The 576716-nt window shown below is 38.0% G+C and overlaps 5 protein-coding genes and 2 long non-coding RNA genes across 13 annotated transcripts; 5 read left to right on the top strand and 2 right to left on the bottom strand.

Moving 5' to 3' along the window:
* The first annotated feature begins 4579 nt into the window (after window positions 1-4579).
* Window positions 4580-39850, top strand: LOC112638134. Its single transcript, XR_003122892.1, has 3 exons — window positions 4580-5062; window positions 27135-27460; window positions 39673-39850. It is a non-coding gene; the product is annotated as an uncharacterized LOC112638134 (long non-coding RNA).
* A 121274-nt stretch (window positions 39851-161124) lies between these two features.
* LOC105256369 (homeobox protein cut) lies at window positions 161125-298003 on the top strand. Of its 4 annotated transcripts, none has more exons than XM_011266216.3 (9): window positions 161125-161556; window positions 168612-170221; window positions 232748-232948; window positions 280236-280554; window positions 282610-283881; window positions 293164-293515; window positions 293944-294586; window positions 294690-294963; window positions 295290-298003. In XM_011266216.3, the coding sequence occupies exons 2-9, from the start codon at window positions 170123-170125 to the stop codon at window positions 296975-296977; spliced, it is 4848 nt and encodes a 1615-aa protein (XP_011264518.2). In that variant the 5' UTR covers window positions 161125-161556; window positions 168612-170122; the 3' UTR covers window positions 296978-298003. The 4 variants fall into 4 exon arrangements, with proteins under 4 accessions (XP_011264518.2, XP_011264517.2, XP_011264515.2 ...); XM_011266215.3 differs by having other exon boundaries at window positions 293920-294586; window positions 294690-294948; XM_011266213.3 differs by having other exon boundaries at window positions 293920-294586.
* A 4895-nt stretch (window positions 298004-302898) lies between these two features.
* Window positions 302899-306551, bottom strand: LOC105256368 (ubiquitin-conjugating enzyme E2 G1). The gene is made up of 4 exons (XM_011266211.3): window positions 306355-306551; window positions 304079-304458; window positions 303870-303992; window positions 302899-303762 (listed from the first exon to the last, which is right to left on the bottom strand). Exons 1-3 carry the CDS (start codon window positions 306398-306400, stop codon window positions 303912-303914), a joined length of 507 nt encoding a protein of 168 aa, XP_011264513.1. The 5' UTR covers window positions 306401-306551; the 3' UTR covers window positions 302899-303762; window positions 303870-303911.
* A 10298-nt stretch (window positions 306552-316849) lies between these two features.
* Window positions 316850-574863, bottom strand: LOC105256367 (TWiK family of potassium channels protein 7). Of its 4 annotated transcripts, none has more exons than XM_025409189.1 (10): window positions 574256-574863; window positions 515445-515544; window positions 456305-456339; window positions 445825-445884; window positions 367199-367611; window positions 365569-366583; window positions 364222-364504; window positions 318636-318841; window positions 317903-318191; window positions 317311-317591 (listed from the first exon to the last, which is right to left on the bottom strand). In XM_025409189.1, exons 6-10 carry the CDS (start codon window positions 365917-365919, stop codon window positions 317311-317313), a joined length of 1410 nt encoding a protein of 469 aa, XP_025264974.1. In that variant the 5' UTR covers window positions 365920-366583; window positions 367199-367611; window positions 445825-445884; window positions 456305-456339; window positions 515445-515544; window positions 574256-574863. The 4 variants fall into 4 exon arrangements, with proteins under 4 accessions (XP_019884663.1, XP_025264974.1, XP_025264976.1 ...); XM_025409191.1 differs by lacking the exon at window positions 574256-574863 and adding an exon at window positions 517929-518111; XM_025409190.1 differs by lacking the exon at window positions 574256-574863 and adding an exon at window positions 515626-515774.
* LOC105256366 lies at window positions 322342-327689 on the top strand. The gene is made up of 3 exons (XM_011266209.3): window positions 322342-322564; window positions 322975-323004; window positions 323243-327689. Exons 1-3 carry the CDS (start codon window positions 322499-322501, stop codon window positions 327380-327382), a joined length of 4236 nt encoding a protein of 1411 aa, XP_011264511.1. The 5' UTR covers window positions 322342-322498; the 3' UTR covers window positions 327383-327689.
* On the top strand, window positions 328640-331270 carry LOC112638122. The gene is made up of 3 exons (XR_003122883.1): window positions 328640-329736; window positions 329896-330020; window positions 330830-331270. It is a non-coding gene; the product is annotated as an uncharacterized LOC112638122 (long non-coding RNA).
* Window positions 521697-532608, top strand: LOC112638133 (alpha-tocopherol transfer protein-like). The gene is made up of 8 exons (XM_025409227.1): window positions 521697-521815; window positions 528825-528973; window positions 529640-529805; window positions 530095-530199; window positions 531410-531551; window positions 531673-531783; window positions 531884-531989; window positions 532387-532608. The coding sequence occupies exons 1-8, from the start codon at window positions 521697-521699 to the stop codon at window positions 532536-532538; spliced, it is 1050 nt and encodes a 349-aa protein (XP_025265012.1). The 3' UTR covers window positions 532539-532608.
* Window positions 574864-576716: the final 1853 nt, after the last annotated feature.

Below are 576716 nucleotides of genomic sequence, written 5' to 3'. Positions count from 1 at the left end.
TCTCTGTATTTTAGTTAGGCGATAATGACTCGAAAAATCTATGCGAAATCATTCGCTGCGTCGAAATTTTTCATCGACTCCTCTCATTTACTAGAGAAAATAGCTTGATGAAATCTCGCAAAAAACTGCGGACACGAGGCTCATTGAACGATGAAGACAAATAGCTTCCAAGAATCGAGAAGGTCGCCGGAGCAGGTCGATCTAAATCAAAGATCCCGCGAATCCTCCTGGATGATCCCCTCATCGAAGGTCGCGGGGAGACCTTCGTCGGTACCTCTCGTTGGACTCGGTTCTCTGTTCCCGACTAATGCACCGACGTGCCCTGGGGCACAGTAATGCCTAATTAATCCAATTAATCTGAGGCCCCGGCATAAATGACCTCCGTGAGGACCTCAAAGACGCAGCGACCGCCGCGCAGTCGCCCCGCGCCGTTGTGCGTGATGGACCGGGCCGATCTAACATTCCGAGAAATTAACGATTACCGGTGATTTATACAAATTCATATTTTAAATTATTGGCCGTCATTAGCGTGAGTCGGGGTATTAGTTCTCAGTGACGTGTAAAAGGCTACATCCCGCCCGCCCCGCCACCATCAGCACCAGCCACGAACCTCCGTCTTCCTTCGTCTTCCTTCTTATTTTGCCTCCTTCAGCCTCGATCATCCTTCCACCACGTGGGCTCCGCAACAGCATATATAGCATCCGCTCGATTCGTCCGAATCCCGTCTGTGCTCTCTCGCACGCTCGAATATATTATCGTTTTGTTCCCCCGGGAACGAGAGAGAACGCGAAGAGAGAGATAGAGGAAGCGAAGGGGGTACGGGGGAGCTGAGAGAATGTAAGAGAAAGAGAGAGCGAGAAAGCAGAGCCAGGCTGGGCTGGTTGTCATTGGCTCATTTGTTAGACGCCATCCAAAGCATGCGGGGCCTTGATTTAGTGCCTCCACCTCAAACCGCGCACATATATACCACAAGAGATATCTACCGCGGCGCCCTTCATCGAAGAGACAAAGACACGAATTCAACCGCTCGAAGTGCGCAAGTTCATGACCCCTTTCGTCGTTCTCTCCATCTTTCTCGTTACTTCGCACCGTTGTCGCTTACTCCCTTTTCTGCCTTTTATCGATAGCTGCCTTTCGGCGCAGCTTCGTCGCTTCTTGCGCGGAAAGAGCCCCGCTAGACGCGTTTTGTTAATTCTAGCCTAGACTCTACTGATCACTAAATGTCGAAAAGATATTTCCCGAGATAACTTTAACTTTAATGATAATTTAATCTAAAAGAAATGCGCTTTTATAATGCGCGTATATAATAGTATTTTCTTATAAAATATTTAATTCGTATCCCATGTATAATTTCTATAAAATTACAATGAATCTACAGAGAAATTGTATATTGTTGCTCGAGGGAACTGACGAAGATGATCATGAGGGAGACCTCGAAAAGTGACGCTTTTACAAAGATGACTTTACCTCGGACTTCCATCAGGCACGTGATACCCGCACGCACACGTAAACGCACATCGGACGTGGTGCACACCGGGGGCTCCGTTACCCCCCTTCTATAAGCCGCGCGCACGTCGACTATAATTATCCTCAGGTAATCACGACCCACACCATCGTCTTCCAGTGGGCGCTCACCGCAGTCCGGCCACTGTATTCCGCAAAATTAGTATTTCCATTCCCCGAGGAAGAGAGTCGAACGGAGATCGCGAGAGGAAAGGCGAGAGAGAGGGAGATAGAAAAAAGAAGGAACTTCCGGCGACCACTGGTTGGTCCTCGATTCAATGCTTCCCGCCCTCATCCCTTTTCTATCTAACGTTACCCCTTTATCCCCGTTCACTGCCGCCATCCGCGGACGTGTTTATTTTTGCAATTTGCTCGAAGACCGACAATTAGATTTCCTGGGGTCGTTCGGCTACCGTATAAGTGTAAGGCTCCCGAGATCAGGGCCTCGATCCGGCGACCCAAACGGCCCGCAAATACGTTTCTGGGGGAATAGCCGCGGACCACCTACACCTGTCTCGTATAATTCCTCTCTTTCTCTTATCTCATTTCTTCCATACTGTCCGAACGAGTCCGGCTAAATATGCATGGCGAGCGCATCTATGATCTCCGACAATTGTGCCGTAGCAGATGGGAACTATGTCTCTATCAGTTTTAATCTGTTATCTTTTTCTTAGCTCCATGAATATTTTTCTTAAGAAATTTCAATCAATATCTCCATCAATTAGTACGTTAAAACTTAATACTGGTCCGTTGGGTTTGATCGAATATCACTTTAAGTGTTAATGAAAGAATACTACGATATCAATAGAAAATGGAGGGAAAGGAAACGAAAAAAAGGAACGCGTCGTTGTTCAAGGAATCGTAAATACCCCGATCTTGGGCAATAAGAATTTATTGCCGCCGCCTTTGATGAGTAGCCGCCGGTTTTTGGATTCGGGGAAGGGCCATTTTTGATATCACGAAGTTACGTTAATTATTGCGGCTCGCGTCCGAAGAAAGAAAGAAAGAGAAAGGGGAGGGGAAGGTGCTGAAGGAAGATGAAAGGGGCTGGGAAAGAGGAGGCAATGCTCTGATCGTCGCGGAGGTGGCGCACAGAGTAAAGGTTGAGGAGAGGATGAAGTGGAGATATAATTGCTACATCCTCTTAGTCACGTGCCACTCACGTGGTTCCCAACTGCGAGTGCGAACGACCGACTGACTCCCTGTAGCTTCAAGCAGCAACGCTTAGATACGACGTTTGTATCGTGATGTCTCTTTCTGTGGTGATAGATCATCCAGTGACAGGAGATACGCCGGTTATTTTGAATTAATAGACAGTCAAATCAAGTGAAATTACGTTTTATGTATTTTCTGTTTGATAGTTACAATAAATTGGAAAAATGATAAGAAGAATGAGGGAAAAGAATAAATTAATTTTTAATTATGATCGCACTCAGATATGGCAGATATGAAGGAATATAACGAGAATACAGTCGACTCAGTTCTATCGGTGGTAGGATTCGAGCAGAGATCGGCCATTAATTTCCTTTCGAGAGAAAAACCAAGTCGAGCTAATGGAAGCTACGGTCTAATGCCTCCCGCTGTGTCTCCCAGAGGCCTTTCTTTTGCTCCGCTCTTCTACTAATGGCCACTCTTTGATGACAAATATCGGCCGAAAGAAAATATATAAATTACTTTGAGGAAGCTGCTCCCTGTTGGTGACGCCCACCGATGTGTCGCATATCAATAACACTCTCAAACCTCAAGAAGAATACCAACTTTTATTGAATACTTTTTCCTGATATCATTTATCTTAAGAAGCATTTTCACAGAGATGATTCCAATTTTTTTATATACAAATTGATTGCAATATTTGAAAATTATATCATTTGTTATTAGTAATTATTATATTGGAAATTATGACATTTTTTAAATTTAATTAATTATCAAGTGTAAAAAAAATTCGAAATTATATCTCTCGATGCGGCATAATTAATTTTATTAGCTTCTCAAAATTAAAAAAACAGTTGTTGAGTGTACAAAACGTTCATATAGATAACGATATTGATGCATGACAGGTAACGATGTATCAATCTATTTCATCTCGCGACGCTCTCAGTGATAATTACGTTCGAATCATCGTAATTTTTCGCAAGAACGAATTGTGCTCTTTTCTCGTCTCTCTCGTGATTGCACTTTATGACAGTAAAGTCAATGTATAGTTAGACAAAAATTAACGTGTGTGTATATGTGTATATATATATAAAATTACACTTTATATAATTCCATCTATGAAAAAAATTATTTTGACTCATATATTTTTCCAATACCATTTTCGTAAAGTTTTAAAGTAGATTCTCTTAATTTTAATTACTCCATAATTCAAGTAACGATGTACACAACAATATATTCTACATATTTATATTGAATTATATATATATATATATATATATATATATATATATATATATATATTGAATTCGTTATTATACGTACGATAAGATACAAGTCGCAGGATTGAATGATCGACATAATAAAGATGTGATATTAACAGTTTAATTAATAATTAATCTATAATTTAAGAAACAGTATATAACATATTCCACATATACATGTATTTTTATACATAAAATATTTCAGCAATAAATTAACAATAACACAGTATTCGGCCTTGGCGGCGTATAATATTCTATTGCTTACATTCCGTGGCCTTACTTTTATTCGCGTGACGACACTCAAACAATAAAATGGTTGGAAACATCGCGTATATTGTCATGTTTCCTTTTGAAAGGAAATATCTGGTAATTTCGCTATAATAAAATTCGCTATAATAATCGTGACAATTAATGATTAATTAACTTTCTACAAACGATATACAACCCCAAGATTGATTGATAAACATAATGAAAGGCATCGTGATATATTAATCATTTATTAATAATCATTTATGATCTAATAAATACTACGGTATATTCCGCGATATATACATATTATTGTATGTAAGATATTTCGATCATAAACACGTATTTAGCCTTGGCGGTGGGTAGCGCTCTATTGTTTACATCCCGCGGCCTTACCTTTATTCGCGTGAAGACACTCGAGCAGTAAAGTAGTGATACGAGACGTTCTACATATTGTCGTATTCTTTTATGAAACGACAAATGTTGAGAAATCATGACAATTAACAATTAATTAATTTTCGATGGACATGTAACTGTACGATAAAGTCTTTATCCAAGTACATACTATTATCTACGCGATCATTTATTATTTCAAGCACAAGTTAAAACACACACACACACACACACACACACACACACACACACACTATAAACACGTAAAAATTATAAACTATCAATGTATTGTGTTTATTGTGATCGCGCGAAACAGCATATTGCTTTATGATAATTAAAATTAAATACGAGAGTGCCGTTTAAAGTATCGTGCGTTAAAGTGCGGGAGTGTCGTTCAAAGTGTCGCGCGATCAAGTGCACGATTTGTTTCCTGAAGACCCTGACAATCTAAGAGGAGGAAGAGAAGATCTAGGAGAAACATCGAACTCCAGCACAGCAATCCTGGGGTGAGTTTATTATAGAAAGTTTTGTATATTATTTGTATTCTATAAATTGCGTATGCATGTTAATTCGTTTATTTAAATAATTTAAATAAGAGAAGATTAAAGAAAATTTTTCTCAATACCTTTTCAATAAATCTTGTAAAAGAGATTCTGTTTAAAGAGAGAAAAATAATATTTTTAGAATTTATAAAATCTATCATATAGTCATTATTATATGGATTGAGTATAAAATTTACTGCGTTCACAAATAATAAGAAATTTTTTTTCTTTCATTGATCTCTTATAGAAGTCAAAGTTATTTTTAGCGTTTTATATTTTGTCCAGATGTAGTCAAAATAAATAGTCAGGAAAGATAAATCCCATAGTACTAGCTTGAAAAATAATTTATTTAAATTACAAATCGACCAAAACTGGTCAGTGAATGTAAAAAATATCTAAAAGAAAAATGCATATGTTTTCACATATCTGTGCAATGGCACGTAATTTGAACGGTATATAAAATGAACGGATACGCGTAAATTAAACGAGTACGCATAAAATAAACAGTAACGTGTAAAAATAAACAGAGACAAAAAAACAGCTACCAGTGCATTCATAAATTAAATTCTAATTTGAATACAATCTCTAATCAAGTCAAATAATCCCGCTGGCTTAACCAGAATATTAAGTAAAATTAAGTTCTTCTCCCCTTTTATAAATATTTTATTTTAATTATTCTCTATGATTTTTTTTAACAATATGATTTTAAGATTACAAATGGTCATCAATAACTGGAAATTTTTATTTCAAAATTTCGTGATACACACACACCCGCACACATACACGATACGTTATACTTTGATAGATACAAAAACATCGGAGAGCCTTGATAAATTGTTCGCGAGAAAAAGCATCGAGCACTCGAGGTTCTTCGGTGGCGTGAGAAGGGTGCAAGGAGGAACAGAAATGAGAGAGAAAAAAGAGAGAAAGAGATGATGCCGCGTAAATACAAGAGAGAGAGAGAGAGAGAGAGAGAGAGAGAGAGAGAGAGAGAGAAAAGGGGAGGATAAGGCGTTAAGGACAGGATACGTCCCAGACTGGTTCCGGTATTGTTCGCACTAATAGCGCCAAGATACAACGGTACCCTCCTGGCGACCACCCGAGCCACCCCCAGCGGCAGATATGTTCGTTCGAATAAGCGACGGTCTGTACAAGCTTCGATTATCTCGATCTGGAGAGCGTCAATGTGGCGGAAACGAGAAACAGGAAGGGCCTGGCAGCTGCTGAACGGAAACGTCGACGGTGGTCAAAGTGGCCGTCTAAGTGCTTAATGTATTTATATAACTCGCGCCGATCTATCAGTGAAATTTTCTCCGTTATGGTTTGACATCTAAGGGATGTTATCAGCGAATCATGGCAGTACTTTTATAGTAACAAAGATTTTTCGTATAATTTTCTATAAAAATAGTAATTGCACACAGATAAAAGTAAAATATAACATTATTAAAATGTATTATTAATTTTATTATTAATTTATAATTTCCAGAAAAAATAATTTTTATTTTTTTCCTTACGTTTAATTATCGTGCCTCAGTTTTCATTTGCCATTTTCGTTACTAATTGTTTTTTTTAATGAAAAATTATTAACGACGAAAAAGGAATGATATCGTAAATATGGATATAATTAAATATATTATCCTTCTGAAATAATTATCTGCATATAAATATTTTGCAGCTTCATCTCTCTGTCTCTCTTTATATGTATATAAAATAAAAATAATATATTTATAAGGCATCTTTTGATAAAAAAATTTAAGTTGGAATATCTCCATTATTAAATTATTTAGAAACATTAGGAATATTAATCAAAATGAGAAAAAAATAAACTTTTCATTTATCAAACATATGCATATAGCTCAAAAATATTTTTTGATAGCTCTAAAGAATCTTGTTTACTTATTTACACGGTTTGTTGGTTAATGATACTGTACTAAAATCCTCAGATTATGATTTGCCTTTATCGATAAACCAGTTCGATCGAAATAAGGAGATGCAGCATGTATCTACCTATCGCGGATATAACATTTTCTTCGTCGATTAGATCGCAGCTGTACGAAGACTGTATATAACTCCGAATAGCCAACGTAGAATGGGCAAACTTGGATATTAACGGGATACTATTACCTATTAATTCCCTCGAACTGCGCTATTATATTTGTATCTCATTGGAAATTGTACGGTTGGTATGCCAATAATGTGGTATGCGACGCATTTTTTTCTCTCGTATACTTTTAAGCCGCATGGTATGTAAATTATGTTTTAACCACCTCGTGCATTTAATACTGCACCGTTTATTGAACAGTTCGCATGCAATTGCATGTGTATAATGTATATACATTATAAAATCCAACTTATTCTAAAAAGTTTACGCGTTAATAGCAATAATTAACTCATTAAGAATAAAATATTTAAACAACACTTAAATAGACATCATTATTTTTTTCACTCTTCAGTTTTCTCTAATGAAGACATTAATATCTTTGGATGTTGGTATAATAATCGCGTAAATACAAAGAATAACAGTCACGCGGATTCTTCCGCGGACAGAAAGAGGGAATTTACGCGAGTCGTGAACAAAATGTACGGAAAACGTTTTTTTCACGTGCTCAGATATAATTTCAATAAATCAGGAATAAGTGGTGCAGAGGGGAGAAAGGCCAAACGGATTCGGTGTTACTACGACTGAGAAACGCGGTTGGCGATGTGTCGGATTAATTTATCGCCGTACATCGCGCAGCCGTACGTGCGACATTTATTTTTACCGACTTTCGCGCGGTACGATGCGGCGCGATTGGATGAGGCCTACGGGAATATTTCTTGATTTCGGAACGTAGTTCGGGTGTACGGTGTTCCTCGCAATATAATCGCGGTTTATGTCCCGGGCCAATTTTCACAGGTTGTCCGCCTTTATTCGTGTATTATTATCCCGAAAGTAATATTCCGAAAGACACATCGCCTCGCTAAGCGAATTCTCCCTCGCGAATCGGTTTATTTTCATTTAAATTACGTTCATGAATATAAATTTATTTACATTAGGTTTATCGCCTCGGACTTTCCATAACTATCTCCCGTTGGTGGTCAATAATCAAATTTTTTTTTACTTGTCAAAAAGTATTTTAAGCAAAATTCAAATTAACAAGATATAAAACATTAACTGCAATACTGAAAATAAAATTGTTATTGCATGTTAACATGTCAATTTACAATAATGTAATCATATTATTATCATACGCAAGAATTTATTATTAATAAGTAACACACAGTACACATTTCTCTCTCTTTCTCTCTCTTATTAAATTACGTTATAACTTGATAGTAAAAAAATAATCGAATACAGTAATTTTTTATCTTTCTTTGGTTACTTATTCTCAGATTATTTTTCAAGATTTCAAACGTAAGAGTCGATAGAGTCTTCGCCGTTCTCAACGCTACGATAATAGGATGAAATCCTAATGATCTGAGCAAACGAGCAGATATTTACGGTCACTTCTCGCGAATGCGAAAACTTCGTTAAGTGTAGGATTACTGACTATCGGCGTCATTCGCGCTTAACGTTATGATCATGCATGTCATAATATACTTTCGCGAGTCGGCTGTACTAACGGAAGATGCGACTGCACTTGATATCAGGTATCTCCTGTTAGCTTTACGCACTTGACGGGTGTGTAATATATGTTGCGATGTTAGCATTTGTGTTAGCACTCTTCACACATATTAGTCCATTACTTTATCCATGCATGTGCTGCATCAGGTACTCGAGAAAGAGACGAACATTTTCCGATAATATTTCAGTATCTCAATCCAAAGAATGAATTTGTTGACAATTACTAATAGTATCATCAAGTGTATTTTTAACAATTTATTGTAACTTTTTTTTGTTTTATTATATCCTTTAAAAGATACAATATTTTTGTCATTCGTGAGTAAAAAAGATTATGAAAGGATAATATATTTCACTTGATCTCGGTAAAAATTATACATGAATATAAATTTGTAAAAATAATCTATAGATCTAGATAAAAGAAAAAATAATTTTGCAAGTTCTTACTTATTATTAATGTTACATTTATCTATTTCGCGTAGGTGAAAAAATTGAGAACAGTCTCTCAACAATGTTGATGTTATGTAAAGATAAAAACACAAAAAGTATCACATTAGAAAAGTCATGGAAATATATTACCCCCATTAGTCGCAATGCATAAATTCGATCGTAATATCAGGCTATATGAATTAACGTTTATTGATCACGAGCATCGCGGGCATAACTTTCACTATTTTATTGCATATGGAAAAAGTTGAAAATATCTCGACGCGCAATATCGTAAGTCGAAGGAAAGATCGAGCTAAAGAGGAAATGAAGCGCGGCGGCGCGGAGGAAGAAGGGAAACGCGAATCGAGTAAAGAATGTTTACAACGTATCTCGCGGCAATAATGTAGCGTATGGTATAAGCTCATACGGGAGATATTTAGTCGGATATCGTGGCGCCACGCCACCCAGGGGACCCCCTCATTATTTGCTGCCAGGATGAGCCTTTATTAGCAGTTATCCCGTTCGGTCTCGAATCTATACGTTCACATATCCATAAATTCGCGTTTACGGTGACCGTATCTTATGCAAATGAGACGATTTAATCCGCCGGATATTTCAGGGCATTTTTAATAACCCTCCCCTCCCCATCCCTCTTCTCCCTACCTTTCCTGGCATCCCCCGTCTCTGTTGCCTCCTATCACCCTACGGGGTCCACCGATCGTTTCGTCGTACCTCGCGCGAGCGATCAATTAATGACGATTCATCGTCTTCGGCCTTTCAATCGCGCTTGGACCTGCTCTTCTGCCTTTCGTTCGCAGTTTTAAATTTAAAAAGAAGAAATGTATATAAATGATGACTTTAATTAAGTCTCTGTTATTAATTTTCTATATTTCTCTCTTTCTTCTTATCATACTTTTATGTTTTTATAATATTGCATGATCCCCACATAAATAACGTAAATCATTTTGATGCCTAATCAATAATAATCTTTTTATTATATCTGAAATTATGCAAAGATCACTACAAGATATAAAGTACAATTATACAATTATTGGCTAGAAAAAAAATATTTATAAGAATATTATGTGGTCATCATGTCATATTTGTTGCTGGAGCCACCGAATATACAATTGTAGATGGTATCAGCTTGTTGCAAAGCCCGCTGTAGAATCGTTGTACGCGGCGAATCGGCCAGGGTAGAGAAGCAATTTCGCTCGATGTTTCAACCCGGTAAAGTGCGATAATAAGCCCGCGGGCAGTCGGTGAGAATCTGCAATTCGCTCCACTCAAATTGAATACTCCGGAATCTGGACTCCTCTGCCGTGGGTTAACCTAAGATCAGCGATCTGTGATATAAGCTGCGCTTTGCAACCGTTTGCGTTCGTCCACTTGATTCGAATGCGATTGTCGTCCGATCCTTACAAAGTTTTGTTACAAGTTGAATAGTCTTTTCCAATTGAACGATAGCTCACAACATTATTTCCGATTTTATCTTTCTATGCAGTTGTGTGAGTAGAATGGCTATTGATTGCACGATCTCATTCTTGAATGAATACTGGAGACCAGTTTTGCGGTCGCGAAACGGACCCTTTCCGTCAACCTTCGGGGCGACAGCTTGAAAAAGGTCGCCCAGGCGGTGCGGGCGTGTGGCTTTGACCGAAAATAATAAGTAAGCTTTTGAGCTTTGACCGCGACGTGCGCCTGTCGAGAGACAAAAGGCAAAGTAATCGTAGCTTGAAATTATAATATAAACCACCGTAGTCGGACGTTGCGTCCCTTCGTTTTGCCTCCACGGCCTCCGTTCTCGTCGTCCTACATGATTCGTAGCATAATAAGTAAGTCGCCGCGGGGGTAATTTGTAGTGTTTAAGAGCTCATCCAATTATCCGGGACAGAGTTTGTCTTCGTCGTTATCATTTGTCGTTATCACACGAAACGCGACTCTCAGATATATCCATCTCATATCGCGTAAACACAATAGACAATTCCATGTGATATTCGTGATAATTGGTAATAAAAAATCATTAAGTGTATATATATCGATGAGAGCATTTATGAAAAATTCTATAGACAGAGAGAAAATTTGTTTATTAATATTTAATTATTTAAAAATAATAGATAGATTTTTATACTTTACTTGAAACTTTCAACGATTTTATACAAGTATTCAATTATGTATAAAATAATTCCAAGAATGTGAAAAATACAATTTCCCATTTTTGGAATAGATAAACGCGCGAGACGCGCTCTGAGATTTTTTTCAGTCACTCTGTCTCGATCACCTGGAACACTGAGAAAATGACGATAATACGACAGTTAGGTCGCATCTCACAGAGCCATCCGCGCGTACAGAATCATGTTTATCTTGTCGTCGCGCAACGCGCCGCTGTAATCATCGCCGACGTGAGACGTCTTAACCAGACTCGGTGTCAAAGTAACATATGTAAAATACCTATTTCCACGTACGTGCGCATACGCATTACGTGCAAAGGTGGAGGTATCACACGCTGCGCGAAAGCTCGTTTGCGTTAGCCCGTGGACAGAGATGAGAGCGAGGGGGAGGCGGAGCGGAGGAGGACGGTTACTCAGGATATTACCTAAGACTGAAAAAATCCAGAACGAAAGCAGAGTGGACAGCCCGAGGGTGGAACAAAGAGTCCACCGGCGCCTCGTTATGTTCTACCTTAAACGATGAACCCGAAGGCGTCGCTCAACCACGCAATTAATGGTGAATATCATTACGAAATATGAAATAAAAATATCCCCTTTCGCATTGTTATATCGTGAAATAAATCCGACAATAAGTGAATAACATTAGGTTGATATAAAACTATAACTTTAGAATTATTTTTTAATGTTATGTAAATTATTTTTAATATTATTTAATATCATATTTATAATGAAATATTTTTTTAAACTTAATATCTTTATCACGTTTGTAATATCGACACATTTAGCCGATGTTGAGACGATAAAATTTAATAATTAATATATCAAAGTACTAACTATCCGTTATTCGTGCTGGCTTATAAAGCTTGTACATGATTGCCGAAGGGTGGCATCGAAAGTGTACGCGTATCTCGAAATTAGCTACCCTCTGCACGCAGCCGTCCACGGCGGTGCCCGTAAGATAACAGTCCTTTGAAGCTTTGATGCGGAAGGAGTGACCTCTGTTTCCTCCACCGGAAGGGAAAGGGCGGTCGTGGTAGCCGAGAAGCGGCGGCGTATTTAGCGCGTGTGGATTTACCTATGTCAGTGTCCCGATACCAGTGTAGCCGAGAAGAAAGACAGAGTGAGAGAGAGGTGGAGGAGAGGACGGCAAGAGATAGAGCGGAGAGTTAGAGAGAGGTCTGCACTGAAGCTGGAGCACAAATCAATTAGTGGGGGGCCTCGGGCTCTTTGGGCTGTGGAACCTACCCTTCCGCCGGCAACCCCCCATGTTGCCCTTCTTCCTTCCTCGCGTCGCCGCGAAGTTAGTCCCTCTCTCCCTCGCTCTTTGTCCGCGCTGCTTCTCGGCATCCAACTCCGTCTTCCTCCGTAGCCGTGGTAGCCGCACCGAATACAGATTGCGTTTCAATCTATACGCTAACGAGTGTTTAGTGTTTACCGAACCGCGAGCCGACCGCCTTTGCTTTGGCCACAATTTCCGCGTCCCTATGTACAATAAACGAGGAGACTGCGGCCGCAGTGCAGTCTCGCTGAAGCGCGGCGGCACCCCTGAATCATGTGCGTCTTTCGCTAAAGAGCGAAGCTACCGTACGGCACATAATGTAATCATTCGATCGACTCATCCTACATCCGATTTTAAAGAAACGTCTCGATTTTGCACTTGTAAAGATTAAACACAAAAATAGTACTTGATTATTATGGCTCTAATAACAGAGCCAATAATCGCACAAGTTTTAGGCCGAACGATCAAGGTAACAAATGGCGTATACCTAACGCTACTCTCGATTTACCGGTCGTTCGTTTTCCTATCTGAACGCATCCCCCCACGTCTAGCATGTTTTATAAATTTCCGAAAGCGGTGATCGATAACATACGTCGCAGGAACGCGTATAGGCAAGTTAGATGAATGCGCGCCGCTCGCATTTAATTACAGGAGTATTTTATCGGTACAAAACCATTGGTTGTTCGTCCGTCCGTCCATCGTTCGGTCGGTCGGTCCGTCGGTCGGTCGGTTGGTCGGTCGGTCCGCACGTCCGGTATTTCGAGCGCAACAACATCGGTTGGATCCGATTGGCCGGTACTGGCCGCGCAGACCCGTACATTCAGCGGTCCTCCGAATATTTATGGGGGCCAAAGTCAAATTAGTGGCGTACCGCGTGCACCTTTTGATTAAGTATCTGTTAACTAAAGGTAATACTTAATAAAGTAACGCTGATTTAGTGCGGGGTAGGGAAGCGCGGCGTCGACCCATCGTTCGTTTTCCTATTCAAAATAAAAATGAGATATTTATGGGCCCATGGTGGGCCTCGTAAGCGCGAGCGAGCGAGTTCTCGGGTTGCGGCGATACGCCGATGGAGTTCGAAGGGTTCGTTCCCTCGTATGGATGGAATGTGTATGCGTTGTGTACCTGTCGCGCGCAAAGTCCGCGGTCGTGTCGAGTGTGGGTCGCCTCTATTTCTTCCCTCTTCGATTTTCTTCTTTTCGTCTTTTGCATGCGTCTGTAACGATGTCACGATTATTCGCGGACACGATACGATACGCGCGCGGGTAATTTGTATCCGATCAGCCTTTGGCCGCTATCATTGATAATATTTCACGGTTCATATTTAATACAAGACCTTGTCTCTGTTAAAAGGATTATTGAAAATAATGATAATAGCAAGTATTTCGAAATTTCGATAAATTGAAATATTATTGAAAAACTATATAATATCATCACAAATTGTATGAAATTTTGAGAATGAAAATTGAAAATTTATATAAATATCTTAAGATATATATCTTAGGATCGATCTTTAATCAATATGTCGATCTAATAAATTTGCGAAATTTTGATAAATAATATTTATTTAAACGTATATTACATCTCGTCTCTGTTTATTCTTCGTTTATTTATGCTTAATCTTCGATGTAGAAATTATGATTAATACACTGAAAAAATGACAAATATGATTAATACACTGTCATTTTCTTTTCGAGTAAACTTTCAGTCTTTGACTCCTCGTTTCGACAGTAAAGACTCAATTTGTCGTCATCTCGTGACTTAAAGTATTATCATATCCTTCGTGACATCATTTTCTGTCACGCTTCTTCCTTCCTCTATCCGGTGTTCTTTTTTTCAAGTTCACGCGACGCGAAAGCATTCTTGATAAATAAGCCCACCCTGTGTCAGTGTAGGATAAGGGACGAGCGAATAGCTTCGCGAGCAGGCGTCAGAATCAAGATTATGACAAGACGGCGCGTATAAATTTGAAATTTAAGAGAATTCTACCTTTACCACGTGACCGGTGTCCTCCGCGTCGAAACACCGGATCGACGTAAATCACAGTGATATGCGGGTTCGCCCAAAATTCCCGGCTAATCTCGAAATCAAACGACCAGAAAGGACATAAAAATGCTTTATCGCTGGTGACCGAAATGCACCAAACTCCCACCCCTCACCTTTTGATCGTCCGCTTCAAGATCGTGTATCGTAGCATCATGATGCATCGTGGATCCTCTTGTGGAGGAAAGGAGTGTGTTTGTTATTCTATTTTTTAAATTTAGATCACATTGACTATATGAAACATCTGTTTTATAGCAGTAATATATAGAGTAATTAATTATATTTGTTGTGAGATATTAATATTACTAATAGAAAAATGCATTTATTATTTATATTATAGAATACTTATTAACGATAATTAAATTAATGTGCTAATTATTATTATGCATCTGATGCTTTATTCTCAAATTAAAAATAGCATCTCGCCATATTTAAATCTTGTCATATTTAAATCTGTTTTGGAGTCAAGATAATATTGATAATTTTCATAATCACGATTATTGTCGAACAAATTTACTCAAAAGCAGAGAGGAGAAAGGTGAAAAATGTGTCGAATATATCTTTGAATTAGTGCGAAAGTATAAGATAGAATAAGCGTTACGCGGTATAAGTTGGATACTGAAGATGGGATTGTGTATCAAGTGAATCCTCTGTCTTGATATAGACCACCATGGGTGTGCTGGGTCCAACAAGTAGACCTTAAATCGTCTTCGCACCAGGAGGGCGACCGATACCCTCGATACCGCTTAAAATATCCACGACCTAAGATATCTCGATCGAGCGTGTACGGTATATCATTTTGTTGCGTATAAAATCGATATCGCTTCGTCTTTAAATCATTTAAGAAAATACAAATAGTGTGTTACTACCAACTGGACTTCAGGAAATACGATCTTCTCACGAGAAGTAATTACAATCTAGATAAATGAAATAAGCGAGCAAAAATTTATTAAATTATCTAGATTTGAATACCAATAACATATTACTGTAATTATTAATTATTATATCATATGAAAAAGATAAATTATTAATAGAAAAAAATAATAAAACAGAAAAAGAATTTTACAAATAAATATATTTAATGCAGACTTTATATAACAGATTAAAGTAGCTGCTACAGCTATGATTTTATCATATGGTTTGCGCTTAAGGTGTATCTGACATTTAATGCACCTGCTTGTTTCGCGTCGATATTCGCGCATTCAATGCGCGTCCGGCTGGAGGAAGTAATTTGATCGTCGTATAGATATGCGAGTATACAAGTCGGGTGTCGAAAAAAGTTATGACACTTTACGATCGGGCTCGATTTCTCGAAATAAGATTCTTCTTCGGCGCGTTATCCCGTTGTGCTGTACGATCGAAACCCGAATTCGATGGTGGACTTTGAAAGTCGGACTTCGAAGGAGAATACATGGATCAGGTGGCGTTCAGGAATGCGAAAGGCTTTGACGTGAAATATAAGGTAGTAGCGATCCGGACTCACTGACATCCCGGCAGAACAGGACTGTAAGCAACCTAGATCCTCATCGTCCTCCGTTCTGGGAATACATTCCGCCGACCATCAACGATCTTTAACTGTTAGAATCAGTTTCAAATATCCTGATAAACATGGAAAGATTTCGAAAGTGATATTCATTATACTTGCAAAAATTGGTCGAATGAAATTATGATGCGAATCTGTGATGCAATTAATTTATATTAAAACTTGATATTGTTGAATAGATGCTAATTAAATAACGTATTTCGCAAACTCATAATTAATATAGAAATTATCATAATTAAATAAGTACAATATCAATGTTATTATCTTGTATGCAATTAAGATCTTCTTGATATAACTGCATTTTTTGACCACGGAAATGTCAAGTGTCAGAGATGCTACAGGTATTTAATTATTTTATACCGTGTAATTTTGCGGTGTAATTTCCTATAAATGTTTGCCTCACCTGTAAACACCAGCGTCGTTTTCGAATAGCGTGTTGAATGCAAAAAATACAGAGGCACGATATTTCTCCGAGGCGAACAGGCCCGCGAACGGAAAGCTTTTCATTCGTGAAAAGTGGGAAATTGCAGAAGCGGTATCGAACGACGGGTCCATCGTGCCGTGAATCGACAAATTGCTTTTCATTGCCGCGATATAATCACGGATTCAGGTGTCGCCCTTATTACCGGCACGACCGGTGGATGGGTTCACGAGGGCGTAACTGAAAAGGGTAAAGGGGAAGGCCGCACAGTGGTACGCGGGGGAGTAACGCGCGGCAGCAACAAATTGAGGTTTTGAGGAGGAAAAAAAAGCACTTGCCATCGTTTCGCTAAAGGGAAACCCATTGATTTCCCTCATTCAGCGCGGCGCGATAATTAAATGCATTTTATACAGTTCTTCGGCGCGGCCCGGCATAACGTCGAGTAATTAATAGACATTTAAACTTTTTAATAACGAACGCTTTTATGCGCGCAGCAACCGGGTTTCCTCGTAATTATGGCCGGTGAATGGATCTGTTACATTTGACTTTTAATGCCAGCGGATCAAGTGGTCGCGCGCGACGCATTCGCATTTCGCGACACTTATCAACGCGCGCTAATGACGAGGCAAATTTTCGTAGCAAGAGTCCCCCGGAGCATATTTTCTTTCTATCACGCGTGCACCGTTAAGAAAACGAAGAATGAGTCAGAATCGCGCGATATCCTTATGTAATCATCGACTCTAATGATGTATCCCTTCAATGAATAGTTTCAGAATGAGTAAACGCGGAAGCAATTATCAAATGATGATTAATCATACATCAGTATGTGAATAGCACTGTATTTAATTACTTCTCCAGAAATGTATATATACTTTATTATGCATTATTTAATACTACATAAAAATCAAAAAGTTTCCCTTTATTTCTATTATTTACAAAAAGAATAAAATTGGATTGTTTTATCACATTTCGAATAGGTCTTATTATTTTTCAAAATTTTTAGGAAATTGTAATAAAATAATAAAAATAGAAAATATAAAGAGAAAGAGTGGATCATTTTTTTTAATTTCTTATGATGATGACCATCTCAGGATAATTCAAAATTCTCCAGTCGACGAATCTACACGTCCAAAACGAATTCTTTTATCCACGTACCAGTGCGTGTACATATCGTGTACCCACACGCGCGACCAATGACATATATCTCGAGTGTGCACCGTCCAAGAAGCAGAAACTCCAGAAGTGTCACCGAGAGCGAACTTAGGTCGCTCGACCTGGGGGTTCGAGAACGATACCGCTTACACATTGTTGACCCGTGGTTAATATATCGTCTCCTCCACAAGGCAAGAGGTTCTCAGTCCCTGCTATCGAGCTATTGATGCCATATATCTTGATTCGAAATCCAAGACACGATCTTGGAAACCGTGATATGAATATGGCGTGAAATCTCTCTATACGTGTCCGATGATTTTTAATCTTAGAATCGAATTGGTTTTTTGGAATCGAGTTTACGTTTATTTCCGAGTCTCTGTATATATGCCGTTGTTACATGTCAAATAAAATAATTGTTAATATAATCACAGTAATTAATATTTATATGTGTTTCTTTTATATCAACACTATTAAGAAAAATATATAATGCATATATTATAAATATAATAATAATATATTATTAATATTATGTTATTATTTAATAACTTTAGTATCGTAATATATATTATAAAGAGAGAGTGGATTATATATAATGTTTCTTATAAAATAAAATGTTCAGAGAACCTTAGTATTATTACATTACTATATTAAGCAAAATTCACATAATAAATCAATAATATTTATTAATTGCTGTTGTAATCAATAATTTATTGGTCCATGAGATCAGTTTTGAAAATTCATGTAACAATGTAGAAAATCTTCAAATGCCACAGAAATGTTCAGCTGCTGGCAAATGGCAGCTTTGCAGACTTGCGAGTTCTCTTGGCGAGAATTCGCGGGGAAAGTTGCGCGCAATTGGCTGATCATTAAATTGAGAACCAATATTGGCAAGGTTCTGCCGCGCAGCTGCCAAGAACATAAACATACGAGACTCGTATACCCGGTCGAAGGACCCACCGATGGTACATGCATACGTACATGGGTGTATTATATATACATACACAGCGGACGCACAGTGTAAGAGCGGGACGTGGCCGTGCGCGCGGTGCAAAGCACTAATTTGTAACCAAGTTGTCGCCCTGGTTTGACACTGCAGTAAATACGAGGGTGATAGCGTTGTATATCACTGGTCTCCACCAACACTACCGTCTACCACCGTAGCGCAACGCCGAATACTGGTCGTAAGATTCGCATGGCCGACACACCAATCAGCTTGTTGTGTCGCCCAATACCTTCTCTGCATTTGCGAATATTTTTTTATTATTTTTTAACGCACCTATAAGTGCGTCAAAAAATAATAAAAATCGGACAACTGTCATTTGCTCAAAAACGCGCGATTGAACTTGAGAAAGTTATTTAGTTCATGTTAATGATTTCGATATTTTGGAACAAGGAGCACTTGGTGAATTGAAAATTACAGAATAAATTTTATACGATATTTATATGATAGAGAGATGTTCACTCTCTCTTATTCTTGAGTGACATTTTCCCTTGTGTGTCTGTGTATTCTCGTGTATTAATTGAAATTCAATAATTGTATTAAAATAAGTACATTGAGTTAAAATTTAACAATAACATGAACGAATTTTATGGACTGATGCATTTTTCTCAGTATATCTGATAAAAGTTAATAGAAATTTAAATTGTAATAAATGCCAAATTAGTTTTAGATTTTGATTTATAAATTAATCTGTACAATTCGTTATATAAAACAAATCTGACGGATGAAAATTTTTAGAATAAAAGAAGGAAGTTATTTTGTGCTTATAAGAAAAACTTTATTTTTGCAAATTAAAAAATTATCTCGTAGATTTTATTATTTTATTTTATAGATTTTATCAACAACTTTCAATTCAATTTGCAAATAAAACTGCTATGAAAATAGATAAATTAATAAACGTTGCAATTTCGACTATTTAATAATCACGTTCATAATCGTGATACAAAAGCAAACGTCGATAATGCGTTGACAATAATGCCGATTCGGCCTTAACTTTAATGCAATGGTCTCTCGTATCGAGGACTGGGAATGCCATAACTAAGAAGAAGAGTTCTCCGACAATTAACAATCCGCTCCAGGCTCGTATATCACCGTCGACATGACCGAGATAGCAAGCCTCTTCGAAAGTCAGCGATTTAACGTCCGCAATCGTTAATCGCGCGTAGTAATGGTCGTCGGCGCGCGTCAATTGCCTCGTATAAATATATCCAATCGCTGATTCGATCTCTCGTATATGGCTCGTAACACTGAATCGATCGGCTTAATGCCTGATGCCTCTCGTTTATCTCTCATATAATTATTTTCTCGAATCTCGTATGCGTCTTATGACTGTATCATATCGCAGTATTCAGAGGATAAAAAATGAACGTAGATAAATTTAAATATTTACTTGTACTATATTAATAGTATTATAAATGTATGTCTGATGTAAATACTTTTTTCAGAAAATGTTATAATCTCCTACGATCGCAATTAAAAGTTATATGCGCAAGTAGGATTTATACAAATCTTTGAAGTGCCATGTTCACGCAAGAAAATTATGCTTACGATCAATAAAGAAAAATTTCTCGGAAATAAACAAGGAGAGAAAGAGAGAGAGAGGAGGGAGGGAGGAACAGCGAGAGGCAGTATTATGTATCGCTCTGAGAAACTCTTCTTAAAGAGTCGTGTAATTGATTTTCAGGGTAGATTTAAGACGCGGGTGGGGAATGTATCAGAAAAGCTGCGGGCGGATCGTGCGCCACGCTCGTTGCCTTCCTCGCCGATTAAAAATGTATCCGACAATAGAGGCTTTACGTCAAACGTCCAAGGCAGGAATTTTCCTCATTCGCTTTCCTCACGAGGAGCGAGGCGAGCGGTTAGTAACCGAGTTCGACGAGGAGCGCGGGATTCGCGGGGGAAGGAGGTTAGGTGGATAGAAATTCGTTATTAAAATTAATTATTCAGATCGGTAAAATGGCGATATAAGGCGCACCGACGGTGGCGGCCGTTTCGACGAAATGAATCGTAAATTGGACCTGGTGCAGATCCAACCCCCGTAAGCGCATCCCCCATCCCTTCTCCCCTATTAAACCCACCATCACCATGGGAGCCTAGCCCTAACCCTTTGCTTTTACTTATTAACCACCCTGATTTATACGCGATTGTGCGTGAGCGAACTTTTTTCATTTTGTCCTTCTCCTCTTCTTTTTTCCTACCTTTAAGTGCTCGGCGTCTTACGTTACTTATTCTTTAGCGTTTATCTTACCGGTTTATCGATATATCATTTGATAGCGATGATGGAAATAAGTCAATTCTCGAAGTAAAATGTAATTTGGCAATTTTGGAACTCTTTGTCATTAAATGTCGAATTCGTCGTGTTAAGATACATGAAAGCTTCAAGTTTATTAAACTTTCGGAAGTCTCGCGAATCAGTCCGATTGAAAATCCAAAGAATGTCTTAGTCTCGGATCTTTAATGCTCCTTATCTTCTCTTACTTCACAGCGGTTCTCAGCTACGCTCCTGTAGCTTCCGCGTGAGCGGCTCCTGATTAACTCGTACAATCCCTCCTCTCTTCTCCGACTCCCGCGAATCTCTGATTTGCATGAGCAAGGAATTCCTTCGGTTTAAACCCCCGAAGCTCCCTCTGTCTACCTCTATCTATCTTCCTCCGTTTCTCATACCATGTACATTCTCGCATCCTCGTTGGATCCTCTCGCAGCCGCTCTTCACGATCCTTCTCCACGCTCCTGGATACGAGCTCCGACTCGGCTCGTTCAGCCACCGGCGATTCGGGCAAGCCCTATCGAGAGCGCATTTTAATGCGAGTCTAATTTTCGATTTAATTTCGGTAAAAATGATCCAGGCTCTTGGCCGATCCCGCGGCGGGAGAAGGCGGAGGAGACCGATTCGCCCCGCTTCAACCCCCTGAGTAGCCCCCGCTCCCGTCATTTCTCTTTACCCTTCTCAGCCATCCTCTCTCATCTTTCTCTCCGTCTCTCTTCGTTGCCGACGAAAGTTCTCCCCGCAAAAACCCATTTGCATAACGTTTCCGTCGCCTTCCCGGGATGAAAACGAGCGGACGCCCTCCGGCTGTGTGTGCATATACATATCCGTATCTTTAGGTATACGCAGGTAGCCATCAAGGTGTGTGCGCAACCGTATATATAATAAGTGACGCGACTGTTGCTCCGATGCAATGAAACACATAGTCAACGTGGAATGTATCATGGTCATCTCGTGGATGCGACGCTTAAAAATTTTGATCGTACGATTATTATATTATTCTCAGGAGAGAGAAATATACTTTCTATAACTTAAACAATAGCAATAATAAACGAAACGATGCGTGTATATGTATATCTCATTATTGTACATTAATGTTAAGCCGTATTATATATAAGCGTAATTATGAGGATAATTATAAATTTTCTCATTTGCGTGGAATAAATTAAAATAACGTTAATGTGGGTGGCCTTTCAGCAATGAGAGTGCGTCTTAGTTAAGACGGTTATTTTCAGATTAAGATTTGTTCTTAATGCAAATGAAGATATGGACGAGTAAATACTGCTTTAGTGGAGAACCACTGTCTGGATGAGGGAAGAAAGAATGGACTTAAAACACAGGGAGAGAAAGCGAATAAAATTTTATATCTTATATAAAAGACGAAAGGGTTCTCGCTGAACACGGCGCAATTTGTAGCCAATATTATTTTATCGTGGTACATTTTTTAATTACTTCGCTCCGACGTGCTCAACCTTTCTACACCATTGACTCGGCAATCCGGTGTCTTATTAAACAATGGCGGATGGCATCCAAATACCTCGGAGAATCGTATTTTACACTTTCCACACAGTCATATTTTACTTTTCGCACTTTATACGACAACTTTGTTTCATTGCGAATAAATCTTCATTTACTCAATTAACTTTTATTTAGTTTACCACCGAAGTGAGATGAGGATCTCTGCAATTTAGAATATATTCATGTAAGTTTTCCAAATTAAAAATATAAACTTTTCTTTTGAGATACTGCTTATTACAAAATTTTAGACATTGAAAATAGCTTACTTGCAAAATCAAATGTTGAAAAAAGAGATTAGTCTCAAAAATAATAAGAATTAGCAAATGGAAAATCACAATCTGGTTAATGCAGACTGAAACCTATGTTATTCTGAATGCAAATAATTTATTAACTCTATATTTTTTAATGATAAACTTGTTTTTCTATCTTGCTCTATTCAATTTCTTTCAGTTAATATTTCATTCTCTCATTTCATTGCTTCATTTTTTCGCTTTATTAGTTCCTGCAAATTACCGCAGGCCAAAGAAATCAAGAAAAAGCGATGAAATTCGGTGCCAGGGTGTGCACGTCGAAGCGAACCGATGAAATTCAGACGAGGGATAATTTTTTAACGTTATTACCCGTCGGGGTACGTTGCGAATCGGTTCGCCACCGCCCTGTCGACGCCTTCGTCTCTGTAGCCACCCACCCTTCGTTGATTGGCAATTTCGCGTCTTGAATTTTTATCCAGCTCAACGGCACGAAGGGGGTGGAAGAGAGGTTCCGCGCGCGCGGCGCCGACAACCCCTTCGTTTTTAAATTATCCGCGAGATTAATCAAGGCGTCATTTTTCACGTCCAATTTGCAATAGAAGAGAAGGCGCAGCGGAGGGACGACGAGAGAGTCGCCACGCAGAAAAGCAAACCTTATTCTTAATTGATATATTCTGAATTAATTAATCCTTCCGCTGGGACGGTCCAGCGGCGGCCAGCGAGTGCAACTGGATAAAAGGGGGATGACTGGTCGGATCCCCTTTACTTAATTAGTGCCAGCCGTAAATTTCTTTCATTGGACACTTTTTTCTTCGATTATTAGCGCATACATCTTCCGGCAACCCCTTATTGGCTTGGCAACCCTTCCGTTGGATGGCCGACATCTGCCGACCGACGTTAAGGATATCGAAAACAGTCGAAAGATTCGGAAGCTGTGTTATAACAAAAAAATACATACACATATCATTGTGTCATGTATTTTGTCAAGAATTTTTATCGCATAAGTTTGTGCGATATAAAATATCGGAGGATCAAAAATTAAACATTTGCTTATATAATAAATCAAAATTGATTAATATATGTAACATACTTTTCATCAAGAATTATATGCAATTATTATAAGCTAATAGTATGATTCTCAACTATAAATATATCGCATGATCTTGTGATAAAAAGAGTGACTTTCGCGCAGTGTCCCGTGGGAAAGCGTGCCTTTTGCGATGTTAGAGACAAAAGGAAGCAAATGGACGTGAAAAAAGAAAACAGCCTTATGGGAAGCCAAGAGAGAAAGGACAAAATCGAATGAAAGAAGGACGTGGTGATCGGCCGATGAGGGAACGGGAAACATCGATGTAAAAAGCTTGGCGACAAACGCGGTTGCCGCAGCCACCAAGGAGAGATCGTCTTTGTCGGCAATCCTGCTAATTAGTTTAGTAACTTATCGACTCTTCGCCGCACGTTCACTACCACGAAATCGCACACGACCGATGAAACTTAACATTGACGGGTTACCATATGGTCGAGATATAATTCAGATGTACCCTTGAAATTAATCCGATTCCCTTGTAATCAAACAGAGAGAAAAGTAAGATAAAGAACGCGCTAGAAAATGAGAACAGAATGATTGGAACGTGAAATATAAACTGCGCAAAATAGTTAATTTCGCGGAAATAAAACTAATCAATAATAAAATACAAATTAAGTTTCTATTACTTTTCGAGGAAAGATTATGTTGTACTAATTCTATTGACGCAAGATCAAGCTGATGGATTTATCAATTAATTTTTCATAATTTATACCAAGAATATATTTTATTAGAGAATCACGTCAATCAATTAATATTCCTATAAAAGCAATTCTATCTACAATTGTTATTACAATTACTATTTTAATAAATCTAAAAAAGGTCGTTTTTGGCGATTTGGAAAATAACAATTGACTTTAAAAACGTATATTATTGTTCCCTCTTCTTAAATATTTGCCACTAATAGTGAAAGTTACTTTCTAAATAACAGTGGAATCCAGAAGATGGCAAGTGCCACGTCACAGAAGCTGTGTTAATTGTCCTTATTGCCCTGTCTGCCTTTGACATATTAGTGTATAGGCGGAGGCGTTGGCGATACTGAACGTCGACACGGTGGATAAACCGGAAACGGCAAATGCACGCGACACACGGCAACATATCGGAAACGGCGATGCGGCGCAACTTGTTGTGAGCATCTACCTATTTCATGATGTTTCCAAGCCTTTAGGCAAAGTTTCGCTCCCTGATATTCGACACCGTCAGTGATCCTCAATATACATTATCGATTTATCTATATATCTATATTTGAATATTGAAAAAGGAAATTTATACTACAGATTATAATATACACAGTAAGCTCCACTTTATATTGCCGATAATTATACAAAATAATAAATGAATAATTTATAAGCTAATATTAATCGATATATTAATACTTTAACTATTTTCGTTCAATTAATCTTATAGCATTATGAGATATTAAAAGTATCAGAAAACAAAATTTCAGAAATTAATTATATAAGACCATATATTATCGCATCTGAGGACTTTGAAAACAAGTATAGTCAATATGATTGTCAAAAGACAAAGCAAATTTAATAATTGGAGGTCGTCATATCGAGCTTTCGAGACGGACCGATGAGAACCACTCCGGATCCGGTAACGAACGGGAAGTAGCGTCGGTGCGTTGACAATAGTAATTATTGTTGATACTGAAATTTCAATTTTGCAATTGATGCAACGTCTAGAAAGCATCGGTGCGCCTGTGTATACAAGGACGCAGGCTCGTATAAAGCCCGTGTGTACGTGTGTATATACACACACACGTGACCACAGAGAGGCAAGCGGTAGACTGCGGAGACGCGAGCCAGCCAGAAACCATCATAAAGGTTCGGTTCTCCCTTTGATACGCGTACGGTAACGTATTTAGTTAGACATATCATTCGGTTTCCATCTATTGTACTCCCGGCGAACAAACTTCCTATTTGTTTGAACGTTGTAGCCCACACACACCCCTCCACCCATCCGATTTTACCACCCGCGTCCCACGTGGCCAAGGAATGAGGCGTGCATGCCACTTATCAAGGAATAAGCTCGCTATTGTAATTACCTGCAAATGACGTTTTGCCTCGCGGTGAAGTTGCAAACGAAAATTGGTCCTTTTGCTCGGATTCGTTCAGAAGTAATAATCAAGACTGCCATCTGGTGTGTTCTCATTATTTTCTGATTTTTTTTATTTATCTTCTGCAAAGTATATACAGAATCGAGTACTTATAATTTTATATATTTTTTTAAATATTTCAACGAAACTATTTTTTAATAAGACTACCAATTCTCTCGTAGAATTAACATAAACTATTTATATCGCACTTTGTTGAAAAATTTATATTAAAATCCTCTATCAAGACATTTGATTTTAGACAGTTGACTGAAATTTATCTCTTAGCTTAGTCAGACTGATGGTTGAAGTCTGGTCACTTCAAGAATTGACCACTTCTTGTTCATCTTTGCTCGATCTGCGGAATCGGGAGCACTTAAGTTTACTTAATTATTGCGTAAACAATTAAGAAGGACTCGCTCGCGTCGGACATCTAAGTGATGGTTAAGTCTGAGAGATTCCCGAGACGGTTTTATATATATCCGCGGGGTTCTTAATAGCAAAGACGACCCGACTAACGACCGACAGCGGCATACCGAGTCCTTCGGACTTGCGGGCTACGTGCCTCAATAGATTCATCGAATACTATCGAAGGAATTTCGCAAACAATCCCGACCAATCGACACACAATCTTGGGAACCGCTCCGCGGATCGCCTCTCGAAATGTACGCAATCTCGTTGGGTTATATGTTATGATATCGGTTCACCAATTATCGGACAGTCAAAATAATGATATCAGAGCTATTCTGTAACTTTTCAAATGCATGCGTAATAATTATATACTTAATATAATATTTCGTAAATTAATTACAGAAAAGATCTGCTGAAATTTTCTCATTCGATTATTATTCGCCTAATTTATTAAATCAAATTTATATTAATCAAAATTTGTTTAATCTTCATACTTATATATTTTTAAAGAATATATTATCAAATATTCTATAATATTTTATATTAAAATTTTATATTAAATATTCTATAATAAATATTCTATTGTACAATATTTTATATTAAAAAAAATAAATATAGGATATATATGTGTATTTCAAAAAAATGCTTTGCACGTGTAAATATTAATCTTTCAACTTATATTTTATCTGTATATAATGACCTTTACATTTTTCGATCGGTTAATTTTGCTATGGCGGTGTCGAATCATTAATATGAATGCAATTTTCAGGTCGACCAAATCGAAGAATCGAATCCGATGCCCTTGCGAATAGTGACCGGTGTGAGAAACGCGTCGGTCGGTCTTAAATCAAGGAGGCCCTAATTCCAGCAAGAAATCGTCGCGGGGCGTTGTTCCCAGGATCAGCTGGCCGGCTGACGGCATTTCTCAGACATACCCATCGTACCTCATCGACCGGTTTCGACTGGTAACAAGATAGGCTCTTCCCTGATGATCTCTGGCGAACCTCAATACATACCTCTACAATTTGCTCCAATTTTGTGAACTGTCGTGCCGCAATTGATGATTTATGCGGATTAATACTTGAATGGATGATTGTAAGTCTGTCCAAATTGACATATCGTCAGAAAGATTATTTTATATGATATTTCATTCATTAATTTAATTTACTTAGCATCTAACAATTTCTATCAATCAATTCAATCTTTTAAAATATAAACGAATAATATATTACACGTAAAGCAGGATGGATAACTCTCAAAAGGATATTTTTTAAAGAGTCAAAACCGATTTAAAGAAATCTATCACAGATATATCCCGGATCTCAAGCATATGGTATACGCCTCGTTGGGGAAATAATTAGCGCGATTTAATGACATTAAAGAAAAGTCGAGATTCAAGGGCACAGATGCGGCTCAATCAATGCCGCATACTCGGAGCTGCACGCTCGACCTAGCCAAGGACGCAGCCAACAGTCACTTGCATTCTACATGTTCTTGTCTTATCTGCTGGTATAATGCAGGTGATCCCCTCTGCTCAGGTGAGCGCGACTCAGGAAGGGTGACACTGAACCGACGACATTTTCTGGATGCGCACGCGGTGACACTCCCGCTGTCAAGCTCTGCAGGAACTCGGGATACGCGAACACGAGCGGAAAACTTGATCGTAAAATCCAGTAGCGTGGAAAAATAGAGAACGCTAAATTGTGTGTGCAATATCAAAACTTTTGTGATGTTTCTTTAGAATTTTGCAATTTTTTCATACTCTATGAACGAAACTTTTTTATAATATTAGAAAACTTATCACGAGAACGACTGTTTATGTTGTACGAAATTATCACGAATTTGCAAAATTATGAGAAACATAGAAATGCAATTATTTCTTGTTTATCGATTTTCTCTCTCTTTCTCTCTTCGAGGATTTGATTATTTCAGTTTCATTTCTGCGCCAAGACGAGCAAGATTATTCCCCGCCGATTTCTCGCGAAGATATCGTCTGCGCGATATCAAACCTGCGCTGTTCGTACCGAATGTTCGCGGAATCCGTTTTCCTGACGGATTAATCCGCTCTTCGGGCGCCGAATCCATTTGAGAGTATCCTCGCGGCGTAAGTAGGACGCGGCTTAAACCCTTCTTTCTGTTTCCTCCATTCGACCTATTGTCGCAGAGCTAAGCACAGATTTATTATCGCGCTGAAACCTACTTCTCCCCCTCCTTCTTCTCCTCGTCGTCGTAGATACCACCCTTCGCTGTTTCCTCCTCTTCCAACAGCACTCCTTGCTAACCGGTCTTAGTCTCGTAAGAGAAATACATTCATCGAGTATTCTATTAAGAATCTGCACTCCTGCGGATGAACGAGCGAAATAAGGTACTTCCAACGTCTCCAGTTTCCTTTTCTCTACCTTTCCTTTCCTCTTTCGTATCCTCGCCCTGGCCGCCCAATTCTCTCCTCTCTCGTTCTTCTTCCATTAGTCGAATGATTTCAATCCCTTGCCTCTTACGATGTCTTACCTCGTTTAGATCACCTCGAAAAAGCCAGATTATTTCCTTTTGCGATAGAAAATTCTGCGTCACGTGATGAGATTTATTAGATAATTTTCACATGCGCAGTTTGCTTTATGTATATATTTTCTTCAATGATATGAGGTTTTGTGCGATAAACTGAAGAAAATTCAATAACTAAGAAAAGATAATTAGCCATGTACCTTCATCATGTATACGGCATCTGCGATATTATCGGACATCAGATCGCTATAAATGAACGATACTATCGGCAACGTTCAATCGAGCGAGCGTCGCAAATCACGTATATCTCGATCTTTATGAAGACTACGTTGCAAAAAATTAATTACTCTCGACTTTTACCGATCACGTCGTCGTCGCGCGCTCGTCATTAATCTCAGGAAATCCCAAATTCAGCCGCGTCAGCGTGCCAAACTCACGTCGAACACCCGGTGCACGCTACCGGATAATGATACGAGACGTGTAGCACGCGCTGCAACACATCTAGAGAGTGTCTTGCGCAGGAGGGTTTCTCGTCTCTTTCTCTCTACGCACGTTCTCTTTCTCTCTCTTTTCATTTCTCGGTCCCAAAAGAGTACAAGATGCAGCTGTTCTTCGCCACGGTTCAATTCAAACTAGTCGAGGAAACGATAATTAGCTCATTTCAATAATTGACAGACCGCTGTTGCGTTAAGCCTGATACATCTGGCATGAGCCGAAACGTTCCTCATCCGCATCAATGACCATCGCGCTATAAAGGTCTTTACAATAATAAAATGTACACCTAAACGCATGCTTATTTCATATCCGAATTGACGTCATCGACAACAACCGGAATAATTCCATTGTTTTCTCTCGTGTTTGTTCGCGTAGCATCATTCTCGGAGTTCAGATGTACATCCGAGTCTAAGTCCTCTTAGTGGCGGTGTAATCGAGACACGTTGCATCTTCTCGCGGCCTTTCTAATACTGTTTTCGCGCGTAACGACCGCGTACGCTATCGCTCGCAATTATTGCAGTTTACGCGGGCACGAAAGGCGCGGCAATAAAATCCCCTTCGCGAATTGCGAGCGAGCAAAAGGATGAAGAAGAAGGTGGATGGCGGAGAAGGGTAGCCGTAGGCGAAGATGACGGCGTGGAGAAAAGAAATCGCGTACGATGCTCTTGAGAACGGCTCGACTTGGTTCGCCTCACCTAGCGCCTTCTTCTTGCTCGTGTTTTTCCCTCTTCCGCGGCCGGCCAGGCAAATTGCACCAGCCGCGTAGGGAAAGAAAGAGAGAGAGAAACGGAGAAAGAGAAAGAGGGAGATGTCTGAAATTGAATATTACCCGCGCCGAACGACTGCGCGCACTGAAGAGGTACGATAGTGACAACGAAGAACGGTCGAAAGATCTTTTATGCACTCCTGATGACTATGGTAGATGATAGCCGGCTCTAGACACGCGACGAGTAATTGGTTGGCGATTCCAATCTATTCCGCGCTCTGAATATATCTCAAGAAAAATGCACTAAGGTACAAGAAAATAAGGTATGCAGATAATGTGGAATATGGAAATAATTGTACTGCTCTAGTTTGATATAGAATAGCTAGATATATATTTGTCAAGTAATATTTCAATTATAAAACAAAGATATCCTTTTGTAAAGAAATATATAATATATCCATATATTATTATTCTTATTATAATTATAGATTTTTACGACTCCGATATATGATTTAAGAATTATTTGATTTGACTGTAAATTTAACGCTAACGTGAGCAAATAAGCACAAAGAGAACACGGGATCTAGATATTTATTTTGATAAACAAAGTTCTAAAACACAGGTCCCATAAGTTGCTCTCATGTCATCGTAGTCATACTAACCGACGAAGGTTTCTTCTTGTAATAGCCACGATATATTACGAAAGTTTCGTTAGTTACAGTTTGACATCTTTATAAGAGCCAAACTGTTTCGAGCCTTTGGGCTCCTGCTATCATCGTTACCACTCACGAGCCATACTTAATAATAATACTACTCGATATAACGCACCATCGGCATCTAATCGTATGTTATGTGTATCAAATATATCGATATTTAGAAAAAAAAGGAAGTAATCGTTTTTGCTGTTAATCTTCAAGATTCCTATAGTTGTGTGAGAACAAAAATTATTTGAGTAATTAATGATAAAAACTGAACAAACGACAGTTGTCACGCAACACATTGCGGATATTCTAGCGCACTAATACTTCAACTTTTATTTTACCCTAACTTAGAGAATATTTCAAGTTTTTTTAATTATTATCCACACATATTTTATTATACGTGAATAGATTAATTTTATTCCATATTTATCTCGTGCAAATTTATCTATTTTATAAAAGAGTTGGGCGATTATATTAAATTTCCTTTTCTTAATACATTCCGTATTCTACATCGCTTCGGCTTGACGACGCGCTGCGCATTCATTTATTATCCCGTCTATAATTACCGTCGTCGATACCATCTTCCATATTATAAACCGTTCTAATTGTCTCGTCGGCGACTTCGTGTAACGCAAACGATCGCAATCGTCGAAACGATCGTTCTTCCGTCGTCTCACGCAAAGTCTTCGATCCACGGCGTCCATAACTCCCTTACGTCGTTCCGTCCCCCCCCGCGGATCAGTCTGCTCTCGCGCGGGGCGAGGGTGGCCAACACGAAACGGCCCCATGGAAGCCTCTTAATCGCACCCCCGTCCGAGTTTCAAAGTTTACGGGTTAAAGACCGGCTGCGTTATTAATGCACGGATTCCGTGATAGCGGCGTCCGGTCAATATATCTCGCGTTTCCGAGCGATTCTTCCGAGCGGTGCAGCTATACCAAGTCCTCTTCCCCCCTCCCCCCCCCCGACTCTATAGTCTTCGATCGATCAGTCTGTACACGTTTTCCTGAACTATGTTTTGCCTGCAAACAACAAAGCAAGAACGTATACAAAAAGAATTGTAATACGTTCCTACGTTATTACAGTATCGATATCTTAAGAGAATGAGCAATAATTCATGGCTTGAAGATATAACGATAAGAAAGTGAAAGAGAGAGAGAAAGAAAATTTTACGTTTAGGCTATTTAGATTATTATCAAAATATATAAAAAAAATTAAGAAGCTCTGTTGGTATAAATAATAAATCAATTTCTAAAAAATTATAACACATATTGGGAGAGTATATATTTTATAAAGAATATTTTTATATAAAATATATTTAAAAAATATAAAAATAATAGATTCAAACCTTTCCTTTCAAATACTTTGTATTAATAAAAACGAATAATGATAAAATTGATTTGTCTGTTTTATTAGTATTACAAATGATGCTGCATACATACTCTTTGCGCTTAATTAAAATATGTTGCGAAAAAACAAAGTCAATTTTCTGACCATCAGAAAACTCGTAAAAATATCAATACTAAGAACGTAATAATACTTGCGACGTATGAAATATTCGAATATTCTTCGAAATACGAGAAAGATATAGCGATGTAGCTCCTCTCTCGCGCTTTCCCCTTATATTTCAATTATTTTATAAAATTATTCTCGCAATTTATTCGCGCGCATTGAAATTAGTCTGTCGGACGGCCGATCTCGAGAGCATTCTGGAAGCTTGCCGCTTCTCGCATTATATTCTTTGCATAATAATTATGACGATAATGAGGGTTTACGATAGAAGCGCGGCCACCGACATGTTCCATACGCTCTCCCGCCGGTACTTTCCGCACTCCAATTTGGGATTGGCGAATGTGTTGCCTTGTCGAGTTTCGCGGGAATTTCCCACGTCTGTAACTTTTTCTCCCGGTACATCAATTCCGCAAAAACCAACTAGGTATTGTTACCTTATTACATTTGAGAACTTCTGCCAGGCGCGCCACTAGCCCTTGGCTGAAAATCATTCCCATTGCATTTACACATTTTTGTAACAATGTGCAAACATGCTCTTACGTTATGCCCTTATTAATAAAGTTATTAATGCGATGCGCAATAGTATATTGCTCTATGCGAAATATACGGTTGGAAATACTAAGATGACTTTAGATGCCTCGCGTTTTAATGCAGAGATACGTACGTGCAGGCTTGGGTATATTCATACATATATTTTCTCATTTCTATATTTTTCTTTTTATAGTAACATTTATTTCTACATACACGCAACAAAATATAGATTTGAAATAATATTAAAACATAAATTTATCACATTTCATTTTCAGATAATATATTATTATTCTTTTATACACACATATATGTATATTTAATTTATTAACTGCAAATGACTTCATTGCAACAAAATTTTCGCCGATCAAAACTTTATATAAGTCACTAGTTACCCTTCGCGTACGAGGAATCTGCATATTTCTTATTCGCTAACTTTAATAAATCTACACACCGCCGTTTTGAATTATTACGGCCTTCTGATCGCCCGCAAGCCTCCGTAGAAATAATGGGGGGGGCAAGGGGAACCCAATCCACGAATCTTCGGTACCAAGTTTAGCGGGAGGGGGGACCGCACGCTTCGGAGGATGTCGTTAAACTTCTTGAAATTGGAATGCAAACAAACCCATTATCGTAAAGTCAAAGGGGAAGACAGCCGTTTATTTAAAAGCCACGGCGCATGCATAGTGCACCCCCTGTCCCCGTAACGCGTTCCACGTGCCACCGAACGAACAGACCATCAATGCCTCGTCCGCCGCACGAGAAGTATGAAAAGTAATTAAATCCCTGTCTCGGTAGCTGTGGTCGGTTGCAAATATCGGTCTCGCCTTGAGAAATTAATATTTTATTACGAGAGACAAAAAAGATGCGAGCACATATCGCGATGACTCTTACAGATCCCTTCTCATCAGTGATATTATCTCTTTATTAATAATTAATCGTTAATTAACAAATACCGATATCATTAATCATTTATTTAATTTAAGTGATTTCATTTAAATATAACGATTTAAAAATTAAATGTATTTGTTATGACAGATATGAAAAAGCTATCAAAATTCTTTTTTTATTCGCCTTCATCCTAAATTATTTAAATCGCTATTTTATTTACTTCGATGAGCGTTTCGCTCGTTTAAGGTATAAGTTTATAATATGATTTTTAACACACGCTGACGAAGTAAGATAGATACAGCTTTTGCTATGTTGCAAAAAATGTCAGTGTTTATCGGCTGACGTACTGCTATCAACACTTCGCTGTCGTGTGGCTATTCGTGACAGAAAGATATCGTGCGAAGCTTTCAGTGCCCAACATAAATCCAAACAATCTTTAAAGGGTGCATTTATAAAAGAGTTATATCCGCAGTGTAGGCGGCAAGCTGAAAATTTTGAGGAAAAGATTTGCGAGATAAATAATAGGAAAAGTATGTGTGCATGTGTGAGCAGAGCAATTACAACGCTAAACAGATTGCGCCAGTTAAGGACTCTATTGGATAGTATAAGTTGTGAAATTCCACTTTGGATGAAAGGTGGAAGAGGCAAGCGTCTCTACCTGTGAGAAAATGATTCGTTGCATATTCTATTATCCTTAATAGCGACGTTCTCGATCTACGCCCATTGTGAATTCTACTTGGCCGCATGTGCTTGCGTCAGAATTACGGGCTTCTCGGTGTAATTTCGTAGAAACGCGCATCGATCCATGAGCAGTACGTGATTTATGTTGCGAAACTAACGTATATATACGTTTCATGTTTGCATATAGTGTATAAATAGCTATAATAATATTAATATATTGTAATAAATGTTTGCGAAGCCGAAAACGAGTATCGACAAACTTTAACGATTATATCGATCAAGGTACACTACATGTTAAGAACAGGAGAAATTAATTTATCACGAAATCACGAAAAGAATAATGTAATCAATTTATTTCTGGCACGTTTAGGGCGCACGATATCTCCCTCGAAGAATTAACGGATCTGCACACTTCGGTATCGCTTTTCTAATACGGGCATCGAGGAAGCAATCTTCCACCCACGCAATCCTAACGCTAACGAATCAAGAGTGGCAATAGTTGAGGAGAATATCTCCATCTGCGTTTCGATTCGACCGACAATCAGGTATCTAAGTAGGTTAATAAACGGGCCCAGTCAATGCTGTCGGATTCCCATAGAACCAATCGGCCGCGCATCACGCAACATCTAACGCGCCACGCAATGAATCGCACGCATCTCTAAATCTTCCCAGGATTATTCCGAAGGGAGCCAATAAATTTACAAAATTACTATTCCAAAAATTACTATTCCGTCGACAATTAACAATCTTAATAGAGTTTTTTTCGCCATATGCGTGCGTGTTGAATGTATAAATTAAAATAACATTAAGATAAAATCAATTAAATATACTAATATAAAAATTAATAAGGCACATTCTTCGGATATGGATGAGGCATTGTCCTATTCGCGCTCGAATACTTGGACGAACCTAGCGTAGACGATAATTATCCTGCTCTTAATATTACCATGTGTACTAGTTTAATTAATTTTCTGTTCTTGAGGCGAGATTACGATCTAAATTTATTCAGGCTATCAAAAATTGAGAAATCAAGGTACATCTCGCGGTCACTTTGATAGAAACACGCGGCGGAAGATAAGAATCCCCCTCATCGCAAAGAGACTAAACGAACTCTCTAAATCCAGAACAAAGAGCACGCTGCTCGATTCCCACGAAATAATAGAAAATAAATATCTGCTCGATGATTACTCTCTTCGTGCTAGTTGCGGACGTCTTCGTGACACCCCTCCTTGCCGCTTCGCGGTTCGATGCACCTGGGAAGGAGAGCCGCACACGTGTAAGCGAGACAGAAGACCCGAAGAATAATACATCAAAATGTTCCACACGCACGATTCGATTTGCAACGGCTTCCACGCTAATGGAATGCTAGAAATATCCCATCGACACTTCTACCTTTTGTATGTGGGAATTTTTATTACAGGAAAATAATAATTTCTTTTTTATTGCATATATCGCTCTAATCAAATAATGTGAACTACAAAATCTTTCAATACGACATAAGAATTACGTTAATTATTAAACTTCTATAATTTTTTATACAGATTTCAATATTATTTTATATACATAAAGATTCTTAGAGAAAATGAAATAATTTATGTAATAAATTAAAGGAAAATAATAATTAATTAATTAAATAATTAATTTTATTTCTTTATATCATCACTATAGTTGCATTATTTGATTTTTATTATATTGCCAAAACATATACTCACAATGTAAGTGTATATATGTTCTTAGTGTCTGTAGTTTGAAATGACATATCAATATATTAGAACCGTGATACATAGACTAGCAAATATCTGACCGAATCATCGTTCATCGATGACGTCTTTCGGATAGGCACGAATGACGCGGTCGAAAAGAGAATCGACCAACTGTGGAAGAAAAATTATCACCTACAGGTTTTCGCAGGAGCTGCCTAGAGAGGGGCAGGTGCGGCAATTAAAAGGGCTCACCGCCGTCATTTGTTTTCGCGGTGATCTCGTCGGTGCATCTTGCGAGCTGCTTTTATAGTCATAGTTTCCTGAGCTGAGCAGAGAGGGGTGAGCGAAGAACTGTCTGCAGTAGTGGAGCTAACCGAAGACAAGGCGCAGACCACGAGTCATTATTGTTCATGCCTGGACGCGCGTTACGCACGTTGTGATGTATAATTTAGGGCGACTAGAACGACCCGCGCCTTATATTTCGTTGAGTAACTCGATCTGATAGCATTCATGATATCGATAATATCATTTCTTATAAATCCCATGGGAGTTGTACATTTTCATCCTCGCGTTAACTCGCGCTTTGCTGAAAGAATAGATCGTTATTAAGATAGTTATCAAGGAAATTCCCTGACACGGTCCATTATTTTTATCTGAACTTAATGGTGGGAAATGATATTGTAAGTATATTCGGTTGTGGGGCAAAGGATAAGATGTGAATCGGGTAATGCACGATTAAATATGTAACAATGTAAAAATAATTAATTTCAGCACTCTCTCCCTCAGTTGCGCATACATTTTTTATTGTAGATATCTATAATTAAAGACAAATGATAGATACATCATTAAAAATAGGTTTTTCTTTTCGTGCAAATGTGTTAATCTCGTCAGTTATTCTGTAGATTTATTGTTCAATGAAAATTTGTAGGATTAATTGTCATTTGCTAGATTATTATAAATATTTCTATTCTTTAACTTCATGGCGCATACTTTGATAACTCATGCTAAGTATAAACAGGAACTAAAAAACAAAGATCTGAAAAACAGTGTAAAACAGCTATGTCAGGGATTGTTACACATGTGCCAAACCAGAATGAATGAGCTGAATGTTACGAAGGCGGGGTCGAGGTTCGAGAGGGTAACAGGTGGTCGAGCAGGAAACATAGGCTATATAAGAGCAGATACTAGCAAGTGGTTAGCATAACAATTGCACCAGCTACTGCGTTATACGCGAACTCGAATGATTTATGTACGGACATGCGTCTGATATTCGCACGCATCTCACACGTTGCACGCTTAAAACTCGCATAGATTTCATTTTCTTCGGCGTTCTCGATGATTATCGACGCACATCAAGAAAAGTTTATAAAATATATGATCAATGCATTTTACAAAGCAAATGATATTATCCTAGAAAATAAACAATCTCAGCAACAATCTAAATTCATTTTATAAACTTATCTAGAAATTTTTTATTTAATTTAATATGTATTTTAATATTTAATATATAATAATTTATTTAATTCTGAATAATGAGTGATCATAGTGATATCATAGAAAGACATCTTCTTTTTTAAAAAAATAATTAAGTGACGATATAAGAAAAAAATAATTGAAATCAAATGATACTAGAGATTTTTTTATATTTTTTGATTATTGAAAAATTTTTATTTTTAAAGATTACGGTATAAAATATTATTTTATAATGTAATTTTATATAATATATTATTTTATATAATGTAATATAATTATAAAATATATTTATATAATATATTTTTTTATAATGTAATTTTAATATATTACTATTTTAAAATAAGAAAGTACATTTTAATGAGCACCGCTAATAATCTACAATTTGCGGTTCTGTTTCCTGCGGGCGGCGGTCTCTTTCGACATTGAAACGCGTTCAACTCGACTTGCGGTGCGAGTTAGTCGACGGTTACAGATCATTATCGATACGCAATAAAGATGAAGCCCAGTATCCTGGTGAACGGTTCCTTATAACGCTCTTGATGTTATCGCGATTGTGACAAAAATGATGTGTATCCGCCGGAAGTGTTCCTTCCCTTTTGTTTCATTCTAACTCCACTATTCGCGGTCCCTCCATTATTTTGTAGTTAGCTTTTTTCCTCTCACAGTTTCTACTACTCGCTCAGCTCTTTACTAGCATGATTTGCTATTTCGTACAATTCATCGACCGCGAATTTGCCAGCGCGAACATTTATACGCTCATCCAATTCGTACACGTGTTCATATATACAGGTCTAATCAGAAATAATACATTTTCTTTTTGATTCTTTAACATTGAAATTAAAATTGTTCTCTTAATAAAAACTTGATTAATTATTAAATTATTTAATTGTGTATGTGATAACCTTTTCTCTATATTCAATATAAAAAAATATTCCAAACTTTAAATCAAAATTTTAATAATATATTTATTTTATTCCGATATTGTTTACTCGAGGCTTAACGCAAAGTATATTAATTACAAATTTAATGATTAAGAATTTATTAAAGAACAATTTGTTATTAAAACTCTTCATTTTCTTGTTATTAGTATTGTTCTTCTGGCCTTAATTTCTGAAACGACTTGTATATATGCTGACAAAACGGTTGCATCTGCCACTGGCATATAGAATTGAATGTCAAATTAATTGATCGCGATCTTTGACGAATGGTTCATGCAATTGTAAATTATCTTTAGCAGAAGGCTGTCTGCTCTCTAACGTACAACTTAATATCTCCGTCGAATCTATATGTAATTGGGTGAAATAGATTGCAAGATACATATCTTGGAATCATTTAAAAACGAATCTATTTAAGAAAAGCAAAAGTTAAAATTTTAACTTTGTTAAAGTATATATTTATATAATAATAACGTTATTAATAATATATTTATACGCATATAAACAAAATATATTTTATTATAAATATATATTCATATATAAATATAATAATCTGTTGTTATATTTTTAATATATTTTTTTATTTTATTTTTAATATAACACAAAAATAAATATAAAATAAAGAAAAACATAAATAATGTATATTGTATTGTTAATAAAAATTAAAATGTAAATGCAACATAACTTTTTAATTACAATTCATTGTAACTATCTCATGTTTGAATTATTATTAATATAATAAGTTTAAAATTACAAACGTGAGTATACTGCGTCAAAACTATCCAAGATTTATTAGCGAGGCAGTTTCGCTGATATACTTGCTTTCTAAATAATTCTATGCTATTGCGTGGCTCATAGCATCCGCACAATACTATCAGATCACGGAAACATCCGCCTCGGAGAAACGCGCGCGCGTAGAAATTGAAATTTTAATGAAGACACACCAATCACCCTCGACGTTATACTTACGTTTTTCTTTCACTTGTCTTAAAAGACGATAATAATATAATATCGAATTATATCGATACATCTCACATCTAATATTATTTGAGCCTCATATTTTATCAAAATAAGATAATACTTTGTCATAAAGCTGTCATTGACAAAAAAAAATTGTTCCCACATATTGATATGTTTAATGTTGAATTTCAAAAATAAATCTCGACTTTGATGCTGTTACAGAAATATTTCTTCGACGATGAAAGGTTGCGTCATTAATCTCATTCATCGTCCTCAATCAATTCCCATAGATCAAAGACAAGTTCATGTCACATTCCGCCAGACGAGACGGGCCCAAAGTCGCAAACAATTTTCACGGGACACACAGGACTCACGGAAAAAAGTGAAACGGAGAAAGAAAAGGAGAAAAGGTAAAAGAGAGACAGACGGATAGCGAAACGAAGAAGTCGCAGTGTCTGGTAGGCGTGCGTTTACGCCTACTAATTACGATTCTAGATGTTGTTATGCCCTCTCCCGGTTCTCCCTTTCCGTCGCGAAAGCGCTCTCGCTTCGGTGTCGTCTCGAAGGACACGAGGTCGGTATAAGGCATAAGCGAAGAAAAACTCACGCTGTATATAGAGCCAATCGAAGTGACCGCGTGCACGTAGGAGTGCAAGAGTCGGAAAGAACGGAGATCGGGAAGGGACGAAGGGGGAAGGGGAACCCTTAAGAAGAATCCGCGCGTCGCTCGTTCGCGCGAAGAAACGGCGGGTCCGACTCGCGCCTTGGTATACAATCCTCGTCGGCGGATACTGACCGTCTGCCGCCGCAAGGTAATTACGAACACCGACCGGGGGACTGGTCGGACCCTCGAGAGATGAGTGACAAAAAGCCGCGTCTTAATGCAAACGCGCGGCGGCCGGAGCCGTAACTCGTTAATTATAGGCCGCCTCTGATTGATCCGCGACCACTTCGCTTCGGTATCCGCACGGTTAGAGCCCTCTCGAGTATATACCAACACCCTGTCGATATCCGGCGCGGCACGCGTGCCCCAAAAGACTCAGACGTTGGGGGAGAGGGAGACCGGGCATGGGGAAAAAAAATTAATTGAAAAATACCGACGAGAGCCGGCGCGAGGGCGCCTCACGAGACCGAGGAAAGAAGCGAAATGAGCAATGGGTGACGCCTTTGGGCCCCAAAGCTGCGTTTAGAGCGTTGGTCTTCCCCTTTTTCGCGTTCCTGCATCGCGTGCGGTAACGGATGCAATCGCGCGAACGCGGGGCCGTCCGGTTAATGTAGAATTTAGGGTTGCAAGACACAAGACAAGACCCAAGACAAGACAATATTTGTAAAGATGTTATATTGGTATTGAAAACTTTAATCTTGATTTTCAGTAAATCTTTGTAGCAAAAATCTCGCTTTGTCCCGATTTTATTATTATAATTTTTATTTAATACTGAATTATTTAAATTTATTAATATAAATATTTTTATTTTTTAAATATAAATAAAATATATATCATTAAATAATATTTTTTTAAGTTCGTATTAATATGTAACTGTTTTCTCATTTAATTTACAAATATACATATTTTAGTTTTTTTTTAAATTAATAATTTTAATAAAATCACAGAATAATCTCGACAATATCAAGACTACTGATACCAAATCTAGCAGAATTTTACAAAAGATTAGAAAGAAAGAAAAACGTAAAAGCATCTATCTAGAAGATATTCTCAAATTTACAAATAATTGACTAATATTATCAATTGATCGCGCAAATTATAATATTTGCGCTGGAGATTTTTGCTGTATACTCTGTAAAGGGATTTAAAGATCGACGCGTGCAACGTAAAAATAAAACTGCAGGAACCGAACGCGGTAACATCGTAATTGAATTGATTCTGAAATCGGGAAAACCCAACTCGCTCGTTTGACAAGAACGTAACTCGATCCACCGGCAATTTGTCTCAACGCACATCGCGCGAATTCGATTTCCGACGACCCTGTCTAGGGCAGCGAAACACACATGTTGCACGGTCGCTCGCCATCTTCGTGGCGTTGCCTTTTTGCATCGTCGCCATAATTCAATTTGCGCCGCGGTAAGAGCCGAAAGAGCCGCGCACCGGCGCTATCGACACGTCAAACGTAAACACATGCAGATTAGATATTTTCCTACGATATGACGTGCCCCGGCAAAGGATTCACCATCATGCGCGAAGTCGAACCGTGGCGGCGACACAGCCGGCACCGCACATACACCAAGAGCAGGTCTATCAACCCGCCACCTCTACCTATCCTACCTACCTACCTCTAACCCGTAGTCTGCTTCACCTATCTGCATGACGATATCGCCGAGTGCTATGGCCGAATGTAAGCGGATATTGGCTATACATATTTATAGGAGAGTGCGCTGCTACTGGCTCTTGTGACGTTCGTTCAGTTCGTTTCCAGCATCGCTCTTTGCCATCAGCATTTTGTTCCACTTCCACTCTCTCTCTGTCGGTCTTTCGCTCTCCATGTCTATGTACGTCTCTCTCTCTCTCTCTTTCTCTATAAAACTCATCTACCGTTTCTCGTATACATATACATTTTCCCCGTTTCTGCGTCTCCGTTTCGCTCCCTTTTTCGCCGACTCTTTGCCGTTACGTTCAGCTCGCATTGTCGTCTTCGTCGCTCTCGTCGGTGTCGTCGCCAAAGCGCGGTGGAGCGACGGTGAAACGGCAAAAGAGAGGTAGAGGTATAGAATCCTTTGTCCGGCGGAGAACCTCCGTCACACGGAAAAATATTTGCGTTATTATCTATTATCTCGAGCGGAAAATTGAAATTTTCCGTCGCGGCGGGACAGCGCTCCGGGGACATACTAATGACAACAATTCACGTCCCGGCGAACTATACGTTTAATTTTTATTAAATGCAGCGCATTTGATGAATTATAGTGTCGACTGATACCGATGTGATGCGATGACGTAATGGCATAATATCGCGTTAATATTACAGTCAGTCATTTCGTGCAGTAATGGCAATCGTGAGTCTCTGTGTTTTACATTTCGCGCTTCTTCTATATTTCGAATCTTTTTATTTTTATCACAAAGCTCGTCTTTTCACGATTTTACTTTTATATCTCGAGTTTGACAATCGATTTGTTAGCCTCCCTGGCTAACAATTTTGACCAGAGATATCGAGAATATTTTCTCGAGCTTATCGTCAAAGAGGCAGGAACAGGTGTGGTCGAATCGCTGATACTCTCGCAAGGCGCAAGGTGGACAAACGCAAGAGCACAAAAGCGCGTCTCTAAATCGCGTACGGTGGCACGAGGTTTTTCTTCAGGTAGAGGGTCGAGAACGCAGGCATGCTTCCCGCCAATTTGCAAGGTGCAACTCGCCGCGGTCGCATTAGTCAAGGTGCCCTATCGCCTCGCAACCATCGCGTAACGGTATGCGCCAGCAGGCGATTGCGATTCGCCCGCGTTCTCCTTCGCTCCGATCGCGATGACGTTAATGATCTGCTTAATTACGGCGTGACGCGGCGAAAGGAACTTAGGCGACGCGAACGACGAGTGATCTCCCGCCAGCAATGTAAGACCGGAAGACACCATATTGATCGCGCTCGATGATGACTGACATGGGTCGATAATAATGCCTGAGAAGCTTTTCGAAAGCGAACAAAACATATCATCTCGATCTTTATGTACTTTTTATCATACAAAAATTAATACAAGAGATAATGATACTTTATAAAGATTATTGTTAACGTGTAATTATTTATAGTAATACAATATTAATTAAGAATGTATTGAAAGAAATTTAAAAGGAATATGTCAAAAATTTTTAATCAAAAATTATTCCAAAAATAGTTAGTTTTATTTCTTTGAATTATTTATAGGAAATCTCGATGAAATATTGAATTTAATTTAATTTATGCGGATCACATGTCCTCTTTTTTAGAAATTTAAACCTAATTTATGCTTTAAGAACATTATAACGTCGCAATTAATTATAGTATGATATGGATCATAAATCGTGGCGAGCAGAATATAAAAACGCAGAAACGATCACGATCGACACGATCTCCGAGTTTAGCACGGAATTTGGCACGATGCTTTCGCACGATCGCACCCGCGAAATTCTCATGGGATGTTTTCTCTGCAAAATATTCTGCTCTCTCTCTCTCTTCTCTTCCTCCTCACGGTGCTTTTCTCGTTCGTTTGCTTTGAACACGAATTCCTAGCTGGCACGCGTGACCGATGCACAACACGCAATGTTCCGAAAAGTTCCAATGCACGCATCTTTACATGTCCCATACATCTTACAATACGTCTCGCGATACCATTGTGACACTACGGAAAAGTAGTGTCACAATGGTATCGCGAGAAGCCTCCGTTTCTCTATTCGAAGCGAATATACAATTCGTTTTAGCGCATATTTCGTGAAGACAACTTTATTTGGTATGCACCAACGATCCAAGTACTATTCGAAGCTTTTTGATTAATCTTGATCGCCATTAATTAAATAAGCGACTCAATTTTTAAAGTACTCTGAAAATTCTAGTACGTCGAGATTAGACACGAAACGGAAATTACACGCGCGCTGTCGGAAACATCCCGGGGAATTCGATGACCGCCGAAGAATTCGCCGCTAAACCTTCGTAAAATTACATCCTGCTTCTAGAAACGATAGGCATCATAATGACGCGCGTCTTACGCCGTTACAATTAGCTGCTACGAAGAAGCGAGTTCGACGGCGGCGCGGGTGTTCGCGCGGGGCTCGTTACGCGTCTCACGCGTGTCCTCGCTGTCGGATCTGCCTCGCGAATCAGTCTCACCCATGTGCCTCTGCTAATGCTCAACCGTGGCCGTTCCTTTATCGTGTGTGTATACGTACAAGTATGCGCGTACGTGTGCGCGCGCGTGAATAGCGTGGACGAGAGTGCGCTCCTCGCGCTATAATTAATGCGATAATTATTAGCACGAAAAGATCGTATCTGCCAGTCAGTCTTTTCTTCGGTGGTTTTTCCGCCCGTGGATTTTCCTGTCCCCGCGTCGCGGGGCCACCGAACTCTCTCCGGTTGCACGACGTTCCCGATGCGCCGTCGCGACTTCTCGTAGGAGTTAACGCCCGGGCACAGGTGAACGCGAGAGAGATTGGAAGGGACGGAAGCGAAAAGGGACCATGCCGCCCGCGTACACCACGCTCCACGAAGCGATGAAATCAATTCTGACGTGGCCGCGCTTTCTCCGTTGGCGTACGATCGTTCGGAAATGCACGCGCCGCTCCACGCGGCCGTGGACATCGAAATTGGACGTAGCCCGTTGTGTTTGCCTCCTGCTATTTGTGCAAGAAGCAACGGATCGGAGCGCAATTGAAAATCGCCCGAAGCGCGTTTCACGGTTTCTTCACTAATAATTCTACTCGCGAACGGCACACAAATTCGTCCAAGCACGCACACTCTCCGTTCAGTCGACATACACGATGCGATTTAGATAGATTCTGGACGTCACAATTTTTTCGAGTTTTTATTGTGCTCAAAAAAATGTAATTGAATTTATTTCTCTCTAAAAGATATAATAAAAAATAATTATATAAATTAGTATCACGAAAAAGGAAATTCATTTTAAAAAATCAAATTACTAATAGAATACATAATTTTTTTCTTAATTTGATCATGATTTTTACCAGTTAAACATTGTAATCGAACTACACTACACACGTCTATAATAAAAAGTCGAATTTACAATTAAGCCACCTGTATCAAATTATATTCACGTCCAATCAAATTCTATTATATTATAATTATAATTACATTAATTACCAATTATAATTCTAAATCGTGATTTACATTAGGGTACAGTTTTGGTTGAGCCATAAATGTATATCAAAAAAGCATAATAAGAACATGCGTGATTAAAAGTCGTAAAACTTCTAAGTGTTTAAATTAATTTTTAGTTGAATAATCATTGGATTTTGTACGCTAATTATTTCAACGAATGCAATAATAAAAGCATACATACAATCAGAATATATTATTACAGAAATAAGTCTGTGATGAGCGCAAGATAATTTTTTCCTTAATTCTTATCTATACTTTCGTTATTTGAATTTGAAATATCACGCGAGTGATAATTTACGTTATGCAAGGAACTACGTGCACAAAGTAGACGATGGATATGGCAAATTAACGGAAAATTTTACAATTCGATTCAGATCAGCTCGAATGATTACTGTTACGTACAAAGTTAATTGAAAGTAACGTAGCGTTACTACTGAAGCTAAATTACAATGGAAGGTGCGCAGGCGAAGCGCTCCCTCGGTTGCATTCTTAATGCGGTTGATTTTTCTTCCTGCTAATTGCACGGTGAGATAGTCGATTATATTTCTCCACAATAAAATCGTATTCGGCTTTACATGCGCGAGAGAGATCCCCGCGATGGAATCAACTACTATCCAAACTGATATATACCACTTTGGCTCGCATCGTGTCGGCGCAACGCTGGAGGAACCAATTAATAAGAAGCGATAAAAAAAAGAACAGATCCAGCTACGGCCATTATTATTCAAACGCACTTGGCGCTGTGTTCTCTAGTTTAAGTTAATTACGCTACGCACGTGGTAAAAGCGATTCAATCGTGATTGTTCTCTAAAATAATTGAAACGCGTCGAGTAGAGCACACTTCATGCGTTTATAATGTTTTAATAGACGTTCGTCGGTAGTAAACGATAGGAGAAACTATGATATGAATGTTTTTAACAAATGTCAATAAAAGACAATTACGTTAGTTTTATATTGCAAGTATATGTAAAGAGGGAAGAGTAATTATGATTGGTTAATGTTTGCGCTCCTGAAAAGTATAATTTAGATTTTTCTACAATATTGCATATTAAATTTTGTAACGTAATGCGAGAAATATTTTTCTCGAGGATATTTTCAATTTTATTAATTTACATTCAATTCATATTATATTCAATTTTAATATATTATTATAACGTTACGTTTAATATTAACACGATTTCTATCGTATATGCAGTTACAAATGAACATAATTTCGTATGAAAGATATCACGTACAGGCTCCTTGAACGGTTTATTATTTGGAATACTTATGGTACACAAGATGTAACAGAGTTATTAATGGATTGTTAAGTGTTATTGAGTGCCCTTTCAACAGCGACGCGCTACGTAAAAATTAAAGACAAAGAGAGCCGAGTCCAAGTCACACTCGCCCTACGAATAATTGCGCAGGGATTGCACGTGCATTCAGTTCATCACGCGATACGGTAGCAGGTCCGCGTTGCCAAGATTCCTTGTCGCGAGGCGGCCGAATTACTTCCCAATAAAATCAGATCGCGCCCCGTGGTTATTTCCAACGGGCTGCTTTAATTTTACCTACAATGTTTCTCGTCTCTCTACTGACCGTTGGCATTGCTCCACCGTGACGTGAATAAATGTCGCCGCGACTCGGCACCTAGAGTGCAACGGTAACAAAAAGAGAAGAGCCAGAAGGAGGGTGGCTCGTCGTGAGTTCGCGCGATGCCGGGCTCTCCACATCGCGTCGAATCGCGATTCGAAGAAAATTTCGCTGCTGCTTTAATTGCCGTCATCTTTCACCGGCGAGAGCAACAATGTCGGCCTCGGTCTGTAAAAAAGACCAACGTATCCGGCTCCATTCTTCGCGGACGCTACGAAGGGCGATACCGGGCTGTAAACGTAGTAACGCGCGTCCCGGGTGTATCAAAAGGGGACTTATTATTGATGGCGTATTGAAACGGTATGAGCACGGTGATAAAACGCGATGGGCCCACGGCGCCGTGGAGGTCCCCACTTAACGTCCGAGGTTATATACGAGCGAGAAAGGGGGTGAGGGGGAGGGCGAGGGGGAGGAGAGCAGAGCGCAGTCGCGGGGGTCGGAATCGACGGATCGTTTTCTTTCTCTCCCGTTGCCCGGCTACATTGTATCCGAGAGACACGAGAGGGCTCTATAAAAATTATTAGCGACGCTTTAATGAGGAATTACGAGGGGCTCTCATTCTTTATTTTCGTCGGATTTTTTGCGCGAAATATCATTCCTTTATCAAGCGTCAAGAATATACAATATTTTATCGCGCGAGAGTCCTTAATTATAAAATTATAATCGAGATTTGTTTTCCAGTTCCTAGTTCAATGTACAGTTATGCGAACAGTGATACATAAACTATTTATACCGAGGAGTATTTTATATATTTTTTTTCTCTTTTAGAATATATAAGTAATTTACTTGGCATAATTGTTTGGAAAATTTACATCTACATAGCCTCTCTTATCCTTAATGATGATACAATCTACTGAACATGTACGAAGAGGAGCTCTAGATTTTTCCATATTAATTTCAAGCAGTCTGCCTTAGCCCTTCGATCGTATCAGCGCTACGTAAAAGGTTAATCAAGAAAGATTTATAAATGCATCTTTATTTTATATTCGCTTATTAGTTAATCTAGATAAATAGATACTAGCCGGAGAAGTTTTCATTTATTAATATTAATTATAACATAGAATTAAGGACAATAGCTTCATTAATATTAATCGGTACTATAGTACGCTTATTCTTCATTTCTTGATGCTAACACGTCAACACATACTATTCGTGAAGCGAAGCTCGCGTACACACATTACACGTGCCTTTTCTAACAATGACAATGAGAAGTTCGATCTGTCATTGCTTCAACGTGTATCGATTGCGCTATAATTCATGAAACAGCTGATGGTTCGCGTCGACTCGTGACGATCACGATTATGAACGCGGAATGACGCGGTTGCTGTTTCGGAAATGGTATGAGTGAGCCGAAGATAGAGAGAGATGATAATTACAAAGTCATGACCATCGGAGAGACAAAAGTGCATCCACACGAATACCGTCAGCGGTGGTCCGTAAATTAAGCAATTTGCTAATGATATTCTCACATGGCTCGTATTTCAGTCTCCTGTCTCGGGTACCGCGGCTTTTAATGCCGGTGCAACATCAGACGATTCTCCGACCCTCGGCACGTAGAGGCGCCTTTAAAAAAGACAAGACCTCCTTGTAGTCTGCATTTTTGTGTTCGCGATCAGCGACCCGCCAATACTCGAAACACCATCGTTTTTCACGTTGCGGCAGCAAAGCTAGATCGAAATTAAATGTCGCATTTTTTTAAGTATAATTAATTAATAAACTAATAAATCTGAAATTATCGAATTTTATCTAAAGATAAGATACACGACTCTTAATTGTTCTCTCCTTCTTTTGCAATCTAAAATAACAATTAATTCGCTATCTAATGCGGTAAAAGAGTTTAATTTATTAACACATCTATGTCTCTTTATTCTTCATAGGACCCGAGCAATTCCGACACCGGGCCTTTATCCCTCTTATCCTCCGTTCACGAATTACATCCGACACCAAGCCGATTTCGCGCACAGGTGTGGTCCGTATCGCGGACTACCTCCTCGACTAATTACTTTGCTTACTTTATCCAAGAGGTATATAATTTTTTGCCTTTTTCCCCGAGACCGAGAGATTCCCGCCTTTCGCGGTGTTTCCGTCCTCGGCTCGGAACTGCGTTAAAACGAACGAGTACATCCGAGCGCGCTGAGCGAGCTTAACCTTAACGTGGTCCGCGGTCCTCGTTTTATTTCAACCGGATTATTTCCGTCGTATTTCAGATTGGGATTTGGATACCGCATCGCCCCTTTGTATTAATAACGACCCTCCCCTTTCCTTCTCTCCTCCTCTTCCTCTCGGCCTCTCTCGCGTTTTCCCCCGCGTAACCTATTCTCTCCCCGAACAACGACCCCTTGTTTTTGTTTATAGCTATCCTGTAGGACGAGGGTAACGTCTAAATCTTAGGATTACGAACGGGTGTCAGACGAGTACCCTTCGCTTTTGTCTCGTTTTACGATTGCGCCATCGTCGGGATGAAGGAAAAGAAGATAATTTTTGTAAAGCAATCTCTCTCCTCGAGGCGAGGCACCGCCAGGATGGACCGCGTAGGTCGGCACTGATTTACGGATTCTACGCCCGAGACGAATCCAGCCGCGCAAATCTTGCAATTGCCTCGCGATAACGTGCGCTCGCGCTCGCGACGAGAAATTTATTGCTGACTCAGCGACGAACGTCGCCGAGTCGTTGTGATGTATTACTGGCACGGCGATGGTGGTAATAAGTGATGATAAATTGTATCGTACTATCAATTTGATGGACACTCGTAACTATATTCTTAGACGACGCAATATATATTGGAATTATTTCGCCGCATCGCCAATTTCTTTTTTCCTTTACACCCTTTCTGTCTTGGATATTGAACAATTTTTATAAAGTAAGATATATCGGACAAGAGATATACATTTTCGCTTCTAGACAATAATATTAGATACAAATTGAACACGTACACGCATAAATGTATAAAGAAGAAATAAGAGTACGTTCGCGAAGCGAGGCCAAGACAACGAGAACACATTAGGGGTATTTCTCGTTCGGTTATTGTTCGAGGTATGATTGGAGCCTCCGCGGCTCCGAGACTCGAGGTCGAAGGTGAGGGTTAATGAATGAATCGCCGGATATTCATGGTGCAGCCACAAAGGAGGCAAGTCAAGCCACCACGAAGGCAAGACCTTCCCTTAATTAATATAGATTACTTCTAATTGTATATTTATCTATTAATTTATATTAACCTAGGCATACGAGAGAAGAGAGAGAGAGAGAGAGAGAGAGAGACACAGAGAGGAGGGACACTGAGAACCAAATGTCTTCGACCCGCGCTGATTCGGTTTAATCGGCCAAAGGGTTGCATAAATTGATTGATGCCTCATTCTGTACTTCTCTCGCTTTATCCTCGGCTTTCTTTCTTCAGAGAAAATTTCACATCCGCGTCAGCCGCTTTCTTCGTAAATTATAGATCTTTCTCATCAATCTTAACTCGAATATTCGAAATTAACTTTCTAAAAATTATTCATTTACATTTATTTATAACGCACATGTACTACTTACTTATTAAATCATTGAATCTAATTTTTCAAAAATTATAATTTTTTTAAATAAGATGTACATAATTATTAGAATAAATATTATATATACTATATATTATTAGATATATTTTATATATAATACACTAGTAATTCTATTTTGCAATTTATACAATTAAAATAATGAATATGAGAAGGAATTTTATCAAACAGAGCACTAGCATTATCGAAAAAAATATCCGAGGAGGGCTCAAACAATGGAAACGGTCGTGTATCGACATGGACCATTCCGCTTGCCGCGGTAGAGGAGATTTAAAAACGAAAGCCGCGACTTATCTTCGGTCTCTGATTGAATGGCTCCGCCGGAGGCACTCTACGAGGCAGCGGGAAGGAAAGGAGCGGTGAGAGAACACACGTCCCTCTCTTCGGTTGATTCAAGGGCGCAACGGTATACGCGGCATTTGATATCTGAAATCCCCAATATTTTTAAAAGCACGAGGGTTTGCACGCTCTCTCTCTCACTCTCTCTCTTTCTCTCTATCGGCAAAAGCAGGCTGAGGAGGCTCTCGAGAGGAGCCGTCGTCTCACCCGCCAGCTTCAAAGGCATCGCAGTCTTTCCACGCGGCCATTAAAATACGAATAATAATTATAAGTGCGACGGCGGAGTGATCAGTCCGCTCGCGCACGAAGCGATCGTCCGTATCAGCCGTGGCATCCCCTCGGCGACCCGACTTCCCTTTCTCGCTTTTATGCCTTCCTCCTCTCTCTCTCTCTTTCTTTCCTTCTCTGCTCTTTTGGCGGCCATTAATCCCTTTTCTTCTGCCGGCTGCAACGACACTGCCATCGGCGGAACGTTATCCCGCGCGCGGTCCCTGTCCTCGTGAATTTATGGATGAATACCGAGGCGAAGTCATATCGTTATCTGCCTCGCGGTCTTCACGAATGGCCGGCGATACGCAAGTTTTGCGGTTACGCTCGTGTGCGGTGCGTGCGGGTGTTCGCAGATGTTCGCGCGCGAGTGCGCGTGGCGTTTTCGGCGAGCAGACGCACAAGATGTGCGTGTTTAAAGAGGCGAGACGTACCGGGCGACTGCCATCGCCGATAGGTTTAGTATGTAAGATTTTAATTTGTTTAGTTATATATATATATATATATATATATATATATATATATATATATATATGCGATCTGCACGCTGATTACGCTGGTCTCTGAAACGAGTACTTATTCGTCGAAAGTCGTAAAGAGAGAAATTTCTTCATGATTACGTTGATATGGGATACGCACGGATATTTTGAGAAATCATGATGCGAAATTTTAAAGGCACCTCTCTTTTATAGCATGACGTTAATAAAACGTCAGACGCGATATTGGAACGCTGATTAATGTACTGCAGTTGTTCATGGAAATTTGCGATTATTAAAAGACACTCGGCTGGTTGGAAATAATTCCTGAGGAACCACCTCTCGGTTGTCTTTCGCGTAAAAAATTCTTCGCGAAACGCGCAATGTACTTAAAAATAACTTTGGCAAATAGATGACGCACATTTGAGAAATGTCGCAAATAATCCGCGATCTATATGAGCGTGTGCGTTAATAAGATATAAGTTTCGCCCGCGTCGCGATAATTTTACGAAAGCCTTGATTTCCTGGAAATAGAAAATGTATCTTCTCTTAACTGATTAAACGTACTATAATTTAGAGCGGCACTTAGCAATGTGCGCGATATAATTTCTGCATGACGCACGCCGGTGCGCGACGAGAGACCGAAGTAATTCCAGCCGACCGGCGTACCGCGGGGGAGGGAAGAGAAGGTAAAGTCCTTAAAGGCATATCTACACGCCTAGAAGTGTCGCCCGAGTGAACGTCGGCCTGCGATTGCTCGTTAGCGTGGCCACGGCCCCGTGTCTGTCACGAAATCGCTGATTATCATCGTTCAAGGAAACCGCCGCCGACGCTACCCGCTACATCGCCCCCTTAATTCTCATATAGCAGCCATCGCGGCCATTACTTACTTATTCCACGGCCTGCTAGTCTTAGAAAAAGCATCATCCACTGGCGCAGGTAGCGATATTTCCCCCTCCGCGTTTACGCAATTCAATAAATTACGATGCTGAAACATGTAATGAAGATTGAAAGAATTTAGGTCAGTGTATTCGTCATAATCATGTTTGGTATAGAAGTATTAATGTCTTTCATGCAATATTTTTACATCTTTATAAATTTAAAAAACTATGTTAAAATATATAGAAAAAGAGACATGACGAAATATATATCATACCAAGAAAGCCGAATACATTATGCGAGATTAAATAACGATTATAAGTAAATGTAAGATTGTAAATCTATTTTTTATCTTTTTTTTAATTTTTTTCTTACGCATATTAAATCCCGTTTTTGAATTTATGATTAAACCTAAAAATTACTTAGCAGTTAGACGGATGTAAATATAAAATTGTTACGCTCTTGGCCACGTTCGGCGAGCGTAATGCGTTCACACATCGGTTGTCGCTTGTGCACGTGTGAACACGACGACATAACCCGGAATCAGGAAAGACGCTTATTATTTCAAGGTTCGGTTCGCCTGCGCATCGAATAATCAGACGCGATGCGCTACACGAGATAAGTTCGTGAAAAAGGTAAGCGATTAGACATCTAGAGAGGGACTGAAGAGGAAAGGGAAGCGACAGAAGGAAGCTACTAGGATTAATCTCGCTAAGTAACGCATTGTCACATAGTTCTTTGTTTTCATATATTCCTCGTAATAAAAGATCTATCGAAAAAAATAAAACTTTCTAAAAATTTTCGCGACGAGAAACTACTTTTGTTAATATATCGTTCAGTTTAAGCTTGCGGTATGATTTTTATTTTCGCTCCATATTAATATTAATAATTAATTCAGAATAATAAGATCGATTCGACCTATTTTTTGAAATATATATTTGCACTTTTCATATTCGTTTGCATGTTTCATATTTGTATTGTTTGTGTACAATTTCTATTTTGGTAAAGTGTTAAAAATTTTATAATATTCAAATGATGACAGTTTTGATCGTCAAACAATCAAAACTGCTAATCTTAAATAATATAATTAATTATATAATATCTTAAATACGAAACGTTTCTTTTCGTCGCGTACATGCAGTTAATTTAATTTTCCAGACTATATCTTGCATACTCTTTAATTGAAAAAGAAGATTAAAAAGAATTAACCAAAGGATTACTTTTCGCGTTACAACAATAGTTTGAAGAACCGTGGAATACTCTAATTTTATCACGTGCTGCATAGATAAATCTGAGTGAAAAGAAAGCAATGCGATACCACAGAGAGTTACTGAAACTTTAATAGGTTTCACGGCTTCGGCTCGGTCTCTCTGCAGCGGTTCGATGTTAATTCGCCCAAAAGTTCAGACGAACAAATTGGCGAGATCAACCGCTAGAAGAAGCCGCTGGAAGAAGTTGATCCTCGCAGGAACCAGATGAGGTTTAAATCCGAAGGGGCAAGGTCAAAAAAAGATTCCCGTTGATCGATCGAGGGTTCGAGTCTCATCGACCTTTCATCCCGTCATTCAGCCGTTTTCTACGGTATGCATGGATAGATCATCAAATAGAGTGATAAATCGTCCAATTCGTCAAAACGACAAATCTTTACACTATTTTGTACTATTATGTCACAAGAAGATAGGAACGAATAATAATTAACTAAACTATATATCATCTCTTTCATCTCGCAAGCAAGAAAGATAATTCACTAGTTCTCCAATAATTCTCTCAATAATTTTACAGAGAATACACGCTTCTCTTAAAGCGTTCACCAGACCGGATATGCGATCGCCATAGCGACTCTTTCACCGCCGTTCTCCAGCTTCGTGAAAAAGATCGTCCTCTTCCTCGCCCCGATAAATACTTCAGGCCATTGAAACAAAGCAAAAGCCGACTTAATACCCGGTAATATTAAAAAGTTTCTTTCTCGTCATCGTTTCCTACTATTACTCTAGTTCCCTATATCAACGACCGCGGTAATTGTGACGAACTTACTCCCACCTCGGCTCTCCCCGTCCCTCGGATTAAAGCGTGTAATTTAGGCAGTGACATTTGCGGGATTGTCTATCAAGAGAGACTCGGAGACGGCGCGATCGCGACGCGCTTTCTCACCGTCACCGGAAGTGCGTGTATCCGCGTAGGGAGCACCGTTAAAACGTAGAAAACGCGAGAGAGGAGAGATACATCTCTTCCACTGCTTTAATTCCATAAATAAAGCCGGGGAAGCGGAGCAGCACCCGTGGCATAATGGGCGCATCGGGGGCGACTAATGCATAGGATTATCGAGTCTTCCCATGCCCCACATCGGTCATTACGGAATAACAGTAATTATTAATATGCGAGTTTCGTAGGTATTTCTCTCCCTCTCTCTTTCTCCGATTGTCAGACGACGCCGCCGACGCGAAGGTTCCTCCTATTCGTTCCTTCCTCTTTCTTCCCGCACTTTTGTAAAAGTTGCGCCGCTCGCGCGCTCTGTCCCCTCCCTCGTACCCTCTGTTTTCTCCATTCTTCATGTCAACCACGTACGATATCCGTAGGGAAAGAAAGAGACATTCGATGAGAGCGGATGCGGAGGGACAGTTGCGTGCACGTAGCTCGCATTGTTGGCGTCGCTTCGTCCTCGGGAACGAAGGTAAGTACCGGCTGGAGAGTACACTGATGCCGCCGTTGTCTCTTTCGCTCCGATATGTTTCTCGTTGAAGGGAGGAGCGTACGCGAGTACGTAGCTAAGGACATCGAGGTTAGGCCAGGTCGGGTTACCCACAGAAATGTCAAGAGAAACCATAACGTTATAATTTATCGCCATGCACGCCATTATGGCCCTCTTTTACGGGGTCGGGGTGACGGATTGGTGAAGGAGGAGAAAACTCGTTCTGAATCTCATTCAAACGAATCGGATGTAAAGATTAGATCGTTTTGATTTTAGCGATAATTCGATCACGTCTCGCGAGAATTTTCTAAACTTTCACGATGACGATGAAGAATACTAGGTTTTACAAGAATGACAGAGAATGGTGAGAAAACCAACTGTGAGCATTATTCCAATTGAATAGAATATACGAGTCTTATTGTTCGATATGTTTCATTTCTTGCGAAATAAATTACACAATTTTGTATTTCGTTTCCAGAGTAAATACAAATCACATAAATTTTCGCCACAAGTGCTTCCTAGAAGAATACAGAGAAAATAATCGCCCGCGTAATAAAAGAATTTTAGTCTAGCAGCGGAGCAAAATTTCCCTTCATTAACATTGACGGAGCCCTTCATTAACATCGACCAATGATCACAGAGCGGTTGTAACGCACGCATTATTGCGGGCATACCGCATACTCGTAGCCGTACATACTCGCAGAAACGTACGCGTTATTGGAGAACGCTTGAACCGTAACGACCATAGCCAAACCACATACGGTTATGGGACCGAAAGAACGATGCGCGTACCGCATGCCACCGCATCGGGTTGCACGGTAGCGTAAACGGTTCTATGCCGATGCGATGCAGACTCCATGGTTGTCCACGTGGGGACACGTGACGCGATGTTACGCGCGCGTGTGCGTACGCCGAGCGTTTCCCACCATCAATTTATGCGCGCGTACAGCTCATTGTACAGCGCGCGACTGTATTTGTATCGCGGACCTGGCTATGATCCGCGACCACAGATCGTGACTTCTGTGGGAAACTCGAAGGAAAGTAATAACCGACGAGCAGTACCGCATCCGTGATATTTACGTTGTCGTAGTCGGATTATGTAAGTGTGCGTGCGTCCGTCTTTGAATTGACGAAGAGAGATTCAACCGCGGACGATGCGTGCCGTCGCCTTGATCGCGAATTCAACATGCCACGCGGTATATAATCCGCGTGGTTACGCACAGAGATTCCTAGTTTACTTACTCAGATGATTATAACAACGTTGATAATTGTGAATATTTTTCAAATTTATTTAATTATATTTTTTTCAGTATTTCTACTTTGGTGCGACTTTTCAAAGAAATAGAATAATTTCGACTTGTAAGGTAATACGGATATCGGTTAAGATGACACGAAAGAGAGATTTTTACAGGTTGCACGACCCACCCTTGTCTCGCGTGGCTCAAATCGCGTACTCGCCACGTTTATGTCCGCTTTGCCCCAAACACGCCATAAACACGGCCCCTCTGCAGTTGTCGACGGTTTCCTATGCGCGAATGTAGAACGAGGACCATATTCTCCCGCTATGCGGAGAGAGCGAAAGAGGAGAGAATGGAAGCGAGAAAAAAAACGGGAGAAAAGAAGAAAAAAAAGCGCGTTAGGTCCCGGCGGGCGTGCAAAATCCACTCGCTCTGTCTATCTATCTCTATCTTCCAAACCTCAACCCTCGCGTTCGACGTTCAACAAGTGTATCGGAGTAAAAAAAAAAGAGAGACGCGCCCTGGCCATTATCGGTGAAATTGGGAATCAATAGCCCGTGAAGGGATGGGGCTTGAGCGTTCCTCTCTCGTACTGCGAACGATCCTCCACCTTCTACCTCGTACACGTGTAGATGCGTGTAGGTCATTTTTATTGTACTCTCCCTTTACCCGAGTGCAGGATAATTCGATTGTCGCCTACCGTGTTTAAAAAAAGAAAGCCATGGAAAAAAGCGAGTAAAAGGGCGCGCCGAGAGTAAAATCTCGGCAACGGCAGTACACGTGCATCGAATTGTTATAGGTATTAATTGATTGTACTGAAACTCGTGGAACGTGTCTCTTTGCATCAGCGCAATTCGCTTTTATAGAGTATAAATATTTTCTCGTATATATAGATTCTTATTTAAACATTAAATTGAATAAATTTAACGATAACATCGCGTATTATATTCAAAATTTGTGAGAAAAAGGAAATGGAGTGAGAAAGATATTTCCGACTGACTTTATTATGACTCCGTCGGATAAACCTGAGATGCACGGTGCAGTGTTTACAATTTGGGGCGGAAACCGTTTCACGGAAAATAATCAAACCCAATTCCGGCGATGCCGTGATACCTGCCGTCTCGTTCTTATCGCCATTCCCGACAAACCGTGTATAAAGTTGCTGCAACAATGAACGCCTAAATAAATGCCGATTTGGCTCGTGTGACATGAGCCGTATCATAAAATTTTGTTTGCCTCTCTTCATAGAGAGAGAAAGAAAAAGACAGAGAGAGAGAGAGAAAGAGAAAGAGAGAGAAAGGGAAAGAGAGAGAGAGAAGTCATTCCGCGTGTACAATACATGCCCGGCTCGTAAAACTCGCGCCTTCTTTCGACGATTCTCACCCCGCTCCTTGTTATTTTCTAACTTTATTGCGGCACTGCCCGCGCACGGCTGCACCGTTTACAGAGTTTCGTTTGCACCGTCGAAGGATAAGGCGGCCGCATAAGGATCGGCCGACTGCTGGCTGGCGCACCAGGTGGAGACAATGTTTCTATTGTGGCCACCTGTAATCAGCACACTCCCCCTGGGCGTCGAGTTCCGCCAGGTGCTTTTCCCTGAACTGATAAGTCCGTTAATTTTTTTACAGCAGTCCTACGCAAACAACAGCCTACTCGACGCACAATAACGTTGTTCTCCTTAAATCTCATCATTTCAATCGTGAATGGAGTACACGGAGTGCTCAGATACCGCGATTTGTTCCGAGTCTACTTCGAGAATAATATTATTACACGATTTCTGTTAACGTTATTTCGAAGAATTCGTGTTATTTTGGCGCAAAAAGCAAGAAGGAAAAAAATTACATTACATATATCGATATTGATTTTAATTTTTTAATTCTGTGCTTTTGAGAAAGATTGCAAAATATTAGATCTCTCTCTCTTTACTACTTTTTTTTTTTATCTATTTAATAATTTTTAATATTTTAATACAATATGATTTATTTTACTTTTTGTTTAGACTGCAGATGAACGATCAATAAGCTTTACTTCGCACACGCCCCGGAAGGATATCAAAATATTCACTGAATTTCCAGTATATCACTGCCACGGGAAATGGAGCATTTCTCGTTCTCGCGCGATCTCCTGCGTTTCTTCCTTTTCAGAGGCAATGGAGTACAGGAAATGCGCGGTCGATTGACGCGCCTTTATGGTCGTAGAGATATAGTCGAACATACTCAAAGTATTACCATATTGAAAGGACACCCTCGTCACCGGGGAATCCAATATTCTTGATTTTCTCATCAAATAGTTGAATGTCGATATCTGTACCTGTCTTGATATTCAACCTCATAAAATTACGTCGACGACCCTCGTTGAATATTTTCAGCGAGTTAAGAAAGATTCGAGATCGTAAATGTTTTTTAAATTGCGTAAAGCATGTTTCCTCTTGAAAGAAAAATCTTTTTCAAGTTATACAACTTGTGAATCTTGATAGATATTGCAAATTAAAGGAGATGAAAATAATGACGCGAAATTTTTAAGACATGCCATCAAAGTTGGCGCTTGTACATCAAAGTCATCGGCATCTTCAAATCTCTACCCTTCATCGGGAGGGTTCGCGGGCAACGATGACGGGGAGCGCTCGCCGGTACTTCAAGTACGTAAGGCTTGTATTTAAAACATCCTTCCCGCGAAATACCAATATAGGTGAGGTTTCATCGTAAGGGGACGACTCTGAGGGGTACGAGAAGATAGAGCCTTCCTGGTTTCCCAGGCGGTAGATGCTTGGGGGTTACCGGGCGTACGCGAGAATTTGCTACCCCTCCAACCCTTGCTGCTAGCGAGGTATGCCTTTGGCCTTTGTCATTTAATATCGGTGCCGGTATGCAAGGACTCAGGGTAAGGAAGCCTCGGGTGATCGCTTTGATGGCTGGGCGGTCCATTCGCGAATTTATGGCAAGTTAACTCCCCTCCGCCCGTCTTTGACCTCTTCTAGCAACTAGACGAGTCACCACAAGTCGGAGAAACCCCAATTTCGATCGAAGACGCTCCAATTGCAAGGATACGATTTCAATGAAACTACTCGAGATATATCTTGCCTTGATTCTCGCGAATTTTGGACAGTGCCGGTTAATTCGAACTAATCCAATGTAAGATAATTTGAAATAATCTAACATAGATATACATACCGAAGCTTCTTGCATACCGAAATATTTGCCAAATATATTATCAATTATAACACATTATAAATAATTGAATAGCTGTAATGGGATAATTTAATTAGATAATAAATTTGAGATTAATTTTTTCATATTAGTATAATTAATTATAACGAAATGGATAAAAAATCCACATTCAAAATTTTTTCTTTAAAATTATATGAAAAATGTCATCTTAGAAATTATTCATTCGAAAAAATTGACATTGTCAAACCTTTTAAAACGGTACTAATAAGAAGGGTTAGCAATGCTTTAAAACCTTCCCGTATATTGTAAAAAGAAAAAGGAGAGGAAACGAAACCAGAAAGGATACTTGACTAAAAAGGGTCTTCAATACAAAAGGGTTACCGCGGAATTAAAAGTGCGTCGGCGATTATTGTCAGCAAGGGATTGGGCAATCAGTTGAAATAGTTAACGGTCAGTTAGTAGTCAATAAAATCACATAAACAATTTTTATGGAAAACACGAAAATATACATGTGTATTATATTAAGAAAATAGCTAATTCTTTTATAATAAAATAATAAAAATATGCGATTTATACAATTTTCTACATTCTAATTGCATCTTAATTAATAATTTTTGACCATATAATTATCTCGCGTCCAATCATGCATCAAACTTAGTGAGTTTAATTTTGTATAGCAATATTTAATATAAAATTGTTAAAGCGTAAAAGAAAATCAAGCGAAAGATAATACAAAACGAAAAATACGACGAAATATAGATGTTGACGAGACGGATAAAAAAATAAAGAGACAGAACCTGTGTACACAGAGGACCCCTTTCTGAATCTTGCGAACAGATATCTGCCGTAATTACTAATAAGTTTTCGACACGAAATGAGGTGAAGAAAAGGGAGAGGGTTAATCCAAAAGTACGACTAAAAGGGGTTCGAAGTTACTTCTGATACCTAGCAGACGGAAAACCCGGCGGGGCCAATAAGGACCAACGAAGAGAGGAGAACGGATGTTGCGAGGATCGGACGAAAAACGAAAGAGGGAAAGAGAGAAAGAAATCGACCCCTTTTCCATCGAGAAGTCGGATAGCTGAAAGCAGTTAGAGATTCGCGATGTCTTTTCGATTCCGCGCCGAGATATTCGTAATTACTGTTTGTGTTTCTCTTCGTCTGAGAGACGGCCGTATTTATCCCCTTGAAACCCGACCCTCCGCCGACGGTGCCGATGTCGTATCTTTCGAACTCTTCCAGCCAACCCCAGCCAACGTCGTTCTTCTCTCGTCCTTAAATCCTATCGAAGATACCCCGATTCACGATCTCTCCCTCGTGCCTGGCACTTGGTTCACGGTTGGAGGAAGTAGCCCGCTCTTCCGATTCTTCCCGTTAACATAGATCCTTATCGCGACTTGAATGCACGGTTAAAAAGAAAGTACTGCTTTTCGAAAGGGTGATGGCTGGCTTAAAATTGAGCCGAGAATGCTTTTAAATCGGGGTGCATCTGTCATTTATCGATGTCAATGTGGAATTCGCCTTCTGCAAAGTTTTAATTAGATTGCCCATCAAAATACAAATTGCTATATTCTGGATTATGATATTATAAAGTTTTAATTATACGCGTCTTTAAAAAACAGTTTGATTACTAAATTAAGTTATATAATAATAAAAAAATTGTCTTTGAGAGTCCCAAATGATGCGTCTCAATACATATATATAATAGCTTTATTGCAAACTTCTATAAAAAAATTCTAAGTTTTAAAATAAAAATATCAAAAATATCATCAAGGGTAAACCTTTCAACCGAATGATTAACCGAACATCCGACGGAAGATATAATTGATGGTAGCTATTAAAATTAGGCAGCAATCAATATTTTACGATCGTTAATATTGCCTGACTGCTTGCACTATGTGACATGTTAACTACGAGACACAGGTATTATATATTGCTATATATGTAAAATTATTCATCATCAAAATATAAAGTACTCATGTAACCAACGCGAATATATATTATTTTATATAAAATGTCTTAATCCTATAATTCTTCTCGGTACTCGGTTTCTCTTTAAGCAATATCAAAGTATTTAATGTTTTTCCGTCGTTGAAATAAAATCTTTTCTTGGTTATAATAATTTAACTATATATTTTTAATTATATCAATATGTTTTCAAATTATTAGTATCAAGTTTTTTCTAAAATAGTTATCTTAAAAAAGTTATCTTAAAAAGACTTTAATTTTGCTTTTACCAGAAACATATAATATGACAGTTAATAAAATATTTACATGTTATATTCAATCACATAGGTAAAATCTTGTCTTCTTCGTGATTAAGTATTGCAAATTTTAAAGAAACATGACACATTACGTGTCAGGTATATCAAGTGATACGATGTTTGTCGCGTTTGAAATATCTCATGAAACCTAACTGAATATGAGTTATAAAGCGGCAGTTAACTCGTCATACCGCTCTTTCGTAGATTGACGTTATTCCTTCGGCTCTATTCTGGTCGAAAGATAAACGTGGTCATACGTGGACAACGTTGAGACAGTAAAACGCGTCGTGGCCTCGAAGGGCCTTTAGATAGCCGAAAGACCCTCGTTTGCTACCACGACGCTTCGAGCGGTAATGTTTTCCTTCCCGAGCAGGCTGCTTGATTTATTTTATTGCTTTTGGCCTAACGTTCGGCGTTTATTTCGTCGAATTACAAGAAAAGGGTTGCTCGCGCCAGTCGCTAAAAGGCTACTCTCCTCGCCCCGCCGCGCCTTCAAGTTCGCAGCTCTCCCCTCATCCCTCTCCCTTATGCTATTTCCAGTTATAATTTATCGGAGATACTCAAAATCGTCGATATAAGAGCTAAAGAACACGAGATGCAAAAATGAGAACTGAAGAAAACCATTTGGTAAGCGTAAGATCGATAAGTGAGCTTTATTAGAGACAAACATCGCATGCAGATTTCTCGCGGGTAACCAACGAAAATTGGATTTCTCCCTCTGATTCGATCTCGACCAAAGAGTTATTGAAATTTAAACGACAGAATTAAAGGCGAAAATAGGCGAGTTCGCGCGGCGGGATTAGTCGGGATATCTGCGAAGGCAGGAAATCGATGTTTATTCCGAACGCGCCGGGTAGGAAAGAGAGAAGCTCCGCAGGCATCGTTCACCATCTTAATGTTTGCAATGGTGTTACGGTTGTGGGGTTGCTATGATAATTGTAATGAACGCCTCGAGATTCCGCGAGCCCATCTGCGCCCACGCGTTTCGACCCCCGCGCCCCTCCTTCCTCCCTCTTTCCTCCTCTCTCTCTCTCTCTCTCGCTCTCTCTCTGTCCTACGTTGACTTGGAGAGGCGGTACGAGCGAGCAACGTTCTCTCTGTACAAACTCGGGAGCTCTTAAGTACCGAACTTGTTCGAATTGATTTAAGTGCTGAATGCTAAATCAACCGAAGGGCCCATCCTACCGGTTGGGAGCGAGGTGGAAACGGAAAAGAGACGCGAGGAGGAAAATTTACGAGTCGCGCGCGGCAGCGTCTCGCGTTTACGTGTAGTATCCTCTTCGCTATAACGGAGAAATCGACCCGACGGTGTCGACCCTCGGTGTAATCAGTATTTCGCGTGGATCAGATGCAGTTTAATGTAAAGGTAGGCGGTGTAACTAGCCTTTGTTCTCCTGGAGGCTTCCGGAGGACAGATAATCGGAGATGTATAGTCTCGCCGAGGTAATTAGTTAAGCGTGTAAAACAGCGCCCGGCGAGGATACACGCGATTATTTATATCGCGGCGTGCAAATAATGCCGGTAATAAAAGCACGAAAGGGATGCGAGCCATTTGCAACTTGGATTAAGCATATTTTTTTAAAAAGACGAACGGTGATGTTGAACTTGTACATGCACGAGATTTATCTTGCTTGAAAGAGATATAATATCATCAATCTACATTACATATTCATAGATGTATATTTATTCTTTGTATACATTAATATAGCAAAAATTTGAAAAGACCTGTATATTGCAACCCACACCATTGATTGGATAACTCGAAATATATTATAATATTATAATAAATTGTATCGCGATTACGTGGAATTTATTTAAGCTGGTAAACGTTATAGTTCCGTGATCCGTAATTTATAACCAAAGTTCATATTGTGCCTGTATGAGGGTAATTATCTCGCCATAATTACTTAATTTTCCACAGTCTCCTAGCTTTATGGCATACTTTTGCGAAACGATAAACTCGAACGAGAAGATGGAACCAATCTTAAAGTTAACATATTTAAGACTTTGCAACGAGTTTTGCGATAAATTTGACAAAAACTGATCCAAATGCTAGAGTACATCGCCGAGGTATTCCGAGGATAATATTTTATAAATTATACTCGGACTAAGAGTTTTTCCCTCTTCAATTTAAAAGATATTTATTCTCTATATTATACGAGATTTATGAGAAAATTACAGCAGATTGTAAATAATTACAAAAATAGAAAAAAGAAATTTTTGCAGGAGCGAAGCATATCGTTTGAAAAATGAATGGTTTTGAAATATATGCATGTGCATGCATAATCTTCTTAATGATCTCGACGCAACGTTCGTTGGTTTAATCCGGAAGTATGCTTGTACATCCACCTGCAATGGTAGAGAGGCTATCATATTCAATCGCTATCCTTATATACAATTTACTCAGCGTACGATAATTTACGGACGTCGCCAACTCGACAATTAATATCGTCATATGAAACACGTGAGACATTCGGAAATGACGGCTACTGTCAAATGAGAATAGCTTCCAGGAGTCTAATTCCATTCTTCTTTTCCTCTCCTTCTTTTTTTCTCTTCCTTCTCTCGATTTCTTTCCTCTCTTCACGCACTGGATACCGGCGAACGTACGCGAACGCGTATCCGCGATGACGCACGCGCGTCCGTCGCGTTTTATTACACGTGTCCCGACTTCGAGAGAGCGGCTCACGGGAGCGAGCAATATTCATAAATCAGGAGTATCGTTGAAGGAGAGGCACCGGGAGAATTCTGAAAGAGTACGCGACCGCTGGTTGGTTATCGTTGTTTCGCGCACGTATCTGCGCGCGCCTTAACTCGTTGAGGAAAGAGAGCAACGACGACCGGAGTTCTTTTTTTCTTTTTTGGTGTAGATCTTATCCGCGGGATCCATACGATCCTCGAGGCTGAGAGTGTGAGAACGTTCGCGGGACAGGTAATGGCCGTGACAGCGTTCGTCGCTGACAACCGTTCGTCAACGACGCGCGCTTTCGTGTTGCCGATGAACGCGAGATCTCTCGGTGAGAGGCGGATGCCTACGGGGATTACGGTAGCCCTTGTTCCCGATGAACGGCGATGAGAAAGAAAATAATTGCTGAAATAAAGGAAACGTGCGATTTCTGCTTCCAAATAAGCTTGTAACACCTCGCGCGGAGAAAGTATACCTACCGATCCGGTCCACGATGTTATCGTGATAATTATCGCAGTACGTATTTTTCGAGATGCTTGCGTAAAACGATGATATCAGTATAATATTTTCTTTTTAATATAATAAAAATGTTGCACACAGTTTTCATATTAAATATTTTAGTAAAATAAAAATTCTCAATCCTCCTCTTTGTACAGTTTTATTCAGGCACAGTAATTTTATTGCCTTTTTGGTCACGTTGTTAAAATATGAGATTGTACAAAAATATTGCTAGTAATAGATTGAAAAATTAAATTAATTTAATTAAAAATTAATTTAATAATTCCTTTTGTACATCATATAATATACTGTATCCGTCATATCCTCGTTTTTCTGGCCTTGAGAATCTCTGCAGGTGGTTGCAACCGCCACCTTCGAAAGACTGGCCGACGAAATGATTGCAATACGTCCGCGGTGCGAAGGCACTAAGGACACAAGGTTCGTAATATTGCCCTTATACGGCAACAGCGGTAAATCCGCGCGCGAAAGGAGAAGAAGCTGCCTCAGCTACGTTAATTTGTGAACGATTACAGACACCTGGTGCGTGCACCAGCTATGTCTGCTGGTTGTTAACTGAGTTCCGAGAGACAAAGACACGCGAAAGGGCTCGGGGATGCAACGTGACGGCCATCGCGCATTCTTTCCTCAGGCGCGGATCTAACGCACGCCGATGCTTTTCTGTGCCTCTCTGTGATGCTGCGAAAGCCGACGATATGCTGTTGCTTGGTATCGATATAGTACCACGAAATGCATTAGAGAAATAATTATTATGACATCTCGAAATTAAACGATTTTGCTAAATGTCGCGAAAATGGTTCGGACATTTAAAGTCATTTTCAATTAAAATTTTCAATAATAATAATAAAATCTCAATTAATATACGATAAGATCAGATTTGTCCCAATTTAATAATAAATCATATTGGTATTTTTTTTTACTTTTTTGATCTTTTAATATAAAATAAATGAACAAAATTTCGAGATCTCGAAATTAATCGTAGAATATTTCAGATATTTAATTTCGACAGATCAATGTTTAATTTAAAAAAAAATGTTTAGTAAAATAACAATTATAAATTAAATTATAAAAATCATTTAAATTTGAATTTGTAAGTGATCAATAAATTAAGAATTCGAATTTGGTCATTGACTAATAAATTCTACGAGGTTGACGTCGTACCAAAATAGTTGTATGGATATAGATGAACTACTACGTCGAATATGGGAAAACAAAGAATTTAGGCGAGACGCCAGCGAGTGCAATCGTCATAGCACTTTGGATGATTGCGATTAATTAATTTTACTCCGAGCCGAGACACTTAGTTTCCGTTCGTTTAAGCTCGTTAATACGCTATCCTCTCTCTGTCTCTCTCTCTTTCCCTCCCTCTCTCTATCCATCTCCTTCTCTGCCTCCATATCTGTCTCTCTTTCTCTACTTCCTTGAACGCGCTGCAGAAACAACTCACTCAGTTTACGCCGTACATGTAAATTCATCTGCGCCAGTTGGCCTGTCACGAAGAACGACCTCCGCTCGTGACCGATCTGCTCGCCATGCTCTCCGACCGTGAAGAGCTTCTGAAATTCGAAACTATCGTTGTAAAAGAAATATCCGGCATTACTCGAGAAAATCGTAATGTTCCGCATTACCTGTAGTTACGGCGCACTGCAATGCCATTTATTCAATCAACGAAAGCTTCGTAATAACTGCATTGTTACATGTATTCCCAACATGAGAGAAGAGATCCCCAATTTTCAAGCAAACAGTAAATATAGGTAATTTATTCATAATCATTAAATGTTCTATCGAGACATTTTCAAAATCAGAAAATCATATAATCTAACGTCTACGAAATCAAAAGCGACGATAGTCGGCAAATTTCAGATACGTTGGTATCTGCCGTTACCGCAACGCAGGTCGCCTAAATGAAATTAATGGCAAAGACTGGTCCTCCTCTCCTCGGCAACGCGGAGCCGTGGGAAGTCGTTCGCGGGTCATCGCAGGCAACACGTTGAAAGGCGATGTGCATTTACCTGAACGGCTTCTTCTTCTCGCCTCGAAACCGCTCGTAAAAGTTTGCCGCCACGATGTACCTACGCGATGATAATTGTCGAGATTAGGACGACGAGAAGCCCGATCTTCCCTCTCCCGCCTTCTTTCTCTCTCTTATACTTTGTCTCTCTCTCGATCTAGTTAAAAGTAACGGCGCTTATTCAACGGATCCATACTAGCGATTCAAAATCTCGACGTTTTACGACGGAATTCAGAACCGGTGTGGCAGGTGTGGTGCTTTCGGCCTCGTAATTACATTTAATTTTTAATGAGGTTTATGGAACAACCAGCAGCGCTCGGAATGAATGTTTAATGGGGAGATATTATCAATGAAAAAAATGTTCATATATATTTTTGCAATATATATATATATGCGTGAATCTAATATTAAAATACGGCGAGTTGCTACGCAAGAAAATTTCACTTGGAGAATTTAATTTTACATCCCGACTATGAATCGGAGAAAAAATTCGAATAAAGATTGTTCCGAGAATATCCATCGTTCGAATCGTGCCAAGATTATGCGATTAATAAGGAGGGGGAAATTTTAATAGCGTACACCTCCAAGAATATACGTATTATACGACATAAAGTTATAATCAGTGTCGTATATAAACCGTTACGAGCCATTCAGCGTTTAGAAACCAATGACAGATTTCGCGACAGTTCACACGAGCGAGGCGTACCAGCCGTCTCGTATAATTTCTTCGCACGAGGAAGTTATGCGCTCGCGGCTTATGAGAATCGCGATACGTAAATGACGGCTGGGGCATTACATAAAATGGAAGTTTAATTGAAGCCAAACAATAATGCGATGTGCGCGGAACCATGCGGGTCAGGAATGGCATTCGTTATGTGTCTCTGCAGCTCTCACTCCCTCGCCCTCTCTCCTCTTTTCTCCTCGTCCTCTCGCGCATCTCTCTTCTCGCAATATCCTCCCTCTCCCTGCTTCCTCCCTCCCGTATTCCCTCATTCTCGTCTACACGCGCGCGTCTCCGTGTCGAACGTATTAAATTTCATATATCTCCTCTCCCTTCGCGAGGCCCACACTCCCACGATTCGCAATTGCTCGCATTCCCCGCAATCTAGAAATCTAGATCACTATTAATTTTATATCCTTCTCCTCTTATGACTCCCCTTCCCTCTCTGTCATCATCGAACAGCCGGCGCGCTTGCACAATTGTGTATTAGCGAGATGTTACTCCCCGAGTTACGGAATAATCGTTACTAAAGTCGTAAGGTTTATCTGATTTTCTTCAAGTGCGCGCGAAAAAAATTTGTGGCCTCTCCACAAAGTAGTACTTTCGTTATTACTTCGTTACGTAACCGACTGCTTGAATCAAGAGTAAATCGAGTATAAAATCTGCGGTTTTAAACGACTCTGGTAAAAATATTTCAATGTTTTTCTACAGATGCATACAATTCTCGAAATATCTTGTAAATGTAAATTTCAAACGAAATGTACCAACAATAATTTGCCTTCCTATATCTCAAGCATTTTAAGAAACGACAAAGAATCAAGTCTCAGATAAATCCCTGATAATATTTCGATGATAAATATAATAATGATGCTTGTACGCATTATATATCTCGATAGCAAGATGGAGTCTCGGATGCATTTTAAGATAATAAAGAAAAGTATAAGCTCCTTCGATGACGTAGAATCGAAGGGGATGTTCAGCGAGAGCGAAGCGAAGCCGGAGACAAAGTAATTTCAGCCATCTGGAGAGTCTTAATTAATGGGATATCTTACTGTTCCACTTCTTTCCGGCGCGCTGGTGTGTCGACCGATTAAGCAAATATGTATCTTTCTCCCGGTCGCATGGCCGACGAAGTAATTACAATCGGTATTCGTTATCGCGCCACGCCCGAGTGGATTCCGCACGCTCCGTACATAATTATTAACTTTTCCTGGGAGATAATAAATATATCAAAATTTATATCTGACGATCACGAGAAACGCCGAGATGCGATTTTGTTGAAGTGTCGCGCATGAAAATGGAATCAATGTATCAAGTCAATTAATTAGTTGCGGTTAAGTGGGTAACTGGTTTTAAGTATTTAAGAACGATATAGAAGAAAATCGTTTTTATTAATGATCCCACGAATGTATGTTATTTCATACTAAAAGACATCATTACTATATGTCCAAGTATTCTGTTGTATCAATAATTGTATTTCAATTTTATTTTTTATGAAAAAATAAAATTGAAATGCAATTATGCTTATTAATTATGTTTCAGTGTTTTAGCAGAAAGCACTTGTTATAAAAATTTATGCAAAGCACATTTATATTATTTGTTAATAAAATGTTTCTGCTCTGTACAAATACTAATCTTTTATCTTGCTACATGCCTGCGTATGCAGTAGCAACAAGAGAACAATAATATTGTGAATGTCGTTCTTGAAAAATCTAAATTAAATGTTGAACAATTTCATTTTTAGGCATCTACAAAAAAATTTTACAGCTTCTCTCCATATTTTCTCTTAATTTCGCTTCTCTTAATTTTGCTTACTTTCGTCTTATGAAAAAAGCTCTATAAACAAAGTAAGCTGAATCGTATTACCGTTTGCTTTAACACACAATAAATGAATTTATTCTCTTTAAATTAATTTTATTCAACCAGTTGTCAGGTCATATTTCTATGACAATCTAGAATGTCGTAAATATTGTTTGATTATTCCTTATATTTAACTGACGAAAAAAATAAATATATACCATAATAAAAAATGTAAAATAAATTAGTATGGCAAATCGTATCGATAGGACAAAATTATATCTTTGTCTCTAGAAGATCTACATACAAGAGCAACAGTAATTAAAGGGAACGAAAGAATGAATAACGTGGGATGAGCAAAGGAGATGGATACAGGACAATGAAGAGAAAACGACAGAAGAAAGGGGAGAGAGAGAGAAAGAGAGAAAGAGAAAGAGAGGCTTAAGAGGGACGCATATGCATGCACACAATGGTGCAGAAACGACCGTCCAGCCAAGGATGCATTTTATAGGTCCGATGCCTTTTATAGTCCACAGGACTGCTGGGGCTCTAAAGAGACTGCTGCGATGAGGAATCCCGTGCAATTAAATGCTTATTGCTTGCATATCTTCGAATCGATCCGCCACTAAAGTGAGTATTGGCGCTGGTAATAAAAGATCCTAGATAACCGATAGCACTGACCACCGACCGTCTCTCGATATATTTCGAGCAATGGATGCTGCAACGACGAAATATTCCTCTCGAAAAAAATTTAGCGGCGGCCAACTGAATAAACTTGTATAAGTGAAATACCACATCTACGAAATAACGTGGACAGTACTTTTCATTTACGATCTCAGCTAAAGTATAAAATTGAAGTAGTAATTTCAAATTAATTTTTTTAGAACGCAGATTTCCAGCATGGCAATTAAGAGAGCAAATTCCATGATACTTTTTAAATTACGTTTTTGAGGATGAAATGTTCTTTCATCTTCATTTTGTTTTCTTGTAAATTTCGTTCGAAAGCATAGAACTTTTTTCTATATCGAGAAATTCTGATGTTGCTCAAACCCATTGCTACTTGGCAAGAACGAGAGCGGCCAAAAAGGACTGTAAATATTTTCTTGGCGGGCTATGTTCCCAACGAAGTGGTTGATTTTATGATTTTATGGATTCAATTTTATGAAGCTGTCGATTAGATTCACGGTACCGCTTTTTTACGCTCGTTTCGTTTTTACATTAGAAAAGAAGAAAAAAAATTTTCGCGAGAAATCTCGTTGATTTCACGATACTTCTATCGCGAATTGATTTTCGCGAAATCAATATCGGGTACCTGTCACATAAGTAAAAAATACATCGCGTCATTAAAGCTCACAACGTTTTGAATCGCCGACTCAAAATAATTCCACGAGAAAAGTCATTAGTTTATAATTAAATCAACTTAATGTAATCGTACATGGCACAAGAAAAGCTATCATCGACTTAAAACAGTTTATATGTCGCCAAAGCTCCTTAATTTCTATCCGTCCTCTTTAGTGGCTCGCTCGTCAAACAAGACGGTCATGATACAATCCCCTTGCCGCTCTTGGAGACACAGCGCCACTTCCATCTGCCAAACGTCCTACCGTGCCATCCGAAGCTACGACTCGTCGAGCTTTAGTCAGCACGGTGCTCATTGCTACATTACTAATTTCCGCCCTCGGCCTCGGCCGTTCATATTGCCCGTGATACACGTACACGAAGCGATGCCATATGAGCGCAATCAAGCGTGCACAGTGTGTCGGTGCTGTCCGCGTGCGAGAGATAATGCGTCCACCTACAAACTAATCTATTAGGCGCCATCTCTCTGACTGCTCACTTACATCGGTCTGTCCGGCCCCGCCGTCTCTCCTCCTCGCTCTCGTTGCCCTCCTCCACCTTCCTCCGCTCTTTGCCACCGAGGCTCCGCTCGCCTACCGGAAGCGGACCGATGCCGGACACCCACGCGCGCGCGATCGCGTATCCGACGCGTATCAGCGAGCTCGAACGGAGACTGTGGACCGACTGGCATTGGACTTGGGAGATTCGCGAGTGATTTTGCGAGTATGAATATTAATTTATCTCGAAATTAAATATCTATAAAGGCAAATTTATGGATGAATGAATTTTTTTTAGGTCAAGATACGTGGATTATAACGAGAAACAATTATGTAAACTATAAGTTTTTATAATTTCATGTTTCGAATACGTATTTAAAATTCTTGAATATAGGATGAAGATAAAACGGGATGCAGAAAACTGATTGGCTCGCAATTTTAACAATTTTCATACGTACTTGATATATTCCCTAACGCAATGCGAATAGAGGGTACTTCAATGGTTTGAATGTACCTTATTCAAGATTGAGGAATCGCATAGCATATAATTGCGCAGCTTCCAGGAAAATGTGTAATATATCTCGTAATATATCTATCGTTCCCATAAATTTCCGTCGAATCGACACCGCACAGTAGGCATTTTGTCCTCGACACACGAGACTCAATGAGAAATACGCGCGTTACGCGCTATTACACCACTACCGGCCGGAGAACGCTTCGAAAAAGGATGTAATTCGCGAATGTGTCGTCGCGTCATCGTATCATCTAATAACGAACATCCGAGTCGGCCGAATGTAGTCCGTCAATGATGCGTCGTAGTGTGAGCCGTTGAAATTCATTATTCTCAATTCTCGTAAACAGGCAGTTATAAATTATTCAGGCCGAATGCCCCGCCACGTTGGGATGACCTAAGCGGTCGGATAGCCGCTAACTGCCGGTAAATTAGCCAATTGAGGACTTCGAGTATCCGCGGATATCTTATTACACACTTGGCAGCTACAGCTACATGGCGCCCGTGCGCTTATATCTCTGCTTGTGCGATATACATAATCTTCATCTTCTTCTTCCGCACGTCAACGAGATCATTTAGTACACCTAAGGTCGCGGCTAATGAAAAGGCGATAAATAAAAATTATTACGTATATATAATTTATGCATAAATCGATCTCCCATATTGTTTCTGATATATGTGTTTTAATGGATACTGAAAATATTAAAAAGAATGATATATTGTATAAATATCATAGGAAACAATGTGTATATTAAAAGAGAAAAAAGCTCCAAGATTAAGATCTCTTTTCTTAGGGTCCCTCACCTCTTTTGCCATTTGCCTTGAATTTAGTATTGCCCTCACCACGAGCGCAAGAAGAGTGGACTTACCTCATAAATCGTAATATATTAAGCAAGACGAGACACACGAAAACGAGCACCGCGACCCAGCCCGCAGGTGAACATGAAAATAATTAACTGCCGGATCCGCAGAGGCGATCTAGAATCGGATTCGTGAGAACCTCCTCGCGGAGGACGATTTCGAGGAAGACACCTCTCGACGATGATGACTCGTCTTCTCTGCTCAACGGCACAGTTCGCTAAGCAAATTTATTCTCCCATAGACCAACGTCTCTTGGATCACGTCCGGCCGTGTCATTACTCCCTTTCACGATCCTTGTTAGCGAGGACTCGTGGCTCGCACGCGTAAAGCACGCATCTTATAATAAAACGGACACGTAGCCAACCAAATTGTAGTCGACAACTGTACGCGTACTTTTTGTGCACCGCTAATCAAACTTTTAATTGTCTCCCATTCTTGCGATTATCGTAATCAACATCGAGGAGTAATAGTCAGACATATTTTTTAATACATCATTTAAAATGAATAATAAAGATTTGTTTTTTTTTTCATTATCTCATTTTTTTACCAAATTTTCATTGATAAATATTGCAAAATTAATATTTTTATATACAAATATAATCCTATTAATTATAAATTATCAATATAATTATTATAATATAAATGAATAATTCTCGATAGAAAAGAAAGGAGCGCAACAGTTTAATAGACATATTCTTTTTAATTACAAAGCACCTTACAAGATAGGATGTCCGTAATTCTCCAGGCGGAAAAATTTTCCTCCGTTTTCTCTCATTCCGTGGCAATTTTATCGCGCGCATAGACTTAAATTGAGGCAGTTGCTCTCCGTAAGTGAGTGACTAAGGAAGAGAAAGGACTCCTCCTTCCTTGAACGTCTGGCTAGGAATCGCGGCGCGAAATGAACTCGAGCATAACATATCCTTGTGTATTGTCGGACGGGTGCTCGTCGCTTAACTCGAAGAGACGACGGACCATGGTGTAAAGAGAAGGCGCCATTATCGTAGCTCAAAACCACGAACGCGGCGCGACAAATCAAATCTCCGCGCTAAGCGACTGAAAACAGGACGAATAGACGAAAAGCGACGGGAAGCGGTGAGAAAGGGAGGTCGGGGAGATCCAGGAGAGATGTGCGCGCTCTCGCACAGAAATCGTGATACAGAATGCCACTGGAATTTCACCGGATGCGCGGCACTTCCCTACGAGCCATTGAACAGCCATCGCTGTGTGTCGCGATGTTCAATGAGCGAGGACCTTCGTTTTAATGCACGCTCGACGAAATGGCAGACTTGTATACACACACGACATGCTTTAAAGAGAGAAATGATTTTCCGCAGATATATATATATATATATATATATATATATATATATCCTTCATCCTAGATACGATTTTCCTAATCCATTTTTACGAATAAATAACTAAGGCTTTTATCACGCGTATACGCTCCGAAGGAAATTTCACGTCACTTTATTATCTCGCATTCTTGCGTCGCGATAGAATCATTAATTTCTCTCGTCGGGTAACTTGTCTGAAAAGTCACGGCGATGACGTTGATTATTTTCCTTCCAAGGTACCGATATAATAAATGGATTACAAGAGATTTTTATTTGCCAGCGAATGAAAAGTTTCCCATAAAATCTCGTTGCGACCGCGTTTAAAATATTAGCGAGATCTCACGAGGTCGCATTCTTCGTCTTTCCATTCAGACGACACGTGAACTTCTCGGTCGGTGCCCCTGGCCTAGACATGGCACGACATGGCAACGCGAATATTATTATTAATGCGCGCGTGAGAGCAGAACGGTCAGGAATGCAAGTTAAAAGGTACAACGTGTGCCTTATGACAGATAAGCAGAAGCCAAACTCGCAAAAGCCACCGAAGCCGTAAAAGCTGCGTCTTGTACATCTGTCCTCTACATCTGCACGACGTTTCTCCTCCCCCACCGTCTCCTCTTTTACGCTGCACCTCGTCGGCCACATTATGTTTCTATAATATATTGTAACGGCGATCTCTCGTGTACGGCCGACACGAGCCTGGGCTTAGACGGACGATCTACGATCGACTTTTCTCGGCGAAAAGCTCGGGTAACGACTTCCAAGACAGTCATGATGCCGTAGCGACACCCGCGACGCTTTTAACCTGCCGGAATAATAATAACCGGGCGGTAATCGCGCTTAATGCTCGTCGAGGGTTCGCGAGTTAAAAGGAAAAAGATGCACGCTATGTATTTATGCGCGGACGAGATGGAAAATGAGATTGGTCGATTAGATATGTTTTATTATTCGCACGAGCCAATTTTCACAAAGTATTTGGATATATCTATATCTGTGGAGTGGAATAAAAATAGGCAAGATTTGATTGTTCTTACAAAAATAAATTTGCATTTATATAGTAATTATAGTCTGCACAATTTATGAAAATTGACACTTTATATAATTGAGACGCTCAGGCATTTATTAATTTAAAATATTTTTGAAAGTATGCTATACATCCAGCCGTATCACGTAATAATTATAAATGGACATAAATTAATTAACTCTGTTACAGTTTTATCAAAAAAAAATCCAAAATGGTAATTATTAAATTTTGATGTGTGCACGCGAGTATATCATTCAATTAATCAAAAAAATAAAGTAAAATAAAACCTAGCCTCTAAGTCAACATTTTTTAAATTATTTACACAAATGAGAAAATTATAAAGAAATGGTGTAAAATTTTGCTGACACGTAAAATGTTTCGGAATTTTAAAAGTCCCACCAATCACTAAATTAGACTTTCGACGATGACGATACTCATCTACTTAATTCAGGAGCAAAATTCGCAGGATGAATTATTTCTTCATAAATTTTGCTCATTTTTGCTGTCTTGTACACGTGTTTCGATTACCTCGATTCTCATCGGCGATTGTCCGGCGCCAACTATCGGTCGACAACACGCTGTTTACGCACCGCGTCGCGAGTTTCCGGTGAAATCATCACGCGGTCGTCTCGGCGCGGCGCGAACAATCGCGCGGCCATAGTTAACACGGTCGAACGAAGTTTCATGGCAGTGAGCGGCTAATGTCCCTGCCGAGCACTGTCGCCTCGATTAAGAAGCGAGCGACGAGGACACGTGACAAACGCCGAGACCAAAAGAAAGCGAAGAGAGAGAGAGAGAGAAAGAGAGAAGAGGAAAGAATGTACGAAATTGAACCCTCGAACGAAGGTTCCGCATAAAAAGCTGCATCCTTTCCCTTTCCCTAAAAAAGAAAAAGATGAAGGATGCGCTCGTAAGCTGAAAAAGGATGGAACTTTGAAGAAAGAATTTTCACAGATCATAATTTTTATATTTAATAAAAGTTTAGGTAGCTATGTTAAATCGAACATTTGCATTAATTAAAAATTGAAATTAATGAAAAAAAATTAATTCCTCGAGTCTCCCATCGAAAAAGACTTATGCACAACCTGCTAACGATCAGAGATATCTGTCAGTCTTTAATAATTGCATTTAATATGGAATAAGAGAAGCTAGAGAACTCCAAAAAAATTACCACAGCTTCTCAGGCGTTGAGAAGTCACCGTTTACGCCTGCTCGCAGAGCCAAGCATAATTTACAGAGGCCGGAAAAAGCATAGTGTTACTTATGAAAAACAGTTATAAAAATCAAGCATCCGTCATGCGTACCAGCGTATGATGACCGAGGACGATGATGACAAAGCGACGCACGCGAGACCGCTCGATCCCCCTCGACCGGCAAACATCGTCGTGATCATCGTCGTGATCATCGTCGTCGTCGTCGTCGTCGTCGTCGTCGTCGTCGTCGTCGTTGTCGTCGTCGTCGTCGTCGTCATCGTCGTCGCCGTTGTCGGCGTCGGGACGTGACGGTTCGCATAATCGTGACGGACGTGATAATCGCCGAGACGCGCCGTCGTCACACCTCGTGCGTCGCTCGAGCTGAGCGCTCACTTACAATTATCAGTTGGACGACGTCCGCTGCGCGCGCTTTCCCGCCGACGCCAGCTTTATATGATCCGGACAACGGTCGGAATGTGCGATCGCCGGATGGAAATTGGAGCTTTGACGTATTGGAACTTGAGAATAATAATTAAAAAAAAAAAAAAAAAAATATATATATATATATATATATATATATATATATATATATAACCAGTAAAGAAAAAGCAATTAATGGTTCTTATAGATTATCTTGATTTTAAGAGATGTATCTGTGCTAAACTTTTAAGACTTGCATGCTGCATATGTAGTGGTAATGGAATGTACTATAATAGAATATTTTTTGCATTTAATAAATACAGCTCGCAATTATTTCCTTGGTAAAATTATTATTGTGTATAGTGTTATTCTTTCTGCCATTATTATTGAATTGGGGTAGAATTATTTCGGGAATCGTCACGTATCAAAATGACGACGGATGTAGAGCACTTTCTCTTTGATGTGTGTTATTAATAATGAAAGAACATTTTATAAGAGGATTAAAACACAATTTGGAGACTCGCTAAAGCCACAAAGACACGAGATGACGAGAATGTCGCATCGTGTCGCGCTCGAATGTTCGCTTCAGCGTCGGCTCGCAAGAGCCGCATGCCGTATCTAATAGTGAAATAACTCAAATAATTCAAAAGGAGTTATGCGAATGCCTTATCGTCCTGACGCTTTGTATTACCCATTCCAACGATGTCTTGGGAGGATGAAGAAGGTGAAGGCGGTGGCGACGACGGCGACGGAGGCGGCGTAGGAGCTCCGGTAGTAGGAGCGTATTTTTAGAATGATCTATGCCTTCGTTTGATTTCGAAGATTGCGCTCTCTCGAGACCAACAAACCGAGTGTCTTAACGGGATCTTGTTACGGACCTGACGGCGCGTGTTTTCGGATTCCTGTAGATCGGCTTCGTTCTGGGACAGACGTGTTATCGGTATCACGAATCTAGTACTTCTCGCCTCGTTCTTCTTTTCGTTCTGCACGCTGACAAGATGGTCCGTTGGATTCATGTCGATCTAGATTACCGGTTGTCTCCCTCTCTCCCCCTCTTGTCGCACCTCGCCATTTTCCGTGTTAAATAGTTCGTCGGACACACACAATACTTGTTATCCATCTACGTCTTGATCAAAATTGGATATTCATCATTCAGATGTGCAAGGCTGAACATCTTATTGAACGTCATTGAGCGCGATCATTGACTTGAAATGTAATTATTTCACCCGTTATTATATTTTCCAATTTCAGTAAGGTAAGGCACAAGTGAATCTCAGGATTGATTACTTGCTCCGGAAGCATAAAGATTCCCGTCTGATATGTCTGTCACTGGTATTCACGTCACTTTTAATCGAATCTTTGAGACGAACCTGAATGTGGAATCGGGTGATTAATAAGAATTAATGTGACAGATCGAATTAAATTAGGAACATTGATTAAAAGGTGCCAGCGACTCTAAAATTATTTTTAGAAGAGATACGAAAAGATGTATTTCACATGTATTGCTGTACAAAAATAAGTATTATTATCGGAGACAGACTGAAATATTAACGAGCGTAATTTTCACGCTTTAACACGATAGGAGATTGTATTGATTAGAAGCGTATCTTAACTATTGAAATCTCGTGCATCAATTATTTATAAGAATGTAAATTAAATCGTGTTATTATTAAATCAGAAATCATTTCTCAATCTTAATGCGTGCCATTTATCGTTTCGATGTTTCTCAAGAGATTAAAGTATTCATTTTTGTGTCATATTTTTATCATATTTCCTTTACATTTTTTGTAATACATTTTGCTCCCTTATTGTTAAATTCTGATTAAGATTATTACGTTAATATTCCATTGTATTCGAAATACTATCTTAGTGGATCAGTAAATCGTTAGGATCAAACAAGATCGCGCCTAAGCGAATCATCGCTCAAGATTTCAAGTAGATCCTCAGTAGATTGGACTTGAAGTCGACTCGCACGCGAAGCATCATCCCTCGCAAATTATCCCGCAAGAGTTCCACTCGGTGGGCACATTCGTACTCACACAATCGTTTACCCATCCGTGGACATACACACGTGCACATACGTATTCACGGCGCGCCACGGCGACCAAGTAGAGGAAAAAGGAAGAGGTCCACGCACACGAACGCGAGGAAAAAGACAGCGGAGGAAAATAATAAGAAAACGAAGCAAGATCGCCTCGCCGCCGCGCGTCTTGCACGATGTGCCATGATCAAGATCGCAAGATTTAACCGGCGGGCATGGTGCTCATTCGACGCGCTATATTTATCGGTGATCTTACCGAGAGTTTTCCGACCCCTTACTGGTCACGCGTAGGAGATATCCTACGCGGCCTCGATTGTTTTCCCCACACAGACACGGTCATACATGGGCACAATTATATTTATAATGCGACCACGGTAGGAAAGGCAAGGAGGAGGACCAGGCAAGGGGGATGAAGAACTCACACGCGTTTGCGAGAACAATGCGTACATGAGTGCCTCCTCGTCTCCGTCGTCGTGCGTGAGCAAGCGCGGGTGCATGATTGTTGAAGGATGCGCGCCGTATGTGCACGGGAACTCTCATTAACGCTTATCAATAATTACGTTTCTATATTTATCACATAATAAGCAAGTCTATCTCGCCATTAAGCGTCGTTCCCTGACGGCCGCAAGGCATACGAGCCGCGCAGGGACATGGTCTACTTAGCTCGGTTTCATGCTACGGACTACGCCGCGACTATTCGAGTTTTTCCGAACTGACTGTTCGAGAAAATTTTCTTCCCGGAGCATTGGGCATATTTTTCTTTTATGTCTCTTTCTCGGCGCTGCCAAAATAAAATGAGATATATCTCGTTCTCTCTGTCACGCTACAGCGCATCATGATACAACGGCGTAAAATATATTCCAGATGAAGATTAGTCCATGGTTTGTTTCGATTAAACGAGATTTATCTTTTCGATGAAATTATAAATGTGTAACAGAAGTGTGAGAAAATATAATATAATATATTATATTAAATTATATTAATATAATATATTATATTAAATATAATATATTAATTGTTATTTAAAATTGAGAAATATAAAACTATATACATGTAAATTAAATGGATTATATTGTCTTCTTCTATAAGGAATTATTGTACGAATGTTTCATATATTGCATGCTAACGACAAAGAGAAAAACTTGTTTGATCACATCTACTGCAGCCATTTATGGTTGAAAACACTTTATCAGTGCGAGAGTCGCGTGAAGACACGCAAACTTTTTCATTAAATGACTAATAATTATGGCGAATCAACCAAGCGTACTGTAACATATAATACTCGCGATGGAAGGCAACATTGTATAAGATTATAATGGATAGCTAGTAATAACTAGCGCTAACGGAACGGACTTACAAGGAAGATAGTAATCGTATATACGTTCTATTTTAATCGGGATGCGCGTACCAATGATTTACGCTGTTGTCTACCCGTCATTTCCCTTCTTAGGCATTTATCGGCGAACTTCATCGCCATGGGAAGATTTCGGCATTGACTATGCGCGCTAATGCGAGTTCCACCTGGTTGAAGCCACTTTGTGTGCGCAGCAGTTATGGGTTATACTTTACTGAAAATAGTTAAGACGTATCGCGAGAATGAAAAATGTATCCAGATTTACCGAGTAAGCGAACGGGTTTTTCGCAAAAATCTTGTTTGATCGATCGAACTCTGATTTTCCGAGCTAATTATCCCGTTTCGACGTGAAAACGACGTTAATGGCCGTCGAGACAAGCTTTTCTAAGGGGACGCGATCCATCCCCTCTCCCGTGCCTTCGTTAGCTTCTCCGCACGAACTGGTGCGACATAGACGAGATGATGGGAGGAAGGAGATACGGAGAGAGGAAGGTGGCGAGGGCTGTTTCGCCCGGTATATTAATTTAATTCTTTGGATACCCGATAGATGATGGGAGGAAAGGCGGTGGGCGGGGGTGGGTCTCGCCCAGTTTGAATATTCATAGGAAAGAGGGAATAGAGATCGGGTGTAATAGAATTTAAATTAAGGAAGGGAGGTCGGCTGAAACTGTATGGAGAGTTCCATAATATGATAATGCGCGTTCTATCGATATATTCCTACGGCCGACCGCTCCGCCGGGAGCTCGAAAATAGCTCGAGAAATTGTCGTTCCGTTGATTGACCCCTGCACCGAATACTACGCTTCGGGATCGACCCTCCCATTTGTCGCACCATCGACTTTTATGGCTTCGCGTATGAAGCTTGTAAACAGCTCGCACGATGCGCCTAACGGCGGGATTTTTGCGAAACTTTTGTTTGCGTCCAATGTCGCCCGAGTGCAACGTTTGCATTTCGTTGCAAAAAAATACACTAAACACTAAAATTTAAGCGCATATACAGTTTCGTGTGAGCCTACCTACTCACTTATAATCATGTCATTTCGATATATGTTTATTTACATAAAATTACTTTCCATTTCTAATTCTCGCTCTATGTATTACCGTAGAATTTAATACATATATTGCTTTTACAGAGAGTCTCAATGGGTGTTTCGACAACAACAATGCGCACGAGAGAAGGTTACTTCATAAACGTAAAGACCGGAGCGACTGCAAGGATTCGTTGGCACGAGGAACTTTTAATACGACTCCGAAGTTAAAGTCCACCTTTACCACCTTGAATCTTCTACTTTCGGCCTTTTCCGCCGACAAGAGAATCTCCCTCTGACTCTCTGCCCCTCGGCGCTCCTTAACGCCCCCGCCTCCCTGCGGCGGCAAAGTCCTTCGTACCTCGCTCATTCGCTCGAGACGTCTCTAATCGTAATCGTCGTGGAGTGTTAATGTTCCCGTTAACTCGGCTGAGGTGTTTAACCTTGTTAACTCTCGCTCGTGCATGGCTCCGTACGAACACGCATCTCCACTTCTTGGATACGTGGCAGGCGGGTAATCGGCCCGCGTCTTTCCACCCTCACTCTCACCTTCGTAGAAAAAGCGCACACAATTGCGAATAGTAAAAGTTATAAATTTATATGGCGATCCAGTAACACACTGAAACGACATCCATCTCCTGCCATCCTCTCAAAATTGATTTAAAATTTAATCGATTTCCACAATTAAAATATTTGAATAATTAAAATATAATTTAAAAAGTTTCATGAAAGAAGAAAAAAATGTATATCTTAAAAAAATATATATAACGCAAAAATATATCTAAAAATTGTCTAAATAATACGACGAGATATTTTCTAATTTAAAAAGTCTCCAATTACGAGCGAAGGCTCGTATACGCGTAGGTATATACCAACCCGTTGCAGCTCCCGGCGGCCGATGTCACCTCCGTCCGTGACACAGGTAAGTAACTCGAGCGGGAAGTACGTATATACATATATATGGCGTGCGGAAAAGTGACTGCGAAATTTACTCGAAGCGACAATCAGTTAAACAGTTTCCTGCGTTCACCGCGATCGCAGTCGTCGCCGGTTCTGCGTTCGCCCCTGAACCTCGCGTACCGAACTCTCGTTCAACTTAGCCACGGCGGATCCAGAAGCGCGCGAAGAAGGTGGAGTAGATCGGCGTCGCGGATAAGCGAAATAAAACTTACACTCTCCTCATTGTTCGCGGCAGCTTCTAATTACGCACATGAGCCGTATGCGTGCATCGGTAAGCGACCGCGATGCGCGCGTGTGTTGGCATCCGTAATATCCCTTCCCCCGGTGCGCGGTATCTCGGACGTGGCTTCGCTTTTTAGATACGCTCGCGCACATTTTCTCGTGCGCGTATACGCTGCATCGCGATGCGCGCCGCGTCAGAAATTTACGCGCAAGCTGTTAAGCCCGACTTTATAATGTCGCCGCGAGGCGAGTAAAGTGAAATTCGATTGCGTATTTTCCACGGTCTGGAACAGTCGGAAGAAATGCATGCTCTTGTCAGCGCCAAGAAATATTGCCTTTTAACGATATTGCCCGTCTCTACGTAATCGATATGACAAAGGAAAAATTAACGTTGATGTATAAATATGACACTTTTCTATTAAAATATAAGGGGATGTCACTGATGCATCTTTCGGCACGATGGGGTAATTCAACGAAACACGAGCATCTCGCTTCCAATAGAGACGCTACCGAGAACGATGCGTATCCGTCGCCGTCTGTAAATTTGCCCCACGGTGGAGATAAAAACGGCACGGTGATACATCTCCGCGCGGTCAGTCGCATACTCGAGCCGAGTTAAGCTCGTTATCGGATGCAGATCGGAGAGAAAAGAGTGCGCGAAAGAAGAGAAACTCTTGCCGTTGAACGGGCGTACCAAATCCTACGACGTCCCTAAGACATTTCCACGAGGGTCCCGAGATGATTTACCGGGCCTCGTCATAAAACGGTACCGCCGCTCCACGCACGGTAGACACAAGAGGAGTCTGATTATCGCTGGAGATTCGCGCACAAAGGGGGCCTTCCTCGCGGCGGAAGGGCCCCGGAGATTTAGATATTTACGCAGGAAAGGGACGCGCAGCGCGGACGAGTCCGTGTCGCGACTCCGCGATCAGGTTCATTGTTGAAGGATCAAGACGCGGGATGGACCCTAAATCAGCTGGAACGAACTCGGCGATCTCGGATCCCGTCGCATTTTGCGCTGTGAAATAAGAACCAGTCGACAAAACTTGCTTTAGTCAAATTTCAAGAAGCTTCTACCCGCTTGTTTTGTAGTTTTGTGTGCCTACTCAAATATAAATTAATTTAAAAATAATAAAAATAATGTAGATTTATATTGATAATTTTTTTAAAATAAATTTCTAAGAATATAATTCTCTCTCCAACAGAATGGTTCCTGTCATACTCGATTTTTCTTATTATTCAAAAGCTACAGAAAGATAAAAATATTACATACAGGTAATGAAACTAATATATTAATTATTTTTTCAATGAAGAAAAATATCTATCTTTAATGCAGAAATGATTATTCGTCGGAATGATTTGTTCCTGTCGCGGAGTCAATCACGCTCGAATTCAAACGTCTAACTTACGAGGTTCTTACGAGCGCCGTAAGTCAAGACGCAGGCACCAAGCCAAGAATCGCACGGCTCGAAGCATGCTTGTGCAAATACCGAGCAAACGATAGTGGATCGGTAGCGTGGGTGCGAGAGATACGAACGCTAGGAGGACCGAGCGAGAAACGGTGGCGGATCGTAGCCGGGTCGGAATCTCGAATCGCAAAACCCGGAGGAGCATTAGCGTTATTTTAATCAGGAAATATAATGATCGCCGTAGTCGTCTCGCGGCGGGTGCGGGAAGAGACAGGGTGAATAAACGGAAAAGGAAGGTGGAAGGAAAGGGGGTGGAAGGTTCCGATGGCGTAGCTTGCGAACGCAGGTTGCCGCGCATTTGTTACGGGCCGATAGCAATTGTTACCCCTATCTACGAGTTCCACTGCGACACTGCAGCCCACCCGTTTGGTTGGCTGCGCTGCCTGGATTGCAATGTATACGTGAATGCGTATACAACGTGTACCTGTTTACTGTGTACTTCGTCTAAAGTGTGAAAGCGGGAGGGAGAAAGAGAGATGAAGAGAGGGAGAAAGAGGGAGGAAGAGAGGAAGAGTGGTCTCTTATGTAAGCGGCACCCCGACTGGAGCTGGGTATAGATTGTATTCTATCGGTACATACGGTAATGCTGCCCTAGCATTGGTACAGGCTGACTCCAAAACTGTGATTACTTCGTAAAGAATATGACTCTGACCTAATTTTATCCAAATAATTCCACGTTACACATTCCTCCATCGCTTAAATTAGTTTTAAATTCAATTACTCTCTTGTTTTTTGATGCTACATGTTAAGTGTTTCCTCCCCGTTGAATGTACAAAAGAGAGAACAATTTCGATTTTCTTATTTTAAAAACAACAAAAGACGATTACGTACGATTAACCGACTCGGTATTGGTGTCAATGACTTCTATGCTGAATAAGACTGTGTTTTAAATGGCAGTAAATCACAAAAATCGCGTGCAGCGGAATGTACGCGGTTCGTGTTTTCGAAGCCTGGAGTCTTAACGTGGCGTTGGTTCGAATGGGAATCGTACGCTTGATAAATAACTGTAATAGTTGAATCTACAATATTTCAATCATATATAGAGACGTCGAGCCGATCGTACTTGTCAAAAGGAAAAGAAAACTTCCCGAGTTACGACGGGACCGAGCCGGCTTTTAAAGCTCTGCCAATCACGCGATTGTGTCAGCGTCATCCTGTTTACGTGGCATTTAAAAATTGCATCGGTACCATCGTTCCGCTGTTTGATCGGCAGGATTAATCATCCTTCAGTTCTTTCGTTGTAACTTCGTTGTAATTTGTAAATTTTGAGGCTTCCTAAAGAAGAAGAGGACGGGGCAGGGGGGGGCGGAAAGTTCGATTCGTCCGTCGCTCCCCCGGGTCGTGTCGTCTGTCTCGCGCGATGACGCCGCCGTTAATTACAGAAACTCCGCGTATCCATATTCACGTGATTACCGGAAGACGGTGAATTCGTTCTGGATAATACTACGCGGCGTGTGTCTGCCGCGAGATTGAGTTCGACTCATCTCGAAATGCTTGTAGCGACTATCCTATTCGTACATAGTTGAGTGGCGCGGCGGCGGGTACATAGATAGGGGGAAACGGGGAGAGGCGGGAGGCGTGAGACAGAAGAGAGAAGTGAAGAGAAAAGGGAGACGAGGGAGAGGTGGGGAAGAGGGGGGGGGGGTTGGACCCATGTACGCCGTGTATCTATTTGCAGACACAGATAAACACGGATAGAACCAACACCCCGATACACCCCGGGACAGAGCGAGAGTGTTCTTATAGTGGAACTTATTGATCCAACAAAACTCATTTCAAGATACAGTGCGAAGTCTCCAAGATACTGCTCTCCTACTTCTCTCTTCCCTTTCCTCCCCCCCTCCCCACCGCCCCCGCTTCCCTTTCGTTTCACCTCACCCCGCATCATTCCCGCACTCCGCCCGATTTCCCCCCCGCCGCGACCCACCCTCTTCGTCCACGACTCTCTCATCGTTCGACGCCCCATCCGCACGACGGCTCTGTGCTCTGACTCCCGTATCGTACATCCAAGACGTCCCTTATACGCGTAAATACATGTGTGTACAGACGTATGTGTTGTACGTGTATATACACAGAGCGATTAATGCGTGTGCAGAGATACAGATAGGATTTCGAGGAACGAAATGGCACTCTTTTGAGCCGCTTCTATCCGTCCGAAGTAGGAAGTCTGATGTAGGAATCGAATTTAGATAACTGTAAAGTAATAACTTATATATGTAAAGTAATAACTTATATATGATGTAAAGAATAGATTGATAACTAGATTTATACAATTATCATAATCAGACTAATTACTCAAGAGACGTCAATTTTATTTTATTTAAATATTTTATCACGTAGAGGGGGGGGGGGCTTATTATATAATATTTAAGAATTTAATTTTTACCTCATTTAAATTCCTCGAGGATCATCCGTTCTATATATTTTTACAAATACCATTGGCTCTTCGCGTCTTCGCGAGATGCACATAGATTCGTTTAGAATCTCCTAGGGGGGAAAAGTTAATAATCTGACTCAACGCGTGACCTTGTACTCCGGCGCCTTCTCTCTCTCACGGCTTTCACCTTTCCTCACCCACCTCTCGCCCAAAATCCAAAGTTTCCTCGAGCAACTCGACACTGGAAGCAATTTTGGCGTCGACTAACCCCCTCCACCGTTCTCGCTCATTCACCTAGCCCTCCGCCGAGTAGTAAAGGAAAGTGCATAAAGTTGTAGAGTGTCGCTGCTCGCCTGCATTGCTAGCTCCTCGCTTGCATCCAGAGAAAACAATTCTAGCTTTCGACTCTCGTCTAATTCGATATTTCTGATACATTTGCTTTTTTCTCCTCCTAAAAGAAACGTAGAGAATTCCCTGTCGTGTCGATATCTTCTCTCGTTTGCTCCAAATTTAAAAAAAAAAAGATGCCAGCGAAAAGAAACGTATAAAAAATAAATATCCACCGCTAGTACATTTTCTTTCAAGTTTCATAAAATATTCGTGCTTCTCATTTCTCGTCGTGCTTTTTTTCCTCTTTTCTTCATTGTCTATTATTTATCGTACGACGAGGACTTTTGCGCTGATACATGTTCGCCCCTACGAGCGTACAACAACAATATTTGAATCAACGTTGAACGAGCAAACAAATGAAGAAACTTACGATTGCGTAAAACTGCAAAGTGTCTGCGGTTTGTTTGTCGGTGGGAGCATTTCGAGGTAAAGGCCTAGAGAAAGAGGGAGCGGAAGTGAGAGGGCGCGAGGCGGAGGCGGCGAGAAAGAGGGCGGAAGGGTGTCGGGGTTGAGAAAAGGACGAGGGCGAGGAGAGATCGAGGAAAGAGGGGAGGGTTTAGGTAGGTGAGTCGCGAAGGATGGGCGAGAGCTTGCGCGGGGAGGCGGAAAAGCCGTAGGAGGAGGTGAAGGAGGAGAAGGTAGAAGAGGTAGAGAAAGAGGCGGAAGGGGTGGAAGGCCACGAATGTCGGAGGGAAAAGAGGGAAAGAGGATGGAGCGGGCGGGCGAGAGGAACGCTGGGAGAGGGAAGGAGGAGAGCGAGTCGGAGGAGATAGATGTATGTAGGAGGGCCGCTCGATACAGCCCCAGCAACCCCCTCCTCCACCTCCTCCTGAAGCCAAGCATCGCGTCGCGAGGTTAAAGTGAGAAAAGTCAACTCCAGTCACTCGGCGAGTCCTTCCGCGCTGGAACATCGGGACTTAAGTGACCAAGTAGCATTTGCCCGACAAACGGCTTAAGGATCACCCGCCTAAAAGGCTTTTTGGCGTTTGTTCGTCGTTGTCCAAGGAGATTTTCCTTTGCAATTTTTCTCTTCGCGCCTCGTCTCATTATCCGTGAACTTCTCAAAGCTGTTATCACGTCGGAACGGACGATAACCGACGTGCGGCGAGCTCGATAATAGTCTCGCTGCGCGATACAGAGAGAAACGGTTGTTACTTAGAGTTCCGCAACGGAAAATCTCGTGGCGGAAAATCAGCACGTTCAAAATTAGGGGAACAGCGCGTACTAATAGTCGTCGTGTCGCCCCCGCATTCATAACGAGAATACGAGGTAGTAACTACGAGCGGTGCAACCTTCTCCGTCGACGCACAGTCCATGCCACGGACTTATCGAGAGACTTTTAAACCCACTTCCCCGAGTTAGCTGGCATTCAAAATTCGAGTCGAGAGGCATGCTCGCGCCGGCAGAGGCTTGCCAGCCGGAGACCCGCTGGCTTGTCACTCGGCTGATTATCCAGACACTTCCATGTGCCCGGCCACGCGGATACGAGTGCATAAACATACGAGCGAACGCCATCCTAGCTAAAGAGTACCTTTATCTCTAGCGAGCCGCTTCCTCCCCTTTCCTCCCCCCGTCTCTCTTCTCCCCCTCGTACCTTTCACCCGCCCGTCCTCTTTCTCTCCGTTCTCCTATTTTTCTCTTTCCCTTCCCTCTCTCTTACGCCACTACTCTTCTTCTCTCGTCCTGTTTTTCTCTCCTTCTCTCTCTTTTTCCCTACACGAACCACCATTCTCCTCGTGTGACGCTGCCGGCGTTCATGGGAGGAGGGAGAGGAGAAGGAGGAGGAAGCTCACGTAGGTTACTCCTTTCTGCCGGCAGAGGATATTGTGATTTTAGCGTCTGTGTAATTATGGAAATTAGCGACATGGAAAGCCTAGGATAAAAGGGTTGATTATAATCCGGGCGCGGGAGTGAGGACCGACCCGAGCGTCTCGCTCCTCCGCGTGACCGTAGATTAAAACGCTCCTTCTACACTCGCGCCTTTACTTCCACCGACTACCCCTATCCTCCGCCCTCTGCATATCATCTACTCCCTCCCCCCCCCTCCTCTTCTTCTCCCTTTGCCCTGCGTCCTCGGTAACCCCTATGGACTCTGAGAACCGTCCACCCCTTTTCCCTCGCGTGTTCGTCGCGAATTCTGCGCTATCATCCTCCCCGTATCCAGAATCACTGGCGATATTAGGATCAAGTTTCCTCCGCTTTGTATATGCGCTTACCAGCTGGAGGCGTTTAGAATTTCGTCTGCTGGGATGAATTATAAATGATACTTCTCTTTCTCAAGGCGCGAAGTCGCTCTCTTAGAAATCGCGCGTACACTCCGACATACGTTGTACATTACCCGTAATTTCTTAACAATTCCGTGTGAATAATATAAAGGTCGACAAGCTCGAAATTATTACGAAAATTCCGATACATCTTCCGAGATATACGATAACCGCTTTTTACGTCGGGAAAGATTAATCTCCAGTCTCGCGAAACAATAAGTCAGTCAAACCGTCTGCCCTTGCGCCGTGCCCCTGCCCTTTTTTTTGGGGAGAGGGGGGAGGGGAATCGCGCGAGAGAGCGGCGGAGGAAAAAAAGTGCGAGAAAAGAGGAAAGAAAAAATAGCGAATCCAACGAATTGCCTGCCACGAGGTTGGCTGGTCTGGGTGCAATCGCAATCCAACCCTACGGTAGCACCGTAGGTAGCTTTTCACCCCCGCGCGCATCGCCGCGACATTGGCGTAGATGCGCGCACCCTCTTCCTCTCGCTCTCTTCCTTCCTCTCCCTCTCGCGTTCCCGTTCGCTCTCCCACTTTGATCCTCTCGATCCCTACTCCTCCTCGCTCTCTCCTCTCTTTCTCTCGCTCTCTCCGACGACGCTTTTTCCCCATCTGGCTATTGGACTACCGCGGCGTTTCAAGCGGCGGCCAGGAACCTATGATGTGATCGGGTATCGAATATCGGCTGGCTCTCCCATTGGTCGTTCACCGCGCACGGTCGCAGCACCGGCGCGGCAGTTACGACTGATTTGTTACGTAAAAACGTCGATAGCTTCTATACCCTCTCTTGTACCACCCTCCACTGCGCGCCCTCTCGTACAGCCGCCCTCCACCCCGCCGTACTCTGCCCGCTCGCCACCCACCTCGCCTGGCCACCCCTTCGACGGTCCTCGACATACCGCCACCGCCCCCAAACGGGTTCCGCTTGCGATAGAGGAAGGAACGGAATAGAGAGGAAGAAACGGAGAGGGAAGACTCTCTTCTTTTTTATCGGCGCCGTGCGTCGCTGCCTGTTCATTCGGTTGGGTGCGAACGCATTGTCGAAGAAATGGCCGGTAGACGGAACGACGTTTCTCTTCATTTCGGAGAAAGATTTCACTTTCGAGCTTTTCCTCGTCTAAATCACCACGTCAATCAAGCCAACAGTGAATGAAAAATAATGAATCAAGGTGTTGCAAATATTGTCACATGCATGGGCTTAATGAATAATTTTCAATTTGTAGCATTGTTTTGAATTTGACTTTTTAAAGAATTGTTTATAGTTTAATTTGCCTTATACAAGTAGTATATTAAATTATCGTAAAAATATTGCGGAGATTTAATTTTTATTTTATTTCCGTTAATAATAAACCTGCATTATTAATAAATTTGAAATGTTTTATCGCCAAAATAAAAGATGATTTTATTATCAACATATGCACAATCATTAATATCTTGTAACTCAAACGTAACATCTTTTAATTCAATTACGTTAAAATATAAATAATAAAAAGAGAGAAAAGAAACATTCTGTAGTATCAAAGAACATGTTAATATGTTACAACTGTAAAATAATATGAGCCATCTACTTAGTGACTATATCCACTTAAGGGCATGCAACATTATCTTTATATATATTTGCCTGCTTTTCAACCTCAATTCTACTCTCCTTGTCCTGCAGGCTTCTAGACTACTTTCTCTTATAATTCCTTGGTAAAACTTCTCGACAGAGAATCTTGTAGAAAAAGAAGATACAGTAAATTATACTTGAGTACTCTTTTTAATGGACTATAAGCCAAAGTATTTGTGTATATCTATGTTTACAGTTTTGCGTTAACAATGTAAAGTAAAATCCACTTGTCGACTTTGTAATTTAATAATCACGAAAGCAAGAAGGATAGAATCTGAGATTCAAGCTACTAACAATAAACATGGCAGCATAAATTATTTATCCTCGCGTGTATTACGCATAATGATAATTACATAATTTTAATATCGTATATACCGATCCATCTCTCACGTATCACATATTGCATATATGCCATGTTAATCGCCAGAGACGATTCCTATCGAGATGCATGGTCTCTTTCTATCTAGGCCGTGAAAATTTTCTACGTTCGCCGCCGTTTCTTTCTCTCCCCGTAGATATCGAGCGAGTGTACGAGACCCAAGTTAAAACAAACGCTTGAAAACAAGACAGAAGTTTCTTCGACATCACAGATGAATTTAGCGGGGCATCGAGAATATCGCGCTTACCTTTCTACCTATCGTGGGCGCCGACCGAAGGTAGAAACGCGTTACGATACTGCGTAGTGACCGTATTGTGGAAGCGTATTCAATGGCGCTCCGCCATTTAACACCCCAGCAAGCCGCGAAGTTTCCTGCAATGAAAGCACCGGCGTGGAACCTATTGTGAAAATATCTGACCACTGTCCGGTGCAATGAGGTATGGCCGGTCCCGGGAGTGTTGGCTCGTCGAATATGGCGCGCGAGGTGTGTACGTGCACGGTGCCGGTTATGCGTGTGCACGTGCAACGACATCGACCGAAAATATTTCACGCAAGCGCCACTAAAGAGACATAAACGCACTTAACGACAGGTCCACGTCGTGATATACAAACCCGCGTTACAGACCATTTTAATGGCGCGAGATATTAATCGGCACCGACACGGCCGGAATTATTCACCGTCGCTCTGTTGTGTTAAAATAAATTCTTCCCCCGATACTACGAATTATTAACCGTATGGTGATAATGAGCCGTCGCTGTGGTTTAAAGAAGCGACGCGAGTAAATGATCGAATTATTATCCCTCGTAAATTCTATACGGTCGTAACGACGAGACGGTATCGTTGTCATGTAGACCGAGAAGAATGCTCGCTGATGAGGTATTTATTCATTTATTACCGGCTTCTATTTTCACGAAGGTTATATCCAACTAGTACATAAACAAGCTAAAATTTTCTTAATATGAAAAATTTGCCTTCAAAAAATCTTAATTTTGAATGAAATAAAAATTAATCGATACATCGAAACTAAAATCTCTCAATTATATTGATCAAATTATATAAACATCATATATATTTTTTTTTAATTACGGAGAACTCATGTTATAAATATTTTCTTTTCGTTATGTCTCGGTCAAAAATTTTATCGGCTAAAAAGAACGAGTGTCCAAAGAGGAGGGAAAACGAACGATAAGGCCCAGAGAATGATGATAAAGAAAGAGAGAGGACAAAAGAGCGAGAGCCGTGACGCGGCGTGAGGGTAACCACGATACGAACAAAGTACGACGGTGAGAGGAGAGAGCGCAGACTCAATATCTCCGAACCAAACCCTCCGATAGGTCGAGGTTCGACTTCGAGGGTGGGAATAGATTTCCAATCGCGCGGGGGGTGGTCCTACAACGGATCGCTCGGATGCTCGCTCACCACGCAGCACCCCCCTGGTAAACTCCTGCTCGCCTGACGCCGGCAGAGGGGTCCACCCTTTCCTGTATCGATGGACCAACGCACCTACACGCAACCCTCTCCCCCGTCCCGCGCACGGCACGGCAGTGCTACACCCCTTTTCGGACTCTATGTCGTCGGGGTAGACTGCCCGCAACGAGATGGAGAGGAACCTGGAGAGGAGTGGCAGACCGGCACGAAGAGGAGACACAACTCTATTGACCAGGGTTCGATGCGCGCATCTGGGCGTAACCCATTCGTTCGTTCCGTTGGACCAGAGAGGACGACGAAGGGAGAGAAAGAGAGAACGCGAAATAGAGAAGGAGTAGATAAGCACCGGTAGAAGAGAGAGGGAAAGAAAGAATGTGGGAGGTAGTGTAGCAAGAGGGTAAGAGAGAGATAGAGAAAGAGAGGAACAGAAGAGAACTGTGCCGCGCCTGCGAATTGTCGTCAGGGCGACGGCGACACTGGAAAAATCGAACTGAAATAAACCGAAGCGTTTTCTTCGCGGAGCTCGAGCACGAGCTTTCCCTCTCGCTCTTTTACAATTTTCTCGGCTCTCCCTGTTGTTCCGTCGACCGACTCGCCTCGCTTCCTTCTATCACTCTCCCTCTCCTTCTCTTTTTCTCTGCCTCTTTGTCTCTCTCTCTCTCTCACTCTTTCTTCGTCCTTCTTCTCGTTTTCCAGCGTTTCTCTCTTCTTCCGTCTCTACCTCTCTACCGTCTTACCTAGGCTGACTTCGTTCCTCTCCCAGGCTCCTGGAGTTTACTCTGTTATTGCCAGACCGTCCAGGACGACTGCGTTGGACTTTCGACGTCGATCGCTAGACTTCTACCTTATTCCGCCTTTTCCGCGGTCAATATCCTTTCGCACTACATCTTTATTGCGTCTGCCTTCGTTCCGCGATACGCCCAGGTAATATACCCTGCATTATTTCGAATCAGTTATATGATTCTATTAACATTTCATTATCATGCAACATGCTTTTCTTATTTATCACTAACAGTTTTAATATGTGCAGTCATTTAAAAAAAAATAGCACTTTGTATCCTACAATTTGTAATCGTACGTTTCTTAATGATATTAATTTGAAATCCAAAAGAAAATGGGCGCAATTTTTACATCTAATTGTAAGAAGCTGCGACAAAGAGATAGGAGTGAGAACGTCCACAATGGTTGTAGCAATCCCGCGGATAGAAAAGTGGAGAATCGTTTCCGTAGGAAAGGACGCGGAAGGAGGTGAAGCCCTCATCTCTCGTCGTAGATCTTCAAAGCTCGTCGCAACTTTCAGCGGATGAGTTGTTGGAGCGATTTAGGCGTTACCGCAGGAATGGTCTTTTCGCTTCTTCGCACTGCACTCCTTTCGCTTCCTCTCGATCCCTCACGCTCTCTCTTTCTTCTTCCCTTTCTCTCTTTTGCTTCCTCCCGCTAGATCTGGCAGACTCTCTACAAGCCGGAGAGAGCCACGCCGGTATTTACACGTCTCCGTGGCGCGCGAAACAAAGAATTATTATTTGTATGCCCTTGTGGGTGGCGGAGGATTTTGCAGTTCACAAACTAAGTTAGCAGCTACAACTCCGTAGCTTGGTTTGGAGGTGCCGGTAGTGGATGGGAGTTTCGCGGGTGAGGAGAGGGGTAGGTGCTGGTGTCCGGAGGTGTCGGCGGAGGAGAAGAGCGGTGGGTGCCCGCCCGCTTACCTCTACAGTTTCTGAGATTATGTGTTGCGGATATACGGGAGTTACAGCCCTCCGTCCTGATGTTGGAGAAGGTCTACGTATGTGCGCATGAGAGTTCTCCCCTACGCTGTCTCTCTCTCTCTCTCTTTCTCTCTCTCTCTCTCTCTCTCTCTCTCTCTCTCTCTCTCTCGTCTTTTTCGCTGCTCTATATTTTTCTTTCTTGTTCCTTCTTTCGAATAGCACGGTAGCGCCCATTGTATTTTCGCACGAGTGTACACTTTTATAAATTGTCTGACATACCGGGCCACTACCACCACATCGCCATGCGAGCCGGCACCGGATTAGATTAGCAATGAGTTATAACGCCTCGGAGGAGCGAGTGGGAAAAAGAGCGCGGGGAGCGAGGAAAAGAGGCGTCTTTCTTTCAGAGCCCTAATACGCGAATCCGGGGGACCTTTGATCCATTTTGGAGTAGATGGTTCGCGACAAAAATAGATCTAACTGTTATACACGCGGAAACTTGAAATAAATTTCTTTGAACTTGAAAATACTAGATATTTATCGCGAGCGATATTTTCGTCGGAGTGCTCGCTAAATTATGATGCATCTTTTATATCTACGATAATTGTATAAAATTATATTTATCTGAAGAAGAGAATTTATTTTTTTTTTAACAAAGCTGTATAAGTTAAAATAGGAATTTGTTTTCCTAAAATTTCAGCAAAACGATAATAGGTACCTAGATTGCCGAAGTTTAATAAGCCACAATAACGATGTATGAAATCCGCCGGATAGGAAGTTAGTATTCCGAGTCATTACCGTCGAGTATACGATTTTATTAACTCAAACTCACTGCATCACTTCCTGAAGCACGCTGCCCCACTTGGTGCTCCTACTAATAAGCTTTCATAACTAACAATCTTGTAACCGAAGTATTTCCAAGCACGATGCAAAATCTCCGCAACCGGGTCATACAACCACAAAATAACTTCGTCCTGGCGAACTTCGAAAAAACTTCCCGCTCGCAAAGATTGGGAATAAGAATGCCGGGGTTTCGTGTGGGTGCGAGTTTCTTAGTTCGGTATCTGGCGAAAGGAAACGTAAACTGAGAGAAACTCACCGTACTCTCGAAGTGAGTCCCCGAGAGGTCCTTGTCTGGGGACTACCACCTTCTCCTACGGCGAACAGGCAGTCGCGATGGGAAGGTCGGTCGGAGGTATTGATCTCAACTCTTGCTTTTCTCAACTTTTTATCCGGCACAGCCAACCGCTGCGTCGGAGAACGACGGCGACGCCGGCGACGGCGAAGTAGAGCCGGCAAAGCCACAACTTACTTCAATTCCTCATTCCCGTGCGAATTCTTGGCTTGAACTTATGACCAACTCCTAACCCCCGCAGCTGCGGACTTCGAGATTTCCGAGTCCTTTGGATTCTTACGGAGTCTTGCCAAGTCGCCTATCTCGCCTTCTGTCAATATTTCGATTTCTTCGGAGCGAGATCAATATAAAACCACATCAAATATCCATAAACAATTTTTGAATAATAATTCTTTTAAATGGTATTGTCTGGCTTCACACATATAAATATTCATTTATGAAATCAGAGGAACTCTCGATAATTTGAGTTGTTAAATTGTTAGAAATATAGAAAAATATCTTTTTTAATTATAAATTCTCTTTTATAATAATTGAAGTATTTAATATTATATAATTCTATGGATATGTATTCCGCCCACATTTTTATATACAATGTATCTTCATCGTATATAATCTGTATTTTAGAAAGGCACTCTTGTTGTTCATCGACATGCGCACGAGTAAAAAAGCATGCCAACGAGTTAAAAACACGTACCATGGTAGCAGGAAAGGCAGAACAGGTAATCGTGGCCGCGGGGTATATACTCTTTAAACTTAAAATTCAGTTTTCGTAATGTAATCTGTAATCAAGCATCCATGCAATCGCCCGCGCACTTTTCCTCCGCGCGCGATATGATCTAATTATTTATTTATAAAACAGTCCATTCGAAAAAGACACGATAATCGATTTCTACCGCCGACATCTATAGACATATCTACTTTTCTTATATGAAATCCGTCTGAATTTTATGCTTTACATAATTTTCACGTATTATTTTATTATTTCATTTTATTATTTCATTATAGTTGTTAAATTATTATATATATATATATAAAATTTAAACGAATTTAAATATATCATATAAATCAATTCGCACAAGAGTAAGATTAATAATAATCGATCTTCTACTTTCGGTCTAAATCATTTTCAATTTTCCTACATCATATTTTCATTCAAAAAGAATAAACAATTATCTTCTAATTTAATTTCACTTCTAATATGGAGAAAAATATAACAATGCAATTAATTCAGAAAGATATCATAGTACATCAATAAAAAAAAGCATTCTCGGTAAAATGCGGAAAACATGTCACTCGGATATAGCGAAACGTGGTGAATAATCGCACCCCGAGACTGGCTGCTCCTTCAGAATTAAAATTCAGTTTCGCGGTTTAGCTTGTAAGCAAGGTACGAAGCAAACTTTCATTTCCCATCCAGTGAAATATCGTGTATTTATTTGTCTGTGAAATCCTCGGTTCCTCGTCTCGCCCACCACCTACCCTCTGACACCCCCGGGCTCCGGCGGTGTAGTGCCTCTTTTGGGCATGGGAGCCCGCAGAAACCGTGCTGCGTTGCGCCGAGGCGGCAGCTATCTACGTTTCTACCGTTTTCACGAAATTAATATATCCCTCATATACTTTGCATATTATTGCAATATTCCGTAGCTATTACTCGTCCGCCTTTTCCTACCTCCGCCGGGGCCCCGCCTCGTCCCGTCCTCGTCGAGTGCGATACGCGAGTCGAAAGATGTACTGATTCCGCATCCCGAACCAAAAGTAGATCCCACTCTCCATTCCTAATTCTCGTGTCGTCTCGTATCGTCTACTTCTATTTGAAATACCGTAGATCTCGTTTCCGCCTGATTATTTAATATCAAGAGCTACAACAAGAGTCGTATTATAGCCGAGATGACAACGTTGAATGCAAATAATGTTACACGAATATGCTCTATATATTATTTTTTTTAAATTATGCATACAGAATCTCTCTCAAAGTAGTTGTTGACACATTATCTGTTTGAAATCATGCGGTGAACGTAGTTAAGGAATATTTGCGATAATAATATACATTTCATTTCACACACTTTAAAAGACGTTACAAGAAATTTTTTGAATAACTCAACATCTTCTCGTATGTGCTTATTTAATAATCACAACTTGTAAATTTTACAATTCATTATAATCTATCATCGACACGTGATGTTATTAGAGATGTACATATGAAATATATGTGGTAATCTTTAGTCAATTAATTCAGCGAAAGCATAATTCATGTACAATGGCAAATTATAGTACATTTTCTATTGAAATAGAGAGACGGCTAAAATCAATTTTACGGGCGTACAATAACTTTGATTTAAATATAGCATCATTTTATCAGAATCTCTGTCAGTAAAGAGAAAATTAATTCTCGATCGGTTCAGTGACATCCGTAGTTAATCTAGAAGTAGCTACGTCTGACCTCCTTCTATTTAAAGCAACATCGCTTAATGAAAACTTCTAATTAAAAAATATAAATTCAATCGATATCGAAATTATAAAATTTGAAATCGATACTTGCAAACAATATTTTGGAAACAATATTTTCTTAAGAGTTAATGAGTCCCAAACTATTTCGTGTTAACATGTAGTATTATAAAAAATATTCTTAGCGACGCAGCAACAGCGTGCTATGATAATAATTGAACGTGTGCAATTTATTACTCTACATTTTGCAAATTTTAATATATCGTAAAAAATATAATTGCAACATGTCATACAGGTTTGTATGCTCGACTAGTATCGTCAGCTTTATATCATCACCTTGTTAGACCAAATAATACAAAGTAAACATAGTAACTTCACGATCAGCTGTTCGGCGAATTAGTAGAAAATACATAGCGTAACCTAAAATAGTTTCTCTTCTTCTACGGTTAATTTGATCTGGACACAAAGTTAGCTCGCGCGCGTTAACCCGTTGCTGCCAAAATAGCAACTTAGTTCCTAAGCTAATATGTAACTGTCTTGCATTGGGATAATTAATGTTTACATTCACATACGCACATATTGGACGCTAAATCTCCTTGCTATGTGTTGGGCGTTCATGCATGCGACATGCTCTTTCTTTCGATGAATTTACCAGGCCTATTCGGTTAGCAGAAATTTTCGTAGAGATATAATTATCGTTCTAATGTGACAGAGCGTGCCATTTTCCAGGAATCCAAGTCTGATGACAAATGCGATTGCAAGAAGCGTGGAAATGCTACATTAGATTCGTTTCTAGATGTACAAGTTTTGAAAAGCTAAAGAAAAACAACGTGTGTGTATCTACACACTAAATATAATATATTCTTAGTAAATATATAAATTGCAACATTAGGTATCTTGCGATTTACATGAATCAATTATCCTACATAAACTATATCCGTATTTCATAATCGCTCGCAATCGTAATTGTAGATCGATAGGCATTGCTTGACAAGCGGGCTTCTGCTTAATTTAAACTCGGATGGCTCCCTGCTCTCTCCCTCCTGCTTCATCCGCCATCCATCTCTTTCTCTCGCACATTTGCATCTGCTAAGTGATAAGTAAACCCCCGTAGACATATCCGGACAGACGATAAGCGGGAAATAAATCGCAAAACTTTAAGTAGTTATAAATCTATACGTACACCGGCGTCGAGAGAGAGAGAGAGAGAGAGAGAAAGAGAGAGAGAGAAAGAGAGACGAGGTTTTCGACTCGAAGGAATGAAAATCAAGGGCGAGAAATGGAGATGAGGACGAAAATGAGAGGCTAGAAAGGGAAGCAAACATAGCGGGAGGCATAAAATATAATTGCATCGGGTGACGTCACTTTCCTACTCCCGCACCAATAGAACGCCTCCGCCTCGCTTCTCGCATTTTAATCGCCTAAATTATGTTTGGCATTAGAGATAGACGGCTGCTTCAAGGAAACCCCTTTTGATTGCGAGTCTGAGTGCCTGCGGATGCGTCTTTGTCAAGTCGACAAGTTTATTTGCAAATATAACATACACGAGACGTCAAATCAATCGAAAATCAAGGAGTCTCGCAATAATTAATGATATAAAATGAAACGCAAATGACAAAAACTAAACAACTTCCTTGAAAATTAAAAGAAAAAAAGAAAAAAACATGGAACAATAGATAATATATTCTCTATATCGGCATAAATCGCAATGCGAAAATTGCGTGCAGACCGCGCTGACGCATTATTACACGTTATCGCACTTAATTATTCGTCACAAAAAATCTCGCAAAGCAGCATCATTTTTTCGTAACGCTTACATCCGTGAGCGTTTACCGCGGCAGGGATCTTTTTCAAGTTCAAAGGGCGAGCTTATGATTCGCGGGCTGATTTGCTGGAACATTTGTTTAATTAGCTCGCGCTGTCGCCGCTGACCACACGAGGACGTTCGCGCCCGTCGTCTGTCCGTAGCGCGGTAATAGGCTCGCACTTCCAAATGGATTTCGAGATTTATGCTAACACGCCGCATTTGTTCGCTCGCCATGGCTCACGAGATCGCGTTTCGCAATGCTACCATACGCGCAGGGCCGTTACCTAACACGCGCGAACGAAGCGATCATTAATAGGATATATGCTTGTAAATCTGCACGAGCTATACCGCGACTACCTATATAATGCTATAATGCGAAATAACGCGGAAGTGGATCTTTACGAGTAGATTTTTTTCAGAGAAACTATCACTTTATCCCTAACACACACCCAGAAATAAAATTGACGTAATGATATTCGTAAGATTGGTTCCTTTCTTTCGCGAATATATATTTTGTGTGCGTAAAATGTGCCTTAATGGTATCGACGCGGAAAGCTGAGCGGTAGGGAAATGTTTTAGGAATATTAGTAAGCAGAACAGAGTGGGCAGGGAAAGTGGCGGCGGGTCGAGAGCTCGTCTCTCCCGGAGGGTGAAACGCGGGAGATTAATTTACGGTGAAAGATAAGGAAGAACAGCGAGGTCCTCTCCTCTCATCCGACAGGATTCGATTGTGTCTCGCGGGGCAATAAATGTATTTCAAGCCGCTCGTGCCGACCACCCCGTCCGTTGTAAAATATATCCATTGTTGTTGTTGCAATTAGTCATGCGGCGACGACCGCGCGTCCCGTAAAGAACCGAATAATATATGTTCCCGATATAAGCGGAGGACGTTTATTTTCAGTCATCTCCAGCGAGAGAAGACGTAATGGCGTAAGGGAATGGCGGCGAAGTGGAGCGCGGACCAGAGACAAAGAATTTCATTCAACATTCTACGAGGATTAGACGCGGATGCCGAAGATTAAACGACGCAAAAAATACGTGATCGTGAACTCTGAGTAGTTTTACTCGAGAACGGAATATTCCGTCATGTATATAAGTATCGTATTGATAAATAAAATTAAACTCTTGCTCTAATCTCGTCATTGCATTTATTAATCAAATTAAGTATTTAAAATAGGTTTAAATCGATAAATTCGATTAATAATAATCGCGGTGTATTCAATCTAGAGCATGAACACATGCATTATCTTTGAATCGAGGACAATCTTTGAAAGATGCGAAATCGGTTACATCAGTTGGCGAATGATACCCGGAAGATACGACTATGAGAAGAGAGGAGTGTGATCCGTTCCAATTTATCACTAATGCACTGTAACGCCCACTGCACGAGCATGGTAGGAGTACACTAGCACCGATGTACGAACAGTTTCTTCTGCGTCCCAAAAATCGAAAATAGCGTCTGTGCCGAGGCTGTTTGCATTAAGCTGACCGACACTCATTTCTTGACTTGTCAATCGTTTAATTAAGAAACCGATGACGCTCGCGTTGCTGCTTGTCGTATCGTAAACGTCCTATACGTATATCCAAATATTTAGTGACAGCTGCAAACGTCAATCGACTCGAGGGAGTCGAACGTCTCGCCTCTCTCCGTTACATCGTTGGCTCTTACGCGAATTAAATTGGCACGGGAGATTCGACATTATTCAAATTCACGCCAAAGAGAGATACGCGTATTAATATAAATTCATACGATGAAAATAATGATGCTATTTTATTACACATAAACATTATTGTGTAGCACGATTGATTATATTACGCATATCTCTATCGCATTCAGGTGAAACGTGCGGATATTCATCGCAAGATACGATCAACGGTAGAAACGTAATAAATGACGTATCGGAAAAAAATTTATATAAATTTATATAAATCGCTCTCGCGACCGATTCGTATCTCTCGCTATCAATAGAGGCTGAGCATTCCAGGAATAGGCTGTCACAAACAGTGCCAATGCAGCCACTAACCTATAACTTATTTCACGTATCGTTTGACATGATGCATTCGATCCAATAATATCTAGCAACATCAAGAACGTCGCTGGCGCGACCGTGCATCTAATGCCGGCGACGGAATTCATAAACGCGCCGGTACATTTAATGCCACGATTTTCCCTGTAGAGGTAATGTCGTTAAGATTAATCGATCTTTCGGATTTCACTCTCTTGAATTGCCGGGCAACTTCCTCTCTCCGCGGTAAATACGCAGCCAAATTTATGGCGAGTTCATTGCGCTTAACCAAGGCGATGCCTGGAGCTTTTGCGATGCCAATGACGAAGAGAGCGATGCGCTGCAACTAGCACTTGCGAATTGCATTTGGACTTTATGCTAAGACTATACACTTATATGAAAAAAGTTTACGCTTTAATTTATTTTAATTATCGTATAAATATTATATTTCAAGAGGATCATTGTTTTATGTGTTACTCATAAAGAAATACGATGGTATATAACACTCGATGGCGAGGCAAGGACTTTTTCCTTAGGGATTATCTTTGCAAAAAAAAAAGGCATTTACGCGAATAAATCGTTACTACAGGCACTTGCCACGAGCTCATGTTTATACAATTCTCTCGCGACAATGTGAATGTAACTGGGCTACTTCCATCTTCTGTCGGATATGTTTGCTACGCTCTCTGAAGCCGACTGCTGAAACAACAAACTGAAGAACAGTGGCCACTAGCTTGCAGCCTCGATTTCTGTCACTGTCTTCTTGCAGTGCGTACACGTATACGTTACTCGTATCTATTTAAAAGATAATAAATGCAGCGCAACGTATGCAAACATGAAAATATTTAATACGACTGATATGCTACATCTGTCTCCGTGATATGATTCTCTTGTTTCCTTCAGCGCAAGGCTAGCGTTACTTTGTCCCGGTATATTTTCTTATCTTCCCTGAGAGATACTCCTCATTATTGCAATAAAATGCTGATGCTTTTTCTGCATCCCATAATTCATTTCAAGTAATGTTAAAAAATGTTTAAATGATGTTGTGGTAAGAGTTAAATCTACTCAAGTGGCAAAACTCCATGAAAGATAACACACATGCATGTGTGTAGGATGCCAAATTTTCTAAAATCTGTAAAATATTAAATTATTCGAGTTTTATATAAATGACCAAGTAACAATTTTACTTTGAAACCTATTACGAAAATATTATCACGTTGTGTGGTTACGTGAACTACTTTTAGATCGTGATAAATGTTCCACATTAGACCGCTCGAGTGACATGTCGAACCTTTGTCAAAATGCAACCTCGCATTCCTACGTCTCGCATTGCTCTTTATGTGTCTTGCATCGTCATCGATACGATTTAGTTTTTGGCACGATGAAATTCGGTTGGTATTTCGATTTCGAATCTGCGAGTCAACATATTATTTCATAAAGACCTGACGCTTTAGTTGAGCTTTCACGGACGACGTTTCGTATCGGATGTTTCGCGATGCGTTTTACGTGTCTGTCCCCGTTGTTACCAGTCGTATTATGTCTACGAAGAGAACGAATTCACCGCGTGCCGCTAAACGGGGAACGATTCGGAGGTAAAGAAAGCCAGGAGAAACAAGGGAGAGATCGACAAGGAGAAGACGAAGACTCCTATGTCGAGCCGCTACCGCAGCCGTTTGGGACGATCTTAATGTCGTGTCTTTCGTAACGACACGTCCGTCATCCGACGAATGTTGCCACCCAGAAGGTAGTGGGCCTACAGGGATGATCATTTGATTCCACGTATACAAGTGTTGAAATATATCATAACCAGCTGCGCGGTTGGACATTTTTTTGTTAATGTATGAAAATTTCAAAGGATATTTTGATTGGATAAAATATCGAAGATGTAAAAAAATGAATGGAGAGAATTAATAATACATACATGACGTCACATTAATTAAATCCATTAATATAAAGAAATTAACATAAACTTGATCATTTTAATTAATAGCGATTTATTTATGAGCGGACAAACTAGATTATCGATTAATAATCGATTACCATTATTTGATTATTATTATTAATTTGATTCTTGGATGCGCGCTACAAAATGCGTTCCAAGATAGACGATTGTTACGTTAAAGACACTCGAATCACTTTAAGGCAATCTACCGCGCTTGTAGTACTCAAGTGACATAAAGCGCTGGGATTACAGCCAAGGCAATCGGTAATTTATTTTTCGGTCGATTTACCAACAACGTAATGGTCGCCGACTTAAGTGTATACTAATTCTGAACGATAACAACTTCGGCTGTGCCGACGTTCAACCTCAGGAACGGAATACACACTGTGCAAATCGTGTTTGCCATTACTTTCTTTTAAGTACAATCAAGATATTCCATTTGCAAAACATAAAATACATAAAATAAATATAAATTCTCTCCATTATTTTTTAACTCTCGCTACGTATTACACACATTTCTCCACATCTGGAAATAATTATATTCTTATAATGAGACGAATGACGCAATACATCACCTAGTCAAGTGCAATATGATTTGAGGCAAATTTCCGTGCGAACGAAAAATTTATATATCGCGTCCGTGCAAAACCGATTAATCTAACGAATCAAGCCAAAGCAATTTTCACATCGTCACGTTGAACGCGCGCCAACGGCAAAACAAGCGACACGTAAAAGCCGCGGAAATCTCGCGCGATTCACTATATTTAAATTATTTACTGGCGGTGTCGAAAATCGCGCGTCGATCGAGTTTTCGTCGAGCTTTGGTCGCGACGCAGATTCCTTCGCGGGAACGCTCGATCAATACGATCCAATTACGAGAAGAGGCGGATACTTTGGCGGCCGATGCATTGTCGTGGGTGTAGGAAGCGACAGAGCCGTTCCTGGTTCGCGAATCGCGAACGTCGACGAGATGCAACGCGCAACGAAACGCGGCTTGCTTTATTCGCGGCACTAAGTGTGTTCGTCGTAACTGCCCTTATTCCCCTCCCCCGTTTCCTCCCTCTTGCTCCATCCCGTAGGACGCTCCGTTTATGCGAAAGCTCTTATTTATCGCCGAAGACGCATCGCTCGGTTACGGTTGAGACGACGACGATGCCGTTGACTTCCAACGAATACGACGATCCGTCGACATCGAGGATCACGCAAGACGATATTCTTAGACAGCAATCTCGAGGGATTCACGAAGGAAAACGTAATCAATTTATATCTGTCATGAGGCAAGACTGTAAAGCGATTGATGTAAAATATATTAACTGCGCTAAAGACAATGAGATTCGATAGAATAAGAAAAATGTACCGCAAGAATATTATGCGTGTGTAATATTTCTTTTCAAATAAACGAGCGATGCTATATCTATTTAAATCTATTTAAATTTAATCTAGTTAATCTATATCTATTTATTTTATCTATTTAATCTATATCTATTTAAATTTAATTAATGACGCCTACAGGGAGATTTGAAATTATATTCCGTTTATTACAGTCCCTTATATAATTCTATTCATCACTCTATTTATACTCACGATAAAGATACCTTTTGCTCTCGCTACCTTTTGAGAATTTACTTTCAGAATAAGACACTTTTAATTGAACCTGCGACGTCATTATATTTCACATGCGTTTAATTTTATTGACATTCTTTAAGCGCACGCACTATGTTACATAGTCATTGCGTCTATCATAGTCGTTGCGTTAACAGCTCACTTCCTACGGGAATCTCGCGAATAAAGCTCGCTCGAGAAAACCAGTTAACGCGCTAGGAATCTAGAAAGGTCTGATCTATTCGGACGTTTACGACCACTGTGAAACCCACTGGGCAATTACTCTGCAGATCCTCCGGTGGCAATCCAGTTTAGCAGCAAATTCGAAAGTGACGATTTCTATCTGGTAGAAACAACAACGCAATCTCGTTTTACTTTTAACCATCTACCTATTAACGATCTTAAACATGTTATTTCTCAAATTATCAGGCGCACGAGAATCGAATTGACCGTTACTAATCGAAATTAACAGGCCTTGACGTATTCGTGTATATATAAATCTCGAATATGTTAATACTTGCCATGTATACAGGCAACCATCGATAATTTATTCGTAACCAATCGCGTATGATATCAAATATATCACATTTTCTTATCTGTCACCTCTGTCACCCGTGTTCCACATTTCGAGTGTATAACAATTATAATTATATAAACAAACAAGCTCAACCTAATAGATTCCGCAGACCGCAAATTTGAGCATCTCGCCGGCGGCGCTTCGACATTTCACAAACAGCGCGAATTCCAGCTTCCACGGAGCTACGACGGAATGAGCGATGATCGCGCGCCGAAACGCTCGCAAAAAGAAAATAGACCGCGCGTCCGAGCGAGTTTCCGGCGACCAATTAACCGCAGCGCCGCTTTCCGACCGCGGATCAACCGAAATGTTCACAAAGAGATTCACGAAGGCCTGCCGAAAAGAAAAGTGGTGCCGACCTTGACGCGTACAAATGCGCCGATGAATAACCGAGTCATTTTATTTAGAGAACCGATTCGTCTTTCCGTAGTGCAGAAAGTAAGGGTAGGCGCGACAGAAGAGGGAGAGAGAGAGAGAGAGAGAGAGAGAGAAAGGCAGGAGGGAAGCGAATCGAGAGACACGAGGGAAGAGAAAAGAACGAAGAAACGAGAAGAGTTGGAGCTGCTTCTCCAGGAATAGCCGCGCAGTCACCGCGCTCGGTTTTTCCCTTCTTCAGGATCCTCGCCAAGACGGTGGTAATCTCGAAGCTCGGTGTCTCGCTCGGTCGATGCTGGGATATGCGACCAATTAATGCCTTACCTCCCTTTGATTCTCCCATGAGGATTGATGCGCTCGCACTCGACACCAGCCGGATAGATTTCACGGTGCGATTTTTCGCAGTAGATGGCAAAGAACCGTTCCTGTCTGTGCGTTGAGACAGTCGTATTTGCTAGGAAATAACTTGTCTCTTGTTTTCCTCTTTTCGCAAATTTCTCGCGATTGCCTCTTTCGCGACAATTTCGCGAGATGCGATATTTTTTACTCACTTTTACAGCGGATATACGTATCCGCGCAGCGTCCTCGATTCATCGGGGAGATTCATGATCGTCGATCTTTCGCGGGGTGATCTTCGAGACGTAGGTGACGGCACGTCTGCGTTTTCGCAAAGTTAAGAAATGCGGCTCCGGCATAAGTTTAAAACACGTTTAAGAAATACGCCACGCGCGTGGGCGGCGAGTTCGTATTTATTGTATATTTCGATGAAGTAATCCGGCACGTTGCATCTTTTTGTTTCTTTCGCAGTTGGCGAGACTCTGGCCTCATTGCCGCGCGTACTTTATTCTCGGCATTTATTCCGCTCGGTGATGGGCTAACGCAAAACGAGGTGAATAGGGTCGTTCGCGAAGAGATAAGAGACAATGATTTCTCCATCAAAGTGATTTGTTAACGCTTCCAGTCAACAATTAAATTCTTTTTCTACACTTTTCCTCCGTGTATCGAGTAATATATACGACATACGCATCTCGAGTACTGTCGTAGCTTTTTATCGCATAACTTCAAAGTATCAGTATATTTCGTGACAATTTTTAACAATAATTAAATTTTTACCTATATTTATGGTAGATTTTTCCTACACAGATTATAAATTTCCAAATTTTTACTGATAAAGTGAGATAATTTTACAACTTGTATGTAATAATATTAATAAATTCAATGAATATTATTATAAAAAAATCACACGCATAAACAGAGATTTTAATTTATGTTTAGTCTATTATTATTTATGGACGCTTAATATGGTTGAAGCATTTTCTAGTCTTTGAATGCTCAGCAGTGCAAAGTGTTCACAGAAAGAGGCAGCTGGTTTCTCTGTGGTGCAATTTCGCCGCGACGCGCGTCACTCACGGTATGATCGGTTCATCAGACGGGCGGGCCACCTGTCTGGCGAAAGATGCGGCGTTAACAGTTAACGGCGGCGTAATTACTCGGGAGGATCCCGCGGTGTTACAAATAAACAAGCCTAATTGACTCGGAAATAAACCCGCTGCCGCACAGAACTGGCTGTCGCATTACGAGTTCGAGTGAGACAACGCGATAGGAACGGGGAGGAGAGAGCGGCAGGGGGGACAGTTATGGAACACAGCGAAGACAGTGCGAGTCTGTTCGCACCATATGCACGCATACCAAAGGTTTTGACTTATGCCAAAACGAACCGTCTTTGTGTCTGAGAACCCGGTCCCATCGCTCCCCCTCTCTCCTCTCTCTCTGTCTCTCTTTCTCTTTCCCCTCGCACTTCCCGTCCGCCCTTCTGATCTCCACCCGCTCCTTGTAGTCGTCGAGTCGCGGCACTAACCAGGATTATTTTCACGGCATACCACCGTCTTAATATAGACTTGCGAATGGTATCGAGTTCGGTCTGAACGTCCACCCGATTCTGTCTCTCTTTCTCTTTCTCCCTCTCCTTCTTTATCTTTCATTTTCGCCTCGTACTGACACTCTGCTTTCGAGTTCGACTGATTTTCTGGCGAGTTCGATGATACTCACAGAGGTAAACGGCCCGTAAAAAGAGTTTGGAGCTCATTGATACTTTTCTGCTAAAGGCAAATTCTTTTTCGAGTGGATTTGTGGCTTTTGACTGTCGTTTCAAGTCGCTCGATTAAGACGATACATGATTATCACATATTATTTCTTTTTTCTCTTTCAATTATTTTAGCAGAAAAATTGTTTTTTGATATATTTGAAATGTTCTTATTATAAAAAATTCAAGTACAAAATTATAATATCCTTTAAATTATTTTATATACAAGAATGTAGAGAGAAAAAATATGAGATTCACAATTTTCAATATCAAGTCCTTTATTTTATGATTTCTCGAATTTAGATCGTACTATTGTCCATCGAAAAGTTCCAAAAGTTTAATTTTATATAAAAAAAAGACCAATGAAACTACGGAAACAAGACGCGTATACTTCAAATCGACACGATGTATATATGATTCATAGCCCCATTAATCTATTTCCATATATTGCGGCGCTGATGCCGATTTCCACGAAGTGCCTTTTGATCTGCGAAGATGAATCGGCAACGGTCTCGGTTTCAGCGAGCCGGGAAAGTCTGTGAGAGAATCGACGTCGTTTACATTGAAATCGTAAACGTCATTTCGATTGCTCGCTTCTTGTTTACAATGCGAGTTAAAGAGGCCGATACGAATAAAGCGCCTTTCTATATCCTCAAAAGTGGATCGAATTGTTTCCCGATTGACCGGATCAACATGTTATCGAAAAAACTTGATGAGAAATTCACCGCATAAACATTTTCATATATAAAATAAATGTAATATTTTAATATAATTTAATAAAATATATTTTCTAATATTTAGCGGATAAATTTGTAAAAATTCCTCTACCAAAATTTACACGTAAAAAAAAAACGCATAGATCGCAAATGTAAATCTGCATCATCGAAGAGACTTGGAAAAAGAACGCCTCCGTGCAAACTCGCGTCGGTTATTGCACAGCATACGCGATAGTGCAATTTGTTACGGAAAATTCTCCGAGTGATTCGAATACTAAATAGGTTACACTGCAACAGATAAATAGATTTGCCGGAGATTCGTTATATTGTTTCACTGCTCTAGTAAGCTACACGCTTCTTCTGCCACGCGCAGTCATAGTTATCGCTTACGGTTTTTCAACCGCACGAAAAAGCTCATAATTATATAAAGGATCTATAATTAAGTAAATTGTAGAGATTAGCACCGTTTGAAACGGAGTCATTTATGAAGAGAATCCGCGATGATCGCGTGACTGCGCAACAAATACAGGAATTTATGTGTTATATGTTCTATGATTGATACAGCTAGTAATGGACGGGGTTTTGGAAAATCTGACATGATAAAATATAGCTGAGAATTATTGCCCTTAGTATCCCATGCTGCTGATATTTGTGTGAAAAAATGATTATCATATATTCGCAAATATTTGATATGTAAATTAATCAATCGAAGAAACTTGGCTATAATATACATGAAAAAAAAATCAGGAACATTTTAAAACTTGACACATGCGAAAAAAACTTGACACATCGAAAGATAAATCCGTCATTTCGTCCGCAATTGTTAATAACTTTCAAGATTTCCACGTGAAGAGAGAAAAAGGAACGATCCCAATATACCGTGTTCGTACAAAGACGCGTATGTTTTCGCTGTAAATTGGCATAACAGGACTAACCGAATAAACAGCGCGCAAATCCTCCGTGAAATATGGGAGTGATTAACCGTATCCATCGTCTCGGCGCACGGATCCTTGGGAGCTTTTTTCTCAGAGAGTTTATCCCCAAAATTAGAGCCTACATCCTGCAGAGTCGGCGCAACGCTGCGCAAGCACGCGGGATTTACGCGCGTTTACACATCGCTGGCCGATGCGAAGTCGTTTCGAGCGTGCCGATAACTCTTTGGAGATGAACGAGCCGCATCGCTGTTTCTCCCGCTGCTTCGCAGTCGGCCTCAAGTACGAGCAATAACCGTCGGAAAAGTCTGATTTCGGAACGGGATGCCGAAAATAAACATCAGAACGCCAAGATTTTCGTCAAGACGCGATTGAAAATTTATCACGCGCGTCGCATAAAATCAGAAATCGGAATCATCGAGAGAAACCCAAGTCGGTTTCTCTTGTAAATCACTCTTCGCGAAAGAATAAATTTTCATATGATTTATATTAGAGAATAACACCGGTATTCTCATCTTCACGATAACAAGTGACTTTACTTAATACTTTGGAAAGTGCAACATTTGAGTTTCGAACATTGCATAACTCTGTGAAAATGTTCTTTCTTGATAATCTCGTCTTTAAAGCTGATGGACGATACGCACCAACGAATCTCGAATCATGTCTTGCGAAATAAAATCTTAAGAGTGCGGTAATCGCGCGCTTGATACGCACGTTTAGATACGCATGCTTTGCTTTTCCTTAAAGCCGAGAACCTACTCGTTATACTCGCGTGACGAAAAAGCGCGGAGCGACAGGCAAGATCCGCTCTGTCGCCCATCCAACCATCGGTCCTCCACGCGCCGAAAATAAACGTTCCCTGCGCGCTCGTATACGCGCGTGCACAATCGAAAATGCGCTGTTTGTCGCCGGCCGGCGTTACGTTAATCCGAGAAGAAGCCAGCCGGATAGTCGGTAAAAGATGTTAAGACAAGATGAGAGAGAAAGAGCGAGAGAGGGAACGAGGGGGAGAGCAGAAGAACGGTTTGCTACGCTACCAGCACCACTAAATTAACTTAATGCGATGCATTTGATTAGATCGCCAGTGAGGTTGTATAAGGAGGTGGCGAGCGGGGAAACTGTAAGAGCTTTGCTCTTTCAAGCCGCGCGGGGTGGCCAGAGCCTCGTGTGTTTCATGGAATTGATTAGATTCAGTTATTAATATTCCTCTATCCCTCACTTCATTTCCGGCCCCGATTAACTCGGCGCTAACAGCGTGACGACGAGCAGAGACCACGGTGCAGAAGCGAACGCTACTCTTCGCCTCCCTTCTTCCCTCGCTCTCCCACGCAACCCTCGTCCGAGTTCATCGTCTCTCATTCGCGCGAGACCGTAACGCTCCGCCAAATATACGTAAATTGGAAATTTTTGGCCAACGTTGTCGATCGGAGACTAGCTTCTTCTCCTCGTATCGTAAATAGCTAATTATCACGGTTAATTATCGAAGCATATAAATCTGAAAAATGATATTACAGATACACATCGTACCCGCTCGAGCGAAATTTATTCTTTCGGAGCATCGTAAGCTTCCGATGCGTATTTTCCATCGGTTATCTTCCGGAGCGAATCGATGATGTTACTCTACCGCCAAAGTAGTTCACCGCACACGACGAGCCGCCGGGTGCGCACATGCGTGCAATTGCACGCGTGCACGCGCTGCAACGAGCAAAGCGCGAAGTCTGTTCGCGCACTCACCGAAGCGAGAAGCAATCCCGGGATCGGCTAAGCGGCCAAAGAAAACATCGGTCGGACAGAAGACCGAACGGAGATCGCGTAATGATAAGATGATCGCGTTTCGTACTTGTCCATTTCAGCGTAATAGTCAATAAACACGGAGGAGGAGAGAACCCTGCACGGCACGTGCAGCACGCCACGATGTGCCAAAAGTCGAGGCACGCATCGTGTAGAAACAATTTTCCGCCATTACATCCGCACCATGCTGTTCGCGCGTTATTATATAGAACTAGTGTGGAAATTGCATTTCTTGATGACGCGTATAGTCAATTAGAGGATGCGGTAGAGGAATCTCTATCTCGTATGCTACTGGCACAAAGAACGCTCTCTCTCTCTCTCTAGCGCATTATTCGAATCTAAATCTCGATTAAAATAATATTACAAATTTTTTGCAATTGTTTCTCGCGCAAAATTATATCCCTGCTCTCATCTTCTACCTCTATCGTATAGATACAAATAAATGAAACCAATTACTTTTTACTGAGGAAGATATTTTTCATAGAATACACAAGATGCATACAATAGTGAAAGGACTTGGAATATAACATAATTCTCCCCTCTCCTCCCCCGTATTTACGGCATAAAACCGTAGGAATTAAAGTCCGCTCGATTTATTTGCGATTCCCGTGGGCTGCCTAACTTTGGTCAAAGCACACGCGTGTGCGCAAAGTAAACGGCGCCATGCGTTCCATGCGTGTATTACACCACGGAATATGAGAAGCCGCGCACAGATCGCGAGATGTAGCCAAAGCAAACAAAGTGCCGGCTAGACGATGCGATCATACAGACCAAGCTCGACATTTAACGATGTAATCGTTTCATTAGCGTAATACGTATATACACTAATGCGCTGACGGGGACCTTCTATTGCCGTCATCACGGCTGAATTCTCAATTGATTCGAAGGCCTCTGCGTTTTGAGAATTTCGAGACGTGAAATAAGAAACAATGTCAATGTCAACGGCCACTTTTTCGCGATGACATTTTTTTACGAGCTAGACGTAACTTTTAACGACAATAATATATATATATATATAACGCCTACTATTCGCCTTTTAAATTACACAATTCTCCATCATAATTCATTTCTTTATATCCATTAGCGATAAAAAGCTCATCGGTTGCCTCTCATCGATTATTTTTATTAGGCACTCGAAACACTTTGCATTCGAGAGTCTCAATTTCCGTTGTAACCACTTGTCCCCCCCGCGGTTTCGCGCATCCGTACGGATGCCGCCAAAGAGACGCACACAGTCGGACTTGCGTTGTGGATGCAGACGCTACGGCGGCGTGTTTGTACGGCTGGAAAACGGGCCTCTCTTGACGCGGGAGACGTCGCTCGAAGATCCACGGGTAAGTAGCCAAAGCAAACGTACGTACGTGCGTACGGCCCGGCCGAGTCGGTTCGTCTCGTCGGCGAGGATCGCAGAAAGAGATCTCTCTCACAGACTGACAAAAAAGCTCTCGTATAACCGGCGAGAGAGCGGCCGCGTCGTGTAATAGTAAAACGCGTGTATCACACATGCCGTTGCCGCCGAGAATTTATCCCTCTCTCTCTCATCCATTTCTCGTGATCTCTTTCCGTCACTCGGCACTCGCATACATTCGTGTCCGTCTCTGTCTTTGGTGTCTCTCGACGCTCCGTCCTCCTCTTTCTCGGCTTCTCTCCTTATTTCCTTCCCCTCGACCTCCCTGCGAGCCAACCGAACGATTCAATCCGTTGCCGATTGTAAAAATAAATGGAGATCGCGCGCGCTTTTTTTCTTCATGCCACTCTCTTCTCCGCTTCGATCTCAGAAGAGGGCCGAGTCAATGCGCCGTTGCAGCGGCGAAGCTCCCTTCTATTTCCGTACCCACGAAAATCGACGCTTGTGTTTTTGAACCTTTGCTGGATGATGCTCGTCGATACGCGCACTTATTTATTTAAAAAGCCGCACACGCAATCTATATTATCTTGATCATTTTGGGGTTTGAAAGCCTCAATTTAAAATGTCAATTTGAAACAATTTTCTCTGAAATTTTTTATTGGAATTTTATTTTTAATTGCAGCTTTTTATTTCCGCGTTTTTATATTTCACATTTAATTTCAACTTCAATTTTTAGTCTTGTATTTTTTAACAAAGCAAGTTGCAAATTTATTTTAACAAAATATACATTAAAAAAACTTCTGCAGTTCGTTTTTAAAAAAATTTTTGGTAGATTCAAACTAATATACATATATATCGAAACTAATATACATCATTCGAAACGATACACTGCAATTATATAGTAGTTAATATTTATGCTTGTATTTCATTGTTAAATCTCTCAATCTCATGCCGAGGTTTGCCATAAAATCAACAACCGTGGACTCGCGAGTTCATAGAATTCATGCGTTCGATTCGTTTGCATTAGCCTATTTATAGTTTAATTCGTGGCTTTAGGATCTCGTTAAGGGTGGCGAGTATATTTATTTGGTCGCACCGGGTTCAGAACTCTCGAAATTCATTCGCTCCCAGTGTTGGGCACGGTGACCGAACGGAAAGAATTTTTATGAGGGCGTTAAACAAGCGGCGAATGTATCTCTAGAGTTTTGCCTCCCAGGCACGATCGGTTTATCGTTCAACGAACGATCGAGAAACGTCTCTGTCTCTCCTCATCTTTTTTTCTTTTCTTTCTCTCCTTTCAAGAAATATACAAAGTCATTGAACCATTCGTTGCACGTAGGCTCGAACCAGTTCTCTTGAATATACAAGGCACTTAACTCGCTTCAGTTGAAGTATTCGTTTAATTACTTGAGGATAATGTCGCGTATTAAAACTTTATGCGATGATGACTTTCTAAATCTTGTGCTTTTGGTTTTCAAATATTTTAAATATCTCAAGAAGTATATATTCTCATATTTTTGTACATCATACATTATTTAAAAATAAAGAGAGAAATGAATATAAAAACACAAAAATCTAGAAATTACATTATTTATTGGCCCACGTGCATCTTTATCGAAATAATGCAATTTAATCTGCCAAAAACGAATGCGAATATTTGTGAAAACTATTATATATATGTATCAATTTGTATGTAAGAGAGTACAATAAACGATCCCGTATCATCAACGGATGTTATTTACTGAAACCGCACCGGAGGTCGCATATTACATAGTCAATAGATGAATTAAGGTGCGGCTGATAATTGCCTCAGTTTGCCGTGAAATCGGGAGTTTAATTGATTACCACGCGATAATTGCCCGGTGAGAAAAATAAGGTGGCTCACCCACCGATAGAGCAAGGGATAAATAACTTCGCATACATGCGACGATATTCGTTCGTGGGAGACGGTGCATTAACGTTATTGAAATTATCGCTCCTTCGTAAACGGAATGAAATCATTTGCATGTAACAACCATAAACGCGCCGAGTCATTCATTAACGATGAGTTATAGCGAGTGGTTCTTCACTGATGTGAGCCAAATTATCATTACGTTACCATATTACTTGCGTGTTAACTGCCAATATTGGTAATGCTAAAAATAAGAGATTAGCGTTTTTTGTTTCAATGCAATTTTAAGCGAATAATGAAGAAATATCGAAGAGAATGTATTTAGCTATTCCTTCTCTTCTCCTGCTTTTGTACCAACGATATACTAATCAAATATGAATAAAACAGCCATTAATTACGTTAGGCAACTCCAGTGATTACAATTCTTACGTTTGTTCATTGTACTTGGCAAATATTAATATCAGAACTGCGTGCGACGTATTCCATGTTAGACAAAACGTTAATAGTAGTAATGCGCAACGAATGTGACGAGTAATTCATTAAGTTAATTACTCTTAATTAATCAATTTTTAATTTGAGTGGATTGTATGAAGTTTTTCCTAACGAGAAAGCATCCAGCGATTATAATAACTCAACATAAGTCGTATGGAATTATGCATCTCTTTACACTTGCTTGCTCTAATACCCAGAAAACGACAAGAGAATGCATTATACAACGCTAAGAAGAATTCTACAAAGGCAATATTATATCTGCTGCGCGTATCATCGAGTTTAAAAATTTTATTATTTTTCCAAGTGTATAAAAATATCAAATCAATAAAATACGAACAAAGGGCCGACCTTACGTTATTTAACTGAACGACTAACTTACTAAATAGAAATATAAAAGTGGAGAGGACTCTTGAACGTTATCGTAAATCTACTTATTAAAATGATTTTTATCGGAATCTTTGTGGCAGAGACACGCCGCGGGATTATAAAGAGTAAAGACGACCTACACAAGACACACCATGACAAAGAGAGGCGATCTGAGATTTCTCGATAGTTCCTTTGGCATTCGCCTCGATGTTTGCCTATTTGCATCATCGAGGGACATCGCGCAAGGTAGAAGGTCCGACGCACACATGTGACGACGGTGGCCGCTAATCCGATTTTCGCGACAGGTCGATCTCACGCATGGTTTGGCGAACGGTAGCACGCCGGCTGCGCGCGTACTCGACTCGAAGCGGCATAAATCAGAGGTTTATGGTCACACGAGAGAGAAAGAGAGAGAGAGAGAGAAGTCAAAGGAGGCTTTGGCCGTCACACATTTTACTGAAATCGCCGTGGCACACTGTACGAACGATATATAACAGCCGATAGTCCGTGAGATTCGTTTGTATATACGCAAGGAAAATGCACTCTCCGTCAGTGAATCATCGACCACATGTATATGTGTATATGCGTACGTATGCATGTGTAACATAGTTCATTGGTATCGATTCAAGGATTTTGTCTATTGTCCTATAAATAGCTGGTTGACGTTTCATTTCGATACCTTTCGACATTTTAGAGATAGAATCGCAATGAAATATTAAGGAAATTTTTTGCCGCCAATTTTGGGAGATTTTAAGAAAGATGTTGAATATAACAATAGTAAGAATTTCAGGTAATTGATAATTCTTCGTACAAACAGATGGAAATTAAATTATTCTGAGCTTAGTCATCTCTCATATAGAATCGAGCAGAATAGATATAATAATAACTGTGAAATGTGTGCGAGTGTTAAACGTTACAGCCTGTATGTTCATCGTACGTGCATGCATATGACACGTTCGTACGATAACGCGGGGGAGACTCGGCCGACTCTATTGCGCGCCGTCACTTTCTCGCCTCGGTGCTGCGTCCGAAATGTCAGTTAATATAGCCGGATTGTCGACGAATAAAGCGCGGACCTGGTGGAATTTCGAATTCTCGGCCGCAATACGATCAATCTTCGGTCGCTCGTTATCCGTCGAGTTCTCCACGCTGCTCAAATCGCCCGACTTTAAGCATCGCAAACTCAAGTTTCAAATGCTAAAAATGTTCTCCTACGCAATATGATGATTTTGTGATTTTAAGAATAAGAGACGTAAAATAAAAGCGACATAATATTAAATAATTACAGACGATTATATGGATCATACGATATTAGATAAGCGTAACATATATATTTGTATTTAAAATTAATTATAAATAATATATAATTAATTTATAATAAACATAATGTACGAAAATTTTTTTAAATTAACAAAATATTTAACAGAAAAACAATATGTTTTTTTAAACAAATTTAACACATTTTCTCGATTTTGAAGAATATACAATTGATATTATATAGAATATAGTAAATTCAATTCTTCTTGTAATAAAATTATTCATTAATTTTTACTTGTGTAAGCGAGTTTGGTATTAAATTAGAGAGAAAGTTACGTACGAATCTGGTATATTTTTCAACTAGCGGAGTCGCATCGAATAAACCTCTCGCCGTCACAAACTGCAGCGATCGTCGCGGTTCAGCCACGTCGCAGAATTTAGAATCCGTGACCACCGATTAATCTCTGAGCGGTCGTTATCCGTCAGGTTCTCCACGCTGGTCGCGCTTGGAGTTTAAGTGCTCGGCTTGGTGGATGGTCAGTGACGGTTTCCGGAAGTGTTTTCCGTGCTATTACGACGCGCGATATGAATCGATCGGCTACAGCGAGATGAAACTTTGCACGCATGCCAATTCGCGCGGACAATGAAAACAACGACATTATGAAATTAAGAAGTAAAATTAGAACCAAGAAGACATGGGAGCGAAATTCAATATTTCTGTATTTTACACATGTCTCAAGGCGATGCTAAATTTTCCTGCAAATATAGAGCTTCTCCATTTAACATATTAATCGATATGAAGTATTTTCAAGTATCCAAGTGGCATAAACAAATCATAATATTAACGGTACGTGTATTTTATCACTGTATGACGAATTCTTTGTGAAAAAGTCATAGTACATATCTTTCGATATTTAAGAATCTCTTGTTTAATTGATGCAGGTTAATGCGACCAGCCACGTAGTTTACCGAATTCCGCAACAGCTCGCATAGTTTGTTTCTTCGACATCGTGACAATGAGGTGGGCAGGGGTAAAATCGGAGGACTAACTACTTGCTAAGTCCTCGAGGTTCTTCCCCGAAGAGGTCGACGTGAAGGAAGGGTTACGATCCCGTTGATTGCTGTAGTTTGACTATGGCTATGACCATATCGAGGATTGCAATCGTCCGGGGAATGATAATTAGATGGAGGAAAAATCTGCCGGCAATCGAGCATCCATAAATGATTTGAATAGTTGGCAAACAGCGCATTGTTTTATCTTTTTATCGCGCGCAGTAACGCGCTAAATTTTTTACAAAATTTATAATTATATTTTATATAATATAATTATTTTTTATCGCTAGGTAGTTTGAAATTAATAATCGCACAACAGTTTTTATCACGAGATATCTCTGATTCGGCAATTCAAAATTGATAAAAATATATTATCATTCATATAAATCGTCATTTTAAAGGGAATTCATGTATACCTATCTCTCTACAGCTTGAAATAAATGTATCATTTAACAGTTGATATATCTGCTTGTATCCGGTAGAGTTTTCGAGGCATTTATTTTCATTTTTCCGACACTCCTCTTTGGGAGGAAGAGAAACTATTTAATCAGCCCTCGCGATTTGGATAAATGCTGTAACATTTAATAGAATTTTTACCGAAAATTCAACGCACGGTTTCACGCGTGCGTATCTGCGCGTGATTTACCGTAATTTCTCTTCTGTCGCAATATTTATTTCTCTCGGTAAATAATCGATGTTCATTCAACTCGCTCTTAATTCGTATCAAGATTCTTGAAGCGTTTTCGGTGGCGCTTGCCGTCCTTATTGCGATATTTAATCTCTGAGCGACGTGTTTCCATTACAAAATATTTCTGTATTTGTCTGCAAAGTTTCCTAAGAGTTTATGAGGAAACTCCGCCGTTAGCCGGCTAAGGTGGGTACCTCTCGAAGAAGAACCTCTCCGATGTTTGCCTCGCGCTACTACGGTGCTCTCTTCGTCGTCCCTTTAGTTTCACCGCCGGTACTCTTCTGAGCAATCCCCGTTTCGTTCCTCGGCGTCCTCCCCCGCAGCGGCACCCCGCAAAACCCACTCTCTCCCCCCGCACGCGGAACGCGCGTGGCCACAACCGAGTCTCTGCAAGTCCCGGAGAAGCTGCCGACGAGACCGACTAACTTGCATAATACATTTTAATTTATAGTGATACTGAGTAACAACTTCACCGACATACGTGCGCGAATGCTTAAGACTGATACACAACGATCTATATATTAGTAAAAAGAGGCTTCTTTACGACTAATCATTTTTATATATTGCAAGTTGCATAATAAAATAAGTATTTTTAATTTATTAGTGCATTAACACTTATGTGAGATTTTCGAAAACGACAAATCTTTTTATTTATGGACGTTTATTGTACGTTTTTAGACGTGAGATATTTTACGTTATTCTGAAAAGTATAGAATAAAGGAAAGAAATTAAACCGAGTCTTGCCGAGTTTTGCCGGAAACCGTCTGTATAAATACAGCTGTGATGTGTCGCGTTGTAAAGTAAAGGCTACCCTATAACATCTTGTTCTGCATCGACATGTTTCTACTTCCTCACTATTTATAGTTTCCTCGAAGGGGTAAACGATGATTTTCCGGAACTATTTGAAAGAGAAGAAGAATAATAAATGAAATATGTGAACAAGGGCTACAAGCATGTATAGATGAATTAGTAAATTCGTAAATTTTTGTCAAAACGTTTTCGACGAAACAACATTGGAGAACTGCTTCAACCTAACGAGTTCGAAGTACTGCAGTTCATTGGATGAGGTTGGCTGGTCCGGTTACAGTCCACGATTCGTACACCATAGTGATAATGACAAACATAACCATTACTAGCCAGAGGTTAGTAAGCAGTAACGCGGAAGAGCAGCTTTTCTGTCACGGTAGCTTGGCGGTAAACCGAGATAAAAACTACTCGTCTAGAAAATTAAATAATAAATCACCACTGTGTCCATATACACGTACACTCGCATAAGTCCGAATCTACCGGCGACTCCCCCACACCAAAGATGGCAATTAAATATTTTTCCTTTTACCTTTTAGAACGATAGCACAGGCTTGATTAATTCACCGTGCAATTAAAGTCGACCGATCTTATTCTTGTCCCCGCGATATCGCAAATGTTTGTCCATTCTAACGAGTGAATCACTTAGCCAGGTGTTAATGACCTGTCGGTAATCAAGATAAATTGCTCGCACCGATCCCTTACTCAGTGGTGAAATCAGCCGTACAAATCGAGTGCTTATAACGTGACTGTAAATTAAGATGTTTCTTTCAAGTCGTTTCGTGATGGAAACTGAAGATCAACAACTTTTTTTTAAATTAAAAAATCATTTAGTCATTTATAGTCGATTATCGGTCTTGTTCGTAAAAAACATTTTTAAAAGATTTACAATTTTTAAAAGAAAGATTAAAGAGATCGTTAATCAAATCTAAAAATTATTAGATTTTTTCTACCGATAATGATTGGCTGTAAAATATTATTTTAACAAAAATAATAAAATGAATAAAAATACTTTCCAATACATTTTGATGATGTACGATTGCAACGGATTTATAGCGAATGTTGCTCTCAACAAGAGTCAATTACTTCCGACACATACATAGATACACGCACAAGCACGAAAACAGCCCCACTACATATACTTTTCCATTTCCCACAACGCTAAACCACGAGGCGCGGCGTTAAAAGACCTAAACACCGCAAACCCAAACGCTCACTAATTTTCTGTTTAGTCGTAAAATAAATTCTTCGCGACCCAGGAGGGTGTGCAGTAGGTTCGAAACGAGGAAAATGGTTTTCGGGTGTGCTTCCACCCTTCTCGTGAAAGGGCGATAGTAGCGGATTGTCGACGGTGGCGGCGGTGATGCCGCCATTTACCGGGCAGCAAAATTTGGAACCAAAAGTAATCGAATTTGTTGGCGTCGTTTAATGAGAGCCGCACAATAGTTGTCTGTATAATTGGTACATATCCCAACGTTCGCGCCACATCGCAATCCAAACAATTCTTCCCGCGCATCCTCTCTCCACGATTCTTCTTTCTGCTCATCAGTGTCGCTGTCAACATCAACGAGAACGAAAGAATAAGAAAAAAAGAAAAGAATGGATGTTGTACGCTATAGCTGTTTGGCTCGAATGGTTTCTCATGAAAACCATTTTATTTTAATGGGACTTAATTGTGCTCAGTTCAGTGAACTTGTTTTATCCTTCTTTAAAAAAGGTTAGTCTCCGCGCAAAATAATATACCAAGTGAATCTTTTTACATTTATTTCTATTTTAATTAACGCTATAATATAAAAACGGCTTTGAGCATTAAATTACCAATAAAATCAAAGGATATATTTGTGATAATTTATTTTTGCTCGCTAAGATCAAGCAATTGGTAAAGAGAAATTTGAAATCGAGACTTTCTATTTATTTCGGCTATTTACCAATATAGTGATTAAATGTTCCGTGAAATCACGAGTTCCACATCATAACATTTTAAGAGTATCCTCTATCCCTGCCATTTGGACATGACACACATCGCTTCAACACTCCTGAACGAGTCAAATTACACATTTGTACACACATGTGAGACTTTGCGCGAACACATATTTGCTTACGTACACATATGTGCGAGACCGCGAATACTTTCTCTAATAGATTCGAAATTTGAAGCCCTCGGGGAAATTTTTCTCTACTCTTATCATTCAATTACAATATATTTATATACAATCATCTCTATTTTTTTCTATTACTTCATTTACTTGTATCTATTCTCTCTCACAGCGCTGATGTACGTAAAACTAACAAAGGTTAGATGTCACAAATTGAGCGTCGTGTCCACTCGGGGAAAAAATACAGACTCGGAAGCCGGGATAAACGGAGTACATCGATCCTAGAAAACAGTATATGGAGAGTCGCTCTTTCGTTCCGCTCGTCGTGGAAAGTTTAATGACTTTTTGTTAATTAACGTCTGCGAGCTTAGAACGAAACGACGGTCACACCGGTCAGTCTCTTTCCCTCATCCACCATCCCTTCCTCGCCCATCTCTCTGATACTACTTCTCGCGTGCTCACCCTTGTTCGACGGCAGGCAACATTCGTAGCCTGTAGATCGTATCGCTCTCGCAGGACCGAGCACAAATACACGCGCCGGTCATCCCGTTGTCCGCACACGTGGAATCGCGGCCACGCACCGGACCACCGAGCGCGAAACAATTTGCCAGTCGATAAATTTTTATAGAAGGTCGCGCGCTTTAGAGGAGAGGGAGCGCCAGAGCGCCGAGGGGTTGGGGGGAGGAGGGAAGGGAGATGGTGAATGCCCGCCACCGAAACGGAATTGAATCGATATATTTATGTGCAGGTTTCAGCGAGGGAAAGGGTTGGCGTTAGCGCTCGTGTAATTGCGCTGCCAGGGTAAACTTAATTTCGAGCGACGACCGACTGCTATGATCTAATCCGTGGAATTCGTGCGTCACTCCGTTTACGGTTAAAGGTGGACCCGACGCGCGACCTGAATTTTCTACGCGTCCTCACCCCAGCTCAGTCTGCCGCCCCTCCCTTTGTGCCAAGTAAATTAAAGTATTTGTTAGCACAGTGCAATGTCGTCGTTTTCATATCCCGCAAATATATTATGTATATCTTTCTGTATTGATGTGAATTACAATATTAATTTCTTATTCTTATATAATTATTCGTAGTAATAAATATAGAATTGAAAAAAATTGCAATTTGATAGGCGCGTCCAAAACACTTTTCGAATGAACATAACGGAGGGCACGCTGGATCTCTGAAACCCTCCGACTTGGAAATGTCAAAAAGCGATAACGCAGTCGGCGTTTCGTATCGAAATGGCTGCCTCGAATAGCGATTGTAGCACGAAGTGATATTTTCGCCGGCTGTCATCGGCGATTGAACTTTAGACAGTCGTACCTGGGGGACCGATAAAAGACCGATCCGTTTCATTATCGCCGTATCCGCTGACAATCCTCGCGGATTAATGCCGTTTCGTGTTCCGCCGCGGTAAACGGCATCCCCGGAATTTATTGTAATTGGTCTTTTGATATAACACACACCACACATACGCGGACACATACACACGTCACGGCACGCGCTCACGTGCCGCGCATTTTCGCTTCTCTCCTTCCCACCTCTGTTATTTTCCCCTTGCCCCGTCATTTCGTTCCGCGCGCCTCTGCCATCGTCTGACCACTATTCTCTGAAATAACGATAATATTTTTAGGAGACGTGAACGATGAGGAGCGTGGCTGTTTTGTTAACCTTCTGCAAGAATAAATAGTACGAGCGATATTCGTGCACATAAATCGGATGTTCCTTTCTTCCCAACGTCATATTCCGATCTCTGATTCCGTTCCTTCCCTCGCGTGTGATTCCTCTCCGAATTTCTCAATAAATTCCAGCATGAAAGTTGGTAATTTTTCGATCTATTGTAAAATTTTAAGCTCGATATTTTGTACTTTTATATTCTCCGATTCTGTGCAAGAAGATTCTTGATTTTTCAGCTAAAATTTTTCGGGTGCTTGTCAAATAGTTTCCACGACGTTCCTTCCTATGTCAGCCGGTGAACGAAGACTATACTCTATTACCCCGAGAGCGACAGAGCGCAACGACGAAGGATAGGCGACCCGGAGAGGTAAAGTCGGGATGTATCTCGGCAAACGACTCGAACTCGGAAACCGAGGTCATTCGGGGAACGTACGGGAGACGAAACGCTCGAAACTCGAAGGAAGAACGTAGCGCACGAAGGCCAGACGACGCGCGGAGGGAAACGAAGAGAGGGGAGGGAAAGGATGATGCCGGTTGCGGAGACTCCGAGCGGAGAGGGCAAAAGACGGGGGTGGTAGCTGGCTGAAGAGGCAATATAGGAGAAAGCTTATTATTGGAGTTCGCTGCACCCGAGAAGAGAACAAAATACAGGCGAGCAGTGATTGCTGTTTCCAATTGAACCCCTCGTGCGCCACGCTCTCTACCTGAATGAACGTGCTAGCGGAAAATAATCAAGCCTCGCCTGGAGCTACTATCTAGCATTCACGTATCCACCCCTGTCCTTACTCTTCTTCCAGTCTCCGCGTATCGGAGTTGCGCTCGGCGTCCTTGTTTGTTTCAAATATCAAGTAGCTGTACAAACTTCTCCGTGACAATTTTTATCCTATTTTCAGCGCGCAGAAATTAAAATTATTTAAAAAACTCTTTACTATTGAAATTATATATATAGAGACTATCTAAATACACGCAAAATAAAAGGCAGAACATGTTACAATTGGTTTGCGTATTAAAGAAATCAAAGTAATTGAAAAAAAATTATTAGAATAAACATTAAAATATGATTTAAGCATCACCGATCATTTTTTATTTCAATTAATTTATGTTTATCCGCATCTGTCCATTCAATCCTCGCAGTCCAGCTGTCACTTTGGCAGCGTAAAGTCAAATAAGTGGCCGTGGATAAGAAAGCAGTTGTTGAGTGATGGGGTGAAAACGGATCTTCTGCCGAGTTCCATGGAGAGAGGAAAAGATGGCTACAGAGCGGATGGCAGTAGGATGTACTCATCCGTTGCAGTACTGCAACTAATGAGACATCGCTAAAGGGCACAAGGGTAGGTGGATAGACACGGCGGGACATATACGCGCGGGGTAGGCGATACACTTCACCTGAGACTCGGCTGCAGACTGCGAGAGATAGACGATGACGACGACGACGACGACGACGACGACGACGACGACGACGATGCCGACGACGACATCAACGATGAGGACGAGAGTGCAGGCACAATTAAAACTGACGCTCCTAATGGCAAGTCAAACGCCGACGGGCTCAAGAGATTCTTGACTTTCCAATGAAGCGATTGTTTCATATTCCTCCGCGCCTCACACCCGTCTCACATCCATCGACCTCACCCCTCCATTCTCATTTCTATCCTCTCGCTCCGTCTCTTTCATTTATTCTCTTGTTCGTGCAGACCCGACACGTGAATCCTGAAAGCTCGATGGAGCGAGAGACGGGAAACACGGGGGATGAAACCGGGAAACTTTAAGAGGGAGGAATCAGCTTAGATCTGCACGCGTTTGTGCTGGTTTGGAGAAGGTGCCTGTCTGTCGTTAACAAACATGGCGCGTCCTTATCCAATCTCGATGTCTCACGAATCTCTCCCCTACCGCGTGATATACCTAACGCGTTTGTCACCTACGTCTTTCGATAAGATTAGTTCGCTTTGCAGTTTTCTTTTTACATATTAAATATTTACAGCATATTTTTCAGCTCAAGTAATAGTATTATGCGCGGGACATTGTCAATAATTTATAAGCAAACATTCGTAGGAATAATTTTAAAACGTAACCTACTTTTCAAAGAGTCGAGAATGTATACTTATGCAAAGATGTACAATGACGGAACTGTGATTACTTATTCCTTTAGAATTAGTGGAACGGCAAGATTTGTATAAATTAGCAGCACAAGTAGAGAAGCTAAAACTGCAATATGGGAAAAGAGTCCTTCAATTAATCATGGAAAACAAAATATGCCCTCTTTTATCCATATATAGGTCTACACTGTACATCAATTTTTTTTAACGGATTGGAATAATAGCTTGTTTTATATAAATAAAATTTCATGCAACATCATTATATAATAATAAAAAACTCTATACTTTCATATAATTATCCTGTTACGTTAAGTCACTGCTCTCGTGATTCACTCATTTTCCCTCCGTTCAAACGGAATTTACATTGCTAAAAAAAGGAGAGAGAAAGAGAGAGGGGAAAGAGGACACGGAGCTGCGAATTATTTTTCTCGAAAAGAGGGAAGGGCAACAAATATTCTCCGTTTACACACTAGCGTTTGGTTTCTTTAGCCGGTATAAAGCCTCGCATCTACGGCCAGCTAATGAGCAGCAAATCTCAAGATAACTGCGGGAGCACGCGCCGCCGCGTGCTGAACGTTATTGGCGGGAAGGGAGGAAGAAAACGGAAAGAGAAAATAAAAGGAAAAGAGTGCAGTAATTGTCTGCTCCGGCTAAGACCGAAGCAAACAACCAGTCGTGCTTCAGCCTTCACCATTTTCGATGTAAATGTCGCAAAATTTTCGGATCTTCGACGTCGCGGTCTCGCAGAATAATGCCCTGATTAATGCACGATTGCATATATTTTATCAATCTAGCATGTTTGAATATTTTAATAAAATGCAGTGAAATTCTCGTAATAAATTCATATGCTCGTAATAAATTCATGCGAAAAACGAGAGATAATGAATAAGATGTAAAATAAAACATTTTAAGTAAAAAATAGAGATCGGGTATATCATTTTTTACAAACAAAAAAAATGCGAGAATAACAGTATATCGCGTTTTTCCCACTTTCAATGCGATATAAATGCATAAGAAGGTATGCAATCGAATACGCTAGAAATATCACGACCTTTTTGACGTCATGTCCAATGAGCATAGAGCGCAACGTATGTATATCAATTCAAGTGTGCTTGTATTTAACAAGCTTTCGCATATTGTGAAGCATGCCTAAAAGAAAATCCAAAATGGGAGCAAGTACCTCAAGCTCGGGGGCAGAGGGAGGAATTAGTACGACTCGCAATGACGATGAGAGGAAGTGAAAAGTGTGAGAATCTGCGAGATCACTGTGACACCTCGGGCACTCTCTCGTATCACGCTCTTTTTCACACTGAGTACCGCACAAACAATAACAAACAGCACTAATGAGACTCTTCAATATCGCGGAAGCCGCCAACAAACGACGGAGCGCAGCACTCTGATGTTCGCGAAATGATTATTCGACACTCGAAAGTTTTTGTTTAAGCACTTATTAATTTTCAAAATATAATTGTCAGCGTGCATGTTTACAAGAAGTGTGCAAAATGTGCAAAAGCAATATTTAATTTCGTATATCGTACAAGACTTGAATCAATTTCATTTAAATGTGACAAAAATTATCGAACATCTTTTATCGGAAAGATTAAAATAATTTAAAAAAAAAACTAAGAATTGTTTTAAGCAAATTTGAACAACTAGGGGTATAGATTACACAATACGAGTGATTCTCGCGATTTGCACCTAACTGCGATATCTTTCCTTTAATTTCCATCATTATCTACCATTCTGCAATAGAACCTCTTTGTCCGTTAGCAACAGTTACAAAGTCTACCGTTGCAACAGCTGCGCAAGTATACAATTAAACTAATTGGACTAAGAAATAATACCAACTGAGAAGATTGCATGCCACTGAGCAGTCTCTTGTGGAAACCGAGATTCGCGATGCTTATTTGTTTTTTATCGAGAGCGCGAGACGTAATTCGTGACGTTGCACGAGTGATTCCAGCGTCCGCAAAATCGACATTATAATCGCAGCTGCGAATCGAAATTTTAATCAGTCGCGTCGAATCGAGTCCGCTGAATTTGAATATGAATTCGGAATAAAACGATTTACATTTAATTACAAGCACGCAAATGTCTCGATATTTCGTAATATTACACGCACATACCGTTTAATCCTTATCTTATCAAGTCTTGCAAAATTGAAAGATTAAATATTTATCGAAGTATTTAAATATCTAGTCGTCAGAATGCATTTGTCCTGAATAATTTTACCGAAATTCTGGTTGAAGCGCACTAACGGAGCTCTAACATTCCCAATCTCTGTGTCGATTAATAATTCACAGAGACCCAAAGTTTCCGCGCGATTCTAGACGTCATTCGTACGCTTTATACATCGCGTTCGTTTGGAATTCACAATCACGGCTAATGGATTTATATGGCTTCATTCTTCGCGCAACAATTAGATTTATTATCATTAACGAGTCCGCCGACTTTCGATCGGCGCTGACAAAGCGTGCCGTGCGCGAAGTAATTTTCTCGCAAGTGCAACGGCGACGACGGGCCGATTCGCAAAGCATTTTACACCGTTTACACAATGAAGGATCTTTGAAGAGGAAAGCTAAAGCTTAATCGTCGCGTAGGACACGAAAGGAAGAGGGCATACGGTGGTTCCCTGTTTTTGCCACCGTCGTCGCCGATGAATACATCGAAGGCAAGGCGGTGAAAACCTATTAGCTGCCAGTCAATAAACAAAGGAACGTTTTGGACGATTTAATATTGATTAATGGGGAGGTTAAGGAAGCGTGGAGGCGTTTAGTCAAAGTTCTCTCTAAGGCAATGACGGAGAGAACGGTGGAACGGGAGAGAGAAAGTAAATGCTTGATAAGGAGAAAGAGCGAAGGAAGCGAGAGACTGGAGAGAAAGAGAGAGAGAGAGAGAGAAAGATGGTAGAGTAGAATAGAGAAAGAGAGACGAAGAGAAGGGAAAGGTGCACCGGTTGGTGTGCGTGCGCGTGTATGCCGAGCGATTATCGAATTTCCTCCCCGTAACAATGAGGTCCTATTAACTCCCACCCTCGGCGAGGTTCACCCGATATAACCCCCGCTTTTGTGTATTGTTAAGTCTATCCGCATTAAGCGATCCATAATGCAAAGTTACTCTTCGCGATAAATCGTTTCAAATTGCTGCGTCCGTTACGGATACCTGCATAAAGCTCGGCGTTTGATACAAAGCAGCGAGATCGGATTTTAGCTTTCGATAGGGCCTTACGTATTTCGGAACGTTACATAAAAGTACGGAAGATAAGAAAATTTTACACTTTTATGCGTGATTCACGATAATATATTTTTAAACCTTACTTATATTTTTTAATTTTCTCTTTGCAATTCGATTATGTCTAAGCAATCGTTGTGTTCTATCGACAGCTGATATTGTTTATGAAAACAACGATCTTATAATTATGGAGTAACATAGCTGTCACTATTTTAAACCCTGCGAGCAACACATGAGTGCGATTCCGATTAAATATGCTCAGCATTTCGAAGATGCATGCTCTAATTTTTCGTTTGCATTCCTGTTGAAAAAAAAGAGAATAGTTTCCTTTTATCTTTGAAGTGAGCCAACTATCTTTTGCGAGTCTCCAGCACGGTATGCACTCGACTATGCTCCAGAATTTCAGATACTACTAGAAGGTATCCGTCCTACCTCCGCTTCCTTCGTTTCATCGTTTTTTTCTCGCTCATACGTCTTCGTCTCGTCGTCGCAGCACGTATCTTGTTTGCTACAAAGTCCGCGACTTTCAAGAAGATACCCTCCCCCAATTAGTTCCGTTTTCTTTTAAGAATGATATACGTTTTCATTCCTTGGACGCGATACGAGGAAGAAGTAGAAATGTACGGTCGCCTCATACAAGTAAATTAATATTGTATTATTATCATTGTCGTACCCCAGATCAATTACCTCCATATGTATGGGTATTTTAAGCATACTTCCGCCACACACATAACTACGTTCATTTAACTTTGCGATCCAATTACAAAAACTCGTATCGTGAACTCCTATTATAACTGCAACGTAACTGACACTATCAAATAAAGCGGCGGTGCACAAATACCTTCTTTGCATTCCCGCCCGTCAACAATTAAACGATCACGTGCGCCTATCATCGCGCGCGCTCCGCGGGTTCATTAAGCGCGGAAAGGAGCGCGCGCGTTCCCCTAATTGCAACCGGCCCGAATTTAGCAACATTCGCACTCGGCACATCCGTCTTAGATGTTTCGCCTTTCGACAGAGTTTCGGTGCGCGAAGCACGCGGTAGCAAAATTCTGCAAGCCAACGTGATTGCGTTTTAATTTCTTGGCCGAGCGATAATGGAAACCACCGTTCTCTCTGTCCGCGATCGCACAACGCTCGCGCATAATTGGAGATCAGAAACGTGACGTGCACCGCACCCACCTCCCCCCCGATCTGCGCCGGGCTGACATTTTGGAAAAGATTCCCTTCGTGCCTCTTCGTGTCGGGAATGTACTCTTATACAATGCGGAAAATACGCCGCAATTTAACGGTGCATGATCATTAAACGCACAGATTTTTCCTAATAATAATTCTTAATTTTATTATTAAGAATATAAAAACCAGGAATTACGCTGTATATAAATAAATGGCGAGGAAATTAGAAAATATATTTTATCCAGATTTATATCCGAATTTATCAAATTAAGAAAGTTCTAACAATACGACACTAACCAAATACGGATATAGAATAATTAAATATACAGTAATTTAATCTCTTTCATCTTGTCTACATTTTTGTCAGCGAAACGACGGAAAGAGAGAAACGGTTTACTCGTCGAGTTAAAACGTAGAACAGATCTAATCTATAAGTATTATGAAAATCTACCGAATTATCACCCTGTGTCATCGCTGTCGCGTTCGCGCCAGAAGGGATGCGTTCAGAACTGCGTTGAGGCAGGTCCCGGCAATAAATAATAAATAATTCTTAAAACAGTCGCCTATACATCATCGTGTCATTTTCGCGGCGCTATATCCATACCGGCGTCGTTGTCGTCGCCGCCGCCGTCGTCGTCGTCGTCGTCGACAACGCGGAACGACGCGCCGGAAAATTTATCGATGCTAATTTCCCGGCCGTGGTCCTCCACCGTCGTGGAAAAGAATTGTTATCCTGCCAGGGCTCGCCCCCGCGCGCGTCGCTCTCCCTCGTCTTACCCTGTCCTCGAGTTTGTTACCTGCGCGCGGTTTGTTTTTCCTACCGGGTGGCGCTAAAGCTCCTTTTTAATACCGCGTCCCTCCTCCCTATTTAAATGCTGAGTGACGAGTAACGACGTGAATCAGCAGCGAAGATCTAGTAGCCTTCTTTCGTAGCTCCTCACTCCCTGTCTTCTGGAAATTATAGCTATTCCGGCAACTGGAAATTGGAAATTAATATCCAACCGCGTACATGGCAGGAGATAAATTTTTTCCTACTAACATTTTGATCAATTTTCCTCATTTTCTAATGCATTTCGTATTCCGGTAATTAGATTCTGAATTAAAATTCTATAAAAGTAAAGTGCATTCAGAATTAATCGAGGAGCAAGATATTATTTGAAACATTTAAAAATTACTCTTTGATCGCTTATGTATATTTAAAAAAATATGTATCATTGATAAACGGTTTAAAATTCACAAATAAGATACGCTGCATAAATCACGAAAGCCAGTGATCCAGCTGGGGCATCGCTATTTCGCTTCTCTCAAGTATAGGTTATACGGGTAATTTCTATTACAAAAGAGCACCCCGAGACTCTACAAACGCGTACATTACGCCCACTTCTCGGCACGCTCGTAATTCCAACGACACTTTTTCCGCGGCTGTAATCTTCATAACGATGTCGCGAGTGTCGTAACACGGTAAATTACTGGATCAATGCGCTTTAGCAGCGAAAGCCTTCACGTCGGGAGGGTGTCTTCGGAAGGATGCGACGTAGACGATGTATACGAACAAGCAAAACAGTCGCGGGGTTGGTATAAAGACACGCCGAGGGGTTCGTGGAAAATAATCTTGGAAAAATTTCAATCAGCAAAATGCGTTACATATTCATATCTGCCTTCGCGCGATCTCGCTCATAAATAAGGCAAGTTATTATGCTCGGCAAATTGCAACGACGCGATGACAACAGATTCCGCCGTTATGTGTACGTAAACGATTCGCAAGTGGCAACCTTATAGAGGAATTTAAATGCGTCGAGATACACGAAATGAATTGTCGAGGCACTTTGATATTTCACAATAATAAACGAGGCGAATCTCTTACGCGAATCTGAAAAATTGCTAGTTGCAAGCAGTCGATATAACACGTGTGTGAGAGTAGAAGTTGTGCGTTTCCTTTTCTCCGGATTCCGGCGAAGTGCGCGGAATTCAGACGACGAACGCCAGCAAGCCCCATCGCGCTGGCTGGTAGTTAAAAGTTACAAGATGATTCGTTGAGTAATCCCAGACCGTTCCCAGACGGTTGCAAATTGCAATCGTGAACGCCGCGATAATTGTCGCGCCAGTTCGCGTAATGACAATTTTCATCGTGTCGTCACACAGCGCGACTGGCAGGGGGAACGGTAATTGCCCTATTGCATCTTTCGGAGCATCGTCATTATCGCGAATAGCCCATTCGGATTTCGAATACGTCTCGCGATACATTAGACGTATGCGAGACGCTAAAGCTCTTGTTACTTACTTAAAAATTTGAACTTTACAAATAAACGAGTCTTGTGATATATTAAAAGCAGGCGGTGATATGTAAATTTTTAATACCTTTTCGTAATTAAATTTCAATTTACGAAAAGAAAAACATCAACACATGCAAGAAAAATCCATCCATTTTAATTAAGGATGCATGCGCATATCAAGGCGTAATCAAGGAGAACCGGCAACATCCTAGAGAAACTCCACAAACGATTCGCAATCAAGGCCGCAACATTAATCCAAACCGTTGCGTCGTCAATGTAGCGAGCATCGGCGGGTTTTTTGCCCGGTCATCAATCTGCCGCGGCTCAAGGGTACCTTCGAAGATCGCGCTATCTATAACTCGTCGCGCGTGTGGCCGTACTTTCGAAGGAATTCCAACCCCGACGTCGGGGGGGTTGGAATTGCACGGAAGAGTCGCTCGGGGAGTTAAGCCGAGCAACAGCGTTGCACCGCGCCGCCCGGTCCGTTAGTCTATCCGCACAATAAACTACAATCACAAATTACAGAGTCAAATAGTTTCGGCGTTTCGCGCGGAATGTCGCAATTTCAGCTTCGCGAGAAGGGGTTTTCGGACTCCGGCGGTGGGATCGCGGTGACTTCTTCCGAGCGTGGCGGGAGGCGGATGAGAATGGAAGATGGAGAACGCGTCGGATGTAGAAGCGCGAGGCTGGGGGAAACCAAAGGTGCCGGGTAAGGGCGAGAGAGAGGCGGCGGGAGGTGGAAACGTGCTGCTCTAATGAACTTACAATAATTGCCAACCATTGATCTATGGGCCAAAGAGTTGTGTTCTCCGCTGTATACCATTACCGAAACCCTCCTTCTTCCCTTTTCCCGTGTACCTCTTCCTCTATTGGAAGCCTCTTTTCCTCCCCCTCCTCCTCCAGCGCCGCCAGCGTCGCTCGTTCTCCCTCATCGGGATAATGTTCCTAGCCGGGGTGGCATACATTGTGCCCGGCATTAAAGTAATTCTAGGCAGCTAACTGCGACGACGAGGAAGGCTCTCGTCTGCGATTGTTTATCCTCGTCGAAACGCGAGACTGAATTTGCTGAGCGGAAAATGTCAGACGTAACTATATATCGCGAATGCGACGCTTTTTTTTATAATTATACGAGACGCAAATCAATTAAAAACGGATGTTTGTAATATTTTTAATTTGTGATAAGCGCGCGTAGAAATTTTAATAAATTTATAAAAGTATTTTGATAAATGTATCTGAAAAAGTTTAATAAATGATATAGATTTTTATCGCAAAAATAGACATTTCTAAGAAAGAAAATTTTCAATTTGCTAAAGAGGGGAACATTCTATATTGCCGCGAAAGATAGTAAGCGGCGAATATGCGTCTCGACGGGAAAACGACGAGAACCATTTACATGCTGCTCGACAGGCAATATTGGACGCAGTCGTCGTTTGCTTTAACTATCCCGCCAAGCAATTCTCACTATCGCAAAAACAATTAATGCTCGTTAAAAGAAATCCTTGATTTACTGTTGAATAGGGTTCGAGGCGAGATAACCATTGCCGGCTTGCCTTATGCGAAATCCCCTTTCTTAGTTTCGAGTTAACAAGGGAGCCGCAATATTCCCAGTCTTTGATTCGGCGACACAAACAATTTTCTTCTCTCAAAGATACGTGAAGTGCGTAAACTCTCAAGTTCTCCATGGATAGGTAGCCAGTAAAAAAAATAAAATATTAATTATAAATTATTCCCTTATCGCTTTACAATTTTTCACAAGTAGTAAGGAGATTAATAGATTAGTTTATTTTTAATTCTGGATATCGTGGAATAATAGGGAAAATAAAGCTCTCTTGAAGAGAAAAATTCGAATGAAAAGAATCACTTCAGATTTTGTAATAAAAATAAATGTAGATAATAATGATAATAATCATAATGGTAAAGGTAAAATCTCCTGTGACATTTTTTGCGGTACATCATGAATGTCTTTAAGCGGCTGCCTCTTACCGTCGCGTATTAGTCGGCGAGCGCGTACAATAGGTGGGTAGAGCTTATGGTAACGGATGCTTTACTGCCGGCGCTATAGCCATTAACGGGTAATTAGAAACAGATGCCGAGCGAATCTTTTAACATAAAGCATAACCTTAATTCATAAAGTGCGATTATTCAACGGCTGGGACACCCGGGAAGAGGCCATACATCACCGCTACCTTCGAAACAAAAGTTTTAATTATTTATTAGCCGGGGCACGCGCTGAATGCAACATTGCAAGCCCATGGTACCTCCGCGGTGCTTTATCTTTCATGTACTTACCCCTTGCCTTCAAGAGGCGGATGGGAAAGTCGAGAACTTTATCAGAATGAAAAGAATACAATCTTTCAGCCGTGTGTACATTCGTTAGAATCGCGACAGATTTGAAAATTAATATTCCTTTGTTTCATGACGATATTGAATTTTTATCAAGGTAGATTATGTATATTACAAGTATTTTTTTCTTTCTGATTATAATTAATAATCTCAACATTAAACAGCAACTAGAAAATAATTATATTTTACTCGTGATACGGTAAAGTTCTCTGTTTCATCTCTTTTTCCGTAAAGCTATAGCGCGACTCAAATTTGAATTTCATTTTAATAATGTCTCTCAATTCGACTGATAATTTTCAGAACGATATCCATATAAAACGACCGCAAAAAAATAAAGCCCGAGCATTTTTTTTTTACCAAATATCATTGAACTTCGCGGTAAAAGTTACATTGTCATCGAGCACGTGCCAGAATCGCATAATGATCAAATCGATATGATGTCGACCGATGGCAGGCCGTAATCACCTTGGCTCGTGCCGGTTATCTTACCGCTCCCTGTTAACGGCGCCAGTCGCGGAGATTCGGCTACGTCCGGCGTCGGGAGGACTCGAAGATGAGACGGCGAGCGTAGGACGACAAGGGACGCGGCGGAATGATGTGACGTAGGGCCGCTCAGCGGGAGAAGGACAGGGAGTCGAGCGCGCACCGGGGCCGCACCCTTCTCGCGTGGGTCGCCGGATGTGACAGTCGCTCTCTTTAATTACTCACACGCATACGATGCGCCCGCCGATGCGCTACGCGCTAACATAGGCTGCGTGCGTCACACGCACATTCGCCACCCGTGCCGGCGCCCATGCGAGATTCGACTTACGCGCCGCATTATGTTTTGTGCGACGTCTGCCCTCCCACAGGACGCGCAATCACGTGTGCGCTGGAGACGGGGGATTCTGCGAGCCCCGATAAAAGGACGACGAGGAATCGTCTGGTTCCGATCGGGGCTTATTTGAATGGCTCGGCGAGAAGAATCGTGATCTTGGATTTATTTCACAATTTAGATGTTAATCATCAACGAAATAAATAACTGAGAGACATATTGTTATTATGCCATGTGACAGATGTACCCGGCTTCTACGAATTGTCATCAATATTTTTTTATTTAATATAACGTATATTTTTGCAGCTAATACAGAGTCATCGAGACATTCAAATCGTTATTCTTTATAACGCCTATTATCTTCTCAACTATAACTCATACACCGTTCCGAGAAGCCGCACGCGCAGCAAAAGTCTTAATTCAGCAATTAACCTAATGGAATGTATATAACAATTAGGCGGTCCACGCAATTTTGTTTCGTCCGCTTACGAAAGGGAATGGTTGCACCCTCCGGCTGAGACTCTTCTCACCACCCTGAGGACGATGTTCCTCAGTAGCACCGAAGAAAAGGAAAACAACGACAACGGCGTCGACTAAGCGCCGCTGATGGTGCCGTTGGATCATGGAAGAAGGAGAAGAAGGAGAAGAAGGTTAGCTGTATCTCTCGTAATTACCAGCTGATAATTTATGTTTATGCGACCGTAGAAGCACCCAGGGCTTACTTACCCCTTTCGCTCTTCGTGGACGGGGCGTTGCGCGCAGAGTATTACATTACGACACATTCTTACGCGCATGCGAGAGTGCCGGAGTCGCGAGTAGGGCCCGAGGAAGGAGGGGAAGGGGTGCGGGCGAGTGCCCCTTGTTCATATTATATATCCTTAAAGTCCTGCCACCCATTACGCTACGCCGACGAAATTTACAGCCGTTTTCACACGTCTCTGAGAGGGGGTTAATAGTCCCTGCGGAGAACCGGGGCAACGAATTCTGCGAACCTTCGAGAACCGTTCCGAGGGAGGCAGGTCCAAGGACTCGAGAAACCTGACCGCGATTCCCGCCATCCCCTGACCGCAAAGAGGGGTTGTGCGTGCCGGGGGTATCAACATTTCGATGGCGACTGCAGCAAACGCATGGATCGGTAAATTGATTGGATAATGGCTGTTTAATATTTCAGCGAATTATGGAAAAATATTGAGGAGCATTATAATACTACGCTTAATTGAAAGTTGCTCCATAAAAATTTCCTTTCAATAATATTCGATATAATTAAAAATATTTTATAATTCATCTTGTTTGTTTCTTTTTAAATTTATATCTACGATTTTTCTATTTTTTAATATTTTAATATTTGATATTAATATATCTGCATTTTGCAAACATTACATTTCGATTAAGAATGAACATATGTTTCGCTGTCTCATTTATCGTTTATCTATTCCGCGGAAGCGTGAACCCGTCGAATTGTTTGGGCGCTTTACATCCGCCGAGCCGATTGGAGGTGTTATATAGTCCGGAACTAATTGCGATCGTCAATTAGAACGCACCAGCCGAAACGAGTTGCAGATATTAATTATCGATGGTTCGGCTCGTGCGACTCATGCGCCGAAACGATGAGCAGTAGCAGGTAGGTAGGTAGGTAGGCAGGTAGGTAGATGGATACTTATCTTGTCGGCTAAATATCTGAGAGAGAAGAGAAAGTGAGAGGTAGAGAAAGAGATAGGAGAGGTAGAGAGGTGAGAGGACGAGTTGCAGAAAATTAACTTTCAATTTGAACTCTTTATCGCGCCTGCAGCTTAACCGATGGTACCATTGGCATGCTTACACCTGTACTCCGATTACCGAGGAAACACGCGTCCACCCTTTGCCCTCGTCTCTTCCCCTTCACTCCTCTGGCGTGCTATCGCCAAGAAAAACTTCCGGTTTTACATACTCGAAGACGGCAAACGGTTTTCTGTGCACGCGAGTTTGTCGATTGTGCTTTACCCCAAAGTTTATTTAAAAAATTTACGATATCTCTCTCTCTGCTGTTTCTACCCTCGTATCTCAGTTGTTTACATAACGCATATGTTACCCGATAATATCACGATAAGAAGGAGTCACGATGCGAGGAGATATCACGGATATGATTATGCCGGACTCTAGTAGACGTTTCAACGAGCGCACTTCTATTCACGATCACGTTAACAATTGCATGACGGGAAAGAATCATAATGCGAATAGATATCACGGGTAAGATTATAGGTACTTTTGTACATGTCTCAATGTCTTCTATTCACGATTATAGGTTTAACAATTGTACGATTGCTTTGATCTATTATATAATGTATGATTTAATAAATCTCGCGCATATTTATTATCCTATCTACCTGTCAAATGATATAAAATGAGAATTTCGGTCGCGAAATTAATGTCCGTCATTCTTTTATTACGTTTCTCGATTCTTTGACCTCTGATAGTACATACTATTTTACTCGCAAGCTGCATATCCTGTTTTATTCATGCGCCATCGATGTAACGTCGATGAAGGGACGGATATGTCGGTTAGTTAATCGCTCGAAGGCAAGAAGCGCAGCGCAGTCACGTCAGTGTACAAGAGTGTCTCTCTGTCCGTATGTCGTGCTCGTTCACCCCTGACGCAGCACCTTTAAGTTTCGAGTCAAGTCGCGAGTGTCGTTCCGCAAAACGTATTTCGTCCGTACGTGCGTGCGTGCAGACCGACACGCGTGTAACGCAGGACGATCGACGAAGGAAACCGAAGGGAAGCCGCACGGGAGGGACACGCAGATGTCGGTGAAATTCCGTTCGGAAAGTCACTCGAGCGGAGCGGCTCGCATAAGTGAACAAGGCAACCCACTCTCCGATGTGTCTCTTCCTTTATTACCCGCCACGAATAGGGTACTTCTTATTGCCTACGCACGAATTCGTAATGTCGGCCACGCACTCGCGCGCAAGCCCGTTTTGCAAGTCGCAGATCGACCGGTAAGATTCGGCGCCGAATGTCTTTGACCGAGGAGGGAGATGTTATCGTCGCGGGTGTGTGTGTATTTGCAAAAATCCGCTGTACGTTGCTGCATCGCAGGTTTATTCGCGTACTTTCGCAACTTTTTCGCATAATCGAAAGCGGCCACGTGCATGCAAAGAATAGCGTTAACTGCGAACATGTGTTTCCTTCGCGTATATTCTAAAGGAAAGCCTTTTGTTCGCGCATCCTGAGAGAAAGTCTATTTAAAAATTTATCTTTTCGTATTTTTAAGATTGAGAAGATTGAGAACAGATATTAGAATACCGCTATGCTTGAATTACGATAATCGAAGAAACAAAAAGTATAATTAATCGCATTAAATAAACATATTTCCTTCAAATATATTCCTTCACCTGCACTTGACAAATTAGTATTTGATGTTAATAATTCTTCCGCCACACTGTTTTATTCATTAACGCATTGCCGACATTCCTTTAAGAGATATCAGATCTAAAGACAGATTAGACAACACCATGAAAATATGAGAATATCGAGAGGGCAATTGATCGAATACTCGATCATCGAGGTCCGTCTCGCTAATTTCTTAACGACAGAGGCCATAGGTGCAACCAGCCATTAATTTCTAATTAAGAGACAGTAAATTTCAATAACGATCATTAAGAAGCGGACGTTACGGAGGTCCGGAAGAGTTGCAGAGAGAGGGGGAGAGCGACAGGGACAGGCGAGAAGGAACGAAGGCACGATACGTACGAGTGACCGTCAGGTGCGCCAGATGCACGCTCGTCCCTCCTCCTTCGATACTAATCGTTCGCCGATCGTTTCTAAACGACCTTCGTATGCCGGCACGAAGAACGACTTCCTTAGCCACGACATCGCTATTACAATGAAATTATAGCGGAGCGATATGCAGTTAGAGCCGCTACGTATCTAGAGATCATTCTAGCGATATCATTCTAATCTCTCGCAATTATTATCGTACGATTAAGATCGCGGTTCGTGAAATCGGCAGTTCCGTTGTATCTCGCTCGTTATTGGAACGAGCAAATTTCCTGGCGCGATGTTAAATTGATCTATGCTAAAACACATTTGTTCGGCATTTAGTATCAATCATAGCGCTCCTCTCTATTCCGGTAATATCTCGCTCGAGAGAAGTAGGATTATATTAAATCTTGTCGCGCGCGGGAATGAAAATCCTCTGTAAAACAATACCCCGCGAATCAGCACAATGGCTAAAAAGGAGAGATGCACACATACGTCCGTATATAATCACGGAGTGTACAATGATCAAATAAGCTCGCTCCAGGCTCGCGCATTTGTAACGGCGCGCGGCGGTATATGCTCTTTCTCTCTCCCTCCCGCTCCCTCTCTCTCTCTCTCTCTTTCCCGGTACTCGCGTATACACATATAGATGCGTGAAAGTTACACCGGGTATCGGGTAGCCCATTATTCCGCAAGGTTAATACTGGATGAATTGGAATTGAATATTATGGCCCCGGCTTGTGCAAACAGGGCCCCCGCGCAGATGCGTGCCCTGATGAAGGTGGTGTACGGAAAGCTACGCGGAAGCGGGTAGTTGCACGGGTAACAGGTATACGCGAGCCTTGGCGCGCCCTGCCACCGGTCACTTGTACAGAATTGTAATTATAACGTCGGTAAGTAAATTATAATACAATGCCGCGCGCCGGCGCGTGTTTGGTATTCACAAGATAAATAATACCGGCGTACGCCTCCGGAGTCGGCCGCGAGACGGATCGCGCCGGGAACGGGGGGGGGGGGAAGAGCGGAGAGAGGGAGAGGGGAAAACGCGGGGGAGAAGTTGAGACTCCACGGAGCCGAGTTCCCTGCGCTTCTGCGGTCAAAGAAGCTTGACCTCGGACCACCTCGAAATCACCTACACCGAGTTTTCTGACCTTTGTCGGGAACGCCGGCGGGGAAAAATCTCGCGGTGGTTCACGGCGGGCGGAGTGTTCGCTGAATATGAAGGAAGTTTTGCGGTCGCGGGAGAGACTGTGCTAGCCCGAAGGAAGTCCGAATTCTCCGGTGGAACGTGTGTAATCATTTTCCGCGCATCATCGGATGCAACGATATCGTTCCGACTATTCCGGATTTAGAACTTGCAGTTTTGTAATTTATCTCAAGCGAGAAAGAGAGAAGAGAAAGATACAAAGTTGAAGTTATATACGCGATATGTATACGTGTCGTATGAAGACCGTAGGATCTTAAATTCGAGATACATTATCGGTAGCGTCGCACGAGCTCGATCAATTTCGACCCTTCCCCTTTCCTCTCCACCGCTAACTTATCCCTGTAACATTCCGCGCAACATTCGTTCCTTCTTCTTCTTCTTCTCGCGTGTCTCTAATGCCGAGACACATAAAGTCCAATATACGAACGAGCCGGCCGCACGATGATCATGACTCAAAAGTTCCCTCATCTCGCGCCGGGTAAATAACACCCACGTGACGGTGTCGCTTTCTTCCACTCGGTGGCTAGATTACCCGGATGAGTTATGATAATTCCAGCCGGACGGCGATCAACGACGTCGAGCAATCAAACCTGGCCGAGCGTACCAAAGCCCGCCAACGCCGTCGGCGTAATATCTTGCGCCGCGAAATAACACGACGCGCTACTAAGCGCAAGCTCCCGAGGGACGGACACACCTGTCCTTTCGCACCTTCCTCCCAGGCTATTAATCTTTTTGCAGTCGAGACCCTGGTCATCTCGAGATCGTTAGGGGTGATTGATACGTATCGGTAGAATTGATTGTGGAAGTGCGGACTATCCCTCGTTCAATCTGTATCACACTTTTCGGCATCGCCATCAACGTTCGACGATATCTTCGATAATTTCAAGGCGACGACGATAATCATCATAGCGAAGAAGGATCTAGCGCACTTTTTTTTTTCAAAGAAAGCGATCGTGCGATAGCTCGGAAATAACTCCCTAAATGGATTTTTATCTATAATCTAAACATGAGAGGAGAGACTCGTACACTTTCGTATATACACGGAAATAATTTTGTCCAATCGAGCTTGTTTTCCAAGCCGCTTTACGTCATCGTTTAAAAAGCTAAAAGTCTAAATTCGGTATTCAGCGTTGCTCGAATGCGAAATGGCCGTGACGATTGGCCGAACGCGAATAATTTCAAGAAATGGAACGACGTGGATGTGTGTCGGCGACAATAACAATTATTACTTCATCTCGACAGCCGGAAATACAATGGCCGGCCCGAGAAATCGCGCCAATTGTGGGTTCTCACGTCGTCGTCTCGCATATACGCGTCCGTTAATCGCTCGCGCATACGTCGCGTTCGTGGAAACGGAAAAATAGCCTGGGAACCGCTTCGGAATCGTTGCCACGAGGAATTCGCCGTGCTACCGCGAGATCAAAAGTCCGACAAAAGAGAAGAACGGAAGGCGGGGGAGGGAGCCGAGAGAGAGGAGATCGATCGGGCCGCGTCGGTGGAAGAAGGAGTCCGGTCAGCCCGATAGAAACGTCGCCGGTGCACGAGAGAAAGCGACAAGCCCCGATAGCCAATGGAACCGATGGAACCAATGCGCGTGTTGCCAGTTTATTCCTACCGGCCAATCATGTTAAATCGCTTCGACCTCCTCTTCGCGCTCCTCTTCGCGTTCCTCTCGCGCTCCCGTGCACGCCGACTCTTTTCCCTCCTTCTCCTCTTTCTCCTCGCCGCCACCTCTTTTGTTGCAGGCCCTTCAGCTATGCCACGAACTACGCGAAAAACACGTACAAGAGAGAATAAGAGAAGAGAAAACGAGGATGAAGAAGAAGGAGGAGGAGGAGGAGGAAAAGAAGAAGAAAAGAAGAAGAAGAGGGCATCGAACAAGACCGAGGAGGCAATTTTATCGCGCGAGCAAACCAGACGAAAGAGGGGTGGACCGAAGGGGGGAGTATAGAAAGAAGGAAGACACAGAGGTAACGTTTATAGGGAGGGAGAGCGGAGCGGTGCGCCGACAGTAGTAGTGGTAGATATCATGAGAAGAGTAGTCGAGGGAGAGAACGCTTATACCTACTCTTCTTCTCAGAACAGTGTCGCGGTATTGCGCCGTCTCCGTCTTATCGATAATTGGAAAAAGGAGAAAAAAAGAAGAAGCTTGCCTGTCTGCCAGGGGGAGCGAAGAAGAAGAAGAAGACGAAGACGACGACGACGACGACGACGACGACGACAATGTTGAAGAAAACGACGACGACCACGCCGGTGCCTGCAGCCAACCCCCTCGAACTCCTCTCTTCGACGTGTCTCCTTCGTCTTCTCCCTTCCCCCGCCTCGCTGTTCCCGGTGTCCCGTGCGACCATCCTTCTTTCTCGCCGATTCCCAATGCACGGTCCATCCTCCTTTCTCGGTTACTTTCGGTATGTTGCCCGTCTTCCTTTCTCGCCGAGCCTCCTCCGCGGGGCTATTCCACCTCTCTATCCTCTTCTCCTTGCTTGCCGGATGGAGGTCCACGGAGGTCGGAGGTAGAGAGGAAGCGAAGCCCGGTGGGGGGTGGACGGCACTTGATGGAGGTAGAGAGAACGAGGGAGAGGAAGTGGTGGCGGTCGCGCGGCGCGACGTTGAGTGGGGAAGCCTATCTAGAACTGGAGAGGAGAGGGAAAGCTACCAGGCACGGCCGGAGCGGAGTAATGGAAGCTGGAGTAGATATTGTATGGCATTACCGGACGAACTTTCCGCGGCGAACATTGCGATATTGGTTTCGAAGAGCACGGCCGAAGCAGCCTGGATGAAATTGGCCTATGGTGCTCTCTTTCGCATCCTCTACTTTTGCACTCGTAGCTTATAGCTGTCTCTGATGTCGAGAGCATCGAGAAATATTGTCTAAAGGGAAAAAGAGAAATAAGGAACTGTACAGTTAAAAGGGAACTGTATCACGCGAAAGAATACTCAATAATCTATCTTGAAACTTGAATGAATTTTAATTTTGCACTTTTTCATTACTAATTTCAAGGATGTATTTTGAGAATTTTAGCTATGCCACGATCTGCAGATTGCGTGTAAAAATATGTCACAGTTTATATTATTATAATTAACATCAGCTATAAATAAAGATATTAGTTTTCTATCGTGTATATCTGATTATATACGTATTGCTCATATGAATACATTGATCCTTTCACATATAATAAGAACACGTTCTCATGCACCTCTTCGATAAGCCGGACACAATTCATTTGACACAATTAAAGACTCATAGCATAAAACCTGTAAGAACACCGGAAGAGATATCTTTCCAATGCGCAATCCATGAAAATTACGTATTGATAGTCAAATACAATTGACACGATAACCGAAAAAAAAATATAAGATCAAAATGCGATATCTCCATATGTATACATGTATATATTTGATAAAATCAAAAGAGATGTATCATTCTTTACAGATAATAAATTCTGAAAGTCTTTTATTTTCTATCACTAAATATATAATAAACACAATTAAATATATAATAAACAAAACGTAAGATTTTCTTACGGTTTTATCATTTGTAATATTTATCATTTATTGTGTTTATTAATTATATTAACATTATTTATTGTGTTCATTAATTATGTCCTAATAACTAACGTATAAACATTGATTTAATATTTCATCGTATACTCTATCTCATTAATATATTGACTTTATTGTGACGCAGTCATATTTTCTACTGCAGTGAAATTGTTTGAAAATGCTCGAAAAATTTAAATGCCCTCTATTAAAGAGCAAGTCTTCGTTACAAGTGTAACAAAAAATTTACCGATCAAAATACTAATTGTTAATGATGATAATGACGAGTTACATGTGTTTTCAAGTAATAAACTAATGATATCCTTTGCGTAATAATGATGAAATCTAGTGATCGAGCACAATTTGAACATCTGCGCTATAACAGAAAATTGACCGTTTTACAGGTTGCCCGTTCCGCATTAAAAACTGCATTACGTACGATCTCAATAAATGAGTATAATTATATGCAAATCACCCAATTAGTTGTGCTTGACATATTTGCGGTACTCGCTAATTTTGCCGTTGCTTTATAACAAATTGCAAAGATTATGATTGTGTACAAAATCATCGTGTACTTTTACTCGTTTACTTTTAGGCGATTACACTTATCGATTGTGTTCCCATCAAGGGGAAAAGCAATAACTCAGGATGCCAGCTGATAGCTGCGCGGGTGTTGTGTCACTGTTTGCGATACATATGATAACGCTCAAGTTAATACCGTTTCTAAAATTGCCGTTGTGTCCGCTCACCTCGGCAAGCGGAAGAAGAAGTGAGAAGGAAAGAGAAGAAAAATGAAGCCGGTGACAATCGAGTCAACAACCTGCGGGCGCGTTCCGGCCATTGTTTCCTTAGTCGTCGCGTAGAACAAACGATATTTCGAGAGAGAGAAAACAATGCGCCTCGTGTTCGAAGTATCGCTCTGGTTCGTGGAAAGCATCAAACCGACTGTTACTGATACCCGACAGAAATTTCCGTTTTCCGAACGCAATTGTTCGAGATTGGAGAAGGGACACCATATTAAAGTCACGTTCGCCAGCTGTTATGTGAGCACTTGATACATTCCGTGAGATTATTATAAAATTTTTCATCATGCTTCATAAATTATTGTGCAAAAAAATAAATCGATAAGAAGCAGATTTTTATTCTATTTTCAACCTTTAATCTATTTCAAAGCTAATATCTCTCATTTATTTTATTATTACATTTATTATTATATCCATCACTTTTACCGAATTGACCGAGATGATAATACGATACGTCATGTGCATCTAGGGAGCAAAAGTAATTCGATGTAAGTAATTCGGGCGCGTACATATTTCTTCATATATGCATAATAGCTTCCGAAGGAAGACGATCGCTATCTTTACGCTTCATATGCCTTAATTGGGCGTTGTCAGATGATGGAATTAATTTGCAATCAGCGCGCTGAGAGGCTAATGAGAGAATAGCCGTCTTTCTTTTATGCCGATGAGAACCTATAGGAAATTAATATATTGAATGGCTCATTTGAATTTTTTCTTTATACGACTAAATTATGATAATGTGGACGAGTTGTTCGTTAGAAGAATGGTTGTAAACTGCACAAGTTGCTCTCCCTTTCGCTTGATAACATTATTAAATATTTATTATCATGCACTCTCATCGCGCTTTTTACGGTAAATAGCTTTTAAAGAAAAACCAATTTGCTACGGCAGTCACTCTCAATATACCTTGTTACGAGTCGCTAAGGTTCATAGTATCTCGAATCATAAACGACTTTATCGATATGATTATTTCATGTGTTACATTTCTCTGTTTACAAGTATTAAAAAATTTTTATGACAAAATTGTTACAATAAAAAATTACATGAAATATCCAAAGAGTGTCTTTTCATAATAAAATATGTAAGCGCAGAGAGGAAAATGTCGTCGCATTATTCATCGCAATCGTGAAGTCTGACAGTTACCAGAAACTTTCCGACTCAAAATCGATGTCACGACCATTGCGCCTCGACCTACCATGATGCTGTCGAAGAAGAGAATAATGGAAAATAAAAAAAGGAGAGCGCATCGCATTTGATTCTCGAGTTCGAACTTGGTAGACGTGCGCTGGATATTTGGTACACAGTACACAGGATGCAGAACATGCAGTAATGACAGGAAAATGCACGGTCGAGCAGACATACACGTATATATTCGTACTTATACGTGGTTGGATAGGCCTCAAAACCAACTAGTATGGATTCCCTACATTCGGTCCGATCTTTTCGCTTTGTGTTCGCCCGTTTTGCACCGTGTGTTTTAAGTATTTAAAACGTTTCATGTATTACATCTATACATATGTCGCGATTTTTGATTTAAGTATTTAAAACGTTTCATGTATTATATCTATACATATGTCGCGACTTTTGAGTTAAAAGAGTGAGTTACTGAGATTGCGCGAATATCGCGATCGATGCTTACAGAACATGGTTGTAATTTTCATGTAGATAATGAAATGATGATGAAATTATATGGAAAGATTATCATTGAGATTATATCATAACGCTAAAAAATTTGATCAAATTAATTAATATTTTACAAAGAGTAGAAATTATGTTTGAATTATTGTACAATTGTAAATGTACAATTGCTATTTGTATAATGCTAAATAATCGCTAAATGTATAATGCTATTTTCCGAATTTAATATAATTCCTTGGCAATTAATTAAGCTGCAGTTTTAGCCTTAGGTTTTTGACGAAAACAAGCAAAGTCTTGCATAAATTCAACGACTATGCGAAGTGTTCGCCGCAGTCCAAGACACGGAGTGCGTAAGAATCGCCAGGAACAGTGATTAGAATCGTTCGCCGTTTCGGACCAGCGACCAAGATCGTCCACGCGTGGAGGACTCAGCTGCTTGCCAGGCCGCAATTACAATACGTCTGAACCCCCTCGTGGTCTCCCCTTCCCTTTTTCCCGTTCACTACTACATCAACAGCCACTACTTCAACCGCCGCCAAGCACCGACACACCTTTCTCGGTCGATCAAAACCGAGAGGGAGAGAGAAAGAGAAAGAGAGAGAGAGCGAGAGAGGTTCACAAACACCTACACGTACACTTCGTTTCTCGTGCACATCTCATTAACTCCACTGTTTCAACCTGACGAGGTATCGCCGACTATCAACCAGGCATCGACTTCGGCGTAGGAAGTGATTCACGGTTCACCGTGCATCATTTCACGCGGATTCGACTGCGGCCTGCTGCATGCATACGATAGATACGTACGCAGGTATTTGTATTTCCTATTTCCTACTGCCGAGTTCTTCCCCTTGCGGCAACTTTAAAATTGTGATAATTTCTAACGCTTAATTGTATATGCTTATTTTTTAATTGTGTGTTAAAATTATTTTCCAAATTGATTTTCTAATTTAAATAATAAAATTTTATTATTATCGAATCTTGAACTAAAATTTGTACGTATTTGTTAAGAAAATTATATCAATTAGTAAAATATTATAATTTATTACCATTAATTTATATACCTGTATATATGTATGTGAAATATCCTGAGAAATAATATATAAATAAATTACTTTGTGCCTATTTCATTGACTTTTTTTATCATTACACGCGGTACGGCTATTCACAATTACGGTTTCATAAAGTATAAATATACAGCAATAATTACTTAATTCTCAAGACTGTTAGAGCATGTTTTATAAGCATCGTGGAACCAATTAGGATGAAAATTTCGATGAATTATAATTCGCATTTAACGTACCATGGTAGTTAATCGCGGACGAATTAAATTCACCATCGAGTCATTATATTATCGCAGTGAAGTCCTTATTTGATGTTTCGATGAAAACACAACGTGTTCATGTGAATCGTCTTCTGCAGACAAGAGCCACCTTGCAGCCCGATCCTAATTGTCCGCGGAGCCAGGTGGGCCTCTTCCAGTCCCTTCCTGTCCGTTCATCAAACTGTCATTCGACGATGTCAGCCTCAAGAGACCGAAAGGGCCCACGAGGCCCTTCTTGAAAATCGAATTATCGTCAAACGCGGTCATTAGATACGCATGAGTGGCTACGAACAAAATACCAATAATTCTTGTATTTCATTCCACCATCGGAATATAATTTGCATGTGGTATGCGTTTCAATTGTGGAAAAAATATCAATATTTTTCCTTTTTCCCTCTCCCCTTCTCTCATATCTATAATATTTATAATTGCTAATGCAATGTACAATAAAGAAAATATGTTTCTTCATTTTTAAAGATAAAATAATTATTAATGTTAATTATTAATGTAACTAATAATTAAAATTATTACATGATTAAAATTATTACATATAATTTGTATAGACATCTGTATAAATAAATAAAATGAGCGCAGATAAAGTTCCTCTTGCGTTAGAAGGGATATACATAATCTACAACGCATTAATTACGACGACGCAAAGTATGCATCAGTCAAGTCAAAACATGAAACGTCATTTCCGAAGATCACGCACGTATGTCGACGTAAACACACGGGAATAAAAATTTATTCGTACACGGTGTATAAAGCTCCATTTATACGCTAAAATCTAGACGCATGTATATTCATCGAAAAGTATAATCGCTAAGAATACAATATTAAAGCCCGATTTGAACTATTTTCATATTCATTTTTCGCGATAACTTACCCAGCACATTCCTCTTTAATTATTTTCATATGCGTGCGTGGCGTAAATCGCGAATAATTCCGCGTAATTTCCTGCGAGTACAGTGGCCATGAAAGAGTCGTGTCGGTTTTGATGGCATCACCGGGACGCGCGCGTGTTACTTGCCACCTTAGCTTCTTTCCATTCGTTCACTTCCTTTCGATTATCTCGCGCCGTCCTCTATTAATCAGACCCGACAGTCGGTGCTCGCTCTTAATTACGCGAGAGCTCGCGCGTACGTAGATTGACCATAAAGATGACTCGGGTACGCGCTCGATTCTTCGATGGTACCGGCAATATAAAAGCGCCGACTAAGCCGCGGATACACAAGGAAAGGACAGCGGGAGAGGAGCGGTTTTAACTGGCCGTTAAAACTCAATGTATCGCGCGACGCCATTAAGGGCATTTAATCGAACCGCGAACATGTAGGAATTATTCTTGCCCGGCGTGCTTTTTTCACCTGTCATCGGCCATAATGACTTTAATGGACTCTGAAAGCACGATGTTACGCCGGCTACATTTTTTCTAATATTCGTTCGATCGGATATATTTCATCCTATTTAACGTGCTCAACTTACGCGGATGTATTTTAATTACCCATTAATTAATCATGCTCTTAATTACGTGTCATAATAAAGTTGTTTACATTTTTCAAATGCATCTAATCTTTTTGTTTAAAATTAAAAGTAAATACAATAACAGTTACATAAGAAATGTGAATAGGATAAAAATGAAAATGGAATTAACAGCACAATCGAAAATATTTTTAAGACGAGTATTTTCTGATTCGTTTGCACGGCTCGACGCTTTCACACGGACGGGTTATCCACACGCGTGCGCATGCACGTGTGCGTAAAGCACGTTGAAAAGACTGGGTCTGATTTAAGACCCAAGCCGACTGACGGAATACCATAGATATTAGGAACGTTCGCTCGGCGAACGAAGCTATAGACAGTCATATCCGGCGGGCACCGGCAATTAATAACTCGCCAGGGCCTATTAATGCCATTGTTCAGAGACGCGTGACGAAAGTGCGTCCGTGTGAGTGCGTCAGCAGCGTGGCCTGCGTGTGTCCGCTATCGCACTCGACCGACGTACCTGTACGTTTCGTATATAATGTAAGGTACAGGCCATTTCAAAGTGAGGGTGAGAGACACTCGTGGACAGGTGCTTCCCCACCTCGTACCCGCGCGTAATCGGCAGGCCCGATCTGTCGATCGATTGAATCGCGCCACCCGGTGAGGGGAAGCCCACGCTCTTGGAAAGGATAAAATGAGATTTTAATCGACTTTTCGTATGCTCACGCACAGCTGGAACGCTTTTCGGCGTGGCTCCCGCTCGTAACGTATATTCCGTAGGAGCGAACACCGAGGGTGCGATTCGCGTTAGGTACGATTGCGATCGGTAAAAGTCCTCATGATTGATAAGAAAATATATATCCTTTCTCAGAAAAAATATTTCTTACAAAATCAAAAGTCTTAAACTCCATTTTTATTTTTGCTATATTTTTCGAAAAAGGATTGCATCTATTTTTATAGATATTAAGTTGTAATGTTATGATAAAATGCATACAATCTAGATATATTTTTCATCTCTTACTGTATATATTTTCATATTTATTAAATACATGGTGCTAAATTAGGAACACGTTTACGGAAAACACATGTCCTTGATATCATTCCAAATTTTTTATCGCGCGGTTCATGCACCTGCATCAAAGATTCTCCCTTCCGCGTCGATGAAGACTTGCTTCTCGTCCAAGATCGCGGCCGAGAATTGGAGCACGAATAACCAAGCGTACCGATCGCGTTGGAGCGCATCGCAAAATCTCTGATATATCGGCGCGAGGAATCGAAGCCGTGAAATTTATTTGCTGCGCGGCGGTATGTCGGGTGCGACCAGTGCGCCGTGAAGGTAATAATAACGATATGTAGAGAAAGAACGGTAGCCGTCAGCAGGCATACAATATACCTACGACACACACGCACACGCACGGACGTCCCACCTTGCTCGCCTATCTTACCCGAGTCTCATTACTCCGTTTGAGTTACGCTACCCGGTATACCGATGCTATCTGTCGCCGGTGTATCGGTTCTCTACGGAGGGTCGTTTCGAATTTTTACCACGACTTGATAGATCGTTTCAGTATGAGCGACGCGCTATTTTTTGTCTTCCTCTTCGATAGCCGCGACAGAACAATCGTGACCGAAAAAAGGGGGCGAACGGACTTTTCCCCTTTCTTCTCCTATCCCCTGCCTACCCCTTCTTCCTCCTCTTCGGGTAGTGGCATATACGTTTATGTTAATTTGTAGTTAGCTTACGTATGCACTTGTATCTCCAGCTTTGATGCGCGCCAACGGTACGTGCCAACGATAGGCGAGCTCGTAGAAACCGGTTCCCGTCTACCAAAATCGCACGAAATACAATTTATTTTCTCCTTTGTCGGCTATTTGTAAACAGCCGACAATATTCGGCGCTCGCTGATTATTTTCAAATATTCATTGAGCACGTAGAACGTTATCGAGTTCGGAGGTTGTCACTGATGCTTGAAATTTTCGATTGATTTCATCCTTCAATTCGAGTTTGAAAATTTTTATAGCTCAAATCATAAATTGTTATCAATTTCGATATAGATAATATAAGATTAGTAGGAAAATAGAGACGTTGTTAAATATCATAAATTATTTAGAACAAGAAAATATTAATTATTAATTTTTAAATACAATAATTAATCCTAAGATTCTTGAAATTGCGTTTTCGTATTTGTTGGCTACTTAAAAATAGACAACAATGACAATGAAATTGTCGAGAATCTTGCCATTTTGGACAGTTACATAAGTGCACGAATTGCATCGCGAACCGTTTCATAGCTTCGAGATTTCCTTTTCAGATGGAAATTGCTGATTACCTTCTCAATGACGGCAGTTTCTATGATTTTTCGTCCGACTCTTCTTTTGGATCTTCGAATGTCATCGCTAGTTAATGTAACGTATAAATATACATATAAATTTAAATAACTCCTTTATCGTGCTTTATTAATCCATCTCTCTGACGATGAGAAAAGGATACTTGTTATTCGATATCTTTTGTCGTCTCTAGTACAGCGAATCGAAGAATCTCCCGGAAGATTTATACCGCAAGATATTTTCGAGAACACGAATGTTCGCAAATGCATCGTTTTTCTTCGTCTTCGCGTATTTACGGATTGCAGGCAGATTAATAGCTCGTGGAAGAACGAAACCGAAGCGCGCGTTGCTCCTGAATCAAGATCGTAAAATCCGTGGCTTCCGTTCACACCAAATGGCCCTTCAAACTCGACTCTTTTTCTCTCTCTCTTTCTCCCTCTTTTACTCGCGTAAGCGAGGAACCAATAAATCTGGATCCGGTCGCCCGGATCATGTGTGCGGCTACTAAGGCGCTTACACATTATCTCTTGCCTTCCCCACTTCGTCCTTCTTTCCATTTCTTGGTCGCGCGCTTTTCCCTCTCGCTTTCTCCCTTTCTCTCTCTCTTTGTCCTTCCTTCCTTCGGTACAATTCCCATCGAACTTCCTCATGCGTCCCTCCGGGCCGCAACAAAACTCAAATCTAACTTATTTACATATCTCTGGCGATGGTGTGGTGAATTACCATATTCACGCGTATATACATATATACATGTATATATATATATATATAATACATATATCGAACGTATACGTGCCAATGCATATAGGAGCGACGGACACGAAGACAGGCGTATAGGTAGGGGAGTTTAAGGGAGAAGCAGAGGGGAGGGCGAAGCGAGAGGCTCCTGTGGTACCCGATAAAACCCCCGTATAGACGTACACCTCCCGTGTGCAAAGGCAAGATCGTATGACACATACGGCATACGTGGCGAGAAAAAGAAACAAGGTCTGCGTGCGTACGTGTGCGTCCACTTGTGTGGACGGGTATCCCTCCTTTATTGGGCCAGATGGAGGGGCCGCGCCAAGGTCGGGCCTGTTCTCTGTCTTTCGGTCGTTAGAAAGGGTTGTGGATCGATGAACATGGATTAGCATCGCCTCATCATGTCCACGTATCGTGGAGCATTCGAGCATAGGGTTGTTACGATGTGAATCGAGCAATTAAACGATACTTCGTGGCGAAAGATTCGTTGAATATGCTGAGAAATAACAGCCGTCGTTATATTATAAATTAATGTACAATTTAATAAATAATTTATAAGCCTGTGATATTAATAGTTTAAATCATTCAAAATTTCTGCGCAACATGAGACGCAAGATGTGTGGCTAAACGATGGAACATTGTTCTAGAAAATCGGAGAAAGAGACCATAAAAGTCGAGGAGATTAAAATCACCTTCGCGAACATACGTCGAAGACGAGCCAGACGCTTTCAACAGAAAACTTGCAGTATTTCAGGTAGTTTTGTAGCCGACACCTTTGCTCGTTGACCTGGATCAATTCTGGAAATCAAGATCCAGGAAAATTGTGCGCAGGTAGCATACACGCGGTGATTCATTGGGCGGAAAAACATTTCTATCTAGTTGGAAAGGTAGGTACAAAGTACTTTCGACATCTTTGCAATAATAATGTCTAATCTAGATTTCTCATTGCATCATGCAATACTCTCAATTTATCAATAAAATATTTTCTTTACAAATAAAAAAAATTATTTCTTCAATTATACTTGTAAATAAGTAAAACGTTGGTTTTCTAAAACATTTAATATTATAAAACAACGTTAATTGTATAAAAATTTGTAAAAATAAAGAAATATACAGTTATCTTTTAAATGATCGTTTAGATATATTTAAGCATCTCGATGTGAGATCGGAGTCAATGCCCAATACAAAAACTAATCTGTTTTCTTTACTTTAGAAATCGACATTTTTGTCCGTTGACCCGGATCAATTCTAGAAATCAAGATCGAGAAAAGCAGATAGTATAGAAATGGCCGATTGTCCATTGTACGCTCGGAAAAGTACGAGTATCGATGAAAAAGAAGTTACGTGTGTCGCGAAAACGATACGCATTCAACGTCTTTCCTCGTCTACGGGTTATCCGGAATCGGAAAGGTGAGACGCGGACGCGACTCGTGGATGCGACAAACGTGACAGGTAAAAACACTCTGGTAGCCGAGAAAAATCTCTTTCTTCCCCGGAGATGATGCATTCAGCGCGATTGGTCCCGTTTCATTTTTCAAACCGATTGAGAAGCGTATCAGCAAATAAAAAATGCATGTAATATATGAATAATATAGATTTCCGTTTTTGTAATCTTAAGATATTTTTTCTTGATAGAATCGTCTATCGTTAAATAAATTTGTAAACATTCATTACAGATCAATAACTTAATAAATAATTTCTTATTTAATTTTTTACTCATTTTATATCGAAATAATTTTTCCATGCATAAAATTACGTAATTAATATAAGCATAAAATGTCAATATAAAAGCAATTTTTTTATACACATATTCCATTTATATAACTAATATCAAACTTTTATTATATCCTACAATCAATAACGATATACGATAGTTTTCACAGGCGCACGGCGCGTAAGTCTCCACTCGACAATCTTAAACTCAGGAATGATCACACACAAGGGACACACAACGGAAATGAAAATACATTAGGATTTCCACAAAGGGAAAAAAACGGGATTATTCGCCGTAGATCGGGCACAAAGGTATTAGCACCATTTTACTCCCTTAATATATTATTTCTACGTCGAGGACCTTCTCAGGACTCCCCTCCCCCTCTTTCAATCCGTACCCTTTTAATAGACAGTCATATACATACCTATGAGAAGACGAGACGAGGGTGAGGAGGATGTACCGATACCCGAATTTCTTTCGATCGACCGGTCGGGAGACACACCGTTCGTCTCCATCGCAAGTATGTACGCGGGATGCAAATTTCTCCGTATGCAAATTGCGCATCGGGAAGGTATGCAAATGCTCGGAACATGTGCGCCCAGTCTTTTTCGAACCCTTTTTCGCCCGGCACGCCGAAGATGATCGGGAACGCGCCCGATATTTGCATATCTTGGATATTTCCTCTCATTGTATCGGGACCATTGTACCGTGGGTTCCGGGACGGGGCGCGGATTCTTACGTACGCGATGGATCCAAGCCATTAATCCGAATATCTCATTGAATCGGACCGGTGCTAGGATTGACAGATTGCCTCGAGTGTTCCCAGGATCGTAGTTTCCGCTTCTTAATGTTTTCCCGAATGTGCGCTCGCAGATGTTTCTTTGCATCAATTATATTAAATGCTCTTACATTTTTTATGTCGTAACATCTCTGGAGGTAAAATCTCTTATGTAAAGAAACAATTTTAAGCTTTAATATTGAAATAAAACTTTTGCTTAACTATTTGTGTATAATTAAAAGTTAAAATAACTTTAATTGATAGAATAACTCGAAAAGTCTCTCTCTCTCTCTCTCTTTCCTCTCTTTCTCTCTCTCTCTCTCTTCACCAGTAAAGTGTATTAAATAAATATCCTTCTCGAGATGTTAATGTGGACGGTTGACAGCTGACTAATCGAAGATACAACCGTATATAAGATAAAGGGAAATTTAACGAACGTGAGAAAGGGGAGCAGTCCTTGCCGGTCTTAGCATATCGAAATTACGACATAATCGAGAGCGTATCGAGAAAGGAGGGCCAGAGAGAGCCGGGCGTATTATACTCATAATACGATCGTACCCGAGATGTCTCATTGTTTGAAACCAGTTCGCGATCTCTTACTCTTTTGCATACCTACTCTCCTGCGCGATTCGTAATTATTGCTGCACGTGCATTGATTATTAAACAGCCTGGGATATCTGTCCTCGTTCTCGACTGTTTTCGACGGGTCCCCGTTTATATCGTGTCATTCTCGAATATATGTCATCGCGACTGAAAAAATATCGCCAGGTGCTCGTAAATATGAAATCGACGAGATATGCAACAAAAACGTTTGAAATTCGCGATAACAAAAATCTATTGATATATTAATCACCTGCATCATTCATTTTTCATGTCTTAGTAGCCGAATTTACGTTGCGACAATACATGCAATATTACAAAAGTTATGGTTTACTGGGAGAAAAAAAAAACTGCACCCGTCAAATTATGTTTTTATCATTATCACGATATTGCACCGTAAATAATATATGTAAATATGTATATACGCGTATGCTATTATACCGATAATAATGTAGAACAATGTGTTGTTTACAACGTTTACAGCAACAATCTTCAATGATACATCATCCAGGCCGCGCTCGGACATGCGATGTGCAGCGATGCAGCGACGCGGCGGCGATGGCGGTGGCGGTGGCGCGATCGTTTTGCAATGTTGCTGAAATAATTGCTCGAAAACGGTAGCGCGCGAGCGCAAAGGAGAGGGAGGGAGAGCGGCTATGGCCGCCGGGAGAGATAGATGCTAAATTCCTCTTTGCTCCGAATTAATCTCGGCCGGAATGTAACTCCCACACCAGACCTACCCCATTGCCCCCGTGGACGCCGCGCCGTGGTGGACTTTCATCACGAATGGCTTCTAGAAGGGATGCAATTGTCCGCGTCGTCGGGCCGATGTGCATACGATGCACATTTTCGCGTCGCCAATGAGAGAGAGAGAGAGAGAGAAAGAGATGGATAGCTAAAGGAGAAAGAGAGAGAGAGAGTGCAGACGTAGCGTCGCGCTCCGATCGAATCATTCATTTTTGCGTTCTCGGCGCATAGTATTGTATAACGATTGTATAACGCGTATCAGGTCGATCCAAACGTGTCGTTTGAGCTGTAATTATTTCACGTTGCGCAACGCGATCGTTTACCGCCGGTATTCGTTGTTTGGGGAACACATACATCGCGATGCGGCGCGTATTCCGCTCGACAGTTTGATAATACTCGATCGGAACGACAAGTTCCACCAATGGCGCAATAATATTCACCGAATGTCCTTACGTCTCGCGTGATACTCGTCATCTATAGTTGCGATAGTTGCGCAACAACGCTGTGAGTTTGATAGTGATCGTTTCAGGGACGATATTAGTCGCGATCTTACATTTAACGTCTCAAGGCGGAACTTTGAATCGTCAGATAACTTGTAAAGTAATGAGTTGCGCCAACTTATATTTGTGATATATTATTAGTCGTTTGTGATTATAAATTTTAAATCATTTATGTAACCGCAATTGTGTGGCAGTTTCTATGAGATATTTTTCACGTCGCTTGCAACAAAGCTTCCTGTTGGAAATTCATAATCGATATGCATTTGTTGACGATTTTATATTTGTATACAATTTAATTTTCTTCACAACAATCGTATACATTTGTTGACAATTTTGTATTTGCATACAATTTAATTTTCTTCAATGCCTTCAATGTCTTTATTCTCAAGCGCTTTCTTTCTTTCTCCTTCGCTCATGAGCGCGTATGCAAATAATAATCTTATTAATTATACAGGGAGATGAAATTCATCCGTAAGGACGAATCTTAATGACAATCGGCAAATAAGTCGCTCGATTGGGCGCAGTGTTCCTGTTAGTTGCATATTTTTTGGTTACGAAGGGTCAGAGCCAGATTCTCCGCATGCTAATATGAAATCTTCGAATAACAATTCTGTCTATGTTTATTAATAGTGACTGCTCTCTTTCCCATGTGAGCACTATTGATAGCTGAAACCGGCTAGACGACTCTACGACCCCTTTGTAAATTATTTCAAGACAGTCCGAATCGATTTTTGCATTGAACCGGAATATCTTCGAGTGAGTCGAGAACGAATAAGATTGCGACGCAAATAATTCAGAAAGATTAAAAAATATCACTGTCGTATAATTGACTCGTTTTAAATTAATAAACTTAATTCATTATTATTACTTACAAATTTCCAATTTATTATGAGTAACGAAGCAAAAGGCAAAACTCTTCGCAACTCGATATATTATTGAATATTATTCGATCTTTCAATTGTAAATAGCATACAATAGTATGTTATGATTCGCGACTATATAAGCTAATAAATTATATTTCCGTCACACAATTATACGTATAGAAGTTAAATGCGATCTCTTAAGAAATGTCTTAATTAATCCTCAGAAGCGTTTATTGCAAATTACTTCTTGCTGTGGTAATTAGGCAAAATTACAACGTTCGCGTTGCACAATAAAGTAGAACAGGCAGCATGAGAACTACGTTGCTGCAAGAACGACCGCTTTAGTTTTGCTTATCATTTGCTGCGTGGCAACAAAATCTCATCTTTATAAAATATGCATATCTTAGTTAAAATAACGCACCATTGAATCTAAGATTTTTGATGATGATTAGAATATATGTAACTAATTTGTAGACTAATAGACTTATTTGAATTATAATTGCTTTCTTGCTATTAAAACAGTAAATATGAAAAAATATGTACTTAACAATTAAGATCCTCGATATGACGGAATAATTAAAACCCGACAAGTAACACGTAATATTATAAATATTTGTATACATTTTCCAATTTAACATTGATCGATGATTATTTGCAGGATCGTAAGTTAAGGAATTATAATAATGCGCATCATCTTGTACACACGAATAAATATTGACAAACAATATTACCAATGTATACTTTGAAATTTCTCCGCATTGTTGAGGGAAATTGTCGTGCAATTTTATTTCTTGCTTTGATTATTGGTTACATGTGTAGGTGGTAATTATATACTACCAATACGTACGACGTAAGCATTTTTAAATTTTCGCGGACAATAAGTTCCGGTCATTATACTTATGCAAAATGAAATGACACTCTCTCTCGAGCTAAGTTTTTTTTGCAATATTTTCTCTAAATCTAAATATAAATCGATATTTGTATGAATATATATGTATAAAAATGAACTCTTTGTCCATCATATTTATCGCCCAAATATAAAAGAATAAATTGCGTTATTTCTATCACATACTTTTCAAGATCTTTCGCACTCTTTTCCCATTTCTTTGTAATATATAAAATTAAAAAAGAGACCCTCTCTCAAAAATTATGCTTAATAATGACTCGATTTACTGTAACTTTTCTACAATGTTGTGCGTGATTTAATATAAATTTCACGATTGTTAGAAAGCAAGTTTTTTCCTCAGAATAATTTATTATATTTATGTCAAGAATAAAAACGTTTCCATTCGCACGAATCATCGATGGATTTGTTATCGCAGATTCGATATTCACGTTTATTATTACGTATTGTATGTAGGTGATTATACGAAATTCCGAGAAATATGGTATCACATGTAATCGACTATTCCCTGTATGACTCGACCCGAGTGTTGAGTGTCGCTACGTATAGTGAAATACGATCCTGTGGACGTTCCTGGCCTACATTGCCACTCATTATGTGATCGAAAGTAAACGCTTAACCCTCGTCTCAGGAGGACAATCTTGAACAATAGATTACAGAGCAGGCGTATATTACATCACAAACGTATCAGGTATAAACCACCAATTTTATATATAGCGATCTCAATTTGCAGATCAAACAACAGAAGAAACGAAAATCTTATATTTTCCAATAAGAAAAATCTATTTAAAATTAGCGAATATTATCATTACTTTACAACACTATGCACAGCTGTCATAGAAAGATAATATATTAATGCGATTATTAGAGTTATAAATTGTTGCTAATTGCGAGCATTATTCATCGATCAAGATGACAAGTTTGATCTATTCGCTTGGCGCGCTATAGAGTATATTAGCAGAAAATTCTTCGTACAATTAGTTTACGAGTATATGAGCTAGGAAGAGTAATGCCGTTCCAGTCATTTGAGGGTTTGTCTTTTACACGCGGCAACGTGTATGTACTTACAAAGCGAAGTAACGTAGCAAATGGTCATGGCCAACGCGACGAACCGAGATCTCGTTTCATCAGATCTTCAGAATTGCGCTCGAATAAGCGCGAGAATAACGTAGCAGTTTTAATTCCTCTCGAGAGTCGCACTCTTTTCCCATCTCTTTGTAATATATAAAATTAAAAAAGAGACCCTCTCTCAAAAATTATGCTTAATAATGACTCGATTTACTGTAACTTTTCTACAATGTTGTACGTGATTTAATATAAATTTCACGATTGTTAGAAAGCAAGTTTTTTCCTCAGAATAATTTATTATATTTATGTCAAGAATAAACATTTCGTAAAAGATTTTTTTCATTACGATAAGATTACTGAATATTACGGGTTCTTGAAAAATTTGACAATTTTTGCTCTATATTTTTAGCCACATACTCGGCGATATAAAAACGAAATGATAATTAATTTGAATCGATCGCGCAAACAATTCTCGAAGAGGGGACTGCGACAATGCCTGGCAGGAATTTTTAAAGAGTGTGCTGGATATTGTCGACCAAGGCTCTCAGGATGAAAGCTGCTATTCAAATCCTAACGTTCGTTCAAGTGCACTTTTCTAAAAGCCATTTCCAAGAGTGCGTATACTCTAAGTTACACATGTTACGTTATTGCTCCTGTATATCATGTAAGATCATCTCATGCTAAAGATTGATTAACAGGCTATAAAATTAAATAAGGTTATAAAATTAAATTTATACACGGAAAAAAAGACGAGTTAAGCGATTAGTTGATTATTTCCTAGAGATAATGATTGATTAATCAAACACTATAAAGTGAAAAAAGTGAGAGTGTAACTAATTAAATTTTAATGTTCGCTGAAACATCGGCTAAACATCAGCTGTTAAAATGGCTAAATCATTAAGAATCTCTGTGAAAAAACGCGAAAAGTTAACGGCAATCTTGTATTGACGCGACGAATGACGCTACGAGTTGCGAAAGTGCATATACAGACTTTCGGGTGAGGATGAGAAGCGAGTAAAGATAAGGGTGGAAAAACGTCGAGCTGTGTGATCGTCCAGAAGAGACGGCGGTGGGGGCAGCGAGGGGTTCAGAACCTGCGCCTAAGATCACCCCTTCCGAGCGCATGCTCATGCACCCCTTTTCCCACCCTGTCGCCCCTGTGCTTCGACTCTCGATACGATCGGAAAGAAGACCCGAGAGCCAAACTATCAGTTTTTCTTATTTTTTTCGACCTGTCTACCCGGATTGCGTATACATCTTTTCTTGCGAACTCGGGATTAATATCTCGAGATATAAAAGCTTTCTATTTTGAAACAACATGTATATTATGATCTTGTCATCTTAATATTTTATAATCCACTTTTAAAGTCGTTTTAAAGCCTTCTTTAACTCATTAATAACCTTAAATACCATTTTCTAAAGATTAAAACAAAAATTATGGAAAGATAACGATGTATCCTTAATTTATACATCTTTTCATAAATTTAAGTATAATTCTTAATTACGAAAGCTTGCATTTCAAGAGCAATATATTAAAAAATAATATTTCCGCGCAATAAAGAAAAGAGTAATAAATCCAATTTCTACAAGAGCATAAATTTGGCATAGATAAAAAAATTATAATAAAACATTCAATTGATAATTAGAATCCGACATCTCTAACCGTACGTTCTTCTATCGTCACAAAAATCAGATCACCCTATCAATTGAAAGTGCGCATCTTCGAGAGAGCGTAGCACAACCCTTCTTTCCGATCAGCCCGTTGAAGTCACCGATATTTCCGATACCTGATATAGTGAACCGTCCCTCGGCGTTGTGCGGTTCGTGTCCTCGTGGCCGTGGATGGAAGGGGTGGCCGGCGCTCTGGTGGGGGTAACCACCCTCGCGTTCCAGCAGGCTGGTTTCCGGCGTTTCGCGTTGCGCGGCGCCACCGTACGGCCGGCGCCGAGGCAATCTCCCGCTCCCGAGCCGATTAAGTCTTGTCCGACCCCGATGCGTTCGCGTACCCGGTATCGTCCACCCTGCGTCCACCCGCGGGGCACGTCGACGACGGTCCAACGCTCGGGAGATCGTCCGCGGGACGTCGACGACGCTCGTCGACGGAGCGCGTCGACGGACCGATGGCGCGCGGCGGATGCGCCGCTCGACGCGAGGCGGACAATTCTTTCGCCGGGGTGGAAAAGTGCGTGGCCGGAGGGATGACTGCGAGGGCTGCAGGCACCGAGCGCTCGAGTTAGTCTCGGCCAGAACACAGGCCCAGTAGGATCATCGCACACGCACACGAGGCGCGCGGAGTGCGTGGATCGAAACAGAGGAGCCGACACACGACGCTTTCACGCACCGTGCATCATCGGGCGAGTGCACGCAAGTGCTTCGGTGTAAGGTGCACTTCTCGCCGCCTCCTCCCCTCCCTCTCCTCCCTCCCCCTCTCTCCTCCACTCTTCCATTTCGCGTACTCTCGAGGACACTCGCGCGAGTAAAGGAGGCGCTTCCTACGACCGTTCTGACTACGAGTTCATTTTTTTTTTCATCCGCTTCGTGTGCGGAGTCTCGCCTTTTTTTTTTCTTCAACGTCCGAGTCCATGGACGAGCTGCGAGGATCGAGGGAGACGTTTCCGATCGGGGAAGACGACGCCGAAGAGTAACTGCGAGGAGCAGCGGAGAGAACTGTGTTGCACCAGGTGATTGTCACCGGCGATTGTGATTGTGTATTTGTGATGATCTGCAACTGTGACAAAGTTTTCTCTCGAGAGATTTCGTGAAAATCCAAGTTGACGCGGGTGATTGGCATGTAGGGACAATATCTTTTATATTTTTTTTTTTTGTATCGATGGTCACACGATACATTTTAAATAATTTTTAAAGAAATATATAAAAGGTAGGAGAAGAGAGAGTTAGAAGAGAGATATATAAAATTGCAATAAAATGAAACGCATGATCGTTTCATTTCGATATCTTAATTCGCAATTATCAAATAATCATAAAATGTAAAAATTTTCTCTTTTAAATTTTTAATGTTATAACATAAATTATGTTTGTGCGCGACAAAACTAAAATACCAAAATATTCTTTTGATATTTTCATTGATGCATATCGGAACCAAAAATTATTTGATTTTATTATAATTAAAAAATTATTTAATTATAAATATTTCAATATTATTTTCGCATTAGTTTTAACAATATTATTACAAATATTTTATATATTTGTCTGTCATTTTTGAATTGGAGAAGGGATAAGAGAGGAAGAGAGAAATATATAAAAATTTGATAATTAATTTTCTTTTAAAATTATTTTATCACTCTCGCAATATTATCTTTAGACTTTTATAAATAGACTTGACAAAGTATTATATGAAAAGTTCAACAGTAATATCTTAAAAAAAAAGTTCTTTGAACATTGAAGAGATGATTGCGATAAAAATGTTTCAATCGCTACTTTCATGGAATTTTTTTTTCTCAACGAATCGCATCTCCGCGAATATGTCGCACATATGCAGGCATTCTTTAGAATTATCTGAAAGTCGAAACGGGACCAACATGAACGTGACCATCGGACGGATTCCTGATCGTCTCGGGCGCATTACGTACCTTTATCTCAAGCGGTCAACCAACTTGCCTTACGGCTCGGCGAGGAGAGTGAGAAACGCGATTCGAGTGGCTCTCTGTCGGAGAACTCGAGACCCGGTTGATAGCACTTAGCTGACTATTATAATTCGCGCGAGTTTCAGATCGGCAAACACGTAAACCTTAACGTCTCGAGTGTGAGATCGTAAACTTCATTTGCGTTTCAACGCGCAGAAACTGGCGTCAAGTGTGTTCGCGAAACTCTCGCGATCGTTGACTAGAGATCATCATTAGTGCGAGAGATTTTCCCAAAAATCGCCGGGTAAACTGGCAGTCTGGGCAAAGAAACGCGTCTCGAAGAAATTCGCGAGAAACTAGGTGCGGCGTTACGTGAAAAAAGTGGGACCAAAGGACTATTTAATTACGATCGATCTTCTCCGCCGTCAGCTGCGCTTCTTCGACGTCTTACGCGAATGTCGCGAGTCGTTGCGAATGACAGCGCGATGTATTTTCGAGAAACGTCATTTTTCCATACGCGAGATATTCGTCCGCGAATCTTGTCTCGAAGAATAATCATCGCGTATACCGGATCGAGTTCGTTCTTTTGGATACCGTACCGTATCTCGCTCTTATCCGGTATAAAAAAAATTTTGCTTACTGTCATACAGACAGTTAAGTCTCATGTCGTTTCTACCGCGAGCGTGTCGCGCGACGACGTCCCTGAGCGCGGCTCTTGAACTTACGATTCTCTCGTTCGTTCGTCGCGCATCCTTCGTGTGCCTCCGCGCAAAAGATATTGTTACAATCGCCGGGGAGTCTTCGAAGAGAATCGCGTTGCCCCACGAAGACCAATGACGGGGACAGGGCGGCGGAAGGGACTTTATCGTCGACTGGTATATTGAGTAGCGTGTGACCGTTGGAAGAAAGTGAGTCTCTCTGCTGCGAGCAGCGAAATTCCAAGACGACCGTGACGCACGACGTCTCTCGCGGTTCCGTTTTCGACAGCCGGCAGTCGGCGACTTTTTGTTCGGGCCGTTCCGTTCGTGCGCGATGTCGTAGACGTGGTTCCCGGTGACAAGGTAAAAGAAATCCCTCCGATTAAACGAGCGTTTCAAATTCTTAAGGGCTTCGTTCGAGTCACCTCAATGAGTGGCTCCGATCCGATGATGTCGATTTTATTTCTCTCTTTCCTCCTCGTAGGAAAATATTCAGTATCATTGACCTTTTCAACAATTTGAGCAATTTATTTTGTCATCGATTTTTTTCTCGCTTTAATACAACGTAAATCAATCTTTCGGACAAGACACTTTTATCCGTGTTCGGTTATAGAAATCGTCAATTAATTTAATAAGTGTAATTAGTTAGTTTCTCAAATGTATTTGCATTTCTCGGTATATTCGGTGCTTAATATTTTTAAAGAAAGACAACGAATTTTAAAAACATCCACTCTTGGCGAATATGCATTTTTCGCGCGACATGTGTAAAAATTCGTGACGGACGACAGTGGTAATTTGCATAAAGCGAAACACAATCGAGAAACCGCTTAAGCGATGCAGCGGCGACGCGGAAAATGGCCGAGAAATTCGGTTTTTGTTCTCATCGATGGACGATGTAAATGCGAAATAAACCCGCGCTGCTACGGGCACACGTCTGGGAAATATGTAATTTAAACTCGAAATGATTTGTCGCAAGTGAGTTATTCCACGGTACATCGAAATCCGGGCAGCACGTCGCATATCAGACGACGCATTAACTTGTCGTACTATTACGAGAACCGACCGGCCATACCGTGTATATACGAGCAGTAAAATTGTCTCAACGGCATTGCAAAACGCGAGGGTGTATTCGTGCTTTTGGCCAATCGCCGAGCGTCCACACGCGGTCGAATACTTTCGACTTTAATTTTATCTTTATCGTAAATGTAAACGACCATCCGATTTCCCTTTAACGTACGATTTTTCCAAAAAATGCAGAGATATCGCGCGTACAAATCAGCAAAGAAATAATAAGTATTCGTTATACATCGCTTTCCTCCTTCCGTGATGCGTGTTTTGATTTTACTATTTTAAATCACCGCTATATTTTCGATTAGTAATATTATTATATTATTACGTCGACATAAAACTTCACAAAAAAATATTTCTATCCTATTTAAATTTCATATTTTCTCTGACAAATATTTGACATATCTGACATATATCTCGTTTTAATATTAATTATTGCAATAACGTAATATAATTCTCCAATACAAAGGCTATTTTAAAAAACTTATCGAATAATAGACTAAAAACGATAGACTGTTCAGAATGTGTCACTGAAAGTTCATGTTACTTCATTAAATGCTCAACAACTAAATGTCAGTCAAATTTATCTGCTCGTTTTCGATCAAAAATAACCATCTCGATTGTAATTCTAATTATCTAGCAAACTTAATGTTCATATCTTTTTAGCATTATAATTAGATAAAACATTATTTCATTAAAAAACATTTTCTATATATCGTACTTTTTTTTAGAACACACTGCTACATTATTTAAAATATTCAAATTTTCACGATATGCAAATTGTCTCTTGCATCTATCGATTTAGCAGAGTACTTTTTTTAAAATTAAACCATTTGTATTGATGAAAAAAATAATTCATAAACATAAGAAAAATTCTCTTTTCTATTTTTTCTCTGTAAATGGAAATTTCAGACTTGCAAAAATTATATTCTTTTTTTCTTCCAAATATTCATTGTATAAGAATTGTTGCATATCACACATGCACACACACACACACACACACACATACACACACACACAATTATGTCATAAATATTACCGCGATAATAACAGAAGCTAAATCTGTAGAAATCTTGATATGCACACGTGATGCAACGTCAAAACTCTCAAACTTTCGCTCCAAAGTTAATTTCTACGCGAGATCACTTTAATTCTATATTCAGAGTATCTTTATTCTATTTAAAACTTAAGTCCACGTTCTCTCGTTGTTGGTGGAACGAGCATCGCATAACTTGACGTTTGTTTGGACCACCGGCTCTGCCAACAATATATCCAAGTGTGAACAACGCGTTATATTTCTAAACATCGAAGACGGTAAGACGCGACAATTGCTAACTTGGCCCGCGGCACACATATGCATGCGTACACGCAGGCAGATATACACACGCACGTCGCGCACGCCGGCCGGCGTTGACAAACTAATCCCCGCAAACTATACCGGGTGATCGTAAAGTACGCGCTGACAAGTATGGCAGTCGTGTAGTATTTTCGTAATGGAGTCGCGGCTGATAAATTTCGCATGTTAGTCTGGCGAGTGCGCAAACTGACATAATCGCGCATCATCGCACACTGATCTCTCGAAAATTAGAAGTTTATGAAATTTCCGCGCGCACGAATCATTCTCATTGCCTCTGTTGTGAAATGCATTTGAATTCTAAAAGTGATTTCGAAAAATTTTTTGCTTGAGAATTAACACAGAGGCATATTAATAATGACTTACTATTGATAATTATTGAGGATGACTTTACTAAATATAATGATTTGATAAGCTTTATTTCTCGTTTAATATCGATCAAAAACGATAAAAATATACATAGATTTCTCCTCATTAATAATTATGTACAATATTCTCTCCTTTTCGTGCCGCAACGATTTTCGATTATCGCTTAACTCGCTTGCACCGTTCGAGAATACGTTCGAGACGAATGGTATCTGTTGCAGAATACAAAAGCAGACGCTGTCACATTAATAACAACTAGCTGAAATTCCCTAAACCAACAGCCATAGAAACCAATCCCAAACTGTTGATAGTGCTGTGAATTAACGTCGAATACTTAACTATACAAAATCGATCGTCACGCTGCAACTTTACGTTCTGTTAATCGAGCAACAAGTATCCAGTCAGTATTCTAATGACAGCGTGCCGAAAGAGAGAGATTTCACATATACTTGATATCACATTTAATCAAATGTTCTTAATTTTTTTATTAATTTATGTTAGTATCGCTGGCAACTTGTAATAACGCATCATAAAAATTAGTTTTCAGAAATTAATATTAATGATTGATTATATTATTAATGAAGGAATTTCAATGTGTGTTATCATGATTTATATTGCAATAAAAGAAATAATAAAAGTGATTTTTTTATTTGCATGAATATAATGTATCATGCTACAAACTAACAACCTGTCTAAACTAATAATATTTTCTCAAGACACATTAACATGAATAAATTATGCGCGTTAATTATACTTGATACCTTTCGATTTTTAGAATTGCAAAATTTTTACACATGTGTCATTTGTGCAAATGTGATATTATAAGATCTTTTCTACGGCATCTAAAATCTCGATTCAGAAATAAATTCATTTAACCGAATGGCGACAATTAATTTTTCACGCAGTCGAAAGTCAGAACGGCAAGACAATCAGTATGAAAATGAACGTTACGTGTGCTCGTACGTGCATCGAGTTCGATACCAGCTAAGTTAACTGGTGCGAAGTGGGTTTACCGCGGTAAAAGGCGGGTTGTACCGGCTAACCCCTTCAGTGGGCTATTATCTGCACGCGTGTGCCCTTAGCCTATTTTTTTATTTACGACGCATAAGTCAAACCTATAACACCGCGACAAAAAACAATTCTCGTATAAACTGCTCAATACTGTTTCTCTCTTCTCCTTTCTTATAAGACACCTATAATCGGCAAAGTTCGTAAATAAATTTTTTATAGAAAAATGTTTCATCTCCTCTGACATAAAGTTTATTTTTTTTAGTTGAAAAGTATAAGTTAGAATCGCGTAGAGAAAGAGAGGGAGGAGGGGAAGTATAGTTTGTTTGAGTAGGAATTTCACAAATTAAAGGATTTATTAAGAAATCTCTCGCCTATCTCATGGACTGAACTATTAAAACAGCAAAAATTGAATTAAATCCATAATAACAGATCATTAATAAATGAATGATCGATTGAAATATAATATTTATATTGATCAAGCTTTAGTTTTTAACATTAATTAGGTTCAGTTCATGAATTAGAAAGAAAACTTGTTCGTTTTTTTTAAGTAATTTTAGATATAAAAAAAGAAATTGTAAGGGTGGTGGATAAGCTTCACGGAAGGAGTCTTTAGCCTGTAATTTCTATTCTTGCGTAAATGACAATTTAAAAAATTTTACTTTTCTGAAAATGACTTATTCCATAATTTTTATTTTTTTTTAAATATCAAATTTAATAAAAAACAATCTTGAAAGAAATTAATTTAGTTTTGATTTTTAATTAAAAATATTTTCTATTACTTGTAACTATTTAAAAGTTTTTTTTTATTACTTGCAACTATTTAAAAGTTTCTATAGACAACTGTCATTTACAAATCTACTTAATTTTACTGTTTCTACAATGCTCCAACTGTTTTTTTCCTCATGTCTCGTCTAGTACTCTTCTTCAATCACAATTAAGAAAAGCTTAAAAAAATATCCGTATTGGATCCATTTGATAAAATTTAATCAAGTTTATTTCGTAATGGAACGTTCGATTTGTTTTTAGACAATTTACTCTAATTATTCTTAATACGAGTTTTCAACTTTAGCCAATCGAATCATTAATAGAAATATCATTGGCATCTGATGAAAGATGGCCACATGCTTGTGTAATCTGGGTACTTTTTTTTAACAAAGAATATACTTATTTGTATTGTCAAGATGATGAATTTTCGTGGACTTGAGAGTAAGAAGGCAAAAAAATAGAGAGAAATGGAGGGAGAAGATAAAAAATTAAAAAAATGGAACAGACCGATAGATGGAACAAAAGGGGGATAGATCGGATGGAAAGGATGGAAAATCAGAAGAAAAAGAGGAAGGAACGAAGAAGGGAACTAGCGATCGGCAGGGGTTGGAAAAGGGCGGTTGGGGGAAAATATGAGATCCGCTCTGGTAGGGACCACCTAGCTAGCCTCCGTTTCTTTCCGCGGCTTCCCACTCCGTCCCGCGGCTTATCCCTACTAGCGCGGTATCCTTACCGAGATCAGACGGCGCGTGAGCGTAGTAGGGTAGCTCGCAGAGTCCGAGATTGGTCGCGTGGGGGGTTGGTCTACCCTCACTATGTGCCGCAGACTCCGCCTGTTCCCCACTATTTGTTCCGCGCCTCCTCCAGGCATTACATCGGTCGTCCGATAGCTCTTAGTTTCAGGTTAGGAGCCTGCTAGGACGGGTCTCGTTCTCTCTTCTTGAGGTCATCCGGACGATAGCGAACTAAAGGGTTCGCAACGGTTCGGATACGCCAGTGGAATCACGAAACGAGGAAAGAGGGAGGATACGGAAAAAACGCAGCCGTCTCTTATCATCTGGCTCTTATCATAGGAGAGGACGTATCGGACGCGACATCGAGCTCGCTGCCAGATCGATATCGATGAGGTTCAAGAGACTCTGCCGCAGAACGGATTACGAGGAAAAACAGATTCCGGAATCGCGTGGCGTATCAATCGAGTGTTGCTTCAAGTGTCACCAAAGTGTTCCGAATCTCCGAGTGATATTCCTCGTGACTGGAGGAGACTCCGTATCGTCGTGATTGTTTTTTTGTGTCGTCGACTGTGCGCGAGTGTCGCGAAGAACTGGGTCCTCGTTGGTGCGAGTGAGTAAACATTTCATCTGTTTCGTGCCGTGTGATGCGGCAGCGCGTTGAGATCCGCTCGCGTCATCGCTACGTGGACGACAACGACGAGAGCTCGGCACTAATATCGGCGAATCATTGTCTGTGAAAGACTCTCTTCGCGATCGTGACGAGTTCGCGGATGGCCTGGTCCAGGAACACCGCGATCCTCCAATAGTAGTGACTAATGACACGGTGACGAATGATACGGATCATCACGATCCGTCGATCGAGGGAGATCGAGACATTGGGCAAAACAGTGGTGATGATGCCGTGGTACCGAGCACGTTTTCGACAAACGTGAGAGAGAGAGAGCGAGAAAAACTACCGTCAGAATTCCTAGTGTCGTTATGTTCTAGTTGTTTGATTCCCAACGAATCGCGACGCGCTACATGTTAATCCAGATGATCGGCTCGGACCACAGATCGATAGATCATAGACGAATCGATCGACAGATTCCATTTAGACTAAAAGATAGATAGGATATATACTCTGTGAGTGACAGTTGGATGAAACGCTCGTGAAACGTACGACGACGCCGTCGAGAGTTTTGAAAAGGGTGAACCTCGTCGGGATCGAATGCACGCCGCCGCGAAAGAGCGTCAGTCCGGCGATGCTGATCGCCAGGCAATAACACGAGAGTGCGAACCGCTAAGTGGACGCGTGACACGCTTCGCGCTACGCCGTCAACTGTCGGTGAGAGACGGTACCGACGGAACCGCCGCCTAAAACGTGTTCCCCGAGCGCGACTGGCAATCCCGGACGCGGCGGCGGAGGCGGCGGCGGAGGCGGCAAACGAGGAAGAGCAGTTTCGCGCCTGCCGGAGAAGCTCGAAGCCGTCAAAGTGGCTTCGTCACTGGGGCTCCAGGGGCCTTCAGCGCCGATCGGGGCCCAACTACTGGCTACTGGTGGTTCGGAGGATGCGCCGACCGCGACCGTGTACCACGCCAATCTGGTAGCCGGTAGCAACACCTCCGTCGTGACTGCGGCGCTCCAGCAGCCCTTAATAGCGGGTCTAAACTCGGCGGCATTGGCCAGCATGCAGGCCTCCGCGGAGGCCAACTCGCGGAATATAACGACCATGGAATGGCTCTACAAGAAGGAGCCCTTGTTCACCCTCGCCCACTTCTGGCAACAGGTAAGTGTACGACGATATATATTTCACCCACGTATCGTGTAATTCGCGCGGGGAATTTGATGCAAACGGTGGTAGGATTAATCCTTCCCGCGTCGCTCGTCGGAATGAAATTCGACCGATACCGCGATCTTCGCGATCTGAACTTTACCGGCGAGAGAATTTCGGTGATCAGTGCGAATATAGGGAAAATAACAAGAGTCTTTTTACGTGACATGTAGGAGAGTGCGCGCGCTTTGTTTTGGTGACGAAAATTAGTGCGGGTAGAGGAGTATTTTTGGTCACACGAGAAGAGCAAAGTGATCACGATTGGGTGTATTTTACGTTCGAAATAGAGAAAGAGAGAGAGAGAGAGAGAGAGAGAGAGAGAGAGAGAGAGAGAGAAAGAGAGAGAGAGAGAGAGAGAGAGCGTTATACTGGTATGCGTTCGCTCTGCGTATATATCCGGAAATGGGCCGTTCGGCGTTGGCGTGGGGTGAGATAATCCCGGAGGGTTGCCGGAGGGTTCGACCGTGTCACGCGTTCGCTGCTAGTAGGAACGCTTAAATCAGAAAATCTACTCGATGCGGATAACACAGTCATTCGATACGCCGCCAGTATTTACGTGATGTTACAGGCCGCTCTACGTAATTCGAAAGGAAAATACACACATTTTCCAGCAAAGCCTCGCGCGTTTTCAATTTAAATGCACACCGATACCGCGTTATAAATATCGCTGCGATATTTTGGAATCGTTGCTTTGCTGATACCGCCGCAGTCTTGATATTTGTAATTTAAATTGTATGAATATATAATGTGTCAATTATTTGTTATATGTACACTTGTCAAATTATTGTGAGATATTAAATGTAGAGGAGATATAAGAGAAACTCTGACAAGACACGTAGAATGCTTAATTGTTACATTTCTTATTGATGACAATTGTGACTCAAAGTATTTATACAACTGCTAATTAAGATCAGAGTCGCCTACGTATTATAATTATTGCTGTTAGGTATAATTATCTATTAAATGAATAAATTTCATTGGATGAGTTTAACAAGTTCCATAAATTTTTTTATCGAAACGACAGAAGAAAGTATAACATATTACAAATATTATTTCGGACAATACCAAACGAGAATATTATCCGAATATAGAAAGTTTTAAATCGTCGAATTTGAAAATTATATTTTAATATTTATTCGACATTAATATAAAATGTATCATATTTTATTTACTATTTTTATTTACTATTTTATTTATTACTAAATTAAATTTCAAGAGGAATAAAGCCAAATATGTCTCTAAAATCATTAATATTTAGAATCTCTCGTTTTTCGTATCTATCTCAAAATTGTATATACTCGTGTTTTATTAGTCATCATTATATATTTGATTTTGCTAAAACTGTCGACTAATTCTACGTCAGATTTTCGCGAAATTTACTTGCCGATACATAAAAACGTTTCATCTGTCACATCACTGACAGTGCGGTTCTTAGAGAAAGTATTCAGATATAATTGACAAGCGAAATATCGAAACGATTTAATTATAAATCTGTGCTGTTTGGGAATGTATCTCGCGAGTATCATATAAAATCGTTCGTTTCGATAACCGTTGAACGAATCGGTACATACATCGAATATAGTTAATAAGGAAAAATTAAATCATCGCCGTCAGTATTGATAAATAACGCTCGCAAGTGATATCCATTAAGATCGGTCGTTTGCTGTATCATTGGAACTATTCGTATCGTTATTAGTAAAAAAAATACGACACTTGCCATTTCGCGAAGGCAAAATCGGGGGAAATTAAAAAGAATTTAACGTGCCTGTAGTTGTAACGAATGTACGGCTGTCACTATGCCGCTCGCCATGATTTATAAGTCGCTCGCTCATTAAGATAATTTGTACATTTGAAGCGTTTTGTCAAACGTCACTATCGAGCGGTGAGTCTTGGGCATCTCGAAAATAGAATCGCTCGTCGGTTAGCTCCGTAAATAATTTCTAGCTGTCCGTTGATGGTAAATCTTCCACCGCAAAATCTTTCGGCACCTCGGTAATTGCTCGTTGGTCAGATTCTCGGCCACTTGGCCGAATCTAGGGTCAAAGGTCGAAGGTGTGAGGGTGGCTAACGTCGAAGTTTCCCTAGTGCGGTACTTGGTGTTTGGAGGATAGTTTAGCGATTTGGGGATGGCGCGGCCGACTTGTGGCAAAGTGGCCGACCTAGAAGGAGGTTGTCGCTCGCTGATAAACGATAAAGCCCCACCGAAACGTGCCGATGTTAATGACTGGACGCAGGAAATGCAAACGTTCGTCGTATCCTTTGATTAGCGGCAAGTCAACCGCGGGACGAAAAAAGGGGAGAAATCAGACAGTGAATGAACGATGAGTTCCGGAATAAGTTCGATATTTTATCGAATATTTCGATAATTGTTTTGTCATCTCAGATTTATTTTCTGCGGAAAAAAATTTTCCACATTATTTGCTACAAAGCATTATTTTTATATATTAGGTTTCTTATAAAAAAAAATATAAACGCTTGCGCATGTTTCTTTCGTCATCTCGTTTTTCTCTATTTTACTCGTATATTTATACATAATTTTGTATATAACATATTTAGAAAAATAACGTTATAAAATATAGTAAGTTAATAAATTATTATCCGCGTATTAAAACTTATATATTTAAACTTTATAAAGTTTTAACATCCTGATTGGCTTAATATTGTTTAGAAAGCGAAACACGGTTCATTTTATCAGTTATTCTCTTTTAGCATATAATAATGTTAAGGGATCATAATCGAACGTTGGCAACCCTCGTTCATTATTACCCAACTACCGGTTTCCTATAAAATACACCCGTTTAATAACGCGCGAACTAGTGCCGCACCGTCCTTCACCACGAGATTATGACCCGCGCGGCACGGGACTATTAATGGCGCATAGTTTCATAATTATGTCTATTGATTAGGCTACGAGTTAATGACATAGACATCCCTAACCTGGGAAAACGAAAGTTTCTTTGGGTAGAGTTCTCGTTATATTTTAAATATGACGTCCTCGATAAAATATTCCAGTTTTGTATTTTACTATTGAAAAAAATATAATCGGGATACACGCCTTTTAAGATGTGTTTCGAAATTGTAAATTTAAATTAATTGAAAATCATATTTCTTATGCATCGAGTGGATTTTTAAAACATATTTTAGCTTGTTACAATTACTCTAGGATTACTTATATATCGCACGATACATTTTGTCTATGAATAAATATAATGTACAAAAACATAGTTCAAATGTAAACTATGGAAGCAAATTAATTCCTCTCGTTGTGACATGATGGCAAATGTGAATTTGTAAACTTTTAATTCGCAGTTTCTAAACTAACAATAAATAAAGCAATTTGCCACTTAAGATATTAAATTATAAGCCATGATTAATGACAAAAAATACAAATATGACTATAATAAAATATGACTATAATAAAAATAAAAATTAATATTTTAGTACGGATTATTCGCGAGTTAGGCTGTTCTCGACAAGTCTGAGTAATGTACTACATTGTATAAATTAATTATATAAAGCATCCAGATGGCAATATGCGTATATAGAATAAAGTACATTGCTCCGTTTGGCGATGTGCAGAAGATTGCGGCGCAATTTTCTGACGCGCGGTATCGACGACAATCGAATGAGTCTCTCAGCTCGTTAGCATAGTATTTCTCGACATGATCATATTGACTTTTGACGCTGATGTTTCATTGCTTATTTATTCGAGAAAATAAAAGAACATAAAAGTGCTGTTCATAAAAATTTAATGTTTCTATGGATTATTTTGATGATGTTTATCGATTTCAAATACGAATACTTATAGCACAGGGTCAATAAATTGTAGCAAAATTTCACATTGTGCAAACTTCGAATTAATATATGACAAATAATTTTTGTATGACAGTCGAGCTGGTCGTGTAATATTTCGCAAAATTAGGTCGTCGAACACAAAATCCATCTCCTGCGTTATAAAAAAAAAAAAAAATCTGTAAAAAAATCATTGTAACAATGTCTGCAATTTGGAAACGAAATGGCAACTCTCAAGACCGTGATTGAAAAAAAAAAACAATACGCCAATTCAGAGAGTTCTAGTGATCAAACTTTCTGCTCACCGAACGGAAATTGCATCGACGTGTGTGAATGTATATGTTAGCGAATGTTTAACTTCCTTTTAGATAAGCATGCATGAATGCTGACAAATAGTATATTTGTAGAATACTACAGAGAGACAGAGATGGATAGAAAAAGAGGACGCGCGTTTTTTCACAGAACAAGTTTTCGCATACACGAGTCTGCATTTGGCGTTTAATAAATTTAATTTTTATTAACCTTTATATCTTCATCAAATTTATTTACGACACGCGTACGCATGCGACTCGATGACATTTCTCGGGGAATTCGTCGGGAAAAATATAATTTTCCGAGGAAAATAATTTCGATTGGAGCACCACCGACACCCGGCGTAGATTCGCTAAATGAGTGATTCGCGCTCGATCGAGTGTTGATCCCGAGCGTGCGTGGAGGGAAAAGAGAAATACAAATTCCTATCTAAGTATCAGTTCCGGTTCGGTCCGCCGCGCGTTCACGCAGCATCCGTGCGCGTGGAACGAGACCTCGGAGCGTACTCCCAATTAGGAGCGCGCCGGCCGTGAATGGACAAAAGTTTTGCCGTAGCTCGCCCTCTCTCCGTCCACCCTCTGTGATGGTTCCCCACTGCCGCGACGTTGCATCCCCACCGTTGGGCACGTTTCGCGACCCGGCGGTAGGGGAATCTCCGACGAGGTTCCCGAAATCCCCGAGAGGCGGCAACACTTATCGAGGTGCGTCGTGCGCCACGACGTGAGTCACGCGGACGTGAGCGGGAAGGAGAGATCTCGCGGAGCGAGAGCGAGCGCGAGGAGACGGAAAGAGGTTGATGCGCGGCGCGAGTGAATGAGAGGAAGAGAGAGAGGGAGGCTGAGTTGCACGAGCCGGAGATGTCAAAGGACGAAAAAAATTTCTCTTGGAGCACCCCTCTCTTTTCCACATCTAGTTTCTAGCATCGCTGTAGAACTCGGCAAATAGAAACACGAAATTGCGTGATAGAGATTAATAGAGGACTAAGCATATTGATGCATTTGAAATGGAATATTGGATACGTAGAGTTTCGTACACAATTTATCATTCAATAAGAAAATAAATTTTTTTCTTAAATTATACTTCTCTTATGATTAATTAATTTTATAGAAACACCCGCCGTTTTAGATATTTGAATCTTGTTGAAATGTAACACGAAAAATATTCCATCGAAATTATTAGACTCAAAATGCGATATATTGCACATGCGTATTGCGAATGCGAACTGTAAATTACGGATGAATGTTTTATGTTGCTTGTAGGCTTGAGCGCAATGTAATGTATTTTGGATTTACGACGTGCAATATCATTAGTGCGGATTATCGTCACTCGTTAAAAATTAATTATAGTAATTGGATATTAATTAAAAAGAAATTAAAACAGCGAAGATTAACAGAGCGCGGTCCTGTTATAAACTTGAATATTAATTATGTTTAACGGACTCGATTTATTTATTTATCTATATTCCAGGGTTAATCGTGAATTAGAAAAAATACAAGCATCATATCATCAAATCATCTTATAAAATAAAACATTTAGTTTATCGCTTAACTTTATATGTTACGGATTATCTACATGCAATATAATATTTTTATTATATGCTGTCAGCCTGGCAATATTTTTAATCCTTAAATATGCTAATGTAAAAATATCCAAATTTATATTCTTACATATGTGCTATATTTAATGCTACGTTTAATTATTTAACTTATTATGAAAGACTTTAGTATTTCTTTATACGCCAGATGGTTCAAAATTAAATTCTCGATAAAATGTTAAATTCTTAAAAATGTTAAATTCTTAAAAATAATCGATATTTGGCAAGAAGCGAGAATTCTATATGAAGCATTGTATCAAATTTCTTTAAAATTCATCTAATCAAATATGAATTAAACTTGAAAAAAATTTAACGAGATTTTAAATATAGCAACGCCTATATAAAGAGAATGCAATGACACACAGTGACACGAAAAACAGTGACAGGGCAAGATCTCTCTATTTCTCTCGAAATAGAGAAAGAGAGAGAGAGAAAATGAGAAGTTGACGAAGGAATCATTAGTGCGTGTCATACCGATATCAAGGTGTTGTATCGCGCAGCGTGTCGATCTCAAAATAGAATACAGGGGCTTATTTCGGAGATGCGTCGTCTCGTTGGTCTAGTCCAGGCTTGGTCTAGACTCACGTACCAGACTGAGGTTCGCCCGTTTTACGAGCTGCTAGTAAGCAACGTGGCCGGTTGCACGCTAACTATAAGCAAGCGCAGGTGCACGCAGTCGCGTACATACATTTTTGCCTTCTTGCCTTATTAAAATGTATAATGAACGACACGTAGACGCAAGAGCGTGCGTGCGCTCTTTCGACAAGACCGCCGTTCCTTTTCGATTCTTCGAAAAACTATGCATCGGTAATGAGAGACACTGCGTGGAATTGAAACATTGTTATCAAGATTTCACGTAAAGATAGCAGTGTTATGTCATGTGCTGTATGAGAACAGTTAGTGATTGATCGTAAAGGTAAAAGAAAAGGAAATTAATTTCGTTATCGATAGTTTCTTTTCTTCCGCGATGACTATTTTGGCAACGAAACGTTGATGACTAGAAAGATAGCGATAGCAATCTCATATCGAGAATAGAAATACAAGTCGCCGGATAAAACTATTCGAATGCAGACATGTGAATTTCGTATTTACGATGACTAGGAAGCCTAGACAACGAAGATCTCATCGGGAAAAACGGACGCGACAGTTTCGATTAACGATACATAACATTTAGTGACAAAAAGCAGGCAATAATAAAATAACAAAGGTTACTTGCGACCAGCCGAACAACGCCGCGAAGAAGGGAAACGACCAGGGAGAGTGTGGTACCGAGGGGCATTATTAATTTCGCGCGGTCGTTATTTCTGAAATCGGTGATTTAACTGTCGGAGCTAGGAGTCGGGGCTTGTGAGCTTGGCTGCCTCGGCCAAACAGTGATTCACCCACACTCTAAAAATATCCAAATACACGCATCGCGAGAAGGAGAGAGAGAAAGGGAGAGAGAGAGAAAGAGAGATACTCGCAGCCCACTAACTACCGGGTGAAATGCCACGCGAGGGAGTATCGCGCGATAACGACTCACGTAGGCAGTATTGGCGTTAAATTATTTTCCCGTCGATAGTTTATTCGATTGCCGAGATGATGGACGAGACAATGCGCTCGTATACATGCCGCGTGCAATATGAAAAGATTTTACACCACGCCAATAACTGTGTACATTTATTGCCGCATGATATATTTTCGCGCGCGATAATCGCGTTGTGCGGTAAATTAAAACGTACTGCTCTTTCCCGTTTATTGTATAAAATATCTATTATAATATTAAGACAGATGTCGAGAGAGAGACGCGGTTTTACTATTTAAATTTATATTAATCTTACCGTATGTTTGATATTTTATTAATTCTTTCCAAATATTTTCAAGTATTCTACAATCGCACATTTGCGTTCTACTTTTCAAATACAAACGGCAAAAGCAGAAGCGATCATTATTTTAGAATTAGTGTTTTTCTCCCGCAAGACTTGCAAACGTCTAGTTATCTGTCAATTGACTGCAGGTGAAAGTGAGCACGAGTGCTCGCTTCATCGGTTCTTAAGAATGCCTTAATTGCATTATTTAATTAAAAAAGAAAAATTATGATTAAACTATTATAATTATAAGTACAAAATTATTTAATAAACATTTCATATTTATTTTCGATTTATTTTACAAAGTTTAAAGCCGAAATTTTGGAAAGAGTGCGCGGAATAAGTAGCTCTTCTACGATACTTTCTCTCTCGATACTTTAAAATGTATAAGTGTATGCTATTACACGAATCATCGGTGCAATCTCGTCTTGAGCAAATATTTGCTAAGCTGTCTTACGGTCGTCAAATAAACGTTGACCGTTCTAGCACATAAACAAGATTCACAGAATACATTACAAGATATACTTCCCTGTGAAATCTAAGAGTGTATTTTTATAATCCGCGCGCTTCACATTACATGCAGATAACGTATCATCCCCTCTCCATCAACGTTTCGACTATAATCGGCTGCGATACCTCTTAATTACCGTGACACGACCTACTATAACTCGTGACCCAAACTCCCGTCCCACGTCTTGCATGATGCACTTCCTTGCGCGCATTTCCTCGATCGAGGTCCAAAGAGGTCTCTGGGATGCGCACGGTCCCTGAACTGGACTGCGCCGAAACTATAAACCCCTAAAGCTTAGTTGTAGTTCAATATTGAGGGCACGTACGCGGTCAAATAATAGCTAGATAGTAATTGCAAATTGCTACTGTAGACGCTCTCTCATGTCAGTCAACTGTTCATTTCACGAACTACCTGTACGAGTCCTACCTGCGCGTATTCCAACAAAATCATTTTTTATCCAAGATAAATTTTCAATTAAAATATTTTCCTTCTTATTATAACGCTTTTGACGATTTACTTATCTATTAAATTATATATTAATCTATTAAACTTATCTATTAAATTATATTAAATTATATCTATTATATTTTCCTTCTTATTATAACGCTTTTGACGATTTACTTATATATTAAAAATTTCCAAGAGTTTTATCTTAGAGAAGAATTTTGACACGATGCCGAAAATACCGGGTCTCTGTGACTTAACCTGCAGCTTCACGTGTCGCACACGTCAATTTTCTGCTTGAGATGACAGAGTCATTTTTCTGATAATTACTTGGAGAAGCTAGAATATGAGTCATCGGTTAGAATGTATTGTTAGAACGGATCTGTACGCGTAACATCGAACGCGTGTATCGCGAGTTGCTGCGTCGCGTGTGCAACAGATGCGCCAGGCACGCGAGGCGCATACCTCGGTGGGACATATGCGGGTCGCGAACTACGAACCTTCGTGAGAGAGACTCGTGAGACCTGTACACGATAGCAGAAATATTTGGCAAAAGCCTCTGAATTCCGAGAATCGAATCTTGTGCTCTCTTAACGTCGCGTTAATTAAATTTATTACATGTTACACACACTCGTTAATTTATTATATATCTTGGAAGATGTAATATTTTCTTTCGACGAATCAAAATTTTACACGAAAAAAACTGGCTCCGATATCTGTAAAATAAGATGTAATTTCGAGAATGTGTTTTTAGCTACACGGCTATAGATTCAAAAGAACATTCGCGTGAATTGGTACGCGCCGTCGCGAATGCAGATTAATCGTAGTCGCTACTCGTTTCTTCTCTCAACAAAATAAGCTCTTGCCCGTGAGGATGCTCCGAATAAGCGTACAGACAGCCTCGAATGCCAGTCGCTATTGTGCTTTGCATTCGGGACCTCCGGCGTCGAAAGAATTGCTACGAGAGCAGGGACGGAGTATCCAGAATAGCGAAACGAGAATAAGACAGTGTCGAATAAAACGAGATGAGCAAGATTCAATGCGTCTGGAAACGTGGCGGCGCAATGTTTGATCATACTAATGATTTCTTTGCATTAATAATATGGAATAAATTGCGATAATAATTTTATTTTACTTTTATTATAAATTCTCTTTGTGACAATTTTTGGAAAAAATTACAAATCTCATCTAATTTCTTAATTTGTCATTATTGTAGTATATTTATAAATATTTTAAAATCTTTTTTCGAATTTATACCGATATTCGTCCGAATAATCAACGAAAGTTTATCGTTATCATAAATTTTTTTTCACGCGACGGAGAGAAATTTCCGATTTACGATGATTTCTCTCTCTCTCTCTCTCCATCTATCTCCCTCTTTGCTCTTTTTTATCCCTTTTCTCTGTTTCTCCTTTCTCCTGCTCCTCGCCGCTTCCGAAAACTATTCAAAGGTCGCTTGGAGCGGTTCCAAAATTCCGAATCGCATGGGACGACATCGCGGCGATTCCTGCAGCGATTCGGGCTTAAGTGAATTCGGAGTGAGCCATAAAGCGAGGCTAAATAAACTTTGGCCGCAAACGTATCTCGTATTCGGCCGCGTCTGATTTAAGGGAGCAATAACTGTGCGATCATTGCGCCTGGGCTAATTTACTTGGCGGATTCGATTTCGCGCCTCGCAAAAATTTTCGCACCACGTCTCATTTGATATTCTAACAACAATCTACGCATAAGATGAGACTTTGAATCGATATACTTAAACGCGCAAATAATCCATGTATTTGTAACTATCAATTTTTTTATTTTAATATTATAATTCTAATATCTCATCTCTATATATAATAATATTTGTTAAACATTACTCGCGTTAAAGGAAAAAGAAAAATTTAGAATCTCTCGCATATCTTTCGAGTTTTCCTATTATAATATATTTTTTGATTTTTATTATATATATTTTTCATTTGTTATAATATAATTTTAATGTAAGTTTCTTATAATTTAAAAATTAATCTTATTTTTCATGTTAAGTCAAGTATTGCTTGAACGAAAAGGAATAATCGCGTAATAAAAAAAAGGGAAGAGAGCTAATTCGAGATTTAATGGATCAAACGATCGATGAGCGACAGAGGTCTACGCGGAGAGGACCGGGGACTAACATCGGCGGTTTATTTACGCGCGCGGAATTTATGTGTGTGGATCACCGAAAAACACCCGACGTCTTATTCCTTCTTCCCGACGTCGACGTCACGATGGTAACGACGACGGAGGGCGTCGCAGGAGGGAGGCACCACGTCTGCGTTCTTGCACGCCTTCACATTGTCTGCTTACTGACGCAGGCGCGCGATGCACACATGAATTTGCATTCGACAATGTGCAATTATTGCGGATAGATAACCGGGGCTGCTTTACATGATTATTAGACGTGCGAAGAGTGGACGCGAGCGAACGGTTAGATGCGAGGGAGAAAGATAATGGATAAGACGATCGAGAGGAGGGAAGAAAGAGGGAGAGAGAGAGAAAGCAAAGTGCTTGTCGCTAACTCGAAGAGTTCAGCGAGCGGGCAATTACCTGGGAAACATAATTTACGCCAGATTGCCATAACAGACGAATACAAGCGCTCGCGAAACGTACAAGCAAACTTGTTACGTGCCACATTTCCATCTCATTTCACTCGTATGCCCTTAACCCTTAATTCATTTTTCTAAATAGTATATAATTAGCCGAAGGAACATGATATATTACTCTATATTTTATTTTTCCCGCGATTATGTTTAATTAATGTATATGACGCGTGTTCATTGAACGATCCGCTCTGTTATTAATTAATTAATCATGTACCCTATGACGTGCGATGCACCTGTGACTCCATTTAGAAAATTTATTAGGAAAGTGATAAGGAACTTCCTTATTAGCTGCTAATCAAGTAAATATTGAAAATCGTTAATCTATGAATAGTTGTATATTACATAGGTATTACGTCGCCGAGTTAAATGAATATTCACACATTCGATTAACCATCCGTCACGTATATCTGCACGCTAATCAACGTACAATGTAAGCCATTTGTCTATTTTAGATTGACGATTTCTTTTGCTTTAAGGGCAAAACGAATTGCATGAGCAACGATCATTTTACATACATTATATTTTTTCTTATTTTTTACTTTAAAAATCAAATTCTTCATTTTAGAAAATCATTACATTGAGTCAAGTGTATTTAAGATTCCGAGAAAATTACTTTTGTAATATTAGGCATTTATTGGGCTGCGATAAATCGTATAAAATAACTGGACCTCGTGGAATGTGCAATTGCGGGTTGTCAATTGAATACCCGAAACGAATGGTCGAACGGAAGAGCGTTTGATAAGCAGCCGGAAGTTGGTCGCGGGCAAACACCCAGCTTTCCTCTCGGACCTGATAGCGCTAACGACAGCTGTTCGATACGCACATACGGTCGATTTATTCTCCACAAAATTATCACGGTAATTGATAAATAAATATTCGCAATCGACTTTTCATATTAAGCTATATTCGATAGCGCAATCAAAAATGAATAAAATATGCAGAGTGTTATATCTACGTTAACTGAGTTTACGAATATATAAAAGAGATAATCTTTCAGATTGAATGTTACTAATTGACGTACGGTCTCTATTTTCAGACGATTTATAAGAACGTAATTATCTATTCGTTAAATGAACCGTCTCGGTGATTTTCATTCTATTTTATATCATACAGGCATCCCCGAGTAACTAGACAATAATACACATAAATTAGAAATATATTATACATATCACATAATTTGCATTATACTAGCAATAAGAATGAATATATATAACGAGCAATAGAGACCGGGCTCTAATGTGCGTTCTGGAAAGATACCATTGACTTGTGTGGTCGACGCAATGATGGAACGAATTTATGGGCAAGCATTGACACTGAGTGGATAGGGCAATCATATATCGAATCACTTTACGAAATGGCATGGAGCGACATAAAACGCAGGGTCGATGACTGCCTATTATTTGTCCCAGCGTGCATAAAGACATACATACACGTACATAAAATATTACGTTATAAAAGTTCACTCGTGGTTTTGATTCGCGACGATCTTCGTGATCTCTTTCTCTCTAAAGTCCTCCTGTCGAACATCGCACGATGCGTATATATCGAGGCGGGGGGGGGGGGGTCATCACGGGCCGCTAATTATCGAGGTCGATTAGATCCTCCGTCCAGCGCAGGATCGCGGGCTGGATCCGGTCATCGAATGGAAAAGGAAACCCGCTATCGACAATCGCGTATGCCCGGCGACCTCTCGTTTTACGCATGTAAATTCATCCGGACGTGACGTCGGTCTCGCGGTCTCGCGTATGAAAGCTAAAGGCCAGGCGCATTACCAATCACCAGCGTCCATTAAGTCGACGCGATCGCGTCACCGCGTCACCTTTCCGAGATCTCGCGTTTCCAGATTTTCCTCGCCCTCGTCCCTCGACGAGACGAAGCCGCGACGAGGGCGAGGTAACGGCCCGTCAACGGATTGTGCGGTGCACTCGCACTTGCGATACGAGCGAATAGTACGCGTGACGTCTGACGACGTCTAACGTGTAATCGAGACGATTGATGGGCAAGCTCCTGCACGTCAGCGAAGTATCAACGACGTTGCGTTACTCGTTGCGGCAATATAATCGTCGCTTTCTCGGGCTGATACGGGACGCGCCGGATTTATTCGACGTGCATTTCTCTCGATGCTTTTGTCATAATTGATACTCCATGCTCGCTTTGACGCGGCAGATAACGTCAGTGTGGAGTTATCGATACAAATAAATATTGATTGTCTTGTCCACCGAAGCGCCATACAATATCCGCTTTGTGTCGTAAGCGCCGACGCGTTGTTAACGATGCGATGCGCGTACATCAGGTAACTGATGTAGATAAGGCATTTTTTTCTTCCATTCTAGTTGCGGCTTTGCATTGATGGCATTGCGTTATCGTACGCAATCGCGTCACTGTTGCACTCGTCTATGCAACAGTCCGCGCAAATGCTATGTTCTGTCCGTATTGATCTAATTTATCGTCTCTTGAATATTCTTGACGTTGTTATAAAAATAATACCTGTGACATATGGCTACGTACAACTTAATTCCTATTATTGTTTCGTAAGGGAAATGTACAATTTAATGAAATGAAATCTGTTTCATTTATTTAACTTTTGTACATTTTCTCGATATTGTTCTTACATTTCAAACAATCATTAAGAACGTTATAAATAAGATATTGTGATATCGAATGAGAGAAATGGTATACATATAACATTGGAAAAATGCGCTCGTATCGTAGAGTTAACAATGCCCGTCTACTGGATTAAAGTTAAATCAATCCCGGAAGTCGTATAATGTACTTTCGAGAGCACGATAGGGGAGAATGTTAATTAATGGCCGCAAGTTGGTGCGACATCGGACTTGCGCCACTGCAGGTGTAATACGCAAGTGCCTAATGTAGAGAACTTTGGTAGGGCTGGGTATCGCGAGCACAGACGGAGTCAGTTAGAATTGAAGGAACTTTTCGCCGAACGATAAACCGATTTGGCGAGCTGACGCTAGTTAGCCGGACACGAGACAGCCATATACGCGCCCAGCCCATTATCCTGTTTCGGACGCGGCTGTAATTAAGCCAGTTTCCAAGGATTAGCGTGCGCGCGCGCACACGTAGCGAAATGTCCTCTCGGGCGAGTTACCTTTCTTTCCGACCGCAGTTCCATTACGCTACGAAATGACGGTAACCTTGACGAATCCGTTCGAGCCTTGCAAAAATTGTCGTGTACAGGACGCGAGTCGAAGGTAGACTAATGTTTAAAAAATTCTGTCATTATATGGTAATTTAAATTTCCCGTAATTAAATATTCGATGTACGTGAAAGCGGTCTAAAGGTAATAAAAGTTGGATCGTATATCTTTCGAAATTTATAAACTAAATTCTACATTTCCTTGCTGCGCTTTGTCCCGTTTTCTCGACACTGGACTACTCGCGACAAGCAAGTGCAAGACGCGCAACACACAACAGACCCGGGGCTCCCTTTTTTTCTAAATTGTATCTATTGGCTCGAAGCGATTGAAAGTAATTGAATGAGCGGAGCTTATTTACGAACGTTTAAGCGGAGCCAACTATCTGTCCATTCATTCGGTCTTGTCCCTTCATTCATTCATCATTCACTCTCGCCAGTATACGGCCGTTGCATGTATAACAGTAGTAAAGGCTCATTCAATTGATCGGTGATTGTCTAAATTATAAGATTGCCATACAATGGCTCTCATCTCGACCTATTGGGTCCGACCTATTCCGTTCGCCCGTTGCGTCACCACTTTAGGACCGGATTGCAAACGCGATTGCATTAAAAGTCTAACTACGAAAATCGGTCGATGCTCTCGCTCTCGATCGGCAGCAAGATCCGCGCTCGATCGCGTACAGAGTACAACGCCAACTTTTCACACTCGAGTGTAAAGGGAAAGTCACGTTGCGAGGACTCATTCATGGAAACCACTGGTCGCTGTGGTGCACCGAGGCTGGATTAACTGTCTGCTGTTGGCAACACGATGACACGTGGGAAATCCATACAGCATATGTTTGTGCGTACATATATGTATACTTAGAATTTTTCAAGAGGAGAACATATTTCGAAAATATTTAAATATTAAGAAGTTAATTACTTTTAACATTACGATTGGAGACATTTTAATTTTCTAAATCTAGTTTCATCATTTTGCGCGAAATTATAATATTGGAAATTAAATTGTACAATCGTGCAGTATATTTTTTAATATATTTAACTTTTTAATGCTACTTATGCCGCGAATCTCGAAGATTAGTACAATAGAATTAAACTTATAGTTATTTAATTTAACAACTTTTAACGCGTCTATAAAAGTCCATCTTTTTCCGGCATCGTTAATTCGAGTATTTCGAGACTTAAATAATTCTGTAAACTCTAATTATAACGCGACAAAAGTGACAAATGGATTCGTCGGTAGGTTCTTTCTCCGCAATTGTTCTTCCTCGAGGTCAATGAACATTTCACCTAGATCGCTTTATCATCGAGTATCGTTTCATAATTTTACAAGTTAGCTACTTTCTGTACGCTGTTTATAAGCGTTTTTCCTGACCGTGTCTTCCGAGGGAAACGACTGAAACTGGCCGAAACTTTTGAAATTGTGATGGTTCGCTATAAATTATTATCGCGTTTATATATTTTATTATTCCATTTAATAATAGATAAATATCTTCAGAAACATTCTTACCAAATGTCCTATTAAATAATACGTATTAAATAAAATCTTTCGAAATATATTTGATGGACGCATATCTCGCATGCGCATCAATTTTTTTGTTTAATTTGCTCCCATCTTTAGTGAACCAAACGTTTTATCGTTCGAATGAATATACATGCATAATTTTGCGTGGTATCCGAGATATTTCTATCCGTCCATCGAGGATAGCGAATACCGACCTCGTGCAATATTTATCGAGACACTACTGACGGATCTCGCAGCCATCGGTGCAACGCATTGGGGAGTCTCATTTTTCCCCCGTTAAACTCACCTGTACCTGTACGTTATCCGATCCATAGATATGCGAGATAAAGTACAGTTCGGACGAATCGTCAGGGCATCGCGATGCGGACGATGGCGGTGTAAAATTTATCGCGGTATCGCGCAATCGCGTTTACAGCGCGCCGCGTTCCGAGTTTCTTCTTTTTCCGACCGACGCCGCATGCGATCACGTGATTCGCAGACATACTTACGTGCCCGCGAAAATTTATCGCAGCGCGATGGGCGTTACTTGCAAAACGCGCCGGCGATCGATAACGAACGGCGGCATGCACGACGATCGTGTTATATCGAATTTCTGTCTTGCTCCGCGCGTTTATCGCAAGGTCTATCTCGTTTCCGAACGGACGAATTCGTGCAAACTTTCTTCACGCCCGGTGTACCGATCCGGTGCATGCCAATTGGATAAACAAATTTAATTTACCTCCTACATTCGCGTACGGACGCTTATCTCGCGCCCCATGTTATTGCATGTCTCTAATTTATATTAAATTATAGACGCTTCGATTATAAAACAATCCCAGGCGCATCGCGTTCTTCCTTTTGACATTGATGGTTTCCGTTTTACGATTTTAATCATTTCTTCAGCCCAGTCACTATCGCGTTTGCGTCAGCCGCCCTTATCTTGCGAGATCGATCTCGAGTTCGATTATCGGACGGTGGATTCTGCAAAGCGGGAGGGGAAAAAAGGGAAGCGAGTGTAACTGGTTGCGTGCATAAATATGTGCGAACGTATATCTTATTCTCTCCCTTTCCTCTGCTCGTGTAAACGCTCATAAAGCAAAGCGATTTCCGAACACTTCGGCGTTCAACGCGCCTCTCGTCATCTCACCGCCAAAGTTATCTATGCATCGGCGTGAGTACTACGCTAAGTACTCGCGTAAGTACACCACTGAGAGAAAATATACATATATGTTCAGTTGCGCGTACGAGAGAGAGAGAAAGGGATACGTTAGCGCGCACATGTGTATGTACGTGCGTATTTACGCGAGCTCGCATGTATGGTGCACTTAAATGTGTGTGCCGATTCGACGGTGTGTGTACCTAGCAGAACCGAGTATTAAGCGGATACTTGCGTGCGGCCGTAAGTAGCTCTCGTTCCGACTCCCTCTGTATATCCGCTCGCTCGCTCGCTGGCTGGCTGCAGCGAGAGGCCCGCTCGCCTCCGATTCCCCGCGGAAGCGTTGCATTGAGACCAATCGAATAGAAACTAATCTAATACGAACGACTGCGCGAAACGCGTCGCGTCGGTGCATTCCCGAGAGTTTCCCAATTCGCGGCGCGATGAAATTTTTATTGGCTCGAATCAGGTCGCCTAAGATTTAATACGAAGCAAAAGTCTCGGGTAGAAGTGACGTGAAAAGTAATCATTTATTAGACATTTTTAATCTACTTTTACTATTTTAATCTATTTAATAAAATACTTTTTCAATAATCGCATTTTAAACTTGATTTTAAATTCTTGTTAAATTAAAATTCGCTCAAGATTAATTTAGAAAAAAATTATGCAATCTATTTGCATCGTCGATACTCGGCTGTTTGAATTGTATCAGCTTCTGATGTCTAATAATTACGCTTCGGAGGAAGCGCGCGAGACGTTTGCCATAATTGCAATTGCAAGGTTTAAACATTAGCGTTACATCATATGGTAACCATTAGACTTTCCTTGCGAAAGCGCTGCTCGACTTTGATTTCGATCCGCGAACCAGAATCGCCGCATCAAGCCGGAAAATCACACGGCGCACAAAGATGCGCGAAACTTTACGCCATCGCCTTTTACGAAATGCTTTCAATTAGAGCGCTTTCTAGTTGTAACTCAATTAGAATCGACGAAAATTACGTACGCGTTGCACACTCGAGTCGCTCGTAATACACGTAACTGCGTAGTGAATTGGTTGCATTGATATTGCACTGATCCGATTTCCATCAATAAACATATCTATTGAAATACGCGCACAGGATGTTTCGAAATATGATCTTGATAATTAATTTTATTTATTATTTATTTTTTTCATTTAATTTTCTCTCTTTTTCTCTCTATTTGTAGACTCATATTTAGAAAGATAATGATATTGTCTATATATTTCTTTTTAAATAATTTGTATGAAATACCGTACTGTAAAATTTTCGTAACGCAGAATGAGTCGCCTGATAATGCATTGTTACAAAACTATACGCTCCATTTTACGATACACTTTATACTTATACAATAAAGTTTCACCGTGGAAAAATTTTCCGCGCACGGCATGTGCGAATTGACGGGCACAGGTTATTAAGCAACGCCGTTCGCACGTTCCTTCATTTGATTCTTTTTTTTCTCGCTTCGTTTGCCCTCCCTCTCGGTTTTCGTCGTAATGTTCTCCGTCTTAGTCGACGATGCAAATGCGCTCGTAAAAGAGGCACGAAGCGTTTAAAAAGAGGACTTGTCTAAGAGGAGGCAAAAGAAAACGAGAATTGCGTGTGTGGAATGGCAAGGGGGAGGGGAAGAAAGAGAGGGAGGTTAGCAGAGTCGCGGGGGAAGGGGACGGGTGTCGGTTACGCGCGAATTGGCGATACACATGTGCGATATGGCCGGCTGATATTTATACGACCTTGTACCGTCCGTTTCGGACGTGGACAATGAGCCACGAGGCGTCTCACCGGGTCTCAACGTCCGTCAGATGCTGATAAAGGATATAAGTAACACCTGAACCGTGCTTCCGTTTGCGCTACGGCATTAACCGACGCATTTTCACCGCTAAATTGGTCGGTGTCGACGTACTGCGCGATCATTCGAGTTAATTCGCAAGAAAGTAGGAAGGCAAATTGCAATAAATCTTCGAAAAATCCGAGTCGGAGAATAAGTTTTCTCACAAAGACGCACGTTACATATGAACGTTTTCATACTCGCTTCGAAATCACAGATGGATGCTAATTTTACTAGAAATAATCACGTAATAGGTATGCACCTTAATATGAATCTGTCAAAAGGCAGCTGATCGATGGAACTTTTCGTACAATTTTTTATTTTAGTATATAAATATCAGCTCGTGATACTAAAATAAAAATACTCTTATACGCGGGGAAAATATTATAATAGTAATTACAATATATTTTTTGTAATCGTGAAATATATATTAATAAGAGAAATCACGATATTTTATACAAATTTGTAATTATTCAAATATTGATACGCAATTTAAATACATAATTTAAAATAAATCTTGTAAAAGAGACTATGCTTTCACGCAGTTTATACTGTAAAGGTTTCCCCATGTACTAAAATTAAGAAATTTACAAAAAGTGGAGATTATTCTTTAAATAGAATATATACATACGTAACTCGATTCTGTTTTATTTATACAATTCAATTAGATTTTATGACACAGTCACATTACAGATGTTTGCCCCTATTTCTAAACAGGAATTAATTAGCGATTACGCTGCTATCTCTCACCTCGTTATCGCGATGGATTTCGTTCCGGCAAACGCGCATTCGTGCGATTCCTCATCGAGCCGATACAATTAAGGCATCACCGTTAGCTCAGTCAGGCTCAAAAACAATTCGCCGTTGTAAGAAAGCAACCCTCATTCTTCCCGCGGCGCGTAATAAATCCCGTTAAGCGACCGGATGCCGCTCGTTTTCGCGGCGTTTTCGCGAACGCGCGCGCGCGACGATGATCGGCGGCGCCACTCGAGAAGAGCACAAAAGCGTGGCCGCGCGAAAATAGCGGTAACTCCCCGGTATAATGCGATTCGCGGTAGCGGATACGCTATTACCGTAATGCGCTCGCATCACGCGTCGCGTTTAGGTATACATGCGTGACACGTATGCACGGACGCTCGGTATGGCCCTCTGTCGCTCATCATAAAGGCCTGAAACAATAGTCTCCAACGGAGCCCCCGTAGCGGATTCATCAACGCCATCGAGGCGTGTCCGGCGTGTCTCGGGAATCGGAGAAAGGACGTGTAACTTATTATTAGAGAGACGCTTCGAGATGATTTTCGGGAGGCGGAACGGAGGGAAAAATCTTGTTTCCTTCTCAGAGAGAAATTGTGTCTGGTATCGTTTAATTGATATTTATATTTAAACGAATTCGATTACGTTATATAATACAATCTGTAAGTTTGTTAAAATGAGAATTCAATTTTATTCAAACTATTATTATAGACCGTTTTGAAAATCGTTAACATTCGGTAGGTTAGATTTGTGTCGATGGTTTAGTTGCACGTACGTATGTATATATTCACTTCCAATTTTTCGGATAAATTGTTTCGACCAGATTATTTGATAATCAAATTCGATACTCGATAACGATTCAATTTCCTGATTGACAGTATTTGGTTTATCATTGGTTTTAGCGCGCCGTTTCGATTGCTTTATAAATGTGTATGCGCGCAAAACGACAGGTATAAAAATTTACACGTATACGTAAAACATCGCCAAGTATTACTGTTACATGACGTAAAGGCCATAAGAATAAAAATCGATGAGAGGCAGAGATTCTTACCACGGAATCATGTAAATTTCAAATAAGCTATAAAACGTAAACGACGTTGCATAGAAATGAGGGATATATTTGTTCGGCTAATTTTCACCGGCATGCGGTCATTAGACGGGCCTCTAGCACGTATAGTCTCGTCGACGCGTCGTAATTACGTCCTAGACGGATGCGCGTCTTATATTAAAAAGCCTTTTGCGCGCGGACCACGTTAACCGAACAACCGTGCAAATTGCGTGTTTCGATAAACCATCAAGTAATGCGCGGAGAAAAGAGAAGAAAAGAAAGAGAGAGAGAGAGAGAGAGAGAGAAAGAGAATGCATATTTCCTTTCATTCGCTGGTAAAATTAAAATTGATTCTTTTATAATTTTAATACAATATACCTAAGATGTCATATTATATTACATATGTTGATACAAGGCAATATTTAACGCGTATCGTGTGAAAAATTTATTTATTGCCTGTGGAATATTAATATAAATCTTATAGAGTCATTAGTCTCTCTGTGAAATTTGTCTAAAAATTTTCTAAATTTATCATCAAACTGTATAAATTATTAATAAAATAGAAAAATTGTCTCTTCATCTCGGTCGTTTTATCAGAATAGATTATTGATCCAAGTCCCAGAGGTGTTAGATAAGAGACGGTAAGAAAAGCAAATGTTGCACACATATTGACTGTGTATCCCATCTTGTATACTATCGTGTATAACGTTATCCGAGCTTAGTCTTAATGACTTTCGGGTCCACGATCTTGTCTCTCGCTCTCTCTCTCTCTCTTTCTCTGTCTCGCGAAAGCGTTTCCGGTGGTATCCGGCGTCGCGGCGCGTCTTATCTTAACGACGCCCGATCGGGGATCCGCTCTTCTTGTTTCTTCAGCTTCCGAAACGCATAAAACCGGTACGACGCGCGGGAAGGTTCAACGGGGTAAAGGGGGTTGTTGCCCCTCGATCAGAGGGGGACACGAGAACGTGGCGAAGGGAGGGAAAGAGAGAGAGAGGGGGGGAAAGACTGGCGACCTAGTCCGAAGCCTCCAAGGAAGCTCGAAATAACACGCGATGAGGCGAATAGCACGTGTAACCATTCATTTCAATCGCGATGCTCCCAGAGATACAATGTCTCTCGAGCGGCAGATATTATACGAGCGAGCAGCGGTCCGCTTCCGGTTGTAAACGAGTGACTCGGGGAGGGCGGATAAAGGGGGCGCGGTCCTCATTCAAAAGGGATTAAATAAATTCGCAATTGGACGTGCTAGAAACGCGCTGGGTTTAAGTGACGTCTACATATCTGGATTACAATGTTGGACGACAGTAATTGATACCGCTGCCTGTTCTAGCATGTTCGCATAGTATCTGTTGACGACTTATATCTTTGCGGCGGAGCACGTGCGAGACTTTCCAAGGAAACGCAAACACGTGTGTAGCGCGGCCCTGTTGTTATTAATCGTTGCTCTATGCGTTTGGACGTGCATATGCACGAAGAAGAAATATTTTGACGTTTTACTCCTGTGGAAACTTAGTTTAACCGTCAAGCGTGCACTATGGCAGAGGAGCCATAATAGCTGAAGATTGAATATCTTGGCGATAATACCCGCGCCTTGTGTATCGAAAGCGTTATCATTTTCAAATACATTTAAAAATCTACGACTTTGAAACATTGAAGAATAACGCGCGCTCCCTGAGATGTAATTTATTTCGATTCGCGCTTGTAACGTACTTTGGAAGAAACCGGTACGATCTATCAAATGTCGATTAGATTTCACCCTCAGGGCTCTTTGTAGCTAGGATAGGTAGGCAGAGCTTGAGAATCGCGGTGCCTTCCATTTGCCTGCCTCTCTCCCCTTCCCCATCCCAGAAATCATGATTTAGCAGCTATCGCGAATTGCACGAGTTCGGCAATCCGTCCAATCGTCGTTTACGATCGAAGGGCCGGGCCGTTTCTCGTTGGATCGAAAGAGGGGAGGGGAAAATTCAGGGGTGCCCCACGGTACCCCGTGTCTAATTTTAACGACACCCGATATGCAGATCGACGCGACAGGGTCTATGCAAATCGCGCAAACGTACGCGGGATACCGGATGCGCGACACGACGATGAAGAAGAGCGGTATTGAAAGAAAAAAAAAAAGAAAAGAAAAAGAATTGTGCGGTCCCCCCCTAAACTGGTTCTCCGTATGCCCGATCTAACTCTGTCTCTCTTCTACTTCATCCTCGTCGCGAATGAATATACGCAGGCGAGAGAATATAGCTACCCGATAATATATCGGTTCCTTCGTTCCTCGTGTTTTACGTTTTATAGATCGCCCTTTGTATTTACCGCGAATCCCGGGGATAAAAGATTTTACGCGCGCTAATACGAGCGCATACCTAATGCTCGCTTTTATCGCGCGCGTAGCGTAGGACGCTACGTTCGGATTTGTCCTCGAGACGCGCGTGTGAAAGCCCAGGACGGAATGCGAGGAGGATTCTTACCGGTACGCGCTTTAAACGACGACGAATCAATTCGATTCTCATGTTTCGCGCTATTCCACAAACGGAAGCGCGCGCCGACGACTCTTTTTAATTGGCGCGCCTAATGAGCGGACTTTTCTAATTACCACCGGTAAGCAGGCGACGCCGTGATTAATCTCTTTGCTAGTTTTAGATCATTTAATTGCCGCTTCGGTTCTCTCGCTTCAATTAGCGTCGAATGTACGCGCTAACGATCGAGTCGTCGGAGCGATCCCGGGCCGGACTCTTGAAATAAATCGGAGCTGATTATATCCTTCGCTGGGTCTTCGGGCTTTTGTTGACGTATCAGACGGAACGATCCAAGAAAGACGTCTCTACATTTTCTATATTTGTAAAAATAAGATGATATCTTCATTTTTGATTAACTCGCGTTAATGCAGTCTGAATTAAGTACCGCCTAAATATACAATATGTAACGCGCCTGAATATAAATTTCTTATTTTTTTTTTATTCTCGAATAACAGTCGAATATTCATTTAAAAGATGTAATTATTAATTGTAACGTTTCAAAATTTTCGATATAAATTTTCGCATGAAAATCTCGAAAAATGGAATAAAATGGCGAAGAGCGAAAACGAGAATCGAATCGGGAAAATCATCGCCGTGGTTCATTTGACCGGCGACTTATCAGGCAGCTCTCTACTCCTCTTCCCCTCCGCAGAGAAAAAAAATACACACCCACACACGTGTGCATACATACACGCCACATACATATTTCTCGCCGGCCCTCCACAGCTACTCGAAACTTCGTCCACGAACGTCCCGAGGACTGACTCGTTGTAAATCCAATTAGCGCCTGCGGCTTTGAAGTGGTTTTCCCCACTCGAAGTTCCAGTTCCTATCATCGCTGCTCGCGATGTCAAGGGCTCCTTGGGAGCAGTTTTTTCACTTTAAATAATTTTCCTTTCGGTTGGACCATTCGCGTTCATCCGACAAGCGCCTTGCCGACGGTGTAACTTTTCTCAAGCCGGGTGTTCAACCAGATTCAACTTCATCATTCAATCTTACAACGGTCATTCTTTTTTTCCGTCACATCTCGGAAATGAATATTCGCATCATATGCGAGACTTTGGCACAAAGAGACGACAAGTTAACACGTGGGATTAAAATTCGTACATTCGGGGATTTCTAATTCGCTTCCATTGTAGCAGATTGCAAAAATTAAGGTGGATGAAGTTATTTATACCAGTATAAAAAGAGAGAAATTTGCGTGCGATGGGACATGATTTCTCGTTCGCTTTAACGTCTGAAATGAAGGTCGTTTAGTATCCCCTCGCCCGTTCATTCACGGCTAATGCGCTTCGTTTTTTGGCGCCGCGTCGCGAGTGTCCGTTTCTTCATCTCCGCGTGCGAGCGAGCAGGCGGTTTTCCGGGACAAGGATAGAGAGAGAGAGAGAGGAAAGAGAGACGGAGAGAGAGCGCACACGAGAGCACGAGACACGCGTATGCACGCATATATATCAGTGGCAACGAGGGGAGGCCCAGACCCGTTCTTCACCGGTGATCCTCGGCCGTGTGTTAACGAGCAATATGCGTCCGGTTCAACGTTTATATAGATCGTCGCCGCGTTGACATCATCCGCGGCGCGTTTCCCTCGTCGCGAGTGTTTACACCCGGTGGCGTCATCCGCATCGCCGCGATCCATTTTCAGCGTCTTCGCGTCCACCGACGATATATCGTATGTACACGGGCAACACTTTTAAGAGACGCACGTGAAACACGCGTCGCGGATACGATGACGTTTACTTGGAGCGTAACTGCACTCGAGGCAGAATCGGGTAAATTAATTAGCGTAACATGATGTGGAAGGAGAAGAGATTGCGATCTCTTGTCAACTCTCTTGTTTAATAATAGGATGATAAAGTTATGGTAAACCGCAACATTTAGAATGGTATTGGTCCCCGGCACGTGGTCTCGTTCATTTTAATTATCTCTCAGGTGTGTACCAGGAATCAATTATCTCCAACTCGACGATAACCGCAATCACCTGGTTTCTTCGGCACATTGTTGCTATTTTGCGATCGTTAATTTAGTAATGATCGTTCCACAACTGTAAACAAGTCAATCGTGCAATTAACGAGTAAAGGCGGGAAACTGTGCAGGCGCGTAATTGGCCCGATCGAATTATCGCGAGAATTTATACAAGACGTGGTAAAAATTATCGGTATAATTACGGATAACAGGAGCGAAAGCAGTACGTGTGTACATACTTGTATGATATAGCCGCGGGTGCGCTTTTCCGTTTCTTTCCACGTTTATCGCTAACGATCGCGATGCCCGAGCTTACGTCCTTCTCTCACACAAATCGTATTATTACTCGCCTCTACAACCAATCTCACGTAGCAATAAAAAAACCTCACGGTATGATTACCGAAGGTCCGCGAATAAACTTGACGTTAGTCGACGCGTCCGTGAAAGAAAGCGATTCCCACGTTGCGGAGTCGTGCAGTATGCGACAGACAAATCGTCGGGAGAATTATGTCCATGCGAGGGGAGACTCGGCGGAAGGGGGGACGCGGGACAGGGGGAGGTAGGAGGACGGGTAACGTCTTCAAGTTCATGGCTGCGTTTAAAACACCATCTGCGAACGGACGTGGCCTGCCGAGAGCCGCTGCGAGCCGAGAGGGGAAGGGGACTCGCAAAGCAGGGCGATAGGAGGGAGCGAGGGGGGAATCGGGTAGTCGTGGAGGGAGGGAAGGGGATTCTGCCTGATGCATTCTGACGCGTGATTATGGCACGGAGGTCAGAAAGGATCTATGCCTCACTGCACCTCCGCCATTACCGGGGCATGATCGCGTATCTTCGGGCCTGATTGCGAAAACTGGAAATTCGAGAGTGCCTTCTCTCGCTCGAATGATCTCGCGGATGTTCGCGCGTGCGTGTAAAAAATTTTTTTTTCTTTTCGTCAACTCTCGTTCGCCTTGATTCTTGTCGCAATCATATTTGGAAAGTTGTGTCATAAAACGGAAGTAGTCTGTTAAAATCGCGATTAATTCTTCTACGACGCTTGGCAACAGAGAAAAAAAATACATATTTTACGTGAGCGATACATCGGCATGATATTAAAATTGAAAATTTTTTTAGATTATTTTTGCGATCATAGGCTTGTAGCTATGTTTGCGCGTTTTCATTTTGCATTGTATACAAAAGGAATTAACTAATGATCGTCGCAATATTGTGGAAAATTTATCTCGCGCATTTACCGCGTCGAAATTGATTCCAAAACGATGAATTAACCAGTCTATCATAGATTATCCAACGTATTCGATCGCAATTGTTGCTATCGCGATCGGGAATTGACTCATCGTTTACCGGGAATGGATAAACTCCGGACCGGCGCGAAACGGCCAAGTATAATTCGCGATAATTACGTTGATGCGGCACTTTTGAGAGTCGGCACGATACGTTTCCGCCCGGCGGAATTCCGTATTTCGTTTGCCTCTAGCAAACAGGATCCGTACTACCCGCTGCGGTGGGACGGTGACCGTTCGATTCCGTTTCTCTTTTTATCCGCGCTTCTTTTTTTTTTCTTTTTCTCTGTGTTTTTTTCCCTTGCACTCGTCACGTGAGGGGGAACGAAGCGAGAGAGACGGGACTGCGTTGCGGGCTGCGCGAAAGGGGTGAATCGCACCACGTGGTTACCACGCGCGATGCACGGGGGTGATTCGCCGGGGCGATTTGCACGCTACTCGATATTCTCAGAAACGAAATTTTACGGAAGTCATTTTTATCGGAATTACGCAACTCCCCCTCGAAATGCGTGCCGCATAATTTCCGAGACGGGGGTGATCATTGTCGAATGAATATTTTATCTTTGCAAATGCTACGCATTCTCTCTCTCTCTCTCTCTCTCTCTCTTTCTCTCTCTCTCTCTTTTTTCCAGAAGCATTAATATACGCGCGAGTAAATAATGTCGTTTGAAAGATTAGCAGCGCTACATTTATATATCGTCGAGTATAACGTTTACTCGACTTATGCTAATATATACGCACACATGCATACGTGATACGGTCTCGTCCTACGTATGTACATATACATCGGCATTAAATGTGCACGTGTTTACACACGTACGTGTCACAGGCTCTGCCACTCTCTACCCTCACCGATCCTCCGCGCTATCGTGCGCTGGCGGTTAGAGAGGGTGAGAGAGTCAGCCACTTTACATTTAGCACGTAAACACGTTGTCTGCAAACATCACTTTTACTTACCCCTTTAACTCGATACACGGATACGACACAGGTGTATGAACGTTTCAGGGACACTGCGCGCCGCATGACAGTGAAACGCGCGAGTAGGTTCCGTACGAATAATTTCTTGAATAAAAGAAACGTTGCGACGCGAGATTGGAAATGTTATTAGAGAATTATTTCGAATTATTAGGAATACTGTATAAATATTTTTGTTTAGATAAAGAGAATGTAAAAAGATTATTATATAATTTATTAATTTTATTATTCGCAATTATAATTATTATTGTTGAGTTAGGAACCCAGCAGAGAAATGCTCAAAGTATAATTCAATTATCCAAGACGCCTCATTCATCCATGTACGTCGGAAATAAATTTCGCCGGCATCGATTCGGGATCGGTGATGCGATAACGGTTGGCCAGCAGACGCGCCGAATTACTTAGCACACGGAAATGCTAATCGCGGAAAATCATTCATTCCGCGGATCGTTCGATCGCCAAACTGGCGGAATACTAATAGACGTTCTCGGGATTTACTACCATTCTTATCGTAGTTGCGTTAAAAATGAGCGACGTTCCCCGCTCATGAGTAAAACGATCATGAGTGAAAGAAAAAAAATTGGAAAGAAAAAAAAAACGGGACGCGCTGGATCGTCGTGTTGGATCGCGAAGTCGCCGGGTTACGTAAAACGCTGCCATGGACAGATGACACCGTGGTAAGAACGTCGAATTACGTGTTTCCTGCCTGGCCGATGGATTAATATGTACGTGCCCGATCGTTCGGCAAGCGAGTGAGCACTTTCCAAGACACGTATCGATTGCATTCGTACGATTTACGAGTATTTTTGAGGGACGACACTTTTCCTTCTCGTTCGAATGTTTCTCTCTAAGGTATTTTTTTCTACGCGAACGAAAACACTTGCGGAAGAACGACGAAAGTCCGGAAACGCAACGTTCAAAAATTCATAGTTAAAGAAAAAGAGATAATGATATTCACTTTTTTTTAAATTAGTATTTGTTTTCGAAAAGAGAAAAGATGAAATATAGCATGTGCATAACTAACTAAAATATGTGCATAACTAATCAAATCACTTGAACGATTGAATATGATTTTGCAAATCGCTGACTATCAAGTAGACATAATCTTAGAATCAATAGTATGTTGTCTCGTTCAAGGTAATGTGCTTAATTTCGCTTTAATTGAACGTAACCATTCCAAGTTATCTGCGTTTAAATATATACAAGCGTTTCTAGTACGTCGATCATTTTTGCGATACGGATGCAACCTATCACCTGAGATTATTCTCTTCGAGAAAAAAATCAAATTATTCGTCTGAACAATTTGATTTTTTTTTTAAATTGAAGATAAAAATCATTTAACACTCACCGACCGATGCAGCAACAGCAGAGAACACAGTGTTGATCTGTAAAATACAAACATATATATGTATAGTAATGAACATAATTAAGCAATGAAAATAATTAATTTTAAAAAATAATATTTTAAAAAATAATTACTGCGCACAATTAATTTCTTATTCGTTCTTTTGAACAAATATTTAATAAAAGAAATTACAAAATTTCTGAAAAAATTTATTTAAAATATAAGCTTTTGCACATAAAATGTGATAAATAGAAATTTAATTTTTATATAAACAATGAATTTAAAAATTTTTAATTAACAAATTTTAAAAATTTTTAATGAAATATGCCCATTTACATGATGATTTAAATATATATATATGTACATATGCATGTATGTGTACATAAGTGTTTATAACTGTAATAATTTTATAAATATATATAAATATTTTAAGTATTTCAAAATGTATATGTGAAACCTAAAATATTTTATATACTGCGCATCACAATGATGTGTGAAATGCTATATTATCGAAAATAAACAAGGGATTAATAAGATTGATAAAATTATAACTAAAACAATAACTCACTGCATAATTATATGTATAGCAATTGTTCTGCCATCACTCGATGTGACTCCCCGGGCCTCCTTTTCTCTTTAATCTTTGCTGCTCCTTTATGGCACTCACTCGCGAAAACATATTCAATTACAAATTGCGTGTAGTAATCATCAAGATACAACGGTCGCACATTTAATAGAGTATTCCCGATTAATCGCGTACGACGCGCATTTTATTTTATGGGATGTGAGCTTCACATAACCTATAGTATAACCTACTCCACATTGAAAAATCGCACGGTAAAATTCACACTATCTTTATTGCTAACGAATTACATACGCATTTTACGACGACAATTGATTAATCGCGAATTGATAACATTTCTACTAATTGTAATATATAAAAAATTTTGTAAAGAACGCGCGATTACGATTGTGATAATTATAAGTATATTCCTAATACTTATATCTCGAAAGATACAATAATACGACGATATACGTAACAGCGTTACCTTCACACTTCGCTCCGACTACGCGAATGACGACACGCTGACCTTAGAAAAGGATAGAATGCTACACGTCACAAAAATTCGGCGCGTGGTTTTACACTCGTCACCTTGTTTTCACTCGCGCGCTGAGACGCGCGGGTGGGGGTAACGTAGGGTAATGACGTCAGACGTCCTCTGCGCAGTGTAAGTTATTTCTCGGGCGAAGTAAGATCGTGACGGGATATATCGAATAGTATCGCATTCCTTACAATTATTACAATTTATCAATTTTCGTGATTATCACGTCTTAAGCGTACATGTAAAATGCGGATATATTCTTTCGTAGCAAAAGAGATAAGATCGCGGGATTTTTCAATATGAACGTATCGTAATTTCGTATAATGTGATTTTCACACTGTCATAATATAAAATAAGATGGACGTGAGATCACGAAAAATTATGTTACACGAACTTACGATTCATTGAAAAATCGCATGACAAAATTCACATTTCTTTATTGCTAACGAATAATATACGCACACATTTTACGATTGATTAATCGCACGGATTGATAATATATCTGCTAATATATATTTATAAAATTAATAAATATATATTATATATTTATAAAATATATATAATTATAAAATATATATATATAATTATAAAAAAGGCTGTCACGATTGATATTTTCTAATAATTGTAAGCATATTTCGAGATATAATAATACGATGCCTTCACGTTCGATTTTCACCATGCGAATAATGATACAATAATTAATATACAAAAATATATCAGATATAAAAATAAGTATATAAATAATAGGATGATATGTCATAAAAATTCGGCGACGCGCTATTATTTAGGACTCGTGTCCTTGTTTTTATTCGCACGATGAGACTCAAGTGAGGGGTCGGTTGCTCTGTCAATGTATGTTATCTCTCGAACGTAATAAGATCTGATAAGTACTAGGAAATATCCAATACGATTACATTCTTTAGAATTATTATAATTTATCAATTTCCGCGATTATCACACCTTAATTAAGTGTGTGCAATGCATATGTTAATATATACATGTATTATTTCTTAGCAAGAGAGATAATATGTGATCACGTGATCTTTCAATATGACTGTATCCTGGCTTCGTATAACGTGATTTTCACACTGTCGGGATACAAAATAAAATGCGCCTCGTATGCGATTATAGTGTCGAGATTACTTTATAAAGTACCGCGCGGTTGTCATATTTTCGTGATTAGTGCGCGCGATTGTAATTAACTATATTTTCGCGAGTGAGTGCCATAAAGGAGTAGCAAACAGAATAAACGAGAGAAAAGGAGGAAAAGACCTGAGGAAACATCGGACGATCTTGAGGTAAGAAATCATTTTCCTTTATCTAATCTAATCTAATCCAATTTAATCTAATCTAATCTAATCAAATTTATTAATCTCTCGAGATATATAAGTATACTAGTAGCACTATATAAATCAAATAAGTGTTGTATAAAATAAAAAACGATTATATATATAATATTTAAAATGTAAATTATTCTACCATTAATAGAAGTCGTTACATTTAATACGAAACAATATAGTGTTATAAATTATGTCATGCGTGCGTTAGAAAAAGTATCGGAGATCGAAAATCATCGAATAATCGTCTCGATTAAAGATGCGGAAAAAAAAAATGCGTCGTTAAATGCGGGACACTGCGGATGCTATCGGAGAAAAGACGCTCGACAAGAAGAGTGGCCGCGCGAATCGAGAGGGGTCAACTATATCGAGGGGGGAAGCCGCCAGAGTTGGAGTACGATTCTGGTGCGCCAGAGGAAGGGGGCCACACAAATGGTGATAGAGAGGGGAAAGGAAGGGGGAGACGCGGGTTTGGCGCGCGAGAACTATCGTGACAAATACGCGCATTGTATCGTGCGTGCGCTCTCTGTGTGCGCGTCCCACATAAACGTATCTATCGGTGCGCGTGTACAGCGAGGCGGCTGTGAGAAAGAGAGACGGCGAGACACCACATACATCCAGGAGGTGGTGGAGAGATGGATATAATATTATATCGAGAGTAGGCGTGGTTTAAAAAAGGGGGCGGTACCCGTGATACTCATTCTCTCGCTCTTTCCCGTTTGCTCGCCGTGTCCCCCCCGTCCCCTTCCTCCCTGCAGATCTCGCTGCATCCCTCTCCGTCTCTGTAACGTTCCCTCTCCTCTCTCTCTCTCTCGGTGTGTGCCGTGGCATCGAACTCAGGACCGCGGAGATCGAGTCCTTCACCAACACACTTGGAGCACTTTAACTTCGTGCGGCGCGTCTCCGAAGAAGAAAGAGAAGAGTGGGGAAGGGGAGGGAAGCAGGGTTATAGATAGATGCGACGGAGGAAGAGGGATGCAGCTGCAACGTCGCGAGCTGTATCCGCTGCTATATCATCGAGATTGTCTCTATCTCGTTCTAACGCGTTCCCCTCTTCTCCTACATTATGCCGGTGCGCTCGTGTGTGAGTAACCTTTCTTATCTTCTATGCACGTTGAACATTGAGAGACGAAACGTTTAACGCTTTAATCATTAAGATGTTTGGAATTATACGCAATATTTTTTCGGATCTTTATTTCTCGTGGATTTTATTCATAAGAACTTGTTTGATTTCCGATGATTACCGAGACACGCACACGCGTGTCGTATTCTTTTCTATTTGCATATGCTTTGATTATCTTGTACGTGTCAAGCCTCGCGATGGATACTTGACGTGCCGGCACCCACGGATACCGATACGTAAGTGTGAGGCCGGCGCACGCGGATAGGAAGGTGCCGGCGAGGTAGAAGGGCCGCGGGAGACCTCCGACCAATGATATTGTACGGTTTTATCTCGATACGCTTATCTCTCGGTGCACGAGCGTTTTATATTCGCGCTCGGATGCGCGCACCAAGAACCGCCGGGAATGTATTGACCGTGCGCGCACACGCGAATCGTAGGCGTGCACTATATTTTTATATAAGATTATTTTATCGAAACGAATTATCCCTAATTGATCGGTTTCAAAAAAAGCACGGAGATATTAATTATGCCATGTGTAAAAAAAGAAAAAAGCATTTATTATTTTCAATATTACTTACAAACCAGTAATAGTATAAAAAATAGTTGTATATATCAAGAGAGGAGAGAGAGAGAGATGCATAACTATTGAATTGTAACTTGAATAAATTCGATTGATTAATAAAACTCGAAATATGACGAAAAATATAATTCGAAATGTTTGTTTGTATTGTCGAAATGTCAAAGTGCTATTTTCGCGGTACTGCTATTGATGCAACTCAATAGATGCTTTATAGTACGAATGATAATTTTGTCATGACAACATAGATTGCAATATCGAATACGATTGGTAGCTTCGACGAAAATAATTGATCGACGAATTGTGCTATTCTTCGCTCGAGAAGATTTTAACGAATGACAGATTTTATTGGAGCCATATACGTGAAATGTACGTGAATGATTTACGAACGCCAAACATATTTTGAAATTCGCACAATCCAATGTTATATGCAAAGTTTTATTAAATATATATTACAATTATATATTACAGTAATCAATAACGAATTATAAAACGAGCTAAATTAATACGGGAGACAGTTTAATTTGCAATTTATATCACAAGTTATTGCGATAAAATATTCATATAGCAAAATTAATAGATGAAAATGACAATAAAACTATCTATCACGTTATTATATTATTTTAATCGATGATTACTTTATAATATCGTAAAGAAATCATTATCGCGCAATTTTGTCAACTGAATTTGTATATTATTCTTGTTAATCGTAAAGGATGTGACGCGAAAATAACGCTATACGTTTAACTTAATGGGGGTATCGACGTGCGGGGTACGCCGGAAATATTACATATATTTTGTCACTAATAGCTGGAGACTTCCGTCCGGTTTACAATCGCGGCCCCATTCGGGGGTGAGCTGATGCAGCGCGCTGAGGACATCAAAACAGAAGCTAGGCGCAGCCGCGACACTCGCCTGGAATCGCAGCGGGGGCTCCATAAAAATATTTTTAGACGCGAGGGGGGACTCTTCGACTAGTCTCTCCCCTTGGGCTTCGACGAGAAGAAGCGCCGCGTATAAAAAAAAACAAGAGAAGAAAAAAAAGAGAAAAAGCAGAAGCTCCCGCTGGGGTGGACGGAGAGGAAATGGCTTTAGACGATGATCGGATTCGAAAGAAACACGTGCAGTCGATACGTCTCAGCTGCAGCTCGCGCGTCTTTCGAGACGGTGCAAACCGAAGAATACGAGAATCCAATTTTCGGAGATGTCTGTCACCCCCCCTTTGATTTTTCTAGTGGGTATCTTCGTCAAGATTGAGACCATGTGCGTCGCGCAAGTCTCTCGCTCCTCGTTTTGCTTTCGTTGTCGATTTCGAAATACTCTTCGCGACACGACAGATGCCTATTGGATTATTTATGCAGCAGGTCTCGAAAGTTGTAATGGAGTTTCCTTTAACTTGGGGTTATTATCGGCTTTCCCTCTCAATTTTAATGATATCTATCTGTATATTTAATAATTATAATAACGATTTAATGATAGTATAAATCTTGCATAAATGTAAGTTAATAGGTGTATAACTCTTGCTTAACATTAAAATTTATATCGATTAATATCTTCTCGTAGAATGATTATTCTCATAGAATAATTCAATAATTCAACTTTTGAAATATATTAAAGTAATAATGTAAAAAGCTATATTTTTATCTATTAAAAAACGGTATAATTTTCGAATAATTTACGGAATGAGTCATAAGAGAAGTTTACTCGATAGCTTCAAATGATAGCTCATGATTCTACATAGGATTAACGTACATCCCAGCAACAAGTGATCCACGTGCGCCGCGACGGAAGTTCCACCTCGTCGTTGTCGTAGTACAAAGGCACGCTGGCGTCGTGTCACAATAGTTAGGCTAGACACCCTACAAGCTAAGTTTACCTTTTAACCCTTCTATTCCCTTTTCATTCATCTACTCTCTATTAATATACGAAAAATCCACGACTTCCTTTGTGACTGTTAGAAATTTGGAATTTTTGTATTTTAGCGCAGATAAAATATAAAACTTGTACCGACATGATAGTTTTGAGAGAATGAATCTAATCGAAAAATATTTGTTATAAAAATGAATCTCAAAATTTACTTTACATTTATTAAATTATTAAATTCAATAATTTAATAATTTAATTTTTTTTCAATTATTCTTTATTGTGTTTATTTATCCTTATCGTTGATAAGACCGAAATCTTTAAATGAGATTACGTACTTATAATACATATAGTTCTCCTGAAATTATCGAGTTTTTAACGATTTATTCGAAGTTGCAAGTTAGCGTTTTTTACCATCTGCCTGCAGACACGTTTCTCTTCTGCCCTTCGGGTCGGCTCGATAACTTTTGTTTACGATTTTCACGCGCAATTGCAGACGAATGGCTCGAGTTCATAGATTGATCGTACATAACGTCATCGACTACTGAGGAAACGAAAGGATCGCTCGTCAAGCGCCGTAGATCGCTTTTGTATGAGAACGCCGCAAGTGCCGAGTCACGCCTTGACAAACAGGGATGTCAAACAGATGTTTCGTGCCGACCTTTCTTTAGGCTTCTGTGAGAGAGCGGGCAGAGTATCTGCCCGCTAAACCATGCAGATCGTTCGTCTTCTCGAAGTTCGAACGACGTTCGACGATCATGTCCAAGAAAATACGGCAGTGATTCGGAAATTGAATTATATTTTTGGGGAGAAGCTTTGCATCTGTAAAGTCACGTGAACCAAAAGATCTTGAAGGAAACCATACGACATTGATCAATAGTTTTCAGTCTTCGGATAAAAATAATTATGGCAAAATTATAATTAAATATAAAAATAATAATAAAGTAAAATTTTATATTAGGTATATACGTTGTGGTTTAAAGAAAATTGTGTGCAATTTGTGATTTAATTAATCGCTAAAAGTAATCTTTTTTTTGCTAATAAATTTACAAATATCAACGTGTCAGTGAATGATTCAAGGAAATAGAAGACAATAAGTGCAACATGTGTACTGTCATTCGTATTTTTCTCATTTTGATTTACGCGATTAACGTTCTCGAAAAGCCGGTAACAACCAAGTTAATCGTCGAGCACGGTCGGCGGGGGTTGAATAAAAATCCTAATATTTTTCCGTGACACAAATCTCCATGTTTCGCATATAATTCGTCCCGGTTTAACGGCTGCGCGAAATTCGTCGTGTTGCGGGCCGGCACGCTTCCGGGGGCGGGATTTTTCTCGATTTGCATCCACGGTGAAAATGTTACGCCGGCGAATAAATCCGGGAACGAAAAGCGTCGAAGTCCGGACGGCGTATGATTGGCTGTCGGCCGTCGGAATCGGGCCGTTCGTTTGAGTTTGGTCATTTTGGTCGCTCGGTAAATAGAGATTTGACAGGCGACGTGTCGGGGTCAGCGTTGCACCTGACGCCGTCAGCGGTTTTCATCCTCTTTCTCTTCCGCGCTTTTTCTCTGTTTTTTCTGTTTTTTTTTCATTCTCCCTCTCCCTCTTTTTTTCTTTCTCTCTCCTGCTTTAGCTCCCCCATCCTAAGCTCCTCTTGCATATCGATAACTCTCGTTTCTTGCGCGATATATTCATTCGATGATCAAAGATATTTTTGGTAGTTTGACAACATTAAACTGACTGTAAAAATGTGTGACGAAAAGTTTTACATCTTATTCACTGTAATCTCGCGAAAAAAAAAATTATGGCGTAAAAATAATTCACGTATCTACGCATATTCATCCAATTAGAATTTCTAAGGTATTAAAAGAATGATTTTAATAATTCTTTTATAAAATAATTTCACAAATTTATTAGAGATCTCAAATATGTATTCAGTTTCTCTTGTTTTTTTAATTTTTACAGAGAAATTGTATCGACTTTATTAACACTTATGAATTTATATAGATCAATGTATCGAATATCTTCAAAATATAAAGAGCGCTTTAAGAGATACAAAAATATTTTATGAAAAAACATACGAAACTGACATAAATTTTGTGCCTTCTATATAGGATCTTTTTCTCGCTCCGCTTCACTGTCGATGTAATAATCAAAATTACAGTTATCTATCCTACGTTTTTGCACGCCTAATATTATGCTAAATAATATTATGCCAAATAGGACGATATTAATTATCTCGCTAAACGTTATTTGCCAACACGGCAAGAGCTATTATTACACATTGCACGGCGTTACTCTGTCGTCAGTGGTGCATTAGGCAACCGGCACAAAATTCGTTTTATTAAGGAAACGTTGCACTTCTTTCCCGAGTGCAGCTGCAGCATATCCCGCTAATTGCAAAACGCTTATCTCGCAATATCTTCGGTTGCCACGTTTGTGGCCGCGTAAATTTGGGACGGGTTTGTAATTCCGTGAAGAAGCGTGCATATTAGTTACATGTACTGCAATCTTTAACGTTAATTATGACATCGTTAAATTTACATTTTATTATCTATATACATTTTTGTACAAATACATATTTAATCGCATTTAAATTCCAATTTTAGTTTGTTCCCAAAAATATTTAAAACAATAGTAAGCAAACATGCTTAAAAAATCAACATTTTTTAATATTAAATTCTATTATCGATTATATTTGTTAATTGTTGTAGAATAATTATAAGAAAATTACTTTTTTTAATTTTTATTGTTTCAATAAATAGAATTATTTGAAAAATTGCAAATTGTCTTGAATTGAAAGATTGCGTAATAAGATAAAATCAATAGTTTGAAATCAAAATCGACAAATTGTTTTACGAATTTTCTTCTCTCTCTCTCTCTTTCTCTCCTTTTCACACACATGTAAGGATCGTTTTTCATAAGTCACCTTCGGACAATCACTATCATCGCGTCTCTCATCCCTTATTAATGTCTTGCTTGTCACAATTACACGCTTATGCAATGTGTGCGAATACAATACTTGAATGTGTTTACAGAGAGAAGATCGACTGGCATGTTGTTTGATGTTGATTCCGTAGTGTTTAGGTGTCACTAGATGCTCATTAGATAAAGGTCTTAGGGTGCCGCCACCCACGCCGGAACACCGGAGTATGCGTATATTCTGCGAATTGATAGTCGGGATTATTCGATATGAGATTAATTTCATATCGATCTTTTCGTTTTGATTCAATGAGTTTCATAAATAACTGTTAACCTGATATTTTTCGTAGTCGATTAATAACTGATATCATGATATATGTATACAAAACACACATATACATATACATGCATAATAAATATATATATTATAATTAATATTGATCTATCCTAAAATAGATGTTGGTGAAAAATATTTGAAATCTAATTTTATTAATTAATTAATAATTAACTTTTTAACGAACATTTATTAGAAATATTGTTTAATATGTAGCAGTGATAGTATAATAAAATGAATGGTAATACGAAGAAAAGTAAATATAGATATACACAAACAGATTGCAGAATTTAAATGGTGTCAAATTACTCTAATTAATTTAGCATTTGTATCAATGAGTGTACAGCGTGATTTGATATTTTATCGATAATGAAAGAGTAACAATTGGAGATTGATTTCGATTTTTATCGCAGCGGCTTTAAGCCTGCAAAGTCGAGATCGAAGGTGTCGAATGCTTTACCGAGGAATAAAAACATTTTTAATCATAATACACGCCGCGCCTTCGGCAAACGCTATGTGTTTTGTCTTTCTCATGGACCGTATCGTATCGGGTTGGCTTATCAGCTTCGATACCATTATCGACTCGAATTGTTCTCAGTGGTGCGACCACTACCGGTCACCGGAAGTGCGGTATCGACGGTATTTGTACGGTCCCTATGCTCTCTTTCTCTCTCTACATATATACTGCGTGCTTCCATTGCTCAATTCCACTCATCAAAGGCATAAAATACGATGCACATTTCAATCTTTCGATATATTCTCTCTTTCAACAATAAAATCACATATGTGTGAAAAGACTCGAAAGAAAATCGTTATTTGACATAAAATATTTTTATCTTCGCGATAAATTTTTCAATAAAAATTAAGATTAATGGAAAACAGAGAATTAAAATCGAAAAAAAATTTGGGATTATTTTTATTAAATTGACATCTGTCATATGTTGTAAATGAAAAATTGTTTATTAATGATAAAGAGAGAGAAAAAAAAATAGAATAAAATTTTGATAGAAAAATATCTCTATAGTTATTTTTTAAACATTACAGAACTTGGCATTATAAACGATAAAATATATACACATTCAAGCAATCCGTATTAATCGTTCTATACATTGTTGAAACAAAGCATCCTGTTAATCTCATATCGTGCAATGCGAAACTTAAGAACTTCGCTGCTAATTGAAATCAGACAAACAGAATTCCAAACACAATCTACCCTTAACGATCGCATTCCTCGACTTCGCATTATGTCGGGAACGAGGACAACTCCCTCCGTCCTGTCCCTCCTCGCTCCTCGCAAACTTTTCACGACCATTTTCGATCCTCGTTCCAGCACGAGAGAAGGAACGCCGCGCTCATTATCCCCTCTCCCCCTGCCCACATACGGTTCACACATCCGCTTCCGGCCGGGGATAATATAATAATCGGTCGACCGGCACAATACGTACGCACATTATTTGCAGCGATAGGTCAGCGCGCGCGCGAAAGTAAGAGAAATAAGAGCGGCAAAAACCACGAAGGAAAGATGGATTCGCGATTAAAGGCCAAGCAAGGAGGATGGAGGTCAGAAACCATTGGATTATAGCGTGAGACACGAAACGGGAGCTCGTGAGAGTGATTGAGACGGAGGGACAGAGCGAAAGAGAAAGATGGAGAAAACATGACACGAAGCTCGTTTACGTGGTTAAAGTAGAAGATCGAACGCGACGAATGTATAGAATACCTAGTCTACGTACGTAAGTGTGCATTACGTAGGGCGGTGATGAAAAAAAAGCACGCGTATTTGTTTAATTATCAATGGTACCGCATTAACTCGTTAATTGAGCGTCAGATGGCGGGCATTGTATCCGGCTGACACGCTTTGTACCCGCGCAATGCACGTTCGTCGCGCACGCACGCGCGCTCCAGAACTTCCCGCTCGTGCGTGTGCGTGCGTATGTGGGTTGTAGATGTGAGATTATATACGCGCGTTGGACTTCTTTTCTCTCGTCTACGCGTTCGACTAGCGTCGTTCCTTGATGCGGTTTGTTTTTTCGTCCGTTTCTTTACGCGCGCACACACACACACACAAGGACATATGCGTACAGGCAAAAGCGTCGGCGGCGCGGGCGTGCGCGCACATTTGTCACACATGTCCCACGTCCGGCGGGTTCGGCAGACAGCGGCGTTAATCGTATGCACGAATAATTAGAACAATGAGTGCGTGCCATTATTCGTGAACAAGGCTTTGAGAGAGACGTTCTTCCTCCCCTTGCCGTATAGCATTTTCTCTTTTTCTTTCCTTTCTTTTTTTATTTCACCACGGTAGGGTCTCTACGGAGTACACCGGGTTATCCCCTTTTGTCGATGCGATCCGCGGCATAAACGCGGAGAAGAGAAAGAAGCGGCTGTCTCTTCGGGGCGAAATGATCGGATAACTGCCCAAACTGTCTCGTACGCTTTGATTCTTTTTGCATTCCTCGATCTAGCGATTGAGAAAAAATGTGTTTCGCACCGACACCGCGGCTGTGAATACGAAGGTTTTAAATACGATTGCACGTTCACTCTATATGCTATAAGTAAGAATTAGAATTAATTAAAGATCCTATAAATATCTAGGATTTAATACTTTGATTAAATTGTTTAACTGTTTAATAATTAATGTGGAAGGTCTATCACCTCTTATCGTATATTAATATCGTAATTGACCATTCTCTCATTCTATCTTTGTTGAAATAGTATACTTATTACAGAATTTAGTAATTGTTATTATGCCTATTTGATTATATTTGTAACTAATAAGTAAACATGAGATGGTACTAAATTTGTGTTACGTATATCAATTAATATTGCATTATCTCTCTCATTATTATTAGTTGTAATAATCGATTGTAATTATTCTAACAATTATAAATAATTATCATTAAGCATAATGGCGATTGAAATGCAGAATTGATTACTGCATTATGATTTCTCTCAGACGGAATAATTATTTAAAAACAATATTTATAATAATATTAATAAAATATTGCTTTTCACTATGTAATTACATTGAAATTATAATAATGTCTATATAAAATAAAATTGCCACTTTTGTGCACGATGTTTTGTTACGCAGCTGGACAATTAAATAGCTATTTAGCATATCATACAGGACAGTTGCTTGCTATTTTTCAGTCTGCAATGCGCATTCAGCATCAATAATAATACAAAATAACAATTATCTTCAGAAGCATACACACATCGTCTGCTCTGATTATAAATCAACTTATCTTCGCTTGATGCTGAACCTTGATTGGCGCCATCGTATCGAGCTTGTTTGTCGCTTTAAGCTTTAAGGACGTTTAGAAAGAGGGACTGCGGAGCGGTAAAATCAGGAAAAGGAGAGGAGGGACAGGGGTGGAACAGGAAATAGGAGAGAGAAGGGTCAGAGAGGAGATGCGGTAAGCATATTGGTATTGAGTGGCGCAAGCTGACGATACTGAATTCAATTTAATGGAATGCTGTGACGCGAAATGGGACCTGCACTCGATATTTATTATATGGCGGTGCATTAATTATCGCGGTCCCGTATTCTTCGGGTACTTCTACCGTCGGTACGGCGTTGGCTTTCCTTTATCTTTCGTTAATAATAGTAATGATAACGAGTCTAATAATTGGATCCTGCAGATCATTAGCGGGCTTCCATCGTCGACTTAATAAATTAGGTATTCATCGCTCATCCGTCGACCGTGCTCGAAAGAAACAAGTTTAATTAATTTCGATGCAAAATGTATTTTCCATGAGATGGAGGACCCGTTTTTTGGCGAATCTTGCATTCTATAAATGAGATTAATCATCGTCTTATAACTCTCAATATTTGATTCGTCAAGATTTCTTCAAATAATCTGACAATTATTCGATATGCCGTTCGTTATAAATGGAACGGTAAAGAATTGAACGACAGGTTTAATAATAATAAATCTAATAATAAAATTTAAAACAATCTTGCGCGAGCGTTAAATATAATAGCGTAAAGAATTTCGAATTTTAAATATTAAAAGGACGAAACTAACATACCAATAGTACTAGTTTAAATTCTTGTACGTGCCTTCGTACGTGTTTGCAAACTTTCAACTAGCAGATATCCTCAACGATACACGTATAGACGGTAAGGACGACCTCCTCGCCGTGTCAAGGTACCTCACAAATTAGACGCTCGCGGCTCCGAGTTTAAAATAATTAAAACGTCCCGAGGAGAAAAGACAAAAGCCGGTTACCTACCCATCAAACCCCGCGATGATGTAAGGGCAGAGGGAAAGAAGAAAGCGGAAGGATGAGTCGAGACGAGGAGAGGTGTGGGAACGGCTCGGGAGGAGGTCTGATAGGCGAGCGAAGAAAAACACAGACTTGATCAAAGTGAAATACGCATTGCCAGCCATGTGGGTAATTATCCTGGACCTTTGCATTAACCCCTTCTTCCTTCCCGTTCCCGTCGGGCGAGCCGCCCCCGCGAGCCGTCCTCCCTCTTACCTCGCTCCCCGTCGCCGGGCGCTCTTCCCTCACACCCTACGGATTTTCCTACCTACCTACCTACCCTCGCACATCGTCGGGAGTCCACCTCGGGATTCCCGGCCATCCCGCGCCTGCATTCCTCTTATCCTCCGTGCTAACTTGGATTCGTTTTCAGTGTACTTTCAGCGGCATATCAAGCTCGTTTCAGGCTCACGCATACGAATCCAGGTGATTACGATTAATTCTATCTACCACTGGAATTATAATGAAACCTTAAAACGAAGTCCGGGTGATACGGTTCGTGGCTCTGGAATATTTCTCTGGGGTAAAATTCTCGAATAATCACAACGAAGAATATTCTTTCCAAGATTTGAACGTTCGTGAATTATATATTTGACGGCGTACATTTTTATCGTGTCCAAGTCGCGAAATAATTCGGGAAAAAGGGGAGAAAGAGTCACGGTATGTGTAAACGATTAACGGAATAAAAATTTATAATCTGTTACGAATATCGTATTAATTAAATTATCGACTGAATACAATTTGAATGCAATTGATTGCTGATTCGCTGCGCGTTTATATAAAATTCGATCGACATTGTAATTCCTACCACGAATCTTGCATCATAACAGCCTTAACAGATTACTACCTTTTTTTCAAGTGGCGCGTTTTTAAACTACAGTATCGTAATGCCTGGAAAACCGCCTTTTCACCCGAACGCATCCGCACAGCGAGCTACCTACTCTCGGAATATCTTCGTAATTCCGGTCGCACGTTAAAAGCGTCGTAATCAATTGCCATGAAATAACGCGCGCTCGTGCACGTAGCCGCATACATACGTATACGCATCACCACGTCGCGACGCATCCGACACAATGTGAAGAAGATAACGAGAGAGCGCGGCGGGAGCCGAGATAGGCACTGTGCGGACGAGAAAAATAATTTAATTAATCTGATTGAGAATGTTAATGCCTGCCTCGCAAAATAATATCTAAATGAATTAATACCCGCCGTCGGCATGGTGAAAGGGGGTTGCCCAAAGGAAGGACGGCAGGAGCGATGTAGAACGGAGGAAAAACGGGCCGCTAAGGACGGAGGAGGGGGAGGGAGGGAAGCTGAGGGAGCAGGAGAAGGGAAAGAGTGAAGGATCGACTCCAGCTGGATGCAGGATGAACAGACACAGAACTCACTTGGCCAAAGCGAAGCAGGCGGGAGCGAGGGAGAGAGAGAGAGAGAGAGAGCACGAAAGCGAGAGAGAGAGGGAAGCGCTAATTAGCTAAGTAAAGCCGGCGCATTATCGCTTATTTTCAACCCTTTCCGGCTACCCCACTCCTCTTCACCCACAACGAAAATGGCAAGTTTCTCTTCGTCTCGTACGTAACTTTGCCCGTACAGAATATCGCGTTGCAATTCGAATTTCCATCCCCCTTCCCTTTTCTCTATCCTGCCATCAGATCATTCGCCGTTCTCACTATCTCGCTCTCTAGGGTGATGCACCATCCCCCAATCTACCTTTACTTCCAGCTAAACTTCTCTCTTTTGATTTCCCTCTTCTGCGTCGAGTTTTTTCCGATTCAAAACTGCGATCAGCTGTAGAGATCGACAGATAGTTTTATGACGCCTCCCTTGAATGCGTGGGGTGTTTACAGTACGTGCACTGAACTGAGATAACGCGTGCGCAAAGATCTGCGTTTCTTTTCCGCGATGATTCGGAATGCATATATCGTATAACCTTTGGACGATACGTATCGTGATCATATGAAGATTGAATGGATGTGACGATAATTAAAAGTTACTTGAATTTAAACAAACGTTATAGAAATTGTTATGAAATTGTTATGTATATGAAAAAATAAAAAATCGTATAAATTATATAACAATATAAATAAATTCTACATCAATCTACAAGATTTGGATTTAATTTCAATTCTTTCAGAGAGCATTAAAAAATAGAATCGTTAATTTTTTCTAAATATAAAACTGTGTGTACTTTACACTTTGAATAATAATAAAAAAGTTATTTTTAATTGTAACACTCTTGTTAGGAAATCTCTCGCGGAATTTTGTCGAAATATACCGATGAAAATATCGGAGAGATCAAATATATTTCCGATAGGATACAAGCAGAACGGGAGATGAAACAAAACCGTAACACGCAACAAAAAAAAAAGAAATAGTAAATGCCTAGAATGACAAGTATCTACCGGTCGTCGAATATCCGCCCTTTTTATTTCTCGTCAATCGGAAAAATGAAACGCAGCCGCGAATGTAATAATTCCATTCCGCGTTCCAATCGCGCGAGAGAACGCACGGTGTAATTAACTCTCACTCAAATAACATTTAACATTTTTACTCGCCCGTATCCGGTAATATTCTTACTTTTATGTGCGTTGTGTTATGATTATACAGAGCATCGCAAACTGAACGATAAAATCATAGCCATAATATATGGAGGAAGGGGAGCGACGAGGAGGGAGAGAAAAAGGCATTTTTCGAGGAATGGGTTTCTATAATGATTGATAAAGATAATTAACCGAGTTTCCCTATCGCTCCTCTTCCCCTCCTCGCTCTCACTAACCTCCCCTCTCTCGCTTAGCCATACAGCTTGGCAATCCTTTGATTCGAACCCCAGAGTTTCGCTCTTCAGCCTTATTACCACCCTCGTCGTCAGTCGCGTCCACAGCTTTGAAATCCCGACGGTAGGAACGATTTTCAGTTCCATACTTCCTTTTCTGTCTTTTCTCTCTTTCTTTCTCTTTCTTTCTCCCTCATCTTGTACTCGTTTTATAGTCTTTTCTACATTCTTTATCACCTGCCACATTTCTTTCGCTACGCGAAAATCCAAGTTGTCCCGCGTCTCAGAAATCGCTCGATAACCGGCCTTCGAAGCCTGTTATGGCTTGATCGTTGCTTGGAAATTGTGATAGCGTGCCAGTTCATCGATCATTCCTATTTGTTTTTTTTTATTTTTAAATTAGATCGTGGATGATAAGTTTTGTAACGTCGCAACGATGGATCTAACGATGAAACGGAGTAACGCGAACGGCACATTCTGTCAAAGTTCATCGACCATTATTTCGTAAGTGTCGCGACTTGTGAATCCGATTAAACAAAAAATTGTGCAAAAAGCCCGCATAATTTTGAAACTTTACAGATTCGACATCTTTTTCACCGATGAAAGTCTTTATTTCGTTGGGCAAGAAATTTTTTTTCTTCGTTTCTAATACACACTCGTGCGGATAAGGGAAAGGATTTCTATTTCTGTGATATGTGGTATTTCCGATTACCGAGACGGATTAACGCGAAAATGAAATCAACACTATTCCACGCTACAACGAGTCCCAATGGAGGGCGAAGCTCTCGTCGAGAGTATTTTTTTATCTCGACGCAGCCACGCATTCGGTACGTCGCAACGCATAACTGCGACAAAGGGGGAAAGCTCGAAAAAAAAATTGTCTCTCTCAGGAGACAGGCTGATTACCGAGAACAAGATCGTTTTCCCCGTAACTCTTTGCCGTTTACCCCCGCGTCCCTTTATTCGTTTTTCTCTCGTCTTTTCGCTTGTCTCGATACCCACGAGCGTCGAAACAAAAAAGCCGCGGTAAGCTTGGCTCGCTACCCCCTTAACCCTTTCCGTTGACCGATACATCGCCCCTTCACCCACACACGACGGCCACAATGAGCGGGTAATAATTTAAAACATGGATAAAATCGATAGAGGATCCCCTTGCGTTCTTCTTTGCCAACGCACCCCCGTTTTTCTCGCCAGGCCGCCCCCTGTCCTCGATACCGCATCGATTGCGTGTCGTGTGTCGTGTGAATGCATTCAATTATACACTTGGAGGTGTACGTGCGATATTCGTTCGATACACTCACGCGCGACGTTGATCTCTCATCACACTTGCGGTCAACGTGTCTCGCAACTTGTATCGGAAAATTTGAATTGCCTGAATATTAATTGTTGAATATTACTCGTTTTTAAACACGAAATATATAACGTCGACTATATTACTTTATCATTTAATGATTTTTTTATGAAAAACTGTACCGCGTATATACGTAAGAAAAAGAAAAAGAAAAAAAATTACTTACATAAGCAAAACATTTTTCGAATACATATGACTTATCGTAATAATGAGCCAAATCAATTGTCTGGTTAATTAAGATCGATCAGATCGACAGATACGTAGTTTGTGCAAAATTAATGCTACTTTATTCGCGATATAATTAATTCAAACTTAAATAATTCAGAACAACAGGCACGACAACTTTACTTATAAATATCTGTGTCTTATAAATGGACAAAATTAACGGAATTCGTTCATCGATCGCAAGAAACTTCGTTCTAATTGCGATAAATTAGAAACGATACTAGTTTATTTATTATATGCGGATATCGCTTATTCGAAACCCCCTTTCACAGTATCGCTCGTTATATACGCTGACAATCGACATATTAGTTCTGCTTAATATTTCGTTACATAAATGATAAGAAGTACTGCGAATTTCCTCGCCATATTTCAATAGAGCAAATATGTGCTTTGCGATATAATATAACTCGAAGAAAACTAATCTAATGAGTTAGAATCATTACAAAGTAATGCATAGACGTTTGACGTTCTAAACTGTTTGTATAATATGAAATCAACAAAATGTATAATCAAGAATTAAATATTATAATTCTTCTGTATCTCAACGCAATGATATTTCGTTATCAAAGTGAACATAAATCGTACTTTGCCATCTTTTGTTCGCGATCGCGTCAAATGAAAGGAAAAATTAGAGAGAGAAAGAGTAGTAGAGACAAACTCGTCTTATGTCAATACCATTTGGAGGTGGTTTTATCTTGATCGAATAACTTAAATAAACCGAATAAACGCGAATCATCGAACATGGATAATTAATAGAGAAAACAATTGTTGCGTACAAGTATGGAAGAAAGATATTAAATTGCCAACGGGAAATGATAGTTTGGAGATAAATGAAGCCGTCAATGTGAATATGGTTAAACATCCAATGTTCATATAATGATATTCATCGACATGTCTGTTCGTACAATTGTATCGCATAATTTTATCACAAACACAATACATAACAGAGGAGAATTGATTCGCTACGCAACTGCGGCCACTTCGATAATGCAAGATTGAATTGGGAAATTACACGGCGCTGTAACTGGCGATTTCGCGACATCGCGGCCCGGGCAATCGCCTTGTAATTTATCCGGCGTGCGTAATAACGAGCGAATGAACGAAATTTCCTTTAGCGAGGCGCCCGAGCGGGCCAAGTGATTTCAATCGTAACATTTCCAATCGTAATCTTTCCGCCGCGCGCTCTCGCTCTAAGCTCCTCGGTTCAGAATTCAATGCGGAGAAATTAAGGGAATTGAATTAACCACGACGGGAGTTTTCATTATCGGGAAAATTGGCAATTTTCCACCGTTAGGTGCGTAACGCCCGTTCTTACGCGGCCGGGTCGGTAATCGTCGCGGAAACTCCTACGGGGAGTTGCCGATCTCTCCGGTTAATTAGTATTATCCGTACGAATGAATTTTAATGTGATCTGTTATGGCGAGGCGTATATGTAGATGCCGGCCACGGCGTGGCGATCGAATTAATTCGCTTTCGAGCCGTTTTCTCTCTTCGCGAGATAAAACGGCCCGACGGGGACAAGCGCAATGTTAATAAAGTCGCTGACGATCCTATTAAAATATTTCCATCGACTTCTGCACCGCGTTGCAATCGCGAAACTTGATGCGCTTCGTTCTCGCTGCGTATATTGTATATACGCGCGGAAATCCGATCATTTTACCCTCTAGTGTGGTAATGCGTTAAATTAATTATGTATTATTAAAGTGCGCGATACGCTGTTCTTGTTCTGTTAATTTACCTGCCCTAATTGTTCTTCTCCCTCCCCCTCCGTTGATAAATCAATATAATTAATTCGCCGATAATAAAGCTCGTAACGCAATTAACGGCTCTATCGAATCGAACGAAAGACATGCGAGCTGCTGTTTTTACGAGCTTCAAAGACGGCGAGGCAATTACTTTTTATTATCGGCTACCAGAGTGTTCCGGCTAATTGCGAGACAATTCGAATCGCGTAGAATCCTCCGGCCGATCAGCGCTGCATACGTCGACTCTCGCCTGTCAGCGTTAGTCATCGTTATAATTAGGCCTATTTGCGACGTTACATATGATTCGTTCTGGGAATCGACCTTCCGATAGATTTCATACGATAACGTGAATTTGCGCCATCGAGAAGAAATCGGGCAGTGACTAACTCGCAATCGAGAATCGAGAATCGTCGACGGTCGATGAGTCACGAGGCAGCTCGTCTTTCATTTCTGGCTGAATCCACGAATTCGATTTTGCAGCTTTGATCTTTGGCGCAAACACTCCCAAGGAATACAAATCAAAACGCTTAACGCTTTAGAGTGTTTTCGTAACTGTCCGCGCGCAACGCGAGTCACATTATTTAAGAATGAAATTTCAAAAACGAAGAAAAATTATTTTCTCGAGAAATAAAATTAGTAATTTTTTAACGTATCTTTAGAATGAATTATACAAGTTATTAATGTACAATATCGAGAATATCTGCAATCGTTATAGCGTGATCGATGTGTAGAGATGAAAGATTCATCCGAGGAAGACCGGGAATGAATTTTGGATATTTTCGTACAATGCTTTCACTCACGCTCGTTGGATTGACAAACAACTGATCGGATAGATAGACGTTGCGGGAATTGAATTTTGGAATTTCAGGTCAACGATCTATTTTCTAAATTTGCAAAACACCTCATTATAATAAACCGTAGAATACCAAGATAACCGGGATAAAACATCCTAGTTTCTCACACGCGGCTATTTTATGCGGTGACTCATTTAACGTGGAAACAAAATTTAACGTTACATTCATTCGTTAATTAAGTATAATAGATATATCTTGCATTGCTTCATATCTCCTAATCTATTCGAGGTAATATTGAACGTCGTCGTCGTCATTCGTCGACGTTCGCCGCCAAGACGAAGCGTATATCAGCGCGATTTCTCGATTCGCTCGTCGACTCTCCTGAATCGATGAAGGCGCGCACCGCCTTCCTACTTATGAATCACCTATACTCGTCGGCACAAATCTGTCAGCGTATATCGGCATGCGCTCGCGGTGCGCGTCCGGAGTTTGACGTACCAGTCAAGAGCAAACGCGGCTCCCATCCGCCAGTATCGCAGGCGTCATCAGCCGGCGTCCCCTTCCCCCTCCCCTCTTCAGCGTTGTACACCTCTATACGTGTATATACGTACAGTACACAGGCGCGCGTACGTATATCTGGCGCAAGTTCTGATTAGACGTAGAATTAATGATTCGAAAATCAATACAGGGCCGTTCTCCCGAGAGTATTAAGACACTGTGGGGGATGCCATCCAAAGACAGAGCGCGATAGGGAGAAGGGGGCGAAAGGAGGCTCGAGAGCGGGACGGAGGGAGATACGGAGGTGTTGGATGGGTGCTAGTAGGAGCGCGGGGAGAAGAGCTTGATAGAATGAAGGTTGGGGTTATGGTGGTGACGGTGGTAGTATATCCGCTAGACAAGCAAGAGGAGGGAAGGGGGTAGCGGGGAGGTGTGGACGGGTTAGCGGAAGAGGGTGCGCGCGGGTTCCAGGATCTACTATTTTGTCACCAAACCCTTCCTCGCCCTTTGATAACTAATTAGTGTTTTACCTCCTTCTCTCTTTACCCTTTCCACGTTTAACCGGGGGTCTCTTTTATCGTCCCAATCAGGGGACGTCCTGGGAGGAACCCCTTTTCATGCAAGAGGCGCATCGACGTTTCCAAGCCTCCCGAAAAGATGAGAATCAAAGGATTTCCAGGGCGAAGCGTCAAAAGTGCGGAGAAGGACGAGGACTGAAAGGGGGGAGGAACGAGAGAACCGAGATAGGTAACGAGCAGACGAGATGATGGCGATGGCGAGGGGGAGGAGGGAGGAGGTTCACGAAGGGAGAGAAGACGTTTATTAACCTGTTAAGACTCGATTTATTTTTCTTTATTTCTCCTGGGGTATTATAAAGTTTGATTACGCAGTAACGGCGTGATTACTCTTCGCGTTTTAATTCCGAGATTGAACGAGAGGCTCGATTATAAGCATCGAAGTATGCCGTTGTTATACATATATTTTATTGAAAAAGTTAATTATCGACAGATGAAAAAACCTCGCAACGCTACATTCTTACTAGTATTCACAATATTTATAATTATATACTGACGATTTATATACAGCAGCATCATATTAGGAAATAAGATGTTGGAACAGCGCTACAGAAAATGTTAAATTACTCCGACAAAAATGTAAAAACCTGCCATCGCTTAATCATCTCCGACATTATTTCTCGCGCGTTAACTCTGATTCGAGCTTCGCTCGCGATTGTACGCGGTACTCTCTCTTTTTTTTTTGTTTCCGCGAAAGAAGAGAAGTTAGCGGGTTAGCCGATCGACCGCACGTGTAGCCAGGAAAACACTCGAGGCTCGTGCCGTACAGAAACGAATTTCGCTGCGAACAATGGAGGACTCGATATACGGCGCGGCGGAATCAGCAAAGGGACGATGAATGCAGGACCGCGGGGGTGAGGGAAAACGAGAAAGGGCAAGAGAGAGAGAGAGAGCGAGGGAGGGGAGGGGAGGGGGGGGGGCGAAGAGGATGGGACGATTGTTGAAATTTGCATGAATCGATCACGATTGTTTGGCCGCGGAATGAGCACGCCACCACAGGAGAAATAATTCGCAATCCGTGTGCAGGCCGAGCAATCGAGTTACCGTTTGCCATTTCGATTCTGCTCGGTCCAACGGACGACAATGGCCCTCCGCCAAAAGCGAATCATCTTTGTGATCTGTCCTGAGCCGACTGATCACGGTGCCGGTTGTTCAGATGCTCGCGCTGGTTTTTGCACCGCGCTCTATTTTTCTTTCTTTTTTTTTTGTCGATTAAACTATATACCACGCTCCCTGAGATTTTACGTTATTACGATTCTCTCGACTCGCCGGATCTATTCCACGCTCGATGAGTTTTGCGAATTCAGAACTAATCAACTGATATCACGCGCAAGTAAGCCATAAATTTACGGAAATTAATTAAATGTTATTTTTTGGAAAGAAAAACCGAATAATTAATATTATGCAAAATTATCTCCATTATATTCGAAACATTGACATGTCTTGCTCTTTTAATTGCGCGTCGATCGACACGCTGATGGCGGCCAACGTAAAACAATATTCGAATATTATCATCGGACCACGAACTCGTCATCATCGCGAGTGGACATATTTATAGATTCCACGAGTTATTACGACATACAATTATCAATACTGGTAATTTCGCGCGTATGTTGTCGGAATCGTTCTACTCGCGCAAGCGACACTCCCGAAGCTCTCGACGAATAAAAAACGTGCATAAAATATTATTACGAGTATAGCAGCGCAGCTGGCTGATTCTCCCTCTCCCTTCTTTCTCTCGACAGCCTGATTATACTCAATTAAAAAGCTTATTAACGCAGAGCCGCAGTTCACAAACGATCGTCTCCGGTATTAGAGTCGTCGATGTCCGGTAACTTGACACGCGAATAAACGTACACATATAGTAGCAGTCAGACGCGGGCATGTGTGCATGCGAATATACGTTTCACACGTGGGAGACAGTAGGTTACTTTTAGTGCGCGAGGATCGGTACCTGAGCGAGCACAATACGGGCTATATTTTTATGGGACCGCCGTGGGGGTCTAATGGCACCCCGCGGGTGGAGAGACAGGGAGATGAAAAAAAAACCGAGTATATGTGTGAGAGAAAGAGCGAAAGAGAAAAAGGGAGAGCGCGCGCGCGAGAGAGAGAAAGAGAGAGAGAGAGAGAGAGAAAAAATCATAGGAGGTGAGGAAGTGCGGATGGAAAAAAGAAGAACAGGGATTTGATATAGACGTCATTGTTTCCGTTCGCCACCCTTCTCGCTCCTCTTTTCTCCGCGTTCGCCCCCGCGCGCGAAAGTCCCCGGCGTGCCGCCCCGGCCGAAAACTACCCCCTTACAACGGGGTGCCTGCCATTCAGGCTACTTTTTCATCTCTCCTCTGTTTCTCTTCCCGCGCGTTCTTCCACACATAGATTACAATATTACCACCTACCCCTCTCTCAAGCTCTGCCACCCACCCCTTCTTCTGTCCCGCGTCTCTCCCTCTTTTTCGCAGCGAACGACGCGACGCCGCCGCGGCGGTACGCGTCCTCTGATATATACGTGCACTTCTGATCATAACATAAATTTTAATGATGGCCGTGATGAAAATATAAGAACGCCCCGATATTTATGGCGTCTGTCCCAGCTAGCGTCTGCATCTCTCTCCTCGCGTATACGCGGACGCGTCATTCCGCCTTCCCTTGCGCGAACAATTTACCGATGGTAGAGATGCTCGTTGTATAATACAAATTATATTCATAGCGAGTAATATGTCGAAAATCGAAGATATCTTCGTGAACGGTACGACATACGCGATATTCGTTATCTCCTATCGCGACATTTAAAAAAATGTATAAATAGTTCTTTTATTCTTATCCCATCGATTTGTAGAATTTGAAAAGATCATTGCACATATAGTTTGACTGAAATTTCTTCATGCGCTCGAACAATTAACAATATTAACGAGTACAAGAGTATAGTTTTTTTTACTTCTCGAACTTTTCTTTCATGCTTCTCGAAAAACCAAGTTTGGTTCGGCAACCGTTAAAAGAGAAACGTCATCGAGACCACGTTTTTTGTTCTTCTTGCGTTGGCAGAGGAAATCAACGCCGACGCGACGCGAGAAAGAAAGATCCCCCTCGCAGCGGATCGCTTCGTGTTTTCTGCTGCTGCTTCTCCTTGGCAGATGATCACCGATCTTTTTTTCCGCTGCCATCATGATTTATTAGTGCAGTGCGCGTGAGAAGATATCCGGTCCTGTTTCGTCGCCGCTGTCGCGCTTATGCATTCCAAAGACACCGATATAACTCGCTACAACGTTGCAGACGGAGAGACACGAGAAGCGTGTTCGGATACTACATATATTACACCCGGACGTTTACATTGCTCGTTAAATTGAATCGGGGAATTCCACCGTTTCATTGTCGAGGATGAAGGAACAGTTTTTTAGACATTAATGCCATTATTTCTTTATATATATATATATATATATATATATATATATATATATATATATATATACATGAAGCGTTTATATCGAGACTCTGATTGTGAGATGTAGAGATAAAATTTGAAATATTTTTCAATAAAAGTATCCTTAATACAAAATTAATACATTAGGTCGATTTAATGTTATCCGAATTTAATCTAATTTCACAAAGTGACTTACACATCAGTTTGGAAATACAAGACTCATTTCTCCGCAATGCATAATGCTACATAATGATGGTACTATGCAGATATGTCGAATTAGAATTCAATAGCAACTGCAAATGCATTAGCAATATAGATGTTGATTGTATTATAGTTAGATAAAATGACATTATCGATCTTGGCTCGAGGCGTAGATTATTATGTGGATATCGGTGTATTTTCAAAAGTCGCTGCGAAGCTATCTCTTTCGAGGCATCGCATCGCGTCAACGCGAATCCAAAACAAGAGCCCGTGATTGGATGCTTCAGGCATATCGTAAAGTGGGAGGAAAGAAAGACCAAAGATAAGATAAGAAGAGGAGAAGGGAGACTAGGAAGAGACTTGAAAGAGTGCTCGTGTCTAATGATGTTTAAGAAAGGGCTTTAATTTTTCATTAGGACAACGGGGAACATCAAAGGCGTTTCTTTATTTTTTAACCAATGCCCCGAGGCTGGTTTGCCGCACAGCCGCCGGTATATTATCCGTTCCCGGCTTCCGTTCCAAACTCTTCAGCCGACACCCCCCGGCTGAACGACGTATTGACATTTCTTAAATATTGCCGTCCCGACGCGTCCGAGTATCGAGGGAAACAGCCTCCTCTATTTGTGCTCGGGAAGCTCGTTCTACCTCTTCCCTCCCACCGCGTAACGGATTGCATCGTCTACGTTCGAAGTGGTCGGTGCACGTGGGAACCTGCTCCCTGTACCACATGGACGATCGTCCTTAGCTATTAAGAGCCCGCGCATATGCGTATGCTCGGAGCAAAGAGCGCGGCAAACGGTCAATGACCCTTGGAAAAATGTCTCTCTTAAGACAATACGATAGCGCATTTATTATCCTACGAGATTAATGGATCTCAAATATAATTTTCTATTTCTCTTCCTTGGTAAATAAAATCTATATTTAATATCTATATTTAATATCTATATTTAATAATGTATATACATATATATATGCTACGTATTGGGGAAATATTTATATATAAATTTTGTCTAGATTTTTACGTCTGCGTATGATATTGAATATTTTTATCGTCTGTTCTAATTTTGGACTGAAATGCTTATTTATTCGCATTATACAGTGTAATGTCAGAATACAATCCATTAATTTGAATCATATATATGCTAAATATTAATCGTGAAATGTGAAATATTATTATTTTTGCATGTCAGCGTTTAAAAATGTAACGAGAAAGCGTAGCGACATGATTAGTGATAGTGATCGCACACGCTCTTCGCTTGTGATGTTCGAACATATAAACGATGTACGTTAACGAAAATGATTCCGACTGAAGATAGGAAGAGGGGGGAGGACTCATAGAAGCCGTTTGGCTTTCTCTTCTCTTTGGCGACTTCTCGTATATGTCTCCCGCGTTGCCAGCCGCATATTGCAGTACGTACCAGGGTTTAGAGCCGATCGATATCTTAATAATAAATACAAGAGGGGTTCACTCTGATGGCTGGTTGGTGTGAGATTGAAGAGGGGGATTGTGGGGAGGTGATTGGGGGATGGAATGACGCCACGTTGTATCGGTGGCGCGGAGGATTTGCGCTAGATAGAGCAAACGGCAAGGACAGAGGGAGAGAGACGAAGCAGGATGAAAGGAAGGGACGGAGAGAAAACGGGAGAGATCAAGGGAGGGTGTGAGAGAGAGAGGGAGATCATTCGCACCTCGAGGTGTAATGAGAAAATTTGAAATATCGCGAGCCTTCCCGCTTTTCTCTTCCTCTCTATCTTTCTCCCTTGCCTCTCCCCTTCCTTCTCTCTCTCTCTCTCTTTCTTTCTCAAACTCCTTCTAAAAAAATATAACGTCGGTAGTCATAAACGGCTGATCCGCGTATCCCCATCTCCTCGTTCCTCTCCCCCATCTCCCATCTTTCACTCTCTTCGTAACCTTGTGGGAGATTATAAAGGCGCCTGATATAAGGCACTCTCCTTTCCTACTCTTTCTATGTTTGTTTGCCCCGTTTCTCTGTCGCCTCGTAATGCCGCCGACCGAAGGGCGAAGGGTTTTCGTGGACAACCGCGATTACACGCGCCCGTCGTCGCGACGCCGCCGTGACGCGCGATCGAGCAGCGACCTATCGATCGACGGTGCGATAACTTTAACTCGCCCGAACATCCGTCGTAAAAATATCGATGTAGTTTTAATAAACATTCAGACACGGCCCGGACAGCGCGGACGATCGAAATATGGGTCACGACGTTTAATTCGCGACTTGATTTGCGCGCTCACACATTCGAGGCGCGCTTCATGCAAAAGGTAAACCTCAATGAATACGTGCGATCTCAATGTGTTACAAGCGGTTGTAAGTCAAAAGCGACGCATTACGCTTCTTTATGCCCGCATAAATTTCCTCGCTCCCGCCTACCGCGACGTTACTTCGTACTTTCCACGATTACTCGTTTGTCATTGTTTGTCACGGAAAGGCGATATCGGAGAATTGATGGAATGCACTCTATTAGCTCGTCTACGCGCGCGTTTTAAAATATATATAGTTGGAGAAAAGTTGCGCTATTTCAAGACGATAGGGAGAATGATGTATTTTTATGCATATATATCGAGCGCGGGGAGAGCGTCACGCAAGAGTGCGAAATCATAAATACGCCACAATTTGCGGAACGTTTCCTTCTCTATCGTAAAAGCGATAATAATAGTCTATTGATTTAGCAGTAGAGCATAATATTATATTTTTTGCCAGCGACACACACACTCGTGTGAGCGAATCTTATCTCGCGCAAACTTGACATTTGGCTTCGAAGAGAGACCTTACGGCTCGATTCGAAGAAGAGATCTTACGACTCACCGTCTGCGACATTTTATCGCGCTTATTATATCGTTCATTATTCGTCTTATCTGTAATTTACATCTCGCGCGAGCGAAATCTGGCCGAATCTGCGATTCCGTTTGCCTCGGAATTCCCCGTGCTTCTTATATTAGTCAACCGGCGAGAAATAAACGAAGAAAAAGAAGAATGGTGTCGATGATACCGGGCGCGCAGATAAAAATAGATGCGACCGAGGAGAGGCGCGTGATCTATTCGAGATTCTGCGTTGGGCGCACAAAGAACGCTCGGCGTTCGATTCGGGGCAAATGCCGGGGCAAATGTTTGTGTCAACCTACACGCGAGTATAAGTATATAGGTTTTTTTTATCGCGCAAAAAGGAGCACCGATAATTCCAGTTATTCTCGAATGGCAATAAATGATTTTTACATAAACGTTATCTATAAAGGGAGTGGTCGTAAAGTGGCAAAGTTTTTCGTCCGAGCTTTAATTTTAAATCTCCGTCGCGCTTTTATTGTTAAACCTTGAGACTTTATAATGATCCGAGGTAAACCTGACTCGCGGCGGTCGAATCGTCTGAAAGAGCCGCTGCTTTTTGCCATTCTCAATCTTCTTTGCTCGATAGCTGAGAGAGAAAGGTAAAAAGGAAAGAGGAGTCGAAAAATCTTATTCTCCGGAGTTACCTGAAATTGACTGCGAAGAGATTAATATCCCACCAGTCAATCTCGAAGATATACAAATCCTATTCGTCTGCCAATTTTCATAATTTTCAAAACTGTCGAGAATGTATCTCGCGCTATCATTTTTCCTCGCCATTTTTCATCGTTATTCAAGTTTCTACAAATTTATTCGCGCGAATTGAAAATGTTTATAAAATAAATCCGAGGAAAAAACTTTGGAAATAAAAAAGCGACAGCGGTAAACCTGCGGGTAATAAATTAATACCGCGATATGCGTATACAACAAACGGTCCGATAAAAGATAGCTCGAGCGATCGCGGCGATGCGAAACGAGTGAAACGTATCCCATCCAAACGCATTTACAGTCGGCCATTACGTGTACAATGCGATAGCGCGTCGGAAATCGATTCTTTCGACTTTCGTCCCGGGCGGTAGAGAAGCGGCGATCGCCGCTCACAAAGTGCGTGACCGTGTATAGGTGTAATTCCGCAGTTAGAGTTCTTGCACCGAGCACGATGCAGGAAGCACCGAGATTCCCCCACGTTCCTATGTCGAATCGGTGAGTGCCGATCGATCGACGCGGCTGGGCACCGTGGAGGTCGGATAACCGTCAATTTGCGAAAGGGGTGTAAGACGGACGTCGAGGCCGAGACGAAACGTCGAGGCTCGATTCAGCCGAACACGGCGATCAACCCGATCGAAGGAGAGTGTCGGGGCACGCATCGCGATACCTCGGTATATCCTCCCTTCTCGCTCCCCGGGTCGAGGAACTGTCGGATAGCGTAATCGATGCTGTCGGACGATCGAATCGAAATCGGCGGCTGCCAGTAGCATCTCGTAATGATAGACGAGAGGACGACGGGCGCCCCGATCGCCGATCCGACGTAACGAAGTAATTCGATCGCGTCACGAAATCCGCTCCGAGTATTTTGTTACGCTCGCGATTCCTTTCGCGGCCCGACCCACAGCTGCCTCGATAAGTTTTTTCTCGCTGACGCGAACAATCCGCGACGAGTACGGCAACTTTGTCATTTTATCCCGACGTTATCAAGTTCTCAACGATAGCGTAATCTTAGAACTACACGATTTGACCAGTTAAAGGTCAATTTATTTGTCAGATCAATGAAATCGATGTAATATCGCAATTTTACATGCACGCTCTAGAAATTTATCGGATGATTAACGAGCGTTTATATATTCTTTCAACGGGATAGTGACATTACAAATTGATGCGAAAGCACTTTATATTAATCGACGATCGACGCTTTCTGCGTTCGCGGCGAAAGGTGTAGAGCGGTGGGTACGGGGAGGGGGGAGGGGACGGCAGGGGGCAGAGGATGTTATTCAGAAGCGATAAAATCGTCGTAGTGCATGTAATGACAAACACATGCGTTCTCACCCCGATCCCTGCCTCCGGGGTGACGGCGGCATAGGCCGCCCTATCGGGCCGGATCTATATAACGCGGCATATGTTTAGGTCATTAATTAGCATCTGGAGCCAATTAAAATAATTACGAATTCGACGGTAAAATATCGCTATGGGCAACGCGGCCTTAAGAGCACTATCTCTCTCTCTCTCTGTCTCTCTCTTTCTCTCGGCCGAGGCGGCGAATGATTCGGTGCCTTATATGGCATACACGCAACAGAACCGAACCACGTCAGTTTTTACCAGACATCCGTCATGTTGAAGGCGATCGATTATTCTACGAAACTATAACGGGGATACTTATATTGCCGCTATAGGATAATGTAAAGTTGCCCGCGCGCCAACATCGTACGTCCGATCTATTATTCCCGATATCGCGATCTCGTTATTAAAATTATTATTGTTTGTCCCAAAATAAATTTGGACTCTTAGCAACGATTATTATTGTTCGGTGATTTCTTTTCTTGAGAGTTTATATTTATCTTACACGTATTATTCATTCGCTACAACGTCGAACAATATTATCCGAGCGAATGTTAAACATCGAGAAATAAAGGAATTTATCTCCGCTGCAATTTAATTTATTCATATCGTTTCTCATTAAAGCGAAAACATTAGAGCGATATTATCGCATCGCACGATGCGATCCTTATATCACAACGCTTTTTTGTAAAAGTGCGTTTTGCCTCCTATTTCCGGCGATGCAAAAATGTATGTAATGATAGGAAATATAAATTAGCCGTACATCGTAATGCAGTTTAATTACAAATTATCGCCGTTCGCGCTTATTCGCGCGATGCTCGAATGTTTAGCGTAATAATAACGCGATGCGCATCGATGCAATATGCGTTTCGGTGTTATAAATCATCCTCGCCGGGATCTTTCGCGCTCGAATCACGCGTTACGCGACGCTCGATCGGGACGTTTGAAGAAAACCATTATCCTCCAACGACTTCCGCTGTTAATATAACGATCGCGGTCGTTTCGCGCGGGAGGACGATCGTTATCGGCGATCCTCTCTCGATTCTCTCTCTATCGCGCCGCGAGTCCTCGGAATTCCCCCCGCCGGCGCGCACCGTTTCCTGACGTATGTCCACGTGACAAATACGCAGGATGTGCCATACCAGACGGCAGCTATCGATACGCATCCGCTATTAGAACAGCCGTATATTACGGCTCGCTCGCTCTCTCGGATATGTATTTATGCTTCCCGTATCATTTCGCAATTATCGATAACATCGTCAAGGCTTTTTGCAGGAAACAATGGGTCATTACTTGCCTGCTGTAGCCTGGTGCCTCTGTTTCTCCTTCTCCTCTCTCCTTGTCTCCGAGATTCTGTCCGCTCTCGCAGCACGCTCTCGTCCTCTCGTCCTCTCGTCCTCGCTTCTCTCCGACCACTCGCGACGCCATATGTGTGTCTCGCGAGACGTCACACACACTGACAGATCGATAGGCGGCCGATGCCGCTACTTGGCGATATCCGTGTTTACATAAGCTGAAAAAGAAATCCGATGAGCAAGAAGAGTCGCGCGATTGAGATATCATTGGCTTTTATTTACGCCGCTTTTTCGCGCTTCGTAAGCAATTAATGCCCCAGATTTTCGACGCTACCAATTCTATTTTCACACGGTAGCCGTGCACTTTGACTCGAAATTAATCGTATTAACCTGAATATTATTGACGATTATATTCGAATCGACGAGCTTTCCTTATTTACGTCGCGAGATTAATCGAGGTTTTAGTATAATTATTCGAACTTACCAGAATCGATCGATTTCGAGAATTTTTCGCTTTGCATCCAACTTTCGAGAAGGACGCCATTAACGTGATTATATCCGTGCAGTTTGCTTCGAACAAATCTGCTTAACGCGTGATAAAATATACGTCACGCACGCGAAATACGAAGTACTTACTCTTCGGCGGGAAGGGCTATCGTTAATAAGTCGATTTATTATCGATTACCTCAACGAATCGCGAAAAGTCGATTGACAAAATCCGACGCGACGCGAACATGTAAAAACATGTCTTCAACTGTCAACTTGTTTGAATTGGGCCAACGATCGCGAGAATCTTCCTGAATCGCCCTCTATCGGATTGTCGCGAAGGCGACCAGAAGAGCGGAAAGAAGAGAGCATGTCAAGTGTAAAATAGATCGCGCGCTTCCTTATCTGTGGCGCAAGTGGCACGCGTGTGTACGGATATTGCTTTTTTATCTGTCTTCAATTATACGTTAGAAGAAGAGAGAAACGGAAAGAGAAGCTCTCCCTCTCTTTCTAATTTCGCGCAGCATTTGTACTGTTGGATCACTTGGGATTACTACGTCTATGGAAGAGAGGGGGCGTTTGAGTAGTCGAGTTACTTTGTCTATGAAAGTTGTATAATTAATGCCCAAGTAAGAAAAACGCGGAACAGTGTTTATTGAATACTTTACGGAGAAAAATTTATAAAGGTAAACCCTCTCTTAGCCCGGATACCTTCGTTATTTTCGTATCAACTGTGCTTTGTTCTTTTCGAAAGCATTTTTGATTTCCGCGTCACATGTCTCCGCGCTTAAGACAGTCGTTTGTGCTTTACAGTCGCGAAACATCGGTGCAGAGGTAACGTCGGCAGGCGTCGCGATTGGCATGCTAATTAACGAGCGCTTTGCCGCAGATCTAGCAAAGGCAGACGCAATCGCTGAAAATATTTCGTCGTTAATGGCCTCCTCGCGAGCGAGAGAGAATTACACCTTGGTCGCGCTTGTCAGCGCGTCGTGCTTTTACACGCCGACATGCACGAGCGCTTTCAACAGAAAGGTATGACGCACGAGGCTAATTATTATGACTGGGATATTTCACGACGACAACTGCGTTTGAATTATGCACGTCAATTAATAGATAAATACGTAAAAATATATCGACAGATAATACGCATATTTGCTACTGTGATTAGCCACGTGACGTGTGTCATATTCCTTGGAACAAGATAATTCTCGTTTAGATATTACAATCGTAATCTTATCACACATACACCGGAAACTGACTCGATATACATGTAAAATTGTTATGATCTCAAATTTCGATGTCAGAATTGAAAAAATTATATTGCAGGGAATGACGGCGAGGGTGTGCATTACAATGTTCGGGATCTAAGAAACCGCGAGGCCCAGCTCGCTATTTCCTGCGCTGAGAATATCAAAGCGATCTCGCACGACGGCTCGGCGGGCCGTCGTTTCTATTTTTGCCGGCTTTTCGTAGCCGCGAAATTAGGTGCAGCCGGCGAGAATTGATTGATTTCGCGTCGCACGGCCCCGAAACGGTAATTTAACGATCGGGAACGACGCGCAAAAATTTGCATCGAGCGCAAATGTCTGTACCGTTAATTTCGAACTTGCGTCCTGAATTTCCGAATTAAACCACGTGTACAGTCGCGTGAATTTTCGAAATATATATATGTCTCGGCTATCGGTTATTATTACTAAATCGAAGATAGCGAAAGAGAGAGTTTTTTTGCTCTTCGGTTAATTAATCTTGAAACTAGTTCACCGAACGTCTGCGATATAAAGAATTTACACAAGTTATATCAATGGAATTTATAAAGAATATCCTGCCAATATATCGCTCATTTATATCGTGGATGGCGCGACTCGAATCAGTACTGTATTTAACATAATGCGATCTCTCGCTCGCGCTCGATTAGGTCGACGAGAGAATTAAAAACGCAAATTCGAGTTCTTTTTCTCTCGTCGAGCGAATCGTGCTGATATAAATTACGAATGTTAACGCTCGTGAGGCACTCATTATATTCTCTCCTTCTCTCGTTTCAGAGAGCAACTTCGGCGGAGAAAGAAATAGCCGCATTGAAAGAACAGCTCGCCGCAACGAATGACAGCAATTCCAAGACTGAGGGACACCAATTGTCTCAGCCTCCGCAGGGAAGCGATCAACAGCAGGTACACGATGCCAGCAATCCCAGAAGGACGCCGAACAGCAACCTCGAGCAGGAACTGCAGGCCAAAGACAAAGAGGTGAGTTGGATCAAACTTGAACCCTTCCGCTAAAATGTTGCTCTCTCGTGTAATGCCATGCGAAATGCTGATTGTAATCTCAGAGGAGTCCTTGTGAGAACTTCTCTCTTTATATATCCGTATATATTTGTTAACGTATTATTTTATTCTTTCCTATTTTTAATTAAATATTGAGTAATACATATTAAAAATAATCTCGTCCAATAGATTGTCTTTGAAGAGAAATATATATATATATTTTTTATGAATTTTTTTTTATTAACAATCGCGCGTGGATGATAATATGGCATCGGACAGTGGCATATACAAACGAGGCAGATTCTCACAGCTTACGAAAGGACTGATAAATCGAACATTCGTTCACGAGCGGTCGCGCGGCTTAACCAACTCGGGGGTTGTAGCGTGCAAAACCACCGCGTGTATGTTAGCGCGATTTCCGCGCGCAGACATGCGTGAGTCGCGGCATGTCGAGGTGAATGACTAACGTTGCTTACTTGTGTTCGATATCCGTATACGGTGGTTTATTGTCCCCCCCTCCTTGTTCATTCGCCCGCATCACTCTGTTCCACGCAATCACGTTCGTATACCGCATGCATGCCTGGCACTCATCCCTTTATACCTGACTGTTGTCATCGCGCAGACACCTTCAAATTTCAATCAAATTTTTTTAATTGATGATGCTCGCACGGTTACAGATTGCAAATTTTGACAGATTTTTCGAAAGCTAATTTATTGACGCTTTAATGTGAGCGTGGAAAAATATTTGTTAGCGTTGCAATCAATTGATTTGTATAAATTGATTTGATAGATAATAAGATGACGTGCAAGCAATCATTTTTATCTTAATAATAGTTTTATTCAATATCGTGTTACGTTGAAAAAATTATTTTATTGTAAGGTATATATTTAAAAAAAAATATTCGCTATTCTAAAGATTGTGTGAACATGATATTGATCGTAACAGGTATATGCAATATCAAGTTGTATTACACAGAGATCGAGCTATTTTTTCGTGCATCGTGTCATATAATTTTACGCTAATATTTCGCAAATTATATATATTTACAACGTAGACTTACATATACACGAATTATAGAGAAAGCGGCGGTTGTAGATTTCGCATGGCGAATTGCATTTAATAGTAGCAACATGATTGGCGTACGAGCGGCAGATAATGAATTCGGGTGAAGCCGTTTCACAACTCTCGCGTGGCATTTTTTCCGCGAAAGATACACGATCGGGACCTAGATTCGCGATAAACGTTTCAAATTACTCGCTCCCGCGGAACCACGCAAACCCTGCGCTCGCAGCTACACGAGTAGCGAACGTGTAACGAACGATAGTCTGATCAGCTATCGAAATAGATAACGAAGTCAATTTGGAAAAGCGTATAAGCGCCGGAGATCGAGCCGTATCCCTTTCTCCCTCTCCCCTCCTCCCACCTCTCTCCCTCTTTCTCGGTAGCGCGCTCTTGTTGTCCATTAACGTGGTCGCGCCCGGTTGAATAGACGCATCCTCCCGATATATATTTAGTAACGGCATGGGACTTTGGGGTACGGGCGCTCGCTCGGGTCGTTAAAACGCCGGAATGCGGCGGCGGACCTTTTATTACGATTCGCCGGTCCGCGGTTTCCTTCGGAACCCCGCGCGCGATAACATTATCGTATATTTATCGGGAGGGTAAATAACCCGGGGGAGGGGCGCCGCCGCATTCGCGCGCGGTTTCGGTCTCGGCGCAAAAATAGCCGCGAACCGCCTTGCCGAGAAACTGCGCGAACTGCGCTCTGCTCGCTTAACCGCCCGCTGCAGTCCCGAGTTGAAACGAGCGCAGCTGCCGCGCGACGCGGATGAATGAAGATAATGACGGTCATCCCTCACTTTTACCGCCGAATATTCGGCCTAATAAACTACGGTCGTCTCCAGTGACAGGTGATTTCGACCTCTTTTCCGTTTTGTTTCATCTAGGAATGGGGATATACCGTCGCGAGGTATGCCGAGTATACGCTTCTCGCAGATGCGCAATCAAAGCCGATTAATTGCACGTACATAATTGCGCGCAAATGTATGCAGTAAGCGGAAAATACTGCACCTATATATCTGGCGGACGAGCCACCATTGAATGGGATTTGCGCAAAATTTGAATATACTTTTAAGAGACTTATTATTATTTATAACATTATTAATTTTGTACAAATAGATGCGCATATATTGTTATAAATGATAAAAAATGTAAAGATAATAGTGATTAATTAATGTTAGGAAAAAAGACAATCTGTCTTTTTATACATACATATCAAGGTATAGAAGAAGAAATCGCGTTATGTAGATTAAACTGCCAATTGAAGGTATATAGAGCCAGTCAGGTCGATAAATCTTGGAGAGATAATACAGAATACGAGTTATCCGCCGCTACTCGAAGCCTTTTTTTCTCCCGGAAGTGGTCAGGAAGAGCCTAAGTGGTAGTTGCACCCTTTAGTGCCGTGCACTTTGCGTGGTTTACGAAGCGGCGTGCAAGGAGGTCGAGCCCGTAAAAATCTTGCGGTAAAGGAAAAGGAGTGCGATAGGGGGAAAGGGGGAAGGGTAGAAGGAAGCGTAACCTGTTAAGGGTGTATAATGCGAGAGGGGTGAAAACGGCGGCGCGAGCGAAGGTGGGGGCGGGTGTACGCGAGCCTTTAAACAAAGCCAAAAACACTTAAAGCGGCGCGCGCGTGAGAAAGGAGTGATAAAAACGCCGCTAAGAGTTCAATAAGTATCCTCCTTAGAGCCAATAACAACCACTCCTCCTTTTCCATCGCCTTCAACCATCGTCAACCATCCGCCCTTCCTCTGTACCTCTATTCCCGCGCGAGGAAAATCGTTTGTTTCGAAGCCTTGGAGCCCGTTGTAATCCCGGAGCCGATAATCTCCGATCCCGTCCCTCCTCTTGTCGTCGTCGTATCCTTGGTCCTTGTCCTCGTCCGTTCTCTTGTCTCCGAGGGGGACGAGAGAGAAAGAGAGAGGAGAAAGGGGATGGCGCGCGTTCTGTTCTCACCGACGACGTCTTTTAACGGATAAGAATTTGTTCCACGGACAATGTCTTTATTGAGAAGCCATCGCGCGCCGGAATGATTTTTATTATTCGTCGATTAAAGAGAGGTAATGGAAGTCCCTCCCGAACAACGGGATGATTTAAGGACGATAATGAGGAGTAAATAATGCGATAGTGTCTCCGAAAGAGGAACGAGGACGGGGGATGTCTCGGAGAGGAGGAAGGGTTAGTCTCGCGATACTCGGGAGTACGTTCATGAATTATGGAGACTTTGGAAGTACGTTAGTTTATGACGGATCGATAATTATCAGACACGTATGTGTCGATGTATACATCTCGCGTAACTGTGGATCCTTATTATTCCGCTAATAGTCTTGGATGTCTGACGCGTCAATCGACTGAATGCGAAAAATTATGCAAATAAAATATGAATTTCTCGGTCTTTTTAGAGCGTTTTCTAGTACACGTATTATGTATTACGAATAATTTAAATAATTTAATTTAAAATTATTTCATTTTATGTGTTTCTTAATGACATATGTCGGACAATAGATATTAAAGAGAAACATGTCTCTAAATGCATACTTCATTTCCGCGTATCCGTTACTTTGGTTAGTGACATGCGTGCTTTCCAGTATATTAATAACATTCTCGTCACTTGATATCGGAGACATAATCTAGAAACTTCTCTTATTTATTTGAAAAAAACGTCATGAAGCAAGACGTCAAGTAGTATCAGCTATCTTTCTTCTCGGCTGATAAGAATTATCATTTTATTTACCTATTACTTATTACTTATCAATCGACTTTGCGACTTCGATCAACAAGTTTTTACATCACTACAGGCTAAATTGTTTCTCGACAACCTTGAATAATTAATCTTGGGGGAGCTAGCGATCTCTTTTTCGCGTGTACTTTTCTAGTTGAAAGAATTTTCTCTGCTCTCGATTATGATTGCGCCGTCACGAAATTGGAAATAAATATTCTTGACGATTGCTCCGTTCGCGAGCGGCATACGTACGCCGCCGTTTTGCTTTTCGCGTAAATATATTATCCACCCGCGAAACGAAGTGGCGATAATTTGCGAATGCAGCCGTCGTTCGTGTCCCGCGGCTCATTATCTCAACGCTTTAGAGCCATCGTTGTCGTATACAAGTCGTAGCTCCGGCCGCACCATCGGCCGAATGCTCCGTCACGGCATGCCTGTAATTTCAACAAGACATTGTGAACGATCCTCGCTGTCCCCGCGACACCCTGTCCGTCACCCCCGAAGACAGGCTCGCGTTTCGCGTATTTAAATCGTGCGCTCCGAGAAGCGCCCTGTTCGCCATTCCGCAAATAAATCACTCTTGTCGCGCGTCTGAATCACGGTCCCGTAGCGAGCAACACGCGGAGGTTGCCAGAAAATGCGGAGATTTCTTTATTTTCGGCGCCGGTTTCGTTAGGTCTGCGTGTCACTCGCACGTGACACCTACGAAACGTTTGAACGTCAAATTTAAATTCGATACAGGCAGATACGGAATTATTTGCAGTATTATTAGTCGGAGATGGAGATCGCGAGAGGTGGAAAGAGGGAGAGAGAGAGAGAGAGGGAGGGAGGGAGGCTTTTTTCCCGGATAGGATGTGGCCAGATGTTAAAATCGTCGCGACCGCGCAACTTCCTATAAACATGGCAATAATAAAAATTAGCGCGATGGATAAAGCGACGCGATAAGCGCGCTCGTCGGCGATTCATCGTTTCCGCTTCCTGTCGCGTAATCACGCGACGAACAGTATCGAATCGATGTAGGACGAGCGTGCTCGATTCGATGCCACGGTAGCAGACGTTTGCGAATCCTCGATTAGGTTCCTCAACAAAGTGAGGCTCTAGCGATGTTTGCTCTGCTTAAACTGTCACGATAACGACGGCGTTGGCACATCTGTGCCAATTTTTAGACCGTAAGACGAGAGATTCTATCGAGTATTCGTCGAACACCTTCAACACGTGTATAATTATTAACGAGTATATACACAAGGTACACACTCTTCAAATGTCTCATCTAGATTTATCTCCCAATGCGAACAACGGCTGAACAATAAATTACAGTAGCGGAAATGTTCCCGATGTTTAGTCTTCGAGTTCCATCAACATTGATGTTTCCTCGCCTCTCTGTTGCTGGAGGAATTGGATATAGTGGCAATGATAACATACGCGTTGCCGAGGTGGCAGAGAGCCTTCGGGCCTTTGTGTAGCTTGTGTCGCGGCGACAAATTGAATTCGTCACGGCTGCGGTTCTAAATCCTCGCTATTTTGTTGCTGTACTTATCTTCGGCATTTTGCCGCGTCGACCGCCCCCTCCTTCCCTCTCTCCCGTCTCGCCTCCCGCACCTGCTTGATCTTAATTAAACGCCAGAATCTGGCAGCTTTATAACTTGTACATATTTATTTATCTGCAAATTTAATAGATATTTATTTATCCGTAACGTTCCACGTGTCGCGAATCTTTTGTCGTATTTACGTCAGGTTATCATGGGCATGCTTTATCAACGAATAATAAAGAGAATCTCCGAATATTTGGTTGACATTATTCGTCAAATTTCAATATAAGTTGGATAGCGTACACGTCATCTGAGAATAATTAATTATATAAAATTCCAATATTAAAAGACGTTGAAATTTTACACGATAGAGATAAAAAGCATCTCGTTTTATTTTTTACAAACAACAATTTTAAGTTGCGGAAAATATACGATTATTAGGTAACTGCGTAACACGAGTTTAATTTGCATTCATTGCAAATGGAAATTATTAATTATCCAACCTACCTGTCATCGTTTCTCAAATATTTCACCGATTATCTCGGGATAACGCAAACGCGATGCATGGAGGTGATTGACAGTGATTGCTGCCAAAAGGCATGGTGGAAACTCAGTCAATTGATCGTTGCAGCGTAATAAATAATTCATTTGCATATTATTGACGCAATTATATCGGAAAGTATAACGGTTCTTTGGATATCTATTAATTATTCGTTAATAGCAACTGTATGTAATAATAATGACAATAATAACAGCGCGAAACCCGAGCGATTTTACGTCTCCGAGAATTGTATCGCAAATGAGTCCTTAACGACTTCGGCGAAATTTAGAATTATTTTATTTCGGATCGTCTTCTTTCGCGAGATACTTAAGGGACGATAAAGAAAATGCGAGTAGGGGGAGAGAGCGAGAAGTGTAGAACTTCTGGCAGCGTAGCGAGATGAAAGAGACACCGTTGGTACTCGTGCCAAGGAAAATACGCTTGGCGAGTGTTTCAAAACACGTTGGCTAATGTACCGAACGCGGTAGATCGAAAAATAACCGAGTGCGTTATCCGCGCTCCTTCTTCTCATATCCTATTCCCGTGTATCGTCCTACGAAGTGAGATTATTACGGGGGGGGGGGGGGAAGTAACTTTGCGACTTGCCGTTTCGCGCAAAAGGCACACAGCAGGGTATCTCCTTCTCTCGTAACATCTGTCTGTAAAATTGCACCCGAAACATTCATTCGGAACAGATAAAGTGTTTTTATTGGTAAATGCACAGCAATTCGGACATAACTTTTGCATGGGCAACAGAAATTTTTTATTTATTAATTACGTGCTTGTAATTAAATGTGCATAAATCAATAGCTCGACTTTCAAAAATCTGCCAGTCACTTTGTAGAACGGAGTGTCATCTTTTCTTCTATAAATAGAAGCTCAGTCGACAATCTGAAATACCGAATACTTTATCGTTTTGTACTTCCGGTGTGACTGCAGTAACGATGACAGATAAATCTCTTTGAGCAACGCCGGAATTCCTTTTTTCCTTTTGCCTTGTATTTTAATGACGATTTCAAGTTACTCGTAAAATTTACACGTGCTTTTATAAAGGCAATTAAATTATCAAAACGTCGCACTAACAATATTCAGATATCAATATGATTGTGATATCGATGACATGAGCGTCGCACACAGATTGTTAGAACCATGTTTTTTGTCTAAATATTATGTTCAAATTATATATCTATTTATTTTATATTTTTTATATAATTTATAAATTTAATATTAGATATGTTATACTGCATAAATAAAAATTAAATTATAATTTAATAATTACACTATTGCTCCGTCTCTCTTTGAAAATGATATTTTCTCAAATTATTAATATTAAAATAAATGCCGTTACAAAAGATAGATTCGTATTAACCAATTTGTGCGGCGCAATTTACGATCAAAGGTGATTATGTAGCGATATATGAATCGAGATATCGGTAACGACGGCCATATTGGTAACGCCGATGATAGGACCGCAAGTATATCCATAACGATATTACCATATTTACTCTGATAGGAAGATTTACTGATAATTAGCGCGATAAGGAGCAATCGACTGCGCAACACACGGCGATACGGCGCGACAAACAATCGGATCGCGGCTCGGACGAAACGACAAATTTTATCGTGCCTCCGGCACGGTGATTACGTGTCTATATGTATACACGGTATATATAACGGATATATAGCGTATAACGGCGTATACTTATCCGCGAAATATCCGCGGCGCCATGCGCCATAAAACAAATTAGACTTACGTTGAACTGACAGACTCATCGGTGGGCGGGAAAAAATTGGAGCCTTTACGATTATATAAGTGTGTTCCTAAGTAAGATCTTAATTATGAATCATGCGTGAATGACGCGTTTTAAAAATTATATTTACCGATACAAGTTTTTGATGCTTTATACGTAAAACGAGAATGACACATGTAAGTTTATTCCACGCGCGATCAAGAGATTTTTTTTTATTTTAAAAATAATAAATTATCGATATGTGTATTATATGCACAAGATTTAAACATCGTCGGCACACACATGTTTCTATATTTTTCGTACTTTAATTAAATTTACCTTATGTACTTTACTTTATTTGGCATTTTTCAATAAATTTTTAATTGACATCTACAGAAATGTTTACTCAATTGCAGAAAATAATCTAACGCAGTTTCATAGTGTATGTATCCTTAGGAGAAATTATACTGTGTGCCTGTGTTATATAACTTTGCAATATCAATACAATACGGAATATAGAAATTTTTTAAATATTACATTTGCGTACATCTCATCTGAAATCCACCTTGCTACCATATTATCTCATTAAATATAATTCATTTCGTAAATTTTAAATTCAACACATAAAAACTCGCGATATGTAACTTGTTCTCTTCCATGATTTGACCCCTTTTTTTAAATAAAAGCTCCTCTTTCTACACTTTGTGTTTCTTTTTTTGTTCTCGTTTTCAATCTCAATATCTAATCGACAGCTCTCAATTTTATCGCTATTGCTGGCATCGATGTTCCGAATAGTATTTTTATAATTTAGAGATGTTAACGTCATCTCGGAAAATTTCTTAGTAACATCTTAAATTGCTGTTGATATCATTTATGCCAATCGATAACGGTATGTCAACTTGATTACGCACAAGCAGATATCTCGTTGCATCAGCATTACGATGCGTCTTGAAAGCGAATTATTCATAGGCAACAGTCCTCGATCTATATCATCTAACATTGTACTCACCGGTACAATTAGGAATGGCCGCGGTCTCGCTCGAGTTGTGCGTATGTATACGCGATAAAGGAAAAAAGAGGGAGAGGAAAGACGACCCCACATGCTCCATCATCGTCGGCTGAAACATTAATTAGAAAATCTGAATAATTAGGAACTAACTTTTGCGCGACGTGTAAAACTCCCCCCTCACCTCACTCCCTTCTCCCCTCATCCGTGCATGAACACACGTACACGTGTGCGATGCGTGGTTGCGTCTGTTCCGCAGTCTACAGTCAGTGGGCGTCCGCTTTCCTCTCTGTCGACCTCAGCGACGTAAGGGGGAGGAGGAAAGAGTGGACGGCGTGGGGTCTCACCCTTTTGCGTCTCTCTTTTTACCCTTAGCTTTTTAAAAAAAGGTTCAGTTCGAACCGATCGATCGGCCTCATACTCACCTCCACATCGAGATGCGTATCTGGTCACGGGGCCCGCTGATTGTATCGTAATTACGGTTTTAAATATACTTCATCGAGCACGCGAGCTTACGAAGTCGGCGATGGGGGTTGGCGGTCGACGCTGGAATAAGGTGGAGGTGAAAGGAGACAGTTAATGCCTGTGCCCTTCGATTTAACGTCGACACGAGCGCGCCCGAGGTGTATTGCAGGTAGCACGCTCTTAGGCAAAGGGAGGGAGGGGAGGAGAGGAGAAACCGGGATGGCGGGCGGTCGGCTGGGTGGCTGATGGGGTGGTAGCCCGCTCGGCCACCTCATCGGTAGGCAATCTTTTCTTATCGGGTCACAGGAGATTTATAGAAACGAGCCGCGATGGCGTATTGTCATGACTTGGCCCCGTGCACGTGAAGTCGATCTGGAACGCGATATGTGTGAGTGTATATGTGTGTATGTGTGCGTATATATATATATTCTATCGAATTTATGTGTGTCGGTACGGCGGAAAGTAGGTACCAGATGGAATTATTACTCACAACCGTGACTAAGCCGGGCTTGAGAATTACGTGCTCGATCCGCAAAGACGATACACCGCGAAATATATACCGGTCTCTATTGCGCCGATCAAAGGATTGTGAAGTTCGCGATCGTTTGCGCCGTTGAATTATTACTGCACGCGGCGTACATAGTTCCGGCCAGTCGAACTTGATGTATGGAGACTTTCTTGCGCTATATGCTGCTTTCTATGCAACAATTTTAGATTGATCGCGCTTATTATCGAATGACGTAGAAAATGTTTCATTATTATGAGCAATGCCGAAAGAAGCTCTGATAATGATGCTTAACAATAGTCGGAGAAATGTGATTTACTTTAACTTTATTTTCATTTATTCCTATTTTTGTTTAATTAATATTAGCTTACGATATTAGAATATGGGTGATTAATTTTCTATTTTCTAAATTATATTTTGAAAATTTTAAAAAATAAATACATTTTAAATAATAATATAATAAAATAATAATTATGAGAGCATAAAAAAGAAGCAAAGTAATAATAATAATAAAACTGATATATAACTTGAAAAAAAAAAAATATATATATATATATATATAATATTTCTAAAATTTTAATTTGCAATAAATTATGGAAATTGCACATTGAGCAATTTTCGGTAAAGAAAATTATTCATCTTTACGGATACAGTTGAATTCCGTTTTTCCTGTCTTCCTTCCATCGACTTTTCCCCATTGGTCAGCCGGCTATCATCCGTATCTTCCAATCCCACCGAAGAAGATAATACCGAAAGAATGAAGCTCCTGTCGGCGTCCCGAACGCGCGTCCACGTACACGAAACGAAAGAGAGTACCGGCAGAAAAACGGTGGCGTCTCTCGAAATTAATTCTTTTTTTCTCCGGGAGATAAAAACCTAACGAAGCCGCGCGCGCGAGCTTTATTACGCGAAAGCGAACGACGGAAGGGAGGTATATACGGACGGAAAGAGACGTAGGTGGAGACTACGAGAGCGAGGAAGAACGGGAGATGAGAGGGGAAGAGATATAGGGACACTCGCGGGGAGAGGGATTGATATAGGTGGTCCTGGTGGCGATGGCGATAGGACGAAGGATGGACGCGGGGGTGCTGGAGGAGCACCATGGGGTGGCCGGGGGCAGAGGAGGGTGCGGCCGAGACACAAATACGCTGAAAATTAGATTCATAACTTTTCTGCTGCGCTTTCGCGGCGAAACGACTAAAGGCTGCCCGGGCTAGTTAAAAATTCCGTGTGCCCGCGAATATCAGTCCCTACCTCCTCCTCCTCCTCCTTCTACCCTTCCTTCTCATCCTCATCCCCTACCGCCCGCCTTCTCTCCGTATATATAATATATATATGCGTGTATATAGATATCTATATAAAAAAATCCCACCTCCGCCGTACATGCAAGAGGTGGTGGACTACCCTCCTGCACCGACACCCTCCTTCTCGCCCTCCTTCTCCTTCTCCTACCCTTTCCCCCCTCCTCCCTCTCTCTCCTACGGTTTGCGCGCACATTTTATATCCTACCTATACCTTTCTCCACCTACAACCTACACGCCTCCATCGTCCAGACGGACGACGGGAATTATCTCCGTTTTTCCGCAAACGCGATTAACCAGAAACGTCGTTCAGCAAGCCCTCCGGGCCCTCTCGAGCGGCAGGGATATCTCCTTCTCCTCTTCTATTTCGCCGTTTCTATCTCCCTCGTTCCTCCTTCGGCTTTCGACTCGACTCGACTCCGTCGATTGATAATTCACGATTAATCCTTCTCGCGAGAGCGGACTTCTCCCACGCCGCCTGGAGGCTGCCTCGAGTTCACGACGAATTTCGTGGCAGCCGATAATTTCATTCTACTTGAAATCTGAGACGCGAGAAAGACGAACGAAAAAAGGGGCAAACGCGCGCTTGCTTCTTGTTGCGAATTATAGATTTTTTAATCGACGTGAATCGCGATCGATTTTAAATGGACTTTCTATAATAACGAGCAGCGGTTTTTGCGGTTTGCGATTATCGATACCGCTAACTTTCGCGTAATTGATAGCTAAGCTCCAGTTTCTTTCGCGAAAACGAGTCGTATTGATGATGAAATATGATAATAACAACTTATTATATCGCGTGCGCATGTATATGCAATGCAATACTATTCATATTTTTCTGTTATATTGCACTTCTGGTGAAGTTCAAGAGACAATATTTCTAATCTTGAAGCATATCGTTTCACTTTATTCTATATATTTTAATTCAGGCAAATTTTTACATATCTCAAGAATATTTGGAAATGCATATTTTCAAAGGTATTTGTTTTCAAGACATATTTATCTACGTATGTCGGATACACAATTCTCATCGCAGCAGCGACGCGTTTTTCGACGCGGCGATGAATTTATTTCGAGCGGCAACTCGTCACGGGTCGATGGTTATAATAATAAACGACAACGTCGACGAAAAACGGCGGATTGTCAGTAGCATTTCCTCCGCGATGAAACGCGCGGTATTATCTATTGCGGCATACATACGTTCGAATGTCGAATGCCACATGCATATGAAGTCCCGTCGATTGGCAGAATGTCAAAGCCTTGTTAGCTGACTCGCGAGGTGTTTATCGCGAAACTTTGTTAGAAATATAGAATCGAAAGTATAATAATAACAAAACATTTCTTGGCGCAACCGTGCGAATGTTATGCGGAATATTAAATAAATCGAACAAACTGGTCGCCAGATGAGATGAGAAACATTAGTAAATAACGATCCGATTAAATATATATAGTTCTAGTGCTTCAAATTTGAAAGATCTCTTGTAGTCGCGCTACGATAATCTCTTATAAATAATCTTTATGCGAAATATTTCGATCAGAACCATTTTGATGTAAAATACTTCTTGTTCATACGCACGCATTTTTCTATTTATCGAAAAAAAAAAATATATATATATATATTATTGAAATATAAATAAATTCAGAGCATTGAATAAATCAAATTCTGTGTTGTAATATCAATAAAAATTACGTACTATAAAACGGCACATTCCGCTCTCGAAAGCAATTAACACGCATGACGGAACACCGGTATAAAAGCGAGACATCTGAATGACTCTTTTAACTATCGTACAAATTGCTTGATCCTTCTGTATCTTTCCTCATCTGAAAGGAAAATCTTCCGCAAAGCCGACGTTGTATCGAGCCCCGATGAAGACATAACTTATCAGTCGTAGTCCGGGGTTTTCCGCGATGGAGTCCTCTCGGCTCCACCTTCGCTTTTACGTCGGCACAAGTATATGATATTTAAAATTAATCCTGCCTTTGTGCTGCCTCGCTGGCTGCCCGCTCGCTCGCTCGGCTGTCTGTCTGCCTGTCTTTTTATCGTACCGATATGGAGTCGTATAAATTTTACTCCATTATTCGTTTCGTTCGCGGTCGGGGTCGGGGGCAAGAGGCGCGGAGTTAAGAGAGCTCGGGAGGGAGGGAAAGGGGAAGAGACAGTTAGGAGCGATGGAGAAGGACAAGAAGGGGAGAGTGGTTTGATTCCGGAAGAAGGGGAGCGACGATTCGTCTTTTTGTCTTTGCCGGTGTACCGTGAGGCTTTCATTTCGAATCCTCAATCACCGCCGGTGATCAATCACAATTGAACTCGAGTGATGAGGACGCAGCAGGATAGAAAACAGCAAGGAAATAGCTCGGGCAAAAAGACACGACGGAAGATGCGTCGAGGCGTCAACACCAATGAGACGCGGATTATCGGATCTCGCAATATTAGATAGTGTATAATAACGTTAGATGGGATACATGCGTGAGACAAGAGATAAATTACATTCGGTTAAGTTTTGCTATTTAAAATAATTTTATATATTATTCTGATTTTCAGAAATGCTCTTTAAATTTGCTCTTCTAAAACTTTAACACATAAATCAAATTTTCAAATTATATAATACGGAACATTGTTCAACGCGTGTAAACTCTCACTATATAATATATAACATCACGGATCAAAATACGTATACAAATAAAAATCACGATTGATGGATATACCCTCTCGTCTGCCAGCATTAAGTAGTGATGCTCGCCGCAAGTCAGACAGTGGACCGGAGGGATGAGGATTCGAGCTGGGTTCGTAGGATCCGAGCCAGGAGGTGGAGAAGGTGGAGGCGGCTCAGGTCGGTCTGTGAATGCCTTTTGATGCTACCCCACCCGCGATTCGAAGGATAATGCACAAACCAAAGGATAATTCCCGATACGGGGACGAAATCCGAGCGGAAGAGAAGAGCGGGAAAAGAAGGGGAACGGGGCGGAGGGCGCGGGGTGATCGGGGCAAAAAACTCTTATTTAAAAATGTATTTACCGTCTGGCTCGCAAGAATCGCCATCCGCCTGGAAAGTTCGCTTTTTACCCTTCTGCTTCGTATCTATGTATAGGTACGTGTACATGTATCTGATACGTGTGTGCGCGCGAGTCCGCTTACCGCTTTATCCGCGGAGATGTAGAAATCGTGGAGGGATGCATACGGGGCCGAGCATCTACCTATTCTGATGTCTAAACGTGTGCCTCGATACGTACGAGTATGCGTATACGTGCGCGCGTCCGTGTAGACGTTTGCCTCCTTCGTCCGTCTGTCGCTTTTCCGTGCTTGAGCGCCAGACTGGCGAAAGCTTTTCAGATCGACGTGGAGGCACGTAGGATTCGAGACTGAAACGACGGACAAAGGGAAAACTGATAACCCTCGACGTAATTCGTAGCAATCGTGATGGATATGATCATCAAGTATGAACGAAGAGATCGAATTGCGATAATTATATCTCCCCTATATTATAACGTGTTGTTAATATACCTTAAAATTGTAGAATTATATATTGTATTTTTATATTTTTTGCATCTAACAAGAAGTTTCATTTCTTTAACATAACGTGGAACCGTAATCTTTTTTGGTACGAGTGGCTTAGATGTCAAGTGGTACAAGTCCATTTAAACTCAATTTCGAATTATTAGCAGATTTGAGATACAAACAATGCGATCTACCATCAATCAATACGCTGAATTTATCTATTTTCAGAATTCATCAGATTGCATAGTTAATAATTTTTATGTGTCCTTGTGGTAAAAACGAACGCAAAAGTCTTTATTTCTCAAACTTTTGTTTCTCGATTTTGTACCAGCATTTGGCATTTGAGTCAATCATATACATGCTAAAATATTCAACTACCCTTCCCTGATTCTAATAGAAATTTTCGGCGGCTCGGAAGAGCTTGAAAGGGCCCATACAGTCCATCGCGCGAAAATAGATCGCGGTATGTCGGACATTAAATGGATAAATTGCATCAGAAGCGAGCCGCGGGATATAGCACGTCGCGCGATAACACGTGCAGATTACGGACGCGGTAGCGCGCCATTGTCTTGAGTGTCGGTAGCTTAACTTTTATCGGGTGAACGCATATTCTCGCACATGTGCGCGTACGTGTACGTGTAAACGCGGCCTCTGAAAGTGTGGCGCGACCCAGGCAATCGTTTCGCCGCCGGTGCCGTTAGTCGATTTCGAACTTTGCCGCGCGGCAGTCCGCGGCAAATGTATCTGGGATAGATGGATGAAATGTAACTATCAAAGTTGGCGATCGCTGCACGACGGTATTTCGCCCCCGCCTCTCTCTCTCTCTCTCTCTCTCTCTCTCTCTCTCTCTCCCTCCCTCCCTCCCGCTCTCCTTCCTCCTTCCCCGCGGTCTGCATCCGCGCTGCAGCTCGCCAACCACCCGATACTCTCACCCCCTTCGCGCGTTCATCCTCGACGCTTGCTCACAATTTATATTACGGGCGAGGTGCGCATATAATTAATTTAATTAAACGCTCCGCGTTGAAAATCGTCCTATTAGTTCGGCAACTTTTGACGGCTGTTACCTTTCTGTCTCCCTCTTCCCCACCGGGCGTTCGTCCCTTCTCTCTTTCGTTCTCTTACCCTCCCCCTGTTCCTCTTTCCTACCAGTTTCTCTACCATTTATTCTCTCTACTGCTATTCGTTCTCTTCTGGTCGTGCGCTTGTTATTCTCACGCTTCCCATCGTTACTTTGCGACACGTAACGTGGAAATTTTTTAATACCATAAGTGTAAATAGAACGTTGCGCTTCCGCCTGTTTGTTCTACCTTGCTAGAGTACAGTTTCGACTCGGTCTCTTGCGCCGTAATTTGTATCGCTCGCGTTATTGTTAATTAAATTCGCTCTTCTCGGCACTCTCTCGCGACATAGCATTCAAGAAACGTGATTACGATATGACACGTTGAATTACATGTGCAAGACAATCTCGTTTAACTGTCCGTCTTATTTAAATATCGTTGCATTTTGTTATCGCCGTCTTTCTCCTGGCGCAATTGCCAACGATGCAATTGCATGTGTCACTTCATTTTCGCAACGCGTTCTGATATATCTGTATCCACACAGAACGAAATAAATTTATCTTGACGTCATTCCGAAGGCTTCATCGTTTTTTCAATGAAGCGTACGTGGCGAGTTTCAATATATAAACAATTTCGGGAAAATACATGCAAAATTTGCGATAAAGAAATTAAGCAGATATAGAGCGAAAGAATAACCGCAAAGATAAATCCCGTTACAATCGCGTACTAATTATAACGCGATATTTATTCGCTTTCGTGCCACGTACACTCCGCTCATCCTGTGCCACATGCGAGATTTCTTTTACGTCATTTCTCGTCGATTATCCGTCGACTGGCCGTTTCAAGCATGCGACCGTTTTGCGTCGCTCATACCTCGCAGAAAATGTACACGACGTGTCGCAATATTTCTCTGTCCTTTCCAAAGGTACTTGTTGAAGCAAAACTTTCGGTTTGTTTGACAAATGTTGGTACCGCGCAGCCATCCAAATCTCTATGGCGGAGTCAATTACTCTTGGCAGCCGAAGCCGAAGCCAGTGGGCGTTAATAGGTTAATTTTGATGACAAGAAGTGGCAATGTCAGCGCACGTGCGGAAATACAATCCTCGAGGAATCTATTAGCTTAGCAGCAGGAAACGTTAAAGTAACATTTAAATAGTAACAGACGTGCCTTTTTAATTCGTCATTCGCTTGAATTCCAATCAATCGCAACCGCAATAGCTCGATATAATGTGCGATTAAGTCGGTCACGTCAGAGATCCGTCGTTGCATTTGATATCAATAATAACGACAGTAAAATGAAAAAATGATCTTAATTTTGAAAGATATTTATGATAATAATCCCAATATATGAAAAATTTATTTATTTTAAATAACACAATTATCATCATTTTTAAATTAATCAAAATCCCATATTGGTAATTGGTAATTTAAATGTTTGATATTTATAATTTTTTATATCATTAATCGTACATAGTATATTACGAATATTTTAATGATTAAATATGTATACGTACACATGATAGAGATTATTATTCGCAATGAGAGCCACTGTCGGTCAGCGATAAATAGGGATCGAATTGATTTCCGGTGGTGTCGATAACGTAAGGGATTTTGCTGCTGTATTGCCTAACTGGCCTAAACTCCGAAAGGTAGCTGCCAGGATTCTTGGGAGCTGTGTGGACAAACGGACAGATTGCGGCTAGCCGAGAAGATCGCCCTCTGATCTCACCCCGTTTTAGCCTCCCTTCTCGGTTAGGATGCCGCTGCTTCTAAAACATCATCCTCTTCCTCTCTCCCTTCTCATTCCCGCGTTTCCTTCGCTGACCCTGTGTCTCTGAAATTCATCCTTTCTCTCACTCTCACTCTGCTCCATATTCTAACCGACCCCTCCTGGATCTCTTTCTCTGCATCCCGCCGTGCATCCGCGCTTTGTCATTTGCTTAGGGTCAATCTGTGTCGTTGGTCCTCTGGAAATCCCTTCGGGTTGCTGCCACCGCAGTACCTTCTATCCAGGAGATCACTGATCGTAATTCGATCTGGCTGCGGCGCAGCACAAAGGTGGCCAATGATCGCCCATCCTGCGATCCTAATGCTTATCGCCTGCCGCCTTCGGGCTACGTCCAATCGACGAGGCTCGCACAACGCTCGCCAATACCTCTCATTAAGCATTTGCGCCCACGACTGTTCGAAGTACTTCCTTTGTAATAAAGATTAATCTAGGTTCGACCAGAAAGATGAAAAACACGAAATAGATGAAAAACACGAATAAATTGAGAGTACAAATTTATATACAAATTTATATTTGCATATATGTACTTTTCCCTTATTTTAAAATATATGTTCCTTCTAAGAAAAGAGACAAGAAAATGGAGTTTTAAAGTTATATTTGAAACATGTTCAGACATCTCAATTAAACCTCAATATATCGAAGGTTTATTTTTCAAATAAATTTGCGTATATCTTTTAATATTTAAATATGACTCAAATGTCTCATACTCAAATAATAATTTGTAGATATTGAATACTTGCTACCATGTATGAATCTTACTATGTCGTGCAATAATATTCAATTAAAATAATTTGTATAATTAATTAAATTTAAGAATTGTTTTATATAAAGAATATTTGTGCAATATTGTGTAATATGTTTTGCATATAAAATATATACAATTCAAAAAAACGATTAATGCCAACTTATAGGTCGCGAATTAATGAAAAAAATATGCAACAATTTTTGTAAATTTATTTTCAACATATTCATGCATACTTTGTTTTAAACTTTCATTTATAAATATTAATATATTTGTGTAAACAACTCTCATTTGTGTTTTTACATTTATATATAATAAAAAATTATAGAGTATTTATCGCTCGAGATCAATATTAAGTTCATAGGTCAGTCAATTCGGATAGGTCGATAACTTTCAGCTCAACTATCAAGTTGCCTGCCCATTTATGTACATTATCTGTAGGCTTGTCATACGCACATTGGTAGAGTTTGAGAAGAATCTTTATCAGGCGGGACTGGAAAAGATATGATAGAAACGTATACGGCGGATGGCGCATAACAGTGTGAGTGTCTTTTCGAATGGGGGCAATAAATGACCCTTGTCCTTTTCAGAATACAGTGGTGGCTGTTTCGAGAATAATTTATTTGTTTAAACAATTGTGTGTTAATTGCAAGTCTCATGTGTTCAACAAAGTTCATGCGCCATGAGATGCTCATAATCGCCATGCATATCGTATCCGGTTATATCATGTATATTTTACCTGATTATACATTTTAACAATAAAACATTTTTCAATTGAAGATAGTATAAAATTATATTTTAATATTAAATAATGAATTTATAAAAATAATAATACATCTCGCTCTCTCTCTACCTGCGTATATTAACGATAATTATAAACGATTATATTAACATTATACATGTTTTTTAAACATATTGGATTTATTGATTTATCACATAACTGTCAAAAAGTATCGATATGATACGCAAATTATCTGGCATTTTTTATCAGCACAAATAAATTCGGCGCCATTGGATATCGAGCTTGTTGCGGGAAGTTGGGGTTATCGATAGATGAATAAATAAGTTTATACATTTCGGCTAATCGTGCGTCAACGTTCGATCTTATAAAATAAGTTACTGTGTTATTTGCCCATATTAAGGATGGAAAGGTCCAGTAACAATCTCTAAATCGAATGTATTCATTTGAAATTCGACTGTGCACACGCGATGTTCTCATAGTACAATTGCGAGCGATCGGAAAATTGGTTTATTGACAGAAAAGTAACAAAAAACAAGCGTACAAAATTTGCATTTACTTTTTATTTTTGAAATTGTATAAAATTATCAGTGAGATTATATTTTCTAATTAACATATTAGAAAAATATTTGCAAATATTTGATGCAAAGTGCGAGATATAATAAAAGAGAAAAAGTGTGTATAATAAAAAAAAATTATTTAAACTTTTGCTTCATGCGATTAAGATATATAAAAGCCATATTATGCGTGAAAGGCGAAGTTAAAGGACGCTAATCGCTCGCGAGTTTCTCGGCTAAATGTGTGATTTTTCGAAAAATGATTGCGCGACGATCGAACTCACGAAAGTGCCTGGAAATAATCCGCTTGGGCGCGTGGCAATACTGAGAGTAAGCCGGAACGATTTGAAATCCGGAGGCGTAAGATCTTGGTCGACGAAGGATTGGGTAAGTTCTCGAATTTAATTACGGCAATTAGAGCCCGAAAGGCTTTCTCCTCCCACCGTCGTCCTGTTCGCACACTCCGTCCTTCCATCCTGCTTACCGCCCTTTCTCTCGATAGTCCCGGATCAATCGCATCGACCCTTCCAGCTATTCGCAGCAGACACCCCGGCTGCCGTTGATTGACAGAGAAACTTTTAAATCACATCCTTTGCCCACCTCTCGCGTTCGATCACTTCGGGGTTTATAGTTCGCGAGATTAATTTGATTTCCTTCGCGGTCGAGGAGAAGGAGATTCCACGTTTGTTTTACGCGCTAAACTTTCGGACGTTTCCTAATTTATCATTAACAAAATCTATGCGAAGAAGCAATTAATCGATTATAACGAACAGAAAGGTACCTCGTTCATCATTGATTTGAGTGTACTTATATAAATATCTCGTATGATAACGGTTAGATTAAAATTAAGATCGCGTAAATATAACTTGATGAATAATACATTCATTACTCAATTATTAAGATTGTTCGTTTCCCGACCATCCGACATGGACGATAATCAAGTGCCTATTTCGCGCACGGGATATAACGATTATAATCATTTTATCGCACGCTACAGGAAGAGATCTCTCGACTATCGATAATTAGACAGAAATTCCAACTGCCTTCGATTATCGCCAAGATCCACGACTGTCGGGCTCTTAACGAGCGTAATGAACTTTGTGAAAATTGACATTAGCAGCGGATTAAACGATGATTTGGGAATAAATCGGAGTCGTCATACGTCAGATAGATGTCCGATGTAAGGACGACGTACGCGTCGTGCTCGCACACGTCACGTAACGTCTCGAGTGCATGTGCACGTGCACTTTGAAACTTACGGGCCGCGTTGCACGCGTAAAAGCGCACGCTTAAACGTGAAACGATCGCGTGCACATCCGTCACGTAAGAATTTCTTACGGATATAAATAAATGTGACGTCTCGTATTAACATTCCCGCTCATTTCCTCGCGATATTTATTAACGCTCGCCGATTATACTCACGAAAAGGACACTCCGTTATTTTTAATATATCGTGCATTACACTCTATTAAAGAATTGCCTCCATTAGAGGGACCGACGTGTTCCGATAGCGTTAAGTTATTTACAGTTTAGTCCAAGTACACGTATGGGTTTTCTTCATAGGGACTATATTTCCAGCACGCTGTAAATATCGCACGCAAGACAATGACGAATGAACCGGTGACATTTCTGCATTCGACTTTTTCACGATAACCTTGCGTAATGCATTTTCACGTACGAGCTGGCAATTTTGGTGGCGCATTTGCATTACGATCGACCAACGCTTAATTGAAGGCTGTCAATTCAAAGGTATGATACGCGTTGAAACAACGAGAATATAACAGGTAGCAAATGGGAAATTTTATACGTAGATGGATTTTGTAAAGATTGCAATACATTATAAATTTGCAAGGAGTATACGTGTCGGGATGTCAATGATTATACGCAACATCATTATTTTGATGACTTCAATTTGAATTTTCGTGATGCGAAGTTTTTATTTTATACGTTTTTAATATGCAATATATACCGTGTTCTTTTTCTTTCTCTCTCATTTGTTCTCTCTCATTTTAAAATTTAAAAACTTATTATACGCGAAACGTGACCGAATTGACCAAGTAGAGAGTAATGTGACACAACTATCGATTAACAAAAGTATTAAAGTTTGCTCTGATAGGCAGCCTATAAGCAAGCAGTCATTTGAAATAAACATAAGCGCTCATACGATCGCCACGTCACATATGCATTGCGAAAAATCTATAAAGCATTGTTACGACAATGTACTGACATGCTGCTGCCTGTGGTGATCGCTAGCATGTATAAACAGAGAGATGTAGATCAAGAACGACTTTACATGTCTTTTGTACTCCATCGATGAATAATTTATTATAAATAGAAAAAAAATGGATCAAATAAAATTCAATAAAATCAATTATGGTTAACTAAATTATATTATAATATCTTTTGTTTATGTATGTAACAACATTATACATGATAATGTGATGTAAAATAACAATTCTCATTATCGATTATTTAATATGTTGACGAAAAAACCTTCGATCTAAGTAAAATTCCACTCATGTTGAAATTATCGATTCGGCATAATTTCTCACGGTGGATCGTTCGACACCATCATCGTACCATGCTAACTATCAATCACCGGTTCTCAATCGAGAATTCGTGCGTCGTCGGAGAAATTCCCCGCGATGACGAAGTGGGGACGAGGCAATTAGATGAAGGCACGCACACCCGCGAGTAGTCGATTATTAACGATTGAACGATCTCCGTGCGATTTTCTGCTTCAGGAACGCGCATTCTGCCACCGCGTCGATAGCTTCACCATTCAACGTCTCTTATTCGTGTAATTATCGGCGTTCACACGTGACTAGATTCGACTACATTACATACATGCAGATAATATTTATGTAAATACTTTAATTATTTGTATAAATATAATTAATTTATTATTATACTAACAAATTATTTTTTATCTACAACACTAAATATGATTTTAATAATCTAAGAATAATAGAAATAATAATGCATTATTTTAAAAAATCAATTGAAAAAATTTATTAAGATATATAATATAAAAAATTTTATTATTTTATTTAAAATATTCCGTTAGAATATTGACGCCTCTTTTTATATTTCATTCGACACGGCTTCACGCTCAGCTAAAACCAGCTAATGGCAATGTAATCAAAATAAGACGGCGCACCAGTTGCCCTCCCCTTTTCAACGGAATCTCTAATCTCGCTACCAACGAAATTAATTCGTCTTCCTGTACTAATGTATCCGCGCATATCGCTAGGCGAATTCTGGTTGGAGCAGGGTTTCAAAACTAGTTAAGCAAATAGATATCCTTTGGAAAGAGAAAGAGAGGAAGAGGATCAGAATAAGAAACGGGTGGAATATATTCCTGTGCGGAACTCACGCGGATTACGTTTTTAGATCGGCTCCTTAACTTCCTCGTGAGGGATGAACTTGGCGAGGGTGTGCCGGAGATTCGATCGAAATTAAAATTAAAATTATTGTAGGGTCGTTGAATGTGCTGTCTCCTGCTCGACTCCGCCTCTTCTAATCGAGATTTTCACGGTCTCCGGCGTGCAGTTAGTTTTAAGTGGATGAATGCGACCCAAGATATATATCCCGTGTACTTTTGATTGGTCCTATCCAATTAAATGTCCCAATTTGAGTCGTCATAAGTTCACAAATCGAACGCAACGTTCGGCTATTTTAATATATTCCGTTATAGCTTCCGATAGCTTCCATTCTAACAATAAGATGCGTTATTGAAAACTACAAAACATCGAAAATTCAAAATCTCTAAAAGATCTATTAAAAATAATAATTCAGATTTGTCGCAAAAATTTTATACATGCAAAATACAAATTAATTTGTATAAAATATTATATAAATTAAGAGTCAATGATATATTTAAAAAATTATCTAGCTAATTTTTAAATTTTAATTATCCCATATATACGTAAATGTAATATCATTTTATAATAACTCAAGAATGCTTATATCTTAATAATGCAATCTATGCGAATTAAGATAGGAATATCGGAAAGAGAGAAGCAATTCGCCAATCGAGGTACCGCGAAATGCGTCGTAGAACCTGTAAGCGGAAGTGGCGTAACGTCCCAGAAAATTAATCGTGTCCGATATTACGTCGAAGCCCGTTCGGCCCTGCGGCGAAGGGCGGTTAGAGAAGGAGGGAGAGACGGAGGAATGGAGGAACGGAGAATACTCAGTTGGCGCTACATCGCGCGGTGTCGCTCCCTGTAATTTTCGCACGATTTTATGGGAATTTAAGAATAATTCAATTAGGGCCCGGGGATCACTTTCCGAGATATGCTAATTCCACGCTGAGACCGGCTACCCATAGAACTGTACTAACTATGGCTGTTGCTGATGGAAGGAGAGAGGTACAGAGAAACTCGATGTGTAAAAGCAAGATGGAGAGAAGAGGAGCGAGGTACAGAAAGGGAAAGAGAGAAGGAGAAAAAGAAGAGAAGCGATCGTACCTATATCGTCCCCAATTTAAAAATCTAATCTTCAATGATCGTTCGGAGTGTCCGTGAGATAAAAAATACGATCCACAGCGTCGAGAGGGGCCCAGAGTAGTCGTCTCAAGCTATCGCATTTTCAATCCGGCCTGATTAAATTCATTAGTTTAATAGCGGGGTAGGTAGGTATCAATATCCAAGCGATTCCCCCGCTCGCCCCTCTTCCTTCCCCCTTCCCACTTTTCGTTTTCCATCTGATTCATTCTTTTCCGTTTCTCCTGCCGCGACTTCTTCTGATTCTTGGTCGGTTTCTCCTTCCACGGTTCTTAACCGCCGACTACCCTTGGGGTTTGGCACGGCTGAGGGGACTCCGATGTCCCAACCAAAAGCAAAAGAACCGTCTAATAAAATTGGCAAGAATCACTTATTTAACCCTCGACCGATCGAGAGACCGACGATTTGAAAGGTCTGTTCCGCGACTGTTTTCACTTCGTCGAGGACTCTTCCGGTCTCCTCGGCAGCTTTTCCGTTCGAGAGTCCTGGCTCAAAGAGAGTGGCTATCGGGGAATAAGACGCTCGAGGAGCGAGGGAGAGGGTGAGAGAGAAGTGGTTGATAGAACCCAGGTAAACATTCGACGGCTGAGATTAACCTGAGATATTCTAATGGCCCAGCACAGTTGGCCCCGTGGGTATCGTCGCGGCATATCGACCTCCGTAGATCTTCGCTGCCAACTAATGTTTCGTCCAGGAAAGGCGAAAGAAGCCAAAAAAAGCTATTCCCGATTGGCCAATAGCGCACGAGCCTTAATCTATTCAAATTGGAAGTGATTGCGCTGTCTCGCGAGTCGGAGTGGATGAACATCGATAAAACTGCAGCGAAGCGCGGGATTTCTATTATTGCATATATCTTTGTCTAACTCACTTGTGATTTAATAAATTATACCGATGATAAATAATGCAGTAAAAATTATAATAACAAATGAGCAAGAAAGAGTCTGAAGAGGCCGAAAATTCGGGCGAAAATTCCACAGTACGCTTGCAACGCTGCGCAAAAATTTATCGAAACAACTTCAATATAATTATCGAATTACCGGATGAATGACCGCGACTGTCCAATGGATCCGCGTCTTCTTGTAACGCCGCTAAACCGTGGGAAGATAAAAGAAGGCTATTAATGTTGTTTGAAGAATGCGGGGAGAATTTTTTGCGCCGATTGCCGTATGGTTCCTTCGCTCTTCCTAGGACCTCGTAATATATGAAGGATATAAGAAATAAATGTAGTGCGAGAGAATAGTCATATATGACGAAAAACGGAGCGAAACACAACTTGAATTTTTGAAAATTCAACCAATAAATTCTTATTTGCAACATATTTTTATAATACAATATATAACATAAAAATTACACACACATAATTAATTCGATTGTTATCTTAACGTGATATAATATTACAAATGAATCATGTATTTATTGATAACTTTAAAAGAAATAACATAAATTGTGGCATAAGAAATAGAAATAGTAACATGTCTTTGAACGTGACTCTCAATTTGTTTATACGTATTTACAATTTATTTTTGTTATATCAAGTATCGATTCACTCCAATCTCTTTTAGGAAAAAAAATCATGATTTCTTCTCGCGTAATCCACATTTTCGGACAAACGTCATTAGATCGGGCGAGCTGCGGGGCAAAAGTCGGCGGCAATTATGCAAAAGTTTTCTCATCGACCAGTCACCCTCGTAAATAGAGAAGGGCAGGGAAAACCCTTCTTCTTTTCCTATTCCCGCATTTACGTACCTAACGAAACGGAACTCGAAGCTTTGGGAGATTTTACGAGCCTTCTTTTCGGAGCGATCGCGTCCACCTTTCCCCATCGCGAATCTGCAACTGTGTCTCGTTGCACCGGCCCACTTTTTTACGATTTCGTTGTTTGAATGCGCACCCTCGCCCTTGTCTTCCCGTGAAGCGAGGAGAAAACAAATCGACGAGAACTCTCGATCACGACTTTACAGCACGCGATCCAATTCGTACGTACCTTTCTTTTTTCCCTTGCTTTTTCCCATCTTCTTTGTTACGATCATCGCGAGAGAGGCGAAGGGTTTATTTCTGCACGATCCACGAAAGTCGGCACGCGGGATGGTGAGAGTGACGAAGACCGTCATTCGCGGACCAGTTTGCGATCTTAAATCATTGTTTAAGTGGCTGGTACTTATTATCTTCTTATAGTATGTTTATGTTATTCTGTACAATTTTTTATGTCCGTTTCATGCCGGCCTGTTGTTTCCTATAAATTCGCCACGTGACAAGCAAGTATTTGCAAATCCTAAAATAGATGCGACAACGTACCACCAATGGTATTATCGCAGCCGTGGACGGTAATAAAAAATTGCATGGTTCTATTATTATCACGATTGTGTGTGTGTACATAAGTTCGAGAAAAAATATTTCTGGACATGCGAATATACATATAACGATATTATATTGTCTTTGCGCGCGAATATGCATATATAGTATATATTCTTTCGATTAAATGATTTATTACATTATACCATTTTAATAATTAATCATTAGATAACACAAATAATAATGGTCCAAAATTTCGTTGTACAGAATCTATGTCGATGATTTTTGTTATGAAGAACAATTGTAGATGTTTTTTATGAAATTCTTTTGAGATTTTTTTTTTGATAACTGTAAAGTATATTTTCGGATAAAAATTATCTGTTATACGAGTACGTGCGCTCGAGCAAATACACACATACTCGTACATGTACAATGAAAATGACGAGTTAGGAACAATGACGGGCCGGCGACGTCTGCGAGTGCTTAAAACGATCGCGTAGATTTTCCATGGAAATTCGTCACACGGAAGAGCAGCGGAAAGAGCACGAAAAGAGAACGAAGTGGGAAAAAAGAGCCGTGAGAGTAGAGACGAAATGAATAGCGCCGTGCTATCTCGTCGTGTGGTCCACGTAAGGGTTCTTTTAATACGCAAGTCGAGAATGGCCGGACGGGCCGCAGGATATAGGTAATTCCATTTCGCCGATAGCTGCAAGGAAAAACGAGGATAGAGAGAGAGAGTGTGCCGGAACCGCGAGGGAGAAGCGATGAGCTTGCTATTGTAACCGATCCTTGAAGCCGTCCGTATGACGATAGTCTAGCTGCGGCCAGCCAGCCACTGACGAACGCACACGAAGCCTTAATAACTTATGGATTCGATATGCGCGTTATTGAACGCAACCCGTTAGAGAATCCGGGCGTTATCGATAGAAAGCGCATATACTACGACTACGATGTATACAGGGTGTTTCGCGGCTTGCCGAGGGGCGGCACGTTAGAAGCTATAAGACCAGAATGCATAATCGTATTAGCGACAGGTGTTTTGTTTTCTTGGGGGCTGGCCGCTCAAAGCTATAATCCCACGTTTCTTCTCTTAACTCGCGGAACACTTGCTTGAATAAAGTAAGGAAGAATCTATCTCTGTCTTTGCTCTTTGATTGAAGTTTGTCTTTTGCCGCGAGAACTGAGAATGCAAAGTATTTGTCTCGAAGAATTTCAGAAAAGTGTCCGTTTCTTTTATTTATTTATAATTATTATATTTATTATAATTTAGATTCAGACGTTAATACAATATTAATGTCATTTCCAAACGATATGAAAATATCTCGACACTCTTCCTTCCTGTAATTAATGTTTCATACGATATAATTAAACAGGCATAAATAGTAATTTATAATTTATTCATGCTAATATGTCTTATTTATCATCGCGCTACATTCCTAATTCACCTATCGATCTCACCTATTTAATATTTAACCGTGAATCGATAGCGAATAGTTTTAACCCTCTATCCCTCTATCTGAACCTCACACCGATTCCTTCATTAGGAGTTGATCCGCGCGATTCACGAAGTCGCCTGCACATCGTCGCTCATCTGCAGCGCAGCTTCTGCTCTCGCTTGACCCTTACTTTCGTCCAATATGAACGAGAGCATTATGTCAGGGAGAGCCAACTAACGCACGTCGATACCGCCGTCTTTCTCCGATCATTTCTCGATGCTCATACTCTCTTTCTCTACGTCTATCATGCTCGCTATACCGCGATCAATCACTCGTGGCTCACGTTAACGCGCTTTAAGCACTTGCTCGGGCACCGAGGTACGCGCTAAGTGTTCATTATTGAGGGACACTCGATAGCTGTTCGCTTGTCGATACACCACCAAGCGTTTGCCACACAGCCTGCATTATTATTCTTCGTATAATCTATCGTCGTAACGGTCAATTTTTCTATTTTATCTTTTCTTCGCTCGTCTTCCCCTCGCTTCCCCTTCGCCCGAGCAATAATTTGGCAGTAGAGCATTCATTAGCGCGAAACTTTATTAATGCGAGAACTTTATGAATGCTTCGTTCTACGTAAGATTTTTATTTTATAATCATATCGATCATTTGTAAAAATTGCCAGCTTAAATTCTGCGATTTCCGTATACATCGCCGTGAATGTAATTTAAACGCTTCGCCCGCGCTCGAAGGGTTTATCACCGAGGGAAACGTCGCGAATAGATGTTGCCGTTATCGATTAACGGCGGTTCGACCGGCTTTAATCCTTCCAAGATACTTCCAGAATCCGCTAATGTCGATATCGGAAATCTCATTCGGCCGCTTGCTTCCCCGAGGGGCTACTTGCTCGAGAAAGCTCCTATTCGTTTCGCAATGTATTTGACAAGCTCTACCGAGATTGTCCGATCTCCGGTATTTCATCTAGCGCGATTATGCAATTGCGATCGGCACTTGTTTCTTGTAGCAAAACATAGACGAGACCAAGAGCTTTGTTACGAAATGCCATATTTACGCAATCGCGCGTGTACACACATGTAGCGCAATTTAACGAACTATTTATTTGCTTTTGCCATGCGTGAGAAGAGAGCACGCGCGTTTCGCCCTCCTCTGAAATCAGCTTGCGATCATAAAACTTGGCCACGTGGATGTGATTTTGTTTAGTTTTCCGTCATATATGCCACGTACATATGTACATGATACGCGATATCGTATAGCTTTCTTTCTCCTCCTATTTTTCTCACTCTCTCTTTCAATCTCCATTTTTCTCTTTTTCGAATTTCCTCTCTTCTCTTAGTGCTTTCCGCTTTACACGTACGGACGTGATCACGTGTGTACACGCGACGCAAAGCCAACCAGGCGCCGTTTCTTCCTTCCTCTTTTTTATAGCTCCAAGCATTATAAATTCAAGCAACACACACACGACCGTACGAGCGTAATTTCTCCGGTTCGCTCGTAGCAAGCTGATAAAAACGGCGCGCGAGCGACGCCGAGACACTCTATTTATTATCAAATTTCTTTATGGGTTTACAAGCCCGTCAACGACGTGTTGGTGTAACAGGAGGCTCACTCACACGAGCCGAAGCCCATTAACCGACGCCCGCCTAAGGTACATTCCCCTACCGTCGTTCGCCAGGCGACTATCATTCACGGAGTAATAACCGAGCACGCGTGTGCACGCGCGTGCGTGGTTACGTGCTTATGTATACGCATACGTGTGTGTTGCATTACACACAGGATTAGCCGGTAACGTTTACCGCTTCGCCCTGGCGCGTTCACCTGCCCAGGGGGCATCTGAGATTTTTACGACGAACCGCGTGTCACTTGGGGGTTGCAGGCGATAAAATCCTCCCGTTGGCGAGATTAACGTCTCTGCAGATCGTGAGATTGTACCTGAAGGATGTGCGCCTTGTTTCTATTTTCGTATATAAATAATCGATCGTTTGTTTGTATTGTATTGTATTTTTAGCTCGAGAACACTGGACGAGAAAAGTTTCTCTAATATCTATGGAGAAATTTCGAGTTATATATTTAAAAATCGAAATATATTTTTTTCTAATTATTATTTTTCTAATTTTGCAAAATTTTGTCTTATTTCGTATATTTTTTTATACAAAATAACACTCGCGTTGAATAAAACCACGAATTAATGTGTATCGATAATTTTTATATACGTATAAAATATCGCAAATATTTTTCGAATTATTCATATAATCTCGTGCGAAACTCGCATCGCCAACATTTACGTGCTCGCGTTTTCGTTATCGCGCAATCTTCGGTCGTTCTCCGATTCGTTCGAACGCGAGCCTCTACAACTCATCAGGCATCTACCTTTTCCTTATTCCTTTTATTTTTACGAATCAAATAGGCAGACGACGTACAGTTCGACGGCCCCGAAAAATCAACAGCATCGACTTTGTCTGACAGCGACTGGACACACTCGTTTATAGGGCGGACGGATGTCAATTATATTCTATAGTGCGTGCACGATCGGATTCGTTGCAGGGGGTGATGAGCGATACATATATATTATGTACAGGGCGTTTGGTTTTTACTGCGAGAAAATGATAGATTTTTTTAATGAATATAGAAATTTTTTTAACAAAATTATAATATTATGAAAGCACATGATTAATTTTAATTTTGTAAAAAATTAAAATTAATTTTTAAATTTTAATTTTAATTTTGCACAAACATGTAATGTTAAAAATTCATGAATAATAAAAAATAATACTTTTATTTTTTTTTTCTCTTTTTTCCTTTCTTCTGAAAAATTGATATTTTTAAATGAGAATATTTTTAAATAAGAGAATCTGCACGACTTCTGATACAACCTGTACCGTATCTGATGCATACGAATGGGTGATTGATAGACCGATACAACTCATCCAGGTCGACGCATCGATATTTCGACCCTATGAAAATTTCATTAGTGGCATCATATAATGATATAAAGGTGATGTCCACATGATAGGGGAGGCGTCATATAATGATATGAAGGTGATGTCTCCATGACAGAAAGAGAGAGAGAGAGAGGGAAGGAAGGAGGGGGTAATGCGGGGGCATAGGGTGATTTTGTAGGCTGAAACTCGTCGACACTCATCGAACTGTCGATTAACTTCGTTAATTATTTGACAATTAATAGAATGCATGTGAGCGGGCAAGCGTCAATACCAGCTTTCGAGATTCGGATTTTAATAATCGACAGTCAAGCGATATAACGGTACGAATTTATATGATCGTAAGTGCTTGTCTCTCGTACTCGCTTCTAGCTTTTACACTATTGCGATATAGAAACACATTTCTGATTAGAAATCATTCTAAAGATATATATATTTAAAAATAATATAATGATATGTCTTATTGGCGATATAACCATTTATACAATATATGATTATCAAATTAAATATATTACAATATCGTACTAACAAGTTATAATTTCGAATTTAAAATTATAATTGTCATATCTTAAGTTTTACGTTTGATATTTATACTGGTTAGTTTATTCGATATATGATAATAAGATCCCATGATAATAAAGATTAATCACGTGTGTTTCGTTTTTTTTTGTTACAGGTAAGACCACGTGCGAGTGTCAGTTAATGAGTTGAAAGATTTAGCGGATGGACTATATGCGCGCAATTAGAAATTAATCGCAGATTTGCTGATATTCCGAGCAAGTATACAAGCTTCATAATTAATACTACAATTATCGATTCTCATGTCGGTAATCGGGTTTGCGAAAACTTCATTTCTGAGAAATATTTCGAGACGACGAAGACGAAGGGCGGTCGAAAAAAAGAATAAAGATTCGCGGATTTTCATGCGGACTGATATCGGACGCTTCGAAATGCGGGATTCTCTTGTCAATCGGGACGATGCTTCCTCAGGGGGACGACGGTAAAACGAGTTTGAGTGGTAATGCACTAATCAACCCCTTGGAAGGCGGATGTATTGGCGCTATACGGATGTAGCGCGCGGGGGCTTTGGTTATAATCGAAGGCTGCTTCGAAGGGGGATTCAAAGGCGGAGGGGTGGACACGGACGAGTGCGAGAGAAGGTTGGCGGGAGGTGGGTGGGTGGCAGGCGGGTTGAGAAGAGAGCGGGTGAGGGCGGCTGCTGTAGGACGGCATCGCGATCGACGTCGTTGTAGCATACACGATGTAAATTTTGCCCGGGTGTGCGGGTGCACCCTACACGATAGGGTGGAATCAAATCGATAGCAGACTAAGATATACCTATCAGTCTAATTGTCAGTATAGAAAGACCGAGAGAGACAGCGGCCCCGTGGTATCGGAAGAACGGATGGCGGGCAAGAAGGGGTGAGTGAAAGGCGAACGTAGCAGGAGGACGCGCGCGAGGGATACGCGGGGGGAGGGGGTGGAGGAAAGGGTGATACCAAGGGGTGGGATATGCCAGGCATATAGCTTAATCACCCTCCTACCGTTCTTCAACCTCCAGCCAACCCTCTCGAACGTTGGTACCTACACCAACCCTACCTCCTCTACGTCCTAGAGTAGCCGGCCTTCCGTCGTCCAATAATCAATAATTATACTCAAATAAAGAGAGAAGGGGATGGATGAATCGCCCGGCAAAGGGTTAGAACGGAGCGAGAGCTCGGTATCGGCGTAAGATACCGAGCGAGATGAGACTACAGGCGCCTAGTACCTCCTATACCTCTCGCATCCTCTCCCGCGTTTCCTTTCTCTCGCACTCGGCCTTGTCTCTCGCCTCATCTCATTCTCATTCTCTCACCCACCCCTCACCTTCTTCCTTTTACCACCACCATAGCGCGACCGCCACCACCACTTCTGCCTCCCTGCCACCCACATCCTCATCCACCCTCTTCTTCTCCTCCCCCTCCCGCCACGTGTAGCCTAGGTACAAGCGAAAGCTCCGATGCGGGCTTCTGACTTGCTTGGCTCTCATTCACTGAGTGATCAGGAACGTCGCCACTGCGATCGGTTTCGATGGTGGAGAGCTTTCGCGCTATGGCCGATTTAATCGTCCTCGATTGGCTTCTTAGATGGCCGTGAGATTGGAGGTAGCCTCGATATCCTCACGGTGACGAGAACAAGGATATCTTCGTCTGGCTATATATCATTTCTTAATAATAATACTTCGTAATAATAATATTCTCATATATTACAATAGAAATATTTGCAATTTGTATAGAAGAAAATATGTACAATGTGTTAATTGAAAAAAATGTATTTCTAAAGCTTCTTTTTTAAACTTTAGGACGCACGTTATTTCGATTACATGATTTACGCAAAATTGTACGTGAATTAAACGTTGCGAATAAGACGAGAGTCTTGAGTACATAATGGATAATCTGCGAAGCTATAAAGTAAGATACGAAGGAAGGCAAAGACGATAACTCATCGATAGAGGCTGGTCGGTTGATCGATGCAAAACCTGCTAAAAGTCGCGTGTCCCGCGTCTGCCGTCTCTAATTAATCATCGCTCAACACGGCCAATACGCTCCAGTTCGAGCCGCGCGTTACCTTCTTCGATGCGCGAACCTGGTAGAAATTAATTGCGATAATAATCTGAGATCGAGGCAGTGATCGACGATGCCGCGCGAATACACCTTGTCCGCGAGTCTTTTGTGTTGTCGAACGACTTTAAATTTTTTTTCTTTGTTCGAGAAACAGCAGAGTTTTAAGACACCGACTAATCGATATGGCGTTTATAGACGATGAATATACAAAGAGAAGGAGGTAAGGCTAGACATAATGCAGCGTAATCTGTTTCGAGGCGCTATGAATCGAAAGATTAGGCTTTATATAAATGGAGACATAAAGTCTGATAGAATATAATCGATTCGGAGTTGTTTCAAGTGAGCGTGTTTTAATCACGAAAGTAATATCTTGGCTTCCATAATGTTGAATTTTTTCATGCTTATTGTTTTGCTATTTTCTTCAAAAATATATCTCGATGCAAACGTAACGTACGTCACGGATTTCGACAATTTTCAAAGATGTAAACTCGGACACGCGCATACATACACACGGTATACACGCGCACGTATACGCATTGAAGTTGCGGTTCGGCGTCCCAGTTAAACGACGTGGCAGTCTCCACGAGACGTAGCTCCGTTCACTTTCACCGTCAAACGAAAGTAAAGCCCCGCGCAAAGGGGTAAACAACGTGCAACACCTCAACACAGCAATAGAAGCAGGGTGAATGTATAGAGCGCAGAGATGCAACGGCGCTTGAAGGGAGGATAACAGGTTGAACAAGGGGGCGAAATAGGGAGGACTGGGTGAGAGAGAAAGGGTAGGTGGTGTCTGCTTTGCCACTTCGGAAACTCTTGTGAAGTAGCGGGAACTCCCGGACTCTCGTATATACCGTAAGCAGGTCAGAAACTTCTTTCGACCCTTCGCCGCGTTCCTTCTCACGCTGTAGCCTCATCCTGTCGTTTCACGTTCCCTCTTCGTCTTTCACTCCCCCTGTCCCTCCAAAAGCGCCTTTCGTTCCTCCCGCGCAGATTCGCCTCTTCCTCTTTCTCGCGTCTCTCTCCCTCTGTCTCTTTCCTTCAGTCTCTCTGCAGCTCTCGGCGTTGTCCGTGGTTAGGGATTACGCGCGTCTCTACACTTTCCACCTTCTTCTCTCCTTCTTCTTGTTATTCTTCGCTCCCCTCTTACACCGTAGTATCACGGTTCCTCTCGAAGCCCGACTGTACGCTTATCAGAGAGAATGCCACGACTGTAGTTTCTTCCAAGGTTTTAAGAACTTAATGAGTTTCAAGACTGTGAAATTCTCGGCGTTAACCTTGACCTAAAACGAGCTCCGGAAATAGGACGTAGAAAATACGAATGTAAATTTAGTTGTCATTTATATAAAATGTTTGCGGTTAATTATTCATATTTTATTTGCATATAATATTATATTACATGTTTTTTGAAAAAAAAATGTAAATAAAAAATTATAACTTTAACTATCGTCGATTATTCAAATGCCAATTTATATGGAAGAGAATCAACACGAGCAAAATTGACGATAGCATAGAAAACCCACTTACATACGGATTGGTAGCCGCGCACGCATCTGTCTACATTTCAAAATGTACGATATGCAATTATGGGAAGCTCGAGGGTAGAGACTCGAAGCAACGATTTGCTGATACACGATCCTCGTTACTAAAAGAGCATTGAATATCGCTCCTCGCGGTATCAGTTTGTTGTTAAAACGTGTCTACGCAGGCGGATGAAAGGTTACGCGGCGTCAGGTATTCAAAGTTAATTTAGCGATTATCGGCACTCTCCGAACCGCGAATAGGTAACATCGGCCTGAAAGAACTTTCCGTTTTAAAGCTGCAAACTCCCGCGATATGTATAAAGAGGATATCGCGTTGAAGCAGTAGACGGATTTAAGCAAAGATAATAAAATTTAAAAAAAATATACACATTGCATACAAAAAGAAAGATGTAAAAAGAAGTAATTTCTATTATGATTATAATTAATTTATCACTGATTAGATTATATAATCTTTCTTTTTTGTACATGAGAACCAATTTTATAATAGCAAGCGATTTAATATCGATCTGACATTTATTGCATCGTAGACATTTAAACATTGCATGTAAATTTTAAATATCTTGACTATTAATATACTTTTTATCTTTTCTAATAATTCTAATGACAACAATAGTGATTAAGAAATATATTACTTTAACATTTACAATTATTTAATCAAAATTTTGGATATACAATCAATTTTAAAGTTGGATATTTATTATTCTATTTTTGGTGAAATGAATACAGTTGAACCTTAACTATTTGATCAGGAGGAATTCTACGAGCTAAACTGTAATGGTTATAAGCGGACCTTCCCTGACACGTGATTCCCGAGGTTAAGCCGCGTCCGCAACACGTGCGACCGAGCCGGGTTTGACGTCCCGCCGGGATAAAAAATCCGCGCGCGTGGGCGGCCGACAGTACGGTCGATCCTCCTTGTGTGTGTCCAGCTTAACGAGGGCACTTCAAAGCAAACTGGAGCGATATTAAAATTAGAGATTCGTCATTGCCGTCGAAGCCGGCTCTTTTTCTCTCTCTTCTCTCTGCTTTTCTCTCTCTCTCTTTCTCTTTCGCGGTCATCCCTTTTCTCTTTGCATCTTCCTCCATCCTTCATCGAGTATTGGGGAGACACACTCGGACGACGATAATATTTCGAGTGAACCGAGGGATGGATATACGGGTACAAGAGCAAGGGGTGAGACAGAAAAAGAGTCGACAACACGAGGACGGGAGTGACGGAGAGAAGTTTTGGCGGTAGTGAGCTCAGAGGGGACTCTGTTGCTCGGTCAGAAGGGTGTTACGATAAGGGGTTGCGCTACCTCAGCGGAGGCGACCGGCAGATCAATGAAAAGGGTTCTCGCACGAGCGGCAGGAGGATTGATCGCCGATAGGGAAATTTCGTTAGTTTCCACCAGTCATAAAAGGTGATGGTGATGGTGGTAGTGGTGGGCGCTGTTCCTGCTGCTATACCGCCGCGGAGAGGCCTAACTAACGTGGAGCCACCCTTCGAAATTCACCCTTCTGAGAGTGAGACGAGGGTGGTCGGTTGGAGCCGCGGAGGCGCGGGTGGAGGAGGTGAATTTCCACCAGGAGGAGGAATGGGTTACAGAGAACTGCTGCCAGGCTGTGTCGGGGTGGTCGGTCTGCGCGGCCGGATATCTGTGTTGGTGCGGAGGAACCGGCGCGAGGCATGGAAGCACACGTCAGAGTATTAACGAAATTTTAACCAATCAATGAGAAGTTCATTAGCCTGTGCCGCTTGCGTTGCGCCCCCTTTCCTCGCGACTCGAGAATGGCCTCCATCTCCGGACTCGGTCGAAGCGAACCTATCCGCAACAACACCCCTCGCGTCTCTTCTTCGGGGCCGCCACAGAGTCTTGGGGGGAGATCGCGCATCAGTGATAAAATTCAACATTCGGCGTGCGAGGTGCCTCTTAGCACCCACCGCTACCCTCGACGCAGAACCTCGCTCCTTGCCTTTCCCGATCTCGACTGCTGTTTCATGTTCTTTTTGTTCGGGTTGGATTAGTGTACGGAAGCGTTTAATTGTCAACGCGATTGCATTAGGTACACAAGTTACAATAACGTTACATCGAAATGGTGATGTTTATATTTAAACGTTAAATTTTTACTTGGACATTTTTCTTATTTAAATATAATATTTTATATTTTTGTAATTAATTACAAATAAATTTAGAAATATTAGAAATTTCGTTTTATTCGAAAAACAATGTTTTTGATCGAAACAAAACCAACGTGAGTAGTATAATATACCATTATCGCTGCATGTAACTGTAGCTTGAACAACGTATACAATTAGGCGCGTCCGATTTCTTAAAACAGATACATTAGTCAAAGGCCATAACTCCATACCAGGGAGAGTTTCGTGTCGGTAGGGTCGTCTCTCGCCCACGCATTTGTTGCAGTGTCATTTGTCTCCAATATCTCTCGGCGCCCCTGGGACAGCCGCGCCTTCGTACGAACCGCCACGGACAATGCATGGAATAAGCCACAATAATAAAAAGAGTCAGTGCGCGGTGTCGCGGTGTCGCGAAGGAAGGGTGACGTCGGCGGCAATAATATTGTCACGATGATTGATACGGCCGCTCTAAAGTTTTGTCGATATCCGCGATATACGCGGCTATCTTACGAAACGGCTTATTTAATGACCAGATCGATCCCTTCGCCGGTTGGACCTTAGAGACCTTATCGGACATGATAAGTGGAAAAATGGTTTATGATAGAAAAATATTGAGTTTCTCGACGAATGAAAAAAAATTCTCGTAGCGAGACAAAGATATTTTATTGGCATGATAAGAATTGGTTAAAGTTCTTATAACTTGCCAATTTGCATATTGAATCATAGACCGTCGGGAAATACAAATACGTCAATTATACAATGAATTCTGAACGATTTCTATTCTCATCGAATGCTTGTAATAAGCAAGAAGCGATAATATTGACCGCGGTAAAAATGCGCGCCCCTGATTTAAAATTGTCTTTCTTCGGAAAGTTTCGAAGTCTCTAAGAGTTGGAAAAGAAAAATATTTCATAAGTGATCAATATTTTTATTTAATTTTACAATAAATAATTAAGATTGCGTTTTTATGTATTTCATGATACAGCAAGTATCTTATCCGAATCCAGTTATAATTGTACATTGTGTGTCAGCCGAGGTCCAAATGTCCACCCTTGATACGAAATGCCTAGATGACGGCGTGCAAGGATCGGCTCTACGTATGCGATTTTTTTCTTCCGCCGTCATTTGTCTCTAATATCTGCCGGCGCCCTCGGGACAGCCGCGCCTTCGCGCGAACCACCGTAGACAATATATCGAATAAGCCACAATGACAAAAAGAGAGCCGGTACGCGGCGACCGACGCCGTGAAGGAAGGGTAACGTGGCGGCGATTGTATTGGCCGCGACGGTGGCGGTGTCGGCAGTGTTGCCGAGTGGAAAGGGGGACCGGAGGACGGGGGTGTAGCGCGGTGGAAATGAGGAAGACGAAGAGGGTAGGCAGCCGTGAGGGAGAAAAGGTAACGGAAAGGAGAAAGAGAGAAGCGCGGAAAGAGGGCGAGAAAGAGAAAGGAGGAGGAGAGAACACGTACGAAAGGATGGCAGCGGCGAAGGAACGACAGAGTACGGGGGAAAAGGGAGGAGAAGAAACGATAGGCGGAAAGAGTGGTCGACCGCATAAGGGAGGAAAAGTTCAGAGCGAGAGAGGAGAGACGGTACCATATAAAACCGAGGCGTGCGGAGAAAAAGAGATTTGCATTGCCAGGCCCCGCGATGGGGTAAACCGGGGGAGAGCCGGGATGACTCCCGCAATATATCGGGGGGAAAGGGGATTTCTGTTGGAGAAGACCGAAGGGGTTGAGTAACGACACGTATCATACGTGGAACCATACACCGGCGGACACGTACGTTCGATATCGCGTGGTGTTTTTACGTTCAAGTTTCTCCCTTCGCTTCCACCAATTAGACCGCGCGAAGGAGCGTCCTTCTCTCTTTGTCTCTTTCTCTTCCTTTCTCTCTATCCGTGTTGATTGAATGCCTCCGTCTCAAGTTCTGACGCGGTCGAATAAGTCATTATTTCCAATCGCGGTATCTCGTTAGTGTCACGTATAAATCCATTTTTGTAGCCTACAAATCGCATTGTTTTTTTTTTCATAATTAATATCGCGAGTTCAAATATCGATTTGATAAATGTGTCGATAGCATAGTAAAATTTTCATTTCAATCTAGATCGCTATACGCGAATTATAATCCGTGTATGAAACATTCCACAAATGCTCCCATCGAGTAGTTCCGCAGAATCGTCGAACGGATAATCGCCCCGATCCTATCTTTTCGCGAAAACCACCACCGCGCGGCGAGTCTCGGAGTCGCTCCTTCGATCGGGGTTTCGGTATTTCCCGACAGCGTATTCCACCTCGTCCCGGAATGGCGAAACTCGCAACTTTCTCATTAGCCAGCGCGACAATGCAGCCAGGGATAGAGACATGTATGCGTGGGTGCGTGTGTGCGCGCACCCACATACAATCGCGCCCGAACGATATACGTCACTACCGGATGGGTAATAATGTGTGCTTCAGCCCGATCGGCGGTTGTTCATCGTTGCTCACCCTTCGCGATTCGACCTATCGTGCGGTGTTAAGCGCTCGCACCTTCGTATCCGCAGACACACGAACACGTGTGCGCGCGCGAGCGAGATCGCCCGCCCACCCATCACCCACCGAGGAGGAAGAGCCACCGCATAAATGTCAGGGACCAGCGGCTGAGCATTTCCTATCGAGCATTTCTGTCAATAAGCGCTGCCGCGTACAATGACAGCGATTCGAAAGCTGCTGATTACGAAATAAATGTCCGATTCGCGACCCTCGCAACACTCGCGCGCGTTCATAATCTCTCTGTCTCTCTTGCGCGAATGGGAGGGAGTGTGATTGTACGCGACCCCTCTGGCGAGTTTTCTCCGTTCGCGCCCAGACGGCGAGTAAGCCGGCGACGTTGACACTTTCGATAGCCGTCGATGGAGCGTCAGTGATTTCAGACGGAATATGTCAGCCGTGCCAAAGTTTTCGTTTAACTTTGCACGTAACGTAATATCGATATTAAAAATTTGGTCTTCTCTTTATTTTGAAAGAAATAAATACCTAAAAGTATCTAAATTGAGCCTATATTTCTACGATAGAGACTCATTATTTGGAATAAGTTTCTTATAAACTCATTCGAAAAGTGATGCCTCGAGAAAATGATTTACGCAAGTGATATATATCTCTCGGAATCTTTAATCGTTTCTTTCGACAAGCGAACGAGGGAGGAAAAAAAGGACACGATTATTGCAAATTTCACTGGACGTTATACGGACTCGGACGTCTTTCTCTTTAGAGTGTCCCTCTTCTTGCCATCTCTAGCCCGGCAGTCCGTGCTCGTTTCTCTCGTTTCAATATTTCTCTCCGGCGAATGCCCCGACTAATATATGGCTTCTGCCGAGCCATCGCGAGTCGAGTGTGGGTGGGCGAACGTATTCATAAACGCGTAGTCCTCGTAATGCAAATCAGAGAAAGAGTCGGGAAAAGAGGGAGGAGGAGAGGAGAGGAGAGAGAGAGAGGAAGAAGTACAGAGCGAAGGAGAGATGGAGGAGGAAAGAGGCACGAGAGAGACAGAAGAAGGGAGAGAGAAATGACGAACGCGGTTAATATTAATTCTTCGTGGCCGCCGTCCGGTCGATTGCGGATCATAGCAGCGCAGGTGCCGAAGATGGCTAAATCCTTTGTAAACATCGAGGAATTATTAGGTCAGCTGTGGAAATAATTTATGCCCGTAACGATTCAATCGTTTCCTTCATGCGGCTGAGAGATCCATACGAGCGTGTTAGATCTATATATTTAATTCTTCTCTCATTAGCCTTTTATACTACATTGGCACACATCACGGCGTATTAATGGATATCGATACCTCTTCTGTAATAATGACACGATTTATTTTATTAATTTTTACTCGTTTCAACGAACATTTATACACGATTAGTGAAGCTTTATAAGTAATTAATGGATGGTAATAATTTTCAATATCCTTTCAAAACACTATTGGAGAAATGCAAACGGACTTTATACATTACGTGCATTCTCTACATACATTTCTGACAATACAAGTTTTTAAAACAATACCGTAGTTCAGAATGACTAAGCCGAGCGTGAAGAGATGTCGTTCCATTATAAAGGCAATATCGCATGGTCGAGTCTACCTGGTATTACTAGCTTTCATAATCTGATGTATATTACGCATAACCGCGTGTATCGGAGGTGCGAGGGTGAGAGACGAGAAAAGGTGTGGGGACGACGGGGGTGGCAACCGGAGGATCGCGTACCACCGTATGTATAGGACGGTTTCGGCAAAGAGTGCCCTCGCCGGTGCTTGCTTGTAATAAGCATAAATCCTCGGAGGCTTATCTAGCGGCGCCCAGAAGAACGCTAAAATAAAATATCATACATTTTGCCTTCTACCCTCCGTACGAACTGTGGTACGTTACGACCGGCGACACCCCTCTTATCCGCCTCCCTTCGCTTACCCCAGCAGCCGCTTTCTCATCCCTTCGCGAGTCGCCAACGCCGTCGTGCGTAGCTTTTGTAAACATTCGCCTTTGGTCGCTTCTATCGGGCAATCTCCTTGAAAATATTCTTGATTCGCGTCATTCTCACGCGCGATTTCAAATGTCATATTGTTGATGCAATAAAGAATAATTACGATCAGAAAACTTTATTGTAAAATATATTTAGGCTACAACCACGAGATTCCAAAAACTTAAATTACTATTATTTAATCAATTAATTAATTATTTTGTTATGTAATTTAAGAAAAGGCATCATATAATATAATCGGTTATTTTGCAATCTCTCCTGTTTGATATTTCATTTTTGCGTTTGCATTTCTATTAAGATGTCTTCATGCAAACGATAATGAATCTCATGAGACGAGAAAATCGTCGTTGACCGTGTTCCGCTATTTTTTTCCACCTACGGTAAAAAAGTCAGATATCACGTCGCGGTAAGCGTGGGGTAGGTAAGCGCTCTTTCTGTCGGATTTTTGCGAGGGTATGCGCGTCGATGCAACGCGAGATGTTGGCCAAAGGCACGTAGTCGGTGTAATGAGGCGAGATACATTCGGCCTCAACTCTCTTCCGCGCCCTCTTCCTTCTATCGTTTCTCTTTCTCTCTCTCTCTCTCTCTCTTTCTCTCTCTCTTCTTCCCCTTTCTCATTCTCCATCTCCCGTGGGGTGGTATCGTACCAGCGGAGGATGGCTGGCGGAGAAGCTCGGCCAGAAACGCGAAGGGGTTCGAGGGAGGACGCTCGAGGGAGGGAAAGGGTTGAGCTCGAAGCCCGATCAGTCATTAGACAAGTGGGTATTCACATATATCGAGTTGTAAAATCGATAGGGGTGTCCGTTAGCCGTGTATCCTGTAAGGAGAGTGTGGTGGGGATGAGATGCGAGCTGATAGAACGAGAGAAATACGGGCGAAGACGGAGAGAGGACGAATGACCGAGCCAGTTATCTCGACGTCGGGCTGACGGAGACAGAAAACGGAAAGCCCCTTTCTCTCCATCCATACTTCCCCTTCGACCCCTTTTGTTGCTTCGCCACCCTCCTGCAGCCCCTAACCCATCCTCCTCCTATACTCCTCCGTCTCCTCCACCTCCTGCCACCGCACGTATCCAGTCCTTGCATATTAATCCTGCCCATAATTCCCACTTCCCAGTTTGGGCAACCCTTCGCTTCGGTTGCTTCAGCTACCCGCGTCGGCAGAGTGAAAGGGAAGGAGAATGAGCAAGAGAATGAAAATCGGCGAGATAGAGCGAGAAAGAAGAAGGCAAGCCGCCTCCTATCGATTGGGCTTTCTTTCCGACCTCGGCTTTTAATTGGCATTCTCCTGTGGCGAGAAGAGGAGCGAACCTCCATGGGAGAGAGCTTCTCTACGGCCCAAAGGGGTGCTTTGCCGCAAAAGGGGTTGATATCGGCGATCTTTCCTCCCGAGATGTAAAAATGGAATCTTCCTACCACGATACGCTGATATCGGTTCTCGAGAGATCTTGCAAAAGTCCGTGTGATCTACGAATTTTCTCTATGTGATAAATAGTATAACAAAATGAAATCGAATAATATGACAAAGCTCGTAAAAGATTCACTGAATTTAGAAGATTTAAAGATTTAATTCTGATTAAGATGCAATTAACAAAATTTCTATAAATATTTATGCATTTAAATATTTTATTGTTGTTGCACAATATAAAAGTTTTCTATAATAAAATAATTTTTATTTTTCTTTCATATTTTCAAAGAAATTTGTAATAGACGAATCAAGAATTAATTAATCACAATAATGATAGAGATCCACACATGTTAAAATTTATATTCTCAACTGTTAATTTTAATTGAAAGTGATCGTTATTTTTTGTGTACACTCTAAGATATTTTTCTAGTCTAAATATAATCTTTTTCCTTCAATTTTTAAAATGATCACCGACAAATTACTCATCCTAATTTAATGCCGAGGATAAATCGAATAAATAAAATGAATCGTTAAAGTCTAATTTTTACAAAGTTTGTCCCCATCAATGATATACATCAAGGTAATGGATATAGATCAAAGGGATATCAGAGTATCCCAACGTAAACGACAATTTATATTTGCGTTCTCGTCGTTCACGTGGAAACGATAATACGACGGGGGGGAGAGGGGGAGGGGGAGGGAGGGGTTGAGAAAGGGAGAGCCGTGAAACCACGAAAAGCGAGAACGTGAGTTTCGACGGCCATGGCGATCTCGTACCGACGCATCATTGGTGGACAGGCTACGAAATTAATACGAAGCAAACGGCCATCTTGTCCCTGTACCGAATCTACGTACGTATAACGAAAAGGGGTTCTAATGTGCCACGGTGTATGGATATCGGAGAGAGCCGCGCGTTACTCGAGTCACCGCGTCCCGTGCATACACTCGCGCGCGGACGCGCGCGCAAACACGTGCGTATACACACGTAAGGATGAGAAAGGCCGGCGGAGACGTGTATGCGTGAAGATTGATTATACCGCGGGAGAAAATGTGATCAATAGCTCAACAAACAAAGGCCTGCCGACGCCTATATAATGCAAATAGCAAAAATCGCGGAGGATTAAGGGGGCTGCGAAGGGAGGAGACACGCGGGATCGTGAAAAGGGGGCGGCGGGAGGGGGCGGCGGAGGGTGGTGGTGACGGTCAAGAAACAATGCGGACGCGCGTGCGGCTACTTCAAGTTTGCTTGACACCACCGCGCGCAGGCAACCCTTTGCGCGCACCCTCCGTACCCTTCGACTTCGCACCCTACGTTTCTTCCCACCGAGTCAGCCCTCGGAGCTCACCGTTCTCCGCTTTAATTTGCATACGACCGATCATGTCTTCCGACTCGCCTTCACATCCTCGTCGTCGTACCTCGCGACCATCGATCAAGCCCCGATTGTTTTTGCTTCAACTCACCCCCTTTCCCCACCTCGCTACCCGGATTGGACGCCTTCGTGCTGAGGATTGCTCGTTGGTCACTACCCCACACGTACATCTCTTACGCGCGCACACCGACTTTGTGCGGCCCCTCAGCAGCCGAGAATCTCGCTAACGAGCGGTTCTCCTTCTACCGATGACATTGTTCCAAAGTAGAAAATCTGCCAACATTCACGCGCCATCTCCTGTCGTCGTTCCTGGCAATAATTCTTGGCTTTTGTTTTTCTATCGTGATCTTTATCTCCTTTAATTTTATTCGCGATACCAGAAATAAAAAATAATTGATTAATACTGTTAAATATTGTTTCTTCATGCATTTTTATTAACTTTGATTTTTTATAAATATTTATAATTTTATACATAATGCAACAGTTAACTATTACTTTTATAATCAATATTAATTAAATGATTGATTTGTCATCAATAGAAGTTAATTTGATTTTGTAGAACTTAATTGCGAGATGCAAAATTATTTGCAAGAGAAACATTATAAAAATAGTATATTTATATATGTATATATATATATATATATATATATATATATATATCAGAAAGATTAAAAGATTTGTTAGTCGCTTCATTATAGAATTCATGTAAAATGGAATATGACTTATATGTAAAGTTAGTTGATATACATAAAAATCTATAAATTTTAAAATATGTATTGCGAAAATTTATATATAATTGCAATAATAAAATACATTATAATATTGTACATGTAACTAACTGAACAGTTTGCACATATGTATAATGCATTATATCACACGAACGTTTCCTTCATATGAAACACCTATCAGAAGAAAATTTAAAGTAGGTTCTGCACTCTTCAAAACGTCACTCATAGTTCGCTAATTGAAGAAATATACAGTCACATTTTACTTGGTGAACGTTGATTCATCATTTTATTCGCATCGTTAAACAGTCACGAGAGAAACAGAAAAAAGAGGAGTCGATAAACCGCCCTTCCACAACACCGAATACCGAGGGGTGAGTGTCCGTTACGTGAAAAAAAAAAACACACAACGTCAGGTCGACGCCGTATTTATCGTAAGTTCGTCGATCGACGTGGTGTTAATTCCACCTGTCCTTCGTTTCAGGTTTCCCTCATGGCGATAACCTACCCCATCGCCGTTAATGGCGGACATTATTGCGAGCGATCGCGGCAACTTCGGAAACTTATCCCTATATAAGCCACCCCCGCCGGCAGCAACCACCCTTTCTCTACCTGACGGCATATCGAACGTCAATGCGTACTTATCTACACCCGCGTCAGTTCTTACCTGTATATTACTACGTATATATGTGACATCCCAGCAGCACGCACTCATACACACACATACCTATACCTATACAAGTGGAAATGAAACTTCTGGACGTAAGCGCGTATCGATTATGGGTGAAACGGAGGACAATCGACAGGTAGCCACCCCCGATAAATAAACTAACGAATAAAAACGTGCAAGTTTACCGCGTGCGTCAAGGCTCTTCGATTTTATACTACCGCGATGAGTCATGTGGTTACAAGGCGCCAGAGGAATGTAGTTAATTTCATTAAATTGTAAAGACTCAATCGATACGTACGGTTATATCCGACACTGTCGTTGAATACAATAGAACGAATCGAAAAAACGAATCGAACAACGATAAATTGAAAAATGAATTTTTCATTAAATTTTGTTTAGCCAGAAGAAGCTCGCAAGATGCATATCGACGTGTGCGATGCTGTCGGAGGTGTGAATTTTGCAAAATTGAAGTCGTTGCTTCTCAATTAACCCCCGGAGCACGGAAAGAGAGAAACGAAGCGATGCGCCTCGGCGAGGAAAAACAATTGATACGATTTCGTTCACGTAGCTCGTTGCACCGCGCGCGTTACCACGGTGCGAACGCATTCGGCTTTAAAATCGTCCCGTCCCCAATCCCCTTTGATCGGCCTTCTCTCTTCCTCCCTATCGTCTGCCCTTTCCTCCATACATCGTATTCCTGCGCATGCATCCACGTGAACCCTCGCGGAACACGTGGATAGGTTTCGAGTGCTCACGATTCATTGCGATTGATTGCAGCGCAGTGGCAACGCGATTGTACCGTTCTATTCGCCGCGATAATTTTTTTGCCGCCGATCTCGCTACTCGATCCTTTCAACATCCCAGATTTGTCCTCGTTATAAAGATGGAAAAACAAGACGTTGCGGTCGCACGGTGTAATTATTACGCGCGGATCGATGATGCATTAATGAGGGACGAATGTACTTCGTATATACGTCGCTGCGAGCGATACCGCGAGTATAAATGTCATCAGTTTTTTGTCGTATGAATTATACTTAGTTTTTTTTCACCAATATAATTGACGGTTTTTATGGTATTTTTAATTCTTAAAATATTATTAAGAAATTATCTTATAAATTTGTCCTCGAATTATATATCTTCCACGCGAAGCCATTATGAATAATTTTAAAATAATCTTCGGATCTCGAGGTAAAGCAAATTTTTGCAATATTATATATATTCTATTAGGAACAAGACAGTCGCGCAATCGTATTCATTATCGCATTAAATTTCAATAATGAAATTTAATGCGATGATGAATACGATGAGATGGCCGATGACATATGTCATAAATTATTACCGATAATTGGATGACAATTCAACGATTCGATCGATCCGATTGAAACTTTATACGTAATTTAATCCGCGGTAATTACATTCAGAGACTCACCAAGATTTAAAGTTATCCTCTCTTAAACGCTCGCTATTGATTTCCGCGTATATATTCCCGATAAAATTAATAAAGAGCTTCTGGTAAGCTCCTTACTAGGTTCGGTTTCAGATAAACGATGCTCGAAGCGAATCGCGAAGGAGGAGGGAGAAGCTCGTAAATGTGATTCTATATTTGCATCGATGATAATGTAGTTACGTTCCATCTCCATTTAATCGCTTCGAGTCGATTTCCTGATGAGCGATGCGAAAGTACTCGGTTTTCAGGAAGTAGCAATTCCCGTGATTTATACCGCGCGATGTCTTCCCTAATGCGGGAAATTTTATCGACGATATCGTTCAATAAACATAACCGGCGCGAGACATCACGTTAAGGAATATTAACGTTTAAGATTTCGTAACCGATTTATATACGTTTGATTGATTCGTATTTGATTTTATTTCAGACACTCTTTACAAAGACGGTTGCTTTTTCCAGATTAACCAGTTGGTCGAGGAGGTGTCTAGGCTACAGCAGAGTCTGCAACGCCTTCAAGAAACAAGTGCGCAAGCAACGGCGCGACTCGAGGAGGAACTCGAAGTGCGCAGGCAGCACATTAGCAGACTGGAGACCAAATTGGAACGGCAGAGGGATTATGATGACCTGAAGCGCGAAATTAGCGTGTTGAGGTCAGTCGACCTCTCGCAGATACCAACTGGCGAACCTGGAAAGAGCTTGGAGCATCTTTTTATGGAGCGCTTCAAGGCGCTTCAGCAAGCCGAGAATCTGAAACCCTCTAACACACCCGATGCACTCGGTAAGTGAACCAACGATATATCTCAATCAGCATCGTTATATAATTTACGGAAATCGGCGAGGCATTTGACTTTAGGAGAATTTGAATATAGAGAGGATTCGAAGAAATGTATAAATATTTTAAAGTATAAAATTTTGCAAAGTTTGAATTAGTCGATTTTCAAATAATATAGCTATAAAAATATAATAATGCAAATTATAATATAATTAAATTAATATATTAAACTGTCGAGCAAAAATAATTTTGAAAACAATATAGAAATATTCAAAAATATCATCTTCAAATATAGTTTATAATACTAATCAGAAAAATACATACAACAGCAAGTAAATTAAAATTTATAGTAATATTTACGCGGAAAAAAACATATCACCCTGCTAGAGATTGTTTCGAATTGAAAAAAATATAAGTTTGATGAAAACAGAAAAAGAAAAATAACGAGATGTTGGTAGGTCGGTCACACCTCGACGATCTCGTTTCTGATTCTTGCGTTACCGCTCTGATCTTCGGTCCCCGACTCTCTCTCTTCGAGGCTCCGTCGACGGGCTTTATCATCGAGTAACAATGAAAAGGACACGAGTCACGCAACGCGGACGCAAGAACGCTTCTATAGAATAAACGAGGGATGACTGAAGGAGCTTATCGAAAAAGAAAACAACAAAAATAACCCTGCTTGCCATTGTGTTCGCACTTTTCTCTGATTCTCTTTCTTTCTATATCGTTCTCTCCGTCTCTTTCTCTCTTTTTCTTCTCTCTCTCTCTTTCTCTCACTTTCTTTCTCTCTTTTTCTTTCTCTCTCTCTCTCTCTCTTTCTTTTTGTCTCTATTCTTCTTTCTGTTTATCTCTGCTATCATTCCTGTTTCTCTCTCTTTCTCTCTCTCCCTCCAGCTCTCTCTGTGTGTATCTACTTCTCTCTCATATACATACTTCATCTCTCCGAACTTTGGCTGCTTAGGCTGCACTTTTTCGAACCACTCTCTCGCTAATATGTATATTAACGTACATTCGTAGAAGGTACTAACGCAACCGAACACACGTTAGCCATCCATCTCGCTACCCCGTAGGCCCATTCTCTATCTCTTACCGACTTTTCCAAACATCCATTTCTCCTGCCCACGTAAAGAGTCCTCTAAACCGCCCCTTCTTCCATACCACCATCCATACACTGCGAAACGCAAACTTCGTGTACGCAAATTTGTGGACAATATTCGCAATATTTGCCCGGGCCGAGCCATTGTTTCGGGGACAGAGTTTATTATGAATCGATCCAAGCTGACAGAGAGAGCGCGCGATGGGAGAGAATGAGAAAGAGACACTCCATATACGCAGAGAACCAGAGAGATACTGCAACGTGTCACCCCTTCTGAATCAAACCGACCGAGCCACCCTTCTACGTCGTCGTCGCTCGCGGTCCTATCTTTCCGATCCCTCCGCTACTTCCTTCAATCGAGTGAAATATATAACAGAGTAAGTATCGTTTCTACGCGAACGTTCCAAACATTAAACATCCCGTATGTCGCGATTACATAACACAGGAAAATTTTCTCGAGAATCCGGTTCGACTTGAAAAGGCTACAATATTTCCTATGAAATTCATGTAAAGACTATCTTCTTCTAAATCTTGTAATATTTCTGACAATTTTGCGTTGCAACACGAAAGATATTTTATTTGACACGACATTAGCGCGATTTCTTGACTCCACATCATCGCGATCAACGTTCAACGCGAGACGAACGCTTACATTCGCGATATCTTTTCGGACAATTGACAACGCCTCCACAGTCCTCCTCTCGTTGGCGTCCACGTCGTTCCTCGTTTGCACATTCAAGCGTGGATTATGATCCGATGAAGCGTCGAAAAAGAGAGTCTCGGCCATCCGTCCTGGAAGATGATGAAGAGAGTTGAAGTCGCCGTTCGATTTCGCACTTTGGAAAGAGACAGCGCGGCCGGACTGGCGATCAGAATGGGAACGACAATCCTCATCGCGACTCGAAATTAGGTTGAGTGTCATTTACGCGTGCTGACGGGATCCCTTGTGTTTTTGGTGGTTGCAGGTGGATTATCGTCACCCCTGCAGCGCGCCTCGACCGCCTCGCCCCACGGGGTCGGAGGTGTGCCACCTACATCCCATGTGTCCTCCCAACAACCACCGCCACCGCCTCCGACAGCAGTCTCTCTCCCTCCACGTTCCACCCCGACGCCCTCTTCGGCCACTTCGACGACTTCGAGCCTCCTTTTCCCGCCACCCCTTCAGAATGTCGAGACTTTTGGCTCGTTCCTCGGTGAAGAAATCGTTGCCAATTGGAGGCGGACGTTGGAAAGGTCTATCATGAGTCAGCAGCAACAACAGCAGCAGCAGCAGCAGCAACAACAACAGCAGCAGCAGCAGCAGCAGCAGCAGCAGCAGCAACAGCAATCACAGCCATCTCAATTAAGTCAGTTAGCTCAACAACAACAATTGCAACAAGCTCAGTCGCACATGGGTTTGCATCCGCCAACAACGCCAAGTAGTTTAAATCATCTTCCTTCACCGAGTGCGGATCCGTCGTCCACCTCGAATACCCCAGCAAAGTCGAATACGCCGATCGGTACGGTGTCTCTGGGTAATATAGACGTCACCGAGAAGGCGCCAACGCCAGTATCGGGACATGAAACGCCGGCACCACCGACGCCATCCTCCACAACCGCCTTAACATCACCGCCGAGCTTCCAGCCACCAACATCTCTGGTGGAGACCAGTACCCCTTCGGCATCTATCAATGGTAGCGGTCTCACACCCGGTCTCACACCCGGTGTACCGAGCGCACCGCCCCCGAAAAGCCCGGCCGATCAAGATTCATGTCACAATAATAACAATAGCCATCATTTGGCGAACAATAACATCGGCGGTCTAAGCGTTCTGGACACACTTAAAAGTCCGTTTCGATTCGACGATCGAGCATATCCGTTCCGATTCGGCGACGAGTTTGGCGCCGCCGGTATGGCCGGTCGGCTGGGCGAATCCCTCATTCCAAAGGGCGATCCTATGGAGGCGAGGCTCCAGGAGATGTTGCGTCACAATATGGACAAGTACGCCTCGCAAAATCTCGATACTCTTCACATAGCGAGGCGGGTGCGCGAACTGTTGTCGATACATAATATCGGTCAGAGGCTGTTCGCCAAGTATGTTCTCGGACTAAGTCAAGGCACGGTCAGCGAGTTGCTAAGCAAGCCCAAGCCCTGGGACAAGCTGACCGAGAAGGGCCGCGATAGCTATCGGAAGATGCATGGCTGGGCTTGCGACGAGAACGCCGTATTGCTGCTCAAGTCCTTGATCCCCAAGAAAGGTAAGTACCGATCATCAATGTTCCAACTCTCTCTTTCTCTCGCTCTCCGTTTCTCTCACTAATAATATTATTTTTTTTTCATCTCAATCGTTTCGTACAATTTCTTGACGCGTCTCTGCGTAACGTCCGACACGACGAAGGCTGGCTCGCCTGACGTCTCGGTGTCTATGAAGACGGACGAGACATCGTAATTACACATATTGCGACGGGATAGCTGTAGCAATCGTGATTAATTTCGCTTCCTTCCACGCCTCCATAAAACGCAATAAATTGTACATTTACGGTAAAGTTCAATGGTTCAAGGATGCGCGATCGAATATTTGCTATGTTAAGTGTGTAATTACGTTGGATCGCTCTTCGTGTTCGATTTCCGAGATATCAACAGCAAGCAACGATTTCCACAACGAATCGTCCGTCATGAAAATGTAATTTTAATAGTTTTAATAGTTCCTGCCTTCGCCGTCGACGACCTGTCGATTGATCTGACTTTCGAAAATCTTCTGCCTCGCACTGCCAATAATCCATCTCGCCGAATCACTAACCACGAGCTGTCAACTAATTTCTCGGCTGTCTAACGCGGGGCCCGGTGGTACTTCCGTTCCCTCTATCTGCACCGCGGGAAAGGAATCGCTCAAGAGAATTGCATCCCTCTGCACCGCACTCATTAAGTGCGATTAGGGAACTAACTATGCGTTGGTGACATCGTGAGCTTTCGCTATAATTAAATTAAAAAGATCGGATCGATAAATCCTGCAAGTCATCAAGGTCAATTGCAGCGAGATAATAATCTACGAAATTGTAGAGAGTTAAAATGCAATTATTTACAAATAAGATTTATTCGCTACATAATAGGTTTATCCATATATAATAGTAAGCTAAAAAATACCTCGTTACATCTCGTTATATCATGCTGTTACCAAACATCCGTATTGTATTTAATATTCGATGCAAAAACGCATATGCGCTGTATCTAGATTTGAATAGCTATAGTCTTAATTAAATTACGCAGCTCGTTGGCATACCTTGCCCGCTATCGATTGTATGCTGCGTTTGGCAGCCATATTGTTTAGACTAATAGCTTCTGGGAATAGGAAGCCCTGGATGAGTACTGAGTAGGGGTGAGATGTATAAAGGGCTCTATGGTGTATAGAGAAGGGAGGAACGGGAGAAGAAAGGAAGATAAGATCCAACGGAGAAATCCAACATAGAAATAAACGTGCCGGTCTATACTTATCGTAGGAGGCAATTTACACTTTTCTGATTGCCACAGGCTTGCTGAATTATACCGAGTGAGCGGCGTTTTATTCTGCTATCATTACGGGCATTCTTGTGACGTTCAGGGCGATTAGAAAAATATACGCTTTATTCCGTTCCGTAATAAAGTTATGAAAGCACATAATATCGTGATAAAGGTTCTTCTTTTCGCGCATTTCATTCACTACGTGTTGTACGCGGCGGCGATGTGTATTACAAACTCGCAAAATGCGACGGTCCCTTCCGCTTTTTTGTAAATATTAATATCAATCGCGCGCAGGATGTGTACATTCAATGCCATCATTTTCCCTTCACGTCCGGTGACGAAATAAAAACGTGTATATAAAATTCGTGCCGGAGCACGACACGCGTCCCGCATCAATGGATTGTCGGTTTCCGTCGGATCTCTGGTAACAACAATCACGAGGCATTACAGCGGATAGGACAGAGAGTGCACGCGAGAGAGGGAGGGACTGAACAGCAACAAGAACGAAGGGATAGGGCGACTCCCGATGGGATGGCGAGAAGGACACGGTGACAAAAACTTAGGGGGCCAACATTTCTCGATGCGTCAGCCGTAAAATTACAGGGACGCGTGTATCATCCCGCGTGGCGTGAGCGCGACAGTAAATCAGAATTGCAGAAACGCTAATGCAAAAATTGGTCGAGTAAATGATCCGAGAGGGAGAAGATCGTAACGAGAAAAATATCGGTCGTTTTTTCGTTAATTATTCGTTTTGTGCAGTCTGTCTCTCTCTCTCTCTCTCTTTCTCTCTCTTGCGCTGCATACTCTACTTGATAATTTTATTTCATTTCTAAATTGAGGTTGAAGAGCGTATTTATGTATAATACGTTTATTAGAGCCAACTGTGCGAAGCGTATCGTGCTCCATTGCATAAAATAATTCACAGCTGCTGGTGATATGAATCAAGCTCTTTTAGATTCGAAAACAGTTACGATCGGTTGGATGTTTATTATCTAATTTTAAAAATATAGCAGCATCATCAATACGGAGGGTTCTTTAGTCGTCGGATTAATCACCGCGGCCATTTGTTCGTATGAGTCATGGCCGTGGGTTCTTTGTGATCGTAACGAGAGTCCGCCGCGGTTCAATAGCATAAATATACTTGGAGTAATGTCCGAAACTTCTATAATCAGGCGTGATTTATGGGCAAAAATCGGTGGCTTTATAAAGCCTGAAAGGCGCCGCCTAGCTCTGGAGGCGGAGGTGTCGGTTAAGATAAGTTTGCGCGCGTCGGGCTAAATACCTGATCTAACGACTCATCGCGTTATATAGACAGGCACAGGCGGCGCAATAGCAACCTGTCATTGAAAGCGTTATTGTGATCTGTGAATCGACTTTACGGTCACCTTATATTTATCACTCGTACGTCCAAAAACTATCATCATTACAGTGGACTATGATCCCGAGTCGGGATGATTTCATTTCAATTTTTTCATCGTGAGAAGGAGATTTTACCTTTTTAATATATCGTGAATCGTACGCATAATTTTCGGATCAAACAAGAATTGTCGCAATCCACGTAACAATCTATATTTCTTAATTTTTCTTACAAATTTGCACTTATGTACGAGCGCGGTAATATTTTTCGCGAAAATTTACACGCGAGTATTACTGACAATGAATTTGTTCGCGCGTAGTTCAGGGTGAAATGATTTGGATGCAGTTAACGTCGCCAGAGTCCTCGAGTTTTCCGGTGGCCTAAATCACGGCGAGCTATATAAATTACACAGATATCTCTCAGTCAGTGTCGCTCAGAGGGAGGCGAAAAAATCGCGCGCATTCGTGGAAACTACTAATCTCCCTCGCGACAAACATATCTGGATCTTGGCCCACTATTCAACGCGGTACGTCCGGGCGGGTTTATTATTGCTCGTGGAGCGCTGCAACACACACACAATCGATCTAAGAAAGCGCAGCAAGAGCAACGCACAGCGAGCGAGATTACCGTAATAAACATAGTTGGTCTAGGTCCAAGTCAGTTTATTGCTAAATCTTGTTTCCTGCAGCGGGGTAGGGGAAGCGCGAGCACGATCCTTGCCGGATTCTCGCCGGGGACTTTTCGCGACGCGACGCGACCGACCATCACGATGAACGAAAATCATGATCGCGATGATTTGCAACCGCAGCGTGAAACGTTACGGGTCGTACTTGCAGTCATATAACTGCAATTTCCGTGCGAGCGACGGGACGTTTATACATGGCTTTATAACTGATATAATTATCGCATTTTATGGTGGAGCGCGCGATTATGCCGGCCAGATTTTTCGTCATTTCCGCCTATGATTAGCGACGTTTGAAAAGAACGACTAACTATGGCGAAGTATAGAAAGCATTATCGAATCAAGAGGAGCATTTGCTTAACGACCGGAGCTATAAAAGTATCTCATCTGCGTACATTGACCCGATCCGAAAGAGAGATAACGCTATCGAAGCGCGACAACGATTTCAAAACTCATGGCAGTCTTCGCACGTGGTAACTATATACTCGTATATACCGGGTGTTTCAGACCACCCGTACACCCCATTTTAAAGCAAAGGAAGTGGTTATTTTGAAAAATGTTTCAGACAAAAGTTGTTGAAGATAAAGTAATGCATTACATGGGTAAATTTGATTGACCTTGGGTGGCGTCGTGAAGGTCATGTCAAGGTCGACTTGAATTTTTTAAATGGGAACCCCTATTTTTCATTGCATATTCTTGTAGCTTATCTCGAGAGCTTTCCAAAACACTATAATTAAGTACCTTTTTATTAAGTACTTTTTGAGTTATAAGGCTTGAAATAATTTCTTAATTTTATATAAACCATAAAATATCTAGTAAACCATTCATTTTTCGATTATCTTACCTTCATACTTTTATGTACAAAATAATGAGAGGAATCAATTGGTGTAAAGAAAACACATAGTTGTTTCTAAGAAAAAATATGGAATTGTTAATTGCAAATTACATATTTTTTCTTAGAAACAACTATGTGTTTTCTTTACACCAATTGATTCCTCTCATTATTTTGTACATAAAAGTATGAAGGTAAGATAATCGAAAAATGAATGGTTTACTAGATATTTTATGGTTTATGTAAAATTAAGAAATTATTTCAAGCCTTATAACTCAAAAAGTACTTAATAAAAAGGTACTTAATTATAGTGTTTTGGAAAGCTCTCGAGATAAGCTACAAGAATATGCAATGAAAAATAGGGGTTCCCATTTAAAAAATTCAAGTCGACCTTGACATGATCTTCACGACGCCACCCAAGGTCAATCAAATTTACCCATGTAATGCATTACTTTATCTTCAACAACTTTTGTCTGAAACATTTTTCAAAATAACCACTTCCTTTGCTTTAAAATGGGGTGTACGGGTGGTCTGAAACACCCGGTATATATATATATATATATATATATATATATATATATATATATACACACTTGTAGATATGTACGTAGAATATTAAATAGCAACTAATATGACTGATGAGATATACAGAGGTCATTGAAAGAGATCAGCTGATTGTCGATCTATGCTGAGAATCTTGTACTTAGAGCTTTACATATAATACTTCTACAGGGATATTATATTTATCGATCTGTAAAATTATAGATAAAACGTTTTCAAGCAACTTTTAATCATATAATTTTAAATTAAATTTTTATTCGTACTTAAAAGACTATAAGAATGCTATGTGCTTAACATTTCTATATTACTATATGTATAGATTTTATATCACGCTGCAAGAAAAATTTTTAATTTTCTCGTTACAAATACTTGAAATGCATTGTATTAGATTGAAAACTCGCTCGTTGAATGAGATCGGGGAATTGGTTCGGTTTTCATTTGCGAGAGAACGGTTCCTTTGCCACGAACGCGCGTGCCCGATTATTTTTTAATTATCCTGGTGAGGAAACTGGTGACGATGCCTCGCTGCTATGAACATTGTGCATCTCATTGTCATTAAACAGGTTATATCCTCCATCTGCAAAGGAAGGCAAGGAAAGTACTCTTTGTACGCAGATGCAAAGAGCGTGTCCGCGCGAACAAGTTTCGTTTATTAGCGTTAGCGCTTCGACACCTGCGGGTCGATTTTATCAGATTTTCAGACACACCTTCTCTCGTATCCTATCACACTTTGACGTCTCGCGCGCGAACAGGATTTTCGAATGCAAATGAATTTTTGTTCTTAATGAGAATCAGGTGAGTGGATACGATCGCGCTCGCCGATAACACATTCAGATTCCCTTCGTATTTCAAACCGGATTTAAAGAAGAAAGTGTCGGTTGTCAGTCATATTCTTCGGCGTCGTATATTTTCGATTTTACAAATTTTGCTGTGCTTCTAAGTAGATGATTTAATAGTTGTTTGATCAGCGTTTTATCAGGCATCTAACGGTACAATTAAATACACGCGAGATAATTTAAATGCCTACAGAAGGATGCGAAATAGGTATATATTTATCTTGCTTATCTTTGAAATAATATCATTACGATGAACGCGTTCGAGGACGACTCGTCTGTAAAATATCAATCGCTTTTTTAACGAGTATTGTCTTGAAATAACGAATCTTGATATAACGAAATTATTGAATTTATTCAGATAAAATTACTCTCTCAAATATGACGTAATAAAAAATTCGCAACTCTCAACTTTCCTTGGGTTTGCGTGCCAATTTTACGAAAAAAAAAAAAAAAAAAAGAAAAAAAATCGAGTTTGCGCGATTGTCGGTCGTAAATTGATTTCCACGCGCACTTTCCACAGGTCGTGCGCGATCGCGAGTCGCGTAGCTTGCGTAGACTCGCTCCCGCGAATCGCACAATCGAATGGGTGAATTTCTTAAGTCACCCGGGCTCCCACGAAATCGTTCCAGATTTTGCAATCGGGCCCATTGTCGGCGTTTCTCTCCCTCATATCCGCACCGCGTGCGCGCCCGTGTGTGCGCGGGTCGCGTCGCGTGCACGTGCATGCGTCGAGACAATTTTACGGCGCGAATATAATTGCCGGCCGTGTACCACCGGACCATGGTTTCCTTTCCGGCGAGACACGCACGGGTATCGCGAGCGTTTCCTTCTCTCGTCGTTGTCGTCGTCGCCGTCGTCGTCGTCCATTGTGTTACCGCGATTGTTCTCTCCTTTCGTCGTCGATTCCCCGTAACCGGTCTTTGATGCCGCGACGCGATCGGGACGCACGTCGACCGTGACGTTTCGCCATCCGCGGAGGTGAGACGTCGGGGCCGGTGTCGGCGCGCAATCGCTGAGAAAAGTATGGATTTAGTGCGCAAAGCTCGCAACACAATGCGCGACGTGCCGCGACGTGTTGCGTAAACGACTGGGCCATTTTCCAAGCGACTTATCCCGCCGTCGAGAGACTTTTCAGACCGTGGGAGATCGACTTGACGCGTGTGTGAGCGATCGAAATAGCGATGAGATGAAAATCTCTTATCACCTCGGTATCGTGAATATACAATGTGTAATCGTGCTTTCTCTTTTTTTTTCAGAATAACGTGATTTTCTGCGTCTTTCCTGCCCGTAACGTAACATCCTTTCAAGCTTGATGAAATGCTCCTAAATTTAAATTTCGTTAAATTCATTTCCACCGTGCGATGCACGTTATATATTCGCGCTTGTAAGGCGTCTAAAAAAATAATACACACACGAGTTGATGAGTAGCGATTGGGCAAATCTACGGAAAAGATGTTTCTTTTAATTGAGAGAAACATTGCAAATTCGCAACCGTTCATTGTACGAGTTGATGAGAGAGAGTTGTCCGTTATCTATAGATATGATGAGCAAATAATTGCGCTCGCATCATCGTATGTTGCACGCCCTATAAGGTATCACTCGCGATTGCATTCGTCCGATAATATTTGTTGTACACGACTACTCTTATTCTAGTTTTCCTCTGAGAAAGTTGTGCGGGAGAATGTCGGAACGTATAATCAACCAACGCGCGATTCTCTATATATATGATGCGCATGAGGTTTCCCACGTGAAATGCCGCGTAAAGTATCCGCGGAAAAGAAGATGTTAGTGACGCAAGGGACTCATCTCTCATCGTCAATTTCCAACAGAAATTATATTACGCTGTCGTTTGATTTGCACGATAACGGTACTTTGGAAGATCATGAAGCGCTAGACGTATCAAAATTAACGTTTTCAGTAATAACGGCGATTGACAAGAATTAGACGCTGCAACCGAGGATGGGAGATCGGTGAATCGAAAAAAAAAATTCCTTCGCTTTAATACCTTTGGGGATTTAATCAAACTCGCGTAACGCAATTCCTGGTTTAAAATATCGCCATTGTTACCGGAATTCAAAGGATACATTCCGTTCAATAGTAGTGATAACGCTCCGATTTCGTTAATCGGACCGCAAATGGCCTATTCGCAGAAAAAACGTAATGATGACCTCATTTCTTTTATCTCGGTATATCCGCAAATACCATTCCACGTAATGTGTAATCGTTACGTGTCTACTTCTTCGAATTTGGCGATAAAAATTGCCGGTAATTTTAAGATAATTATAAGAATGGATATTTATATGAGATGTGATAGATTTTTTTGCTATTCACAAGCACAGCCGTTCTGATAAATTTTCAATTATTACATTTGCCAAGCAAAAAGATTATACCATATCGGGGTATAATCGTGATATCTAGAGCTTCTGGTTTTATAAATATTTTATTAATAATATAGTTGATTGCGAGCAGATTCAGAATTTCTATAGCTTTACGAAAGAACTTTGTTGCTTCTATATATCTATAGATAGAAGGGAGCATAATCGCGCGAGTTTACTGGCAAAGATTCAAACATTGCGACACACAATGCGCGATCGCGGATACGCGTCATCGTTTCTTCTTCTGTATTCCCGATTTCACTCGACTGCCTCTAATCTATCGATTTATCGCGGATCTGTCGATTTGTTTCTCGACATACATGTCGCTTGCTATAATTATTTATCGGCGTAAAAACTCTGATAATAAGATAATAAGATGGCGTGACTCGCTTGGGTCATCGCGAGTTAGACTTTTTTTCAGAGGATGTAACGGTATTAAAATATGGAATAAAAAACAGATATTATTCTTTTGTTTAATCCGAGAGGTGTCCGCGCGCGCGCGCGCGCGCGGATGCTGCGATTGCTTATGGTATTAACAGCAATCACATCTACACGACGAACGACGTAAAATAATGATACAAAACATAGCTACGCATTAACTTGATCAACGAATCGTGTCTGGCAAGAGTCATTTTACAATCGTGGAAATGTACCGAGTGAAGATTCCGCGCGTACAAATAAGAGTCATCAGATCTTGAACCGCCCAAAGATTATTCCTTCTGCGAAATCCGCGATATGGACGCGCGCGATTCTTCGCCGCATATCAAATCGCTTTCTCTCGCGTGCGATGCTCGCGAGAGTAATCAAAGACATGATCGATGGTTCGTTCGTCTGAATCTCGCAGCTGATTGGTCAATTAGACGAGAAACACGTAGGAGGACTACACTCCTACCGATGTGCAGGGGGAAGACCGCAAGGGAGAGGGTCTAGAAGAGGATATTTTAATTATCGTCGTCGAGTATACTTTGCCTTCGGGTTCAGCACGCAGTTATCGATTGCGCGCGTTATTAATTGCTCACGAACATCAAATCATCTTCCAAATATGACTCGCTACCACGTTGGCTAGCTCATCTCCGAGTAAACATCCTTCCCCGGAAAATGAATATGATTCGCAAGATCAATTTACGATTTTGCATCAATATGTATTGAATTAATATACGCGTAATAAATCCTATAATCGTGTCGCATATTGCTAGATAAATAACAATATGTTGTTAGATGAAATAATGGCAATTGCTACTTATTGCGAATATAAAATCAAATATCGAAAATTATTCGTACATTTTTTGTTTGTATATAAACTAATTTTTTTATTATATTATATATTTATATATATATATTTTTAAGACCACAACACAAACTGAGTAAGAATACACCACAAGTTGTGCCTCACCCGTAGAGTATGTTTCAGGCAAGGAGCAAGGAATGCCAGCATTCGCACGTGGACCACAGGATAGTGGTCCGCCGGAAATGAGTGACGAAAGGTTGGCGCATATTCTCTCGGAATCGAGCCATATGAGTCAAATGAGGAGCGAGCATGAGGTATCGAACGATGCTGATAGCAAGAGCCCGAGTAGGATTGGTTGCCCGAGTCCGTTTAACAAAGACAGACTGGACAGCCAAAACAGGAGACTGAAGAAGTATGAAAACGATGACATTCCCCAGGAAAAGGTGGTGAGAATTTACCAGGAAGAGCTGGCTAAATTGATGGGTAGGAGAGTAGAAGACCTTCGTCCGCGAGAGTTTTCTAGGTAAGATCATGACGTGGATCTGCGGGTTAAAGTTCGAACTATCATAGCTTATACGAACATAATTTCTATCGATGAAGATTAAACAACAATGACACATGACGATTGAATTAAAGTATTAGTATCTTTGCTCGAATACGTTATAGCAAGTCAAAAGCAAACCATCGTAACGAGAGAACTTTATTTGAGTAATGCATCTCTTCTCGTATTATCTAAAAATATTATCTAAAAATGATCGATGAGCTTGAACATGACGTAGATATACATCTCGATTATAATTTAAGAAAGATCTTTTTATATAAAACGTATAATTTAAAGACTTGGGATGACACAATATTCTATACAATATGACGCGTTATCGCGATTGATTATTATTGAGGACAGCACATGACCTCGATTGACCGTAGTGCGATGTTTCCACATTTTTTCAGTGGTACTCAAAGCGGTCTTCAAGGTATCGAGCGCACTCAGGAAGACATTCGAATGGCATTGGACGCTTATCATCGTGAGCTCCAAAAATTGAACGCTGCACCAGGTCAGAATCCTTCGATGGCTGGAATGCCAGGATTACCTGGTCTTCCAGGCTTGTTGGCGCTTCAACAGCAAGCTCTTCAACAACATCACTTAGCTGCGAATGGCGGCGGCGGCGGCGCTGTTCAAGATTTGAGTTTAGGCAAAATGGATCCGCGCAATAAAATGATAAACGGTGTGTCGGAAGAGGAGAAAGAAAAAATGGAAGAGGCGATGAGACATGCCGGTAGCGCTTTTTCTTTGGTGAGGCCGAAGCAGGAATCGACGGGTCCTCAATCAACACCCGGTGGTTCGAGCGCGAGTTCTCCCTTGGGCAATTCCATACTTCCACCTGCGATGACACCTAATGAAGAGTTCGCCAGTGCGGCGGCAGCCAGCCCCTTGCAGAGAATGGCTTCCATTACAAATAGTCTGATAAGTCAACCGTCCACACCAACCCATCATTCGGCCAACCAAAGGCCTTTAAAAGCTGTGCTTCCTCCGATTACGCAGCAGCAGTTCGACATGTACAATAATCTAAACACCGAAGATATCGTGAAAAGGGTAAATTGTCATGTCTTCTTAAATATACTATTATCGATTTGTTTGTACAATTTATTATTCGCTTCACCTACTTATCTTTTTAATATTTACGTATAATGTACAGGTGAAAGAACAGCTGTCTCAATATTCGATTTCACAACGGTTATTCGGCGAATCGGTGTTGGGTTTGTCTCAGGGATCAGTGTCGGACCTCCTCGCGCGTCCCAAACCATGGCATATGCTGACTCAAAAAGGTCGCGAACCCTTCATTCGAATGAAGATGTTTCTCGAGGACGACAACGCAGTACACAAGTTAGTCGCAAGCCAGTACAAAATCGCTCCGGAGAAGCTGATGAGGACCGGCGGCTACGGCGGCCTGCCTCGTAAGTTTAACTCAGGTCAATATAGATGTTTTGTTATTTTATTATCAACATAGTTTGGGAGCTCTGTTGTATGTCTGTCTAGCACGTCACGACGTCACGATGATGCGTATTTGGTTATGATGAAAAAACAATCTCAAACAAGCATGGCATTTTTACAACTGTACATATATGCAACTTCTTTATTTTATTGTAGAATTACTTGAGCATTGTATGGCCTTCAACAGAAATGAATGAAAAAAAAAATTGCATTCTGACGTCCGTAGAAAATGAGCTTTCGAACTATGAAATTTTAGTTACATCTCTCTGCTGAATGTTCTTGATCGAATTTTTCATTGTTATAGCGTGTGGAACACCTATGAAACCTATGCCGCCGACAAAACTCGTGCAAGAACAACTACAAAATGCAGCGAAGGCGCAGGCCGCCGCTCAAGCAGCTGCGCAAGCAGCGGCGGCGCAACATCAACAGGAGAATCAGATGCAACTCGGTCCACCTCAGCAAAGTCCTCAGCTTCCGCAACATCCGCAGCCGCCGCCACCGATGATGTTGACCCCGCCTGGACCCCATCATCCGCATACTCAGCTCAGCATGCAAGAACTGCAAAAGAAGCAACAACAGCAGCAACAACAAATGTCATTGCATTCGCCGCATCATCAGATGGCACCATCGCCTCTTCGCAGTCTTCATCCGCATATTTCACCAAGCGTATACGAGATGGCCGCTCTTACGCAGGATCTCGATACACAAACGATTACTACGAAGATCAAAGAAGCTTTACTGGCGAATAATATCGGCCAGAAGATCTTTGGCGAAGCAGTTCTCGGTCTGTCGCAGGGCTCTGTCAGCGAGTTACTAAGTAAACCAAAACCATGGCATATGCTTAGCATAAAAGGTCGGGAGCCTTTCATCAGAATGCAACTTTGGCTGTCTGACGCGCACAATGTCGATCGACTCCAGGCGTTGAAAAACGAACGACGGGAGGCAAACAAGAGACGACGCAGCAGCGGTCCAGGTCACGACAATAGTTCTGATACTTCGAGTAATGATACTGCCGAATTTTATCACGCGGCATCGCCTGGTCCGGGACCCACTACCGGTAAAAAGCAGCGCGTTCTTTTCTCGGAGGAACAGAAGGAGGCTCTCAGACTCGCCTTCGCCCTGGATCCGTATCCTAATGTGGCCACCATCGAATTCCTTGCCGGTGAACTCGCTCTGTCTTCAAGGACGATAACGAATTGGTTTCACAATCATCGAATGAGACTGAAGCAACAGACACCGCACGGCCAGCCAGAGCCGCAATCGCCGCGAGAACCCGGCCAGCCATTCGATCCCGTTCAATTCAGATTGCTATTGAACCAAAGATTACTGGAGATTCAGAAGGAGAGACTGGGTCTAGGAAATGTACCTTTACCTTATTCTCCGTACTTTAATCCCAACTTGGCGGCTCTGGTGGGTAACGCGCTGAAAGAACAATGTTCCGGCCTTGATCTCTCGATGAATGCCCTGAAGAGAGAACCGAATCAGGAATTTGAGGATGAAGATGTCGAAGACGCAATGAGTAATCTCGGTAGCGAGGACTCGGAGGGTTCGGCCGGTAGTATAAAGAGAGAGCCTACTGAAACACCGACGGCGCCCACGACGGTCAGGTCCAATAGAAGGAAACCTGCGGCACCGCAATGGGTTAATCCAGAGTGGCAAGAACCAGCGAGAACAGGTGACGAAGTCATCATCAACGGCGTTTGCGTGATGCAAACGGATGATTACGGTGTAAAAAGGGAGACTGAAGAGACTATAAGAGTCGAGCCAACCCCGGTGCAGGACCGATATGAAGAGGATGTTCAGAGCGACGTCTCCTCCGTATCCGGTAACAATGGAGCCGATCGGGACAGTCCACTGCCCAGTCCAAAATCCGGTCAGAATAGTCCAACAACGTCGCTTAGACCGCCGTCGGCGCAACAAACGCAACAGTCCACGGAAGAAAGTCCGAAGGACGTGGTAAAGCACGAACCCGAGGAAACGTGGGATTACTAAAACAGTTTGAAATATGAAATTTCATTGGATTATCCGAACTCAGTGTTCTCGAAGGATGGAGATCGAATGAGGTTTCCGACATGTCTTCAGGGTCATATTGTTGAGATATGCCAAAACGACGCTTTATAAGAAAAAGACGTTCCGCGAGTTCACGATATCCATCGGTCTAGTTAAGTTAAACGAGGAAACCAGTTATAGGACTCGATCGTGTACGAGTCCTGCCTACCATGAGGGCATTATCATAGAGAGGCGAACCGCGAAAGTCTAGGACATTCTTGGAGGGTGTCACCGAACAGAAACGAGGAGACATCTTGGTCGATTTAGAAGAAGCACTAAAAGAACGAAAGGATCAAAACTGAACGGAGCTCAATCAAAAGGACCTCACATTGTGACGTTTTCTACGCGGCAAGTGGTACGAGATCAGTGTCGGTGCGCATCGATGCGAAATCGTATCGTTTACAAAGACTGTGAAATACAACGGAGCCGGTTGTGGGATGACGACGGGCTCTCGTTGCAATTCGCTCGAAATTCGAGAGAACCCCGGCCGCTTTCGCTTTCGGATGTAGCACCTCCCTTCAAAGATGGATGATATGATATCATTCCGGAGATGAGGAGATTAATGGACTAGATGATGCACGGAAAACGAAGGTAGTTCGGGTTCGCCACACAGTGCAATCTCCCAGTAACTAATTGTTAGATCGAATTATTATTAATTTTTAACGAAAAATTGCGCGCGGAAAACGGCCGATTAATAATTATTGCATAATTGTGATTCATGTTATTGTTTATACTCGCCTCCCTATCCCCGATAGTGATTAAGCTGTTAATGTTATATACTCCTATCTTTCTCTCTCTCTCTCTCTCTTTCACTTGCTCCAGTTACGTACCTTTTTATTATTTTCGATTAAAAAATTTTACATTTCCCTTTTCTCCTTCTCTTTTTCCCTACTTGCTCTTATTCGCCTATTTATAAAATTGCGAGGAGAATGATCACTTAAGACCGTTACCAATGTTATATTATTATCACTGCTATTATAATTACGAATTATTAATAATATTAATATTATTATTATTATTATTATATAATTATCATTATGAAATATTCTCATTTGTCCAAAAAATGTCATCGATTATTATTATGTTAATATGTTGAATGGCATGCAGAATGTATAAAATACCAAAAAGAAGTAAATTTATTCGTTTCACGAAATGATTATTTAAATTTCCTTTTTCTATTTGTTGGAAACTATTAGCTGCGCTAGAACAATTGATTATGAATATCTTTGATAATTTTTATTTAATATTCTGATTATTATTATTATTATTATATATTATTATTATTATTATATTATATTATTATTATTATTATTATTATTATCATTATTATTATTATTATTAAATATTGTATTATTAGGCGCTTATGTTGTCACATTGCTACTATTATTATTATTATTATTATTATTGTCATATTAATAATGTCATTATTATTATTTTATTAGAGAATCATTGTCGCAACAACAATGTGGCTTGTAAAGCCAATGTGATAGAGCTTATATTGCGATGATATAGAGAAAAAGAGGACGTGCAAGCGAACGTGAAAGACGAACAGGCACGTCGACTTCATTGAACGAGGCCGAGAGATTGCGCGAGTCTAATATAATTCTTCGATTTTTTTGCATGTGTAAATATCTGTACAAAAGGAAAGGAGGGAAGGAACTTCGCGAAATATTACGAGGAAACACAAAGAACTACATATACATACACGCATACACACGTATACACACGATCTTGTATATTTACTTATCACACTTAACTATCTAATAGCGTACGAATATATCCACGCAGATTAACAGCGATACTGCACGATGACTGCACGTTGAATTTTCACCTGTCGCAGTCAGCATCGCGCATTTTGAGAACGAACTCGCGTAATCAGCTACGAAATGATGAGGTAAGAGAATTAAATCGCGTATTTCAACTGCTCGTTGCGATTTGTGAAAATGCAGCGTTCGGGCTATTACGAACGGCGTAAAGGAAGGAACACATAATTACGAGAATTTGCCGTAAATTATCGATGCCTAGAAGAAGAAAGGAGAAATGCGCAGGAGACATTTCGAGGCGATTCAGCGAAAGAACGTACGAATGGATAAACGCGTGTATGCATGATGAATTTCGTAAGAGAGAGAGAGAGAGAGAGAGCGAGAGAAAGAAAGAGAGAGAGACAAGTCCTCGAATTATTACGAATCAAACTCTAGTATATTTATCAAAATAAATTTTAATCTTCAATTTAAAAAAATTCTAGTCCGCAGTTATAAAAATAAAAAAATGGAAACAAACGCGAATGAGATATTGTACGAGGCAGAGACGTAGGAGTTGGTGAGAGTACGATCGCTGTAGAAGGGCATTGTTAAACGAGAGAGAAATCAGTGATCGATTGATTTTCTTTTCCCCCGATTCCCCGAACCTTTCATTCTTTCTTAAATTTTTCATGAATCGTCACGACGAAAGTCGACCGGAGTATCGAGTGTGTACATATATATATATATATATCGCTATGCTCGTGCGATTACGTCTCGTAATTTAATTGACGCTGATTCCGCCTGTCCACGGGTGATTCGAGTCTCACAGAACGTAGTCTGACGATCGACGATAAACAATCATGTTAGACGAGATTACTTCGGGCGAGTATTTCGTCGATCGTTCGTATATCGAATGATATTTCGATGCGACTGCGATAGAGAAAGCTCCAGATGCGAATAGATTAATAGATAAAGCGAGGAGAAAGACGGAAAACAAACGTGCGATCTCAAATCTTCGAACTAAATTATTTCATGGTAATTATATTTCACGATCGAGCATTCTTCTCTTTAATCCAATATTCTTTCGATCTTTCGACGCGGCAATCAAGTAGATGGTCGATCCTCGTCGATGACGGAGGCCCAATCGAGTCTCTCGTTCTTCAGGATCTATTGTAGATACGATATTAATGCGAAGTGATCCGATTTTAGCCGTAATCGCGGCCAAAGCGTTTAATCATTCGACGGATCGACATTTTACGATTAATTATATGTATACACGATTATGATTGTTTCCCTTTTCTTCATTTTCGCCGCGAATAAGCGTAACGCATATAAATTCTTTGTAGATACCCGATAGTTAGCCGATAGATAACCAATAGCTTTAATTATTTAAACGCGGTACAGCTTTTATGTCGAGGACTAAGATCGACGACCGTTTAGGATGTGTGTACAACGGACATGTAATATAACGTAACGAATACACAAGTGCGTAACTGCGTGCGAATGCGTTAGCGTTATCGACGACGGCGGGAAGGAGAGAAATCATATCGTAAACCTAATAATGAATATTTTACAACAAAAGATAATTGTAGATAGACATATTCAAAAGCTGTTGAGGCCCCCCAGGAGACGCATGGAGGAGAAACGCGCGCGTGCAACCCGAAAATGCACAAGCGCGGGCACACGATCAAAAGGGAAGAGTAAACGAACCACACATACGAAGGACATTGTCATCCAGTAGTGAAAATAATGTATTAAACAAAAAACAAGGTTTACCTAAAGTAATAGTCTATTGATTTGTATTTCATTTTTTCGAACTGTATTATAGCTTAAAGAGTATCCTGTACATTGCATAAACACACGAGCACTATTGTTTTAAATTGTACGTTTATGATTATTATACGAAGATAAAAAAGAAATAAATAAGGTATACAAAGTATTGAAGATATATGAGAGATTTATTGACGATCTAATTTAAGGATCTTTAATATCTCCTTTACGCACACTGCGCGCGCGTTCTACACAAGTATAAATTATAGTGTATATCCATATCTTCCATGAGAATTTTAAAAAAGTAGAACGATTTATTACAAAAAAAAATATCGATAACACAGTTACATTATCGCCTCGGAGACATTGAGAGCACGTGCTTATACTTTTTTCCCTTCTCTTTTTATTTTCCAACTTTGAAACATTTCTCTCGCCGCATTTCAAACTTTGGCTATTATCTTTTTGATTAATTTTATGTATGCATGTTTAATAGTTACGGTATGTTTTATGATTGGCAAATGGATACAAAAATCATTTAAATGACACGACTTTTTAAGGAATAAAGCGACATGGCTCAAGTCTTTCTTTCTTTTCAAATTATATATATTTCTGTAATTCAATATTAAGGATATGCAATAAATTAAAAGAACTTGTAAAAATATACGTGATAATGCAAAGAGCACTCGATGTCTCGAACACTTTTAAGTATTGTTACACTGATTATTCTCTCTTGTTATTTTGTTTTAATAAATAAATCTTGCATTCTTATCGGTTTAAAATTCATATTAGTTCTCTCTTAACATACAATAATACAATTCAACCACGAGATAAATGGAAGATTATCTTCATTGTATATACATATAATTATATTATTCATATCAATGTCTCCTTTCAAGAATTTCTAAATTAAAAAATCTGTATTAAAAATATATACATTATGCTGCTAATTATTATAATAACCCATCTTTTCCCTCTTTCCGCATTGATCTTGCTTTTATTTTATAAATGGCGGATGTGTTATTATATATCTAAGCGTTTCGCTAAAATATCTAAAAGCTCCTTGATTAATTAAAACAAATATTCTTTTCTTTCTATTCGTTCTTGCATGTAACATATTTAAAAAAGAAAATGACAACTTAATTTTTTGTATACACATTAGATAGTATATATGTATATACATATACATATATATATATATATATATATATATATATATATATTTAAATTATAACATTATTACCATGCAAATAAATAATAAATAATTAAACATGATGTTTTATACAGCTGATATTTTATATAGCTTAAATAAGATATTTTATATAGTTACAAATAAATAAACATAAATCTTGCAACGTATTAAATTATTAAAAAAAGAAATTTTTTTCTTTTTTATTACAATGTTTATTGGAGCGGCATCTTGGAGAAGAATAAAGCAACGGACAGTTCCACAACGCGTATTTTTATATTATTAATTTGCAATTGTTACCTTCAATTGTAAATATAAGTTTTATGCATATTCATGATAAAATTATTGTATATAATCTTCCTATTTAGTATATTTGATATATATAAATATTAATCATATATTTTGCCTTTAGAATATAAAAAAGAAATATGTATTTTATTAGTTTTTTTAATTATTGAGATTACTATTAATCGTATATGTAAATGTTTATAATTTTTTTTGCATTTTCCAATTTATAAACCTATTTAAAAGTATACTTTATAAGTAATTCAAAAAATAATTACGATAAGTCAATAATTACATAGTCTTATCACGTCAATGATGTTTTTTCTAAATATTTTCTCTAATATGATGTGCATAAACATTTTCTTGCACAATTTATGTTATTTCATTCTTTATAAAATGTTAAATATAAAAATATAAACACTAAAGAAAATGGATATAAATATCAAGTACATATACAAAATATGACAAACAATAAGATATTATATTATTATCATTCATATTATCACAAAAACATACACTTACTGATTTCTGTCCGAAAACTGCAAAAGAAATTCTTTTTCATTACTTCACACATAAATATTTCTATATATTTAATTATAAACGTTTTTAAATAAATATATATATATATATATGATATGAGAATGAGATAAAAATAAAACATGATGCTATGAAAATGTACATATGTCTGAAATCCGCTTGTTATTCCGATAGAAAGACGTGATAAATAATACAATGAAATGGATGAGAAAAAGAGTAGGTGTAATGTAACATAGACGCTGTTTCAATGTCTTAAGATTTAATTGACAATATGAAATAATGTATAATCAGATGAATTGTCTGAATTTTAACTTAAATTTTAATTTAAATAATTATCACATAAGTGATTAAAAGGAAAAAAAGAACCGCAAGTTTATTTTGCAAAGAAAGCACCGTTATCGTGCACACGAATGACAGTTAAAGAGCGAGTATCTTATAACACATACGTTATGTCACGAGCACTAGCTGTAATTATCGAGATACATTAATAAGAATATTATCATTATTATCACTTGAATTAAAATTATTTTGGCAACTTACGGTTCGATTAAAATTTAACATATATTTTTACATTGCCGCTCGTAAGTACGGCATTTTTCTCACCGCAGTGTGTTAATTAATTCGTATGCAGTCCATTCTCGGTGTGATTGATTTATTACACGATTGCTGTATGTGTCCCGTCTTTTTCCTTGATTTTATAAAAATTTATTTATATATGTATATATTTACGAAAGTAAGAAAATACGAAACGACACTAAGGAATTATTATTGAGATAAACGTAAACATATTATTTTAAATTACAAGGTTCGGTTCAAAGGGGCTCGGGGTAATTCTTGAGCATAGGAGGGGCAGGGGGGAGTTAAGAGTTTATAAGAACTATTAATATTAAGGTAATAATTATACAGAGATGATTTTTTTCTTTATGTATATGTGTAAATTAATTTTCTTTAGCTGTTTATTATGTAAAAGATGAATTGCGTGTGTATTTCTGTTATGTTTTCCGTCTCGATGGATCTGGATCGTATGTTGGTGGCGGTGGTTTAATAAACATGATAGAGCAGCGTGAGTTCTACTCTCGTGTTCACACACACTCTGTCTTCTTCTCTCTGCATAAGGATAGGTCAGGCTTATTCCGCTTTTAGTGGCACTGCTGTCCGTTAGCTTTATGCTGAGCATCGGTTTCTTTCTTACAGTGCTTACGGCTTTCCTATATTAACATTTATACATATAAACAATGAAAACAATATTGCCAATATTACGTACAATCATAAATAATGTAATAGTAATATTAACGATTGTTTTCATAGAACTTACCAGAATTAAATAAGTCTTTCCATTTGTATATTTGTTCATCCCCTACAAACACTCTTCTTGGCTTTTTCTCACACACCTCGCCACCTTTCTTTTAAATTCCGTATAACTTTCCCTCCACTCTTTCTGCAATAAGAGATAAATAACCGTTACGAAAAGAAGAAAAAAAAATGCGATACAATATTTTTTATTTAATCAAATATATAACTTACGGCGGCATCCACATTAGCAGGGCTCTCATCGTTAGGATCTGCGAGCATGCTAATAACACTTATCAGAATAGTTTCGACTGTGTGAACCGGTAACCACCGCTCGGATGCTTTCTCGTATCCCCATTTGTCATCACCAGGTTCATGCAGTATCGATATACACACATCTCCATTTTTATCAATGTTTGGATGCCATATTTCGGTGATAAATTTCATTCGTGGTGGCCTAAGTGGATATTCTTTTGGAAACTGTAAATGTGCCTTGAAGAAACCACCTTCGTATAATGTATCCGGAGGTCCAATAATGAGTACTTCCCACCGATATATGTCATTGTCATCTATGAGGCCTGCAGAAAACCCTTCTACTGGGTTTTTATTTAATTCTGCAAAATAGAAACAGACATATATGAGAAGTGATGCGATTATCTTACATCTATGGTTGTCAATATAATGCTCAATATAATGCTATATTATCTGGAGTAACAAGAAAAAATGCAAAAATACATATTGCAATAAATCAACATATTTTATTTCACATATGATATAACAAGCGAAAGTTGTAAATTCTCTATTGCTTTAAAATAATAAAAAGAAGCGAGAAATTGAATATCAAATTGTATTAATTTATTTAATTAATGCAGTTAAAATCTTCAAATTATAATAAAAAACTAAAAAAATGTGTATATATATTACAGTGAAAATATAGCGGAATAAGCATGGTATTGTTATAAAAATTAGAATTAGCTCCAAAAATGCTCCCTACATTTTAAGTCTAAAGATAAATCAAGATCATTGTGAAATTTCTGGACAACGAGTCCGGAGCGTTTTTCAGCAAGAGACACAATTGACAGTGTAACACACGGGTCATTTCGTTCTTGTTGTTTACCGAATGTAAACAAGGATGAAACGATTCAATTGTGTCACACTGTGTCCTTCGGGGAAAAACATGCACAGTGACGAGGTTATGTTTTCTATCAACAATTTGTAAAAGAGCATCATTCAAGAGCACACAACATAATAACGTGTACAGTACACGTGTGTGCGCTCGTGTCATGTATGACACATGTCAATCGGTCAGCGGCGGCGCGCGCTCCCATCCCCGAGACGCGCCGCGTACAGGTAGGCACAGGTACAGGTTAGGGCTCGGCCCCATGCGAAATAGTCGCCGCATAAGAGCCGCGCGGTGAGTCAGCGCGAAGGAGACGAGACACGAGGTTACTGACGCGACACGACGTTCTCTCGCTTTCTCTCGCGCACGCGGCGCGACTCCGCTCTCGCACAAAGAAGAGAAGCGAACTCCGGCGAGGCATTTTTCGTGGCGTCGATCTCGACTGGAACAGGGGAGCATTTGGCCCGAAGGCGGCTGACCTTCGATGGTCGTTGCACGGCGCGCTTTTGCTCTCTCTTTCCCTCTTTATCTTTCACACTCTCGCCAACTCTCTCTCTCATTCGCTCTCGCTCGTTCTCGCATCTCGGCTCTCCGTGTGTCTGTACAAGATATGCGTCTGAGTGTGTGTCTGAGTATGTATACATGTGTATGCACTGTCTCCCGTTTTTTCTCCCATTTTCTCTTTTTCTCTTCCACGCTCGATATCTCTCTCTGTCCTCCTTCCCGAGGATAAACGTGCGCGGCGATAGCGAGTGACGCGCGTACGCTATAAATAACAAGGCTTGCAATTATTTTCGGGCACGAGACGGCCTTCGTCCTCGACGTCGACGTCGACGACGACGACGTCGTCGTCGTCGTCGTCGTCGTCGTCGGCGCCGCCGCCGCCGCCGCGCGTGGAACCGGCCTGCGGTCGGCGACCGCGGACACGGGGGAGAGGGGGGGAGAGAGAGAGAGAGAGAGGCAGGTCAAAGTCGTAGCTCGAGGTCGCGATGCGTCGCCGCCGCCGACGACGAGGACGAGGACGAGAGAGAGCGACGAGTTACGCCGCCGCCGCCGCTTAGGTTAACGTTATTCACGGGCGCAGCACACACAGGCTCTCCGCGAAAGAGCCGTATTGATTTTCACGCCCCGTATCTGTGCGCACGGCCGCGGCGAGCCGGCGAGGACGACGTTACGGTGCGACCAGGGTCGTCCGCGGACCCCCGACGATTCCCCCGGCGAGGACGGGGGCGGGATCGAGGTCGAGGGGCGACGTCGAGCCTCGCCGAGGCACGACGGCGACGAGTCCTTCGAGATCGGAGTCACACGACCACGGGATTCCTCCGTTCGGTCGCGATTCCGCGTCCGGTTTAAAACGCACTTTAACACTCATACCGCGCTCACATAGTACCTGCTAATTGTTTTCGTAATAGCAGCGCGGACTGTGGCTCTGACATTAATAAAAGTTCAGTTAAATAAGACTAAGACTGAAAACAATCACTTTTGCTTGACTGGAAAGATGGCTAGGTACGTCGCGGAAGCGGTGACTGCGCATGCGTCGCTTGGTTAAACATATGTTCTTCCGTCTCGAGCTCTGCGCCGGTCTGATACACCACGCTAGCACCGATGCGCTCTATGGCAACCGAACAAAGCTTTTCATGGGACGTGCAATTTGCGACTGTAGATAAAACAAGTCGCTGTTGTGCTGGTAATAGATAACGGTGAAATAACGGAGGTATACAGTGTGTCGATAAAGAGGATAAGTAAGATTATAATTATCATGTTAAAAACATTTTATGTTTGATAACGAGTATTTGCGGAAGTGAATCCTTAGATTGCGAGAGGTATGTAAATATATATTTATTTATTGTATATTAAATCAATAAGAATAATGATTCAAGATAAAGAAACGACATAAGAATTGGATAACGTGTATTATGTCTATTTTATCTTGTATTGTCCACTTTAAAATCAAATGGAATTACATATTACTTTATTCAGACTCGTGACGTAAATAAAAGTTATTTATAATTATACTTCTTTAATAAAGACAATTATAAAATATCATTTTAAGAAAGGTACACACAGAATATAAAAAATATATAACAAATTATATTATAATTTTTATGATTTTTTAATATATAATTAAAATTATAAAAAATATACAAGAAATATTAATAAATTAGTAAAGCCAAATTTTGGTAATGAAAATTCAAAAAATTTCATGTTAGAATTAAAAAGATCTTATCCCAGGAATAGCAGATGTATTTTATGAAACGATGATATGAATGAAGAGAATATTCAGATATTTACAGTGATTTTTTTGCGTAAAATTAAGTTTATTCTATTTAGCAAAGAAATATATACTCGAAAAAATGAAAAAAAAAATAAAGAATAGAAACGAGAACCGACGGTTATGTATCTTTGCCTTCTCGGCAATTTCGCACGGTTACATTTGAGATTTATGGTCCGATTTCGATTCCATTTCGCGCCGCGGTTTGTTTACTTATTGGCATCCAGAATATGTGCACGAACTGATGTTACGTCCAGGTTTGTATTTGTGCTCCGATGCTATCATCCAGATTTATCTATTGTGCTATTGAGACGAGACGGCAGAATAGAGATGATCACGCGATGGGAATTCAAACGTCCTTCCATAAATTAACATCAAACTCGCAAATATTTAAAGATATATATAACGATCATTTGTGTATATATGTTATATATATTTCATTTTTGTACAGACATTAATTTAGATTTTTTTATGTATTTTCGCAGACTTAAAAAATCTACTCAAAAAACGTACCAAAAATTAAGAAGTATTTTTATTTATTATCCGATATATTTTCTTCAATATGCTATTTAATTATAGTAATAATTATAACGTGACAAAAGAATTTTCATCATTATTAATCATATATAAGCGCATTTAATCGTAGAGTGTCACACGTTAAAAAAGGCAATCGACATGTTGAAATCATGAAAATAAACGAAATTTTCTTTTTCCTAATTATAACTTGATAAGGAAACATTTTTAGATATATATGGCCATATAGTATATTTTCTATCTCTATAGAAATATTCCCATACAAGCTGTTGTGCCATTTTTTATTTAATTTAGAGGCGTTTTACATTATATTAACTACGACGTTTTATTCGCATTACATTTGCTTACAATTACAAAACTCGTTTTTATATCTCGAGTAATTTAATTTACCGTATCGATCTTAAATCAATTGCAATGCCATACGCCACCAGTACACAGTCTTTTACCGACCAGAATATTTTTATTATTATTATCGTTACCTCTTAGTTACCTCGAGCAATATTAGTATTTATCGCATGATTATGTCTTATACCGAGTTATACAGGATTACAGCGATAAAAAATAGAAATCATTAATTTCATTATCGTCATGTCATTGGGGGTTGATAGATCCCGACGTATATTGCCTTCATAAATTTAGTATCGTCTGCACTGCAAATTGTGACCGCGAGCGCGATGTATTGCCACTAGAAATTTACTTTTATATCATTAATTTTTCGCATACTTCAACAGATGAGTAATGTGAATACAAGTAACAAAACTTATGAGATTTTTTAATTTAAAGTAATTTAGATGATCGACTTTTATAAATTCGTTTCAAACTTTTTGTCTTCCAAACTTTTATGACATTTTTATTTAAATCGAAGGAAAGTTAAAACTTTTTTACTTTTTAGTTTATATATATATTTAGTTTATATATGTATTGAAATAGAAAAATTAACATATAATATCACATTGGATAGCAAGGCATATAATAGTGAATGGAACCAATAAAAAGATTAACAATTAGACACAGATCGTTATACCGACATGTAATATCACAATGATCTAAATGTTAATTAATTCACTCGTGTGTACAGCATAAAAAAATCCAGATAAATTATCTTCAAGGTCAGAATAGTATCACTAACGAACGATGTGACTGTTGAAAACGTATTACGAAAAAATTAATCCACACGATAAATTCACTTAAAAATGTATACAAATAACTCTAAAATGAAATTATAATAACTCTAAAATGAAATTATATAATACGAAATTCTCTCAAATAATAATGACTCACTGAAATTTTTGTGATAAGTCCTTTTTATTATCTCCTATTTGTAGGATACATTGCTTGACAAATGATTATACAGACGTACAATATCAGCAAATTGCTTCGTATATTACAATTCGACCAACATTCCGCACTTCTCGCCCTCATAGCTATTTACAGAATATTAATAAAATTTTAGTTTCTCGGAATATAATATAAATTCGAGAGATATCTACCGTGTATGCTCCTACATGTTTCTCCGACGTCCTAATTTCTCGCCTCTTTAGATATAAAAATCAATTCCTTTAAAAAAATGTGTAATACACGGTAAAAATATTGTGCGTTTTTTATTTCTAAGTTCATCAGGTCTTATCAAGATGAAAATTTTAAACTTTATTTGAGATGCTTGTGTACATTGGAGAAACGCATAATCGTCGAAAAAAAAAGATGAATCCATGAGCGAACCTTGGAAAACTTTAACTATGATTAATATTCGCGGACGCAGCGAGTCTCTGTATAAGCGTATAGAAAACTTTGTTTTGATCGACGACGCGCGCAAAGTTTAGAGAATCAGACATTTATTAAGATTTTTTTTCTGCTCTCACAAAGAATTATCGAGATGATTTATGAGCAGAACACGAGAATGATTACTGCCACATTGTACGTTACTTAGCAAAGATGTTTCGTATCCCTTTTCTCTCTTTTCCAGAATCTATAACAATAATTTAGAAATTCTGAAACTATTTATTCTCACTTAAAGTTTCTTATAAATTATGTATATACCTTCAAGTTAATTCTCCAAGGAAATTATTTATTACTGTATTGTAGATGAGCTTGATTACATTTTTTCCCTGAGAGATGCTCCATTCAGAAAATAAAAATATCCTAAACAAAGTTTAATATTAATTAAACGGTTAATTAAACATATTACTATGTTTAATTTACATAAATCAACAGCAGAATTTATAAGCTTTATTTAACAATAAAATAGCATCTCTGTTTGGGTAATCAAAATCAATATTCTTGTTTGCTCCGGCACCACACACATGAATATTCCTTCATATATTTTCTCGATATTTAATTTTCTCGATACTAGCGAAAATAAAATAAACAATTGATATTATAATGAAAAATTACGTTAATTCTTGTTGTTCAACAACAAGATCTAACAAGACTTTTCACATTCATGTCTATTATATTCTAAGACAATATCATATTTACAAATGTGAGTTTCTTCTCATTGTCAATAAAAGCGATCGACAGACGAGTCATAATGAGTACGACTCTATAATTGGACTTGACATTCTAACAGTAAATACTAATGTAATATTGTATCGTACAATTATATGTTAATGTTATGTACAAGTAATATTCACAATGACATTAATTTTATTAACATCATTGGTATGTATAGATATATTCGCTTTTTCAAGAAAGATTGCGATTGGCTTGCGCTTAACTTTATAAAAATCATTATAATAATTAAAGATATAAATTAAAAAAAATTACTTTTTTATTTTACTTTATCTCGATAATATTATATGTATTAAATAATTACATATATTATTTTAATGAGATGGGATGAAAATACATAATAAACACGAATTAATCATATTAATCGCAATGAATAATAATTTTGATTATATACAGGGTCTACCAAAAGTGTGGAAACCCCTAAATATCTCGGAAAATATACGTTTTACAGAAAAGTGTTTCCAACAAAAGTTGTAGGGTTTAAGAAGATCTATATACTGATTCTATCAGTTTGACCTTGGATGGCGTCGTCAAGGTCAGGTCAAGGTCACATTGACTTTTTTAAATGACACCCCCTACATTTGATTGCATATTCTTATAGCTTAAAGTAATGCATTACATGGGTAAATTTGATTGACCTTGGGTGCGTCTGAACATTCTCACTTATTTTTTAAATAACCTATTTTTCATTGCATATTCTTGTAGCTTATCTCGAGAGCTTTCCAAAACACTATAATAATGTTCATTTTTATTAAGTACTTTGCGAGTTATGAGGGTTGAAATAATTTCTTAATTTTACATAAACCATAAAATATCTAGTAAACCATTCATTTTTCGATTATCTTACCTTCATACTTTTATGTACAAATTAATGAGAGGAATCAATTGGTGTAAAGAAAACACATAGTTGTTTCTAAGAAAAAATATGTAATTTGCAATTAACAATTCCATATTTTTCTTAAAAACAACTGTATGTTTTCTTTACACCAATTGATTCCTTTCATTATTTTGTACATAAAAGTATGAAGGTAAGATAATCGAAAAATGAATGGTTTACTAGATATTTTATGGTTTATGTAAAATTAAGAAATTATTTCAACCCTCATAACTCGCAAAGTACTTAATAAAAGAACTTATAGTGTTTTGGAAAGCTCTTGAATTAAGCTATAAGAATATGCAATCAAATGTAGGGGGTGTCATTTAAAAAAGTCAATGTGACCTTGACCTGACCTTGACGACGCCATCCAAGGTCAAACTGATAGAATCAGTATATAGATCTTCTTAAACCCTACAACTTTTGTTGGAAACACTTTTCTGTAAAACGTATATTTTCCGAGATATTTAGGGGTTTCCACACTTTTGGTAGACCCTGTATATTATGATAATGATACACGGCGCAATTTGGTATATATAAGATTTGCGATATAAAAGGACGGCAGAAGCAAATCTCTTGTTAATTGATTATGAAAGCTAAATGTTCATCAAGATATATTGTTGTAACTCAGGCTTTATAAATAAGAGATTCTCTTCTGAGATTTCCTTTCTTACAATTTCTCTTCGATATTCGCTTCAGCAATACCGACAATAATATCTCATCCCGATAACAAATATTTATCTGTATAATATTTGAATTAAACGGAAATATGCAAATAACTATTCTACTCTCGTACAAATATCACAGTAAATAATTTTTCACTACAAATGTTTGTCTGCTGAGAGGAGATGAAGCAAGATGAAAGTAAATTAGAAGCAAGCGTATTGGTCAAGTGTAATAACTTTGCGCAAAGTGAGTTTGCTTTAATTTTGCAGCACTTCGCTCAAGCTCTTTGAAACGATAGCAGTCAGAAGTAGTAGAAACATTAATTGCCCCTGATAGAAGCGCAATTGAGTGTCAAGAGACATAGACTTCGACTTTCTCGAAGCTTTCGAAAACTCGGCGGTTCGCAGGCTGATTCGCGCGCGGAATGAATATGTAAGGCGACAGCAGAAGACCATTAATTCCATTAAGTCGGCTGTTGGAAGGTCGGGCTTTACTTTCCTCCTTTTTCCTTTTTTTTTTCCTTCAAGGCCAAAACGCACCGATGAGGCTGAATCCCGTGGCGTTTGACTTTCATTGGATATTTCTCGTGCAAAATTGTCGCGCTAAAGTTTCGTGTCGACCGTCGAGAGCTTTGAACTCAGTTATATTTCCCTGGAGTACGACAGAGGAAACCGGAACGTAAGGGCGAAAGATGAGGAGCTACGCAGGAAAGAAAATCCTGTGAAAGGAGAGAAGCCGGCCTGGACTTTCGTCGCGCTGGGACTTCGTCCTGCGCTTATAGACAGCGTTATATATTGAAAAGATCGCTCGTCACAATTTGGTAATGATGTTAACCTAAGATAATGATATTTCGTCTTGCCAATATTTGCATATATTTCGAGATGATATAAATAATAATAAATATGACTGATAAAATGAAATCTCTGCGAATAAAAGTCTAAGAGAGTTTGCTCTTCTGTTCTTTTTTTATAGGATATGTTTGTGTAATAAAAATTCTTTAGAATAGCGTTTACATGTAATATAAAGAGATGAATATAGCTACGAAATTATATAATATATATCAACTAATAATAATTAAAAAGTTTTAAAGTGGAAGATGCGAGAGATTGTATATAACTCCTTTATTCCTCTAACTTTCTTCTTCATTTCCAGCAGCAAACTGATAATACGATACGGTATAAATACATTTCTTTGATATAGCCAAATTCACTTACATTATAAACGAATTCAATATCCGTAGCGAAAAGTTACACAAACTTTAATTCGCTTCGCAAGTTCACCTCGTAAATGAGTCTATTATCTCGAGAGGAAACTTTGCGAAAGAATTAAAAACGATCTGAAAAATAATACGACTAAAAAGACATCGTTTAGGTATAGTACAAGAGTATCGATTAATAAAAAGTTTAATTAAAAGGTTATGCAAAATATCGGTCACATGATATTCAATCTCTTTCTCATGTCTCTTTCTCTCTCCCTCTGTTTCTCGTATTCTTTTCCAAAGTATTCTATCTTTTAAAAAAATGTGGCAGCCAACTTTCAAGCACTCTCTTCGGTATTTGTAATCGTGACACGGCGGCGGTTATTGCGCGATTCCTCGCGTACATGGGAACGTATATGGAAAGTTGTAAATAGATTCTCGCAACAAATCGCCGTAGCGCCAGCTTGGAGCAAGCGCCCGCCTCGATTCGAACTCGAGTGTGAGGAAGTTTGTATGGGCGGGTAGGGTAGAGATTGGATCGATGGCTGGATAGCCTGGTACGAGCACCAAAGTAAAGTTTGTCTTGGCTGCTGGCCACGACCCTCCATCGAATCACCGACGGAGTGATAACGATAACTCTAGCAACTGCTCAAGCCAGTATCGATTGTCATTAGACACTGTACGAGATTCTCTCGCCTGTTAGTTGCACGGTTGGGCGCGATAGCCATCTCGGCGATTCGCTCGGATTAGCTTTTAATATCGAGATAACATATGTTTGTATGAATATTGATACGAATGAATGAAGAAACGGCCCCGACCAGACGGTCCATTATACCATATGATATGTTACGAACAAACGAAAGAAAGAAAGGGGCACGTTAAGTATACGCGATTATTTCGTTCCTCTGCGTCGTGTGAAGGCAGACTTTGCGTCAATCTGATGTCAAATTTTCACTTTGTATTCGCAAAAAAAAAATTTATCCAGTATAAAAAAAAGTACAACTTGAATTTAGTACATAATTTATTCTAACTTTATTTCAATTTTGGATTAAATTAAATCGTTTATATATATTGGCGTAAAGATATGTAAAGAATATTTAATACAACATAGGACTTTGTGTGTGGCACGCTTATAATATTAATAATTATGCACAAAAGTTGCCCCATACACGAGGAAAATAATCATTTACAATTAATTCACAGTTATGCTTTGTTTACGCGCACTTTTTTTCTCATAGACTATTCGAGTATCAATATGAAAGAACGAGGATAAGTCTTCTTTTAAACGCAATATGTTCTTAGGAATTAATACTTATCCGTAAGTACCTTAGTTATTGTTCTTGAGCACAGAATTTGATTTCATTCATTTGATTCTAGCGTCTAGCTGACGGCAGTATATAAACAATATGTTTTTAATTATTTTAATTATTATTATTATAATATTACAAGACTCGCTACAATTATCGCTACACAAGCGATATCGCTCCTTACTTAAAAATTAAGTTTTTAATTAAATTACAATAAAATATTCCGTAGACACTTTTTGTGCACACAAACATTCTTAAATGATCATCTCAATTTAGATATCGCTCATCTCTTTAAGAAACGTAATCTTCATTCAACGACAATCGAATTCTTTGGCTATCTTCGTAGATTTTCGGCAGTGTGATAAAAATCGCGAAGACATAGAAAAACATGACAGATCGATCGATAAACGAGTATCATATACGCGTGCATATCTCCTCGATCCATCCCGAGCTAGACGCAAGGATCGAGATAGCTTACATTAATTATATTACAGACAAGAATACGTTTACTTCGCGAATGCTTAAGTACGGAAATATAAAAAATTCTTACATGTCCCTATCTAAGTAGGCGTGTAGAAACATTAAGTCGATCTCCGTCCGCGCAAGCCAGGACGTCCTCGAAATCTCATTGAATATCAAGCGGGTAAGCCGCCATACTCAAGTTCGCGGGTACATCTAGATTGATTTCACCCAAGTGATTTCGCTCGTAATATGCTTACCGAGGAATTGACGTCAAGCACAGATCCGGCATTATCGGAAATTAATTTCAAGGAGGATTCCGTAAAAATTCTTTCTTGTGCGTGATTTACTGCGAAATTATTATTCAAAGATATGTTAATTCGCCGTAAGAGAAGACCTCCGCAGGATATCGATTCGAATCAGACTTTTTGGCAAAAGTAGATCATGAAAAGAAATGGTGATTGTGCCTTCATGATGACTATGTCGATTCTCGAAAGATTTGGCAAAAATCCTTGTTATTTATATTCAATGATGCTGGATGTATATTTCTTTTGCACTCACATGCATGCAAAATATTTTCAGATTTTCATTTCAATATTTTTTGCACAGCACTTAAAGTACTCTTCAAGACACAGTATTTTTAAGGCATTATTTATATATCGAAAAAATATCAATTTTTCAGTCAATCCCGAGGCTTTCTTAGAAAGCAACTGCCGTACGTGACACGAATAAGAAAAGATAAGGAAATAAAAGAAGAGTTTCAACATTTCCGTGCACGAACAGCGGCATCGGCGAATAAAATGCGCCATTGCCTCCTGGGAAATTATTTTATGCCGGTCATTTGCTCTACTCATTTTATCGACGACGTAATTTCCTGTCGTCAATATCGGTACGCGAATATCTAAGTCGTAATGAAGAATTACTTATGGTTTTCAGTCTCTAAGATATTACTCTCTTTTCGTGATCTCTTCAATTAATCCAAATTATTTTAATTTAATACAAGATAACATATCTACGAGCAACATTCACATAAATAACACGACTGTACTTTGAAAGATATCTTTAATAATAATTCATGCATTTAATCAGCATAAAGAAACTTTGTTAAGCAAATGCAAATAAATTTACATTTATCCTTTCGACACGCGAAATCTCGTTTTTGTGAAAATGGTAGCTTCATATTCTCTAGCAATATCGAGCAAACATTAATTAAGGACACTTCCAGATTAACCTGGCAACGTGGAAACTGGTGGAAGTTCAAGAAATTTCTATGACATTTGAGAGACACTTTGCCTATCTCAGTACCATCTTACGTAGAACTTATATAATGCCATTACTGAATTTGTCAACATGACTTAATTACGAGTATGCTATTTTTTAGTCAGAGTCATTCTTATATAAACAAAAAGTCAACAATTTTATCTTATATTTCAAGTTTCAATATAATATTAAAAAAAATTAAATAATTTTTACTTTTATATCAATCTTTACCAATATATCAAGAACAATATAATATTAAATTTACTTACAGTAATCACAGATAGATTCAGCGACGAATATTTTTATCGTTAATTATATAATTCGCAGTAATCGGATTAAATGATCGAAATCCTATTAAAACGTAATTATGTCGACAATGTAAATATTAAGTTTAGATTATTTTTACTACACAGGCAAAAATAAGACTCTTATTATATTGATTTCAAAGAGGATGTCCTACTTGCGTTCACGGTTCAAGCACTTATTTTCAAATTTTTCGAATGTATCCCAGATAATATATTGTTTATTTATGTTCATCATTAATGAAGGAGTCAATGACTCTATCATTAATCGTTGAATTTAAATATATAAGATAAATTAAAATGTAAGAAACAATACAAAAAAATATTGCAATAATATATGGCACATTTATTATATTACTAGAAGAAGATAACCAATTCTTCAATAGATATATATATGTAATTCAATAAAATTAGATAACGATCAAAAGAAAAATTTTTAATTTTCATGTTGGAGGAAAGTTTAAAAATTTTTTTATATTTCTAATAAAAAGAGTAAATTTTGAGCACATTGTTACTTTCTTGATATTTCATCAATAAATTCAACATCAATAATAGATTCAATAAAAACGCCCTTCCGTCACAATTTGACAATACGATTTAGCATATACAACATATTACATATACCTATTCATCTGGTTACGATCCGTATAAATGCCGTCTTCAGTAATCTTTAGTTAATTGAACTGTCGTACTGTTTCCGGAAATCCGCCCAAGTTTTCACATTTCCGTATTTTCCTCAGCCTCCTCGTCGACTTTGGGCAACATATAAACAGCAGAAATCGGTGGAACATGATCCTCGAGTTTCAGGATCGGCTTGCAGTCTCTGGTAACGTCCACTTGATTGAAGGTGTCTTTCAGAATGTTGATCTCATTCTCCTGAGCGAATATATTGGTGGGTGGTTCCGTGCCACACATATTGTTCTCGTCGGTGCCGTTCCTATGGCACAGATTGCCTGACGGAAATTGTCACGAGGTCAGCGCAAACGGGTCCGTCGATAGTTCGTCCACAGATGAGCTTGGTTTCACTGGCTCCGACTTGTCTGGCTGGTGGCTCAGTCGATGGACGATCTCGTCGTGGAGAATGTTGAAGCACATCGCTGTCAGTGCCATACCTGACATTATGTAGCACGAGCAGAACCATACGGTCACGTTTCTCGAGTCGGCGAGGGTGTGACGAGGATAAGAACCGGGTACCATGTCGCCGAAGCCGATGGTGCTCAGGCTCATGAAGCAGAAATAGCTCGCGTCTAGATGTGAAAGAAGCGCGCTATTAACCCTTCCGCGGCATAATACTACATATTACAGCTTTATATTTATATATATTTTATGTTAGCATATATATTACGTTACATTCACGTCACAGAATTTATGCCAACAGAAATGCAGGGAAAATACGGTCGCATTAATTTCTTTGAAAAATTATGCTGTTTTCGAGAAAAATGTTAATATCTAAACTATACTGAAGTTCACGTAGAAAATCGACGCAACATTACTAATTAAAAACATACGTTTGAAAAGCTTCTTTTTATTTGTTTTTCTTTTTCAAGATCAAACTCACCTATAAATGACCAACCGTCCAATTTGTGCAGAGTGAACGCTCCGGCAATGATGTAACACAACATTGCGCCAAGGCAGATACTGATTGGCGCGAGTATAGTGACATTGGGTCTGTCACCTGAGCCGAGGCTCGATACTTCATCCTTCGGACTGGCCTTAATTTCCACGGTACTTGTGAACGTCGATGCATTCGCGCGAACGTAAAAGGGCTCCTGCAGTTGCAATTGCTGCTGCTGTTGCTGCGCCAGCTCCTCTTGCTGTCGCTTCTTTCTCATTCGTCGCTCCTTCTCCTGTACATACAAAAAAAATGTTCGAGGACATGCAGAGAAATTTATTTATTTATTTATTTTTCATATGTACCCTCTGACGCAATCGACATTCTATACGCGTGCCAATTTCATTCGTTGCAACGCGATGCTTTCGAATAAACGCCGACATCGTTTACACTCTTGTATCTCGAGTGTCAGGGGATTTTCGAAGCTGATCCAATTTTATTTGAATAGCACTCTAACAATAACCAATCAATATCTCCGTAACCACATTAATCCTTATCGACTCTACAGGACACGCATATCCTGCACCATGCAATGCTATCGACCTACTGCGACATATGCGTTTCCTATCACATATACTCGGTTTTTTCAACGAGAAAAATACCGACAGTCTACGGTTAAATTTTTTATCAAGTAACGACGCCAAATTCACGATGAGAAGCATGTCCTGTCTCTACTAACCTGCATCCGCCTCTCGTCGTAGCAACAATAGCCACAATTCGAGCAAAGACAGCAGCAAAGGGCTCGTGTGAAAACACCTCTGGCGCATCTGGACAAGAGACCTCCTGCGCTAGACAAGTACACCAAAGTCAAAGGTATCCCGAGGCTAGCATAACCCATGGTAGCGACTTTGCCCCAAGTGGACTTTGGTGCGATACTTCCGCATCCTGTAAAAAACAGAGAACAGGAAAAATTTTATTTTATTCAAAAAGATCGTGCAGAAATAAATAAGACATAATCTGTACGAAATTTTATACGATGACATAATTTGCGATGATATTTCTTTTTCTTTTTAAAGAGTTGCCCGTTATATAATACAATAGCGATATTATAGCGAGGAAAAAACGACAATACAGTCGCGGTAGTTAATTTGCCGCAATGTTAGCTTTCCGGATACTTAAAAGTTAATATGCATAGCGGTACGCTTATTCCCGCTAATCAATCACTGCGATAATAAGAACTTTGGGTAACATGCAGTCCCAAGTAAATTAATTTGTGTGAATATACGTATAATGTGTGTGTGCATATGTGCGCGTGTGTGAATAAGCGCCTACTAAAATGAGTTTGTCCAGAGTAACTTACAAGATAATATCATCGATTTGAACTATTATTTAGATTTAACTATTTCTATTTTTATTTCTATTTCTATTATCTTATAATGGATAAATGTTAAACGTTCATAAAGAATCCAAATTATTATCATTTGTCCAACGATTTTGCTCAAGATAATTTCGACACAAATTTTCTTATTGCAATTCATATAACCGCAAAAGGAGCAAAAAAGTTGATTAAGCTTCATAAAATTTATATCTGGGTCAAATGAAACTCGCCTCGCGAGAGAAGTTAGGATCTAAAGCGTTCATAAAAATTCGTAGAGTTTTCGGTATCGTAAAAGCTTAGATTTCAGCAAACGTCGATCAATTGTAATCTCCAAAAACGGTTTTCGCAATCGAGCGGCGGAATTTATAGTGCACAGTGGCATTCAATCGGGTTGCGCTATCCGGGGATGAATAAAAATATCTACAAAAAAACCTAGAGTTTTTCTTCAATTTCGCAAAACAATCAAAAACGTTGTGTGTGTTTAATCAAGATTTAATAAATTTTGACTCGTACCACTGCAACGCAGTGAGTTGCATTAAAGGACTATATATCTTGCGTTTCTGATTTATACTAGAAAAATTGTTCAATGGCGGGTAATCGTTATCTTGACCATTTTGTAAAAATAAACAGTTATATATTTATAAAATATATCGTCAAAGAGGAATATGCTGATACTATTAACATCGAGAGCATTAACTCAATTTGCCATAAAATTCTTTTTCGATATTGAAAATGTGCGATAATGAAAAATTTCTCACTAAACGAATTATTAAAACGGATGGTGCAATTTCTGTCGCGAAAAATACTGATGCTTACGAAAGTATATGCCACGGTTTGATGCATTCAATACTGTATATAATGTAAGCGATAATGAATATCCATTTTCATATTTCGTAATATCATCATATCGAGGAAAATGAACCGCTAATAATTTAAAGGGATTGGAACAAAATGATGTATATTTTCAAAAATATTTTATATACGAATGAAAAATTTTTTAAATTTTCTTCCAACAATTTTTGATAAAACATTAACGTTCTCGGTATCTTGCACGAATTAATTTTACTATCGCAAAAGTCTGGCAGTAGCAGCAGCTGCCGCTACACTTTAAAGCTCCGTATTTTATTTACAACCTTGATTATATATACTGTTTTCCAAAACAGAATAACAATCGTGGGGTAATTTTATCGCCGACAAACAGCGTCATTAATCTTTACTGCGGATAAATAGAAGTTCATTCTTCCACGGAGAGATGCGAGAAAAACGATGCTTTTCCAAAAACGCGCATGCTTTTAACTCTCGTACGTGAAGCTATCGTATATTCGCGCATCGCTCAATCCCAATCTCGACAGGTTGACCTTACGGACGAGGCGATGGAGGTGGACGCAGAAGCGCAATATGCAGTCGCGCGCTCGGGTTTTACGAGTCGATCCAAAAATTCACGCATGTCAAGTGATAGAAGGGTACGACCGATAGAGAGGAAAGAAGGGGGGGGAGAGAATGAGAGGAAATCGTTGCAAAGAGCTGCGAAAAGTTGTCCGAAACCTGAAAAAGTGCTCGGAGATGAGCGGTGCGAATCGATTGCTCGATGCCGTTTAAGATAATGGATCACCTACCGGAATTGGCGCTACCATCCCCGGCATGATAGCGGCCGGCTTAGCCGGTTGCATGGAATTGCAGTACCGTCGAAGCTTCGCGAAGGCCTATTCGTCACTGTCCTACCGCCTTATCGTTCACGACGGCGTGACCCTTTCGGTCGTTATCTATTGTCATTTATTAGGGAGAGCTACTGCGCGGATTGTCAGCTTCGGTTTTATTGGCCGACCGAATAAAAATATACCGCGCTCAATCGCGTGGTGTAGGAGAACGACGGTTCATTTTGTCGCTTATATGTATTGAATGTCGTGTGCACTCAAGCTTCGTATATGTCGATAAAAAAAGCACATAAAAATGATTTGTAGCATATAAATGTAATTGCTACAGGCTGTCGAAATATTACTGTACATATAAACCATATATTTTTTATGATTATCAACTCTCTCCATTTGCATACACCAAGAAATCAATTGCAATAAGATCTTTGTAACGTGTCATAAATAAATTGATTTACGTAAATATAAATGTGTGAAAATAAACATTTGATATAAGAAGTTTGCTCAGAGATGTTACAAAAAATAGTTCCTTTTAGCTTCGAGACCATTTGTATTTAATGAAAAATTTTTTAATACGATCGCTCTCTACATGTCCGATACGAAATCATAATAAGAAGCAATATGTCGTTCTGAAAAAATATTGAAAACAAAACGGCAATGAAGAAATCGAGGAAAATTTGATGCACCGGTAGCAATTCCCTGAAGCGCGGTATTTTGATGAGAAAATTTTTCAAACAAATTGATCCAGCATATTTTTGCATCTTTGCAGTATTTATATTCATTGTGTATATAGTCTATCGCATATATCCACGCTGTCTATTGCGATTCCTTTTTAATCCATAATGACGTCGAGTTGATCGATATATCTTTTGTTTATGCACAACATTAAAAATGACGTGTGTTTTATTATTAACATACACATTATTAACATACACATTATTAACATACATGTGCGGCTCCTAATCTTACGTTATATAGTGATTAAATGTCATCCATCATATACAATACAATTTTGAAAAAATCCGCATTTTTTAAAGCGCAGTCAAATCGAAAGTCAAAAAAATTTAGAGAGAATTTAGAAAAAATCTGAGAATTTTACATTTCCTGTAATAAAATTATATGATTTTTGTAACACTAAAAATAATAGAAAATTCATAATCATTTAAAACATCAATAATAAATTATGAAGCCATATCTCATCTCGCTCGATGCAACAGCTCAAGCCGACAAGTTGAAGGAACGTAGGAGAGGAAAGGGAATACCGGCGTACAGAACAGTAAAATTTAATTATCAGTTAGCAATAACATGAGCTGGCGTCGAGTTACTCATTCTTAGCCGGCGGTCGTATACATGCACTTGGATAATTCTAATTCTATGGCAATGCGAGTGTTGTACTTTATATAAAAGAGACGCCTTCGTTAAAACTTCAGTCTCTGTGGACGCGTTGTGAGATGTAATATTCTTACAAGTTAACAAAATATTGTGTAATGTGAAACGTTTTATACATATAAACGACTATTAAATTTTTATACAGACTCCATTTGCCTTGATTCGGCCATAACGTTCTACAAAATGATAGTGAGCAATATAATAACCGTCACTTTTTTCGTCATAATTGGAACAACGTTTGTGAGTGCAGTAAGTTTATTATTATATTGTCCCATACGAATTAACGATTCGACAAAATATTATTAATAAAAATATTATTAATAATAGTATCGGAAATATTATAGTGACAATATTATTATAATTATGTGTAACTCAGGTGCCAAGTGATACATATCCATCAAAAACTACTGAATTAGTCTGTTATCAAGAGCAATCAAATTGCATAATTAAATTATTTTTAGATGTACTTATGATAAAAGCGAACACAAAAGTCTTCATTTGTCAAACATTTGTTTTTCAAATTTTTATTATTTACACCCGAGCTATATATATAATAATTATAATAATTAAAATTGAACAAATATAATAGTTTTAAAAAAATAAAATACATATTTATTTTGTCAAGTAAACTAATAATTTGATCTCTCTTTTGCTTTTAGAGCGAACAACGTCAGGAATTAAAACAAAGAGTAAGTAAGAGAGAAAGAGTAAGATTATAAGAATCTATTTTATAAAATAATATTATAGAGAGAGAGAGAGAGAGTAAGATTATAAGAATCTGTTTTATAAAATAATATAATAATCTTAAAATGGAACAATAATAGAGAAAGAGAAAGAGAAAGAGTATTATATATATAATTATTCATTTTTCTATTATATTTTTTACATCATCTAATAGTTGATGTTAAAAGGTATTTTTGATTAAAGGTAATTCGGCACCAGGAAAAAAATTCTTCAGATGTCCTACTTGGTGCTCTTTCGAACTTCGGCGTTGTGCGAAGATCTTTAAGTCCAATGCTGATCGAAAAGGACGGTATTAATTATGTGGTAAATAAACAACACATTTCGAAAGATGATAATAAATCGAGGAACGTGATAGAAAAATTAAAAACATCAGTGACATTCCGAGATAACATACTATACATTTTCTCATACTTATTACACAATCGCGAAACTGGACTCACGGAAGAGCAATATACATCCCTGCAGATTCTTAATGAGTTTCTCAAGAAGAAAATGGCTTATACATATAATTTAATATCCATTCTATCTAAATTAAATACCGTGGACAAGAATCAACAGACAGCTATAATACTATTGTCGCTGATAAAAAATCTACCGTCCTATCTTCAATGCACAGCTAGATTCTTGATTAATGAGATAGAACAAGAGAGGATCGATTTAAATAAATTACTCAATCAGACATCTGAGACGTTTAATTACCTTATCAATATTGATTTAGGCATTTTGAAAAGTAAGATAAAAATTGTCGACGACGAAATGGAAGGATATGACAAGTATTCGAATATTACGCAAAAAGCTCTCGGTCCAGTGTTCGTGAAGCTTTTTTACAATTTACAAACGCGCACGCTATCTTTGTCGCAAAATCTGTTCGGCTTGATATTGATAAACTTGCCCAATCCTAACGATGATCCTGCATTGGAGGAAAACATCAGATATCTCTACGACTTAACCAAAAATAATAACATTGATCATAAAACCTGGGATTTGATTGAAGAACATTCCATAAGTAGCGACGCTTACAAACTTGTATTTTCCGTCCTGTCGAAGATCCTCGTCTCGGACGTAGGAATGGTTGTGAAGAACGCTGCGGCTTACGTCTATCATCACTTGAGACTCGTGATGACTCCGACTTATGACAATCCGAACATGATATATCTACATCGTCTGATTAAACAAGACATAGATATCGAAATGCTATTCTCGGCGATCGTTCCTCAAGAGTTCGGTCCGGATGCGATCCGTTTGAAAGACCATCTGGTTACGTATTTCATGCATAATTACAGAAATGGAGATTTGGATAAAATTCTCAACGGATTCAACAGATTTGCCTACCGTGATCCCTTAGATCTTCTCATCGCATTCCTAACGAGACTTGTGAATCGTATTCCAAGCTTTCCAAATAGTAGTCTACAAACGATACAGCAATCAATTACACCTCTGCTGTCAACTTTGATCTTGAAAAAGTCTACCAGAACTTTTACGCCGTTTGTTTCACCCGAGATTGATGTATTGATACTCATAGAATCTCTGAAGATTCCTGACATAGAACCGGTGTTTCAATCGACAATAGATTCCATAAAATTTGAATTAATCTCACAGCCACAATTATCTGTGCTTGTGAGTACTTTATTGCCGACGGAAAAATACAATTGTCTTACACCTATCCAATGTTTGATCTATACGTTCCAGAAGATACAAAGTTTACATGATAATCTGCCTATGACATTAATGACAAATATTCAAACCATAACATATATTTTGAAGACTAGATTAACACAAATACAAAATTATTTTATACCGCAATTTTTCATTCCATCTGATACAGATATTGTTTTCAACGTAAGCAATTATGAAATTAAACAGATAAAGAAGTCGCAAATAATACCCAATAACTTAAATGATAGCTTGTATAAATGGAAGTTAAAAAGTTATTATAATGTGACATCTGATGTGCAATATGGATCGTCAAACAATGCAAGAAGGCAAATTACGGAAAATAATAAACAAACAACCAAAAAAATGAAAAATATTAAATCTACAAAAACGAAAGTGGAATCGTCTACAATCGTTACAAATCAAGCGCAAACCACCAAACATACGGAATCAAGTAAACTTTCTCAAGAAAATTTATCGGATCAGTTTTTAATTTTTTCGACAACATCGATATATGCTGATTCTCCTGAAACTACTACTAAACCATTGCAGAAACCAGAAAAGGAGCAACCTCAATCAATATCTGTTTCACCGAATATTATTGAAGATCGAGAGTCCGATGTTGATTCTTTAAATATAAAAGAGGAAGGAATTTCACCCCAATTGAATGTAATCGAGGATATTGAAAGTCAAATATATCCACTCGAAGAGATAAATAAAGATATCACAATGAAAAAATCTATAGTGAAGAAAATACATAAAAACGAAACTAGAAAAAAAAATTTTGTAGAAAAACCGACGAAGACCGAAAAACCAACTACAATTATTACGACAATATTACCAAATATAGAATCTAATATTAAAGAAAAACAAGAGTCCGATGTTATTTCACATATAAAAGAAAAAGAATTTTCATTCCAACAAGAGTCCAATGGTATTTCATATATAAAAGAGGAAGAATTTTCATCTCAACCGAAAACAAGCGAAGAAAATGAAAGTCAAACGTATTCACTCGAAGATGTGAGTAAAGATGTCACGACAGAAAAACCTACGCCATCAGTGAAGACAATACATAAAACTAAGAAAGAAAAAACAAACATTCCAGAAAAAACGACAGATGATGTTCCTAAAAATATAACTACATCAGTATTACCGCCAAGTATAGAACTTAATGAGCCTCTTAAAATACAATTATTAAATGATAACATTCCAATTGTAACGCCCGACGATCATAATAAAACAGTGCCTGGACTCGTTTTACCGCAAATCACGAAACTTCTCAAACCCGCGAATATAAATGATTTCTTTTTAAATGATGACACACCGGTAGTAACACAAGTATTACAACCATTATCTGTCATATTTGGCAAAAATTATATTAAGAAAATTCTTCAAGATGAGATAAATGTTCACCGCACAAATATTGCATTATTATTAGCGGTATTGAAAAAAGCCATAACTTATGAGCAAGTAACAACAAATATAAATTTGATGGATTTAATACAAAAATATATCTCTGCTATAGAATACATCAGTCCAACGATACTGTTTCCCATCGTTGTTTCGTCAAAGAAATTAGTATCAAGAGTTGTTTATTCTACGTTTAATGTACATGATTTGACCCATAGTATAATTAGCGAAAGACCGCCTGCTGAAGCGACCCCCGACACTATTACTATACCTCTCGTCAATCCTAAAATATGGCTGCAATCTATAAATTCATCTGATCCTTACGCCGATCTACTACCTACTTTAGAAGAGGAAAGTGCTTTCGCGAAAACAATAGAGCCTCTCAAAAATATTTTGACGTCTAAAAAAAAAATCGTGGAAATACTTGGACCAGATTTCCAGCCGCTAGTGTATCCGAATATAGGTACACTGTTGATAACGCTTTTGCAAAAATTGCGAAAAACTGAAATAATTCAATCGGACCCCGACCTACGGTCCTTGATTAACATGTATATTTATGCTATTGAAATACCATCGATGAACATTCAAGTGTCCGAAGACAATTTTGTGAAAATGATGTCTGAAACTACAGGTCAATGGCAGCCTGAATTAACGAGTTTAATTATTGCTCTGCCAACGCCCAAGAATAAGGGTGAAGTTGCTATGATGCAGAAAATGAAGCAATTTTTGAATGATCTAACGCTGTTGGAAAAATTGCACATAACCAAACCTTCATCAACTATGTCTCGCGGAGAATTACTGTATAAAATTATTCTGAGTGCATTGTCTGGTAAAACGCATTTGAAAAAACAAGATCTGAAAGCATTCAAGTATTACAAAGATAAGGTGAAATTTACTGATATGGGTGCCTTACCCATCAAATGGGTGTGGGTCAAAATATACGTAGCTAAAATAAAAATAAATCTGGGCAGTATAATTCAGCAGACAGTGGATTTTAATGAATTGACGTATAAAGAAAAAATAATATACAACAATGTCATTACATATCTGGCTGAAAATCCGAATTTACTTCAGGATAATGAAGATTTTGAATTCCAAACGTTTAAGACACAAGGACAATTTATCCAGGGACTGTTCAAACATTTATTGAAGAAGCCACAAATTAATAAAAAAATTAAAAAGGACATTCAGAAATTACTTCCACGCGTAAAGTTAACTGGGCAAGGTGCAATCCCGATATCAAACCTTTCTGAATTTTAAAATATTAAATAATATATTTTATTGTAAATTAAAGGACTAATTAGAATAATTTTATTTTGATTTAGAAGAAACAAAAAGCTTTATTCAAGCCGACTATATTATTTAATAAAAAATTAATTTAAAATATTCATTATTTGTAATGCTAATCAATTTGCTATATTATTATTATTTAAAAATCATTATCATTTTAAAATCTTTACTAATTACAAATATAAGAATGCGATTATAATTTAAGCTGCAAAACATGTAAGTCTGTTGTAAGCACAATTTGTAAAACAAAGAAAAAATAGAAATGTATGTAGAGAAATGTACTGGGAACTCTTTATTCGTTAAGTTAAAAAAGTTCTTATAATAGCTTCATAATGGATAGTTTCCAGCTAAGTCCTTTCATTGGCGAAAATGGTAAGGAAGTTCTCCGCGAAGTTCAAGACCGATAGTTTTCCAGTAAGTGACAATTATTCGTAACTTCTTGTTACATGGCAACCACAGTAGAACACTCGAAAGTTTATACACTTTGGGAAGACGTTCACAAAGTGTTCCAAATCGAACCTCTACTTCCCTTTCAATCCCTGAGGATGTATAAGTGCACGTATATAAAATAGTTTCTTATAATTTACTAAGTTTAATTTGATTGTAAAGAGAAAGATAACGGTTTATATTATAATTATAATTAAATTTCTGCTACTACAACTTTATAATAATTCTAATTATAATAATATACATTCTAATATTTTTCTACTTCTAAAAATAGTTATAATAGGTACATAAATTTATTGTGCACAGTTAAATTGTAAAATGGATAATTAAATATACTTGATAAAAAATCCATCTAATATAGAATTCTATCTAAAAGTCTCTAGAATATTCATGGTAAACTCTATTATTGCAAATATTTGCAATAAATTTGTTCCAACTATGTGCGATATTGTTATATCTTTATAATGTGTTCTAATTATTAATTACAAAATTTGGCAAATAAAATTAATTGCGTAAGAGAAAGTGATGGCGAAATTTCACGTCTATTCACATTTGTTTGCTAATTGCCTCACACATATACACATTCAAGACCTTTAAACTATCGTTTTAAAACTAAAACTTTAACATTAATGTAAAAACTTTTTATTCGATGATATATTTAAAAAAATTATATCATTTATTCGTTTATAAATATTTTCGTCGTTTATAGAAATAATAGAGATAATTGATAGATATATATATATATAGGTACTGTGCAAAATATATAATACATTCCTAAAAGATATTTGATTTGCTTCGTAGTCGCTAATTTTCATAAGAGTTTTATTAATATTATCATTGTTATTGTGTTTTAATGAAACGATTTTGTGTCGCGCTGTGCATTCCAATCGAAGATGGACAGAATAGAGGTACACGCAATTGCAAAAAAAAAACGAGGCGTACAATGTAACGAGGTGGCTTCGCCGCAATAAAAATGGAACAGACACATGACACGCGAAGCGGAACGAAACGAGAAACGGAAGCGACGGTAGGGATTATTTATTTTGCACGGCGACCGCAATCCGCGGGGATATTTTCCACGAGACGTCCGACCAAACTGTCTGGAAAACGAGGAAAAATTACATCGGCGAAAAATAATAGACTGCGATCCAGCTTCGGCAGTAAGGCTGTAAGCGGCTGTATGCACCTATATGCGGCATGCACTTTTATCGAGATAAGATTGACGCACATGTGATAAAAGGAGGCTCAATTATTTATGACGTCGACTAGTGAATGATGAATTTAAATGACATTTAAATGACTGTATACATCTTTTTTATTTTTTTTACATTTTCTAATATATGATCAAAAATCGAGGACATAAATATCTTGTGCAAGGTATGCCACCATAATTTGGTATTAATTAAATTTTGGAAAGTTTCGTCAATGACGATGAGTCAAATTTTGAAGCGAAATCTCTCGGATATTTTTATTGCGCAAGAGAAGCATAGTAATTCCAGACTCCGTGATCTTACCAGTTTCCTTGTCGACGTAATAAATGAGTATCCGGCCATATTCAAGCCGCCATCAACATCCTGGAAACAAGGATATTTCGAGAGGCATCCTGTTCACGGTAACTTATCGCGCAACACCATTTCACCTGTGTTTAATTTAGCGCCCGAAATAATTTACATACAGCAGGACGATGGAGCTACGGGCTCGCTCGCGCAATAACATCTCGAAGATGAGCCGTGTGCTGGGCCTGGGCGGATGCATCGCACGTGCAGACATGTATCCTGGGAGGGGGTCGTACCCACCCTCTACGATACGTCTCCGTGCCCGACGTCGTTCCTGCCGGAGGGTTCGCAGAATCCGACATAACCCCCAAGGTCGTAACGGTAAGTCTCTCGGCGTGAGGACCCGAAATTAATAACGCGACCCGGCGCAAATACGGCGCACATAATTAAAGTGATATTACGATCTGGAGCAGCCGCAGTATCGTCTACCGGGCGTTGCCTACATCGAAGATGTTATTTAGCCGTGCTCTCTGAATTTAGGTGCTGAAAGCAGGTATTACGCTCTAATTCGCAACTTGCCCTCGGCTCATCAAGGATGTGATTAGACGCCGCGTAGAAGACAACAGAGACAAGCGCAGATAACACACCAGTAAACGTTCTTATAGGTAAAAATATTCAAACTATCTAATAGGAGATCAAACAAAAGATAATATACATACTTAATATCGTCGAAATGATATAATTTACTTTAAACAGATATCTGTAATCGAGATTTTTACAATAGATATCGCGATAAAAAGAATAATAATATATAAGACAGCTTTTTTCGATATACTTATATAATACAATAATTATACGAAATACTAATCAAATAATCTAATTGAAGAAAAAAATGAGACAATATAATTAACAAATATTAATCTTCTTTGACGACAAAAAATGTAATCATTTTCATAAAGTAGAAACACGAGCAAAAAGTTTTCTCGGGCACGTAGAACATGCGTGACGGTGATCTCAAATACGGTGGACTTGATAAGAAGTCTGTTGGTAGACTAGGTCAAGATACTCGCGTTACGTTTAAGATGAATGAAACAAGACAAGAAGCGCAAAAGGAAAGAAACGAGTGAAGATATGATACAGGAGAAAAGTATTAAGAGAATGAAAGAGAGAGAGAGGGATAACGACTCTCAAGTTTTATCTCTTTCGGGGTTTCTTTACTACTAACAGGAAGACTTCAAAGTTTTACGTAACGTACGTTTATGTAACTTTTTATATTGGCTTTGTTAAAGTCAATGACATGTATGTCATGTTGAAATTACGAAAGCGTTAAAAGCATTATTTGGTTAATAAAAAAAAATACTGTGCAAGCGATATTTAAATAACTTGAAATTTTAAATTCACGGATCCCTATTTCTGCTATTTTTTACACGCCACGGATTACATATATAATAGTTCGTTTCTGTTTTGTTTAAAGATGCTGTTACTTCCATTGAGAGTCTCTGCGCTAAGAGACAGGGTGCAACCCTGATGTATGGGATACTCCTCGCGGGTGTTTCTACACGACGGCACCGTCTCAGGGAAATGTTACCCCATAAAATATATCTCGAGCGTTGGCTTATGCCGCGCGAAACCCAGCAAGATGTTTCTATTTCATAGAAACGCTCGTCTTCCGGTTTTGCGGGGCACGTGAAGGGTAGCATGACGGAAGGCCGGAGCGTTGATAGGACTAGACTGTAAATCACATGGGAGCTATTCGATGTCTCGCTACGTCCCACAATTTCGTACAACGAGTTTGCTAGCACTACTCAACGTTATCGCACGGATTTTCAGGGCAAACGAAGAGTTTATACGGGCAACCGTTCACTATACTAGCGTATTTTTCTTTTTTTTTTTTGTATACTTTTTTAAGATAATACACTCGATTAATATTTAAACAAAATGACGCAAGCGAACGTACATTATATAAACATAAAAGTTTATTATATTTTTGAAAAGCTAGAATTATATCATTATGTGAGACAAATAAATTGGATATAATATATGAAAATGATAATATAATTATATCAACAAAAAGTATATAAATGTATAAAATAATTTTTTGTTCTGTTCGATTTCCCGATATATTATTTATAATATTAAATATATAGCGTATTTAATTTCAATAAATTGCTCATATTATTTAAAAATAAAACAAATTATCCAGTAGACCATATCATAAAAGCACGAATCGATGACACGGATAACGTAGTAAGGGAATAAGGACACGATATAGTCAGACCATAAATCATGCTCCGACTATTCGCCGCGGCGTGCTTATATTGTATACTATCGGGTGTATCGTTATCGTGGTGATTTTCATAGCGATAGAGAGCAGCATTTTACGAATGAATGCAAATTGTCAACTTTTACAAAATATATATCAAACTTGTAAGAGATTAGCAGCGCGTATAATTTCGTTGATTTATTCAATTACTTTTATTCGACTTGGAGTATTGTTCGAAGACGAGAAGAATAAACATTGATGTATTCGGAACAACTCTCATGTATCTGTAAAATCCTGAATATTTCAGTTGTTTATCTCTCTCTCATCTTCATAAGGAGCTTATTTTCCCGCTAGTTTGTCATTCCCCTAGCGCGATAATGTCGTATCCTCAACGCTTCGCAATATGAAGCGACGTGGAACGTCAACAAAGATCCCGTAAAGTGCACGAAAATTCCATGGAATCCTGGAAAAATTTATGGTCCGGATGTTTACCAACGTGGAATTCTCTCAGGCACCCTCGGACAGTATAAGATAGTATAGGACCCACCTCCTTCTCGCCCTCGCTTCTCAGGAGGTAGCTATTAGTAGTAATTACTGGAGCTATAAGTCTCTACCTAACACTTCTCTCCTCTAGCCTTTCGTCTTTCTACCTATAAGCGGCACTCCGCTTTTGTCGCTTTTCCAGAGTAAACTATCCCTCTTCATCTCCGCGGGAACTTTCCCTTATCCTCATTTCAAAATGATAGGACTTGATATTAAATGAGTAAAGTGAAAATTCCTTATTATATATTTCATTAGGCAATTCCCGAGGAAAGATTGCGTGAGTCTAATATGAATCCTTAATTCAAGAAGTGCAACGCGGCCGAATGAGCAACTAGCGAAAAGCTTCGGTGAAATATTTGAACCTCGCTCAGAAAATGCTTTCTCATAGATAAAATAGTAATTTGACGTAAAAATTTGTTAAATTTGTTATGCATTAAATGCAATATGTACCTACATATATAAAATATATGTTACAAAGTTAAAAAATACATATTTATTTTATGCAAATTAAAGTTATCGAACATAGATGTGAGGGTATACGGGAATATGAATAACTACACAAGCAAATGTTTATAAGCTAGCTAAAATAAACACGCGAAAAAAATCACTTTTTGCGAGAAACATTAGGACGACCAGGAGAGTTAACTGTTTTGCGGAGAAAAATTGCCCTACGTGCTGCACAATGCGCTTCGTTAACGTTTATAACCGGTAAAGAATATTACACTCTCGCGCGTCGAGCGCGTGTTACTCGCAAAACTGCTTAAAAAGTCGCCAGGAGGACAGGATGTTATGGGGGTTTCCACACAGAACTATAGTTTTTAATTACGCCCTTTTTACTGAGATTTTCTTTTTCTTTTGCAATCTTTTTTTCACGTCGAATACACAGCGAAGGCGTAACTTTAGCTTTGTGCCACAGCTATGCCATTTTTCTGGAGCAGAAATAATATGCGGTTCTCTAATTCTTGTTCCAACTATGCTCTATTTGTTATCTTGAAAACCAGCATGATAAAGGATTTACATATTTGATCACTCAGCGCGGTCTGTTTTATTAAAATTTTATATTTTCATTCGCACGCGCGCGTGGCCTCGTGAGTAAAATTTATGATGTTTGTATATGCGAGCAATGGATTGCTAATGTCACAGAGTACGAAATTTTCTTATTGTCTCATAAATGGCAGAGCATTATAGTAACAGTTGGCTTTACGAAATCTATTTATAGATTTAAAAGAGAATGATATAATTGTGATAAGTAATTTTTTTATATCACGTATAAATGTACGATATTCTTGTACAATCTTATTTATCATGCGACGTAATGTATTTTTAATTATGTCCTTATTATTATTATTAAAGCAAGCTTAACAAGAATTTAATAATCTCATTATGAGTAACAATTATAATCATTATATAATGATATTCTTTTCATCAAATCCCATTAGCGGCTTCATCATTATCTCTTTTCGATATCTAAAGCTTACGTCAACCCTTTTCTTCTTTATCCTTCTTCGATACCAACAGAATAACACCCTTTCGCTCCGCACTTCCTTCCTGAAATTCATTAATCTTCATCAAGAGTTATTCGCAACTGTGCCAGGTGTCGATATTATTAACTTTCACACGTGGAAATTATTAAGATAAAGTTTTTTTATATAACAAATGTTCAAGAGATCGTATTAAGAAGCTGTAAAAATGAAACACTTTTAGGATTTTTAAGATTCTCTTAGAAATATTTCACTAATTTGAATCCCTTACTGTACATATAAAATTTTATTGCTACGTGAATACTTGATATTGTAAAGAGATATTAAATTATAAATATATACTGCATATTTATTTTCTTTTAATGTCATAGATTCTATATAATGTATAATTAGCAATTACAGTTAACGTCGCTAATTAATCCCGATATTGGCGATAATTGAAAATATTTTTCGGCGCAATAAAGCCAATAAAGCTTTTACTATCTCCTCTATACATAACTGATGAAAGAACCAATATTCACACTTCTGATATGTCAAATATACGTAGAGAAAATGTTTCCATAAAATAAAAATATTACCTGAATATTATCTGAAACTTCGACTGAAGCATTTATTGTGTAGATGCATATATAGCTAATATTTATTATATTAGTCGTAGAACAATGTGTACGATCGATAACACGTTTGTAGAAGTAATTTACATATTTCTCTCTCTCCCATCCTTCCTCCCTCTCAGCACTATCTTAGATAGCGAATTTCTTCAGGAATTGCGTTCAGGTCAGATCGATAAAGACTCAATATTTACTTTCTGTTCAGCGCTGTATATGCGCGAGTTCCTCGTTATCGGGACTGTGTACACAATCGGTTAGAAACTTCTCGGACGTAGCAAGAGCCCGACGAAACCGAAGAAGGGGTGAATGGCGGACGAGATGGTGGCGTGAGAAAGAGTCGATAACATTACCGTACGCACACATGGGAAAAGTAACATTCTCGTTCGATTATCTTCCAAGAGAGCTGATGTCGGTGGGCGACGGATCGTTTTAAAGATCAACGATCACTCGAGGGCTTGGCGTTTCTAGAGGTAACGATCGAACACCATGTTGGCAGCTCTTATCTTTTCCGTACCGTTTTTTGCTAGTCTGTTTGTGTGGAGAATACAAACATTTTTCAAGTGCAAACACGAACTACAAAAATATTCGTTTTAGTCTCATTATGCATGCCTTTTGGACGATTGTAATATTCTGAATTTAAATATAGTGCGCTGACATTTTTAAAGTCAAAACTATCTTCATGTTTTTCAAGATAAAAATTGTGCTTTAAAGAGTGATCACTGTTTTTCTTGTGATTAATTCTTAAATAATGTTATGTAACTTGTCTAAATTAAAATTAATCAAAATTAGGACTAATATCTGAAAATAATTTTGAATTCATGTATCAATTAGTGGCAGTCTGTTCCGACAAAATCGCAATCTATTCCAAATGGCCATTCTACATCACCTAGCAATTGGTACACCACTACGGTGGCAGTAAATACACTTTGAGAGACAGTAACGATCGTTTGTCGGCCTACTGCTATTTCTAAGCCCATAAATATCCTTCCCGAACATCCCAATGTGGGTAATCGTCGATCCAAATCGTTCTCGAACCATTGGTTCTCCTTTCTTTAACGATCCTCATTCGGGAATTATCGAAGAAAGTTACTTAGTCATTCATATATTACACATATTTTATCGACATGCCTATGAAAAGTTGTTGCAATTCCTTTTAATCTTTCTTAACATCGATTTTAATCTACAGTCGATTGTAATTTATTGTTTTATAAAAAATTTTCTATCTACATGATTGCTATCATTGAACATTTGACACATTACACTTTAATAATTTGAAAATAGTGACATTGTCTGAATTATATATAATTTAAACATTTTCTCTTTACAATCTCATATTTTGCGTTATTATAAAAACATTGCCATTCAAATCGAATATTTGAATACTCGACAATATCTATTTCTTTTCACTTTCGAGCAAATAAAATTCAGATCCAAGTATTCTAAAATCGAGAGACGACAAGATTTCGCGTAAATGTGCTATTTTAACAACGATTGTACATCTGTGTACAAATGTGTAGTCGTAACAAAACAACGGAATGCAAAATCATGGCGAAAGAAAGAAAATGCGGAAATCGCCTTGCGTCAGTGTAGCTGCTGTGTATTTGATATCGCGTTGGCTCGCTCGAGCACCGCCATAAATGCGCTTCGTAAAAGCGCCCTTCACTTACAGCCGGCGTGCAAAACGATCGCGATTGTTGCAACAGGCATGCGCTTGCAAATTAAGCCCTTTTTACTGAGTGATCGATTGTCGTGAAATATCGCCTTTTTTTCCTTTTTCGCCTTCGACCGTTGCACTGTTTTTTCACGCGATTAAATATCCGTAATCAAGCGCATGTGTATTTACATGGTATACACACACTGGATATATACTATCAATGCAATGCAATGCATTGCAAATAACAGGAGAATGTAAGATAATGGATAGTGGAGGGATAAAAATAACTTCGAATTGCAACGCATTGCTCTGGCTGAGATAAATGGCGCGTTGAAATAATTCATATACAGCTGCGTGTTTTCATTGATCCTGGGGAATATGTTTGTCGATTCATCGAATTATCCATACTCTCGTATAGGTATTTCAATTCATGGCATGTACGGTTTAAGTTAATAATATACGGGTATAATGACGAATTTTGCGCCGGCCCGGTGAATTAATTGCGATGACGCATATATTTCCCTCTGCAAAAAAATTAACGATAATTATGAGAGGAAATTTATACCCCCGCATAAATTCGCACTCATTCGCTGAGAATCGAGTTTAATCACGCCCGATAAGCGATACTCTTAATATTCGGACAAATATGATTAACGTACCGATTCATTTTTATTACTATTCACAGTTTCAAACCCATTTTTAAATCAATTAAATGTGCATACGGGTATCGAGGCAATTTATAATTTTGAATAGCATTCGTTTCTCTCTTTCTCTCTCCCTCTTTTTTGCTCTCGCATAATTCGACGCTCTAGAAATTTGCATCACGGATCGCTTCAAAATCTCCATATTTACAAATTTGCATGCTTTGTCGCTTTTGCATAGATTTCCAGGTATTCGATATCGTACGGCCAATGTGTATGTATCTTCTCGTCGAGTATTTCGCGCGAAAGAATAGGCACACGAAAACAATTTGCCTGTCGGTCGGCGCATCGTGAACCATCCACCAATTAGTTCTCGCTCTCTGCGCGCTTTCAGCATCTTTTTCTACGTCCGTGGCATACTGCGCTGTCTGTGCATTTAATGCATGTACCATCTGCATAATATCCTGTCGTAAATCCAGGAAAGTCCGACACTGGCGCGACCGCTCTGCCTGCTCACGCACGACGCTCGTGCTAGGATGATCCTCTGGATTTTATTTCTGGACTTCGCCCGGGAATATGGTACCGCCTCAGGTTAAGCGATGAAAGTATGATGTACACAGTATTATCAATGTTATATCAGTGCATTGCATTCAGTTTGCTATTTAATTACTTTGAAATAAATTTTGTTGCGATTTGAACGCATGTTTGTTAGGATGTGCTTTCTCTTCGAGTGTACTAAAGTATGTTTAAAAAGAACCCTAATTTTCTCGTTCTCTTACGCCGTTTGTATCCATTTTTGTTGCTGAAAAGTAATTATTTAAGACGGGCGCGAATTATTAATTCCGACAATCGCTGCATAGCGTAGGAATTAAATTAGTTCCGAAAGAGATTCTTAAAGTTCGCGAGAGGAGAGTATGCGACACGCGGACACCTCTCCTCTCCTTAAGTAAACTATGTGGCGCGAAGATCGATACTTGAAAGTTGGTCGAAGTGTCGGCAGCTAAGGGATAATACGGATACATGGATAGATTCTCCTCCGGCTTTCCTGGAACTAACTCGCCTTTATTCAACCCCTTGTCGAATCACGTGGCGGCAGCCACCTTTCTTCTTCTCCTAAAGTTTGCTGGCTTTCCACTCTCCTGGGATAAATCGAAACGTGTTCCAAGAAGAAAGTATTGAGCTGCTGGTAGAACAAGTTTGGATTTGAGGGATTTAAATTCTCACTGGCGACAAATCAAGGTCTATATATGATTCTTAGCATACAATTTACGATCTTACGAAATATACCATCCGACTGAATACAAATCGTAATTAATTAATTGTTTGATTACATAATAAGTTTAGACAATATTATTATATATTATTATATAATAAGTTTAGATAATATTATTATATTATATTATAGATGCGATAGATTATTATATTTCAATTTTATTAGAACCTATTTTCCAAGGCAGATTATTATGTTTATATTGCACTATGTATTGCAAGTTAGAAATTATAAAATTATACATATAGTGCTTGATATATTTCTCAATTAAATGCGATTTTTTTAATAAAAAATCATAAGGTTTCTAAGATGCAGACTCTTCGCGGAAAAAATTAATTAAAATCTAACATTACACTTAATTATAAAACGCGCCACGATTCTTTTTTACTCACTGTTACATAATGTACTTTCTTTAGTCTTTTTAATTAACACATAGTGTTTATAGATTATGGCTGAGCGAAGCTCTTTCATTTAATTATTATTAATATCAGATAGTAGTCAGCTTTTTGATTTTTAAAGAAAAATTCTTTGTGTTGTTATTTATAAAGAATCTAATTATGTAGATTGGAAACTATTAATTTATTTCAATTTTATCTTTGTATCAAAAGGCGAGTTTCCGACCTTGACACTTCTCTCGCAAATGCAAGACAAGCGGAAGCTTTATATTTTTTGCGGAAGAAGCTCTTTGCTAAGGAATTATGCGAAACGTCGTACCATACGAAACCGTTGTTATAAAAATATTATCCATTACGAGTTTCTCTAGTGGAAAAAATTACTGCAGCGAGATATTAAAAGAGCCCTTTGTACTCATGTATATTCATTTTTTGTACGCTCGCCAAAACCCAGAAGAAGTAATGCGTCTGAAATTCTTTCTTCTTTTGACTTTTGCGTAAATCGAGTTACGTATTCTGATTCAACCGTAATAGAATTTTATCAAGGAACTATAAATGTAAAAATTAATCAATATCTGGTTGCTTTTGAATCTGGTTTTCGTTCTTATAAATTTCCGCGGACATTTCGTACTATTATGCGACATCATCATATGAATACAAATGATGCGGAGCTTTCGATAAATGAGCGGAATTTAATTAAGGATGCCATCCAATTTGTGATGCAAGCCATGCAATTGGCGAGTGATATCAATATACATATATATATATATATATATATATATATATATATATATATATGCATATATACACGCATGCTAGTGTGAATTCGCTAGTGTGAATTCGCCGCATGCTGGTTGATGAGAAATACAAACGATTGTACCAATCTAATTACTCTCAGCTGCAAATTATCTGGTAAATGCTGCGACCAAATTATTCGCACATTATCCGATAATTGAGAAAAAGATATTATTTATAGTAAAATTATTCTACAATTTTATCGGACTAAATAATTTTCTACGGTGATTATAAGGTTGGACGTTGACTAAATGAATTTTCTGAACGCCGAATAAAACACGCAAATTATAACTTTGAGCGCATTTTTTGCATTTTCGTGCATTTTTCACGCACGCTTCATGAGATGTCCGGCTGCTATAAAAGTTTTATACATATATATATATATATATATATATATATATATATATACATATACATATATATATGTGTGTCTGTGTGTGTGTATGTGTGTGTGTATATTTTATTATGACGGTAAAATTTACGGAGAAAAGTTCTTGGATAGAAGCATGCGACCTACGTGAAAGCTACATTGTGCTCGCGAATCATTTTCGGTAGACCGGATATTCGATTTAGCCGGTGTTTTTTTTATCGACTCCCTCTCTTGTGCGCGCACCGTGTATGCTGATGGTATTTCACATTGTTTGAAAAATGTGCACGCCGTGCGGTGAACGTTTCGAATTTTCCAATCTGCGCCGGCACACTCGGACTACCATTTAATTCGTTGCATCGAGTGAGTTACTGACGCATTTTTTTGTCGGCGAAGAATTACTGTCAACCAAGTTTATAACGTAAATGTGAATGTTATAAATGTAAATGTAAATATAAATGTAAATGATATAAATATAATGATTTTTCTCTATTAGTAGCATCTTTTATGCTTGATACGAAAGTCTCATTGAACAAGTTTGTTTAAAATTATTAATGCTATCTTGATTCGTTGTCTTGAATTGCAAAATGGAATATTAGTTCGCAATTCGTAAATATTGTAAAAAATATTTCCCTTATAAATCATTATATTGAAATAAAATATATAGTTATAAAAATTTTTCTTCTCGCGCGCGGTCCATTTTCGGAGCCTGCGGAAAATTTGCGAATTGTTAGTGCGTTAAAGTACAATTAATTAATAAAATGTCGATATAATCGTACATAATTTTATACACATACATATTGAGCATAACTCGTATATCATGCGATAAGAAAATCTGTCCATACAAAGGACAAGCGCGATATCACGTGGCGATTCCTCTCGCGCGAATCAATTTTTCATGTAGACGGAACATTTGGGAAGATCGCGAGGAAGAGAGAAATGAAAGCGCGAGAGATGGACGTCGGCGCCTCGAACGCGATCCCCAAAGCAATTCCGGATCTGACAGTGTGCCGACTATCGTTTTGCCGATCGACGGGAGACATGGAGCGCGGGCGCATGTCGCACCGCGTCACGTCTCATCGCGGCCACGTTGTAGGTACGTAGATAGGTAGGTAAAGCTCGGAATCTCGACGTCAAGCTCAGGAAAGGCGGATAGGAGGCCCCGGTATGTTACAGGACAATCCAATATCCCGAAGTCCAGAGACGCCTCGTGGACTGACGGCTCTACCTGGTTTAGAGGTGGAAACTTCGCTATATCCCTTCCGCCAGGCTAGGTAGACGTTGTCCTTTAAGCTTTATCCCCTACCAGTGACTCGCCATCGATAACACGCGTGTATGATGACACATGGATCTTTTTCATTCTCGGATACTTAATTTCGTGTAATTTTTAACAAATAAAAATAACACCCTCTGAATTATAAATATTGGAGTTAGTGGTTTGTAGAATCTGATATTCATTTTTTATGGCGGTTTTAAACACGAATTCTCCGAGAATATCAAGATGGAAATTGCAAGTCGACTCACATATAACGGGGAGCAAAGTAACTGGACATAAAATTTAGATCACCGCATGTTGGCCGCATTTTTATGACGGGTAAAAGCGCTTCCGATTACGCATAAACGATATTCGTTGACCTTTTTCAGTATTATAGACTATGGCTGTACCACAGCGTGCATTTTCCACGTTTACGAAGCTCATTTTGATTCTCCTCTGAGTCTAACTCACCGCATTCGCTATAATTTCCGACGATATAAGATTGTATAATCGAAATAAGGATGAAACCTCCTTTGAACAATTTTTATAGATCTATTATTATATGGATGCCATTGCCATCTTCTCTGCATCTCACAATAGCATTTCAAATTCTTTTCAAATATTAAATGCAGAACGCAATAAATGAAATGTCTGAAAATTTGGACGATACTTCAGAAATCGATATTTCGTTTGGAGTATGTTTGGAATTTGATATACAAGCGCGTTAATTTTTTTTTCCTTTTTTGTCGAAATGGCTGTTATGGCTATCGATCGAACGTGGCTTCTCGCGTTGGAAGGGGGAGTCATTCCGAGTTTCGCAAGCTCCAGCATCATAATTCTTATTTCATCCATATACGTCAAAGAACACCAGGATTTTCCGTAGTTAGGCGAAAATGTAAAAAAACGATCCCTCATCCGACCGCGTCGAATTATTCTCCCCTACGCTTATTACGCGTCGGAATATTTTCCGACGTGGTTTATTTTAATATCGCAACGCACGAACGAAATCCCTATTCAAAAGCGTAATGTTTGCAGCGGTGACGTGCGACGTCACGACGTCTCTTTTGTGCGCGTTGCGTCGTGCTACGCGTAAGTGCTCTCGTGACACGTTAACATGCGTGGGAAGCGCGTGTAGGAAGGGTTGGTTCAAGTCAATAACCACCGTGTGCGAAGCCGTGAAGTTCGCCACGCATGATTTGCGACAGTGGATAAAGCCTGTTCATACTGAAGCTGAGATACTTTTTCCAATTATGAAAAAAGCCGATATGTCTATGTCAAATCATTCATGTCAAATCTGACTTGAACAATGAAAGCCTGATGTAGACAGATTTTTGTTAGAAAAAATGTGGAAATACGTAATTAATGGACTATTAAATATTCTATCTCGTCGCGGAATCGAATGTATTCATTAAACAAAAAAAGTTAAAAAAAAGTATGGAAAAAGAAAGAAAGGGAAAATATATAAGAACATGATAAAATGTTGATTATATAATTATTAATTAATTTATCATGTCTATTTTTTGTTTTATATATCATTATACATGTATGGTCTTCATTTGTTAATTACTTAGATAATTATCATTTAAATATTATTTAGACGTAAAAAAAAATTGACTAGGAAAAAAAATCGTGGTTCCTTCAAATTGATGCAGCTATTTTCTCATGAATACCCCGTTTCTACCTTAAGAAGCTCGTTTTTACGAAATATGCAAGTGTTCCACTTGAATATAATGCCCATGGCGCATTACGATGCAATATCGCTGGTTATCAATCCGTCTTGTTACTCGCCACATGGGAATATAAGACGTGCTCGTTTAAATCTCCCAGCGGAAGATAATCCTTCACATGGTAACTACGTGTTTAATCAAGTGTACACGTACAACTTGATAATAAAGAGTAATGGCTGACTATAATGTTATTATTAAGTTCCATCATTTTTTTTAGTAATCATTGCAGAACTTTCGTTTTAGCTAGGCATTAAAAGACTATCATAGTGACAAAAAAAAATCGGTAATCGTAAACGCATCTCTTAGGGCATAATGCAATAAACATTAAATGCAGCGTTTCGAGTGTTCACCGCTGTCGCGATAAAATTGCCGTTTGTACGCGAAACATTAAACAGTGTTCGAGAATCTTATCTTGAAAATTACCTTCCGGCGACGCGGTGTTATCTCCGACGAAAGTATAAGACTAAGTACTACTGCATAAAGAAGAGAAGAACACAATACAATAAAAAATAGGCGATAAAAGACGACAAAACGGTCCCCGCAACACGAGAAAAACAGGATTCAATTATTTCCCTTCACTAAAGCAGTCGCGAAACAACGCAATTCTATTGTTCCCGGGAATAAAGAAAACTTTTTCGCGGCCGTTTCTTCTTTTTTGCGCTTTTAATACGTCTTAATGAAAAAGGCTCCATTAATTTATATACTAATTATATTCATTATCAACTTGGTATTTGCATAGCGTATAAGGGCTTGATTATTTGTGACTATTTATCAGAAAGTGGTTCGAGATGTTTAAACGCATATCTCACATCCGTACACAAATTTTCAGCGAATTTTCCTAATGTTTCTTTCGAACTACCTTTAGAAGCGGCCTAGGCGTTTCAACTTTTCAGTCGCACGAGTTAAAGAGTATTTTATTGAGGAGCGATGCATGCGGTTGTGGTATATACCGTGTGACTTTACTTACAGGTAAAGTAAATGACGCTGTATCTACACCTACGCTCCAACAATTCGAAAATCCTACGTCCATTCCCGCGAACTCTTTTATTCCAGGGATTGACACAAAGCTCTCCAAACACCGAGCTATCTACGTGAAAAATTGTCCTCGGCTGTCTTTCGCTTATATCGAATCGTTACTTCCCTTTTATATATTGTTCATTTTCAGACATTTTTTACTATAACTTATCATCATGTATTTATCACGTCTTCATCAATTTCTATAAAAATGTATACATTCTCGCTAATCAACTGTAACAACTAAAATCTTAATATTTATATGTGTAATAATACATACATCTCATAAAGAATATTTTATTTTAAATTGTCCGCAAAATCTAAAACAATTCTATAAAAGCATTTCGACCAAGTTACGATCGAATGATTCTCTCTCATCTCACCGAATACAGCTTTGTAAAGCATTATGCCAACGGTCGGAGGAACATTGCAGCAGAAACGCGCGAGCACTCTACAAAACTGTTTGACTATACATGCGCCTTAATCCCTTACGGGCTGCTTAATTCCAGGACGATTACCTTTACGCTTCGGTCCATCAGATTTTCCACTCACGTACGCCTATGATCCCACGTCCACTTTGCTCTCCACTTCTCGTGCCTCCACATATGCGCATACAATGCCCGAATACAGAGAGATTTGAGATCTACACACATACGCAAACAGAGAGACGAATGTCTGTCTTGCTCGTTCGATACTCATATACACGTGCAATTTCTCTATACATGCACGTTTCTAAACGATCATGACATTGTGCGACACTTTGGTATACAGTTATTGAACACATATTGGACATACACACACACACATACACGTATACACACACACACACGCTCACAGGATTATAATTCTACCTGCAAATAACAGTCTCATATGTTTCATAAACGTGAACGTATACATATGATGCTTTTCGCATACAGATATAAATAGAATATGCTACCGTCGGTGTTACCGGGGGTTGTAATCTGCTTTGGGGTGTTTTTGTCGTTTGTTGGCACACTGGCCTGTAATCTTTTGGCAGACCGTGACGTCATCGGTTCTTTTTTTTCGCACACTAAAAATACGACCTCGTGCGTCGCGATGATGTTTGAAAAGCGATGCTATGGACAAACAAGTTATTATACAAACGAACGCCAATTCTCTACACTATATAGAGATCAACAGGATTAATCTTTTGTCAGATATAAAAATTCCCTTTATTTCATGGACATTCATGGACATTCATTTTCGTGAAGAAAATGCAATTAAACTTGAATAAATTTATACATAAATTTATATATATATATATATATATATATATATATATAAATCTATTCAAGCTTAATTGCATTTTTTTTGTACATATATATATACATGCACGTACACACAAAATCTTTTTTATAGGTAAAGAGAAATTGATATCAGTAAATAATTCTAACATAAAAGCATATATTTTTTTTCCTATTATTGCATTCCTATTTATTGCAGATATAGTTTTTGAATGAATGATTTATATAATGTTTATTACATATACTACATGAGAAACAAGACAAAGCACACTTTACGTGATCGATGATTAATGCGTAACATACTCGATATGATTTGTGATCCAATCGACATTCGACGTGTTTATAAGAGACGCGATCGTATGATATGGAAATCAATTTATGATCTATTGCTTTCGGATGGAAATTTTAATCGTTACGCACTATGTCATTACAATAGTGTGTTAAGCGTATGCGCTCTGTTTCGAATCGAACGATTTATATTTTGACGACATGTCGCAATTTTATATGGCACATGGCGCCTATTCTCTTATCGCTACCTCGCGTCACAAATTCACGTTAAAACTTTTTACATTTTTCCGTACGTAGAGAGCGGCATACAAGTACCATATATATATTTGATGAATATTTTCTGTCACGCGACGCCTAAATCATACAACTTTCACAAACGCGCGCGTAAAGAATTACTTTCATAGGGACGGCTTTCAATTCTTCGCGAAGGCAAAGAAAACTATGAGAAGAATTCTCAGGGCGTACATTCCGAAATATTCTTTCGTTCGGAGGACGTGTCGTTCGAGCCTTTCGCATTTTCTATAGGATGCCTGGGACTCTCGAAGGTCCTCTATCTGATTTTTCGTGCAAATGGCGATTCGTCGACGAGCGACGTCGATCATATATTGATCAATTCTACGCTAAATGGTGGAATCGAGGAATCGAATCAGAAATATAGTCGAAACGTGATCATTATATACATATTTTTTCATGAAAAAGAAATTTAAATATAATATGTAATATATATAATATATTTAAATATAATATATATTTTATATTATATTAAATATAAAATATATATAAACAAAAAAGATTCTGCACATTTTTCTCGTAAAATATGCATATATTTTTGAGAAGAAAAATTTTAGAAGCATGATAAATTAAATTTCCATCAATGAAGCGGTGAATTCCGAAATGAGATTCTGTTATTTATACACTCGTCCCACAGTATATGAGACATTAATGTTACCGTAAAATTACAATTACTGAGAAATGATGTAGAGGTGCTGCGCGGATGTAAACGATTAGATTAGTCTATTTAGATACTGGACATACCACAGCGAGAGCATAATCATTTGCTCGGTCGCTTCAACAAATAGTATTCAGCATATATTAATTATTGCTCATCTCTACAGCTTGTCTCGCACGCGTGCGCGGGATTCGATTGTGTACGTACATAAATTTCAATCTCCCATGATGACCGCATATCCTGTCCGGATTCAACGATGCAGGTGACTTATTGCAACGCTCATTGGATGCTAGATATTCGCGCAACTCATCGATTACTTGTACCCACCATGGATGAGAAGAATTACACGGCTAATAATAGGCATGTAGCAATTAGAAAACCAGCGCAATTCTAGTTGAGTGTGGGCTACGTCCGCGGTATGAAACTGTAATTGTTTTTGTAATTGCGCATGAAAATTAGAATAAGCTTTCTGTGTTCTGGAGGCAGAATATATATAGTTATATTATATACAGAAAATGTGTGTGTATGTTTTGTATAATTATAAAGTATTACATACAAATGTTATAATTTTGTAAATTTTATATTTGCTCTTAAATATTTATATTGCATGTTTTTCTACAAACTTATTTTACAAGCGTGTTAATTATACATAATGAAACATAAAATGTTTACATATTTATAAATATTTTAGTTGCTCCGAAATTTAAGTAAAATCGTCATTTCAAAAGCAATTTAAAAATATTGAAAATATATACACAAACATAGCAGAATTACAATCATTTCGCTCAAATGTATACGATAATAAATTGGCAAACGCAAATAATAATCAAAGCAATTAAACGAACATCCTAACTAAACTTGTTTAAGCGAAAACTTGTTTAAACGAACACCGTGTTATTTCCTGTCTACTGGTAATCTGTCAAAGAACTCCCGTCAGTTTTTCAATTTCACCCCGATGTCGTTTATCGTGCAATACTCGTGTCATAAATAATCATGAAATAGCGACGAAGACATGTAAAAAGCTCGACGAGTTTTTGTCATGAACATTTAATCTCCGTTCGATCGTGTACGCGTTGTACTCATTGCACATAACACACACGCACCCATACACATACATACACGTACGTGCATGGTCACACATGCGCGGAGCGTTTTAATCGCTGGTGCATTGTTTGCCACAGCAATAAAGGTGGCAATTCGGGAAGCGGCGTCGAAGGAAGGGTCCGCGAATTAGCCCGCGTATGAAGGGCTCTTTTTTGCGAATGCCCGTTTTTCTATCTGTCGCGTGAGCAGCCTCGTAAATAAAAGTCGGAAACGGAAGCAGTCGGGTCGCCCGCGACTTTGCCGTCGAGATAATGGACCGAGGATAATTAACGGTCCTCCTCCTTGTACGTATGCACCGACATGAGTGATTTTAATTTTTGAATCTATCTCGACTGTGACGCAAGTGTGGTTCACTCGTTGCCGCTCGTTTCGCATTCTCTTGTGAGCAAAAGCATGCCAGATAAGAGGGGTAAAAATGTAGCGTTGTTGAAATTAGGTGTCGCCTATTTATCGTACTTGTGAACTGAAAAGAAGATATGATTTCTTCATAGTACTATAACCATGCAGATGAAATATACCGTATATTTTGTAAACATGAGTTAGATTTATTCATTTTTCCACCGATACAGATAAACCATATATAATTTTAAATTCTTTATATTCCTTCATTTAATGAAATTTTCATGCGAGACTTATCTTACAAATGATTGTTTTGTATAAGATGTATTTCGAGATATTAAAATGAATAAAGGACGACAAGGCATCTTGATTTTCTATACATTTGGATTGCTTCATATTTCTTTCTAAAATTGCTCCCAAGGAATACTTTATGGTTATTTCACGTAATTTTGCATGCGCAGCAAAATGTCTGTTGGAAAAATTTTCTACAAATATTTCGCATTTTTGAACATTGTACGACACAATATTCGTAACTGGCTTTCGAGTGTCACGAAATAAAGATGGTAGCACTCTACTTGGCTTTGCCTCGCTTTTACGCCATATCCCAACAGAATCCTTCGACATAACGACACACCAAGGATTTTCAGGATATTTGCCTGCGGCAAACATGCTATTGCAACTGCAACTATGGTGATTTTCGGCACTCTGTCTACTAGCTGAATCTTTATGGCAATGACGAAGCTGAGCAAGCGTTATTAAAGCTTGAAGGTCCTTGCTACCGTTTGTAGCTACCTTTCGCAGCTTACGCAATGTCTTATATACATATATACATGTATACATACATGCATACATATACATACACATATATACATTTTTTTAAACTTTATATTACGAGTAATGTATATAACTGAGGAAAAATCGTCTCCAATCTCAAAAATGTGTCATTAGCAGGTGGAATGTTAATCCTGAGCCACTTTGTATATAAGTATACACACATATGTCATATTATATTAGTTATATTATAATAAGAAAAAAGCAAAATATTATTGTATCTTTAATCTTATTTATTATTATATCAATACTATATTCGCGATTATTTATTCTTATAAAAAAAAATGTTACAACGATATAGAGTTACGTATAAATGTGGACGAATTGGTTGTACGTACAAACGTACATCAGAGAATTATCGCACACAGGGTGAAATATCGAATATCAATCAAATATCCGGTTCTCGCTTGCCGAGATATTTGATTTCATATATGCAATCCTATATTTATATACATTAATATAAAATAAATTGCAATAATATTTCTTGAAAATTACTAAAAAAAGCGAATTACAATTCGTTCATTATCAGATTGTATCTTTGGTTATCAAACTCCATTATTATCACTACTATTGAATATAACTATTATATGCAAAAATATATGCGGGAATATTAATCAAACATGTTCATGAGATATATAGAAGAAAATTACAAAATTCTTACATGTAAAAATATATAGTTCTTATTTTATATATCATCTTTTTCAAAATAGAACACTTTTATAAATCGTGATACCTCTACAAACTAAAATATTATCAATGAAACATAAGATTTATCATGTTGATATACTACAATATACTTGATCGTAATTTCACAAAATTAAATTAAATATTGTATTTAAGTCTGCAAATATAAGTTAGAAAGAAACTAGCAAAAATAATATTTAGTGAGAAATTGCGCGCGAAGGGATCAATGTCTTCAATATCAAGATAGTGTCAATTGTGTGCGATTGTTATGCTTTTATATGAGATAGCGAAGAAAATCAAAAATTTTCAAGAAAAATAACGATATTATGAAACTATTGGAAAGTTTTCTTCTCGTATAACACGTAACAGTTTAAATTATCAATTTAATCAAAAAATTAATTCATTCTTTCATTAATTATATAAATGTTTTTTAATGTCATCGCCATATCTTTCTCATTTTAAAATTAATTATTTTTTACACATTATTATCCAGAGACCTTCGCATACTTTTGATTTTGAAAGACGAGACTATTGATCACGTGCAACCCTCAATGTTATATAGAGCCCTATCAGTAAAAGGTTAAATTGGTTGTGAAATTCGTTTTAAAACTTCGGAAAAAGTTTCCCCTTCGATCGTGTACTTTTTCCAGGATCATTGCTTCAGGAAATGTACATTGAAATTGTACATTCCATTGTTATTTGATTAATTGTGTTTGTATTTTAAATTTATTTTATTGATAATTCATTGATGCATTACGATATTGTTTTTCAATTTCAATTTTATTGTTTTATTTTCAGCTGCCTTTATAAATTCATGGAAAAACAAGATCCAATAATTCAGGGCGCGTAATTTTCTGCACAATCTAAACTATTCTATACACACACACACACACATATGTGTATATATATGTATATTTGTTTCATTAAGCGTTAAATCACTCCCAAAGCGCAATTCGCAAATTCTCATTAATTATAATTGTGTACAATTCATTTGTGTTAATTTCAGGCTTTAGACAATGTCTTACTCTGATGAGATGCCAATTAATTTGCCAAGACACATCTCTATAGTATTTACAAGCGGAATAACGTATGTCGAGGCAACCTGCGCGAGTTTTATCGAGTAATTAACCGCCAACGAAACACATGGTTATTGGCGTAGCGCGCCCACATCGAAAGCATCACGCGGCTCCTCTGTTTTCGTCGGACAACACTTAGCGCTATCAATCTTTCGAATCCAACACTTCGGTAATCTTTACGGCAAGAAATATAGTGGATCGTAAAAGCAGCGAGTGAGCGCGAATGTCGGAATAATAAATCGCGGCACACATCCCCCTGTTTTTCCTACACGCGCCCCGGCGCGTAAAGCGCATTTTCTCCCTTGCCAATCTTTCTTTGACATCGATTTTGTATCGGACAGGTAATTACCGGATTCGCGAGTTATTCACGCGAAACACCATCGCCGGAACATGTCCCGAATTGTTATCGCGCGACGGGGAGTCCATTCATATCTACTCTACCAACGTTTCCTCCAATTTTGTCCCATCATCTTTGACAACGTCATTACTCTCATTTGAAGCGTCATTCGTGTATTTTCTTTTATATCTTTCTCTTTTGTTCTATTTTTCGCACATCTCACATGTAATCGTACCGCGACGTCATCGTTTCTATTTTCGTGACATATGAATTATTAGAAATCACATTTGCTGAACAAAAACGTCCATGAACGCGATCATGAGGCAAGGGGTGTGACGATTAATAAGATCTAACAAGAGGCTCGAGGGGAAAAGAATCGAATCTACTTCCGAACGGGCGCCAAGATAACTTCCAATAAATGCTGTATCGTATTAAGAAAGCGTTTCGCGGAACTATATCAGGTCCGCCAGCGGCTGCGTTCGATTTTTCTCTATCGACGGCATCGCGCCCTGACACTTCTGTCGATTGTTGCGGCTCGGGAAATGAATTGGGAGTAAACGCAGCGTGGCGAAAGCCGCGGACCGCATCTGTCCGTTCGACCGCGAGGGATCAATGAAAACGTTTAAGGTTGTCTCGTGCACGTGTCGTTTCCTACACTTGTATTTAAAGGGTTCTCGCGAACGAAATCTTTCCTAACGTTCGCTTCTACATCAGATTCTAGAAGGTAACGCGCTGATGCTTCAACCACGTCATCAGTTCTACTCGAATCCTAGCCAAATTTTGGATTTGCATGTGACGTACGATCGAATTTTTTGTTAAATCAACGATGCCGTATTTTCCTGAATCAGATGTAACATTTTCGATAAAATACAAAGTAGATGACACACTTCGGATCCGTACTAAAAATAAACCGTAAATAATTTCGGATTACTCGACGAGCCGGATGTTATCCGTCGCTTCGATTGTGCATACGTGCATCCGACATACTCGCGGCAGGGGAAATAAATTTTTATCGAAAACGCGAAATTATTTCAGATCCCGACATTCGGTAATGCACTGCCCGTCAGGTGCGCTCTAGTACGAGCATAAACTCTCGATGGAACACCGATAAAAGGGTGGTTTTTTAATCGTCGAAACACGGGAAGAGCGATACGAAAGCGGCTTTATGTCGAGAGCGTTAAATTTTTTTTTTGCTTTTTTAACGCTCGCCGTGCATCAACATCGTCGCGTCATTGGCAGATTGACTCATTTGGCTACGCGGTTTACGCGACCGATTTTTCCGCGTATCTCGCAATCCGACAGGAAAGGGATGGGTATATATATATATATATATATATATATTTTTTTTTTTAGTAATGTCATTCAATTTTTATCGACGCAACTTTCGACGGTTTCGTCTCCGGTGCGTGTTTTTATGGGCCGTCAGTAAATTGGAGATTGAATGGTCGATAATAATTTCTCGATCTAATGCAAAATATGCGTCAGGGCGAACGAACCCCATCGGTGAAAGAGATTCGACGTTTTTTTTTTTTATGATGACATAAAATGACGTGTACGGGGAAAAGTTATCGTTCCGATCGACCAGTTATATGCGCGTGAAACCGATAGCGCGTTGTTGCCTTACATTCGACATAGATTATTATCAGTTCGAAATGAAACAATAAATTTCGCACGATCTCATTATCGCGCTCTAAAAGAGCTATATCGATACATTATTCCGGGCAATAACTGTATTTTACATATCTATCGTTTTATCGGCTAACTGGCAAATTATTATATACGTCCTTTTATATCAAGAATTATGATTATTCAAGTTGATTAACTCTTTCAATTTACGCTGAGTCTATCCATAACCACTAGAGAATCTGCGTATCTATCGTGCAAAGAGATTAACTTAATTACAAAAAACACAGTAAGATAAAATTAATTCATTTATAAACACAGCGTTATTAATAATTATGCGTATTCTTTTTTCCTTTTCTCTTTTCTTCTCTTTCCGTCTTGCAATAATCATTATTATTATCACTCTCTATTATTTCCATTGTTGTCTCATTAATAAGTTATTCGCAAAACCAATTAACGCCATTATTGTAATGTCGATCGCCTCAACTGCGACCTATTGTTATAAATGCCATTGCTTAAAATAATTATCGTAACGTACAATCAATATACAGGTAGCTCGTTTATGTTTGCCTGTTTTTAAAATAAAGTGTTAATCATACTGCTCTTACATTTTCCGCAAACAGAGAGAGAGATTATGCTCTTAATGTATTCTCTCGGTACGGAGAGAGATTATGCTCTTAATGTATTCTCTCGGTACAACTTCTTCGTGTATAACGTCCTCGATGGTTATACTCGTCATCAAAAACAAAGTTGTTCATCCGTATATACATGATCATCGTAACAACTGCCATTGCCATGTTAATGATCCACAGCCCGATGTTGCGCATTCGTCGTTTCTTTAGCTTCTTCGTGGCTAGAGCGCGCATATGTATAATTTTATCACTTTATTCACATATCCCTTTTAAATCCAATATACTCGAGAATGCAAATATAAATAAATACGCGCAGTAGACGATTTCGATTTTGTTTGAAAAAAAAATAATTGCTTTTTAAAGAGATAAGTTGACAAAACGAAATATAAAATATAACACAATTGGTATAAAGTTGAGCACAAACAGGCGCGATTATAATATGCGATTTACATTTTTCGAAGAATTTTTACGTAAAGTCTCCCATTGCAGATGAGAAAACGTGAGTATAACGAGAAAATAATGATGTAACGAGAAATGGAGTTCTCTGTACATTTGTCAAGCTCGACAAATGTATCTGATACATATACAACGTACAACTTCAGCAACAAAAAGGACAATACAAAGTACATGCGGATACGACGGCAACATTTCTACAACACATTATCGGTTAGTATACTCCATTCTATCATTTTTTGTAGCGATTCGGAGCTTAACTCACTCGATTCTCTCGTTGTAAAGTCCTACGACAAATGAATCTGTTAGAAACTCGAACTCGCACGCAATACCGGATCGTTAACAACTTTGCTCATGGTCCTCGAATCCCTCGTTCGTCACAATTGGACGCACAAGCGCGAGTTGCTCTAACAATCTCGAAAGATGTTTCTCGTCGATATTCTTCAATATCCTTGGTAAAGAGGAGTAGAGATAGATGGGTAGTCATCCGTAAATGGAGAAGCGCATCCGTAAATCGGTCGCGCGCGGAAAACGTGATGTGGATCCCGTTTTAATTCCGAGCGTCTCGTGCATATTCAGAAGTTTTGCGCCGAATGTCAGGACGTTGTTATGCTAAGACCGCGAGCGCTTCCCTCGGGTTAGCTCTTAGCATATTTTGCCTATATTTCCAACGGTGCCGTAACCGTGCGAGAGACTGGCGCCTAGGCAACTTTCACAGAGAGAGCCTTGCTTAGGACGCCCTCCGTCTAGAATCTCTTCCCTCTCTAGTTCGCCTCCACCGTTCCTTTTCCACTCTCCACCACCGAGTCTGCTATTCATTTGCATTAGCGGGTTTAATTACTCCTCGGTACGTTCTATTTTCAACTGCTTGGCGACGATGACGACGACCGAATGCTTGTCTCGTGTTTCCACTTCGGACCCAGCGAGAGTTTCGAGGGGCAATACTCGCGAATAGTTGGGAGAGCTAACACCCGCGAGCGTGGACGCTGTTCGTACACTTTACGGTAAACGTGAGCTTTCCAAGTGCGGGGCAAGCAAATACAGCAAGCCGGATGTATCCCTTAAAGTTTCCTTGCACGTAATCGAGCGTAGTCAAGAAGGCGAGCGATTGCAACGGCGCTCTTGATAAACCGTTGTCTTCTCGATGACCATAATGATAGTGTAACGTCGAGTGGACGTATTTATTCGCGGTGGATTAATCTAGCCTCGTCCTCGCAACTTGTTGACATGATAGTTAAAGGCAACAATTACGTAATTAAAATCGTGCGATGGTGCGTGCGCGCGCGCACGCTGCGGGCGACAGGCAACGAAATTAACGTTGTCAAAACGTACTAACGTGTGTCATAAGAGAAAAGCCAGTTTATGTATTACCGGTTACCATATTGTATCGTTGTACAACGTGAAGGCAAATTCAGAATAGTCGGAGACAAGCGCTATAGTTTAGAAGCTATCCGAAAAAATATTTATGCTGAGAATTACCGACAAACCATCGTATCAAGTGGACATGTTTCATTACTTTAACATCTATTAACGCATACGAATCTTTAATTACAATAAAATTGTTGAGAGTGCAATATTACGGAGTTAATAATTTATATTTTTATCTAATTATATGTACTTATATTTCTTTATATTGCTTATTATTTTTTTATAAAATTTTTAGGATTTGTAATAAATGGCATATATATACAAAGTGTTTCACTGTGCAATCTTTATAGTGTATTCTAATAAATAAAATAAAGTCTAGGTGATATTATGTAAAATTTTGATCGCTTATAGCTCAAAAATTATTGCCTAAAAATTTTTGTATTATTAATATTTTTACTTTATTTTATCTCTAGAATACGTTAAAATATTGTACGAAGATATTGTGAAACATATCATATAAATATATCATATAAAATTATATAAAATTGTTGAAACAAACTTGAGCACAAACATTAACTAGGAAGTGACTCTTGATACTTTGGTTCACGTTAGACGCGAATTTTTAGGTAGAACATGAAAAATCCATTTCGTGCCCGCTGCTTAATGTTCAAAAATTTCGTCCACGTTATACGTTATCTCCCTCAAGCACCGGTTTGAGATTTATAGATGCCAGCTAGCCGTGCCTTTGTAAGCAGCAGCGTGTGCAGCAGAAAACGTATGCAGGCGCGTGCTAGGTCTGCGCTTCTGCTTTCTGTCGTTCCGGTTGGCTCCTATCTCGCTCGGCGCATTTCCTCATTACTTATGAATTTATGCGGCCGTCTTGTCGTAAATGGATTTAAAAAGGATCAACACGCGAACCGTCGTAGACTGCAAGATACGTTCACACACACGATATATACACGAAGGATTACGCGGTGAAGTTTTTATTGAGAAGATTATACCGAAATATGGAGCGACTAAAAGAATACATAATACGTCCGCAGCTACATATGCATGCTCCCTTTAAACGCGATTAGAATTTTTACCGGGCAAGATATACGCTTTTTACTCGAGCATACAATTTTATATTACGAACGTTATTGTATTAACGTCTCGCTGATAAAAGGCTGCTAAAAGGGCTATTATCATAAAAAAGGAACGATTATGTCTCTTGTAATTAAGAAAAAATTAAACTAAAAATTCAAATCAAATTTACTGAAAAAAAAAATTTACTTATCAAATTATATAAATTTTCAACTATATAAATTTATCTGCCGAAGAATAAAAAAAATTGCATCGCCGAATATTAATCGCATTAATTTAATGCACGATATTATCAGGAGTTCTTCATAAGTGGCTATATTATTCGATACGTTAAGAGAGAAAGAAAAAAAAGATGCGTATACGAGAAACGAGCGTATAATCTAGAAGACAAATGCTGTCTTATGGGGCTCGCGCGATAGCTCGAAAGTCGTTCTCGCCCGTGCAACTCAGACATTAATAATAACAGCATAACTGGGTCGTTACTTTTCGAGGGGGAAAAATAATTTCCAAGTGTAATTAGATATTCGCTGCGCCGGAGAGGAAGATGCTGCGTCTCTGCGCGGGTTCTCTGTTTTCCCATTAAAGGCGTGACGCATTAATCAGCCACGAGTTTTCTCGCTTTCCGTTTTCTTTCTATCGTTCTTGCGAATTTCTCGGCGCTTTTTTAGATAAAGTAGTATAGTATATACATATTAGAGACGAAATGGATAATTGAGTAAAAGTGTGTCTCTCGATCTTGCTGTAAAATTATATCGAAGGAATAAGTTCGCAAAAATAATCGACGAAAGAACAAGTATCAATCATAAAACTGCTTGTATTTCATGAAAGCTAAACAAGTAATAAAGTACGTAGATTAAAACGCGCACGTATCTCTGCTCAATATATTACATCATAATGTATATACAACGGTCATTTATAAAGTTATCTCCCGTTAAACACGTCGGAAATGAAAGAAAATGGGGCGCATCGCGAAGAAAGATTCAAACATAGCACGCCAGCATTTACAATTCCGTTTATAGCATCGTAAATGATACGAGAAAAATCTAAGGTATTTAAAAAACAATCGATTATACACGAAATTTAACTTTCACTTTGAATGTCATTAGACAATCGAAAAAATGTCGTCTAAATCAGCTGTGATTTCAACGCGAAATTACCCTCCATTAGCAATTCTCCCATATTTATAATCCAGCCCTACGTTAGTTCTCTAATTTATGAATTATTGAGAAAATATGCAATCGAAACGTTATCTCTGAGTTCGGGAAAGAGAGAAAAGGAAAATGTTATCCGGACCACAATGAGATTAAAAAATATATCCCAAAGGCGTGCCCGATTCCACTCCAACGACGATCGATCATTCCTATATATTACCATTTCCGCGGTGCGCGGAAGGGAGAGAAAGAGAAGAGAAAAAGAGGATATCCATCTTCTCGTGGCATTCGACGTCGACGTCTGGGGGGGATATACACTATCGTCGCCATTGCTATGTAAGAGAACTGCCGCTATTTCTCTCGGGGAGAGAACGCGATGGGAAATAAAAGTGACAACATTTCCTGTGCGCTGGATATACCGTTTCTCTCTCTCTCTTTCTCTCTCTCTCTCTCATTATTTTCTTCTCGCTTCACCAATAACGGGTTATCGGATTCGCGATAATGAGCTGCAGTTTTGTACGAGAGTCGATCTATTGACGCTCGATATCCGCGTTCTCTCTCTCTCTCTCTTTCTCTCTCGCGAGGAAAGTTTCCCTCGTTAACTTTATGATATCTCGCAGGAAACTCCATGAAATTATTGAATAAGGACCTCTTCGATTAGAAGGATAAGCTGATAGCGTTTCGTTTCTTATTCTGAGAATGCGCCGACGGTTTTGATAATGAAAGAGATGAATCAGAGAAATTCAATTTAATTCAGGAATCACGCACGCGCGCCAAATATAGTATAGTTCGAGAGTTGCCCGAATCTCTCCGCGCAATGTATTCTAAATTGTGTGCCCGAAAGCGTAGAATAGGACAGAATGCAGCGTCAGGAAAATCTGCAAATCTGATTCGCTTAGCACACAAGTTTCACGTCATTTATACGTATTGCATGAGCAAGTCAAAGCTGCCTATCGAGTATAAAGATAACGATCGATATGATTGATTTGCTATTTATGATTGTATTGCAATCTTTGCAAAAACATCATGTAATTTGCATTATAATATATGACGGAGTTATTGAGTTTGGAAAAATCAAAGATCGGAATTTCGGTTTCAGTTGCGCACGTTTTCTTCTAAAGTGAAAATTTCATTCTTCGTACGTAAACTAAACGTCATGATGACGCGATCATAATAGTATTGCGTTCAACGTGAAACTTCGTTGTTCATCTTGTTTTCAGCGACTTCAGTGTTATTCGACGTCGCATTGCGTAATACAGACAGAGACAAGTTGAAAATATTCTCTTCAAAATAACGTTATTTCAACTGTCAGCCTGTTACGGAGTGCCGTTAAATTGTTACATGCGCTATATTAAATGTAAAAAAATCTTTGTATCATTTATTCACACGAATTTGCTAAACGAGACAAGAAACATACAAGTTAAATCAAGAATCGGATTCGCAGTAGAACCGGGGGATCCACGGTAGACAATCATTCTATTGGTTCGTTTGCGAAAGCTAGTGAAAATAGAAAATGAAAATAGCAATTTCACGGCGATAGTGGAAGAGGTAAGGAAGACGATGGAGCATGTCTGAAAGAAGGCTGATGTGTCCGAAAGGGGCGAAACGAGTTGCGCTCCAAGGAGGAAGAAGAAGAAAGAGGAGAAAAATACGAGGGAAAACGAGGGAGGAGACAGGCGTGATTCGAATCTTGTGCAACGTGAAAACGTGGTAGGTGCGCCCTTTGCCACTCCGAGACTTCCTTACCGCTTTTTCGAACTCCACGCGCACGTTTCGCCTCTCCACTTCGCCTGTTCTTATCTCCGGTTCGATTAATCCTTACGCTACGCTCGAAGCTTGTAATAATAGTACTAAAGTTTAAAGAGGTGTTGCTATTGGTCAAAGTTCGAAGCAGTCTAAATATTCTTCTATTTTCGCGTTTCAATTGAAAATAATTCTTCCAAAGCAGATGTTTGTAAAAATTTATAAATTTCTTACATTCTTACATTCTGCTGAAATGAAATGGGATGTAACGATAATTGAGCGAAAGAAAAATAGCATATCTATCAACTTTGTTACAAATTCACAACAATTTCTTATTACATTTATAACAATAAAAAAATAATATACGTGAATTAAAATTTTCAGCTTACATTTTGGTTGAACGTTTCAGGTATTATTATTTTCCAATTTATTTTTATTTCTACGCTTTAATATAAAATCGATTGATTTGTTTTCAATTCTGCGTATTTGCCCGAAACAATCCGATGTAAAATTAATCCGAAGCTTAAGCTAGCAGAGAGCAAGCTACACCAATCGGGTAACGTGGGCAACCGAAACGGGCGACAAATTGTGATTAGTCGGCGTCCCTTCGCGCTTAGCAATCCATTAGGGTGACGGGGATCTTCTGATTAAAATTCACCACCTCCTTCATTCCACCGTCATTAAGACGGTCGCAAAATCACGTCTGCTCTCCTCGGTCAACCTAAAGTTGCGACAACTCCGAAAGGGGAGATAAAGAGGATGTTTCAGAAAAAGATAGTGGCGTGTGACTGGCAACAGCCGAGCGTCGCATCGTTATGAAATGAAGCTTACTGTCTCGTGTACTACAACAGATACGCGAGTATACATACATATATACTTTCGCGGCATGCGCGTGAAATACATTGGTGGATGCTGCGAAAGTAATTATTCGAGATGATTAATGGAATCCTCCGTCCAGAACGCTTCAATCTCTCATAGCGGTATAAACTTCGAAAAAACACACGTGCGAGTTATCAGCGAAGAGAGATAAAATGTTTATTTCGTGTTTCAAGAAGTGTACAATATTCCTTATTTCCTTTGAAATTTCATTCTCCATCAGTATGGAAAGATTTCACCGAGATTCGAATTGAGCGAAGTATAAACAAAAATATACACATTTTATTATGTGCTATTTCACTCACATATCTCTGCTCTCACAATAGGAATCGATTTGCCATAAATGACAGGGATTGTTGCGAATCGGGCGAATAGCGATAACGCTAGGAAAACCGGCTATGGAAAAATTCGTATACGTATGCGTATCGAGGATAACGCGGATTAGGATACGTAAGTAGATCAAGCGAGGAATATCTTTAGAGGATACAGTCCAGTTCCCGGTCGCGCTATCCCTTGGTCCTCGTCCAGTTACGATGGTGCTCGAACTATTTTCCGAATACGTAACTCTTATCCGCGGAGAGGCAAACGGCCAAATATTCATGCGACCTCATATCGTGAAATGCAAACGGATGATTCGTCTCTTGCGATACGTAAACTGGATTATGCGCCACTGAGCTGGGATAGAATTCTAGAAAGAGAGGTGTAACGGGTAAAGTAGAAAAGCGCGAAGGAAACCTACGGATCGTCTAGCGCAGACTCGAAGAATATAAAATCAAAAGGAAAGAGTTAAGATTCTAAAACATTGAATGCCTTCGCAACTTTGTTGTCCCCGCAGAGCAGTTATACCTTCGAGAATATCTCGCTTCAAAGTGAATTTAAAATAGGCGATTCTTCGTGTGTTTTGTATGATTTCATTATTTTCTCATGATGATATATGTATATAAATTTATACACATATTGCAAAAAAAATTAGCATTAAGTAAATTTTTCACAAGGAGAAGGAAAATATGTTATTTTTAAGAAAAAAATTGGAAATTATAACAAAAAGATTTTAGTTGCTTACATATTAATATATATTTTAAGAAATACATAAAGTTCTTTCTTAGAGCTCAAGAGCTATTTATTGATTTCACTAAATTCTATGATTACAATAAAACAATAACAGTTATAATTTACATAAAGAGACTTCAATCAAATAATTTTCTAAACCTGAACTACAATTCATTAAATAAATTGACTCTGTAATATTTGTCGTACTGATAACTTGGCAAAAGCTTGTTCAAAAAAGACAATTTTCCGTACATTTGCCAAACGAACATTTGCATTTTCGTGCCAAATTTCTATTAAAAATGCGACTTTGAAGCGGAAAATTAATTTACGATGCAGAAAATTTGTGCACAGTAATATCCAAAACATTGGCACGCTATGATTTTTCGTATTAAAATAATAATTTATTATTTTCAAGTACTAAAAAACCAACGAAACATATATCTTTGCTTTCTTGTACCCTAACTACATATTTTATTTTAACGCTTGTTAAATCACTTTAATCTGTTTTCCGAAAATATCCATCGTGTTTTTAACGATGTTATTTATTTCTGTCCTTAAATCCTTACTTAATTTCTTAGGGTCCGCAAAGATTGACAAAACTTTTGTGTCAAGATTTAACCGTAATTTAAACGATAAACCAGCCAAACGCAATGAAAGGATGGGAAAAGTGTTGTCCTAAAAAAGGACGCCTCCATCTACGTGCCTGGAGTTGTTTACTCATCCCCATGATGTGTTTGCGCATTCTCAATAGAACATCGTTGTTTTGCCAATAAAAAGTACTACAATCGTATACTCCCAAAAAATTCTATCGCTCACAAACAAAATTCTCTGTTGACAAAGGATACATTTAAAAAGAAAGCTCTCTAGATTTTTTGAACTATTAAAAATTTTTTTCAATTAAATTTTTTAATAATTTTTTAATAATATAATGTAATTAAAGTACAAACACGATTACAATTAAATTGGCTTTGTATAAGATATAAAAAAACAATAATTCTTTTATTATACACATATTTTAATGATTATATATATTAATTAAAACTTTATTTAAGTTAATTTTCCATGCTCAACTTGTGGTTGAATACACGCGCAGTTATGTATACGTCGCGACGAAAAAGTTTTCCTCTCATTTCTCCGGTTGATATGTCCGGTTTTTTTGTTCGCGAAAAGTTACGAACGATAGCATCCGCTTAGTATTATGCTGGTACGAAGTTTTCCGACTACCGGCACATAGTTGACTCGCTGAACAATATTTTCGTGCTCGGACAAGCCGATAAAAAGTACAGGGATACTTCTCGTAATTAACTACTATGGGATGCTGCAAAAAAAACAAGATAAAAGGAAACCACGATCAACGATAGATAGTTGTATTGTACGTTCGCGCCCATCTATGCAAAAACGAAAAAAAAGAAAGTAGGTTAAATGTTATTTTTTTTTAATTTAAAAAGATAACGCGCGCGAAGAAGGTAGAAATACTCGCTTTAGATAGAGAACAAACTTGGCGAGAACGGATTAATTTTCTATGCCATTTTCCTGTCGGAAGCTGTTTCGTTATCGATCCCGTTGCTACCCAACAGTTCGACTCGTAGAAGTTGCGTTGGTATTATATTGCACGAGGTCATGGTTGTGCAACAAATTGCGACAGGAGATACCTGGATACTCGAGCAAGATCGAATACGAATCGGCTCGGTTCTAATTTCGAAAACAATATTTGTGATCTTCAGATTATCTGCGGGATAAGGGGTAACTCTGATCTCTCTCGTAACGACGAGTTATCTCTTTTATCTCTTTCGTCGGATGGCCGGTACGCTATCTATCGCGAACGACAGATGCGAAAAACACGTGCGCTAAAATTTATATTAAAATTCATGGGACACGCGTGTTCCTCGTCGCGATTACATCACCGCATTGAATGTGCATATTACGCCCGTTATACTTCGCCGGCGAAAATTGCGGATGCTGTACCACGCGACCCTCGGGGATTTTACGTGTTTCGTAGCCAACGATCAATCGCCTAACTTTCCTCTCTCCCTCCCTTCCTGTTTCTATAAACCCCCCCATTTCCTGTTTCTATAAACATAGAAGCCAACACGGGTTACGAAATATTAATTCCCGAGAATCTCACCACGGCGCAGCATATGATTAAATCCGCCTTGATAAAAAGGATATTCGCGAACGCGGAGTTTCCTAGTCATTCAATGTTTTTCGTAGGTACATAAAATGTGGAATTTAAAGGGGCTTTGAAATGGATTCAGTACATTCTGCGAATGAGGCAGAAATTATATAAATATTATATTTAATGATTATACCTATGAATAAAACATGTACAAAATATTGTTTGTGTAATATTTTTTTAAAGAAATTACATTAAAATAATCAAACGATAATATTCAAATTTTTTTAATTACGTTCAAAATAATTATTTAAAACTTTAATGACATATAATATAGGAATATTTATTAAATAAAATATTTATTTTAAATTTATATATTCTCGTTTAAAGAGAATATAATTCATGCAAAATAAAATAAACTATAAGGGATTAGATTAACTTGAATATTGCGAATAGTACGGCACATCAGTAATGAACGAGGCCATCTCGAATCTGTCGAGGAAGTTAAATAAGCATTAAAAAAGTAATAAGTATATCTATCGATAATTCGATAAGCCGTTCAATGTTCTTGCCTATTATTTCCTTTTTTTAAATATCCAGCGATTCTTATGAAATTTCAATTCGTTTCAGTAATAACTAAAGTAAACGGTCAGACGTGACGTCATTCGTTCGAAGCGTTACTAAGTCGGAAGGAATGAAATTGTCGGAGATATCATCATAGAACGAAGCGAAGCATTGTCTTCCAAGTGACCAATAATTTCTCATTCAAATTATCGCGAACGTTAATATGGAATTTTTTGATCCGAAAACTAATATCATAATATTCTAAATGTTTTGTATTTTCGATTTGTAATGATAGTTTCTCTCTTGCAAATCATGCCATTCGCGTCGATCAATTTTATCTTAACGGAGAGAAGGTTTATCCGTTCATGAGAATTTCCTTTGTTTTATTCGCGATTTACGATGCAATCAAGTTTTTGTACGGTCGCTGCAAAATTTCAGCGAAACTCTACAATCGCATTTTCCTTACGAATAAAGCGATTACGAATAAAGAAAAACGATCAAAATAAAGGAGAAATTAAATTTACGAATGGCTTATCTTAAAGTATCGAATACCGATGAGCGCTAGATATATATAAAAAAATTAATTTATAAATTATTTAAAAGGAATTTAAAAAAAAACATTTAATTCTAATTAAGGATTAAATTATATCGGCATTCTCGACGCCTTAGTATTATTCCTCCAGCTGGCATAGTGAGTTAATTGACGCAGTATTTGATTCGACTAATTATTCGTCTGTACGCCCCAATGTCTTTCCTTGCCTCTGTCTCTCTTCCTAGCCTACTAATTACGTACAAATATTCTGCTGCGCCAGCGCTCCTTTCGCATAAGCTTATACCTTCGTACACATGTACAGTGCTTGTGCGCGGAAAGGAAATCGCACAAGGAAAGCAAACATCATCTGTACACTTTGTAGTTACGATGCGGATGCTTGCTGATACTGATTGTGTGCCGTTGTTTATCATGCCATTACTACGATTGCCTTGAATCTATTTCATGATGTACAGTTTATATATTTTCTATTATTGTTATCTTATTAGCAACGTTTTCCTATTGTAAATTTTTAATTCAATATTATTATCGTATTTTTCACCGGAATAATAAGTAAAATATTTAAAAAAATATATTACCGTATTAGTGAATTTGAGGGAAAATCATAGAATGTTTCTATCGTAGAGGCACAATCACGTAACGTATTTCATTTCACGGTTTTAATCTTCCGGAACATCTCATTATGTCTGGAGGAACGCAGCGGGAGGCGCGAACATTAGAGCGCGGCGTAATGTATATACGACGTATAATTAATTAATTGCATCTAAAACTTACCGATGGTGGTGAGCACTGTCAGAGAATAGAGGAACGCCTTTGCAAAGTTCCATTCGTATTCCACACGGCGCTCCGTTACGGTCTCGCTGGTGGAACTCCCGGTATAAGTCCCGGCATTCTGGCTCGCCATCATGTCCTCCGTGATCCTTTTCACCAGTTGGTCCTGAAACCGCGCGATCTCCTGATCAGCCAGTCTCGTCCAGTTCTCACGGTAGAGAATGTTCAGATGCTCTGTGATCAGCCATATGTTCTCTACAGTCTTCGCTCGGGCCTCGTGATTAAGCTTCAACACACGGAGAGTTATTAATTAGACGACATTTTGAAATATTGTCAGGTACTCTTGTCTCTAATACTATAGAAAGTTAGTCTGTAATATTAAGATTGCAATTGACATATGTCACATGTATGCGCTCATTAATTAACGTACATTAAATGGTCATGAATGTAACAAGACATATTCGCAGCTTATATCCTGTGTAATAATTGAGCGAACGAAATTGCGATTTTTTTCGCAATCTTATTGGATCGTAACAATGTAAAGAAATCTGATCTCCCACAGAGAGGAAGTCAATAAAATACAATAGAGAATTGTCTTTCCAACAACGATTAAAATCGCTACGATCAAATTGTTTATCGAGGAAATGCGAATATTCATTCGTTTGTCAATGGCCGATTGCTATCGAGACAATCACTCGTTGTTGCTATTATTGGCTGGAAGTAACAGACAGCGTCCTTTGTGCCGATGTGTCTTAGGAGAATACGCTTCTTCTTTAAAGTGTAAGGATAGCGGAAAGAAAGAGCGATCGATAAAACTTCGTTGAAACGAGCGCTCGCGCCAGAACGCACCGATAATTCGATTGACTTCGGGTTCACTGAGGTCACCTCAGGTAGAAAAGCGGAATGAAACCGGAGACGTGACGATAAATCGAGAGCCGATGCCTCCGGAACTGTTTGCTGCTCCTCGAGGGAAAGAGAAACAAAAAGTTCGTGGCTTACGTCCTTCAACAGCGGCAACAACAATCGTGACTCTCTTATAGCGTATCGAGACATACACACGAGTCTTGTTTATTCTCTTTTTTTTATTCCGATCGTATTTGTGTATATACGCTATATATAGTTATTAAAAAGTATTTCTATATGTTTTCAAAAACTCTCTCGAGAACAATTGTCTAGTTATGTATTTTTTCTCATCATATGTTTTTAAAGAAATTTCAAGATAGATGTGTTCTAATATTTTCCTGTTTATATTAAAAGTGCAACGATATTTATTCATGAGAAAAATAATGAATAAACATTGTCGAGAAATTTAAATATACGTACAAAGTTATAAATTATCATTTTTCTTACTTTCAACAAAGCGCTGGTGTTCCTCCTGGTATGTTGATTTCCGACTATCGTCGTGACGAGAGTCCTCTGCTGCAGCCCAACGTCGGCCCCGCCCTCGATAGCCAGGAAGATGAAGCTGCCCAGGAGAGTATAGGCCACCAGAAGGGCGCATATCCCGAGATTTATGATAAAACCCTTTAGGAAAGAGTGTTGGCTAGCCTTGTCTGGCACACCACCGAAGCACAGGCATCTTACTTGACGAGACTGTTGGGTCTTCAAGCGTTCCGACGTCGATCTCTTTAGAGACGAGGTATTGCCGTTGTTTGCCGGCTTGAAGCCCTCGTAAGCTCTGTAATGCCTGTCCTTCTCCATCCTCTTCTCCTTTTTCTATCTATCGGGAAGTCACCGGGACCTGCCGCCGTCAGCTTCGTCGCCGGATACGTCGACGTATGCACGCATTTGCCGTCTGTCTCTTATTTCGCGGTAGAGTTTAACAGTTTTTAGAGAGAACGAGAAATATTTCTAACCCTTCGGCGACAATCTCGCATGCATTACGCGACTCGCGTGACATGCCAGTGAGTTTTACACTTTGTTGTCGAATGTTTTCCGATTCGCGATCGCTGAACTTTGTCCACTATACTCGTTCACTACGTTCACCCATCGAAATACCTCGGATTAGCATGCTCGACGTGCGACAGCGTAGAAAAAAAATAAAATTTTGCGATAAGGTTTTTTTTCGTACACGCGTCCTCGAATCCCGTAAACTCAATCGCCACGGATGCATGACTGCAGTTTGACGCCAGTTATAATCTAGAGGGGGACGGATTCCGCATTTCTTCCCGCGTCAATCAAATTTGTCGGCTTCATTCGACGAAATGTCACTTTGATTTTCGTCACTGTCGATTCCTTATTACGACGCACAGTCGAAATCGCTCGACTGGATAATATCCTGGAGGGATCTTCCGCCGGCAGAGGGACGTTCGATCATACGTGGCGTGCACACTCCCGTCATTTTTTCGTGGCGCGATCGTTCTGGCTGGAATGTGGATTGAAATTCTATAGAGAAAATCGATGCTCGAAATATGTCCTGCGATATTAGTTACCTCTCAAAATTCTTTTCTTGCCGACAGTGATGGCTAACGTTATAAAAATATTCCCTTGCAAAAGAGAACAAATTAATATTTTCAAGACCGATTATCACACATAATTTTGTGTGTAATAATGCCTTTCCATAAATTTATGGGATAATATTTTCTTAAATTCGTTTATTCGCGAAAAGTAAACCCCTTTCACTGCCAAGCATGACAAGAATAATAATTCATTGTTCATGGCATTTATTTCTGTACGCGACATCAACTTGCGTAGTATTAACGGCTCGAGTTATGTGACTTAATTTAAGTTCGTAAACGAATCGCGATACGAGCGTTACTTCGTGTACCGACTATAATGTATTACCGCGCGACGCGTAGAAAACGGATGAAAAATAACGCTTTCGAGAAAGACCGTGACTGCTACAATCTTCTTTCTTTTTCTCTCCTTCGATCCGCGCTCTCTATATTTCTCACTTTCGGGGAAACAGAAATTTAAAAAAACAGCGCGGAAAGAATTTTCAAAAGAGTCTTTCTATGAGTCACTTAAACTTTCTCCCTACCATCTGAAGATGAAGCCACCCAGTTTTCCGCTTTCCCATCTTTTCTTCGGCTCCAGACACAAAAAAAAGAGAAAAAATGAATGGTAACGGGAAAAGGGATGGAAACGATAGAAACTTCAAAGCCTCATTCCAACAAACTGGATTTCCGTAATAAGTAAGCCCGATGCACGTCCGTGATGGTAGCGCTGAATGTTTCAGAGTTCTTTCCTTATTTTATCCCCTCATCTTCGGTAAATTTCTCGTGTTGTCTTTATAAAGACTCAGATTTTTCGCACGTTTCGCGAATAAGTCAGACCAGTAATTTACTCGCGTGTATCATGAGTGTGAGAGTCTGTGTTTGCTGCATGTAAATAAATCGCGCGTTGTCTTCCGGGTCTTTCTTGAACGTCGTTTCTTCCGTGCTTCACTGGGTTCTGAAAGGAGAAAAAGAGATTCGATTACTTACACTAGTTCCCTCGAAACAACGTTGAGAGATTAAGAGAGACTTGGTCATTAACCCCGCTCTTCTCAATAAACGATCCTCGACTAACTATTTATCGCTTGTCGCGGAAACAATTCAAACAGTTATCCGACTGCCACGATACGGAAGACACTCGTGCCTTCGCGATATCGTCGGAGAATTCAATGCACTCAGACGAATTTTATTTCCAGTCCGGAATTTGTGAGAATCCGGACATCGACGATGCTCGTCCGTGCACCGACTGCTTCGACGTCCTAAGAAAGACGGTTGAATTCCAGAAGGACTTTCGACGTAGAATTATTTGAGGGCCCTGGGGGAAATCGCAGGAAACTTCCGTGCTACGTGTTTTCCTGTGTACTTGCACTCGGTCACCTGAAGCTTTCCATCGGGGATAATAATCGACGGTCATGGTAGACTCTACCATTATGGGAAGTACAGAAAAAGAAAGAAAAACGCTAGTCGGGACGAGCGATAGACGGATGCGAGGGATAGAAGTCTGCGGATTGAGAAAACGACGATGGATCCCGCGCGAAAAATATTGCTTTCTTCGTACATTCGACATCCATAAATGCATAGCAAGATCAAGTGATCCGCGACACTATCTTCTTTATTCTTTGGCGTGATTTAAGACTCGGGTTTGAAGGAGGTTTACGAATGGATTTGAAACTTTCATGAAAAATTATTTGCATAATATAATCTATCGATGAATGACTTATCCGATAAAATGTAACGCGATATTGTCAACATTGAGATGCATAAAATAAGATTGCGTCTCACAAGTATATTCCATGTATACGTTGCTACAAACAGCGCATTCTCCGTAATTAGATAGAATCTCCTAATTATATATTCTAGAATTAATTTTAGCGTAAGAACTGTAACAATGGTGTCAATAGTCATAGCGAGCTCAGTAATAGCGAGAGGAAGTTGAATCCGTTGCTTGCTTGCATAATAGCGAAACATCTCCCAGAATTCTCACTCTCTACCGGTCATTCACATTCATAGCTGTCTAAATATGCGCAACGTACACGGTCTTGCATAGCGAAACTATTTCCTGACAATCGCATTCGTGGGAACACGCTTGAGGTAAGCACGTCGGATACTAACTCGACGCTAATTTATCGCTGGTTTAATCGATTGTTGCGCTCGATCGGCTCTCCCGTTCACTGCAGGGAAGAAATGATCACGCTAAACTGCCAAGCCAAGCTGATCGTAAATCGAGTTTGATCTCTCCTCCTTTCATCTCGATTCGCAGCCTTCTCGTTGTTTGCAACTTTCTTTCGCGGACTTAGGTTTGTGACGTAGCATTTTCGCAAAATACAATTAATATTCCATATTATTTACTTTTTGTATTGTTAATAATCTGCATATCTTCTTTAAACTTTTATAAAGACCGCATAATCGCTAGCGTGTAATAAACGCTCTCCGCTTCTGAACTAAGGATGATAAAGGCATGCCTTGAGACAATTAACCTCGATTTTTTATATAGTTAATCTATATCGCGAGAGATGTTGAAATAGAATATTTTATAAAATATATATATATAATATATGCAGTTTAAATTGTCTGCTCTTTAATGCTCGCAAAATCTAATGATAAATAATACAATGAGCGCAACTAAATGCAATGGAAATATATTCAATGTACGCATTTCAATGCATTCAATGTATTCATTGCATTTTCCGCGCTTCGATTTTAGTTTGTATAGCATTATTTCTTTATCGAAAAAAATTCGTCAAATTTAAAATTGCACATGTTAAAATAAAACGTTATTACAGAGATTGTATCGCATATGTACTAACTGGCTAAAACATGCATTAGTATTTATAACTAATTCGCAGCGAGAATCAGAGGATAACAGGCAAAAGTCGATTACATCACCGACGATCAGGTAGAGAGCTTTATGGGATGTTCTCGCGGTGTGAAAAGCATGGATGGACAGATGAGAGAGACATAGAGAGGGGGGAAGGGAGCACGACAGAACGAAAAGTATGCAGGGACGAACGAAATGTAAAGGGAAGAGGGACAAGGGGGAGGCGAAATGCAATTTTTCCGTTCGGCGCTTTTTCCAGCGACAGGGGAACCACCTGTGCTCGTCTCAGCGACTTTTAAATTCGTACCATTGTCGGCTCTATTTGCTGAAAAATGTTTATTCAATTTCGTTTACCGTCACTGCAAGATATTTACCCGGTCGCTTTTGCTCGAACAGTTCTCGCACCACCGCGGACGATGGGAATTGGATGACGCGGGGATACGACGAGGGCAGGAGGTATGAAAAGCTGGGTGAGCAAGTACACGATATGTACGAGACCGCATTTTTACGGTTTTAGATTAAAGCTGCGTGTGATGTGGATATTAAAAGATTTTAGCTCGTGAAAAAATTTACATATTTTTCGGGTCGGCGACATTAACCACATTTGCTTTAATATTTTTCAAATAATCAAAATTTATTGCACGATAAAAATTTGTACGGACAAATTGCTAAAATTATACAAAATGTACCGAAATCACGTAATGTTTTACGTGATTTGAGAGCTTTCCCCGAGCGACATACGACTGCATTTCGCGCGGATATAAATCTATAGAATAAATCGGCGATCTTAATCATTGCGATGAAAATAGAGTCGTACGTGTGGGCTGAATTACGATGAGTCGAGAATGAAGTTACGAGTATTTTCTCTCTCGATTCCACGTCGACTTTGTCCGGTTTTGTGTGTATCAGCGAACGAAATCGCTGTCGGCGATAGAAATTTATGGCAGAATCGAAACCCTCGAAAATTTCATTAAGCCGTCCGTACAGCGATATTGAGAATCGACGGTGAACCGATCGAAAATGGAAGTTACTATCGCGATACAATGTGTTTGACGGACTGCTTAAGCTATTCAGAAAGTTTGTGGCTTATATTTATCTACTCGGTTAATCTGAAAGTCACACACTATGAGAAATCGAACTCGAATGTATTACACCTTAATTAAATGTCAATTTATTACTCTAATTTTGAATTTATTAATCATTTATTAATCATTTTTATATCATATTTCCACTTTTGAAAAACGTTTATAACAAACTAGAAACAAATACAAATGTACTAGAATCATTGATTATTAATTTTTTAAAGATAAAATATAAATAGATTTAAAAAATGTTAAATTTTTATAGTTGAATCAATATATGGAACATATAATATAAATATTATAACCATATAATAGAATAATCAAAAATAAAAAGTTAATAATATCAACTTGGTTTCCAGACAAGTTGTTATTGAAATATTCTAGTTCCGAAGTTACGAAAGAAGCTTAAAAAATAATCAAAATCTTATCTTACGAATTTTATTAAATTAGCATCTTTAATTTTTCCATCGATAATCAACTTACAGGAAATATTTGAAATAATTTAGATTGGTTTGTATCGATGGCCAACAGAGCGTAATAAGAAATCTTCTTACTAACTTTTCTTATCCTCCCATGTGAATTTCAGTCTTACGCGTTTCTAACTTTTTCTTTTCTTGAGAATTGTTTGGGTTAGCCGTGTGGTCTTATCTGCACAAAATTGAGCACACTGAGTACTGCGGGGCAACCGCAAGAAAACGCGGGAAGAAACTACTAAGGAACAAATAACGACGATACATTCTCGCACAGCTGGTCGGGACAAACTTCACCGTCGCCGTGCGTGTCTGAACACCTAAGCCGCGTACTACTTACGTGCGTCGGTGTATTTAACGTCGTGAAACGAGATAACCGCGGCATTTCAGGGTCCCAGGACGAAATTCTCCTCCTCTAGAGTGTGTATGTGTATGCGCGAATTCTACGTCGAGACGAGACCTTTTGCAATTCCGTTGTTCGGGGTCGTGACAGTCTATCGCAGTGATTCCCAAATTTTTTTCCCCAAATTTTTTCCCCTTTTTAGAATATTTCATCAACGCATTCATAAAGATAGTTAGAAATGAGATAAGAAATTATTATTAAAATAAAGATACAAACTGTAAAATAGGCACGTAAATATTAATTAAGAGGGTCACATATTCCTATACAACAAGTATATGTTAATGTTTGTACTTTCTTTTCAAAAAGCAGATAGATACTGATCCTTTTCTTGTTTTAAAAATTGATCTCTGATTCATGTTTAGGATATGCAAAACATAATTATCAAAATATTTAAATTTGTCGCTCTTTCTTTTATCCTCCTTGACTCTTCCAACATCTCCAAGAACGAACACTTTGGGAATCACTGGTCTAGCGAAATACGTGCGTCTCAATTTTCCAGGTTTTCCTGTCGGACAGCTAGCCCTCTCGATTGCGGAAATTTGCCGCGTCTTCGACAAAGTTTCTCGTTTAGACAGGTCGAGTTCGAGACGGGAATAAGCAACTTGTCGATAATTTCGACGCACTCGCGATTGCGATCTGATTCCCGCATGGATCCCATGCCATCGTGTTACGTCAACATTTCCGACCACATCGCATGACCGAGCTCTTTGAGGCACCTTTACCTTTGCCACCGACTAACGGGAGATTGGACAAGTTTTCGTCGATTTCACGTACGACGGTTATATCTGACGGTTTTTATAATCATATTTATTTACGAAGGCAGATATGAAATGCACGCTACCATCGATCTTGTACGCATTTTCTCTTAAATTTTTTCTTGAAACTATCGAGATCAACAGCTTACAGTCGCGACTCTAAGAATTTGTACAATTTTTGATACTCAACATCAATTTATAATTGATGTTTGCTTCGATGTTATGAATAACAAATTGCTTGTACTAAAACGAGCAATACCGATCTATCCATCGCAGAAGAGCGTTAATATAAAGTACACGATCTTGCGCGTCCCACGTTATTAACTTATCGCAAAGTTCAGAAAGCGGGTGTTCAACCCTCATTCCGGGACTATAGCGTCGACGTAAGCGACGTAACGTCGAAGCGCAACGAAGTTCCTCCAATAAAGCTTTAAACGCGTCTCTCGCCGAGCCATAAATTAACTTCAGCAATAACAGTTCGTCGCGAAAGCCCGCGTTATTATCGAATGAACTTTTCGGCTTAACCGTGGCCTCCGATGCGATTATTTCCTGTCCGCACACCCGACCGCAAATCCATTTCAGTTCGGCATTAATTCCTGGTGTAAACGTAACGTCGGATTATATATATATATAACACATATATACACACACATGCAAACTGCAAACTTGCTGTTGATCTGTCGTTTTCACGGTACACATACGGGGCGTTGCCCCGACGATAGCCGCTGGTATAATTGCCATGACCCAAAGCCATCCACGAAAAGTCGGCAATATGAACGTGGGTTTATTAGGTGACCATACTCAATTATCGTGGATACAACAATAATTTGCGCGGACCGTGGCCGAATCACGCCGCGCGGAATTGATTGAACGAATTCGTGCCGGATACCTCGGCACAATTCGATCGATTCGCCAAAGGGCGCCGCCGAGGGTAACGTTGGTTGATATTATTTTAGGGTCGATGTGTCGAGTAAAGTATGGGTTCGAATATATGCGTATATGCGTTTTCATGCGTGTGTTTGTATTCCTTCATTAACGGAAATAAGCCGAAATTATGCGTGTCGACGTAAATAGAGCGCGACGATTGCCACCGTTCCACCCCCCCCCTCTTTCCCGTCCCCGTTCCCTATGTGCGATCGCCGGTAATGGAATTAATTTAATGTAACGCGAAAGTAACGGACGTATTAAGCGACATCGATTAAACCGATAGCAGACGAGAGATTGCATGTTAGCGCGCGCCGCTGCGTGCTTTAGCATTTCGATGTAGATTTTATCCGCATTATCCGCGCGAATGATTATAACATGACTGATACGATGCCATAAATTCATAAATAATCGCGAATAACACCCTTGCAGGTGTTGATTATATCAATTCATCTGAATATGTATCGTCAAATTAATATCGTTAAAATGAATAATGATTGCACTAACGAATTAATATGTTATCTTTAAGTTGCGGCAAAAATTAAAAGAAGAGATGCAACAGTTTATTAATTATTCGGAACATGTCAAATTATTGTAGAGTCAAAATACTTGAAAGAAAATCAAACCAATTTTCCTTTATGAAAACTTTGCTGAAAGGACGGATAGCTCAAACTGAATGATGGCACATCACGATGAAAGCAATAATCAAGTTAGAAAGTGTACGTCCTGTTACACACAACTCTAAGCTATTTCGCTCCAATCCCTGTCTCGCTATATCATAATTTACGGTACCCAGTCTCACGGACTTTACGCGCGACGGACATTTCATGACATAACTTGAATTCAATGGATGTATAAAATTATTACGACGACGAAAGAGATATTAATGCTACTTCTATTAATCATATCTTGCATTTGTCTTTCAAAGAGTTGACGTGTCATCATCATGCATTTATCTTTCAAAGAGTTGACGTGTAAAATCGCATATTTATAAACAATTGTAAACAAAAATATTTGCCGTAATTGATATCGTATCAATAAGCAAATTATTTGTGCGAATGATTATAAACATTGTGTGTTTTAATTATAAAAATTAATATGCGTGCATACCGATAGATTTTAAAAAATTATATTAAAAATTCATGAAATAATATTACAGTTGATAAAATTGAAATGTTTTTGCTAAAGATTATTCGTTATTTTATCAATTTATTTTATTCATTATTATTTTGCCTCGAAAAGATTTGAAACAAAAAAAAACGGATTATCATAACAAGCAAGCTTCTTCGTGAAAAAACATGCATTACAAAAAAAATATTAATTTAGTTAGATGGGTTTTAACGTGCGTGGGAGAGCAGTGCGCAAACATTCCGACAAAAACAACATAGAAATAATGGTTTATGCTTATGCACACGAACAATATTAAGGAAAATGAAAATTAGCATGATAATTTATTCATTTACACGAAAAATTTTTTCAGCATTTTCGAGCATTTCGAATCAATAAAAAAGATTTAGCGAATTATACACATACATAATCACAATAAAAAGATATTAAAATATAATATTTATTCAGAAATATAAATTCTGTAAAGTATATTAATAAAACGATCGTAAGATTTGATCAGTTATTAATCGAGCGTAGTCGAACGTTAATTTAACAATTTTAAAAAATCAGTAATATATTCGTGATTGTAAAGAAATGTGTAAAAATACGCGCCAACCAGCACTCGCATCGCGGAAAAATATATTTCCATAAATTCTCGAACTCAAACTCTAAAATCTCCTTCTTCTCCTTGCTTCCTCCTTCGTCTCTCCATTTCCCCCTGACATTCCGCTATTCGTACTACGGTATACCACGCTGATCGTTTTCTGCATTTTACATCGAATGCATTCGCAGTCAACAGTGGAAACGGTGGGAATCGATCTTGCGCGTACGCCATGGGACGACAGTCGAATACTTCGGAATAAAAAGAAATTCACTTCCACAGTTCGCTAAACCGAGCCCGCCGATTCATCGGAAGTTCCGCATACCTCTCGTGTCTCCTCCTTCGTCATCGGACTTAAGAAATCCCTATGGATTTTATTGAATATTTCACATTTAATGCAAAACAAGAAATGCAAACGTATGAAGCAAACCGAGATGAGGATGACGGAATATGAAAACATGTTGCGCAAGGATGAGAAAGGCATTTCGTTCCGAGCATACGGATGCGTATTTAGAAATCTAGGATACTTCGACTTGCTCGCTTTCGAATTTTTAAAGCGAATAATTTTCCATGTAAATTTATGTGCACATAAAATTTCTTCAACTATCTAAATCAATTTCCTACGAAAACATTTGAAATAAACAGAGAATTAAATTGGGAATAATTACTGTCAACTCTTTTTCTCTGTGTCTTCAGAAAAAATAGTAAAAAATCTATAACATTTATAAAAATAATTTCATTCGAGCACCAAACTATAAATTTTATTTAATAACGTGATACCATTTAAAATTAGCGCATTTTCGAATAAATAAAATATCTTGCCTCTCGAGTTATAGAAGTAGCCACTGAAAGTGATGAATCTCTGTATATTCTTTTTTCTCTTTACCACACATTTTTTTTCGATTTTCTTGTAGTCCATGTCGGCGAAATAAAAGTTTTCGAGCGAGGGAAACCGTTCATGTGCCGTGGATAGCGCTTTTCGCGCTTCGAGCTAACGGAAAGAGTACCGATAAAGTTTCGAGGTATTCCGAAATTTTCTTCACTATATCGACACGAATGGCGACAGCGAGGCAGCTTGGAAGGAGAAGTCCCCTTTGAACTTAAAAAGTATCGAAGCTTTTGCAAAGACGAATGACGAAGAACTCAATATAAAAAAGTAGAACTTTTTATTGCATTCCTCTTGCTATCTTCTCTTTTAATCTTACGATCCAAGTTTTCATCGCAAGAGGTGCCCATACATATATTTACATGAGCGAAATTTTTAAATAAACAAACAATCATATGTACTATCATAAACTTAATAAATCGCGCGAAATTCTATTTGCGCGGTTTCAAAAGACAGATACGTATATCCTGCGCGAAAGAATGTAATACTTGAAATACATCCGTAAATTTATCGAAAAGCTGGAAAAGGAGATATCTTTTATAAAGAGGAGGAATATTATAAGAGAACGGAAGAAAAATTCTCTCTCTTACCACTATTTTTACGTGGAAAGAACGCGGAGTAAACCGGAAAGCGGAATTCCCCTTTATGAACGCAGACGAATATTAAGAGCTCTTCGTAAACGCGAGAGTGCTTAGCAGAAACTGGCCGGTAGCTGTTGCTGCACGCGTGGCGCAACAGCAAATTCGATGACCGGTGGACAGTCGCATGCAAATTGTCGCGGCACGAAATGACAAATTAACGGCAACGGGCCATTCATACGGACACTGATTAATTGCCATTTACTTGCAAATTTCCAGGGTGTGCGCGCGTTTACACGTCGTGCGGCCAACTCACGGCCCTCGGCGACGTTCAATGCCAAAATACAACCGTGCCACGACCGGTACGTTCCGTGCGCTTTACTGTTTATGTTTTCGTTGCGAATAATGTCGTGAATTGTTATATTGCGACAATGTTATATTTCGATGACGTGTATTCATTAAATGACATTACACGACGTAGTATTTCGGAAAAATCCAACGAAGAGGAAAGCGCTATTAAAATTCGCGATCTCCGTTTAAACAAAGTTACAAGAGAATTTTCGAGTATATATCGACGCTTTTAAGATCCGCATTCGAGAGAGAGTTCCGCGTACGCTTATTAGATACAGTACACAATAAAGCACTATCGACGCCGCGCGCCTCGCCGCCCCTCCATCCCCCATCCTCCCATTTTGCGTTTACGTTGCCATCTACAGGCATCGCGTTTACGACATGACGAAGTAGAAAGTACCTGCTTGTCGGAGAGGAACCGCCTAAGCATCAACTCTGACGAGGCGCACCGCACCCCGGACGGAACTACTTGCGCGCCCATGTAAGTGTAAGTCTATTAGATGGTTCGACGATCTAGGAACACGATCCAACGGGCGTACGGAAGTTGAATGAAAGTTCCTTGACACCGACGAAAGTTTCGCCGTGACAAAACCGGGTCTGTGCGCGAGTCTCAGTGTATTCATATAGCTGCGCCGGCAGCCAACGCCGAGCTTGTTTGTCCAAGTGGTAATAATAAAATATCGCGCAAGCCCGAGGGAAAATCGGAGTCGCGGTACCGTTAAAAATTATTGCTTCGCCGCGCTGCAGCGATCGACTTCATAGCAGATTTAATCTCGACCGTTGTTATGTTCCGCTTACGCGAGGACGGGCGTATCTATCGAAAAGCGTTGCGCATCGCGAGACATGAATAAAGACGCGACTCCCGGTAGGATCGGATTCGAGTTTATTATTTGGATCGCGCGCGCGTGTTTTGATTACTTTTCTCCGATACAAATTGCTCCTGTAACCAATATATAATGTTGCATGTTATTGCTGGATGTATTGGTATTTTAGTCGGAGTTTATTGTGAAAATGTATCGCGTCTGTAAAATAATTTTGGGACGCGAGAAATATGTTGAAGATTATTCTTAATGATATCTCTGTTACGCGTGACTTCCAGATGACCTTTTTTTATCACGCCTATTAACAGCGACAAGATGGGTAAAGGATTTAACTCTTGGAACAAATTGCTAAAATATATTCCCTATCAAAATCTTATAATGCTGATTTCTTCTTAAATTCTAAAAATTTTTCTTTGATACGAAGGAAGATAACGAACTTCCATGCAAGCTAAAGGATAGCAATGTTTCTTCTTTTGATATCCTTTTCTCCTTATTAGCATTCTTAATACAAACTTTTTTTTACTGACTTTCCTCGTTCGGTTTCTTCTTGTCATTTTTCTTTTTCTCTCTCTTTAATAACTTGTCTCATCTACGAACCAATTAAAAAGACGATGCGCCAGCTCTTTGGATTTGCAGGTTTCATTCCGTTCATGAAAGTAAACGAGAAATGACGATAAGAGTTAAGTCCTCTCTAGTATTTTATTGAATAAAATGGAAGAGGAAAGATATCAAGACTCTTCAGATTATCGTGTAAATAATCCGCTGTGTTTAGCAAATTATTATCATTACGGTAGTAAATAAACAAAGATAAACGTCTTCGTTTAATAAATTCGTAGAATAAATCCATGTAAGTTTTTAGATTCGTACAACAGTGTGAGCAATTTTTATCTTATTTATGTAAAAAAAATTGAATGTAATTTTTAATCATGTCGAGATGATAAATTCTAACATGATAAGCTACGATTATTCTTGCTGGGAAAATGATGTCGACGTTATTCGTGGACGAAAAACGTGGCTTTCAATCGGGTCGATTTTTCAGCTTAATCGTATCTCTCTCTCCCGCATATAAACGCGCTTCTCAGGTCTCGAACACGACGGACGATTCGGTGAAATCCCATTCTCGGGCCGAATGCCTCGATTAAACGAGAGGTAATCAAATAAACGGGATTTGAACGTCGTCGTCGATCCTCCTGCGTACAGCGGGGGCGATCAATGACGAAAAACTATTCCCGATCTGTTTGAACTGCAAAGAATCCGCACAAATGTCTGTGCGTTTGTTGGAGATTCGTAAAGTGACAAGCATTAACTAAAAATTATCGTCAGCGTGGAATTATCACTTTCCTGATATATCCCGAAAAATATATCTGAAGCTTAAGGAAAATCTGCAATTAGATATTAATTAAGGAAAGACGGTTATCCGCGTACTTCGCTTTGTGGTATCACACAACGAAATGGTGAATAACACGATAATTTGATTATCCGGTTATCCGACGAACAATAGGGTAACTGCGGATAGTTGCTGCTGTTACTAGCACAAAGGATCAAATAATAGAAGGCAAGTGCATCCTATGGATTCTAGAAACGCATAACTCGTTCTGAGGATTCGTAATGGCGAATACCAATTTCTACTCAAAGGAATTAATTTGTGAGCGGCATAATTCGCTCGAATTCACAAATTTCTATTCTCGATTAATAATAATAAAATAATACTTTACCTTTTAATATTTTTATCTTAAAACAAGAGATTTCGCGATACAATTTGTATGTAGAAAATTTATTATACTTTCAATGTATTATATCTCGATTTTTCGAACAGATCGCATCGTATTGCACAACGAAGAAGAACCAAACGTATATCATGAAAAAAGATAGAGAAAGTTAATTAGATTTGGCAGCTGTCACGCTCAAACGTAATACGATAAAGTATTTATTGCTACGGTGACAGCCGCCGTTCGGCTCTAGTGATCCCTTAGCGCTTAAATTTTTGTTGGAGCGTAAAACTTGAATACCACAGAGCCATTAATTTACGAAGCTTGATAATGGAAAATAATCGTGGATAATAATAATTAAATAATACAATAATAACACATACATATAACCCATTCTAAATTTTAAAATTTATTAAAAAAAATAGATTTATGGATGTATCATCGTATGCTCATAAAACGCAAAATTTTTTTAACTATTATTTCAACATATTTTTTTAAAAAAATTCAGCATTTATAAAATCAAAGATTTATCATGAATATTAAATTTCTGCATGAATTGAAACATCCGATTATTCAGTTTACATATTCTACGCATAAAAGCAGTATAATTCAAGATCGATGTAATATTTTGTATAACCTGTGCCTCCCTTTCTCTCTTTTCCTCTCTTTCTCTATAATCTTATTTTTTATCTTTTTATCTATTATTTATATATTTTTAAAATAAAAGTAAGAATTTTTTTCACATCTGCAAATTAAAATAAGTCGAAAATCTAATAAAATATTACCTCGTGTAATTTAACCAAAAAATTTCTCTCATATTCATGTGTATGAATATATCCTCATGACCGGGAATACAAAAAAATTGATTTGAAGAATGAATATTTGAAAAGAAAAAAGTCCTCTTCAAAAGCAGAGATATAATTATTCATCTGTCTCTTAGATTTTTTCATAATGAGAAATTCCATCAACCAATAACTAATACTACTAACATGTCCTTGTCTTATGTTTAGTCATTGTGTCTCTGAATCCTGTATTGCATTAACTAATTAATAACATAGCAGTCCTCGCGAAGAATTATGTAAGGAAATCCATTCGACTATTAATGCGGAATTATCCAGAAAATCAAGAAATGCTCGATGAATTAATTTCATAAATGGCAAAGGATTCTTATCGAATAACATTCGCAATTACAACTCGTTAAGTAAAGCGATCTACAACCGCATTTACGTCAAGAACATTTACTTAAAACTTTCATGATATTTGCAATTTTCTATTAATTTAATATCGTGTATATATTGAATATGATATTTAATATCCAGTTATGTTATCAGATTTTTATTTCTGTAATAATTGCTGAGTTATTCATTTCTGTTTTAATATATGTGATATGAGAAATTAAATTTGTTAAAGTTATGTAATATAAGTGCTAATTTGCAAAAACAATACTTAAATAATTGAGAAATTCAATTATGCGTACATTATTAAATTATAATGTGATTATGTTAATGATTTAATTGCTACTAGCACAACACAGCTCGTAATTAATATCACATTAATATACGACATTTACGTAATATCAAACATAATATCAAAATACGAGATTAATTTTACAACTCAAACTTAATACAACATAAATCAATGATAGTGTCGTAGCAATTAACCAAATAAATGCTGTTATTAAATATATATTGATAAATGCGTATGTATCAAAACGCATGTATTAAATATCTCGAATTAAAAATGTAAACTACTAAATGTATGCATTAATTTGTATTCTGATTCAGCCGGATGAAATATATTCAACTGGGAGAATTTTGTTCCTAACTTTGTAATTACTTCTTAAACCGTTTCAATCGTGACACTTTGTGTCCTTCCTTAAGTAGCACGTCTTGGTAGCTTTACTCGAGATTATATTTTATTTCCGGTACGTGACTTTTCTTACACATAGTACTACGCTTTCACGTACCAAGATTTCATATATATTCTGGGATAACGAGTATATGCTGCCTTTTCTATTACATAAAATTTTTTTTTTAAGTTAAAGAAAAAAATATTACATTTTTGTACAGGATATAATATTCAAAGAAAATATCAAACAAATTCATTTATGTTAAAATCCCTGATATGAAATGCTTTAAATTATAACATATACACCTATGTATATTGATTGTTTCAATAAATATAAATTTAATCAAAACGTATAAAACGCGTAGAATAGATAAATGAAAATCTATCAGAAATATATATGCTGCGATAAAATTTGCGCTACATTTTAACAGAATTTCCTGTTATATCGCAACTCTATATTCCATTCATATAACATTGCTCCGGAAAAGAAATATAAATATAATATCAGTTTCGCAAATATTTTAAAAAAACATACACAATATGCACAAATATTAGAATTACATATGCTTTGTAGGAAAATAATGCGGTGTACTCTCATTCTTTATTATACTATAGCGCATAACTATTATTATATAATAAATTTACTCTTTATCATAGCATGCGCAGAATGATGTATTAATGTTGTAAAAAAGATGAATTTTGCTCGATTTTTATGTAACAGAGGTTTTTTGACCATTAAAATAAAAATTCTGATCTTGATGGATTAAGAATTATTAATAAGAGGACGTAATAGTTAAAGTTACAAAATCTTGATTAGAATGTTAGTACGAGAAATGCTTTAGATATTTATAATTTGTCACATTAGTCTGGAGATTATTTTTTCTTCATCTTTTATTGTAATTTTAAAAAAAGTAAAAGAGAAGAAAAAACAAATTATTAATAATATGTATTTTCTTTTATATAATAACATTATGTGATGAATTCTATAATATTTACGCTAATGAGAAATTAGGCGAGCCTTAGTGAAAAGGTATATCACGAGTAGAATTCGTACTGAGAAAAACGTTAATAGGAAAGGGCATATCTTCTTGATCCTCAGGATCAACGGTTTCCATCCTTTAACGCCAGACTCTACTTTCGTGAGCCCTAATCCTGACTGTAAGCTTGATGATGCAAAGAGTTGAAAGACAATACAGAAATAGAGAAAGAGAAAAATACAACGAGATAACGGATGCGAATAAAGGCAGAGAAAAGAACGACAGATTTAATAAAATAAAAAATTACATCAAAGATCATATAACAAAGACGCAATTTTAAAAATTATAATTGCCATGGAAAAGGAAAAAAGTGAAAGAGAAGAAAAAATGAATTATTAATATGATGTATATATATTAATAATAGATTAACATGTAACTTGAATGATTGAATAGACACACACACACACACACACAAAATATCAAACTGCATGATAAAATTCAAGAAATATGCTTAGTTAAATATTCACATTGCAGATATTACCATTTATATTGATCGTTCTCAAAGACTCTACTACCACAAATGTCGTTGTCTTTTATAACTCATAGTATATAGATATCCGTTTGCTTTCATGCTGGTACTCGATACTGCGCGATTTTGAAAGAAAATAGAAATGCAAGATGACGAGAAAAAGGGCATATGTCAAACATCCAAGCTATGCAGGATATAGCTTTTTAAAGTCATTGGACATGAGTATTGAACACTACATATATTTTTCACATAAATTTCAATTTACCAAAAAAAATCAACAAGATGATTTTGAATAATTAATCAATTACGTCAACATTTTCAGTTTTCTTAATAGAATATTAACACAAAATATCAGCATTATCTAACATCTCATATTATGGTCTACACTAATGAGCCCTAATTTCAGCGAATAATAATGCATGAGCGATAAGAAAACATGAACAAGGAGAAGAGAGATGGATGAGAAACGAGAAGGTAGAAAGAGAGAGCACAAACGATTGTAACCATGACTAGCCCGCACAAAGGAGTGTAATATAACGTTAGCTGGAATACATGGCGTGTAATAAGAATGGCATGACTGCACCCGTTACTTCTAATATCGTATCCCACGGTTTCTTTTTTATTATTTTTCCATTTTTCTCTTTACTTTTATATTCTCTGGATATATTTCTACTAAAAGACAAAAGTGATCAGATTTGAGTAAAAGCAATTTAGAATTCAAAGAGAAAGAGTATTCAATCAATTTACGAAAGATTTATAAAGTCAATAATGAAATAACGGAGAGATGGAGAAAGAGAAAGAGAGAGAGAATCAAAATTCGTCGATTCTCGACGATTTCATCGATCACTTCGGGCATCTCATACCTTCTTTAATATGCTAAATCCTTAATTGTGCTTAGTCAAAGTGTCAGATCGATAGGGAGAATGGAGGAAAAGAAAAAAGATTTAGATTGCGCTACTAGCTGATTCTCTCTTTGAAAAATTTAAGCGATAACAAGCCGGGCATCGTTGACATTTTAACCGGATTTCAATTTTAAATTTCTTTCGCTCCGGGTTCCCCCGGTACGTTTCCGCTGGTCGAATCAATCCACGTAATATCTGTTTTAATCTATCTCGCGCATATTCCTCTTCGTGTAACTTGCGGACATCGAAGTTGCTCTAAATTTTATTTTCTCGTTTTAACGTGTTTTGTTAAAATTCTGATTAAACCATATCCGGTCTGTCAATAGGATTTTACTATTTAATTTTCTTTCTTGTATAAAGCAATGCTTTCGCGTCCAATATTTTATCGAAGTAATCGATGAAGCGACAAACCCAGCGAGCGAGAATTTCGCAAAATGGTAAATATAATCCTTATCACATCAGGGGTCGCCTGAATTTTAATTAAAAATTTTAATTTTATGCAATTATATCTCTCCAATCTCTTTAATTTTAATGTAACTATGTTAAATTAAAAACATTATACGTGTGTTATGAATTAATAAGAATATTGTGCTCGTTAAAGTAAGTGCTCTGTGTAAGAAAAAATAGAATCTTTTAGTAGAATTTTTGCTAAGCTGTGCGTGCAATTTTAATCTATCTCAGTTTAATTTTTATGATTCTGCTTGCGTTATAGACGCGACGAAGTTGGCCTGAACACAGCTTTCGGGCACTTAAAACTTTCGCAGCCGGTTTTGATTTATCTGTTGCTGCTGTTGGACGGATTCTCTTGCTTTCGGGCAAGTTTTCGTGAAAATAGATAAACAGAATTCGCACACGTACGCACACATGGCCTCTTTCATCACTGATATATAGTGAATCTTTTCAGATCCACACATTATGTTGGTTGCTTCGCGCTATCGACATATGTTTACAAGCAAAATGTTGCAACCATGTTTGTGGTTACTGCAAGAAAGTTTTATCCATACTAACATTATAATGTGTTGAAACACACGTAAGCATTTCACTATGAATATTTTATCTCCTTAATATCTCATCTCCTTCATTTCATATTTATATTATTTATGTTTAAATGTATGTGTGTGTGTGTGCTTAAACAAACATGTAAAGTTAAATGCAGATAACATAAATAGATCCTTGAACATTTCATATTCAAAAGCCATGTGCTTTTAACAAATATATATATCTGCGTGTCTTTGCCTTAAACTTATTTCAAACATTTAACGGTATGAATCACTTGAATGTTGCAAACGTAAGCAGGAAATACGTGGAGCAAGCAATTCTCTTCGCAGCAAGTCGCGGAAACTTCGTTTCAGGTCAATAAGAATGGATATCCAAGCACGAGGATGCTTTGCAAAGGTTGCGTATGAAAGGCCGGGAAAATGGAAAGGAGAGAAATATGCAGAGAAAGAGATTGGTACAGACGGTCCAAAAGAAGAAAATGCAGATAGAAGCAGGAAAATTAGCATGAAAGTGGAGAAGTACCGTATGTAACCGACTTTATGCTTGTGCCTGAATAGTCAGCGAAAGAAAATCTAGGATTGCGAAAAATTCTTTGGAAAAGGACGAGTCAAAGATATGAGTTAGTTTGAAAAATTGATGTTGAAAAAAAACAAGATAAAAATAAAAAACAAATTTTTTATTTTTTATTTTTTTTTATTTTTATCTTGTTTTTTTTTCAACATCAACTTTTCAAACCAAGATAATTAATATTATAGTTCATATTTATGAGTTTTGAGATTTATAATTTGATTTGTTAATTTCCTCAAAATTATATTTGTAATACTGATGTTATATCATAGATACTTATCTATTAAATCATAAAATTTGCAATTCTTTTTCAATATTGTCTCCATTGAATAGAATAATAAGTCGATTTTTTTAATACTATTACTTGATTTTTCTATATTTTCAAGTCACAAACTTTTGGATTTAAGAATTCAAAATATATCGTAGATAGAGTACGAGCCAATAGTCGTTGATGAAAATTGTAGCCAATCCGATAACTTGTTGCCAGTTAGCATAACGTAAAAAGTCAGTTGATAAAAACGAACGAACGAGCGGCGAAGAAAACCGGAACGCGGAATGGATGGGTTAAGTAAAGATTTCTCGCTGGGAGAAAGAAAAAGGAGAGGGAATTTTATTAAAATATTTAAGCGGCGAATTGCATTAGGGAAATGCGACGACACTATTGTTCACCTGAAATCTCATTATGACTGAACTCTCGGCGCACGTCAAAACCGCCGTGCGCAAACTTTTTCGTCGAAGGGAACGTAAGTTGCATGTAAGAGGCAACGTGGAAAATGAAAAAAAAATTGAGATTACTATACATCTCGAGGTTTTCGGAGAATTGCATATTTTATGATTTTATCGTAAATCCTTAATGTGCTTCTCGTGTTCCTCGTCAAGAGAATTTTCTAATTTTCTACTTTCAGAAAACTTGTCACAAAAACTCAATTCGCTTGTGAATTGAAGTTAAAACAATATATACGATTTTATTTACTGACATTTTATATATCATATATATGTATCACTCACTCGGCATTTATCATATAATTTGACAATATTACATTTATATACGTATATTATAATTTATTTCTTATAATTTTAAAAACGTTTCAAATGATTCAAATGAAATCTCCTTTCTCAAGAATTAATTTTTCCTCATTAATTCGCTCGAAGATCTGTATTAATCAATTAGTTCCATAATCAAAGAAATTTTAATTTCATATATGATAATATTTGAATACTCTTTTTCGTTTTCTCTCTTTTTTTAATAGATAAAAAGTTATCGCGATCCCATCCACGAGGTACGAAGAGATATGCAATCAGCCGGAAGAGCTCTCCGTTTTTCAGGAGCTGTCGATTCTTCACAAAATTATTGCCCTTCATAAAATAAAAAATCAAGCATAAACAGAATAGAAGGAATGGAACAGATAGCGATTAATATACATATATATATGCATACGTAACTAATTCATTCAGTCACGTAATTCAACGAGCGTACATGCACAGGCAAATGAATTGCGTGACTACACGATGCGACTTGACCATTTGGGTATTAAAATATTAGCTATTTAAATATTATCCTTTTCTTTTCAATGTCATATTCCTTGCATTTATTACGATATTATTAATTTTATTATCATTTAAAATACGCAAAATACATAGTCTATAATAAGAATTTTATTAATAATACTTTTTGGTATATTTTATTTTTTTTTCGAGTGTACACATTTTAATTCATTCTTCCCGCACTTATTAAGTGATCAATGAAACACTCGGAAAGAGATTTCAGGAATTTCGTCATTCTTTTTTATTATTGGATTGTATGACAATCCGGGAAAAAAATAGTGATTATCGAAAAGTACACTTGATCTCTAGAGTGGAATGTATGCCAGCTATCCATTAACCTTTCCATCACTGACAGAAGCACCATTGCTCGCATTACATACAAGCGTTACGGTATTTCGATATACAGGAGTTGCAGGTCGACGGGAGGATAAACGGCCACTAACAAAGGGCGCCCTGGAGTTATCTCGGTAAGGCATACGCTTGCGAATCAAAACTTGATAGTGGCGATCACATAACGGATCTTGCTGAGTCTACTACACATCCACTTCTCTGAATAATTCTGGATCCAATCGGACGAATTTACCCCGCGGTACGAAACAGACTTCGCTCATGCACTAGATTGCGCACCGGGGCCACGCACGGGAACACGCACCTATACACATCTATATTGCCGGCCGACAGACAGTGTCCGCATATTTCATGGTTCACATACCATATAACGAATGTTCGTCGCATTGTGATTTATGCTTTGTTCGAGAGGAGGAAAAGGGGGGAAGGGAACCATTGGTACGCGGATCACGAGGATTACGTACTCCGGTTCTTGATTATCAACGTGTGTTGCTTGTTAGTCTCGCGGATTTGAGCGGGATTTTGATTTCCGAGGACCTGGTTGTGCGTTTTTGCGGAGAACAATCATAAGCGAATAGTGAGAGCGTTAATAACTTGCAGTGAATTGCATCGAGATATAAACGAGATCGTGAATAAGGCTGTAAAGCATTGAATATAGAAATAGTAACACAAGACAAATTACAAACATCTCATAATACTACACAATTGAAATGATTAATATATTTGATTATATTCATGACTCATGAAAAAAGAATAAATGTTAAAAACAAACATATAGCAATAAGAATAAAAAAAAGTAGAAAGAAAGAGGGAGAAAATTAGAAATCATACGAGTAGCTAACATGAAAAAAATATATAACGATTTTATAAAATATTTGTAAAATATATTTAAATATTATTTTTTATTATTTTTAATAAAATGCTTGGCTCACAAAAGCTCTGATCATATAAATCTAACAAATCGTTGATTTAAATGTGACGAAATAGATTGAGATAGTCTTTCTTTTCTTGCTTAGAACAGAAAATCCGCATGGTTGGAATAACGAAGGGAATCTTTTGATATACTATGTTAGTTCGATGGAGCTTGTTACTGCCCGCGGCTTATGATCTTGTTATCCCCTGAACATTCAGGGATTGCACGTATCAAGAACCATACACACGCATACACACGATAAAAGACGGCTGCAAGTTGAGCTATAGGCGGAAAAAAATCGAGATAAGGAATGGACCATTTATTAAATCATTTCGCCGCTTTCTCTAAATCAATTGTACTTCGTTATCCGTAACATCTATATAATATAAATTATATTCCATGAAACGATAGTAATATCCATGTGGAAGAAAAAGTTCTTCGCTTTATATAAGTGTACTGTATAATTACACTCGATGAAAAATTAATAAATGGTAAAAAGGTTGTATTATTAAATTTAACAATATGCTGTGCATAAAATCAATTTTCGTGAGATTACGTAACAATTAAAATTAAAATTTTAATGATTAAAAAATACATGTATAAAAAATTACATCAGAAGCCTTATGTTTTTTTTTAATAAAAATTTTAATAAAAAATGTTTGCTGTATGTTTTTTGTAATATATGTTTTTTTTCCATTTTATTATAATGTAAAAGAATACAGAGATGTCAAGATATATAAAATAATTTACGAATATCTGCATATTAAAATAAGTAAACAAATTTCTTATAATAAATAAATTGTTAGTAGATTAAATATAGAACTAAAAAAAATTCAAAAAAACAAAATACAAAAATAATTAGTTCTACAAATAAATGCATTTATAATCAAATATAGTTATTACATTTTACATAATTGTTATCAACGAAGTATTAGAAATGTTATACGTATTTATTTGCGGGCAGAGGAATCCAATATACTGTTGAGATTGGCGCAACTCCAAGGATTCCATTTCGATCATGCTTAGAAAAAATTCGGAAGATCTACAACATACTCTATATAGCTATGAAACGTACACGGAAATCCTGGTAAATTCCTGAAAGTAATTTTCCTTGAGGTGACTGGGTTCAAGCACGTACGACCGCATACAATCGTCCATACGTACATGTTCGCTGCGGGGACACACATCGATGTAGCCTCACATGAGCATCTATAAAACGACCAATACTAGTAGTGCCCTATTTGTGGATGACCAGAGATCTCAACCTACTGATATGACACATAGCGAATCGCTAGGATTTTCAATTATGTAATTCGCTTTTGGAATTATTCTCCACACTTTCGCTTTTTTTTATCCAGCTGTGTAATTTTCATGAAAGAAAATAATTTTTCATGAGCCAAAATAATAAATAATTTCAGAGAATAGAACAAATAATATGCAGAACGGAAAAAAAATAACTAATTAATCGTGATTAATTTTTGGACTCTTATTCTGTAAAAAATATCCTTTACTTTTAATTTGATTTTACATTAATTATTAAACATAGCAAATTAATTTTCGAATAAAATAAAGATTTATGTAAAATATCGACACTGTGATGTGTTATCATATATGTACATGTATATACACATACAAAAGCTTGAAATAAATATATATATATATATATATATATATATATATATATATATATATATAGAAATATTACATTTATTATTAAATTCAAATTAACCGCAGAGAGTATATTAATTACATTGTACGAATTTATAATCCATGTTAATAGAAGAGAGAAAATAATCGAAATAAAGGAGACGGACCGATATAACGAGGAATTCTAACAGAGAACTCCAAATGCAAGATCCCGATATATCTGATAGCCTTTGTGGATTGCCTCTGCGTAATTGAATGCGGTATGTGTTCGTGACGTTACAGATTAACCCTTTTATTCCGTGTAACCATGCTGAGAATCAGAGAACGGAAGTAATACACGCTGACCTCTCCAAATTGTGATGATCCTTGATACTCTAATTATTTCTATATAATGTAAGTATGTATGTACAAATAATGATAAAATAAAAGTCGAAAATAAATTAAAGAGATATAAAGATGATAAAGATCAAATTATATTCGACAAAGAAATATTCAAAAATATATAAAAAAGAGAAATATATATTAAGAAACTGTAATATAAGAAAAAATCAAAGGCTGAGGTTATTTCGATCGTATTACAAAAAGTTGCACATATTTGAATTGTTAAGAAAAACACCTAAATTCACCTAAATTTCATCAAAGTAGGACATAGAATAACAATAATCGAAACTCATCCGTCTTATCTATACGATTTTTAAAACTCGATCAGAATCACAAAAAATTCCCAGAAAATTCAATGGTTATATTCTTTCTTTAGCTATCTCTTTGAATATCGTTCATCGTCTTTCAAATAATCCCGACAATCTTTCAAATTTTTTATTACGATTCTTTCTCTAGTGACAACGATAAATTATCGGGCATTTTTCCAGTCCGGATAAATCCCAGTACGATTTTGAAGTCGTTGACGAGAACTCCTCCTTACTACGCTACTTTAAGATTTAGGAGTCACTAAAATAAAAATAAAATCACCGTGAAATTTGTGTTGCCGGAGTTCAACGAGGAAGACTCTCGTTAGTCTTCGTTCGATCCGCCAAGACTAACGGAAAATATTTGAATATTCTGAGCTTATCGTCAAGTTTTCTGCATCGAGGCGTGCCATCGGCTGCGAAGGCGCCGAGGCAAAGGCAGACAAATTTATGACGAGCGATTTGCCCAGAGAGAAAGTTCCCTTTTCTCTCTTGGCACAGCTATTCAGCCCGCCCTTAATGGACGCGTTTTGAAGTAAACGAGCAAACAAACCCGAGAATGCATTTGTTCTCGCGAGCATCGCTGCTCGCCTTAAACCTGCGACAATCGCGAACGTCCGACGGGAACGCGTCGCTATAAATTTTAGTGCAAGAGAAATGCAAGAAATGAGGATGCAGGGAGATTATATGAAGACGTTGTAGCACGTTACACGAGTTTATAAGATTCAGCGAGGTGCTAGTAACAATGAGAAAATAAGCTTCGCAGAATTTCACTGACATTGTATCTAACAAGCTTATGACAAGTCCATGTATCTTGTGCAAATAGTTACAAATTTGATATTTGTATGAAAATTATACGAAGTTCAAGTGTGGATAATAGCAAAAACACGCGGACATATGAGGTAGTATAAAAATTATAAAATACGAAGCATAAATTTTTAAAAAATTCTTCAAATACGAGGAATATTATTTGAACATGTCATACACATACACACTTAATGAATATAATGGAAAATTTGAGCTCAATTATTTTTCAGACGACATCTCGATGACTTATCTTGACATCAAACTTTGATGCATTTCATACGTTGTAATCTACGGATAAACATAGATTAGGTTAACCAGGAAATTGTGTCTGGCGTTGCAGACAGGTACTTCCTGCTGATTCCCGACATCTCCCCTAATCTGTAATCACATTGCGGACGTTTCCTATTAAGTTTATAGATTGTAACATTCGTCCGATATCGACTTTACGTGACATCTGTAACACTTGAAACTTTTTTCAATTTACAACAGCTGGCAATCGACTGTATTTATTTCCTGTGCTCCAAATTAGATGCTTTTTTATGATCTTTACTATCTTTTAAAGTTTACATATTACAAATTATATACAGATATATGTTTGATCGTTATATCGCGCTGCAATATTCGTTTGATTAAATTTCATACTCAGTGATGAAACTCATCTCCCGTTTTTCAAGACGGACACAAAATGCTTGTTTACTCGATGTACCGCTTTGCAACACCCTCCCCGCTTTACAACTTCGCTCACTCTCTGGTAACGAAAGATCTCGAAGAGCAAATTGCGTTATACCTCCAGCCGCGGGCCCTATAAATATCTACAGTACAAGTTTAAGTAGAAGTTTCCATTTTTGCTTCATTTTCTTTTACTCCATCCACCTTCGTTCGTGCCAATTTTATATCAAAGTAAGATTAAGTTTCCGTGAATACGCGAGAAATCGCGATAGGAAAAGCCAAAAGAGAAAATATAATGCGTAATAATAATAATAAAAATAAAAAATAATTTCTTCCTTGATTAAACGTAACTTAGGTAAAATAATGTATCATTATATTATTATATGTAAAATATATAGGAACTCTCTCACACTTTAGTTTTTTTTAAGATTCTTTATAATAACATTACTTATAAATATAGTTCAATAGAAATTGTTCAATAAATTATAATGTGATATGTGTAAGCAATTTTCGTAATTTTTACATATTTAAAAAGTTTTCCGTGTAACCATCTACATTCATTCTTATTGTTAGATATCAAAGTCAAAGTGGATTGAGACCAAAGTTTCTCTTCGTGGTTGACTATACCGTTTAGCCGTACCACTAGCTGAAATTAACCGTCGACTGGAAGATATTCCCGCTAAACTCTTCTCTCGCCTTTCGCTCTCACATCTTTTTTTTCTGTGCAAGTAAAACTACACTTTGCATCGTGCCTGTCGGCTAGACTGTTCAAATCTCGAACGAATGTACGCTTGGCTGGCTATTCCGTTGCGCGGTGGTACGTGTGGGATTATGGGGGCGGAATAGTTAATTAAGTTTCTGACGGTCACGGGGGAGAAGCGGCCATTCGGTGAATCATGCCAGGTGGTAGAGTCAAGGGGCGGATGTGAGGAGAGGTATAGAGAGAAAGAGAGAGAGAGCGAGAGAGATACTGGTGGCTTGTGATGCTGCACCGGGATGTACGAGATACGTGCGGCTCGTAATTACGATCTGCCACCTTCGCTATCGGGCTTAACCGTTGGTAAATAAAATCGGCGATGGAGACCGTGGACATCGGATGTCAGCGCTTTGTGCGCCAGCCATTTACCATAGGGTTTTATCCCGTCACCATTTTTCTCGAGCGCAATTGCCGCATTCGCGCGAAAATCGCGCAGAGCATTTTCGGATTTCAGTTAAGCGAAGTATACGTTCGAGCAAATGAATAATTACAATCTTGTTCTAGGAGGATTATATCAGCAGATATGCAATTGCAAAAATTAAATTTATTTTCATACTATGATGAAACGTCGTACATAGTCTTGTATTATTTTTAATAGAACAAATAAATAAATTCGAATTTTATATAAAGTCAACTTAGAATTACGTCATTATTATTTGAAAATAGCTCTCTTTCTTATAAAATCAAAGGTTAAAATTCTACAAAATCTAAAAAATGCGCCCATAATTAAATAAAATCGAAATTAGATAGAACTGTTTCGATTGACTCCGCAGATTTCATAATTAAACCTCTATTTCTTAAACCAAATTAGAGGACTGGATCCATGAATAAATTCAACACCGGGACTCATACGAATTTAACAGTCGTCGCTTCGAATAATCTTAATGGTCGGGAGCTTTGCAAACCGACCGGCACGGCCAGATTGAAGCGACAAGTTCTCATTATTATTCTGTAAGTACGCGTTGAGACGGCACTAAGCGAGTCCAATTAAGTGCAATCGAGTATGCGCCATGCGAATCGGTATGCATCGGATTAAATGTTCTCGCAGAATATTATGTGGAAGTCTCGGGTATACGATTCGTGCAAAAGCTGTCGCGGGATTTATATCGACAGTCGAATGCACCGATATTGGAGCGTTGCGTATGGGCTTTTGTAATTCAGATATATCTCGAGTATTACTATTGTTATTTATATTAGATGTGTGTAATCGAATATGTATGTCTCGTATTCTTCGGCGCATAATGAGAATAAAAAATTACATAACTCACATAACTTTCAATATAAAAATATACACGTACGCAGTGAAAGGATAATATACATCATTTATTCGGAAAATGTATCATATAAATCTGAACTACGTTCGGATAAATATAAAGAAAGTTTTGAATATATTATAATAGAATAAAAATGTGTATAAATTTTAAAAATATAAAGAAAATGAAAGCTTTTATGATAAGTTATTATTGCATCGTACAATCATCGCATGTAATATAATTTAAAAAAAATATATTTTCGCTATTCTATTAACATTAAAAGTGCACACTGAAGAATCGTTGCGGAATATTCAGCAGAGATATTAATGGCCAGTTATAATCACATTCAGCACACGTGATAAGCCGAAGATAAGAGTATTCGATCAGAGACTAAATCAGATTATCTTGTCTCAAGTATTTCCAGTAAGTCGCTCACATCCGTAGCCCTTTTGTGAGCTTAAGTAGCGATAACTCAACCTGCAGACCATATCAGTCGGCAATATCCCGATAATAAATTAAATCAACGAAGATAATCCAGATGAAGTCTGCTCTATACCCACAGGGTTACTCGAGAGAACCGATATCATAATGGACTATGTAGCACGTGTAGCATCCTATAACTTCCCAACACCCCTCCTCCTTTTCCAATTTATTGATGCGTGTATTTTAAACATGCGTATGTGCATGGATACGATATATGGAAGCGTTTAATCAACAACTGGAATTACTTTGCGTAATACAAAATGGAAAAATCTTTTCGTTTATGAGATATGCGATTTTGAAATATAAAAATAACAATTTCTCCTTCCGTGTTTATTGAAATATTTATATTTTATATTTTTAATAATAAATATTTAATAAAATATTGAGATAAAATAAGAATATATTTAAGAAACAAAATAGAACAGAGCAGAATTCAATTTTTTATATCCTATTAAATTATATTTATCTTACAAATAATTAATTGGCAGTGATGTAGTACAATAACAAACGAATGTAAACGCATAAATAAAATGTAACGAAAACATGCTAAAACAAATAAAAATCAATAAAAACGAAAATTATAATATTTCAAAATCTCATATTTCAGGAATTAAAAGAGAGTGCCATAAAATTTAATATGCGTATATTACTTAGGAATATATACCTTTATAATGTATATCAAAATGATCCGTGCTGTGTATGTAAAGTTTTACTAAAATCCTTCTACTCAACATTGAAAAAGAATATAAAAGAAGAGCCTCGACTGACATTAGTAATATAATAAAATATAACATGCACACGGACAATGCATCCTTCTGTTGTGTATTCTGTACAAATTTTTCTATATTCTTTATTGCGCACACTTTTCTCCGTGAAAAAGCGGTGGAAATATATTCCCATAACATCTTCATTTTACGCACCAGAGGAAAAAAGTCATCTCGCAATGTAAAGGCGCACGTTTTTCATTTCGCTCGCATAATGCTGCAATGGCACTTCATAGCCGCTTCAAGACTGTCATCGACTTGGCGCATATTTCTTTGTGCCGATCTCCAAGTACAATGGCGAAATAACTCGCCGCAGTTTTACGGGACGCGTGTTTCGCATGCTTGAGGTTGTCTCATATTCGAAAGCAACACGCTTGTCTTACCGGCACGCTTACCAAAGTAAACGTTTACAAACGCATTTCGGTTGCTCTCAACGTGATGCATATGCGACATAAGTCAAAATGCATCTATAGTGAACGTCAACCGGATGTTTTTCGTGATAAATCGACACGTACCTGATGTCGTCTCTATTCGTGAGAGATAAGGTGGAGAGCGTGACATCGCGAGAATTGATCGTGAAGCGAAAGAGTCGCGAGATACACCGACATGCTTTAAAGTTATGCATGGAAATGCTTCTTGACAAGACCGAAGGTAAAAGATGTGACAATGTGCATAAAAATCCTCACGAGAATGCGAGTTTATTACAAAGATAAAAATCACTACGTACGAATCTTACGTATTTAATCTAATGGAATAAAAATAATTTATAAAAAATCAAAATGTGAATCGAGAAAGAAATTGCAAGATGACTCATATTTTGTAACCGGAAACGGCACGAGGCGAGAAAAGGAGAGCGGCGCGGAAAACTTTCTCGTACGAGGACGAATTAAAAAGTTCCCGAATGATGGCGGAGTCGGAGGTCGAAACAAGGAAAGGAAAAAGGCGAGGATTCCTTTCACGCGGAATGAAACGAGATCTATATACGGCAAATGGAGAGCGGTTTCGCGAAAAAGTTTTTATTGAATGTATAGTGGTGAGATATCGTACGATAGAATTATCTTCGGCATAGGATGTCTTACGAGGATCATCTTATTTTACATGAAAATCGACATCCTTTTATTTATAAGCAAATTCTAAATGAGATTTCTACAGGCGTAAATAAATTTAATTTACATTTTTTAAATTCGTAGACAGAGAAAGAGAGAGAGAGAGAGAGAGAGAAATATACAGAAAGATGCAGTGAAACGAGTGCGTACGCAAACATTAAATATAGTTATTCAAGTGCATTTGTCCCGATAAGGAATTGGTACTTCGTGTTTAAGCGATTGCATTCACTTTTCAATCGCAGTCATCATTAAGATTGCTTTCAACAAAATGAGCAACGCTCGTGGACGAAAAGAATGGCGATACTAAACTCAATTTTTTTTATAGGCGTCGAGCACGTAGTACTTTTACGATATAGAAGAGCTTTTGATGCAAAAGTGCGATGCAAGAAATGAACAGAAGAAGGAGAAGGCGTACGCCATTAAAATCGCATTCATTTATTGAAGTCTCTGGAATCAACCTCTTTTCCTCCACTAAAAGAGCACCGAGATATCGTGAAGCGGTATTATCCATATATACATATACATGTAAATGTTAAAAAATCGATCGAGGATTCCGTTGGAAATTTATGAAGGCTTTGTGTGAATGCAACTTGAGATATTAATAAAATATCAAATTATATCATAGCCATATCTTTTATTTTCTTATTATTATTTTAATCTAGTAGAAAAAAAATTATATTAATTCTGTCTCACGAAATATTCAAGATATTGTTTCTGTCTCACGAAATTATATTAATTCTGTCTCACGAAATATTCTAATGTATTTTAATAATAAGCGCACTTAGAGTAATATATGAGTACATGTAAAGCAACTATTCGTTTACTTAACAATATGATAAATAAGTAAATTCCAAGATCTTGCGATATATTGTACGTGAATTTTCGAGAGCTCTCATAATATATAGTATGAAATATTATTACATAAACTTGGGAATGCCTTATGTTTGGATTACATGACACATATTATATAACTAAGATATTATCATATTCTGGCGTTGTTTTTAGTTTAGAAACGCGTACGCACCGGTGCGATGTAGTGTATTTAATGTTTCACGTTTCATTATACTGTGTTAATTTTCGCGGTTAATGTAGTATAACATAATCACTTACTAGCTGCATTTAAGACGCATGCATGACGTGACAGAGAATGAAAGTTTTATGAAGGAAAAAGAAAAGGGAGAAAGACTTCTTCTCTCGGTCTTTTGCTCAAATTAATTTTATGCCACTGCATTTTCATGATGTCAAAATGTGAAAACTTTTTTAAATATATCCATTTTACTCATAGTTTGCTTTTAGTGCAGTATTAATATGATATCGTAAATATTATAAATTTTCCGTAATCAATTATATTGAAAAGTTTGCATATTAATATATTTAATATAAAAATCTTCTACTCAGACATTTTAATTTAAGAAAAATTGAAATTTTCAAATACATAAATTGCGCTAAAGCTTAAATAAAGTGAATAATCTTCCACTATAAAATTATGTAAAATATTAAATTCAGCATGATAAGTATTTAATATATCTATTTATGAAATATTCATTAGTTATAATGAAATATTCATTAGAAATAAAAACAAAATCAAAGAATGGCTTGTTATCTGAAATCGCCGCATTACCATTTCTTTGATAAGCTATTTTAGAGTCCCATAATTCTACCGAAAATCCACGATGGCCGCTAGTCAGTAATTTTATTATGGTTCTAACACATGTTCTACCCCTGAACCAACGGGATCCCCAGAAAATCCTGGCATTAGCATCGTAGAATAATCTTTCGAGCCGTCCAGCACTGTGACTACTAACCAACCGACTTTAATTTATCCAAGCCAATTTACCAGGTCACGTACAGGATCGTTTTTTTAATCCCAAACAAAACGTATGTTTCACGAACTGATTTCTGATTAAATATAATATTTATTTAAAATTTTTTAAAGTTTGATTCAATAAAATTATAAAAGTACATTTGTATTTATATTTAAATTACATGACAACAATGGTATTTAAATTTGTTTCGTTTTGCCAAAGAATAATTCTCGCGTATAACGAGCAAAATTTGTATTTCATATAAACACTTGCGCTTATTTTCGAACTGGAGTTGATGCAAATAACTGGCTTTACCGAAAATACCTTCGTGCGCTTTCGGGCAGGCTTGAAAATTCAGCACGCATTATTCAAATACCGTGCGAGGGAAGGGCATTCAGGCGAACGAAGACGGAGAGGCGATCGTGGCAAGTTAAGAGAAATTTGTCGAAAATGAGTCACGAAATAGCTGTCGGCCACAATTACCATCGTAATTTCCTCTGTGGCCGTGATAAAGTTTATCGAGCGTAATCCTGAAAGATTCATGAAACGAGTGGTTCGCCACTCGCCCACTTACACTTATGTACAAACATAGTTTTCGATCTGTCATCCGAAGCGGCGCATCGGTAATTCCCTTATACGCGCATGCTTTTTTAGAAAATATTACTATAGAGATGTTACTTTTAGTCGACCTCCGATAATACTGCGGAATTCAATTTCATTTCAGAAATTTCGCAATTTCTTTTCCCCCCCTCGCCAACGTAACGTGTCGAGCAACGCGATTCATCCTGTTGCGTAAAAATTTCACGCATAAAAGTTTGCATAGCTGACGAAATCTCCTTCGCATAGTTATCCCGGCGCACTTCCCAGATGCACTTCCGGCGAACGCACGAATTGTTATTCGTACAGTACGGAAAACACGGCGGCGGCCCGCGTATTTCCGTATCCGCACCTGGGTATCTCAGTTTTGTCTGTTGTGCTTCTGCCGTAAAACGGAGAAAAAAACGACGTGTACGAGGGAAAACTGGCGAAACGGAAGGCAAAGAATTTTTATTCCTTCCCGAAGCTACGCCAATCTCGATCGTACCTCCTCGCAGGAAAACGCGGCCGCCGTTCCTCGTGAATATATAAATTTCGCGTCTAGTGGAAACTGCACCCTCCCTGCCTCCTTCCCCAAAATTCCCTTCTCTCTCGTCTTTCTTGCTTCGGTGCTTCGTCCCGAGCGTGACAAAAATGAATAAAGCGCACTTTGTGTCGTCGCGAACCATTCCCAGCGTGTTCCTAGGTGCGCTGATTAAAATGACACGCCTCGTTAGGCCGTGTCAGTTTTTTCTCGCTCTGACCGGTACCTCCATGGACGGGAGCGAGGGCGCGGAGAGAGAAAAAAATGACAAGTTGTGCGTAGTGTATTAAAATTTCGTTACGGTTACTCAGGACGCTAGCTAGCTTTTTAATCATAGCTCATCAGCGAGAAGTAGAGCGCAGCAGAGTAAAGTAGTTACGTCCTGCAGGATCTAATTTAGCACGCGGTAATACGATAAAACTCTAAAACTTAATATATACGTTTGCAAGAGTGTGTAAAACTGAATGCTCTTAAAGCCGACGTTAATTAACATAGCGATGACGATTGAATTTAGTGAACCATCGGAAAAAAGACACAGTTAAATGTTAGACGCGAACGGTATAGTTTTCTACAAGTTGGCGTATTTTATTTCGAACTACTGAGCCGGTAATTTAGCAATTTACTAGTCGGGCTAACGTGTCGGTACGCCCGTTGGAATATTAACGACATGCGAAGTAAAACAGTTTACAGTGCACGGCATGCATATAATTACGACAGCGTCTAGTTTACCGTCGCACTCGCGGGCAACAACGATGAGCAACTAATTAGCAACTTTACTGGACGGTCTACGTATAAGTGAGGAATGTGGAGAAAGGGGGTGGAAAACTGGCGACGCGTCGAGTGCGTGATCGCCTCGAGTGGTATGTGTGCGTTCTCTACAATGTACAAACATTCATTTACAATGGGGGATGTAAATCACGGCGCAATTAAGTTAACAGCAAGCGCGTTCAAATAACATTCATTACTGCATCTCGGATGAAGCGATCGCATGGCGACTCGTAATTCAATAAATTGATTCATGATTCCGACGCCGAATTTTTTATAACACGTCCAATGTGGAAATTGATTGAACTGTAAACAATAATTGGAATAATTGTAATTGCTGTTAAAGAAAGATTTCTTTAAAAATATCTTTATAAATGAGAGAGAACTTTGTCAAAATTAAATTATATCTATTAATATTTCGAAATGTATACAAATGTATACAAAAACTTGACATGCTCGAAAAATAATATTTCTTTTCAGTCTTATGGATATTCCTCGAAAGCTACGAGATACAAGATATACATACGAGATATACATAGAGAGGAAGAATAGACGACACAGCAATTGACATCCTACTCGATCAGACTCCGAGTACTCGGGACAGAAAAAGGAGACATCGATAGTCGATAGCCGACTATTCGCAACTCGTAGAAAGTTACTACCGCGCGAAGATATCTCCGGACAAGCCAAAAAGACAGTGTGAGGCTGGTTGTTACCTACTTTGCTCGACCAGTCCCCTTATACCACGGCCAAGGAGTAAAGAGTCAAAGCAGAAGAAGGGGAGAGAAGAGTAGCAGTTCCAGAGAATAGCCCCGCATTTGGTTGCCCCGACTGGGACCATGAATATCTATCGAGTCGATTCGGCACTTCTACAGGATGCATGTAGGTAGGTATCAGGATCTCGAGAGTACGTATTAGAATGGTATTCAGTTTGCGCCCCGCTCGTTCACGTACAATACCCTCAATTGTCGGTCGAATTTCGTGCACGCCCCTATTTTCTACGCTCAAGGATATCGAACAGGAAGTATGGAGGAAAACGGAGTGAGTAGGGACGCGTATTGCAACTTGAAGCAGTTTGTCGGTATTCAAGAAACGCGGTCTTACAATATCCATAAAAGGAGTGTGCTCTCTTCATCATTTTTTATTTCCTCTTTATATAATTGTTGTTAGAATCGAAAGAAATCGGAAGAAACTCGAACCGTTTTAATATGAATTTAATATGAATTTTAATATGAATTTTAAATGATCCGATTATGGACATATTCCACATTACCAGATCATTATTGTGAATAGAATTTTATTATAGAAAGAATTCAGAACTGTGTGTGTTTTTGTGTAGAGCGCGCTATTGTTTACATTCGATGTTACGGTCGTCTTGTTGTTATTCGCGCAGTGAGGCTGGAATGAACAGTATCGTCAATACGAAATATCGAAAAGTATCGAGAGACGTGAAACGAGATTATTCGCTATAATTACTACAATTAGCGATCAATTAATCCTGCAATATACAATTATAATTATACATATACAATATAATATAATTATACATATGCGATATAATAATACGTGCATTATTTCTCGAAATGATAAATGGTAAACATTAAGATAGTATATCGATTTTATTTTATAATCTTTTGATCACTAATAACGTAATGAATATAAGTCGATTGAGAGTTGAAAAGCATTGTTGTATAATGTGTTTAACGGATAAACACAGTATTTAACCGCGTATTTTAATCATTATTGTGAATCGAGTTCTCTTATAAAAAGAATTCGACTCCAATGCGATTATTCGATATGATTATTACAATTAGATTATCAGTTCGCGTGAAAGAGATTGATTAATTTCCGCGATATACAATATAATTATACGTATCCTCACATTATCTTTATCGAAATATCATCGCGACAAGCACTAGGACAGTATATCGCGTTTTACCTAGTAAATAACTCGCTAAAAATAATATCTGAAAATATCGGAAAAATTATCGATTTTATTTTTCGATCATTAATAAAACGTGATGAATACAAAACGAATAGATTCAGATTAAACAGCTTTGCGACGCAATGTGTTTAATGAATCAATATAATTATATTTAATCATGTATTTTAATAATAATAATATAATTTTATTGCAAATTGAGTTTTAATAGAAAGAATCCGACGTAAAACATGATTATATTCATTTGAATTACAATTAATGATTATCAATTCGCGTGATCGATTAATTCCCACGATATATAAATAAGAATATTGAAATAATCATGTATATTTAACATTTATATATTTCGTATATACATTCATGTGACATAGAAAACGAAGCGAATAGAAAGTGGATATCATAAATTAATTTATTGCGATATTTACGAGTGGTGATATTACATTCGTAAATATTTTTGGAATCGAATACACCTGGGGTATCAAGCTTTAAATTTTTCATCTATTTACAGTTACATCTAAACATACATAACATGAAGTTATTTTCGAGTTGAAAGCAAAATAACACACGCGCTTGTACGGATCGTAATTTTTGCGATCGTAGTTTCCGCGTTGTTCTTCCATCACAATATAATAAAGTTCGCGTCGTGTATCGGGACAATGTCGTACAAAGTGCTGCGCGGTCGTGATATCCCGTTGATTAGTGCGCGTACGATCGTAATTAACTGCCATAATTTGCCGTAAGTATCGTGTAAGTGCCATAAAAGAACAGCAAAAGATAAATGAGAAGGAAGAAAAAAGCTTGATGAAAGAGAAGATGACGAAGAAGCTGTAAGGTGAGCAATTTATATAATTTATATAATTTAATTTATTTAATTTATTATTAATTATGATTATTGTTTTTAATTTAACAACAATATTTAACTTCTGTTATAATATATACGTTTATTTTTCGTCGCAAGAATTATCGATTGTGTGTATAATACGCTCATATTCAGAGCCTAATGTTTCAAAGCCAAGATATTCCAAAATATATGCTTTTTAAGATCATCTTAACGATTGAATGACCAAATAAACGGCTTCAGTGAACAAAAGGCTTGAATTTATTCCACTCTACGAAGCGTGTTGTGTATAGCTCGACCCACTTTGGACAGACCTGATTCACTTTGTTTCAACGAGCAACAAACGATCACTATACGATCACTGTGATCAATCTACCTAAATGAAAATCAATTAATCTTATAAAATTTATGAATTTTGTACACGAGTTATGCGTTTTATTTTAATTGCTTGCGAAAAACAAATATTTGATATGAGAGAGGAATTTATCTAGTTTATTTTTTATTGCTCTCTCTGCTCGAATTTGCCTGTTATTATTATTCATCTGTACTCTTCCGATTTGAATGTACTTTAAACTGACAGATTCGCTTCTCGATGTTTCCTTGAAAAACAGCTTTCACAAATATCGTTGGTTTCTAAAAAATAATGCATATCGTAGTCACGCAATTCTCGTTACATTGCAATGCCCAAAGTTATTTTCGAGAGATTCGCCTCTCTCTACTTGTTCATCCTCGAGTAGAATACGGAGGAAAATTTGTTGTCTTCCAACTCGGTCCTGATGTACGCAATAACTCCCACAATAAAAACACATACAATAACAGGGCTATGCTGTCGGTGCACGCGGAACGGACGAAAAGCAGAAAACGGAAGGAGAATAAAAATTCAGAAAAGGAAAGAGAGAGAGAAGGGGAAGGGAGAGAAAGATAAAGAGAACAAACAGAATCGACGACCGGGGAAGAGAGCCAGAACGGCATGAAGTTTCGCGCTATTTGAGACAGGAAATCGAAAGAAAGGATAAATGGTGGAAGAATAGCGAGAGGGCGAGTGGGAAGATGCAAGAGTCGGCATGCCGGTGGCAGATACGAAAGTCAAGACAAGAGCTTTCATACCGCCATTGAGGCAGATTTCGAGCTGCCAGCGCAAGTCGACTGGCTGAAACGATAAGAATTTAATATGGGCGTAGTTCTCCGCGTCTCTTTATCAGGAACTATAACGTAATTATCTCGGAATACAAAACCGGCATTACTCTGAACCGCATTTACTGCGCGCGATCTCTATTATTTGTCTCGTCGACGTCTATCGAGACTGCATGCCATGTTTATGATATCTAATAGATATATGATCAGAGATAATAATATTCGAGTATAAAGAGAAAACTAGGACAAGCGGACTTTTCCTTTTCCAAATTTCCCGATAGAGGATTCGTAATATCATGTAATGTTATCCAAATTTCGATTTGTCCGTAGCGACATCAAAATGCGCGTGCATGTCTTCTTTCCTGGGGAAGACAAGAAGATATTGAATTCTGGCAACGTATGAAAAAAAATATAAGGGAATAAGTTTTATTTCGGAACATTGCGAGAAGGTATATATCTCTCGTTCGCCATCTTGCTCCCTTCGAGTCCATTTTCTATTAAAGGAGTTGCGTGAAAAGATTGAACGTGAAAAGAAACGTTCCCTAGAAAATGGAGAAGACGGTTCGGTAATTTTCTCGATTTTTATCTTTTTTCTCGTTTCATCTCGAATACATTAATGGCATATATTGTATATTAAAAAAATATTACGACAAAATTAAATTATAATCAAGATATATAAGTTATATGTATATATATATAAGCTAACATTAAGCTAAATTCATGTTTCATGAAGAGGAAAGAGCTCGATATTGATTATATAGAAAAAATTCAAATATTCATGTATTCGACATTTTCTAATTACACATTGCGTAGCACACACAATTCATTTAACTATATTCATAATGAAATATGCAAATAAGATTTTGCTTTCTACCATAAGTATTAATATACTTACGGTAGCTCTACATATATGAGGATAGTATGTCGGTTAATATGCTGCCAGCCAAGTAACGCATAATAAACGCATTAGTTTGGAATTTTTGCTAACACGGTACAACCTGGCGTAGACACCATTAATTTAATATTCGTGCCGCATAATTTGCCGCGATTTAATATCGTTTATATTCTAACAATCTTGCTGCTTTATTAATATAACTCGCACAATGACTTTAAAAATGTTAAAAGAACAAATTTCAAAATGCAAAATATATATAATGATATACATATTGTTATTATTTCCACTAAATAATATAATAATAATAAAAATATAACAATAAAAATAATTTATAGTTTAATTATGCATATTTCATTAGCGAGAGCCGTGGGGAATAAGTAAAATTTTTTCAAAATAAATATTTAACTATTGCACAAATTTTTTCAATAGTCATATAATCATACGTGTGCTACTTTAATTAATTAATCATTCGATAAATTTTATCTAATTACAAAATTAATAACCATTTGTCATATATTAAAACATCAAAGATTGAATATTGAAAATAATTATAATATTTAATAGAAAACGTTTACGCAAACGAAAAAATGAAGCATTTTTGTGTTAACCATGTTTATTTTCAAGCAAGTGTGTGTAAGCCATTTTTAAGATTGAGTCGACATGTACTACGAGTATCATGTTCCAGATATGCTACAAATTTTAACTAGCAATGTGAATTCTTTCCTCCTCGTGTCCCCAGATAATTTTGATGGTCGGAACGACAAAAGGAGGGAAAAAAAGTACGGGAGAATACGAGATGAAATTTTCCCCTTTCCGCTGGGCGCTTATATGACACACTCCATCGTCCCAAGATGCTCCACCGTAAACGAGACTGCAGATGAAGCCACTTCGGTCATACTTTGATACGACCGCGAGCATTCCACCATTACGTTCTTTTTATATCCTGGTTGCGACGGCACCGCAATTTTCAGCTTATACCGAAGCTGCGAGGGACAAGGCAGAGAAAAAGCTGTTATGTGAGAAATTAATGGCGTGGTGACGTTTAATGTAACATGGTGAGTTTTTAATTCTTACGGTTCGCGAGGTGAGAAGCTTTTACGCGAGAGTAGTTAAATTTTTATAGAACTCTGTAATTATGCTTGGTTTGTTGCACCCGCGCTGTCCAGTTGATGGAAATCCGCGCATGTATTTCGAATCTTTATTATGGGATTTTCTTGCGATAATTAAGCTCGCGCTATATATACTCGGGAACTGAAAAAAAATTATTCTTTGAAGATTACTTTTTAAAAAAATGTTGAATTTAAGCGCGCATCTAATTTAAAGCCACAATTAAATGCTACATTTGATATACAGAAGTTTATAGCGACACATACATCACAAAGCTTTCATTTATAAAATGTTTCATGCACTTCTCCGAGGGCATATTATAGTTACTATTCAACAGCGATGACAAAAGACCGACTATTTTTTACACCGCCAAATACGGTTGCTTACGGATGAGCAGCGAAACTAAATTTCCTCAGAGATTAAGTGGAACATATCGCTGCGAGCGACGCCCGTTATTAGCTGGAAAGTGTGAAATGTTGCGACGGGTCTATAAAGCGTTGTAAGAAGAATTTGTCACCCGATCTTGTTTAAATTCTATGAAATACATTTATAGAGGATAATTTACGGGCGCCATCTTTTACGTGGAGATACTTTTGATCATAAATTGCGGACTCATACAGCTGGTAGTAATGGGGGAATATTTTTCCCAATGCGCATATTACGTACGCTATGACGCTTAGAAAAAATATTACACTGTTACGACTTACGGGAATGCATTACCTAAAATATTACGTCATTATCGCGGAGGGAGTGTTTCGACGGGAGCATCGCTAAATTATTTGTTCCGGCATATTGGATATACCGAGTGCCCATATACGGACACTTAGAGAATACCTGGGAAAATACTAAGCGATAAATTATGCAGCGTTACCGCAACACATCTTTCTACTAAATCCGCCAAGATGCATTGCACTTGCGCGAGAACGTTGCAAATAAAATTTAAATCCTCGGACCACGTAAATCCCTGAATGTGTCATTTTAATCGCGTTATAATTATTCGATACAAACTTTCTCCCTTCTTTCTCGCGTACTTTTCAAATCAGATTATTTTCTTTCAAGCTTTCTTTTTTCTTTTCGTTAACGACGAAATCTCGTTGAATACTGCAAATGAAATTGCAATTAATTGAAACTCGTACATCTCGGATAACTACCGAGACCGGCATTGTCCGTATATCTTCCGGAAAGAGGCAAGGACATATCGAATGATGGTGGTTTACCACGGTAGTGGGTGTGAGGATCAGTATAGTCCAGTCGGATCATCCTCCATCCTCCATCCCCCATCCCCGATGGGAGACGTAGGTCCTCGTGGAATTAGGACTGATTGTCGTCGGCAAAACTTCCTTAATTATCCCACAGCGTCAAGGAATAATTCGAGCGATTCGAACAGGCGTGGTTTACGAAGCCGGTCCGACAGCGACAAACAAACCGGGACAAGATGAAAGGCACAACGGAATAAGAGGAAATGTCAAAGGAAGTGGCGGTGGCGTATTCAAGTAGTATCTGCGAGTTCGAAGACGCGTTTTCTTAAAGTTGCGAATTCTGCGCCAGCAACTGTGATTCATTTCGACGAACGTATAAACTTTCCCATAGTAAGAGCCACGTAGAAATTATATCGATTCTTCGAAATTGCGCAGAGTATTTTAGTGTCTTCGTGAATTACGTCGGTAGAGCCGAAAGTGAGACGAAAGGGTAAACTAATTTGTCAGAGGAATTTTACGACGTTATTACATTTAACGCCGATAGCGCGCGAGCTTAAACGTTATCAATCACTCTTATCAACCAATAAGTGTCACCTTATCAACCAATAAATGCCACCAAGCGAGCCCGTTTCTTAATTCAACGATGCATCAAACTGCATATATTTTCTTGGAAAGCCGCAACGATCTTTCTCCAATCCCGAGGTCGATCAGTCCCAATGCGAATATCTGGTCCATATTCGATGTACGGTCATAAATAATGGAGTTGCAATAATAAGGATAGTGATTCAAATCGAATATGCCCAAAGAGGTCGCAACCTCCGACAAATCGAAGGCCGCTATCTGAGGACATATCCTCAGATACTTGGACCTTCGTGTCTCTAGGGGACGTAATACCTAAGAGCGCTTATCTCGATGCTCGAAGGAAGGCACTTTGAGAGAAGAAGCTTAGTAGTTGAAGTTTCTTGTGCCGAGTACTTCTTGTGTCTGATGCTAGCTTACGCTGGTTCATCGGTGTATCTCGTTGTTCTTCCTGTCGTTTGATACAAAACATACCATGTTTAAAATCCCTTCGTCATATCAAAACAAGTACTACTTTCATTCGTTTCGAAATGTCAAATTTTTTATACAGAAAGAAAAAAATGTATCTTTATTTGATGATCTTTTTGTGAGTATAATTGATTAGATAATTAGGTTTATAAGAAGAAAATAATATGCATTATCACAGTATTTTTTAGATTAATAATAAAATAATAATATAATTTAACACATTTAATTTTAATCGTGAAATCGAAATCTGACTTATTGATAAAATAATAATTTAAGTTTCAAGAATTATCGCATCCTCTCTCGCATCATATCAGACTTTGTGATTTCCATAAGCAAGACTTGTATAAATAATAATATAATTTAATATAGTTTAATTTTAATCACAAAATCGAAATCCAATTTATTGATAAAATAATAATTTAAGTTTCGAGAATTATCGCATCTTCTCGCATCATGCCGGACTTTTTCGTGTTTTCCGTAAACAAGACTTATATAATTTAACGAGTAAATAAGAGGGATTTACCGCTGAAAGTTGCAAGGATCATTGAGACTAACGATGCATTCACACAATTGTGGGTTCGGGCGATTATATTAGTTTATTAATGAATAAACTACTATCCTTGCAATTTGCTCTCAAATACTTGTTACGAAGAATGTAATAAATCACATGGGAGTGATGCCAAAGTTGAAGTCAAAGTAAAAAGAATCTCGTAACGTCAAAATGTCAATGTCAATCTACAAGCTCAAGTTGACCGGAAACAACCGTAGCTGTCGCTGCACATTGCATATTTTTTTATCCGCCTACACCAAAATGTTCGCGCTACGTAAACGTCCGTTTCGTTTTGTATACAAAGCGGTTTGACTCCGACGCGACGCAGATGAAAGGATTGAATCCGCGTGCCACTAACGATACATTTGCAATTCGACAGTTTCGTGAATTTTCGCAACTATTGAAAATACTTTCACAGAGCGTATATGTATATATACATATATATATATATATATATATATATAAACTAGATCGCGTTTCATCCCTGATAGTGGTCGTCTTGGTTATTTTCTTGGACTTATTTTGTCCAGGGGTTGAACGTATATATTTCCGATGCGAATGTACGACTTGTACGAAGGCAATGAAGGAGAACAAAATATCCATGAACCGAACATTCATTGCTACAGCTCATTCTTCGACCGAAGCGATAAATGCACCCCCTGCGAGAACTTGTCTGGCATACAGCCCGCTTCCTTCAAGCAAGCATTAAGCTATGTGTTCACAGCGACGTTTATTGTGCGCCCCGCGTCGTCTTTGACTGTCGTAACGATACGCATTGTCGCGCGCGTTTGAGAATGAAGGAGTTAAAATTGTTTTATTCCTAAAACGCACGCAGAAATTTAAGTGGCTTTAGTGGTCAAGCTTTTAGTGCTTATGAATTTTCAGAGAAGAGCTTACTCGCAAAATTCAGATTAATAATTTCAGAGTGATTAAAGCAGATTGTTTAGGAATATCCAAACTAGATTAGTCCAAAGTTCTCCAACGCAGTGCAACGATGCATATGTATGACATGCGCGATTATGAATAGAATATATATCTCCGAAATAACGAAGTTACATACAGATATCATGTTGATTAATAGTAAATTACAACAACAATAGAACAGTGACACACAATAAATAACGATATATAAAGTAGTTTCATCTGATCTAAAACAAACTGGACACACCTAAGCTTAGTTTAAGCGTGAGTTTGTTAGACATAGCTTGAAATGTAGACTATCAGCCTGAATGTAGACTATTATAATCCCAAAGATCCCAGTTTCTCTCTCTCTCTCTCTCTCTCACGTCAGAAGCATATTAATTTCCAAATGCCTGACGACCACCTTCCAAGTAATCCTATAAGGGATTCGCGCCAAAATATGGAATTAACCCTCCGGCCTTTTACCTCGATTTAACCTTAAGTGGAAAATTCCCTCATAATGTCAAATTTAATATTCATACTGGCGTCGCGTGGAGGCGCAACCCCTGAATCCATTATCTACTTTCACGATTAGTAGGGACGCCCAGATTTCGGCTCCCGCCGTCAGTCGCGCGTTAGCAAAAAGATTGCCCGCCGACATGCTCCGGGGGAATACTAATCGTTCGAAGATACGGGCGATTCGCGAAATCTCACGAGAAAGCCTCGAGTGCGCTGAGCGCGGAATGAACGAGTCCGGAAGAAAGACGGGACAAGGGCGCGAATGGGTGTGCGTTTGTCTATTCAAGAATTTAAAATGGTCGAGTAAGCGCTAAAATTCACCGCGGCTTCGCGAGAGGCGGCTCGACTCGAGTACTAAAGCGTATACTAACGGCGAGAATACTTCTCCAACCCTTTCCGCTCCTCGCCCTTGTGCGCGCGCGCGGCTCGAGGGGCATATTTTATTCAGGCCATTCTTAACGATGTATTGCCCGGGGGAAGATTGAATCCTAGCAGGTAACCGTGATACGGGTCAGGACGATCCGTGGGCGGCACGATTGTCTACCGAGAGATGAGGAGGCCGAAGAACGCGTTGAAGAGTCGTTGGAATAATCACGGACGGGGCTTTGATTTTTTTCACGAGGTCAAACTACTCAGACGAATACGTGCTGAAGAATGAATCTCAAAGACTGAGTTCCTTCGTAAGTGATCCTACTCTTGAGTTTTTTTATTGAAGACGGTTTAGAGCAAAGATCTCGTCGTTATCTATATACATCTTATTGGCAGATAACGTACAAACAGTAATTATCATTAATTTTGCGAATAATTTTCATACAATTTCTATATCTTTAAAAAAAAGTTTTCTATAATATACATTGCATATTAGAATATATATTTTACACATCAGCAAAGTTCCTACGATATGCGTTGATATTACGATTCCATTGATTATGAAGATATAAACGAAACAACATATGTGAGGCTACCGTGGCTTTATCCAAGCTCTGTATTTACTAGCTTTCATAAGTTAACTTTGTTTCTTGCCTGAGGACAGTCTCGACAAGTGAATTTCTCCTCTGTTATTAAGGCCCGTTTGCGGTTGGTGTTGCATGAAAATAACGAATTTTCCTGCAACAAGGAAACGTATAAATTCCAGTTCAAATACTTTGTCTGCCTTCCTTCTTAGCTGTAAAAATAATAAAATAATGCACAAACATTGTGAAACTATTTACTGTGTGTACAAAGCGCGATTATCGTTAGTGCAAATGGACGAATTCCTATTTCTCTGTACATGTTATATCCTCATGTAATAATTTCACGATTTAATGAATATTAAAAAGCAAATAGTGAATAGCAATTAAGCAAGTAACAAAGGTGAGATTATCGGATGATATAATATTTTTCAAAATCAACCAATATATTTGCTACGAAATGGCTAAATTCATCTGTTGTTATTTTCTATAAAATCAAAGAAACGATTATACTTGTAAATTGCGCGTTAGCAATATTCATTCAATAGCAATATATTCCTGCGATGACAAAAACAGTCTCTCGAGTTTGATAAACTATCGGTCTTCAATCGAAAAGATATACGACCTCTCGGAAGAAACAACGATGAATTTATGTTGGTGTGTCAATCTACTCAGTATACGTACATGTGTATGTATTTGTACATACATTTGTGTGCAGTTATATGCTACATATAAATATACATACTGCTAGTAGAATGGAATGGAGTAGTGGTACTGAGTGCATGGCTTCGAGAGATGTCCGCCATTCATTCTCGTCACGTTGGCTCACCTCGTCGCAATAACATAAAAAAAAAAAGAAAAAAAGAGAAAGAAAAAGAAAGAGAAAAGCATAAAAGCCTCGCGTAATTCTCTTGCTATCTCTGTACATTCCATTGGATGCCGTATGGATGTCTGCTGGAAGAGCATTCAGCGCTGCAAGAAAGAAGGACAGAGGGTGTGGCAAAGAAAGTCTCTTGTCCACGGATGGTCCACGTCGACGATGCGGCATATCGATTTTATTTTTATCCCCGACCGCCTCCCTCGTCGAGTTTGCAAAGAGAGGTCCTGAGTTTAAAGAAACGCTCTTCTATTCTGTTCCTCTTATCCATCCGGATATCAGCTTGGAGTGAAAGCGAGACAGACGCGCGGCAGTCGAGAACTGAACGAAAGTTTCGAATCGAGAAGTTCGTCATGATGCGTTTTTATCTGCTTTTTAGGCCAAGGAACGTGTTGCGGTAAAAACATAAATCTTCAATTACTTGAAATATGGCTAAGTAGTTGGAGCAGCTAAAGAGTTACGAAAGCGAATAGACTTTTAATGCCCTTTTTACGAAGCTAAAATAATCCTAAGAAGATTCTTTTTGCGCTACTTATAATTTTTTCTTTAAACTTTGATTTTACCAGTATGCGGAGAAAATATTAATTATGCTATTTTCCGTCAGAGAAATTCTAATATATATTGCATAGATATTTGCATCGGTAACTAAGGTAACAAAATCTAGGTAACTAAAATATGTGTAAAAATATCTGCTGTTGCATAACAGTTAATCATGTTCCGTTCTCAGGCATCGCACGTTCTGCAAGCTTCCACGTAATTACATCAGACATATCGATCATGAAAGGACTCAGATTACCCCTTTGAGAACATTGAAAGGCGTGAAAATTCCCCCTTTCAATAGTACGGGTGTATGAAAGCTGCTTCAAAGCTGATTAGAAATTGACTTTAACGATCAAATCATATCGCATCATCTTTGCATGTATATACAATTTATTCGAGTTGAACTTTATTTCTTCTCAATTTAGCTATTGAATGTACATAAAAGTATCTCATTTCAAATCATTTCAAATTCGAACGATAATATTGCTAGTTAAAATTTGTATAGGTCCCTAAATAAAAGAATGTGTAGAAATTATTTTCTATCCTAAGTTAAATTACGCTATAAAAATATATCGTAAAATATTAAATCGCATTAGCAGTTAATTATCTACATTATTTTTATTAACATATTTTGTTATGAGCATAATTTAAAAATACACACACACATATATGTATACATATGATTTCCTTATTGATTCCTTCATCGACATTAAGAAGAAAGAAATTAATAAAAATATTGATACATAAAATATTGTATTTTTTAAATATTAAGATGTAAATTTTGCAAGAAAAAATAATGCACATATGTTAATTCATTCACAGATGTTAAAATATAAATAAGGAATGTTTGCAGAGAAGAAATGAAATTACATGTATACGTATTATAGCGTTGTCGGTGTTACGCAACGGCTATACTACTGCCTTTTTCCCTTCTCTTCCACTTCCACTCTCATCGCCGCTCACGTATTCATCCTTCTTTGTCTATGTCTATCCTAGACTGCATCGGATTCGCACCAGCACATACATGTAGTGAGGCATATTCGCGGATGCTCCAAAATTCCAAATGCACGATAGTCTCTCCTTCTCCCCCTTTCCCCCCTTTCTCTAGTACACGTTCATATAGCAGCAGTATGCATTTATGCGAGTTACATAATAACTCCCGACGGTGCATCGACGAGCCGTACATTGAGCAAGACGCCCCATGACTCCGTGTATTTACTCAATACTGAGTATAATATGTCCCTAGTGTATACGTGTACGTGAGCGCATGTACGCTCGTTGAAGGAAATGTATCCTGAAGATCCATTTACGATGCCTCCCACGGTCGAAATGCGCAAAGTTGCTTTACACAACGAGGCTTAGCTAAATACAAATGACTATTCGCGGCTAAACGCGCATTATATATGCGCCCATTTACAGTGCATTACATAAAAAAGAAAGTAGCAAAATATCTTTAAGTTAGAAAAGTAGTATATTTTTTTATAAATTAATTTAGAGGATGAAAAAGTTAATTTTACGCATTTTTTCTATACCTTCATTTAAGAGTTTTATATCTTTTATCATTTTTTTCATATCTTTTTTATCTATTCAATTTAATCGATTTATTATATTTTAGAAATATTGTATGCATATAATCGTGTTAAATTAAATAAGAATACGTCCTCCAAAGAGAAACATTTTAAAAAAGCGTTTACTTTCCATTAAATGCTACACATAATATTTTTAATATCCATAAAACCGTTCGCGAGAATTTTCCTGTTAACAGGAAATTTCAATTAAAATATAACATTATAATGTGACAATCACGAAAGGCGAAACGTTTCTAGTTCTCTCATTTGGCAGTCCGATACGACGTGAACATTCGTTTGCACATTGAAGAACTCATCAAAATTACGAGCTTTGGTTGAGACAAGTTCGTTATGCTCGACGAGTGACCAATAGAAATTTTCTCGTTTCGGAACGTGCCGGCGAAGCGGCTACATTCGAAACCCATTTCGCACTTACTGCGCGACCTATATGACGGCGCACAAAAGGCAGCACACTCGTTGAAAGCACATCACCCGCATAGCCACCCCTATAAGCTTTGCGATTAACTCGCGTCCGGCGCAGTTATAAAATTCCCATCTGCCATCTCTGTCGATGTGCGAGTCTGCGAGATATTTTTTCTCTCGTTCCTTCTTAACCGCTTTTATTCCGATTCTTTGTCTATCTGCCTCTCTTCCATCTATTTGGCGCGAAAATTTTCAAAGAATCGGCCATTTGACCTCAGTTTCCTCCATGCATTTGTTCCTACAGATGCACGCGTGTATATGCGCGCATATATTCGCGTACGCGCAAGATAGTCCCATTTGCTCTCGTTATCCATCCCCAGTTTTATCTCTTTTTTTTCGTTGCAACGTAATCTTTTTTCTTTGTCGTCGTACGTTACGGATGCGTTTCCCCAAAGAATTGAAAGAGTGTATTTCGCGTTCAATGCTTTATAAAAGCTGGTTTCCACGCGAGAAGATTGAACGTGGAAAAGCTCTCCTTTTGCCCTCGTACGCCTTCATCGGACATTCCTTTTTTTTCATCAGTGTTACGCCGCATGTATGTAATCTCGTTTAGTCGGAATCCAGACGTCGGATCTGCAGTATTAATTATAACGGATCGTCCGCGTATTACGGACCACATATCGCCGATATTACGAAACCGCTTTTATTCCACAGAGGGACGAACTATCGATTTGTTACTCTTCTATGATTGTTTCTTCAAATTAATAACCAGGACTTTGAACTAGAAATTGTAACATTAGGGATATACAGATTAAATAATTCAGTTAGTATTAAATGTTAAATTTTAGAGAATAAATCAAATATAAGATTGCGTATAAAATAAATATCGATTAAGTAATAATAAGTTCACAAGTTAATATTCATTCACTCATTCATTACTCTCTTATTACTTTCTACAAAATTTACTTAAGTTGAAATTAAATTAAAGTTTTGATGTTGATTTTCATTAATGTTTATAATTCTTATAATAAAAATGGAAAGCAACTGTTTGGTATATTAAACATATTTACATCAAAATAAGACACGTTTCGTTTTTTTTATTTAAGTCTTAAGATATGCGTGAGGTATTAATTATGTAATTCTAAAATATTTCCTTTTTTACTTCAATTAATGGAAATAAATTATAAAATTATGAATAGAATGAAAACAGAAAAATTATGTAGAAGAATCGAAATTTATAACGCTCTTTAAATCTAAATCCTTGCAATCTCTATCCAACCTCAATCGTGAGACAGGAAATTTTTCGTAACAAGACAGGGTGGTCCCATACGACGGTCGACCTCCGTGAAATCGAGGTGCTCCTTCGAGAGCCCACGGAATATTAAGCAAGATTCTAACATCCCACGACGACCTCGCAGTGAAGAGCCATCGGGCACGCTGTAAATTTCACTTTGCGGAAAACTTAAGAGAGGTCTGGTCCAGGGTTAGCTGGCTCAAATTCCGCAAGAGACAGTGCACGAACGATGAGGTTGCGTGGATCCGTCCAGACATAGGCGAGAGGAAGGTTCTCTTGCAGGGAAAGGAAAAGGATGTTACGATGCAGCGAACGCCAATGTACGAAGATCTCCTTTTGTGGCGGCAGACAGTTTGCTACACTAATATTAGCACGAAGGATAAGGCAGACCTCACGCTCGATATCGAGCAGCATCGAAGGAACTGAGCGTGGAAAGGGGGTTGACCGAGGGGATGGAAGGTGAGACGTAAGCCGTGGATTTCTCAACGCTCTTGCTGGCGACGCCGACGGTTTGTCTTTTCTCGGTTAACCTCATCCACGACCTCCTCGACCACGATTCGCTTAAGATCGGATGATTCACTTCGTCCTGTAATACTATAAGATACTCCTGGTGGCGTACTTGCCAAGTGAGAGATGGACTATCCGGAATTCGACGTATAATATCCGTCGGTTTCGTCTTTGATCTATAACGCCTTACCGCGGCAGTTAATTACTACGATCGAATGATATCGCAAGCGTTTAATCAACAGAAAGAGCGATACATGTTTCACCTTGTAATTTGGACATTTGTGATAAGCGAGCGCGATCTATAAGGAAGTATAAGCTTCTTTGTCGTGCAATATCACTGTTTAAATACTCGAGACGATTTCTATTTTGTCTGAGAGACGTTTATAATATGGTAAAAAATAAGAAAAAACATAAAACACAATTAATATATATATTATATTGTAAATTATATTCTCTTTAAATCAACATTATATTTTATACGACGATTTTATACGACAATGATCTCCTTACTCATTGAAATTAATTTAAAGTGCAAGATACACAAAAATTTAATATTTTAATTTATACTATAAAATGTTGAATATTTAGATGGCAACTTATTATCATATGGTATTTTTAACTATCATTTGTTTGCCATAGTATTATTAAACCGTTATTAAGAGATGCTTCATATACTGCCAAATTTTTTTTTTGAAATACAATTGTAATAAATATTGAGAAATAATTCGCTGTAATTATTATAATTAACGATTAATCAATTTTCAATAAACTTTCGATATGTCGTGATAATTATATATGTATATTTCACACTTTGCATATATATATGTATTTCTTGTAATTTATTTATATATAATTTCAAGCAGAAATCGAAGCAATATAATAGAAGATAATTGAAACAATAAAAATCACAAATTACCAATAATTACGATCTTTATTATAGGCAATAATTATTTCTTTGACTATGCTTGGAGTCAAATATATTTTAATCGATGCTTTTTTGTTCGATTTTTCGACGTAATACGATCAACTGTTTAATAAATAATTAATCTATAATTTAAAAAATATAATTTATGCGTATATATACGTTACAGCAAGTAAAATATTTCAACAAAGGATTAACTATATGTGTATATATGTATATGACGCGTTGAACCTTGACGATATACACTAAACTAATGTTTATACGTGTCGCGGTCCTGTTATTATTCACACGGTACATTCCAGCAGTAAAATAGTAGTACGAGACACTCTGTCGAATTCGTTTCTTAAACACTATCGCGACAAGTACCGGGAATTAATTCGCTATAATTATTATATTTAATAATTAATTAACTTTTAATAACAATATGTAACTATATCGCGACAATAATCTTTTTCGAAATACGTAATTCTTATGTAAATATGCATTAAAATTACATATAATTGTTCAATAAATAATTAATTAATAATTTTAGAAAATTAATATTCCGCATATGTATTTTATAATACGTAAAAATATTTCGGCAATAGGAATTCGTAACAACGCGATATTTGGCCTTGGCCTTGGCGCGTCATTGTTTACATGCTACGGCTCTGTCTTCATTCACGCGGCGACACTCGAGTAATACGGTAGTAATACGCGAGAAGCTCCGTGTGCGTGTACGTATATATCGTCAAATTCTTTTACTAAACGCGATCGCGATAAGTATAGGGAAATAATTTATTGTAATTGTTATAATTAATAATAATTAACTTTCATAAATGATACAAAACTGTATCATAATTGCAAAATCGGTTAAAGTAATTAAATTAAATGCATTAAAATAATGAGAAGCAATAATATATCAACTGTTTAATTAATAATTAATTTAAAATTTAAGAAACAGAGTATTATGCGCGAAATTTATTCTGTACTGCATTAAGCGTATTGTTGATACTGTTAGCGAAATAATTGTCGCCCGTAAGGATTGCAACAAAACTAATTAATATTTCGTGCCGACAATCAATTAAAAATTTTATTTGACTTTTAGCACTTATTATATTTTTACGGGTATAAGGTATTGTTGTTATTTATCGCGAAATTCATTTGCTCGAAATCTAATGTATAAACAATTGACCAATATTTAATCCTTTAACTACGGATATGTATTCATATTCGTCATCTATTGACGACAGCCATAGTTAAATGGTTAATTAAATTTGATTGATTCGCGAATGTTTATCTTTAATTTTAACTTGCATATTTCACTTTTGTTAAAATGGAATATATATTATAGAGAAGGACTTGCCATGCTCGCGTTAAATTGTTATTTTCGAATTGAGTTTGCGCTCTGACCTTATTATTGTAATGCCTCGTTTTTGTGTTTTGATCTCGAATATTCGCGATAGTTGATCGTTTTTTGGATATAGCCGAGCGTGTAGGGTGTATAGTGAGCTGATTGGGCCACATGTGAGACCCAAAAGAGGGGGAGGAATTGCGAATCGAAAAGAGGCAGTCGTGGTCGAGATCTGCGAGGAATCATACCTCTGTAATAGAAGCCATCATAAAAGATTCTTTTTTTTCTAATATCCCACGTCTCTCCTACAATATAGATATAATAAAGTGTCGCGCGTTATATAAGTGCGGGAGTGTCGTTCAAAGTGTTGCGCGTTATATAAGTGCGGGAGTGTCGTTCAAAGTGTCGCGCGTGTGAATCCCAGTGACTTGAGAGGAGCAGGAAATCTAGAAAAGAATCATCACAAAGGACCGGACATCGGCAATCCTAGGGTAAGTACCTATTATATTGAAGATTTTAGTTTTGTATTTAAAATTAATTTTGTATTTATCTATTAATCGCGCGAAAGACACAAGACTTGAATTGACAAAATTAATTAACTTAAATTAATATAAACAAGAGAGTATTAGAGAAAAATCTTTTAAAATTTAAGCTGATTTGTAAAAGTTTCTATTTAATAAGAAATAGAATTGTTTCAGAATTAATAAAATTAATTCTTTAATTATCTGTTTATTATCATACGCATTAATTTATAATATATTTACATACAATATAATAATTTTTTGAAATATTAATTAAATTTTGGCCATAATTTGAATTATTAATTATATTTTGGCTATATCTTTTATTTAGATTTACAAATCAGTTTTAATATTATCAACTCCGCTATTGTGCATATCGATCGATGAGAGAACAAATTTTCGTAATATTTTGAGATAACAAATTTGTAGAGATTGTATTATAGATTATAGATAGATCCATTATACTTTAAAATAGATGAATTATGAAAAATTAATCACACAAATTATGATAGATAATTTTATAAGAAAAAACATTTCTATTCGTTTCATCTATTTTCATTTTTAAAAAGAGTACTTCCAACATATGTTTTATATATGTTGGAAGCACTCTTTTTAAAAGTACATTCATTAAGCCAGCGTTATCAATATCGAATAGCAAAAGCGATGAAGCAAATTTTTTTTACAAGTGGTATTTTCTCTTAATTAGTCCGGATTTTCTTTTCGCTTCTTCGTTTCATTCCCACTTGAAATTTCTCTTTTCATCTCTCTCTCTCTCTCTTTCTTTTTTGAATCCTGTCTTTCTCCTTCAACAAATAATACCGTTTAGCAGATCACTACGCGGATTCTCTAATAAGATCGCCGGAACAATATTAATTCGTTCTTCGTTTCTCACTCCCTATTCATTCCTTCATGTTTGCCCATCTATCTGTGTGCAACCATTTTCGACCTCGACTTTTCGACTTACCTGACTTCGCCACTTCGAACTTGTCATTAGAGCAATGTCTCAATTAGTCAAAGTTCGGTTAATTTTTCAACTCTACAATCTGTATATAAAGAAACAAATATGAAAATGTTTCTAGGTTACATCGAAGAAAATAGAGAAATTTATTTATTATTATTAGCTACTGATAGATTAGTTATTGATGTAGCTAACGAGAAAATTTACATAGAGAATCTTTATAAAAATATCTTTCTTTAGAATTCAAATTCGATAAACTGCTGCAATTTGGCAATATGACTGTGAGTCAAGAACTGAACGAATTAAGCTAATATCTCGTTGCGAGAAAGTATATATATGTACGTTTAAGATACGATTGTGCGAGTATTTCTTAGAGTCCTTCCTTAGCAATATTAATGACGAAATAGAATTTTGCGCTCCATGGAAATCTTATTACACGATCCCGACTTAATCTGACAATCTAATTTTGTTAATAACTCTCGCGAGAAAATACACACCATGTTCAAAAGAATATTGAATTACGTAATTAATTATTAATCATCGCAGATAAAATCAGTCGGTAAATTATGTTAATTAGGAAGGAGATTGATTTACGAAGCGTTGGCGCGAGCAAATTTAATATTACCATGCGAACTGTGCGTTGTATGAATAATTAGTCGCACATTCATCAACTAATCATCATAAATTTGTCAATTGGGAAGCAAACGTCCGTCACATTCGCTACAGGCATTGACCAAAAATTGACGCGATCGTATGTCGATGTACATTTCAACGAATGTACCTTTCAGGTACATCCTTCGTGCGAGAAGAGTGATGATGGCACTTGTGACAGTAGATTCGCGGACTGTAATGATCTGCGGCTGACTAATTTTCGACCAATCGACAGAGACATGCTCATGACATGATGTAATCTCGTGTACTTAAACGAAGATTGTCAATACAACAATAGCAATTCGCATGTTTCCGGCACATTTCAATATTTGATGATGCGAAATATGATTTTATTTTGAAAATATTTATAATTTTACGTTTCATTGTTTCATATAATTTCATTAATCTTCTCGCATGAAATTTTCACAGTTAATGATGTGATTAAAAGATTAAGATAATGTTATTATAATGATATAATTTATTTTAATTTATTTTAACCAAAAAATAATTCTCTATATAGTCAATTCGTGCAGCTGCATTTACAGTGCACAATTTGCGCATTCAGTTAATAGAGAATCGGAATGGTATGCCGGATTTGGTTTCCAATTTCCTAGAGAAGATTATACTTAAGCATTCCTGCGCATTACGCGCGTCTTCAATATCTATTCAATGGTCTATGAAAGTATACAGATTTCTTTTTGCTGACTTTTCTTCCGATTTTTCCAGTCTCAGAAGAATCGAAAAAATATATAAATGACGTAGACAATAGTCTCATTAAAGCAACCGCGAGTCTTAATTATCTAAATGACTTTTGCAACCACGAAGTTACACTTCACTAATACTCTACTTTATCAATCCTAAACAAACGATCGCACGAATATACGTCATCTTGAATTTTTACTTGGTTTCTTTACACCGATGAGAGGGAGACAAAAAAATGAAAAATGTCTGAGTAGACGAAAGATTGCGAAGACGAAAACCAAGAGTTCAGAAGGTGCAGAAAAAGGATGAATGGTGCCAATTGTGTAGCACTGTAGCGCAATTGCGCAAAGAGACATCTCAGCGTTGTTGGAATCAGTCAGAGCGTAATTACTTTTTCCTTCCTAACGCGTCGATCGCTAATTACGGCACGAACTAGCCTCACACGTTTCATCTTGGAAACTTTCCTAGATTTTTCATCCCATCTCACCTTTTAATAGTACCTTCGTACTTTTCTTCATCTCCGTACGTTACTTTGTTCTCGGGCTGTAACGAACAAATCCGTCTTCAAAAAATCCCTTTGAAATTCGGAAAAGGAAAAAGAAATTTAAAAGACAAAAATTTACATTAATTACACAACTAACTAATTTTTAATTCAATAGAGCACGAATCTTCTTATATAACGCATGAGATACGTCAACGCGAAATAATTTTATCAATCATATTACTGAAAGTAACATTCGCGCGATCTATTACTTCAAGTATGACTAACTTTATACGTAACTTTTTACAATATACAATCTCATATGTGGTGCATAGGATATCGAGAGAAGTTAGAAAGTTTTAGAGTTTCAGAAAACTGTCTGACACTTTGCTCAAGATAGGAGAGCTGTGCCATGACACGCGTCTCTACAAGATTTATTTGAATATCATGCTTTTACTTTGCGATGATATTCAGAACACATCATAGAGGAAACTTACCTCCGTGAAACATCACTCTTCCGCTTTTAGTCAACTTGAATGTTTATCGATTCACGATACAACTTATCAAATATATTTGTCACAAAAGCTTTATAAATAACAATATTATCGATACATTTTATCTAACGTTTTATTTAAATATAATAATATATAGAATATAGTGTTTCAAGAAAATAAATCAATAAGAGAGAGAGAGAGAGAGAGACGCGATTTATAAAGTGTTTCTCAAAAACAATTACTCCGCTGATTAAAAACTTCTTGTAAAATCATATTACGTTTGATTTATTTTTGTATAATTTCACGGAAAGTTATTCCCAACTTGTTCTACGTAATCCTTACAATCCGAGAAAGAATTAATTAAATCACGATAAAGATCAATTTATAATGCACTTGAAATCGCTATAGATTTGTACGACTGAATTAATGACAAACTCGGAGTTCATGGAAATCCATTACCGTAAATCAAGCTGTAAACTTTACAGAATCTAAATATATGCGCGGATGAATATCTTTGCGACTTATCGAGATGTGCATTCGGACGAAAGAAGCCATTGTCAGTGTTTGATAGGGGTTGACGCGAGAAAGTTTGGCGCAGTTGCGTTTGCGCGATCCGCAAATCGAAAATCTCCGTACTTTCGTTTACATCGTTCACTGGAGAGAGAGACTTTCCCAATGGAGCCTTCCCGAAAGAAGTTTACAACTCGCGTCGCACAAACTTGGGACAGTATAAATTCAAAGAATGATGGAACTTGTTTGTTATTATGTTTGTTACTATGAATCGCCTCGTGTGAAATACAGTAGTGCGCGCTATTTTAGCGGATAGCAATTTAATTCTCGATTATCGAATTCCCGTGTTCAAAACGAGAATTTCCCTTAAATTCAAATCTTGCATATTGCCTCGGAGAAGTAGTGTAATAACTGTTCGAATAGCTCGACCGCGCAATTCGTTTGGATCTGTGTCGCTGCCCCGATATATAACATCTTGGGCCACATACCATTTCTACTTTTTTGTTTCAGCCTCGTTGATTTCGTAGTAGGGTGCGCAAAGTAATAGCCAGTCCTTTCTAGGGGTTTGATTACACGAGAGACTGGCTCGAGTACAGCTAAGAGAACAGTGTTTCCATTGAACGATCTCGTAATTCGACGCGTGGGTTAACGTGTTGATCTCTCGAGAAAAAAGAAAGAAAAAGTAAACTGACTCAATTTCCCTGCTCCCTTTTGCCTCTTATTATTTTATATTTGGAAGACCTAAACCAAGTCCGGCGCATCCAAGGCCGAAGGCTCTTTGTATGATAAAAGAGCAATATTACAAGCAAAGTCGACCGACATGCAATTACGAGCTACCAGCAAACAGCGCATAATTAATTAAAATGTTCTGAAGAAAGAAGCTTAATTAGCTTATTTCATGTTCTTGTAAATATCGAAACTTTGAATTTAGAATCCTCTAGAAACTATTAAATCCTCTTTACATTGTGGAATGAAAGTAAAAAAGGTCGATAAAGAAAAAAATCTGAGACATTTCAAGATTCTGCAATATTAATTCTGTCAAGAGAAAAATCGCAATGAACAGAATTAAAAAAATACTATAAAATATTAAAATATTTTTCAAAGAAAATATCAATAAAATATACGATTATGTGACATATATGATTATAATTATGTGTAATCAAGTGTAGAGATTTTTCTTTATTCCCCTTTAACAAATTTACAGCTAATACGATGAAATTATGTTTTCTAATGCTACGTGCTTATGAGAAGCGCATAGAATTTCTGTGCAATTACATCCACGTCATCCCGATGGTATCGCGAAATGCTATTATCTGCATTTAACCCACGATATTCGCGCGTGAGCGCTTGAGGGTAAAAGTTACACGATGAAGGGGTGGTCGCGTTGGACCAGTGGCGTCGTTCCATTCTCGTTACAAGCGCAACGTTAAGCCCAGGCTTTGATAATGTTGATTGGCGAGTTTGCCTCGTTCACTCATAAGCACAATTACTACTCCTATTTCATGGAATCTGGAAGGGATCGGTATATCGGGATAATTTGAACACGGACAAATATATGTTCCCTTGTATGAAATGCTGCTTTATGAAATTGTATTTGATTGAATAAAATATATCAAGACATTTAATAGCAAGTATTAAAATAAAATGTGTAGTTAATTATCACTTGTTATAATAACTTATTTACCTATTGCTAATAATAGAATTATAATTTGTATATATAAATATTCTTAAAAATACTTATTTTTATATAAAAATAGAACTCTGTAATTTTAAAATGAAAATGCACACGCGTGATAACGTGTCAATGTGTAACATTTCATTTTTCATTTAATAATATTCTTGCGTCTTAGTTTATAATAACGTGTCACGCGCACTCATGGTACTATTATGAACTAAGAATATCAGGTGGGGAGGTAAAACGATTTAATATTGCGCAACCATTAGAACCGCGAAAGCAAGTTAAAGCAGCAGAGCGAAACCTAAGTCAGCGCATTGCAAGCCGCACCAGAGACGGTATCAGAAACCAAGCTCGACAAATAACGCATTCAACGGCCATCGTGAAATAGACTGCCGCGTCGAAAGTTACTCCTTTAAAACGCTTCAGCGAGCCTTGACGATGACATTCAGCATCACTGTGATTCCGGTTTTACATTCGAATGCGTTAGACAACTCGGAGAGTCGCGACTCCCGAAGAGAAAGAGCGGATGGTTTGGGAGATGAAAACGAGAATGGCTTCGAGGTGATGCCGTGTCGTGCCAAGTTCGACATCTTAGAGCATCGACGCGTACTCGTCATAAAGTTCTGACAGATCGTACGCTCGGCGCCTCTGATAAACTCCCGGGAATATCTTGAAAGGGGGACCCACAAGTGCGCAAGGATTCTGGGGGATGAACATTCTCCCCCGCGAGAATTATGGTCTGCTTGTCGCCGAAGCTTACCCAACACAAGCGGCACCTGTCGCTTCCGGAATAGCTCGAGAGCCTTGGCTACTGCAGCGATGAATAGCAACGTGGCAGAATCTCCCGGTTAAATGGACAGGGAGGACTTCAACGAGGGGCGACTACCGCGTAATTCCTTTAATCAGCCGCGGAATTTGTGCCGTGTCCATCCCTACGGCGTCATCCCTACTCGTTATACGCACTATGACATCGTGTTTTCTTAATAGTGCGAGATCGTGCCACTTGTTGTCCTACGATCCCGCATTTGCATTTATTCTTTTATTTTATTATCGCGAACACGTCGCGGAACGAAATTAATCGCGAAATTAATCCATGCGAACATATCCAATCAATTTCTGTTCTTAATTTTTGTTTATTGATAAACTGAAAAAAGCATGCACAAAATTACATATAATATTAACGGAAATGTTAATGGAAACATCAAATATTCCGATAATGAGTGAAATTAATAATTTGAAAAAGTCTTTAAAAAGTCATAAAAACATATATTCAGAGAAATTTTCAGAAATTAATAATTCACTATTATATTGATTCGTAATTAATATTTTTATATTGTAGTCCATTTTTGTCAGAAATAACGGTTTGTAAATATTTAAAACCATGATTTCAGAGAAAACTCGTATTAAAATTCAGTTGTCAGAAACTTAAACAGACAGTCGAACTATATAGAAATCATTAAAGAAATCAAAGCGAAAAACAATTTCGATGGAAATGAATAACAGAAGGCGACGCGCGCGAAAACGTTTTCACGTGCATCGCGTCGAAAGTGGCGAAACGGTAAAACAGTGACCAGACCGAGGGAAGTCGACGCGAGTGTATAAATGTGTTTTTCGAAAAGTTAGTTGAAAGTTTGTAGAGAAATCTTATTCCCTCCCTTTTCTGCGCGCACGATTGCGCCACGGCTCCGCGTTTGGGATAGATTAGGGTAAAAGTATTTCTAACGGGGCGCATCGTTATTACGGATTTAGCAAACGATGGCGGAGACAGGGGTTGGAGAGAGTAAGGACGCCGGATCCAAAAATAAACGCCCGAGAAGCCGTTCCGGCTGCGCCAGCAAAACTTTCTGCTGCAACGCCCCTGCAGGATCGCATTGCTACGGAGGGAGATGGCCAGGAGGGATGAGAATGTAAACGGAAGTAGAAGAAGAGACGGAAGTGGAAAGAACAAGAAGAAGAAGGAGACTGACAGCGCAAGAGCCGCGTCTGTCTTCATCGCAGTCCGAGAGAATATAAGATAAGGTGACTTTTTCCCGAGAAACAAGATTTTTTATTAACGAGCTCTTGTTTTACGGAGTACATCAAAACAAAGAGTCAAACCATATTCGAGAAAAAATTCATAGACATACATAAACGCTTGTCCTTGTTTACTATGATGACTGCAGGTATTCGCGGAAAATGTAAAAGTATATCGGAAAAGCATATAACATAATTACATATATCATTTTTATAAACGTATTATCGTTATGACAAAACGTCAATACAATGATGCATGTGCATGAATAAAAGAAAAGGCATTATTTCCACGGCATAATACGTTAATGTTACTCGGATATACCGCAAAAACATCCCATCTATCCAGCATCCAAATTAATGCGACCAGTCCAGTAGCTTATTTATTGCCTGTAAAAGCCCATTTATTTATCAATGTCGCGAATACAAACAGAACAATCTATGTGTTTGACTGTAGGGTGATGAGAGCATACAGTTTGACAAATAAATCAACAATTTACGGATGCATTCACCGCAGTCTTTTCACCTCTCTCCGCTTCTCTATTCTCAAATTCGCGTTATTAATAGACGAATATTTGCCAGGCACTTGGTCCATCATCCGGCTAGTTAATAGCACGAATTATAAATCTTGACACGAGTCCGAGTTTCCAATTGTCAAAGTTGTATAAAACTTTCATATTGTTTGCAACGAAAAGTTCTCGCGCATTCTCCAAGAGTGATGAACAAAATCTTAATACACAGACGCTGGCATCGCGTTTGAACGAAGCGCAAACGCGAAGACGTTAAAAGCGTAATCAACTTTGCGCACGAATAACGTTATGCGTTACGTATGCACGCGTATTCCTTAAAATATATATTCATGAGAGACTGCAGCGCGCGGGATAGACTTTATCGTGCCAATCAAGGCGAGAGATGGAGGCGCAGATGAAAGGCTATGTCAGAGCAATGGCGGCGACGGCAGCGGCTAAAGGGCAAAGGGAACGTAAGAGTGTAATTAATGCTCGGAATGCAGGATGAGGCGTTTATACGAGCGAAAAACGAGGAGGAAGCAACGCGATCTCGGCCTGACCTGATTAGCCTCACGGACCAACCGCCTCGAGAGGAAATGGAAGGGTAGACGATGGCACGGCGGAGCGTCGTGTTGTTTGAGCTACCTCATTTGCTCTACAGCATTTCTTCTCGCTTCATCTCATGCTCATATTTTTAACTTCCTTCCGTGCCCGTGGAGGTCGCGAGTCCCATTTGCAGGTGGAATTAAGAACGAGTCGCGGTTCGAAACGAGCCTTTTCGGTTACACGCTTCGTCAACCGCCTATTCACCTGCAATAATACGTGATAATTTACTCCACACGAGACGAGCCGAGATATAAAAAGCTACTCCTCCTTCAACGTGCGATATATTCAAATATATAATATTTTATTTAATATCATATAGTTTGAACAGAAATTAAATATGACAAGTGATTGAGGGAAAAAAAGGATAATATAAAGAAAGGAGAGGATATAAACGTCATACTGTATATTTTAGATATTATTCGCGCAACAAGAATAAAACAGGCGACTTCCGACATGTGCATATATGTTATAGTAATATTATTTTATTTGCAATATGTCGCCTCGCTATGGATATTTAATATGTAATCCCATAATATGAGATGAATACTCGAATACTTGAAGAGCATTGACCGTAGCACATGCACAAGGTTAATAATGCATTTTCGTCTAATGTCTATATATAATCTCATATGTTGAAGTTATATTTGAAATGAGAACAGCGGGTGCAAATTTCGTAATTGCATTATGCAGAATAAGCGCGGCGTGAGAGCCAACAATGCGCAACAAGCTTTTTTACCAAGTTTTGTCCGAGCGACGGGATTACTTCTTTCGTAGATATTAATTATAAGCGCAACGTGTGTACAAACATACACGCGCACGTATGTCCTGTTAAAAAGGGACAATTAATCTAGAATCTCGCGCGCCACCGCAAAACTGCCGTTCAACTTTCGCGGAAAATCCGCACTCTCATTACGCCATATTGCGGGAACAGGTCTTTTCGCCATCAGAACAGCCATTAACTTTTTCTACCTCGATTACGCATCGCGTCTTTTGTTGCATACGTCTTTTTTATCACGCTTGTGTATTTTAAATGTGATTTTTTGTAGTACAAAATCCACACACTCGAGAAACATAACTTTAATTATCAAATACTGTAAAAATTATAAAACAATAATTTTACACAATGGTATTTTTCTCTTCAAAAATAACATATGATGTATATCGTTCTACAAATGAGAAAAAAGTTGTCGTACTCTGTAGGGAGATTCTGTATAATCCCGTGACATATTATCTCGGAAAATCAAATGTCGCGGTAAAGCATTTGATTTAAAAGAAAAAGAGCATTGTTTACTCCGAGAATAATATGATATAATTAACTTTATTACAATAAAAAAATGTTGACATAGTTCAAGCTTTGAATAAAGTTCAAGTTTTGAAATATTATGCTCATTATACTGAAATGCTCGTTGTATTTTCTGTAAACGTTCGGTGGTTCTCTTCAGTCTGGTCATTGTCGTATTTCGCAGAGAATGGAGATTTACGCGCTAAAGCAGTCCGACTGCCTTGGCAGTTACATAAAAGCGTCCTCAGCTGACAGTGATAAGGTTGTACGAATTTATCCGGTTATTACATCCGAAGCTCAAATACCTGTAATAACTTTGTCAGAGATTGTTTTGCAGGGACGATTGTTCACGTACGAATACAAATCTATCAGACGTAGACAAATGCGGAGATGAAAGGTTTATGGAAATGACAGTCTACTGGTGAATCAAAATATAGGTAGTTCCATAGAAAGACCGGATAAAGTAGCAGACACGACGTCGCCGTCGGGTTGCGCCGAGCTATATAGTTCTATTCTAACGAAGAAATTGCCCGTGATTTATGAAAGGGAAATTCTGCCTAAATAGCAATCTTTCATTTGAAACAAAACATCATATCTCGTGGGAAAAGAACCGTAGTAAAGTTTTGTCCGCGCGCGATACAAACGTATCGTAAATAATTATAATACTCGTTACCCTTGTTATTCGTTTCACATGACCATGTATGCTTCAAACACGACCCGGTCCAAATTTTAACTGTCAAATGCAGTTTTATCAGAAGAGATTTTCATTTAATATTCCAATTGGATGTCGACCGCGTGTCAAACGCCACTCGTGCCGAGCCGCGCGTGCAGTAAGTACAATATTTGTGCAAGTAAATGCACGCCCAATATTCAACCGAAATGCGAAACCGCGTAAAACGCAAACCGCGTTTCAAATTAAATTTCCACGTGAGATATATGCGCATATCTCTCCTGCAAACTGCCTGTACCTATATTTCACATCTCGGGAATAATCCCGCAGTCGATCACGATCCAATCTCCGCGGAACATAATGTCCACAGTGCCATACCTAACGCACATGCCTCAAGAAGTATAACGGTAATAAAATGACCGTTTGCGAGAGCAACGCGAAAATTCCCGTGGAATATGGATTTAATATACAGCCCGATGCGCCCACGGGCGAAATCTAATATTCCGCGAAGGAGTCGATAGTTTGATCGGGATGAACCACATGGATTCACGTGGAACGAATGAAAAAGAAGTATAGGAGGAGAAATAACGGCGCGGACGCGCATAAGGACACGATGGGTAATTTCTATCGAAATTCCACGGGAATTTTACGACCGCTCCGTTTTAACCGTTCGACGCTCGTGAATTTGCGAGATGCCGTGACTAATAAAATGCAACTTCGAATGGCCGTGCTACGTCGATGTTGCCGGCGGGGCCCGGTGTCGTAATATCCGCTGACGAAAGACATCATCGCGCCGGGGAGATAAATTGAGAGTTGCACCTGCAAACGGGAGATCAGCGTCCGCTTTCGCAGCAGCGTCGATCTCCTTGGCAGAATTAAACGACCGAATTTCACGTGGCACACCGTACTTTATCGAACGTCATGGCACGAGTCACTGAGACCACTCAGTGTCGATATCGTCACCCAAAATCGTCGCGAACATTGAATGTCGTCGAGTATCGTCGCATCGACGGAATTTAAAATACCCCGCTGTATCGTGAACACGAATGTGACGTGAAAGGAATTTCCGGGCATGAAACTATTGATAATCCTATTGTTGCTTTTCTATTACGTTCGAAAAGATTTTCTCGTTTAAGAAATGATCGAAAAAGTCTCGTGGACAAAATCTTATTGCGTGTAAAATATTTTTTATACACAAGGAAAAATATATAACATGTATACTTTATCACAGCATCGAGTCAAGTCCTTATAAATAATTTATAAAAATGTTCCGATAAATTACACGAGTGTCATTGAATTCATTACAAAATACTCTGTAAAAGGATAAAGGAGAATTTTACATATTATATATGCAATATATAACGTGTGCAATTCGATTGAAATAAATGGTGATCGATTCGATATATATTAAAAGAAAAAGAAATATATATTAAAGGAAAATAAGATAAAAGAAAACCTTTGTTCCGTTTGTGTTACTAGTATCAAAGATAAGAATGAATAAAAAGAAGGGAACTCACATTGCATGCTATGCGATATGAAACAAGCAATTGATTTCAAGCGTTACTCTAACGTTTCATTAATCGTTTTCCGAGAAGCGTTAAAAAGGCAAAATAGATGTAATCGACAAGAAAATAACTTAAAACAAAGAAATTAAAAGCCATGGAATGCACAAAGGATCGCGTAACCCGAGTCGTTGCGCTCCCTCGACTTTGCTATTCTCTCGGATGGCTTACGATCTCTCCAATCTGAACGGTAAGCCAGCAGAAACACCATTACAAACACGAGCATCCGTTAGGAAAGGGAATGAAAAGAGAATGGTTTCACTAGATTCAATAAATAAAAGAATGTGGTTCTCGCGGAACGTCGCCGCTAAATAAAACTTTGGAGAAAACGATCGCGACGCCTCGTGTGCATGTATAGCGGATAAAGACCAGGGTAGAAAGCACCAACGAGAACTTGATTATTCCGCGATTTTCACGCTTCTTTCACGACCGTTAACTTAGAAGCAAAAGCAAGAAGACTCACAATGCGCGCCAGGAGACATTGGACAAAAGTCCCATTGGTCGCTGGGACAGACAAACACACGGAAAGACGCGCATGTATACCGAATCCTCTCCTTTCCCTCTTCTCCTCATATAGTTAAATCTCTGCTACCGCTTATGTGGGAGAAAAGTTTCAAAAGGCACAATGAGACGACGTTCCACGTGATGTGCTTTCTGGCAATTTGAGAAGCCACTTTACACATAAAAGTACAAATGAGAATTGTGTAATGGAATCTTCCATTATTTTTTCATTGCTCGTTTAAAGTGCAAGTGAATGAAAATGTTTCTGCATTTCTTCACGTAATCTAAATATCATTGCATGTGATTTGAAAATGTTTTCAATTATTAAAAACGATCTTTAACGAGCATCAAATTATACGTCATTAAACTTAGAAATGATAATCGCTCGGGAATGCAGTGAAAGCGTTATATAATGCGTTATATAATTATATTCGGGATTCGTGTCTTGTTTATCATGGTAACTGTATTAGGATACGCGACTGCAGGAGGTTACACCCTATATAGAAAGATTGTTGAACTACCCGGCGAATGCCAACAATGGTTAATGAATCCCCCAGAGTTTCTCCCCGGAAGATTAACGACGTAAGGAACGCCGGCAGCTGGTGGGCGATGAAAAGGGGTTGGAAAATCTTTTAATGGTGTGTATCCGACTTGGGTAATGTCCTGCGCATGAGTCTTTTTTTCAAAACAGAGAGAGATTTATAGAGATAAGCGTCTATATATGCGCGAGAACTTCCCTCGTGTTTTAACGAGATCAGATGTTTCAGCTTCCACATTCCTTTTCGTTTACTGACATTAATTTTTAGCACGTGTGTTCATATTTTTTTTAAAAGAAATCTCCTCTGCTTTATAATTCTTTGACAATTATTCACGATGCGATTAAACATTGACACTGTAATTACCGTCGATAAAATCAATTATATTCCAATAATTTGACAAGAAAGCGCGAGATGTATAAAAGTAACGAGGCTAATTAATTAATTGACGTAATGCGAATTGTTACGAATGTATGTACATACTACTGCGGTCCGATCGTTGAACAAATAAGCCGATTCTATGTATTAAAATTCATTCAATAAAGGTTAATGGGAAACAATTCGCAAGAAACGTAATTATGGAGATAGTTTCCAACGCATTTGTGGGTACGTATCGAGATTATTCATACGGTTAAACCGCATGATCGGACCAAAAGCCTTCGGGCTAGAATAATTACAAGGTCCAATGAAATTGAATCATGCCACAGCATAATGCAACAAAACGATAGCAAATGTACTATTCTATCAATATATGAAAGAGATAAAAATAATCTCTTGATTGAAAGTAAATTTGCCACAATTAATCTTTCGTGCGATTTTAATGCATTTGCGGTCGTAACAAGTTGCAGTTGAACGAGAGTCCGATCGTGATCCGAAATTAAACAATATTTCGCGGGATCAACGAGAGCTCTATCAATTCTCTTTACTAAATTGTTTGTAAACTATTCGATTACATTTAACATTGATATAGTTAGATTGATATAGAACTATAGATATAGAGAATAACGACAACTTGTCATCGCAATCGAGTGCGACAATTAGCCTTATGCGTTTCTACCCGAATACCCCGTACGTTGTCACGTCCGAAAGATACAACTCGAGTTATGCTGCAACACGCATAACAAGCGGAATTTCACGAGCAATAAACAACTGCCACCGTAATCGTGGCTGTAATATATGCTGGCGTACGTCGAGATAGGTTTCGGCGCGAGGAGAGGAACGAATGCCGTGTTCCAAGTCTCCTCCTAACATCCCTCCCTAGTTCCTCTCTTACCAAATGTATATGAACTCTCATACGCCCGCGTACGTGCTGTTCGCGCAGGTGTTTCACTTTACAAAACTGCCGTGCCTTCCGTCGCGACTCGTAGAGGAAAAAGAAACGGGAAGCCCGGAGACTCGGCTTTAGCGACAGAGGTGGGACACAGGTGCCCCGTGCGCACAGACAGGCGGATACGTAGCTGTCCAAATGTCTCCATGCGGAGCTCGTATTATGGTGACATATGAGGACGGGAATACTTATTCCCCCCGCGCGCACCGTCTAACTTCGCTCGTTATGAGACTTTTATTTCCATCCCGCGGAAAGTTGCCTCGAAGGAAAAAAGGGCGATATCGCGTGTTTCGAGGTGACATTTACAAGAGCGTGCGCGTTTCACGCAACTTTGAAGATTCTTGCACAAGATTGCATTACGGTACTTTGATTTATTATTATATGCACTAGCCTTATGTGCGCTGATGTTGTATCTAAATTGATGTAAATAAAATGTTCAACATGTAAAAAATGGAAAAAATAACTCTCTCATTTGAGATTATGCGAGAAAAATACTTTAGATATTTAATGTGATATTTATATGTCGCTCTTATATGTGCATCGATCGAAAACATTCCAGATAAATTTATTTGGAATTCGCACGAATGAACGAGCACGTTACGTCGAACGCGCCCAGTAGAAAATGTATAAAATAAATTTGTCGGGTATCACGCGCAGAGTGCTATGCTGCTTTTTCCGCACCGCGCGTAGAACATTAATCACATTATTCGTGCGGAAACTCGCGCGATAACGTCGTGCAAACAGATCCAAAGCGCCAAATGTGTTAGTTTAATTTCGACTCAAATGCCACTTCGACAATCATTTGTCCTAGCGTAACTATTCATTTATAACTGACTGCCGACACTGTTAATTGGATCATGTCAATTAGCGGATTCACTAAAATCCTCAAAAAAAAGCATACCCAATAATATTATTCAATTTAACTCGTGCCAAAATTCGATCGGCCTCAAATTTGTTATGTTTGATATTGAAACGCACTAGGTAGATTAATTAACCAAAAGTGTGAGTTAAATCATTATTTTAAAAAATGCTCCGACACCGATGCGAACGGATGAAATAATTGCATTGGTTAGACTCATTAAATTTCATCGCCGCGTAATAAATGAAGTTGTGTGAAATTATATACATACCACATTAATGAAATGTATTGCTATATATATATATATATATATATATATATATATATATATATATATATATATGCGTTGTAAAACCGAAGAAATTCAGACAATAATTTGTTTTGTGATAAAGAAAAGAAAAAGAAAGAGAAAGAGAAAGAGAGAGGATCAATTGTAAAATATCGAAAAGTCAAGTCATAAATGTCAAAAGTTTCAAGTATTAAAATTTTATAAATTAATACGCATAGAGGATAAGTTCAGCTCTAAACTTTAGTCTCAGCATTTTCAAGTTTCTTTTTCTCTTTTTCTTTCTTTTAAATAGACAAAGTAAAACAATAGAAACAACAATGATAGTACTTCTGCAAAAAGGTGAAAACGCGAAATTCTCTGTGAAAATGTTTAAATCGAGAAAATAAAAGATAAAAAAGCTATGAAAATGTTCTTCGTGATTGTGTCGTTCTTTAATAAAAGAGTTATTATACATACATTTCATTGAAATGTAATAAAAATAGCACATTAATTAACAAATGTCGTCGGGATGATAATTGATGATGAATTCCGATAAGCCGTAATCGCAACGTTGAAGAGCAATATTTACCGATCCATGTTAATTTCCGATAATGAATTTTAAAGTAGATCACCGATACGTTTGTTATTTTCTTTCCCGTAGTAAAAGCGCGAATCGTCGCTTTTGCCGCTGACTCGCACTACTTTATCATGCTAATGTGACGCTTATAGATGAAAGAAACTCGCGCAAAGCATTAAATTCCGCATACAATACTTTATTAGGAGCACGTGTGAATAGCATTGCTGGCGTTTTTTTTAGGAGAATGCATTCGAGCATGTTTGTACGTGCCCAAGAAGCTTTATAGCTGCATAACGTAACGTCAGCTTTAAACTTCGGCATGACTACGCATAAACGATTTTTATAAAAAATGGTTACTTTTCTTTCTTCACATAAGATAATACCATAACAAATTATATTACATTATATGATAAGTAAAAATTAGTCATACTATCACATTAAAAATATTCGTTGCGAAGAAATGTAAATTTAATTTTAAATTAATATATAAATAAATCTCGATCGATTTTTTAAATAAATTTTCTAGAATATTTAAGCTCCTTGCGCGTTGATAGAATTTAATTTACTTTATTAAAATAAAAAAAATAATCATGTACAATATATAAATGTTCATAAAATTCACAGAACGTGGATACAATAAATTGTGGGTACATTATTGCAGCAAGTATCAGTCAATAATATAGTAATATTATCAAAATAAAAAATATCTAGCTCATGTAGCCGATGCAATTTAAGTATAATATGTTCTGTCGAAAGAGAGAAAAATGTAATATGGAAAGTAGATAATAGAAAAGTCGATACCCTACATCATTCAATAATGCTCTGATATTTAAGTTCAAAGTTTTTTAATTATTACAACGGCAAACTTTGGAACTCTCGTCTCAAGTGAATGTGAACGAACGGAAGTTCGCGAGCGGCGAATATCGCTTGAACTCACGTTTAATTCAAGTTAGTTAAATATATACAGATGCTTAAAGACGAAATCTTTTAACTTTTACGCATTCTGCATGCAAATTATTACGTGAAAAATTATATTGGCATTGAAACGATGTGCGTTATCCCATCAGATTATTGAATCGATTTTCTACTTAAATCGGATTATTTTAAAGCAATTATTAAACTAACGATGCGTATTCTACCATCACATATATCCATATAACAATTAAATGCATCATTTTTTAAATCCTATTTTAAATCGTGTTTTTAATCCGATCATGAATATTTGATCTCTGCCCACACGGTTTGCATCCATTTAATATATAGTTTGATAATGTGCTTTACATATTAGTTTTTACATAAAGCATAATAAGCCGATTCACGAAATATTAAATTGTAAAATTCGCTCTATTGATCAATTAAATTTTAAATTCATTAAATAAACTTCTCTTCAAAATTTTTCGTAAGAAAAAATATTTTATAAGAATTAATATCTCTGTTTTTTCCTTCGGTTGATGCATTATAAAATCGTATAATAAAAAATTATAGCAAATAAGTGAATTATAATGTAATTTTAACGTAACTAATTATAAGAAATTCGTCAGATTACAAACTGAAAAATCAAATTATGCAAAAATCATCCACTTATTGATTTTATTAATAAGTAAGTAATTTTATAATCCTTTCTGTAATGCTTGAAATAAGAGTGATTCCACCGATAAACTGTTCAAATTAATTCAATTTTAAAATCAAGCTTATAGATACATAGTTTATATATACGCTTAAGAATATAAATATAAAGGAACATGTGTGTTTTCAAGAAGAAGATGATTTTAAGCGACAATGGCGAATCGTATTTCGACGAAGGGCTTCCTTGTGTGATCTCTCGACAAGGTTTCCAAGCAGCTACCGCGAGCGACACAATAAAGCCGCAACAAATAAATCTTTCTCGAAGAACACTTCCGAATCTGAATTTCCATGGTCGGGGGCCTCGCAGTAAAATTATCCGCATTTCCAGGAGTGAATTTGCTAACTTCGCTTCGTGGCGACACCGAACTTTTGGTGACTCCGTTATTTTACCGCATAAAGTTTCGAATGTGACCGACGAAGAGTATAGTTACTTGAATTTACGTAATCGTGATCTTTAAAGCATTTAAATTGCTGGAATTTAGTTTAATGTTCAGCGAAAATGACCGTGATTTATTGTGACAAAAGAGATAAAAATAGCGATAAAAATCTCAATAATTGTACAATAAAGTCTATATATTTCAAGAAGAAAGATTAAAATATCGCAATTAAATTAAAGCATTGTATTAAAATTACAAACTTTATTTTCTTGATATTTTATTTAGTTCAATTTCTTAGGATTAATTTTTAAATTTAGTTATTTTCAATTAATAAATCTTTCGAAAAGAAAATTCCTCATTTCTCACAAATTTGATGTCATACAATTTATTTTAACAGATCGCAATCACCTCTCGGAAAATCTAACGTAAATATAGTATTTCTATATCTATCGTCATCTACGACATTATAAATTGCAAAGTTCGCGTTGCAACGACCGGAATGTGCAACCCGAGCGCGGGACAGTGGTGTGAAAAATGACTGGACCTCACATTAATCGCAGCTACTTTAACGTTACGTCCGATATATACGTGCGCGTATAAACTAAAGTTCGCATCTGCGGTAGCGCGGGCGAAACGTCAATGCCGATGGATTCGTTACACGGGAACTCGGTTTGCGGTCGTGTGTACACTTACGAGCACACGCTCCGTTGTTCCTCAAAACTCCGGTACATCATTAAAATAAATTACAGGAGGCACACAAACCGATTCAGTCGCGTGTTTATACTCGTGTGTCTAAAAGCAATTGACATCTTTTTGATGTTTATACAAAAGAAATACAGAAAAAAGTTGTCCTGTAATGGCTTTTTAAAATGCATTCCACAATATTGGTATATCGTACAATCTCGTTAAAAGTATCGCCAGATAAGATTAAGGATTAAATAGACTATATAATATAATTAGATATTTAAAAGATAGAATGCAATTGAAAAAGTTATTTTATTCTCTCCCTCTTTCTTTCTCTCGCTAAGCTTAAAAACAAGTATGGAGGACTTTAAAAACTTTTGAAATGGTCCTTTGTAGAGTTGAAGCGAAATATACATAGTATACATTACATGCTGTTGCAAAAAATTCGAGAAATGCTCAGCGAAAAACCTGTGAGAACGTGTCGTTTGCCAAAACGTAACACTGTTCTTCGGGACTTTTTCCTTTGTATGTACCGACAATAAAAGGATGTTCGAGTTCCAATTCTTTCCACCTGGGAGAAAAAGAAAATAACAGAAAGATAGCGATGAGGAAGAGGCGGAAGTCGGAATACATGGAATGAGCTGTAAATCAATCGAACGCCTAACGAGCGTGTCCTACTTCGTGGATGATTTCGAAACTGGTCTTAACCCTTTTCGAGTTCATTGCGTTCTCGGGTGTGGATAATCTTCCAGACGTCTTACACTACCCTCCAGGGGTATAAACTAGATAAAAACTTTTTAGTTTCGAAACGCTATTTGCATTCGGTTGAACGTAATCGTTCCTATAAAGTTTATTTCCCTCTCTTGCAGTAAAACGCCGTGATCGATAATATTTTAGAGTTTCGATAACGATATAACTCGAATTAAATTATGGACGATTATTCTATATAATGAAGGAAAAATAAGAAGTTCATGCAAATATCATTTTTAGTAAGACAGTTACACAAGATTGTTTTATCACCTTTAATTATAAAGATTATTATACCGTTTTAAATGAAATTCATAAGCATATTAAACTCAATCTAATCTGATTTTTAGAGGTAGATAAAAATGATCAATATTAGGGATACTGGTTACAAGACGACGTAAATTATACGCTGGGGTAGGATAGGTAACAATTACAGTGTTGACATAAACTGGATAACCGACTGTTGATGAATCTCCTTCGGTTCCCCCAACCCAGGGTATAATTTACGCCGTCTTGTAACTAATCTTATCGATAATCAAAGAGATATTAATCTCGCGCCGCAAAATCACGTCTTCGTAGGAGATATAATCCGGTGAACGGTAGCCTTTTAGATCCCAACGGAGGGAAGTTCCCATCTGCAATGTAATTTAATATCGCTGCCATGCCGCCATTTCCTTCCTACCTTCGTTTTCCGGCGATTCCATCATCGACTATATTTCTGCGGAACCACTTTCTTCGCGGATTCCTTCAACAACAATTCGATTTAAGTATGATCGAATTCAGAAAACGCCAAATGGATATTGTAAGAACTCATTTTATCTTTACCGAAGTTGAGAGGAGATATCGCGGATAACGATTACGTCCAATTGCGAAAATAAGATCCCCAAATGCAATTGGAAATCTCATTTTCTTATTCTTATTAATCAATTATATTTAATATCTAATCAAGAGAAATGTTCATGTTTTTTGTCATTTTGTTATCTCGCAATTACTTCGAGTTCTTATAAGTCTCTTTTATTATATTTTCGTTTTGCCAGCTGCTTCATTTACACGAAACGTCATCTGTAGTAGAATCCACCCGATACTAATTCATGTTAGAAGAACCATTAGTTCTTCTTCTTTTCTTCCATTTTCGGGGCGCTTTTCGCGTTTTGCTTTCGTTGCTTCCTCATTTATTCTGAAAAATGCGATAAAGTAGGATTTGACCCGACATGGGATGGGAAAGAGCGAGACCAAAAAGATAAAGAACGGCGGCTGGAGAAGTATAAAGGTTGCGAAGGAGATCAACGAGAGCCAGCGCGTGTAACGGAAGAAAAAATACTCCTGGCACTCGTAGCACGTCGCCGTAAATAATACGCGCAAGTCTTGGCTATGCCAGACAAAATCCATCCCCTACATCGCTTTTACTTCTCACTCTTGTTTCTCGCGGATTATAACGTTGTTATTTACGAGCCATGGAGTGCCTTTCAACTAAAGCTTTATATAGTGCAACACTGAATTTCCGGTCGCTGAAGAACCGGAATAACAGCGCGAAATTTATTCCCAGCGATGTTGCTCTTGCTAAATAAGTCTCAATCAGATTTTTAATTACAGCAAGTCCTGCGCGTAATTTACCTAACATAAAATGTATCTCGCATCTGCAGCCATTCGTGAAAGGCAAAAACGATGAAACAACTTCGAGCGTAATTTCCGTTTCGTTTTTGATATCTCTCTTTTAGAATTTTATTAATAACCATTTATTTTTCAATCGACGATCTATTTACCAACAATCTATCTTTGCGTTTTATTGCACCCTTCAAATAACTGTAATCAAGCTGAAAGATAATTTCAACGTTATTTAAATATCTTTAATCACATCAGGCATTCTATTGCATATCTATTCGAAGCTATAATCAGCAACACGTAACATTTTATCAATCGCGCGCCATTCTCCTACATACACGTAGCAGCCGCATCAGTTCCATCACGTCAGGAAAGATTAAGCGGCGAGCGCATCAACGTCCGAAAAGTATCGAAAATTTAAAGAACGTCGAGCGGTAGCTTCTATCGACAGCTTTCCTCGGCTCCCAAGTCACGTTTCGAATCGCGGTGATCGTTTCACAGGGACGTGCCTTCGTCGGGACAGAGTTCCGTTTCGGTGAATTCCACAACCCGGGGAGCTCGCGAGTGCTACATTTACACAAAGTTCCGAGTTCATCCTCTCGTGATAGCTTTTTACATCGCGATCGTGGCAAGGACGGAGATAGTTTTGATTTCGCAACCGGAGAGGCGCTCGTTTACGCTTAAAAACTTAATTAAAATGACAATTGGCCGACGAACAACGGCGTTGAAGCGCAGCCGTGTGTCGCATGTGTATACGTGCACGGATTTCAAAAGAAGAACAGTGCTTTTGTATCGAACAAAATTGATTAACTAATGCTCCTCCTGTTGCAATACGCGTCTATTACACTACAATTAAATTTTCGCACTGTAAAATTAAATTGTAAAATTAAATTTACATACTTTTAATTAGATAAAGTCTTTTTCGAAAAAGATACACAGATTGAACCTAACAATTTGAGAAACATTTTTTAAAAGAATTATTCTATTTTTTAATTATGAATTTGTTTAAAATATTTCTCAAATAACTTCTGCTTTAGCCTACCTAAACGTATGTTTCTTAAGATATTTTATACGAATTAAGTACTTGTCTTCTTAATATCATCCTCGGATCTAAAAAAAAAGTAAATTATAATACGTGAACAATAAATACTATCTTTGTTCCAGCCTAGCTATTCTCTTGCAATAAATTTCAATATTTACGGCGATAACCAAATGACCCTCATAAATATTCCTGCACTCGAGAATACAATCGACGCAGCACAATCATCGATATCTAAAAAAGAGCTCGGAGAAGAATCTCGATAAATGAAAGCGTCAGGCTGATCGAGCCCCTTTGCACAGATTCAGGCGACGCTGCGGCAATTCCGGTCAATTATACCGGTAATGCGACAGAACGGAATTGCACGACAAACAAATTGTCGGCGACGAAATCTCGCGACAAATAATTCTGGAGCGCAACGTTTCACTCGGAACGTATCAACGGCGGATTGCAGAGGTGTCGGAAATACGCGTCGCGGAAAATTAAATGTCAAATTAATGCGGACGATAAATTCGCTGGGGCGAACGAGCAGCACCGACAGCAGGGGTAGCAAATTTATCTGGCGCATTATCTGGAATTTAATTCGACGACACGTAAACGCGCGACCGATAAGACGTCCAGAGAAGAAGAAAGCAAGCGAAGCTCTCTTCCAAAAAGGTAGAACCGTCACTGAGATAACGAAATCGATCCACTTTACGAGTGTTAAATCCTGGCGCGATTAAAGTTACTTACACACCGACATATTAACCGACGTTTCGCACGTCAAGCAGTTATATTTTGCGATTTATTATTTTTCCGGCATAAAAAAATCGAAAACAAAATTATACTAAAGCTAAAATAGGCCTATAATTTTTTACTCAATCTTACGTCATTATCAATGTGGACGCTAAAGTCGCGTTACATTTTAAGCGATATTACTCATCTATGCAGAAAAGCGAAGACTTCAGACAATCAGAAGCACGATGAGAATCAAACCGATTCCGACGCTAACGAAGCCTTCTCGAAAACAGCTTTGTTACTCGAGATGTCTATTCACGATCGTGCTCAACAGCCAAAGGTGCAAGGAAGCAAATTTAGTTGAATCGTAATGAGACAGTACTGTTATCTTGTATTTTAGAATTTGGTGTCCTTTGAGTACCTGAATATATAATGAGCTTTCACAAGAGAAGTATTGAATAATCAAATAATAAATATAGAAAATTTTATATTTTTTATCACTATAACGTTGTAAAAAATTAATTGTGTTCGATAAAAGAAATCTTTATTATCCCAGAGACAATAGAGTTTATGTACTTTCTGTTTCACAGGCGTTTTGCAAATTATTAGGAATGAATTTTCCGATTATGCAAATCGGTAAAACGGAATATTAAAACTGTCACGTTTTCAGATTAAACTTTCGTATCGGAATAATGAAGTATCTAAACTCGAAATTAGGATTTCTCATTTTCTAAATGCGAGTAAATTATTCGAAGTTTATAATAAACCAATAATTAGTAGCTAATTTGTAATTCCGATGCACGTGAATTCGCTTATTATTACGTTAGTTTCAGATTCGTTTCATATTCATCGCGATATATTCCGCCCTCGTATCGCAATAAAATAAAGTTATATATTTCAGAACGCATCTCGCGTTGCATATAAAGCAAGATGTTATCGAGCAACCGATGTACTGCAAAGATGCGTTTAAAATTTTGGGTGAAATTTCGGGACCACTTATGCATTCCTCCCACTCGTACCATCCATTCTGAACCATCTACAATACATTTGAAGTAAATGTGCATCAATATTGCTATAATAAAATATAAATTTACATATCTCCGAATAAAGGGTGAATTGACAACTTGAATAACTATCGAGAAACGCCAAACTTTCAAGAACTTGAAAGAAATTTTTCAAGAAATCCGTAAACCTTTCCTGAGATATGCATATAAAGTAGCGGCAAATAGCACGCGTGATTCTTCGAATCGAGCGCATATTGAGTCGAGAAATCACGATGATATTCAACGCGATGAAATGCAGTTTAATTAATGCGGCGTAGAATACAAATTCGTTTTATCATTTTGCCGCAAATACAGAGCGCGCATTTTAATTCCGGGCAAGCAAATCGCGCTTCGTCGTCCGCACTTCCCTAGGACACGGTCGACTGAATTCAAAGCAGAATTTCACCTCGGGCGACGATATTGATCGATCCGGGAAAGATTCGCTAAGAAATCGCTCCGTCCGATCAACTCCGGAACTGTTTGCACGGTGCCGGAAACTGCTTAAGCAAAGGAGGCTCAACATTATCGGGAAAGAGAAAGCCACGGACGGCTAAACACAGATATACCAGGCAAAGAGAAGCGGAAAAGGGAGAGATACCGGGGGGTGAGAGGGAGGGGCAGAGGGGATAGCGAACGAGAAGTCAAAGCCGCACCAGGCAACTTTAGCTAGAGCTACGATCGATGTGGTCGTTGCAGCTAGTCGACGGCAAGCATTGTTGTTGCATGTGGGTCAACCCATGCTGTTTCCGGTGACGACACGCTGACATAACAATGAACGAAATGAGGAAGAGAAAGAGAGAAGCAGCTGTAAAAGCAAAGTGCTATAATGCGAATACAAGAAAGACGTCGTGATTTGCGAAATAGAAGTCGTTGTGTCAACACCTTAAAACGCTGAAAGGCGCGACCTATCGCCTTTAACGTTATGTCGGGAACTAAATGACCAGTTTGAGGATTCTCGTTAAGGATAACGTCTTAACCCTTGTAATTGCGTAACTGCATGCAATTTGAACTGCTATTCCCTCAGAGGGAGTTCCGACACGATGCGTCGCGTAATGAAGGGGAATGCATCGTAAACCTTTAATTAAAGGGGATCGCGAATAAGGAGTGGAACTTCATGTCAATCCTGTTAGGCCATCTTTAAAAGAGAATCAATTTATGAAACGCGGATATTCTTCAAAACTTTCCTTTAACTTTTTAAAACGAAAAGGACATTATATAAGTAGGCGTTAATAGTGTTTTTGAAATTACTTTTCACGCGCGTATTATAATCGCCTATTCTGCCAATAAAATCACTCAGTATACAATTGCAATATTCTGAATTTTAGTTTCTTTCTATCGGAATATAGTTATTTTATAGGATTAGCTAACTTCACGATAACATAAACTTTGAATACGTACATCTCTCGTGTCTCGGGGGAGAAGTTTGTGCCACTAATGGCAAATGATTGATAATTTAGATCATTGGTGCCATTTGGGAATAGCAGACGCAAGATACGACTGTGTCAACAGCACGAGTTGTTGAAGATCCAGATGTGTCCTTGCACCCGCCACTTCGAATTTCGGATATATTCGTTTGTGATGAAAGGGGCGCGTTCCTCTTATCGCCAGGTCGCTGTACAATTTGGAATTGTGCACTCTCAGCGGTGTCAAAATGTTTACGCAAACTTGCGTATCATCGTTGATACAGGTCGCATTAATTCGATAACGTGCTAGTTTATGAGAATTACAACGCACTTCTATAAAGCGAGAGAGAGAAAGAGAGAGAGAGAGAGAGAGGAAAAGGGAAGAAGAAGTATAGTTATTTCGATAAATATTAATCTACAAAATGTGTATATTGATTCTCGATGAATTTATTCTCACATAGCGAATTACGCGACGTATCAAGTATTACGCACATTATCCGAAATTCGTTTTCTCTCTGTAAACAAATTTTTTTTGCACGTTTGAATAATTTTTTTTTGCACGTTTGAACAAATTTTTTTTGCATGTTTGAATAAATTTTTTTTTTATAAAGGAAAAATTTTCTCTCTCTCATTCGCATGCGTGCAAAACTAGTACGAAACTAATACAAATACTAAACGTACATTAGATAAATCTTATGTTAGCATTGAAAGTACAAAATTTCTATTAAAAGTACAATACCCATTACGAACTAGACTAAGGATAAAACATGAATATGGTCCGTGCTACCGTTCGCGAGCGAGAAAACAGTTTTATTTATTTTCGAAACTTTGTTGCGAAAATTGTTCCCGTCGAAATCCACGATGCCTTGTTAAAGATGCAAAAATTGTAATTTGCATCTGATAGTCGGCACTTTTAAATGGGTTAATTTCGTGACAGTTTCGCGTACTACGAGTTCGCTTTTTGCCATCAGCCCTGTATTAAGGTCTTTGTTAGACTTCTTATTTCCGTTCCTTAATGACGCTAAGAGTATATATTCTAAAGAAAATTTTAAATTGAAATTTGACTTTGTTAATGAGGTTTTAATTTTGAACGTATCATGAAAATATATTACGAGAATACGGCACAAAGTGAGATAAATTTCACAGTAACTGACGCATATTTAAAGCTACTTTAAAAAGTATGACTCCAGGCGGAAGTTGATGCCGGTAGAATTGCAAATAAGTTCCGAACAATGTGTACATAAGAGTGCTTAAATCTGAAATAAAGAGAGTTAATGGGCAACCGTCGTATAAATGTTAAAAAATACGCAAAAAATCCATTGCTCAACACATGTAGGAACTAACATCAAAAATAAAAGTTATTGTAAAGGACGTAGAAACTTTTCAAAAAACACGTTCGAAGCAATTAATCGAAGTTTGTCGTTTCAACACTCTTGTTATTGCAGAAGTTATATTTCACGTAATAATAACGCTAGATTTAATAACATAGTTTAAAGTTTTTGCACGAGAAACATGTCGCTCAATCGAAAAATATCTTTTCGCAAAAAATTAAAAATTCCCCGATATACATAATTTATTCGAGATCCATGATTCAAAACCCTTCAATGTTTGCATTAAAGTCATAAGCAGGATTAAGAGAAGTCCTTTATAAATTATGTATTTGTCAAATTAAAAATTGTCTGTAGACTTACCCCTTACAAGGTTCGTAGGGAGAATTCATGCTCTGCTTTCACGAGTCAGTTCGCCCCCATCTGTTAAAAAAGAAAGAGAACATTAACGAGAGTTAACGATAGTGATAAAGATAGTGGAAAAAAAGATAAGCCGTAAGACAGGCTTTATGCCAGACTTTAATATTTGATATCGTCGACATCTCACATAAGAAATCTGCTGCAATTCATCGAATCCTAAAAATTTCGCCAAATTCGAAAAAAGAAACTATTCCTAGACTATTTTACACGAAAGAGATTGCAGAAATATTTTCATTTTATAATAATATAAACATATATATATGTGTTATTTATTATTGTTGTGCATATGTGTATCAATTATTGTTCATTGATTGATAGGTTTATTATTGTAATATTACACTCTCTAATATAATTTTTTATGATTTAAGTTAAAAGTTTATTAAATAAGTTTAATATATAATTAATATATTGCTTTTGTAATTATAAGAAAATAATGAAAGAAATAAGATAGTTTCGTCAAAAAATTGTATAATTTTTACACATACACATATGATAAAAAGCAAGCTTAAATAAAAAAAAAAAAAAAAAATTGCTTAGCACAAAATCATTTTGATGTCTAGATATTCTTTCGCAGGACAAGAACATAGATGGGCGCTTAATTGCGTCACAAATAACGCGCGTATGGCAATTTTTCGCACGTGGCGAAAAATTAACCCTCGTCGTACGACATTAAGTTAACGAGAGGAAAAAAAGAATAAAAAAAAATGATACAGCGGACAAATATGCGAAGGAAACTTACAACGGGCATAGAATTCCCCGGGACAATCCGATTACATCCGCAAGCGGCGACGGTGCGCGAACGCGAATTCAGCGCGACGTTTGCATGCGTAATACCATTCGGATACGACTTAATTACACGGAGTGCCATAAACCTGCGTTGAATCATTGTCACAATCTTCTCGATTTACGCCGGCCGGCGCCGCGGGCAATGGATTACCGAGCCGTTTCTATCGCATGATTTACGCACGAATGTACTTTGCATTCCATTTACGAAGGGGAAAGGGTGCGTGCGCGGCTTGCGCAAAGGGCTGGAGGGAAAGGGGAGGTAATCCCCGGGCCCGCGGCCTCACAGTTTAAGCCCCATACATTACGCCTTATTTACACGCGTGTGACAAGTTTCTCACCCCTATGTTCCTATTCCTGCGTTTCAACGCATTAGCTCGCATGTGCGTTGAATTCGTCAGAGCTCTATTGCGTCGTGTTACAATTAATATGCATAATATGACCGCGTTCTCTAACGCTCGATAACGCGCGCGCGATTGAGCGTAAACTGGGCGGTTTGCGCGTTCTCCCACGCGCGACAAAAGCTCGTAAAGCTCATTCTTAGATATTTCCTTACGCGATAATAGAGTATCGCGTTGATTTATACACGAGATTTTTTTTTACATCGCCATCTCCAAGTTGTGCTAAATTTCAAATATATGGGAGCAGTACATGTGAAGAAGCAATCATTTATAATTTTCACAGCACACGTTTTTGTATAAATTATATGTTTATCTCTTTACTGTGTTCACGTATCACAACGTGAGAGAAAAATTAAGTAGGGATGAAAAATAGTGATAAGTATATCTTAATTGACAATAGACACGCACACAGAAAGCTTATGTGCAATAAAACACATTTTAATGTGACATTGAATATACTCAGGATTATAAAACTCGGGTATAAGTTAATTACTTAACAAAGTTAGATATTTTTACAGCACAAGGATTAAAGCAAAGTTGCAACGCACTATTAATTTCTCTAACTTTAGCACTGTCATATACAACGGTGTGGCATGTTTGTAATGTTACATGGCTAAATAGTGTCCAGTAATGTTGCAATGCACTATAAAATAATGCAAAATACAACAAAGACTTTTAAAGAGACCTTAATTTTCATTATATGGCGAGAATACGGCTATTCACATTATTAATGTCATTAATTTGATGTTTACAAAGTCTTCCGATATCCATCCGATGTTGATCAAGTATTAAAAAAGATTTAAAGAGCTTAATTAAAAAAAAAAAAACGACAATTTTTATATTGACAATTTTTTACACAAGTGCAACTTTTTTTAAATTTTTGTTGAATTTTACTCTTCTTATTTTACAACTATCGCTTACCTCGGCGTTCTCTAAGCTTTATTATACCAGAAACAATCTTTTAAAAAACATTCTTTCTCAAAAAGCTATTTATGTGTGGAAATTTTATTCTACATAAGATGAGTTAATCTTAAATTTTCTCAATATTCTTTTACATTTTGTTAAACAAAATATACATAGTAAACGTTCCATTCTAAATTCAGAAATGTAAATTTATTGATGAGAAAGAGGCGTGCGTAATATATATATATAAAAGCAACAGTAAGCAAAAATTTTAAACATCATTACATTAAATGTAATTAATACTGATTTTATATATATATATATATATATATATATATATATTTTTTTTTATCTCGTATTTTTTGATAAATTTCGATGTAAATTTTAGTTAAGAGCAGATATTTTGCACTACAGTGCAAATTATTCATTGAAGTAATCTTGTAATTACAACTTCTAACCGTCTGGATGATCTCCTCTGTAAAGGATCACGGTCTGACGCCTACCTCGTACTGAACTTGAAGGATGGATCAAATTCTCACACCTACGCAGGCACGTGCGACAGTTGATCGTCCATGTGAATCACGTTTCTATACATACACATGGAAAATGGAATTTGTACACCTGAATCCGCGACTCTCCCAATTCAATGGACAAGAACCACGTACGCGTACGTTCAATACGCACGTAGTAACTAAATTCTGACAATTAAACGTCTACCAAACGCGATCAAAAAATCGAAGGCAATTATCGTAAAAAAAAAATTGAATTTCTTGCATTAAGTCCTCTTTCACAAATGCAGATTGTACTACAATAAAATATACAAGTGTACTAGGTAATCTTTTCGCGCAAAGATTAATCATTAACTACTACTAATTCTTAAAAGTCACATATAAGCCAAAATGACAGTTAAAACTGCGACAAAATATGATAAATATGTGACCAGAAACAGAGTGAAAAAAGTGTTGTCATCGAGTAACTTATCCATATTATATATAACGAATATCTCTTAATCAATAGAAAAATGTTTAATATTTATTTTTTAACTTTTGTTGTACATGATCTTTTTCTATATGTCAAGATATTTATGTAAAATTTTGTAAATTTTTTAAGCATTTTGAAACAACTAAAAGCAAAAAAATGTATGTGCTGCAAGAATTAAAAAAGTAATTATAATACTAAAATTTATAGCGCATTATATAATTTTTTTTAATTTGAAAGTTTTATTATAAAAAAATGGCTATGATTGCTGCTAGACGACCATAAAATAATATCCGCATAGATAAGTATAACGGTCAACAGAATCTCTAAAAAAGTAGCTTATTAAAAAGTTATAATAAGGTAAAAAGATGTATAAAGAAAAAAGAAATTTTAAAATTTTTCGCAAAGAAGAATTTATAAATCATTAAAAAGATTATGCGTTCTATGCAAACTCAACAGTGCCGCAATATTATTTAATTTTCGTGTGAAAATATTTAAATCAAATTAAAACTTCACACTTTAGATTATCGTCATTGTATAATCATTATTCGATTATAAGACAAAATGTTTCTACAATGGCAAACGATGTTAAGGACATAAATCAGCATATATTTATACATCTATAATTTTGAATATCCGGTGTATTTGTTAATTCATATATTAATTATCCCAATATTAATAGCATAATCAATGCATATATTTTATAGGCAATGACTAATTCGCAACGATTGAAGTCATATCGCGATGCGATATGCTCGTATATCGATAGCGATGGATAAATCGCATGATAGATAATGTTGATCTAACTATAAATTATATATGTATTTGTAATTTTCATGCTAACCAGTTAATCGCACCACAAGCGTGATCGTATTGCGTCAAATCGCGCGTTGTATATAATTAATGCATCGAATATTCAACATATTGTTAAATCATAACATATCCCGATAATCATTATAAAATATTCAGCGCATATCATCATATTAGTTTTTATGTTAAACTTGTACGTTCATTACATGCAAAATATAAAAAATATAAAAAATATAAAAAATTATGAATGTTTTTAACTTGTTTTCTAATGTTATGTAACTTATATATTCATTACATGCAAAATATAGTAAAACTATGGATGTTTATTTAACTTGTTTTCTGATGTTGCGCTTTAAATATTTTATAATTTAATAATTTACATTAATTTTAGTGTCTATAATATATATACACGAAACCTATAAATAAAATCAAATTTCTAATACCTAAAAGTAAAGAAATTAGAGATAAACATTTGTGCTGGTATACATTTGACGTTTCAATATTAACAATGTTTTTATTTGTTAAACTTATACTCCAGATAAAGCGTTCTTTATGACAACGAGAACGTGATCGTCAAGTTCCCAACAACTCGAATGAACAAGAACCTTCGAACAACGGTATGCCGTTGATTTGCAAACTATATACAAAGTTTCACTTAGCATATCAACACGTTGCGGTACACGAAACAAAACATAGTCCAGCAATGTATTCCGCAGGGAGATATATTGATATTTGCGGGCAATAAAAAATTATAACGCGTTAGAATGGAATTAATCCTCATTTTAAATACAATTGGAAATCAATTTCTGCACTTTTAAATAATATTATATTATTAATAATATATTATATCATGATAATATTATGATATTATTATGTTATTAATAATATATTATTTATCTATTACATATGCATCTGTTTAAATAGATATAAATGATTTAATGCAATATCGCTTCAGATTTACAATTTCCAAGCTTTCATATATAATTCATTATTATCCGAAATAATATTCAAACAACGTTATGTTCAAAGTGCAACGATAATAACCTACTTTAACTCTAGACTAAATTGGATTAATACAGAATTGTAAAACGTAATTTAAAGTTAAAACCGCGTATCAAGTAATATCAAGTTATTTTATTCATAACGCATGCGGGCACAATCAGGTTTATCGCATCCACCGCGATGTGGAGCGGATTTGTTAAAATGTCGTATCTGCGCCGCGTCAGGATGATCCGAGTCAGCTCGTAACAGTCCACCAGCTAATGCACCGAAAGTCATGGCGTTCGCGTGCCGCAAAGAGAGAAGGCTACGGCGGCAGATCTCGCTCGTTGATAGCAGCTACGGTATCCGGAAATTGTAGGTGAAGACGAGCAGGGATGCGCACGTGACGCTCCTTCGAGATGCCCCCGAGTGCCAGAGACAGTTGCACGAGGGTCACGATGTGTTCCTCGGTAGTTTGTTTGCGGGCTGTTATCAACAGAAGTATGTCATCGTTTTATCGCATCGTTTTCCGCGATTGTTTTTGAAACACACTGTGTGCTTGTCCCTCCTGTATGTGTATATATATATAGGTAAAGGTACTTTTCATCGCAAACATTATGTCGCATATTCGCGTCAACACTTTCCCCGCAAAGGGAATCCATTAATGTAATTTTATAGCTCCCTCTTGTTCATATTCGTTTCTCTGCTGCTTATATATATGCAATTTGTACAATAATATTATCATTATTAATAAAATAAATAATTTTAATATGTCTAGAAGTTGTGTAAAAAATAAAACGTCTATCGCGCGCTTCTGTAAGATTATCGACATATATCTCAAACATATATCTCAAGATAGCTTTATCGTAGACTCCATTATGTTACTGAAATTTAAATATTTGAAAACTTTCACGACTTTAACGAGCACCCTCCGCAATCTGGCATAAGGGCTCATCAGCGAAGCTGACGTAATATAGCTTGCAGCTGTAGTTATGCTAAACTTTCCAGGTGATATCCGCCGTTATTATCAACCCTCCCCAGCGGCGGAGCTGATGTACAATAGAACGTGTTACTTTAGAGCATTCTGGACCTAGCCGCTTCTTAATAGAGCTTAACTATTTTAATGAGAGACCGTACCAGCGATGGTTTCAAAGGTAGAATAGCCCACATTTTCGGCGATCTTGCTTCCTTTACGAGAATACTCAATTGGAGCAGGCAGTTCCACATGACTGTGTAGCGTCAAATTAAGACGGCATGCGAGATGGATAATACTTGACGAGGAGCTTTATGATCCTTTACTGGTTCTCGCTATATCTCTAGCATTCTCTATGTACATATATTTTATATATATATATATATATATATATATATATATATAATGCCTCCATGTGTAATATCGTCTTATTATATCGGATAATTAATACAGACAACACGTGGGAGAGAAAACGTAATAAAGAAAATCTTGTATAATGTAAACATCAACAATTGACTTAATTAAGGAGGAGACTACATTATTGAAATATTAACATATTATTTAAATTACATGTTTTCTCGTCGCTACGCTATAAAATGTATATAGCAAAAAAAATATAATTTGATTAGCGACGTAACAGCAAAGCCAACAAATTATCGTATGTATTACCACGAGAACAGAATTTAGTGGATAAGCAAAATTAGATTTCGCGTATCCACTAAAGTTGATGCTCCAACATGCTATCTCTAGAATCATAAGCATCAGCTTAATGGAGATGACTATAGACCGTATATTGCATTGCGTGCATGTATTATTAGAGAGCGCGAATGAAGGACATCCCACGTCGGATGAAAATCGAATCATGTAATTAGGCCTGATTCATTTGCCGCCCGTAACGTGCGCGCGTGCTAATTACACAAACGGGCCCTGGACACCGATATATTCACCTCGTTCTTTACCTTTCCTTTTCAAACACAAGACATTGTATCTAGCAAAAGGTGATCGCTAAGAAATCGTAGGCTAAAAAATAACAATACATCATATCCATCCATTCAAAGCTGGACGTGTTCCCTATTTTTCAATATTTCATCATGGCAGAGATAAATCGAATTACCGCGTTAACGCATTTAGCTTGTCGATCGTAGATTGGTACATGTACTATACGAACTCGTCATCATTGTCGAATGATGACGAGTAGAATTAGAAGCATAATTCGCGCGGATTATCTCTATTATTATGTATAAGTGAAACCTTGCTAAATTCTATTTTTATTGATGTGAAAAAAATTTTTTTTAAATATTACATAAAATTTAATAGTTTTTAAAAGTATTGTATTTCAAATATTTTTATACATTTTTATTGCAATATAATATCTTATTCGTTATCGGCTATTAATTCAAAAAGCTGATATTATCGATACAATGATTTTATCCAATTCGCTAAATGATGACGTTCACATTCACCTGAATATAAAATTCAGAATTGACTTTTTTTAATGCAATAAATCCTGCTTTCCAAAATTTAATTTCACATAAAATTTATTTTATGATTTTAATAGCCTAGAAATAAAACTTTTATAGACTTTTTATTTATAGAAATTAAGTAATATAAAGTCAGTTATATTTTCTGCAAGATAATAATAATAAAAATACATTTTAAAAAATTCTAAAAATAATTTCCATAATTCTGATTTTAGTGTGTATATATATTCAATCGTGAGAGATATATAAAATTATAATATTTAATATTATAATGTTAGTCACCGTTAAAATTATTAGAGCATGATATGTCAGTGATATATGTCGATTCATATATTCCATCCAATTTTACTTCCAATAGAATACTTTGGCATATTTAATCGTATATTTATTAGCAACCACGAGTTGCTGCAAATCCGTTACAGACCACTGATCGTGCGACAATGTTGCAATCATATCGGCATCGGAAGCACTCTGTTAAAATCTATTTTGATCGTGCTCGATGACTGCTACGCCAAATGCATGCGCATACAGATAAATCCACTCAGTCACGATTTTTTCGTGAAATATTGGATAATCTTGTTACCATTCGAAATAGGAAATAATCCACTTGGAAAAAGATTCGTAAATTTGTTTTCGAATGTAGACGTTTAACATTAACAAGAACAATATCGTAGTTTAAATTTGAAGATAAAATATAAAAAATGGAGATATATTTGAAATGTAATATTTACAAAAATCGACATCAAAAAATACTTTTAAAATTAAATTGCCACGTAAATCGAGATTTGTATAAACTTATATCAATAAAGTTCAATGTTTGTTTTTTTAATTAACTTCTCTTTCTCTCTCTCTCTCTCTCTCTCTCTCTCTCTCTATATATATATATATTATATATATATATATATATATATATATATATATATATATATAGACTTTAGCTATTGATTGTGTGTATATGTGTGTATATATATATTTTTTTTTTTAACTTTTTAAACATAAATTTAATATTCTTTTAAAATTTCCTATTTTAATTTTATATCGTTTTAGCTTGACGCATAAAAGAGTGATTTAAGCCAGATCAGCATTTATCAAGGCAACGCTGCAGCATAATGCATATTAAATGAATGCCTCATCGAAACTAACGCGATATCATATTATATGTCGAGGGCAATGGCTCGTTGTTTACTAAAATAACAATAAAAATCCACGATATTGATATTCGTCGACTAAATGTAACGTACCTTCTGTATTGTACCAATATTACCTTTTACGATGGCAAGTGAAAAAAATATTCGATATTCGGCACTTCCGTTATTTGCGCGCGTCGAAACATCGATATGTTAAATCGATATTCAACTTGAAACAACAATCCAATTCGAATAACAAGTGTTCCTTACCAATAGACTGTAAATCTGATATTTGAGAATTTTGAGAATATATTCATTCTACAGTTTCGTGCTTATCGTGTTACACAGTTTTATAATTTACAGTTAAATAAAAAATATGTACTTTAATTCAATATCGTAATATTAAAATTTCTGGTTAAAATTAGGAAACATTTGCTTGTAAATTAATAAATACATTAATTTAAAAATATATTTGTTTAAAATATTAAATTAAAATATATTTGTTTATAATATTAAATTAAAATATTTGCAAGAGCAAAAAAATATAATAAATATTTGTTTAAATCTATCTTTTAATAATTGTAACATTGCTGTCCTTATAAATCGATAACAGTATGACTCTATATTCCAATTAAATAGTTTGTGTGAAATATCATTTTAATTAATACAGAACTAAACATTCTTACATAAACAGATGTTTCATATGGATTTAAGAAAGTTTCTTTTATTATGTTAAACTTGCTGCCTGTTGAACAACGACAAATAATTATAAATTTTGGTGCAATTTACACAAATTTATACAAATTGCTCGCATTAGCACGCAACTTGAAGTTTATGTGTATAATCGCATTATAAATTATTAAATTTTTGATTATATATGTACAAATATACGTAAAAATAAATTTGATATTAATATGATATAATGCCCGTCAATGCAGAAAGTAGTTATTTATTTATTTATTATATTATTTATTACAGTTTTGATTATCTTTAAGGAAAACTAAAAGTTTCAATATGTATAAATCTTTATTGTTGCATTATCATTGTATACTTATGCAATGTAGTAACTTACTTCTTTTTTCCGTTATTAATATTATTTTCAAATTAGCGTTATTATTTATAATTATATCTTGATTAATTGAATCACATAACTTCATTCGATTTTTTTATTCGGAAATAATAATCGTGAAAGTATACGCTTGGACAGCTTTATGAAACTAATCTCTCTTCCTGACAGAGCATAGGTAATGTTAAAAACTTCAATTTAAACGATCAAGTAATTCCTGAGAGAAATATATAGTTATATAAATACGAATATACGCGCAGAATAGCTGCATTAATGCTGCATGTGCATTTATATATCTCTTTGTAGCCCCATACATAACTTTCCATCAATAATTACACGTCACTATAACAGCTCTCCTTCATTCCTTTTCTCTTTCTCTCTCTAATATATTGATGGTATAGCTGATCAAACGCGCATCCAATCTCATTACAGCGTCACAAGCGAATTACAAAGCCTGCCAAAAGAGAAAATTCATGGCGACATTTGAATCACGGAAAAAAGCGCCATACGGCAAATTGAATTACATCGCTTCATATATCTCCTTTGGAGAATTGCTCAAAAAAATTGAGCAAAAAAATTTTACTATGCAAATATCGAGAGATATCAAAATCTCATGACAAACGCTAGACTTGCGACGAATATCCAAAGATATTCTGATATATTTTAAATGCTTACTTATATTAGATTTTTTCCATATTGTTGCAAAATCTCTTTATCATGCAGAGGTTTGAATAGAAAGCTTTCCAAATTTTCTAATACATTATATTGTACATGTCGTATCAAAAAAAAAAAAAAATATATGCATATACACACTTTAAAATAAATATAAATTGAGAGGAAGAGATCTCATGCAAGATTATTTCTGTGACTAATAATAATTACATAGCCTTAATTTCAATGATTTACATATACATACTAACCTCATGAACAGATGCAGCGTTAATATTCGTCCTTCCTGAAACAATAAAACATTTAATTACTAATTAATTAATATTATTATAATCTCTCTCTCCCTCTCTCTCTCTCTTTCTCTTTTTCTCTCTCTCTCTCATTAATAAATACTCATTACAGAGTTTGTGAATAATTCATCTAAATATTTATTACTACAGACTGCTTATATATAACAATAATATATTTTTAATGTATTCAGAAGAACATAATATTCCTGCAAAATAAATAAGCGGCCATCAACAGAATTTAATGCATTTTCATTCAACGCCGATAATTGGCCGTCTATTAAATGAGGCCGTAAATTTAATTACGCGGTCAAGCTATGATGCGTCGCAACGAGGCGTAAAAGTGAGGAACATACTCTCGGCATAGGTCTCGCAGTTTTTCAGTGCATCCTGTATGACAGGCGACGTAGCTTCGTGTCGGAATTTATGTGGAGAACATGCATCCGCCTGAATTCATCGTATAAGGGCTTACTCGTGCGATATGTCACACCAACACGACCGCCGTGCGGACGTGTGAGCGCACGTCTGTGAAATCGTACGTGTGCGCGCATCGGTTTTGCATTTTTCAAGCCGATAATTTATCAATCTTGTCCACCCCGATTCCATCCCAAATCCCATTCTCTAGCTGGCAGAACGGTAAGGGTGAAGAGGAAGGGCCGGCCGGTCTACGATCGGTCGTTTCTGGCAGGAAAATAATGAGCCTCTTTAAAGACCGGAAGTTTTCATTCGGACGAGCTTGGAAAATCGATTTTTGCACTTTGTCGAACGTGTTATTCGCACCGTCATGCGTCAGGAGGCAGCCGCGCACGGATTTTATTCAGTGCATTAAATGTTGGTACATTGTTATCGAAATATCGAGAACAACATAATACTAACTCAACCGTACAATTTTATGAACTACTTATCAAATTTTTCAGTTAACTTAGCATTTTTTGTTTTAATCATAAATTTGATTGAAAAGCCAATTTAGTTGGATTCATATTTCAAATCTCATTTTTTATTATGACTAAATTAAAAAGCATTGATAAATTTTGTATTTTATTTCTATTTACAAAAAAAATTATTATATATATAATTTTCTATACAGTGTATTGATTATAAAAAATGTAAACATATACACATATACACATAATATTTTATCGTATATTCTGCCGTAAAGTAATTCAATAAAATGCCTATTGAAAGAGCTTTTATGAAAAGGAAAGTACATTCTTGTAACTGTTCTTGTGGTTTCTTTCAGCTTATTCAGCACAATAAGATAGCGATGGAAACGAAAGTTCATCGATAAGAAATAGCTGAATTACTCCGCCTATTGAGAAAAAAATACAATAAATTTTATAAATGTAACACTTATTTTCTACATTAATTCGAATTTACTTTTTCAATCAAATAAAATAATAACGTTAATGACTAAATACTATAAATATCTTTTTAATTTTTTTTAGACTTGATATATTAAATATTGCGACAAGCAAAAAAAAATATATGAAAAAGACACAATTTATAAAAATACAATATTAAATATAAAATTACATTCAGGTTCTCTTTTACCTGTCTCATTTAGCATAATTTATTTATCTTACCACAAAGAGATGAGTCATCGCTCATCGTTAATTTTATAGACTCTCCATCGTAAAAAGCTGAGTGAGCTTTCACGAATCATTATTTAACTTCGCTTTTGGCTTATTCAGCGCAAGAGAAACGAAAGAGGAAGCGAATGTCTTTTTTAAACGAATAAGAACAGGAGAACATCGGCTTTGTGAGGATATAATTCGAACGTACATTTGCACATAATTTTTAAAACATGTTTGTAATAAATTGACAAGAGTGTCATTAAATATAATACCAAAAATATAAAAAAAATTTAGAATACATATAGAAAAGTCAAGAAGCACGATTTGACTCATCTTGATAAAATTGTAAAAAAACTATTATATTAATATTATTAAAATACATCACAATCTATTTAAATATTCGAAATGCTATTGTTTTCTGTTACTTCTAATAGAAATTTATTATGTTATTTATAAAAAAAGTAATTAGCATTTTGTTATCATTTGTTTTATATAAAACTTTACTTTGAAATTATTGTTATGTCTAAAATAAAATTTATTAACTTTTGCATAACGGAAAAAATTAGTTTGAACATAAGTTTGAATGAATAATATTGGATACAGAACAGAAAGTTGTTATTATTTTTTTTTAATTCAAAGACACAATTCTCTTCGCATTATATTTCAGAGAGATCAATTTACACAACTTTTTTCATTTTTAACTTTTAAATCGTCTGAAATTTTTTTCAAAAAATATATAATACTTTCTAAATTTATAAATTAATCTCGAATATAAATATATATTCTTTATTTTATTTAGTTTATTAATATTAATCTATTTTATACAACCGATATACCGCTTTTTCCGCATCTTTTAATCGTATAAAATATAACACGAATATCGATAACCTATGCATTGGGCGCGTCATGTTCTGAATTCAATAAGGAAAATTCGCCCCACTCGTGGAATCGAAAATTATATACGTTCTCATATATGTCTCGAGAGTTTCTCTGGATATTCTCAATTGCTTTTACGAAACTTTAAAGAGATATGCAAGTTTGAACAGTTTTTCATAGTTAGGAGATCGCGGCTGTGTATGTCAGACTTTCAAGTAGCAGAGAAGCGGATATAACCGGACGCATACAAAGCAGTGGTATAAGCACATACATTCAGCCAACACTGCGTTTCCCAATAGACGGCTGACCGCACGATAAGGTTTAATCTTAGAATCCAGTTTTATCGTGGCATAAAAGTTCTCTAAAAATTTCATCTTCCAGCAAATAGCACATATTTTGAGAAAATCGATTGTGCATAAGAAATAACGCACGAATAATATGAAAATATCTCGAAAAAATTTCTGCTAAATGTGAAAATTCTACCATGATAAAGACAATCCAAATCTATAAATTGATAGAAACAAAATAATAAAATACGATGGATAACTCAAATAAAACCAATTTGTTATAATGACAAATCGAACTCTCACATATCAATGTATTCGCGCAGGTTTGATAGAGAAGAAACTTCTATCATTAAATTATTGCAGCGTATTTCGTCCGGAAATTAAACTTTCAATGGGCTTCGACCAGTGAGTGCATACGAGAATTTCTCTCTGACGTCAACGAAGCGAATTTTAACTAATAAAGACATAATCGTTATACGACGTCGCTAATGAATCGCTCAGTACGAAATCACCATGTCCGCTGAGGCACAGAATTCATCGAGAACTTTTTCAACTTCGAACTTAATTCGAAGAGAAAGGTGCGATAAGAAATTTTATTCAGAAACTGATGAGCTATTTCGTGCAGATTTTTCTTTCGACGCATTTAACTCGATCGAGAAACGAGAAAAATGCTCGAATCGAAGGAACAAATTCCAATAATTTATTTCGATGAAGAAAGCAATTAGCAAAATACAATTAGCAAAACGCAATTAGCGCATCGTTTACATTCATTTAACTTTACTGTTCTTGTGCGCTATATATTATTTGTAACGTTTTGACACGCCGTGTAGATACATATAAAATTGATTAAATAATGTATAAATTGATAATTTTGTATTCACAATGAATATAGCAGAGACAAATAAAAACAAAAAATTTAATAAACAATTTAATATTTATTATTATTGTAATAATGAAAATATGATGAAGCATTATTATATTTTTAATAAATATTTATTAAAAAATACTGCATCAATGTAAATTTGTTTAATTGTTTATTTTTACGATCACATTGCATATACATTATTAATTTATTTGTAAATTAATAAATTTATTTACAAATTTAAAAATAAATTAAGGTATACGTAATCTGATCATAAAAATAAATAATTAAATGGACTTACATCGATGCAGCATTTCCTAAATGAGAATAAAAATTTGGCATTAAAAAGATGTGAGGTATTATTTATAATTTAAGGATAATTTAAGGACGATAAAACAAAACGACGGGAGCCAAATGCGATTCAGAAAGAATGAGGTCAGAAAAACTTGCAATAGAGAAGACAAACTACAGCTCAGAAAGTTGCGGAAGTTCTAAAACTTTGCAGAAATAGATGCATGACCAATGTCTAGCAATGTTACTAGGACGAGTTGTATTGCGCCAAGAACCAAGACAAGTTGTATGAGACAGAAGTTACTATACCCAGGAGGAGTAGGGCACATTAGGATCAAAATCACAAATACTCGAGCACGTGACTCGCTTGCGAAACTTTCGATCATTCCGGACGCCAAAACTTGCTGCCAATAAAAATATATCATTCGCTATCGTACTTCATCGACATCTCGGCAAGAAAAAAAAGGGAAACGCGATACACAAGGCGATGAGAAATGCTTTCAACGTGACCGGACGCGAAACAATTGCTATTTTGCAATCGCGTAATTGTTGCCATATATTCTATTCACATCTCGGGTATATTTTTCGTTTCCTATCTTTCCTTCTATTCCGGACAAACCAAGTTAGTTCCACTGCCAATAGTAGTTTCAATCCTAACGTCTTCGCGCTTTCATCAGACGGGCTTTCATACGATGTAAATCGCTTTTTGTCCGTAAGTTAGAGAATGCAAAGGAGAAATCACTCGTGATCTTCTGAAAGAACTCGCGCGTCGACGTAGGATGAAGGTGCACAATGAAATCCGGGCCTTTGTTGCAACGATGATAATAATATTTGCTCGAGCATAATTCGTGAAACATATTCAAGACTTTGTTTAAAAGACGAAGATATCGCAACGTCGCAGGATTTTCTTTGAAGGCATCGCGAATCGTTGGAAAAAAATGTAACGCTCAACGAATGTGACATCAGTATCATTCTAAAAGTTTTCCGATGTTGCAATAAAAATATCTCTCTTTCTTTCTGTCTAATTCATATTCAACTCTGAGATTATTATCGATAATGCAATTTTTGTATTTTAGATATACAGATATAATTAGAGATGTTATAAAATTCAAGTTCACTTAACAAAGTAATATCTAGAATACAACAATTGCATTATCATCGAAAATCAAATATATATTCAATAATATATTTAATATATATTTTATAAGAAATTCTTAAGAAATTAAAAATTTCTTTTTTATTCGACTGTAGAAAATAGTTCTTTTTATAAAATTAATCATACTAAAATATTTTGCATTATATAAATACGCAAAGCTACGGGTATTAAATTTTACTTATATTTTTCTTACAGTAAAGATATATTCTTCACAATATCGCATTGATAGAGTGAGTTTTTGTATAAAGATAAAAAAGAAATCAGGGGATGATCTTCGCGTAAGCTGTAAACTAACAAATTGTTGATCATTATTCTTTGAGCCGCTATTCTAACCCGACGCGGCATCATCATTTTTCTGTTCTGTCAACCTTTCTTGCTGTCCCCTGAACGATATTCTCCAGGCGTTCATATCGATGTGAACATTTGTCACTTGCGCGTCATGCCCGACAAATTATCACTGTCAACCTGCACTTTAATCAGAAAATCTCCTTCTACTATAGTATATTATTCTAGATTATTTTGCTCGTGCAGACGAAAATTGAAAATAACATTAAAATGGATGACCAGTATTGTCTGAGCAATACTTGTTCGATTGATAGATACTCTCGCGGTAGCGATACTAACTCAATTTCTATCGAAGAACAGAGGTAGTTTAAAATAGAAACGAAAGAATTTTCTGGACGTCGGAACAAGCGAGCGTAAACAGCTAGTAAAAACAAAATTACCTGGAAAACAATTATTTTAAGCGAAGATATATTTTAATAAAATTCATTCCATTTTAAATAGAATAAATCTCACTTGTATACAAATGTAAAAATATGAAAATATTTTGGAATTTAATTATAAAGTAACTATGAATAAAGTAATCTATTTGATGAAAGAGAAAGTGAAAATGATGAGACGCAAAGCAAAGGATAAAAATTATGACACGGCAGGAGAAACTGGTGGCGTGTGGTCATGCATCAACGAGAAAATTGAATATCCCATCGAAGCACACAGCGGACACAAATTTATAGGACGTTCCACTTTTAGAAACGACAACTAGAGACCAACACACGCAGGCGTTAATCGATTGCTATGATTGTACGGGTAAAAAAGAGCTATCAAGCGGCCATTATTCGCGTTTTCTATTATCAAAGGTGGTTTCTCTTTTAGCTGCCATCATTTTGCCCTTTTGTCTTTACGCGAAAATAAAATTTTCCCTCTCTCTCTCTCTCTCTTTTTCTCTCTTTTCTCTCTCTCTAATACTGTAATATATTTCAAATATTATTTGTATATTATAATGCAGTTATTGTGTGATAATGTGTAAGTTATAATTGTGTATTATTATATGTCGATCAAAATAAATATATAAGAATAAAAGAGAAATATATGTACACGGAAGTGTATTGTCTAAACTGTCAAAATGAAAATCCGAAGTCGATCGAATGCAATGTAAATTATGCAATATATATATATATTGATTGCAATATAAATTATGGTACATTAAAAATGAAAGCAACGTATAAAAAGTAACAACACTTGTTACGCGCAAAACTCAAAAAATAAAGGTCAATAATCCTTCTAGTATTAGACTTCCCGAGTCTCGTCGGTAGAAATTAGGGATGAAATGCTACCAGTGTGGGTAACACCTGGTCTTGACGTCTCATCAATGTGTACCACAAGCAAGAAGGAGATAGGAAGGAGGGAAGGGCCGAGAGATGGCTTAACCGTTAGGTCTTCTCGAGCAACCAGGGCGATCCCAGAAGAAGGGAGAGAGAAAGAGAGAGATCAACACCTAGGTCAGAACATGCAGGGATCCTGAGTACGTACATGGCACTGCAGACAGCGATTTTCTACCCACCCTTACAACTGAGAGTCTGTCGTGTGATTTATATGAGAACGATTTCTCGTCTGGCAGCACGGGTAATCGCGCGATGATTGCCGCTTGTAATTGATTAGCGATTACCCATGTCACTTAATCCCTCTACCTTCCCGCGAAAATGATGGCTCGATTGTTGATAACATTATCGATATCTCCCGGGTAAGGCATCAATCAAAATCGAGACGAGAGTGCGAATGGACGACCAAAATAATGCTTCATTGATAAATCGTCCCTTCTCTTTCGCAAATATTGATTACCTCGCCAGTAATGTACTTATTTTGACATTACACTTATAATAGTATTGCAAATGTATATCAAATTTTACACATTTACGTTATAGATTGTAATTTATATATTTAAGTCCTTCTTCAATAAATAACGTGCAAATAACTTATGCTACACATAAGAATAACCTATATACATCATTTTATTTAATTTTAAACAATTCCAACTTTAAGCATCTTTAAAATTCAAAGCAATGCAGGTTCATAATTTACTGTAATAAAATCAACTTTTTGTACGTATTATTTGCCTCTCTAGTTTCTTACAAAACGTAATGCACGCATGCAAAAGAAAATTCACCGCAATTCCCGCAAACGACTTTAAAAACTGTTTCCTAAATATCTTACACCGGCTTGTTCCTCTTGCAACATTTCCCGCGCGCATTTGGGTGAAATACATCACACTTTCCGTGATCGATGCGCATATATATGCCCGTAGTTATGCCGGTGAGCGGTGTTCCCTGCGAAGCAATCTTCGCAGCCTGATTTTATATCGCGAGAAGTGCTCCAATACAGTTTCATGAAATCTCCGATACGTTCGACATTTTGAATCCGTAGATGAACGCGCTGGCGCGATCGCAGCAACGTGTTACCGCGGAACAATGAAGGCGATTTACGGCGCTATCGCCGCAAGGTGCTGCAACACGATGGAAGTATTGATATGGGGAACAGAAGGGTATGAGCTGGCTCAGACATGTGCAATTTCGAAGCCGAGGTGACGAGACTTCTGCCCTTATTCCATTATGCTGACGGATTATTAGCATATAACGGCGAAATTTGTGGAAAATATTATTATCAAAATCTCTTCAAATATACTAATATCCTCCGTTCCGCTCTGTTAATTAATAATGTTCCGTTCGAGGTATTATTAATCGATCTTAAGTAATTTTTTTGTAGTTTTATTAGTTAAAAAAATGTTCAACATTCTCCCCTACAAACTTTTAAAGCTTGTAATTATGATGAGAATTTTAATTACGAATATCAGCGCCAATGCGAAAAGAGACCGAACAAAAAGAAACCACGAACAAAGTACTTCACATATCAGTATTAATAATTATATTTTTAAAAAATTTTAAATTAATTACGAAAAAAAATTAATTATCGAACTGTGGCATAATAAAAGAAGTACATATCTTCACATAAAAATGAGAAATAATAGGCGAGGTAGCACATTTTGTGTGCAGCGATATTCCCTTAGAAGAAGTTCCTGGCATTATCCCACTCATAATTTTGTAGGCAGCTTACACAAGCTTAACTCACCCTCTATCTCACCTCTGTCCACCCTCCAGCCGCTACCAGCTACGGTTTCTCTAGCATTTCCGAGTTTGTGAGCTCGCAAGCTGCCCCTCATAAACTTAACATAAGGGTTAAGTCTTAGTAGTGCCCTCAGCTTTGCTCCTTTTCTTCCTTTTGTAACCCACCCACTCCTTGCATCAAAGGGTAAACTTTCTGCTTGTTATCTGAAACTGCTCAGGGAACCCCATGTGTAATTACCTCTTTGAATATTTTCTTTTTAAAGTCTGCCTGATTACGTTGCCCCGCATCGTTCGCTTGACTTGCTACGTGAAATTATCTTTTCGATAAAATAACTAATTAAATCGTGACATTAATTATAATTAAGTTTATCAATTTGTCATTTATTAGAAGCTTTAGCTAGAGCAATACGAATTCTTTAACGCGTTCATGCATGCAAAATTTTTTAAAGAATAATTTCTTATTTATATTCCACTAGTAAATCTACCAGTAAATCGTGTAAAAATCGAGAGAATTGATATTACTAATTATTAAAACAGAATCACTTGTGAGAGTAACAAGTTGCAATTATATGCATTTAATTATTGTTCATGGTAACTATAAATTCTTTCAGACTTGCAATCTGAAAACAAAGAAGCGACCGGATGAGCATAAAGTTCACACGCTTCTAAAACCGGAAGTCGCGACGTACAAGCCACTCAACGAAATTGCCACATGGCCGAGTTCCTCAACAGGGCACGAAGAAACACGAGAATTCTCGAAAGGACTGTGTCATACCATGAGCAGACTTTGATGCACGAGCGCGGACCACCAAAAGAACAAGGGAAAAGGTCAGAAGCGAAACATTATTTCTCCGCTGTCACAACAAAGTAGGATTTGCCGTAAAATGTGTATATATATTTACTATACACACATATATTTTACACATACATTTCTAAACTAAACAAAATTTTAGATCCATTTATGTTCCTTGACACAACTGGAATGACATTCTTTAAAACTAAACATTTTTCTAATAATTATTACTTTCACAGAATACACATGATTTTAATAAGTCCGTTGTAGTCGTGCATTATTAGATAAAATTTTGTCGCGTAAAACTATTAGTTATGCTAAATATGCATAAAAAATATATCTTACATCTGATGCTTGTACGATTTGGAATGTTTTTTAATTCCAATAAAAGAAACAGCGTCGGAAAGCTTGTACATGTGAACGTAGATAGATTTGTTAACTAACTATCAAACACGATTTGTATACAGAAATTTCGCGTTAACGCGAATTCCCGTCTGGGCAATCGTTAATTCGACAAATTATTCATCGTCGCAGAAATGAAACGCCGCCGGGCCGAATCGACATAACTTCGCTAATAAGTTAACTGGCAATCGCTCAAGCGCTTCGCGCCGGTGAAGTTCTAATTGGATCACTTGTACCTGTCATCGTCGTGAGGAAGGTCGGCGCCGCGCACGCCACACAATGATCCACCGTCGTGTCGCCGCCGGCGCGATCGGCAACGACATTTTGAGTGAATTTTCCGACTGAAGATGCGCGTTATGCCCGCAGCAGCCTGTTGTTTTCCCAGAGAGAAACGCCACATATATCTCCGCCCGCCCCGCGGACATCTACCATCTCCTTTACGCGCATTCACGTTGATATAATGCACGCCGTGCGTTTCCCGATGTAGAAAGGTAGCCAGAGAGAGACGGGAGAAAGGGTGGTATGGGTGTAGAGAGAAGAATGGAAGGGAGATAGGAACCGTAGGTGAATCCCGCAAAATTGCAATTCCAGACGAAATGGAGTTCTGGTATTTTATCCAACGTGTACTCCTCGCGAATTCGAACGGGATGTGCACACGTGGTATGCGTGCTCGTCCATCTGTCATTTGCGCAAAAGGCCCATGCATGTATTCATATATTTGGGAAAGATTGTAAATAACGGTAAATGTAGCATGATAAAGATAGGTCGCCGTCTGAATGAGTATAAAACGGTCTCGTTTTAACATCGCTAAAGAAGTCCCAAGCGTCTGCTCAAAAAGAAAAAAAATTGACAGTTAATATTTTATTCAATGTGCAACCCGACACGTCGTCTCTCGCGTGCAAAAGCATGAACTCGAAGTGCTCGGCATCATGTATGTTTTGTGCTTAAATATTAAAAAGTCCGCATGTATATAGTGGTAAAGGTGTACAGATATGTATATGTGCTTAGTGAAATTATATTTTTATTTATCCAGGAGAAAACTCTCTCACTTATAAGTATATTAGAAAAAGAACGCGTCAATCTCGTTTAAATTATAAAATCATTTTTAAAAAGCTTGGTGTGTGGTGCGTTATAAATATGTATACATCTTTTTATTGATTTATATTTTAATAACCGACTTTAATATTTATACAGCTCATTTATATGCATAAACGAACGCGCGCGATATTTTTATTCGCATTAAATTTGCGTTTAGCACACATGAAAGTTATGCACATGACCTACAGGTAGATCACATACCTTCAAACATACCCTTATCCTCCTCGTTTGGACCCTCGAGGCTTCGCCATAGTCGAGATCGTAATTGCTCGAGGAGGGATTCACTACATCCTCTCATAGTAAGGGGTTCTATCCCGTGCAATGGGCTAAACGTAACCATGATTTACGACTCTGTGGTCGATAAGGACCGCTATGAATGCGAGAACATTGGCGGTATAATGTTTTCCAGGCTGATGATACTCCCCAGTACGGAAAAACATTTATCGCCCTTGTACGTACAAGGTGTCCTGCCAGAGATAATTCACAAGTGACAAAATGTTCTTGGAGAAATTTCACTTGAAATTCGCGAGCTGTTTTATATGAAATGTAAAAATAAAATATTAATCGAGTCTTTCTTCTCTCTCGAGATTAAAATATATATAAATGTGTATTCCGAGGATAATAAAATAAATACATATGATACATATGATTGTATATAAATCATGTAAACAAATTAAATTCATTTACATGTTTACGTATTTATTGAATTGCTACAATAATTAATTTATGTATTACAATCAAATTTCCAATATAATTTCAGCGTAATTTAGGAGCTTACTAAAATATCGATTCTGGAAATCTTCAAGAGAGAGAGGGAGAGAAAGAGAGAGAGGAATTGTTTTTGTAAAATATATGCTATTATGAAAACACTTTATACACGTACGTACATATATATTTTAATGCCAGATTTTTCACATATGCGGTCAAGCAATTCTTCTCCACCCTCATTTCTCACGCCACGATGGACTCTTGTTTTACGCTTTATTTCACAGAGATAGAGGCCGCAAACGCTTCGCTCCGTAAGTGGCAATTTACATAAACGGACACCCGAAATGTACCCCCGCTCGCTCTCATACTCTACGAGATTTGTCATCTCCAATAGCTCGTGCCGATTTTCCGACATCGCGATAATGCTACATTACTATGACGCGACTGCAATTCAGGAGGGGAGAAATTCCAGAATATATGCTTCATCCCGCTATATCCGAGAGAATACACTCTAATGCATATCTAAAGGTGTGAATTTGATATAGATACGTGAATTAACAATTGTTTATAAGTATTTTCATTCGAAAAGCTATTAAAGCACTTGAAGGCTCGAAAAAGCAAAAAATGGAATAATCGGAATAATCGACTGATAAATAATTTTTCTATCTCATTAAAAAGAAAATAAAATTGTTGAGATAGAGAAACTTGATTTTTATTATAATTTAATATTTTATCATTTACTTTAAGAATATCTTGATTCCTATAATTATTATGCGATAAATAATTAATTAAAATAATTGCTATTCAATTGTACATAGTAAAGCGAAGCTTCAACGATTATCCCATGGAAACCAACAGAAACAGAATAGAAGCTAATAAGGCGCGAAGACAGAGCACTCTGGCATATTTGGACCATTGACGAACGCCACATGTGTGTGTGCGTGACTTCTCTTCTATCATCCATCCCTCCTTCGTACGAACCCTTCATTACTTCTTGCAACTACTATAACACACTTCGGTACTTTAGCTTTCTAAACTGCGGAAACTACAGCAAATTTCTCGCCTGAACATAGCAGGTGCTCTCGTCTTTTAGCCGATTAAATAACTATAATAACCAGAGTTCACCATAATGATTTAGAGTATGTTGCTCAATAATTCGTCCAAGTTTCATACAAGAGTAATAATTATTCTTCAAGAAACCAGATTGTTTCAAGTTGCGCAGTCAGTTATGTAACCGCGGAATTTTTTAATCGATACTTGCAACATATAATAATTGTGTTATTTCATTCCAGTGTTTTTCACTTTTTAAAAACATTCAAAAATGCAAGACAGAATATGAAGAATGGGTCTCTCGGATACAATGGCTTCTCGAATAAAGGAAATAATATCGGAACGGGTTATCTCGGAAGTGGCTCGGAGAGCGCGTTTAAAGGATTGGGTCTCAAAGCAATAATTGAATCTCTCCTGCTCGTTCTCGTATCTGGCAGGATATCACGAGATCGGGCGGACGATGAGATAAGAATCGCTATGTCAGGAAAGGAAAGGAGAATGAAGGGGGTTCGCTACGACGTATCTGCCAACGGGCGCCGCCCTTTGCTCAAGTACGACCGCGCACGACCAGTTAAGAATATTTTATCGAGGAATATTCGCGCGCGCGTGCGGAGAGGCCGGTAGGACACCGTGCTCCTCTGCAGGAATTCTCCTGACGTAGCGGAATTCGCGAGGATCCGCCCGTGTCGGCTGCGTGAGCATTTTTCTTTCTTATCTCCTGGCCTCTCTTCGTCACACTTCCGCGTGCCAAGTGAAATAAAGGAATAAAAATTCGTAATGATCCATGAAGCTGAGTTTGTATATTGAAACAATAAGAAGAGAAACGCCAAAAGTATCCCAGTAAAACGTTAACGTTTCTTGTCATTATTTCTTGTCATTATTATTATAAAAATTTTATTCATCGTTAAGTTGTGTAATATTTTGTATAGTATTTTATATGTCTTTTATATATATAACAACAAACTTGCGTATCAAAATTAGAGCCACTTAGAAATAATGTGGTATTAAGTCTTCTAATTTTGGTTTATACAATAGCATGCTCGAATATTTCAAGCGCCATTGAAATGAGAAAATAGGTCAACAGAGCAATCCTAAGAGTGCATTCATTAGCGGCCAATTATTTTCATACAGTTCATTGGAAAATTTGGTGCTGCTAATAATTCAATTAAGACTATTTTTATTTGGATGATCGTGTGTTCTCGATTTATACCCTGTATGCATACATAAGCATTTTTCAAAATGGCATAATCAATTTCTTCGAAGCTTTTTAGATCTATCATGTTTCTGATATTTGAAAATTTCGAAACTTTAATCGAGGACGAACGATATATAAAACACAAATCAAAATCAATTTTTACACATATAGAACGTCTGAGAATAAAAAAAAAATGATAAAACTTGGACAAGCGAATATCGATGTTTTACATTACCGACCAACAACTTCTATCTGCTTCAAAAAGTCTTGAGCTCCGATCTATACCTGGCCATCGATCTTGCTCTAATAGATGAGCAAGGACGGAAAGTCGATTTGTTCGGTCGAGTAGCGGCGTGTTTTATTTGTCGCGGCGAGACGTCGTCGGAGCCGGGAAATGTAGAGTTATTACATCCCGACGGAGGAAGAGGACCGTTTTCAAGCCAGGTGACGAAGACTGGACGAAAAATGGAGCGAACGGAAGAGACGACTGACGAATGCGATTCGCCGCTGGAAGCGACGCTCTCGTTTTCCGAAAAGTTATATCGCTAACTATACAATTTCTCTAGAGAGAATGGTACATTAGAATTGATATTTTCCACCCCCGCGATCTCTTCTGTATATATAGATTACGAGGCCAATGGATAAACGTAGCAAAAAAAATTGTAGAAAAATAGAATGTCTCTGAACTTTTAGAAATTCGTATTTTATATATAAATGAAAAATATGAAAAGCACCAATGCATCCATTGAATTTATCTTACTTTTCAGTGCTGCACTACTCTCCTACTTTTTTCTTCATTTCTATTTCAGAAGTATTGCGGTTTAAGGTAAAGACAGCTTCGTTTTTGAAGTTTCGCATTTATCATCTCCTATTTTCATTTGCTATCTTTCTGTTAACCATAGTGAAATATAGATGTTATTCTTTGTTGAATTATTTGTTACTTAGGTCTTTTCTATATATATTTTCAAATGCTACTTCCATTAATATTTCTTTTCGACATATTTTTTATTGTCTAATCTTTTATCATTTATATCTTACTAAGATATTATAACTTGTTCTTTAAAAGAAAATTAAAAAAATATAAAAAAATTATACTATATATCTAATGCATATCATTACATCGCTGTACATTTCTACGAAAAACATGTGTCTATTATTAGTGACACTTTGATATTCAGTAGATTAAACCATATACAAAATTACGAAGTCATTCAAGGCGCGAACAGCGCGTTTCCTTTTTTTCATTTTTACAACAAGCTCTGTATAAAACCTTGCGTAGATATATTTCAGCACTTTGCGAGACTCTTAAATTCATGAACACTTAACAGCGTATAAAAAAAAAGCCGACATAGTTAACTCCTCTCTGCAAAACTTCAGATTTAAACGTTAATTTTTAATGAAACTGTCGGAGACGATTCGCATAAGAAAGAAACACAGATTTTAAAAGCTTTCGTTAAAGTATTTAAATGGGCGCGTAGTTGTTATTATTTAATCGTGATTTTACGTTAAATAGATTCCCGATGGTCCAGAGGAGAACTTAAATCGAATCTTCGAACCAATGAAATGAAAGCACCGGTTCGTATTTTCAGGGTACACGGAAATGGTATAGATAAAATCCAGAAGAGGGGGGAGCAATATTTAGCGTTGATTTTGCGCGAATACGAAGACCGATGCTTTCAACCGTTTAAATCTTCATGGGAACACTGACCAGTGATGGTTCATAAAAATTCATTTGCTCGCCATGCACGTGATCACAGAATAAATCACGAGGAAACATCGTGTACCAAACCCACCGCGAAATCCACAGAGTATTATCAAATCAGAGAGTTCTTCCTCAGTCTTCCCTTTTTCACTCAGCAGGCTTAAGAGAATTTAAGAGGCGGGTGCTTTCCTCGTGTGTAAGTGAGGAACTATATATTACAACGTACCGTAATCGAACATTGTTTTCCTCCCTCTTTCTTAAATGCTCTATCACATTTGAACAAATTCATCGCAAAACCTACACTTTTGTTATATGATACAGTGCAATCTAATATAAATAAATATATTTAACAATTATACATAATATGAGACGTACTTCGAACACACAAGCTGACATATTTTTACATCACACTCTCTAAAAGTGAATCAGAAAATATCACTAATTTAAATGGTAAAATAAGATTTCACTGAGAATCAGTGAGTATTTTACTGATTTTCAGTGGAAACGCTTATTTTTTTGTTATTTTATCTTCACTATCTCACTGATTAAAAATAAAATTCACTGTAAAACCAGTAATCGCTAATTTATTTACCGCTACGATCGCTATCTCTCTCGTATTTAGTTTTAGTCATAAGAATTATATAAAGTTTGTAAAGAGCGACAGATAAAATTAAAAATATTATTTCGATTTAATTTCAGATTTATTAAATCGATCTTATGAGTCGGACAAATAAATGTCTGGCGACATAATGAAAATTATCGTTCGTTATCTATTTAAAATAGCAAGTTCAATATGCATGTAATATAAATAAAATAAAATTTTAATATAATAAATATTTAGTAAATATAAATAAAATTTTTAATTTTATATCAAATAGATAGAGATGAATTGTAGTTTAATATTACTGACAATAATGAAAGAAATATTACTGATTGAAACAGTCAAAATTATTAACTAATTCTTTCAATAAAATATCACTGATTTACAGTGCTGTACTTGTAACTGCTGTAACTAGTGACTATTTACTGTTTTTCAGTGATAATACACTGATTCACTTTTAGAGAGCAGATTTAGGGGACAGAAAAATTTAGATGTATTTACATTAATATTTCGATTATTATCGAATAGACCATTTTTTCCCAATGGCAACATGTGCAAGCTTCAATTTGTATTATCCCATATACGCTATACGAGCGTCTTCGACCAGAATCCGTGTCCATTTACCCGCAATACCACCCTCGACGAGCACGCATTGTACTCGCTCGTATTCTGTGTTCGTACCCTTTTAGTGAATACGCCATTTTATCCGCGCGCATGTGTGCAGATGCCCACATGAACATCTACACGTTCGCGTGTATTTGTCCACGGGTCGTGAAGGGAAGAAAGGGGTGCACGACAGTGCTAACCAGTGTTCAGGGCGGAACGTGGCCATTGGCGGTTGGCACAGAGGGGAGAGATGAGGGGGTGATTCGGGTCGAAAGGACGTGCCTGCTCGTCTGCCTCTTTCCTACTTCCGGCTTTATTTTTCTCCGTTTCGCCGCGACACTGTCTTTGTCCTCCGGCAAGTTCTCTCCTAGAGAAATAAAGGGGAAATGCGGAAATGTGCCGCAACCCTTAACTTCATTATTCCGGAACGCTTTAATTTCAGTCGCGTCGGAAAGGGAAAAGGAAATGAGAGATATCGGGAATAATATGTCCGAAATACAGGCAACGCGCGACGATGATTATGTAAAAAATATATTGAAATCCCAAGACGTAACTGGAACATACAATAGAAATTCTTCTAAGAAATAAAAATAATTAATTTTATCTTAAGCACGTCTCGATTATTTATCAAACTAATGATAAATATATCCTTAAAACGACGGTGTATCCTGTAAAATATATAGCGCTTATCCATGAAGCTTAAATTCGATGAAGCTTTTCGCCCTGTCCGTAAAACTGTCAGATCGTTCCAACATTTATGTGAACGAAACTCCTTGAGCTGCATCATAAATAAGATCGAATTGCGTCTGCTATTGCCTCTACATTAAATGTGTATTTTCATCGTAACAATAAAAACAACCACAATAATCCGTAAAAAGTTTTCGTAATTATAATAATAATGCCATCAGCTGAGCAGTTCGCCCAGTGAAAAACATTTTTCGAGCAATGGTTCCGTCGCTGCAGAAACTAGCTATATAAAGCCGTAAGTGGCAAAGACTTGATAGACTAACTATAGATTTTCGAGAATAACACGAGTTACTCGCGCTCGGCTAAGAGGCAATATACGTAATAGCGAGGCTATGCATTCTTTATTGACGCTCGTCACGATTATCTTGTTTGCACGCAGAGATTGAGAAAATATTGAACCGTAGATTGCGTACTTTATCCACTTAATGGCAATCGTATAGCTTGCACAATCCCGGCGCTGTAACAACAACCTCTAGTATTGATTTCTTTAAAGTGCCCGCTCGACAGCAATATAAACGCCATCTCGTTCAACTGTTTTGCGAAATTGATCTCATAAATTGAATAATTATATGGATCGTGATGTAATCACTTACCATCGCAATCCTCGAGAGTTTACTCGATATCTGCGCAACAATCCACATGTCATATCGTGAAATTATATGTGCAAATATGTTTCACCTCTATCATACTCGTTCCCTTTACGTTTAAAACGGAACGATTATATTATGCTTGTGGCGCATATAAGCGCATTCTAATCGCGCAAATAATTTGCATTAACGAACCGAGGAAGTATGTGTTATCCAAATATTGTAAATTGAATGTAGCAACGATTGAAGCCTGCATTAATTGTACTAAAGTTCGCTCGTGGGGAATAAGGGTGGAATATTCCGGGATATTTGCACGTCTTGCTTTACTGTTTACTCGTCTCACTTTACGATCCCCTTTGCACGTTTCTCATCGCGCGAACGAGCACTATGCTTCATTGTTATCACCGTTTTCGTTTGCTCTTCGTTGCGCTTGTTTCATATTAGCGCATTACATCTCATACTTAATCGAGATACTTGTCGCTAATAATAATGGATCCGTTCCATCGTACGCTAATTCTATTATTAGACCCTGGCAATATAGAATATTGACTTGAAGCACTCTTACATAAAAGTGTTATCTCTCCTGACAGATAAAAAGTATCACCATCAATGTGCATTGTACTGATTTTCGTTTAGCTCAATGCAAATATTATATTGTGTACAAATACCTCCAGGCGTTTGCAACGAATATTATGGCGCCGATTCAAAAGAAATGTCTTATACATTTACGCCGTACATTTGAATATACATATATGCATACAGAAAGGATTGTCACTGACGCTGGAGAGCACCATACAAAAGGCATCATGGATCGTAGAAACGTCATGCATTCCGTTTGGCCGACTTACTGCTCCAAAGGCTCGTTTTGCACACGAGGTGACCCTTTGGTCTCCAACCGTCTTCTACCTGATGTATTCCTGAGGGAATCGATTAATACACGCGATTGCGGATGCAACGAGCCGATTCCAAGACCACACATACCGTAATGGTCAAACGACAGTATACCCTTTAAACCTGAGCGCTTCTATTATTCGACGTAAGATTAAATAGAGAAACGCATTATGTACGACTTGTATTGTGCTCTAAGAGAGAATCTGATTGTATTAATTCTTCTTGCAATAATCAATTTACAAAATAATCTACGTTAAAGTTACTAATTTGAAGTAATTATACGTATATCCTTTTATAAATGACATAAATCATTAAAACCATTAATGCATTCTGCAACATAATGGGTAACTAGACACTGAGGATACCGTGGATAAACCGCGCATAATTAATTGGCATAATTACGGTCATAGTTACGGAGATACTGGTTCATCTCTAGTCAAGAGTAAGTCTCCCTATATTCTACCTCGCGGACGTTGCAATAGTCAAGGCAATCGTGTCCCATGTGCAATAGGAGTTATTACGTTGCTTCTACCGTGCAATTGCAACTTCGAAGACGCCAGCATCCCCGTAACTCGAACTAATACCTCCTGTGACTTCAAGCGAAAATTGTGAGCAACAAGCTACCGTCATCATAGCTTCTATGCGAAAATTTAATCTCATGATAATTTAAGAACGAAACGTTTCTGTAATTTAAAAAATTGTTTGTAAACACAAGATAATTAATATAAATTCCAATTATTTCTAGCAAAAAATCTAAAAATTATTCGCCAAAAAAGAAACAAGAAATTGAATGTTAAAATAAAAATCGATTAAGGAAATTAAAAAAACATATACAAATATTGAAATATGTAAATCTTTTTGAGATAAATTGAAAATTATTATCAAAACTGTAATTTTGAATCTTAATACGAATATAATGACGCATTGAAATACATGCGCGGGTTTTGCAGTTAAATTTGTCTTGCTGCTATAATATCCTATATTATTCTACAAACATCTGCGAGATGCGAATGTGTTAGACCATTATCTTACGCGTCTGTGTATGCAACAGGATTCCGGATGGTCAGCATTGCATTGTTTGAGCCAAATAACGTAATTGCTGATATCACAATTATATAAATAATTTTATAAAAGCCAAATTTGATGTAATATCCTTTTATTAAAACTATTATATATAAGTTAATATGTTAGTAGAGCAACAAAAATAAGTAATAAAAATCTACTATAATAAAATACTAATAAAATTTTAATATTTAGCTTATATAAAAAAGTGTGAATAAAATTATTCAATGATATAAATTTTGCTCTAATAGATTTTACAAGCCGTCCATTAATTAAATTCAATGCAATTCGCCGATGTACGGCAAAAATGTACAGTCTCTCTAATCAAACGCGGTCAGATAATTTCAGTCTGGCCACATAAGCCGCGCGTGAGATCTATCAAACGGATCTCGTTCGTATGCAATGACTAGTGCAAACATTCCACCGCTTACGGATGACCATCACGTAAACATGCTGTGCGAGGCACAATGAATTTGAACTATCGTCGATGCAAAAAGGTTTGCTCCAATGTTATTCACTTTTATCGCTCCAACTTTTACGAACTCTATGAAAACGAGATAACTTTCTTCTCTACAATTCCTGCTGAAATTACTATGATTATATTGAACAAAATAAAATTTATATTATAATACTTTGTAACATTGGAGATTATAATATCACAATTAATATCATGAAAATTCTTTACGGCATTAAAACGTACTTTAATCCATGAAAAGCGTCGCATAAAAAATACTTCCATTAAATGTTTTCATTCTCATTTTTAATTTATATAATCTCTCTTAAATTGTCACTTCTTTACAAAAATGCTCTGACATTTAACGTTAAGTAACTAAGTACTCTGACAGTGGTAAAATAGCATGCCGGTATTTAAAAAAAATATTAAAAAATACGTAAGATATACGTCGTTTTAAGCAGAAAGATCGCGTGCTATTCTATAATGTTATAAAGAAATTTAATTTGTGTTTCTTAGAACAATGAAAAATCCTGAGATGTAGCAACTAAGGAAAACGATTAATGCAAGCAATCGCTAGTATAAACCGCCACTTTCAAGATACCTTTACCACCGCCGCGCAACCATCTCATTCTCCGATTTCCTAGATGCGGAAGAACGACATCGTCTTCTCCTTCCCCCCTCTCTCTCTCTCTCTCTCTCTCTCTCTCTCTCTCTCTCTCTCTCTCTCTCTCTCTCTCTTTCTCACGGGGCAAAAGCGTGAGGGGTCAGTTGGAATTGTATCGCTCGGTGCGAGCCACGCAATTGCAATTGCGAAACCGCGAAGCTCGGCGGAATTTGCACTAACAGCGTTCACTCGGACTCCTTAATACGACCGAGTCGCGCAACTTACAATTATAGCGTGTCCAGCGAAATCCCATCGCTCTTCACGTTGATACGCACACAGTTTCAGTTGGGAAAATCTCAATCTCTCAGCTATGTTTCCGCAATTGCCATGCATTCCATGCCGCGTAAGCGAAATTTGAAAATAGCCTTGTGTCTCCTATCGAGCCGCAAAGGAAGACAGCTGTTAATAGAACTATCGCTATAGTCCCTTTTTTTAGCATTTCTAACTGGTGTTAATTAACGAAATAGCAAAATTATTCAACATTATTACGGTTATTTTATAACAAATGTACGCATTTTAGTTTACTTGGATATTTTTTCATGAAAAAGTGTTTTAAACAACCGGAATATTATATAGCAAAAAAGTGCTATTAAATCTAGAATGGATTACATAAATGAATAACATACATAGTTTCGGTTTATGCGTGCACATTTTAAATGATTCGCTTTCTCTCTCTCTCTCTTTTTTGCATTTATTTCAATTAAATATATATACCCAGAATATATACCTTTATACTAAACATATTAGTTTGTTGTATACGTACAAACTAGTCATTAAAGAGTTATATGCGATTCTCAGTTTGGTTAATGTTGCCTATTCAGTTTGGCCGTTACGTGGGTCACCACCGATATAGCAGGAGCTTTAGGTGCCAACTAGCTTTTCAAATTATCATTTAAACGGATTCGAATTGTCCCAGGATACCCGTTGTTCATAGCTCGACTATGCTTTCGAGATTATAGGCCGACGAGGCTAAAACCATTTCTCTCACGGAATTTAATCGGATCCCGGCGGAATTCCAGACCAGTCGTCTCGAAACAAATTCACGAAACACCAACTGTATTCCTGTTCGCTTCCAAAATTCCAAGCAAATCGCCAATATAACTTACGTGCACTTTCCGCAAAAAAAAGAACTTACACGAAGAAATATTTGCAAATAAAACTAGATGACAAAAAGCTAAGAATAATTATTTTGTTTCTTATATATATATATATATATATATATATATATATATACTGATTTATTTCGTCGAATTTACAATATACGTCACATCCTTGCTAACAACGTTCATGCTATTCTAATTATTTAATGGAGCTTGTTTCTAATATCCGTTTTAATAGATCCACCTAAAATCCAACTAACAGGATGTGATAAACAAATTTCCGACAAGATTTCTCAAATAAACAATATATATTATCACTTTCTATCGGACTTAATTAACTAAATAGTTATTCGATCTCGACATCAAATTAGTCCAGGCATTATCGAATAGCGAACGCAACATTATATTACGATGTGCTAACGTATCGATCGTCATTAGCAGATTTTCTATTCAATACGATGCATGCACCGACACTGCATTATTGTTATTATTTATATCATCGACGAGTTTCATTTACGTCTTTTAGGATTCATATTGCGCTTTCTCACCTAGTCAAAGAGAACGTAACTTACACAACCTGTCGTTAAGTCCGCCGTCACGACGCCGTAAATATGTTCCATCGAAGATATTGCGTTGCAAGATATGTATACATAGAGGAGGCGAGAAGAAGGAGATGCAAGACGACGAAGCGAGAACAAAATTATTTCGCGAGCGTAATGGCGCGGATGTACCCAATAAAATAAGGAAGAAGTAGCGGACGATCGATCGTAAGAAAACAGAGGCGCTCAACAAAATTTTCTCCTCAGCATGCCAAACCCCGTAAATTTCTAAAGCTATTAAGTTTATCGGTCCGGGGGGGTAAGAAGCTCCTAACTTTTATAAATGGTCGTCCCGCCTTCGGTGCAATTTACGAAAAAACCTCGTTCCTCATTTCACTTAATTCTGCCACAACGCGGACAAGCGGAAGCGATGGGACACCGGATCGAGACACGGGTAAGACGATATATCGTTGTAATAGAAAACGATTGATTCATTTCTCGTCGTCATCTTTAAAATTGTCATTTATGCGAGAGATATTAAAATCTTGGTGATAAAATTCTCTGAAAAATAAAAAGCATTCGGATATTGATAATGCGTGACTCACTAACTGTAAATGTAGGAAGGTCATTCTGCAAATAAGATGTATCTTTTTCTTATTCCATAATACTTCGTTATACAAAATATAATATCGTAGAACACATTTCAAATTCAGTTAAACAGAAAATCATACATAATTAATATATTCCATCGATTTTGCATTCTAATAGGAAATCAATCATTCATAAACAAAGGCACAAAAAACAAGATATACTTAAATTGCATATTACAAGAGAATATTTTTCCCTAGAACTGTACAGATTCCGTTAAATAATTTCACTCTGTCACGGACACATCATCGTTGACAAATTTATCCGTCAAACTCGAACTGGCCACCGAGACAGAGGAAATGCGGCTTTTCTCAACTTTCCTGCTCTTTCGCCCTGTATTATCAATTCTTCGGGATCCCTTATGGGTTTTTATCTTACAGACGCAATTGGTTTTTGACTTGGCAAGCACCGGCCCCGGCGTCGGCAATCTTGCGAATCGCATGGCGATACGGTTTGCGCGATCCAATTCATCACCAGTTGGAAGAAAATAGTGGCCGCGATATCTTCGTAAAATACCGTACCTGATACCTCGTTTCAAAGCCGTTTTCACCTGAGATATTGCGATAATAATCAACTTGAGTCGATAAAATAAATTTGTGTGAAATAAAATTGTGTGAAAACGCAACGTGCGCCAGAAATAAACTGTCAAGTATAATCATTTATTACATAAATACGATTGATATGACACTGCCGTTCTTTATCTTTATCTCGAAGAAAGCAGTTGCAAGAAATTTCTCTGGATCTCTTCCGCTAAAATATCGTTATTCAAAACGATTTGCAGAATTGACACGAACTTGGCACTCGTATGCACTTTACACACGCATGTCTGTGACAGTGATTGATATGCGAAAACAGAAAAAGTATAAAAGGAATTTCTATCGTTGATTTTGATTAACACTATTATTTTTTACTTGCAACGATAGCATTTGCGTCAATAATTGTTAAAATGTTTATAATAATCGATTAATCAAAATCACAAAAATTATATGTGTATAAAGTACATGTAATACATACTCTCTACATGTTACGTCCAAAAAACTTAATAATTACAAATTTAAGAATGAGACAAATATTAAAACTTTTTGTCCGAATAATGCAACTATATTCACTTGTCGCTTAACGCGTTCTTCAGGTATTCTTGAAGCATAACTAATATATCCTGCGATTTTTTTGGACGTAGTGCCTTTGGTTTCGCGAAGATCCTGTATAGCAGAGACAACTAGAGCAGCGATTTTCATAGGTCTTGTCCGTCTTCCCTTTTTCTTTACAATTTTCTCTTTTTTCACCATTTTCACACTAATTGTTAATCGTTAAAGTATATACAAATCACTGACAATTTGACGCAAATATTGTTAAATTAAGTAAAATTTCCGCGACGTAATTGACACGAAAAATTTATTCTATGGCGGCTGTCAAAAGAACTCATCATCGATCAATTTCTTTTCGATCAATTGTTTCTATCGAGACAAAGCAACTTTCACGCGAAATAGCTTTTAAAAAGTATCTCGCATATATTAATTTTTAATATAATTTTTATTGATATATCATTCATATTAAATTAATTATTTTTTATTAAAACAATAGTCTGCTATTAATTTAAAGAAAATAACTTTCTACCGAATACAATTCATATTTATGTTATAATAATATTTTTTTTTTCATTTAAAAAAAAACATTGTTTTTCCATCACAAAATTATGCATATAATATATCAGGAATCATGTGTGAGAAACGATATGATAAAAACTGAAATGATAAGAAAAAAAGAAAGTAAAATGAGTGAAAAGATGCCATATACATTATTAATAGCGCGGCATGTTGTGGGGCTGTAAAAAAAAAGATGCAGTGTCAGACTGCTGCACTACAACCGTGCCTACGCAATGCATAAAGCTGGAATATGCGAATGCATTATTCTTTCTTTTGTACGTAACCCGAACTTTTTATCGGCGTGTTCACGGTGCGCGTTTCGCCCTTCTTGTTCCTCAATCAGTCAACTTTACGATAGGCATTACTTTCTTGGTGAATGAAAAAAGGCAAGTGTTGAATAATACATCGGCCGGATGCACTCGCACCGGGTATCAACCGCTGTAGAGGGTGCAACGTCTTTTTTATAAGCCCAACCGGAATTAGTCACCGTGCGAGAAAGGGAAATAAAAAAAGAAGCATGTGATTATATACAGTGATACGCGAGAATATTGCTGCAATGATTGATCGTCAGATCGTTATCAACCATATACGAAAGTATACACGACGCGCAATAAGCCACTCGTAAGCCACCCCAGAATCGTTATGCAATCATACGCTCCCCGATAAGCCATGCCGCTAATAACGGTACGACGATACGTCGTCGTACAAAGAAATTCGCACGCGATCGCAAAGTCCAGCGATATCCGCACGCAAGAGAGTTCTGCGCGCATTTGCATAATAAAAAAAAATACAATTATGCAGCGAACGGTCATGTCGGCCGTTGCTCGTAGGGAACGTATTTTTAGCTGTAATCGGCCGGTATTAATCTTCGCGAAACCACTTAATTTCACGCTGCGTTGAATCGCGCCAGTTTTTCACTTCGAGTACGGTATGGAGCCGCTTATAATTTCGAGATTTTTAACCTCGTAGCCCCGTTCCGTCTTTTAATCGATTATATAACGGCCAATGGCAATTTCACTCCCACGCGCTATTATCATTTTTGCTACGTCTGCCTACAATATTGAAATTTGATATATGTAAAGAATGTGTAGCCTAATTTCAGAAATTAAACAATCACTCACATGTCGTATTAAAGCGATTTTATTCGTTCGATCGAATTAAAATAACGTGTCATCCGCTCTCCGTACGTCGAAATAAAATAATTCAATTTCGCTACAATTGCTCGGTGATTGCACACGATTGTACATAAATGTAATGCGCATTCTCGATGTGAGAGAATTTTTTTCCTCTCTATCGGCGATTGATTGCCTATATCCGCTGTGTCGAAATGCGAACTAATTCCTGAATATAACAGAGTCGATTGTCAAATGTCGAATATTCGCCGGAAAAGGGCAATATTAAAAAACATTACTGGCGGCATGCGCAAAGTCATGCTGGCGATTTAAATTTTGCAACGGTAATAACCAAATCGATTGTGAATGTTGCGCGATAGCAACAAATTTACAATACGACGAGAGAAAATCGACCTGACTATTTAAAAAGCAATTATATGCGAGCACACATTGTCAAACAACGGTAATACTACTACGCCGTACGTGTAGTTCACAGTTTATACTGTCTGTTACGAACGGTTTGTTGCCAATATTACCACGGTCAAAATGAAGTTTATCGCGGGCAAACTAAACGAAATGAAACAACGTTGGATTTATTAAATGCGAAACGCCCACGCTGTACATATCGCATGACGCAATGTGTTTCAATATTTCATTATATTATTTATGTACATGTATACATATATATATATATATATATATATATATATATATACATATGCATATCGCTATATTCTTTCGCTGAATTCTTCACTCGCGAAATTAAAAATGTAATAATAATAATAAAGTTTTTCGATTATAATATCTGACATATGTATAAAGCTGGCATCATTCTTCTTTTTACCTCTAAAAATATTTTAATTAAATTTTATAATTTACTGAATTTTAATTAAATTGTATAATTTACTGATTGTTAAATTTGACTAAGTATGAGCGTTGAAAAATGTCGTATGACAATTTATTATCGCTATTTAATTCAGTCGCGAAATTCTTCTGTTTCGCATCAAAACACTTTCGCGAAGCAAAGCTTCATAAATTATAATCATGGAGTCGAGATCAAGCATGATCTAGCTCCCTGGCGCAGCTTTACTCCCTTCTCTCCTTTCTTCCGGCTCATGAGCGTCGATTATTATCCACGCAATTACGTCGGTAGCTCGCGGTTAGGAAAATACCGATTCCGAGCTGCTCACGGCATGCGAGCAGAAATTTATTAACAGGCGTACGTGATCGCTTATGCGCGCACGTAATAAGGTTTAAGCGACGTGCAGGGCGAATTAAACGAGCTGAACGGCTATCGGCGCCGACAATGCGTTCGACCATGCTTTATCGTTTAATATTCTAAGTGGTCGTATAATCAAGTGACGTTACCGCACTCATAAAATGCAACGAAGCGAGCTAATTACAAGCGGACTGCGTTATGCACATAGATTTTAGCGGCAAAAGTCTATCGCCTGCCAGGAAATCCGCGAAATACTTCATGTTGCATTCATCGTAGAATAGCGTGATTAAAGAGCATCACGATAGTGGAATTAAATGTTAATTCATCATACGTAAACTTGTTCCTTCAAATTCACTTTATAAATATTTTATTAATAAATATACGAAAGAGCTTTATAGCAAATATTATGTAAAAACTCAAATAGATGTAAGCTTTTCGAATTTTTTAAAACTTGATAAAAAAAATAAAATTTAGTTTAATTATCCGCTGATTTGTGTCTTCTCACGAAATAATCGTCATAGTGAGAAATTCTTTTCTTCGAAATCGACTCCTCAACAAACTTGTTAAGACCATATCGTTGTATCGACTTTTCCTCAACGTTTAGATGTTTATCGTTTCCTAGACAGTTCTGCTGAGTCTTTGGTGTCAATATCGACTGCGTTAGAAGCCTCTATATAAAGCAAAGCGATTTCGAAGTTTCGATAGGAAGGCAGTCGAGATAAAGAAGGTTAATTAATCTTTCGTCCTTCGAATGTTGCGGTTGTTGTCAACAGGACAAGAATCGAAAGTACAATCGGTGAAATCTTCTCCCAGTTAGAATTAAAATCGGATGAAAGAATCGGGCAAAATGATGACAAAGAACGACGATAAATAAAAAAAAAAAAAAGAAAAGACGAAACGGAGAAGAAATCGGACGCAAATTCGTGCCCTTTGTCAATTTGGCGGAGCGTAACGAGTTCTCGAGATCTTATCCTATCAAGGGAAACCTCGCGCGGCTTCTCGAAAAATCGCGAGTACTGAAACTTTCAATTATAGTCGCATTCAATTACCGCGCTCGTTTCTCCCAGCTCCCGTTTGTGTAATCGCGGTCAGCACAAAAGTCTCTGAGTGGAGATACGGAAATCCTTATTGTCCTTATGCGCCACGTGCATAAAAAGCCTTGAAGAAACGTAATCCTCTGTAGCGCGATTTCGCGCGACGTCGGATACGCGCGACGCGAAATACATTATCCAATTATCCCATACGCCGCGATAAATCTCGAAATCGACGGAGGTCCGATCCGGGCTTGCGTGCGGTGAAGCTTTATGAGATATAACCGGCTCACGCCGGGCTCCATCGCTAGTGGCGGCAGCGAACGAATGTAATTTGCGAGCGAATGATTAATGACCGTCACAAGGACTAGGTAAACTACTAGCGATGCTCTTCTTCGACACTCCCATGAATAGATTACGTATATATAAGCGATCGCGAAAGGGGAAGCAGCTTTAGAGCTCGCGTTAGGAAAGTTTCGAGAACCACTGCGTTAAATGGGATCATCCCTCCCATGCTGCACCCCCTTTTCTCCCCCCCCCCACCCTCATAGAGTAGGTAGGTTATGCGTGATATGCGCCGCTATTAGATATAGACGTGCACACGTGCGCCGTGGAACTGGAAATGATCGATCCAGAAACAAGCAGATCGGACGAAAGCCAGCAGACTTGCAGACCGAACACTTTAGTCAGTATGCAGAGTGGAATGGTGAATGGGAGAGGCGGGGGGACGCATCGTAGGAATTACCGGCGTTCCGATGCATCATCGCAGGATTGTGCAGTTTCCGCGCAGGGCCGTGACCACCCGATTGGACCTTCCCGAATGCAATTGATCCATAACCGATGGCTGCACTCGCGCTAATACCGTAACACTCGTACGTCACTAACGTCTGCAACTCCAGCATTGATTATGCAGTAATTCCAGAAATCGCCCAAATCATCTTCATCAATGACTTTAAATTATTCGAGCGTTCCCGAATTAACTCATCGACGAGTATTGAAATTTATTACGTCATCCCATTCACATTACGGGGAACGGTTACACCGTTCTGTTTCCACGCTCTTAGCCTACTAGATATCGCTATATTATATATTCAATTTATTTTTTATAATTCCAGATATAAAAATTTAATCTCGGGTCGACAACATCAATTTATCACTTGTCGACATCAAAAATTTCGATAGACTGTTATCAATTCGAAATGCAGATAAGCTCTGCGTTGCTAGACAGCTTTACTGCTGGCTCTCTGGGATCTGCAACGCCATCGGACCTCATGAAGAATTCAATCCAGCTAGAGGATACATTCTGGACGACGTTCGAGCCACGAAACTTGTTGTTGCACTAGCAGTATCTTGCTTGAAATGGGCTCCACGGGGAACGGCGTGCCTCGTTAATACTTTAATTTCGTGTAGCAGCTTTCTGTAATACTGCCATGACCCGACAAACGTAGCCTGACAGCATACGAAGTTTCCACGAGCCGAGGCTTAATTGTTTGCTTACTGAACTGTTGTTAGTTAAAGTGGAAAGTTGCTGATAACTCGACTGCAACAGAGACACCAAGGAAGAGAATGAGAAAAGAAGGGAAAGAGAAAGAGAAATATAGACGAAGAAAGAAGAACAGAGCAAGGAAAGAGAAAGACAGAAAAGGGAAAGAGAACGTCGAGACAGACTTGAAGTAAACCAAATCATATATAATTGAGATCTCTCTACTTAAGTAAGTTAGATTCTCCTCTTAACTGACTGAAATCTCCACATTGGACAAAAGTATTGGATCAGTGCGAAAGCCGCGAAATTTCTATCAAAATTATAAAATTTTCACGTCAGTTTCATTTCCCCTTAATGTTTATAAGCGAACAGATGGAAAGTTTATCGATCGAGATAGATATTGAGTAATATCGTGGATGCGCAACTCTTCCTCTTAGAATAATGTCAGGAGATTGATGAGATGCACGATTGCACCGAGCGGAAGGAAATTCCGGCGACTTCATTATTGGACGCTACAAAGGAGCCAAGAAATTGCGTTCATGTTTGATGGATTGACAATTAAATTTCTCGTTATTGACGGTACCTTTTAAATTGATTAAAATCCAGGCTAGCGGTTTATTAAGGAATGAGCTTCGATACGCTTACATACCACATACATACACAAACTAAACATATAAATAATTTATCTCGTTCATAAAAATGACAAAGTTTTGAAATTCTATAACAGATTGTGAAGATTAAGTTTTCTTAATCTCTGTTAAAACTTATTTTGTCAATCTAATAAGTAAATTATAATAAGTAAATTAATTATTTCTTTACTGCTACTTGATTTATGAACTATAGAAACATTAAATAGCCCGCAGAAATCTCCGTAAAGCCACAAAATTTCAAGAGATTTTAGTTTTATTAAGAAAGTTTGCGAGAAACTGCAGTCGTCTAAATACTATAGCAAGTGTTGCAAAAATAACAAGTTCTTTGAATTAAATATATCGACGCATCTCATACATAACATCTTCAGAAAATTTTAGTACATTTATTTATTTTCCTAGAATAACTTTGTGAGAGATAATTATCATTTTTTAAATAGGCAAATTTAAATTGGTAAATAAGAATAACAAACATTTTAACAAGAACAACATACATTTTTGGTAAAAATAAAATCAACAAGAAAAAACAGACATTGCTATCTTTATATTACTGTAAGCTCGATACCAAATCGAAAGCGCTAAAACTTTCTTTCAGCATTACATCATAATTTCACTTTCCTCATATCTTTCGTCCTAATTAGAACCTAGCCTAACCACGATCAATTTCATATTTAACCCCAAAATGTCTACTTGAACGCATGCCAGAATAATATGGTTACCAACGCCACGCCGCTTATAACGTTACATAGGTCACGGATAAATCATGTTACGACGAGAATGATAACGAAGGACTAAGCATAGTATCGATATAGAATACGACGAGTACGTGAGTTTGCACATTTACATAATATATACGTCAAACGTATAATAATAATAATAATAATAATAATAATGAGAGAATATACGCAGAATATCGAACGAAAATTTGTTGCCTTAAGAAATCACAACACAAGTTTAATCTCGAATAGAACAACGAATATATCACGCAGCTGTTATCAAAGAGCGAAAAGAGAAATGGGTGCCATGCATGGTTCACCATCATCACTGTAATGTTAGAATAATCCCGATTACAACCACTCGCACAATCGGCTTAGGATAAAACATAAACAAGAGTCATAATTGCGTTTCATGGCACAGGAATTCTCTTTCTGTTCATCAGTGAAAATAATGACAGCTCGCTGCAAATAATTTGGCGTAGCCAGGCGCTAATGCAATGTCGATACCCGATCGAATAATACATTTGTAAGTGTAAACCGCGAGCTCTCTCCGCTATTCGCACGATACTCCGACCAAATACCAGAGAGTGGATGCGACAGACGCAACCCCCTCGTGCCACGCTGCCTCCTGGCAGGGATGACTGGAAGTAACGACCGCGCAACGATCGACTCGCGGGGTGCGCGACCTCGCATCGCGGCGAATTCCGGATTCCTCGCAGTCGGGACGAATGCGACCGGGCACCCCCGTTGGCCGGGGAAGTTCGGTCAATGCGCGCGGATATTGTTGACCGCGGTATCGAGCACACGGAACTACGAAGTTTATTGTAAATGGAGGACGGCGGCGAGCGTGTAAAATATGACGATTACGATCGCGGTGGAATTGGATCACGTGGCGGACGGTCTTTCCGCCGGAAAAATGTACCTATCTCGATATGATGGAGGATACTCAAGAGGATTTTAAGCTGTAACAGTTTTTCTTTCTCTTCTTTATGTACCACGAATGGCGGTGAGATCACGTTTCAATCTTACGCTTACAGTTAGGTATAACTTACGTCGCCCTCTCTATAAATTTTTGCACAGTGTATAAATTTTGTAATTTTAAATTAAAATATTTGTGTTAGGTTGCGCTTATATAATATATATGCAAATATAATATGAATGCATATGATAATTATATATCTATTTAAAAGAGTCTTTTTAAATTAATTAAAATGAAAATCGTATATGCATGCAATGTGAAAATTGATTACTTTCGAAAAAATATTTTTGCGTATGCAAAGAGTTTTTAATACAGTATGTTTTAAAATTATATATTATGTCAGAATAAGCATAACACAGTAATTCAAGTAATATAATATAATATAACATAATTCAAGTAATATATGATTTGTCATGTGATAATTTTATATATATATATATATATATATATATATATATATATATATATACACTTATTTATGCCAGGACACATTTAATTTTTAACTACGTCCGTACGCAGAGACCGTAGCACATTCGTATTCGTCAATATATTCACAACTGCGAAAAACGTACGCGCTGACATGCATGCATGTGCGTCGTCGATTTCGATGGAACCAGTGAACCGAAATTTCAACGAAAAACTGTATATTTGGAACATGTGTTACACGAAAATTTACAACCCGCTATCTTCCACGCCGCATAAAGTTACCGGTTCAAAGAGTTTTCAAAAATGCATACTGTCAGAAACATACAAAAGTGACCACTCAAACACCGATTTATATTATATAACTGAACACAATTAGCAACGCCTCTCTCAAAAAATTATTTTTTTTAAGATACAAAATCTTTTAAGATGTAAAACATTTACGTACAAAAATATTTGATCATTTATATCCATTTTCTCGCTGTGAATTTTTCATTTCGAGTGAAGATATACAAAATAGACTAAATAATATCTGAAAACACCCCGATAATGAGCCGACCCAGAAAGAACTATTTGTATTTATGGATATAAAAAAGTTTCTTCATTTGTCGGAAAATCTCATATCTCTTGATCGAGGTCTGAGTCAAGGAGGGTGAAGTTTCCTAAGTTGTGCCGGTAACACGTGTCCGGCAACTCGAATTTCTCGTCCTGTAAAAATGTGGCGAGAAATTGTCAAAGTCATTGATCGAGAGTCGCGTCGGCTCATATCCTAGCCCTATGTCGAAACTTCGATTTTTTTCCTGTGCCGAGTAATATCTCGCTGTGCCATCTCTTCCATCACCATTCCCATCACCATTCAGTAAAAAAAAGCGGAGCAGGAAAGCATATACGCGCGTTGATGGAGTATGTCATCTGGGAGTGAGCATATTTCCGTAGGTTTTTGTAGATGACAGAGGAAGCGCGAAGTAAGGAGACGCAAAAATTTTCGTCCTATTATGTGAAACACTATATATAATTCTTAAAAAGTCATAATACTTTCTCTCTTTTTCACTCTCTCTTAATTAATTTTTATAATTATACTTTTATATGCTCTCTCTTTCTCTCTCTTTTTCTTTCTTTTTCTTTCAAATTACACAGTTGTTTAGTGAATGTTCGAAAAATAATATATTTATGTACATATATCACCTTTAAGTAAATTAAAATATAAAATAATTTAGAATATATTAATATAATAATTTAAGAATAATTTAAAGAATATTTGAAGAATAAATAACAAATGAACATAATAAAATCGACGGAATACAGCGCAATAATCACTATTTTCTCAAAACAAACAATGTTTGATCCTGGTGCAGAGAAAAAATTGCTCTCCACCAAAGTAAAGTAAGATGTTGGAATGTCGTTGAGATTTTCGAAAGAAAACTGTCAGTAGATGAAAGAACAATTAAGCAGTACGCAAGTAAAGAAGACCAAAAGAGAGAATGATAGGAGTAAGGTACTGAAGGAAATTAAATCTACTCGTTCTGCTGTCTTCATCCGCCCTCATTACAGTGGCAAAGCGTAAAGATCTCACCGAGAGGAAAGACATTGTTCCATGGAACGAGCAAACAGGAAATTTGCGGTGCTTCCGGTGCATAGTCCTCTGATGTATATACTTGTATGCTTATATAAGAGAGCAGGGAGTGTCTGAGAGATATATGTAGTCTGACTAATATAGACATGAGAATTAAGTACTTTCGGAGTGAAAAAAATAAATAATAAAAAATTCCTTTAATATTGCAAATAAATGAGGAAATTGAATTGATTATCACGTATGTAAATACGTTATCATGTAAATACGTTAAGATAGTAAATTGTATCTAGACGAAGATGTATTCGAGAAATTGTAAGACACTCATGTTAAACAATCAAATCATTCAAGTTATCATTATCAACGTTAAATGTCGTCTCATTGGCAGAGATAGTAATCTGATTTCAGCCAAGTACTACGGAAAGTGGCTTGACAATTCGGGACGCTGTACTCGTGATTAGGTTTATTTGCGGGCTGCCACCGAGAGCTACGTCCAACATCCTGAAAATCAATGGCTCCTATGCTGACGACAAGGAGTACATAGGGGACAAGATAGAAACATAGGAACTAGATTATCAAACAGACAAGATTGAAACTGGTCAAACAATAGCTTTAGACACATGAATAACTAGTATAATCAACATGATTGCAAATGATTCGCATATCCGATAACGCATTAATTTGGAGAAAACTGATACTATGGCACGATTGCAATATGCAGACAGACTCTATGTATGCAATTAAATTCGGCAACTTTCGTTTCCTGTAATGCGATAAAACGTTATTGCAAATGTATTCAAAATAACGAAAACACTTATGCGATGCAGCGACGGAAATACCTCCATTGGAAGAATTTTATTACCGGTGGTTTTAGGATTTAACGTGTTGTTGTATGCTTTTTCCACATGGCTCTTGGGATTATGCAGTATCGATGCTTATCAATTGCAATCACGTTCACAACTTGTCCCATCTTCCGCATCGGTGTACGTAAAAAAAATAGTAATCGCGTGAATTTTACATCAAAATATTTTAAATACACATATAATCCGTTTTAAATTACATTTTTAGTTAATTTATTGAACCATGTAATGAAATAGAAAATGAAAAAAACAGGTAAAAAAAATTCATTCAAATGCATTGTAATTTTAATCTTGCATGAAATTTGTAAAACATCTATATTGCACAAATTTTATTTTTATAGATATTATTTGCTATAATTGCCCTTCCATTTTTATTATTTCGGCGAGATATATACATCGAAAAATAAACGAATTATTTTCTAAGAAAGATTTATTTCGTCTCTAACATTTAAAATAATTTTCTTTATAAATTCTCTTTAATATTCAGAGAGAGAGAGAGAGAGAGAGAGGAGAGAGAGAGAGAGAGAGAGAGAGTGAGACAATGGAACACTTTATATTCGCACGTATGTCTAAGCACTTGAAGAGTTTCATTTTATCGTATTACTAAACGAACGACGTTCTATCATATGAGAAAAGAAGTGGTTGGCACGAGAAATGATAGTACCGTATGGAGAACATCAAGGAAAAACCCTTGAGGCACGAAGATAACTGGTGAATTTTAGTACTCTACTTGTCGTCAAGAATTTCTTTTTCTTCTCTCTCTGCTTGTTCTCTCTCTCTTTCTTTATTCACTTGCTGTTTGCTGATGGGGGAGAGAGTAGAAAGGTACTACTAGAATTTTTAAGTCTTCTGCCTCACAAAGCTAACGTGATGTCGAAGGAAGGCTCTTTAGCTCGTAACATTCGTGCTATAACCGTCCTCAGAAATAGCCCTCATTTGGTCAGATAGAACTCCTTCGTACGTCCATCCCAAGTGTTTTCGAGCGTGAAGCGGAAATGTCTTCTGAGATCAGTAGACCGGATACCTGACGTTGATCATTCAAGTTCACTACCCGCTATAGAGCCGTTCGAGAGTCGGAAGAAGGTACGTAATTGCGAATATAACGCAAACGTCGTACGCTACCGCGTCTGCGTTTTTTCCCGCTAATTAAATTGAATAGCAATTTAAAAATGTTATACGTTGAAAAGTTTTAATTGTGTTTCTCGTTTTTCGTTTAAATTCTAATCTCAACGCTAAACACGCGGATTAATCGGATTATCATTCAATTGAATGATCCAATTAAGGCCAGCGTGCACGTGCGATCCCATAAAATAGTAAAATCGGCTGTTCGTCATTTACAGGCAATCTGGCGTCGGTCGACATCCCGTTGACGCCATCATTTTATCGATCGTTGAGAATATAATTGGCTTATTCGGGCGCACGGATTGTAAGCGTTTGTAACATCGGATCGGAAAATCGCGTGTCATACAGTCGTGTGCCAACAAGTTCGCGTTCGACAAAAACAGTATATCAGCATAAAGAATAACGACTAATGGAAAAAACGATGCTGCGCGACGCCAGGCACGATCGCGTGCCACTCGCATTGCTATTCTCGCTTCTTACCAACCTCACGCGATTATTCCTCTCTGTTATCACGAAGTCGACTCTTGTGTCAATATCCAATCTACATTGTCGCGCGTTACCGTGTTCTTCCCCTTTATGTATATTTAAATGTACATATTTTCCCGTAGAAAATTGCCTCAGATACTACATACCACATAGACTACACGAATAATATTTCTTTTTACGTTCCTTTTTATGTTTACAATTTATGATGCTAATATATAACAAGCGTATAATGTGATGCGGGAGTTTTTATTTGTGCTATCCTCAAATTTATCTCCGCGTTAATTTACGTATAACAGGAGAAGAAACACAAAAAAACTAGCCTTCCGTTACGCAGTACTATTCTTTTCCGATATGCCCGTAGCCAACATCTATCTGAAATTGCAAATCGAAAGTGCAAAGTCCGTTCGGCACGAAAAACGCACAGTTTTGCGAATAATAAATTAACCAAAGCCCGGATTATCGGTAGAGCAGGATTACAGTCGCCCAGGGGGATTATTCAACTTTTATCTCGAGTAAAGGAAACAGCGAGACAGACAGTAGCAGAACAGCGGAGAAAAAGAAGTTTGCTCTTGAGCGAACGAAGGAAAGAAGGACGAGCGGAGAAACCGGCAAGAATAGGAAATGAAGATGAGCAAACCCCCCTCCTTTGGCAATTCGCCGATCAGATAAATTCAATCACCTTACTCATCTACCTACGTGTAGTACGTGGGCGTCTACTAATGATCCGTAAATCCAACTAGTCCCTATTCCGAAACCTTTTATAACCTGATTGTACCTCCTAGACGCACTAAGATGCACTTTCCTCGAGAAAAAAATCTCGTCAGGAACAGCGCAATTACTCCGCCTTATCTTACATATACCTAAAGTTGAACAATTATTATCGAATTTGAGAATATATATAGAGGTATATAGTAGAGAAAGGGCAGTATTTTTTACATTTTTTTCAATATTAATTATAACGTCATATATTATTACTAATTATAATTTAACGCAAAATTTCATTATTAAAATTCATTATTATATTAATAATTTAATAAAAATATCCTGTCATTCTTTTATGTAATATATATTTTTTCATTTATATTAACATCGCCCGAAACTGGAAAGAATAGTATATTGAATACTAAATCAAATATTTAATTTTACTTCCATTATTGATTCTTTATTCTATTAATCATGTCACGAATAAACAAATGGGAAACTTGATTACATTTTCACAAAAACGGATATAAAGTGCGCTGACAAAAGAATATTGGCGATATTTGAGCATTATTTGATTTAAAATAACCACATGAGTGTAAATATCCATTTTCATCACACATAAAGTTTCATTTAAATTTCATTGTCATCCTAACCTGTATAACTGAAATTTAGAATAGAAAGAATCGTACCAACGAATATATAAACGAACAAAAGTAAGCGAACATTTATGCATTGTTTGAACATTCATACTTTGGTAATCCAAGTAAAAATCCCAGTTAAGCAGATCGTTTAACTTAAGTAAACATTTACCGTAGCAAAAGCGCGATTCAGCAAATCATATTTTCTCTTGAAACTTGTACGTTTCGTATTCTATCTCCGTTATTCTATCTTGTAAATCTAAAATGCGTATTACAGCACAAATTTATCAACTTAATATTCATCGCTTGCTAAAATATAAAACTAGTAGGAAAAATTTATTTTATTTGAACAATTTACTACTTTATTGATTAAAAACTATAACAAAATTCAAACGTTAAAATGTTTATAAATATTCTTAATAAGTTTATTTATTGGTAGAATGCTAAAATAATTCATCAATTTTTATTTATTTATATTCTTAATCGGAACCTTTAAGACATAATTAATTTTTCATGTTTCGCTATAATTTCTGCACATATACCAATAAACCTTTTAAGTAATAGACAATAAGTAGATTAAGCATGCAAGATGTGAAAGAAATAAGCAATTTTAACTTTGATGCGTTATTTCGTTTTCCCAGACGAATAGTGGACGCTGCTCGGACTAATTAAACAAGCATCGCGGTAAAAGAGTTGGCACAACAAGAGACTAGAAACGTACCGGAAGTGCAATATTTCTCCGACAATGACCGAAAGTATCCGTCATATCTTTTTTTCCATCGCATAATCTGTACTTTACAATGACACAAATGTTGCAAGATACTGCCATCTTCCATCTAGCGACATGCTTACGATTCTTTTCCACCATCAACGTTTAATGTCAATATATTCGATTATAAAAGCGGAAGGCACACAATATGGCATTGTGCTAAAATCCTTTCCTAGACGTCCCATCGTTTCTAGCGACAGCTCGCTGTCATCTCACCGCTGATATGCGGAATTTATCGCCCGGATATCAGCGATGTGGCTTGCCGAGGACACATAGTCTCCTATATAAGATCGTGGTTAGAAGCTCGCGGGGATATGACCGGCCAAGTCTATGGACTAGTCTGCTGGTCGTAATGCCTCCTGCAGAATGTCACCGTCCCATAAACGTCGCGCGCACATACGCAACAGACTGGGCAGAAGGGCTAGGATTTTGGGCCGCGCACGAATCAACAGCCGTTTCGGGTTTGCATTGTATTGCAAACCCACCATCTATTCGGCCCGAGATTGAACGCACCGGATTAGAAGCGTACTGCGGGAAATCGTCCTGATTAACGTTCCTTGGTCGCCGCAGTGTATACACAGGCCCTTGTATGCGGGCCGATTCGCTCGATGACGATCACTAATATATCGGATGATGCACGCACCTGCATCTAAGCGACGATAGGAGAGAACATTATTCGCCGAGGCGGACTCAGCTGTCACTAGATTCGTGGATTTGACGGTGAACAGGCGACATTATAGGGACACGGGCACGGTACATTTACGCGTAATTTAGCCATGCCGTGGGTCACATGTCGAGGGAGGACGGAGTTATGAGAACCGTTAACAGAAGCTTCGATATATATGTGACCGCGCACTAGTTACGAGCTTTACACGTGTTCCCGTCCAAATGGAAACTTATATATCAAGAAATATAATATATCTATGTATGTGTAAGGTAATATACACATACATATTTATAATTATAATACAATATATGTTCTTTCTCTCTCTCTGTGCTAATAAATATGTGATCTCAAAATACTATCGCGATATAATTTTAGTCCACTTAGTCCATAAAAATTTTCTCGCGATTAAAAACACCGAAAATATACTTTAAATATCTATAAAGAATATTTTATTAATATCAATATAAAATAGAAAATATATATTATTTAAATAAAAAATGATTTTAATGCATTTTGTTTTTAAAAATAAAAGATTCAACAATTAGCTTTATGAAAAATATTTTAAATATGTGATTTTTTCGAAAAGCAATATTTTTTGAAAATATTGTGAAAATAAAAAATAAGTAAAACAAAACTAAATAATCCCTCAGAAAGAACTCAGAAAAACTATTTTAATTCTAAAGTTATTTCTAACTATAAAAAAATAATGATAGCCACATCGCAGAAAATTAATGACACTGTAAATGCAGAGAAACTGATGAGTCGTAAACTATTTGAATTTTCTCAAAGTAAAAACAAATGGCACGAATAGTTCATGTATCTTTCGAGTTGAGTAAAGTATTGATCGTCTAGGATGCAAATATTTTATGTCTAACTTGTCTAACTTTCAAAATTAAAACCGAATCGGACAATTAATCCTTATGTCCTGAAATCTTCTCGTACAGATCACTCTTAGAAGCGAATAGAAGAGAATCAGACTCAAAAGAAAATAAATCGCGAAGAAATATAAAAAATAAAATAAATACACTCAAAGTATTCACTTTTAAGAAATCATTATATAAGAATATTGTATTTAACGATTCAACTTATGACAAATATTTATGAAATTGGAAATGTATCCCAATATGAGAAACAAATTTCTTTCTTTTATATCTTATTTTTTTTTAATCAGGAATCATGATAAGTACATGTCAAGAGCAAGCAAACTCTCTCTCTCTCTCTCTCTCTGTTCATACAAAAAAGAGAATCAAAATTTCACAAAAAAATCTCATCTAAAATTCAGTATGCAATATAATCTCGAGCAGGAGGGAAATATAATAGAAACAGCGTTTTGATTTCGACATGATACGCGCCGAGAGTGTTGTTATTTATGTACACATTTCGATGATTACGAAAAAGATATAATTATCACAATTATATATTCTGTAATAATAAATTAATGATATCAATAACCGAAACAAACATTACATATTAACATATCATCGCGCATAAATAATCTCCATAAAGCTTTGTGATTAATGAATAATAAACATGATATTATAGAGGTTCAAAAATACATTTACTAAACTACAATTACTAAAATAAATTACATATTAAAAAATTTTCAAAAAAAATAAAAAACTGAAAAATATAATACATAATGTATGTCATATATAAAGTATATAACTATTTTTTAATGACATACATGCTTTCAGAAATATTGCCAAAATATTTTACTATAATTTTTTCTTTATACTGTTTACTTTAGATTAAAATGCGTAGAAGAACAAATTTTTTATTAAACATCGATTTTGTCATAATCCATAATACGTTTATTGATTACTTACTTTATTTACTTTCAATAAACAAAAATGATTAATCAATATTATTCTAAAATGTTATTTAATTTCTTAATATTTTAGATTTGTTATTAATTTTAATTATCCAATTTTACTACGCATCATTAAATTAAAAATATTATTTTGGGACACTCAAACAATTTGAACGTATAGATAGAACTATATTTCTAAAAAAAGAAAAATTTATTTCATATTTTTTTTATTTAATAGTTAAAACGATATAACGATATAATTCGTAGTATTTAACTTAGACATAATTAACAATGTTTAAAAAGAAATATCCAAACTCAATCAGATTCTGTCTGCCCTGTGTCTAATTACAAAAACAATAGATTGCAAAAAATTTATATTTTTAATCATGAATATTCAAGATTTATCTGTACATAGGATTCGTTCAACGACGACAAATTCCCCCGGTTTAGGGTACATTCGATTATCTTTCGTCCACGTAGTTTGCAGTTTCGCAAATTGTTTGATCCGTTCGTGGAGCGTGGGACGGACGTCGCACTCGCGTTTTCCTGCGGCGACAAGCTTGAATCCGATAAGTGTATCAGAAAGTAGGAAAGTTTTCTTCGCGATCACAATTTTAACAAGAAAATCGAGTTGACATTATTCATTAAAATAAATGCCTTCAGAATAATGAAGCAACATATTTACCGGATAATTGAAAGGGAATTCGCAATATCGTTTCTTAGGGTCTGATATTTCCCGCGATTCTTCAGAAATGTATCATATTATGCTTCCTTTACAATCATGTTAAATAAGAAACTCTTGCACATTAATCTAAGCTAATTTTCCATGAAGTAATTTTATATCGCGCTCAACAATCATCTGCAAGCGCAAGAAGAAAATCTTCAGCATTGTATGGGTTCAACCGCGCAAAAAGTTCTGCCGTGCGTCATCCTTAATTACTCCCTGAGAAAGACAACGCGGTAAAGTCTTTCTACAAGATAATCCACTTTTAATCGGCGAATGTAATCTCTCGAAATAACGTTACTTTTCTGCATTCGGACGTATTACCAAGTGACATCTCACCGAGTTGAAAGGCTAAAATTTCTTCGAATACCGAACACCTCGACTCTGAGCGAGTAGATTGAGACGGGCTCTAAAGAATGATCATGAATGTAGTAGAGGAGTAGCGCTTCACTTCCGACTGTATGTACGACCGGTGGTATGTTTTTCCCCCTGCTTTTCCCGTTCTATATGTACGTCCTACGATTACATATATACGTGTGTTGGTGCGTGAAGGGCAGGTAGTTTGGCGGTAGAAAAGCCCGGTGACAGATGCGAGACATTTAGCAACGGTCCTGCTGGCGCGCACCAGACTGTCTGACGCTTAATCAACCTAAGGTGCCGGAACGTATTACGAGTAGAAAGCTACAGTGCTTTTATTACGTGCAAATCCCCTCGAACTTAAGCCTGCGTCCCTGTGCCTCTGTGTATGTAATGACCCGCAGTAACCGAGGAATGACCTCGCATAGGAAACTTAAATGACGGTCAGATGGATGTTAGGTCACTTGAAGTTAATTTAAATCGTGACAAAAACGAAAAGAAAGAATAAAATTAATGAACTTTTCGTCTGATATTTCCGTACGTTTATATTATTCTTACATATAGCACATTTAATGTAAAATCTTCGTATACATTACATTTAGTTGTTCAAAATTTAAATGAAATTAAATAAATTTTATTAACAATATGCGAAACATAACGCAATTTTTATGTTCATAATAATAAATGATTATACAATAATTATAAATTATTGCGCGCGTAAAATATTATTTTAACATTATAAAAAAGTAAAATCCGACAAATAGTAGATTGTAATAAATTGTAACATAAAGAGCATTTCTTGGTTAACAGGATTAAATTTTTTAACACGCAATTAACATATAGCTGAGTTATGTTACAACCAATTTTCGAGATAATCTCTTCCCTGGGGAATCACTCGCGGATACAGCTGCGTGAATGCTCTGGAAATTCTCGTATTCCAGCACAGGTCTCGGGCTACACGTTTCACAATGTAAAATATGACAATGTGCCATTATGCGTCCAGGAAGTTTAAAAAGAGTAGATTTACGCTCCATTTTCCCCGGGATTTTAATGCATAAAACGGTAATAATCTTTTCAGATCTAGATATCGAATATAAAATATGTTAATGTAAAATTAGATATTTTTTTTTCTCTCTCCTTTTCGATCTTTAAAGAAGATAGTACAACAATTGTACTAAACAGTCTCGTTCAGAAAAATTTACCGGTATAATTTTTAAAAGCATGCAGTAACACTCGCCGAAAAGAAAATCCGAGATGACGATGTTATAAGAGACGCGTGAAAATAACAAAAATACTCGTTATCGTTGTTCGAAAGATATCAGACATTCCAGGCTTCGTTTCCAGGATGCTCTTTTCATCAACGAAGACGCCCCTTAGGAACAAATTTGCACGACATTTCGTTCTGAGTTTTAACCTCGTTTCACTGAATTCTCCTCATCTATCGCGAATTCGCCTTTTACATAACGATAACGAACGAAGTGCGCAGACTGAATATGCCAGTACTGCGTCAAATTAAGATATTTATTGCAACCAGACACAGAGTAGTTTGAAGAGAACACGCTGACGAACCATTTGACAGTAGTAGATTGTAATTACATACGCAACATTTCCGGACATAAATCAAAATCTATTTTTGATGAAATGCAAACTAAGACGGATGTAAGTAAACAATTTATTAAACTATCTTTTTTATCATTTATATTGTATTCCTTTTTGTTATTTTGCAACGCGTAAATTAAGACATAACTTTTATCGACGATAATACGCTTCTATTTTAGTATTCTATCTCTTTTGGATTTTTGTTTTCAAAACTGTAAATCAAATTGATCAATTGATTGGGCAAACGTCAATATTATATTTATTACACAATTTAATACGATACATTAAAAGGCTTCCAAACAAATGTAGGTATTTTATTATTGATGAAATTTTAAAAAATAAATATTGCTTGCTTGTGTGGAAAGATAAAAGCGTGCGCGAGATGAAAGCTTTAACATAGTGCTAGGAGCTTAGCAAAATGTAAAGCTAAATAAATAATGTACATCGAATACAGAGCGTTAGTTTATCAGATTTATCATGCATTTCTTATGATCCATTCCGTCCGTCTAAATAGAAACTTTCCAATGGATGTCCCATTGCGCCAGCATGCTAAATCTACGACAAAAGGTGAGAGTCTCAACTCCAAGAATTGAATTGGCGATGGTGAGAAAGAGAGAGAGAGAGATAGAGAGATAGAGAGAGCAAGTGAGAAGAGAAAGAGAGGAAGAGAGAGCAGCGGGCGCGAGATAGACGGTATTCGAGTTAGTTGGAAGCTTCACAGAAATGAATTGAATAATTTAGCGAGTCAGGATGAAGGGATAAAGCGAGTAAGCTCGAACGTGTCCTCTGGAAAGCCTCCGAAAATTCCAGGGATGAGGTAGCCTCGAAAGCATTCTAGCTTGTTCCACGTCTTTCCGCGAGAGCTCCAAGCATTTTCGTCACACATGCTGCATTTGGGAGATCCATCGTCGTGAAATAATTCGTGAACCGGAGAACATTACAAAAATGGTATAGAGCGAAGAAATTTCTCCGGCATGAATCGCAACAAATGTCATATTCTTCAACATCTATTTTGCTTAAGAAATCCGAGTGTTTACAAATACAATGTTTTATAAATTCAATTCATTTATTTTCGCCCACAAATTTTCTGTCAATTTCTCGAATTTGACTCGATGCAAGATGTCTTTCAAATTGATAATGATTCTTTTACCGATGTAAATAAAACTTTCATAATTTGTGAAGAATTAGTAAAAAGATCAAAGAAATATAATCGACCAAACTAGCCAGAAATTAATTTATTAGTACGACGTTTCGACCATATGGTTGTGGTCCTTATGATCGAAACGTCGTACTAATAAATTAATTTCTGGCTAGTTTGGTCGATTATATTTCTTTGATCCCTCTATTTGACTAGCGACATCAAGATATTCATAGCCTTTTAATTAGTCAAAACTTTTATGTCAATTCTGTTAATGTTACGTTATTAAGGACAGTCATCCACAGACGAGCCATCTTTTAATGAGAATCCAATAAGAATCGATCGCAATATTCTTGACACAAAACCTTTATAGCTGCGCTGGACATTTCGACAATAGCCGAGTCGACTTACTACGGACGTATCTGAATTATGTATTTCGTTATCCTGAAACCACAAGCACAGTCGCGGTAACAATTTGTCAGCGGGAGATCCTGGAAGTCTCGTATTCGCTTATATAAATGCACATGCATTCGCATATGTATAGATGCACGTATTATATACAAGAAGTGGTAGAGTATAGTTAGACTTTCGTCCTCGACGGCTTGAAACTTTGAAGCAAGCACGAATCGTAGTAATAGTTTCGCCGAGCATAATTATGCTTCCTTTCCGGGATTAATGTGTAGATAAAGCGATCGTAGGACTCGCAGTTGAATCTTACATGGCTACAGCATCGAGGATTCATAAAAATTCTATGTATGTATTACAGCAAATACAATAAAATAAATAACTTAGACACGCTTGAAATAATAAAAGGGAAAGTAAAAAGAATAGCTGTCTCGAGTCATCAATCATTCTCAAAGAAAAAGAATATTCACAAGTACTCAGTAACAAGGAGAAAAATATTATAATTTGCTTGAACGCGAAAAAGATATTATTCTGCACGAAAAATAATAAACGTAGTCATTAATAATATGAAAGTGCTAGTCTTGAGTAGATGGCTATAAAGCCATTAAAAGCATGAAAATAAGATATAAAAATATTTAACGATTGTTTGAGAAGGAGTAAGTTGATTGCGTTTATGGCAATGCAATTTCTCGCGTGTCGAATGCAGTTATATGACGATAGACGACTGAAATTTTTATGGCCGTTCTCAGAAACCAATGGGATTGCATGTTAAAGTATATTTAACTTTCAATTTGCAACGTAAATGGAGTTTTCAGATACATTCTACGATAAACTTGATTTCTTTACAGATTATTATTGTTATGTAACTGCATAAAAACGAAACGCCTTGTCGAAATATATTTGTATTGATTACACAAAAAAATAAATTACATTGATTAAGAAATAAAAAATGAGCGGCAAGTTAAATACATACAATAATTTAGTTAATTATTCTATCGTGAGAAATAAGGAAATCACTTCGTCAAGATTGTCATGTCAACCGTCTCCATCAACACACAGAGAAAGACTAGACAATCTTTATTAGTCTATCATAAATATTGTTTAAATTTTCGGTGTCCTTTTGTAAGTATTGTATGTATTTAACTTGCCGCTCATTTTTTATTTCTTAATCAATGTAATTTATTTTTTTGTGTAATACTGGAAATAATTTTTTGTAGTTCACTCGAAAAGGACCAAAACCATGGTCGAAACGTCGTGATTCAGTTTAATAAAATTTGCCAGTGTGGCCGTTTCTAATTACTTCCTGTTATTTCATTATTTTATATAAAATTGTAATTCTATTTTTCAATATTTAATTTCCTCGATATTATAGTGTCATCAAAAACTAACATTTCACAAGTAATTAACTGCTAGTAGTTGCAAAATTTTCGCATTATATTTTTATTTACTAAAACTTCTTATTTACTATGTCTATATATATTACAACATCATTTATAATTCAAAGTATACTAGGATCGTGTAAAACTGATAAAAGATAAACGACACCAAAAGTATGGAGTAAAGTGTAGTGAGAATGAGTCAAAGGCCAACGAAGTAGTATACGAAGTAGAAGCGTCGTGAAGCAGTAAAGAAGCGGACGACGGCGCAACACGCAAAGCGAAACGCTGGCGGCTCAAAAATTGGCGTCGAAGTCGATAGTAGACGATAAAACTTTAGCTCGAGGCAAGCACCGACGGAACTTCGCGCCATTAGATACTCTTGCAGTTCGAACAATAGATAGGAAGGGCCTCCCCCATGCACCGACTATTCTCTTTTCCTTTCTCGTCTCCTATCCCCTTGCTGTCTTTCGTCTTATGAAGTACTTTGTCCCTTGCGAACGCCGATAGCATTGGCTGCATCCCCTTTATTTATTTTTACCCTCCATGCCTTCGTTTCCTCTTTTTCTTTTTCCTTTTTTTTACTTCTTCTTCTTCTTCTTCGACTACATCTTATACAGTATTCTCCTATTTCTCAGAGCATCCGCAATCACCATACGGAGCTCAATATCTATTGCCATAAAACGAGCGTTCCTCGAGCAAATGTAACTTCTGTAAAACTTGAAACTAAATTTGTTTCCGATTTATTACATGTATATATCTTGTTTAATTTCAATTATTATTTATCTCAATTTATCTTACTTTTTTCTTTTCATAAAAATTCTTATATTGTTTGCTATTATAAAATCTCTTAATAATCGTATTTCATAAAATCAATCGCATGTAATAAACTGTACATAAACAAATTTATCAATAAGTAAATATTCAATTTACAAACTTGTATATCTGTCGAGTGTTATATTTTATACAAGACACATATCGCAGTTATCTAGAACATTAACAAATGTCGTTTTTTGTATATGTAATCTTCCATCACGTTTCTAGCCCATATTCTTTATCCTTTTTGACTTCCTCCGCCGCTTTACGGTATCTTTCTTCCTTCCACCTCTTCTCGCTCCTTTTCTTCGCACTACTATCAGACCTACCGTCTTTCACCATCGAGGTAGGTCACGTCTCTATTTTGTATTCCATCAAGCTCGCATCCATTCCGGTGTCAAACAATGAGAAGCATCCGCGTCCTCCCCCGCTATCGCCCTCTCTCTTTTGGGCTCTCTTATACCCTGATGCGTCTTCGCAGGTCTGTTCCGCGAAGATCTCGACGAGTTCTTGAATGGTCGTAGAAAAGCATATAGTCGAAAAGCTCTCCACGTATTCTCACGCCCTACCGACTTCTTTTTTTCTCTCCTACACCTGCGATCTTTATTCGATCTCCTTCTCGCACGGCGTTATCCAAGAAAACAGGATGTTTCGAGCTAGTACCAAAACGTAGCGACCTTTTATTCGTCGGTTCATCTCGATTTCAAATGCAAATGCACACTGCGACTAAAGGATTGGAAAGAACGCGCATACTATGATGCTCAAACTTTAACCCACTGCGTTTTGCTATTTCGTATCCAATCTACTTGTCGGCTCAAAGCTGAGGAATATTACACGTTATCATGGAATTTGATTTTTTGCGTTCATCATGCAGCTGAATAAGAAAAAGAATTTTCATATAATTTAATCGATATTTTTTTACAAAAATCCATCAGGTGGATCATAAAACTAAATTTTAAATTCAAATACATTCGAATTTTTTTCCAATAGAGTAAATGTCAAAAAATTTATCTAAATGTCTTTAAATGTAGTGTTTATATTATATATAAAGAGAGAAAAGTATATTGTAGTAAAATGTTATACATATGTTGTACATTTATTTTTTTATAAAATTATTTCCCGCACATCATTATTACGAACAAATTAAAATACATTTAAAATACAATTAGAAGTTGGATATATAACCAACTTCTAATTATTCCGAGATAAATCGTACTACTATTGGTATCTCACAGAGATTTTATAATTCCTTCAGTGGCATCTATGCTATAAACCTCGTTCCCGCAGCATCCAACTTTTAACTGCTTCGGCAAACTTGCCTTCTCCTTTGGGTTAATCCTCGCGATAACGCCAAGGAATCGTTACCTGCCACTTTCAACTTTTAGGTACTAATAACCCTATCCCATCTATAAAACATCATCATCGAGAATTACTCTTTTTAAGGCTAAAGAAATTTCATCGACGATTTTTACGGTAATCTTTATTTTATCGCTTTGCTTATTATTTATTAATCATAAAATTGCTTCCTCTATCTTTCTTTTCTATTAAACAATTTTTTTAAAAGTGTCAAAATAATCTTTAAAAAATTAGAGATTCCTTTACACAATCAATTATTACAAATCAATTATTTATAGAAAAAAATATTTAAAAAGATAATAAAGAAAAAGCAGAGATAATCCAATAACCAATAACCAGATCCAATAACTAGCTATATATATACTTTGCAACTATGGAAGAAGATATAAAACCGCACATTTATCATGGCAATGAAAATTATTCCATTTTTATCATTGCTCTTTGACGAGCAAGTTACACAATTCGCCATCTTTTTTCTCTCTCTCTTTCTCTCCTCGTGCATTCTTTCTTTCATCTATTTTTCTGCACGAAGCATCACTATCAGTTTCTACGTTCAACGAAGATCGGATAACTCCCAATACGCAACGGTAAATGTATGCCGTATGTAAATGTTATCCGAAGCCAACGGTAATCTGAAATTTGCTTCGCAGACGTGTACATTTCGTAGCGATTCGAAGGTAGCCACGATGTTGATGATGGAGGTTTACGAAGAGGAATTGACGAGCATGAATAGAAATCGAAATAGAGATGGATGGCAAGTATGACAGAAATGGCAAACTTACTAATTACATCATCGTTGAAATTAATCACAGATCAATCGTTCTCAATTGACTTTTCATGTTAAGTCAACCATATGAGATTACTGTTCTTGTCATACAACGTGCATTTGGATTTTTTTAAATTGCACTAATGGGAACTATGATATAAAACTGACAATTATAAACTTTCCATCAATGCATTTGCACCATTTCAAAATTTTGAAATATATAAAATATTAAGCAGTCGCTATAAAAGTAAATACAATTGTTAAATTTGTCACAGAATAAACTGTTAAATTATTGTGATGATTAATTAATAACAAAATATGTTTTTCGGTGAAATGTTTTACGTGAAACAAGAAAAGCCACGAAAAGCATGGAAATGGGCTTATCAACCTATGGCGAACTAAAAAGTTAACAATACATCACGTTTTCTTGATGCGCCAAGCATAGAAAGAAATTTCTCTCGCATGGCTGCTTCAACAAAGAGTAAGAAATGGCAGGAACAAGGGAAGAGTTGAGAGTCGCTGGAACGTGGAATCGGAAAAATTGTGCCGAGTGCGCAAAGAGGAAGACTTCTTTGACTCCACCTCCAGCTTTCTAGCTCGAGGTTGCCAGGCCCTTGATTGTCCGCAAGTGTTCTTCAAGTTTGCTAAGCTATATTCGAAAATAGACTCTAGTTGGAGCCAATTTAAAGCTCTAAAAAATGACTAAAACACACATTTCATAAATTAACTGGTGTCAGTTTTGAATACGTTTCTTTTATATTTTTCTAAATATTCAATTATCAAGTAAATAATTATTAAATAGATATATTTTATAATTTAGACGGAATATACTGATTTCTCAAGCAATAAAATAAGCAATAGTAAATATTACTGACGAAATGCTTAATAAATTTTCATCATCAGTTATCATTAAGTTCGCCAATTTATCGGGCACAATTACGCGAGGCTAGACGCGACTCTAATCGCCATTGAAAAGTACATTAGCGCGTAACGAGAGACACCGTACGCGTGGATGCAATTTCGATGCCGTTGCAATACGACTAACGCAAAATAGCGCACGTATATCGCCCTGCTTTAGAACGCCCGCTAAAATTGCGGTCAGACCGTAATAAAGTTAGAACCTATGGTATGGGCGTGAATTGAAAAGTTCTTTACCTAAACGTAAACAAAGCAACAAAACATTCTGTTCAAATGACTGCAAGCTATTTATTCTCATTGTAGCTTACAACTTTTATTATCCTTCGCGAACGCGGAACGTACGTAGAACCAAAATTATACCATTAAAAAAAACAAGAAAATTGCACAAAATCATATAACATTGAATTAATGAATTAATTAATATTTGTATAGTTATAATTATGTACAGCAATTATTATCAATCATATTTTTATTTTATTTAAATTATAGTTATAAATTAACTAATAAGATCGTAGATTATCATCGGGGAAATTTTAATCTGTGGAAATATTAAATCAAATTTTAATAGTTGTGTGAGATGCATATTGAAAGAAAGAGAGATAGATAGATAGATAGATAGATAGATAGATAGATATTTAGATAGATAGATAAATAGATAAAGAGTGAGAGAGAGAGACAGAGAGAAAAGTAATAGAACTTACATTACAGATCACATGCATGAGAGGATGGTGCAATTTGGCTAAACCGTCATCCATTACAAAGTTCTAATGAGCCGTTTCAGTGATACGTCTGTCAATATTGGATGACATTACCACCATAACGCAATCGCGTGCGATAATACACGCACGTGCACGTGCCAACGGTAACAAACTTAAAACAAACGCGTATGACGCATATAATACGCACGAATGCAGCTGTATGCTGCGGGTCGTTATTGCGTGGGTGTACCTAACCCAGTTGCCAATCCATCCAGTTTATTCGGTACTCGTTCGACAGCGTATTGTGTATCGCGTTGCTTTGAAATACGTTCGGCATACGAATAGTTTTTGAATTCCGACTTACTCAATCCGTCTCGGTACAATCCGAAGTCAAACATGAGCAGCGACTTTAATAATATTCCTCGAGGACGATACGTGATAGCTTTGTAACGCGGATAAATAAATAAAACTTTTCAGAAAACGCATATACCCTTAGGGGTAGTTTTCTCGAATACGTTTATGAGATACGCTATCATTGGATAGCTCGTAGAAATTGAGAGAAGATTTCTGCGACGCGTCTAAAGGCGCGCCTCTCGCTGCGGTCCTCTCTTTGCAACAAACTCCTCTATATCCTCGACAACGTTGCGGTAAGAAATTTATTTTCGCGCAATCCCAAGATATGTACCTGCCGAGGAAGAAGAGGATTACCAGATCTCTTAGGCGGATGCGCCGCACATTCAGATCCAGAATTTGACAAAAGCTGAGCTTACGTTTGTAAGCTGATAATAACATTGTATAATAATACAAAGGGATTATATTGAAATTACTGACAAAGGTTTCGTCGACATTTCGCCGAAATATAACAATTTGCATTCGTAATGTGTATATTCATTCAGCTTCTATCATCGAAAACGTTTTTAATAAATAATATTTTAAAAAAGTAAAATATTTTCATTTAATGAAATATAAATGTTATATTAGTACATGTTGATTGTATTGTTGTGACTGTTGAGATATAAGCAGAACAAAAATTCCATCTTTAAAAGAAAATAATTCTATCTCCGTTATGCAGAAATTTTGCTCTTAGATCGTAAGAAACGAAAAATTCTGAATAATATATAGAAGTGGAATAATGTCGATAAACATATATTAATTTCGGTCAATTTCGGTCAAATTCACTATAGGTAAAAACGAGCCAGTGAAAGCTTTGTCCATAATTTCAATGTAACTCGGTATAAAGAAGCCTTAACAATTCGATAAAACAATCAGACAATAGAATCAATATAAAATGTATAACTATACATAAATAAATTAACTAATATTTAATATTATATAACATTTATAACAGTTAATTAAAATTAATAAGCTAAGATAATATCAGAAAGAGAGAGGGAGAGAGTTAACTTCTCAAAAATGTTACTCTTTTCTACTAATCTTTCTAAGAAATGTTATGATGTTAATGTAATATATAGAATTCTACAATATAAAGAATTTTTATCTTAATAACATATTGAATTTTAAAAAGAATTGTCTTGCTTCCCCGAGCAATAAAAAGATCCGGACTATGTTAGATATTCGATTTCATCTCTTACAATTCGAAAGCATACTCAATTTTCCCAACGCAACGCGCTACGAATATGAAGTGTCTCTATTCTGCTACTTTATGAATAGAATAAACGTATACGTAAAATTCTATATCGAAGTGGCATATTTAATAAAAATATGTATTTGAATATTATACATATATAAAAGAAAAATCGAATTCGATCGATGTGGTTTCTACAAACGTTGCTCTAATTTATGAAATGTTAAATACAAGATTCCTATATGATATGATACAAAATTTTTAACACACAAAATTTTTAAAAATTAATTTTTAACAATACATATAGAATATCTGCTAATTTGTTAACAAAAAATAAAAATTAATATAAAAATTAAAATAAAATTTAAACAAAATATATAGAAAAAAAACAGCGATTTAAAATTAAAAAAAGCAAAGAGACACAGGAAATAACTAAAATACATGATTTTAATTGCATTTTATTTTATGAATTAATACATACATTTATTATTATAAAGTCAAATTAAAATATTACAAAAAATAAAAAAAAATAAGACGTAAAAGAAAATAATTAATAATCAGCAGTCGCATATATGTCATATTAAGATGTAAAATTTATTCTAAACGGTATGTTATAATAATGTTATTGCGTGTATGTGTAAAAAACATGCCTAATAAAGTATCTTTTTATTAACAAACTTAAATGGGGCTATAGTCTATTTACGAACGCTAAAAACGATAAGAAAAAGGAAATGTTCTCACAATAGTCCGATCCCAAAACTTAGCTCCTACTAAAGTTAAGAAGCAGTAATGAATCACTTCAAGAAACTACCAAGATCCTGATCCACAGAAGTAAATCTCCGTTACGAGTTTTCGCGAGTCGCGAGATCCCAATAACCGATAGCGTGAAAGAAGGCAAAGAAACGGGAGAGCGAGCGAATGAATGCGAATGTCCGTCTTTCGGATGAAAAATTATTTGACGAGCGAACAAATATACTCTTTTGTCTCCCAGGTGGAGCACTCGCCAACAGAAAATTTTAAAAAATCACGGGCTTGCACTTTTTTAATTAAATCTTCCGCCGACCAGCCGCGCGGCCGCCGCCGTCGCGGTGGACTTGAGAACTCCCAGGAATTTAATTGAAGTCTCTGCATCCTGAGCAACCTTTTGGGGAAAAAAAAGACCGCTACTGCAAAATTCGTAGAGCATAAGATAAAGCAAAAGTGACTGAATACGAATAAAAAATTTGCCAGAATTTGGCTAATTGAATCATAGTCCATAGTCCATAAGTAAGCGCATCCTATCAATGGACATTCATAAAAATGAAAGATACGATAAAAATATAGAATGATGAATTTTTTTCTAGAATTTGTTGTTTATAGTAGCTGACTTTTATTTTTTGCATCTTAAAAACACAATTTATTAGTAGCTGCTAACAGATAAGAAGCCTTTAATAATTTGAAGTGCCATAAAGTATTTTGACCGTCAGATTCTCTGAAAGATACTAAAGAGCTTTAGACATGTGTGAAGACGAACTGCAAAATCTTAAGGTGAATGTTCCGATGGTAGATAGTTCTCTCGAAAATAGGAGGATGGAAGGAAAAGTGATGCCTCGCTATGGAATAGCGATGAAAGTCGGGAAGTTAAGCGCCTTATGGGATTCTACGAGTTCGAGGTGTTTTGTGGGAAAAGTGCCTTCTACGTCGACGTGCCTCGTGTGCAGACGTGCGCGAAAATGCACCATTGATTTTTATCCGTGAAAAGTAGGCTTCCATGAGCGACTACGAAAGGCTGGATAGAGGAATATCGCGATAGGTAAGCAGGTGCATACTCTGACGCATACTCTGGCGAAAATAAGAGCACAATAAAGACAAGCTATTCTGAATTTCTTCCAACTCTTCGTGGCAACAAATATTTATTTTGTTATAAATCAATTAATTCAACATGCGTCATCTTAAAAAAAAATTAGACATATTTCGTCCTTTGTGCATGCAACATGTCAATTAGACGAATCAATTCGATACCAACAATTAAGTATGCAAATACAGCGATTTGAATAGTCCATATTAGTTTTTTCATATAAAAAACTAGTATAAACATTCAAATAATATTTCTCTCTATTTTATATATATACATACATATACATAGAGAAAGAGAGAGAAATTATTTTATTTATCACAAAAATGCTATAACTGTATGTCCACTTTATATTTTCTATACATATGTATACATTTTGCCCGATAATATCTGACATACGACCAAACAAACAATATCGAATACTATTTATTTTATATATATTAACTATTATTCAAAAGTCACGAACTTTTTTCTACAAAAAAAATTTTACAAAATATTTTATATGATCAAGTACATACACGTTTGTTCAAATGTCACTCGTTTTCGATAAAAATGTCCAATATAAAAAAAATATATACAGATGCATAGGTGCACTAATAGATGATCATCAACCAATCGAAATCTAACCCCGTTTTCACCCAACTTATCTTTTTTATACACGCCGTTTTTCCATTTTCTCGCCCCCTTTGTTTTGGCCTCTTGGCTTTACGAAAGAGGCTCTCTTATTCTGAACAGCTCGCCCGGGACAACGTGATCGGAATGCTCATTGGTAATTCAGATCGACCGCGACGCGAGTGTGTTCGTAAGGGTGTGACAGTGGAATAAAGATAGCAGACCTTCAGAAGTTCTATAGATGCTTACTCCAAGAGTCATTCTTGTGTCAGAAGTAGTGAAACGGATCGGGATATGGGTCGGCCAGTTGGATTGAACTGAATAAAATATCTCTCTGATACTTAAGCTTTTCACGCAAACTTATTCTGTACCGTACCGTACGTATTCTCTGAAACGGACTCTTATCGTCATTATTAAAATAAAAAGTAAATTTGCTCGGCTCTGGTTATCAAACGCATACATATATACAAACCTGACATTTTTCCTTCAAATATCGCTTTTTTAGCTCGTTTTTTCGTCCATTCATATTTTCCACAACTTAATATTTCTATCGCAACATGCACATTGTGCGATAGTTTCGATACAAAAATTCAACAAAAATTGCGAAATAGACATAACTCGCAGCGAGAATATTTCACGGTTCGTGATCCAATGATAAAGAGAAACTCGTCACATGCGGCATCAATATTTTCTCCTCTCTTCTTGGAATCAGCCCGCAGCCTTAGAATCCGGAACGTCTGGTATTTTATATTAAAAGTCTCAGCCCCGCGTTCTTATGCTATCATGGCATTTTTGTTCGGATGTGGTTTACGTGAGGGACGTGGGATTGTATCTCGAAATCTCTTTTCCAGAACTATCTCGCTTTCAGAAATCTGACTGATACCGCGGCTCCGGAAAGTCGCAGAGGATATGCGTGCCACACGTGCACACATCACTGGATTGATATTTATGGGATTTCATAATTGTTTTCGAAATACCCGTCGCATCTAAGTCGATCTTGCAATTCTCGCATTCCTCTTACGCGATAATAAACGAAGCTTATATCGATCGATCCATATATACCATTTACGTATAGCTGAAATCCAAACGTATCTCGGATTGCATTTCCATTTCCAAGCAAATTAAGATTTACGAACAAAATTCCAGCGGATGGGTTCTCCATATTCGTATCGTAATTGCTTTATACAAGAAATATCGCGGCATCGAAAGCTTATTCCGCATGAGGGAGATAAATTCTTCAAAATTGTTAAAATTTATTGAAAATATATTTCAATTATTCGTCACCTTGTGTACGAAGAATAAACAAATTTTCGAATATTTTCTTCATATGGAATTTAATTTAATTTTTTAATGATTATTATTACACACACTTGCAATTATCGTTAAATAATTAAAAAGATATTTAATTCATGGAACATCAAGTATTGTTTATATAAGCCATCTCCCTCTGTTGATAATAAACGCCTCGAAAATGACATTATTCTAACAAAGTTTCGATACAGGAATCGCGCGATAATCGAAGTTAAACTCGAGGTACGACAGGAAATAGACTATGCTATATTCGGAAAGCTCAAATCTGAAGAGCAAAGTACTTCGTGGTGGCGCTTGGAGACACCATTCTCCGTCGTATGGAACAGCGTGGAAATTCAAAAGCGCATGTTTGTCGTCCACTCGGCGAACCCTTCTGGAAATTGGCCCGGTGTCACCGGAGAATTTCAGTACCCTCTCTTGTGGCCCTGTCCACGCGAAGCGCAAGGGAATCCAGTAAAATTAAATCAAGAGGACTTTCGTCCTTTCGTCCGTCGAAAAGCCGCGGGACAGCTATTACTACACATGTGTATTCATGTAATACTGCCGAACAATGACTCTCATTTAAATGTTATCGATTCAAAGACCACATACACATTTGTATCTTGCCATTTTAATAAGAGCGGTATATTTTTTAAAATAAATATGATATATTTCTATATTTTGATTAATTTTTACATATCTTGCTTTGCATGGCGAATATTATGCTTTCTCTTGCATAAAATTGAGATGTAAATATTAATACGTTATACAAAAATATATAAAGTAATGAAATAAGAAATGCGTATTAAATATGCCGAAAAATATGTTAACAATATATAAAAAAATCGATATCATGTGTGAATTTTTATAAATTTCCCCGCATTGTTGGTGCCTATGCATTTAACATAGTGTTGTAAATCTTTTGAATCTAGGCCTCTTTAACATCGCCCGCTTTTCGGAAATGGTGGAATGGTACCGTAAGGTATATCCGTTGGATAGCTTCCAGAACGCGGTTGCAGCAGCTTTGGGGTCGAAATATCGCGACGGTTGTGGGGTTGGTATTACTGATATTAGCGTCGCCAGTAACTCTTTCGAAATAGTCTTGGCACGTACCAAGCTCGTGTTAACTTCTTCCTTTTCTTGAATCACGGCTTCCGCCGAATTACAGACGCTCTCCTCTCGCGCATCCTTTGACGATTATTGCGATCTATTAGTTTGCGATTAATTACATATTTTTCAGCTAAACAACAGATGTACAGATTGCTACTTTAAATGTCCATTCCATATTATGTGCTCTTATTAATTCATTACAATTTTCTCGTTGTAAACATGATATTGAAACGCGCAAAACCCCTAGATATATGAAAAATATATATGAAATATTTGGAAACAATATCGAAGTGTTATGAGAGAATGATAAACAAAATAGCTGCAAGTTGGATCGATCTTATTCGAAAACACGCGAGAAATGAAGTTTTCCTATACCACATTGGATATAACGGACGAGCGCATTTTTTAAAATTGGCATCGATGTACGAGCTATGTCGATCTTTTTTCAGATTCTGTTTCGCCACATCGTATATCAATGGAATAGGGATTTGGACACGAATACCATCAAGTTTGATTCTGCGCTCGTATGACGCTTTTCCTATTGCTATTTATTTTGCTTTATTCTTCGACAGTCATTCACCTCGCCTCACGCCTTTTCTTATTCACTGTTTTGATAACAAAGCGTGAAAATACGTACTCAACAGCTATTTACATAATGATAAAAATATTCTTATGCGATTTGAGTAAGAGTTCCAATCTTTTACAGATAAGAGATTTTATATTTTTTATAATAATAAATTAAGATAATTATAGAAAATTATAGAGATATAATGATATCTTTTTATAATAGAGATTATAGAGAGATATATTATATTTATAAATTCATCTTATTTTTTATTTTTAACATTTTTATTTCGACAAAAAACGCCCGTATCAAGTAAGTTCCTGTATGTAATGAGAAATTTAGAACAAGCCAAGATGTAATTAAAGTATGTACTTATATTATTACTTTAATGCTTTTATCACATTACTATATTTTCTGTAGAAGTTCTCTTTATGTTTTATACTTAAAAGAATAAAATGTCATATTAATAATATAAAAAATAATAAAGCGCGCTCCTTTACAAGCTAATAAATTATCTCTTCGTAATATAATTGTGTAGGAAATGTATTTAACATGACACCTATATTTACCGATATATAAGCAAGTTATTTTCTGTTTTCTATGAAAGGCATTTGATATTTATAATATGATAACGATTATCGAATTATAAATGTCACATCTTTTAATATCAATTACAAAGATGTGCGACTATATGTATAATAATTATGAACAATAAGTGAATCAAAAGAGAGCGCAGAATCAAGCTTTTCGTTATATAAAAATATATCATGTAAGTACTCACCCCAATTCTCAAAGTCCGCAAACGAAGTCACAGGAATTATGGATACACTTGATATATAGTTTTATTAACAGCGTACACTGTCTCGAAATTATCTTGAGATCTGAAAAGATGACACGTTTTCAAATTAACAATTCTAGAAATGAAGTAGGATGTAGAATAGCTCTATGCACTCTACACTGACACGATGTCACTAGCACGCTGTCTTTCTCGTTGACGAAACTTGTCACACGTTCATTTTCACATATCACTATAGTTCAGTCATAACATTTTATACCGTAATGTTCATCCTCGCACAAAATTTGTCATTAATAGCACACAAGGATTACGTGTCAATTTCGAGTACTTAGATATTTTTGCATATATCTTTAGAGATAATAAAAAGTGTCTGTGTAAATACATACATTTATATTGAAAATTAAATTTCTCGAATATAATCTAAGATTCCAAACAAAATATATTAATTAATAACAAATCAACGTAACTTATTCTTCACCACAATTAGGCTTATTATTTTCCTACATATTTTTCCTAACAAGATACTATATATTAAAGTAAATTTCAACACACATCTTACTAAAATTTCCGACTTTAAAATATTTTTAAATTATAAGATGATATCAAAACATTTTTACAAAAGCACTAAATGCATAGTGAATTCGCATCAACTCTGATTATTTCTATAATATTGCTATTTTACTATTAATAATTAACTATTATGTCGAGCTACCTATAAATGCAAGCGCTTTTTATTGGTTATTGGTCGTGGCCTCTTTCACGCATACACGCGTGCTTATTCATTGTACAACAATGTCGAGTAGATGGTTTAATTGCGAATTATTGAGCCATTGCGAAATTCAATTGCCATATAGGTGTCTCACGCGTCTCACCCGCACGCATAGCACGCAAGTGAAATCGTGCGTGTAAAACGCCTCACCGATGCCCAACGCGCATCCATACGATTCTTCCCATTTTCATAACGGAATTCAGTTTAATGAACACGCGTGTTTTATCCTATATAGATGCCCATTATTTTCAGTTTACATATCGTAAAACATCGGAGAAATACGTATAAATGTCTCGTCCCATACAGCAATTAAATAGTTACAACATAAATTTCTTAATATTAAAATTTAAAAATAATGATATCATCCTGTAAAATTATAAAAGAGAATGAATTATAAATTATATCAAGAGGCAAAAGATAAATTAAAAATTATGGCAAAAAATAATCCGTTTATTTTACACTGTTATTTTTGTAGCTAATAACATTGTAATAACCATAATAAAAACTTTGTAGTAGTTACATTATTAGGTTTATATATTTGAAACATTCTGTTTTAATTTCAATGATGAAATTATATAAAAAATTCTTAAATGAGACTGGAATTTTGTAGAGTATTTCGAACTTTTGACTAAATAAAAAAAAATACAACTGTACGTGAATGCAAAAAAATGGCGTATTTTATTTTAAATTAAATACCTCTGTGAATGGCTGAGAGGAAAAAAAAACATTTTCACTGAAATGTTTCGTTAAATCAATTTTCTTTTTAACTTGATTTAACATAACAAAACTATTTGAATTTCATTGAAAAAAATCGAAGCTTCTGATGAACACTGTAAATGCTAAATATTTTATTTTATAGTGCCATTCTACATGGGCATTTTTTCATATGTGCTCGATATTTTTAATCATATATATGCTTCAATGAATGAATTCTTACATGCTCAATATTTTCAAAATAAATTTATTGACACTGCATATAAAATATACCATTATCTTAATATAATTATTAAAGTAATTTAATGATGCAATTATTTTCTTGTTAACATAATCATTTGCAAATTGCTGTTTATTTAGCATTAACTTTAGTGCACTGAATAATTGAGAGAGAAATCCTATATATACATTAATATAAACCAAACTTGATTTGATATATCCGCAATTATTGTAATAATATAGGATTATTATAATAATACAAGAAAAAATCTATATCTGATCCGATTCTATATCTGATCGTCTATTATAGCTAATCGAAAAATTCAAACAAATGTGCTGCATAAAAAATCATTTAAATCTTTTATTATATAAAAGTGTGATTGTGCTTATATAATAAAGATCTCTACGAAGGGTCAATTTCTTATCAATTTCGCATATACTGCGCATGATACTCGCGGTGCATTGCCCTCGAAGCAACGACCTTAATCCCGCGTGATTAATCCGTAACGAAGCAACCCCGTAGGAGATCAAACAGCTTCACATTCAATTTCTAATATAAACCTAAGCATATGAAACAATAAAATAAAATGATTGACACAATTCGAGCTACACGAAATCTCAATCAACTGAAACACTTTTTGTGTCTCTCCACTATCCCATCGTTCAGTAACACTGTATAGCCAGAGAACAATTTGACAAACCCAAAAATGCTCTTTACACACGGTCTTAAAAATCTTAAGGGAATGAAAAAAACTACAAAAACGCACTGATGATAGCTCCGAAAAGTTTCGCTGGCGATCCCGATCGATCGTAACGACTCGCACGTCAATTTCGCGGGATCAGCGCATCGATCGGTCATTCAAACGCAACCAGGGAATATGCGACCCCATCACGAGGGATGATGCACACACGCGTACGTCACACGCACTACCGCGAACCTGCGAAGTGTCCGCGAGTAACGCAAAACGACGAATGAACGGAAGCTCTGCGCTTGAAAGCTCGCAAGCCCCACCGCCCTTTCAGCGCGTGCGGACTGGAGCGAACTTGACCGATCGGAGGCGACCGACGCCGAGGGTGCACGAAGAGCAATGGACGGGAGGGTTTGACATATCGCTGCAAGATAATTAATCGGTAGAAATATAATGCCTGATCAAGAGTGCAGCAAAGCTCTCGCTTTTTTCTGACGCGGTTTTTCATCCGTTATTTGTGCAGATCTGAAAAAGAAAAAACTACGAAGCAGTTCATGATAGAGTAATGGCGCTATTAATTTCTTCATAAAAATACTAATAAGCTCTATATACTTTTTCGTTAATCCGTTCTTTATTTGAAAATGATTTTCAAAAATAATATAAATCTCTTCTTCATAAAAATATATCGTCATAGAAATATATCGCGCTTTGGTATAAAATGAACAATTTATAGCATAAAGTTTTTACAATAGCGTATTTATGTAAAATAAAATAACGAAACAAACGAGTGATTCTAGATTCTTGAAATTTTAAATTCTTTTTAAATCTACTTCATCACCACTTTCATGACAATTTCGCGGATCCGTTTAAGATACAAGCTTTTACTTTTCGCGCGGCAATAAAAGAAAGGGTCGATAAAACGAAGTGACAATGAGATAACGTTTACGTATCCGTCGGAATCCACAGGCAGCATCGAAAAGCTCTGATTCTCCAAGCAGGCAAGGTCGGTAACCAATTTACGACTAGCACCAGCCAGCGGCCAGTATTTTATGCCCCGAAAAGAAAAGAAGAAAAGAAAGTAAGCCGCGGACAGAGACGAAAAGTGAAAGCAAAAAAAGGATGGCCTGCTCCAATCGAATTCATTTCCATCCGTGTCCAAGTACCGAATCTGCCGGCTTGGACGAGCGATTCTGTCGTACGTAAAATTCATTGTCAATACCCTTCCGGTTGATCGTAGTGGCGAAGCATTCAAATAGAACAAAGAAGCTTACACTGAAAGCGAACGGAACGGCACCAACCGTCTCTTTACTGTGAATTTTTAGTTAATCCCGTGGGGATATCGTGTCCGACGCGATCGCAAAGCAGCAAAAGAACAACATTTAAGTCTATTTAGAGCGATCAAGCGCCGGCAAGTGTTTAGGATTTGCAAGGAATGTATCAGTATAGGTAAAACATAGCAAATAAGCTTCTACGGCAATCCCATCATTGATGAATACCGTTCTTCGGATGTGGTCGGATAATTAAATACCGTCCATTCCTCTACAAGCTTTGATCCCTCCAATCAGTACGTTGCAACATATTCGAGTAAGGTACGCAACCTTTGTACGCTCCTCGACGCTTTTACGAAACAAATTGAAACGGACTCTGAATGTTTAATGTTCAGACACCTATATCCGGCCGCGAGAGCATGCTTTTTTTCACGTTCAACCTACAACAGTTTCTCTCTGCACTTTGAAATTTGTTAGCGTTCTGCTGGAACAAACAATACTGGCGATGTGCAAAGCTCGACGCTAATTAAATAGAGATCTTGTCATCTATATTGCTCTACATCCTCGATTTTCCATACAACATTTCGCGGAAACGTTAACATTCTTTTTAATTGTGATGTTAAAAACTTTTAACACATTTTTAACGGGTTATCTCGTTGATTTTAATGGTGACGCGCGTAATAACGTAAACAAAATAAAAGTAAAAAGTAAACTTTATGATAGATATAAAATAAAATTATTTTTACATTTCCTATTTTCTCACGAATAAATTAAAATCGATCGAATAATTCGATAAAATTAAATAATTCGGGTCGGTTTCCTTTGTCAGATTAAGTTTCAGCAACATAGGGATCTATCATTTGTATCATATTTTCACGAAAATTGCGTTGGCCGTCTAAAGCTCTTAATTTTACAAAGTAATACAGGAACGACGTTTGAGGCAGAACGAGGCCGAGGCCGGCGGCGATGCGCATCGCTCATCAGAACCAGTATAGCCGTGATACTAGAGTTACTCGTCAAATATTTACCTCGGGTGATGCTGGCGCCAGGCAAGTGGTATCCCAGCTGATACTGCTTCGAAACGAGAATACGTTCACGTGAAAAATGTTTCGTAGTCCATCGTTTAATTGTTGATAAATATGTGAGCGATCTTTCTCTGCAATTCATCCTTAAACTCGAAAGCAACAGCTCGTTCGCGAAACATGTTCGATTATTATCGTTTCATCTCGTGAATATTTTCCTTAAAAGCATTTGCAAAAAAATCTGACGATAGGTACTCATGTATATAAAAGAAAAATCAGAATTTATTATAAAAACCTACATAGAACGTTTGTAAAAAATCCACATTTATTGTAAGATACTGCAAATAGCGTTATAAATTGAATAAAACTGGAGATAAAAGCAAATAAAATTAATGAATATACATCAATATTATGAAATATTCAAACAACTTACTACAACTGCACATGTCGCATCGATAAAATTAATCTATTAAAGTTTCTAAAATGTATTCATTTTTTTTATATATCTTATTTATTTATATCTTTTATATATATCTCTCTCTGTTATATCTCTTATTTAGTATATAAAAACTAAATTGTGATAATAAGCAAATCGAATACATAATTAATTGTATAATATAATATATTCAATTTTCTTAAATAATACATTCTTTATAAACGAAATAGGTATAATATGGCAGTAAAAACAAGAAAAGGAAATAAAAGATTCAGCATAATAAAACTTAATAAATTAGTCTAGAAGGGGGGGGGGATATTTGCAATTACAATAATAAAAAAAACGTCCAAAGTTCAGATAAACTCAATAAAATTATCTAAATGAAAAACATGATATTTTTACATCCATTTTTATATATTTTATGTTCATTTTGAATTGGAAAAACATTTAACTTTAATTTAAACATTTAACTTTAATTTAAAAATTGAATTCAGATAAAAATTGATTTTAAATTGATATTGTAGATAAGAGAATTGCAAATATTCCTGTTATTTTTTTTAAATTGTTTAAAATATTGATGACAAATTAAAAATTATTGTATTTTATAAAATATTTCAAAAAAAATACTAAAATAAATAAGATACAATTCGTGTTAAATGTTAATTCGTGTTATATATTAATGCTAATTAACTAGTGCGTATTAACCAATTCACTGGAACACCCGAAATCAACGTTTTGTGCCAAAACTGGTGAGAGCAAATAAATTCGTATTTTACAAAGTTTATCTATAAGAGGTTTTTTGGTCACAGATAACGGATTAGTTCAAGATATTCAAACTTGAACATATCGAATTTGAATCTTCTCTAATGGAATAACAAATATAATAATAAAATAACAAAATTAATTCACCATACTAAATCCGCCATTTTGAATTTTAAAATTTCGATCCCAAATTTGTCATCAGCGAAAAATATGTGTATCAAGTTTCATGTAAATCCGTTGAAAGTTGGCAAAGTTATTCACACTGGACTGGATGTATAAACTATTAGCAGTTGTGATACTTTTTTTTTGCCATATATAAGCCATTACCAGTGAACCGGTTTAAACAGCAAAGATTGGAATGAAAGGTGACCTTCGAGCGTTTTCGCAGCTTAAAGAGTTGTTAAAGAACGACAATCAGATTGAGAATAGTTGTCAAGTTATACGGACGTGTTTTAGTCTATTCTGTAAGTCTATTCTGTAAGCTTTTTGTTTTAATTGTTCCCTTTATTTATTATTTATAATTTCGTTATTATTGTTGAAGGTGTTTTTTTTTATTTGTAAGTGCGCAATTACAGTGATAGCATGTGCCGATCAGTTGTCGCGCGCGCTCGATTCATATCGACTCCAATCCGCAGATGCAACAATATATATATATAATTTTTGGCTGTTTTATATGTTACAAACCATGTGAAAACTAGCACAACGTATTTTTCTTCATTCGCAATAATATTTATCCAATTATCTCAATGATTTAAAAAATACGCGACAGGCTTTCCAATTAGCATTAATTATGTATAAGCTAATAGTTAGATGAAATTACAATAAACAAGCATGTAATCAGCAATCTCTAATTAATTGTGTTTCCGCTGATTGATTTTGCGGTATCTTTGCTGGTATGTGGACATTCCATTCTCGCTTGTTTTACCATAATTAGTGGAATGAGTATTAGTACGATATATATTTGACAAAAGAACGTCTGCGAATTTAATCGCTATACGTATTCAATGTGTGTGTGCAAAATAATATTTAAAATAATATTTATTTGTATTTCGAAATATATGCAGGAAAAAAATTAATATTACAAATTTTAACTATAAAAAGTGTAATCATAACATAGTTACATTCGTAATCGAATGAGTTTTCCTCAGAATGTAACATAACAGAGATGATAAAGAGAAAACAGGGAAAATTTGCTATTAAGTCAGCTGATGGAAATTCAGTCCTACAATTATATAAATATATATACACACACACACACACACACACACACACACACACACACACACACACAAGAATAATAATTAATTGATATGACTTCCCGACTAAATTATCAAAATACTCAACTGGCAAGACCTTGTTAAGGAAATTAAATTCGGTAATACTGACTGGATTCTCTACCGGTTTCCAATTGGACACTACGTTAATGCTAAAGATTAGCGAGAAAAATAACTCGTGAAATATCTCGTGATGACAATGAACAGTTTTTTTCCTCGCCAAAATTTTACGTTTACTATCCTCAAAAACGATTCGCAAATATTAAGTGCCATTCGGCGTTTTTAAATTCTTTTACAAGAATTACTAGCTGCATCGCAAACATATCAACTTTTTCGTTTTAAATTACAGATTTTTTTGATAACATTAATAATAACGATCATCTTTTAAGAGCATTTATTACTTCCTATGGAATTTCTTGGTTTCTTATAGCCACATATTCATATCAAATGGAAGAGCGATGGAGAATAGTTTCGGCTAAGGATCGTTTAAGGGATGGTAGTCGGGGAGTGATTCCCGTGACAGAGAACCGGGAGAGGGTGTATGGCCCCAGGGGTTAATAGATGGCCAATGTTCCCGCACACTGAGGTCAGACACTGTGTCACCTTCTCCCTGTTCGTCATTACGAATGCAGATTGGACCTCCCGCCATTACCTTGTTCTCTATCTAATCGTCGTCGGAAACGGCTACGAAACTTCCCGGAAAATTGTCCATTGTTCGATGTTGGCTGTACCTTCTATATTGGCATTTGAGTCGATACTGCCACGAAAAGTTGCAGTTGTCGCTCATCATAAATTGACAAGACGCGTTAAACGTTTATTTTCCTAAGTCCTGATCGTGTGGAGTCCTGATTGCGTGGAATGAGAAATGATAGAGGAATGACTGACAGAAAAGCTACTGGGTGATGTTTTTTTAAAGCTGAATAGATTGACAATCTCAAATTGCTTTTCTCTCTCCTTCTCTCTTTCACTTTTTCTTTCTTATTCTTTTTCTAGCATAACTGAAGATAACACACTTATATAAAAATACATACATATATATATATATATATATATATATATATGTATGTATATATATATATATATATATATATATATATATTATTGCAATTAATAAATGAATAATATCTATAACTGCAAAACAAACAGGGAAGAAGAAGATCAGGCGTGTCTAATATCTAACATTTATAACTATGAAAATTGAAAAAAATTACGAAATAATAAATAAATAAGAAACAACATCATCTTGAAACTAATTAGTCTAAAAGAATACGAAATTTTATTATATTATTAAATCTATATTATGTATAAATATGGTATAAGATTCCATAATTTTTAATACACATATATTAAATTTGTAGAAAAGATGATGGCAATCGGTTATATGTTTGGTGACCGTAAATAGAAGAGTATAACACAAAAGCCACAGAATGTAGCAATTTTCCGGTTGCGTGGTCGTGAAAAATGACCACTGACAACATTTTCGTGAAGCAGCAACAATGAGCGACATGGCTGTATAGACCATGTACGTAGATTGTTGTACACGTACGACCAATGAACATGACAGATGCGTCGTACCAACAAGACTCGGATGCTTAATGGTTCACGAACTACTCAATCGCGTTCTCGATACGCTTGATATTCCGAGCAATTAGCAATGACCGTTACAAGTAGAAGGCATAACAGCAACTTCATAAATGCATTCTCACATTACAGAATATTCTCATTTTACAGATATATGTGAAAGTATTCTCTTCCAATTTTAATAGGCTCTTTGAATATTCTATATATATATATAATAACTTAAAATAAGAAATGCATATTTTTTATAAGTATTTTTTGAAAATATTTTAATTGAAATAATCTCTTCAACATACCGAAAATCCATCAAAATCGAATAATGACATTTGTTAATACAAATTCAAAATGTAATTGGATTTGCTGAATTAAGATTTACTCATTATGACCAGCATTTAATAATTTCTTTGTATAATTTTTGTATATTTAAAAAAGTTTTTGTAACATTAGAATCTTCTTCAATTAAAAAAAAAATATATATATAGGGACCAAAATTTAAGAAATAATTCTTCATAATAAAAGAGAAAATCAAGAATAAAGACGAGAAAATCAAGAAAATTTCGATATAGGTTTCTTTTTGTAGTTATAAATTATAAATGTTTGAAAATTTGCATCATTTGAAAAGGCACCTCAAGCACGGCAATTCACCGATCTTGAGCATGCGTTAGTTAGTTATATCGGTAAAGTCATTATCAGAATGCACTGTGACACATAAGTACACAAGCTTATCTCGTAGTAGCTGATGTAACATCTGCGATATTCAGCAATATATTTTTCTCTAGCAAGCCTACCATACTAAATATCGTACATTTTACATCAGCTGCTACAAAGCAAGCTTCTGTTCACATGTGTCACGGTGTATTTCAACAATGACAAATATATATATATATATATATATATATATATATATATATACTTGTTTATATAATAAAATGCAACAATTTTTTATAAATGTATATGGTAGATTTAAAAATATAATATTAAATATGTATTATTTAATATAATATTGTTTTTTAATGTCATACAGCGTATATAAAACATTCTTACTTATTCATAATTAGATGTTTCAGATGTAGCAAAGTTAAACATGACATTTCGAAAACGTCTGTAGAAGATTAATTATGCAATGTTTTCTAGATGCAACAAGGTCCACAAGTTTTATGAATACGATTATTTCAATTGTATGATTATTTCTCTTCTCTGACGTTGAATAAGTAATCAGTGTCAATATTATCGATTATAAATCACTTTACCAAGAAAAATTTTATTCCTACCTACAAATTATTATCATATTAAACACTCTACATCTTATATTGAACTACATTAATCGGCTTTGCCAAGAAACTTCTAATTAAAAGTTTTTTACAGAATAAATCAAAATTATATAATTATCATAATTATCATAATTATATATATCAAAATTATATACAGAGATGCTATATCTGTGGAAAAATAATAATAGCAATAAATACAAATGAATTGGAAGAAGAAGTAAAATTAAGATAGGTTCAAGTCAGAAAACGCAATTGATTTAAACGATTTCAATTATAGCATATAATATGTTGTGTTCTTATGTATATAAAAATATTTTGAGGTTACGCGAGAAATAACCAAAAATAATGCTTAAATAATTGGTCTATATAAAGAAATTGATTAAAATAGAAATCACAGAAAATTTTTCAGTCTCCCTATAAAATAATGTAGTAGCAAATAAGTGTTACATATAACAATTAATTACATGAAAATTTCACAATGCAAAAAGAGGAAGAAAAATAAAAAGTGACCAGCGAAATAAAATTTCCTTAAATATATTATTTTTTTATATACATATTTTTTTCCAAAATAATCTGTAATTTCACATTAAATGACAAAAACATATTATATATTCAACATAAAATATTATATATTTCTGTCTTTTTTTCATTATATTTAATAGTGTTTCCAACCGATATTTCCTGTTTCCAATCGATATTTTTAGTATCAGTTTTTTTGCCACTTACGTATCATCAATTAATAGGAGAAAAAAGACGTAACATAAAGAGTACGTTCAATATAAATTCCGCTATTTTTTAAGAAGTATTTGATATTGATTGATTTGACAATATAAATATATATATATATATATATATATATATAACACAGATTTCTACATATTATATCTAGACCGCTAACAAACAGCTATGACTCATACTCAGACTTAAGATGCTCTCTATTTTAACAATAAGTACAAAATTCATCAATTTAAACCTAAAACAAAATTTTACAAAATTTCTGAAATAAAATAATACAAGAATGTATACGCCTTTAGTCGTGCATTTGCACGCAGTGGTGTTTTAATGCGTCATAGAGCTAATAATATAAAAACATAATATGTATCTAGCGCAAGAAATCTAATACAAGCTTATCTAATCTGTCGAGCGCACATAATTCTAAAGAACATGCAGCTAAATTGCTTCACTCCTGATTTTGCACATTTGTATAAAGCAGTTTTTTCTTATTTAAATATGATTAAAATCTTCCAATGCTACTGCCTGATATATTGCTGCAAGCAAACCTAACCTTTATCATTAGATAACATATGTAATATAAATTACTCAAATCATGAATTAGCAACTTACGCATCAAACTTACAAGATAACTGGCTGTGATCAGAATTTCAATGAATAAACATACTTAAAAAAAAATATGATTGATGATAATTGGAAATAATATCATTAATCAAGCAAAAACAGAGATACGAAACAAGATCAAGCAAAAATGGAAATATAAAAAGTTGTTAAATAATTATACATATTATTTATTAAAGATCCAAAGAGCAAATGATTAAAATAATTAAGGATTAAAACAAGAGAAAAAAATAACAAAAGTCGATTTTAATCGTTTTTGAATGATGAAGTTTGTTTAATATATATTATTACATATTATGTAACTTGCATAATTCTTTTCACTATAATCATATCTCTTTCTATGATTTAGTAAAATTTTCTCCTCTTATCTTTTCATTTCTTTTCTCCGAAACTATCCGTGATCGACCTATTCGTTACCCTTCTCTGGCATTATAAATACATTTTTCTATGCAATTTCTATTAGCATAGTTTTTACATAATTGCACACGATACTATAACCAAACCGATGCACGCGATAGTAATTTTACATGGGAATAAATTGCACTAGTACGTATATAGTGAAATGATAGGTAGATGAAGCCAAACGAGACAGCAAAAGGGAAAAAAGAAAAAATAGGAAGTATAAAAAAATAACAATAAGTAACAATAAAACAATTCATCGGACATCACAGCAACATAAGATGCTTTTGCCTGTCTTCTGCATCTTTTTCCACAATGTTCATTAATTAAAATTTATATTATTTATATTATTTATATCATTAATTAAAATTAATGAAATTTCTTTTGCAACTCTTCTTCCAATCAGAATAAAGAATTAGATAAAGAAGTTTTGCAATTTTTAAAGTACATTTAAATTAAACATAGATTGTTCAAAATCAAACGAAATATCCGACCGCCAACGCGAATAATTAACGCGAATAATTATTCGCGCAGTAGATTTCGCGTGTAGTAGATAGCGCCCGCTCCGAGACCGCTTCGCTGCGAATTCGAATCTCAGTCGACTCGGAAAAATAACAAACACGAGCGACCGCTCACTTTCGAAAAGATTCTCTGCTTTCTTCGATTTAACTCAAAATTAATTTTTCATCGTTGAGAATCTTCTCGAAGGACGATATAAAACCACGCATCCGATGCCGTGTCCATCACTTCAAGTTTTCCGCCAGTCTGAAACCGCGTTGTACGAGAAACAACGAGTAATAGATTTTCGCTTTTTTCGATTTTAATAGTCTTCATCGCACTGAATCGACTATTCTCGGTACTTGCAAGGCAGTGGCCTGCTTGCATAGCATTTGTTCGCCGCTTTCCTTCTTTTGCAAATTACATTTTTTTTTGTACTCTTTTGTGTGTGGAGCAAAGTCCTATAGTCAAGTAATTCTTTGTTTTCTCTTCCACCTTTTGATTAAACTACCCGGATCACGAGTATATATTCGTACATAGATATAGCAACATTATAATTAATATTAACCTATCAATAATCTATAATTGTAAAATAATATAAATATTTTATTCTCTTTTCAACATATGAATATGTACATATACATTATTTTGCCTTAAATGTAACTATACAATTAATAATAATATCTATATGCATCGATTAAATTGATGCACGTATTTCTAATTGCAAAAATATCTTTAATTCAATTTTTAATTCATTTCGTTTAACTTCATTAAATGAAAAAAAAATTCAGCGAGTCAGAAACATATTCAATGAGTCATGATTTTTAAGTATAATCAGTCGAGAAGCGACTGCCACGAACAGTTCAAACGAACAGTTAAACAATGCGTATGAATGGAAATGTAAATTAATATTAATTATTAACATAATTCTTTAATTCATATTAGTAGTATTGTTTTTAAAGTCATATGTTAAAAATAATATGTTAAAAATAATTATCTTCATTAATATTAACATTTCGATAAAGAAACGATGAAAATAATATATTCATAATTATTATACATATGGATAACATATGTAATAATTTTAGATTGTGTTCCTTTTATTTTGTGAAGGACAATAAACACCACCATAAAGATGATTAAATTAGAAATGCCTCCATTTAAAGAAATATTAAAAGATACTGGAGGAAACGAACAACTTCTAGAAGAGCTACTGATTAAACTTCGACTATGGTTGAAGCAGCAAATTCATCTTCCTGAAGGTTTGCATTTTTAAATTTAAAGAAAAAAAAGTAAGATCTTATTAGTCAATTTATTACATATCATCTTCAAATCTGAAGAGCATATTTCGTAAATGTACTGATAAAAATATAATTAAAATATATATACACATAGTTTATATAAAAGGAGAAATTATGCGCGAAGAATTAGTTGATCAGAAATCAAATATTAAATATTTAAGAAACAATATTTTCTTTCTTAGTTTATTATAATAAATACATATTATATGTTATGAATCGTCCCCTATCTCCTGAATAATAACCGACTGACAATTCAACATACAAGATCATTATAGAATATAAAATGGCAATTATTTTAAAATTAATATTAATATGTACATTTATATTTATGTTACGAATATATGTTTTACTGTATGTAATATAGAAAAATATTAATTTTTATTATATCTAGTATACGTATATAACTTTTGCGCGCATAATTTCCACAAAGTGGATTATTTTATTGCTTTTCCAAATCTCATAGCTCTTTAATTATTAATAATACACAAAATTAATATGTTACATCTTTGTAATATATATTGACAAATATAATAGGATTTCAACCTTTGTTTATATTTATTTATGATTTCTTTCATTCATGAAATCTTATATCGTATGTAATAATCAATATTATTTTATACTTCACAGATATCTCTGAAAAACGATTAAAGTTCTACATTTACAGTGCAAAATTTAATTTAGAAAAAGTTAAGAAACGCTTGGATTTGCATTATACTCTTCGTAATCTAATTCCGGAGATTTTCACAACTCGTGACCCATTGGCCGACCGTATGCTTAAAATAAATACATATATGTAAGTCTTTAAATAACACTTCAAAGTTGTCGGATTCTTGCATAATATATTAATATTTTAAAATTTTTAAATCATAAAAACATCTTATATCACTAGAAGTATTAATCGCAATTTTATGTAATAGTATAATATAATGATATACACACAAGTAATTATACGTAATTATTATACATAGTTAATTTTTTGCTGAATGATTTAAGATCGATTATTTTTGATTCAAGAAAAAAAAGAAGAGAAAAAAAGAAAACTCATAGAGATATTGTTACAAATATTTCTTTATTTCTTTCAGACAATGTGTGACCCTACCAATATTAACACCAGAAAATTATAGAATCACTATGGTACGGTGGTTACATTCCGACAGTTCTGTAGTTGATCTATATGATGTTATAAAGTACGTATATCTACAAGTTAAACGTAATATACATAATATGTGCAAACAAAACAGTATTATACGTGCACAATACAACAAACAAACAAACAATATTAATGCAACAGGAAATTTTTTAATTTTATAAAAAAATATTTTATATAAATACTTTTTTTATACTTATTTCTTTTGCCGCGTATGCGAGCATGAATATATTATATATTCTTATATTTTTTTTAATTTATGAATTATCGAATCTTATCATGCATTTCCACGATCGTACATAACTATGAAAGAATTTATGCGCAGGTCACGAAATATTGTAAAAACACATTCAAAAAACGCTATATTTAGGATAATATAATCATATAATATTATATAAAGATATATAAATTAAAAGAGAGGACACGCACGGATATAAAAACGCAATAATTAATAACGATGGAAAGAAGAAGAAAGAAAAAAAGAAATTGAGCTGTATGCAACATTCTACAAGCTTTTTATATTATGATTCACGCGATGCTCTTATTTACTGACGAAATTATTATGTAACATTATTAGGTAAAGCGATTTCGATTTCACAGGGTCGCGCTATCCAGCTGATCCAATCACAATGGATCGATCTTTCGCTTTATTCTGCACGATCTGTAAAATCTTCTCTCTCTCTCTCCCCCCCCCTCTCTTTCTTTGCTCCCTCCCTTCTCTCTCTCTCTCTCTCTCTCTCTCTCTCTCTCTCTCTCTCTTTGCGTAAGTTAAATATGCAAGTCCTTTTCTCTTGTGCTTGCTATTATCGATAATGAGATAGAAACAAGATACTTTCACGCCCTGCTTTTTCCTCTAGTCTACTACAATTCCACTACCTTCAACAGTACACATCGAAAGGAAAAGCTAAAATCAATAACTTCGATAAAACGAGATAAAAAAGGAAATGCAGGAAAAACTGTTGGCCTTTTTTTCGTGCGGATTCTTATACAACATCTCGAGATTAGATAATTTTATATTTTTTATTAAATGAAGCAACTCGGCAACAAATTATATTTAATAGATTTAGTGGACGATAATTGATTGTTATTATATATATATATATATATATATATATATATATATACACCTATATACCTACATACATATACACATATACCCAAAATATAAATATTATACAAATTTTTATTCATCTTTGTAAAAATAGATCAAGATAAAATCAATAAATATACTATTTTTTTAAATATTACAGATATTACAGCATGATAATGGAGACACGTATAGAGGAAGATATAGTTAATTCCGATGTTATAATTTACGATTGTACCAATTTGACTTTCGGTCATGTATTGAAGTATACACCAGTTGCAATGAAAAAACTCGACATTGCTCTGGTATTTAAGAAATAAATAATTTCTTATATGTATATACTATACATATAATATATACTTTACAAAAATTAATACATATAATTATACTTTACAAAAATTAATTTTTATTATTCAATCTATATAGGAATCATACGGTTCAAGAATGAAAGCAATTCATGTGATAAATACACCAAGTTTTTTTGATGTCTTATTGAAAGTAGTTAAATCAGTAATGAAAGCAAAACTTGTTAACCGAGTATGTTAACCGAATATAATTTAAAACTAGAAACTTTGTATTTCATGTGTACATGGATTGGAATAATTATACAGTTTTAACTGCAATTATGATATTTTAGATACATCTTCATATATCCGGAATAGAATCAATATATGGGATTATACCAAGATCTCTTTTACCAGTAGAATATGGCGGTGAACAACCATCACTGAATATTTTATCTGGTACAATATTCTTTACTTCTTTAAAAATATATGTTTTTTTATCAGTGACTTTATTTCGATTTTAAATATTTAAAACGAAATGTTAAAAATAAATGATAACATTTTCACTTGAATATTAATCTATCTGTAATAAAAAATATGATCTCTCTTTAATTTTCATGTAGCTTAACAATAATTATTTTATTTTCACAAAAAATTCTTTTAATTAAATATCTAAACCTAAGAATTCCTTTAATTATTTTATATGTATTATATGTGTGTACATATTGTATATATTTAAAACATCTTTTCTTATATACAAATAAATATATTCATTATATCATAAATATATTTATTATATATTTAGAATGTAAAACATATACTAAAAAATGTTCAAATTTCTTTGATATTGTTTCAGATATGTGGAAAGCAAAATTGATAGAACGAAGAGAATGGTTCCTGAAGGAAGAAAAAGTTAAAGTTAACGAATCTCTCCGATCAAAGTCTGTAATAAATCCGGAGGATCTATTCGGAGTTTCTGGAACATTTCGAAAATTAGACATTGATTAACGTGAATGTTATTTTAAAGATATAGATAATAAGATTTATGTTATCGGATATATACATACAGATATATGCATACACTATAAATAGTTATATGTAATGTAAGGAATTCTTTAAAATATTAATATTTATAAAATAAAATAAATTTTATATTGACATTGTACGTAAAAAATAAAAATTATAGCATACAAGGAGATTATTTAGGCATTATCATAATAAATGATAAATTACACAAAATATATATGACAAATTACACAAAAAATGCACTGAAAAAAAGGCAATAATTGCATAATAAAAAAAATTATAGTTGAGATTCCTATTTTCAAAATTATTACTACTATAACATTGATAATAATAACCTCGTGCGTAGTAATAATAACTTTAAACATAATTGCCACTAAAATATATTTATATAATTTATATAAAATAATTTATATAGAAAATATATTTATATAATTTATATATATTTATGATAATTATATTTTTAGCAGCAATTATATTTAAAATTATTATTACTATTTTATGTGTGTGTGTGTGTGTGTGTGTGTGTAATCATCGTAATCTTATATGATATACAAATTGTTATTGCAATATTTTTAATTATTATTATACATCTTTTTTTTCTCTTAAAGAAACTCTTCTTCTTTTTCTTTAAAAACCCATGTTTGAAAAGCATCATTTAGCTATAAAATAAAATAATCCCCTTACATGTTATTTTTAACAGTTAAATATTGAATTTTGTAATTATAAATTATTTTACTATTAATTGTCGTGATTGCGAAACAGACAAACGCTCGATAAAACACGATTGAACATATAATTCTAAAACTATCGATGCTGTCGACTATATTTCGAATGTGAGACAAGGGCAGCATTGTCGAGAGTGAAAGGGGATTGTATGTTATAGGTATGTTCAAGTCCTGAGGGAGTAGACAGTGAGGTCAGAAGCACGATAATGGGGATAATAAATGGCCTCGGACCGCCCTTTGCAATTCACCCTTGGCCCGTTGAAACCTTTCGAAGGACATGTACCATGCTGAAGCCGCAATTTTCACGTATATATCAGCTTTTATTAATATATGATACTATCAATTTGTTGCTGCATGTAAAGTCGCGCATAAAAACGTATAAAACTTATAATATCATTTCTTACAGAATATCAAAAAGGTAAACAGTAAATTATACAATATTAATAAATATACAATATTAATATTGATAACAATATTACTTTAAAATTAATTCATATATGCGATAATTATGTATATAAATAAATCATCTTTTATTTATAATATAGTACATTTATAATACATTTATATATTTAAAGCAGCTGTTATGAAATGGATAATTAAAACACATTTAATTTGAATCTCTTATATATTTTGATATTCATTAAAATAAATTTATATTTCCTAAAGAAAAAAATCAAAATTTCACAAAATACTCATACATAACATTTTTTTAATGCTACATAAATATGCAACGAAAATCACATATACAGTAAACAACACTTATTGTATTATATACATATTATTCTATATATCATTGTATAATAAAGACTTTTTCACATTATAACTTTAAGAAATGAATACTGTTTTGCTACAGAATTAATAGCTAGAAATCAATAGTCATTGTATCTCTGCAAAGCATTGTCTCGTTTACAAAAGGGCAAAGGCTGCTACGAATGGCTGAAGAGTCGGATTATCACACAATCTGTACGTACTTATTTTCAATTTCCAACAGAAGAAAGGGATAGAAGTTGTCCTTATCTTGCACCAATCCGTGAAGACTTACACCAACTCTGCGGGTATCGCAAAATCTCTCTAAATGGAAATTCGCTGTAGCGAAGTTTCCTCGCTTTCCTATATGCCTCAACACGTTGTCCCTAGTAGACTGATGAGCATGCACACGGAAACGATTCCGCTTTCTGCTCGTCACTGCGCAGGAAGGGATCGAGATAATTCATGAGAATTTCACACATTGCTCATTGTCAGTCGAATTAAAACAGTTATTTGTTAAGATAGTAATCGAAAAAATTCGTGTCATTTAATATTAATGCTGCAAATACATAACGTAATATTCTAAAGTTTCCAGAAAAAAATTAGCTCACACAACCATACGTATTTCTAATTTTAATTATGTTGTACATACATTATAACAATTTTAATTGTTAATTAATATTGATCGAAAATTTTGTATCTAAAAATCTGTAAATCATAGTCGTATTGTTTAATTATGTTATTTTGTTACATAATTATTTAAATAAATTTTTTATCTTTATCAATAATCTGATAAAAATTGTTTTTATCACAAATAAACATATTCTCTTATCATATAACAATAATAATAATAATTAAAACTATTTTCTTTCTAAACAATAATGTAATTTTTCTTTTTTTTCTTTTATATATTAATGAAAGAGCGTCGTTATTTGAAAAAAAATAATTGAATTACTAACAAAAAAGAACAAAAATGGAACAGATAACATCTACTTGATTAAGAAAAATAAATTATTGTAAAATGATTACTTGAATATTTTTCAAAGTAACAAAAAGTGCCATCATCAGTATAAAGTATAAATCGCAGACAAAAAAGAAAAGAATAAATATTGTGATGTAAGATTACGATATATACTATCTTTAATAATCGCACATACAGACACACGTCAAAGAATATATGTATTAGTTGACATAGACGCCGTATTGACCGTATTGATGAAACAATCGATGCAGTTGGAAATTAATTTCAACCATTACCCTATGATATCAAATCAACGTCAGTCATATGATAATGAAACTAATATACAATAAAGTTCAGTACACATATTATGTTTATATCCTTCTTTGTAAAATAAATCTAGTCTGATGATTTATTGCGAAAGTAAATCATCTCAGCTTTTTACGCTTCGTAACGCGGGATGACATCGATGTCAAAATCTAAAGGATCCGTGACTCGCGCACCGGTTATCCCTTTGGAAATACAGAACCATATATTCCCGGATAGGTCACAAAGGAGCACCGAATAGAGAGCGTTGAAAAAGCAATTGCTGCTATCCGTGCGTTGGATAAGGAAAGATTCCTTTCGTATAGTTGTCATAAAAGTGCAGTGTGTTGTAGGCGAATATTCTGCACGCTATTTCCCTCCTCGGCGCAGTCTCGTCTGCATAGTAAAATTCACTTACTAAAATGTCCGAGGGCTTGCATGAGAAAAATCTTGCGAAGTTACCAATGAATAATGGATCCTCTATTTCGGCAACGAGGTCCAAGGACGAAGCTTTCAAAGACAGTATGCATCACTGATTTCTCTTTGGAATATATTTATTCAGATGTGCTACGCCATGGTATAATGTTTTTTACGGCAATGTACGAAATATCTTGTTATTGCATTATGAGTTTGTGTCGCGACATTTCCTTCTCTCACGGGCAACATATGCCAGTCTTTTCTCTAGAAATGTCCTCTTAAAGTTTTACAACTTATTATAGTATAATAAAAATGTTGACTTTATTATATCAATATCATGTTAAAATAAAAATTAATAATTTATATGTATAAAATATATCCACGTAATAATGAGCTGGAAATATCTTGTATTTTGTCTTCTATTACGTTTTATGTCTAGAAATTACTACATAGAATAAGTTAAAATTATAATAATGGCTAAATACTTACTTATACTACAGATGACTTTACATCCTATTATACACATCCTACTATACAACTATTCAATGATATTTTAACCGAATCATTTATTCTAAACACTATCGATTATCGTTGTAAAAATCAAACCTAATTTTGAAGATTTCAATTTACATAAACTAGTACTAAACGTTATCATCTGATTCTTATAATGTCTAAATGAAAGAAATTTGCTAAAAGTAGTTGTGCTAATCATTTTAAACTTGACTTTAAGCAGCTACTAAAATTATGCACTTTTATTTACCACAAATGTCTAATGTTTACATCGTAAACATTAGTCTGAAAAAATAAGATGATTTAATCTTATAAAAACAAGATAATTATTAAAATAATAATCATTGTAAAATAATAGGATTATTTATTGAACAACTTTCAAAATTTCATTCTCATTATTTTTTTAAGTCTTTTCATAAAGAGGAAGGAAATTATTTATAAGACATGTAACTGACAAATAATAGAATGAGATATATGTGTGGGGTAACGTTTCATCACATCTGGATTATTCTACGAACATACGAGCTTTACAAACTTTCATCTTTTTGTGAATAAAAAAACCAAGAAATAATAATTCCTCATATAAAAGAGATAATAAATGTATATATCTCTCTTCGCGATATATATTGTAAGAAAAACGGAGCTCTCTCGGAGCTCTCATCCGAAATATCGTAAAATGTGTCGATTTCGTATTCACCTCGCGATACCGCGCCGCGCGAAATACGATCGTTCGCTAACAAAGCTTTAGCAGGTAAAGGTGAAATCGATAAATTCCGATCGGCGCCGTACAGATGATCCGCGCAAGCGCGTGCGAAGAAAGGTGGATTTAAAATCACCCTGGAAAGAATTGGGCGCATTGGATAAAGCTGTTCTCCGTCGCGGCCGGTCAATCACGATCGTATCTCGAAAGGATGTTCCATCTCGGTCGCAAATGCACCGTGCACGTGAGCCACGTACGATCGCGTGCACGCGTGGCGAATGACCGGCGATGAATCGCACCGCGGACCGCCGAGAGCAGCGTGACAAGAGTAGGTGGGACATAATTCAGTTTTACGAGCCACCGCCACGTCTGCGTTATTTATATAAAAGCGCCGTGGAAAACTCGCCGAATCGCGAACCGAATCCATCCTTCTATTTATTATCGTCGACGTCGTTGTTGCACGTCCTCTTCGTCTTTCCGCCCGCCGCTGCGGCTACGATCTCTTCACCCACGCACATCGAGACGCTCGTTCTTCTTCTCCATGCCTTCTGCTCACCACTGCGCCAAGTCCGAGACGGCTTAACAAGGAATTATTTATTGGGCAAGTTTCTTCGGGAGAAACTTCTGCTGCCGCAGCGGTCGAACATGTGAAAATATGTATACATTGGTTCGATTAAGTGGTCAACAAACGACAATGTATGGACGATCTTGAACGATTATTTGCGAACGCTTTATTTATATCACTACGTTATGTATACTTTACATTATCGCTGCTTTCTCATTATGTATACTATAGATACACGATACAATTTGCTATTTTTTAATATAACCCAAAAAGAAAAAAAGGAATTTAATGGATGAGAATTATAAATAGATTATAATTCGCGTCATACAATAAACGTTAGTTATTATATGAAATATATATATATTATATTATGTAGAGAATATGTAATTTTACTTTGATTCTAGAGTTGTAAATGTTTTGCAATCATGTTAGTGCAAATAGTACAATTGCTGTACATTTTGTCAATGAGGCATTACACTATTATATTATACATATATTCATATAATCAATGAATATAATATCAAAATGTTCTTCTATTGAATGATTATCGCTTTATATTTTGATGTAATCGCATGAGTGCACACTGTTAGGAAATTCTATTATCCTTCCCTACATAATAATGATCTAATTAAACAAAGCGAATCGCCAATTGTGGAAGTTATTAATACGATAATAGAACAATAATTTATTCGAGAAAGACACGCCAGATAAAGGTCCCTAAAAAATTAATCTCTTCGAATTATAATGAAGTCTGTATACACCCGTTGATACAAATGATAATTCATGATTATATAATAAAATGAATAAGTACGTATCATAAAAAATGTAGAAGGTTAACAACGAGGTCACGGGTAGATAAATTAAAATAAATCCCAGTACTTAATTAATACTTCTTCCTGCTAATTGTAAGGCTATGTTTCATTTTTAATTTCTTCGCCAGATGTAATAGCAGCTCCCTTATTGAGTTATAAAAACTTAATATTTTGCTTAATATCGCAGATGTCGACAAAGTAATGGCAAATAACGAACGCAATTTAGAAATACAACCCTGCCTGTCCAATTTAGATTTAATTCCACTTTAAATGTCCGCAATATCCAAAATTATATATATTATTAAACTTCAGATTGGTGAAAAAAAGATTGTTCCTTTTGAAATACATTCATTCTCTGTAGAAATATTCTACTGTATTATTATATAAAATAAATTTTTTTCTTGATAAATAAATTGTTGAGAAATTTCCAAAAACTGTCGCGAATATTCTACGTAATATTAAATAGAAATCACATAATATTACATAGACCTATTTTAAAGTTTTATTATTAAAGTTAATTACTATCGATCACAGTTATTATACCATTTTTCCCTTTCTTTCTCTCTCTTTTTCTTTCTTTTGTAACAAATTAAACTAGTTTAATCAAGAATTTTTGAAATTATTAAATCAAAATAATAATTCACTTTAATATTATTTCTTTTTACGCATTTAGATTAATGTGTGCTGCAGTGAATTTATTATGTACACTTTCACTGCAAATTCTAAGAGAAGACGATAACCTAGTAACGTAGGTCTCCTTGAGCTCAACAACTATGCTAAAACTTCATCGTGAATCAATGAAGCGATGGCAGGTAATGACGCTCGACGGAGTTCAGCTCTTCATTGCCAGCACCACCTATCCTCCTCTCTCTCGAGAGTGCCGTCCATCCTACGTCGGCCTCACCATGAAATCCACTTTGACAGCTATTGCTGAGTACCATTCTCGGTTCTAGCTCCGAGATGTCTTAGATATTGACGAACCAATTTCTATAATTTCGGAAAAAACTCGATTCCCATGCGTAAACAAAACCGGCGATTGCGATTCCCAATCGATTGTCATCGAGAAAAAATAAAAATATCGTGATACTTAGCATTCTCACTGACAATACAATATCTAAAACTCTAATAATGCCCGATTTCACTAACCACGTTTAACTTTAATCTTATTGTTAGTTTAACTTACTCTTGTCTCTTTCTAAAAGAAAAGTTAGGAGACAAAGAGTGAGTTAAACTAAGATTAAAGTTAAACGCGGTTGGTAAAATTAGGCATAAAACAATTTCATAACAACATATAGTGTATGAAAATGCACATACGCGCGCATTGATGCACTCGATTTTATTCCCTTGTATTTTTTTACAATTTTCTCTGTATTTGGCACATACGATTATATATCCAATCATTTTTTTACTGTCGCATTAACTTTGGATATGGATGATTTTCATCTGTTATATATTTCATTGGATGATAATAAAAACAAACCATTACTTTGTCTTCTTTAATTATTTTATAAATCGATATATTTTTTTAAATAATAAAATAATAATATAATTTTTAAATATACATATAAATATGCAGTTAAAATGCAAAATGTCTCTCTCTTCCACAACAAATTTCTAATTTCGAAATCTCAGTTTCTAACATTTACTATTATCAAGCAACCATAGCGTACATGCATATTCTGCAAAATATCGACTACGCGTAGCTTTTTTTACTGGCTATCGTGCATGCAGACAACGAGAAAGGGTTGGACGATAACGAGCACGCGTAACATGAATATTTTTTTTATTTTTGAAACTTTTTCCATTCTCTGCAACACATACGAAGAATGTACTATATGTACATCGAGCTCATGCAAAATGCGGTCATTTGAAGCAAGTTATCATGTTTTTTATTCGCATTTTTTCTTTATTCCCCGCATATTTTAAGCTTGCTTTTAATAATTTTACTGACGATTTTAGATACGAATAATTTATAATGAATGTTTTGGTAAGACTGCAAATCAGAAAATCAAATCTTTAAAAAGGAGATGAATTGTGCGTGTCGACCGTAGGCGATAACGATACTGCATAACTCTCGTAAATAATTATTTGAATTTTACGTATTTTTCAAACAACATTCGTTTATTTTTATTATTCGCGCAAAGAGTACAATTTAATTTTTCACAAATTGAATATAACAATAATTAACTTTATGAATGCGTATAAAAATTTAACGAGGAAATTAATATAACTATCAATCAACAAATTTTGGTCTTATCAATCTAAATTAATTTATGTTACAAAAAAAATGCAAACATGAATTCCAATATTAAGAGAAATAGAGCTACACATTAATTGACTTAATAAATGTAAAACAAAAATTCTAGCATAATGATAGGACATCACAAAAGGTTAAATTATCAACGACTAATAGCGCTACAATAGATTTCAGTATTTTCGGTCTGGTCACGGGTTCCTTAACCATGCTGCTCGTTATCATGCAAATTAATTCCGACGATCAAACCATCGCGTTACACTATACTATGAGCAAGCAAAAAATAGATCACTTAACCTGGGGAATTGGCCACTTAGTCACTTTTAAATTAACCAATAAACTATACTAATGATTTGCTTTTAATCATTTCATATCTCCATTACATATTAATTTCTCGATTTCTTTAAAATTCATGTTACGAACATGTGACACACATGTAACATTGATATGATTGATCATATTTATTAGAATTCCTGTTTATTATTATACTTATATCGCAAAATATTTCAAAATTAATATACGTCACAAACAACAATAGATATCGTAAGCAATAAAAATCGTAATAAATAAATATAATGCACTGAATGAAAAAAGAGCAGTTGTGTTTGATAAGCGGAGTATTTTTGTTAATAAGCGCAGAAATTTATCAAAAAAATGTACCAGTTATTCGTCACAGGAATAACGATAGTGATTATGTTCGCGAAATCCAGGCATACACGTCACGTTAATCGACAAGAAAATCCTACTTCAATTTAACCCCGACGAAAGGGATCTGGTAAAAGTTGCAATTAATCACGAATTACGCGCTGATCTTTCTAGCGAGGACATAAATTAACGCCAACATGGTGATTTAAGCGGCTTAATTGCTACATAGGTATCCAATAAAAAATACAGGCTGTTCGCTGACTCGATGCAATGACCTAAAATATGTGCGAAAAATGTTCTTCATATTTTTTCATATTAGTTCTCCAGTTATTTATAATTTTGCTAATATCCAAAAATTCTAATTTTAACATGAATCAACATTTTTGGTAATGAATGAACTTAATTAATAGTTCATTTTGAAGAAATTTAAGCAAAAATATTGCACTAATACACAATAATCACTTTTATGTATAATAAATCATAAAATAAAAAAATTATGTGTAAAATTTATTGTACAAAATTACGCACTTGATAAGTAACGTAAAATTAAAATTACATACAATAGTACTATTTAATTTACTAGAAATCAGATATATTCAAATTACAAAATACTAAAATTCGAGAAATTTCATTTACTGCAATTAATTTTGAAAAAAAAAATGAGTCGCGTGATCACGTACAACTCGTAGTGGTTCGGAAAACTTTGATTTTTCCGATTAAAGGGACAATAGAGACGATATCTCGAATAACGCTCCCGTGGGCAACGAAGGGAAGAAAACGTGCAGGCTTGCCTCCTGCTTCGGAGTCGTGGCGCGGTCCTTACTGATCGACCGTTTCCGGTTTCAGAATATAATGCAAGTCGCGTAGCGCCCGGAAAATGAGCCCGCTTTTCTCGTTCTCTGATTGGAAAACTACGAATTGCTTCCTGCGGACGATGGATGCCCGCGACCAAACTGAAACGGAGACGGGAATGTGCTCGTAAAGAAATCGAGGAGAGATATGTCAACTGTTCCATATAAACTGTTTCAGATAAAGAAATTCTTTGACGTATACTCGCTGAATGAATTGATCGATTAAAAAATTAATTAATTCTCAATTTTAAACATTTTATTTAGCGTTGAAATATACTGATAAGTTTATCATGTATTTTTATTCCTCTGATTTCTATCTTTTCAACAGAAATCTTATATCCTATATCGTATATCGAGCCGTATATGGATCAATACCGTATACGGAACGTTTGGTTCGAGAAAATCACGGCCTAATGATACCGTATACTTTAAATTACAAGATCGCTCGTCCGCGGCGAACTCTTTAAAGTTTCTTTTAACGGTATCGAGTGCACTATATCTCGAATGGTAGCACGATCCGAGTTATGACCTACCTCAACGCAAGACCACTTTTCCACGAGAGATTCTTTTTTTCTCTATTGATGAGAACTTTTATGGTTGATCTTATCGCCTCCCCTCAGTTTACACGAAAATAAAAAGTAGGAGGAAGACGATTTCGAAGAAAGCAAGATTAAAGTGAACAGCACCTCTGATAAAAAAATATCGCCGATGAATTTAAACAAGTATCTCTTGAGCTGGATCATTTTTTCCATCGATCGCGCAAAACTAATAAAGAGCACACGAAGGAATTAAGTTATACACATGTATCTATAATTTTCCTGCATTTACTGAACGTTGAACTTTGTTACAAAGTATACGCAGCAATCTGCATCTCATCAATTCCATTAATACTCTAAGCTTAATATACACATTAACATCGTGTATTTTATTCCCAGTATGTCGACCATTTACATATGTTAACAAGAACGATAATTCATTTAATAGCGAGATCCTTCAGTCTATAAGCTTTAATTGAATTTCTCCATATTATTCTCTACAGTTTTTTTTTAATTTAAAGAGAATCTTTCATCAAATCTTTTAAATAATACCGCTTATTACAATTTTGTAATACTACTTTTAAATAATACACTAAACTAGCAATGAACACAATTAAGAAATAAACGCGAACAGTAAATAAATCGAAACTGGGACGGACACGAAAAATCTAAACGTACCGACGGCAGCTTAAAATATTGCCCGACAAAGATCCCGGCAGGACCTTCGACCTATCACCGTGAATAACATCTCCTCTTGGGCTCTCCTTTACTTTACGCGACACTGCGTTTTTTATCCCCATCCCGCGAGTATATCGACGTACAGAAACCGTAATGCTCCGATATTACGATCCAAAGCATTCGCAGGAATTACGAAAGCTTCCTAATTTATCATCCTCAGCTTGATTTTTCTATCCTGACAATTATAAATTGCACGAAAATATTCTTTTTTTTATTATTGTTGCACATAAAATTTATCATTTTTTCTAAACATTTTCTCTAACCATTTCTAATCATTTTTTCGAATCCATTGTATATTTAACATAATGAAAGCATTATCAAAAATGGATTTTCAAAGATTTTCTATGTATATATATAATGAAGAACGAAACGCACATATACGAAAAAAAATAAAATTCTTTATTCATTAAAATAAATAATCATATGATTATAACTCACACATTTACGATAATTCATTCAATAATAAATGAAATCTTTTGTACTTAACGATCCCTGTATAATGCGAGCAAATGCGAAAATCTATATCATATACAATATAATGTTACAAGCGTAATGGTGCAATTATTTTATCACTGATGCGAATAGGCACATAGGCACATACCACATAAACATAATACATAGGCATAACACAAAAGCACATTGCATCTGCTCGGGGCTGTTTTAACAGAATAACAGTTTGTAATAGTCTCCAAACGACAGACATTACTCATAAGTGACATGCATTCGATGATACTCGAAATTGTATGTACATGGTAACTGACTGTAAGGCAGATACGTAATGTATCGTACATACACTTTTGAGCACGTACCTACCGCGGAAAAGAGATCTTTAGCGCAATGTCATGAAAGTAATGCTCGATTCTCTTTCTCGTACAAAATTCGTTTTCTCTTTTATCCGACTTATCTACGTTCTTTATATCGAGCACTCTTTACAATCTATCGACGATCTTTTTAACTTTTCCCTCTTTTGTATCGCACCACTTCCTCATACTCGCCCCTTGCAATAGCACATCTTACCTTCAAGGCCCTTTGATACCTCTTACTCGCTTAATAAAATAAAAGCGTACTCTTGTTCCACGGTAGATGAAATCGACTTTTGCGATGAAATCACGATTACAATGAAGTCCTTTTTGTGAGCGGACATTCCGTAGGCAAATAAGGTTACAACGACAGGACTTCAGATAACTTTGAACTTCTTACGAAGCGCAAAGTGTGGAGCAATAATATGACTGTCAATAATCAACTGATTACATTATTCTTCACTTGAATTGTATCATATATCCTGTATTATTTTCTTATATTGTTCATATTTCCATTATTATTATAAATAATTATATTTTTTTACTTCGAGATTGAAGTATTCATATTTTAAAAAATAATACAGAAACGATATGAATGATTTAAATTGTTATTTTATCTGAAATAACAATGTAATATATTGTAGAACTGTTTATCATGTGAAGTAATTTTATACAAATTACTTCATTTCAAAACGAAAGACTGTTTATCCGAGAGCTTCCTGGCTTTTCTCATAATAGAGATTAAAACTATTCAAATCTTTAATCTTCAGAAATGTGTCAGTACACGATGCTAGGCGAATATCGTCTCGTTTCACGAAGGGGAACTCACCTCCTGTTCCTGATTCGACATTCGGTATCCCCATTGATCCTGGTCAATCCTTCATTCAGATACGCAATCCCGATACGCCGAGATATCCAGAATGCCTTATGGACAGACTGATCCTGACACACGATGCACATTACACAAGGGAATCGCACGAACTGATCTGCAATCTCTATATAGTCTTCATCCGCGTTGTGCTCTTTCAACGCGAGATATGTCACTTTAAAAGAACGTCCAGAGAACTCAATTTTCACAAATCACACTTCCTCTATAAAACAAAACGCTTCTTTAACCAACGAATAAATCAAAAGATACTAGACTATATACATAAAAAGTCTTCTTGAATTAAATTTGTCATAAACCAATTATAATGCAATTAATCCTATAAAAAAGAGCTTCCTTTCTTTTATATTTTTATATTAATTTATCTATATATGTAAAGAAAAACAAAAAACTTTATTACGTACCGGAATCTTTATGTAATTATTAATTTAAAAAATTCTCTCTTTCATACATGACTTCGACTTTCACGGTAGAACTACTAGAAGCGAAAGAAAATTGCGAGGTACAGGTAGAAAATCGATAAATAGATACGAGAGTTTCATCGTTGTTGTACAAGCCAAAACGGAGTGCTCCGTCAAGAGTATTGCCGTGTAACACGCCGGCGCGTGTTTCACAAATTTAGAAAACTCGTTCACGTCCGAAGTTCGAGGTTACCGTTTTTGCCGTCACAACCGCAGCCGCTGGCCTACGAGACGCTTTAGCTTCTGAAACCGCTCATTCTACGCGAGCCTGTTTCTTGCCATCGTGCAAACACAGTCGCAGCTGTGTTCCTGGATATAAAAGCGAAAGAATTGGTTTTTACGAGCGGAACACTTCTGGAATACTTGAGTAGAATAACCCCGATAAGCTCTGCCATGATACTTATGCATCTGTCGTACGTTCATTATCCGACCGATTTTTCTCAGATCGTGATTCTTAACGATTATATGACATTAATTTTTTATGAGGACAAAAATTTCGCGAAGACAAATAACTCGTACGCAAGTGAAAGTACGAGTTATTGCTAGAGAAAAATATAAAATCATGGTTATCAATGACAATAAATATATGAAATTATCATTGAATTCGCTCGATGCATCAAATTGATCAGACTGTATCATAAAATTCAAAATAGTATCTATTGAAATCTTGACTTCAATAGAAAATGAAATTCTATCGTCGTATCGATTTTGTCTCAGTCTCACGATTCGCTTCTTGTCACACGGTAGCCGGAACTAAACGATCTTACTACAATAGAGTGAAATCACGCTCATTTGTATCGATCCTGCGAACAGCCATTCGCTGCAAGGACAAAGCGTATCTCGCTTTAATCGAACAAAGTACTACCGCGATTTCCCTTCTACCAACGTTAGATCTTCGACGGAACTTCGACGTGCCGATTGCATGCAACGGACGACGGACTTCGTCGTTCGAATAGAATGGATTGTCACGCAAGTGTATGAATGGCATGAATTGTCAAGCAAGTATATGCATGTTCAGTAAAGTCAAAGAGGAAGACGCACATTATTAGTTCCAAATGTATAATTAATTTATATTATTTCAGATACAATAACGAATAAAATATTTTGTTTAATGTTAAATTTTAGCATTTCAAGGTGTTTACAATTTTATTACTATCGAATTATTTTCAACACTTCGCGTTGCCAAGAAAACTCGTTATAAAATCCATTCGCACATGCGCATTGCGCTCTTTCCCTATAACATTATCATGTTTGTAATAATAATCCTCTTAGATGTTTTTGTCCCTATTTTCTTCAACATTATCGAAACGATATTGATTAAATTTCGCTCTTTTGTAATTTCAGAAAGCAATATGTACAAGCAATACAAACAAACTTCCGCCCCATTGTCAGATGAAAATATAATTCTCGAGGAAAAATAAAATTTTTCAAAGAGATGAATGCACGATTCTTAGGCATATCACCTAGAGGACCAATATCGTTGATAGCCTTGGAAGATGATAGTGTGGGTGACGTCGGAGTAAACTGAGAAGGAGATAAGCCGTTAATCCATTACCGGTTAATTGAAGTGAATATAGAGGATTCTCATCCCACCACTCCCTTCTACGACTACATTTGTGGTGGATGCAAGAAGCTCGAGAAGTTAATTTCTAAAACAAAGAGTAAGTATTATTATTATCGTAGCAGCGGATAAACAGGGACGAGTACCCGAGAAGTGACAGAGAGTTTGAAGGGCGACGGTAAACGCACGGGAAAGAGAGTATAGGGTCTCCAATTGCTGTCCGTTCCTACACCCTTTCCCTCCCTTTCTATCCCACCCCAATTAAAACTTATAAACTCCAACGGTCTCTCTGTAGCGATACTAGTTTTGCTTTTTTTTCAACCGGCTTCTGCCTATCCTCTTTTTTTGGCCTTGCGAAACATTTCTCGCAGACTCGCGACCGAATTTAACGCTCAGACTCCACCGAGCTCGTTATAGTTGTTTAACTTTAATTGCGCGGCTGATAGGATAGCGCGACCGCCATTTCAGCTATTTCCGTTTACGGAAAAACAATACACAACTAACGATAAAAAGGGGCACATTGGGAGGAGCTAATTCCGGATCCGCCGCGAAAAAATCTTTATTAGCGATTAACGATTAATCGATAACGACTATCATTAATTTTCTTCCAGCAAATGTACAATTAGTTTAACTAAACAATTTAGTACGATTGATTATAAACTGCACAAGCACATAGCAGCAAAATTGCAGTCGCGTGCAACAATCATGAGAAATTAATTTAAATACATAATTAAATACATAATTTTTAAATACATAATTAAGTATTCGAAATAGAATTAAATAAGTCATAACATTTACAAAATATCGTATAAATATCGTATCATGAAAGCATAAAAAAATAATTTACAATACTATTAAAAAAAGAATAGAATTTTATTTCGCGGCGGGATTATGTTGTCCCTTTTGCAAAAACATCTGGGGACTGGAGCACTCCCATGATTGTCATAAAATACTTTTTACTGCTCACTTATAGCCGTTTAGGTTTAGGTTGGGAGAACTCAGTAGTCACGGCACGCGATGAAGAACATTATCTTCAACTTTCCCCTCATCATCGCCTTCTCGATCTGACCTCGTTCTTATGAAACAATACGTAATTTTGTATAACGTTACAATATCTCTATATTTATAGTCCGCGAATTTATCCCGATTTTGATCGTAAAGGGAAAGAAGGGAAAACGAATTGAAAGATAGAAATTTATATTGAACCTATCTCCACTTCTATCTTTTCAATCGAAATTTACCGCTCGTTCACAGAACAACAGAGGAATGTGATAGAATACGGTTTCAACGCAGAATTTAAACTTACATTTTTCGTGAAAGAGCAAACGATAGAATTAAAGCTATCATCCATCACTTTGCAAGAACAATTTTATTCTCGTCTCTGTAAGCGTCAAGCGATATTTTAATATATGTATAAAGTAAAATTATTTTGATGAAAATATGTCGAAAATTAATTTTAATAATATCTTTAAAACCAAGTTTATACTTAATTGGAGATTTAACTCTCTGTTGTACACACGTTATATTATTAATTATCAGTAATCCCTATTCAATTTTAGTTCTGTTCTACGTATCTGACACGTATCTGAGCAAAATTTAACACAAACACAAGATACCATAAGAATGCATATCACTAATTCCAAAATCTAGCAGAAAGTTTGATTTATAACCATATAGTTAGCAAAAGAAGCTGATACAAGTGAGGCTCCGCTCTATTAATTCAAACGTCTCAAAGACAATCTTCTATCTATGCAACGCATTGGAGTAATTGTTAGTAACGATATATCTCGGCTGCAGGTATGTGAGAATAACAGCGTCTACGTGCATCTAGCCAGGGGGATGCTTAATTAAACGTTCGTGTTAATTGCTGGGACTCCGCGTCAACCCTCGACCCGCGCAATTCCAACGCTATGTAGGAAGAACTTCCGGTTTCCATCGGTACTAAATGGAGCGGCACACACGTACAGGCACCGTATTTTGTCACGTATATCACTGCAGCGCCTTGCACTATTTTCAAGAAATGCACGTGCCATAATTTAATGCTTAATTAAAACATCGCTTAGCTCTTCGCATCGGATCGCACATTTAGCAAAGCGTAATCTACCATATTTTTTTTCTTATATGATATCTCACACATTACTTTTAATCGAGAAATAAATAAAAAAAAAACAAAATTCAATTTCGAGTCAACAAAATCAATTAAAATCAGAACAGTGCAGAATTCTTCAGGAGGTTTAGGTATAATTTCTGCGATAAATTATGCTCCCGTTTTAAAATATAAGAAAATATAAGAAAAATGAGGACGATAATAATGTTACTTTTTATAACTGAATATTAAAGTTGTAGACAATATAAATCGGGAAAAAATGCTAAGAAAGAGATGTTAAACGGGTAATAAACGCAGCAATCAAATATTTGATTACCGGCTATAATCACGTAATTTCATCCGGCATCCATAAATTGCACTAAAATATAGATTGAAGCTTTCAAACAAAAAAACGCGAAATATAAATTTATCGAAACTAGCTATGCGTGTGTGTGTATATGTATGTGAAATACGAATCGTGTCCAGATCTTGAATGTTCGCACAGGATGCTGCTGATCGTATCCATTTTTTGTTATGCTCATACAGAAATATGTTCGATGCACTTTCGTATTTTATCCGTTTTATATTATTATCGATGTATCAACGATTCGCTACGACCTGAAACTTTTCTATCCCCGACGTCGACGCAGAATCGACAATTCAAAGATTAGCGCTATTTCGTGATTAAACAATCGGTCATGTTCTCACGCGCGTTCATAGACGCGTGCATAAGCGTGCATAAGCGTAGATGCATGCGTATAACTAGACGAGGGCAAAGTCCATAGTCAAACAGTGAGCGTTAGGCGGAACGACAATAAATTAAGCTCAGTCGGAACTCGAAATTGAATCAAACGCGGTAATCTCTAACGCAATTGATTCCGGCATGCAAACACCTCTCGAACATGGAAGGGTACCGCGGAAGGGATAGTTCCGGGGGATGGTTGTCGAGGAAGAGAGCAAAGGGTCGGAGGGGATAGAAATATGTATCGATCGGTTGATATATACCATAATGATTATACTAATAGCGTAGTTTCTCTCTCTTTCTCTCCCCCCTTTCTCTTTCTCTCCCCAGTATCCCCAGATAGTATTTCATCATCATCTATCTCGCTACTATTTATAACTAGCTCTATGATGTAGATAATTATTATTGCATATCGAATAGCGATAGAAATTAGTGCACTGTATCTCGCAGAATATAATACAGCTCGTGATCAATTTTACTTGTTAGCATTCAGATTCGGTGAATTAACGTGCCGAAAGAGATTTAAAATTAATAAGTTTTTATTAAGCTATATTTGATTATACAATTTCGAAAATCTTTCTCGATCTTCCTTTTTCGCGATATCTATAATATATACATATAAATTTTAAATACATTTCGAACATATAAATTTCGAAACACGACAATAATTAATGATTCGACTTCCCCGCACAGAATAATTTGCAAATAACAGATTAACGAAATTTTTGTGACGGACGCGTACGAGCTGCAGGCATTTTCTAGGGAGATGCCGACAATGTTCTAACACAATGTGGTTAACAGGTATGTGATTAACGAGCCAGCTCGTTAAATGACTCGCTGTTTATATTGTATACCACTGTCGCGCAGCACTAAATCGGTTGTACCGTTTAAATATCGGCCAGTACCACACTGAATTCGGGAAACGAGCGCGATTTGCCAGGATCTGCTAGATTTACTAAGCAATGGCCTGGATAATCCGTCGCGTTTACTGCTGTATCCATCGTCCAACTCGATATACGGGTATGCGGTTCCTACATCACGTTATAAGTATTATACAAATATGTGCATCATTTATGATACAACATATGAAGCTTCACATTATTTTACTATATCAAAAATATACGATGACAAACGATATACAAACACAATATATATAACAATATATACGTGTAAAATAGTTGAAATTATGAATATAATAATAATTTTGGAACAATATCGCACGTGGTTTTCGTTATACAACTAAAGCCAACTAGCTAGAGATAAGCTCAAATGATAAAAAATAATAAACCTAGACATAAATATGTTGAAAAACGAAAAATAAAGAGCTTAGTAGACATTTGCGTATACGGAAGAAAAATCTGCTAGCATAGCATGTTCTATGTTATCGCAGTAAGTTTTTTTTTTTTTGTTTTTTTTATTGCACAAACATTAAAAACATTTGCTGAGAGAATATTAATTTTATTTAATGAAGTATAATTTCGCTGAATCTGAAAAAAAAATTATTTCGCAACGCAATAATAAATCATATTATTTCTGTTGTCGAAGGACGCTGCAACAGAGAAAAATTCTTTTCTCTCTAGAACTACATACTACGTGTCACTATGTATCTTTTACGATCTATTCCAATCATGTAGGTCAATTGGTTTCTGGTTTGTGCACATTCAAACTGAGCTGTCGTATCGAGATACGTCCTATAATCGCCGGAACGGGACAAGGACAATTAACCTTCCGCAGCGCGAACGCCACGCCGACTTTCCACCATCATCATTTACACAACCCTGCCGGAACCTATCTCGGGCGAAGCGCAGCTGCGGCCACTCGACTAGAGTATTCGTGGACACGCGGTGACGTTTCATGGTGCACTGCGAGATGTTCCTCTTTACTTTTCGTCAGAATCTCTCGTCAGTCGAGCACGACGCGACAGCATACCGGCAATTAAAGTTTAATTACAAGCGTCTATGATAATGTAAAAGCACGTTGAAAAACGCCCAACCGTTGGTGCAAGCAAAAATCGAATAGTTAACAAAAGCGTGCTAAAATGACATATTTTCTGTTGAAACAAGAAAGAATCTCCAAACACATTTAACTGATGCAATGTATAAAATGTGGTGAAATCATTAAATGCATAAATTGTACTATCAAATATTTAAACCGGGATTACTCGTAAAAATAAATTTGTCTTTATGTGAAATTCATATAGAAATATTTTATATTTTCTATTATTCAGGACAATATTTCAAATAAATTCAAATTTAATGTTGTATCCATTATAATGCAATAAATATGGGAATAATGTGGGAATAAAAATGGGACTTTTCGTTAGAAAATGACTTTATGAAGAAGAACAATTTCTGCGGATTATAATCTTATTACATACGTCGCGTCTGCTGTCATCGCTGAAAGATGCAGAGATAAACTAGAAAATAAGAAAAAAGGAGAGAAATTCCAAGCCCGCGAATGTACCGGAACACGGTTTGAGTATGTATGTCCAACGTCGTTGCCGAGATAGGAAGCAACGACTGTTGCGTCTGTTCGGTCAGGGGATACGGAGGCTCGGAGGTTATAAATGCATTCGGTTTTAATACCGACAGTCGAGGATTATTCTGCCGTTTTACGCGCTCTCCTTCTCTTCTTTTCTAGCTCTTCCTTCGCCGTATCCATTTCCGAGTGTTAAAACTTGCTCGGTTCGCAATAAAAAAAAAAAAAGAAAAAAGAAAATACACCTTTCCATCGTGCCATTTTTACGTGCTGTTCTTAAACGTGCTACGCTTCGTCCGAATGAGTATATTTAATCGCTAATAATTCATCACACGATACGAAATAATTCCAGATGCAATTTACAAATTTAAATAGACGTGCGACGAAATAAAATCAATATTTGAATACGTGTCATATGGTGTGTTAACAATCTTCTGTAACGAATCTCATAAAGCAAAATCAAAAATGAAACGTTGCGATGAAGTAATCGGACAGCGGTACAAAAGAAAGAAGTAAAAATGTGAGAGATGGGAAGGAAAAATAAAAAGAAAATACAATAAATAATATGTATGATATTTCTACAATATTGATTTTCGAATAAATCCGTATAAATACGAAGTACCGAAAATGATGGCAGCGTAATTCTCGCGTTTAAAGCCACGCGAAACTATTACATACGAAAAGCGCGCAATCTCGTGTGTGCGAATTGCATCAAATGCTGCACTAACGCTTTACGACGAGCCGATATACATGGAGTTGCTTGGAGAATTCCTGGAGCGTCGTGCCCTAAGCTCAGCCGCGTGTTTTGTTACTTACCGAAGATTACCGGCTTACAAGAAACCCAACGGCGGTAGAAGCGATCCGCCACCCCTACAACCCTCGAGTATCCCCCAACCCCGTTCTCCACTCACGACGCTATTCCACCCTCTCTACGGCCTTATCACACCCGGCTTCGCCGTTCTCATGGAACAGGGGGTTACAGGGGGACAAGCTCGGGTTGTAGGCAAGGTGGCGAAAGAGAGAGAGAGAGAGAGGCAAAGAAAGAGAGAGAGGGAGAGAGAGAGGCAAAGAAAGAGGGAGAGGGAGAGAGAGAATATAACGCCCCTAAGTGTACTTACTGCAAAGACCCGAAATTGGAGAACGATGTAAATCACTTACGAGATACACTGGCGCGCGCGCTCGAAGAAAAGCAAGACGCGCCGCCATTTATCGTCGGTACGATAATTCGCGCGGCTTCGTGTCGGAGTTCCCTGTCTTGCGGAGTAGTATCGGCACCGGCAGTCTGGAAGGGCAGGGAAAAAGGAATTTGGGTGGCAAGGCGAACGAATGTTGAGCAAGAAGGAATCTCTGTAAGTAATAAACGTGCAAGACTGCAAGACTGTTGCATTACGAAATTGGGAATTTGTATAGCATTAACGTGTGTGTGTTTCTCATTACGATAATAAACTCTTGCCGATTTATCAAAAATACATTCTCTAATAATTTCCCTATTCTTCCATGAATTAATTATTCGAAATGATTAAAAGTCGGTCTCACCCAGAATATTAAATAAACTCATCTTTATATGAAATATAGTAAACATTACGTATTATGCGAAAAACATAATATTATTTTAGCACGAAAGACAAAAAAATTTTTTTGTACTTTGTCCGTTTTGCATTTCACCACACATTGTCATATATGAATAAACCTTTTGTGCCATTAATTCTATTTAATTATTACAGTACAAAACGCGAATCCGTAAAGCGTTTTTGTCAACAACCAGCACTGTATGGCATGTATAACGCTCTTCATAACTCTCGCACCTACGCTTTTCGGATTCGGAAACCGGAAACAATAGAATAGTCGAATCAACCGTGGGATAGTCGGCGAGAGAGCTATCGATTCTCGAAAAGCTCCCTCGAGTCGATTTGAAGCAATGAACGGACGTACGCGGTAAAAAGCGACGGGCATTAAATCATCGTTGTTACTCTTCTTTTTCAATTATATCGATTCTTCGATAAATCTAAGTGCTATGTCGATGGGTTGCGCCCTGTCAGATCGGATGTGCGAGAACCCTACTGTCGTAAGATTTGATTTACCTAATGGAAAATGCCACTTAAATGAATTATATGTTACTCGAAAATATTGGCTGCATTGAAATATTTTTCTATCATTATTTTCACATCATTTCTTGTTTAAAACGTATAAAATAAATATACATGTACAGAATACATATACACAGAAAATTTTCCCTCTAAAGATGAATTTATGATAGAATTGAAACAAAAATATATTTTTTTTTTGTACTAAATAACTCGGTAGACATTTTTCTAAAAGAAATACCGCAGAAATTCCCATCAAATAACGCCAATGGCTGGAACTCGTGGAATTTGAATGAAATTTAAATAGTTGTCCAAGGAAAGTGTTTTATTGCGAAAACGGAATGAAAAGCTACTCCGCGGACATACGCACGAGATCGGATTGGTAATTCGTAGTTGGGTTCTAAAACTATGTTCTAAACTTCCTCGACTATCCTACTAGTTGCATCCTATAGCCGGTAAACAGGTCAGCATGGAATGACAATGTAGCCATTATTGCATCACATCCTGTAACTTAGCCACAAAACAATTTCAAAGTTAAAACAGTGATATCATTTATAGATTATGAAAATCGTGAGAGATTTTCTGTAATTCTTATTACAAATTTGTCCATGTTATCTTGAAACGGTGTGAAGTAAAAGGCGTTATCCTACAAAATCCTTTTTATTCAAATTTGCTCCAATCTCTCATTGGGAAATAATGCTAATCAAAGTGCTAATTTTTAAAAATCGTCTGTGACGAGAAAGTCTGCAGAGTTTCTTCGGCTCACCTTTCTCGATATGCTAGACGAGTTCAGAAAGTCCGTGCAAGCTAAGAAGAAAGAATTTAATCCAAATTGAAGAATAATATCGCCGGTTAATCCTCGTAAGAAAAAAAAGATTATAGAAAGCAAAAATCTCTGAGAATACGGCAGTAGAATAAAATGAGCATTTAAATATTTCGAATAAAGACTCATTTGACGCAGAAGAAGAATGGAAATGGGTGAAATGACGATAAGGATTTTATCGTATTTTCTTTTATAACGATCTCTGGTTCTCGTCCTTCATCCGTTTGTTCATACGATATGCGAAATCTCGTTTTAAATCCATCTTAGATATAATCTTACCGTCTCATCTTATAAAGCCTTAAAATTGCTTATTATTATCGTCATATCGCGATGTATCAGTCTCATTAAAAACGAAATTGTTCGAGAAACAAGAGATTTAATATATGTCACTACAGAAAAATATAAAAATCTAGAACTTCAGTTGCAAAATTGGAGTGTTTGTCTTCATTTTTATACGTTAAAGTTCACGCAAAAGGAGTAAAATTTCAAAGACTTTTGCGGAAAGATACTGCCTTTGACATACTAGAAGAACGCTCTTTTTCTGTGATCATTTTTCAGAGTCGAGCGTTCGTAATATCGCTCCTAAATCGTTCTTCAGAATTTAATACCGTAGTTACTGTTCGATATGTGTGTATTAGTATGTTGACGTACATAAAAATACAATATATAAAAATACAATATATAAAAAATACCAGATGCATGATATTATATATATAAAATCATGGGACTCATATTTTATATTTATATATTCATGTATGTATATCAAATCTTCCATCTCAAGTTTGATAGATATTATATGTAATTTTGAATAATTCGAATATTCAGCAGTATATGTACAATATACGAGTTAAATCTGGAGAGACGCATTACTTTCTGCTCAATAAAGCACATATCCAATTGAATTCGCAACACAATATCGTCTTCTCGTTGAGACATCGTGTGTAAAATTATACCTATGAGATTGTAGTTCGTGAGATTAACTTTCGAGAAACTGTTAAACCTTTAACTGTTGAAATTTCATTTCGATTAATTTCAGCCATAGTTTAATTAATTTTTTATTTCTTTACTGTTTTTAAATAGGAATAAATAATCAGTTAGGACTAAAATTAATTAGAGCAACTATCATCTCAAAATACTTGTAAAATTGATATATATTACTTGAAAAAAAAAATGTAATATATTTTTAACACACTTCGATGTGTTTTCTCTAACATACGCTATTATGTTCCTTTTCTATTATTTATACATATCTATATTAAACTATTAAAAAATAATATTGTACCTCTTTATGTTAAAAATTATAAATTCGATATAACATCGTGTACGAATATATCTCGTATAATAATACAATGTATAGAAACATATGATATAATTAATCACAAATTGTCATAGTGTATTAGTTATATTGATTTATGAAATAAAATTTTCTTTTTAACAGTTTTTCTTCTGATTAATAATATAAAGCATTTTTATCAAATCCATAGAAACTTATTTTTTTTAATGTTAGAATAATGACATCGCAGGAAAAGTAAAAATGATAACAATTTATGTAAGAAAAAATAATATTAAGGAAAATAAAATTAAAATAATATAAAAAACAGTGATATATGTATGTAATAAAAAATGTTTTTTCTTGGTCAGGTCGAAAACTTTTCAATCTCGTACATATATATATTATTATTATTTTTTATATATATATTATATATATTATATATTATTTTTTATATTAAATAATACAGGTTTTAAATTTTGGAAATAAAATATAAATATACATGTAGGAATCTGTATGGTTGATTATATATTTATCGAGTATGGAGGGCTAAAATTCAATTGACTTACATAAAGTCGAAAATAGATTCTTTGTAGCAGAAAATAATCAAGTATAGACTTTTACGTTAATTATGTAGGATGCACTCCATAATAAGGAGTTACTTCATAATAACAAATAATTTTTTTCTATATCAACTATTTGTTCATCAAAATATATCAGAGCTGAATGCTGAATAAATCCAAAATTTAATTCATTAATAATATTTTTTCATTTAAACATATCTAAAACATTTAATTTCAATTAAGACAATTGTAATAAAGACAATTTTATTTTGAATTTTATTGTGAGATATATTAAAACATTTTTCTCAGCTTAAAATAAAACAATAAAATCGCTTAAAAGAATAAAGCGTATATGTATGACAGAATATGATGGATTTCATTCTGACAATTAGGCTTTATTCTCGTCGTTGGTGTAGGTAGAAACACGCTTGAAATCCTTCGAGTTCGATTTAACTTTGTCGCATACTGTCGGAAGTTAAATTACCAGTAGAATTGACGAACGGAGTTGTATCACGCTTTAACGAGAAATACTCATTCGAGAAACAGAGGTATGAAGATTGCATATTACAAATTAATGAATATCCTTTATGTCATGCAAATATGTACATCTTGAAAATAAGTTTAAAGTAAAAACGAACAAAACATCAAAATAAATGGAATATTTTTTTACATGAAAATATATAAGTAAAATATTTCTTTACATGAAAAGAACAAAGTTACGTAAATAATAATTATTTTTCTTGCAGATTAAAGTGCATCAGTGAATTAAAATGCATTAGTGAATTTTCGTGAAATTCCTTTAGAGAATCTTTATTTTCTTTGTAAAAACAATTTATCTCTCATGGAGATCATTGCAAGTTAATAATAAACAAGAGCTTAGTTCGACGTATCGGAACTCTCTTCTCGATTTTTCACCTTTTTTTCCTAGAATCGTGCTCATCGACATCATTAGCCGATGTCATTCGAGATACCGGTATCGATTGCGAATCATACCAGCAAGCGGATGGAGAAATTTAATTGGGGAGAGGAGGGTTACGCAATTCCCAGCTCAATTCGAGCACTTGCCTGTCACGAAAAAAAATACCTGCCAGGGCGTCGAGTTTGCGAGAAATCAGAACTGCCAGTAAAATCGCTCGAGGGAAAAATTTTCCCCGTTAAAAGCGGCGGCCTCGAAGATCACCCCGCGTCGATCGTCGCGTTGATTACAAACTTTTTAATCACTTCGAGAGCGCATTAATGCGCCTTTTATCTTCGATCTAATCCGCAACTTTCTTCTGACATTTTATTTGCATGAGATAAATCACCGCAATGCTATGTCATCCCCAACCTTTTTTGTATGAAACAAATAGATCGGCGTGATATATGCACTGGAAAGAAATCGTTCTTTTTTTATAATACATTTATCTATACTATAAGGTAAATATCGTTCGTTTTATATAAGACACTCGCGTTTAAAAATTCCTGTTTACTAGAAATATTATAAAATGCAGTGTGCAAATATTTACATTTAGAATATTCTTATTTGCACACTGCTAATTATTGATCATCAGAGTTCTCCGTCGTATACGTGCGCTTTCATTTCTTAAGTTCTTAAGTTATTTGCTTCTGCAGAAGTTGCTTTTCTTCGTACGACAGACTCTCTAAGGAGATTAGAGATTACCGTGTACTGTCGTAATATACCATCAAACGATTCAATTAACAACCGTACTTAATAAATTAGTATTCAAGGTTTTCACTAGTCTTTTTCGAGATCGAATGCGAGGAGAAAGAGTGCGGGAAGAGAAAGAAAGAGAAAAGATCATTAAATATTACGAACAAAGTAGCCCGTTTACTTTTGCCGACACGAAAGATGGTTCGAGGTGCGGAGAGTTGAAAGGAAGAAAAGAAGGAATGGATGTGGCGGAGGCGAAATTGTAGAAATTGCCGAGGTAGAAATCGTCAAACGGAACGCTAAGGAAGCTCTTATCGGATTTTTCCGCGGCAAATCCCTTCGAACTATTTAAATCGCACTGCCAAGTATAGTACATACCCACGTAATTCGCCGGAACTATGCGGAAAGTATTCCGAGCGGAAACGAGGGAGCGAACTATTTTGCGTTCTATACGCAACCGGGAGATCCGCCGACCGAGGAAAAGCCACAGTAACTCTCCGCGGCAACCTCGAACGAATTGAGACGAAATTGCTACGGCGAGAAACGACGGCTTTATTCGAAATAGGATATTCCGGCAGTTTTCCGGCCGGATATACGAAAGAGCACTTGATCACGTAATTAATTATTTAGTCGTGAATATTCACATGTATGCCGGGACGCTTTCTATTGTAAATATAATATACATCCGTTACAAATAAACCTTCATAAAACATTTATCATTAATTCTCTCGGCATTACCAATTATTGCTAATTATTATCAATTGTTTAATATTCTTTATCAATAGTGTGATAGACGTTATAATCGAGAAATATCATTATAAAATATAATAATAACCATCATTATTATAATCTTTATGTAATAAAATAGCTAATTAAACTAAATATTTATTAATTTGATATTTGTAATTTTCATATATCAATAATGAAACATTGAAATGTTGTAAAAGATAAATATATGATTATTATGTAAACTAAAGCTTTATAGCGTATAATTTTGGTATAAAAGAGAGAGAATAGAGGAATTAATTTTCTTATAAATCCACTTTAAAAATTTGCCAAATATTTTATTCAAGTTTTTTTATTTTAATTAAATCAATAAAACCATAATTACGAATAATCTTTGATTACTAAAGAACTAAAGAAAATAAGTTGTATACGTACGAATATATATATTTTCTTTAGGTTTTTTTAGTATATATATACATTTTTATAATATTACGTTTTATCGATTCTCATAACACGATTTTTCTACCCCAGTTAAACATATAAATACAACGTAAAAAATTGTTTTTGATTTATTCAGTTCACTTGAACTTCAATATCTTCGACAGAAATCGTTACTGAAGCTTGGATGATTTCTTTACGATTCTTTCATTACCTTAGAAATTGCACGCCTTTAAAACTGAAACTTCTCACGGTAATTAAATCGTTTCTCGAATCTCGACTCGTTCAAATTATCCAACCGAAGTAATAATTTTTAAGGACCTAGATAATCAATGAGTCTCGTCAAGCGTGCACGTGGCTCTTCTCTCTCACGTTATTCAGAAATTTTTCAATCTCAGAAGTCAAAATAAAAATTCTAACCAATGTTTTCACCACATACCTCATTTAACCGCATGAATTTTTTACACGACTATTCAGTTTCATTCGAACTGTGACACATGACAATATCGTGCGATGTCCTCTGCAGCCAGTCATGGTTATTTTTAAAAAGTAGCAATCTATGTTATGTAGCTGGTATGCGTGATAACGAAAAAAAAAAAAATTGACGCCGACATTCGCGACATACGACGGAGGCAGAAATAATGAATAACACCAAAATATAAACGAGTGGTCAGGAAAACGAGGATAAAAATAATAGACATATCCGCATGGAATCATTGACGAGTGCTCGTTATCGTTTCCATCGGACTTTTATTGGCTGTCCCAGTTATATGCGCGTATAGCTCACTCCACTTACGATTCCCCCAAAAATACGTCTGCCAATAACTACGATCATAGGTATATGATTTGAATTTAAGCGAATATGTCAGTCACGTCGGTCTCAATGGAAAAATCTAAAAATAGCGAAGATTTTACAATCATATCGACGGATACGTATCAATTGACGTGCTGTATCCAAAGTTAGATTTCGTTGTTTTCCCTCCTCAAATGTATGCAAGTAAATATTTATTCGTTCACTAGAGCTATATGTCAAATCACGCGAATACATATATAAATCCATGCTGATGTTTGCACAAGATATCACACATTTCGCTATATCATTTTCATCAGCTCGCACATTGATATTATTGAATGTTAATATTATATTATTTAAATAAGAAATATTGAGAACTTTACATAATCAACTAGTAACTTCCGTAAAAAGGAAACATAATACTATTTGTTTCAGATATATATGATATATTAAATATCAAATTAAATAAAATTTTAGAAATAATTATTTAGTTCACATTCGATTCTTTAATGACAAATGTTTAAAAAAGAGAGTTTATTTTACACTTAAAAATCTCTTATTCTCAAAAGTTAAGAAGCAGTAACGAAACAAGCGAAGCATAAATTTATCGCGTTATTCCGTTTCTGGTCGCCAATGACTTTATCACTTTCCGTCTTCGTTCTCATCGAGATCACGATATATTTATGATTTGGCACGCGAATGTTGCTCGTTCGCGCGTTCCGGATGGTATCGACCGTACGAAAACAAATGTCCCAGACATATATATGCGTCGGCTGGCACGGCGACCAGAAATCGATGCCCCGGCGTGACATTTTGATCGTAACGCATTAAAAGAACGAAAAAGACTTATCGAAATCATCGGGTACAGGAGACAGACTGATGAAATTGAGAAGCGAAAAGAAATTCCGTGCTTTCCGAGAGACGATCCTTCGTATCGTATCCGAGTCACGCGCCATCGACAAAATCTCCGTCGTTTTTCGCGAAAACCCGCGTCGTGCAATAAGCCTTAAACTTTGTACACAATATGAACAGTACGTACGTTATGGTTGAATTTCTACTCGCGGTACGAAAAGTGCTTTTTCGGCTGCTTTCCTCTCTCCAGATATAAGCGTATATTCACTGCTTATTATTAAACCGTCGATGACGATTTAGTTCTCATACACATACGATAACACATTTTTGCAATATTAAAGATATATAAACGGGATGTACAGTTAGATATTAAATTATTTTACCCGATAATTTCGAATAACACGGATTGTTAAACTTGTTGATCTAGAAATTGACTTTAAAATTGCTTCCGGTGAAACAATATCGTTTATTGGGATGAATACATAGTATTTTATATTTGAAATTATACATCAAATACATGAGTTAATCAAGATATATCAGAAACAAAGATTACAGCAACTTTAAAATCCTCTTTATGAAGCAGTCACGTTGTTAACTATGTAAAACTTGAGAGATCTATTTTCAAAGTTAATGAACAAATTTCGCACTGACATTGACGTGTATTAAATATAATAATTAAAGAGCGTTTTTGGCTTTGTTTGTACGCGATAGACACAGTGAAAAGAGTCATTCTACGATCGGACAGAGCTGTTGCACGCGACATATGATAGCCTGGACTCGCCAGGCTATCGTGTGCTCGCGTGCAAAACGAGATACTCGTTTCATGTTCGCGAAATATCTGATATTGGGTGATGCTGCATCATGAAAGATAAAAATTTCTATATTATTCCAACGTAATTTATAATGCGACATGTAAAATAAGGCAAATGGATAACCAATATTGAGATTATTGATATGTTCGATATGTATCGATATTCCAACAATTCCAACATTCATGTACGCAAAAAAGAATATATCGAATATCAAAGAGGCAACAAAAGAACAGTTGTCCATATTTCCTTGTTGCTTTATCAAAAAAATAAAATGACATAAACAAGCTTTGCTAAGTTATAAAATTTATGTCTATAATGATGTGGCGTTTGTGAAAATTTAAGGTTGGATTCACCCTTTAAATCTCTGTTGAACTATTGCAAGCGTAAGGCTCTCTGTGACCGGTGCGGTGATTCCAAGTGGACACTGACCATTGTTTCATGGTGGAAATCATAATGTTAAAACATAATTCTCGAGCTACATTCCACGAGCTATATTCCTTTCTTCTCTTTTCTTCATGAAGCGAACATTAAAGAATTGGTTTAATTTTCGTTCAGTCTAGAACAGCTTTGTCGTCATGCATTTCGAAATGTTTCGAAACATAGCGCTCCGTTGACCATGAATGGATTGCTGGCCACTCGCTTTTCTGAACAAGAGTTAATTAAGGAAGCAAATTTCATTAATTTGCTATTGTCTTCTCTCAGCTGTATCATATTTAAGTATTCTCGCAAATTTAATGTAAATATCAAGAATATCTCATTAGACAAACTCTTAAAGAAAAGACAATCCTGTAAACTTTCGCTTATCATAATTAAATTTGTGAATTAATAATGAATATTCATTTTTTTCTAAGAATTTCTTACTTAAATATTATTCGGTTAGAAACTTGTTTTTATTAAACATGTGTATTCTAGTGATTGTATTTCTAGTGATTGTATTTCACAGTTTCTCATTTTAAGAAGAAAAAGAAAGATATATCAAAATTTATGAAAGAATATATTAAAATAATCATAGAGATTTACATACATCTATCTTTGCTTTCGACCTTTTGTCTTGCTATGAGTAATAAATATTAAAAAATTTCTATTATATTTTCTTTATACACACCTCATATATAACGTTAATTGAAAACTAAATTAAACTTTCGGCAGTATATCACTTTGCCTCGCAAAAAATACTTCGGTCATATCAATATCTTACGAGCGTTCTTTACAAATGCATAAGCTCGATTAAAATGTGAAACGGCACTATATATACATATATGTAACGATAGTTTGCCCAGTGTTATCTCCCGTAAAATCATACTTAGTTGCATATGTGCTTTACGTTGTCATTTAACCGATCATAGAAATGCTGCGAGAATACTCGCATACACATATGCGATACATATGTATGAGAGAATATATATACGTATGTGTTCACTTGCAAAACAACTCGTATGATTTCAAGTACACCGTTAAGTAAAAAGTTTGCCATTTCGAAGTTAGCGTCGCAGTTTACCGTTCGATATCGACTCGTTCGAAATGTTCCAGTATCTTACGATACAAAGTTCCAGATTGTTACGAAAAAAAAATTACTTTCAGTTACGACAAAAAAGCAATTTATGTAATTTCAATACGATTCGTATTGTTCGACCATCGATTTATTCGCACCGCTACGTGTTCGCATTATGTACTGTAAAATTTATGTAACTACGATTTCACGTTACTCGCATTAGAATCAGTTAAATAAATCAAATATTTAATACAACAAATCTGAAGCGTAGATATACGACTGGTACGATAAATAAGATAATGGCGTTTTGGAAGAATCATTTCCAATATTTATTGCTTTTGAAAATTTAAATTTTTAATGTTACGTTTTATCTTCCTTCTATAACTAAATTCAAAAATAAAAAATGCAAAGAATTAATCTATAAATTATTGCTATTTACAGAAACGTCATAATTATGGAAAGTAATGAAAAAAATGCTAGACTAAGTGAGTATCAATTAGTTAATCTTCCATTACTTTTTCTATTTATTGAAAAAACTATTTTTCATACATATTATAACAGGAAAAAATAATTTGATGTAAAATAATTTATCAAATAAGAAAGAGAGAGAGAGAGAGAGAGAGAGAGAGAGAACTCAAGAAAAAGAAAGAATTGCCAAAGAAAAATTTCAAATACTACTTTAATAGATTTAAATATTATTACTTTAAAAAAGTTCAGACTCTCATTGCATATAGATATGCAATAATATGCATATAGATCATTAAAATTCAATTGTATTTGTTGGGTTTACAATTAATGCGGATTTTTCTCAATTAATAAAATCGAAGAAAGTTATATATATATATATATATATATATATATATATATATATACAGAAAACAATAAAAATTAGTAGTTCTATATTATTTAATAATTTTAATTGCTGATTATTTTTGTAATTACTAAAATTACTAATTATATCAGATTCATTAAGTAATTCATTAAACAAAGATGAAAGAAAACCATTTACAACACGATATAATTTCAAAAAAATAAAACAACTCGTATTAACGTAATCATAGAGCGTGAATAAATTGCATTGATAATAAAAAGATATCGATATTCCTTATCTGATTTGAATGTTTCTGACCTGACCTCTGTACGGAACTTTTGCGTTTCGAATATATTTGACTGTCTGACTGCTGCAGAATTTCAAATATTCACGAGTCGATTGTAAAAGATGCAGTCCAATCTCCGTGAGGTGCTACACGTAATGGAAACCTCTTTGAAAAATTTCTCAGCCTGCTGTTATCCAATAAAGTTTGCCTTACACGGTCACTTATTCGTACATTTTAATGTTACTTACCAACTTCACATAACGCGCCATTACTTTTTTTCTAATCTTATTTTGTCCGAAAGTAATATGAATATTCGAGCACAAGCAAACTTTTCTTTCAATTCACGCGCCATATGCGAGTAAATTTTTTAACTCATTTTCCGCCTTTTATGCACCCTTATTATACTAATATTACAGAACTTTTTCTCCTTGCTTCTTTGTGCTACATTCAGATTTAAAACATTCATAATATTAATTAGATCCTTACATCGTAAATTGCAAGAATAAAAAAAAGCAACATAAATGTTATGACTAGAATACAAAATGTTGTAATCTATAAATAAAATGACAATCGTAGCCATAATATTGCTTTACATGGAAAAAGTCAATCAAAACCAAATGCTTCGAGTATAAAACGAAACAAATTCCTTTCTTGAAAGCTGAGTCTACAAAATCCACTGTACACATCTGTCTTTTATGCTGAATGTTATAGCCTCGTGGTTGATACTTGCATTATATCGCACATAAAGATATCTTCAATATAGTACATGCAACACACAATAAGTAAGCGACCTACTTTTCTTTCGAAATACATTCAAAAATACAAAATATAAAATCATATGTTCTAATAATTTTCACATGTTAAAACATCAAACTATCGAATCATCAAACATAATAAAAATCGTTTATTTTTTTCTATTAACATTCTTGTAAATTTGAAATTTAATGTAAAATAACAATTTCTCTGCAGATTATTTTCCGGTTTGCTTAAGTCGAAAAAATGTGGCAACAACAGAATAATATTAATTCTAACGATAAATTAAATACATACAATATATTCTATATATGAAAATATTACTAAAATAATATCAAACAATATCAACTACATTTACATAGTAGCGATAACATGTAAATTAATTAACATATAAATTATTGTAAATATTTATGTATTATCTCTGATACGTACACAAAAAATAAATAAATAATAAATAACAATAATATCATGAATAAATATCATGAAACTTAATTAATGTGTAAAAATTATTTGTTTAAAGAACTATGGAACTGTTAAAAATAAAATCAAAATATTTAATTATTTATAAGTACTATAAAATGATATGCATTAGCTTCACGCATACAATTAATTAATATCTTAATTGCCACGATATTTTATATATATATATATATATATATATATATATATATAATATCGTGGTAATTAACATATTAATTAATTGTATGCGTGAAGCTAACGCATATCATTTTATAGTACTTATAAATAATTAAATATTCTGATTTTATTAGCATTTTTCCTCATAATTTATTTATTCTTCTATTTATTTTTACATTTATATATGTAAGATATATGGAGCAAATTATGCGCGTTAATTTTGAAACAGTTGAAACAATTAAATATATATCATATATAAGTTATTTTTTATTTGCGAACGAGTCAGTATATTCAACTTAATAAATATGAAAATATAAACCAGCAATCTACACAAACTAGATGGAATATTAAAACAGGTCAACTCTAAAACGAGAAGAAACCTTACCATCCGTTAATCATAACATCTGTATATTTACGGTCTGACACTTCTACAATAAAAATTATCGCTATTCTTGAACTTTCTGCATTATTATATTTCAATGAAATATATTTTTATCAAATATATAAGGTGTACGTAATATTTTTACAGTATAAAAAGCATCATAATAATAAATAGAAAAATCAAAAATATTTTTGATATAAAAAAACAATTATAGATATTTTATTTATATGCAAATAACCTTCTACTAATTTATTTTAAACAATTTTGGACAATTAATCTATAAAAATAATGTGCAACATTATATTATATTATACGATATTTAAATACAATGTGGGAACAAATTACATAATATATATATATATATATATATATATATATATATTTCAATCTGTTTACGTTTCATAGAAACGCATGTATGCACAAAAATTTAAGCGTCCCCACGTCTCATGCAGCTGCCAGCATTGCAGGTATACCTTCCCCTTCTATTTCCATCCTCGGTACGATAATTTATCAGGATCATTCCGGTGGTCACAGAACGCGAGCGTGAACAGGACACCCGGCGAATTTATGATAACGATAACATTGAATAATTCGTGGCAACGATTGATCGCACGGTCACAACGAGATGCACGACCGACGCGACGCTTCAGTGGAATTGCGTGAGTCATAGGAATCATTGTATGATTATGCTGGACAATAAACAGGAAATTTCAATAACCGATGACTTATTCGAAAAATTGAACAACTTTAGTTAGACAGTTTAAATTTGTTGCGTAAAAAGAAAAATTCGACAAAACACATCTTTATATATCACGTACTAACCTTTACATACCATAATTTCGCGTACATAAAAAATAAAATGAAAACAAAAAAATATAAATTTAATAAGAGAATAAATGTAAACGTATCAATTTAAGTTTTCGTGTCATCTGAAGTCTTTTAATAAAAAGGCTGCTAACTCTACAAATTACTGTTGTTAATAAAACAATAATAGTGCGTCTCCATTCATTATAAATATCCAACGTAATTGAGAAGAGAAGAGTTCTCAATGGAAAGAAGTAATTCAAAAGAATGATCGTTATTACAATTCCGTAGATATTAAGGTTACAAACGACACGTCGGCCAATGCGGTTCGATTTCCCCGTATAGAACTGCAGCATATATCACGTGAAAGCTCGCTTCTACGTGGGTGGAGACTCGAGGGTAACTTCCGAAAGGTCGATAATCTTTGCCTTAATTGAATGACGAGGGGAGAAACAATATGATTCAAATGTTCGCGACATGCGCGCGCGCGTTCTATGCTTTTAACAGAAATTCTATATCTAAACAATGCAAAAGAAAAAAGTTGTAATGTTGTAAACAGTGAAAACATAGAAATGCAAATAAAAAAAAACAAGAAAAAGCAAACGAAAGAAAGAACAAACGAGGGAGCACTGTAAATCCGCAGCACACCACGATAACAACAACGATTTGCAGTTGTATTGTTAGTAATTACGTGTCACCAGCAACGTTTTGCATTTTATCTGACCGTCACAATGTTAGTGCTATTTCGTGGCTGTGTTAATTTAACCGCAATGTTAAATTCCGCGAGCGACAGTCGTACGTCTCTCGTTGAAATCGAGAGATCCCCGAAGCAATCAGCCACGATTTGTTGCTGCTTTTAATCACATTCGAAACACAAATAGTTTATAAACTTTAACAACATTATACGACACATAAATGATATGCATATTATGTTAAAAGAGAGTTTTCATTTTGCAGCTTAATTAGGATCGCATCAGAAACAGAAATATTTATGCGATACGCGATCTTTTTTTTAAACCAGATATCCAACACAATTCACGCGTACTGGCATTAAAGCTCTATTCTATGTCAAAATTTATCATAATAGAATAAATAAATAAATATACATAAATAAATATTTATAAATACATATACAACATTTCTATAAACTGTGATTAGCAATAAGCTTTTTTAAACTCGCCGAGATTGAAAACACAATTGGGTCGCGTTCATTCCGAGACACGACACAATCGATGGCAAAAGAAAGAAAAGTCAAGAGTTTACGGATGAGGCAGTTGAAAGAAGAACGACGGAACCGGAGCCACTTAAGAGCGAAAATTTTCGTCGAAAGTCGACGAATAAATAATTCTTGAACGAGGCATTTCCATGGAGCAAAGACCCACCTTTCCCTGGTACGAGCCCAACCACCCGGTCCCTCTATCCTCCTTTCGAGTTGTGTAAAGAGTGCAGGGGGCGACTTTCCCCTTCCTCTGGGACGGCCGCCCTTATCACCCATTGATTTACATCTTCAGTTGTTCCTGTGGGAATCCGCCTACCTGTCGCACTCTCTCTCTTCTTTCTCTCCTCCCCCCGGTTATCCCGTTTTTCCTCGGCGATGTGCCACACCATGCGTCGTACCGTCTGATTCCCAGTTTTATTTTCTCTTTCGCAAGCCCCAGAGGTATCCTCACCCCCATTTCCACGGAAGACCGTCCCGGATTCCCCGGATACAGAGTCCGCGGTGCATTTTATTATCACGTTAGATGGAAATAAATTAAGCAAACGATGCGCATGTGCTCGCGATACTGGCGTTTGTACGAGTATTCTGCTTGTTTTTATAATACTATACATAAATCGAGCAAATATCATACATAATCGAGCTAAAACGAGATTTTTTAAATATTATTTAAAAATTATATACAAAATAGAGCTAGAGACTTTTAAAAATGTAGATACATGATATTTCAAATTAGTTTTATATTTCTTTAATTTTCGAAATTATACTTGATTTTTATTCATCAGCGCTTTTCTTTAGATTCGCCGCATATTACTTATGCTTGCAACAGCGAAAACAAAATATACATGTTCCGATAAAGATTCGAGCGCGATTATTTCAGAGAGAGATTATCTCAGTTTTCAATACAATATTCTTTAAAAGTGTTTGAACATGCATGATTTGACGTCGAGAACTTCACTGGCACATCGGCGTTAGAAATTCAGAATGAGAGGATCTTAAGAAGATGAGTTTCATTAAAGAAATGCTGCATTAAGAAATTGCTCTAACCGCAGTATTCTAAACCTGGCCTGAGAAAGCGTAGGGTTGAGTTTCTCATTTAGGATAATTAATACTTCTTACACGATGAGGCGGAACGACCTTCCATTATCACGTAATGATAAAGCACCGCAATTTTTCAAATGAAACAGTATCTTCGTTATATGTATCATTTACGATACGATAGGACGAAATATTTAGTACGGTTAATTATAATCGAGTGATAGTCTAGAATAATAGTAGCGATTTTTCTAATAAATTTCTTTATCGGAAAAATAATATTAAAATTAATAGCATAGATATTAATATCTATATAATATAAATAATAATGTAAGAATAATAAAGAAAATTATACATGATTTTACTTTTATGTCCCTCATCATCTATGCTCAATATTTTCCTTGCATGACGTTTGTTTTATTATGAAAAGTAATTTTATCAAGATAAAATTATCAAGATACTATATCTCAATTACATATAACTTTCGTATAAAAGTCGAGTTTAAATCGAAGTTTTTTTTAAAATATATATTTGATATTTTGTTGAATGTTATATAAACAAATTTTATAAAATTATGTATAAATTTTAAATTTAAAATTTGAAAAAAAAAGACATTAAAAAATGTTAACAAAATAATAATAGAATTCTATTTTTGAATTATAAAATTATAATCATTTTTCTAAAAATTACAACAGACAAATTAATACAGATTTCGCATACTTTTCCAAATATATTGTATTAAAAAATGTTAATATAACAAATAAATAATAATTTTACAGTCCCATGATTTATATATTTATAGATATAAAAATTTTATATATAGATAATATTATTATTTGTTATTTCGTTATACATATATATCTATAAGATAAAATATATATCGCACAACATATTATATTCTTTATTTAAATAAAAATAAAAATATTAAGAGGAACGTCAATATTGTATGAAAAATAATTTTAGACTCTGTCTCCCAGTATATCTGATATTTTAGACGTATGACAAATTGAGAGAGGCAAAGCGATGAGTACGTGTAATGGAGATGAGACAAGGCGAGACATTCTGATATTGCGATGACAGCGTAACGCTCCAACACTTTGAATTGTGAATGAGCGATGAATGATGTTCACAAGCTTTGCTAAAGTGCCTTCAATCGTGCTGTGCACGTGGTTTGATAAATGACATACCGAACCTTATTAATCACTATACTCTAAAACAACTGACTCTTCTATTTTGAAAAATATCACACAAACGCCATTCGACAATGTATAGAAAATAATCATCAGATTTTATCATATATAATATAATGATAATAAAATTATAATTGAATTTTTTAAATGTGTCAAATTTTATTTTCTTATTTTTTTTATAAATTTATAATCTATTATATATTTTATAAATATCTTTTTCAAAATTATTATCATTTATTAAAATATATAAAATTTATTTATCATCTTTCTCTGATTATTTCCTATTTAATATTCTTTATTTCCATTTCCTACTTTCCTTCCTCTTATTCTCAAAATACTAGTTATCAATTTTTATTATCAAATAGAATGTCCAATTTGTTATCACTATATAAAATTGCATTGAAAATATGACTTGTCATACGACCATTTACCTCAAAAAGCCAGTACTCTTTCGCGTGATGCTTTTTATATATCGTCGCCAAAATGTACCACGACAAATTGCAGTCTGCGACCTCAGAATGCAACGAGAGAAACGGTACTTTATCCTAATGCTAGGGCTACTTCGTTATTTCCGTTTATGGTCGTGCTCTTCCAGTTGGTCAACCAAATTCGATTTTCTCGTTGCCTTCGACATTTCAGTCGTATTATTCCAATGCCCATTTTTCCAGTGCCCATTTTTCGCGCTTTACCACCAAACTACCACCATTCTATAATTACGCGAATACCATGTTAAAAGGGAAAAAAAGAAATACAATACCGAGCCGCATTTAAAAACATAGTGCATTTCAATTAAATTTTATTTTAATTGTTTGACGTTGCTTGTTGCATTATGTGCGTAAAATGTCACGTAAAAGCATATATTCTTGTGTAATTTTCTTAAAGCTATATAATTTAGCGCATAAATATCTTTTAGTATGTATGTAATTTATTACCTATTTTAATTGAAAGAAAACGAAACATAGCTTATTCTCTCTGTGCAATTGCTATTACAATACGAGCATTATTGTTTATTTATATACATAGTCACGCACAATAGCTTGCAGTAAACCATGACGGCGTAATTATTTCCTACTATGAAAATCATATTTACATTATTATTAGATAATACTAATACAACGCAAAATGCAAGCAAAAATAGCAATTAATTTACACGTAGCGGCACATTATAATGCAATACATTTCACCGAACAATGATATACTATCGAAACAACAATATCGCGTCTCGAGATATTACAAAAAGTATTTCAATTAATTCTTGGTAAAATGACACGCATTAATTTTTGGCAAAATAACACGCATTAATTTTTGGTAAAATAACGTGAGAAAATTAATCAATTTTTGCAATCGGCATTAACTATTTCGGAGCGGCATCGCTAAATCTTGTTATTGTCACATTGCACGTGTGGATACGTGCAGATGTTGGCAACCGATAGATTGCTACCCGGGTGACCGGAGGAGAAGCACCGAGGAGACATGCGAGAAACAAAGAGCAACACGTACCATCGAGAATACACCGGGCACGTGTTACATGTGCGCGACCACATGATCGTTTCCCGATTCTCCTTGAACTCGTACATATCCGGGTGGCATAACACTAACAACTTCCGCTGGCAGAAAAGCGTTTTCCCGAGAAGCCGGTTTTATTATTTAATAGAAGCAATCCAGAGATAGAAGTTTTTATATAATCGATAATTCGGACAATGTCAGATAAGTGAATCGAATATTTGTTTGACTTCAAAAATTACATTACATTGTGGCCTGCGAGAAAATCGACTTCAATCAATAAATGTTATATTAAATATTTCGTCCTTCCGTTTTATATCCAATTTTTAAAAAATTATTATATAGAAATATATAAATTAAAAATGTTTAATTAAATATAAATAGAGAATTAAACAAATATAAAAATATTTTAATTTCACTTATTTATAAAAATTTAAAAAGTATTTATAAATAATTAAATCGTGATTAAAAATTCGATATCATAATATTATTATAAGAAAGTTAATGCATAACTGTTATGCATACTGTTATTTAATATGCCATTTTATTCGAAGCATGAAACGTTTGCTCTTAAAAGAAAAAAATAAAAATTCTTTTCCTCCCTTTACCACATAATACCAACGTCATTTTGCTTCAAAGGATTTAAATGGAACAACGAAAACGGTGAATTCTTAATATTGCTTAGAGGAGAAATTAGTACTTCCGCGTAATTCTGCTTGCACTTAATGAATCATGTTGAGAAACCACGAGCTTGCGAGCTTTGTGGAATCGTGACGCGGCATGGAAACAGAGCACAAAAGACGAAGAAGTCAAGAGGATAGCCGGTAAAATATTTATTACTCGCGCATATAGACGGTTCGTGCTGCAGAAGTTCTTCAAAGTTTCTCGAGCGAGCTACCATACAAGACACAATCCCGCACGATAATATCAAAAGAAAATAAAAGGAATCGAGGGAGACATGGTATCCGACCGTGGATGATGTGCATCCCTTCTATCGCGTACCGCTTTCGTTGTTTCAGTTTCGTAACTTTAGAATTACTTATACATACAATTTGCGCGATATCTCTCACGAGAGATCGGCCGAGCTGGGGCCGAGATAGAAGTCCGTTTATAATGAAAAAATGCGCTTTGTACGAGACGGAATAAAAATTGCACTGTAACGAGATTTACGCGATAAATTATACAACTTTTAACATGTAGGTTACAACTTTTTAACACGTAGAGAGCCTCGATGAAATTTGATTGCGACATCGCGGCTGTTTTTCATGCTTTTAGTAAATGAATATAAAAATAATTTTATATTTAGATTGATTGTTGCGATTGTGTAAATTGTTTTATATTTTAACGCTATTATTCGTCATTTGTATTTTTTGTCCTGTATGTCTCTCACCAATGTGATTGCTCGAAGTAAATGTTTTTAAATATTTTATCGCGCGTGCGGTCGACACATACATGTGACGCAATGTGCGTTAATACAACTTTGCTCTCTGTTATCATTTAATTACCATCATCATTTACATCGCGCTTTTATTCGAAATAAAAAATTATAAAGCATCGCGTATACGAGAGATATCAAACTTGGCGCAAAATAATTTCAGGTCGTTAAGCGGCAGACAAAATAAATTCTGTTTTCGTTTCCGTGTCGTCCGTGTTTGTTCAGTTGGCGGAAATGTATCGAAAATAATTAAGCGTTCATCAAATCGCGGTCGCGACACCAAATGTCGCGTATACAACATAGTGACAAATCCTTACAAATAAATACGTAATTACGCAGGCGAGCGTAATAAATAAATTTACTCACTCGAGCTGTGTATCGATGCTGGCAATATCCATTGGTTGTTCCATCGGTGTCGATAACTGTCGATTCGAAAAGGCAGGCCAGATCAATCTCGTCCAGGATGCTCACTCACGCGCGCATCGATATCGGAAAAACGCGTCTAATTACGAATCGCGCGACGCTTCACATTCGTCCGGACACTCCCGTCACTCGCGTACAAACTCGCCATTTATTTTCAAGACATGCGATGGCGTTCACTCCGCGAATCGAACCGGATCCTGGCGCGAACCGACGCGAATCGGCGCGCAAACGCGCCATGTTGATGACGTCACTAACACTCTGCGACTCCAATATTCGGTAATAGCGATAAGAGCAACTAATTACTGCTCTCGCACTTCGATCGACCGACACTTTACTCGGCACTCCCGATACGCTGTTAATTAGGTGCGCGACACATTTCGAATAGGCGAACGATGCGAAGCGCGCGACCGAAGTGCACGTCCGAAATGCGCAGGAAGTGAGACGAGAAACGCCGACGGTGCAAACGGGTGTTTCGCACGAATTATAACGACGACGGGCGGTCAATCGCACCTGACTACCCGTACGTGATTGTCCGTATCCTCGGCACTCTGTTCACGGCTCGCGTACAGCCCCGATTCACCTCTGACGAATGTAAAGTACGTCAAATACGGACGAATTTTCAAACGTATCCGAACACGTCCGAACACGTCCGAACGCGACGCGTCGCGGAGCAAACTGAACCGGAGCGGCGCGGCAGTCGCGCGCGCGCATGCGCGAAGTTGCGGCGCGGGCCGTGCATACATGGCGAGTATATAAACAATTTTTTTATCGTAACAAGTTCTTCCCTTACACACTTCCCTTGCTATAAATAATCGATATTAAAAATAGCAATTACATACGAGATGTTTCTTTCACGCAAATTCTTTTTAATACGATATAATTGCAGCATTGAAAAAAAATATCTCATATGCAAATTTAAATTTTATATATATATTATATATATATATATATATATATATATATATATAGTGTGTAAGAGAGAGATGGGTATATTTCTCGCTTCTTTCGCGACGATTCCGTCGACCCTCTTCTTACTTTTCTCACCTTTTGCCTACTGTCTCCGTGAAAACGGTCCCTTTATTTTGTTCGTTCTCTTTCCTCGCCAGTACGCAGTCGCAAAGTTAGACGAAACTCGTTATCGGATAGAACGGGCGATTACCGCCTCGTCTCGAGTTGGTGCTCGACTTTTAACGCGATTATACATCGCTGAAACGCTAAATTGCACGACGCAACGAGAGTTAACGCCCGCGAAAACTATAAGTTCGAGCGATGCGCTTCGGGGAAGAGCGGCGAAAAATATCTGATAAAACGAATCGCGAAAAAAGATATTTCGCCATTTAGCATATCGCGAACATGATACTGCGAGGAATTTTTCAATAAATAAGCAATATGGAAGAAAGATTGCTTACAACTTGAAATCTTTCCTTTTAAAATTTTACATTTTAATATTACGCATCTTAAAGATCAACGAGAGGAACCGCATATACTTTTTCTACATTCGACAAATAACGCAAAAAGAATCGGCAGCGAATAAGGAACGTAGCGAGGCTAATATAAAAAGCAAACACCCCGAAAAATCTCTCGTGTTTCATAAAACTGTTCTCACGTGTACTCCGCGTACTTTATACGCGGCTCCGTGCCCGCAAATAGACCGAAGAAAAGTTAAAGGCAGAAACGAGAGAAGTAAACGCGGAAGCCCGATAGATCGAGCCAATCGTTCACCTGCTCAACCAATCGCGCACCTGTATTCGCTCTCCGCGAAGCTAAACCAATCGGGCCGTACGTATCGTTGTTTGGCCAGTTTACGAGCTCCACGGATATCGATTACCGATCGCTTCGGCGGCTATCGCTTCCTCCTAATACTGAAAAATGGACCAAAGCCTTTGCGCGAGAGATCACCTGCGAAAGAGAGCGCGAAGCTGCTATTGCCGTGGAATTCTCTCGACGCACTCGATGGAGGACCTCGCGAAGAATGCTCAAAGTTTCCGCCTGCTTCCGGTTCGCCGGCTTTCGCTGATGGCTGCAATTAGACCTCTGGCTATCCTTTTATAGCACACACGCGCGCAAACCGCTCGAAAAGGTCGACCTTCGCTACTAGAAGAGAGTAGACTATAAAAAGTATAGAGAATATCCTTCCTAATTGAAAGCGACCTTAAATTTTCGTGAACTCAATGAATTAAAAGTAGAAGAAGTAAAACGAATGTCCGCTCGTCCGTCTCTCTTATTCTTTCACGTACGAAAAGCTTTTAGATTAACATTATATTCTGTATAGTATAACAGGTGCACAAACGGAAATAATATAACGAACAAATTTTTATATCAAATACATTCCGCTGTAGTCAATTGTTAAAGTTTTAATTGCTCCGTTAAAATTTCTCGAAAAATTTATTACATTGATCCGACA

This window comes from Camponotus floridanus, unplaced genomic scaffold (genome assembly GCF_003227725.1).
Source record: "Camponotus floridanus strain SB8 unplaced genomic scaffold, Cflo_v7.5 scaffold25, whole genome shotgun sequence".
Taxonomy (NCBI): Eukaryota; Metazoa; Arthropoda; class Insecta; order Hymenoptera; family Formicidae; genus Camponotus; species Camponotus floridanus.
Note: the sequence above shows the minus strand (reverse complement) of the source record. Positions and strands in the feature narration are given on the sequence as shown.

Bases quoted from the DNA above. Each gene is read 5' to 3' on its own strand.
- LOC105256369 (XM_011266213.3), top strand. From the start codon at position 170,123: ATGCAGGCCTCCGCGGAGGCCAACTCGCGGAATATAACGACCATGGAA. The intron at 232,949-280,235 runs GTGAGTTGGATC...TGCTTTTTCCAG, and splicing joins TGCAGGCCAAAGACAAAGAG to ATTAACCAGTTGGTCGAGGA. The intron at 293,516-293,919 runs GTAAGATCATGA...GATTGACCGTAG, and splicing joins CGTCCGCGAGAGTTTTCTAG to TGCGATGTTTCCACATTTTT.
- LOC105256368 (XM_011266211.3), bottom strand. From the start codon at position 306,400: ATGTCAGAGCCACAGTCCGCGCTGCTATTACGAAAACAATTAGCAG. The intron at 304,459-306,354 runs GTACTATGTGAG...TCTATTTTGCAG, and splicing joins ATTACGAAAACAATTAGCAG to AATTAAATAAAAACCCAGTA. The intron at 303,993-304,078 runs GTAAGTTATATA...CTCTTATTGCAG, and splicing joins CTGCTAATGTGGATGCCGCC to AAAGAGTGGAGGGAAAGTTA.
- LOC105256366 (XM_011266209.3), top strand. From the start codon at position 322,499: ATGATAGTGAGCAATATAATAACCGTCACTTTTTTCGTCATAATTGGA. The intron at 322,565-322,974 runs GTAAGTTTATTA...TTTTGCTTTTAG, and splicing joins GAACAACGTTTGTGAGTGCA to AGCGAACAACGTCAGGAATT. The intron at 323,005-323,242 runs GTAAGTAAGAGA...TTTTGATTAAAG, and splicing joins GTCAGGAATTAAAACAAAGA to GTAATTCGGCACCAGGAAAA.
- LOC105256367 (XM_025409189.1), bottom strand. From the start codon at position 365,919: ATGGAGAAGGACAGGCATTACAGAGCTTACGAGGGCTTCAAGCCGGCA. The intron at 318,842-364,221 runs GTAAGTTTTAGA...TGTTTTTTACAG, and splicing joins GACAGTGCTCACCACCATCG to GATGCGGAAGTATCGCACCA. The intron at 317,592-317,902 runs GTGAGTTTGATC...TTTCACATCTAG, and splicing joins GGACGGTTGGTCATTTATAG to ACGCGAGCTATTTCTGCTTC.
- LOC112638133 (XM_025409227.1), top strand. From the start codon at position 521,697: ATGAAAGGTGACCTTCGAGCGTTTTCGCAGCTTAAAGAGTTGTTAAAG. The intron at 521,816-528,824 runs GTAAGCTTTTTG...TATTTTGTGAAG, and splicing joins CTATTCTGTAAGTCTATTCT to GACAATAAACACCACCATAA. The intron at 531,784-531,883 runs GTATGTTAACCG...ATGATATTTTAG, and splicing joins AAGCAAAACTTGTTAACCGA to ATACATCTTCATATATCCGG.